General features: G+C 44.5%; 6 protein-coding genes and 3 long non-coding RNA genes across 15 annotated transcripts; 3 read left to right on the forward strand and 6 right to left on the reverse strand.

Annotated features, from left to right (window-relative positions):
- Window positions 1-50,987: 50,987 nt before the first annotated feature.
- On the reverse strand, window positions 50,988-57,753 carry FOXB1 (forkhead box B1). Of its 2 annotated transcripts, none has more exons than XM_083476013.1 (2): window positions 57,725-57,753; window positions 50,988-52,023 (listed from the first exon to the last, which is right to left on the reverse strand). In XM_083476013.1, exon 2 carries the CDS (start codon window positions 51,989-51,991, stop codon window positions 51,029-51,031), a length of 963 nt encoding a protein of 320 aa, XP_083332139.1. In that variant the 5' UTR covers window positions 51,992-52,023; window positions 57,725-57,753; the 3' UTR covers window positions 50,988-51,028. The 2 variants fall into 2 exon arrangements, with proteins under 2 accessions (XP_083332139.1, XP_083332138.1); XM_083476012.1 differs by lacking the exon at window positions 57,725-57,753 and adding an exon at window positions 52,962-53,435.
- Window positions 57,754-67,420: 9,667 nt separating this feature from the next.
- LOC310693704 lies at window positions 67,421-422,375 on the reverse strand. Its single transcript, XR_014519347.1, has 3 exons — window positions 418,848-422,375; window positions 413,456-418,189; window positions 67,421-67,488 (listed from the first exon to the last, which is right to left on the reverse strand). It is a non-coding gene; the product is annotated as an uncharacterized lncRNA (long non-coding RNA).
- LOC310693664 lies at window positions 86,592-92,658 on the forward strand. Its single transcript, XR_014519291.1, has 3 exons — window positions 86,592-86,656; window positions 89,479-89,582; window positions 92,403-92,658. It is a non-coding gene; the product is annotated as an uncharacterized lncRNA (long non-coding RNA).
- Window positions 200,028-213,781, reverse strand: BNIP2 (BCL2 interacting protein 2). Of its 3 annotated transcripts, XM_083476010.1 has the most exons (10): window positions 213,632-213,781; window positions 211,501-211,565; window positions 210,281-210,445; window positions 208,511-208,687; window positions 208,314-208,416; window positions 207,661-207,792; window positions 206,613-206,699; window positions 206,424-206,522; window positions 204,234-204,269; window positions 200,028-201,598 (listed from the first exon to the last, which is right to left on the reverse strand). In XM_083476010.1, exons 1-10 carry the CDS (start codon window positions 213,679-213,681, stop codon window positions 201,550-201,552), a joined length of 963 nt encoding a protein of 320 aa, XP_083332136.1. In that variant the 5' UTR covers window positions 213,682-213,781; the 3' UTR covers window positions 200,028-201,549. The 3 variants fall into 3 exon arrangements, 2 of the variants coding, with proteins under 2 accessions (XP_083332136.1, XP_083332137.1); XM_083476011.1 differs by lacking the exon at window positions 204,234-204,269 and having other exon boundaries at window positions 213,632-213,759; XR_014519274.1 differs by lacking the exons at window positions 200,028-201,598; window positions 204,234-204,269 and having other exon boundaries at window positions 206,613-207,026; window positions 213,632-213,759.
- Window positions 217,318-226,059, forward strand: GTF2A2 (general transcription factor IIA subunit 2). 2 transcript variants are annotated; one of them, XM_083476061.1, is made up of 5 exons: window positions 217,318-217,451; window positions 220,263-220,436; window positions 221,973-222,077; window positions 222,849-222,975; window positions 225,728-226,059. In XM_083476061.1, the coding sequence occupies exons 2-5, from the start codon at window positions 220,365-220,367 to the stop codon at window positions 225,751-225,753; spliced, it is 330 nt and encodes a 109-aa protein (XP_083332187.1). In that variant the 5' UTR covers window positions 217,318-217,451; window positions 220,263-220,364; the 3' UTR covers window positions 225,754-226,059. The 2 variants fall into 2 exon arrangements, with proteins under 2 accessions (XP_083332187.1, XP_083332188.1); XM_083476062.1 differs by having other exon boundaries at window positions 217,339-217,451; window positions 220,292-220,436.
- On the reverse strand, window positions 232,793-237,747 carry LOC310693723. The gene is made up of 2 exons (XR_014519365.1): window positions 235,652-237,747; window positions 232,793-233,070 (listed from the first exon to the last, which is right to left on the reverse strand). It is a non-coding gene; the product is annotated as an uncharacterized lncRNA (long non-coding RNA).
- GCNT3 (glucosaminyl (N-acetyl) transferase 3, mucin type) lies at window positions 239,526-243,072 on the reverse strand. Its single transcript, XM_083475912.1, has one exon. The coding sequence runs from the start codon at window positions 242,888-242,890 to the stop codon at window positions 241,574-241,576; it is 1,317 nt and encodes a 438-aa protein (XP_083332038.1). The 5' UTR covers window positions 242,891-243,072; the 3' UTR covers window positions 239,526-241,573.
- OTUD7A (OTU deubiquitinase 7A) lies at window positions 292,275-409,622 on the forward strand. 3 transcript variants are annotated; one of them, XM_083475671.1, is made up of 16 exons: window positions 292,275-292,426; window positions 315,266-315,384; window positions 333,737-333,864; window positions 346,728-346,800; window positions 351,269-351,436; window positions 361,113-361,267; window positions 369,248-369,433; window positions 371,932-372,150; window positions 375,808-375,909; window positions 378,704-378,831; window positions 379,707-379,819; window positions 388,549-388,676; window positions 391,167-391,316; window positions 404,997-405,111; window positions 405,548-405,632; window positions 408,002-409,622. In XM_083475671.1, exons 6-16 carry the CDS (start codon window positions 361,117-361,119, stop codon window positions 409,424-409,426), a joined length of 2,802 nt encoding a protein of 933 aa, XP_083331797.1. In that variant the 5' UTR covers window positions 292,275-292,426; window positions 315,266-315,384; window positions 333,737-333,864; window positions 346,728-346,800; window positions 351,269-351,436; window positions 361,113-361,116; the 3' UTR covers window positions 409,427-409,622. The 3 variants fall into 3 exon arrangements, with proteins under 3 accessions (XP_083331797.1, XP_083331796.1, XP_083331798.1); XM_083475670.1 differs by lacking the exons at window positions 292,275-292,426; window positions 333,737-333,864; XM_083475672.1 differs by lacking the exons at window positions 292,275-292,426; window positions 315,266-315,384; window positions 333,737-333,864; window positions 346,728-346,800; window positions 351,269-351,436 and adding an exon at window positions 360,379-360,638.
- An 18,456-nt stretch (window positions 422,376-440,831) lies between the features above and the next one.
- Window positions 440,832-479,690, reverse strand: KLF13 (KLF transcription factor 13). Its single transcript, XM_083476020.1, has 2 exons — window positions 478,471-479,690; window positions 440,832-448,785 (listed from the first exon to the last, which is right to left on the reverse strand). The coding sequence occupies exons 1-2, from the start codon at window positions 479,006-479,008 to the stop codon at window positions 448,493-448,495; spliced, it is 831 nt and encodes a 276-aa protein (XP_083332146.1). The 5' UTR covers window positions 479,009-479,690; the 3' UTR covers window positions 440,832-448,492.
- Between the last annotated feature and the right edge of the window lie 64,680 nt (window positions 479,691-544,370).

The raw sequence follows: 544,370 nt of genomic DNA on the forward strand, positions 1-544,370 counted from the left end.
CAAAAAATGCTAAAGATCTCTTTCAATAAAAAACCAGAGGCCTACCTCCTGGGAATAACAGATTTGGATATTCCACAAAAGAGGAAGGGTATCTTTTTATATGCGACGACGGCAGCAAGAGTTTTGATCGCAGCAAAATGGAAGAGTAATGAAATCCCCTCTATACAAGATTGGATCCAAAAGCTGACAGAATATGCCAAATTAGATGGTTTATCAGAAAAAAGAAAGATTAAATCAAAACAGGAATTTGTTTCTAAATGGGAGGTTTTCAAAGAATATCTGAAAAATAAATATAGTAGTTTAAATTCTGTTGCAGCATTCGAGGAACTTCAGTAATAGTTGCAAGGTAGATATAAGAAATTAGATTTATTGAGAATAAGCTTAATTATGAAAAAAAATGTGTATTGGCAATAAGTAATATGAATTTGAAATATGGAATAGACAGGAGGTTGGGTCTTTAGTGTTAAGACCAATAGATGTTTTATTGTTTGCTAAGAAAATTATGTGTCTATGGTTACTTTTGTAATTTGTGTGTAATTTGGTATTTGGGTTTTTGTTGTTGTTTTTGTTGTTGTATAAATAAAAAACTTTATTAAAAATAATAATAATAATAAACTCCGTTAAAAGTTAAAACTACTTTCTGAGAGAGCAGATTCCATAGTTTAACTATGCGCTGCATGAAGAAGTACTTGTCCTGATTTTCTCTCAACAGTCCCAAATGTTCTAATTTCCACATAGGGCAGTTGCTCCGTCTGCTTGATCATTTTGGTTGCCCTTTTCAGAACTTCTCCAACACTCTCTTTCTCTCTCTCCTGATCTTCCAAGCCAGTAATGGGAACCCTGTGGCCCTTCAGTTGTTCTTGGATTCTAAATCCCATGAGCCCCAGCCAGCATGGCCAATAGACAGGAATGATGGGACTTGGAGTCCAACAACATCTGGAGGGCCACAAGGTTCCCCATTCCTGAACTGTGTTTTGATATGTTCTTGAAGCAGCTTTGACAATTCAAGATAATAAGCCTTTTCACAAGAAAAAAATATTGTTTATAAACCAAGTTTAGCTTTATTGACAATTCTCCATGATAAAATTACTGATTACCATTACAAAGAGCTGATTACTTTTCTTTTGGAAGTGGCAAGACAACTTAGAGCCCCAAATTGGAAAGGTTTGGAACATCTACGGATGTGGCAATAGAATGTATGGGCGATAACTGACTAAAGAAGTATGAGCCTTAGCTGGCAAGCAAGATGTTGATGATTTTTTGGAAATTTAGTATCCTTTTATAACATTCTCAGCTGAAAACCCAATGATATGGCATCCTCTGGATTCTCACCTACGGTTATGCTGAAATGTTTTTCATGGTTCCAGGGGGAGGGGGAGGGAATCCTTTGTAAAAACTTGTATTTGTAATTATGGAAAATCAATGAGAGAGAGAGAAATAGCTTTGACATGCTAGTGTTATAATTCAGTATGTCTGGGTGGCGAGGTGAACTTTTGCAGTTAAAGCACAAACACCAGCTGCATCATTAACAGCCTTATCTGTTGATCTGGCTTTCAGCAGCCTGCTGCCTGCTGCCACCTTTGCTGATAATGGATGCTTTGAAGTCAAGACTAAGTGTGAGTTTATGGGTTTGTTAACAGATGAGATTCCAGAAAGAGGCCATAAATTACCTTGCTTGACAAAGGCTTCTGGGGGGAATACCCCTGTAAGGTTTTGAAATCCTTCAGCATGGGATTATCCCAACACTCTTCTGAAGTAGCAAATATTTTGACACAGGTGCAGGGTAGACTCATGAACTTTGAGACTCCAGCCAGGCCTGTGCCTGTTTTGAACTGAATAATAAAATTGGCACCAAGTTCTCCTATTTTCGGATGTTCGGGTGAAAAAATGCACCCTTGATTCATACAGCAACTCCTGTGTGCACAGGTACGTTGTCTGTGGACATTGAACATATGAATAATGGTGCAGCTCAAACATTTGTGTACAGTGATACATAGTTTGCAGACTCACTGAGTATTATGTGTGCACACTGCTGGTGTCATTTACTGCCAGGGACCAGGAGACTTTGCTAGTCATCAGAGGATCTTTTTGACCATTGGCCAACCCCTGAGTCAAGCTACAGCTGTGCAAGAAAGACTGGACCTGGACCAGCTACAAACCCTACCAAGGACAGAACTAGATCAAATGGATAGATCATTAAACACACACATATGATGGAGAGGGGGGAGGAGAAGACACTGTGTCTCCTTTCTGCCTCTCTGGACTAAGAGAAGGGGGGTTTGATCCCATAGGGTGCTCCTTGTTTGTGAGCACCTTCCCTGCAGGGAAGCCCCTCACAAAGGAGCAGCAACTTGCCCTCCACAGGATCAAATCCTCCCCTTGCCAGCTGATAGCCTGAGCATTCCATCCTGCACAAAAAGACTAATAAATAGTAATAACATATATATATTTATTGCAGTCCATAGACCCACAAACAGTTTCAAAACAATATACAGTTAAGACAACCAAACAACAGGTGAAAGAGACCAAGGTAGTCATTTTGTTATGTCTAGAGCATGATGGTCTTTGTTTCTTGCGACCTCCGAAAGAAACTTTGCCACAGCCAGTGTAATATCATTTGACCTATCCTCCAGAAGGTATTTAATATGGGGGAGAATAATAATAACAGTAACTAAACATTTTTGAACAAATTGTTGTAAGGTATTGGGGTGATCTGTAAGGGATTTTATATTTGTGCCCTCCACAAATGCCGATGATTTATTTTGATTAGAGATGGTGTTTTAACAGCATCTGTTGCTTCATCTGCTTGCCCCAAACCTTGACTAGAATGATACATTAAGACTGACTTACTGGGTTGTTCAGCTGGATCTGCAGTATATAGTTATAAGAGGCAGCGAAAATGTGGGCAGCACTCAGGGGCGCAGGAGGAAAACAGAGAGAAGAAAATGAATGTTTGGCTCCAACACTCTTTGCTTCCCTGATGCGCACCTGGTCTTTGCATTTGACAGATAATTATCAGATCAGAAGCAGCACATACAAGGAAGGGAAAGAAACTTGTATCCTGTGGACACACCACATCACTGAAATAGTCAAAAGAGTTGCAGCACTAGGAGTCAGGCTGCTCTGAAAAGAGATCACAGCAAATGCACAAATTTCCTTGAAGGCTGAGCCAGGAAACAGGGTTTTAGACAAATTATAGGAATATCCAAAAATGCCTTGCCTACCCCCCATCATCCTTATATGTGAGTGAAGGGGAAATGAAAGAGTCTGGATGCAATTAAAAGGAAGTGGGTGTTCTTTATTTGCAATAATTTGATGTATTCTCTCTATTACCGAGAGTTAAACTTTAACAACAGTCCGCTTTATCAGATGCCTCTCACTTCCCTCTGACCTCACTATTTACAATCTCTCTCTGTGTGTGTGTGTGTGTGTGTGTGTGTGTGTGTGTTTGTGTGTACTTGCAACTGAGAGTAATGCTCCACACATCTGGCAGTGTTGACTGCAGTCCACATAAAAACCAAAGAAGAGCCTATTGGATCAGGTCAATGGCCCAAATAGAACAGTTGCCTGTGGGAAAACCAGCAACCAAGGTTCTTCCCCTCCTGTGGTTTCTAGCAACTGGCATTCAGATGCATCACTGCCTCTGCCTATGAGGCAACGCACAGCCATCATGGTTAGTGGCCATCAAGAGTCCATGAATTTGCCTAATCCTCTTTTAAAGCCATCTTGGTTGGTGGCTACGCTTGTGTCCTGTGGGAGTAAGTTCCACAGTTTAACTCTGCATTGCATGAAGAAGTCCTTTCATTTATCCATCCTGAATCTTCCAACATTCAGCTTCATTTGATGTCCATGAGAGAGAGAAACTTTTTTCTGTCCACTTCCTCCATGCCAGGCATAATTCATTTCACCTCTTACTTAAAAAAGCTTTTGCAATAATAAAAGTGATAGTTTTTAAGATGCCACAAGACTCTCTCCTTTTTGGTTGCAGAAGAGTAACACTGTCTAGAAATTGTTGCAGCTGCAGGTTTGGGGGGGGGGAATTCTACATCTGCCTTTGACCTGGGGAGTTATACCAACGTCTTATCTAACATGTTTGTCAGCAAAATGCTTTGGCTTTCTAGCTTGATGTTATTCCCCTTCAGGTTTACTGCAGAGTAATGAGAGGGTGATCATTTTGGGGAAGAGGAAATTTACAGCTCCCCTTTTCATCTTTCTCATTGCTGCAGGTCTCAAGTAGGTAACGCTGGGGTCAGCTCCTGCCTTCTTCGTGTCATGTCCATATTTTCTTTTCAAATTAAGGCACGCTGAACAACATACCATCCTGCTTTTTTAAAAAACATGGTGATAAATGTTAACACTAATGAAACTGTAGGAAGGATGGGAAATAAGAATGGCAGCACATGCCAAGCATTCAGATTTGGCTCCACATTTAGTCTTTGAACTTTCGGTGCCTTTGAAGAAGCCAGTAAGAATGTAGAAATTAATTCACAGTACACTTGAACTTCTGAGAGAGTACTCATGAAGTTAAAGAGAAGTGGGGGACACCTCTGGAGAACGAATGATGGATTTGCAAATATTTATGGCTGAACTGGGCATCTTAGATTTTCGTATGTCTTAGACGTCAACTGGAGGAGTGTTTCCATAGCTTTATATCCATCTAAGGCTGCAAGAACAAGGGACCTGCTCCCTCAAGGTCAAGGAGCCAGACTATCCCATCAGCCTTGGGACAGTCCCAAAGAAAAGATGGGAGAAAGAAATGTTGGGATAGATTGTTTGTTTGCTTGTTTGTTTGTTTCTAAGCCTCTCTTCATCTGAGGATCACAGGATGGTTTACAATATAGAAACACAAAAATCACAATATAGTAGCAAACAAAACCAACACATATTTTAAAATAAAACAGATTGTGCAGTTAGCCAAAGGGCTGGGAGAAGAGCAATGTTTTTGCCTGGCACCTAAAGATATGTACTGAAGGAACCAGTGAGCTCCCTGGAGAGAACATTCCACAAGCAGGGAGCCCTACAGAAAAGGCACACTCTTATGTTGCCCCCCTCTGGACCTCTCATGGAGGAGGCACATGAAGAAGGGCCTCAGATGAGGATTGCAGGGTCTGGGTCAGTTCATATGAGGAGAGGCACTCCTTGAGGTATTGAAGTCCAAGCCATTTAAGGTTTTATAAGTCAAAGCCAGCATTTTGAATTGGGCCCAGAAACTAATTGGCAGGCAGTACAGTTGGGCCAGGATTGGCATCATGTGTTCGAACTGTGTTGCCCTGGTGAGAAACCTGGCCGCTGAATTCTGCACCAGCTGAAGTTTCTGAACCATCTTCAGAGGCAGCTCCATGTATAACGCATTGCAGTAATCTAACCAAGAGATTAACAGAGCATTAACACGCAGCCACCTCCCTCTCTTCAATCTTCTTTTTTGTCCTGAAAACTTCCTGATTCACCTGGGCTGTACTGCTGGCTGCCAACCAGCAGTCCTCCAGGTTATCTCCCATATGGGGTAAACCTGTTTGTATATGCTTGTAACTTTAAGCCTAAGCCCTGCCTTCAGGGATCGCTGTGCTCTGCCTGATCGTGAGTAAAACTACTTTTTGTTACTTATGAATAAGACTGTGGTGTCTTTATTCTTTTAGGAGGGATCAAAGGAATAATAGAATAGAATAATACCAGGAATAATAGAACATATATCAATCTGGGCAAGGCAGATTGAATTGTTTGTTGTCTTAAGAGGCTCACATGAGCCTGCAACCAGTTTCCTGCTGCGTAAAGTGGGAATGCACTCTGCTAAGTGAAGAAACTTGATAGGGCAAGTTAGGAAGGATATTAATAATCAATATATCCTCTCCTGCCACCCTCAACATTCCCACAAGCAGTGGATCTGGAAATACCCCCAAGCTGCATTCCCCCTCGCCTTCAGAGGGAGTGTAGCTCCATCAAGAGCAGGCCACCTCCCATCCATCCAGTCAAGGGAACTGCCCACTAACAGTGTTTCAGTCTTATATGGATTGAGCTTCAGTTTGTTGGCTAACATCTAGTCCATTACTGAGGCAAGACATTGGTTCAGGAGAAATAGAGCTATATACTTTGCTATATTTGTAATTATGTAAATCCTTTCATATTGCAAGCTGCCTTGAGCATTGTTTTAACTGAGGAAAGTTGGCATACAAATAAAATGATGGAGATGGAGATGGATTGAGGATTAAATCTGTAAATTAAAATTTAAACCTGTCCCATGTATGTGGGATAAATATGAGAGTAAATAGGCTTTGAAGCCCTTTTAGCAGAGCAAAAACATTATGCTATGTGTTTTTGCAGCTTATTGGAAGCCACGAATTAGGCAATTAAACTTTTTATCCCTGTTTATTTTTGGTCTGCTGACCTTTCACCTATTCGTCTCCTTTGCGAAGAATGGACCACACACTTTAGTAAAAGCAAAAAGGTTTACTTACATTTTAATGCAGGCAGCAAATATATCAAAGTGGTATGCAGGTAAAAATACTTCTTAGTTACAAAATAAAAAATGGAGTCTGGGCAGCTTCCGGTTCTGCTCTGCCTTAGTGGAGGCAGACCCCACAACAGCAGAAGATCATTGGTGAAGGAAAAACAAGGATGATTGAGGGTAATTATCCTTGCAAATTCCCCCCAGGGACAGGGGGGGATAGGCTTCACTCGCAGTTCATCTTGGTACCTGGCTCTTGCTCTGGAATGGAATGTGGGGGGCAGAGAGGGGCTGAGTGCAAAAGCACTTCACCTGCCGAAAACCCTCCAACACCGCCATTAAGAAGCAGAGGCTCTCATGATCATTAAAGCTGAATTGGACTAAAGTACAGGTGCGTGCTAGAAGAGATGAGATCACAAACTGCGGAACAAAACCAACTGCAAGGACTTTAAGGTTTGAACTTGAGATAAGACTTCATTTGGTGCAAAATATGGTGGGGGGGGGAGGAGAGCTGATGGTTTCTTTATAGAAAGTTTTTTTCTCCACATTTATGATTTGGCAACCCTCCTCTGAATGTTAGTTCAAATTATATTTGTTCAATCGAGGATGGAAGAAATTGGATTATAGATCTGTAATATATATATTAAACAGAACTGTGTCTGTAAAAAAAAAGGAGAAAGGGAATGAAGCTCTATTTTGCAAAAGGTTTACGATGGAAACTTAGAGCTGACTCTTCCTCATCCTTTACGGAGTGAACTGAATAACGCTAAGAGGACTTGGAATTTAATTTAATTGGAAGTATAATTGTTCATATATCTTCGGCTGGAAGGATGAAAGGAGTCTGTAAACTTGCCAAAGAACTGATAAGGTTCATTACTGAGTCACCTGCAGTATGACAGACTGCTCTTTTCCCCAGGCTGAGAGGGAAAATGGTGAAAACAGGTTATTTATTGGGACAGAGTGACTTTTGCAGCTGTTGTTAAAGTTGCAAAACAACGAAGCACGGGACGGAGCAATGGAGAAATTTCTGGAACAACAATGGGATAGCAGCTCCACCCAAGGCATGATGGAGAACAGCAGCAACCAGGCGAAAGAAAGACATAACATCTTATAAGGACAGGAGGAAACACCATGGACAGAATAATTGCCACACACAGGAAGAACAAGGATATAGCTTGAGTTCCTCCCATGTAGTTTTATAAATCATTTAATGTGTCAACACAAATAGAAGTTATTAATATTGTAGTTGTTGTATAAGATTATTATTATGACCCGCATGTCATGGAAATTAATAAGATTTTGGAACGCAGAAATAAAGCAAATAATCAAACCATCCATTCTAGCACGCGGGGCCCCACTTTATCTACATTATATAATTCGGTATTTGAACGATTGGTATTAATGATTGTATTATACATTGGTATTGTTATATTGAGGCTATTATTGGATTGTAATTGAAAAGTAATAAAAATGATTATTTGGGGGGAAACAAAAATGTACATCTGCTCATATCGCTGGCTTGAAAGGAAGAGAAATGACTGCAGGAAGAGGAGGAAGGAGAAAAGATTAAGATCCTTTGTCCTATTTTCTGCCACAGGAAGTAGGCAGGACATCACACAGACCTGTCTTCTCTTACAAGAACACCTTCATATGCTTATTTAGCCAGTTTTGTTTTATTTTGACTGCAGATTTTCCCACACTGACAATGTACTCCAAAACTCCAGATGACCCCACTCAGCAGTTTCATGTAGATATTAAACAGCATGGGGGATAAATTTGAACCCTGAGGGACCTCACATTGAAGGTTCCACTGGGCCAAAGAACGCTCCCCAAGCATCACCCTCTGGAAATGACGATCAAAGTAGGACCAGAATCACCGCAAAGCAGTGCCACCCATCCCTAACTTGGATAAACTGCTCCAGAAGGATTCCATGGTTGGTGGTATTAAAAGCTGCTGAGAGGTCAAGGAGAATTAACAAGGATACATTTCCCCTCTTTCTCTCCCGACAAGTCACCATGCAGGGCGACTGAAGCTGCTTCTGTGCCTCAAAATTAATTATACTGGGGACACCATTTTTTGCAGCTTGCAAAAATGTATATAGCATGCAAAATTACGAGCAAAAAATGTGTGCATGACAGAAATGCCCACTAAGATGCTAGTGAATTTTCATGAGGACATTAAGAAAAATAATGGCATGCATGGCTGCCCAATGGTGGCAAAATGGTCGTGAAATAGAGGCAAAATCCACAGGTTTAGCTGCACTCCTAGATAACCTTAATTTGTAGGTAAATTTCCAAATGAAACGTGGCTTTATTTGGTCTTCATAATATTTGCTTTGTTCTTAACAATTTTTTAAAATTAAATCACACATAACAGTTACACAATTACGGAAAATTAAAATAAAAAATAAAACAATGACAAACAGTCAGAGAGTCAGAGAGTCATCTCCAAGTTTAGAATTTTGACAAAGTGTATATGTTAAAACCATCACAATCTTAACAAACACAAAATAATACATATTAACATCTATCGCTTGGACTATTAGCCACAATGAAAATGATCTATTGCATCAGCATATGGTAGAACAGTGCCTGTGGTCTCCAGCACAGTTTTGCATGCATGGAACACATATTTTAAACATTATTCCCTCTCCCTTTTCTCCTGCCTTTGCATAAACCCTGGAGACCATAATAACATTTTCTTTGTATTTTCTCTGCATCAGGTCAGTTTTTGCCATAACAAATAATTCACTGTGTAATCTCTTGTGAACCCTGCTTTGTTTTGTTTTTGCACAGTTTTTTCATTTCTTTTTTCTTTCTATTTTTCACTTATTTCATTTCATATTTCTTAATGGATTGTTATTTTAATTTCACAATACAGTCTTGAAAAGTTTGAGAAAGAAAATTGCAAATTGATGCAGAAATTTGGCACATTGAATTTAAGATTAGGAAAATAAAAAGTTTAAAATAGCAGGTATTTCCATCCCTAAATGCAAGTAAGCATTTGTTGTCTTTTGCGATTCTAATAAACATTAAGGCTGCTTTCATTATGTGAGGGAATCTTTCCAAAAGGACAAATGAGCAGCAGGCAGGCAAAATCAGGGGGACCCTTTATTAATTTACGGGAGGAACTCTGGCGCTTAAAATGATCTATACCTGCAAAGCAGATGGAAATGAAGTTACTTATCACGTGTCAGATCAAAATAGCGCAGAAGCAGATTTTAAAACCTGACAGTTTAGACCTGGGTGCCACCACCGACTGTTTCTTTCCTTGTACGGGGTTGCTGGGTTAAAAACCCCTCTCGCAGTGAGCTTCTTCACCGATGATTCTATCTGAGCTGACCTTTGCAGAACTAGATAATATTTTATTTACCTTGTTTTGTGCATTTACTGTTAAATGTTAATGAAGGTAAGGGCTTTGAAGGTATGCAAATAAAACATTTTAATTGACTTAAGTGCAACCAAAGCTGCAAATTGGCTACTTTACAGAGAAGAACTTTATTTTTATTTTGTTTTTAGAAGAAGCTCTTCCATAATCTGGAACACAGGCTTGCCCTGCACCTGTCCTTCCACTTGTAAAGCTGAATGTTTGTCACACATAAATAAAGTTGTGAGGACCTCTGCTCTTTCCATGTCTGGCAGAGGATGGGGGGGCAGGGGGGGGCACATCCTCGCATGCGGACCACAATCTGGAGCTGCAAAATGCAGGTCAACTGCAAAGCCAAGTGATGTGCCTGAAGGGTGGGGGTGGGGGGTGGGGTGGGGGAGCCACCAACTATTTAAGTCTTGCTCTGCCTCCCACCCCCAAGCACATTTTGTCCAGAATCTCCCTTCCCTCCCTTGGTTCAATGCAGAAAGATTTCAGGGTTGCTGGATTTGGGGTCATACAAGAATTCTTCCCTTAAAATGGCATGGTTGGAAATCTCTTGGGGAAAGTATGTAGGACATGGATTGAGGGTTAAATCTGTACATTAAAATTTAAACCTCCTTTCCCATGTGTGTTAGAGAAATGCAAAAAGTAAACAGACTATGAAGCGTTTTTAGCAAAACACTTGTGCATTTTGTGTTTTTAGTAAAACACTTAGACATTTTGCAGCTCACTGAAGTTTAGAAATAAGGCGATTATATATTTTTTGTCCCTTCTATTCCTTTTTAATCCCTTTTTATCTGCTGACCTCCCCCCTTCAACCCTGTTGCAGAGAATGAACCACATTTTTTACATTTCAGTGCAGACAGAAAATACAGCAAAGCAGCATGCAGAAAAATGCTTCTAAGACACAGTAAACTAAAAGTTGGTAGTCTCAGCAGCATGACTGAAACTAGGAGCTTCAGCAAAACATGTCTGCTTAGCTTGGCAGCATGATGGAAGAGTCTCCTCAGAGGCAGAAGGAAGTATACAAGACTATCTCATTTGTTCCAGAATACTTGCTTAGAGGAATCTGGGGAAGTGACCAAACAGAAGGTCCTCTCTAAGAGGTTCAAGAAGTCTCTGTTGTGCTTGTCTAGCAAAACATGCATTTGTGATTTGGCTGAAAACCCCACAGGGAATAGTAAGCGGCCTTATACAGTCTGATCATTAGTCCATATAGCTCAGTATTCTGACTGGCAGAAGCTCTCCAAGATGTTAGGCAGAACTATCTCCCAGCCCTGCCTGAAAATGCCGGGATTGAACCTGAGGACTTCAGCATGCAAAGCAGGTGCTCCACCACTGAGCTACCCAAAAGGACATATGGAGGAGCTCATAGAAAGCTGCTTTGTATTGAGTCAGACTGTTGGTCCATCTAGCTCAATATTGCCTGCACTGACTGGTAGCGGCGCTCCAGGCTTTCAGTCAGGGAACATTCCCAGCCCTGTCTGGAGATGCCAGCCATTGAACCTGGGACCTCCGGCACGCAAGATTCCTTTTTTTGTAAGTGCTATGTGTATTTTTGTATTTTACTGCTGCTACAATAATTGCTTTTGTTTCTGATTTTTTTATTTGTTTTATATTTGTTTTATGGCTCTCTTTTGCAGGCTATCTTGACGACAACAACAACAACAACAACATAAGTGCTATGTGTCTTATACATCTGGAAGTCACTTTGAAACTTGAATGTGTGGAAATAGACAAATAACTGATGCTGAGGATGCTTTCTGCACAAACCTGGGTCAAAGGAGGTACAGTGGTACCTTGGGTTACAGACGCTTCAGGTTACAGACTCTTCTAACCCAGAAATGGTACCTCGGGTTAAGAACTTTACCTCAGGATGAGAACAGAAATTGCGCGGCGGCAGGAGGCCCCATTAGCTAAAGTGGTACCTCAGGTTAAGAACAGTTTCAGGTTAAGAATGGACCTCCAGAACGAATTAAGTTCTTAAGCTGAGGTACCACTGTATTCTGAAATATCTAAGGCTTGAAGAGAATGATCCAGTGCTTCCAGTTTGGTAATAGGAATCTGCACTGGTGGAAGTGAAGTTAGGCATTAGCACCTGAGGCCTTTGCAGATCTTTGAAAGCTGTAATCAATAAGATTTTAGCTCAGGAGTAGAGCATATGCTTTAGAAAAGGGATGCTGAGATTCTGGAGAGCTGCTGGCAGTCAAGGGTGAACATGGCACGTGTTGGGATGAGAATAGATGCTAGGAGAGGATATGTTTAGATATTAAGCTTTCTTCCTTACTTTTGTGAGTTCAGCAGAGTGTCATTCCTTTGCAGCTTAATGGAAAGCTTTGATAGGCTAGTTTTAGTTTTTTAGTTTAAGTAATCCAGGATGCTTGAAAGCAGACTGGATTTTCCTAGTATTTCCCCCTTTTCTCCCCCTTAAAACAATAATCATGTGGACAATCTTGTAAAAGGTAAAAATAACATTTACTCAGAAAACTTGTTGAAGAATAGCAGATACAGCAGCTTTGCTCAGGCAGACTTAAAATGGTAATTCAGTTATAAAGACATACTTAAGTCTAGCTTGGTGTCTGAGCTTGGAGTGCAGACAAGGCAGACGCTCTCACATTGCTGGCAGAGCAGAAAGAGGTGAAAAGGGGGTGTGCCCAGGCAGGTAGGTGAATACCGTATTTTTCGCACCATAGGGTGCACCGGCCCATAGGGCTCACCTAGGTTTTTTTGGGGGGGGGAATAAAGGGGAAAAAATTTATTCCCCCCACCCCCAGGCATGGGGCTGGGGCAGGAGAAGCCCGAGCTTCCCCGACCCCAGCCCCCAGAATAGGCTGCTATCCGCAAGCCTAGGGAGCCCGGCGGGAAGTCGCGCCGGTCACCCCAGGCTTGCGGATATCTGCCCAAAGCCCGGGGCACGCTACTCAGCTTTGGGATGCAGGCAGCTCTCCGGAAGCCTTGGGAGACCGGCCCAACTTTGCGCCGGGCTCCCACGGCTTGCGGAGAGCTTCCCGAAGCGTGCTTCTCAGCGCTCCCCGGGCTTCAGGATGCAGGCAGCTCTCCGCAAGCCTTGGGAGACCGGCGGGAACTCCCACGGGCTCCCAAGGCTTGCGGATAGCTTCCTGAAGCCTGCATTCGCCCCATAGGACGCACACACATTTCCCCTTCATTTTTGGAGGGGGAAAAGTGTGTCCTATAGGGCGAAAAATACGGTATATAGCTATGCCCTCCCCTTGTCAGGGCACAGTGAGAGTGTCTCTCACAGAGTTCTCTCTAGCATGTTTACAGGAAAACTCTGTGAGCTTCAGTTCATATCATGTGCCTATCTAGCAAAACATGAATTATTGGATTGACTGCACTTTGAATATCCCACAACATGTGCTCAATCATGGCCTGGTGCCCTCCAGATATTTATCTGCAAAAAATCCTATACTGCCAGCATTTAAAAAGTCAGTGGTCATCATAAAAGCAACAGTAAAGTTGGGCAGATGAGCACATTGACACTGTTGAACCCTCAGGTACTGAAGGTGCCTAAATGCTCATCCTGTAGATGTCTGCATCACCTCCAATACTGTAGGTGCTGCAACTCACATCATATGAAACTGCCTCACACCAAGCCAGACCAATGACCCACCTAGCTCTGTATTGTCCACACTGACTTGCAGCAGCTCTCCAGAGTTCCACAGAGGAAGTTTCTCCCAGCCCTGCCTGGATATTGAATCTGGGACCTTCTGCATACAAAGCAGATGCACTTTCCTGATCAGCCCCAGTCAACAAAACCAACACTCAAGGGGATTGGGAGCGGAATTCCAGAGAGGAGCCAAAGGGCTATCAGTTTGTCATTCCATCAGTGACGTCATTCAACGTTAAATGTGCAATCCTATCCGCTCCTATGCAGGAACAGGTTCCAGTGAGTTCATTGGGGCTTACTCCCCAATGTGCATATAGGATTGCAGCCTATGCTGAATGAAAATTTTCAGAGGGTAATTTTCTGAGAAAAACTGTTGGGCAATTTCAAAGCAACCTCCCCCCCCCCCCGACAATAAGATTTGGCAACAAGCCCCCCCCCCAAATAAAACCCTGCCCAAAAATAGTACAGAGATCATTGCCAAATTAATCATGCAGGACAGAAGCAAGTCTGCAAATAAGCTCAACTCAACATAATTTATGCTTGGACTGCCTTAGTGCAGAATCCCACCCCACCCCACCAAGTACAAATCATATGCAGCCAGCATTTGAAACTGTTCTAGGCGTGTTTTGCGACAGAGAATTTCATTAATGTGAGCAATTTCTGAGCTTTGGGTGCAGTATTGAACCTAAGATTTCAGATTAAAACCACCACTGCTGGAAGAAAAGGAGGACCTTTTTCTGCCTCCCCATTTCCAGCCTCTCTCTGAGGACTGGAGAAGGGACCCTCGTAAGAATATTAGGGGGGCGGGCAGGGGAAGTGTGGCTTTATTTTTTTGCAGTCTTCAGATGAGGACTAGACTATGTAAAAAAATGAACATAAATTTTTAGCTGCAGTTCATTCCTTTTCAGCTCTGTATTCTTGTTATAAAAAGCACACCTAGACACTCCATTGTGGCATCCATAACCCAGGTTTAAGGTGCCATTTAGCTCCTAGCTTTCATATCTCAGTTTCTAACACTGTATGCAGCCCCACCAATCTCTCTCAAAATGAAAATCTGTCAAAATGACTCTCTCTCATTCTTCATTGACTTCCTCTGTTTTTCCAGTCCCCCATCCAATGCCCCCACTTCTCTCATATTTTAGCTACTTGGCAGTGTAATAGCTATTCTGAGGAAATAATATGAAAGATTTCCCCACTAAGCCTCTGTAAATGTAAGCCTAAGCCCCCAAAGCCCCTATTGATTTAAGCTGGTCAGGCTTAAATTGATGATAGTTGATCACATTTCCTAAACCCTGTAGTGCATACTTGACCTAAAATAATTTTTTTAAAGGGGTGGGGGAGAGACCTTGGGGAGGGTGTGGAGGGGGAGAAATTATAACACCCTTAATTTTATTCTTGGCTTTCCTTTGCTCCCATATGATTCCTGCTGCGTATTCCTTTGTCCCCCCCCCCCATCTCTCTTGCACACAGAGCAAACCAGCACCCCTCCCCAAGGTCCCCCCAAAAACACAAACCCACCGCCCCCTGGAGGCAGATTTCTTGCAGTGAAGTCTCCCATCCATCCTCTTGTACCAACTCAGTGAGCTGATGAGCTGAGTTTGGGGTCGAGGTGAGTTTCTTTAAAAGACCTCGTTTCCTTCTCTACCAGGTGAAAATCTGTCAGTTTGCATCTGCCTTGCTATTTTTGAAGCTCAGAACATTTGGAAATGGCTGGGTGGGGGGCAGACTGTGTGCTCTTAATTATTGTGATTTTGGTGTGATGACCCACCTACCAGCTTCAGGGAATTTGATGGGCCACGTTGTCTGCTGATTCCAGGCTCCCCTTTGCATCTCCCTTTGCCAGGTTCTCATTATCCCAATCCACAACAAACAACAAAAGGAGAAGAAGAAAAATCTTCCTTCCAGCCCTTGTCATCTTCTGGCCTAACCAGATGGCAAACAAGAATAACAGCAATAAGAAACGTGAGGGTGGGGGAGAGAGAAAAGGAGAAAAGGCAAAATCCTGCTTGTTTTTGCTTAATAAAATGTTGATAAAATATGCTGCCGCTCAGAAAGTGTACAACCAAATGCACTCATATGCTAATCTTTTAGTCTTGCAAATTCAGTCTGCAGAGAAACAGAAGGACTAGCTGCTCATCTTGTGTGCTCATGTGCTTCAGTGGGGGCTGCTCACCTAGCTTGGGGGGGTGTCAGGAAGGGGCTTTGATGAGGTCCATCCAGATGATGCTCTGAGTCCCTTCCAGTTCTTTGGATCCTGTATCTGTGCAGGGCCAGTCCAATACATTTTGGCACCTGAGGCAAAACACAAAGTGGTGCCCCTTCTCCACCCTCCCCAGCAAAGAAGAGGCGAGTGAAGAGGTACATTGGGAAGAAGGGGGGGCAGGATAAAGAGCTACATCAGGAAGAACGGAACAAGGCAGGAATCAAAGCAACCTTACCTGACAGCTGAAGCAACCCAGCAGCCCCTGCCAGGGCCTGGGCAGAGAGACTGAAGCCGGGAGGAACAGTGGCTCCGGTGCCCTGCAGCCCCCATTACGCTCTGCAGCCCCTGTGCCACCCAGTGCGGCTCCCCTCTCCCTGCCTTCCTGTGCCCCTGGCTCTCATTCATGCCTGGTGGGTGCAGAGCTAGGGGAGCCAGAGGGCAGCCCCCATCCTTTCCTACTTAGGGGTGGGAGGAGACCAGCAGGGCCTCCTACTCGCCGAGAGTCCTTTGTTAGAGGCAGCGGTGGGTTTAAGGCAGTGCCAGCAGTTCCCTTGCACAGGGTGCCCAGCCGAATAGGCACAAAACTTTAATAATAAAAATAATAAGCCTATATTTATATGGGTATCTATTAAGAAGATCTTTTTAAAAGCAACTGTACCCAATGGAATGACTGTGAAGATAATAAATATTTAAGGGAGAACCCCCAATTTGTTCCTTGCTCAGGGTGCCATATTACCAAAGTCTGCCCTTGGTAGAGGCGATATTGTACAGGTGTGGCTGATGGTCTCTCCCCATCCCTAGGGGTGGGAGGAATTAAGCAGCACCTCCTATTCACCAAGAAGCTGTTATGGAAGCGGCATGGTGGGAGCTGAGGGGGAGGTGGCAGGTCCAGTCTCCAAAGGGTACACCACAGCCAGTGCTGCCATTGTGGCAACAGCAGCGGGTGATGCATTCCTTGGAAGCCGGATCTGCTGCCCCTGTGGCTCTTGCTCCCTGAGGCAATCACCTCACATTGCCACTTGGGTGGACCAGCCTTCTGTGGGGGTAGAATGTATGAAGCAGGCTTGCCAAATGAGTTTGCCCAGCTATTTAAGCACCACGTTTGACACACTTTTGACACATGTTGCTCTGTACTATAGAACCAATGGGTGGGCCTTTCCCCCCTCACCTGTCTGCTAGGGAGGAGAACAATAGCCAGTGTAATGTGGGTGAGTATTGTGAGCTGGAAACAGACTGGAAGCTGGAGACACAGAGACCTGCTTGCTCTGTGTTGGATCCAAAGCTATGACGAATAGAGAAACACGATCTCTTGGGGTGTTAATGCTAAAAGCCTCTCCATTTTATTCTCAGGTTGTATATATTTGTAGGTAAAACCATATATTCTAAAGGCACCACAGTCTCTACTGACCTTCATTCCAAGGAAACTGAACCTTGGTAAGCTCTGGAATCCCTAAAATCTCTCACCATTCAGAGACTGGGGCGGTGTGTAACAAGCAAATCCAATATAGGTGCAAACCCAGCCTTCCCCATCCTAGTGCCCTCCTGATGTTTTGGCTCCAGCTCCTATCAGCCCCAGACAGCATAGCCAGAGGTCAGGGATGATGAGAACTATACCAGGTTGGAGAAGGATGGGCTAGCTAGTCTTTTGGAAAGAAGTTGAAGAAGAAGCTTGCTAAGCTCACCTGCTTGTGCATTTCTACCTGTGTCTGCTGGCTTCTCCAGGTCATTGACTGAGCAAAGTGGGGCCTTTGGTTTTAAGTTGCCTCTTTGACATTTTCTGCTTGTGAATATGACAGGCTTGTTTGTAATGCAATCCCTTGTGTCTCCCCTAATTGTGGTGAGACAAGTCAATGTGCATGTTGAGGACGCAATTATCCATTTCAGGAGCCCCCTACCTGTGTGTAATGCATGAATGTGTAATCTTGAAGTGCAGAATGCTGTCCTGAATGTGCTTGCCAACTTTTGTTCCAATATCCCCCTGCTTAAGACAGATTGCAATAACATTTTCATTTTTAATACAGTCAAATGTTTAGACAGCCACCCCTTTGGAAAATAGAACTGGGAGTACTTCTGCTGTTGTGCTGTGGGTGGTGCTCTTTTGGCTACAGAAGGATCCATGCTCATAGAATAAATTCACCATTACAGAGTGATCTACCAGAGGTGAGGAAAGTCCAGGCAAAACAGGCCACATCTAACTTTTCAAGAGCTCTCATTTCCCCCCTGTAGTAACTTCTCCTGTAAGCTTTTGGTGGGGGTGGGGGGAGCCTTGTCTTTCTGATTTACGCCAGGTATGGAGCAAGTGGTTCAGACACAGAGAGGACTGCCCAGCCAAACACCCATGTGTGCATGAAATTAGAATGTCAACATTTGATTCATGCAGCCAGCCAGTGACTGTGAAACAAATTATGTCAGTGGGTGGCAATTGCAATATTAGTCTAAGCAGATAACATTTAGCTAAAAGGAGGGGCTCAGCCTCCACTAGTTCTCCCTACCATTTTAATATGTCAACATCATTAGATCCAGGAGGCTGGGAAGTTTTGTCAGAATGAATGAAATACTGAGCCGCAGAAAGAACTTATCAGCTGACAGCAAGTGATTAGATAGATACTAGGTAGGAAAGGTAGCTAGCTGCAAAATCCAAAACTGCATTTCCCAATATAAGGTACTGTATTTAAATGCTTACATGCTTTCCAAATACTAAAGCACTGAGAAAGTTCTTCTCAGAATAAAACTTTAACTAAATGAGGACTTTTTAAGGGAATTTTTGGAACACATTTAACTTTTAATTGCATTGCCTTTTCTGAAGAGAAAAAGAGAGCATGTCTTAGGGAAACAGAAGTCCAATTTACTAATTAATCTTTTATAAAGAAAACCTAAGAAATGTTTGGCTCAAGCTATGAAGCTTTCAAGGAGTGGATGGGGGGGGGGAGAATCCCTCGGTTTGGCTTTGCTTCAATTAAAAGAGCTACAAATTTGCCTTTGGAAGAGAAGCGAGACTGGATAAAAGAGCTCACTCAAGTTTCTATGCAGATACTCCTGGCATTTGAAAGCCAAGATAACTTCGCTCCCTGGAGATCCCTGATGATGTTTTTTGGAAATGTGTTTCCAGCAAATCAATTTTCTGAATCCAGGAGGCTTCAGCTCAATCAGTTTCAGAATACAGCAGGCCACTAATATTTCCATTCTGCGAGAGAAAAACAATACAAGAAAAATTTGTTGCTGCAAAGTGCCAAGATAATACAAATTATCTCCCACACCCTCTGCCCAATTTTTTGTTACTATTTTTATTTTTGCTCACTCTTAAGCAATGGATTATTTTCCAGTGAAATGTACGAGGCATTCTCTAGACTCTGCCAGACATTCCCACTTTTAACTACCCTCAGAGAAAACCATCAATACATTTTTAATTTTTTACAAATAAAAAATCCAGTTGTTAAGATTTAACTACAGTATTTGGAGATCCAAACATTTGTTTTTAGCCTCTGAATTCAGAAATCATTGCCTGATGCACGGCTAGTATTAGAATAGTATTTAGGAAGAGGGTGGTGAGACACGGTTCATTATTTTATAGTTAAGTCAACACAAAAGCTTGTTTAAATTTCCAGGACATTTTAACCAGTACTTAGTTAAGGAATTTGCACATTTACTTGGTTTCTTTGCAAAGAATCTACATAATCTAAGTGCTGGTCCATCTTCCCCTGCCTCTGCCTTGTACAAATCCATACTCGGCCACATCCCATTGTTTATCCACATAATGGCATTTGTGTCAATTTTGTACTGATGAGAAACAATGTAAGGTTTGCCACTGGTCAAATTCTAATCACTTATTCTCTCTCTGGAATGCCCATTGAAATAAATGGGCCAAATTAATCCCTGGTGTAACTCCATTGATTCGCACTCCTAACTCCATGCATTTGATGCAATGGAACCCATTCATTCAGACAGGATAGGACCAGGTTTCAATAGCAGCCTTAATATAAAATGCAAGTCATTTAAGGAAAGCCTGATTCAAAGTGACTTTGGGGGGGGGGCGCAGTGTAATGAAACGTTTACACGGTGCGTGACCTCGTCCCTATTTTGCAATCCAAACATGCTTTACGCCGGCCTGTTGATGTAAGGAGCCCCTGGCACAAAGCCCATTTTTAAAGTGTCATTGAAGGCTGTGGTGCAATAGGGGTCACTACCTTACTCACATGAGTCGCCCCATTGAAAGTCAGTGGGACGATTTGCATTGAAAGCTACGCCCAGAATTTTTACATTTATCTAAAATGAGCAATGTTAATCGGAAATACGTGGTTTAAATTTCCCTGTGAGTTGGAATGCGTCATTCTATGTGTAAAATATTGCATGACTGAACAAATTGCCGGATTTCATCTTTATTTGGGGGCACATGTTTATTGAGTTCTTCCTTTAATAAAGAACTGGGGGTTAGAGAGAAGAAAGGTAAAGAAAAGAATTTGTTTCTAATTCAGTTTCAAAATCTCTAAGAATTTGCATACGCATGAGAATTTTAAAAATGTGAAGTTTATCAAATGTAAGTTTGAATATTTAATTTTCTAATGAAATAACAAGAGACAAAAACACCAGACAGAAAATCTGGGTGAGATTTTACTACCATCTGACAACTTTTTAACCAAGCCAAGTATTCCCTGTTGAAATGCATGCAAACTGATCTTTTCTCCAACATTTTAATGAGTTTCCTTACAAAATGCCGTAAGTATGAATGCTCCCCCCTTTCCGTAAGTAATTAATGACAACATAGCTAACGAAGACAAAAGTCCTGAAAACGCCAAGACAGCAAGGAGGGGGCTGGACCCCTATGATCTTCACAGAGCAATGAGGGTCTTGTAACTTCTCCATTCTGATGCGGACCATGGAATCAAGACTGCATTATCATCTGTGGTTAACTGTCAAAGGCATTTTAATGCTTTATCAAGGAGAGTTAAGTTAAGAAAGAAAGAGAAGGGGGGAAACCCACAGTGGTCAGATCTTCTTAATCTATCTACCTTCAAGAGCTGAAACTTGTGTGTTTGAGTGCTGGGAGTTAACTGTATCTTTTCAGCAGGATGCAAATTCCCAGAGATCAGAGAGCTTGAGTAAACAATATTTTGATGTAAACAGATTATCAACATGAGAGGAATGACCGTCTAGTCACCCATGGGGGTTTATCCACCTAACACTTCCACCCCATAAAGACAATTGTGTGCAATCAATGCGTATAGGGCCTTTCACAGGGTTGCTAAGGAACCCCCAGTGTCAACAGAAAAATGCACCACAACTTACAGAGGGCTTCACCGAATGGATGAACGGGAAACAATGTACACTGGCTCAGTTTTAAGCTTAATTCAGTTGGTTATGAAGATGGCAACAGGCACCAGGGTTGATCAGGGGGAAGGAGCTAAAAAAAGGCAAATTGCGTGTCTAAAACAAGTGTGACTTTAGAGAGGGGGAGCTTCTGTTTGTGCAACAAGTAGAACTTCATATGCTAAGTGAAGCCTCAGAGAGAAAAGAAGCCAGCTCAGCTGGGAATTTCATTTAAGAGCAGGACTCACTTCATGGGAAAGACTGGAATCCTCAGTCAGAGGAAGAAGGAAGAGTGAAAGTGTTGCAAAACATGTGCCTTAATCTAACTAGCAAATCATTTGCCTAAGACTGCAAAGACAAATGCTTCACTTCTGTGCAGAAACCAAAGGTGCGGGTTATTGCTGTCACTTTTTAACAGAGATTCAAGAGTTTCTTCTCAAATTCTAAAAAGAAGAAAGAAATTTGAGTGATATCATGCTTGCCTCTCAGCCCACCACTCAAATGCAAGGCTGAAAATTATTTTTTTGTTTTATTTATTTTGAGCATTTGTCCTCCACTCCTTATCCAAAAAGGCTTCCAAAATGGCTTACATACAATCAGTTAAAGTGAGACAATCCTTGACTGCAGGCTAATGATCTTTAAAATAAATTTGAAAAAGACACGCAAGGGAAAAGGGGAAAGGAGGGAAGAGGAAAAAACAACAACAACTCATGCACCAATTCTTAAGCAGTTGTTCTTACAGTGACCAGCAGCCTCAGTTCAGGGCAGGTGGTGCCTGGCGTATCTGGTCTTTCAGCAAAGTTAATGGACTGAGCTCTGCTTCCATTTTCATGTGTCGTTCCTGAAAGAGACACTCTCATCCTGGGTGACCTTTATTTCTCTCCTGCCTTCCATCCATATACACTATTTGAGGCAGGAAATCATAAGAACTTCTTAGATCAGAAATGGGGAACCTCAGACTAGGAGGCAAAGTGGGAGGCTCCTCAGGCCTCTCTATGTGGCCCTTGAGACTCTTCCAGGTCCCCGCCACTCACTGGGTTGAGACCCTCACTGAGTGCTTTTGGCTGGCTGGAATGTGTTCTTGAACACACACTCTCTGAAAAATGCCCTAAACCTAGCAGACGGTGTTTCTGTACAGTGAAAACAGAAGCAACTATGTATAAGTTATAGTTTGATTTGATTTGATGAATCCTTTGCAAGAACACAGGACCCCAATGAAGTTAGGAACATGTCAATCAAAACTGAGGAATACATTGCATGTATGAACAATTGGCAATTGGTTGGCAATAGGCTGCCATCCATCTGTCTCAGGAGACAATGGAAGCATGTGCCTCCACAGGTGATTTTATTGTGCGAAGCGCCCTGAGACCTGTGGCATAATATATAATAATAATAACACTACTACTAAACAACCTCTGGAGAGTTGCAGCACCTTCTGTGGCTGCAGAGACTAATACAAGAGAGACTCAGTAAAAACACCTACTCCTTATATTTTACTGTGTGCAGTTTTGGTTGCCTCACCTCAAGAATGATATTGTGAGTTGGAAAAGGTTTAGAAAAGGGCAACCATAATGGTCAGTGGGAATGAAGTGACTGCTCTATGAGGAAAAGTTGCAGCATTTGGGATTTTTTTAGTTTAGAGAATGTGTCAGTTTCAAGCATGACTTATGAGGTAAGACTGAATAAGGCTCTAGTTAAGACTAAAGCACTGTTTTAAGAAGAGAATGATATACAAATAGAAGATAAAAAAATTGAGCAAGCTGAAGAATACGTCTTATTTAGGACAAAAAATTATACAGGGAAGAGAAAACCAAACAGCAGAAATAAATCATGGGTGACCTTTGTAAAACTCAGCTTCCTAATGAAAAGTGAAAAATAGAAGCCCATTGAACCAGACTCCCCCTACGAAGGCCCCCTGTGAGCAACAACACCCCCTGCCAGCCAGAGTCTCAAAAGATACTGGAGACTTCAACACCAGCTGCTCATTGCCAGCTTACTGTGGAAAGCAATGCACTATGCAGAAGCTCACAGGCAGATAGATTGCAGGGTGCCCCCTGAAGCAGTAGCACAGGAAGGCGGGGTGGGTGGGGTGGGGGGTGCACCAGGTATCACAGGGGGCCGAAGGGCGCTGGAGCCACTGTCTGTGCCTCTATAAACCAAGCAAGTTTTGGCAGTGCCCCCCCCCAACTCAACAACTTTGGGCGAGCTCTTAAAAAAAGCTCTGCCCCAGGTACTAGCCGGGGTTGCTACAGCACTGCCCTCCAAGGTCCCCCCCCCCCCGCCTCAGGAAAGGAGTGAAGTCAGGGAAAGATAGTAAGGACTCCTTTCCTGAGATAGTCTAAGAACTCCTTGGAACAAGTTGTCTGCTCCCTGGGAACTGTTCAAGGTTCTGAAGGTCCTGGCTCAGATCACCTTTTGCATATGGCCCCTGGTTCCTGATCTTGAAGTAGCCTACCTGTTTATTGGCTATCCTTGTAGGATCCTTCTCACTAGAACCAGACACAGGGTGGAGGAAGAATAACCTTTTGGGGTGGAGATTGTTTAATAAGAGAAGCCCTTATGGATCAGCCTGATGGTCCATCCAGACCAGACTTCCACAGCCTGGTTGTCTCAAGATGTTTTTGTCTACAGTTTCCATCATTCCTGACTATTGGCCATGCTAGCTAGGACTGATGGGATTTGTAGTCCAAAATGTATGCTGAGCACAGCACCCTGCTTCCCCTCCTGGCCAATCAGATGCCTCCAGGTTGTCCATAAGCAGGACATGAAAGCAGCAGACCTCTGATATAGAGCTTAAGCCATTTAAGAAACCAGCTCACAAAGCTCATCTGATTCTTGCTAATTTTCATTCCTGCTGTCAGATAATACCAAACACTGGCTTGAAAATGCATCCTCTTGTTCTTTGTATAAATGCCTGGCTTGCAGGACCTCTCCTTACTTTCATGTAAAGTGCAGCATTCAGACTTCGAGATGGTAAACAAAAAGAGTCAAGTGATGGATTCAATTAGAGCTGAGGCAGCTTCCCATCCATTTGTCTTCCCTTTGTCCTCAATCTTGATTTGCCCTGTAGGTTAGTCTTATCATAAAGACAGTATGAATGACTCTCTCCGCGCCTTTTCTCATTAATGCAGCAGAAAATTGATGAGTGGCGCTCTTGAACTGTGAGAGTTTTTGGCAAGAATTATAGTCCCTATTTATTTAGGAGAGACCCGTGTGGCATTCTAAGTAAATATAATGTACAAACTCTCCCCCAAAATAAACACCACAAGTAATTGCCTGGCGCAAGGTTGACATTTTGGTTTTGTGATTTGCTCAGATATTTAAAAATTAAATTTTCTTCCTGGGATGATGCCATTGCAAAAAGCCTTGAGAAAATTAGCACCAGTGGTTTGCTTAGAAAGTGAGTAATAGGGAGCATTACAACACATCAATATTTATTCTGTGGTTTCTCAAATCTAGATTTCTGAATGCTGAACAAAATATGATGTTGGTTTGCTTATGGCTGGTATGAACAAAATGATGGTGTGGGTTTCTAGGCCCGCCCGCCCTCTTCTGAAAGGATCTCCCAAACAGTACTGAGCAATGCTGGCCCTTTAAGAAGAGAGCATGCTCCATTAGGAAGGGACTCCAAGATCTCTCCTGGCTCTCATCTGTCAGAGACTCCAAATCATCTATGTGCGTAGAGCCTCAAGGTGGGGGGGGGGGACACACTCATCCATGCATTCTTGCCCTCCCCTGTATCCTTACTCCAAGTCCTTTAGAGTATTGTTTTAATGGAAAAGCAAGATATGAAATACATGGAAACATTTATCAAACGGTTCTGGAAAACTGTCTGTCTGTTTAATTATAGGCCACATTTCAGGGTTACCCCTTGCAAGGCTGTTTGCTGTCTTTCCATTGTGGCATCTGGTTGGCAGCTGTGAGAACACTTTGCATGGCTAGGCGGGCCTTTCTTTGGCCTGATCTTATGTTTATAGCCTTATGTTTATGTTCAAAAATTCAAAATATTGCAACCATAAAGATCACAGGAAGCTGCCTTACACAGAGTCAGGCCATTGGTCCATCTAGCATAGGCTACAAGGACGGGCAGTAGCTCTAGCTGGTCACTTTGTGAAGCAGGATACTGATCTCAACGGGCCTTTAGCCTGAGGCAGCAGCCAGGCGCTTACATTCTAGTTCTCATTCCAGACACAGGCCAGTCCTGGCCTAACTGAAATTCTTTGAGCTATTGTCTTACAGCTCCTCAGAAAAACACGAGCCCAAACCTTAGCCACAAACCACTTACCCAAGACCAAAGATGAAGTATTTTTTATGTCCTACGTTGCGGGAGAGGGCTGACTTGATTCCATTTCAGGATTGGCTCTTTGGGGAAGGAAATCAAAGGACTGAATGAAGGATAACTCAATTTCACTTCTTTAACCTTCGCTCTTGAGAAGACCAAAATAAACACCTGATCATTCAATCTCTCCCACCTAAGGTTAGCTTGAGTTTATTACTCAGACTCTTGCCCTTGTGTATTAGGCAAAGCATAAATTATGCATACTAATTACTGTAGATGGGGCACCACTTTAATGAATTCTTTTAATTAAACTGCAACTGGGTGGTCTATATTTCATCCTTAAGCTCTGTTAACCTTCATCTTTGTCTGGAGAGATCACACGTTGAACCTGTTTTAATTCTTCTAAGTAGTACATATGTGCCTGTGTATACCCTAGGAAATGAGATGCGGCAGAGAGGAGAAAAAGTTATGCTTCTGCCAAGACATGGGCAGTACGGAAAATGCTGTGCGTATGTGACAGATAATGGAAAATAAAAAAATTGAATATGTGTGCTCTTTTGCGGGTCTCATTAATTTGAACAGTAGCAGCTGATACCGAATTGGGGCTATTGCTCAGACCACACACACTCAAGAGCAATGTTTAAATGTTCTTTTTTCTTTTTGTGGAATATCAGCTAATGATTATATTGAATTATGTATTGATGAAGTGAGAACAGCAACAAAATATTGCAGTACAGAAAACTCAGTGCTCAGGGTTCAGCCACTCTACTCCATTTTCCCTCTCCCATTTTTTTTGGGGGGGGGGCAGATCCCCCGCCTCAAAGCAGGTGCTCAGCTCTCATTGTGCTATCTCTAGGCTTCCCCATCCTTACAGTATTATTTTACTTTAATTTTGTAAAACACAAGGCTACAAACCATAAAAAACAAACACGTAAAAGATATCCCCAGAACTAAAACAAAGGTAAGTAAGAATTATATAAGATGTAAAATGAAGATCAGCTTTTAGTCTGCTTATTATTCCAACTTGACTCACAAGTTCTGTAGGGGCTGCACAAAGTACCCAAGATGGTCACTGATCTTTAGTGTTGAGTTTTACAACCCTTGTTGGTATATTTGGGGCCCCCCAGCCCTCATTTATAGACAGACAGATGATATACACACATTCATGACCTTATGGTTTTCTAAAAAATAAAAAATCTCTCTGCAATGCTTGAAGTCTCTTCCAAACTTGCTGGTGCCACCCTCTTTGCCAGGCCGGGGGGCGGGGGCGGGGAGGGGGCAGCTGTATGCCATTTCGATGAAGCAAGCAACTGCAATCTAAACCTGCAGACTGAAATTCATGGGAATTGTGATTTTATTTGTTTGCTTGCTTTTGCTTTTAGAGTTCACTTTTCCTCCGAGGAGCTCAGGGTGCCATACATGGTTCTCCCCGCTCTCCACATTAGCCCCACAACATCCTGTGAGGTAGGAGGAGTTCGTGTGTTAGACTAGGACCTGAGGGACCAGGGAGCAGATGCTGACTCTTAGCCATGAAGCTCACTGGGTGAGAAACAGAACCATGTCTGCCACCTTGAGCTCCTTGGAGGAGAGGTGGGATACAAATAACAGAATCATAGACTTGTAGAGCTGGAAGTGACACCAAAGGTCATCTAGTCCAACCCCCTGCAGTGCATGAATCTCAGCTAAAGATTCCTGACAGGTGGCCATCCAACCTCTGCTTAAAAACCTCCAAGGAAGGAGAGTCCACCACCTCTTGTGGGAGTCTGTTCCACTGTTGAGCCACTCTTACTGTGCCATGAACTGGCAGGATTTCAAGGAGGGGGTAGAGGATCCTAGTGAGGGATGCAGCTGGGAGTGGGTCACATGGGAGCAAGCTGGAGATGGGGAAGGAGAGGTTGTTGTAGACAATACTCACGGGGTGACAGAGGTTGATGAGGGGGGCAGGGGCTAGTGCACAGGAAGCCAAGCAGCAGGACTCCTTGCCACAGCCAGAGAGGCCACCATCCCCATGAACACTGCGGGTCCTAAGACGCAGGAAACAATGGGTGGGGCACTCCAGGAAACAGAGGCAAGCCAGGGCCTGCAGCCTAGTTCACTAGCTGGCCAGGTGGGGAATGAGGCCTGTGATTCCTCAGCTGGAGCAAGCTGAGAGCAGGTGAGGGTCACATGCCTTGTCAAGCCCAGGTGCTCTACTCAACTGGCAATATTGAGGGATCTTGCCTAGAATTGGACCATCACAGGTTTCTACTGAACCTGCTAAATCTTGGTTTACCTGGACTGACCCTGGACTGCGTTTCCTGATCTTTGGAATTGGCTTGCATAGATTGGCTTCTGGACTTGGCACACTGCCTGCCAGGTAGGCCAGGGGATCAGGACACACTGTCAGAAAGTTTTTCCTGATTTTCAGTCGGAATCTCCTTTCTTGTAACCCTTGGTTTGAGTCCTACCCTGCAGAGCAGGGGGAAATAAGCTTGTTCCCTTTTCCATGTGACAGCCCTTGAGATATTTGAAGAGGTTATCATAGCTCCTCTCAGTATCCTCTTTTCCAGGCTAAACATACCCAGCTCCTTCAACCGTTCCTCATAAGGCTTGGTTTCCAGAACCTTGATCATCTTAGTTGCCCTTCTCTGGACATGCTCTAGCTTGTCAATATCCTTCCCATATCCTAGTCCTACATTTGGGGGGGTTGTGCAGGGGGAGATCTGAGATTTACCAGTTTTCTCTACTCCTAAATGGGTAATTTGTGACACCCGTGGCTGTTGCTCAACTTTCCAGGCCCAGAAAAGGCTGAGGACCCCTGGAATAAAGGATCTGATGAGTTGGCATAGGATAAATGGCTGCTTACTTTTGCAAAATAATCTACTGGCCCTTTTTCTCCTTTGAAACTTACAAGAAGGCTGCTGGCTTTGCACACACCACAGGTTTGCTGTCACAACCTCCTGGCACAGGCTCTGCCTGCTTTGCTTGGCAAACTCTCCCACACTGTCCATGTTGATTCTCCATTGCTTTGATCCTTGCACATTGCCTGATTGCTCCAGGCCTAGCCTCACATGTGCTGCCTGCAGGCTGTACTCTGTGTAACATATGCTTTCGATTCTACACCATATGGTTTGCAACAGCATCTTCTCCCCAGGGGCAGCTGCATTGTAACCTGCCTCTACCCGCCACCTTCTATTTTTCAGCAAAAGACGGGGCATGCAGAGAGGCCTTTTTCCTTCCATGTCAGCCAGGACTTGCTTCAGCTGAGAAGCACCAACAGGGTCATGCACAAAGCAGTGTGTGGCACAAACAGTCACAGAGGAAGGGTTTCTTGGTCAAATGAGAAGCTCTTGGTGCAGTTTGTGATTGTCTGCTTCCTTATAAGACTGTTTGAACACCTTGTGGCCAAGCTCAGTGCCAGCTTAGCAGAAGGGTCTGTGCCAACATGGCACTCTGCAAGAAAATCGAGTCCCTTAGGAAGAAAGAGCCCAGTGCTGTAAGCAACCAGTAATACAGTGGAGGCTGGACCATTAGAGTAAATAGGGCACAGAGTCACCAAGCTCAGTGTGCCCCCAGCCACCCCCCACCTGCCTGCCTTCCTATTTACATACAGTTTGGGAAAGGTGGCACCCCCCCCCGCCCCAGTCTCAGTGTTTTGCCCTTGCAGAACTCAGCATGGAGGACAAAGCTAGAGGTGTTATGTTCAGCCAGTCTTTGGCTCTGGCTGCCCCAATCATTGGTTCTGGCTCTGCCTATACTTGCCCTCTGTTTTCTGCCTTGCTAGCTCCAGTGACCACCCACCACCACCATGGTCACTTCCATCTGACACATGGGCTTTCAAAAATGGTTCCTTGTGCCTCTGGGTTACTGAAAAGGGCCAGAAGATTATCTTCTCATGGCTAGTGCTGTGGTGTGGAATCCAGCAATGCCTTCCCTGTACTCCACAGTAGGGGCGAGTGGGCAAGACTGTAGTGAAGAAATGGAGCATTTTTTCCTGCATGCAAAAGAACCCCAGGTTCAATCTTCAGCATCCTAAGTTGATGGAATCAAGTAACAAGAACTGGGAAAGGTTTCTCTGGCCAAGACACAGCAGGGCTGCTACCAGTCAAAGTAGGCAATGCTCAGTAGGTGCTTTACCACTGAGCTCTGGCTTGCTCTTCCCTTTGGAGTCCAACAACCCCCATTAACACCAGCCAACTTGGCCAATGGTCAGGAATGATGTGAGTTGTAGTCCAGCAACATCGGGAGGACCACGTGTTAGGCACCCTTGGTATATACAGGGTGAGTCCTTTAAAAGAGGCCCCGTGGATACAGAGTACACATGTTCCACGGGGTCTCTTAAAAGACTCACCCTGTACATCCTCGTGATTTATGAACATTTTTGTTGGTCAAAGAGCTAACAAATGGCACCTTGGCCAAGATTCAAATACACATGCACTTCCAGGATTCCAAGCAGCCTCTGTTCTTATGCAACCCAAACAGAAAACCGATTTTGGAACAGAAGGCAGTTTTGTGACATGGCAAAGTAGCCCTCTCCATTGCGACACTAAGGTGCAATCCTGTGTACCCTTGTGAACAAGTTCCATTGAACTCAGTGGGACATTTGAGTAAATGTGTAGTATTGGGTCCCACGTATCAGCTTTTCACATATACTGTATTTGGCATGATAGAAATAAATGAACCAACACAGAAAAGAGAATAGCTACCCCACCTGCAATAGCACACTCAGTGGTGTCTGGAAGTTAAAGCTTTGATATATGGATCAGGATTTTTACTGCCAATTGGTGGGGGGATGTAGTATTAAAGTTTTCAAATTAGTAACTCAACCAAAGAAAAATAGATGAAAGACTTGAGTGTTTGAGGTTCTTTTCTTGCATAATAAGAATATCCTGCACCATCTTCAGTTGAGCTTGCATGATTTCTGTGCCTGAACAAATTGTTAAGAGAGAGATGGATATAAATGAAAGTGAAATATTTTTTTAAAAAATGGGGAGGGGTGTTGTTAAGGGGTGGTTCAGGGGACATGAGCTGCATATTTTTTCCTGTTGAGCCCAGTATATCTTGCCCGCTTCTCCTTTTTTTTTAATTCAAACTTCTTAAAAATTACTTTGTCTCTTGGGCAGCTAGGTGTACCTCAAACTGTGGTGCTGGTGAGTCCCCATCCCTCCATGCAATTGTCATTTTCCATTTTATATACACATATAAAGGAGCAGGTGAAGGTTTTACCCAGATTTGTCTCATGGACCTGTGCCCCAAAGTCCTTTAGGTACAGATCAATACCCCTGACTGTGGAAGATTGATTAGTATGGCAGTATGCAAATATTCTAAAGGGCTCATGTGAGAATGATCTTTTCGGTGAAACAAGTTGTAGGCTCACTGGGATCTGTCCAGGGTGCTAAAAGTACTTCCTTTTCCTCCTTTGGGCATAATCCAGGATTGAACTCTGCATGTCCTGTCTGCACCTTTGGAGGTTAGTTAAATCAGGCTAACTTGGCATTTGAGAGTTTGTCCTTACAAAAGTTGCTCATTTGAAATGTTAGTGCATGTTCTCCTAGTGCATGTTATTTTTTTAGGGATATGAGATCTTGATTTATGCCTCCAAGACTTTATTTAAACTTGGAAGTCAGATTAAATTTATGTAATTTTAATGGCAGAATCCAACCCTAAGATTATAGAAAATCTAGGCAAGTTTCTCATTGTAGATATCAAGACTAGGATACAGCAGTCGATGGCAAGATAAGTTCGGAGTCAAAATTGTTCATACATTAAAACTATTTTTGATGGCGAATGTTATACTCTTAGTTGACAAGGTGCAATACGTGTGCGTGTATTTTCTCTGCTGTAGTTGTCTTAATAAACATCAGATACAGCATAGCGCTATCATCAGTAGACTGAATAAACAAAACTCATAGGTTAGGTTAGTCAGTAAGCAATCAAGGAAAGGACATTCTTGATAGTTGCATCCAGACTATGCGCCTCCTCTCCGCTGTCTCTCACACCAGAAACATTCACCCAGCACTTACCGTGCTAACTTTTTGGCACCAGGTGCAGGAAAATTTATTCTTTCCAGCTTTCACAGAGAAATATGTAATGGTCATCCAGGGCAGGCCAAAGACATCTTGCCACCTGAGGTGAATGACAAAATGTCACCTCACCTGGTATTCAGAGGTAGATTGTCCCTGTACCTGGTGCCTGTTTTTCTTCCCCTTTGGCACTCCAGTCTCAGAGAGTGCAGTACATCAGTGTGTGCCTCAGAGGACCCAAGCCTAGCCAAGCAGGCAAGTGCATGGCTTGGCTGCCTGGTCAAGGAGGTCTCCAGGTTGGCACTTGCTCATGGGCCCACTCACCTGCCCAGTCAGTCTGCTTCAGAAAGCTTTGTGCCCTCCCCCAGGCCTTGCACCTCACTTGCTTGCCCACCTGACTCACCATGATGGCACCACCTGTCTCTGCACCCCTCTCTGCCTGGCTGGACAGTAGCTGTGCACAAGAAGAGGAGCACAGCAAGGCTCCAGTGCAGCTGGAGATGAGCAGCAAGTGGAAGGTGGGGTAATGCTTTCTTCTTCTTCTTCTTCTTCTTCTTCTTCTTCTTCTTCTTCTTCTTCTTCTTCTTCTTCTTCTTCTTCTTCTTCCAGGCAGCAGAGCAAGCCTTGAAGTTTTATCACCACAGGAGGGAAAGAATCTCCATACTACCATTGCCTCCTAGCGTATGGTGCCTGAGGCAATTGCCTCATTCAGCCTAATGGCAAAACCAGCCCTGTGCTCATCTTCCTGTTACCTTACTATTTACTGTTTATTTTGCTACATTTGGTACTTTGTTTAAACTGTGATTTTATATTATTGACAACTTTGGAAGGTTTCCTTTTTCTCTTTTGGTGGGGGACTGAAAAGTAAGATGGAAATCTTTTAAATAAAGAAAGATTTGAGAGCAAAAATTCCTTCCAGCATAATCTTGATGGTGCCATGTTCTCAGTTTGTCCTCTGTTGTGTTGCCCCACTTCTGACCTCCACTCAAGATGAATTCCCCTTTCTGCCTTCTGTTCTCAGTGTTGGTATTATGTAACTGGCCAATTACTTTGTGTTTCCAGGATTATAATATAGGTAATGGATAATAAAAGCTTGGTAGAGTCATCAAAGTAAGTGTTCGTTAAGTAGATGGCTGGTATGACATGTTACCGGAATTTAGTTCATTCATAAAATGACTTATTTGTTCAAAGCGACTGTCAGCTTTCCTTTGCTGTTTGATAATTAAATCAGCTACCTCCTAATTATTTATTTTCACCAATTTACATAGTGGGCCTTTTAAAAAATCCACTGAACAAATAGACCTCCTCCCTGTCCTCTCATAAAAAAAATTGAATGCAGAAATAAATCTAGGTTCAATTAGCAAAACAAAAAACACCCTAATGAAGCTTAGCGCAGCTAATATAAACTCAGAGCTGACTAAGCTATGAAGCTGGAACCAATAGTAAAACAAGGAATAAAGTGCTTTTTTAATCTTTAAAACCCTCAGTAGTCTAGGACTAGAGAAGGGACAGGGATGCTGTGGCCACCCAGATGCTGTTGCACTACAACTCCCAGAATCCCTGACCATTGGCCATGCTGGCTGGGGCTGATGGGAGTCCAACAACCCTGGGCTAATCAAAGGAACAGCCTCCTTCTTATTAGTCCTGCTGGCCAAGTACTCTGAAGCCTTATTCCAAGTCCCCTTGCTGTTATATGTACAACTTTGGGAAGCCATGGATATGAGGTTGTCATAAAGAGTGCCTGCACTTGAGAATTTCCCACTACACCACAGGTTGGAGTAAAAAAATGTCAAGAGGGCCATAGGTTCACCACCTCTGGTCTAAGGGGACGTGCCAAAGGCTTCCTAAGAACTTAAGAAGAGCCTGCTGGTTCAGGCCAATGGCTCACCCATCCCAGCTAAGCCCACCCTCACAGTCACCAGCAAGATGCCTATGGGAACACCCCAAGCAGGACCTGAGCTCAATAGTGCTCTCCTCTCTTGCAGTTTCCAGCAACTGCTGTTTAGACTCATGTTGCTTCTGGTGGGCAGTGGAGGAAAAACATATCCACCATAGTCACTAGCCTTATCCTCCAGGAATTTGTCTAACCCTCTTCTAACAGCATCCACGTTTATGGCCATCACCTCTTCTTGTAGGAGTGTATTCCATCATTTAACTGTGTTCTGTGTTTAAAAATGGAGTTTGAGGAGAAAATTAAAAGAACAGAGAAGTTGCATCCATCTGCTATTCTGAAACAAGTTCTAGGCATTACATTATTGTGGTTGTCACCAGTGCTAGCGGTCTCTGGTGTTGAAATACATCTTTACTTATCATTCTTTCAATCCATGGGAACTCTGGGTCACTTCTCACCTGGGATTAGTCATTAAAATAATAATAATAAGCCTTAAGATTCCTTTTATGGGGGGAGGGAAAGGGGAGAGATCAAATTAGGCAACTACCGGTATCTTGAATGATGATGTCACCACCATCAGGCATTACATTATTAATGTACATTGGCATTATGATATATCGAAGCCACACAACCTTGGACAGCTTTGACAATACTAGATATTTGTGAGTTGACCAACCTTAACTTATATTTATGGGGAAAGAGCATCAGATAGGTTGCAAACAGGATGTAATCCCCTGCCATTTCTTCTTATTATTACTATTTTATTATCTATTAAATCTGTTATCTATTAAATTTCTATACCACCCTTCATCCAAGGATCACAGGCAGTTTACAGTATAAAAACACAGAAATACATAACATAGTAACAAAACAAAAAAAACAATACCCCCCACAGTTTTAAAAGCCACAGATTGTTTAATTAGCTAAACATCTGTGAGAAGAGAGATGTTTTTACCTGGCACCTTTAAAATATAACAAAGGTGCCAGGAGATCTTTCACAAATGGGAAGCCACCACAGAAAAGGCCCGTTTTCATGTGGTCACCCACCAGAACTCTCATGGAGGGGGCACACGAAGAGGGCCTCAGATGATAATCGCAAGGTCCATGTTGGTTCATATGGGGAGAGGTGGCCCTTGAGGTATTGTGGTCCTGAGCCATTTAAGGCTTTATAAGTCAAAACCAGCCCAGAAATTGATCGGCAACCAATGCAGTTGGGGGAGAATTTGTGTTATATGATCAAACCATCTTGCCCTGGTGAGCAACCTGGCCACTGACTTTAGCACCAGCTGAACCATCTTCAGAGTCAGCCCTACATATAACACACTGCAGTAACCTAACCTAGAGGTTACCAGAACACAGACAACAGAAGTTAGGCTATCACTGCACAGATAGAGATGCAGCTAGGCCACCAGCCCAAGCTGATGAGGCCACTGAGGCCACCTGAGCCTCAATCAACAGCAGTGGATTGCTGACCGCCTACTCCAAAACTCTGGGTGACCCCACTCAGTGGTTTCAAGTAGATGTTAATCAGCAAGGGGGATATGTGAGGTATTCAAAGGGCAGTCAAACCAACAATTCATTGCTTGCTAGGTAGGCTAATGATAGGAGCTGAAGCTACCAGAGCTTTCCTGTAAGTTTGCTAAAAAGAACTCAGCGAGACACTCCCAGTGCACCCTCACAGGGGGGGGGGGCTAGCCATATATATATTCTCCTTACCTGCCTGGGCACAAACTCTCTTCTGCCTCTTACTCTTCCACCTTCATCATCAAGCCAGAAATGTAAGAACATCTTAAGTTAGACTTAAACATGTATTTGTAACTGAATAACCATTTTAAGCCTGTCTGAACAATGCTGTATCTGTTATTCTGCAACAGAAACTCTGAGTAAATGAAATTTTACCTTTTAAAAGACTGTTTGTGTGGTTGTTGTTTTAAGGGGGAGAAAAGGAAAAAATACCAGGAGAATCAAATCTGCCTTAAAGCAGCCTGGATTACTTAAACCAAAAGGCTAAACCTAGCCTATACAGTGGTACCTCGGTTTTTGAACGTAATCCATTCTGGAATACTGTTCAACTTACTTCTAGGTTTTTGGCGTTCGGAAACCAAAATGCTTGACTTCCGAGACGTTTGAAAACTGAGGTACCACTGTATATGTTTCCCTTTTAAGTTGCAAAGGGATGCACTCTGCTGAACTCACCAATGTGAGAAAGGAAGGATAACAGCATATATATATATATATATATATATATATATATATATATATATATATATATACATATACTGTATATATATATTCTCCTAGCATCTATTCACATCCCTACATGATAAACTCGAACCCAGAGGAACCACACAATTGAAAACTCTGTGGGGCTGAAGAGCACTCCCCAAGCATCGCCCTCTGGAAATGAACATTCAAGTAGGACTAGAATCACCTCAAAGCACTGCCGCCCACCCACAACTCGGGTTGCCGCTCCAGGATACAATGGTCAATGGTACTGAAAGCTACTGAGACATCAAAGAGAGTTAACAGGGGCATATTTCCCCTTTCTGTCTTGTCACAGATGTGCTCATACAGTGGGACCAAAGCAGTTTCTGTGCCGAGACCAGGCTTAATCCATGATTGAAATGGAGCTAGAAAATCAGTTTCCTCTAAGAGTGTCTGGATCTGGTCTGTAACTACCTACTCAAGATCCAAGTCCAAGAAGGGGAGATTGGCAACTGGCCAGTAATTACTTAGATTTTCTGAACCCAGGGAGGGTTTCTTGAGGAGTCATAAAACCATTGCCGCCTCCAAGCAGGCGAAGACCACCCCCCTTTCACAAGGAGGCATTAATCACCTCCCTGGCCCAGCCAGCTGTCCCCTCCCTGCTAGTTTTTATCAGCCAAGCCTGCCTGATCCAAGCACTTTTCTTTGGGAATACATGTAGCAATATGGCTTCAGATGTAGTTTTCTTCTTTGGGCTCGTGATAAGCTTCCTATGTTTTTACCGTCCCCCAAGAACTCATCACTGAAAGAAGGAAGCTTCAAAAATAAATACATAAAATAACAAAATGTAAAAACTGAGCAGAACCTCTGTGTTATTTTTCTTGATGATATTTACTAATAAGGCCAACAAGACTATAAAGAATTATTCCAGTTTAAAAGCATGCATCTTCAACAAGCATAAAAAATATCTGATATATATTTGATGCCAAATAAATATTCATGGCTCCAAGGCCTTAAGAACTCATTCCAAACATTGTTTTGTTTATCCTCCTTGATTATTTATTCTTTTATTTTCCTTGATGTAATCCAAGGATTCCTCCATCCTTTATGAAAAAATCAACCAAGATCTGAAAAGTAAAGTTAGATCTCTTGAAAGCTGTTTTCAAACTGCATGGGGAACATGTCCCCACTACAGAATTCACATGTGTGTCTAAACAGCCATCTAGGCAAAGCAAGGGCCCAGTTCAGAAGAAGAAAAAAGGTTGTTGTATGCAAGACCCACTTTGATGAGCAATAGGTTGATCAGTGACCTATAAAGATTTTGTTGTTTAGTCATGTCCGACTCTTCGTGACCCCATGGACCAGAGCACGCCAGGCACTCCTGTCTTCCACTGCCTCCCACAGTATACCTATAAAGATATACTGGTTTAATACCCCCCCTTCCCTTTGGAAACCCTTGGAACTTCAATTCTGTTAGGGGCCTTAGAACCTCTAACAGAGAATTCTCATTATCCTCTCCAAAAACAAATTCCCAGGATTCCCTAGGAAAGTTAAAGCAGCAACAATTTGATCCCATGCAGAACCTATCAGCCTCCTTGGGATACCAAACAAATATATTGTTACACATCTGGGATAATACACTTTGTGAGTGCAAGAGCCCCATAACTGCTAGAAATTAATAAATGTTGGAATTTAGATAAAATTTGGAGTATTGAAGGGAAGATGCGAACCGCTAGAGTTCCAGCTGAAAAAAAGCCCTGCCTGTTTAAGTTATCACTAATAGAGATACCGTTAAGAACACAAGGAGAACTACATAGTTGTTGCACAGGTATTACAGCTTAATACTTTGGTTCTCAAACAAGGTGGCACTTTCTGTCAGTTACCCAACCTTTTAACAATCTCCTGAGGTACTTTGAATAATATAACAGCCCTAGGGGATCAACTGGTTTGGGAGTCTTCTCTTTCTAAAAGATCTCTTCCCTCCTGACTGGAATGAGACTCAAGTAGACTGGATGGATGTGGGTGGCACTGTGGGTTAAACCACAGAGCCAAGGGCTTGCTGATCAGAAGGTTGGTGCTTCGAATCCCCACAATGGGATGAGCTCCCATTGCTCGGTCCCTGCTCCTGCCAACCTAGCAGTTCGAAAGCACGCAGTACAAGTAGAAAAATAGGTACCACTCCAGCGGGAAGGTAAACAGCATTTCCGTGCACTTCTCTGGTTCACCAGAAGTGGCTTAGTCATGCTGGCCACATGACCCAGAAGCTGTACGCCGGCTCCCTCGGCCAATAAAGCGAGATGAGCACCGCAACCACAGAGTCGGCCACGACTGGACCTAATGGTCAGGGGTCCCTTTACCTTTACCTTTTAGACTGTATCCTTACAGCTTCTACTTCTCCTGCTCAAGCTCAGTCCTCCAGTTAACTCCTGGCTCACAAGAGTCTCACAAGACACTAAATACTGTCCTTCACACTAAGCTCAAAGACTCCTTTCTCTAGCTGTATATATTTTTCTCAAAGTAGATCTTATACACAGATCAGAACCAACTCTCTCTCCTTCCTGCTCTCTCTTAAACCACCTCCCTATTTCTCTCAAAAACAGCTCCTTTTATTCTCCCTCCCAAAGTGCTGCTCCACCTCCACTCTAGCTGGCTGTCTTGGTAGCCAATCAGAGAAAGACTCCTGACCTCTGGTGGAATTCTGAGGGACTGCATCACCAGACTCTGGTCTGGCTCAACTCTCTGTCACAGGGAGGTTACAGGAGATGTGATGTCACACAAGAAAAAAATGTGCCCATTTTATAAAGGGGGGTCTGGAGATGTGGGATGAGCAGACAGTATGGGAAATGGATTGAGGACTAAATACAAAAAGAAAAACTGGCTGTGAAACCTTTTTAGAGAGCTTATTAAAGCTTAGGAAATAGGCAATTACACCTTTCTATCCCATTCATTTATGGTCTGTTGACCTTCCCCCTCTTCACCTCTGTTGCAGAGAATGAATCGCACATTTTTAATAAGATGATCAGAAAAGAAGGTTTACTTACATTTCAGTGCAGGCAGCAAATACAGCAAAGTAGTGTGCCGAAAAATACTTATAAGTTGCAGCAAAATAAAAGTTGGTAGTCTTTGCTAATGTTGTTGATAGCAGGAGCTTTAGCCATGCAGCAGTGAAGGAACTTAGCATGCAGGCAAGGGGGGGGGCTGGATTTCCTCATGGCATTATTTGTTTTGTGGTTATTTGTATGCAGTCATACGTGTCACAGCCTTCCATGACTGGGGCACTGGGGTGTGATTCATAGTTAGACAAGTGAGGAGGGACCATGCAGGAGGCGGACCCAACCACACTTCCAGGTTACCTGTGGGCATCACCCAGTAGTGGCTCAAACGGTAGGGCAGGGAGCTAAGGATTGTGTTCATTTTATCTCAACATTTTAGCAGAGATGGGTAATCAGCCAGTAAAGCATGCTGCTCAATATTTGGATCCCTCTTCTATGCCATTCCTTTATTGTAACCAATAAAGTTGTACCCCTTATTGCACATGGGAAGAACACACCACACCTTACTGTGCATTGGAGAAGGACCACAACTCAGTGGTAGAGCATCTGCTTTGCAAGCAGAAGGTCCCAGGTTCAATCCTCAGCATCTCCAGGTAGGGTGGGGAACATTCTCTCTTTGAAACCCTGGAGAACTGCTGCCAGTTCTGAGCTAGATGGACCAAGGATCTGTCCTCAGTATAAAGCAGATTCATTCTTCACAACACAACAGTATTTGAAGGCATAAAACCCGTAAGCAAATGGAAGATGAATGCATGGAGCAGTTAGTTGAGTTCCCCACTCACTGCCTTGAGTGATATTTTTGAGAAGATATTCAATGTGCCAGATCAATGCAATAGCCTCTTAAGCTCTGGGAAAGTTCTTCTTGTTTACTCTAGAGATGTGGTTTGTTTCATAACTGGTTCTGGAAACCAATGCAGGGCAGAATGCACCATCATTTCTGTGTGATTCACAACCCAAGTGGCATCTTGCAAAGAAAAAGGATTGTCGTTTGCGTAGAATTTCACTGTCAGCAGCAGAACTGGTTGTAAGGTTTTTTTCTGATCTCTTTGTCTGTCTAATCATTCACAAAGAGTTCCCATTCTTCTTCTGCAAGATTCCCCAGTGTCTTCAGAAGACCTCATGCTTAATAAATCTAGCCAAAAGGCTAAAAAGTACTTTCAGAAGCATCCTGGAGAGAGAAATGTGTTATTTTTTTGTTTGTTGAAGAAATTTTATGAACCACTTAATCAATAAATCTCAAGTGGTATACACAAAATCAGTAAAATAATTATCAACAATATACAAATAAATATCACAGTATTTACAAATAAGTGCACATAACTAAGTTATATGGTCAGAAAAGTTTACTAAAATGAAAGATTTTTAATCAAGTGTCTAATCCAGTATCAGCCTTTAACTGAATCAATCCAGGATGCCTTGATGCAGACTAGATTCTTCCTGGCAGTGGAAACAGTGCGTGTTTTTGATGTTATTGGGCAGGTTATTAGCTAACTGATTATTCATGACCTGACCTGAGCCCTCCTCTCTATATTTAGAGAGCGGAAGATCTACCTAATTACTGTTAAACTGCTAGTCATGAAACTCCTTATAGTAGTATGGCTAGAAATTGCCAGGAACTGGAGAGAAGTGAAACATCACTCCCTTAAATCTTGGTACAATAGAGTTTGGCAACTTGGATGAAAAGTTGGCCAAGGAGACATTTGTTGACTTTTGTAATAAAACTCAATTGATTGAAAGCCACCAGACCTCCCTGGCTTCTTTGCCCTCCTCTACTCCCTCCTCCAACATCCTGGACACACTAGAGGCACCATCAACATATTCCTTTCCCGTTATTTCTTCTGTTATTTTAAAGAATAACACTGTTGTTGTAAATTAATTGTTCTGTTTATTGAAAATGAATGTGTGTTTGTGTGTATTATAGAGATAGATCTATCATCTATCTATCTATCTATCTATCTATCTATCTATCTATCTATCTATCATCTATTCTTTTAACAACAAGCTGGTGCTTACTGCAACCCACCCTGGTACTTTACACAGATATAAACTGGACTAGGGAATGATCCCAAATCTGAGATAGGTATTTTTGTATTCATCCTCTTTCACAGTAAAAGATAAAGCTGAAACAAAAAAGGTGTAAACACTATAGAAATGCAAGTATGTCTGTGCTTAATTGTGAAGAAGAAGGGGGGAAAGCATTTCTAAGTCAATATTGACAAATAAACCCAGTGTGTTGGGTGGGGTTCTTTGCATTTTGTCTGTAGCAATTTTCAAAGTAGGGCATTGGAATGCTCAGAGTTCTCCTGTGGTGGAATATTATTCTTGGCTGTAATATCTCTCCAAGGAGCTGCTCTAATTAATGCAAAACAGTCTGCTTACCACTTAATAAAATACCATGCATTTTTTTTTATTTAGAAACAAATGACACAAAATAAACTGCTTTTATTTAGCAAAGCCTGTGGAAGGTGTGTTTTAACCCTGCAAACACTTGAGGGAGTTCTGGCAACCAGATACGGCAGGGGAGGGGAGGGGGCCCCACTGGCCTACAAGCCAGATGCAGCCTCATGGGGCTTCCCACCCACAGCACAACTTACCTGCCTCCCCTCTGCCCACCCCCTTGCTACAGTGGGGAGGGGTGCTGGAGGGAAATCCCCCTACTGGAACCAGGGCTTGAGAAACCTGCATGAAATCCAGGGTTGACATAGTAAGGGATAAAGGGTTTTTTGTGTGTCAAATGGAGATAAAGATGAGCCCTCTTCCAGGAATGAAGGGGCTGTGGAGCCGTGCCTTTAGGACACCCACTCCAACATCCTTCCAGCTTTACAAACCACAGGTCCCTAGGTTCCCGGGCACAGGGGGGTGTAATAATAATAATAATAATAATAATAATAATAATAATAATAATGGCAATATTTATACCCCTCCCATCTGGCTGGCTTTCCAACACACATAAAAACATAAAACAAGTCAAACTTCCTGATACAGGGCTGCTTTCAGAATGTCTTCTAAAATAAGTTTTGTAGTTCTTCATCTCCTTGACATTTGGCAGGAGGGCATCCCACAGGGAGGGCACCACTGCCAAGATGGCCCTCTGCCTGGTTCCCTGTAACTTCACTTCCTGCAGTGTGGGAGCCATCAGAAGGCCCTCGGAGCTGGACCTCAGTGTCTGGGCTGGATGATAGGGGTGGAAACATTCCTTCAGGGATACTGGGCCAAGGCTGCTTAGGGCTTTAAAGGTCAACACCAACCCTTTGAATTGTGTTCAGAAATTACTAGGAGCTAGTGAAGATCCTTAAGGACCAGTGTTATATGGTCCCAGCAGCCACTCCCATCCACCAGTCTAACTGCCACATTCTGGATTAGTTGTATGGTGTGTATGTAACCTGCAGAGGTCTGTTAACAGGAAAAGAGGTGGGAGGAACTGAAAATAAGTCAGCAGTACATATCCGTCCACTATTTGCAAATGCTAGTTGATGAATCATCTGCCATTTAGCTGATTGATGGGTTAAGCAAATAAATTTCATTCCAGTATTTGTATATTACCAAAAGACCATGATCTATGATTCCATGATCAGCAGAGATGTCTTTTGGAGATATTTGAAGGACTAACTATACCCAGAAGTAAAAACTGCTAGAGTACTGGTCTGCACCTAGTGACTCATTTCCAAATTATTAATTTTGGAGGGTCACTTTCTCATAACAATAAACTATTTCCCTCCGCCCAGCCAGCAGAAAATCACAGTTCTTTTAAAATGTTGGTAACTTACACTGCCGCCACCACCCACTGCTTTAGCAAACACATCACTGCGCTCCTTTGAGCATATGGGGTCTGACTTACAAAGTGGGCAAGCACAGGAGCTTGCTGCAAAGTTACAAAGCTGCGTCTGAAGCCGTCCCCTATTCTTCCCCATCTCCCCTGGCCTCCTCTTCCCTCCACTCCCTCCATTTTCTCCCTTCTGTCACTTTTTAGATTTTGAGCCTCTGTAGCCGGGAGCTGTCTCCCCTGGTGATGTGTCAAGTGCCATGTAAGAGGAAATAGTTTTATATTGTTTTATTGTTATCGTCAGCATCATGATTATTATTTCATTTTTCTTATCCGCCCTTCACTATAAGGTCCCAGGGCAGGTTACAGCAATTTTAAAATACAATCTTAAAAACAATTTAAAACAAATTACAGTCACAAGATAAACTGGGTCCTAAAAATATATATTTCTCAGGTTTCCTATAATGTTTGTGTGGGGTCTTTTTTTGGTTTAAAAAACGATGAGCTGGTACTCATATCTTGATATGTGTTATGAGTGCCAGCACAAAATGGCTGCTATGGCAGCAGAAAAAGAGGTGCTGGTGAATACTATCACCAAAAAATGCCATCTCTGGCCCACAACCAGCCCATCAGCACCTCCAAACACCTGCCATCTCAGCTACTCCTGATTCAGATGGAAGAGAGAGAGAGAGCGCGCTGGGCATCCCCTGCATATTGTTGACACCTTGCTCCCAATCCCCTAGTGACAGCTCCCAGCAGCTTTCTAGATGTTAAATAGCATGGGGAACAAGATGGAACCCTGCTGAGCACAACAGGACAACTCCCATGGTGCTCAGCCTCCCATAACTACATTCTGGAAATGGCCCTGGAGGTAGCAGCAGAGCGACTGAAGCACAGGGTTCCCAACCCCCACCTCCCTGAGATGCTCCAAAAGGATACCATGGCACTGAAAACTGCCAGTCAGTGAAGGGGAACAAGCAGGGTCACTTTCCACTTACTATCTTTCTCCCAACAACTGAAATCAACCAGGGCTACTAAGGCAGGTTCAGTGGCATGGCCAGCCCTGAAGCCAGACCAGAACGTATCCAAGTTGTCTCCAAGCAAGCCTGAACCTGGACTGTTGCCACCCTTTCTAGTGCTTTGCCCCCAAAGGGGCTATTTGCCAATGTAAGAGTTGTTTAACTACTGGGCCCAGGGAGGTCTTCTTAAGGCAGGAACCCCCCCCCCCCCATCCAGAGCTACAATACCTCTCAGACAAAAAGGAACCTGTGAAATTTAGAGCTACCTAAAATCCTGTCTTGTGGGCAGATGCAAGAGTGCTGATTATCATTGTGCTGATGGTTATTATTTTTCAAATGGGGCTACTGCACCCCACCCTGGGGTTCCTTGTGAAGAGGGAGGGGCTGAAAATATTTCAAGCAAATAGCTAAATGAGGAGAGCCCTGTTAAGTTTTACAGCCTAAAACAGGTCAACAATACAAAAGATTACAACTGCTTTCCTTATAATCTGCTTCTGAAGTCAGAGCGGTGAGTCGTTTTCATGGCTTCTGTTGAAAAGGGGCTTTCATTGTACTCTTTTTGCCACCTGCTAAAAACATTTCTGTTTACCCAGATATTGAGAATGTCGGTGTGTTCTTAGTTTATTGCTGCTTCCAATTCTTTGGATGTTTTCATTGTTTTCACTAATAATTTCATTGTATTATTCTTTCTGTAAAAATGCCTTGAGGGTTTTTCTAGGGGGGGGGGGCGGTTGCAATCACTTGGTATATAAATTTCATGAAATAAATAAAAATAAATAATATGTTTAAAAACAAACAAACTCGGAGATAGCCACATTCCACTTGCAACAGAAAGCCAACCAGCTGATCTGCAAGAGGCAATTTCTCTACAAGCCTCACAGTTCTTACATGATTTGGAAAAGCTCTATTGAAATCAGTGCAGCTCCACCCCAGAATTGTACACCTACTTCTCTAGGCATAAGCTCCATTGTGCTCAGTGGTGCTTACTTCTGAGTAGGCTTAAACTGTTGTGCTGCAATCCTCTGCTGCAGCCTAACAGTGCTATCCTTAGCACTCATGTCCAGAAATATGCACATTTACCTGGGAGTAAGCTCCAACTGAGACTGCGAAGGGTTAGCTTCCCACCCTCCTGCCTTGTTGTCAAATCGAACAGCTCAGCCCTATCTAGGCTTGTTACTCGTAAGTAAGTCCTACAGTGGGCCTTACTTCCTAGGACTGGGGTTGCTCTGGATTATCAGAAAACTGCAGGTGCTTCCTAGAGTTTTTGCAGCCTCTCCTACATTGTTCCTTATTTATTTTTATTTTTCTTTTAATGAAGGCAACTACCGACTCCACCCAATACCCTGGCGGTAAATCTTCCCGAGTCCTGGCACCCCTTCTGTTGCCTCACAAACAGGATGCCAACGAAACTTACACTAGAGTGCAAACAGAAGCCCTGCTCCCCCCCCCCCCACTTTCACCCACTTCTTAAAAGGGAAGGAAAAGAGAAGTGGGGAGAGAGGGAGAGACAGAGAAAGAAAGAAAATGCATTTAAATTCCAAAGCAGTTTCAGGAGTGGTTTCCTAGTCTCTGAGTCAGAAATGTGTTTGTGAAAATGCAGGCTTTTTGTCCCAGGAAGGGAAGAGGAGGAGGAGGAAGGTGGGGGAGGGAGAGGGGCCTAAATCTACATCGGTGGCCCGGCCTCGCTTTACCATTCTCTGCATTTTTCTATTCAAGTCAATGAAGTGCCCTGGGACCCGGGTTTTGATCTAGTCAATTGGAGAAAGTGACAGAATTCTAATATATTTGTTTAATGCTTTTCAATGGGGCCCTTTCACACGTCGGAGGGCTTTTTGCGGGGGAGGGGGAAATGAAGCCCCGAGCTGAAGAGAGAAAGCCAAAAAGAAAGAAAGAAAAAGGTTTTGTGCCCTTTCTCTCCTTCCTGGTCGTTTTTCTTTCTTTCGCACGCCCCCATCCTCCGAACAGCCTTCGAATCTGGCACAACGACATATTCCATAACTTCTTGAGCGCCGGTTTCAAGTGATCTTGGAGAGGAGACGGCATTTTTCTTTTTCTTTATTCCCCCCTCCTCTTTTCTTTTTTTCTTCCTCCTGCCGCTCCTCCCCATGCCTCGAAAAGTAGGGGAAGTAAAAGAAACAGCTGTGAAGTTATTGTCAGCTCCTAGAGTTGGACTCAGAGGCTATTGTCAGCCCACGGCAGGCGGTCCAAAGCCTCCTTTTTACAGGCTGTAATTGAAACATATTAATTAGATAATTTGTTGTTAGTTTAAAAGAAACAAATACAGCCCCTTCAAGGCTTCACAGACTGGCACTTCTCATGCGCCCCCCCCCCCGCCTTCCACCGAAAACACCCTCCGCTTGCCTTCTCGATGTGTGTACATATATGCACACTAAGAATTTAATAACTCTTCCTTTGAAATTGAGCAGAATATAAACAAACAAACCAACCAACCTCTTTATTACTCCTTATTAAGAGGCACCCGCTTCTCTGCGCATCCTCCCTTTGGACAAAGACTTGGAAGGCTGAATAAACCTACCTGGGTTGAAAACACAAGGAGGAACCTGCAAACTTCCCAGAAAGCAGGCTCGCTTGCAGTGTCAAATTCCTGCTGCTTTGGGTTGCAATTGGTTCTTTTCTCCTGGGTGGAACCGGCCAAGCTGTTGTTGATGTCGCCGATGTTGTTGTTACTACTATTACTATTTTATTATTGGGGGGGGGACAGCCCGAGCTTATTCAGTGGAATTAGACAAGGGGGGAAAGAGGAAAAGGAAAGGAAAAAGTAGTTTCCTTCAGGTGCGCTATTGCAAGGAAGGCATATTGAAAAAGTACACTAGAACCGGGATGCTCAAGAACTGCACGCTGTTGCGCATCCTTCCTTGCGCCAGGAAACTCTCTGGGTCCTGCGAGCGCTTGACTGTACAGCTTTACCTTATCGCGCTGCATTTCCAAGCCTGTTCCCACCCAACTGAAACCAAATTCTGTTTGGCATTTGAGTTCCATCACATCCTCCTTACGGCTAGCGGACGAAATATACTTGTGACATGTACCTGATCCGTTGCGGGTTTACTCGGAGGTCACCCCCCCCACACACACAAAATACACACACACACAAAACAGCTTGATATAATCCGGTGGCAACTTTGCATGGGCGTTTAGCGTGACTTTATTTAATTTTAATGGAGCTCTCTTAAACCCATCCGCCTTTGGGTGGTGACTTTTTGGAGCCCGGCCACATCGGACAGTTTGTGTGGTGCTTTGAAGCAGACAAAAAGCGCGTGGGGGCGGGGGTCCTGGACTCCTTCCGCTTTTTACGTTCACCAAGACAAAGAGTCGAAGAGTTCCTAAAATCCACATTCTCGGCCATTCCTGCTCTGCGGGTGCTCCTCCATCCCGCTTATAGATGAAATTGATTCAAACGACACCGCAAGTATTTAGCTACACAGAGTGAAACGGGGGTCGGGATTTTGTGGTTAGTGGTGGGTGATTTTTGCTGCTCTTTGGCTGCTCCTGTTGCGTGAGGCTCCTCAGTCCTTGCGCAGACCAAGCCTCTCATGCTCTCCACTTTACACGGCAGGGCAACACGGAAGCTTTTCCGAACCCTAAACCATGGGGGGAGCTAGGGGCGGGGGGGAGCTCCCCCCCAACTAGAAAATAAATAAAAATAAGTAACTGACCAATCTCGTCGCAGATAGCTCGGTTCTCTCCCCCCCACACACACACAAATCGTGGCTACTCCCATGCCCTAAACCTGAAGTTTTAAAACAATTCGACGGTTAAAATCGCAGCCTGAGTTTCTGGAGTGCGGGGAAACAGCAGACGACTCACTCAGGCTGGATCCTACACATACGTACCTAGAACTTAGTCAAGCCTATTTATTTGCTTACTCCCAAATCCGCGCTGTGCTGAAATATCGCCGCTTCTCTTCCCGTTTGCTCGGAAGTAAAGTCCTACTAGACTCAGTGTTGCGCGAGGATACGACTTACTCCCAAGTAAATGGTTTGGGATTGCATCCCTGTGCAGACTTTTAGCTGGGAATGCTCCATGGAACTAAGTGGGACTTACAGTACTTCCAAGTAAATAGGCACAGGAGCGGCTTGCAAAATCGCTTTCGGCTTAACGATTTAGGGATCGGGAGATGTAAGCGTCTCTCGTCGCTTGCGTCCCGATTGGAAGTTAAGCCCCACTGATGAATGTGGAAGAGGATCTCGCCCTACCCAGACCTGGTCCGTGGCTTGTTTGGGGAAACTTTGTGGCGGGAGGCGGGGAGAGCCCGTTGATCCAGTGACGCGTCTTGACTGCTTTCCCCCGAGGCTGATCGTGGCGATATAATCGTGGGTTGGGTTTGATGAATGGGGCGCGTTGTCTCCATTCTGACAGCCTTTAGCAGCTCGGCGCATTTTAATCAACCCACTGGATTTGCACACGCACACACCCCGGCATCTCTCCACTTGGAAGATCCAATTTGGAGAAGTCCCTTTGGCGAATGGATCCCTGGGATCCGCCGCATGAGAAGTTCAACATTCTCGTTTTCCTCTCTTCTCCGCTGCGCCCGAAAGCACCGCGTTACATTTTGGAAGGGAAATTATCCGTCCCTTGCCCTCAACCCTCCAGAGCCTCCCAGCTGCAGAATCAGAAGATGGGGGGGGGGATGCTCATTTAAAAATTGAAATCTTGAGAAGAATTCTCCCATACTGAGGTCTTACCAGACTGTCGCTTTTTAAGCACTTCAGAGTCTCTGTGGTGCCATCCACAGTCTACATACTCCGAAGCCGGTTCGGCTAAGATCGATAGGCCTGCTCCAAAACTGCTCTGAATTATCTAGACAGATCCAGATTCAAATTATACCGTTTAAACGAACCGATTTCAAAGGCTATAGGTTTTTTCAAGAGAAAGCATTAAAATCTACTGCTTGAAAGTTCTGCCAAATAAAAATATTTGATTGTCACTGTGTGTATTCCATCACATACATACACATTCTGATGGTAATTAATCACAGCTATGGTATGCACACTACCCCGAGAATAAGTAAAAAGTATGGCTAACGTCCGAGTAACTATTCAGAGGATTGGGCTCCACGTGAATTTGACCTGGAGGAGAATGACAATGCCCAGATGCATGCAGATGCAGCGTTTCTAGCAGAGGCAAATAAGGAAAGAAATGCGCATGAGTTTGGCGGCCGTGCTTTTATGAGAAAGAACTGCAGTCCGATGGTGTAGCATTCTGCAAAAATTAGTCATGACTAATTCCCATCGAATGCAATAAGATGGGATCTCTTCCCGCCAAAGCTACCCGGATGAGAGCTCTATGGCAATTCTGCTGATTCAGACGTCAAGTCCCTTTGAGTTTGGTGGGTTTTACTTCCTCTTCTGCGTGTGCTTTAGGATCGCAGCCCTAACTGAGCATCTTTGGCTGAATTGTGCCCAAGACTCGTAATGTTTCGCTTATACCGTCTTTAGCAAACATATTCCTTTCAAAGTTCGTTACGAGGCATATCAGAATCAAGAATCACACGCATATTTCCTACTAATTAAACCTTTCCATTTGTGCTTTGTATCAGTAATATCTTGAGAATATATGAACGAATGCATTATGAAGGATTAGGGGAAAGTAGGAAGTCGTCCCCCCTTCCATTAATTGCCGCTTAATCTATGTCAAACCCATGGATTTCAAAGGAAATGTGATTACACACACACACACACACACACACACACACACACACTTGTTCTTCAGGCTGTTTCCTTCTTCTCCCGGGAGAGATTCTATCTCTCCGCCGCCCCCGCTTGTTTATTTATGTCCTCCTCTCCACGTTGAAACAGCGCAATTCTGCAATGCATCAAATAAGGGACTTTTCTGCTGAAAAAGACGACCAATGAGGTCCCATCCTGGCTTTACATATTTTAATGAGAAAATATTATTTGGACGGCTAGTTTCATAATTTAACGTAGAGACTTTAAAAAATAAAAAACCCAAACAATTGTCCGAAAACAGGCATGCTGGGAGGGAAACAGGAACATTAATATTTTAAATATCATGCTCGGTTCTGTACAGGAATTAAACAAAAGCAAAACCCAACAACGACATATGGCCCGATCCAGCGGGAAGTTCTCTTGCAAAAGCCCCATTGAAATTGCGGGCGCGCAAGAAGAGAGCACACCCGTGAGCATTTTTTCTTTCCCCCGCTGCTCTCGCGCATGCTTCCTTCTTTGCAGCGCAACTTCCTGCCAGGTCGGGCCACCGGGTTCTTAACAGCTTCGCATGGGCGCTTCTGCATCTCGTTTTGCTTTTCGCCTTTTAACTTAAGCGGTTCAAAAACGGACGGATTCCAGCAAACTACCTACAGCTAGGAAAGGGTTACATCGAACGAAAGTGCATTTTACACAGTTGGTAATCATTCCTATTCACAGACATGTACAGTTTATCCCTCCTAGTTCCCCCTCCCCTCCTCAGTTTTTCTCAGTAGTTCCAACAGAAATAGGGTATTTTTAAGGGGCGTTCCTCTCAGGCCTCTCAGTTGCCACGTTTAAAACCAAAACTGGAAGTCTGAATCTCATTTGGTACTGGGTCTGGTTTCCCTCGTTAAAAACATAATCCATGACTTTAAAAAAAATATCCTCGAAACAACCAAAAGATTAGAAAATCACTCTCCTTCTCAACTCGGAAAGTAAACTTTCACATTATATGAGTTACAGAAAACGGGCCAGGGTATGGGGCTTCAGGGTGGCGTTTAAACGACTTCGTAAACATAACGGACCCGATCCAGCCAAAGTTATGCGCTTCAGTAAACAGCGCAATCCTATGGGAGTTTCCTCAGAAGGACGTCTCGCTGTAGTCAGCAGAGGCTGTACGTACGTGCGGATAGGATCGCAGCTAAATTAGCTCTTAGTTTGTGTGTGTATTCCCCAAAGAAAAGTTAACAGCAGCCGGATCCAAAGTCATGTTTAATCGGAGATAAATCTCACAGGGTTGAAAAAGTATTTACTCCCGAAAACCTCAGGACTAAGGCTGCAATCTTCTGCAGATTTACCTGGGAGTAAGTCTCATTTGGAAACGTACACAGAATTGCTCTGAAAATGTCCCACTAAAATAAATGGGACTTTTTTTTTAAGCAGTTGACTTTGGCTCGATCGGGCATCCTCTTATTTCACAGGGACATCCTCCTCTTCCTCGGGGCCTGTCCCCCACCTTTGCCGGAGCACAATTTTTGCGTGAAAGGCCGGGGTTGGGATGGGGGTGTCTTTAAAAAAAGCCTTAAATGGAAAGCAAGGGCATGGGGTTTGGACGTTTCAGAGAGAGCGACCTTTTCAGTGAATGGCGTCACCCTGCCGAAAGAACTTTTTAAAAGTTGGACAACAAACCTTGTGGAGAAGTCTCCAAAGTGAAACCAATTTGTGGGGGAAAGAGGGGGAGGGGGGAGAGGGAAGAAGCATCTGTGATAGCTGTGGATTTTTATCTCCTTTCTTCCTCAAGAGAAACCCTGCCCGGGTTGTGGGGTGGGGGGAGGATGGACGAGAGACAGAAATGAGCAAACAAGTTTGATTTTGCCTTTCTCCAGCATGGGCCTGCAATTGAGTTGAGACGCACCGAGTTCTTCTGGAAGCCGAGTGCCCAGGAGTGGGAGGGAGATGGTAAAGTCTTTCTCTTTTTTTGCAGGGGGGCGCGGTATTTGAACCCAAAGCACCCACTGCTCAGTCCCTTCCGACGAATAAATATAGCAGGCGGGTGGACCAGAAAATTTGAGGAGGGTCAAAATAAAGGAAAACGTCGTCGACTTGGGGGTTTGACGGGTGGGGTGAGGGGTTTTCCTTTCCTGCTGTCTCCCCCACAAACAGCCAGCGCCCCCTCCCTCCCTCCCTCCCTCAGGCCTGGGGGTCAGTGGACGGCGACCACGGCGTGGAGGGCGGAGGGCGGGCTGGTCAGGGTCTCGCTGGGGGTGGCGGGGCTGCTTTGGCTGGTGGCCGTCTGCGAGGACGTGGGACTGAGCGAAGGCGGCGAGTTCGAGAGGATGGTGGGGATGGGCGCGGGCAAGGCGGGCAAGGCGGGCACTGCGGCGGCCGGCGTGGGCTTGATGGGCACCGGGATGGCCGGCAAAGTCTGCCCGGCGCCGTGGCACAGCGGCTTGAGGGGGACCCCGTAGGCGGCGCTGTAATCGCCGCTGGCCATGGAGATGGGGGTCGCCGTCTCGAGCATGCCGGAGCCGTACACGTGGGGCCAGCCGGTGCCCACCGTCGTCAGCTGGTTGGGGAGCGGGTAGGCGCCGGGCATGGGCTGCATGGTGGAGAAAGCCAGCCCGCCAGGCATCTTGTACTCGCGGGCGATGATGTTTTCGATGGCGAAGGGGTGCTTGAAGCCCGACGGCTGGGAGACGCCCAGGTTGTAGGGCGGCATCTGGGGCAGGTGGGAGCCGCCGGCGGCCAGGGCGCTGAGGCGCAGCTTGGCTTGCTGCTGGAGGTACTGGGCGGCTTCCGACGGTTTGGAGGGCGCCAAGGGGTCGGACTTGAGGACCTTGAAGCGCTTGCGGCGCCGCAGGAAGCTTCCGTTCTCGAACATGTCCCCGCAGCTGGGGTGCAGCGCCCAGAAGCTGCCTTTGCCCGGCTGGTCCGGCCGTCGAGGGATCTTGATGAAGCAGTCGTTGAAGGAGAGGTTGTGGCGCAGCGAGTTCTGCCAGCGCTGCGTGTTCTCCCGGTAGTAAGGGAAGCGGTCCATGATGAACTTGTAGATCTCGCTCAGCGGCAGCATCTTCTCCGGGGAGCTCTGGATGGCCATGGCCGTCAGCGAGATGTACGAGTAAGGAGGCTTCTGGTCACTATACGTGTTGCGGCCCGGCCGAGGCATGGTGGCGGCGGCGGCGGCGGCTCGGAAGAGATCTGCAGAGGCGGGGGGATGATTGAGGAGAGGGGCGGTAAGAGAGCTCGCGTTAAGCAAATAGATCTCTATATCTATAGCGGGGTGGGGCAGAAAGTAGTTTACAGGTGAAAGCGGGGATTTTCTAGGCTTCCGTCTCCTTGCTTTTCGCGGCGAGAGCCTGCAGGAGTGGGCAGGTCTGCTGGGGTAATATCTGAGAAAAGTCCCCCCCCACACACACACACACGCACAAGGGAACGGGAGGGGGGCTTCACCTCCAACTCAAGAAGTTATACTGATAGACCAAAACCACCGCCCCTCCTCAGAAACTGTAGCTCGGGGCATTAGGAGTGATCCATCCCTCATTTTCCACCAAAATAAATACATCATTGTTGATGATAATAATCGGTTTCACGGCGCTTTCCCGGTGCTTGCCCTGTAGGAAGTCTAACAAACCAACAAACCGATCCTCCTTTCTTTTTTTTAAAAAACCCCCCAAAACCCCTCCATTACTCGTGAGTAAACGCTGAGGAGTTCAAAGGGACTTGCTTCCTCGCCACTGTTGGAGAGACGGGCTCCCTCCTCCTCCGACCATTCTAGCGATGGTTTCAAAGTACAAAAATTTATTCCGATACGCCCCCACCCAGCTCCCATGAAAGCGTAAACTCCCTTCCAGAGTCCATCTCTCACTCACTCCCTCACTCCCTCACTCCCTCACTCACAAACGCCATCACACCATCCGGTCCGCAACTCATAAAAGTTCATCCCCCTCCCCCTGCCGTCAAGTACGAGGGACGCAACGGGTCAGCAACCCACGCGGGAGCGGGGGGACATTTCTTCCTAGTTTCCCTCCCCGTCTCCAAACTTCCTCCTCGGCGGAGCCTCTGACCCGCGCAGCTGGAGAGCCATCCGAGAGGAGCAAGAGCTCCTCCGCTCGCCCCCTCCAACATCTCCGGCTCACCTTAACGCTGCCTCCAGCCGAGAGTCCGCATCCGGGGCCCGCTCCTCCCCGACGCCTGCCCGCTGCTGTCCCCCGGACCGGCTCGCTGCTTCCCTGGGCTCCGACGGAGGGGCTGAGGGGAAACCTGGAGGTCCTGTCCCCGCGCAAGCCGGCGTGGAGCGGGGCTGGTCCGGCTGTGCGCGGCCCCGGAGGAGAGATCGAGGCGAGCCGATCGAGGGCTGGCCAGGCGCTCCTCCTCGGCGGGCTCAGCAGCCCGAGCTAAGTAGCTGCCGCCGCCGCCGCTTCCTCCATCTCCTGCCTCCCAATCATCTGCTGGTTGCATGCGGCGACTGGAGCAGAAAAGACCCCTGTCGGGGCGCTTCATTAGCGTGCCACTTCTTCTCTATCATATGACAATCGCCTTGGGAGGAGGGAGGAGGGGAGGGAGGAGGGAGGATGAAGGAGAAGCCAGGAGGAGGAGGAGGAGGAGGACGGGGGGAGGAGGGGGGAGAGAGTCGCAAGAGGGCTGGCGGAAAGGCATAATCTGGTTCCATTGACACCTATTTACACGGACACCTTGGGCCAATGGGAAGCAGTGCCATCGGAAGCCAAAGCGCAGCCGCCGGAATGGAAAAGGGGTGAGGACCGCAGCCCGGGAAGGATGTGTGCGAGGGAGACGCAGAGAGGGGTGGGGGGGAGAGGGGGGCGCGAGCAACCGTGCGAGTCAGCCAGCCCGGGTTGTGTGCATGCGGAGTCTCTGGGCGCAGGGACTTGGCGGGGCGCTTCGCCCGCAATTCACACTTACAAATGAAGCAACTGAGAGGCTGGAGGGGGAGAGAAGGGGGGGCGGATGGGGAAGCCGGAGGAGGGATGTTTGACGTAGCAATTGCTTGCCTGGCCTATTCTGCTTGTTCGACATTGTTCCCTGATTTGTATTGTTAGCTGGCTTCAGGCTGGGCCCCCTGTCCCGTCCCGCGCCGCCCCCCACCCCGCCCCCCGTTCCCGGCGAGGGCTCCCCTCCCCCCCCCCCAGCTAGAAAGGCCTTTCTCTCGCCCAAATCCGAGCCAGCTCTTGTCTTGGCGTTTCTAAGGACTCTTTTTAAGAAAAGGGGAAACTCTCTTGTGTTGTGTGCGCGCTCGGAGTTTGGCGGCGTTTGGGTCTGTTTGTTTTCGAAGCGCAGTCGCTTTCCACCCCTGTCTTTCCGTGGTGGAATAAATCACGCTCTGGGTTGGGGGATGAGTTATTTATTTAAGGGCGGATTTATTTATTTGCTTGGGAGACGGTCCAGCCACATGTTAAGCCACTTTGAAGTCCCCCCCCCCCCGGTGGATTGCCAGGGAGGAGGGAGACCTTAAGCACATGCACGCTGCCGAAATCGGGCCGGAGAGTGGGGAGAGGGAGACTTAGAAGTGTTCGGATCCCTTCCGTGTTTTGTTTTATTATTTGAGGGGTTGGGAATGTTCTCTTCTTTTCTTTTTTGGAATCTTCCTCGCTAAGAAAGGCCAACCTTTCATCCCCATCACTTTTAAAAGCAGCGAAGATCTCCCTCGCTGCTTTCTTCCTTCTTTCTGGCAATTTGCCCTCTAAGGAGGCATGAGGAGCGGAGAGAGATAGGAGATCGCCTATCTCTGCTTCTTCTTCTTCAAATTAATGTTGGTGCCTGCTAAACAGTTAAGGAGGTTTCAGGTAGGCTCGGGAATTGCATGTGCACGATCCTACCTAATCAAAGTACTTGTTGCAGTGGATGAGATTTTAGGCCATTTCACCATTTCACTGAAATTAAGGGAACTTGAAAAGTGGCTGGATCGTGAGTTATGTGCATGCACGCATGAATTAATAATCTTATGATCCTATGAAAAACGGATCCGCTGAATTGGTCTACCTTACCTAACTGGCATTTCTCGTTTACGTGTAAAGAAGACACTCGGGTATGTTTAGAGCGCGCCTATAACAGCAAACTATTTAACAGCGCGATCCTGTGTATGTCTACTCAATGGGATTTACTCCTAGGTAAGTATAGATCTTAGTACATAGAGAAAGTCTCAATTGTATTGTTGGGACTAAGATCGGGACGTTATTTCACCTGTTCCGTGCGATCCATTAGCAGGTTAAGCTGAAGTATCTAGATTTCAGCAGATTTTTGTCGCGATCAAAAATTTATTACATTCAGTAGGCACCCCAAGTAAAGTAAGTGCCGTTGATTCTCGTGAAACTTCCCACAAGCGTAATTAGGATTAGATCCTTTCGCACGCTCCTTCTTTATTGTGTACACCAGGATCGTAACGCGTGGGTAATACATGTGAGTCCTTTGAGACTCGGGATTGGCCTCGACTCCGTTAAATGCTTGTGGCAAACCTGGTTTCGTAGTTAAGTAACGTGTGAAAGGACAACCTACATGTACACTGCGTCTCAACCGAGTTGTGGAGCTCTCCAGCGTCTCCACGACATCCGCCAACGCTCTGGTCCTCGGCGGGGGAGGGGGAGGATCAAAAGGATCGCTGAAATCTAAATAAAGACTTTCCACTCTTGAGGAGTTGACCTACTTCTGTATTCCCGTGTAAATCACTTACACACCTCTTGTGTGACTGTTGATACGACACGGCGAAAGTGACAGGTGAGCAGTTCTACACGTTGAGCAATGGGTTTAAAAGTCGTGCGAAAGCGATATTCTAAAAAGAGATTGCAGAATAGTCTCTCTCTTGCAAAACAAAAACAAAAAACCCACCCCCCACCCCAAATCCTCCCCTCTAATGTAGCTGCAGACTTCGGAAAAGGCGAACGCGCCGCGCTTGGAAGGGATGCTTGAGAAAGGACTCCGGCAGCGCCCAGCATGGAACCTCAACATGCCCTGGGGTTGGGATCTGGGGGCATCCGACTTTCAGAGGACAGCGCAGTCGTCGCCCTCTTACATGCCCACCTTCCTTGAGCGCCGAAGTTCTCCGAGACATTCCATTCAAAGCGAACCAAACGTCCGGCTGGAAAAGGGCAAGTAAAATGACGAGAGTGCGGAGTTACCTCTCTTACCAACAAAACCCAGAACCCTTCCTCTTCACGAAATATGCCCCCAGTATAATTAAGAAACAGTTTTTAATACTCTTGGGCAGATTTTATTCTTACAACGAGCCTATAGAGTAGGCCAGTAATATCTTCAGCATAGGAAGACGAACAGGGCCTTTTTGGTTTTTTTAACTCAGGGGAACCAGGCGCAAGAAGAGGACCGACGGGCCGGCAGGAAACTTATTAAACGGTCAAACGAAGTGGCAGCGATCAGCTGAAATCATTCTTAAAAATTGTCTTTGGTGACCCAGGTTTCAAAAATATACATTTTTAAAAAAAACATCTGGGAGGCAATAGAGGCAATAGAGACACGCCGAAGGAGGTTTAGGTCTTTCCCCTAACTCATAATGATCCGGTGGAATGCCTTGCCACTTGACAGTTCGATCGGCATCCACGCAAATTTCAGACGAGGCAAAAATGGGCGGGGGTCAGGGTTGCTGTCATAAATGCAGCTTTTTAGAATTCCTCATCCTGTAGGATGCGAGCCAGAGCAGCAGATGAGACCTAATTAGGGAACCCTGAAGCTGGTACCACGTAGCTGCTGGTTCGCTGTTCTAGAAGGAAGATCCGGACCGAAACGACGCCGAGCGGGTTCGACGTGACAATTCCAGGCTGTCCCTTCACCTCTGTCTGGCACCTAAAGGCTCCAAGCCTAGACGCAGTTCTCTGGGAGTGAGCATCAGGAACTCGCCCCTGCACACTCTCCACACCACACTGTGTTATTTTTATTTTATTTCTAAATGACATTGAGTTTTTTGAAAAGAAAAGGGAAGAAAAAATAAAAGAGAGTGGATCGTTTATTAGAAACTTCTCTCTCTCACACACCCACACACCCACACACCCACACACACCACATTAACTGCATTTTCGTTGCTGGTCAATAACTCACCAAAACGTAACTTAAACACGACGAATTTAGGAGATTAAACAATTTCATTAATATTGAAATGGCGGCGGAGCCGGAGCGCGGCCGCTTGAGATGCACACGCACGTTTTTCAATATTAACAGAAGTACTTGAAGAGAAGAATAATGTCACCTTCTTAATTCAGGAAAAATAAAGCGTCGTCGTGGGGCTGGGGGCGGGGCGGGGTGCGACGAGAGCGGGAAGAAAGAAGAGAAGAAAGGGACCCTAAGCCCAAATTTATTGCGCAACGTTGTATCTACGGATTCTTAAATTGCATCTTAAAAGAGATCTTTCTTATAGATCCTGCCGTACTTGGCTGGAGTACCACATTGTGTTTGTATGTGTGTGTAATTGGGACACGCGCGCACCTTTATCCAAACTGGACCAGAGCAGTAAACACTCTGCATCTCTACGGGAGAAGGAGCGCAAAATTATTTCTCGAAGTCCGAAACCACCTTGGGAAGATTCATGGCGGTTATTGCATAGGATAAGTCACTCTCCTATTTAAAGCTTCCACCCCATGGACACTGCGCTGGACACAGTAAGCTGCCCACTGAGCACTGTGGGACTTGCTTCCTAGTGACCACGCACAGGGTTGAGCTCAAAGGGAAGCGACGGTTCTGGCAGCAAGAGGGAATGCTTTGCGCACGTGGCGAGGAAGGGACGCAGGCACCGCCCTGGCGAACGTCTTTTTGGCTTTCTCCGGGAAAGACGGGCGCCCTCGCTGGGGGCTTAGCTGCTTCCGCGGCACTGTAGAACCTCCCCGTGCCAAGCAGTCTACCTCTGAATGCCGGGGACAGAAAAGGAAAGCATGGCCATTACCTTGACGCCCTCCCTGGGCGCTGCAGGACATCTGGTTAGGCCAGATGGACTTTTTTGGTCTGATCCAGCCGGGTAATTGTTGGGTTGCGCTTGGAAGTAAAAGGAACCAAAGCTTTAAAGGAGTTCCTTTTGTTTCACGGTTTATATGCTCACCTCCCCAAGCAGGCGCTTCCGCTCTTTTCTCGTAAAGGTTCAGGGTTTTGTTCCTGGGACATTTCTCTAGTGGAGCAACGGAGTGCCCAAATCATTCCAGCGTCCTAAACAGCAGAAATCTAAATGGCGAAGTTGGTGGGGGGTTCTTCCTGCATCCAGAGTTTGGGATTCTCTTTTGGGGTGTGTGGGAGACCCATGGACGTAAATAAGTTTATACACACAGTCACACAAGCTATTAAGGCTATACCTCTCTGCCCACTGACTTAACAGCATGTACCAATCTATAAACTAATTAGGAGTAAAAATGTGGTAGTGCCTTCAGTCCGCCTTAAGAAACCCCCATTAGTTCTGCGGGTAGTCACGCATTATCGCTTCAAAAATTCAGATCCACAAACCACTTAAGCCTACTGCCAGGCTTTTCACTCGATCCATGCTCCCCCCCAACACACACACAAATAAAGAGTTAATACATTAATTTACTAATCATTACTGTAAAATCACATGCTGTACTTCGGACAAGTTATGAATAAAAGAGAGAAAGCATCGCGATCCGGAAAGCTGTTGACTTGTCTGCAGAACCCATCAGCGCAGCCTGACTGTTGGTGTATTTACCCGGAAGCAAAGTAAGCAGCCAAATGGTCACTTTATTTGGGAATATAACTCAATAAGAAATAACTGGGGATTACTTCTGAGTAAATTTACACGAGACTTCCGGAGATCCTGAGCACGTTTTTTTAAAAGAATTCCCCATTAATTTCCGGGGCTTTCTTCCGAGTAACAGCGCGTCCTTCCTCAGAATTGCACGGATTTTAATAGGGCTCTTTCCCACCCTAAGAAGGGGTGCGGATTCTAAAACACGTTGCCACTGCATTCAGGAAACCTTTACGCGTAAAAATGTATAGGGTTGAGGCTCAGGGTTCTGTGCGTCACTTTGGAAACGGAAAAGAATTTCCCTGATTGTCTCTCATACTCCTTTCACCCATTTAAAAAAAATATCCTTTTCCAAATCCATGCTCTCAGTTTTAAAATATTAAGCGCACGCCTCAAATGTTATTTTGGGTTTGGAGACACGAAGGAATCACTCGCCAAAGGGGGAATCAACCGCTATTCTGTAGGAAATCAAAACAAATAGACTTGGAGGTGGGGTGAAGAATGTGGGTGGGTGGGTGGGAGGAAAGAAATCTTATTCAAATAAGGAGCTCAGGGGAAGTGTTGGGAAAACTGTATAAAAACCCACATAAGTCAATTATATCCAATGGAAATCCGCCGGGCGCAGGGAGCATTCAAGGCGCTCCCGCGGACCACCTTTCTGCATGCATGGAGAGCTCGCTTTAAGCCTCCTTTCCCACAAGTTAGACCACACACGTTTTCCAGATTTGGCAATAATTTATGCTAATTTCCCCTCCATAAATCCACAATTCGCTTCAGTGGCGAGCCGGGGAGGGAGGGACGGAAGGCGAGGCGAGGCAAGGACAAAAAAGTGACAAGCACCACAATATTGATTTTTGGGGATGTGTTTACACGCAGATGCGTTGCTGGGGGGGGATGCCCCTCAACTTTTGCACGGATTATTTACACACACACGTTTCAGAACTCCAAAAGAACCTAAAAGCTTTGTTTATGAAAGTGAGGGCTCATACCAGCTTGTTAATATTGACAAAACAGTGGGAAGAGGGGCTGAAAGGAAGGCGAGGAATTGGGGACGGGTGCGGGGGAGAGATGTCCCAGCTTCTTAAGGTCTCCTAGGCGGCCACTGCCAGCAACAATAATCCAGTCCTCTCTGAACCCCTCTTACTTTGTGGTGGGGGCGAGCCGGGCGGAGAGGAATTATCTGCGGGCGAAGGCGAGAGCCAGGACCCCCACCTGATGCTCACTCTCTCCGCCATCGTTTCCTGAGAAAAGGATACACATTTTTATTTTATTTTACTGCTTGAAGTTGGGGTTAATTTGCGCATTTAATTTTTTTTTAAGCAGGACGCGGGGGGAAATGCGGTGACCACAAGAAGGTGCGGGTTTCTTCCCTTGTGCCTTTTGCCAAGCGATCTGGCTACTTTGTGGGAACTGGGGGCTTTAAAGGCATCAAGGCGCGCGGGCCTTTGAGCTCTCTCGCATTAGGCATTCTTTCGCCAAATCTGCCACTTTGGTGGCGTGGAACTACTTAGGGTCTCTCCCCTCCCCCCTCCCTCCCTCCCTCTCCCGAATGATTCTGTTCCCTTTGCCTGATCAGCGCTAAAACAAATTCTCCGTGCCTGTCATTTAAAAATATAAAACCTCTACTGGGTCTAAAACACACACACAAACCTTCCTCTCTAATCGATATTTACAAACAACAACAAAAAAAGGAAAGATGTGGTAGCCGCTGTTAACCGAGGCATGCGTTTTACCAGAAAGCAAACCACTGAATTCAAATGGGACTTGTTTCCCGGGCGGGAGTTGTATTTGAACGTGTGGGAAGCTGCAGAGGTCTGGCCGAATCCTATGCATGCATCGCTGAAAAGAAGTCCCAGCGAGATAAAAGTGGTTTATTGTCTAGCCAATGAGCATAGGATCACAACCAACCTGGACATGTGATGAGTCGGGCAAAATTCCTCCTGGCTTGAGAGGATCATGGGTGTCGACTAAATAAATCTTGACTAGACAGCAAGGCTGCAACCCGAGGCTCTTCTACTTGAGGGTAAACAGACCCGTGGGCCAAGGTAACTCTCTTGCTTAGGAGAACGTCTGGATGGTGCGCTTAAAATAGACTCAGTGAGCGGAGGAAGGCAAAGCGTGTGAGACCAAACACGCACCATTGATTCCACCCTACGTTTGCGATTGCTTTTTTTTTTTTAGGGGGACACCACCGAGCAGCCAGATCCTAGGCGTGTTTATTTCTTATTCAATGGCTGTGGTTTTTTTGCACAGGGAACCCCCCTGAACTCCCTTTCCAGTAGTAATCTCGCCCCACACTTGCAGAAAATGGCATCCTCGCAGCCCGATCCTACGCGTGCCAGTAAGTCATGGGACTTACTTGCGTTTAAAGTGTGCGTAGGACTCTAGCCTGTCTCGAATTTTAATTAGCCAATGAGTAAAATACCTTTCAGTTGAGTTTTCCTGAAAATTCTATAATTATTTTGGGTGGGGCACATTAATGAATTAAATTAATATCCTTCCCGCCCCAACCCTTCTATGTCACGTCAGCAGCGCTAGCAATAAAAGCAATTTCTATTTTAAAATGTAGACGATCGGATCTTCACCTGCTCAGGGAGTTTGTACCTGCTTAAGTATGTTCATGTTTGCAGCCCTTCAGCTCAATCTTATGTCTCTTTATGCCGAAGTAGGTCCCAATGGGCTTACTCCTTCACACCTGGGAGTAAGTCTCACTTCACTTACTGGGGATTTACTTCTGAGTAGACTTGCGCTGCCGCTCTTTAAAGAAGGTCAGCTGAAGAGCGCGAGCGGATAGCGCGAGAAGTTTTGCCTTCCAACTCTCGCTCCGCCGCTCTTTGCTCCTAGAGGAAACAGCATCTGACCGCGTGGCGCCAAGTGAAATCGAGAAAGAAGTTCCTTTTTGCTGCAATCAACGTGCAACCCTTGCGGCTGTTCCCGGCCCAACATCAGCTACACAGATTTGATAATCTCAAGATCGGGGCAGTTAAGCGGAGATCGCAGAATCCGAAAGTCTGCGTGAAGCAGGTCGAAAGGGCTTGCTCACAAAAGGCTCCTTTTATGTGCTCCTGATTGCTCGTACCTTTGAGTTGAATGTGTGACTCGATTCCCGAGGAAAGCACTGCTCTCTGGAGGAGAGTCAGAGATGTCACAGGGAGACATCACGCGACGTGGCAATCCTCCAGCATGTACATGTGAACCTCCTCCCACCCCAGGTCATCCGCGCATGGCCAGGGCTGGACGCAGAGGGCGACGGGCTATCAGCCACTCGTCATCAGGAGGTGAGAACCAGGACGATCCCAAACAAGTAAAAAGTAAACTCTAGTCGGCATCACCTTCACCCCCAGTCCTGAAATAAAAGTCCCTGCTCTGTCCACTGCGTGTGTCTTTCCTCCTCACCCTTAACCCCCGCAGAGATAGCCCAGGTACAGAAAGAAAGAGTTGTCAAACCGAATGCCCTTAGATAATCAAGACAAGATTATACACATGCATTTACATACCATTCTTTCTGTAAGTGACTGACAAATACGCGCGCCCACTTCCCGGGCGGAAAGGCTGCAATTATTATTTCTAAGAAAAGTAGAAGATCAAATCTTTTTCCTCTTGGTTTTAATGTATCTATGTGAGGCTTTTTTCTTCGCCTGTTTGTTTGTAAGTCGTTCTGGGTTGCTTTGAGCAAGATAAAAAGACTAACAAATTCAATAAATAATGTTTTCTCCCCTCTCTGGAGTGTGATAAAGGAGCCGTGTGGCTGGTTTTAGGGGTTGTGGGTGGACACGACTAGTCGCAAGCTAGTAAGGGTAACTTCCACTACTCAGGGGTCCTCACACAGCACCAGCTGCCCTGTGTGTGGACTAAGGCTGCGCGTGCTGGTGGGTTGCTTCCTCTTGTCTCCTGGATGCCAAGCCATATCTTGGCGCAAGAGGTTGGCACCTACTCCTTGCCCTCCGGTCCCAATCCACGTCCTGCCGCGGGGAGCTGCCTTACAGAAATTCACCTGTCTGGTTAAATTATAAAAGTCAAGCAAGTGAATGAATGCGTTGCTCCGAGCTCGCTTTATGGTGGAGGGGAAAAAACGGGCGGGGATGGAGGTAAACCGCCTGGCCTAGTATAGTGGATGTTGTCCTAGGAAATCCCAGTAACGCAGAGCGATCCTAAGCAAAGCGAATCCCGCTTTCCTTAGACCGGAGCCGACCCCTTTAGCGTAGTGCATTTAGATGGGAATGCGGAAGGGCGGAAGGGCTCCTCGGACGGCAGGCGTGAACCCGGCCGGGACAGCCTGGAGAGCCACCATCAAACTGGGCGGCAGTTTCTGTTTAATGAAACTACCTGCGTGGTGGGTTTCGATTGCCCCTCTGGAGATGGAAAGAATTGGTGGCCGGGAACCAGACCTTTCTCTGTCGCCAGGGAGACCTTAGATTACGTCCCCTTCTAGCTCCAGGACGCGCTGCATCCATCCATCCCTCGCTCCTTCCTCACTGCTCAAACTGCATCTCTGACGGGGCACTGAAACACCAATCTTAAAACGAGGCTCACCCGCTCTCTTTTCCACCCTCACCGCTTTGCTTGAGTTTTCCAAACACAGTTTTGGGGAAGTGAGATTTCCCTCATTGGTCAATCTTAGCAGGGGTCGTTTGGAACAGGAAAGTGGCCCTTCTAGAGAACCCCCGGGGTCTTGCCCACAGTTTTATTCTGGGATGCAGTGGATGGTCCGTGGAGAGGGGTTGTGTGCGTGGTTCCATATTTTTTAAACAGATGTAGTATTTCCAAAATCCACCCTTAGTCTCTCTCTCTCTCTCTCTCGCTCGCTCGCTCGCTCGCTCGCTCGCTCTTTGTAGGAAATATTGCCAATGCCACCTTAGCCCCCGAGGAGGGATTAACTCGCCTTTTTCTCCCAGCTTCTAACTCTGGTGTTAAGGCAGAAGCAGATCGACTATATAATGTGGGCAGTGTTTGGTCATTTGTTCAAGGCGAACAAAGGTTGCGCCTAAGCCAAACTGCATTGCACTTGTGAACCGGGTCCCCCAATCTGAAGTATCTTTTACAGCAGGGGGAAAGAGAACAATTTCGTGTATGTCTAAAAAGGCTCGAACAAAGCCACTTTCCCGAGCATCTCAAAGTGAAGTAGTGAGGCGTGACATTCCCAGGGTGAAAGCGGACAAAGGCGGGGTCAGGGGGAAGAAAAAAGAGAATCAAACAGGCACTTTCACATGTCTGCCCTCAACTGCTGCACCTCTCCATAATAGGAAACAAATGTTGTAAAAAGGAGGATGGCGCCCATTCATTCAAAATAGCAAATGATAGCTAAACAGCATTGTCAAAACTGAAGCAACTTCGGTGGGGTCCCACCCAGAAAAAAGGTTTTGTGTGGTGGTTAATGGATGGGTGGACGAAACTCTTTCGCTCGCCTTAAGATAAATATCTCATTACACACACACACATATGCATAGATACACACTGGTTGTTAAAAGTGTCTTGTTCTCTCATTCCAACACCCCTTTCGAATATTTCTCTCTCTCTCTCTTTTCTTGGCTTTAAAATTTCTCCCACATCTTCTGCCATTGGAAGTGCGAAACTGAAATGCGTTTGGGCCCGTTAGAAAAAAATACTGCCAACACAGGTGCTAGATACGTTTACTCGGAAGTAAGTCCCATCTTGTTCAACAGGAGTGGTTGCCAAGGAAGGGAAGCGGGCACGGGTCAGTAGCGATGCAGATTCTGATCCTGTGCGCGTCTGTTCCAGAAGCCAGTCCCTCTCAAGGCGATGGTTTACTCATAGGTAAGATGAGACAGGGGGATAGCGTTAAACGCTCCTGTTTCCCGGCTCAGAAATAAATAATCGGCATCTATCGAAGATCAGATCAGTCTGCTTCTCGATTCAGCAATTAGCCTTTACAGCGCATGCACGGGGATGAAATTGTAATTACTGTGCATCATGTTCGGAAGCACCGAGAATGATACCCTCACCCGGGGAAAAACCCTCAAACGCGGATGATTTCTGAACCGTTGGAACTCTCAGAAAGTAACGGGGGGGGGGGCTTTTAAAAAACTGTGCTTGTTTATTTTAAATGCGTATCTTTCCTGAGAGTCCCTGTAGACCCACCCCCTCGCTCATAAAACAAGATTAAAACCTCATACACACACACGAGAAGATGCACAAATGCTAAATTTGGCATGTATGGGAGTGATAAGAGGCCGTGTTCAAAGCTTTGATTGTTGTGAGCTTCGTGGTTTCTTCAGCTTCTTCCTCCCGCCCCCTTCCACTGGGTTGCCACCTACAGAGCTGACATTTTAAAGACCTAAAAGTGATCACCAAACCCCCTGCACACACCCCCGCACCAAATTCTTCCCTTAATTTCCGGCACTTAAAAAAAATATAGGTCACTTTGCATCTCTATGGCTAGAAAGCGATTCCTCTGCCTTTGCGGTGAATTCCCACTCGTGACTGTCTCTCACACATGCACACAGGGCACAAATCCCGCAAGAACGGAAGCTCCCCTGTGGGCATGGACAGGATCTGTGCAAGAGCAGAAAAGCAAGCGGTCCCACTGACACACAAAAAAATATTTTCTGGTTCCAAGATAGCAGCGGGTTTTAAGAAACGCCATGATAATAACTGAACTGAACCGGTACAACATTGCAGCATCTTGTTGGGTGTGTGGGTGTGTTCCTGATCTACAATCAGTTTCCACTGCAGCTCTTCGTTTTAAATCAACTGGTTCTGACAATTTTTAAATAAACCTAATTTAGGAGAAAATTAAGGATACAACTTTATTTGGGTAGTAGATTAACCCAAGAATTTTTTTAAAATACAACCCTTGGCGGCTACACTGAAAAGGTTCAAACTGTGCAATAGCATTTTAATTTTAATTTTTTATTCTTTTCTCAAGATTTATATCCAGCTTGATTGTAATCAAAACTTAAAGTGGTTTGCAAAAAGAATTAAACAATGGAATTTTTCGTAAGAACACGCAGTTAACAACACCATTTAAAACACTAAAAAAAATTTAAAATCAACAATTAAAACACAAGTCAGCATTCTACATATCTGGGCAGACTTCCCTAAACAAAAATGCTTTTAGCAGGCTCTGAAAAGACTACACTGAAGGTGCCTGCCTGATGTCAATATGAAGGGAGTTCCAAAGTGTGGGTGCTGCCACCCAAAAGGATTGGTTTTTGAAAACTGCAGAATTGACTTTTTTTTTTTAAAAAAAGAATCCCTACAATTACAGATTAGAGTCTCTCTCTCTCTCTCTCTCTCTCTCTCTCTCTCTCTCTCTCTCTCCCTCTCTCTCTCTCTCTCTCACACACACACACACACACAGATTCCTCTTAGGAATGAAAATGCCCAGGGCATTTTGTTGCTTGAAGTGGGACCCCAGTGGTGCCTCCTCACACTTTACAAGGAGGTTGGGAAACCTGGTGTCGTCCCCCCCCCAACTTTGTTGGATTCTTCAACTCCCATCAGCTCCAGGCAGCATGGCCAATTGTCAGGGGTGATTATTGGGGTTGTAAGAGCTTTTTCTGCTGGGGCTGACGGATATATAATTAGAAAAATAATATGGAAGACTATTGCAATATATGATCACAGCCACAAGACTGTTATATGCACAAAGATGGAAGTACTCATTATTACCTACTATGGAAAAATGGTTATTGGAATTAGTGGATTTGGCTGCAACGTTGCTGATGGTCTGAAAACAGGAAGCTGCCTTAAACCAAGGAAAACAACTGATCCATCTCATCCAGCAAAATCTATTCTGAACAGCTCTCCTGATATTTTGAAACAGACTTTTTTTTGCAACTCTGCTAGTTTTTTTAAAATGGGAGATGCTGAGGTTTTAACTTGTTTGATGCATATGCTCTATCGCAAACTTATGGTCCCTCCTGGAGACACTGGATCCTGGACTGAGCAGGAGAACATCCTGGTGGATGGTACTAAATGGGTTCAGTTGGCTGCCCTCCATGGTACCCATCAGCCAGCACCAGAGGCAGCCACCTTGTGGTAGAGCAGAGATGGGAACCTATGACCCTCCAGATGTTGTTGGACTTCAATCACTTAGGCACCATCAGCCAAGCATATATGATGATCAGTGATGATGGGAGTTTGAGTCCAACGATGTCTAGAGGGTCACAAGTTCTCCATCTCTGTGGTAGAACAACTTCTGGGATTCCTTCCTCCTTCCTATCATTGTGTTCCTCTGGTTTTGTGAATGACTTCTCCTCATAGATCTCAGCTGGGTAGAAATACACATGGCTTGTGTATTTCACATTATCATCCATGCTACTATCTGGAGGCAATGTAGATTTTCTAAAGACCTAATGAATAAACAAGCACAGAGTGCTGGCGGTGTAATTTACATTGTTAATGCAGATATGTGTATAATAAATATGCATTTGTGTGTCTTCAAATAAACTCTTCTTCTCTCTCTCTCTCTCTCTCTCTCTCTCTCTCTCTCTCTCTCTGTGTGTGTGTGTGTGTGAGAGAGAGAGAGAGAGAGAGAGAGAGAGAGCATTTCAAGGCTGTCTTTAACAATAATGCCACTTATTTGGGGTTTCAAGGGACAAATAAGATGGGCGAGTCTCGGCTTCTTAAATCAACCATCCACTACCCCTGAAGCCATCTAAGAAGCATTGAAGGCTGCATGCAGGATGTCACACTGGTTCACTTCAGATCAAGAGTGTAACACCATTCCTTTTTAACACCCTTTAAACTTGATGCTCTCCAGATGTTGTTGGACTCCACAGCACCTGTCAGCCCCAGCCAGCATTGACAGTGCTCAGGGGTGATAGTGGGGTCACAGTCCAGCAACCTCTGGAGAGCCACCAGGACAAATTCATGCCAGATGGGTCTATTGATGGCTGCTACCTATGATGGGAAGACAGGAATGACTGGCGTGCTCTGGTCCAGGGGGTCACGAAGACTCGGACACGACTAAACGACTAAACAACAGCAACAACAACCTATGATGGATGTGCTTTCCCTCCATGGTTGGAAGCAGTGATGCTTCTGAATATCACTTGCTGGAAGCCACAGGAGGAGAGAGGGCTCTTGTGCTTGAATCCTGTTTGCTGGTTTCCAAAAGGCACATGGCTGGCTACTATGAGAAGGTAAGGCAGGTAAAGGTAAAGGACCCCTGGACAGTTAAGTCCAGTCAAAGGCGATTATGGGGTGCAATGCTCGTCTCACTTTTAGGCCCAGGGAGCCAGCATTTGTCCACAAACAGCTTTTCAGGTCATGTGGCCAGCATGACTAAACCACTTCTGGCACAACAGAACATGGTGACAGAAGCCAGAGCACATGGAAACGCCATTTACCTTCCCGCCGCAGCGGTACCTATTTATCTACTTGCACTGGTGTGCTTTCAAACTGCTAGGTTGGCAGCAGCTGGGACAGAGCAACAGGAGCTCATCACTGTCAAACGGATTTGAACTGCTAACCTTCCGATTGGCAAGCCCAAGAGGCTCAGTGGTAGGGGAGCGCCACCTGCTTGCTCCCCTAGCTACTGTGAGACCAGGATGTTGGGCTACATAGACCATTGGCCTGATTCAGCAGGCTCTTCTTATGTACTTAAGCTCTTAATAACACCGCCCCTTTCTCAATGTGTGGGTACATCTTCCAGTAATGATGGTGTACATGTGTGAGTGAGGAACTGTCACGATTCCCTCCTTCAGGGGATGAAGCCAGGCATTCAGAGTGGGAGTGGGGATTGTTTACCAGGCAATCCCAGATGTCCATAGTACACTGGAAGCACTTGTGCAAGAATACTTTTCCACCCTGAGGAGGTTTGTTGTGTGTGTGTGTACACACACACACACACACACACAATATATATATATATATATATATATATATATATATATATATATATATATATATATAATTTAGTATGGAAGAACAGTATGACAACAGATCATCAAGGACAAAATGTAGTGTGTTACATCAAAACATATGCATTGAAAAGTATCATAATCATCAACAATAATAAAGTGTAAAAAATGAAACAAAATAAAAAGTATGCAAAAGGAGCTTTACATGCAATTGTAAATATAATCATGCCAAGCCAATAATTTGGTTTAGAAATGTAACAAAAGAGAATATTCCAAGAAAAATGTTACCATACACTATTATATAGCCCTTTATTTTCATTGACATGAATGGGCAAAAGAAATGAGAGTACACTATTGTTTGCTTCCCTGTATTGCCTTGCAATCTGCATTTGGGACCAATTTTGCATTTGTGGGTGGCTTTCTCTGATCATGGAAAGCTTACTAAGTATGGATTGAATCAATCTTTCCCTCCATATATTTTGGACTACAACTCCCATGAGCCACAGATGTGCTGGCTGAAGCTGGTTTGGATGAATGTTGTGGTTTAATTTTATTTGAGACCATGAACACAACATGCCACAATGTCAAGGGAGCGCAGAAGAAGCACCAAATGTGCTCAGTGCAAAATTCAGCTCTCTGGGAAATTTCAAGTTTGATGACTTCAAAAAAAGAAAACAAGTTTCCTGCCCTCAACATTACAAATGAGCAATACCTGCTAAGATCTCAGAAGCAGAAGAGCTGGCAGAAACAGATGCCCAGCAGAGGGGGCAGAAACAGGCTTCATCCTGTTTCACAGTTCCTTCCCCCTTCCCACATGATGAGCAAAACTGGGATAAGGTATGCAAACTAGTCAGAATAGCTGCATATAAATTAGGCTACCTAAGAGAAGCGGTTCAAATTTACACAATTTGTTTAGGGTGCATAATAATCTCGCCTTGGAGAGTTTTGGTTGCCTAGTCACAGAAGTGTCCATCTTTCAGTGTGCATGGTGTTTGCTTGTTCTTTTAAAAAAGAGCACCCAATTTGTTACTGTTTTATCAAATGAATTTTATTCTAATGACTACACGTGTAAGCCAATCTGGGTTCATTTATGATGAGTAAACTTAGCAAGCAGAATATTTTACTAGTTATCACTCTCTCCTTTCAGCTCTGACAAAGCGATTTCCCCCAAATATTTCTGTAGAGGGCACCCCTGACCAGATTTCCTCTAAATTTAGCACAGTCAAATTCTGGAGTCCTTAGCATATGTGTTAGAAATCTAGCCTGTAATGCAGCAGCAGGAAGATGAACAAGTCAGACCTGGAGGCTCTTGCAATCTCTGAATGAACTCAGAATGCTCTTTTGGTTTCTGGAAAGTATTCCAGTCCAGACACGTGCCTTTCATTCCCTGATTTGAGTGATGGGCTTTCCCACCCCTGTTTTTAAACAAACCTTCCCTCACTCGATGGCAAACATCTCACAGCTTCAACATGCTGGTTCTGGCATATATTATTTTAATTAAGTCAATGGCGATCTTCCCTTCCTGGGAGATCCATTCCATGCTGCAATTAGGAACGTATTGGTGCTAGCACATATGAATATTCAGGAGAGTGTCAATTAATTAGCAGACAGTGGAATCTCATTACAATGCTCAAAACCCTTTTAGTGCTAAGCGGAATTAAAGGGGCATTTGGCAATGCGCTGGATTAGGGAATATTTTACTGTGCACTCATTTAACTTCATTATCGTTGCACTTACACTACCCTCTGATTTTTATTAATTAAATTGCTCATTAATTTGTCCAGAAAGAAGAGATAAAAGTTTTATGATGCCACAGCACTCGTGCTGGGATCGTTTTCAAAAGTGTACTTCTGCCTCACTCCGTTGGCCCAAGGAAGGTAATTTGCCATGCTTAGTAAGGAACTGAACATACAGTCCTTCACATGAATCTACTTGTGGAGTACCCTCATTCATAAACACTCTTTCTTAAGCTCTCCAGAAAAAAGTCTAAACCAGAGATCTGGGTCCCTCAATGTGGTACCCCTGGGCACAGAGGAGGCTCCACATCTTTGCTTAAATGTTTTGCTGAAATGTTTCACAACTTGTGTGTAATCTTTGACATTTTCTGTGGCAATAATCAAATAATCAACAAAGGCAAGGTAAGAAATTTGTCCATTATTACACTTGGTGTACAAACATTTGTTGGCATGGCCTTGTTTGTACTCAAGCTGTGTTAGTATTTTATGTAGCTTCTGATTCCAGGCCCTAGCAGCCTGTTTCAGTCCATAAAGTCCTTTTTGTAGTTTGCACACTAAATGACTCTCATGCATTCTTACACGGCTGTATCGGACAGTTGGATCAAAAACTTCATCATAGTCTTTGCAATATCGGTGACTGAAACCTTGAACCACAAGTCTGGCTTTGTAGCACTGCACTTTGCCTTCTGTCCCTTGTTTAATTTAAAAAACCCACTTCCTTCCTATCACCTTCTTCCCAGGAGGTAGATTAGTAAGAATCCAGATGTTGTTTTGATACAATGCATCCTCCTCTGCAACCTCCCCCCCTAGACAGGCTTCTGTAGCTGGTGCCTTCTCTCTCGCCTCCCATGTGGAAGGTTCCCGAAGTAACGCCGATGCTGTGAAGGAGGACAGCTGTAATGATGGAACACCTCTACTGGTCCTGGAAATGCACCAGCTTCCTCCTCTTCCTCCAACGCAGGCATGGCCGCATCAAGCTGCTCCAATTCATCTCTGGCGCTGCTGCTAGGAGTCTGGTCCTCTGGGTCTTTTTCTTGTGCGTCGCCTGTAGAGGGGGCTATGACACTGGAAAGAAGATCTGGACATTGAAAAGTTAGTGAGGGGAAGTGTATAAGGTCATTGGCTTCTTCTGATTTATCAGAAAAGTCCACAACACTATTCCTTGTGCCAACTTTGTTGTGCTCATCAAAATGAACTACATGTCTTGTGCTGCTTTTTCCTCTTTCCAGGTCCATAACTTTGTAACCTTTTCCTCCAGTGGCATATCCCACAAAGATACCTGCTTGCACTCTGAAGTCAAGCTTGTGTCTATGTTCTCTGGGAACATGGCTGAAGCCTAGGCTTCCAAATACATGAATGTGTGACAGATTGGGAGTTCTCCCATGCCAAAGCTCAAGAGGTGTGTGTGGGCAGTCTGTTCTGGAGATCCACTGCAGTTGCTTCTGTGTCTTCCCACATGCGTCGAGGTAGAGATGCATTTGTTAACATGCACCTTGTCATCTCCATGATGGATCTGAACTTTCTTTTCAGCTACTTAATCCTGTGGTGGGGTATAAGGAACAGTGGTTACATGTTCAATCCCCTCTTTTTCTACAAGGGATTACAAGTCGCAAGAGCAAAAACTCACCCCCATTATCCATCTTCAGGAGAGCTGGTGCTCTCTGCAATTTGTTCTTCACCATGGCAAGGAATTTCTGGAACATTTCCAGTGTTTGACTCTTTTCCTTGAGAAAATATGCTGCACAAAATGGCATCAGTATGCAATTATTCTCCAATGAGGGAACAAACATTGGACCATGTAAGTCACTGCAGATTATGTCAAGCACTTTGGTGCTTCTTTGTTCAGTGTGAGGAAAAAAGGAAGGTTCAACAGCTTCTCAGAGACACAACTTACATGTTTGTTGGTGCTGAGATGTCCTGTGTTGGAAGTGCATTATCAGTGGGTCCCATGTGAGGAATGTCTGCCTCCCTCAGACATTCCAGACAGAGCCAGTGTGGTGTAGTGGTTAAGAGCGGTAGTCACGTAATCTGGGAAACCGGGTTCGTGTCTCCGCTCCTCCACATGCAGCTGCTGGGTGACCTTGGGCCAGTCACACTTCTGTGAAGTCTCTCAGCCCCACTCACCTCACAGAGTGTTTGTTGTGGGGGAGGAAGGGAAAGGAGAATGTTAGCCGCTTTGAGACTCCTGAAGGGGAGTGAAAGGCGGGATATCAAATCCAAACTCTTCTTCTTCTTCTTCTCCCTGTGGAGATGAGGAAGTTGAAACTGTGGGTCACACCTTTTTCAAATATGATCTTTGTAGAGAGGAGCATAACAGGCTATTTTGCCCCATTATGAGGAAACACCTTGAAGGACCCCAGAATGATATCTGGAATAGTTCATGGCTGATGCAAACAATTTAATAACAGAACTAGTGGCCAGGTTCCTCTTCTCTGCTCAAAGGACTAATAAGTTGATTCCTTCACTCTCTTGGCAGTTTGGATCTCATGTTTTTATCCTTTGTAACACATTGTATTTTAAATATGTGTATGTTTTAATGATTTCATTTCTTGTTTGTTTTCTTACAATGGATCTGTGACCATGTAATACATGATTGATTGATATCTGGTGCTTGGATCTGATATTTGCTTTAGTGCGCATTGTATCTCTTCTAGGGAGGAAGATGGGGAGAAAACCAGAATCATTTGACTCCATCTTCAGGGACTCCTGCCACTCTCTCCCATTAGCTGCTCCCACTGCCACCCACCAAGCCACTGCCACCCACCAAGAGTAGCAGGTCTTGGTGGGTGGCAGTGGGAGCAGCTAATGGGAGAGAGTGGCAGGAGTCCCTGAAGATGGAGTCAAATGATTCTGGTTTTCTCCCCATCTTCCTCCCTAGAAGAGATACAATGCGCACTAAAGCAAATATCAGATCCAAGCACCAGATATCAATCAATCATGTATTACATGGTCACAGATCCATTGTAAGAAAACAAACAAGAAATGAAATCATTAAAACATACACATATTTAAAATTTGTTAAAAGTCTTGTGGTGCAGCAGAGCCCTTGGTGGCTATGTGCTCATGAGTTAGCTTCTCCATGGAAACTATGTAGAGTCTTTTTGTACCACACATTTAGTGTAAAAGTCAAAGCATCCTTCCAGCCCTGAGTTAGAGGAGGAGCAATATAATCCACAGCCTTTTCTATTACTGTACTAGCAAGGAGTGCTCTGCCAGGGAATATTCTGAAAAAAAACAAAAAACAAAAAAAACATGTGATTTTTAAAATGGATAGTGTAATATGTGAATTTTGATCTGCCATGCCAAAAATCAGGGGAAATCATGCCCAAGTCATGTCCCAATCTGCCATCTTGGTTCAAAATGGTGCCCAGTGTCCAAACATTTAGAAAGACTATCATCTCCACCTTGAAACGTCTTGTGTCATGATATCTCAAGAGGCGTCTGAATGCATAGAGAACAAGAAGACAAACCATTTTCGAAAATATATACAGTAGTAGATATCTCTCTCTAGGACAGTGGGGGGTAACTTGTGCCCATCATCATTGGTCTTTCCCAGCAATGACCATCCAACAGCATCTGAAGGGCACAAGTTTGGCAGAGATCAGGGCATCTGACCCTTCAGATGTTGCTGGAATGCAACTCCTGTCATATTTGACAATTGGCCACTCTGGCTGGGACTGGAGGGCCACAGGGTGCCTACCACTGCTCCAGGATCTGAACAACTCAATTGGTTGCAGACAGAGAAGCTTCTGCCTCTGTATGTAACCAGCTGAGATGTCTCTGTGACATCAAGGCAACTCAGGCAATCACTGCAAAGGTTTAATCACCAAAACTATCTCAATATCTCTTAGTGCTTTACTACACCAATATTTGTAGTGCAAACAATGGATTAGCATCAATGAGCAGAGAGTCCAAAGGTGGGGGAAAATCACATCTTAACAAGAATATAATAAAATGGTCTTGAATGTGCCACAAGTCTTCACTTTTCTTTTTCCTCTAACAGCCTGACTCTTCAGGAATCTATTCACTCTCTAATTATATGGCAATACTTAAATTTTCATAACCCCCCCCCCCCGATCATTGTATTAATAAGATCTATTTTAAAGAAAGAAAGAAATGTCTGCAGGATATTGTGATTTAGAAAAAACAAACAAAAATTCCCTTGGAAATGTTTTATATTAAATATTCATAGCATTCAAATTCTATAGGCGTGTCATTCCATGGAATGGAAGAGCGTAATGCAACCAGAAAGCCCACAATGAAAAGGCAGCTAGGGCAGAAAACCTCCTCACAGGAGGCAGCCAAATGATGGAGATATGAGGGAAAGTCACATTTATTCTGACATCCAGCAAATGATTGGTTAGCCAACTCCCACCACCCCAACAAACAAAAAAGTTAGAAAGACAGACATTAAATCCACCTCACAAAAAGGAGCTGCTAAATATGAATTTAAAGTTAATATGTATGTAAAATCAATTAGTTGCATTTGGTGACATCAAAATAAGTTCGAGGGAAGGGGTGGGAAAAGCAGAACAGAGAGAGAGAGAGAGAGAGAGAGAGAGAGAGAGAGAGAGAACCAACCTTCTGGGCATTTGGAACCATATGCTGGAATTAGAGTTAATTGACTAATTACATAAATTAGACATTAATTTTACAGCACATCAAGTATAAAAGACATCTCAATTAATTGTGCATAAACTACAAGGTTAAAAGGGGGGGTCAGTGTCGACAACGGGAAAATGTCACTTGGGGTGTTTCTTTGTGCAGTTGGGATGAGCCTAAGCTGCGGTCCTTTTGGGTAGTGACCCATCATTGAAATGCAGGGAACCATCAGGGATGGCAAAGCTAGTGAAAGATGCATTGGGTGCCCAGATTTTGCTGCTGTCTCTAGGCAATCATTAATGCAAGGATCAAAGACGGGGGTTGGGGAGCCTCCATTTCATTAAAATCAATTATACATCTTGAGATTGATTAGTTTTTGTCAGGAACAAAAGGCAAATCTCTAACTGATCTCTGATGTTTATTGATCCAACCATTAGCCATGCACTTGATGTTGGACGACAGTCTGTGAGGACTCCATGATAAATCTTACTCAGGGTATCAGTGCTGGGCCATAGGTGGTCAACCACATGAAGAGCTGGAGGTGTGAATACCAAAGGTATGTCCAAAGACACATGAGGCTACCATGATTTTGAAGCTAAACAGGTCAGTGCCTGGATGGCTAACCACTTGAGAACCACAAGTATATTGCCTTGAGCTCTGTAGAAGAAAGGCAGCATGTGGATGCCAGAAGATAGATAAATACATAAATCACAGGCAGTATTGAGAACAGACACAAGGACATTGAGGAACCATCTTGCTCAATTTTGCCTACACTGACTCCAGGATTTCAAGCAGGGTTCTCTCCCAGCCCTGCCTCCAGATACTGGGGATTGAACATGGGACCTTCTGCATGTCAAGCAGGTGCTCTACCACTGAGCTATAGCCTTGAGGTAGACTCATTGGAAAGACAACCCAAAGGCCGAGTCAGCTGGGGTGGTGCTCCATTGTGGTGTAGCGATTAGAGGGTCCAACTAGGACTTGGGAGGCCAGGGTTCAGATCATCACTTGGCCACAACACTCCCTGGGTGACCTTGGGCCAGTCACTGCCTCTCAACCTGATCTCCCTCATGGGGTTGTTGTGGGGACTAATGGAAGAGGGGGATAATAAACATGTATATCAGCTTGAGCTCCTTGGAGAAAAAGATGGAATATAAATACAATAAACAACAGTGGCCCGTTTAGTCCAGCATCTCTTCTCACACCAGCAAGCAGGACCCAAGAACAGGAGCACCCACAGCTCAGCTGTGAAATGGGGTTGGGGGTGACAGACACTCTGACATGTTTGTTTATTTTGTAAAATTTATGGACCACTTGATTGTTTAAAGACACACACCCTCAAAACAGTTTAGAAAACAGTAAACATTAAATTATCGCTAAGAAAAATAGCAGCAATAATTTAAGATGTTTGAAAAGTTAAAATGACAACTAAAAACAAATGATAACTCACATCAACAAATTAAAGCTCACATCTGAGAGTAAGATCCATTGGAAGAAAAGACCTACTTAAGATTCCACTCCAAATTAGCTGGGAACAATTCTAAGCAGGTATTTTTTAAAAAAGTGAAATGCCAAGATGTGGTCATTCACCTCCCACCAAGTCCTATTAATGCAAAAAGACGTCTTGGTACAAGCAAGTTCATAAGACTCAGAACATAAGACTCAGAACCAGGAACAGCAACACAGCATAAAGTACCAACCAGCATTTAAGCAAACAGACTGACAAAGAATGGCACATTCTATTCTGTTTCTTACCAATATTTAGCAGAGTTCAGCTACTTAAGGACGGTGCCACACAATGCAGTGTAACAGTGTTAGGGGGTTAGGCACAATAAGGAGCTAAAAGGGTTTATAGGGTGTGATATTTAGTTCCCCCATCCCAGCCACAGGCAATAAATTGTCTTGAGAGAGCTCCATGGTAGATTGCTAGGACCACCTGCTAGGTTTTCAATTACTTCTAGAAGTGAATTACGGTATGCCTCGGTTGCATTGGTAGACTTGCAGCCACCAAGTGGCGAATGCTGTCATTGCCTTTTCAATGCAATGAAATGTCTGTCAACAGTGATTTCATTCTATTTGGACCAGATGGAGATTCAGCCACCTGCCCTCTATCTAAAATGTCTCTAGTTGCTGAGCATCCAACTTTTTTTGTAAAAACTTCCAATAAAAGAAAGTCTACACGAGTCATAGGCTGATGATTCAATTACGTTGTGATTTAGGGACAGTGGTAGAGGTCGTGTTTTGAGTGCAGAATGTCCCATATTGGCTCCACCCCGGAGTGCAGAATGTCCCATATTGGCTCCACTTATGAGACTGTGGAGAGCCACTGGCAGCCAGGGAGATAAAGGCAGGACTAAAGAGGCAACTAGTGTGGCCTGGGAAAACATATGGCAGCATACTGTTCTACAATCCCAGCTGCCTTGTAGGATGTTTAGAAGAAGCCCTCCAAGTGAAACCCAAGGAATGGAACATGGTCCACAGGGCCAAAGGGGGCTTGCAGAAGGTGAAAGGTCCAAAGGACTCCAGCACATGTGATGGCTGGGGATAAAACCTCAAGGTTACATTCTTAATTTAATAAAAACAATTAAACAACAACAAATTAATGCTATTGTTTGCATTTTTATTTCACTGTGTATTTGAAGAGGTGAGTCAAAAAAGCCTATACAGATTTTTCAAAACAGCCTGATCTCAGGCTGGCCTGCGCTTGTGAGGCACGATTTAGCAGGGTGCTGAGCCGGGGATATCTCCCCGCCCCCCTACCCCACCCCAAAGCATGCTTGCACTCACACATCCGTCCTGGATTACTTAAACTAAAAGGCTAAAGCTTGTCAACAGCTTCCTTATTTTTGCTGCAAGGGGTGTACTCTGCTGAACTCTCAAACGTGAGTAAGAAAGAATAATACCTGGCTGATACGTCACCTCCTGGTTTCTATACACGCGTTGCATTTGCAAAGACATCTTTTGGGTTGTTTTTGTTTTGATTATGTATTTTGTGTTTTTATATTGTGATTTTATCTTCTGAACTGCCCTGAGGTCTGTGGGTGTAGGGCAGTGTACAAATTTAATAAATAATAATAATTTGCATTTGGAGGAAAAGGGAGGGGGAAGAAGATGGAGAGAGATGGGGTATTGTTCTTTTGTTCTATTTTGTTCTATTATTAGTGTAGAGAGTTTGTGTCAGCATCACGTGGGTAGGTTTGCTGTTTATGTATTTATTTAATTTTATTGATAATGCCAGAGGTTAGACGAGTTTGGCTGGCTGCGTCCAATTGATTGCAGTGTGGCTTGTTTGTGGGGGGGGGGGGAGCAGAGATTGTTGGGTCAGGGTAGCCATATTGATTCATATGCTGCTGGGGGGATACGTCTTTGTCCTGCTGTGTTGTGTATGTGATGAAGGAGAGCCATACTGGGGTTAAGGCGTCCTCCTTTGTTTGTCCCCATGCTAGTTTAAGTTTGTTGGCTAACTTCTCTAGTAGGGCGGTTTCCATACATTTTGGCAACACGAGTCTATGTTCACTCCTGATAGGTTCTTCTAGTGTCTAGTTACAATATTTCTAGATGATGCAAGTAAGTGACTTGTGAGTTCCCTGTTTTGTTATTTTGGAAATTTCCTGCAGCACTGATATCCAGAAGGATTGAACATGCACATGTGGAAGCATGTGTCGATGGAGGTGCAGCATTTAGATGAGGTTCCTGGGTGTATCGGGACGCTAGTGGCGCTGTAGTCTAAACCAGTGTTTCCCAACCGGTGTTCCACCCCGGCCGGCTGGGCCGCTTCCTGGGTTCGCTGCCGCCCGACGCCGAGGCGCCGTGCCTGGAGGCACAGGCGGGCGAGAGCCTGGCCAAGGCGCGCGCGCTGCTGGCCTTCCAGCGCGGCGACTTCGCCGAGCTCTACCGCCTGGTGCAGAGCCGGCGATGGGATGTGGGAGGGAGGGAGCTCGCCGCCCCGCGTGTGCCTATGTGGGGCACGTTACAGCCCCGTGACGTCAGCGCCACACAGGCAGCCAGGCAGGCAGACGGCAAGAGCCCCGCGCTGGGCGGCCTCTCCTCGCCGCCGCCGCCTTGCCTCTCGCTGCCCGACTCGCCCGCCTCCCTCCCACGGCACACCAGGCAACGTCTCGCGGCACACTAGTGTGCCGCGGAACACCGGTTGGGAAACACTGGTCTAAACCACTGCCGATCGGAAGCTCGGCATTTTGAATCCCTGAGATGGGGTGAGCTCCTGTTGCTTGGTCCCTGCTCCTGCCAACCTAGCAGTTTGAAAGCACACAGTGCAAGTAGATAAATAGGTACTGCTCCGGTGGGAAGGTAAACGGCGTTTCCGTGCGCTGCTCTGGTTCGCCAGAAGTGGCTTAGTCATGCTGGCCACATGACCAGCTGGCTTAGTCATGCTGGCCACATGACCAGCTGTACACCGGCTCCCTCAGCCAATAAAGCGAGATGAGCGCCACAACCCAAGAGTTGTTTACGACTGGACTTAACTGTCAGGGGTCCTTTACCTTTTACCTGGGTGTATCAGCACCAGCTTCCATGATGTTAGGTAATATATATCTATACTGTATACAGTGGTACCTCGGGTTAAGTACTTAATTCGTTCCAGAGGTCCATTCTTAACCTGAAACTGTTCTTAACCTGAAGCACCACTTTAGCTAATGGGGCCTCCTGCTGCCACCGCATGATTTCTATTCTCATCCTGGGGCAAAGTTCTTAACCCGAGGTACTATTTCTGGGTTAGCGGAGTCTGTAACCTGAAGCGTATGTAACCTGAAGCGTATGTAACCCGAGGTACCACTGTATAAGTTTTAGGGTGAGTTCTCTTATTTTGGCTGAGATTGATTTAAATGGGTTTATTTTGTATCCCATGTCCTGCTCCCATTGGTTTTTAACCATGGTAAGGCAGTTTGTCTTGGAGTAGTATTTTACACATGGTAGAGACCACCCATTTATTGTGTCCCACTGCTGTTAGGAGGAGTTTCTCAAAGCTAGTCAGTGGCCTGGTGGCTGATGTTTTTGTTGCTGGGTTGTTTAGGAAGGTTTGTAGTTGGTGGTGGGTCAGCCTGTGTATTGGGGTGTCCCCCAGTTTATCTTGTATTTCCCATGTTTATATAGGGTTGTCATTTTTGTAGAAGTTGGTTAGGCAATATTGGCCTTTAGTTTGCCAGGTTTTTATTTGGATGCTTTGGGGTGCAAGGTGGAATAGTGGGTGTTGAGCCAGGAGAATTAGTAGGGATGGGGGGTGGGGCCAGTTTCCCTGCTTTTTCCTTTCATGCTTTAAGCATGGATTGTATGAACCTGTTTAGAGTTCTGGAATTTTTCCTTAGTTTGCTTTGGAGGAATGGATTCACTCTGGTGGGGGTGTTTCCTGCTTTATCTATCTCCATGTGCACACATTGTTTCATCTCATTTTCCAGGATATATGGTATTATGTGGTGCACTTGGTAGGCAATGTACTATAATTCTTTTCTGGGAATTCCTCCTCTTCCTGATGATGGGAGGTGCAGAAATTTGGAGCTAACTTGTGAAATGTATGGTTCTGCTCTTAGGCAAGAACCAGATGCACAAATATAGGATGGGGGGCATCTGGCTTACTAGCAGCGCATGTGAAAAGGATCTAGGGAGTCTTGGTGGACCACAAGCTTAACATGAGTCAATAGTGTGATGCAGCAGCAAAAACAAACAAAAAACAAAAACAAAGCTAGTGCTATTCTTGGCTGCATCAAGAGAAGTCTAGTGTCCAGATCAAGGGAAGTAATAGTACCACTCTATTCTGCCTTAATCAGACCACACCTGGAATACTGTGTCCAATTCTGGGCACCACAATTTAAGAAGGATGCTGGAGGGTAGGACTCGAACCAATGGCTTCAAGTTACAAGAAAGGAGGTTCTAATTAAACATTCGGAAAAACTTTCTAACAGTAAGAGTTGCTTGACAGTGGAACAGACTCCCATGAGAGGTGGTGGACTCTCCTTCCTTGAAGGTTTCTAAGCAGAGGTTGGATGTCCATCTGTCATGGATGCGTTAGCTGAGATTCCTGCATTGCAGGGGGTTGGACTCGATGACCCTCGGGGTCCCTTCCAACTCTAAGATTCTATGATTCTATTACTTTTTGTGCGAGAAGAGAAATGAATGTAGGGTTCCCCCTCCCCCGCTGTTTATAGAGTTGGATTGAGGGAATCCAGAATGGAAGGGTTTGAAATAGGTAGGTTAGCTTTGGGAGGGTACTCTTTTTAATCAAGGCTATTTTGTCTTAGAGGGTGAAGCTGGTTGTGCTCCTTTCCTTCCGGTCTTTGTTTTAATAATGACTGGTGTTGAACAGGAGTCAACAAGCAGCGAGAACCACAATGCAAGTGCAGATTTGATGGGGGGCAAAGTTCTGCAGGACTCAGGACAGCTCCAAAGGGGCTCGAGCTCTTGCAGGGCTACAACACTTTTTGGGGGAGGGGGTGCTTTAAATCAGGAAAATAACATGGTGGGTAGGGATAACCCATTCCCCAGCACTGGCGCTCTAATCAGATTTGGGACCCCTGTGGCCAATTCAAATGTAAAATTGGGAGATACAATGCTAAATCATTGGGAGCGCCATCACATTTTGAGAATTCTGATCCTCCTAAAGCATGCTTAGGCAAACTAAGGCCCGGGGGCTGGATCCGGCCCAATCGCCTTCTAAATCCGGCCTGCAGACGGTCCAGGAATCAGCGTGTTTTTACATGAGTAGAATATGTCCTTTTATTTAAAATGCATCTCTGGCTTATTTGTGGGGCATAGGAATTCATTCATATTTTTTCCCCAAAATATAGCCTGGCCCCCCACAAGGTCTGAGGGACAGTGGACCAGCCCCCTGTCGAAAAAGTTTGCTGACCCCTGTCCTAGAGTCAAGTCACACCCCCCCCCCCCAAAGCTTGCCTTTCGACGGTTTTGAAAATGGATGGGAAGCTGCCACATGGATGTCTTTCAACTGAGGCAAAACGATCATTTTGATGGAGTTCCCTTTTGAAAGTAAAAAATAAAATAAAAATTATTTACCGTTGCCAGATGCTAGAGGTACTTGAGGGAGAAGCTGACAAGTGGATAATTGTCAGCGGAACTAAAACAGACACTGTTTACAGTGGTGCATGATTAATTGTGAGCAAATAAAACAGAAGCTACCTATGCTAGTAAATTCTTTCAAGTTCAACACACACACGAGAGAGAGAGAGAGAGAGGAAAAGGGATGAGCTGTACTCATAGTAGCTTTCAAGATAAAAGCTGTACAAGAAGATCAGGGCAATTAAAGCAGCCTTCCCCAACCTGATACCCTCCAGATATTTTTGACTACCACTCCCATGAACCACAGGGAAGCGGGTGGCGCTGTGGGTAAAACCTCAGCGCCTAGGACTTGCCGATCGCATGGTTGGCGGTTTGAATCCCTGCAGCGGGGTGAGCTCCCGTCGTTCGGTCCCAGCTCCTGCCCACCTAGCAGTTCGAAAGCACTCTTAAGTGCAAGTAGATAAATAGGTACCGCTTTATAGCGGGAAGGTAAACGGCGTTTCCGTGTGCTGCACTGGTGCAGGCTCGCCAGAGCAGCTTCGTCACGCTGGCCACGTGACACGGAAGTGTCTCCGGACAGCGCTGGCCCCCGGCCTCTTAAGCGAGATGGGCGCGCAACCCCAGAGTCGGACACGACTGGCCCATACGGGCAGGGGTACCTTTACCTTTACCCATGAACCACAGCTGTGCTGGCTGAAGCTTATGGGGTGTGTAGTCCAAAACCTGGAGGGCACCAGGTTGGCAAAGGCTGAATTAAATTATGCAGTGTTGAAGGACGTCCAAGGCTTGCAGGGAGTGGAAGCATGAATCTAGGCAGGATTGGGACCCAAGAGGGACTGAATGATGGAAGAGACCCACTGGAGAAGCAGCCCACTTGAGGGAAGCTATGGCTCAGTAGCAAAGCCCCTGTTTTGCATGCAAAAAATATCCCAAGTTCAATCCCTGGTATTTTCAGTAAGGTAATAGGTGATGTGGAAAAAATTCTGCCAGAGACTTGGAGAGCTCAGAGGAGACAATATTGGTCACAATGACTTGAACAGCTTCAAAAGTTCAGAGACAAAGTTCATAACTGGGTGAGATCCACACTGGCAAGTCCACCTAGAGGCATGTAGAAGAGAAAGGATGTGGACAGGGAAGCTAGCAGGCTGGGAAGGAAAGGGACAAGGACAGGAAGCCCTTGTAGGCAGGGTGAGAGTGTGGCCATTGCCCAAAGAAAGAGTCATGCCTCATCTGGAAGCACTGGTAGCCAAGCCATGAAAACAGGTATGTGAAAGTGTAAGTCTGAGGAAAAGTAGGCAGACTAAGCACATGCTTTGGGTACCAAGAAAGGCTGGACCTTCTGGAGGCTGCAGCAGGCCCTGGTTTCACAGTAAGGTCGTGCATGGCAGCAGTGGCAGCAGGGATAGTGGTGTCAGTGGGGGGTGTCAGTTGTGGGGCACACAGCAGGGGGGGCCTGAGTTCCCACAACAAAATTTTGTGGCTGCTAGGGCCCTCAAGGCCCCCTGGAGTTGGCGCCACTGATAATACCCATTCCCTGCTTGTAAGAACTTGATCTTTTAATATGGCGGCACCTACACTTTGGAGCTCCCTCCTCATGGATGCCAGGCAGTCGCCTTCAGTGCCTGCTCAAAACATCATTGCTTAAACAAGCCTTCTCAGATGTTTAGAAAAGTGGTGCAGATTTTTAATTTGCATTTAGTCTGTCATTATTTCAACTTTTCAGAAGTTTTTTGTTTTATATTTTTTGTAAACCACCTTGAGGTGTATTCTTTCAATGAAGCAGTGTATAAATTCTGTGAAATAAATGAATGAAATGCAACTGTCTGAAGCTGAGTGACAGAGAGCTTGTTCAGAGGAAACAGCAGTTTGTGCCATGTCACTCCCAGGAGAGAGGCGTGGCACAGGCGAGCTGCAGGCCCCATGGTGAGTGCTGCCCAGCATTTTGTAACCCCCCTCAGTGGTGACACCCAGGGCAAACCGCACCCCCACACCCCCTTCCTCTGCCCCTGTGTGCCTGTTTTGAGGAGAAAATATGGAAGTACACAACAAGAGGAAGTTATAAAAATGGAGATGGGAACCATTCTACCAATCTGTCACGCTTTAACTGTGACCAAGAAACAGATCACAGGGCAGGGCAACTGTGCAAATGGGCTATGCAAAGGCTAGAAGTGGGAAAGAGCAGCAAAGGGTGTGGAGGCAGGAACTGGCTGGTGCTGATGTCTCAAGATGAAATGCAGGAGGAGGCAGAAGACATTCCACGGAGGCTCAGCTAGGTGAGAAGGAGCATTTTTGAAATGCCAAAACCCCCCAATTATCCAGATCCATCTCATTTTTAAGCAGGTTCACTGGTAGGTGGAAAACAGAAATGAAGAGAAGCTAGGCAGATTTTATAGTACTAAAGCTGGATATTAATTTTAGTTGTGCTGGGTAAAAATCAATATATCTAAAGAATTTTTCCTGAAGACTCCTTCCCTGTAATCATTGATTATGATGATGGTGATAATAATCATTAATAGATTCTGCCCGCCACTCAAATCTAACTGGCACCAAGGAAACAAGCAGGGAGCCCAAAAAACATATTATCTAAATGTGTATAATAGAGAAAAAGAGAATAAAATAAAATAAAGTAGATAAAATATAACACAGAGTAAATAAGATGGACACCAGCAACTTAATTTCCTGGAGAAATTGTGTATTTTCATACGTTGGACAAGCCGGTCAAATGAGTTGTTGTGCTACCAAAGTTGATTTACAGGGCTCGGATGCCCATATACACTGTTTTCCAGCCCTCTCAAGCAACCCTTCATTGACGAGTTGCCTTTGAACAAAGCATGTGGCCAAGCCTAGTAGGGATTTAGTCAATGTTTACAAGGAATGCATAGAGAGAAGAAAGCACATTGAAAAATACACCTTTATACAGTACCTTTATCAAAAGGTTCACAGGAGTCTTGGACAGGGCATTGCAACCAAAGATTTGATAATAATACATCTCAAATTTTACTTTTGTCCCTTACATTTAAAACTAAAATGCAATTCTGTCTCCTAGGAAAGCCGCACAGTAAATAAAATTCAAGAAGTGTGTGGATGCTCCTCATGAAACAAATGGAATTCCTTTGTTGATACACAGTGCTCCCAGCCAAACAAAACAAAACAAAAAACTGCTGTCCTACAAAAGATACCTGACATCATTAGTGGCTTAAAATATCAATAGTGGTGCTTTTTTTTTTAATCTAGAGGATAACCTTGTGTGTCCTTAAAGAATAAAAGAGAAAACTTAAAACCCCAAGGATGAGAGAGAGAGATGAAAGGATATGGAAGCCTTTTATTACAATATTTTGAATGTCTGTTAATATATTTACATAATTTAATGTCTGGTATAGAAAGTGGTAGATGATCTAAAACTCCTTGTGTAGCAAAGTTCCAGATGCCGCTGGATGTGTCTGTCCACTTTATCTGTATGCAATTCTCTGAGTGTCACTAGGCCTCATGTAGCAAACCCAGCACCATCCCTGCTCAAGGAGGCTGGAGGTAACTCAAGAAAATATTGTTTAAAGAAAATTCTTAAGCCGTGGGAACAAAAAGTAAAGAAAGCTGTGTTGGTCCATAAGACAAAAACATTCAGAATCCACAATAAGGCAATACTTGTACAAAAACAAGCAAAGCACCGCTAAACCACAACCAAGTTTTGGACTTCTCCAGAACTCTTCATCAGCTAGAGAGCCTGACCACTGTAGCCCATGTGTTGGTGAACTTTGAGGCTGGATTACTGCAATGTGCTCAGTTGATTAGAGCATGGTGCAGATAATGCCAAGGTTGGAGGTTTGATCCCTGTATATTCCTGCATTGCAGGCGGCTGGACTAGATCAGGGTTTCCCAAACATGGGTCACCACCTGTTTTTGGACTACAACTCCCATCATCCCTAGCAAGCAGGACCAGTGAACAGGAATGATGGAAAGTGTAGTCCATAAACAGCTGGAGACCCAAGTTTGGGAAACCCATGGCTCAATGATCCTCAGGGTCCTTTCCAACTCTACAATTCTATGTGGGGTTGCCCTTGGGCTTGTTTCAGAAGCTCCAGCTGGTGCAGAATGTGGCGGCCAGATTGCTGAACATCTGGTCAGCAGCAACACAATTTTAAAGCATCTGTGCTGGCTGAAGGTTCAAGGTCTTTGAATTAATTGCTGAACAACAAAGCCCTGAACAACTTAGGTCCTGCAGACCACACAGAGACCACCCGAACCTTTATATCAATCATTGAGCTCAAGTGCAGGAGCCTGGGATGCTCATTTGACAATCACAATAAACCAAGCTTTTGGTATCATCAACGCAGCGTGGTGCAGTGCTCTACCCACAGAGATTCAGAAAATGTTGTTTCAACTTTTAAACTTCTGCTGAAAACTTTTCGACTCAGTCAGGGCTATGCAGGCATCTTTCCACAACAGCTTGCTTATTTGTGATTTTAGCTTTTAAAAACCTGTTTTTAATGGTATGGTTTTATGTCTAATTGTTGTAAACCACTTTGATATTCATTTTAATGAATAGCAGTATATAAACAATATTAAGCAAAGGAGGAGGAAGGGAGAGAGAAAAAGCTTGCTTCATACTGAAGCAACAAAGTCCATCCTTAGTCAAAGTCTTAAGATAAAATGTGGAAGAAGACTAGTGGGGGCTACAGCAAAGTGCTACTGTTTAGTGTTCCAGCCATTCCCTCTTTCAGAATATTCCATTTCACCCTCCCCTGAAAAAGCCAGTCAGTATTTCATGTATAAAGTCACTGTTAAGGGGATGAGGCTCAAGACTAAATGCTGTGTGAGCTTCAGTTGTCTCATCTGAAGAGACAAAGGGCATTGATGATGATGATGATGTCAGTGACCATAACATTTCCCCAAAGGACAAGAAACTAGTCCAGTGTGAGGTTCCATATGCCCCTGAGTAGCAGGTGATGTATCCCAAATCCCTGCCTGTTTTCAAATACAGGAGCACCTGTACTTCCTTCACCACATCTGTCGACTTCTCTTACATCTCCATTTTCTTCCTCTGTCAGCAGTTGGCAACCAGATGAGTGGGAGATGAATTGCATTCACCTCCCTCCCTCGTTGTTTTATGATGCCAGTTAGATGGAATAGCTCCAGCAGCTACACTCGATAAGCTAAAGGCCTCTAACGTCTGCAGTTCATTGAACCCATATGGATAAGAACAGCTGGAAAGATAGGTTTCCTACCTGAGGCCAATGTTTGTGTTGCCAACCGCGACTCCAGTGAGCTGACCCTTGTATAATTCATTGCAGTTGAGGAAATGTTGCTCACTCTGTTCTGTTTTGTGATGGATGGCATTACTTAAAACTGATTGTCTTTTAAAGCAGTGGTGACTTTTCACGGCTGACGGATGTGAACAGGCGGGTTAGACAATAAATATTGCCATGTTCCAAAGAAAGAGCTGCCATTTCCCACTGGATTGTTGAGTTGTGGCGGACACAGGGCTGGAACAGATGACAAAGGCTTTGATTTTAAATGAGTCGCACCTCTATGTGGATTTTGACTTGCCACATCATGGTCTTCTTCATCACCCTTGATTATTTGTTTTATTTACATCCCACCCTCGCTCCACAATGGAACTGACAGTGGCACACTGTGACCACCCCCTGCTTCTCAGAGGGTCTTCCGTCCAGGTACCAACCAGACTCAGATCTATTTGAGCTGGACCAGGGGAGGCGAACCTGTGGCCCTCCAGGTGTTGCTGGACCACTACTCCAGTCACCCCAACCACTGGCCATATGACCATCCCAAACCCACCATCTAATGGGATCTGGAGCCCATAGATTCCCCATTCCTAATGCAGACCTTGCCCTTGGATAACCCCTGAAAATATGGGTTGTTATGAAACTAGAAGTGACATGGGGACTGGAGCATCTTCTCTGATGTCAAGGCAGGCAAAAGGAAAGTCTTAATCACCCATTTTATAGCTAAACTATGGAATATACTATCACAGTATATTGTGATTGATACCATATTGGGCAGTTTTAAAATGGGGGTTGACCAACTCATGTAGAATAAGGCTATCAGTGGGTTGTGGCAGACCTGATGACTGTGCACAATCTCTAATTTCATAGGTAGTATGTATCAGGGTTCATCCACACTTCTGTTTTGTCTGTGACTTCCAGGCATGGGTCCAAGAGGTTCTTCTTTAGTCCCATTGCTTTCCATGGGAAAACCAGCTGTTTACTCTTGATTCAGAAAAAACAAGTGTCAATTGGGTTTTTCTCAGGTTGTTGTTTGTGGATTTCCCTGGAGAAAATGCTGGGACAAATTAAAAACCTCTTGGACCCATGCCTAAAAGTCATAGACTAAATGAAAGAAATTGTGGGACAATGTGAAATGTGGACGATCAATTTTTGGGGAACAGGTGGGGAGAGGAGCAGTAATGCCTTGGTTGTGGGCTTTTTGTAGGCATCTGCTTGGTCACTGTGGGAACAGGATGCTGACTGGATGGACCTTTGGTCTGATTCAGAAGCCAGCTCTTCTTACGCTCCCGTGGACTGTAGCATCTCCCATGAGTGCTTTAGGACTTATGCCAAGTCTGGCCATTGGTTCATCTGGTTTAGGGTTGCACCTGGATGCCAGTTGCTGGAGATCACAAACTGGAAGAGCACCATTGTACTCAGGTCCTGCTTGCAAGCTTCTGATAGGCATCTGGTTGATTACTATGAGAACAGGATGCTGGAGGAGAAGGGCCTTTGTCCTGAACCAGCTGTGCTCTTCTGATGTTCTCTGGTTCTACAGAGGAAGGCAAAAAGTCTAGGGCCTTTATTCAAGGGGGGGCGGCGTGCGATGAACAGAGCTAGACTGAAGAGAAAGAACATACAGAAGCTGATGGATTGGTTGACTACTATAATTTCTATTCCGCTGAGCTATGCCTCTACTTCGTTGCTTGGACAACAGGAGGCATGTGGGCTGGTGACAAGGTCTGTTGAATACATGTAGGTGAAGCCAGCACCAGTGGACACAATCCCAACCCCTTCTACACATCTGGCTGCTTAAAGCAAAGCCTCCTTTTGCTCAGCCAATGGCAGGGACTTCCCTATATGCTAATGCACCCAATCTGAGTGCAGATTTTGGCAGTCTCCTGGGTGCATATTTAGGGTTTTTGCACTGACTAAGCTCCATAAAGCAGCAGAAAGCCAGCAATAATCCAAGGAAATGAGGGATATGAGGTAGGCATTGATTTTGTGTCACAATAAGGTAGGTAGAAAGATCTCAGTGCCGAATAATGTTCCCAGGGCACTTTCCCTCCACGACCAGCTGAAGCGGAAGAGCACGATATATTTAATGATCTGTACAACACGGCCTCCTCAAGGTCAATCATACATACTTAACCTTTAGGCTTTCCACATTGTCTTGCTTGTCCAGCTGGTTTATGGAGTGCATGTTAACTTGATTGGGGATTTAAGGCAGTGATGGTGATCTCTGAGACATTTTCTGTTGCCGTTGAGCAGAAATTTTGGAGAAATCCAATGTAGGCTTCTCCAAAACCACTTGCAGTAACAATTACTAAAATTGAATTGACACTATTCACAGCTTTTTTCGGAAAACATTTTTTGTGGGGGGGGGGGAGTTGAAAAAAGATCCTTCCTTCCTTCCTTCCTTTTCCATCACTCCCAGTTGATCTCACTTAGCATCCATGACAGCATATTGTAGCTAAATGTAATATTCTGCCTAACATTGTGACATCATTCTAATTGTCCCATAACCTCTGTTTGGGCAGAATCACAGGAAGAGGGACGTAGAAGCACCAGCACCAGAGAACAGTATCACTGGAGAACCAGCTGTCTGAGGTGGGCAGGAATCATTCCACACCATCTTCTAAGAGTGAGTATTCACACAACCTAAGTGCTTATCTGGGGGCGGGGGAGGGGGGATTGCTCTCACCAAAATTGCTAGTTTCTACCCAACAATCAAAACGGGAAAATATTTAGTATAGCTCTAATGTTTTTTACTTTTTAAAGAACTGGCCTAGTTTGAGAAATTTGTGAGAAATTTGTGTTAATGAAATAAGAAAAAAATTGTTCATTTTTAATCTCTCTGGTTAAGTTAGAATCTTATTGTGAATGTGAATAATACTTTTATGAGTTCACCCAAAATAGTGGAAGCCTTCACAGAAGTGGCTTGCTGCATTCTTCCCCCCTCCCCAAATAGAGAACTTCACATTCATCTCTTCTGAATTTCACTTAATTGGGTTCAGGGCAGTATCCCACTCTATCAAGGTTGTTTTAGATTTTGTTCCTGTCTTCTGAAGTGCTAATTCTCCCTCCTAGTTTTGCGTCATTGGCATATTCCTCCTGATTCTTCAAAATGTTGACAAGGACCAGGCAAACTACTCACCTATCCCAGATGGCACAAACCAAAGACCCATCTACTTCAGCATCCTGTGACATACAGTGAACAGCCAGAGGCCTCCCTGAAACCCACAAGTAGAGCCTGAAAGCAACAGCTTTCCTTTGTTCTGCAGCAACTGGTATTTTGTGGTAGACTGCCTCTGAACAAGGAGATACCATACAGTCCAGCCAAGAAGCTGCGGAGAAGCCAAGTCAGAAGTAATGTGGTTTGTGACTTCTCCAAAGCTGGTTGCTGCAGTACCACCCTCTGGCCACTATCTATGGTTGGATGGCCCAGGAAGTAATAAATTTTGATATGGGTTGACCCCCAAGACTTTGGGTGGCATCCTTACAAATCTTCTGGTTCTTCCAGCTTTCAAGTACAGGCAGAAGGAGTAATGGGGAAGGTTTTAAGAAACATGATGAAAGGGTTCTCTCTGCTTGGAGTTGATTCTTTTAAAGTCTATCTCAGCCAGCTGCCTCCAGTAAATTGATTGCCTCCATAATTAAAAGTATAAATGTCCCCAACAAAATACATCCTATTATAAGAGTTCTCTTTCTCTCTCTTTTTTTAGGGGAAAAAAAATAATTTATTCACATTCGATATGGTCTGTAAATGCCACCATTAGATGCTTTCCTCCAGCCTTTGATTAGCTATGGATTAATAAAACTTTTATACCTTCTTTGTCAGCCTCATTTTGAACTCCTGTTTTTGCATATGGCTTCTATTAAATAAATGAATTAGTGTCTAGAAATGTGTCATGCATATTACCTAGCAGCAGGCAGCGTAATACACTGGTCAGCTCCCTGGGAGCACGATAAATCTGAACAGGCTCACTAACCTGAACACGCGGACCCATTAAGAGCTCCATGATTTACTGGAGCAGCATTTGTGCTTAACAATGGAATTTTAGCTAATTCAAAACAATGTAAATCATCTCCAATTACAGTATTTGAATATTCACGGGAGCTACACAAGGACTATGGAGCATTGTGGGAGGGGGAGAGGGAGAGGGAGGGAGGAGAGGGGGAAATAGTGGAAAGGTTGCCTGGAGTTTAGCATTCAGGTAGGTAGAGGTAGCCCTGGCTTTAAAAGTTAGAATACTGGCTTTCAAGCCATCAGGGAACACTTTCCACATCAGTCTGTCTGTTATATTACAAAAGGTTCTGGAGCACATCCTTCAGCTGGGGGGGGGGGGATCCCCTTGCAGCCTAAGGGACAGACAGCCCTTGGAGCAATCACCTGGAGATTGCATGGCAGTGCTGGGTGGGGTCAGAACTAAAAGCGTTCTTGCCCAGGTTGTTGTTGTTGTCAAATAATGATATGCTTTATTAATCCATAGCTAATCAAAGGCTGGCAGAAGTCTAATGATGGCATTTTTGTGAGTTTTGTAAGAGTAGCTTACTAATAGGATGTATTCAGTTTGGAATATTTAGTGAGCAAAGGGGATATATAATAAAGGTACAGTGGTACTTTGGTTTATGAACTTAATCCGTTCCGGAAGTCCGTTCTTAAAATGAGGCGTGCTTTCCCTAATGAGGCCTCCCGCTGCCGGTGCTCTTCCACTGTTCGGATTCCGTTCTTAGACCAAGGTAAAGTTCGCAAACCGGGACACTACCGGTTTTGCAGAGTTCATAAACTGAATAGTTCATAAACAGGGCTGTTCTTAAACCAAGGTACCATTGTACATAAAATTAAACATGGTTTGGAGAAAGCAGACAGAGAGGCGATTTTCATTTCTTCTCACATAGCACTGGGATCTGGTGGGGTCATCACATGAAGTCGAAGAAATTCAGTTCAGACAAAAGGCAGTGCATCTTCAGTGCTTCATTGTTAGAAATATGGAATTCACTACCAGAAAAGGTAGTGATGGTCACCAGCTAGGATAGCGTTAAAGCAGGATTAGACAAATTCACAGAGAAAAAGGCTGTCAATGGCAACTAGCTGCGTATTACCGGTACCTCCACTGTCAGAGGCAGAACACCTCAGAATGTTGGCTTCTGGGATTCCCAATTGGGAAGAGCCCTCATGTCTCACTTGTGGGCTTCCCATACACCAGGGCTGGGGAATCTGTGGTGCTCCAGATGTTGCTGGACCAAGATCAATGGCCATGCTAGCTGGGGATGCCACTGCCAAAGTCATCTGTTGGTCACAGTGAGAACAAGATGTGCTGGGCTTTTGTGGGGCTCTTCATAAGTTCTTCTGCTAACACCCCTCTCTCTCTCTCTCTCTCTCTCTCTCTCTCTCTCTCTCTCTTTCTCTCTCTCTCTCTCTCTCTCTCTCTGTGTGTGTGTGTGTGTGTGTGTGTCCTAGGCAGTAACACCAGGCCAGTAAAACATTCCTGTGACAGCTTTCAAGCAAGCATGTTTTTGCCTCAGTTCAGTCACAGCATGAAGTGGAGGCAAACACCACCACAGTTTAATGCATATTTACAAGGAAACCCCCTCTCCTGTGCTGGGTAATGAGTGCCCAATGGGTAGTTTGCAACCCTGTTAAGAGCACCACTGGCAGAAGAAGAAAAAAGGAGGGGGAATCAAATAACTCGAACATGATAAAATAATGTAATCTATTCTGTTGGGTCCTGTTTTTCCCCCTTTCCTTTTCCTAGGGCTCATTGCTTAGACTGCCTCCTCTCCAGAAAATGATGTTCATATGATAGCTCTCAAGGGAGTGGGGGAGGACTATTGAAAAGGTGGGATTGCTTTGAACATGCCGATCTGGTCTAAAAGACAAGATACAATCCTGGAAAAAAATCTGTTTGGGGCATATTACTCTCTAATATCAGGGCAGAAATAGAAGGCTCTTTACAGAACAACAGACTTAATATTGTCTCCTCAGTTTGATCATTAGGGTCACTGTGAATAGAAAGCATCCAAACAACCCAGATACAACTGGGTGACAACATCTTCACTTCTTCCTAGTAGAAATTAAAAATGCACCAAATGTTGGCTGTGTCTTGTCAATTTAAATAATAATAATAATAGCAGTGTGTTGTTGCTAGACTCCAATATGTTCATTTCTGTCCTTTACAAGGCCCCATCAGATTCTAAGTCAGCGTGATAACATGCAGACAATAAAAGGGCAATCCTGAGCTCAGTAGGGCTCCCTCCCTAGTAACTGTGTTTTAGGGTTGCAACCATATATGCCCACTTGGGTACTTCAGTCTGTGGAACTGGCACTGTTACAGCCACCACATAACAGCCTTCTTCATTTGCAACACATCAGTGCAACTCTGCGCTCGGTTCCTGCACTCTGGAACTCCCTGCCTCTTGACATCAGTCAGCCACCATCACTGTACTCTTTCTGGCACCTGCTAAAAGCATTTTTATGTAGACATGCCTACTCAGATATGTAGACAGTTGACATATATTTTAATCTGTTCTTGGTTTATAATTGATTTTATTTTTAAATTGTTTTAAACTGTTTTTAGGAATAATTCTGTTGTTTTATTCTTTTGTAAATTGCCTTCAGGGTTGTTGTTGTTTTTACAATAAAGTGGTGGATAAATTTTATGAAATAAATAAATAAATGAAAATATATGGTTTGGTGGAATGGGGACTTCTTTTCTTCACATCATCAGTACTTACGATTCTTCAGAGAGAAGTGGTGTGGAATGATAGTGCTCTTAAGAGCAAGTGAGAGGGCTCTGATCCTGCCCACCACTAACATGGCCCTTGTGGTGGGAGAAAGGTTGCCCACTCCTGATGTACAGGGACTGTTGCTGTGGCTTGTTGTGACTCGTCCCTAAGGGGAGGCCTCCTGTGGCTCAGTGGATGGCACAGCCTGTGCCCAGAGTGTTGGACTAGTAAAGATTAATGGTCCCCTGACCATTAGGTCCAGTTGCGGACGACTCTGGGGTTGCGACACTCATCTTGCTTTATTGGCTGAGGGAGCCGGCGTACAGCTTCCGGGTTATGTGGCCAGCATGACTAAGCCGCTTCTGGCGAAACCAGAGCACAGAAACACCATTTAGCTTCCCGCTGGAGTGGTACCTATTTATCTACTTGCACTTTGACGTGCTTTCAAACTGCTAGATTGGCAGGAGCAGGGACTGAGCAACGGGAGCTCACCCTGTCGCGGGGATTCGAACCGCCGACCTTCCGATCAGCAGGCCCTATGCTCAGTGGTTTAGACCACAGCTGGGGGACCCAGGTCCAAATGGCCACTTGGCCATGAAGCTCACTGGGTGACCTTGGGCCAGTCGCTGCCTCTTACCCTAACCTACCTTGCAGGGTTGTTGTGGAGATGAAATGAGGAAAGGAGGAACCATGTATACCACTCATTGGGGGAAAGGCAGGCTACGGATACAATACATAATAAATAAACTCCTGCCTCAAAACCTGGAGAGCCAATGCCCATTCATATTGCCAGTGCAGATCTAGATGGGCCAAGGCTCTGATTTGGGCACAAGGCATCTTCCTATGCCTTCTGCTGGAAGGAAAGATCCTGGATCCTGGACTGTCTTACCCACTAAGCTCCTTTGGTTTCAGTGAAAGAGATCTAAATATTTATTTCATAAAACTTATACACTGATCAATTGTAAAAAAAAAAACCCTCAGAAATTCACAAAGAGAATAAAACAGTAAAATGATCAGAAATCAGCAAAACAACTATGTATGTATGTATGTATTAAATTTGGTTAGTCACTTTATCTTGTCCAAGGCAACTCAAAGTGACTTACAACCAACCAACCAACCAGCCAGCTCTTTAAAATATCCAAATGATAAAATCAACAAGAAACAATAATCAAAGGTCTCCTCACCATTTCACCTGCAAAGGAAATATATAGTTGCAAGAAAAATATACATTTATTCCAAGCTTTAATGATACATCTCTGTTTGGGTTTTGTAGGTCATCATGATATCCAAATATATATATTTGGATGCTGCTCCGGAGTGAATGACTTCCATAACATTGAACCCAGCCTCCTGCAGAGGGGGAGGCAGTTAGTTCACACAGGAAGGTGAATCTGCCAAAATTGCACTTCCTGAAAGATGCCACGAGCCGTTGAAATTTACACTTCTCCAAATTGTGCAATGCCATTCTTCAACCCAGAGCTTTGCAAAAAGGTTTATATCAGCTACATCCATTTTAGATTACTGTAGCACACCGTAACCTCTTGGGCTTGCCGATCGGAAGGTCGGTGGTTCGAATCCCCATGACGGGGTGAGCTCCCGTTGCTCTGTCCCAGCTCCTGCCAGCCTAGCAGCTTGAAAGCTCACCAGTGCAAGTAGATAAATAGGTACCGCTCTGGCGGGAAGGTAAATGGCATTTCCGTGTGCTCTGGTTTCTGTCACAGTGCTCCATTGCACCAGAAGCAGTTTAGTCCTGCTGGCCACATGACCCAGAAAAGCTGTCTGTGGACAAACGCCAGCTCCCTTGACCTGAAAAGTGAGATGAGTGCCGCAACCCCAGAGTCGCCTTTGGCTGGACTTAACCATCATGGGGTCCTTTAGCACACTCTGTATGGGGTTGCCTTTGAAAAGTGCTTGGAAACGTCAATGGGTCCATAGAGCTGTAGCCAGACTTTTGAGCAGGGATGGTTATAGGGAGCATACAACTCCCTTGTTGCAACAGCTTCACTGGCTACCTGTCTGTTTCCAAGCACAATTCAAAGTGCTGGTTATGATCATTGAAGCCCTATAGGGCTTAGTCCCAGACTACCTAAAGGACTGTATTCTCCCATAAGAACCTGCCTGGGTTCTGAGAACTTTTGGGGGGGGGGGCTTCTCTCGGCCCCACCACCCTCACAGGCACACGGTAGGGATGTGGGAGAGGGCCTTCTCGGTGACTTCTCCCAGACTTTGGAACTCCTTTCCTAGAGAAGGTAGACTGGCTCCCTTCTTGTTCTCCTTCGGCCATCAAGTGAAGACTGTTTTCATTCTATTATACTTTAATTACTTTTTAACTATTACCAGTATTTTTCATAAGCTTTTAGCATTTGATGTGTGTTGTTTTAATTTGAGTTAGCCCCCTTAAGTCCCAGTCTGCGGACAAGTTGGGAGGAGGAGGAGGAAGAGCAGGAAAAGCAAATAATAATACAGTGTAATAGGAAAAATTCACACTAAAATGCTGATAATTTTTCATGGAGACATAAAAAAAAATTGCAGACTGCTGTGGAAATGTGGAGAATTGAGCTTAAGATTGGAGAAATGAGATAAACAAAAATGGGTGGATTTGCCTATTCCCACCCCTAGTAAGTACCCAGTCTGTTATGGAACCCAGTATATCCTATGAGCAAGTCAGTTTGTCTGGGATAATGCACCTCTGACCCTGGCTCCCCACAAATACAGAAGCTAGCCATCCCAAGGCTAGAGAATTTATTTACCAGCTTTGTCCAATGCAAGCAGTTGTTTTCAGTAACCATGCATGGCTTACAATGGAGTTAACTGCAATTTAATGCTACTCTTTAATTAAGCCTCATTTAAACACCTTTAAGCGTTGCTTTTTTAAAAAGCGTTTGCAGAGTTAATTGTTTTGCACAGCAAAAGGAAGACTTGTGCTTGTTTGCATGGGGAATTGTTCTATCGGGCCTAGAAAACGCTCCGAGAGGTATCCAGTCTGCTTTGTCAGTGTCGTTACAGAATATTCAACAAACTCCAGCAAAACATGAATCTGTGTCTTGGAGACTTAAAACTGCTGGATACCATGACAAAATTGTGTGTGTTGGTTTTATTATTAACTCTAGCTTTGAATTAGAATTCCCTATATTACAGCTTGGAGCTAAAGTCTGTTTACAAAACAGTATTTACACTTGACTAATTTTGCAGATCAAAGTAATTAAATCAATTAAACTGGTGATTAACCAAATGAAGGCTGATTGCAAAAATTAGTGGGTTTATTTTGGAGGACTGGAAGTAAGCTAATTACTGCAGTGATTACTTGAACCTGGAGTACTCTAAATGTGGTATAAATTGAAACCTCATCGTGAATCAGACTGGGAATTCATTGCAGTTTAAAGCACGGCTAATACTATTCAGGCTGCAGCTCCTCTGGGACAGTTTTGCTCTGTATTTTGTATACTGATAAACAATCACTTAGGCTGTGTCCTGCATGAACAGCGGTGTCATGTATTGCATGAAGAACATGTCTGAATCGTAGTCAGCAAATCTTGTCAACTGTCAACTGCTCCGTTCAAAAAAATATTGTGCCATGGCAAATGTAGTCCAGTTGACAAGATGTCAATCATGTTGAACCTTTAATCTTTTCCTTTAAAAAAAGGAATGATTTTATTGCTTTTTTGAAATTAACCTCCACAAATCTCACCCTCACTCACCTGGAAATGATTACAAATGCAAAGGTAATCTAATAAAGTCCATTGTGCATTATCTAAATTGGCACCGTCATGTTTTATTACATATAAACAATTTTGTATTCCTCAGGTTTAGACTAACTTTGTTTATCTGCGTCACAGGTGCTGAATGTTCCGGAGATTTTCCCTTAAGAAAAAGCAAATAAGCATTTCTCTATTTTAAAAAAGCCTTTATATTATAGTTACAACAATAAATAACATCATACTGATATAAAACACATGGCTCCCAATCCAATATTTCAAAATAAAATAAAATAAAATAAAAATATTTCAGTATCTCCTCACACTAAATATAGAATAGAAATTTGATAAACCACAACAACAAAATATGGCCGTCTTTTCATCTGGTGTGTGCCTGCCCCAGAAGTTAAGAAAACCAGATAAGAGTTGGATAGAATGTTTTCCCCTCTCTTTTATAATTCTGGAACCCAGAGTCACCCATTTAAATGCACATGCAGAAGACTTGGGACCTAATCCAGCAACCTCTTTCGGACAATGACGGAAGGTCTCAGACAAAGCCTGAAACCATGACAAGCTAGAGAGGCGGTTTCCGATACGGAGTGAACTACAACTCCCAGGCCTCCCTCTCTCCAAACAGGCGCACGGCATGTTCCTCTGAGAATTAGGCTGTGTTGGGTCCGGATCTCACCGGCCTCATTGGGACTGCACCATTAGCAAGGCAGATCAGGGACCCCCTAAGCTTCCATGTCGCTCTGGGGCCTCAGTTTTTCCAAAAAGTTAAACACACGACCTTGTTCTTTTCCAAGAAACAAAATCCAAGCTCACAGAGGAAATCCCCGGGGAGGGAAAGGAGAGGGGATGGGGATCAGTGGCGTAGCGTGGGGGGTGCAGGGGGGGCGGCCGCACTGGGTGCAACATCGGGGGGGGGGGAATGCTCGCACTCGCAGCTCTCTGCCTCTACCTGGCAGGGGCGCAAATTACTTGCCTTGCCCCGGGTGCTGACAACCCACGCTACGCCACTGATGGGGCTGGCGCTTTCATTTTGACAGACAGGTCTAGCTTTTAATCACAGTGAATTATTTTCTGAGCCTATTCCAATCGTTGTGATTTGGGGGAGGGATCTTGTAGTTTTGGTTGCCTTTGTTGCCCTGTCGTCCCAGGGCAGGTTACAATAATAAAGCACAATATTAAAAATAACATAATATTACAGAAATAAGGCGAGTTCAAAAGTATAAATCTCAAATGTTGAAAGGCAGGGTAAAGAGGTGTGTCTTCAGTCTCTGTTTCTGTCACTGAAGAAAACCAGGAGTTTTCCCATTCTCTTCAGAGCTTTAACTGTGACTTAACTGTGGCAGCCTGATACTTTATCAATTGTTCTTTTCCTAGCAAATAACTAAAAATTGTAAGTCTTTCATTATCTTCACAAAGGGTAGTGCCGAAAAGGGAGAGGCAGTAGATAAAAAATGTGATTTTTCCAGTTTATTAATAAAAAGGTAAATCACCTAGCACAATAGCACCTGGAGTCATTTGCCCGAATTTTGGCGGATTTCTGACACAGGGACACCTCCCTCATTTCCCGTTTTCAAACTGCTGGGCCACAAAGAAACCAGGGTAGGGAATTCCCCTTCCCCAAATGGCAAAGCCTGCTCTTGCAGGGAAACAGCTGCACTTTCTGGGTTTTGGCAGGCTTCATCCCCTCAGAAGAGGTAACCAGGCCTGAATTCTGGCACAAAACAAAAAGTTAGAGACTTAAAAAAATGAAAATGTTCCTACATAAAATCCTCTGGATGCATCTGCCTGAAAATTGGCAGGTTAAAGCCTCTGAAGGGGCTTGCTTGCCTGCAAATTTCATAAATTTGTGTGAAGGCTGGGAATGATTTTTAGATTCCCCTTCATAGTCAACAGAGGCAAACAGAACTTCCAGCTTTACAGATCAGACTTAAAGAATGGATTGAATTGGAATGACGCAGAGCAGGTCTGAAGCAGATCAAGTTGCTTCTAAATGCTACAGATACGGATTCAAATCAAGACTTGGTTGTTGTGCACAGCTGTGATTCACACACACACACACACACACACACACACACACACCCCTACACAACACCAGTGGCTGGAGGTCCACAGCAATTAAGCACTGAAATTAAGCACTGGATCTCTTTTAAAGCCTAAATTTTGTTGTGGGGGGTAAAGTTAATGAAGAGCCCAGTGCAAAGGAAATGAAGGGTTAGAGCATGGGTAGGCAAAGGAAGGCCCAGGGGGGCCCAATCGCCTTCTCAATCTGGCCCGCGTGTTTTTACATGAGTAGAATGTGTCCTTTTATTTGAAATGCATCTCTGGGTTATTTGTGGGGTATAGGAATTCATTCATTCTCTCCCCCCCCCAATATAGTCCGGCCCCCAACAAGGTCTGAGGGACACTGGACCGGCCCCCTGCTGAAAAAGTTTGCTGAGCCCTGGGTTAGAGGCTAAACCAAACTTTGTCCACCAGGTGTGTGGGATGGCTTGAAACCTAGCACCTTGAGGTCACCTGCCGGAGACTGCAAGGATATACAGGGCTTGGTGTACACTGAGTGTGATGGGGGGGCCTCTTCTTTGAGGTCACAAGCTGTGGAGACTTGCAGAAAGGTAGTCCCATCCCTCGCCATCTTCCCCCTTTCTCAACGCCCCTATAAAAGTCAGAATACCAAATGCTTCAAAGAAAACAAAGAACAATCCAGGAAAATGTCTGCACATCAAAAATTAGTGTCACAACAGCCTGGTTTGGGCCATTTATTTTAATGCTTTCTTTTTCTAAAGGAACACCCAGTGCTTCCCCCCACCGCCCCCCAAAACGTTTCCTGATTGCTATTGTTATATTGCAAGGTTCATTGCTAAAACATTGGATATCTATTTTGTCAAAGCAAGCATGAAATATCCAAGGAATGTTCCCAGACCAGTGTTGGTTATACATACAAAAAAGTAGTTCATTGTAAACTGAATTACTCTCATGGACTTCGCAGGAGCTAAGCTTATTTAAAACAAGCTATACCTATTTTGCTGGGCTACAGATTGGACTGAAAATTAGTAAAAGGCAAGGTATGTGCAAACAATAAATCCATTAAGGTAAAATTGCATTTCTTTTTCCTGGAGGGGAAATTGCAAAATTATTCAAAAAGTGCTAATTTGGGCTTGTTGTCCCAGGAGAAATGGTAAATTATGAGGTCATAGGAACCTCGTTGCAAAGTATTTGCCAAACTTAATTGGTGCAATAAATAAAATATGCATGCAAATTAGACTGGTTTCTGAATTAGAGGAATCCATTATCTCAAGTAGCTATGTTGATTTGATCACAGCTTCACTGTAGTTTAAGATATGCACACAGTTTGGGTCATGCATGCTTTCAGATGAAGCAAGGAGTTTAAACCACAAGGCTGGCCCTAAATTTATTTTTATTTTTATTTTATTTATATACCGCCCTTCATCACAAGATCTCAGGGTCGTTCACAGAATAAAATACAATATAAAAATACAAGTAAAGAAATAGTTACCAGGATGTATGAGCTATGTGTGGCTAAATTCACATGTCCAGGATCGTGATCTGTCTTCCTCTCCTCATACAGCCCTTGATGGACAGAAATAGCGCCTCTTGCTTCTCTTGTTGAGTCCTGCCTCAGCTTCTCTCAACTTCACTGCCATCTCCCTTCTACTGAATTTTGTATTGTGCTCCTGGGTATGAGACCTCTCGTACTCTGTAAAATACCACACACTAATTATACTATATATTAATAACAACAAGACATATGTACTTTGTTCTCCCGGGTCTTTTAACATCTCTAATATTATTTGGCATCACTGCTATTTCATTTTCATCACAGCAGAATATTGGGGTTTCGGCTTTGTAACTTGACTCATTTTTTATTACTTGCTGGGAGTTTGAACTGTGTCTGTGCCAGATTTTATGGCCAGATTTTACTGTTGTACTATTGTTGGTTTTTTAACGGTTTATTGGGTTGTGTTTTTTTACCTGTTGTATGGCATTTTAATTTCTTTCTTTTATATTTTTAAAAAATAAATTTTCAACAAATAAACAATTCAGCAGCATTTCAGATTTAGCAATCAATCATTATTCCTATGACTTTCCCTCCCTCCATGGTTTCCTCAAAATTTCAATTTATGCTGCGTATTATAGTTACTGTATACCTTCACCTTATCTCACAATAAAAATAAAAAGTTCACCGGTGTCTTAATTTCATCTATTTCACTGTGTAATACCACCTAGAGAGTTTTTTTTATTAGGCAACAATCAATGCGAATTAAAAAAAATTATTATTTGGGAACAAAAGTGTGAAACAAATAGAGTTCCATGATGAGTTCGATTTCTACCATTTAAAGGACATAAGTGGTGCAGAGTGGAATCAAATTTAAAAGGTGAGGGAGAATCCTGGTCAGGACCTGCCATTCTGGGGGAGGGAGTTAACCCTTTCAGCAGGCACAATAACATTTTTCAAAGCATTTTGGGGATTATCAGTTGATTCGGTTGTCCTTTCATTGTCTTCTTTTGTTTTCTTACATCTGAATTTCACACACACACCATTGTACCATTCGCCCAATGATCATCCACTCTTGAAGTGTCCATTAGGCTTCCAAGGAAAAACTGATGTGTCCAAAACAAATTGCAGCCTTTGGAGTAGGAGACAGGCGGCAGATATAATTTTCATTCAGCAAACGTTAAAGCTTCCTTTCCCGCAGTTTCACAGTTCTAAAGTTCCTGTTTGGCAAAATGCAAATAGCTCTGTCACCTCACCCAATTTTGCCCTGTAATGCAAGCAGTGGGTATGTAGTACATTCTTCCACTATTCTGGGAGCATGCCTTGAAAACTGTGGCAAAAAGAATAGGGGCTCCATGAAGATACTGTTGGTGCAGGAGAAATATATAGTGGACCCTCCAGATACAAACTTAATTCATCCCAGGGGTCCGTACTTGCCCCGAAAAGTCCGCATCCAGAGCCACCGCTTCTGCGCATGACGTGATAGAGTGCTTCTGCGCATGCGCACGTTGCTGCGTTCGCAAACCGAATTTATATTACCCGAAGCGAACGTAACCCAAGGTACCACTGTATATATAGGGGGGGGGGGAGAAGAGAATTCATAGATGCCCCGATCCAAGTTTGGGGCAAGTGCTCTTTGCTGAGAAACCCTGCTGAGAACCCCAGCAGAGGTTCACAAAACATGAAGCAAGTAAAGCATGGAAATATGGGTTGAAAAACATTAAAGGGAGTTTCAAAGTTTTCCTCTTTCCCAAGTATCGAAAAAGATCATGTTTGGTAAGTTAAAAATGGTTTGCTTACAAACTCTCCAAAGGTCAGGTTCATGTGCTTTTCCATATAGCATTCAGAAAAAGTCACACAGGCAGTAAAACTTGGCTTGGTTACAAAGTGATGAAAGTTCCTAAATTATTGGTACAGGAACTCACAGGAGTGGCTTGTGAGAGCCATGTGGTCTGAAGCTAGAGCAACCAGCTTGAACCACAGGTTGAGCCTCTCAAGTAGACTCCCCATTTATGATTCTCAACAACTGGCGTTCAGAGGCATGTTGCATGACAGACATCATGGATATTACTGTGAGATGTAAGCCATCTCAGCCTTTCTGCGTGCAAAGCAAGCAGGCTGCCACTGAGCTATCCCCCTCCTCCCCAAAAGCAACATATTTTTAATATAAGTGTACAAAGTTCTTAACAACTCAGGACCAGCTTACCTGCAAGATCACCTTTCCACATATATCCCTGCTTAACCGCTTCAACCTGTGAAAGCAGCACTGTTGCAGGAAGCCACTGTAAGAGCAGGGTGTTAGACTAGATGGGCCTGATCCAGCAGGGCCCTCTTATGTACTTAGGCATATCTAAAGTCAATCAGGTATTGCAAAAATACTGCAAGTCTCTAGCACACTCTCTCCTTGACTTGTAAAATGCTGTTCCTTTGAAGTGACTGCCCCACATAGTAGTGCTGAGGACTAGTCTGTCTTGTACAGCTAGCATTCACCTTGAAACTCCAGCAACAAAGAAGGAGAACTCTTTTGGAGTATTGTCTTCATTGCTAGGGAACAAAAACCCAAAGCTGTGGTGTATCCTCAAGCAAAGTATGAAGAAATCAGGGCAAGGAAGAATATTTTGTAATAAATAATAATTAAAAAGGGCACAGAGATGTAATTAACATTAACCCGGAGGGGGTTGTTCTTGTTTAACCTTAATAATAATAATAAAAATCTGGTTATCAGCCCCAACTTGAGTCTTACATCTGCCCCCTCTTTTTATGTTATTTTCTGTTATTTTCATTTTTTTTAAAGCACAGTTGATTGCATGAATGCAAATGCATCGCTATTGCCACTTGGGATAACTCTTGATGTATCCCATTTTCGGGCCTCTAATTATTCCATTTGTAGACATGAATGCCATTTAGATGTCAGTGAATTCAGCATGGTAACTCAATTGGATTTGTCCTGACTTGGATTTATGAAACATCAATGGATTCTTGGGGGAACCAATGGAACTCCCTGTAATTTATCTCCCTGGTCTTCCTGATGCTGCCTCTCAGGAGCTCAATTAAACATGCCAGGCAAGGAGAATGTTTTGAGACAGGGTGGTAGCCTTTGCAATTAGGCAGAGATTGTTGAGAAGCGCAAGTTGTGTGTGGAGTTGTCAGTGCTTGCCATATACAGTATCAGGTCTCATTCAGTTCATTTTGTGTGTGTGTGTGTGAGAGAGAGAGAGAGAGAGAGAGAGAGAGAGAGAGAGAAGCAGGTCACAGCATATAGCATACAGATGCTGAAAAAAAATAAAATACAAATCCATATTTCTCTCCTATTTGATGAGTAAGGAAACCTCTTAGTCAAAACAACTACAACTCAGCTGTTGTTTGTTTTTTTGTTGCTGTTTTTATTTATTAACCACCTTCCACTCTAAGGTCCCAGGGTGGGTTACAACGATTTAAAATAGAACGTTGAAAACAATTTTTAAAAATGTAAAGTGCAATCACAAAAATAGCATCAAACAGAAGTAACAATAATATCTAATAAAAAGTAATGGAAGTTCATACAATTGCTTATACTGTATTCTATTGAGATTGCCAGCCTTCATGGCCATTTTCTAAAAAAGAGATTGTTGTCGATTTGGGGCCAGTTGCCAGACTGTTTGTTGCAGGGCTGTTGTTGTCCCTTCAGTCTGAATGCCTTAGCTCAGTAGACGGATTCTGTGCAGGCTCCAGACATAAGTGCCTGTCTTCTGGATCAGGCAAAAGGCAGACCATTGGTTCATCCAGCTGAGTATTGTCAACACGGACTCTCCAGGGTTTTCGAGGCGTCTCTTCCAGCCCCACCTGAAGATGCCAGAGATTGAACTTGGTATCTTCTGTATGCAAGGTGAGTTATGGCCTTTCCCCCCAGTTCAGCCTTCAACAATAGGAATGTCTAATACTTCCTTAGTTATTTTACATATTTCTCGTATGGCTGTTGTCCAGAATAGTTGGATTTTGGGACACTCCCACCACATGTGGAGGTATGTGCCTGTGGAGGTGCACCACCCCCACCCATCTTCCCTCCCTCCACTCCCCCTTTTTTCTTTTTCTTTTTTTCTTCTCCCCCTAATGTCTCAACAAATGAAATGGATTTGTAAAAATGTTACATGGAAAAAATACGAGGCATTACACTTACTTCTGTAAAACAAGAACATATTTAATAATAACAATAGGAATGTCACTTTCGTCTATTGCTTCCTTTTAAGGATATTTGCATTCCAAGTCAAGTCCTGTCCCTTGCAGAGCACTCAGCTATCCAGCACCAACCAGCATGGTCAGTGTTCAGGGAGGAAGCAAGGTGAAGGCTGACCCAGAATAAAGTTCCTAATTTTGTCCACACTGAGCTCCAGTTAATTTGCTAGAATGCTCTGCTGCTTCAGCAGGCATAGACCCAGGGGCCACAGAAGGAAGAGGGGCCCCATTGCATCCAGTCTAAATTTCTAATCCAATCTAGGATCCTACTCCCTGAACATGGAAATTGCTTTCAGACATGCATAGAGCATCATGTGTAGCAACCAAGGGAAAACTGCACAGTAGAAGCAATGTTCTGATACATTGCTTTAAAGAGTTGTAAGTATCATTACATTCCCAAAGCAGCTGTCAATCAGGCAAATTTGAAAGATACTCTGAACTAAATAGCGTTGTGTTAGCTATGTTGTTAAAAATTGCTATCCCACTTAACTGTAAAAACAACAAAAGTGTTTACTGTAAAAAAAAAAAGGGCAGGAATTAAACCATAAATAACAGCAGCAGCAAAAAAATCAATAGTAATGTTAAGGATGAGTCATGTTAGTGGCAAACTTAGATAGTATGGTGCCCTGTGCAAGGCCAAAATTTTGTGCCCCCCCCCCGCCAGCTCTCATGCTGCCTTCCGAAAGGTGGGTAAGGAGGCACCCGGCTTTGGGAAGGAGGTGCGAGGCCCTGGCAGGATCCTGGAACCCTCCTACATCCTTCCCAAAGCTGGGAAAGCGTTAACTAGGCTTTGGGATGTAGGTGGGAGGATTCTAGGACCCTGCCAGAGTCTCACGCCTCCTTCCCAAAGTCCAGCACCTCGCTTGGCTTTGAGATGGTGCCCCCTCGGCTCAGCCCCCAGTGTGTGCGCATCACTTGCACACCCCTAAATCACACAGCAGCTGTATGGAAGGAGTCATGTTCTGGGAACCAGTCACTACTGAACAACAGAGAACAGTTGCAGGTGACCTGAATCTATCTGGGTGACGGAAGCTCCAGTTCTTACACATTCTGAAGAATACGAATACAAAGACACAAGCTACTTTTGATTTAATGAGTTTTGAACAAATTTTGCTTTCAATTGGTGTGAGGGGCAGAGGGATCGTTCTGGCTTTTTACAAGATCTTCTAAGGATCTTTCTTCAAATGTGCACAATGCAACTGATTTTTACTGAGTCATACTGTTTGTGAGCTTCCCAATGGCTCAAGCAGAGAGAGGACTTCTCCATCACCTGCTTATTGATCCCTTCTCTCCCTGAAGTTGCCAGAGACTGAACCTGGGACTTTCTGCAGGCTCTGCCACTGAGTACCTCCTCATACGGATCCCCTTCAAAGGAACCAGGAAAACCTGGTTCTTGGGAATGCACTTGCCTCTGCATTTGACTCTGCTGCTCTGTCAGTTACAGTCAAGAAAGAGAGGCTGCACCGTGAGCTCAAGTTCCTTAACTTGACCTTAAGGTCACAGTCTGTGACCCACCTGATATAAAACCACACAGCTCAAGTCAATTGCATTAAGCCACAGTGCACAGCTGTTTTGATGGAGCCTGGCAAATTGAGAGCTTCCACTACAGAGGCAATTACAGAATGGGAAGTGGCAGTCATTTGCAATGTAGGCTCTTTGGAGAAAACTGCATGCTGCGAAAGTGTGGTAAGGTTGCTAATGTAGCACAGCTCTATTTATATTTCATAGCAACACACTTTGAATGGCATAGGGTGACAATCAGGGGTGCCATTTCTAGTATATCTGGGCATGATCAGGCTCAGGAACATTTGGATTATTTTCCAATGCTGTCACAGCTGTGTAGAATCCCTGTCAGCTTGAGCTGTAGTTCAGTGGCAGAGCTCTTGTTTTGCATGCTGAAGGTCCCAGGTTCAATTTATGACATGCCCAGGCACAGCTGGGAAACACCCCTCTCTGAATCCCCAGAGAACCGCTGCCTGTCTGTGTAGACCATGGGTAGGCAAACTAAGGTCCGTGGGCCGGATCAGGCCCAATTGCCTTCTGGATCCGGTCCGCAGATTGTCCGGGAATCGCCGCGTGGGTCGCCAGTGCTTGCACGTTCTTTCCCTCTCCCTCCCTCTCCCTCACACGGCACCTGCGCCTCCACCCTCCCTCCTCCTGGCTTCTCCCCGCCCTGCCTAGAGGAGGAAGGGGGCTGGGCTTTGTTAGAGCCAGCAACAGCAGCAGCTGCCATTTTAAGCAGCCCCTCTCCAGAGCCGTTTCGTGCGCCACTCATTGTCCCTCCGCCGCCAGCCCCTGCCGCTCACAAGACACAGGTAAGCAGTCACTGGGGCTTGTGGTGCTCTTGCATCATTCCCCCCCAAAAAAATATAGTCTGGTCCCCCACAAGGTCTGAGGGACAGTGGACTGGCCCCCTGCTGAAAAAGCTTGCTGACCCCTGGTGTAGACCCAAATCTGACCCATCATGTCCCTCAGTCTGACCCACCAGTCCTGTCTCAACAAGACCTGCCCACCTGCCCATCATCCCAATTGATATATGGAAATAAAGATTCAAGAAAAGTCCTTAAAGAGCAGACAGAGGGATCACTTATATCCATTTTTAGCGCTAAGCACCACAGAGCTGAGATCAGATAGAAGTCCTTTGCTTGCTCTTTAAGAGCAAAACTTCCCCTAAAAAGCTCATTCATTCAGTTTTCTGTCACAAATGGTGGTGTCAACAATATTTCATCCTATAAAATTACTTATAGAATAAAAAATATATTTTATAAAATGTTAGTGGTAGCTGAGATTTTGAGGTGATATGAAAACGCTGGGTTTTGGGGTGATAACAAGGACCCCCATTTGAAAATTCAGGTGTACACTTAGAGGCAGAGGCACAAAATTAGCACAAAATGGTGTCTGAGGTTTTTGAGGGGATTCCAAGGTTAACATAACTCATAATGAGCCAGAGGGCCGGGCCAGGAGTACCAGTCCAGGTTTCAGGGTCTGGACCCTTCCTCCTTATTTCCATTTTCAGACTAGGATTTGGGAGCCCAGGGTTCTATTTCCCACTGGGTGTCCTTGGGCCATTCACTGGCCTCTGGAGGGGTAGAGCAACAGCAATGATTTACCATAGCACCACCACCACCTCCACCACCAGGTCCATGAGCTCTCGTCAGCCCTCCACAGCAGACCTTTGAGACTGCAGCTGTGAGTCTCCTCAGAGGAGAGGGAGGAAGAGGAAGGCCAGGGTTGAGGCCCTCTCCTCACCCTGCCCTTGGGTACTACCATGCTCTCCAGCCTCTACTCCTACCTGGGCTCCTGACTGCCCACCTTCCCCGGCCTGGCCTGGGGCTCCAATCTTGTGGGCTCCCTCTTGCAGGTTGAGCTTCTCCTCCTCCCTGGGGCCTTCCCACCCACTGAACCCTACCCCCTTTCTGATCTTTGCTTCCTTGCAGAGCTGGTGGGTGCCTGCACTGTCTCTGTCATGGGCAGCCTGGTGAAGATTTACATCTATGTCAACTATTTGAAGTGAGTGCTTGTTAGGCAGAGCAGAGAGCCACTTCCTTATGATGTCCTTACAGGTGGCTCTGGGTTGCCTACCAACACTTGCAGGGCTCTGATAAGGGCCTTCTGGGGTATGGGGTGGAGGAACCAAACGACCAGCAAGCACTTATGCCTCCTGAACTGGCTGCTTTGATGGATTTTGCAGAAAGAATCTCAGGTTCTCCAGCTGCTCCTATTGATTCAACAGGGCCAAGCCCTGATTTTCTGTTCCTGCAAGATGTACTCAGGAGGACACGTATGGCAAGAGAGTAGGTACGGACACAGCATGAGAGCAGGTTAACTGAGACAGCATCTTGAAATGGATGTCTAGGTTGCTGAGACTGCAGCAGAAGTGTCCTCGCCCCTCATTCCATTGCCATGACATAATTGTGTGGATGAAATGATGCACTTTTTCTCTCCAGAGCAGATTCTTTATCTTTGGAAAGTCTGAAGGAAAACAGCCAACCTTGCGATAGGCAGCAATATTAATATTATTGCATAGCCTCTAACATTTTTTGGGGGGGGGAATTGAGGCTGCCCAGTCTCCACACTCCTTCTTACCCCCGCCAGCCCAGTCTCTGCTCTCCTCACCTGATCTCTGCACTCTTTCCCACCACGACCAGTCTTTGTGCAGCAGCCTCTCCTGCCCCCCGCTGCCCCCACCCTGCCTTACCTTCACATTCTCGCTCCTTTCCTCTGCCACCATCGCCACAGCAATGGCCAGGCCTTGGCCTCCTTGGCCTCCTCATGGCATTCTTGTGGCCTCCTTGGCTTCACCACGGTCTTCAGAAGTGGTGTTCCCGCTTCCAGATGTGTGCTTCCAGATGTGCTGCAGCCACTTCTGGGAGCACAGCGGTGGTGGCAGAGCAGCGGAGACACCGGGCTGCCCCCAAGCCAGCCTGGAGGAGGCAGCAGAGTTGAGGGGGTGGAAGCAGGACATCCAGGACTTCAAACAGAAGCCAGGGTGGCTTTTGTGAATCTGGAATGTCCTGCTCAAAGTGGGACTGTTGGGTGCTATGTTCTTGTTATTTTCCTTGGTGCAACCCTCCAAACAGGCCAGTCTCACCTCTTTTAGCAGTCTCAGGTGATTGCTGCTCTAGTGAGGTTTTTCACACCCTGGAATTATTTCCTTAACAGGGGAAAAACAACAACTGGAAACAGAACTGCAAACAGATGGCTCCTAACGACATATTAATACTGAAGAGGACCCAAGCAGTATTTCGTTATGGAGCTGTAATTTTTCCTCCCTCTTTCATAGCTGCCTTCAGGTGTTAGTTTAAGAGAGTAAAGAAAAAAGCCAAAGTTAAAAAGATTTTTAAGATTTAGTAAAAGGGATAAGAGTTGTGCAAATCAGATCCAGTAATCATGCCCTACAAACCTGTCAGTTTGTAGTACATTGACAAGCGTTAGCTAATGGGTATCACTGCCCCATGGATGGCAGCAGACTCCTCTGTTACTTTGATGAACCAACTAGTTTGGATTATTAGAAAAATGAAACAGAATGTTTGCCCTACTTGAGAATTTCCAAAGGCCCCTGCAGGAAGATGAGTCTCCGCATTATATCTTTCTTAATAGTTTGACAATCAGTTGGAAGCATAAGCTTTTCTCTTATTTCATCTCCTATTTGGTAGATTTAAGAAAAAATGGGGGGGGGGATGCCACATGGTTAAGATCTGTTGGACATTTTTTACTTTAAAAATACAATTTGTTTTGTTTGTTCCTTTTGCTAAACTTCCCCATGCAACTTTTCAGAAGGAGATATTTACAGGGATGTTATAAGGACAGGCATAAAACTCTCAGACTGAGAAAACTGAGGAAGATTAATGGCTGCTATTTCTCCTCTTAAATGAATGGCTTTGGTGCATTTTATGAGAAGATCCATTTGTATATGTTTCCACAATTGTCCTTTATGTGATGTCTCTGAAAAGTGTCATTAAGGAGCATCTCTTTTTAATGAAACATCACATAAAAGACAAATGCAGAACGATATACAAACATTTTAAATCCTCCTTGTACACATTTGAAGAAAAGCTCTTATATGTTGCTTTAAAAACACACAAATTAATATTGCTTACTTTTCAGCAGGAGGAAACGGGGGTCTCAGAGACCTCCTCAGAATTGTATGGAGTTAAAATAATGGTGCGCGTTTTTCATTGTACTATGATAAATGCAAAGCTATTACATAACCTTTTAAAGAGTTGATGTAATTATCTGTAAATAGTAATGGTACCCCAAAAAGGTCAACTTTTGCTGCCATTAGAGGTTTATGGATATAAAGTGAATTTATGTTTCCATAAAACAAGCCCCCGACTAACTAGATTAATTCTACACCAACTAAACCAACTGTAGTAATATTTAGACACAATAAAATGAGACCAATTAAAACATTTTTTTTTTGCATGTGTCATATTGATTAATGGTGCACTAAAATTAACCAAAGACCTTAAAACCCGGCGTGGTTGTTGGGACGGCGTCCAAAGCTTAGCATTATTACCAACAAGATGAGCAGTTAAGGGAGACAGGACTGCACTGGTATGAATATTTAATTAATAATTAGTCATGTAATTTCTCCTCAGGAATTATTATCCCTCAAACTGGTTTGTGAATTTAATTATTAGGAGCCTTTTTGTTTCCATGTCCCCCTCATTACTGTCAGGATTGATGTAACATAAACTTCATTAAAAATTAAAGCAGGAGTCTTAATTACAAGGCTACCCTGACTGAAGTCAGAATTAGCCAAGTCAGTGATGTGCAAATGAGTGCATTATTTAAGAAAGATGCTGGGAGTGCTTATGCTAATGCGGAGGGTTCACAGTGGCAGACCTTTTCCACTTGCCGTTGCATATTCATTAAATGCACTATGCAAATTTAATGTAGCCGCCTTAGTAATGCGTTGTTAATTTATTCAGATTTATTGAGTACGTCGTATATAAAAAAGTGCAAATTTAATTACTCTCTCTGCTATTAGGCGTGCTAGCAGAGGTTTCAAATGTGTTGATCTGGATTACTGCACTTTGATGGAGGACATGGTAGCAGAAAAGGAGGGGGGACCATTTTGATAACTGGGCTTGAAAGAATGTTTGATTTACTTATGGAATAATCTAAGAAATCACCAGAAATGCACACGTGACTTCCCTATAGGAAGGGGGTGGAGAGAGAGAGAGAGAGAGAGAGAGAGAGAGAGAGAGAGAGAGATCTCCCCTTAACTTCAGAGCAGCCACAGTGCTGAGTCCACAGTCTAATAGATGTAATGACCCTTCTGAGACTAGTAAAGGTTATAGATGGAGATCTATTGGAGCGTCTTTGGTTTATTTATTTATTTTGAATATTTCTAGGCAGGGTCATCCCAAGACATTTAGCTGCCTGAGGCGGAACAGCCAGCAGTGCTTCCCCCTCATCTGCTCTTGCCGCAGGAAAGCTACACAGTAGCCAAGGCCAGCCAGGTTATTTTGGCACCTGAGGAGAAAAAATAAAATAAAAATTGTACAAGTCCCTCCCTTCCTTCCAGCTCTGGCAGTAAAAACACAACAATCTACTGTTATTATAATATAATATAATATAATATAATATAATATAATATAATATAATATGTTATGTTATGTTATGTTATGTTATGTTATGTTATGTTATGTTATATTATATTATATTATATTATATTATATTATATTATATTATATTATATTATATTATATTATATTATATTATATTATATTATATTATATTATATTATATTATATTATATTATAGGTAAAGGTACCCCTGCCCGTACGGGCCAGTCTTGACAGACTCTAGGGTTGTGCGCCCATCTCACTTAAGAGGCCGGGGGCCAGCGCTGTCCGAAGACACTTCCGGGTCACGTGGCCAGCGTGACGAAGCTGCACTGGTGAGCCAGCACCAGCGCAGCACACGGAAACGCCGTTTACCTTCCCGCTATAAAGCGGTACCTATTTATCTACATGCACTTAGGGGTGCTTTCGAACTGCTAGGTGGGCAGGAGCTGGGACCGAAAGACGGGAGCTCACCCTGCCGCAAGGATTCGAACCGCCGACCATGCGATCGGCAAGTCCTAGGCACTGAGGTTTTACCCACAGCGCCACCCGCGTCCCATTATATTATATTATATTATATTATATTATATTAATAGCACATTTGCTGAGGTGTGCTATTAATTCCTCTAAGGAATTATTAGACTATGGCTTGCTCAACTGGAGTAGAATGCCTTGGGACTTTGAATGCTCTCCCACAGAAAACAGGAAACCGCATGTAGAATAAAATTAAAATGAGACCTTGGAGGAAATGGCCACAGCCTAATTATAGAGTGCCTGCTTGGCATGCAGAAGGTCTCCGGTTCAATCCTCAATGGCAAGCCCTGGAGAGCCACTGCCAGTCAGTGCAGACAATACTGAGGTGGCTGGACCAATGGTCTTAACTGGTATAAGACAGCCTCCTATATATTGTGATTTTAGGCCTGTCCTTTCACTGCTAGAGCATCTGTTTATTTTTATGCCATTTCCCCACAAATATGTGCCCAAACTAGCTCACAACATATCAAATATAACAACATACAACAATTCAATAAATGAATTAGAAATAAATGTTAAGAAGTGAACATACACACATCTCAATCCATACAATATTGAAGAAAACAATACAAAGGATATAAGTTAATTTAACAGCTTAAAAGTAAACAGAAGAGAGAATCATGCAGAACACAGAAATAACATGTTAGTATACAAACCTGGAAGGATCCAGTCCCCATTCGAGGGACTCATCCCAAAGATGCCCCCACAGTTCCCTGTACCCACTCTCAATATATCCTTGATGGTTACGTTCTCTTACTGGTGTATACTAAATTGAAAGCATTGCAATGGACAGCAGTCGGCTGCTGGATTCAGGGCTGGGGAGGAACTTCACCCACAGGTGGCTTGGCTTTGTCCTAGGGGATTTTGCCTACCTCATTACGACTGTCACATCTCTCCTACGGCAGATGTGGCTGGATCCTTTAGTAGGGAGACTCAGGGAAGGAGCAGAGGAATCTTGGAGGGTGGTGCTTTCGGTCCAGAAACTCAGTCAGGGTCAGGATGCTGTCAGCGCCACCCTGAAATATTGTGGGAACATGGCGGTTTCCTACCTACCTGCCACTGCTGCTTGGCCAGTTTGACCCTTGGAGTGGGTTCTCTTAGACAGTGCTACACCCAAGCAGGCCAGATGCTGCCATTGGCCATACACCAAGGCCACCCTCACCAGGCTGCATTCCCTCACTGGCAACCTTACAGGAGTCAGAGGACAGTGGTGGGTGAGGCCAGACACAAAACTGGGTAGGGTAATAGATGAGTCACAGGCATGTGCAAGTCAGTAATCACACAATTCAAAGATGGAGTGAACTCTTCATTATCAAAACACAGTCTCCACAGTTTTGGTTGAGTGCCAGGCATAATAAGCAGAGCAGCTCCTTCCCTTTCATGGCCTTTTTGGGATATCTAGAAAGAGCAGTCAAGTCCAACATTCCCTGTTTGCCAGAATGGGCACTCAGAGAAATGTGGCTCCAACAAGGAGAACTTCCTGTAAAACCTGTGGGAGCTACTTCTGTCTCGGTGTGGCCAGGTAGAGATAGGACCTCTCCAGAGCTTTTGCTAAGCAATCAGAGACTGTACCTGTGTACAGCCAACCTCTCCTCCGCCCGTTTCAGCCATCTTCTGGTTCTGGGAAACAAGAGGGGAGGGAAATGTGTTTCAGCAGGAGGGGGAGATTTTCACCAGCCTGTGACTCTTCACCAGCCTGACTCATCTCTGCCTCTTGGCCTCCCACTCTCCTGTTCAGCTTCTGTCTCTCATTCTGGACTGCTCTCTGCCACAGATTCTTCAAGCTCACTAAGCCCTGTCACCTTTTCTGCTTCTGACCCCTCCTCTTCCCAGTCTTCTTTCTCTCCTTGCTGTCCCATCACCACTTCCCGGGCTCTGAGCCTTCCTCTCTTGGTGCTTCCCCAGCTGGCTGCTCCCACCATTCCTCTGTGTCCAGCTAGTCCATATCAGGATGGGACTTACCTTTCTAGAGCAGTCACTGGTCCATCCATGCAGAAGTCAGGTTTCTGATGCCCACCTGTCCATCTGGGCAAGCAAGAGGCATCTTCACAGTTCAAGGACATATTCCAACCAGGCAAAATCACTTGAGGAGTGTGTGGAGCAGGGCTGCCAAGGGGCATGGCCTGGGGAGAGCCCCAAAGGCCAGATCAAAAGCCCCAGAGCCTGAGGTTTCCCACTTCTGTTCTACATCTCTGCATCTTTAACATATTGATTTTCTCCATCTTGCTCCAAAGTCTGTCTCTCTCTCCTATTCAGTCCTATAACTTCTGACCTCCTTGAGTCACCAGAGCCATCCTGGATGTTCCACCCTCCTTTCTAAACTTCCATGCTGGACCACCATCGCACAACACCTTCTGTTGATGTCACAAGTGAGCACCTGGGCTGAGAGCCACTCCACATGGTGCCTGAAGCATGGAGTGTAGGATGTGGGGACAAATAAGTAGGAATAGTTGTGATTAAACAGACACAATATTTATCAGTAACAGCTCACATAGTTTGATCACAGTCTGGAATCTGAAGGCCAGGCCTTCCATTGATGACCTAGAAGGAGACCAAAGGGGAGAAGTTCTCCCTTTGGTGCAGCCCCTTGGGAGCACTCCATCCCCGGGAGCCACCCAAGTCAGCAGGGCTTAAACCATGGTGCAGCAGAGCAAGGGCTGGACTTAGTGACCTAGTGAGCTGTCAATCACACAGGCAAAAGTACTGGGTCTGCTCCCCACCACACCCCATGCAATGGCAGAAAATGAGGCTCCTAATAAGCAAGGATCCAGAGTTCAGTACTCCAGAAGCTTGGAGGAAGGGAATACAGCGGCTCACATACCTCAGTGGCTATCGGCAACATGCTCAAACCCTGCACACCCTGCACACCAATGTGCCTCAGCATTACGGTGTGGCCATCCTTATTATATTGACATGTGTGAACTTCTGGGCCTCTTGACAAGATAACATAATTTAAATGCTGCAAGTGAAAGTCAGCAGCAACAAGAACCACTGGACAAAGTCCTCAACTCTTCATCTTGTGGGTGATGCTGTTAAGTGATGTACAGTGCATGCTGGGAAGTGTTGGATGATTGGACATTTACATCTGTTTAATTAAAGAATGAGCTTGAAGCTCTGTTTAATTAAGGGCTAACTCATTTTGGAGGTGGCATCATGCTGAGAATTACGACGCTTTTGTGATTCAGATACGAGTAACAATATCAGGATAGCGCCGTGTCCTCTCAATCTTTAATGGGCAATGATGCACATCATGGAGCTAACAAATGAAGGCCAAATCTGCAAATGAAGGAATTTTGGCATTATCTCAGAATGAAGTCTCTAAAGCACACGCTTAATGGGGGAAAAGAACGAAGGCCAAAGTGAGGTTTCTGTTTGTAGGTTTTAGATGCAGTGGGTGTCCAGCTGCTCAACTAATGCAATTCTGTCATGTGCTCCTATGGGCTCCAACATGGACTGAAGCCCTCTTTTGATTCTCCCCACCATCACAGATAGCAAACAGGGAAAGGGCTGTCTCAATAAGTGGCGCCCGGATTATGGAAGAAGCTCCGTGGGGAGACTCATCTGATTCCTGACTTTAAGTCCTGGGGACATTTTTGTTTTTGAAGGGCAGGGTACACCTATCTAAAACAAAACAAATAAATAAATCAACTAAAACCCACAGCTGCCACTGCAGAGTTGTCATTTGCATGAAATATTCTGGGGTTGCTAAAAATTTTCTTCTGCTCTTGCATTGGCATGTCTGCTTGTGAAGCTTATTGAGCGTATTCTATTTATATCCCACCTTTTCTCCAAAGAGCTCAGTCCAGCGCTCTAACCACTATGCCAGACTTGCCCTCCCTTCTACCAAATGGCACACAAGTTTATAAAATAAAATACAACAAAGCATCAAGGAAGGAAGGAAGGAAAGTTAAAAGCACAGAAAAGCAAACAGGTTTTTCTACAAAATAATGTTCTGCCATCTGGGGCCAGCCAGTTCAGCATGTGTCTGGTTACAGGTGCTCATTCATAAACTCAACTAAAACCATCAGTTGAAATTAGGGCTGTACAACTGATCCAACCAAAGTCTGGATACCAAATCAAATCAGCCCAATTCAGGCCAATTGGGCTTCTGATGGATTGGGTTGAGACAACCCCAGGTTGGCTAACCCTTGATCTGGAGCTGAAAAGCCGGGGGGGGGGATGAAGGGCAGCAGCCTCTGCAGGATCTTTTCACCAGTGCTTCCCTGTAGGGAATGGGCTGGTGAAGCAGCACCCGGCAGAATTAAACTCTCCACTCACCAGCAGGTGAGCAAAAGGCTCGGCCCTGCTCTCTCCCCCCTCCCTACCACATGTTTAATTAGAGTCTAAACTCCTAATTAAACATGCAGTTGGGAGGTGAGCAGGAGACCCAGTGATCCCAACTGATCACATCTGTAAAGGTAAAGGTATAGGTACCCCTGCCTGTACGGGCCAGTCGTGTCCGGCTCTAGGGTTGTGCGCCCATCTCACTTAAGAGGGCCAGCGCTGTCCGGAGACACTTCCGGGTCACGTGGCCAGCATGACGAAGCTGCTCTGGCGAGCCGGCACCAGCGCAGCACACGGAAACACCGTTTACCTTCCCGCTATAAAGTGGTACCTATTTATCTACTTGCACTCAGGGGTGCTTTCGAACTGCTAGGTGGGCAGGAGCTGGGACCGAAAGACGGGAGCTCACCCCGCCGCAGGGATTCGAACCGCCGACCATATGATCGGCAAGTCCTAGGCACTGAGGTTTTACCCACAGCGCCACCCGCTTCCCTATCACATCTGTAAACCCTAATTAAACATTAGGGCAGGCCCCAAAATCACTGCATACTTACAAGGCAGCATAGGTGAGAAGTTCCAGAGAATGGTGCCACTTGGGCTGGACCTCAGGGCCTAGCTCAGGGGTCTGCAACCTTTAAGACAAAAAGAGCCACTTGGACCCGTTTCCGAAGAAAAAAAACTGGGAGCCACAAAACCACTGCGACATTTAAAGCAAATATATCTCCGGAGCCGCGATCTGACAGCGGGCGGGAAGGTGACGTCGGGATGGTGCATGACTAATGCACGCACCGCCCCCATGCGACGTCACAGCCAGTACAGCGCCCGCCACAGTGGGGAGTGTCGGGGCGCACAATGCGCCTCCTCCCCTCGCTAGTATCCGCCCCGGAGCCGCGGCAAAGGTGTAAAAGAGCCACATGCGGCTCCGGAGCCGCGGGTTGCAGACCCCTGGCCTAGCTAATCTACACTTCCTGAGACAAGACACAAACAGTGATGCAACTATCTGTAAAAACTGGCACCTCTTAAATTGTGAAAGTGTGCACAAACTGTTATAAACTCATGCATACTGATTTGAGTGCAGGGTGCCTGGACTCCCCTTGTAATTCCTGGACCCCACTTCCAATTCCTAGGTGCCAGACACAAGCCAGGAGCCAGCCTGGTAATGGACCACTAAAGATAAGTTGTTAGGGAGACAAAGAGGGCAGGTGGGAGGGGGCCCTCCCTCCACTCAGGATTAGTTGAAAAGATCAAAGCCTTTGAAAGAGTTTTTAGAGCTGGAAGGAGAACAGTTGTTTTTAGGATGCCAGTTGGGGGTGCCACGAGCTGGCGGGAAAATAGTTGCAGTTTGTAAAATGCAGCAAGCTGGAGCAGAGGGACAGAGGGCCATGGCTGATTTCAGCTGGCATCCAAGGCTATGGCCATGGAAGAAGCAATAACCTCCTGGAGTGTGGTGCTGTGAGCCCCTCCATCTTAGGCTCAGGTTGTATATATGTGTAAATAAACCATATATCATAAATACACCACTGTTGTGCCTGATTTCCAAAGGAAACACGAACCCTGGGTAAGTGCCTGGAACCCCTGGAATCTTGCACCACTCAGAGATTGGGGTGGCGTACAACAATATATTAATGAAACCACATACACAAAAATGGATTGTATTGGGGAAATTGCTTACAAAAAATGTGTATATTGGGATAAATTTTCATAAGGATGCAGGCTGTTTTATTTATTTATGTTTAAATTGCACACTGGCAGGGAGATGTGGTGAGCTGAGGCTTGGGGGAAATGAGGAACAAAATGGACAGCTTTGTCTATCTCCTGCCATTGCCACACCAAATTTCTGGCTGCTGGCCTGCACAGAGAAACAAAAACGGCATGCGGTGACCTCCTCCTGGCTGTGGACTTGTCTCCTGGCTTGGTCCAGAGGAGTAAGTGTTTCGAGAAGGTGAGGTTAATGACATGGGAAGGAAGGAAAGCGGCAGCTTCTGAATCACTGGAGAATTTCTCTGGCTGGGTTTCCTGGCAGCGAGACATTAAAAAAAATCTAATGCAGCTCCATACTCCATCCTTTTCCGAGTCTTAAATGGCTGCCTATTGGGCCTGATATGTAATCGACTGGGGCTTTAGGACCAGTTTCTCTGAGAAGCTAGCAGTGCTCAAGGAGGGCCCTTGACACCATTCCGACTTAATGCTAGACACATCTGCAGATACTTGGGACAAAATTGACACTGTCTAGAGAGCAAAGCAATCACCTCGTGTAGCATTACAGAGCATTTACACTTGAGCCATGTTACCAGACAGTCAATCTTGACCTTTAGAAGTTCAGAGATTAGATTCCTTTGCGGCAAGCCTTCCAGGCACTGCTAGGAATTTGCTGCTATTCAAAGCAGCTTTCTTGGGGTTGCCTTTGGGTTTAATTCTGCGCATCAATCATTTTTGGGAAGGTTCTTTTAAAGCTGAGAGAGTTTGAAAGAAAAATCAGGGATTACTTTTACATTTTATTGTTAGCAGCCAGCCAGGAATCGAAGGGTGCAGAGAGAGGGGGGTGGCAGAGGGGGGGGGGCGAAATGGCTTTAAATACAGGGGTATATTTTTAGTAGCTATTCTGATGCTGGTAGGTCCTCTTTCTCAGAAAGGTAGGAAGCAAGGAGGAATGTGTTGTGCTGATATAAAGTGCAACCTCAAACAGAGGCTCAGGATTTGATAGTTTGTCAGATGTGGTGACCCAGCCTGGTTCAACTGGAGGTCTTCAGGGAGCAAGTCAGGGGCCAGCAACCTGGTGCCTGCTATGACCTCCAAGAGGCATGAGAGAGAGTTTGCTCTTCCTGTTTAGTTCCTCTCCTACATCCAAAAATGCCATATGGAAAGTGCCCACATATCATTGAATGCCAACATTAGCCCTACAAAAGGCATGACAAGACTTGGGGGGTAGTCAGATTATCCAGATATCTAACATAGCTAGGAAATTCAAAAGTTAAGCCATGGCTTGTGTTCATCATGGAGGAAAGGGTTAACCTCCTTCATTCCTGCTGCAATTCTGATTTTAAAAACTCTCTTCACAGCTGATGCTTTTTAAAACTATAATTGCTGGTCACTGTGATTTTTTATTTTTATCTTGAATTTTGTATTTTAACCTTAAATATGTTTTTGGTGCCCACTGAGATGAAAACAGCACAAAGATAAATCTAAACGTAACATAACATATTGCATTGTTGTTGTTGTTGTTGTTGTTCATTATGCTTATTATTCTGCTCTTCCTTACATGGGGCTCTGGCTTCTCCCATTTAAAGGTTTGATCAGGTGCAGCAGCTACCAAATTTTATGAACACTACAATACCATATTCTGCTATGGACTTTTCAAATTGGCTTCTCTCTCTCTCTCTCTCTCTCTCTCTCTCTCTCTCTCTGTGTGTGTGTGTGTGTGTGTGTGTGTGTTAAATGTTTAATTTTCCATTTAAAACAATCCAAATTGTATTTTAATGTAATTTTAATATTTTAAAATTTTAATTGTGCAGCTTAATTGTCAGAATTTTTACAGAGTCCTGCAACATTTAAATACAATAATAGCCCACTGAAACACAGCCCAGATGCACACATTGTCCTGGCACTCAGAATGAACTGGGCCTGGGCACCAGCTGGGCACTAAAGAATTCGTAAAACACAGCCATTTATTTAATTATTTATTTAATAAAACAATCAAGCATGCTTTCTGTTAGGGAGCAGCAAAATTAATAAAAGCATTTAAACTTTAGAAATTAAGAAATATAGAGAAGCCATCTAGAGTTTGGGGTTCCCTAGATGGTGTTGGACTCAAAGGCCAAACCATACATTTAATCAATCATGGATGACTTCTAAAGAATTTCAGGAGCTTTAGTTTGCTATGGTGCTGAAAGTTGCTACTCCTGATGAGCTACAGCTCCCATAATGTTTTAACAACCCACCCCTCTTCATGGGGAACACTGCCTTTTATCCCAGCTATGGCTGTTTCACTAGCTACAGTCCCTTTTGGTCAGATATAACTTGGACCCCTGTGCTCCATGCTCAGGTAACTTCCAGACTGGGTTATTGAAAAATGCACTCTGTGTGGGGCTCTTGAAGACAACTTAGAAACTTCAATTGGTCCAAAATGCCACGGTCAAATTACTGGCTTGGGTTCCATTTAGATCTCATGTAAATCCTGTTTTAAAGTTTCTGCATGGGTTGTCAGTTCTTAAGGCTGAGTTCAATGGAACCTACAAGTGTTTCTTCTTTGCTTTTCTCCCTTTATGTTCACCTTGGTCCAGGCCAGCCATATCATTAGACAGAGTGAAAGAGCTGTCTCAAACTGCAGATTCTGAGTAGAAGCCAGTTGTGATTGCCCTCTGCTGTTGCTCCTGCACCCTCTGCTATTGCACCCTGTTGGATGACAGGGCTGATCACATCGCATAGTCTGTTCTGGGTCCTATTGTCTGTGTGGAAGTACGATTCCCTTGCCAGACTAGTTGGCTTTTGTACATGAAATGATGAGACAGCCCGCTGGCCTTGCCCTTTGCATCAGGAAACAGCATGACCTAGGATAACACAGAATGCTGCAGGGAATGGAGATCATGAACCTGAGAGCAAACTCAACCTCTAAGAATGTAAGAACACAAGAGCTGCTAGCCCATATGGTCCATCTAGTTCAGCATTCTTCTCTCACAGTGGCTACCTGATAGCATCAGAAAACCTGCAAGCCCATGAACACTCTGCCTGCCTGGAGCTTCCAGCAACTGGTGCTTTGAAACATTGCTGCCTCCAACTATCATCATGGCCAGGAGACATCAATGGCCCTCTCCTTCAAGACTCTCCTCTTCAGATCTAACAACACAACTCTAAATCAATGTCTTATACATTAATTTACACTGTACAAAAAAGCTTACTTATAATTAAACCATTTTGGTTAATATTGTGATTGGAAATGTCAGCTACATACTTGATCTGCCTAATTAGAGAAAGGATTGTGTTGGTTTTGGGGTTTTATCACTGTCATTATTATTTTTCTTCCGCCAAGTGGTTTTCAGGACTCATCCATCTGATGCAGCATTTCAAAACCGACTTGCATCTTCAACAAGAGATTTGCATTTCAAGTGTCTGGTGGTGCTCAGCAATTCTTCACCCATCAATCATTCTGTTAATCTCTTTGTATTTCCCTCAACGCCAAATGTACTTAGTGTTCTTTTCTGGAGAACATTGTTTTCCAAGTTGTGCTAAGGCATCTTGAATCATCCCTCCTCCATCTCTTCCTTAACCACATTGTCTCCCCAGGTTTACTTTTGCAATTGACATTTTGGCTCTGTCTCCCTTGCAGTGACACATTCACACTTCAAATTAGTTGTCACATAATATATTATGTGGCAATGCATTGTCATGTGTCCTAATGTAAGGAGAAGGCAAAATCAGTGACATCTCAGAAGATTTAAGCTGGAGAAAAAAACAATGCTTTTATATCCAGGAACCTGCAATAATAAAAATGATGGTGATACCTAAAACCTGAAAACTCTTCAGGCTCTGAAATCAGGGCTTGTTCTCAAAAAGTATAGGACTATACAAAACCAGGACATTTTGGCACTTGAGGTGAATGACAAAATGGTACTTCCCACACCACCCAGCCAGGGCATAAGGGGTGAGTGAAGATCTGCCTAAGCAACAAGGGGGAGGGGGGAAATCTACATCAGAAACGAGGGTGGGAGGACACCAGCAGTGTCTCCTATTCACCACAGTCTTCTATAGAGGCGGCATGAGGGGGTTGCCAAGAAGGAGGCAGGTCCAGCCTGTAAGGAGCACAGAACACCTGCTGCTGTCTCCAGCAAGTGGTGATCCTTCTCACGTTTCAAGGGAGGCTCCCTTAAGGCAGGGCTAGCCAAGGTGATGCTCTCCAGATGTTGCCGGCTTCCAACTGCCATCAGCACCAGCCAGCATTGCCAGTGGCCAAGGACAGAGGGGAGTAGGCTATGGTGTCCTGAAGCTGCAAGCAAAACAGTGAGTGACAGGGAGGGAGCCCTTTCAAGGATAACCTCTGTGCTGTGGAACTCCCTTCCTATAGAGACTCATCATGACAGTTTAAGGCACTTCGTGGGACATTCGTTAATGGGGCTTGGGTGGATTTATTCTCCTTCGTACTATTTGATTGCCTAAGTCTATTTGTGGTTACTTTTTCACTCCTATGGGTACCTGGATAGTTTGGATACTACCTGGTTTTATTGCTGAGGGGGTTTTATGACCACAAGGTGAGATATCACTTTATCAAATGAAACAAAACAGAAATCATTGTCTTAGATATAGCCTCTTTTATTATTATTTTATTAAATAATTTATATTAAAGATCTTCTTGGGTTGCAAAGTCCTTGCACTGTCTCTTTTTCAGGTTGTAGAGTCTTCCCTACAGATCAATTACATTTGATGTGAGACATTACTGTTTTATACAGTATAAGGTGGGGGGAGAAGAGGGGGAGGGGAGGGGCTGGTAAACTTACATTCTTTTACTTAGTGTATGTGGGAGGTTTTTGTGTCAACATCACTTGGGTAGGTAGGATCTCTTTCTATTCATTTATTAGTTTTCCTTGGCAGTGGGAGAGTGGGGGGGGTAGGGCATGGTTGGTTGCCTTTACTTGACTGCAGTGGGATTTGTTTGCGGGGGGGGGGGGTTGTTGGGTCAAGTTAGCCATATTGATTTGTATGCTGTCATTGGGTTCTTGTTTGGCTGTGTGTGCAATAAAGGAGAGCCACACTGGGGTGAAGGCATCCTCTTTTATTTGTCCCCTTGTCAGTTTCAATCTGTTGGTTAGATTTTCTAGTAAGGCTTTTTCCCATACGATTTGATACCATTGGTCCATGTTCACTCCTGACAGGTCTCTCCAATGTCTAGCTATGATGCTCCTGGATGCTGAGAGTAAGTGGGTTATGAGCTCTTTACAGTGTGAGTGGGCATTACTGTCTTGGAAAATATCCAATAGGGCCAGTTCTGGGGTGTCTTCTCATGCCTGTTTAGTTATTCTGCATATTTCTTGTAGAGCTAATGCCCAAAAGGGTTGGATTTTGGGGCATTCACACCACATGTGGAGGTATGTGCCTCTCTAGATGTGCAGCCTCTCTGGCATTTTGGTGAGGTTCTTGGGTTTATCAGCGCCAGTTTCCATGATGCTAGGTACCATCTGTAGGTAAGTTTCAAAGTGGCTTCTTTTGGCTGAGATGGAGGTTGAGACCACATTCTAGTTCATTGGGTAGGGTTTATTTCGTAGCGAAGGTCATGATCCCATATTATTTTTTATCATGTTGAGTGGGTTTGTGGGATTCTGGACCAGTATACTGTATATTGTGGATACCATCCCTTTGCCATGTCCCTCTGCTGTTAGGAGAAGGTTTTCAAAGGTAGTCAAGAGCCTAATGGCTGCTAATTTTACTGCTGGATTGTTTAAGAAGGTGTGTAGTTGGTGGTGTGTTAGGGTATTTGGGTGTCCTCTAGTTTGTCTTATATTTCTGTGATATAAGCTTATTTTTGATTGAATTATCCTAATAAAAGCAGCACCAACAATAATTTAGGTTTAGAACAACAGAAAACATGAGCGATAAATGTAGAGGTAAAGGTAAAGGTACCCCTGACCATTAGGTCCAGTCGCAGACGACTCTGGGGTTGCGGCGCTCATCTCGCTTTATTGGCCGAGGGAGCTGACATTTGACTGCAGACAGCTTCCGGGTCATGTGGCCAGCATGACTAAGCCGTTTCTGGGGAAACCAGAGCAGCGCACAGAAACACCGTTTACCTTCCCGCTGCTTGCACTTTGATGTCCTTTTGAACTGCTAGGTGGGCAGGAGCTGGGACCGAACAATGAGAGCTCACCCCGTCGCAGGGATTTGAACCGCCGACCTTCCGATCGGCAAGCCCTAGGCGAGGAGGTGACTGCAAACTCCATGTCCCATTCCTAGAAAAACAGAGCATATTCCTGGAGTTTATTTTCCAGGTAAATTTAGTCAGCCTAAAGCCTCACTGCTGTTAGCACAGCTAATAATAGTGGAGGTAGAGCATTAGGATTAGTAGCCTTCTCCTCCATGAGATATCCTCCTGGGATAGCTCATTTGGTAGGGATGCAGGTGGTGCTGTGGTCTAAACCACTGAGCCTCTTGGGCTTGCCGATCAGAAGGTCGCGGTTCAAATCCCCGCGACAGGGTGAGCTCCCATTGCCCGGTCCCTGCTCCTGCCAACCTAGCAGTTCGAAAGCACCCCAAAAAGTGCAAGTAGATAAATAGGTAGGAGGAGGAACGTGTAGCTACCCTCCAAAGAATTAGAGAGCTGGAGCTCTTCTTGGAAGCAAGAGAGCCCACCGTCTCCACCAAGGAGGAGACAGGGGACTCCCCTGAGAAGGAGGCTAGTTCACCAACACAGGAGCCAGATATGTGGAGAAACGTGACTCAAAGAAGTAGGAGGCCCAGGGTTCACTCTGATTGTTTAGAAATACACAATCGCTTTGAGGTCCTCTCCCCTAGCATGGAAGACGAAGAGCAGACTCCATTTGAGGATCTCTCCCTCATTACAGTCGATCAGGTATATGAAGACGAGCAGCAAAGTCAGTCCTCAGGGAATGTGCAGGCGACTTTGGAACGGACAGCTCACGGAAGAACCCCGACCAAACCCAAGAGGAGGCGTGTAGTGGTGATAGGGGATTCCCTACTGAGGGGAACAGAAGCAGTGATCTGTGGGCCTGACAAGATGTCTCGGGAAGTGTGCTGTCTCCCCGGGGCTAAGATCCAAGATGTAACTGAACGACTGCAAGGAATCATAAAACCCACTGACAAATACCCCTTCCTCTTGGTTCATGTGGGAACCAATGACACTGCAAGCAATAGCCTCCAGAAGATCAAAAGAGACTACGAGGCTCTCGGCAGGAAATTGAAGCAACTAAATGCACAAATTGTTATCTCGTCTGTCCTCCCAGTTGAACGACGTGGCCCAGTGAGAGAGGGGAAAATAGTGGAAGTGAACAGCTGGCTTCGCAAATGGTGTAAACAGGAACGGTTTGGATTCTTAGATCACGGACTGCAGTTTCTTGAAGATGGACTTCTGGCAAGTGATGGGCTGCACCTCACAACGGTTGGGAGAAATGTTTTTGCCAAAAATCTCAGAAACCTCATCAGGAGGGCTTTAAACTAACTAATGTGGGGGAGGGAGACAGTGCTCCTGAAGGTAGGAGTCTATCAATTAATGAAGATGATCATCCAAATGTCATAGACCAAATGGAGCAAACAGCACGCGGACCTAGTGGTGGGAGGAAAAAATCCTTAAATAAGAGACACGGGGGAATGATTAATGGACTTCAATGTCTGTACACTAATGCGCAAAGCATGGGAAATAAACAAGATGAGCTTGAGCTCTTGGTACAGCAAACTAAATATGACATAATAGGCATCACTGAAACCTGGTGGGATAAGTCCCACGATTGGAATGTAATAATGGGGGGATACAATCTATTTCAGAGAAACAGACCAGACAAGAAAGGAGGAGGAGTGGCGTTATATGTCAGGGATGTGTATACCTGTGAAGAGATCCAAGATTTAGAACCTCAAAGCCAAAGTGAGAGCATTTGGGTCAAAATTAAGGGAGAGAAGAATAACAGAGACCTCATTGTGGGAGTTTACTATAGATCCCCAAGCCAAACGGAGGACATAGATGATGCCTTCCTGGAACAGATGGCCAAGCATGCAAAAGGAAGGGAGATAGTAGTAATGGGGGACTTCAATTACCCGGATATTTGTTGGACGTCAAACTCAGCCAAGAGCATAAGGTCAAACAGGTTCCTCACTGGCCTTGCAGACAACTTCATTGTCCAGAAAGTGGGAGAAGCAACAAGAGGAACAGCCATTTTAGATCTGGTCCTAACCAATGTTGATGACCTGGTTAGTGGGGTAGAAGTGGAAGGATCATTAGGCGCGAGTGATCATGCTCTTCTGAAGTTTACTATACAGCGGAAAGGAGCAGCCAAGCATACTAGGACTCAATTTCTTGACTTTAAGAAAGCCGACTTCATAAAACTTAGGGAAGTGCTGGGTGAGATCCCATGGACAGCAATACTAAAAGGAAAGGGAGTTCATGATGGCTGGGAGTTTGTTAAGAGGGAGATAGTAAAAGCACAACGTCAGGCAATACCAATGAGACAGAAACATGGAAGGTGCCTAAAGAAGCCAGGGTGGCTATCTAAAGAACTTTTAACTGAATTAAGATTAAAAAATGATGTGTACAAAAAATGGAAAAGGGGGGAAACCACGAAAGAGGAATTCAAACAAATAGCCAGCACGTGTAGACACAAAGTCAGAAAAGCTAAAGCACAGAATGAACTCAGGCTTGCTAGAGAGGTTAAAAGCAACAAAAAAGGCTTTTATGGGTATGTTCGTAGCAAAAGGAAGAACAAAGAAACAGTGGGGTCACTCAGAGGAGAAGATGGTGAAATGCAAACAGGGGACACAGAAAGGGCTGAACTCCTCAATGCCTTCTTTGCCTCAGTCTTCTCCGATAAAGAAAACAATGCCCGACCTGAAGAATTTGGAGCAAATGATTCAGCAAAGGAAACACAGCCCAGAATAACTAAGGAGATAGTACAAGAATACTTGGCTAGTTTAGATGTATTCAAGTCTCCAGGGCCAGGTGAACTGCATCCAAGAGTATTAAAAGAACTGGCAGATGTGATCTCAGAACCACTGGCAGTCATCTTTGAGAATTCCTGGAGAACAGGCGAAGTCCCGGCAGACTGGAGGAGGGCAAATGTTGTCCCTATTTTCAAAAAGGGGAAAAGAGAGGACCCAAATAATTACCGCCCAGTCAGTCTGACATCAATAGCAGGGAAGATTCTGGAGCAGATCATTAAGCAAACAGTCTGTGAGCACCTAGAAAGGAATGCTGTGATCACCAATAGTCAGCATGGATTTCTGAAAAATAAGTCATGTCAGACTAACCTGATCTCGTTTTTTGACAGAATTACAAGCCTGGTAGATGAAGGGAATGCAGTGGATGTAGCCTACCTTGATTTCAGCAAGGCATTTGACAAGGTGCCCCATGATATTCTTGTAAAGAAGCTGGTAAAATGCGGTCTTGACTATACTACCACTCAGTGGATTTGTAACTGGCTGACTGACCGAACCCAAAGGGTGCTCATCAATGGTTCCTCTTCATCCTGGAGAAGAGTGACTAGTGGGGTGCCACAGGGTTCTGTCTTGGGCCCGGTCTTATTCAACATCTTTATCAACGACTTGGATGATGGACTCAAGGGCATCCTGATCAAATTTGCAGATGACACCAAACTGGGAGGGGTGGCTAACACCCCAGAGGACAGGATCGCACTTCAAAACGACCTTGACAGATTAGAGAACTGGGCAAAAACAAACAAGATGAATTTTAACAGGGAGAAATGTAAAGTATTGCACTTGGGCAAAAAAAATGAGAGGCACAAATACAAGATGGGGGACACCTGGCTTGAGAGCAGTACATGTGAAAAGGATCTAGGAGTCTTGGTTGACCACAAACTTGACATGAGCCAACAGTGTGACGCGGCAGCTAAAAAAGCCAATGCAATTCTGGGCTGCATCAATAGGAGTATAGCATCTAGATCAAGGGAAGTAATAGTGCCACTGTATTCTGCTCTGGTCAGACCTCACCTGGAGTACTGTGTCCAGTTCTGGGCACCACAATTCAAGAAGGACACTGACAAACTGGAACGTGTCCAGAGGAGGGCAACCAAAATGGTCAAAGGCCTGGAAACGAAGCCTTATGAGGAACGGCTAAGGGAGCTGGGCATGTTTAGCCTGGAGAAGAGGAGGTTAAGGGGTGATATGATAGCCATGTTCAAATATATAAAAGGATGTCACATAGAGGAGGGAGAAAGGTTGTTTTCTGCTGCTCCAGAGAAGCGGACACGGAGCAATGGAGCCAAACTACAAGAAAGAAGATTCCACCTAAACATTAGGAAGAACTTCCTGACAGTAAGAGCTGTTCGACAGTGGAATTTGCTGCCAAGGAGTGTGGTGGAGTCTCCTACTTTGGAGGTCTTTAAGCAGAGGCTTGACAACCATATGTCAGGAGTGCTCTGATGGTGTTTCCTGCTTGGCAGGGGGTTGGACTCGATGGCCCTTGTGGTCTCTTCCAACTCTATGATTCTATGATTCTATGATTCTAGGTACCCCTCTGGTGGGAAGGTAAACAGTGTTTCCGTGCGCTTCTCTGGTTTGGCCAGAAGCGGCTTAGTCATGCTGGCCACATGACCCGGAAAAACTGTCTGCGGACAAACGTCAGCTCCCTTGGCCAGTAAAGCGAGATGAGCGCTGCAACCCCAGAGTCGTCTGCGACTGGACTTAAGTGTCAGGGGTCCTTTACCTTTACCTTTTTTAGCTCATTTGGTAGAACATGAGACTCTTAATCTCATTTTGGGTCATTTTGGGCAAAATTCCTGCGTTGCCAGCAGTTGAACCCTCTTGTACCCTTCCATCTCTACAATTCTATGAACTATGATTTTATGGGGGGGGGTGCCCCAGTGGACATCACTTTACACTTGTTTATATTGAATCACATTTGTTATTTTAATATACCCACTTTGAAAAGATTCTTTCGGAGTTCCTCTCAGTCCCATTTATTTCCCACTAAATGGTCTTAGAGTAAGGTTAAACAATCCATTTTTCATGAGGCATCAAATCCCACCCCCCATAAGACAGGTTTACGCAGATCAATGCTGACAAAATTAGAAAGTTTGGGGGGTACATTTCAAGACTAGAGAATGAGTCCTGCCAGAGATTGCCTCCTCTTCTGATGCAGCTAAAGAAAATGTTGACACAGGCATGCTCATTATATTAATAGACACCCTGACTTCTCCAGATAATACAAAGGCAGTTGTTCACATCTGCCCAGACAGCTGTTGGGTACTTGAGCTGACAACTTCCCTTGTGATGTATTGGGAGCAATGACTGTACAATTTGCCGAGCTGACGGAATAAGACCCAATCAGCATATGTAACTGGTACGCAAAGAACATCAGTATGAAAAATGAGAAATTTCCATTTAAACTTGATTTTTTAATTACTCCATTTTTCTAAGAAACCCAGGGGCACCTCTGGACAGTGTAGATTTTGTAAAGGGAGAGACTGCTGCTGTGGTGGTTTAATTATTTAACCATGTGGGAGGCTAACTCACAGGTAGGGTTTCATGTCTGGCTGGCCCAGGAGGGAAAGCAAAGAATGCTCGCCCCGCAGTTCATGTCAAGGTGTAGGGAAGTCGTCATTTTTGTACCTGAAGCAGATAATTCCACAAGCATCTCTCTTTGGGAGTAAAAAAAAAAACTGCAGGAAGAATAAATGCAAATAAGTATCAATTTTGCTACCTTTTCCTAACATCCAAAATCTGCTGCCTGAGGCAGCCGTTCCCATCCACTGTTTGCAAAGTCCAACACTTAATGGAACCCTTTTAGACAAGAGACTCTCTTTGATCCATGCCACTTAATGACTTTGAATCAGCCTTTAGCTCGGGGCAGACTGCATTGCTGTTCATCCATGATAGCATCTTCAGAGACAGTCATCTGCTTTCTGAGATCAAGCAGATGTTGGCTCGAGACAGGGCCTTCTCAGTTGTAGCTCCTCACATGTGGAATGGCCTGCCTAGGGAGGCTCTCCAAGCACCAAAAGTGGATGTCCTTTGGATACCAGGTGACTTGATTTAACCAGGCTCCTGAGCACACGATGCAGCTAACTTTAACCAACCGGAGTTTTTCTGTTTTAATGGACTTTGTCCCTATTTAAATGTATAAAGGTTTCGTATCAGAACTGTTTTGGACTTCACTCTTTCAGAAACCCTGAGAATTTTGCAAACTGAAGGGCAGCATGTTACGTTCTCAAATAAAATAAAAGCTTCAGGGCAGAAGCAGTTCATTTGGGTGGGGTGGAGCCTCTAAGCAACTTCCCTGACAGCCTGGTTTTCTTCAGGGAGGGATTTATTTATATATTTTGTATGGAATATCATTCTGTCATGTCAGCTCCGTGAGACCTGCAGACTGAAATGGGGCACCACCTCACAAGATTGTAGCCCTTCCCTGAGAACCAGGCCTCTCCTTGCCTTCTTCCCCCCTGCCCATGGGCTGCTTTGCTGATAAGGGCAGGAGTGGTACAGTTTGAAAACTGAGAGGGGGGGGGAACCGGAGTATTTGAGGAACATGGGAGGTTTTACTCTCCAGGTGCCACTTCCCCCCACGAGCTGAACAGGTGAACATCACGGCTTTTGGGTGCCTAAGACCATAAGAAGAGTCTGCTGAGTCAGGCCAAAGGAGACCGCATTTCAATCTGCACATTCAGCAACCAAGAGGCCAAGATGGCTGTGCTTAATTGGGTAAAGGATGGAGGGTCAAGAACAAATGTGATGGCTTTATAGAGATAATCTGACCATAGCCCATTCCTATGTCCACTCATTTGGTGAACATTTTGCTGCCCTCTACGAAGATACAGGAGAGCTTCATATGATGGCTACGAGAAAAGTGGTAATTGCCTCTTTAAGAACATAAAAATCACTTGACTGCTTGAAGCTTTGCCATCTCCATCAAATCATTATCTGCTAATGATCAGCAGATTCCAAAGGGAGGGAACCATCTTCCCAATTATTTAAATACCCGGAGCAACTCTCTGTGTGGTGCTTGCTTAAAAAACAAAAGGAAGATACAGGCCTTGTGTGCGAGGACAGTTTGTTTTATGGTTTTATGTTTTTATGTAATTTTACATTTTAGGAAACTAAAAACAAATTAGACAGGGGTAGAGACAACTCTTTTGCTGTCCCTTTCCCAGCATTCCCACGGTTTGAACTGGAGAACCAAAGCAGTTGGTTCTTTTTTAAATCCACACTGACAAGGCAGCCAAGTGCATGAAATGGCAAGGAACCCTCCTGTTCAGGAAACAACCTTACAGTTTCCAGCTTATTCCATTCTGATCTCTAATTGGGATTCCTAAAGAACAAGTTGTTTATGGATGAGGGGAGTTCAGGGTGACCTTCAGGGGTTCTTTGAGGGGTGGGTGGGTGCTTGGGCAAGACTGCCAAAGGACCCCAACCCCTTTTCACTGGTGTTTCTGTTGCCCCACCCTTTGCAACCAGTTAGGGGTTAACATATTTGTCAATTTCTCATGTTTCTAGTCTTGTTCAGTTAGCTTAATTTCTGCACCAGTATCCATTTTTTTAAAGTCCTCATGAAAATCTGCCAGCATTTCAATGTCTCCTAATACAGACATTTTTTGCAAGCATATCTTACCTAATATGCATTATTTCCTGTTTTATTTTTATATATTAACCACAGCTATTACATTACCTGCAAATCTAACACACAAACTCCCTGTTTAGGAAATGCCTTTGGAGCTCAACAACACCGATGAGTTCCTTGCTGAGAATGCAGTTACAAATGATAGAATATGGTTTTGGAATTCCACATTTTGAACTATATTATTATGCTTTTTTACTGTCAAGTATTTAATATTGGAAACCCACAGTTGGTCTTAATGTTCTGATGTGGGTGAATATGCACATACAGCCCCCTTGGTTAGTTGGACAATACAGTTGTAGCTTGGATCCCAAATGCCTTGCCAGTCAAATGTTTTGGCTCCTGAATACCGCAAACCCGGAAGTGACTTTTCTGGTTTGCGAACGTTCTTTGGAACCCGAACATCCAACATGTCTTCCACGGCTTCTGATTGGCTGTAGGAGCTTCCTGTAGTCAATCGGAAGCTGCGCCTTGGTTTCCAAATGTTTTGGAAGTTGAACGGACTTCCGGAATGGATTTCATTCAACTTCCGAAGTACCACTGTACTAGGATCAAAATACAGTATTCGAAACCCCAGGTGACTCTGGAAGCAGCTAAGTCAGTTAAAAGGATATGGAATATATTGTCAAATAAAACTAAATTCAATCCATTTTCACATGTCAAACTTACTTTGTGGGGTAAATTTTTATAAAAAAAAATTTATGGCAACGTGGAAAAATTGGATGGAAGCAGGTGTGTTGACTTTGGACCAACTGATATGTAAGGAAAATGAATTTTATAGTTCTTTGCTTTTAAGGCAATATTTTCAGTTAGAACATCGCCTTACAAGTGTGTTTGGGCCAGTAGCTCATTCAACTTCCAAAACACCTGAGCTATTGGAGCAATTGAACAGTTCATTTGAAACTAAAAAGCCAGCAATTACTTTATTCCGACATCTATTAACAGTTAATAAGTTTGATATGCAGATCTTAAGAAATGATTGGAATAAAGAATTGGAACTTTCAGTATTACCCAGACAGTGGGGAAGTGTTTTAGCTTGGATACCTATAGTATCAACAGACCTTAAACTAATACTTATACAACAGAAAATAATATTCAGATGAATGTATTGGACTCCTTTACACTTGTATAAAAAAAGGATTTGCTAAGGTGGCTTTATGCCAGAGATGTGGCAAGGGCAATGCCTCCCTGAAACATGTTTTGGGAGAAACTGCTGGATTGTATAATTATGACCATCCAGAAAAAGCTAAAATTTTCAGTGCAGAGCATTCTTATGAACTATATACCTATTGCATGGTAAGGTAAAGGTAAAGGTAAAGGACCCCTGGGCAGTTACGTCCAGTCAAAGTCCAGTCCAGCAGTGCTCATCTCTGCTTTCAGGCCGAGGGAGCCAGTGTTTGTCCACAGAAAGCTTTTCTGGGTCATGTGGCCAGCAGGACTAAACCACTTCTGGTGCAACAGAACACCGTGACAGAAGCCAGAGCACAAAGAAACGCCATTTACCTTCTTTTTTTTTTTTTAATAATTTTTATTGGGTTTTCACATTTTATATAGACAAAAACAAAACACATAACACCAAAACATAAAAAACAACAAACATGAATAGTTCCAGAAAATCTTATTTTCTAACCCTAGTCCTTGACTTCCCCCCACCCCCTCCCTTGCATCCCTGTTCCCAGGTTTATGTCAGCAAGTTAGCATTTCTTCCGTCTTAATATTAGTCCTTTTATAAAAACAAAAAATAAATTTTCCCTAAGTTGGACCCCAATTCTCTTCCCTCGATTTCTCATTTTTTCTTAAGTAATTTCCTTATTACTAAACCCCCTGGTCTTGAGTGTTGTTTAAATTTATACTTCCCTCCCTCCCATCCCCGCTTTGCGTCCTTTCCCAAGACATGTCCAAAGTAACAGTTTTTAGCCTGGATTCCGCACATCCGAGGCTCTCAAATCTATTTCAGTCCCTCTCCGCCGGTTTTGTTGGTAGTCCTCTTTGTCAGTCATCGAGTCTCGAAAGATTTCATTAACATTCAATCCAATCAGTCCATAGTCTCTTCCCATATTTAGAAGCAACTGCTGAAGAATTTCCACAAGGCCTGAGTCTTGGTGATGGTCAAGATCAAAGTCTATGTGGAGGCCCCAATTGTATTTCTTTATTTCGAGTTCCTGAATTCCATAAACTCCCAGGGCCTCCACTTTCGTCTTCTGTATCTTTCGTAGGCTTAAAATAGATTCCATCCAATGGTCTCCTTGCTTGTGTTCTCCAGATATCGGCTTCTGGTTAGTATTTTCCCACATAACTTGTTCTCTTTCTTGTTTTGTCTTCTCCTCTTCTTTGTTTGTTGTTTCAAATTCAGCTGTGGGTTCTTTCTCATTCAGGTCCTCATTACATTCAGCAGAGCTACTTGTTTCCAAATCCAAGGCCGTCAATTGTTTACTCATAGCTGTAGTCTGCTCCTGTAAGGTTCCCACCAGTGAAAACATCCTTTCGATTTCTCTCAGTATCTTTCCACCCACAGCCATTGTAATTCCACAGAATTCCCCCTAGAGGGAATCTGGTTACTGGATGGTCTTTTCTCCAACCATCCTCTGTCCTATTATTGTTTCTTTGTTTCCCAAAATTTTAGTTCAATTGTAGCTCCTTTTTATCCGGAGAGGTCTTAAGTAGCAATTTTTTCACTATTAACAGTCCATTTGACAGCTTTGACAGCTGTCAGATTCTGCTCCTCTATACAGGCTCCAAAGCAGATCGCTCCCGGGCTCGGGAGGGAGGGTTGTTTACCACAAAACAAAAACTCTTCCAACACTCCACTCTCCTGCTTAAATTTGCTTTTCCAAATCTTGGAAGTTACTGTCTTTTTTAAAACTCACCCTTTACAGGGTGGGCACTCCAGCTTAGCTCTTATATCGTTGCTCTGGATCGTCTGCAAGGGGGGGGGGATGGGGACTTCCTTTTGGCACACCCCCCGGTCGTCTCAAATTCAGAAGGTAAAAGTTTTTAAAGTTCAGTTCCAAATTACTCACGGGTTCTTTTTTCAATCCAAATTTCAAGGAAGGAAGTCAGCGCTCTCCGGTTATGGCTCGCGGCTTCGCTCAGCGGCGGTAGCGATCGACTCTCAGTGCCGCGCCGTCCCCCGTATCCCCTCCGTAGCCTTTAAAAAGGCTCATTGCGAATCAGGGGGGGCGCTTAAGGCACCCGCCGAGTCTTCAGTCCGCAGGCTTCCGCGCCTGCGGTTTTTAAGGGTCCCCGTGTCGCCGGCACGGCAAAGACCCATCCACCGCTGAGCCGATTCCCTCCGGAGCTCGGAGGGAATCCGCCATTTCCAGATCGCACCAACCCGGAAGTCCAAGAAACGCCATTTACCTTCTTGCTGCAGCAGTACCTATTTACTGACTTGCACTGGCATGCTTTCAAACTGCTAGGTTGGCAGGAGCTGGGACAGAGCAAGGGGAGCTCACCCTGTTGTGCGGATTTGAACTGCCAACCTTACAATCAGCAAGCCCAAGAGGCTCAGTGGTTTAGACCACAGCATCACCACATCCCCTATGATATGTATGGTCTTGTACGGTAGTTAAGAACGGGACAATGAAAATGGATTCTATGCACCCTAATGGCAGCTAAGAGACTGATATAGATGAACTGGAATAAAGATATGACCCCCTTTAATAAATTGATTCACAACATGATAACTTTGTTTCTTTATAATTAAAACATCTTAAATAAAATATTAATACCCCAAAAATAATGTAAAAGAAGCAAAACCAAGAAAAACTAATGTAAAAGAATTAAAAGCACCAGAATTCCCCAAACAAAACCACCCCGATATGAAGAAAAACTTCCAAACACAAAAACCAAACCAAACTAATGTAAAAGCCACCAGAATCTCCAAAACAAGGAAACCGACCCGAAATGAAGAAAACCATAAGAAATGGGGGGGCACCCAAAAATAATATAAAATAAGCAAATTTTGCAGAAACCAACAAGGAAACCCAAGATGCAAAACCACATTTTATTTATCTATTGCAACAATTTGTGTCATGATTTCTTGGCACAGGTCCATGATTTTAGTCATGGGTCAAACAGGAGGTTTTTTTCTCAATGTTTCCCTTGTAAAACCCGCTCTTTACCGCTGAATCAAAACAAACGTCAGTCAGGTTTTCCACATGCCTAGAAATCCTGGTACAAACAGAAGTGTGGGTGAGAGAGGCATTGGCATGGATGACATCCCATGGCCCAGCTCAGCCTGTCTCCCCCTCTCCAACAGCATCCCAAGTCCATAGCCCCCTTTCTAGGGGAGGGGGTGCAGAAACTTTGATCTTTTAGTAGCAGAAGGAAAGAAGCAACCATGTTCTCTATTTGTGAAGCTTCAGCAAGAATTTTTTATAAAGTGCACCTGAAGGAGCATCACTAATCACTCCCCCCTCCTTCCTTCCCCATCCAAATGAATAATTAGTTGGAATAATTACCAGCCTTAAGATGAATTCACACCCTGTTGTGTCCGCAATGATACCAAGGATAACAGGTGTTGAGAGTGCCTGGAAGGGACAAAGATTAAAGATTATTTCATTATCTCGCTTTCCTCGAGGCAGGAAACTCTCAGGTTTTATCCTGTCATGCACAGAAAGGTCTAAGCAGAAACCTTCTCTCTCCTCACATTTTGGCAGTTTGCAAGGCTGAGCCTTTGACAGAGAGCGAATGTTGTTTAATTTGGGGGAGTGACGTGTCCTTGAGAATTCAGGCAGCTGTTTCTCCCCCTACATTCACCTCAGAGTTTGGTGCCTTTCCAAAAATCCACCCAAAATTGCAATCAGGGGGTACCACTGCAGTGGGCGGGGGGACTAGGGAAGGAGGGGACAGGAAAGATATTAGCAACAAGTATTGAATGAGGTTTAAGATTAATTAGGAAGGAGATGTTTGAACAACTTCGTTTAGAGACCTGCGGATGGGATATTGAGAATGCTTCAGACTCATTGCACAGAAATCAAAGGAATTTCAATAAAAACTTATTGCAGGTCTGTTAACAGGCTCAAGTGACCTTTTAGGGCAGGGGTCTGCAACCCGCGGCTCCGGAGCTGCATGTGGCTCTTTTACACCTTTGCCGCGGCTCCGGGGCGGATACTAGCGAGGGGAGGAGGCGCATTGTGCGCCCCGACACTCCCCACTGTGGCGGGCGCTGTACTGGCTGTGACGTCACATGGGGGCGGTGCGTGCGTTAGTCACGCACCGTCCTGACGTCACCTTCCCGCCCGCTGTCAGATCGGACATTAAGGTAAGAAACAATATATGCAGTGTTATATTTGTTTTAAATGTCGCAATGGTTTTGCGGCTCCCAGTTTTTTTTTCTTCGGAAACGGGTCCAAGTGGCTCTTTTTATCTTAAAGGTTGCAGACCCCTGTTTTAGGGGGTAAAACTAGCATCTTCTTTGCATGCAGAGAAGGTCCCTAATTCGATTCCTTGTTAGGGCTGCAACTGTGGAGAGCCACTGCCTGTCAGTGTAGGTAGCTGTGACTCCTGCATTGCGAGGTTTTAGACTAGATTATGCTTTGGGCTCCCTCCAACTCTTCAGTTCTATGATTCTATGACTCACTATAAGGTAGTTTCTGAAGTGTCTGAAGATGTGGAGTGACAGATCCAAACCTGACCTCTGCCTAGGTAACCTTGATAAGTCACAAACTCTCAATTTCAGCAGCTCATAAGGGGATGACAGGGTTGCTGTAAGGCAGAGCTTTCCAAAGTGTGTGTTGCAACACGTCACTGTGTTGACTGTGGTGTGTAGGTGTGTTGCACAAATACTCCCCATGCTCCTCTCAGGGCTGGAAGGGGGTTAGTTTAACCTCCAGTTTGCTAGTAAAACTGAATTACTGTCACAAAATGATGCATGCCTAAAAAGTGTGTCACCAACATGAGAAGTCTGGAAAGCTCTGCTGTAAGGATTACCAATATAATGTATGTTAGGGGCTTTGGATGTGCACAGATAGTATAACTACTTATTGCTGCTTCTATTCTTATGGAGAGGGACTGTAGCTCAGTAGCAGAACACCTGCTTTATATGCAGGTGTCCCGGGTGATGTGGCAACCATTACTGCTAGAATCCATGGTTTGTGAATGACAGCTCTCTCTGACTTAATAGCTTTCAGGGCTGAGTCATGGCTTGGCAAACAAGGGGCCCAAGTGAAATCTCAAGTAATTGCATTACAACTATTTGCTGTAGCTCTGGAAAGCTGAGAGTTGGCTGTATTTAACCTGTATAGTGTCATGGACTGGCTGGATGAAGAAGAGTGGTGGAATCCGCCCAACCAAGAGCCCCTAAGAATGACGTAGAGGAAGAGGATTTCGAAACTGGTGATTGATGGTGGAACATCGGTCACACCTCAGAGAAGGGGAATAAGCTGGGAAGTGCTAGAAGCAGGAAGCTTGAGGGATAGCAAAGAGATGGAAGAGGACAGGTGCCCCAGAAGAGGGCAGGGGGATCAGGTTTCCAGTTTGGATGCAGGTGCAAAGAGCGATGATAGAGAGGAGATAGACGCTCAGGGACCCTCTGACAGCTTCTCTACTGATAACCTGCTGCTGCCCCTCCTAGAACAAGGCAGTTGTTGCATGTTGCGGAACAGTGAGCCAGGCAGACACAATGGGAGTCCCTTGTAGCTCACTGTAGCAACAATCACAGAGGGAGGGGCCTGGTGCAGAGGGCTAGGGAATGAAGGGCCGCAAGCCAGTCCAGACACCATTTTCTTTTAGACAGGTTCATCCTTTAGAAGTCTCCATGTGTTCTTTGTTTTGCTTTTTGCAAGAAATAACTGCATCTCTCTCTGTCTCTGAGCTGAAAATGACCTGCCCTGCCTGTCAGCATTATATAACCCTTCACATGGTTATATACAGCTCCATGGCAGGGCTCCTAACACAGGCCTGCAGCAGGGTTTCTCCTTCTAGCCCAGTATTTACTCTAAAAACAAAAGTGGAGCCTAGAGGATCAGGCCAGTGGCCCATCTAATCTAGAATCACATCCTCATAGGCCCAATTCATGTTGTTCTCATTAGTGTATGAAACCATAAATGACACCAGCACCAAATATCTGAAAGGCCATTTCCATTGCTACAGACCCTTTCAGCAGAGGGATGTCTCTTAGTAGTTTCAGAAGTGGGAGAAATGGCAGCCAGGAAGAGCACTAAATTGTGGAACTCCGTTCCCAGAGAGAGAGGTGCATCTATTAACTTCATCATGTAGCTTTCCACTATATGGAGACATAGCTCTTTGAAATAAAATAAAGATTGATTGATTGATTGATTGATTGATTGAATGATTGAATGAATGATATAAAACAATGGTCCCATGAGCCCATCTAGCATGACCAATAGTCACTGGCAGAGGAAGGGGGTGGTCCGCCCCAGGTATCATCCCTGAGGGGGAGTGATAGCACTGCGGTACTCCCCAGGATGCTAGCCCCGCCCCTGCAGGCAGCTAGCCCCGCCTCTGGGTGCACAGCATGTGTGCCACTCTGGGGGCTGGAGCAGCTAGCTCCGCCTCTGCCAGTAGTGAGGGATTATGAGAGCTGTAGTCCAGCAAACATCTGGAGGGCACAACAATCACTGCCATATATAGCAACAAGTCCGTTATTTCCTGGTAAACAAGTGCTGTCCTTGATTAGTCAGAAACACCAAATGAAAGTAGGTTCCTACTAGAAGTAGACAACTGGAGCCACAACCAGAGAGCAGCAATTAAAGATTGTTCAGAAACTCTAGGAAAGGTCTGATTCCAATTTAATTGGGGATTTAAGCTGAGGCTCCAGATGGCTGGCACTTCCTCCAGAGTAGCGTGCACAACCCTTACATATTCCATCCAGTGCTGCTCCTCCTCTGCTTTTGAAGATGCTTTCTGTCCCCCACCCACCCCTCCAACGATTATTTCAATAAAAAGAGGGGGGAGAAGGAGTAAGAGGGGGGAAATCTATATAATTAATAAGGATCATAAATATTCAGCCTTAGTTCATCATTAAGTATGGATATGCAACATATTTGCTAGGAAAGAGAGTTTGGGAACTGGAAGGAAAAGAGCAACAAGACTCCAAAGCCACCATTCCTGAGAAATGCTCAGGAACTGGGGGGCAAGAGCAATCGGAGGGAAAGGAGTGGCAACAAGGGGCAGATACCATAGAACCACAGACCAATGGGCTTGTGCCAAGGGTCACATGGACCAGTCAAGAGTCCACGACCTCACAAAGTAGTCAATTTCATTGTTGAACTGCTTTCATTGTCAGAAAGTTCTTCCTAATGCATTCCTTCAGCCCCATAAAATGTGGGCACTCTCCAGAAAGTGAACAAAAGCCCTAAAACAATGGGTTCCCATTCAGGATGGGTGACCTGCAATCAGCTTCAGAGGTCACAGCAGTTTGCACATATAAGCGTGTAGAGTTTATATGTAGCAGCAGAACTTCAGCTAAATGAATCCCTGCTTGGAGCACACCTTCAGTTGACAGGTGTTTGGACAGACAGCTCAGTGGCAGAGCATCTGTTTTTCATGCAGAAGGGCTCAGGTTCAATCCCCAGCATCACCTTGTAGGGCTGGGAATGCCCCAGTCTGAAATCCATGGAGAGCCACTGCTAGACAGTACAGCCTATGATGAGCTTAGCTAGATGAACTGTTGGTTCAACTAGCTAAGCTTCCTTTTTTTCTAGTTAATGCATCCAAGGAAATGTTTAGGTAGTCTTGTGCAGGTCCAAAAGCCAAGAAGCAAAAGTAAAATAATCAGCAGCAGGGGCAACATATTAAGATCAAGGCCAGATCCAAGACCTGGTCCCAAAATATGAATGGCTCTGAAAGACAGCAGCAGGACTCAGACTTCAGTATGAGAAGCGAGTATAATTGTTTCCGTTACAGAGTTGTGTGTCCCCAGAATGCAACCCTTATTGACAACCTTGATGCCTCTGATGAAGAATTTCAGAAGTCCATGATTAAACAAGTATTTTCACATTGTGGTTGTCAGCATCAACAATCAATCAGGAAAAAAGAATTTTAATAAGAGCCATTAAAAAATCTACAGACATCGACTATCCGGTTTTAATCAACATATAGTAAAATATTGACCTTTGTAAGGGCAGGTTCAACTCATGTAGGGTCTGAAAGTCTACTGTGCTATCTGCCTTCATTAAAGTTGGATCATTCTGTCCATGCTGAATTTCTTCTTTCCTCATTAGGTAGCGAGAGGTTCCAGTGAGAAATTTATAGGACTGTGATGAAACGGTTGTTTTCAAATGAAATTTCAAGTGTCAATAGATGCAAGACTAATATTTACTTTTTTCCCTTTGATAGTTACCCACCCACCCCTCCTTGCTGAATGTCTGCATTGAAAATCCTCAGAGCCGGAGGGTATTTGTTCTTCTGAGAAATAGCTTACATCTCACTAACATGCTACCTTAATTCTGTGTTTGTGTTTCTGAAATGAATGAGCAGTAATCTACTTGCTTGGAAGAACTCATGTTAAAGTCCCAAAGAAATCTATAAAACAGTGGTAGAACTATTCTAAAGAAGTCTTGGCCCATCATCAACCTCTAGAGCTGGACCCTGGTGACCCTTTCCAATTTTAACCAATGTAGGATAAAACAGTAGCCCGTGCTTTTGCAATCAGTCTTGTGGTGGGACCATCCCCAGATATAAAACTAAGTGAAACTACTTTGAGGAAAAGGAGGCCTCTATTCCTGGCCCCACCATGTAATAGGACCAAGAGGAGCCAACACAACACGAGGAACACCCCAAAGCTGCAGAAGATGCTGCAGAATCAGGGAACTACTAACGGGACCACACTCCAACTCTGGATCGTTTGCCATCACTTCTCAGCACCTCAGCAGTCCAGATGACACAGACCTGTGTGACAGGCCAGAGCAGAAGGCCTAACACATGCCTGACAGTGCCTGACATGCCTTTCACAGAGTTCTACTTGGGTAGCCATATCAAGAATGTGTGCTCAGGATCAATGCCCTGCTATAAGTGGAAGTGGTGATGCTCCAGGAAGCAAATGGTAGCAGAAGAGGAAGCTATAAGACTGCTTGTCTGCTGCCAGTCTGTTGCTGGTACAACATTGTCTCCTCCTCTCACCCAAGCTTTTGAGCTCCTCCAGGATTCCTTCACTGGACAGTTTATCTGCTGATTCAGCGCTCCTCACCGGGGCCTTTCTCCTGGGGCTCTTGCGAGGCTAGGAAGCTCCCCAGCATCACAAGTTCAGTGGGGAATTGAGCTAAACTGCTCAGAGTTGACAGGAATAGGACAGGAACTTTTCGAAGCCATGTGACAGCAGCCCTGTATTGGGAAGTTTTTAATGTTTGACATTTTATTATGTTTTTATGTGCTGGAAGCTGCCCAGAGTGGCTGTGGAAGCCCAGCCAGATGGGTAGGGTGTTGCTCTTCTTCTTCTTCTTCTTCTTCTTCTTCTTCTTCTTCTTCTTCTTCTTCTTCTTCTTCTTCTTTCCTTTTTCTTCTTCTTCTTTGTCTTCTTCTTCTTCTTCTTCTTCTTCTTCTTCTTCGTCTTCTTCTTCTTCCTACTTTCTTGTCCTGCTTGTGGGCTTCCCAAAAGCAACTGGTTGGTCACTCAGGGAGCCAGGAAGCTGAGATGGACTGTTAGCCCAAGGTCCATTTAGCCATGGTAGCTAAATGAAGCCTACATGTGCAGGGGCAGTATACCTTTGAATATCAGTTACTTTCAAACCTTCCACATGGTATTTCTGGAACCATCATACGAGTCCTGCTGGATCAGACCAAAGACACTTCTAGTCCAGCATCTTATTTCCACAGTAGCCAACCAGTTATACATTTAAGAAGCCCACAAGCAAGACCTAGGCATAATAGCCCTCTCCAGGATGCTGGTGGTCTTTTGGTTGGATCACACATGTTTTCCTATGCTATTGGTAAGGCCCACAACATTAGCAATGTCATATCACTCCACCATCATCAATACACACACACATATTTTTGAAAATCAATGTGTAAGATACAAAGGAGGGTACTGCACTCTGTGTGATTCATGTCTTTGCAAGTGAAAAGTACGCAGTGGGTGGGGTTCTGTTGTTGTTTGCTGTAGGTAAATATCAAGATGGTACTTTTCACTTCAGTCACCAAAGAGAGGTTTGTGGTCTGGGCAAGAGTCTCTGAGAAGGTTAATAAGTTATGTTTGTTGACAGCTCTTCAATGAAAAAAAGGATTTTCTTCCTGCAAATGGTCCCATTTGTACCATTAATGTCACTTCTTGGTTGATTTATGAATTGTGTATATGTGTGTGTTTTTGGAAGAACATATGTCAGTTCCTTTGCTTTTGGAAGTGCAAAATGGAAAGAGTCATTGCCCATGTAGGAAGGAAGGCGTTATGGCGGGGGGGGGGAGGGATTTGGGGTAAGCTAAGGCCACAACTGAACTAAAAATACAATAGAACTATAGTCTCTGATTAGTCACCCCTTTTTCCCTGTTCAAGTCCAGTGGCAGGGGAAGGACTGTGGAGATACCTATCAGGAGGTGCTGATCACACCACGCCAGCTCAGGAATCATCCAGGCATTAAATCAGGTCCCTGGAAAGGACACAGTGGCTGCATTCGGACATTATTTTCAACCACGGTTTTCTTAGCTGAACTCTGGTATTGCTGAACCTAACCAGACTCACTAACAGTGGTTTACAGGGTCATATTGATAGGAAGTTGGAAGATTTGGGGAGCAGTCACATGACACATAATTGCATAAAATCTGCCTATGCTAATTTATATGTAGCAATACAAATTTAGGTGACTTTCAGAAGGAAAAAATATACACTCACTCTCATGGTCAGAGCTTATTCTTAACAATATTTTTTGGGTCCAGTAAGTTGCATGTGGATTCAGCTCTCTGCAAGTTATGGCAGGTGGTTGGCAAGATATTTCTCACCAGTCCTGCACTTTGCAACCTGTCCAAAGCAAATGGGGCCCAGAGGACCACACCTGGAGGGCCACAGCTCCCCATCCCTTCCATAAAAAATAACACTACAGTCCTATCTTGGTTTTTGAACAGCTTAGTTCTCGAACGTTTTGGCTCCCAAACGCCACAAACCTGGAAGTGACCGTTCCGGTCTGTGAACTATTTTTGGAAGCCGAACATTCGACGGGGCTTCTGCAGCTTCTGATTGGCTGCACGAGCTTCCTGCAGCCAATCAGAAGCTGCACTTGGATTTCCAAACATTTTGGAAGTCAAACAGACTTCTGGAACGGATTCCGTTTGACTTCCAAGATATGACTGTACCTCCTTTCATTTCTTTTAAACAGACCTTTAAAGACCCATAATTTCATGGTGCCTTTGATATGTTTAACAACTCTGGGTGCAATATGATCAAGTTATCTTGGGAGTTATTTTTAACTTGTGCTGGTTTAAGTAACATTATTGGCTTGCAGCTAATTAATACAGTTTTAAAACTGCGTTGTGATTTACTTACTTGTGGTCAGTGGCTGTTGTCATCCACTTAGTGATGCTTAGGCCAAAAACAGGATACAAAATAAAATAAAGCCTATTCTTTCGTGAGTTTGAATATTACATAATAAGGCCAAGACTGTAGGTTCTACTTAATGGGCCTGATGCACTATGAATGTATTATACAGAATCCCCACCCCCCACCCCCCAAAAATGTTTCCGTTCTGTGCTAAAGTGAAATGGGCATTTAAAAAAACTCCAAACACACATTTTGTCACTGGTTGGCTGGTTGGAGTTGCCGCTTCAAACTGTGTGTGGAAACACAAAATAGCCCTCTTTTATTTCAAATATAATTAGCCATTTAAATGTCTTGGGTCAATTTATTAACACTTTATTCATTGGGGCGTAACTTTTATGAGGCTTTATTGCGATTGGAAATTATATTCTACACAAATACAATAGAGAATTAAATGTTCTAGAGAATGCACCAGGGCTCTTTGTACTTTATGGTACAGCATCGTAATGAACCTTGACCGGCTGAAGAGTTGATAAATATAAAATATCACCACTTGCCACTCATTTTGTTCCTCTTTAATGACTGATAATCCATGTCGATTTACTGTGATAGTCACAATCCAATACTGTTTCCCCACCACCATAAATGTGACTTTAACAGGACCGATTAAGTGTGTCTGCATAATAAAATTAGCCAGAGCAACACTCTTGTAGATTGTTTCCAGCTCTTTGAATTTCCATTAGGTTATTGAAACTTGTTAGACTGTAAAGTCATTGGTGGTTTGTTCAGACGAGCAGCTTCGTTGCCAGAGAAAGGAGTAATGATATTGTACCAAGGCATTTTGTTTGCACTGTTTTGGAAAATCAATCTTATATACATTGCAAAATGGAAGGGAGCGATTCTGGTTGAGGCAGGAACTGTGGCAAGTCGCTTGCCTCACTGAGCTTTGCAAAAACAGAAGGCTTAAACAATAAAAGTCTAGTAAATCATGCAGCTTCTTTTCCTCAAGCACTAGATATTGTTCTGCTGGCTGCACAAATCCCCCCACTTCTGACCCAAGTATCACTAAAGAGTGCTTTCTGCTGGCAAGAGTCATTTGACAGTGAAAAGAACTCCCTCAAAAGGTGGTGGACTCTCCTTCAATTGGAGGTTTTTCAACAGAGGTTGGATTGCCATCTGTCAGGGATTCTTTAGTGGTGATTCCTGCATTCCAGCGGGGTGGACTAAATGACCCTTGGTGTCCCTTCCAACTCTACAATTCTATGATTCTATGATTCTATGATCTTGTTACCCCCTTCAGGAAAGCAAGTGGCACACAGCATTTGCACCAGGGGTGGGAAACCTGTGACTTTCTAGATGTTGCTGGACTCCATCATTCCTGACCATTGGCCAGGCTGTCTGGGATTGATGGCTGTCAAGGTCCATTCAGATTCTGTGTTCGAGGTTCTGAAATGAACATTACTCTATAAATAGCAGTTAAGCAGGTGTATATCAAAATCACAAATAAGCAAAAACCTATTATTTCCTGAATAATTTAGCCAAAGATCCTCTACCACCCAACTCCCCACCCCAGCTGAAAACAAGATCAAAAGATCAGTTGCTACAGCATCCTTGTACGATGGGCAAACATTAGGTGAAAAGTTTTTCAGCTCCTGAAACTTCCAGTTGATGCTGAAGGAGATGTTTAAATGTAATATCCCAGGTTTTCAATTATTCATGACAGCAGCTATATTTGAATGATTCTGGGGAATCTCTGAATGTTCTTGTGGTTTCTGTGCACTTCCCATTAGCAGTGTGAACTCTGCTCCTCTGTGTATTGTCAATGTGAATGTTACAGTGCCATGTGATTTCTACACTGCCGTGCTAATAATGCCAGGTAAAATGTCAACAGAGGGAGTGGCTTCCTCCTGCAATGGCTTGTCAGCTATCTCATGGCTTCCAGTCTTCCTTGGATGGGCTTTCACTGCAGCCATCCAGTTGTGCTGCTCTCCCAAAGCTATATAATTTCATTTACCATCCAACCTAATCCATTTTCATCTAATTTCAGTTTATGGTGCTCCAGTGCTACCATGTTACTGAAAATGCAGAAAGCTGCCTTGCACTGCTGACCTGTGAGCCATCTAGTTCAAGATGATTGACACCAGCCTTCCCCCACCTGATATCCTCCTGCAGTTACTTCTTGTGAGTAAGCATGGGGTGCCTACAAAGTGGCCCGAGGCCCTGCAATGAGATTCAGGAAAAGAAAAAGAGGGGAAAGAGCAACTTTGCCAGATGTGCTGACTGGTGCTGAACAAAGCCAGAGATCAGAGCTGGATAGAAAACAGTTAAAAGTAGCCTGAGAGGCATGATGCCTCCCCATCTGATGCTTGCATGTGCAGCGAGGCCTGGCTGAAGTGAGGGAATCGGTGTGCTGCAGTGTTCTCTTGGCTGCAGGCATCTCAGGAAGATGATAAAACTGCCACACTGTGATATGTTGGCCCCCTTGCTAGGAAGCCCACCATTAAGGTGCTTATTTACTGCACCTATCCAAAGAGCAATGCAGCTCAGAAGTGCTACCTGTCTTACGGCTGGATAAATTAGCAGCACGCACCATCAGGACGGCAGCTGTCTATTGTTCAGATGGCTGGAAGTGGGGAAGAGAGATGAAAGCTTCCCCATCTGACCTTGTTACACTTTGGGTAAAATGCCAAGTCCCTTTCTTCCGTTCATGGAAAGTGGGGATGAGAGAGGAGGAAAGAAGGAATGCTTTGGGGTGAATTTCTCTCTCTCTCTCCCTCTCCCCCCCCCAAAAGGATACACAAACAAAGGCAAGAAAAAGCATGTCAATGGCAGGAAGATGTCAAAGACTTGGTGTAAAGTCTTTTAATCCTCCATCTCCTCCTGCCTTGCCCTTCTGTAATTTGGAAGATGCCGGCAACAAGAGCCTGCACTGGCAACACTCCTTGCACGCCTGCAACTCAAAATATTTTAAATAGAAATTGTTTTTGCCCTAATATTTTTTTGCAAGATGTGGAGCTGTGAACTTTAAATTAGCAATAACAGAAATTGACATGGGTGGTGTTGCAAGTAAACCACCAAGCCCTGCAGGCTTAATTATGGAGTGAGCAGGGAGATAGATGTTAAAGAGAGAGGAGGAGGAGGAGTGGGGGAGATCCAGTTTCAAAATTTTACCTCACATAACATAAATAAAAGATTATATCTTCTACTGGTAGCCTACAGATCAAAAAGATGAATTTAAAAAAAGTGACACAGCCTTTAATAATTATTTATCTTTGGCTGGCTGCAGATTGCCTATGTAGCAAGAAATGTACAGTACACACACAAAATACGGATATCCATGTTTTAGTTGTAGTTACATAGCAGTCAGGTGTGTTCAGGAATCTTAAAAAAGTAGGTCAGTAGGAATGAACAAAGCAGCAGGAATGACAAAAAAAACACCTCCCAAGACTTTCCAAATAATACGAGGAGGCAATTTTTATTCCTGATGTGTTCTAGCTCATAACACTGTTTTTAAGGGAATTTGTCTTTACAAACCTACAAATTGAAAATTAGAATTATGCACCAGACCCAATTGGGTCCTGTGCTGAAACAGTCTGATTTGGATTGACCCAGGATTCTGCTGGATTGGCTTGAGGCAGCTCTGGATTGTCCTTGGGTCAGAATGGGCCCCCACGGGGCAACCCAGGACTCTGCAAAGGAGGGAAATCTGGCAACAAGGAAAGGGGGAGGAGAAAGGGGACTCAGCTATACTGCTGAAAATAAATCGTTTTAAATGTGTTGTAAAGTACAATATACAGATGGGACACTACATGGTGAAAGTGAGCTATGCCAATTCAATGTATTTTTCAAAACCTTTAAAAAAACATTTTTACAGTATTTTTGGGTCTTTTCCTCCTCTCTCTACCAATTACAAACCCTAAACATACAGTCAAGGGGGAGAAGCAGCTGTCAAAACTATGGTTAAACATCTGGTTGGAAGGGGGAGAGGAAAAGATAGGCCCTTTTCTGTCTCCCACCCACACCCTCCTGGACTCAGGGCTGTTCTCGCCCCTGGATCCATGTTGGGCTAGGCCTAGATCATCCTTGGTCTGATCAGAGCTGCTCCGTTGCACTGGAGCCCAGAGCCCCAAATCAGATGGGGGGGGGCATTCACAGACCTACTGCATATTGATCGGTTTATTTATTTATTTTCTTTTCATATTTGTAATGTCTTGAATCCTCAGTTCACCATCATCATGCAACTGGGTCTCTTTGGACCGTTTCCCCTGTGGCTCATGTTATCAGAAAAATGCCCATTGCAGCCCCCTTCTTATCTTTATATATGTGGCTCCCTGTCTCCCACGCCATGTCTTCAGGATGCATCACACAACACATGCTCCTTTTAGAAGTTTCTGGGACACAGTGACACTGACGTTTGTAAAGGGCATGTCCATGCCAAAAATGCTAACCTTTAAAAGTTGTGACACACCTTCTTTGGGGTCCTTGCCTCCTATGAGGGGGGAACCTGTTGCAACAGAATAATAAATCTGCCTTACTTTCACTGGCTCTTCCCTTAGTTCATTCATCTCTGACCAATAACAAACTCTGAGTCCTTTAAAAAGGGGAGTTAGGCCTAATTTGATTTGATTTGATTCTTTGGTAGATTTACAAAAAGAAAAACACACACCTATAAATCAATTTCAGAAAGACGCAAGATTAGATGTGGGCGCACAAAACATATTTTTAAAAAACAAAGACTCCTCCTTTCTTCCCAGCCAGGGCGGCCCTGCCCTCTACCTGCCCAGGGCGTCCTGTGGCCTCGGTGGTTGCAGCAGCCTTTCCTCCTCCTTGCCTGCTCTCCAGCAGCTTTGACAAGCTGCCCAAGGAGAAGGCGGCCGTGGCAGCCATGGAGAGGCCACGGGATGCTCCCTCACAGCTGCCACAGCCACTTTTCAGGACAAGCACAAGCTCAGCTCGGCAGCAGCACTGGTGGGGGGAAATACAGGCATTCCAGAATCAAACCAGAAGCCAGGACAGCTTTCGTAATTCTCGGACTGTCCCTGGAATATAGAAACCCTTGGAGGATATGAGAATAGTGCTCAGCCCAAGAGTCAAACAGTGACCTTGAGGGTGGGGGTGGCAGGCAGAGACTTTGACCCTGGATGGGAAGGGCTGCTGGCTAAGATGGCGCCGTTCTACCTCCACGGTCAGAGGCAGCACACCTTTGAATACTAGTTGCTGCGAACTGCAGGTGAGGAGAGCGCTGTGGAACTCAGGTCCTGTTTCTGGGCTTCCCATAGGCTGCCCACTGTGAGAATGGCATGATTTGGGTGTAAAACGGTTAATAGGGCCAGGAAGGAATTATACTCACTGCTGCAACCGGCCTTTGTCCACAAGGTTTACCATTTTATGTGTCTTTTTTGTGTTGCCCTTGCAACAACAGCTCCATTCCTAAAGGTCAGTCTTGAAATGCTTCCCTCCCCCACCCTGCAAAAATAAAATTAAAAAGGTGCCATTTATTAGAAGAGTAAAATCTGCCTGTGGTGAATTCAGTGTATATTTGATACGTGATTATCCTTTACCATTCTGATGCCTGGCTCAATTAGCGGTAACATGGCTAATTGGAACATAAGTGTGTTTCTTTGTTAATGTATTTGACAGCTAGCCCCAGGGAATGTTCGTGCAGTTCATTATACACTTTAGTAATCTTTCTGTTTTCTGCCCCAAATGGAGCCGCTGGATGCCCGTTGAGGGGCTGCAGATCTTTCTGTGATGAAAAAGTACAAGTGGGGTTATTAATCCTCCACTGCATCAAACAAATAAGCACATTAATCAACTAATTCTGAAGTGATAGACATAAAAAGACCAAGCCTGGCCCTTTTAGAAAGTCTATCTATCCTTTTTTTCTCCATTTCAGGAACTGGGAACTTTTGGCCCTCCAGATGTTATACTTCAACTCTTGTCAGCCCTGGCCAGCATGGCCAGTGGTCAAAATGAAGGGAGTTGTAGTCCAAAAGTGACTGGAAACACCAGGCTCTCCATCCCTGGTCTACTCTGACTGATAATCAGCTCTCCAGGGTCTCAGGCAGAGGGGATTTCCCACCCCCTGCTAATACCTGTTTTAATTCTTAGTGCAAGGGATTGAAGCTTCAGCCTTCTGCTTGCAAAGAAGATGTTCTGCCTTCCCAAACCTGGTGCTCTCAAGATGTTTTGGCCTACAACCCTTGGCTGGGAGTTCTGAAACACCTGCTCCCTGCCTTGCAGGTCTTTCCCTGCCTGGCCTGGGCGGGCAGGGCCTGGACTGACTCCAGCTACAAGCTGAGGCTGCTGAGTAGACTCTTGGTCTGGGGTGTTATTTAAGGAGTTTTGTTGGGGTGTTGTTATTTTTGTATATCTCTTAGATCTTACAATGTATAAGATCTAATTTGGTAGTGTACATTTTGATGTTTTGTATATTGTTTACAACTACGTTATGTCTGTAATTGTGTGATTATTTTCAAGCTGCAAGCCACCTTGGGCATCATTTGAACTATTGAAAGGCAGCATACAACTCAAATGATGCATGTATGATACAAGTAACTTAGCCAGGCTTACAAAGGTGTAATTAAATCCACATGCCCTGAAAACAATGACTATAATGCATTATTTTGTTCATTTATCTAAACAATTATGTCATGATAATAATAAAAAATGGAAGCCCAAAGAAGCAATATCTCATGAAAGAACCCAAATGCAACCACCTGATTCAGCTTGGAGCTATATTGATGCAAACAGGTACTACTGGAGTGATTTTTCCTGTCAAAATATCAGCTGGGGCTGCATAGATTTAATACTCTGAGTAGAGTTGTGTAGTGTTTAGAATACTGGATTGTTGCAATGCACTCTACATGGGGCTGCTCTTGAAGATGTCCCAGAAATATAAAAAGTAAAGGGACCCCTGACAGTTAAGTCCAGTTGTGGTCGACTCTGGGGTTGCAGTGCTCATCTCGCTTTACTGGCTGAGGGAGTCGGTGTTTGTCCACAGACAGCTTCCAGGTCATGTGGCCAGCATGACTAAGCCGCTTCTGGCGAACCAGAGTAATGCACGGAAACACCATTTACCTTCCCGCCAGAGCGGTACCTATTTATTTACTTGCACTTTGAACTGCTGGGTTGGCAGGAGCAGAGATGGAGCAACAGGAGCTCACCCCGTCGCAGGGATTCAAACCACTGACCTTCTGATCAGCAAGCCCTAGGCTCTGTGGTTTAGACCACAGCGCCACCCACGTCCCTCCTGGAAATATAAGTTAGTCCAAAATGCAGCAGCCAGATTACTGACTGGGTTCCATTTAGATCTCATGTAGCCTCTGTTGTAAAACTGGTTGTCAGTTCATTTGGGGCCCAATTGAAGGTGCTCACGTTAGTGTTTAACTGAACAACTCCAGCCCCAAACATCTCAAAGACTGCCTCCTTCCCAACAGACCCTACTGGGTGCTGAGATAAGCAGGGGTGCTCCCTCAGAGGCTTGGGATGGTAGCCTGGGAGAGGGCCTTCTCTGGGACAGCCTCTAAGCTGTGAAACCCCTTCCCCACAGAGGTGCCCTTGTCACCTTCACTGTATAGCTTCTGGTAATGCTTTTGACATTTGAGGTATTAGTTTTAGGAACCACTTTATTTTTGTGATTGTGAGTTGTTTTAACTATTATTAAAATAGTGTTTTAATATTGTAACCTCCCCTGAGACGTTACAGTGAAGGGTGGGAGATAGATAAATAAATAAATGTCCAAAAACACCCCAGTGTAGTTGGTCTAAGACAGCAATCCTAACCCTGCATACCAGAAGCAAGCCCCACCATGAATTCAGTAGGATTTGCTTCTGAAGAGACATTGCAGGATTGTGCTGTTATTCCAGAGAAAGCCAGGTTCAAAGCTGTCTTGACCATGGAGTTCCATTGGCAGCACTGGGCAGCTACTTTCTTTCAGCCTAATGTGACTCACAAGGCTGTTGAGACAATACAGCAGAAGGACCACAGAGGACCCAGAGCTCCTTGGAAGGTATGGAATGCAACCTGGAACCATGTTAATGCCTCTCCCTTGTCTGAAGATCATGTGTGTAGGAACTCCCAACTTTTGTATGGTTGGAATGCAGCTTACTGTGCAAATGGAAGAGTCGCATCCATTGCTCTGCCCACTTTTGCCTCTGGCCTGCCCACCTCTTGTATCACATACATCACATACATCAAATGGAGGTAAAGCAGACTGGCTGGTCCAAATTCTTGCAAAGTTCTCAATGTATCTGCTATTTATTGCTGTCTTAACAGAACTGTTGGTTGAAAACAGAGACCAGCCACTTTTGATTCCTCCTCTCCTTGAATCCCTTTTTATTCCAGCCAATCAGAGCTCTGAAACAGCTAACTGGTTTTGCAGCTTAGTCTGAGGTACTAAATTATTCCTGATGTGGAAAGCCACTCACAGAGCCTTTCTTATCAGCTGGGGGAAGGCTAAAAATTCTTAAAATAAATATATAAAACTGCTATATGAAAGATAAAATAGTGGGTGCTGGGGTTTTTTTTAAATGATTATTCCATATTCATTGTGATGGTGATGAAATTAGCTCAGTTGTTTCTGAGTTGCCCCTATGATGTCATGTCATGTCGTGTTTAAAGACATTCTGACAGGCAAGGAGGAAGAGGAGGAGTCGGTCACCGGATGCTGACAATCACTGCAGCGGCTGTGATGGAGGTGGAGCGTCCGTGAGGCTGGGGGTAAGCAGGAACAGTCATCTCCATCCAGCAGTTTCCTGTAAGTGGAAATCTCAATATCAAGCGCCATCTTTACATTCAGCAAGAGAAATCATGTGCTCTGAGAAGAGACATATTCCCGAGAAAAGGGTGTGGACTACTGCTTAACTTTTATTTTATTAAAAATTAATGTTAAAGTTGATTAACACATAAACCCCTTAATCCACCTCACTGCAATTGGGCAGGGTTAATCTCCTCTTGTGAGGCTACGATCTCATCAGGTTTCATGCAACTTAGTCTAAATGCAAAAAGTTATGGCCGTTTAGCTTTTAAATGTAGCCTCCATCTGCCTCCTTGACTCTGCTTTTTAGAATGGTGACCCCTGGCTTTATCTACAGTGAGCCAGGGTTGTGTGGTGGTTACAGTGTCAGACTAAGACCTGGGAGACCAGAGTTTGAATCCTCACTCAGCCACGAAGCTCCCTGGGTCACCCCGGGCCAGTTACTGTCTCTCAGCCTAAACCACCTCACAGGGTTGTTGTGAGGAGAAAAGGGGGAGGAGAAAAATGTACAGCACTTTGAGCTCGGTGAGGTGGCATATAAACCTAAGTAATAAATCCTCTTTATCTGGCCCTTGGGACTTCTCCTCCCAGGCCACAGACTGTCCTCAGCCACATCTTTTTGCCTGTGCCCTTGAACTCTCTTGCTCATTCTTGCTTCCCTGGATGGAAGATATCAAGGGCTGTGTGACTCTGTGGGGAAGCCGGCCTTTTGAACAAAGATAGCATTTACATTCTGCCCACTTTTGCTTCTGGCCCCACCTGCCACCGACCCACAGAAGGGACATTTGTGAACACATTGGTTTGAGCCCCTAATTGGCAGTCAATCTTAACGAATGCCTTTCATTAACGGATATAATTTGAAGAACTGGGTAATTGACTCACATTTGATTAAGGCAGATTCTATTGGATTAACATGATTAATAGATAAAATTATAGTCAAACAGAAAGCAGTACAAAAGGTGACATAAGTCATGGTTCACATTAAGATCCTAAATTTAAAATAAGATGTATCTCTGACAGGAATATTTATTTTGTGGCAAACGACTCAAACTGATGAGGTACTCAAAAAGGCTGAGGGCAAAGCAGAGGAAAGGACTGATCCTGTGTCAGCAACTCATTGTATTTATTTAATATATATATTTATTTCCTACTTTTTGTTTCCAAGAATATGATTCCACGTGGCATCTACAGTACAACAGCTGCACCATCTTCTGGTTCATTTGCTAGCGAAATCCAAAGTGATGGTGGTTTGTTTTTAAAGCTCTAAAAGGCTCAGGCCTGGGCAAATTGCCTTCCTTTGGGACTGACTCACAGCCTTTCTCAACCTGTGGGTCCCCAGATGTTGTTGGACTACAACTCCCATCACCCCTAGCTAGCAAGGCCAGAGCTCAGGGATGATGGGAGTTGCAGTCCAACAACATCTGGGGATTCACAGGTTGAGAACCGCCGGGAGGGAAAACATGTCCCGCAGGGGGTTGAATCTCAGCAGCCTGGAGAAAAGGCTAAGGAAGCTGTTAGTCCCCGCCTTCCTTAAGCATGTAAGAAAAGCCCTGCAGCTGCATCAGGCCAGTGGCCAGTCTAGTCCAGGATCCTGTTCTCACAGTGGCTGATCAGATGTCTGTGGGAAAACCTCAAGCAGGACTCAAGCAAAAGAACCATCTCTCTCTCCCCTGCCCAGGCTTTCCAGCAACTTGACATGTCTCGTGAGTACATGGCCCTGTCTTTGAAAGCTCAGTGAGTGGGCGCACCGACCCATGGGGACAATTATGTAACTTCCATGCATAGGAGGCAGCTCCTAGGGGCCGAGGTCCCTTCAGGCCCCCCCTAAAATATTTGAGTGTGATTATGCAGGTGGGACTTATTTGCTCTCTGATATTTTATCCGAATTGGCACCCCTGTGTTCTGTGCAGTTCTGAAGTCCTCCTCCTGAACTTGGACTCTGTAGACTTTGACAGGCACGTCAGGTTTCGCCCAACATTGGGGGACCTGGCACATGCGCACAATGTCACCCGTGTGTTGTGTGTCACATCATACTGCGGAACGAGGCCCAACGGGGCCTATCACGCTCCCCCAAAGGCCCGACGGGGCATAGTTGCAGCTGTGGAAGGACCCAATGGGTCCCGCCTAGCTGCAGAATATTTAGGGGGCCCAGCCTCCTCGGTGAAAATTTTGGGGAGCCTTGGCCCCCACAGCCCCGCATGGATGGCACAGATTTGGAGCACTGCTTTCAGCCCAGCTAGTCTCGCCTTTCCTCTCCCCTAGCCTGGGCATAGCAGATGCCTGTCGGTCTTCTCTGCCTTGATAAAGATCTCTTACTTCCTCTCAAGCAAGAGCCTCTGTCATAATAGTCTGGGCTGGAGCTAGGGCAAATCCCAATGTTTCTGAGTTGGCCGTTTCATCTTGCTGTTGCTTGATTAGTTTATTCCAGTTAACCACATCAGGCGATGCTCCGTCTGGCTGTGTTCTTGAAACAAAATTGCCTTATGTACAAGGATCTGTTTTGCTTCTTGTTCCAACCAGGCAGACAAGCGCTGAAAACTGTTGCTTCATCTTGATCTCTAATTGAGACGCTACCACAAGCGGCAAACCCTCTGGAGTATAATGATTTGTCAGTACAGGCCAGAGAGTGGACCAATTTAATGCTTGCTGCGGGGGTTAGGATTTCAACAGCCTTTGATCAAATCTTTTTAGGTCAGTAACATTTAGAGGTGCAGAGGGGGGAAATCGTATAATTAAGAGGAAAAAACCTCACACGGTTGGTGGCTAATTTGGAATACACAGATGATATTGTTGTGCAATATTGCCTCCTTCAAATGGAAAGGTCTTAAGTTTTCCAAAGAGCTAGATTAATATTGATACCGTGTTACTCTTTGTAACGTTCAGTGTGCAAACATCAGCCACCGCCTCTCCACCCGCCCTGCCACCGACAGCAGCTCAAACACCGAGCCCAAGGAAGTAGCATCAGGAAGCTCTCGTGTCCCAAGAGTAGGGCAGAGTGTGGTGGGTGCCTTAGGGAGCGGGTGCAAGGGGGGGCCATGGGGGTGCAGTGGTGAGTCTTGGGAGAACCCTGTGCCCGCTAAGCAAACTTGATGACCTCATGTATAATGCAGGAGGCTGTCCTGTAGATTTGAAGTAAAATTCCAGGGCCAGAAAGTATGAAATAGGAATCAGGCCTTAGTGTGGTGGCACCACCCTTTGGAGAGCCCTCTGATTCCATATGAGACAGGCGCCAGCTCTGGGGGGGGGGGAGAATTGGTCCTTTCAGTGCTTGTGTGTGTGAGAGAGAGAGACAGAGAAGCTGGAGACCCAGAGACATGCCTGCTCTATACTGGATTTGGGGGCTGCCCTGGCAACCAAATGGGAAAGCAAGTTCTGTTGGAGGGTTAATGCTGTGAGACCCTCCATCCTATGCTCAGGTTGTATGTGTAAATAAAGTCATACAGTGGTACCTTGGGATTCGTACGGGATCTGTTCCAGAGCCCTGTTGGCATCCTGAACAGAATGTAAGACACAACAGCGCGTCTGCGCGTGCGCGGGTCTTGTTTTGTCACTTCCGTGCATGTGCATGACGTCATTTTTAGCATCTACGCATGCCTGAGCGGTGAAACCTACAAGTAACGCACTCCGTTACTTCCGGGTCGCCGTGGAGCACAACCCAAAAGCACTCAACCTAAAGTGTATTTATCCTGAGGTATGGCGTATATCCTAAAACCCCCACAGTCTCTACAGTGGTACCTCGGGTTAAGTACTTAATTCGTTCTGGAGGTCGATTCTTAACCTGAAACTGTTCTTAACCTGAAGCACCACTTTAGTTAATGGGGCCTCCTGCTGCCGCCGTGCCGCCATAGCACGATTTCTGTTCTCATCCTGAAGCAACGTTCTTAATCCGAGGTACTATTTCTGGGTTAGCGGAGTCTGTAACCTGAAGCGTATGTAACCCAAGGTACCACTGTACTGATCTTCATTCCAAGGGAACTAAACCCTGGGTATGTTGGAACTGCTGGAGTCTTTTGACACCTGGAGATTACAGTTGCACACAACAGTATTTATTACTACCTGTATACGGCCATCTGATTGATTCAATATGCTAGATGCCACTGTTATGTAGTCTGTGAAACCAAAGAACACTGAATGTCCAATCATTTTGCCTTTATGGTTATTTTTAATATGTTAGAACCCACTCTAAACATTGTTTCCACAATGGAAGTTTAGGGACAGAAATACTCTCTGTAACAACAGCTGCAACATTTTCCCTACCCACGGCCATATTTGTTGCCCACCTCTGAACCCGTCCCAGTTTCTCCCATTTGCTTCTTGAAGTGCAGTGGCCAGAATTAAAGAGTATTAGAGTAGCAGTTATGACCTCCAGGCCACTTTATTTCCCTTAAAAGGTTTCTAGGCCACCTTTCAACTGATGTTTTGATGGCAGCGCACACAATGAAACAAGCAGTAAGCAAACTTAATTAAAACATAGCAATGAGAAAAACAGTGGCAGAAGCAGAATAAAACAAAGCAATAAAATCAGGAATAGCAGAAATTTAATTAGCCATGAAAAGCTGGAAGAATAGAGCCATCTTCACCTGACAGCTAAAAAACAGCAAAACAAACTTGATGCCAGCTGGTGATCCTGGGAAGAGCATTCTGCAACTTGAGCGCCATCACTGCAAAGACCCTTTCTCCAGTCACCACACCCATTGCACTTCTGACGGTTCCAAGGGCTTCCTCTAGCCATCTTAACAAAACAACAGAGAAACAGGCACTTTAGGGAGCAGCTGGTCCTTCAGGCCTCTCTTGCTCTGTAAAAGATCCATGTAATAAGACTCCCCATTGCCTCACTGTAAGCGTTTTCTCAGTTTTGTATCTCCAGTGCTGTTATCTTATTGCAGGAATTATTAATAATAAAAAAGAGAAGTCCGTCATTCCAGCAAAACTTCTCTATGCCCAGTGTTTGCCAAGGACAAGTAGGCATTTCATGGCTAATTAAAGTTCCCTTTCCGTTGGAATGACGGTGCTGCAGGCAAGGCCCTCAGTTGGAGATGGTATCTGATAGATGAGATGACAGGCCTTTGCTGGACCAAATAACAGCATCACACAATTTTCTCCTCCACTATCTAATTCCCCAGTGAGCTCCCCATCTAATTTGACAGAATAATACCCTCCTTCCTATGACAGCAGAAACAAGCCCAGTAATTGATGCACAAGTATTCTTGTGCAATTATCAAGCCAGGGGTTTCCCTTCCTAGAAAATGTGCTCCCCACCCACACGGTTCTCACCAAACAAATTGTTTTCTAGGCTTTAGCCACTGAGCTTGCCTGTGCACTGTGGAACCGAGGGTGCCCTCTGCACCTCGTCACTTGGGGTGGGAAGCACATCCCTCTTTCCTTGGGGCTCATACAGCCCTGACATGTCACACCAGCACTGGGCCGTGCTGAGTAAATCAGGAAGCACCTTACAAACTGTAGATATTGTCTCCCAGATTTTGTGCACATATTAGTGCCAAGGATACCAGCTGGATGTGAATGCTGCATTTCTTTCACTGGGATGTTGTGTCCCTTATCATTTGTTTGCTGGTTTGTTTAAAACATTTTAAATCTGATTTTCAGGGGAGTCCAGCCATGGAAGTAAGCAATAGTGGTTAGTGGAGTAGGATCCCCAGGTAACCCCACATGTCCTGTTTCGTTATTGGTCCTGGCAGCTGTGTATGGGCCAGGTAATCTCAGGTATGAAACATCTGCATGAGTGAGTTATTGCAAACAAAACCAGGTTCTGGAAATTTCCTGAAGAGCAGCAAAGTGAAAAGCACTGTGTCTCTTTAAATTTGAGTCTTCCCAAACAATTATAATTTATAATCCTTTCCCTTATCTGATATTCCTTAGGAAAGACACGCATATAGCCTTGAGCTAGAACTCCAACTTGGCTTTTAAATGCAAATATTTTAACAAGTATAACACAGAGAAGCATGAACTATCAATTATTCCTAGTAGGCATATGTAAAACATCTTGTTTATCACCCCACCTCCCCCCACCCACCCCACCCCGTGATCAAAGCCAAATTAAGACAGAGAAAATAAAAAGGTAACATTGCAGAGTGAAAGATTGCATTTTGCTTTCTGTTTTGTTGTATTTTAAGGATGCATTTGTTTGTCTCAGCAGTTCTGACATATTTTTTCAATGGGAAACATTTTTTTAGAGCAGTTGATGGAAACAGGGGATAGGGAGATAACTGTATTGGGATTGTCTATGCTGAGATCATTCCCAGGACACACCAGCTGTCCAGGGAAGTATATGTGGGGTTTGCAGGACAAGTTCAGAATTCATATGTAGTTAGAGAACTTTGGCTTTCTGGAAATCTTTGCTTCAAAAAATACAGTACTCAAGTTGCTAGTCCTTATGATTCTGGAGGTAAATGTAGGAGTATCTGAGTGTTCCATTGATGTTGTTGGCATCCATCTGAGTCAAGAGTGTGTCTCTGCGGGTGAAGTCAAATCACTACTTTATCAGCACTGAAGTGATCTCTTCGGGGCGCAAGCCTGAGCAGTGTGTATGAAGGCCCTGGACTGCCCAGACAGCAATAACCCCCTCTCAGCCTTGCTGATGTGGTCCAAAGGAAAGCAGAGCAATACTTTTTGCACCAGCTTGGCTGCAAGAATTACCAGAAGGAGGCGTCCAAGACACCATCCAACCGTCTCAGGGACTCTATTCCACTTGTCTGCTCAATCCGCTGAAGCCTGTCTTCATAGGCAGGGGAAGTCCCAAATTCATCAAGATTTGAGACCCATCAGCTATCTTCCCCTGGTTTAGCCAGGCATTGAAAGCTGTGTCTTGGGGTGTGGCCACTGTTGCACGCTGACAGCTTCTAGGAGTCACTGGTGAGAGCTGAGTGCAGGGTGAAGACCAAAGGTGGACAAACTAACCCAAAAGGAGCATGATGTGCCCCCCCACCTGAATTACTACCCCTCCCCCAACATCTCATACACCCCACCAACTGAGCAGAATCTTACAAAATCTCAATGAACGTCTAGTGTGGTGTAGTGGTTAGGAGCGGTAGACTCGTAATCTGGTGAACGAACCGGGTTCGCTTCCCTGCTCCTCCACATGCAGCTGCTGGGTGACCTTGGGCCAGTCACACTTCTTTGAAGTCTCTCAGCCCCACTCACCTCACAGAGTGTTTGTTGTGGGGGAGGAAGGGAAAGGAGATTGTTAGCCGCTTTGAGACTCCTTTGGGTAGTGATAAAGCGGGATATAAAATCCAAACTCTTCTTCTTCTTCTAGTGGTCAAGGAAGAGGAAAGTATCAAGCTTTTACTCCTTCTATAGCCACCGTTTCTTGGCACCTGCCATTACAACATTTTAAATTTGGGGAAACTGCTTTGGAAGCAGAGTACTTTGCCTATCACCCAACCAACATTCTACAATCTGAACATCTACAGTAGATATAGAGACTTCACTGCAGCATTTCCCTCCAGTGACATCCAGTGAGTCTGCCTAGTAGAACCTGAAATGAAATTTTAGCTGTTGACCATCTTAGAAAAAGGTGGGCAGTAAGTCTTCTGACTGATTGAGGATTGATTGATATTTGACATTGGGGTGGGGGGAGAAATCCATTAAGTGGGCTCTAGTCTACAAAGGTCAATGTTAATCTGGGACAGCAGAAAGAAGCGCCAGAATCCCCATCTACTGGTAGATCTCTGGATGATTTGAAATAGATCAACAAAGATGTCTGACTTGCTTAACAACAAAGTACAGCAACAAAATGAATACCCCCCTCCCCAATTATATTGCTGAAATGAATGCACCAACAGGTGTTGGGGGGCAGGGGGAGGATTGTGAGCTCTGTTCAGTGCTGGTACTCAAAACAAATTCCTGAGCTCAGGGTTATTTGAGTTTATGTCTTTCAAACCTGTCTCTGAGGCATGGTGAAGCTCATGGTTCAAGTAAAATTCAATGCCATTCAAACCAAGTATTCCTTGAGGGCACTCGTGAGTGACAATTGTCAATCTGATATCAAGAGTGATGATTTCAATACCAGGCTGATAGCTCTGTTGTTGTTGTGTTGGAATCATGCGGTTTAAAAGGCATTACATTTTAAAGATGTCTGCAAATGTGACATGGAGGCTGACAACACCAGCCCTGCCATGTGGGAATCCCTTGCAGATGATGCAGTGCCTCAGTCAGATTGTGTATCCACAACAGTAACCAGAGGAGGAATGACTGGCGGGAGGAGCAAGAAGGAAGAAATGCCATGGCACACCTGCATCAGCACAACCAGGCACCCTCATCTGCCCCAGCTGCAACAAAACATGTCTCTCCCATATCAGTCTCCACAAACACATCAGGTGCTGTAACTCTCCAATCATTTGACTTCACCCCCAAAAGCACATGCCTACATTGTGTCCCAAGACAGATGGGTGCCAACCCACAAATTATCTTTAACGGTCCACAGAATATTATTTCAAAATCACTACTCACTGAGACAAACGAATCATAGACTTTAAAAGTGTATATCTCCCAGCTTCATTCACAACATTCTCCACCAGATGTATGATTCCTGCTTCACTCACAAGAAGAAAAGAAGATGACTTTGGGATCAGGCAAAAGGCCCCTCTAGTCCAGCACTCTGTTCTCAAAATGGCCAACCAGACGTCTCTGGGAAGCTCAGTGTGACTAGCTGGGGCTCCCAGGCAGTCTCCCGTCCAGGTTCTGATCACATCCAGATCAGCTTAGCTTTGGCAAGGTGTTCCAGGATCCTTGCAGTTCATAGTCCACCCCCTGTAGTCCATCCAATTCACCCATCACAAGTGTAGGCACTTTGCTAGTGATTACTACAATGCTGATTTACCTTACCCAGGTGTTGTTTGCATGACTGAGATATTAAAGACACAAAGCCCTTTGAGGAGTGGATCCACTTCCATGTGTTCCCTACTTTGGGGTTCAGAAATCCCGGATTTGGAACAATATTCTAATAGCATTATAGGATAGTGGAAGACATCCACAGGATAGCAAGGTTTTCCACCAAAGAGAAAATGGGCTGTTGAAGTACAATATATTGTTGTTGCTATTAATGATAATAATAATTGCAATTTTTGTCACTTTTTCACAAAAATTGACTCTAGTGACCCAAAGCTACTTCCAAGGTAATGTAAGTCTAGCCTTCATCACTTTGTGGAGCAATAAAATACTCCAGTTGTTCCTAGTAGAGTTAGTTCTGCAAATAGAGTGTGTGTGTGTGTGTGTGTGTGTGTGTGTGTGTATACACATAAAATTAGTGCCAATCCACAGCTTCCTGTGGTTTTCCTTACCTGACCTTGAGTGTTCCCATGATGGTTTTGTGCTTTCCTTGGACAGTTTCGCTGTCTATCTGCATCGATTAAACCTTGATCTCATTTATTATCTGAGGAAATGGTCTCAAGGTCACAGGGCTGGAAATTTAATTATGGTGGCAGTATATTAAGTGGCACATTTAAAGATGCTGAATCGTAGTAATTAATTTTTTGGATGGTGGTCTCCGGGGAACAGGTTCTCTCCACACTGGGTGTTTAGACATCCATCATGGCCATTGAGCGTGGCAGCTGTCTTTTAGCTTTAAACTGCACCATTATTCATCTTTTTATGACTGACTTTAAAAACACTAGACAACTTTACCCTTTTTATTGTAATATATGTCTCCTGTTTGCATCTAGCTATACTTCACCTTTGCTATAAAAATGCTAACAGGGCTTGCTCTTAGCTACCTGGGCTGGCCTAAAAAATTGAGACCGCGATTACCCTTTGTTGACATCTAGTGTCAAGGCACGAGAGATTTCGCTGGCATGTAGAATCTGTGGCATGGAAGGGGTGGGGGTAAACCCTGCACTTTCCGTGCAATTCCGTCCATCTTGCCCAAGAACGAGCTATAATAATTAGCGAACACAAGGGATTAGTTTAGCCGTCACTGTTGACTTTGCAGCAGCACTAAGTTATTGAAAGAAAGGTGTCTCTGCCAAGGTCTTAAAAAGCTTGTAATGTTTAATGAAGGGATGGTCATTAAACTTGCTGGTTCAAATATTAGGCGAGATGGGGCTGGGAGGTGTTTAATAAAGAGGTAGGAAAATAAGAACTAAATTACAGATATTCATTAAAAAAGCTGGCAACAGCCCAGCCAGCCTTTGGAAACCAGCCATCAGCCTCGTTTTAATGGAGTCTGTGTAGGTCTCAGCTGCCACTAAACTTGGAGGAGGTTTTTAATCCCTTTGTTGGACTTTTCACAGTTTGGGATTTCAAAGTGGTAGTAAAACAACAGTTCAGGGGGAAGACAATGCAACAAGAAGTAATCTGGAAATGCATTACAACGGTTCTTGGCGAGGCAGCAGCCACGTTCAGCGCCATGCATGCTATAGTACTATGGTACCACTTCAAAAAGCCACGGCTTCCCCCCAAAGAATTTTGGGAGGTGTTGTTAGTTAAGGGCACTGAGAGTGGTTAGGAGAGCCCGCTATTCCCCTCTCTTCCAGAGCTCCCTGTGGAAAGGGATTGATGGTTAAACCACTCTGGGAATCTTGGTATTCTTTGGGGGTGACTGCTGAAGTGGGGTGGGTTTAAATGTGTAGTGTGGATGTGAGCTCTGAGGCGATGAAGCCCCAGGTCACCCAGTGATGGTCATGACCAAGTGGGGTTTAACATGCTGTGAGTCCTTTACTCGGGCTGTACATATGGGTACATAAAACCATATATCCTAAACACATCACAGTCTCCATTGACCTTCATTCCAAGGAAATGAAGTCCTGAGTAAGTGCAAGCACCCTTGGAGTCTCCCGCTGCCTGGAGATTGGGGTGCATGAAAAAATATTTATGTACCACCTCTTACACAGTGTACAGCAGCATCATAATTTTAACTGTATGTTTGTATTCTATGTTAAGTCCAATCAAGCAGTCATTTAAGAAACACTTAGGATTCTCCTGTGACAGGCATCAACAACTGGCAAAAGCCATGGCGAACAAGGAAGTGTTTAGCACCTGCCAAAACTGATCCAGTCAGCGCACACCTTTTTTCTGGGGCCATTCCAAAGTGTGGGGGCCACCACAGAAATGGCTCTTCGTCCTTGGTGTTGCCAGATGGACAACTGCAGGCTGTAGCCCAACCAATAGAGCCTGCTGGCTTGTTTCCTATTGTATATAAATGTGCGTTTGTATCCATATATTCAGATCACCCAACTGTCCCAATTTGAGTGGGACACCCTGGCTTCTGTTAGAAACGTGGGGTGTCCTGCTTCTGCGGGCATCTGCTGCCTCTGCTGCTGCCGGCACAAGGCTGCTGGTGCTACCACTGCAAGGCCTCCCAGGATACTGCAAGGACTGCCAGGGCACTGCCACCGCAAGGACTGCCAGGCTGCTAGGCCACCAATCCTGACATACTTCCAAAAGCTGACACTGGAAGTGAGCTTCCAGAAGTACGCAAACGGCTTCTGGAAGTACAGCTGTCATGTTGGCAGCTTGCTAGGCCTAGCCACAGCGGCAGAAGATGCAGGAGGTAGTGTTAGAAGCGGCAGTGGCCTGCCAGGCCTCGCAATGGCACCAGGAGGCAATGGCAGGAGCGGCAATGGCCTTGCAGGTGTCAGAGGCCTTCAGCACTCGCCAATGAGACCTCTCGGCAGCCTCAGAGGAAGAGGAAGAGAGAAAGCCAGCGAAGGTAAGGTAGTAGGTGGCTAGTGGTGGGAGGGGCAGCCGTGGCATGGTAAGGGGGTGCTCTTTGTCCAGGACTGGGGGCACAAAAAGCCAGAGAGTATGGGCTGGGAGGTATGTCTTGCTGCTGATGGAAAATTCTTTGATCCAGCACAACCTGCCACAAGGGGAAACCCTAAATGTACAATGTTTCTCTTTCTCTCTCTCTCCATATTCATGCCCCCTATAGATGCAAACAGAAGCATAATTTGGCTCTGAAGGCAATATTCTCTGTCAGTAAGCAGGGTGTCGTTGTTAGCCAGTGTGGCATAGTGGTTAGAGTTCTGGACCTGGGAGCTCACCGGGTGACGGGGGGCAGTCACTGCCTCTCAGATGCACCTGCCTCACAGGGTCATTGTGGGGACTAAATGAGGAGGGGGAGAACCATGTGCGCCATCTTGAGTTCCTTGGAGACAAAAGTGAGACAGAATCACAATAAACAATATAGATAATATAAAACAAACAAATAAACAAGGTGTCAGAACATGGAGGGCAGGTTGCCTGTGGGGGTCAAACTATGCCTAGCATACAATACTTTGCATGTGGGATTTGCACTTACTGCTCTTTTCCTCCCGGGCCTAGTTCAAGGTGTTGGTGCCAACATATATGGCCCTCTGTAGCTCAGGACCAAGCTACTTGAGAGACTGCCTTCTCTCTTCTATATCTTGTGGGAGAGTTTCTCCCTTATCTCTTACATCTCTTGCAGTCTGTGGGAGAGTTTCTCCAGCAGGTGCCAAAGATCTCAGAAACCTATTCTGCAATAACTTGGAGAAGGGCTTTGAGTATGGCTGCTCCTATTCTGTGGAATAGCATTCCTGCTCAGGTACAACACAAACCTACTATCTGCACTTCCCGGAAATAGTGGAAGAAATTCTGATCTGACAGACTTTCCCTGATGCCTTAATTTCCCACCAGTGCCCACTTGTTAGTGCTCTATCATATTTTAAATGCATTTGTTGTGTTTTTCACTGTTTTTGATTGTCTTATGTGCAAACCATCTCAGGATAGTGATTTAGAAGGTAATTCATAAATTAGGGTCCAGCATCCTTTTTACTGTGGCCAACCAGAGGCTGGGCTTTAAGGTTTCTTGAGGTCAGGGCTTGCTTCATGAAAGAGGCAGGTGCTGCACTTCCTCTGCTTTGCAGTGGGTTGGACTAAGTGACCTTTTGGATCCCTTTCAACTCTACAATTCTATGATTTGGTGATCCCAGGAGGGCTGTGAAGAGGGGACTGCCTGTGGTTATTCAGTGATAAGGAAGCAGCATTCTGCACATGATCAGGGCACCCTTGTTTAATAATCAGTGTGTCTAAGCTCAGTCCTGCAATAAAAACAGATTGCAGGACTGAGCTTTGATGCATTATGCAATGAGAACGGAGACACAAAAACCTTTCAGACAACACGAGGTTTATGAACCCAAGTACAGAGCAGCATAACACCTAAGCAATTACTCATAACTTCTTTACAATTCCTTGTAATTTCAGATTTCAAGAAGACTCAACATTGAACAAACCTCTGAATAATTCTTCCTGTTTACCACAGCCTGATCAACAGAAAACTGTATTGTAGCTGCTATGTGGCATATGCTCAATATGGATGGCAAATGCCATCAAACTTACAGAGACTTGCTCTTGAGTAAGCATGCACGGAATCTGCCTGCAGTACAACCATATGGAAAATAAGTGTTTTCACGCTCTGTATCTGCCCTGCCAATTAGGCTAATTAAAAGAAGAATGCAAGCTTACGGTGGAGATAGGAACTAGAACCAGCTTTAGCAACTGAGAATGAAGAACGAAGGGTGCCTGCTATTCTAGGTTGATTCTTCCCCACTCCCTGGCTGGCACAGGCTTTGGGGAGGAGGTTTGAGGCTATGGTAGCATCCTTGAGCCCCCCATCCTCCTTCCCAAAGCTGGGCAAGCACTAACTAGGCTTTGGGAAAGAGGCAGGAAGACTCTAGGTCCCTGTCAGAGTCTCATGCCTCCTTCCCCAAACCTGGTGCCTTGTGATCAGTGGCAGAGCTACATGCTCCGGCACCGAGGGGGGGGGGCGGAGAACAGGCGGGGGCAGGGTTGGCGTGGCGCGCTGCGGGCAGAGGCATGATGTGCGTTCTGGGGGCATGGCGCCCAGTGTGGGCAGGGGGTCAGCCGTGATGGCACCCCACCGGGATTGCGCTGCCGGGAGCAGTGCACTCCACACACACCCTGCACTCCTCTTCCTCTGCCAGTATTTGCGGTGCCTCACTTTCTGGGCTTTAAGAAGGTGCCCCCCTTGGTTCAGCACCAGTAATTCAGGAAATTACTGAAACCATGATGGCTTAAGGTTTTTTGTGATGCTCCCAGCTTTTTCGTGGCAGTTGGTGGGTATGTGCATCTGCTTATTATGTGTTGACAAAATTGTTTTGTGAGGTAATGTTTGCCAAAGGCATAGAGGCCTCATAGAAGTGGCGTTATCTGGGCTTCTGTTCTGGCATTGTACTAGTATGAAAGAGCTTAAAACACTCTTTTTTTCAGCTGCTGCTTAATGACCAGTAATCATTTTTCATATAGTTTTTTTTAATACTTCTAAAGTACTTTCCAGGACTGTTCGGTTGCCTCTTCACATGACTGATACTCTCATCACCAACCAGCCTGAACTACGCTCAACTTTTCTAAATGAGATTTTATTGGAACTGATTAGAGTTAGATAAATGGGCAGCTTCACTAATGTATTATACGTTTTCAATTACAGTGTGTGTATAATCATACACATTTCTTTTTGGATAGTATGACATTTATGTGACAGATTTTGGATGAGATTGGTTCCCTGTTTACATAATGATTGTGCTTTGTTATTAGGCAAAGTCAGGGTTGTTCACTACCTATCATATATAATACAATATTATAAAGGCCTAGAATAAATAACTCCCCTTGAAATTCCAACTAGATCAATTGGTACTGGAGAAAGTGATTGAATTTTTTAAAGAAAATGTGGCTCTGTACACTGGATCCTACTTTTGCATTCTTATCCCCCAAATGCTTCAAAATTCAGCCCACCAATTTCAACAGACTTGTCTCTGCATGGATGTAAGACTGAAGAGCAGGAGTCGCCAGCCTTTTGGGTTCAATGAGCACATTTGCAAAGTGGGGAAACTGTGACCACACAGGCACTGAAACTCTCTCCTCCCTAGCTGTAACTGCCTTGAAATCACCCCCTTGCTGCAATTAGACTTGAGTGAAGCCTTCTATTGGCTGAAGAAGGTGTCCTTCAGTGGAAAGGGGGCGGAGGGGTGGGATCCTGCAGGCAGGCAGGAAAGCTTCTGTGGGTACATGTGCACCCATGGGTGCCACATTGGTGGCTCATGCTGCTGAGGATGCATAGACCCCAAAAAAAATAACCCTCTGCCCAGGGTTAAGTAATCTAAGTAATCTATCATACCCTTTTTTCATACTTTTCACCCAATGAAATGGATAGGGCATAGATTCAAAACAGACCAAACAGTGGTGAGGAGGGTGGACTTCTCAACACCATATATCATTTATAGAAGTTATTGCCACAAGATGAAGATGTCCACTAGCCTCCTGAGAAAGGTTTGTCACTGGCTACTAGTCATGATAGCTAGATGGTCAGAGACAGTGTCTCTCTGAATACCAGTGGAACAGGGGAGAGTGGTACAAAATAGCAAAGGGCTGCTGCTGGACTTCCCAGGTGTCTCTTGTTGGCCACTTTTGGAAAGGGGACGCTGTATTAGATGGACCTTTGGTCCGATCCAGCAGGGCTCACCTCATATTACATTCATGAACACAAATAAAAATAATTGCTTCACTCAGGGAGCCAGATGCTAAGTAAGATTTGTGTCATGATCAAATGGGCAGCATAACAACAGCACAGCAAAAGAAATAAAAATGGTACTATTTTACTATTTTCATTTCTGATATAAGGCATGTGCTGGCTGGGGCTGATGAGAATTGTAACCCTGAACATCTGGAGGGCACCAGGTTGAAGAAGGCTGCTCTAGAGCAGTGCTCACAGCAGGGTCACATCCCAATAAACTGACAATCTAAATACAAGGCCATGACTGAGAAAGAAATCCAATGAGCTCCATGGCTGAGCAGGATTTCAACTTGGGTCTCATCACTCATCGATGGGCAAATTGTGCCCCCCCCCCCCGATGTTACGCTGCAAACCCCAATAGCCCCAGCCATTGCCAAAGATGACAGGAATTGGAGTCCAGCAATGTCTGGAAGGCCACAGCTACCCAGTCCCTGCTCTAACAGCTACACCACACTGACTCCTTTAATATGGACTCATACTTACCGTATTTTTCACCCTATAGGATGCACTTTCCCCCCTCCAAAAATGAAGGGGAAATGTGGGTGCGTCCTATGGGGTGAATGCAGGCATTCGCTGAAGCCTGGAGAGCGAGAGGGGTCGGTGCGCACCGACCCCTCTCGCTCTCCAGGCTTCGCGCAGCTCTCCGCAAGCCGTGGGAGCCCGGCGCTGGGCTCCCGCGGCTTGCGGAGAGTTGCCTGTTCTGGGGGCTGGGGTCAGGGGTCAGGGGAAGCTCGGGCTTCCCCCGCCCCAGCCCCGTGCCTGGGGGGGGGAATAATTTTTTCCCCTTTATTCCCCCCCCCCCAAAAAAAAACTAGGTGCGCCTTATGGGACAGTGTGTCCTATAGGGCGAAAAATACGGTAATCCAAGAGGCAATTCTTAAATATCTCCTAATTGTCTCACTTCCTTTAGGATGCAGGTTGCAAAACAGTCACAGATCACTGCAAGACATTGTAGGTCTTTGATCCTGCCCCTAGTTAATAACGTGTGCATTGGTAAGAAATTCAGAACTTGGCCCAGCAATAATTTGCTGTGTGCACAATTAACAGCTATTAATGGGAAGCCAACCATCACTTGCCCTTTTTGCTGGGGAAATATTTCTCCAGCATTGACAAGTATTGTAATGACTCTGGCATGTGACCAAATTGACAGGCCTGAAATGGAATGAGCAATAATCTCTTTGGACAGCAAAAGGATCACAGGGCCAAGTTTAACAATAAGAACCTGGCAATGCACGCATCAGCCTCTTGCCTGGCCTTGCAAGGGGAAAAGAATGTGGGAGGTGAGTTTGCTGGGTCAGACCAGAAGTCCATCATTTCCTGTCTTCTGGGGATGCGCAATTAAAGTTATTGGCCTCTGGGCAGAGTAAGAACCATGATAACAGTGGCCATCAGACCCCTCTGGGTGAAAGCCAGAGTGCAGGTGTCTGCAGGTTCCCACGAGAGAGACGGGGTGGGGTCCCTGGATGTTTGACGGTTGGAAACAGATGCACTATCTGGAGCTTGTGGGTGTTTATTACATTGCTTTTTAATTTCCGTGTTAGGCATTATCCTCTCTCCAGATTAGTTTAAAGTGGTTGGTTTATTTGTATTGTTTTATACAAACTTGTATGATTTTTCCTGTATTTATTTATGGATCATATTATTTCTAATTGTTTCAGAGAGAGAGGGGGAGAGTTATACTTGGTAACTTGACATGTTGTGAACCACTTTGGGCACAATTTTGTGGGAAAGAGGCATACAAGTAAACAGATGGTAGTGAGGATGATGAGGATGAGAATGGTGTTTCCAACAGATTTAGAGTTGTGGGTGTAATTGCAATGGTTTGACTTACCCCAAAGGCACACTCTTCCATTGTCTCCCAAGACACCAAACGAATTCCTATATTGCTTAATATATTATAAATATCTCTAAGCAATTTAAATATAAATATCTCTAAGCAACAGAAACCTGAAGCAACAACAGACAACTTAAACAAAAATATTACAGTTGCATATAAAAATGTTGCATTAATACACAAGAAATCTTTTATTTACCGGTATTTATCCTTTAAAGGCAGCCATCCACTTCATGCTTCAGTTTCAGACTGCCCAGCTTCCTCCCTCTGTTTAAGCACACAGTTTTCTCCCGTCCCAACCCCCCACCCCCTGTTAACCTATATTTGACTCTACAAGTCCTTTCCTGGGGAATCGGCCATTAAGAAATCGCTGTCCAATTGGAACTCTTCCGCTCGGATACAATCATGCAAACAACCAGGAGGATTTATTTAACCTTCAGCCAACTGCTCAACCAAGTTGAAATTATTGATAGCCCATCAGTAATAACCGAGACAGAGAGGTTAAATGAAGAGGTGTCCCCCACCCTCTCTCCTTCCCCAGCCCCCCCCCCGACTTTACAAGAGAACCATTGAGCTGGTAACAGCCCTGGAAAGCTATTTCAGCTTAGATAACTTGGTCAAGGAACTCAGCTGCAGGAGGGAAATAAAACTGTTAACTGATGGCTGCTCTCCAATCAGTCACAGGGGTAATGGTGTTTGGCTTTAGTCAGGTTAGATGTCAGCAAATATACATCTTGCCGACAGCCTCTAAGAGAGCCTTAAGATTCTGCTTATTGTTTTATATAGATAGGGGTTGGCTGCTGATGTATGGCGGTCAGAGGCCATTGAAATAAATTTTGCAACGTTCAGTAGGTAGAGTTAATCTCAATCCCAAAGATAGGGCAGGCAGTTTTGATAGAATATTCATTGCATTGCTTGTGATGGGATGTTCTCTCCACCAAACCACTCCTGGCTACCCCATCACGTTTTCTGTGAAGTTCTTGAGGACGGACTCCCCCAGTTTGTCTACAAGCACAACCTTCCAAACTCAGTTTTGCATTGCTAACAAATATGGGTTGTTGTTGTTGTTGTTGTTGTTGTTAAAAAAGACTCCCAGGGCAGCTTAGAAATCACACCCACGCAAGTCCCTGCTCCCAGACTGACAACAAGATACACAAGGAAAGTGGTTTGGGTGGGAGGAGCAAATAAGAAAGCTCAGGTTCAAGCTCTTAGTTCTAAGTTGTCCTAATGACTAGCCGGGATGGAAACGTTCAAGGATGTTTGCTGGTCTCTCACCTGTGCTGGTGGAGTGGCCCTGCACCTCTTCTCTTGAATAAAGCACCCATGTGTTTGTGCAGTGTCACATGCTGTTATGTTCTAACCTTGGAACTTAGAACAATAGGCAAGTAGGATCCTAGAATGCAACAATTGATTGGCTTGCAGGAGAACACCAATCAGGCTCCAGGAAGAAGTTAATCAGCCTGTTAGGCTGGTAGGATCGTAGAATGCAACTACTGATTTGTCTTCAGGAAAAGACCAATCAGGCTCCAGGAGGGAAGCAGAATCAGCCAATCAGACAGGACTCATTGTGTAAATAATGTATATAAAAGTCTGAGGTTTGGGGGGCAATTCAATCACTGTTTTACAAGCTGCAATAAAGAGCATGAAATCACTACAGGACTCCAAGTATATTTCACATGCATTTGCATGTAACGTACTCAGCCTCCAATATTCTCCACAAGCTAAATCCTGTGACCAGTATCACATTCTGTGGAGTGTCTTCATTCCCATGGAATTGCAGCTGACACACACACACAGCATTGAGCATACCTAGAGGAGAATTCCACATGGCTAGGTACTGAATATTCCTGAACTATTGAAACAGTGCTTGAAATTTAGTGGGGAGGGCAGACAATAGCCCCAGCCCCTCATACTCCCATCTCGATTTTCATAAATCCATGAACCCCCTGTGCGCTTCCAAAAGCAGTAGCTGTGGAAAGCATCATGAGTGCGGTGCCCTGACCCATTGTGATGTCCACCACCAAGAGGAAATGAGGACCCAAGCAAGGTGAAAAGAGATAAGTGGGGGCTCCAGAACAGGTTGGAACTACAGTGAGATCAGGACCCTGGAAGTGCTGGTTTTCTGCACTTTAGGCAGAAAAAATAGCTATGTCAGCAGTGTGTGGGAGCAACTAGCAAAGCCTTATAGTATGGCCTAGGTAGCCAAGATGAAAGACACGCACCCTGAATGCTGCATCTGAGTAGCTTGACCACAGCTGTCCATGCATTGGTAACCTCACAGTTGGATTACTACAATGCACTCTACATGGGGCTAAGTTGGGCAGAGGGGGCTTGTCGAGAGCCTGCAGATGGTGCAGAATGTGGCCACTAGGTTGTTTGTAGGGGCAAGCTACCCCCAGCATATTATACCTTGCTTGTGGAATTTGCACTGGCTGCCAATCTGCCACAGGGCCAAGTTCAAGGTATTAACATACAAGGTCTTATATGGCTCAGGACCAGGTTACTTGAGAGATCTCCTGATCCTTTATACACCTAGTAGATCTCTGTGGTCTGAGGGAGAATTTTCCCCATGAGTTCCAAATATCTCAGCTATCACAGTTAATTCAGAGCAGGGCTTTTAGTGTGGCTGCCCTTGTTCTGTGGAATAGCATCCCTGTCAAGGTAGGACAGGCACTCACTAGCTACACTTTCCAGAAACAGGTGTAGGCAATTTTGTTCTAAAAGGCTTTCCCACATGGATACATGCAGTGCTTTTTTTCTAGAAAAATAGGTGCTGGTACTCACCATGCAAGTGCCACACTTTTTAACAACAACGAAAAGACGTGCCGGTACTGTGTACCCTTGAGTGCCTGCTGGAGGAAAAGCACTGGATACATGTGTCTTTGCCACGAGTGTCCACTTGTTAGCACTTTTTGTTGTTTTTGTGTTTTTAAACTGGTTTTAAATATCTTATGTGTAATTGCCTTAAGGTGATTAAAGTAAGATTAGTGCCTTTTTCTTCAGTCATTGGCTTCTTCTAGACCCACGTTTCCCAGCGTGGGCCACACCCCCCACAGGGGGGCAATTAGATTTTTAAGAGGGGCAATTCAAGAATGAGTTATTAACAGTGGATTTTTTGCATTTCTTATGGTTCTAGGGGCCTCATATAAATATAAATATAAATTGTGACATGCACATTTTAAAAATAAAATCAGAATGTACATGGTGGTCAGCTGGTGACAATGCAGAGGTTATCTAAACAGAAAATACTCTGGGCACATTCAGGGGGGTAGCGCTCCAGGAGTGGTCAGTCAACATTTGTGGAATTTCCCCCTGAATGCGACCACTCCATAGCTACACAGCTGGAGTGGTCACCATTTTTCGGTTCTCTATTATATGCTTTGAAACTTTATTTGCTATTTTTTCATATCACTTAACAACAACAACAACAACAATTTTAACAATTTCTTAGTGATTTCTTCCTCAGTACTTCAACTGTCCTTTCATTCTTTTATTTTTCTCTTTCATGGGTTGCATGTCTTTGGAAGCTTGTTTAGACCAAGTTTATGGCCTCTTAGGCTTCCTCCACATGAATAGGAGTTCACTTTTTGAATACTGGTAATAAGAATTATATTCACAGGGTGGGCATCAGGATTTTCGAGTCGCTTGGGTGGGGCATGGCCAAAAAAAGGCTGGGAACCACTGTTCTAGACAGTGGGGTTTCAAGCCATAGGGGTTACTTTGAGGGAAGCATCTTGGGACTTTCCTGATCCTCTGAGAAGGCTGATCCATTCATTGGAATCCTGTGGCAGAGTCTGTTCTTTGGTGTTCAGGGCACATTGTGCAGGAGCTGGGAGTGGCACCATCTCTTCCTTGGGGCTAACAGAACTTTGCATCCAAGGATTCCTGGTCCACCATCTGCAGGCTGCTGTATATGTAATCTGAGCTCTGGTGCCATGAATGCAAAGAACAGAGAGCCTAACAAGATTTCCTTTCCTGCACCAGTAAGGTACTGCACAAATTGGCGCCAGTAACCATTTCCTTGGAAGAAAAGAGAGAAAATATTTTGTGGGTTGTCTACATTTCCCTTCCTAAATGAAGGCTGAGATGCTATGCATACTAATGCAGTCAAACTTGCATCATGCAGCTGAGCTACTATAACTCCACCTGCAATCAGTGGTCTCATTAAGTTTTCCACAATTACTGGAGAAATGAACACCAGAGTGACAATATATCTTACCTATTAAACACCCCGGGGACTAAGCTTGTGGGCCTGACTTGATAGGAAGATGCATCAATTATTGGGACCTGACTAAATGCTTCTTCAAGCAGAACTCCTGTTCCCCTGAAATGTCTTTGCAAGATGGAGAACCAGCCCTGACATTTCATGCAGAAACTCGTGGCTTTTTGTGTGAGAAGATAAATGAATGTAGTTTTTTCTGCCACTTATGGAGTTGGGTTGAAGGAAACCAGATTGCAAGGGTTTGGTATCTTAGCTTCAGGAGGATTATCATTTTAATCATGGGTATTTTGTCTGAGAACACGAAGTTTGTTTTACTCCATCTCTTCACGTATTTGTTGATTTTCCACCTTTTTCTTCAAGGAGCTCAGCCTCCCCATTTTATCCTCACAACAGCCCTATAAGGTAGGATAGGCTGAGAGGTAGTGACTGAGCCAAGGCCATCCAGTGAGCTTCATGGCTGAGTGGGGATTTCAACCCTGGTCTCCCAGGTCCTAGTCTAACACTCTAACCACTATACCACACTGTACCCATCACCAGATAGTCACAGATGAGTGTGCACGTTCTAAAACCAATTCAAACTTTGATACAAAAGAAACATGGTACATATTAGCAGAGGACACACTACAAACTTCAGACTAAAATATTATGGGCAAAACAAAGATAATGGCATCTTCTGCAGATTTTAATATACAGGCAAGCCCATGTCTGAGGAGACAGTGCTTCAGGTAACCTGGTCCTAAACTGTATAGAGCATGGAAGTCCATAACCAGAATAAGAACAGAAAAAGAGCCGACAGGATCAAGTCAATGTCCCATCTAGTCCAGCATCCTGTTTTCACAGTGGCCACCCAAATGCAAGAGTGCTCTTCCCTCCTGCGGCTTCCAGCAGCTGGTATTGACAGTGGCGTAGCGTGGGTTGTCAGCACCCGGGGCAAGGCAAGTACCGTATTTTTCGCTCTATAACACGCACCTGACCATAACATGCACATAGTTTTTAGAGGAGGAAAAGGGAAAAAAAAATATTCTAAACGAAACAGTGGATGTATGATTTTTGTGGTTCATGCTGTGGCCACAGACATGTGATCTGACAGTGAGTTTGGGGTAGCCCAATGCAAAAATCCTGAGGATCCATGTGGATCCATGCTTTGTAACCACGTTTTTGCACCACTGCGGCCCCAGGCAACAGTGGGTGCGTGATTTTTTTTGGTGCAAGCTGTAGCCATGGGCATGCTATGTGATCTGATGGTGAATTTGGGGTGACCCAGTGCAAAAATCCTGAGGATCTATGTGGATCCGTGCTTTGTAACCAGGCTCTCTGTCCCTCTCTTCTCCCCACTCAGTGGCTCTTCTCCCACTTTGCTGTTTCAAAGCGAGCAAAGCGAGCCACGGAGGAGGGAAGGAAAGGGAACCATGGATCCTCTGCTCACGACTGCAGCAGATCCTCCCCCCCCCCCCCCGCCACCCGTAGGCATTCCCTCCATAACACGCACAGACATTTCCCCTTACTTTCTAGGAGGAAAAAAGTGAGTGTTATGGAGCAAAAAATACGGTAATTTGCGCTCCCTAACTCATGGAGCCAGGTAGGGCCGAGCGCCCCCCCCCCCAGATGTTGCGCCCGGTGTGGTCGGGCCCCCCCTGCACCCCCACGCTACGCCACTGGGTATTAAGAAGCATTTACTGCCTCCAACTATGCAGGTAGAGCATAGCCATCATGGCTAGGAACCACTGATAGTCTTGATATCCATGAATGTGTCCAGTGGTCTTTTAAAGCAGTCCATCACTGCCTCCTGTGGGAATGAGTTCCATAGTTCAACTATGCACTGCATGGAGAACTTTTGTCTTTTATCTGTCCTGAATCTTCCAACATTCATTGGCCCCAACCCAACACTGAACTGGGTTCGAAAACAAATTGGCAGCCACTGCAACTGCTATAAAAAAGAAGTTATGGGCTCCCAATAACCAGCCATGGTATTCTGGACCAGGTGACATTTCCAAATACTATTCAAGGGCATCTTATAGCAGCCATGTTATCACCTCTCCAGAACATGGGACTGATGGATGACTTGTGGCAAGGCAAGGACTGTGTGGAGATATCAAGCCTTCCATGTGGGCCTTGCTGCCAAAATGCCACACTTTGCACACCTGTGTTGGTCCTTTTATGTGCTGTCACATTTCCACATATCTCAAGGAGAACATGGAAAGCTCACAAACTATATGAACTGGCCCAGCTGAACCAAAAGCTTGCTGAAGGGGTCACCATCAGACTGACAGCATTGTCTCCATCGGATGTACACTCACTAATGAGAGTCTTTGGGACTCGCCCTACTTTCTTGATGATCAGGAACAGGAGCCTGGAAGTATATGCGTTAATTAGGATATTTTGCAAAAGCATGTTTTGCAAAATAGTTAACAATCTTCCCTATTCGTCTTTTACCAGGAAAGGTATTTCATCAAAGACAGGGGGAGGGAAAATCTCCTGCCGTGGATCCCACTGAAACCGGCAAAAAACATTTAAATCCCATTAACAACTCCCCTACCAGAGGGGAAGTAGACTTAATTGGGAGTCAACATACATTTTAAACCTCATGTTTTCTGAGTGGGGGGGGGGGGAATCTTAGAACCCAAGAATGATTAACTGAAATCACTCTCTACAGCACTACAAGGGGATAATTAAGTTGTAAATGTAGGCTTTATTTGCCAAATGAAAAACAATATTTTTTACTGTAGGCTTTCCCCACCCTCAGCATTGTCTGTCTAGATAAATATAATTAGGTAATGGATGATGGTTTGTTAGCATTTTATTACATGTGTTTGCAAGGGCATTAAGAATAATTATAAACCGCACAACAAATATTGTAGATGTCCAGATTTTCAGCTGTAGACTACGTGACTTTCTCTGATCAGAAAAAAAAGGCTGGGACATGCATTCTAAGAAATTAACTCTTCCCCTATTCAGAGCAAGAACTGAGATTCCTTTAGTTCAGCAGATTTACATACACTAATTGCTAATTCCTCATCATTCTTAATCACAGTAGTATTTTCCATGTTCATGGTAGCTGGCAGGCTTTGTCTCCTACGGGCACAGAATGGCCCTCTAAAGTGGACCATAGTTGTGCCCATTTTAAAGATGGAGGAAATAGAGACCCGGAGTCAAAGAATAGTCAAGACCACCCAGGAAATCCTTGGTTTGGTACAAGATGTGAACCCAGTTGGGTGAGGCACCTTGTTAAGATGGATTCATTGACATTTTTCCAACAAGACTGCTCCATAACTGGTCTACAAATAAATGGGAAATGACCTTGTTGAGACCTGCAAACCATTTTAAAAGGAAAAGAATGGTAAGCAAGAAGGAAATAAAGGTAGCTACCTAATTCTCTGCTGACCTATCCAGTGAAAGAGGATGCACATCATGTTGCTGGGTCTAGGGAGCCACTGTCACTTAGCCACCTGAGCTCCAGCAAATTTCCAGCAAGATCCCAAGATGTGGCACTCCCAGAAGGGCCCGCTTTCCCCCACCACAACCCCCAGGAAGAGCTGCACCCCAATATCTATGAGAGTCCTATTTCTATTATCGCTGTTGTTTCGCTCAGGATCCCGTCCTTAGTGAGCCTGGGGAACTGACTAGCAGGTCAGTGATCAAGGTTGCTGAGAAAGCAAGAAAGCTGTCTAGCTAAGGAAGTCACACAGCTGAGAAGGATGAGGTGTTGAATTGGGAACTTCTAGGCATTGAAGGAGCAGCTCTGTAGCTGGCCAACACCATTTGGAGCATCAGCAGAGCCCTGATCCAGAGCATGCTTTCATTTGGGCATCCTCCTCCCAGGGAAGGTTCAAGGATAACAGGCTCACATAGTGAAGCAGGAAATGGCCTGACCTGGAGTCATCTCCTCTTCTGATACTGGGATCCTGGATATTATTTTAGAGGGCAGGATTTGGGGTGGGAGGCTGGAGATGTCTCCAAATTTGCAGGTTCCCTGAGGAGGATACCTTCTTGGCTGATGTGGTAGTCTTGTGCCGGGGGCTGTTGGGGTCTCCATAGTTGTTGAGACTGGCAAGCAAAGGAACACCACTGTTTAGGAAGGATATTGACAAGCTGGAATGTGTGCAGAAGACAACCAAGATGATGAGGGTCTGAAAAGCAAGGCTTATGAGGAACAGTTGAGGGAACTGGGTGTGTTTAGCCTGGAGAAGAGAAGACTAAGTGGTGATATGATAGCCATCTTCAAATAGCTGAAGGACTGTCACTCAGAAGATGGAGCAAGCTTGTTTTCTGCTGCTCCAGAGGGAAGGACCTGCACCAATGGATTCAAATGACCTGAAAGGAGTTTTCAACTAAACATTAGGGAACAACTTGACAGTGGAAAGAGCTCCCTTAGAAGGTGGCAGACTCTCCTTCAATTGGAGATTTTTTTAACAGAGTTTGGTGATCATCTGTCAAGGATTCTTTAGCTGTGATTCCGGCATCACAGGGGATTGGACTAGATGACCCTTAGGATCCCTTTCAGCTCAAATTCTAGAGTTGGATTCTATGATTCTATGAAAAAGTCTCACCTGATTTTGTTCTACTCCGGATGTAAATGGCCTGGTAACCTGCAATGGGATTCAGCTGACATAGAAATGGAGAATAGCCACACACATCTACTTTGTGGTTGCCAGAAGGATAGCCCAGATCCCCTCAGAAAGGAGATGTTGGCTTTGATTGAAGCAGGAGTGTTCACAACATGGTATTCCACAGAACTCCTCCACTTGATAACTAATTTGGTGTATCCATCAATCTTGCAAATTGTTACAACAGCAGAAATGATCACATAAAAAGATGTTCTTTTTGCCATTATGGGTTTTATGTTAACATTTAAAGCAAGAGATAATGAAAATGAGTTTAGGATCATAACAAATGCACAAAACTGGCTATAGAAATATCCTGATTAAAGAAAAAAGGGGGGGAACTCAGTCAGTGTTTTTAAATATTGCGTATTTGAGGGGAAACATATGGAGTATAAAGGCCGTAAATCAATCATTAATTTGGATATATGACTTTACTAGCTTTGAAATTGAAGTTGGACTCAAACAGAATGCCAAGCTACAGGAAGTTGAAAGACTTCCATGTTCAATATTTTTAATAAGAACTGTAAATAATAGATCATTTTGGATTACAGTCTGTGATCACTTCCAAATTCTAATGGTATTTCATTTTAGTTATAGCCTGTCTTACAGCAATAGGCGAGAAAAGAAACCATCCTTACAGCGTATACACATATCATTTTTAAGACCTAGAATAAAGTTCTGAAGCAAGTCCATTCATTTAATTTATGGATGCCTGATGGACCATTCTAGGAATATTGGAGAAGGTTTTCCCTTCATCAATTCATTCTTGATTGTCTTGTTTTTCAAGCATCTCGTGGGTTTGGAGCTTCTTTCAGGTTCCCATTTATTTGGGGTCATGTTCAAATTGCATGGTTTGCACCGTTTTTCCATCAATGAATGTGGAGCTGGAAGGGAGCTGGATGCCAGCAGCTCAAGTCCAAGGGTGGACAAGTGCCATCGGGTGACAGGCAGCAATAAACATAATTAAAGCACAAGTCAGGCAGGTTGAAACTTGGTATAGACAATAGCTCAGTGGTCGAGTATATGCTTCGCATACAGAAGGTCCTGGGTTCAATCCCTGAGCGCTTGCTGCCCTTGCTCCAGCACAGGGGAATGCCATCTGCCATTTGTTCATCATTGTTGCAACACCTCCTTGCAGTGCCCTCTTGGTTTGCCACCCAGTGCAGGTGAACTGGTTGCGCTCCCCTAAATCTGCCTCTGACAGTAGTCTCGGCTGGATGTAAGTATTGCACACATGACCAAGGCTAGGTCTGCTTTCTCAAGCTAAGGTCTGCTAAATCCTCAGGTAGCACAGATGTTAAGAACAGGAGCAAAGCCTTGTTGGATTAGACAGAAGGCCCATCTAGTCCAATGTCCTGATCCCAAAGAGGCCAACCAAAAGCCCATTGTGGGAAACCTGCAAGCAGGACATCAATGCAGTAACATTCTTCCCATTTGTGATTTCCGGCCAATGGCATTCCGAGGCATACTTCTTCCGGCAGTGGAGGAACATCATTCCTCCATATGGTGACAGCACATGGCTTCGGCTGTAGGGTGCGATGGAGCCGTGAGCTGACTCAAGCCTCTTCCCTTCCCCCCTCACAGAAACAGCGATGGGCAGGTCTGGGTTGCGGTGAGTTCTCCGACGCTCTGCTGGACCCCTGGAGTCCCCACTTGTCTGTGGGGGTTTTTCAGGGGGGTGCCTAAGGATTACTGAAGTATGGAATGTGAATTTCTTAGAACTTAGCACTTAGCATAAGAAATATAAAATGCTAAGCAGCAGCAGTAGCAGAGAAATGTTACTTCTGTGTAAATAAGCAGTTGTATACTTAAGTTCCGGCAGAAATGTTATTTTGTGCATTTTCTGCCTTCATCTGTTTCATATTACAGTATGTAAAGTATTCATATTTTGCTCAACTCTAAGCGGACACAGAGCAATGGATGCAAACTACAAGAAAGAAGATTCCACCTAAACATTAGGAAGAACTTCCTGACAGTAAAAGCTGTTTGACAGTGGAATTTGCTGCCAAGGAGTGTGGTGGAGTCTCCTACTTTGGAGGTCTTTAAGCAGAGGCTTGACAACCATATGTCAGGAGTGCTCTGATGGTGTTTCCTCCTTGGCAGGGGGTTGGACTCGATGGCCCTTGTGGTCTCTTCCAACTCTATGATTCTATGATTCTATGATTCTATGATCATGGCTGGTAGCCATGGATAGGGTTATCCTCCAATGATTTGTCTAACGTTGTTAAAGCCACAGCTCAGTCACTCTCTTAAATTCCTAAGTAGGACCAATAGCTGCCTTAGCCCCACCTGTTAGTGGAAGTATTTCTTCCTAAGGGCTGTGCTCTTGCCTCTACTCCCCAGCTTCACCTACCCCCAACCACAATGGTTGATGAGCAAAGGAGAAGTGGAAGGAGGATCACCAAATGCTTAGAACCTTTTTCATCTCATGCTCAGATGAGGATCAGAGGCAGCTGCAGTCCTGGATTACAGGCCAGGGGACCACTTCTTCTGGCCTCCTTCCTGTGCTCCTCCTTTCAGATCAACTCTTCATCCTAATTGGCTGTATGGCAGTGGCAGAAGCAGTGGGTCGCCAAAGTGGCTGGGAAGATGGTATTGTGCCTAGTAGCAATGTCAACCAGCCTGGGGATCATGATCCCAGAGGCAGGGGAACCAGGGAGCCAGTGGAACTGAGAGGTGATGCCCCCACCTGTTCTGACTGTCCCTCCATGGCTTGTCAGCCATCCAGCACCTCTAATCATGCTGTAGTTTGCAGCGCCACCTGCCTGTGGCCAAGCAAACTGCAGTGTGACAGCACACCTGCATCTTTATTATATGTATTAGGGGCTGCACTCCTGCTCCCTTTGCTTGTTAACCCCACCTACCCCCACAACCTCCCTCCCCAAAGCCACCCACCCCCACCATTTACTCCTTGTCAAAACCACTCACCCCATCCCTTTCCACCTTGCCAAGGCCACCAAGACCCCATACAGCTTGCCCAAACTACCCCACCCTGTTAGACCTTGCCAAACCCCACCCACCTGCTCACTGCCACCTCCCTACTTGGCCACTTTCCCACAAACTCACCTGCCTGTCTCCCTCTGCAGTTTCTTCTGCCTCACCCTTTGATGGTGCTGTGATGGCCCAGAAGCTCTGACAGCCCCATTTGTCATCCTGCTGTAGTTCACAGCAGTACCTGTCTGCGACTAAACAAATTCAGTGTGACAACATTCTTACATTTTTATTATATTTATAGCAAGACAGGTAGGTAAAAAGGGCATGTAACAAAGCTTACATATTGGCCTGCTGAACACCAAGGATAGTCAGTGAAGTGCCCTGCAGATGTTTCAGGACTGCAACTCCCATCATCCATGACCACTGGCAATGCTGGCTTGGGGCTGACAGGAGTGTAGTCCAGCAACATCTGGAGGGCCCCATGTTGACTACCTCTCCTCTACACTGACTGGCAGTGGCTTTCCAGGATTTCTGACAAAGGCTTTTCCCAACCCAGGCTAGAAATGCTGGGGAATACATGTGCCAGGAAAGGAACGCCTTCAGCATGGAAAGCACGTCCTCTGCCACTAAGTCTTGGATTGGAGCCTCACACTCTGCTGACTCTGACCTCAAACAACCCCCTTAATGGTGTCCGGTGGAAGACGACATAATGCAACACAGACACAGAACCTACCGTGTATAGTGTAATGGCCAGCCTGCTGCTAGTCATACACAAGGAGGAAAGTTTAAAAGAATTCACGTTTCAACTATTTTAGGATAAAAACATTAGCAAAAGGATGAAAGCAATTCCTAATAACTTTTGGCAGTATGGGGATCCCTTTTCCACATGGGATTGGGACTCAAAGTGCACCTGCTTGGAAATAAGTCCCATGGATGTTCCCTTTGCGCAAACCAGCTCAGGCCTGTAGTATTTAGCAATCTGGAAAGATGGAAGATAATTTGAAAGAACAAAAATATTTATGGCATAAACAATAACGGATACTATGCCATTCTAGAGAGCATAATAGAGTTTTAATGTATTCCTGCTGTCGGCATTGTGTATCTGAGTGATAATTTTATGTGACAGTGTAATTAAATTGGAAAACAATTCCCATTTCCTATGTCTTTTATCTATTTATCATCATTTATTTCTTTACTTTCACCCTCCACCATAAATATTACTGTAAGAAGAGTTAAATAAGTTAAACCAATGCAATTACTTTTACAGATTGAAATTAACTTCATATATCAATTTATTCCAGTTTCCCTGCTATTTGCCCTGCATTTGTTGCAGTATATTTATGGTGTCACTGGGTGGTTTCCATGTTTGCATTCACTTTTTGACGAATGATCTGTGTGTTAAAAGCTGACATTTTAACAGTATTTTCAAACAATTTCATTCATTATCAAATAACCATTTATTATACTGTGGCAATTTCAAACCGTTTACTGGACTCCACTGCACATTGCTAAACAATGATTAATCAACCAGCAAGCAAATTTTAATGCTTATCACAGCAAATAGAGAAAGTAACATTAAATAGTGACTTGACTAGAGCTGGGTCTAAATTATTGTTATTTTATTTTATAATTATTTTTGATGAGTCATTCAGTGCAAGCTCCTTTACATATGCTTTTCAAAAAACCAAGCTAGATAAAGCGTTAGGTTAAGCAAGGCCCCATCAGACTCAAGGCTCTGTTCTACTGCATTTATCTGAACTCTCTCTGTGTGGAAAGCGAGACTTAAGTCTACACCTTGCCTTCAACACCTTCAGATGTTTTATATATGCTTCAACAGTCCCAATTAACTAGGAATTGTCCTTAGTTTTCTGTCCTGGATAAACCACAGCTGTGGGTTTGTGTGTAGGAGACAGGCAGAAAGAAAGAAAGAAAGAAAGAAAGAAAGAAAGAAAGAAAGAAAGAAAGAAAGAAAGAGGGGGTTAGAGGGCAGAAAGATGCTGGGGGTTCAGCACCCTACACACACACACACACACACACACACACACAATCCTCAAGAAGTGAAATCTCTGGGCAAAACTGGAAGTGAAAGCGATCAGCATTTGTATGAATGCATGTCTTGAGTAGCAGGTTAAACTGATTTGTTTGCAGAGCAGCCTGAATAGCATCAACAGGAATGCTATTCCACAGAACATGGGCAGCCACACTAAAAGCCCTCCCTGCTCTTAGTGATTGCAGACCAAGGTCCGGAGACCTTCGGAACTTGCAGGAGAGACACTCGCACAGACCACAGCGATCTACTTGGTGTATAAAGGATAAGGGAGTCTCTCAAGTAACCTGGTCCTGAGCCTTTATGTTAGTTCCAGAACCTTAGACTTGGCCCAAGAATGGATTTACAGCCAGTGGAAATCCCACAAGCACGTTGTTTTATGCTGGGAGTGGTTTGCCCCCGCAAGCCACTGAGTCACAGTGTTCTGTGCCTGCTCCAGCCTCTACACCAAACCCAAGGGTGGCCACCCCTCCAGCCTCTTGCAGAGATACAACCGTGGTCCTGAGGTGTGATGCTAACGCCTCTGGTTGGTGAACTTGGAGGGCCTCTGCTAGGGACAACTGATAAAACTAGTCTAGATGGACAAGTAGTCCAATTAAGGATAAGAGCAGCTTTGTATGCTCCTGTAATCCCGCTTCAAATTTGTCCTTTCAATCATCCTTTAAATTTGTTCTTATTGGTAGGATGTGGGGTTTTGAAGCATAATTAGTAGAGACAATATGACCCTCCCTGTTGATAGACACAAGCAAAACAGCACCCAGCTGACTGAGTAGAAATGGGTTTCCCTTTTTATGTCAAGGTTAATGAGGAATTACTCATTGCTGCCTGGGAATTGGCAAAGAGGGGGATAAAGAGCTACTGAACTTAGGGTGAAAGACTCTGCAGCCACAGACTCTGTCCCCAGAATGAGCCTAAAGCTTGGCTATCATTTCATAATTAGCCATGTGTTTGTTGCAACACCAGAGTCCTTTATAAGCTTAACACATTGCTAATTACATTAACTTTGCATACAAAAGGAGCATTGGGGAAGCCCAGATGGGCACAATGGTGGACCAATTACAAGTCCCCACTGTAATATTTAGGGAAGCAACTCTCTGATAGCTACAGAGAGCATGAGGCCACTTTTAAATTAATGCAAACATTCAGAAACACAAGAGAGACAAACAAACATCACATCAATGACTGAATAGGTGGAAGCGACACTAGACTAACAAGGAGGGGATTGTGGCAGTTTATTCTTGGGAAAATAAAACCAGGGAAAGAGAATAACAGGCAGTTTGTTGTATAGTAATGCCTCGCTTTGGCCCACTTGGTCACCCTAGTTCATGGGAAGCCTGTCCCTGGACTGTAGCCCTTCTGTATCAAAGTGGGGAGTTTGAAGATGAAAAACTCCTCCACAGACACACAAAAATCCCCACACCTAGAAAACCAGCAGGAGAGGCAAAAGGAGCTTTATCTATGTGCAAAGAGGCAGGGATTCCACCCCCTTCCCAGGATCATGGCTCCATCCATCAGCCAGAGGAAATGCAGGAAATCTGCTTCCTCCCTGCCTTCAAAAAAGATCACTCCAATTCCAACTGCCAGCTGCCATAGAGCTGCAGAAGCGGAGGCACACACTATCCTTTTCCTTTGACCAGGATACCAAAGGCTGCCAGGAGGCAACCCAATATTTGCTTTCCTCTGCCCTCTCAATTCCATTTGTGTCATGCCTCTTAGCTTGTGAGCCTGCAGGCACAGGCTATCTTGTAATCATAAAATACACATATACAGCGTTTAGAAAATTTTAGTGCTTTCTAAAAAAAAAATTATAATACACAGGAATTAGATAATTAAGTGGCAGTTATCAGCCAGGCTTGATGATTTTCATTTCTCATTTTGGTAGAGTTACAAAATTCATGGATCAGGGGCGTGCTGTGGAAATACACTATCTTGATTTCAAAAAGGCTTTTGAAAGTCGCCCATTATATTCTTGCAAGAAAGCTGGTGAAATGTGAGTTGAACGAGGTAACTGTTAGGTGGATTTGTAGCTGGTTGGTAAAGGTAAAGATAAAGGACCCCTGGACGGTTAAGTCCAGTCAAAGGTGGCTATAGGGTATGTTGCTCATCAGGTCCAAGGAACCAATGTTTGTCCACAGACAGCTTTCCAGATCACGTGGCCAGCATGACTAAACTGCTTCTGGTGCAACGGAACACTGTGATGGAAGCCAGAGCACACCAAAAGGCTGTTTACTTTCCTGCCGCAGTGGTACCTATTTATCTACTTGCACCGGTATGCTTTCGAACTGCTAGGTGGTTGACTGACTCAAAGAAAAAAAATTAAAAAATTGTCCTGTAGCACCTTAGAGACCAACTAAGTTTGTTCTTCGTATAAGCTGTGCATGCGCATGAAAGCTTAAACCCAGAACAAATTTAGTTGGTCTCTAAGATGCTACTGGACAATTTTTTTAGTTTTTTAATTTATTTTGACTACATCAGGCCAACACGGCAACCTACCTGAATCCTGAACTCAAAGAGTTCCTCATCATCCTGGAAAAAAGTGGCAAGTGGGGGACTGTGGGATTCTGTCCTGGGTCCATTGTTGTTGTCTTTATAAATGACTTGGAGGAAGGAATTGCGGGGATGCTCATCCAATTTTCAGATGGCACCATCTAGTCCAGCTTCTGACATACTACTGTGGCTGATCAGATGCCTTTGCAAGCCTATAAGCATGGAAGTAACAGCACTCCCCAGCAACTGATATTCCGAGATGCACTGTCTCTGAAGCTGGAGGCTCCACCAAGGTATCATGGTTAATAGCACTGACAGACTTCCCTTCTCCTTTTATATCTACCGTAATCCCCTTTTGTCTAATCCCCTTTTATAGCCATCCAGGTTAACAGCCATCACCACACCCTGTGGGAGCCAATTACGTATTGTGCAGTGAAGTACCACAAAGGGAAGGTTCCTCTCTGAAGGAGCATCCAATTACGGTATATACTTGAGTATAAGCTGACCAGAATATAAGCCGAGGCACCTAATTTTAGCACAAAAAACTGGGAAAACTTATTGACTCGAGTATAAGCCAGTTCACCACACCACAAACCTGGTGGTGGTGGCAGCAGCAGTGGAGGAAGGACAAGCAGCCCAAAAGAGCTCCTTTCAGGCCACTTGTCCCTCTGTTGCCACCTCTGCTGGTCACAAGAGCAGGCATAGGAGTTGTGGTTGGGAGAGGCACAGCGCAGCGCAGCACCTCTCCCCACAGCTCCTGTGCCTGCCCTTGCGAGAGGCAGGCGGAGGAGGGACCAGCAGCAAGGGCTCCTTTTGGGCCGCTCGTCCCTCCGCCGCCCGCCTCACTCAAGTATAAGCCATGGGGGGCTTTTTTAGCATAAAAAAATGTGCTGAAAAGGTCAGCTTATACTCGAGTATATATGGTAATTCTGCAAATTAAGTTTTATTCTTAATCCATCTTGGCTGGATTAGTCCTGAGTCCTACTGAGTTCACTGGCACTTACTTCCAGTTGTGCACAGAATCGCTGTCCAATATGTATTTTGATTTAATCTTGACACCTTTAAGCTTGACAACTGCAATCCCCACATATATCTGATAGCAGGCCATACTTCTGGGTAAATAGGCTTAGGCTCATAAAGCACGAAATTTTGGCAACATTTATCCAACGTAGCCAAAGCAGAACTATTCCACATTTGTACCCGTGAAGCTATTGACAGATTCTGCTGCTTGCTTTCCAGGTTACAACTGAATTCAGCTTTGTGATTTCGCAATTTTCAGAGATTGGCTGCCACCCTGTGGCAGAAGGAAAACTCTGCAGGGCCTGCAGAAATGGCAGGTGTCTCCCCTCACCCCTGCCCCCCCCCCCGCCACTTAAGCAGAATTGTGGCAATTTGTTCTTTTGTTGGGAAAGAGAAATCACCATTCCACAATAAATCACAATAAAGACACACAAACATCCTCTCCTCCTCTCCTCTGACCCCTTGCAGGTCAGTCTTCCTAGCAGATCCATCAATAGAAATTTTAGGAGTAGCACAAATAAGTTTTTGTGAAGCCAGGTGCACAGCACTTTGCATAGGCCTTTGCAAATACCATAGTACAGCTGCCAGACTTCGAGGTTTGACCTGAGGTCTCCAGGTTTTCCCCATTAACCATTAAAAACTTCCCTGAACAGAGAAAATAGAACCCCAAGGTGGTTGTCACCAATGGAGGCAAGGGCTGTGAAAAAACTCAATATGGAGGCCAAATGGCCGAAATATTGGGAAATTTTGGAACAAGAAGGGGATAAACTGAAATTACAGAGTTTTGAGAAATTAAAAGATAAAGTGCGAGATTGGCTCCATTATTATCAAATAATGGAGGTTTACAAGTTGGACAGGAAAATTGGCTTCCAGGTGGAAAAATCAAAATTAGAAACAGAACTGTTAGAACCTAATACTAAGAACTTGTTGAAAATGTATAACTTGCTGTTGAAATGGAATACACAAGATGAAACAGTGAAATCAGCTATGATAAAGTGGGCACAAGATATTGGTCATAATATTATGTTTGCTGACTGGGAACAGTTGTGGACCACTGGTATGAAATTTATGGCATGTAATGCCTTAAAGGAAAATATTATGAAAATGATTTATAGGTGGTACATGACCCCAGTCAAGCTTGCAAAAAATTACCACTTGTCGGATAATAAATGTTGGAAATGTAAAGAAATTGAAGGTACTTTTTTTCACCTTGGGTGGACATGCCCAAAGATTAAGGCTTTCTGGGAAATGATATATAATGAATCCCACCTACATCAAAAAATGGCCCGGATTTGATTGAAGACCCGACCGGACGTATAAACCAAATGGTTTCATCGGCGACCTTTAGACCTTGCGGTGGGGCAGTCTCAGCAAATCCTGTGGAGTTTCCCACTGAAGTGTCCGCCCTTGGGTTAGCCAGCGGGAGACCCGTTTTGTCGCCCCAGTCAGAATACCTCACTACCAACTTCAAGACTAGGTACCTTCAGCAGGTGCCTGCTATGCAAAGTAAAATAACTGACTTTTTCGTGGGGTCTGCCTTGCCTCCAAAGGACTCACATCCCTCCCCGAAATGACAGCGAATTGGTTACAACAGGAACTCCCCCCTATCAGTCCTCAGCTGGAACATTGCGGGCTGGAGGGGGGAAAAACTTGACCCAGAATTCTTGGAGTATATTAACCTGTTTCATATCATCTTGTTCCAAGAATCGTGGGAAGTAGAGAGAATTGATCTAAATGGCTTTGAGCTTCTAGAACTCCCTGCCTGCCCCTCCCTGAAAGGAGGCCGCCCTAAAGGGGGCCTAATAATAGGCATCTCCCTCAACCTACGCTCTAAACTTACTCTAGTACAGGCCTTGCCTCCCTACGCCCTTACCGGACTGATTGCGGGGGAAAAGATCTCACTTCTAGTTACAAATGTTTACTTGCCACCTGGGGGTTCTTCCTCCGAACTGGGCTCTAAATGGGACTCGCTAGAAGAGCATTTGCTCTCATGCTATGTCAAGTTTCCTAACACCCCGGCCATAATAGGTGGCGACTTTAATGCCCGCACAGCAGCAAATTGGGACTCGCTGACCAAAGCCAAATGGTGGGTTACCCCAAACCTTGATAATTATGATCTGGAACATATCATGAGGAGAACTTCTAAAGACCAACGAGTTAATGAGGCTGGAGTATTCCTCTACCAAATGGCCATCCGTTTAAATCTGGTCCCCCTAAATGGCACATGCCTCCCTGATATTCCAGGGGATTTCACTCACCTGAGTGTTAAATCAAACAGCGTCCTCGATTACCTGCTGGTCTCCAGTGATCTACTTAAGTGTATTTCCACCTTTAAGATCGAGAATGTACAATCTAGTGATCATCTTCCCCTTGTAGCCAAGCTTTCCCTGAATTGGCAGTCGGAGGCCTATAGACATGCGACCCAGATGGTAACCAACGTATCTCTCCAAGTAAGAGGAATCAAATGGTCGGAGACCCAGGCTCAAAGGTATCAGGAATTCTTTCAAAAAGAAATCCTCGGGCCCCATCCCTACATAGGCTCTGCCTCAGACGAGCATAGCATAGTGTTGAAACGCTTCCACCATCATACGACTGATCTTACGTCCTTCTTCAGGTTACCACCCAAAATATTAAATCGAAACGAGTATACTTACGGTGCCCCCTGGTATAACTCTCAGTGCAAACAAGCAAGACAGCGCCTTCGTGCTATATATAATGTATATAAGACCTCCGATGCATCTACTCTGCCAGCTAGTTATGCACAAGCCAAGCAAGTTTACAAACGCACGCAGAAAATTGCCAAACGTGAGTGGCAACATAATCGCTGGCAGGCCTTGATTACTGCTTCAAAATCACATAGATCCAGGGAATTCTGGTCTCTGATTAACAGAAGGCTGAGGAAATACCCAAGGGCAGTCATCCCTGCACTGACATGGGAATTGTTCCTGAAGAAATGTTTCTCACAGGCAGATGCTCCCTCCGACCATCTTATGCATCTGTTTTCCCACCTACCTATTTGGCCTCCCACCGATCCTGACGAAATAGCCAAGCTAATAGCCCAGCTGAAATCGGGCAAAGCCCCAGGGCCCGACCTGATCCCTGCTGAAGCCATCAAACTACACCCAAAATGGTGGGCTGGCATCTTGGCCAAAACCTTCGACGCAATCAACGCTTCTGGTCTCATCCCCAAAATATGGAAGGAGGCCATTATAGTACCAATTCATAAAAAAGGTTCACCAACGGAGCTGGAAAATTACCGTAACATCAGCCTCCTTTCGATCATAGGGAAAATTTATGCCAGCTTTTTGCTGACGAAACTATTGCGATGGGTAGATGAGACCAACCAGATTGGCCACGAACAAGCAGGGTTCAGAATTAAACGCTCTACAACTGATCATGCGATAGTTCTTTACCATCTGGCATGGAAGTACTCCTCCCCTCCCCGGGGCTACCTGTGTGCTGCCTTCTTAGATCTTAAGGCAGCCTTTGACAGTGTTCCTAGAAATATTCTTTGGGAGAAACTTGCGAAACAGGGCATTGATAGAAGACTCTTATGGCTTATAAGTCAGCTCCACGAAGGTACCCTTGCCAGAGTGAGACTTACTCCTGCGGGCGACCTCACAAATTCGATACCAATAAACAAGGGAGTGCGCCAAGGATGTATATTGGCTCCCTGCCTATTCAATCTATTCATCAGCGACATGCGAGCACCCCTAGTCAACTCATCTCCAAGTACACATGTGCCTAGACTAGCGGATTACCGCTGTCCACTCCTTTTATATGCGGACGACGCGGTAATTCTATCTTATACACGTGTTGGACTAACCAGAGCTCTGAAGATCTTTGCCACGTATTGTCAACTCAATCAATTAACCATCAATCATGCTAAATCTAAGATTCTGATTTTCGCCAGAAGTCGGAGATTATACGAATGGAAGCTTGGTGGAGCAAAAATAGAGCAAGTCCTAAAATTTCAATACCTAGGAGTTATTTTTCAATACAATTTGGGGTGGAAAGCACATATTCAACACCTACTTAACAAGGCCAAAACTTTGTCATATGCGCTCCTCCGATTTTTCTTTTCGGATGGAGCTTTGCATGTTCCCTCGGCCCTAAAGGTGTTCAAGGCAAAAGTGGTTCCCGTGCTTGCTTATGCTGCCCCGCTCTGGGCCGTGATGACAGACCTTGCTCCTCTTGAGACTCTGCAAAACCAATTCCTACGTCGGCTCCTAATGCTCCCCCTGTGCGTAAGCAACGCAGCCATGCGACTAGAATTGAAGATCGCATCCTTAGAAACTTGCCTGTGGAAGCAAGTCTTCAATTATTGGTTATCATTGTGGCATAGATTACCAGACCATTACCTTGTCCAATGCTTATGGCGAGATGAATTCTCCAGCCTTTGGACTAGTAGAATTCATGCCAAACTCCTGAGTTATGGAATCTCTCCCTTAGATTCGCTAAAACTAGATCAAATCACTGCTCAAAGACTGATCCGCCAAAGACTGGATGACATCGATTTACAGCGAAATTATACGCTGGGGGGAGGTGTTTGTTCGCCCCAGAACATTGGTATCACTTTAACTTACTGCGTTCCATCATACCTCTCCTCCCTTTCGACTGTTGCCCATAGGCTGGCCTTCACCAAAGCGAGGTTTAACATTTTTCCCTCCAATGTCCTGAGACATAGATTCTCAAAGGGCCAAGCCTCCGCCATGTGCGAATGTGATAAGGAGACGCCGGAGTCGCTTCAGCACATTATGTTCACTTGCCCCTTATTCAAGGTGCCACGGGCAAATTTGTTGGGATCAATCATACAGAAACTAGAGGGTACCCCACCAAAATTCCACCTTGCCCAAATCTTGCAGGATAAGGATACCCATACGACCCTGAAAGTGGCTAGGTTCCGGGTCGCTGTCCTTACCCAAAAGCATTGCCAAGGAGCACCACAAGCTAATTAAGGCGTAGTATGCCATTCCATCTTATAGTATTTTATTGTTATAGTAGTGTTTTAGCGGCTGTTTTTTCCCACGTGCACAGGCTGTTATTTATGTCTTGTTTTTACCTGTATGGGCCTACGGCCGTAATAAATTATTATTATTATTATTATTATTATTATTATGAAATGAAAAAGGTATTTAAATATACCTTCCTTAAGAAACCAGAGGCCTTTCTCCTGGGCATGGTCGGCCAATTGGTGCCAAAGAAAGACAGAACATTCTTTATGTATGCTACAACAGCAGCAAGAATACTCATCGCAAAGTATTGGAAGACACAAGATCTACCCACCTTGGAAGAATGGCAGATGAAGGTGATAGACTATATGGGATTGGCAGAAATGACTGGCAGAATCCGAGACCAGGGAAAAGAGACGGCGGAAGAAGATTGGAAGAAATTTAAGAACTATCTTAAGAAACATTGCAAAATTAATGAGTGCTAGATGATGTGGTTTTAGAAATTAAGTGGAGTACAGCTGTAAAGATTAAGTTAAAAGAAAAGAAAGGTTGACAATTAGATAAAATTAAGGGTGAGGATTTGCTGAACTAAATATGTGAAATGGGAATGCAGAAAGGGGAGGTATGAGGAGGTCGTTGAAGTAAGTTTTAAGAAATTAAGGTTCTGAAATTATACATGTTCTTTTTTGTTTGTGTTTGTTTGTATTGTTGTGTTTGATATAATTTGTGAAACTTTAATAAATATCTATTAAAAAAAAAAACTTCCCTGAACAGGGTTGCCTTCAGGTGTCTTCTAAAAGACACCTTGTTGCTTATCTGTTTGAGATCTGATGGGAGGGCATTCCACAGGGGGAGTGCCACGACCAAGAAGGCCCTCTGTCTGGTATACTGTGGCTTCACGTCTCACAGTGAGGGAACTGCCAGAAGGCCCTCAGAGCTGGACTTCAGTGTCTGGGCTGGACGATGTAGCACTGAGTTAAAGTCATCTAGCAGTATAATTGTTCTGTGGGCGAAACTTTTTGCACTGTGATGTTTGTGCACCATTAAAACCCAACCTTGCACTAGTGAATAAAGAACATTGGATGCAGACCCTAGGCTGGGTCTGCTAATTCTAAGGTCAGCACAACCAACTGGTACTCATCCTTTTGCCAAGCTTCTCCTACAGCTATCCCAGGGCAGCATGAATGGCATCACCCGTCTGACATTTCATTGATGAACAAACAGCATGTATATATATAACATTATCAGATGGGTGTTGTCCTTACTGTCTTTTCAATATCTCTTTAAGACCTCCCTTTCCCAACAATACTTTTGAGTCTGTATCAATATTGAATTTGAAAATGTTTTTAATACGTGTTATTCTTAAGTCAGTTCAGGGTCTTAAATGAAAAGCAGTGAGTAAGAAGTGACAGGTAACTTTCACTGAAAGGATCTTGGGCATGGCTGCCTTGTACTCTTGCACAGTTGAAATGGAAATGTACTCTTGCCAGGAAATAGAAGTATTTCTTCTAACATTCTAATCAAAACAAAAGCTTCCACAATGGTCCATTTGAGGAGTTATGTTCAAAAATAATCACCATGATTTTGTTTCCTCAAACAGCCATTTATTAAGAGAGGTCTCCTGACTGCTGTCAGCTCCAAACAATGGCTCTACAGAGAATTGTCTCCCATTGGGAAAAGGAAGAAGGAAACCACGGCATTTAATTTTTGCTTCTCATCTAAGGAAGTATTTTACACAAATCATATGAGTTTTAGACAATCTATCATCTAACCTCCTAAATGTTTATATGAACACTAACAAAACAAGACACAGTTCTAAAAGGATGTCTCCGGCTTTTAGAATATGTTTGCATGGACTGTATTCATAGCAGCACCAAAGAAGCATCCCACTTCTGTCAGGTTTAAGACCTAAAATGGCAGAATGGTTTATAATCACCTTGGCTTTAAGTACAGGGTGCCTGCAACTTGCACACATTTAACTTACTTGAGCATATTCAGCTTTATATTTGTGGCAAAAAAAGGAAAAAAAGGAAATGAAATGGGGTGGTGGTGGAAGGGGGTGGGGTTCCAAAAAAAGGACTTTGGCAATCGCACCCACCATTGAACCCAATGGGTTTTGACTATACACAGTTGTGTATAATTTGCTTTAGGTGCCATCCCCAGAACATAACTCCCGCGTAAGTTGTGAGCATACTGTATGCCACAGCATAGCTCACAAAAAGAGACTACCCTTTTCTGCAGAGGTTACCTATAACCTTGGGTTAAGTACTTAATTCGTTCCAGAGCTCCGTTCTTAACCTGAAACTGTTCTTAACCTGAAGCACCACTTTAGCTAATGGGGCCTCCTGCTGCTGCCGCGCTGCCGGAGCCCGATTTCTGTTCTCATCCTAAAGCAAAGCTCTGAACCTGAAGCACTATTTCTGGGTTAGTGGAGTCTGTAACCTGAAGCGTCTGTAACCTGAAGCATATGTAACCCGAGGTACCACTGTATTACACATAGTAATAGGTTTTCTTAAAACTTCTGGTTTTTTTCTACCACAAACTATTTTCATAACTCCAGGACCCCACCATACAGATTTCTTTCATCATATCCCAACAGGAAATATACAGAATACCAACATTTAAAAACCTCACTATTTATATTCAAGTAAATAAATCCACTCAACAGCAATTGTTTGCAGTACTTTAGAAGAACGTCATATTAACCTTCTTGTTCAAAAAATTCCTTCATCTCCATCTGTCTCATAGGCTTGACAGTAGCAACTGAATATTCTGGCCAAAAATAAAGGAAGAGATACTTTTTGACTGGCCTGTGGTTTTAAAAGAAGCTTGTGCTGCACTCAGGAGGTGCTCTTTGCCCCATCCCGTGGTCAGGTTCGCCTGCTGTGTAAGGTTCCCTGGAAACAGAAAACAGCCACATTGGCCACCCCCAGACAACACCTTCCTGGTGTTACACAGCAACACAACAAAATCCAATAATATTCCCTAAGAGCTAAATCAAAAACAAAGCAAAACTGCAGCTGAAATAAAACTGAGAAGCGTACAAAACAATTAGTTTTTAAAACTTTAAACCTCCTGCCACTTATGTCTTTGTAGGAGTTAATTAACATTTCCATGACAATGCACGAACATTTCACCATGTTAGCCCACAGTGTGATGCTGCAATGCCAGTTGTGAAATCCCCAAAGTTCTCTTTTAAGAGCAGTGTGGTTGCTGCACATTCATTTTCTCTGAGGCCTCCTTTCAATCTAGATACACAAATGCTCACTGAGCCTTATTGGCACAGAGCTACCTGTGTTCCCAGGTGTGAGGCAGGGAGGATGGGAATGTGCTGCCCCAGGCCAGGCCAGATACAGTACTGCTTTTATTTGAATTCTGAGGCTGTAGTAGTTGTCATCTGGCCAGTCCTCCTTGTTATACAAAATAACTGGTTGGGATTTTGTACTGAGGGAAACTGTGGGTATTATTGAATGGCTTGTATGTTATTTTAATAGGCTATTATTTGATTATTTATATTAATATTTTACCATGTATTTTATGCATATCACGTATATCACTTTAAGATTCTCTTGAATATAAAACAATTAAGAAGTTTTCTAAGTAAGTTAGTGAAAGCTAGCACTTTTTTTTAACCACCCACACATCCCTTCTACAGATTATTTAAAAGCAGGGATGCCTCGTCAAAGCTTTTGGTTTTCTGAGTATCTCTGGTTTACAACTGGTTGGGTTTGTTAAAAGATTTCAGTGCCAACAAGATTCCTACAAGAGGCTGAAGCTCGCCAAGGCCTGCATGTGAACTGGAGCTCCGAAGTTACTTGCCCCCATTTTAGAGTAAGGAAAACTGGTGATGCAAGTCTCATTTACTTATGCAGAGGCCACATAAAGTCAGAAGAACGGAAGAGCCCTGCTGCATCGCGCCAGAGACCCATCCAGGCAGATATCCTAATCTCCAGTGGCCAGCCAGGTGCCCCTGGGCCATGAAACAACACTCTCTCCGCTTCCGAATTGCAGCAGCTGCCATTCAGTGCATACGGCCCCAGACACTGGTTTTACTTTGTGCAAGCATATTGCATAGGAGAAAAGTGTCAACGTTTTCCAAATTACAGGTAGGTAGCCGTGTTGGTTTGCCATAGCCGAAACAAAACAAAATAAAAAAACGAAAGCTCAGACCAGTAACTAACTTAGTTGGTCTCTTAAGCTACTACTGGAAGGAATTTTTTTATTATTTTGTTTCAACCTTTTCCAAAGGCAATCTGCTCTAAATTCCAGGTGCCTTGTAGCATGCCACAACAGAGAACAAAACACCAGCCCTTAGGAAGCTGTAAAACAGATGAGAAACAAGTGTGTCTACAGGAAGTTCTGGCTTTCCTTTTTATTGTCACCCCTCACACTACACTTGAACGCCACTCCAGAGGGTCTTCTGGCCTTCAGGAGGTTTTCAATGGGCTACAGGTAGGGATGCAGGACCTGGATAATCAAACCACCTTCACTCTAAGGCATGGGTAGGCAAACTAAGGCCCGGGGACCGGATATGACCCAATCGCCTTCTAAATCCGGCCTGCAGATGGTCTGGGAATCAGTGTGTTTTTACATGAGTAGAATGTGTCCTTTTATTTAAAATGCATCTCTGGGTTATTTGTGGGGCATAGGAATTCGTTCATTAAAAAAAAAAAAATAGTCCGGCAAGGTCTGAGGGACAGTGGATTGACTCCCTGCTAAAAAAGTTTGCTGACCCCTGCTCTAAGGCTACCTGCTAAAATCCCCATCAAGTTAAGCAACAGAGCAGGAGTGTTGCTGGACTCCCAATGCCCTTCACCCTCAGCCAGCACAGCTAACATCTGGAGGACCACAGCTCCCCCATTCCTACAGCCAAGCTTGAGAGGTTCTATCATGATGAGTAAAAAGAAATGCCAACAAGGGTATTCTGGTGACTTATTTGCTCTCGCAAAGAACCAAAGTAGAATGGAATATTTCTGCAATCTCCAGTGCACTGCACCTCGTGAGAATCAAGTCCTAATTACATGATCTGTATTCATGGCTGAATTCTGGTGCTATTTTGTTTTGATTGATACAGTGTGCATTTATCATATATATTATTTGCATTAATATACGGTATATTGTTGTTCACTGCTTTTAGGAGCCTTGAGTTAAAAAGTGGTATATAAATAAACCATACCATACCACGAGTTTTTCAGATTTCCAAACAGCAAGCGCAACAGTCAGTGTATAACATCTATCTAGACCAGTGTTTCCCAACCACTGTTCCGTGGCACACTAGTGTGCCGCGAGATGTTGCCTGGTGTGCCGCGGGAAAAATTAAAAAATTCAATTATTTTTTTTTAAGTCAAATTTTTGATTGGGGCGCCGTCACTAGATGACCCCTGGGGTTCCCTCCCTCCCTCCCGCTCTGCGCCTCCCTCCTCCTCCTCCTCCTCCGGGGAGGCCCTTCCTGGCTCTCGGCCAAGGCTTGGCGGCTGCCACTCACTCACTCGCTCGCCCACCCGTCCCTCCATCCCTGCACCCGGCCTCTCCCCCTCCGTCCCTGGCGCGGGGGCTGCCGGGATCCGTAGTCCCCTCGCCCTTGGGCTCCGCGCCCGCGCGGAGTGCGCGAACTACGTTTCCCAGCGTGGCCTGGCGGGCCGGGCGTTTTGTTTGAAGCGCTCTTCTCCCGGCCATGGAATGAGCGCAGCGGCGGCGACCGGGCGGGCAGGGGCTCTTCCGCGCAGACCCCATGCAGCCTGCCTGCGCCCCCATGGAGATCGGGCGGCAGGATGGAGCCCAGGGATCCCCGCGGAGGCGGAGCAGCGGAGGCTGCCCCCCAGGTAGGGCTGCGTCGGGGGGTTTTTATTTTTGCAATGCTGCATCCGCGCCGGAGGGGACGCATCGGACCGCGGGGAGACCCCTTGGCGGGCGTGCAAGGCAATGCATGCGTGTAGGCGTTGCATGGAGTGCAGTGCAATGCAATGGCAACGTGGCGCCCTGCATGCATGCATGCAACTTTCACCGGCGCTCCGGACTTGGCAGGTGAGGGGGGTCCCCAGTGGGCGGCAGATAGAGCCGGGAGGGCGAAGGGGAGCCGGGGGGGAGCAGCGCTGCTCCCCGAGCCGAGCCCGGGGGGAAACTTCGGCGTCGTTGCGCCGGGTGTTGGAAGCGGAGGCTGGCGGGGGCCCCTCACCTGCAAAACCTGGTCGCCTCTCATATATTTCGTGCATTGCATTCATCGCCCGATTTCTCCTCCAAGGAGCTCCCGGGGGCGCGCGTGGTTCTCCCCGTGTTATCCTCGCAACAACAGCCCTGCGAGGTGGGTCAGGCGAGTGGCCCAAGGGAGCACCCAGGGATTGTCCTGGCCAGGTGGGGTGATTTGAACCCTGCTCTCTGCCCGGTCTTCGTCCTCATTTAGCCCCCACATGTGCATGACTGAGGTTTTCCCCCCTCGTCTTGGCTATGGTGTGAGTCTGTCCTGTTAATTAATGGGGTTCTGCCTTCGGAGAAGATGAGCCAGCCCTCAAGGAGGTGATTATGTAATTTGCCAGCAATTCATGTCCCTCCCGGCGTGACGCTGTGCGCTGACGTCACGGGGCTGTAATGGTGGTGTGCCTCAAGATTTTTTTCATGAAACAAGTGTGCCTTTGCCCAAAAAAGGTTGGGAAACACTGATCTAGACACAGGTTTTCCATTCTGCAGAGTGGCTCCTCTGCCACCTCAAATAGCAGGCATCATAAGCGTCAACACAGGAAAACTGTCCTGCAATTCCTTTAGGTAACACTTCCCCACTCCAGGATAAATGGAGAAGCAGCATTCATTTCCAACACGGCGGCATTACATTAGGATCCAGGGTGCCCAAGAGCCTCTGATAAGTCCATGGATCTTGACAGTAACTCACACCTACCACCACTTTAACTGTGAACACATACTCTGAAGAGTGCCAGAACTCTTTGTAAGAAAAACACCCAATTAAAACGCATTGTCCTCTTTGTAAAAACACTATTTATTGACTAAGTTCATACACTGACACAAGGGCGGCATTTCCAAGTAAACAGTTTGGAGACAAAAGGGTGTTTTCAACGGTGTTGTGAATAAGCAAAAACTTTTTTAAAAACCATGTCTTCCATGGTCAGCAAAGTGTGTGTTAAGATCTCTGCTACAAGGCAACTGCTTTGAGGATTAACTTATAGGAATTAGTGCATATGCTTAGGTCTGCAGTTTATAGATCCCGCCGCACAAGCGCAGCCAATTTCTGCACACAGGTGAAAAGGCTTCAGAACATGCAGAATTTATATACATATAGAGACTCCTTTTTTTAAAAAAGTACATAAAGTGAATTTAGTGCTTGTGAAAGGTGCATGGGAGCCTTTTCTGGCCACAAAGCCTGCTGGCTGGGGCTGATGGGAGCTGTAAGCCAAAGCACCCAGAGGGCGCCCACAAGCAGCAGAGGGCTGCCACCAAGTACAGACTTGTGCCAAGCTCTCCTTCTCCACAGCAGGCAATTCACCACACCAACCATATCCTGATGCCAACATGCTGCGAGTTTCTCCAGCCTACATTACTGGTGAGCAAGAAAGCCAGAGTGACATCAGGATATGAGAAAAGGTGTACTGCATGTCATGGGGGGAGGGGGACTTCAACACTGCAGGAGGGGCACACCATTTGGGGGCAACAGCCCTGTGTTCCTTACAAAATGCAATTCCAACCTTGATCTCCAGCTTGACTGGGAGGCACCTATTGTTCCAAGGGTGGTTCACCTATACCAATATGGTTCTTTGTACCCAATCTGGAAATCAGGGCTGTAACACACGCACATCTAAGCACCCTGAGTTCCTTGTTTCAGAATATCCATCTGTTTCAGAAGCGCAGCCATTCCAGACCAAATATAAAAAGCCCTCTGGCCAAAGAAACTAAGACAACTCAGCCAGTGTCTTTTTTGTGCCAAGGACACCTCTGCAAGCAGGTTATACCCAACATGGGAAACAAAAGAACCTCCGTGTTTATGCAAGAATCAATGAGGTCATGTTGATTTGCTTTTCTTTCGGTCTGGCAAGAAGTGTTTGACCATTTATAGGAAATTGCCATGCACTTTTATTATCAAATAAATGAAACAGTCTTTTATAGCATGGCTTACCTGCGAGGGTTTTGCAGATAAACATTATAATTGTTTTGAGAAGTCATAAAAATATATATTATCTCTTTCCTTAACATTTAAGCATATAAATATTTACTAAGCATCATTTAGGATTAAAAAAACCCATGGCTGCTTCCTATGATGCTTTGCGATACTGCAGTATAGAACAGGCAGCTATTAAGTGTCAAAAACGTCTAGCCTGGACTTGAAAATTCTTTCAGCAGCGAGTAGTCCATTAGGTAAAAGTCCAGAGGCAGGCAGTTCTCCTCCTCCTCCTCCTCCGAACAGGTTTTGATCATGCAAGACGTCATTCCATCAGCACTTTCTTCAGTCTTGGTTGGACTCCAAAACACACCAAAAATAAAATAAAATACTTCACTGTTCGGTCTTCTGCTCCTGTTTCCCATTAAGCTCTTGGTCAATTCTGCTCATCAGACAGAAGGGGGGGGGGAGGGAAATGTTAAACTCTATTTTCAACCAGGGTGTAGAAATTTAAAATTCTTTGGCGGGGGGAGAGTAATGCTTACTACTTTGCAATTGAAGCAAAGCTGTTAGGCACAAGTACAGCAGCAAGTTTCCCCTCAAAATAATGAATTAGAACTTGTAAGGAGAATACAATGTGACTTTTAAAAAATGACAATTAACAGGAAAATGAAAAAATAGAACACAATACAGTAAGATACCCAGTGCTTTTTTTCTTTAAAAAATCTTTTGGTGTACTCTCATTTTCCTACTCATATTGAAATACTGCCCCTCAATGGGGCCAAACTTAGATTCACAAAATGTTTGGGGTATGCGTACCCCTGCGTCCCCCCGGGAAAAAAGCAGTGAAGATACCACTTCCTTCATTTATCCTCAGTTTATTCAGACCAAGACCTACAACCACACAGAACTGAATCATTGCACGTGACCCTACTGAATGAAATCCCTAGTAGTTTGTGTATAATGACATCTCTCCCTGTTAACTCAACATGTACTTGGGGTCACTGGAGCTCCATGTTGAGTGTAGACTCTTGTGGCAAACTCAGCTTGGCCAGCATATAGTGGTGTGAAACATTCCTTATAGTTAGTATATCTAGATGTCTAGGGCTCCAAGAAAGTCAACTTTATAAAGGGTATTTTTGCCTTGAAAAAAACTAATTTCTGAATTTACTGATAGGCAGCCAATGAGGCATGCCAAGTTTTGGAACGGTTGCATCCATACCAAGTTTCTAACCAGTCTTGCTGGGACAGGGCTGCAGCTCAGTGACAGAGCACCTGCTTTGTGTGCAGAATCACAAGCATCTCCAGATAGGGCTGGGCATGTCTTTTGCTTTAAATCTTAAAGAGCTACTGCCAGCCAGTGTAGGCAATACTGACCGAGATGAGCTAATGATTTGATTTGGTATGAAGCCTGTTCTCTTCCTCACATGTATTTCCCTCTCCTTTCCACAGTTGGTGGTGAAGTTTAATATTTAAGTTATGTCAGATTTTTAGAGGAAAGGCAGAAGCAGCAAATCAGAGGTCTTCCAAATATCAATGTTTGAAACCCTTCACTGCTCCAAGAAAATGGTATCAAATCTCTTATTCCACCTCTCCCTGGTTTAAGCTATGGTGAAGAACCTCCTCCTCCACAACAGTGGGAAGTTTATTGGGGGTCTGTGTGTTAAGTCAAAGGCCCAGTTTGCATGCAGCATTAGGTCAAACCATGGCTAAGCATGAATGCATAAGCATGCAGATACTCCCATTAGAAACTGTGGCCACTCTGCACCTTCCCAAAAATCAAACCTTAGCTGCAGCTCATGGTTCATCAGGAGAAAGACAAACTATGAGCACAGGTATGAATGCAAATGTTATGAAAAACCATGGCTTAGCTCAGGGTTCCACAACAGCAGCAGGACCAGGAGAGAAGCAAAGCACCTGTGGCCTTCCCTTGAGTACACTCACTCTCAGCCACGGCGTGACATTACATGCAAACCGGGTCAATGAATGGCAGTTGTGGAGGCAAAGACCAACACAGCAAATGAGAAGTGGATTTCAGTGAGCTCATTTTAAATGTAGTCCAAGTTTCATTTTAAGGGGAAAGGGCAGCACTGCTGGGCAGTTCAGACACCAAAAGCTGAGCTTTGCCTCAAAGCAATGCTGTGCCTGATGCAAAAACCTTGTGTGCAACCCATACAGACTGGCTGCGCAAATTCCTTCTAATGCTACAAAGGGTTGAATTAAATGTGGGGAAGCATTTTTGCAATCTGTTTCAGAATCCTGATGTACACATAGCCCCTTCCCCAGGTTTATCCTTTTGTTTTGTGATATAGCTCTGAAGAGAGAGTAGGTCTGTCTTGCTAAGTAGCAGTTTGCTCCCTTCTTTGCAAGGGAACAACCCCTCCCCCCCAAAAAAATCATCTTCACAAATAGGCATTTGGAATCATTATACAGCATGGGCACATTCTGGATCAAGTGAAATTGTTAGTGGCAAGAGTAACAGTTGGTGCTCTGGACTGGACAATATTTTGTGAAGTGAAGAAGTTGCTGAGATACGTTTATTAGCAGGCCATGCACTTCTTGAGCACCAGAGAACCCCAGCATGCATGGATAAGACAAAAGAAAAAAAAGAAAAAGACATAGCAAATACAGGCAGCACAAAGCCCTCTTCCCCTTTATGGTGTTCAGCCAGTTTAGACTGTGACAATGCAAATTAAAGCAATTTTGAATTTCAGTGACTGCTGAGTCACAGTCACTCTCCACCTAGAATTAAGAATGTATTTTGCAGCAATTGCTCTCCAACTTCCTAAAGCGGAAAATTGTAGTTCTAGGTTTGACAATTAGCGCTATAATTAGACAGCAAATGCTTTAGCCTTTTGGCTACTCGGCTTCCTTCTGAAGCAACGAGCCATTTGCACAACATTATGTGAACAGCACAGCATAAGCTAGCCAGAGACACCCACACACACAGTGGCACAATGGGTGCATGTTCATTCATACAAGCAGCAGGCAGCCCAGCAAGCCAAATATATCCCAACATTCAGCACAGTGCAAAGTTGGCTAGATTAGATACAGCCCTGATCAAGATGTGCATATACCTTTTGGGTTTCTTTTTAAATTTTTCTTCTTCATACCTTAGTGGGGAAAATGTTTTTTTAGTAAATAAGATGCAGTTCCGTATACCAGCAAAATCCAGCTAACAGCACCTGTCTTGGGCAAGGGCTTTACACAATAATGCTAAGGTGGACAAAAGTAAAGGCATTTAGTTTCTCTCTAGTAAAAGTACTATGCCTGCTGCAAGATGGCTCTGTGTGCCTCCCTCCCTGCATGAAAAGAACACTCTGCTCCAGCTGCCAGTTGGATTGAAGAGATGAGGGGAGGCACACTCTGCCCAGGGCCACTGGGAGGCTGAACCCCGTGTCCTAAGAAGGCCATCATGGCAAGGAGGAGACCAACCTGGTCCCATTCATTTGGCCAGCAGAGGATGAGCTACTCAAAAACTTTCCTCTTCCTTCCCTATTCAGTTTTCCTTTTGTGTCATGTATGTGAAGCACATAGAAAGTGATAGGAAACACTACTATTATAAAATCCTTATCACATTTGTATCCTGCTCTTTCTCCAAAAGTACCTGGGCACCCACTCCCTTTGTGAGGTAGATTAGGCAGAAAGAGAGTGCTTTGCCCAAGGTCATCCAATGAGCTTCATGGCTGAGTAAGGGTTTGAATCTGGGCTATCCCAGTCTGGCAACCAAGAGAGCCATTGTGGTGCAGGAATCTCTCAGACATATGCTCTTATAACAGCCTTGGAAGACGGGGTGGGGGTGGGGAGTCACTAAGAAGCTGGCACAAGCAAGCCTCATTTGTAGGATCTTCCAAATTTCAGTTCCCATACCAGATCATTTGCTGCCCAGCACTGTTTAGTCAGCTTCCCTGTTGGTCACTTTAAAACCATTAAAGCAATCCTAAGAGTTTTGGCGTGTGTACATGTCGTGTGAGTCAAAAGTAAGTACAGACCATCAATAAATAAGCTGTCAACCTCTGAACAAACAGAGGTAATAAACAGACTGTTCTATCTTCTCTGAGACCTGGGCTTTCTGACCCAGGGCACCCCCATCCCTACCATGCCCACCCCTATCACCCTGTCCCAGTTGTGTTTCTTGGTCACACTAAGCTACCTTTGCACCCAAGGCCAAAGGACCAGTGTTTTCTAAGTCCCCAGATGTCTTTTAGGTGCAAGGAAGTTCATAAGGCAATATCACTGGGTTATTAATGAGTAACAATTCTGTTATTTTCTTGAGCAGAGATCACAGTGGGTGGAGGGCTTTTAAAGTCTTGGGCTTTACATAGCTTACCAACCCTAAATCATATACCTAAGCAGCAGAACATTTTACTGCTGAACTGAGATAGAGGCCAAAGTCCAGGGGGGATGCCAGAGGCAGCCCCCAAGTCCTTCTGCTCCCTCTGGAGAAACATGTCACCCTTCAGATGTGGCTGAACAACAACCCTTGTCATGTCTGACTACCAGCCATCCTGACTGAGGCTGCTAGGAGTTAGTCTAACAGCATCTAGGAAGTGTATAGCTTCCCCACACCAGCTCTGGCAGTACTACCAATTGCTGTGGGACATAATTATGCCTCCTTGCACATAACCCAACTTATACTGTACCTTCACTTTGACTACCAGCTGCACTGGGAGGAAATATTGGCTGAGGAAAGCATTTTAACTTTTTAAAAAACTCAGAGTGCAGTTATATACATGTCTACCCAGAAGTAAATCCCATAGAGTTCAATGGAGCTTGTGCCAACCAAGTATAGGACTGGAGACTTGGGGAGGGAAGATGCAGACCTCATTCTCCACTGGAAGAGGAAAAGATCTACTGCTTCTCACACTGTAGTGGCTTCACAACACCACCACTGCTGTTGGCACAATGGTGGTGCTCCAACAGTGGTAAGGCTGAATATGGGGTGTGTTGTGGACATGCCAGAGGTGGCAGCAAAGTCACAGAATCACAGGGTTGGAAGGGACCTCCAAGAATGCAATGCAGTCACAGGATCCCAAGCCCCCTTGTCCCTGGACACAATCACATGTGCACAAAAGGCCCTCAACTATGCCAGCTGGAATCACTTTTGGGCACAGGGGAAAACACTGCTCCTTCAACCTCATAATAGCCACTGTGAGCTGGCAGGGCTCTTCATATAGCGGTGTCTGTTTCCTAAAAGTTTGGATTGCTCTGTTATTGAGCATTTATGTTTCATTTTTGGGATTATGAACATGGAACCAGCAACCTACTGTTTTATGCATTCAGGTATGCCAACGTATTCCATGGGGACGAGTTCTGCCAGCTCTGCCAAAGTAAAGACATATCTGATTTTTTGGCTGAATTTTGAGCTAGAAAAAAAGAACAGAAAAGACACTGTTACTGTTGAAATGCTAAACGTACCAGTACTGAAAAAATGGAGTAAGTATTATGGGTGTTACCTAATAAAAGGTTTTGTGATTGCCAGAAGTGTTCTAATGAACCAGGAAGGATGAACAATTATTAATGATTTCAGGTTTTTCCTTAACCTAAAGTTCAATCAAAATATTAAAAAGATGCAATCAACAAGAGAAGCAAGAGGAAAATAACAAAGCCTAGATACTAGCAGACACTGAACGTTGCTAGTGCTCTACTCTAGGTGTAAGCCAGAAAGAAACTCCTAGTGAGTCTGGGATCAGCATTAGAATTAGACTAAAATAGCAAAGTCACAGTTATGCTCAGGTGATTTGAGGGAGCGTGTCCCCATACCTGCAGAGACAGGCTCTTGCCATGTTTCCTGGGCAGGAGATAGGAATGGAATGGAGAGCCATTCTGGGACAAGGGCAGAGGTGAACCCATACACCTGCATCCTCAACCTAGTTGCCAGAACAAAGGGGGGTGTCAGGGACATTTGCTTTTGGGGGCTGTTTCAGGCCTCCAAACTGGCGCTTAGTCACCCTGTTATCCAAGCTGCTGAAGAAATGCGAGACGCCTGCCTAGCAAGACATTCAAGATGGACACTAATGACATCTAGTATCCAATATGACTTTTCCTTCTAGGATAGAGAACAGAAACAATTCTATACAGTAGCTCAGCGGAAAAGTATCTGCTTTACACGCGGACGGTCCCTTGCATCCCCTTGGAGGGCTGGGAGGTTCCTGCCTTAAACGCTGGAGAACTGCTGGCAGTCAGTGTAGACGATACGGAGCAACATCCTGGCTCAGTATAAATAGCTTTCTAGGTTTTATAGTCCACTCTTCTGAAAGTTTCTTCAGAACTATGCTCAACACTGTGTAGAAACGGGCTCTACCACATTTTCATAGAAGGTTTTTTCTCTTCATGAGAACACGCCACCTTAAGCACCAGCACTACTTCTGCCCTGGGAGTATGGAACCCAAATCACAAAGGATGTGACAACAGAGCTGTCTTACATCACTTGACAGAAGTAAATAACACTTTAAAAGAATTGTCATGTGTTATGCAGCTGGCTGCAACTCAAATTCTTCTTACCTCCTATCAATCTGTTGGTAACACTTCCTGAGCCAGCCTAGACTAGGCATCTTCCTCCGTGTGGTTGCACCATTTAGGTAAACGATCATGTAGTTCTCTGCTACTAACAATTCTAGTGTGCCAATAACATACCTGTTTGGGGGTGGGAGGAGAGACAGACAGTGAGGTTTCTTGTGCTATCTTCCCCCACCTTATGGCCACTGCATCCCTCTCCTGCGCTCTGTTAATCAGGCAGCAGTTCCTTTTAAGGAACATGTAAAACTGAGTCAGGAATGAAAGCCAAAATTGTATTTGTAGTCTGAGAGGTCATCACTCACGCGCTTGGCATGAAAAAGGTCTCTAGGCATTCCCTGGCATCTCCCACTGGAAGGGTAGGAGGACTTTGCAAGAGCTAAGGCAGAAGCTTCTTCAGGTTGGGTTAAGGAAAGATCATCCTGAGAAGAGGCCTGCTCATTCAGACCAATGGCCTATCTAGCCCAGCACTCTGGCTAGCCAATGTCCCCGGCAAGAAAGGGCCACAATGGCCCTCTCCTGCTGTCTGCTTCCACCTCCACCACTTGCAAGCATTCTGCCTCTGACATGGGAGGAAACGCAGGGATCAGAGGTCTGACTTGGAATAAGGCAGGTTCATGCATTCAACAAGTACAACTCACTTAAAGAGATTATCCATTAAGTATCTGTAGTTTGGCTGCCCGCTTTCCGGCATGAAGCAAACAGCAAATACAACGATTGCATTTAACCCATCACCATAATAACCTAGAAAGAAGAAGAAAAATCTAATTGTTATGCTTTTTCTTCAGGCATCCTGCAATTCTTTTTTGGGGGGGTGGGGGACTGTCACTATTCTCACCTCCATGACTGATCACTTTCTTATATGGCTCAATTGCCTTCATATCCACCCTGTGATCTTGTTCTCCAATCCGAAACATCCGCCATCGCCGTTCCTCCTCTTTTTCATCTGATGCTGCATATTCTTGCAACGATCCTTTTTGAATCACATCTGTAGTTTTCGGCTTTGGAAGATCATCTGCTCAGAGATTTTTGTTTTTAAAAAAGGAATTACAATACTGTTACAGTGAATCACAGATTAGACAAAGTAGGTTCGTTGCTTCCCTGTATGCCCCAAATCTTCAAAAGTTCTGTGCCCATTATATTGAAGGAAGTGTCAAGAAACATATCTACAAATTGTTTGGGTTGCATTTTGACTAAGCAGTTAAGCAGTGATTGTGCTGAGTTGCTTTTAAATGGAAAGAACATAGCTGTGATTCCTTTCCAAACCCGTAAATATATATTGAAGCTTAAACAACTAGTCCTCTGATCAGAAAAGAATCTATTTTGGTAAATCATCGCTGTCCCCTGTAAAAGAGACCACAGTCTTGAGGTGGATATACCTTTAATCAGGCAATGATTACATATATGCAATTAGTTCAATACAACACTTATTTTGATATTCCAAATCAGTTTGTGAATTAAAATAATGCCCAAACCCTTTGATCAGTTGACAGCCCTAGATATCTACCCTTCACCTATTATTTCCCCATTGATTTTAGTGAATCATCTCAACACAATGATTAGTGACAGACATGCAAAATAGAGATTTCAATCCAAACTAAGCAGGACTTGGGAAGTGTCCTGAAGAATACATCATCCTCACGGCTTTGTCAAATTAATTTCAGTAACACAAACCTTACCACAGAGGTGTGAAAAAACTACTGCAGCATGTTAGTAGTTTGTTTCCAAGACAGAGTTGTTAATGGAAACTATCCTTCCAGGAAAACGCAGACAGCCGCATTAAAGAGAAGAGAAAAGACAGAAACCTTATTCCAACAACGAACAACTCCAGCCTCTCTTCAGCCCAGCGAACTGCTAAGTCTAAGTACCTAGAGCTGCGAACTTCTCACCCCACATTTGAAAAGCTCATACAAATAAGCAATATGCCACCACAATCATCGGCTGCAGGATGCACCAAAGCTGAAGTCTAGTCTCTTGCTTTGAGCAACTCAATAACTTTGAAGTAAAGAGGCCCCTTTCTGAAATCTCTACTGAACCATTGGTACACAATTGATTCAAGAGCTATCATCAGTGTCAGTTTTGTACCAGCTGGAAAATCCTGTGCTGAGCAAAAATAACTTCTGTTCCCCTTCATATCAGTAGCATTTGTTTATAAATTAAACTAAAGACGCCACTAGCAGCCTTGAAGCAAAGCGGTAGCTATGTCAGTTTGAAAAAAACAAGCATACAATTACAAAACAACTAACTACCACCTGCTTTTAGAACTTCCACCCTATACATTTTACTAGCTGGCACAGCAATGCCCACAGTGTCCTACCCCAACCTGACAAATGTGAGCAGGCTCTGGTTGCTGGGCCCTTAGATTCTAGCTTTAAAAAAAAGCAGATCACACGATCCAAAGTTCTGCCCATGCCAGCTGTACACAATTTGATATGGAGGGCTTTTATCATCCTTGCAAACAGGCCACAGCAGGCTACAGAAACCAGCAGCAGTGACCAGAAACCCAGTGGGCCAGCCACCACACAGAACAGCTCCACTCATCAACAATGCTGACAAAAGAAACAGAGGAAATACATATGCACAAGGCTTAGACAGAGTCAAGTCTTACCTTCCCATTCAAACTCATTGCTATTTTCAGACGGTGTGTCCATATCGTCCAGATCAATATCCCCGCTCTCATCCAAGTCAGACAAAATTGATTCTTCACTGCAATCCAGAGTTAAGTTTATATTTGGAGCCAATAGTTTCTTCTTAACTTTGTTGCCATTCACTTCTAATAAATTGGAAAGGGAAGTTTATTCTATAAGACACGTTAAAGCCAGTGACGGCCATATACCCCCACCAAATACAGATTAAGTTATTAAAAGAAACAGAATGATGAAAGCATACTCCAAGACTATGTAAACCAAACTCAAACATTAGTAAGTGAAAACTTTTTTAAACAAACAGCATAAGCATTATGCTACAGTTTCAATCGCCCTTTTTAAAGAGGTGTAGCTAACATACTGTGTATAGTTCTGCAAACAGTTCATTATATACTAATGCAGTCCTGAACTAGATGGAGCAATGGTCTGATTTAGTATAAGGCAGCCCTCTATGCTCCTACTATTTGACAAACAGGAGTCACTCAGAAGAGTGAGTAGCAGCCTTCTGTTACAGTTAAACAGTCAAAACTTTCCTACATAAAAAATAAATAAAATAAAAAAATGACTGAAGATTGTCCCTTAAAGATCTGAGCAAATAAATAGTATCTTCCATCCTTGAATATTTAATCCAGAGCACTTTATTTTCCAGTTTCATTTTCTGTCAGATTTACCCAGCATCAGAAGTGGCCAACAAAACAGAGGGGGGCCACGGGGAGTGCAAGACCACAAAATGGTGCAAGTATAACCCCCTGTCAGCCACCCATCTGTGGAGAAAAGGCACTTGCCTCAGCCACCACTGCACTTGCTCCCAGAGAAAAGCCATTTGAACATCTCCTCTGTACTGAATGAATGGGATGATAGATGCCCAATCCTGTTTTCAGGAGTGGGGGAGTGACCGATGTAGAGGAGGCTGAGGCAGTACGAACAGGAACTGTGCAGGAACAGCAAATAGTTTCTCAGGCATTATTGATTTTTAAGGGGATATTTACCTACACCTTTACCAAGTTATGGGCACACTGGCACCTGCAGGTCCCACACGGGTGACCCCTGGGGAAGAGTAGGAATGAGAAACCTGTGGTCCCCCAGATGCTAATGGACTCCACCTCCCATGCTGACTAGGGATTATGTGAACTGAAGTCCAAAGTCATATGTAGAACCATATATTCCTTTATACTAAACTTACCAGGTTGGTCCCCTCTTTCAGCAGGATCTGACATATCATCAATATGGTCATCTTCTGGTAGAGGTCTGGGACAGTAAAAAACAAAGAGGAAACAATGAGGAATAGTGCTCAGTAGAGATTGGGGGGGGGGGGGACCCAGTAGAAAAATCTTTCCTCACCCCCCTCCATCTTTCACATCTCTATCAGTGCCCAATCACTTCTTACACAGCATCCAGACACCAGCTTTGGGTGGATCTGTAGCTGATTGACTGACTGTGAACCCAAAGAGTACTCTTAATGGTTCCTCATCATCCTGGAAAAAAGTGACAAGTGGTTCTGCAGGGTTCTGTCCTGGGCCTGTTGTTGTTCAACATCTTAAAAAAACAACTTGGATGAAGGAATTAAGGGGATGCTCATCAAATTTGCAGATGACACCAAATTGGGAGAGGTAGCTAATGCCGCAGAAGACAGAATCAGAATTCAAAATAACCCTAACAGACTGGAGAACTGGGTGCAAGCTAGCAAAATTAATTTCAAGAGGGACAAATGTAAGGCTCTGCATTTAGGCAGGAAGAACCAGATGCACAAATATAGGATGGGGGGGGCACCTGGGTTACTAGGAGCACATGTGAAAAGCATCTAGGGGTCTTAGTGGACCACAAGCGGAACATGAGTCAATAGGATGGGCAGCAAAAAATGCTAATGCTATTCTAGCCTGCATCAAGAGTAGTGTCCAGATCAAGGGAAGTAATAGTACCACTCTATTCTGCCTTGGTCAGACCACATCTAGAATACTGCGTTCAATTCTGGGCACCACAATTTAAGAAGGATATTGTCAATCTGGAACATGTGCAGAGGAGGGCAACCAAGATGATCAAGGCTCTGGGAACCAAGTCTTATGAGAAATGGTTGAAGGAGTTGGGGATGTTTAGCCCGGAAGAGGAGACTGAGGGAGATATGATAGCCATCGTCAAATATCTGAAGGGCTATCACATGAAAGTTGGAGCAGGCTTGTTTTCTCCTGCTCTGGAGGGTACAACCAGAACCATTGGCTTCAAGTTATAAGAAAGGAGATTCCAACTAAGCATCATAAAGAACTTTCTGGTGGTAAAAGCTGTTCTACAGTGGAGCAGACTCCCACAAGAGGTGGTGGACTCTCCTTCCTTGGAGGATTTTAAGCAGAGGTTGGATGACCATCTGTCATGAATGCTTTAGCTAAGATTCTTGTATTGTAGGGGTTGGACTAGATGACCCTTGGGTTCCCTTCTCACTCTACAATTCTACAAAATGTGACGCAAGCCCCAAAGAGTTAGCAACTGGGATTTAACCAACCCTTGTGGTAGTCAGTGCTAGGCACACACCAAATTGTGTGCTGCAGAGTGCTGCAGAAAATTCAGCCTGATGAGTCACAAAAGGATTCCTCTTTTTTAAAAAAATCATAACCTATAGCTAGATGGCCCATCAGGTGGCTGAATGTCTGCACACTGGCATTCCAACTCTAAGGGCTAAAGAGCTGCAACAGCTGGTGAGCAGCTTGCATCAGCCTTGGCAGTGCCAGACCATCCTGCAATAAGAAAGCATGTCCTGCCCATTATATCAGGTGAGGAGAGTTGCAGGGCAGAAAAAAGAGCAGGGAGGGAAGGACCTCAAATGAACAAAATGAAATGGAGAACAGTCTCCAGTGCTCAGTGGTGCAAAACTCTTAATTGTAGGTTAGAATGCTTTGGAGTAAAACACTCTTTCAGGACCTTGAAAAGTTGCAAGCTCTTTAAAATCTCAAGACACAGTTTGAAAAAAAATGGTAAAGCAAAATTTTATTACCTCTATGCTGAACCTTTGCAGTCAGCTTCAAATCATGTGGCAAGTGTGTATATGTACACAAGACAAGAATGTAAGTGCAAAGATAAACTGCGCATTTTTCCTGAGCCTGCTTTTGAAATAATGTAATTTAAATTCATAGCTGAATATGTAAAATATCCCCAACATAAAAAGAGGGCAGAAGATTAGGCTTACAGAGCCATATGAACACAGAACACATAGGAAGCAGTACCTCCCTTGGCTACAACTGACAAACACCTTTTAGGGACAAGCCAAACCACTTTCTGAAGATATGCTCCAGAGCAAATCAAGCCCTGCCACAGCTACTCCTTACCTTGGAAAGTCTTCATCTTGCCACTCTTCTTTAAGTTCAACTCCTTCCATCCTCAGAGTCGCCTCAAGGGCTGATGCAGATTCTACGTGATCCAGAATTCCTGCTTCGTGTTAGATCTTAGGCAAGAACTGCAAAGTATTTTGAAAGTGTTTGCTCAGCAATTGAAATTCCAGTACTCATGAGCTGATCTATCTTCCTAAGAATCACAGCTATAAGCAGATGAGTAACATAAATGAGAAACAGCAATACGAGGACACAAATCTGAGGGCAAAGCAAAGAGGCATGGGTTTGTCTGAACAATCCCATAACCTACTATATACCGTATTTTTCGCTCTATAAGACGCACCAGACCACAAGATGCACCTAGTTTTTGGAGGAGGAAAACAAGAAAAAAAACCTGAATCTCAGAAGCCAGAACAGCAAGAGGGATCGCTGCGCAGTGAAAGCAGCAATCCCTCTTGCTGTTCTGGCTTCTGGGATAGCTGCGCTGCCTGCATTCGCTCCATAAGACGCACACACATTTCCCGTTACTTTTTAGGAGGGGAAAAGTGAGTCTTATAGAGCAAAAAATACGGTATTTTATGTGAAAGTTCCCTAAGAGTGGCTTTATGCAACTTTTTGAAAATTTCTCCACTTTTCATGGTAAGCTCCACTATCCAGGACATACTACGTATGAAGGAAGAAAGTCACTAAGTAATAGCAGTCCTGAAGTATGGAGGTATTTAGTAAAGTCTGTGGTCTACATAATTATGATTTGGCAACGTATACCTCCCACATTACACTGGCAACATCCCAAATGCTCTTTTACTGACCACCTGCTGTGGTCAGTACAGTGTCATGCTTTTACAAAAGACCAGACTTCCCTGCAAGTGTGAAGGATTACCATCCCACCACCTCCCATGGCACCTAGAGAGGCTTGGTCACCTGGGCAAAGTCAGCCAACCCACCCCACATGCACACACAAATTATTGCCAGAGATTTGGATTCTGCTGCCACAGAGTGATTTGAGTGTCTCCAAGCAGCCAACCAGCCTCCTACCTCCCCACCAGCCTTTCCAGAGGAATTACCTTGGACACTGTTATGATAAGGCGCTTGGGCAGCTTCAAGCACCGGCAACGGCAATGAAGCTGACACACTCCTTGGGGGCAGGGGTTGCCAGGATAAGTCTGTGGAAGGTAGGTTGGCTTGACCAGTAGGCTAGGCAAACAAAAGACAACCCACCTCCCAAGGAGAATCCCCAATAAAGTCCATTGCCTGGCTTTGCAAACCTTGAAGGAAAAAAATTCTAGCAAGTTATGCACCCTTTTGTTGTTTAATCATGTCTGACTCTTTGTAACCCCATGGACCAGAGCACACCAGGCACTCCTGTCTTCCACCGTATGCACCCTTAAGAGAACAGTTAAAGCTGCCAACTAGGAAGCCAAGCTGAAGATTTCGTAATTGCTCAACTCCACCCAGCACATCACAAGCAATGTTGCTTGCAGTTGACAGATAGTGTTTTGGCTGTGTGCCTTACAACATAACCCAACAACTTGTTGCTTAATAAAACACTCACTTAACAGCCTCCAGGAACAAAAAACACAAAGCTATAGAGGTGAAATAGCATGTTATTCATGTACTTTGAATATATGATGTGTGAATTGTTTTCCTTTGAGGATCACATTTAAAAAATCACAACAGCATTGGAGGTTATTCCTAATAAGCCATAGGATTTTGACACTCTGAACTGAGATAACTGCATAGGCTATCACATACAAGGCTATCAAGTTCAGTCACATTTAACACTGATAAATTATTATAGCTTGAGTTTTTGTACAAGATTACATAAAATGCCATTCTTAATATTGCAGAATTTCAAAACTCAAATTGAAACTCATCCTAAGAAGCCAAGATATGCAGAACAAGTCACTTTGGCTCAGTAACTGAACAACATATATCCTTTCTTGTGACACTGGACAAGCTCAAAAGGCAATTAACTATGCTGAAAAATACACATCACTAATCCCACAATTCCTACCACTGCTAAACCTAGTTCACTGCATAGTCATGAGATCCCAATTTTACCTTTATTTCTACATTATTTCCATCAAAAGCCAGGTTTTCGTTCCTTCCTTCTTAACCTGCAGGGTCCCGTCCCCCCCATTTCTCATCTTTAAGATCACAAAATCCCATTCCTTTCTTTATGCAGCAGAATTGCATACAACCCCTGTCCTGCCCCATGTTCACACTTAAACTCCCAAGGAGCTCATTTTACACAAGCTTAATAGCAGGCCCTATTCAGCTCAGCAGGTCTTACTTCCAGGTAAGCAAGCTTGCACAGGATCAGACTATGTGAACACATGAGTATAATCTATGGCTTTTCAAACTGTGGGTGGGTATTTTGTTTTTGTCCCTTTACCTTTAGCTATGCTACATATTTTTGTGTTTTTATATTGTAAACTGCTCTATGATCCTCAGCTGAAGGGCAGTATAGAAATTAAATAAATAAATAAAATGCACTTAGGACTTCAGTGAAAGCTATTCAAGCCAATATACGAACCATAATTATTAGTGGAGGTTGTTACAATTTTATCCCACCTTTCCTCCAAGGAACTCAAGGCAGCTTACATAGCGCCCCCCCCAAAAAAACACCCTGGTGAGGTGAGGTTGCGAGTGTGTGACTGTCCCCCAAGGTCACCCAGTGAGTTTCATGACTGAGAGGGGATTGGAATCCTGGTGTCCCAGGTCCTAGTCTGACAATCTACTACTTATTTTCTCAGTGCTCCCCATGGGGAGGGCTTCTTGCTGCCCCCCTCGATTCCTGTTCAAATGCTTACATCTGCATGCTAGGGTTGCCACCTGTCCTGTATAATACAGGATTGTCACCTATTCCAATGGAAAATGCTACATCCTGTATTGTTACAGTTTTGCCCTGTACTTCAGGTCTTCTCTCTCTCCAAGTGCACGTGTTGGAAAGGTTGTGGGAAAGGTCATGTATTTAAGCTCTGGGTAGCCAAGCACAGGCAGATTTACAATTTCGTGTGTGTGTGTGTGCGCGCGTGCCTGCCTGCCTGACGAAGTCCAGAGGGGCATCCTGTGAGGCTGCAACCGACTGAAGTCACTTCAGTAACAGATGGGGGGGGCCGCCCCCAGCCGCCCCACCCTGTCCTGTATTTTGCCAGAACAAAGGTGGCAACCCTGCACGCTTCCCAGTTTTATAAGTATTTCAACGAATAAACAGACATACGTCAGCAATGACAACAACTATCCAGATTATTGGGGGGGGGGGAGGGTTGAATGTGAAGCGACAGAGGGAGCCCCCCCCCCATTTCCTGCTCCGAAGCTTCTGTGCGCGTCAATTTCCCTTAGCCCCCCCCCCAAAATTACAACCCCCTCCAGGCGCCCCATCCCATAATATCTCCCCAGCCTCCCGCCCCAATACTCACCAGTCCCCCTCCGTCCCGGCCTGCCTTTCCTCGCCCTCCCCCCACAGATGTTCCTCAAGGGACGACCCTGCCCCGGAAGCAAACGCCACCGGACAGGAAGCGGCGGCGGCGGCGCCACCCAAAAGCGGACGAGGCGAAGAGAAAACGGGGTTCTTCGACTCCGCCCCCTCGCCCCGCCCCGGCAGACGCATGCGCGGAACACGCCCAAGCCCAGCTACGCGGAATCTCTATGGTGGTCGAGCGACGTCCTCTTTCCATTTCCGGAGCGGGAGCTTCCGCTTCCGGACCGAGCAGCCTGAGGGAGCGGAGGGAGAAGAGTCGTGCGCTGATCCGCGTCGGTGGCCGTGAGGGGCGGGAGGCGCCGCCGCGGCCTCCTCCTCCTCCTCCTCCTGCAGGTACCGCCTTCTGCCGGGAAAGGGGCGACCCTGTCGGGGCGGCGCCCGGGAAAGAGAGGCCTCCGCCACGGAAGGCAGCGCTGCTGCTCCTTCGCTGGGCGTCGCTTGAGAAGAACAAGAACCGCGGCGGCGGCGGCGGCACCTATAATAAGTCTTGGTTGTTGAAGTGGGGGGGGGGTTTAAAAATGCCCCTTGTCTGCCAGGGCTTTCGCGTGGGGAACAGTCGTGCTCCTGAAACGTCGTAGTTCCATTATGGAAATGTTGCTCTTGTTCTGTTTGTTTATATGCCGCCTTTTCCAGGCCGGGACTCGGGCGCCTCACCCAAGTCGAAGCAGCACAGACATAATACTGTACAGAGAGCAAAACACGTGTGAAAAGTAACAGTTAAAAAGATACTGAACCCCAAAACAATATTTTTTTAAAAAATCTATTACAATGTTGTTTTACTGTACATTATTATTATTATTATTATTTAGATGCTCTGTGGTTTTAAAACAGGGGTGGTTAACTCCCAAATACTGGGGCAGGGTCCCCCACCCTAATCTTCCTCGCCATGCCCCAGTCTCCACTTGTTTTGGCAGAGGTGGAGATCTCTCACAGAATCATAGAGGGTCATCTAGCCCAGACCTTCCATGCAGGAATCTCAACACACAGTTCCCAATCCAACTTGAAAGCAATGCCAGATGGACCTTCGCGCATATGCTAGCAGTTTTCTTAAAGCACCACTATGAAAAGAAAAATATGGTAAAGGACAGATGTTGCTGGGGTCTTTGGGGAGATGGATATTGCCTGCTCATCCGACTCTGGTGATCTGCTCAATTGCTGGATGTGTCTGGTGTGGGCAACGGCACACACCCCCACACATCTGGCAATCTGCAGGCATCAGTTGAAGTGGTTGGTGGCTGGTTTGGGGTGTGGGTGTTCTGTACACATGTTTGTGTGTGCAGGAATCCTTCCACTGTCATGCAACCCCTGGAGCAGCTACCTTCAACCTTTTAACCCAAATATGCATCTGGGGATTCATTTTTTAATCATAGAAGGGACCCTGAGGGTCATCTAGTCCCTCACCTGCAATTCAGGAATCTCAGCTACATCATCCATTTGCAAGCCCACATGCTAAACCCTGTCCCCGAAGCCTACCCCCCAAAAAAAACCCCGAGACATGACAGTAATGTATGGGTTTAAATTAGGCCACAACTTTATTGAATTTTAGGTATAGGAACCTTGGCCTTGAAAGGTATTCCTCACAACCCAACGGGCTGAGGATGCGCAGGGCAGTCAGGTGCAGTGGGAGGAGACTGTAAAGCGTGAACTTACACAGCGTGCCCTCCCCCTCACCAAAGCCGGGAGTTTGACCTACTTGCCGCCGCTCTAGGGCCAGTGACTCCAGTAATCCACACTTTAAGGGACACTGCAATGCCACCAGGTGGGGTGCATGAGTATGTCACCCCCCATCTCAAAGATAGACTAGGATACCGACCAAGCCCTAAAAACCACCAAAGTTGTGACGAATTGCTATGGGGAAGGCAAAACCTGCCAGTGCAGGGAAATTCCTTCCCAGTTGTGAATACCGCGACCATCTTCTGACCATAGCAGTGCCCGCTGACCTAGAAAGCAAGAGGTGAGCCTGCAAAAGAAGACCACGTTATCTTTTTAGGGAGGGTTGGGTGGGTGAATCTGGAAGGAAACCAAGTGAGTTCACTCTAGGCCAAAGGGCATCAGCCTTTTTTCCTGGCCCTCACCCCACCCCCAGCTGGCAGCCCATTGTCCTGCTGAGATGGGAGCAGGGTGATGAAGGTGGATGGCACCTGGCCAGGTAAGCCCGTTCAGTGTCGCAAACCCCGCCCACCTCTTGGGATGGGGCGAGCAGAAATTGCTCCTGTTGCGACCCACCTTGGATCAGTTGAAGACCAGTACCGTAGAGGGTTGGCTAAAGTTTCTGCAGCCCTCCACCTAATTTTCCAAATCCAAATAATTTTAAGTTAGCCACCCCTTTTTAAAAATGATAAAATTCCCACCTTTGTCATTTAAAACTCCACTGGGTTTTTACAGTGTGTGAATTTCCTTGAGAAAGCTATACCCAAGAAGGTGTTCCACAAATAAAATTATACATTAAAATATTTATTCCTTCTCTTTTATCTGCCTCTTGGGGTAGGGCACAGAGCATAAAAAGAGTTATGTAATAATAATAATAATAATAATAATAATAATAATAATAAATTTTATTTATATCCCGCCCTCCCCAGCCGAAGCCGGGCTCAGGGCGGCTAACAGCAATAAAACAGTACAAAGTACAACATAAACAGCATTCTAAAATCATTCATTATAAAAATTAATACAGTTTTTACACTGCATAATATCAAAGCAGCTGAATGCAGCTAAAAGCAAACAGCAGCAAGTGGGTTCTTTGAGGCCTTAAATTAGTGCAGAAGAGCGGTAGACTCCTAATCTGGGGAACCGGGTTCACGTCTCCGCTCCTCCACATGTAGCTGCTGGATGACTTGGGCCAGTCACACCTCTCTGAAGTCTCTCAGCCCCACTCACCTCACAGAGTGTTTGTTGTGGGGGAGGAAGGGAAAGGAGAATGTGAGCCGCTTGAAGACTCCTTAAAGGGAGTGAAAGGGGGGATATCAAATCCAAACTCTTCTTCTTCTTCTGTGACTGAAGTGCTAAAAGTATGCAAAAGAAATATAATTACTTACTTTGTATGCTTTTAAATTAGAAAAGCCACAGTACTACCTTTTGGTATTTCCAATTCGACTCCACTGTTAGTCTTTAACATCCCTAACACTATTTTTGCTCCCTGTCTAGGTCATTAATTGTTATGCTGGATTTCCTAGGCTTTTGGTGAAAGTTGCAGCAGTTTCAGATCTGTGGATGGTCAACAACGGTTTTCTGCCCTTCTCATGAGCCATGGCCTACCAGCTCTATAGAAATACCACGCTGGGGAATAGTCTTCAGGAGAGCCTAGATGAGCTCATACAGGTAGTCTGTAGACTTTGATGCCCTTGTAAGCCTGAACAGCCCAGTGCTGAACTTACACCAGGGTTATGATCTGGCCCCCTGGACACATAAGTGGAATGAGCATAAGTGGGGAGCACCCTGCTGCACCTCCAGCTCACAAGGAGACTTTCCTCAGAGCCCAAAAGAAGTATCCTCTTGAGCAGTGTTCCCCAACCTTGGGCCTCCAGCTGTTTTTGGACTACAATTCCCATCATCCTTGACCACTGGTCTTGCTAGCGAGGGATGATGGGAGTTGTAGTCCAAAAACAGCTGGAGGTCCAAGGTTGGGGAACACTGCTCTTGAGGATCCCGGAATGCTCTCCTCATGAGCCAGAGGTGTAGCAGAGCTTTGTTGAGGCTCTTCAGGTCTCTCCCTCACTTCCAGGTTTCTGGCACTGTACAGTGGTACCTCAGGTTAAGTACTTAAATCGTTCTGGAGGTCCATTCTTAACCTGAAACTGTTCTTAACCTCAAGCACCGCTTAAGCTAATGGGCCTCTTGCTGCCGCCGTGCCGCTGGAGCACAATTTCTGTTCTCATCCTGAAGCAAAGTTCTTAACCTGAGGTAATATTTCTGGGTTAGCGGAGTCTGTAACCTGAAGCGTATGTAACCTGAAGTGTATGTAACCCGAGGTACCACTGTACATGACTTGAACACACGTAAATGGTGGGATGCTTGTACAAGCCACAACAGATATTCAAAATATGACTGAATAAAATGTAACATAGTGTTTATTTGCTCTTTACCCCCCCCCCTTCCAAGCCTTGCATCATGTGTGGATTTATAAGTAAAGATGAAACACATTAGTGTAATGGTAAGAGGAAATCCACAAAGGAAGATGGTCCTTCTAACTTTTCAGTGCAAACCTAACATTTAAAGTTTAAACTTTTTAAACTGGAAGCATAAGGCTTGCAATCTGGCAAACTCCATGCCAGAAATCAAATACTTATTTGCTAGTCTGGAAAAACTGAAGATGGGCAGAATACCCATGCTAAGACACACACAGACCTGACTGAAATATGTTAAGAGGTAGCTAATTTTTGTATTGGTGTTCAGGTAAATATGGAAAATCGTTGGGACTGTACTGGTTAGAATTTAACAAGGGAATTTTCTATCTGTTGTTAGAATTGTGAAAGCATAATTTTTTGATAACTTTTGCTCAGGCCTTTTTAATTGGATTGGTGTAACTGAGAACAGCCACAAATTTAATTTAATTGTCAGTCTGCTCTGTTATTAGGAATGTGTTGTTTAGATAGTGGTTTGACATTTTTGTTTAAAGTGTTGTGTGATTTTATTGTTGCTATGTTGTCCATTGCATCCTACCCTAGGATAATTGATTTGGTGGAGGGCAGGCTAGAAATTGAAATAATAATAAAGGAATTTTATAGCTGTGATTACAATGTTTCTATGTAATCAGAGCTGTTATAACTTAAGATTTTGGAGAGATGAGCTTGTATTCAATATTGAATGTAATTTATCCTCAAAGCTGAATGTTTTTATTTTTCCTCTCCATTTTAGTCTCAGCAGATCACCCCCCAGCTTGCCCTTCAAGTGCTACTTCAATTTGACAAAGCTATCAATTCTGCATTGGCACAACGGGTCAGAAACAGAGTCAATTTCAGGGTAAGAAAGCTAAATGCTAAGGAAGATAGCTAATGGCTTCTACTATTTACAGTAACTTTTGCTGACTTAAAATGGGTGCAGACTTCTTTTGACTCCAACTTGCAACGTCTTCCTCTGAAGCAAGTTGGTATGGAAAATCTTCCAAGTTTTTTTTTACAATTAATGTTAGGAATCAGCAAAAATGTGGACTCAGAAGAATATATACTTTGATGTTCCAATGCAGTGCAAAACAGGAAGAGGCACCTTGGTTATTTTTTTCTATATGTTGACATTATTTTTTCCTGATTTTTAAAAAATGTGGTTTAGTGTTTCATGTGAGCCATCTTGGAAGGATTTATAAAAGGTGAAATATATTATATGAAAAGAATCCAGCATATGGACTTCGTGTCCTGAAAGGTGGATATAAATCATTATAACAAATTAGTTATAAAATGTTGGTGGCAGGACATGCAGCAGTAATACAAAATTTCAAATAACTGGGTTAGTTTTGCTAAATGCCCAAGGGCTGGACTGTGCATTTAAAGGGGGGGGGGATCTAATTGTACTTCTCAGTCCGGCATTTGGCTGTTCTAATTCTCTCCTTTATTCTGTGTGGGTGTTTTTTTTTTCTTTAAGCCTACCACAAGGTGGCACAAGAAGCACACCCTTCAGAATTACTCTGAGGCACATGGGTGGCACAAAATATGAGTGAAACAATTCCAAAGAAGTTTTTCTTGAAGTTACTTAGATGTTCTTTTCTCTCTCTCTTCCTTTCCCTGTTCGCTCCTGAAGGGCTCCCTGAACACATACAGATTTTGTGACAACGTTTGGACATTTGTACTGAATGATGTTGAATTCAGAGAGGTCACTGAGCTTGTGAAAGTGGATAAAGTGAAAATAGTAGCCTGTGATGGAAAAAGTAAGTTCTGGAATGTGATGTGTGTGAAGATGCTGAGATCAAGTGGCAGAGTAGCAATAGATTATATATATATATATTTCACAAGAATTACAGCTGTTGGTAAACCCATGAGTCTTTGATGAGAAAATTTTTCACAAAGCATATGAAAGGCTTCTCTCCCCCCTTAAAGTATCCTAAAATACATTTGACCCATTGTTTGGTGGTGGTGCCACCCCAGTCATGAAACTTCCTTTCCTTGATGAAAATTTACTGACTCTCCCAACCATTCAGAGACTATGTTTGGTTTAATTTCAGTTATTTCAGCCTCTAAACTTCTTATTTCACACATGTTGTTTTGGTTTTACTGATGGTTTTTGATTGTATTTTGACTCTCTTTGATAGTTTTATTTTGATGTAAGCTTCTTTTGGGGTCATTTTTGAGTAGAAGTGTTACATTAGAATGCAAGATAAAATAAGACCTGGCTATTCTGGTTCTTGAATTGAGCTTTTCAAATGAGAGAGTTCCTCTGTCACCTGCCCTGTAAGTCTCAATTAAAATGGGATTTTCTACCAGGGCAGGATTTTATGAAGAAAGGATGTGTTTGGGTTTTAACCTGATAAAAAGTGGCAAATGCATCTTTGTTGCTATTATGTTTATATCCCACTAGTTTTTATTTCGTACAAGTTATGTACTGCTTGACTGTAGAAAATCTCAAAGCAGTGTACAAGCTATAACTTCTCGGCCAAGATTGGCTTACAATTAAAAGCCATCACAAGGGGTACTAAACATTAGAGATGTGTGTGTAGCTCTTTCTTTTGGCCTCTGGCAGCTGGTGTAATAGTCCATCCAGCTCTAGATTTTTCCCTCCAGAAGAAGGTGGCAAAAGTATCTGCAGGTGGGGCAGGGGGTTGGCTGATGGTCAAAGTGCCAGGCCACAGACAGCACCTCATCATTTCATTAGGGAAATGTCCTTTAGCCACAATGGGTATTTGTTGTGTAATTGCTATGCATGTCTAACGCTGTTTGGAAGAGAATTTTAGGTGTTTACACTGCACTGCTGCAAATAAAGGATGTGTTGCCTGCCTATGAAGACCTGAAAGCCAACTGGCTTGGGCAATGGATTTCTAGAGTCTCTGTGGGGAAAGGTCATAGCTTAGCAGTAGAACAACTGCTTTGAATGCAAAAGATCCTAAGCACACAGCATCCTAATCCACAGCACCTCCAGTTAGGCCTGGAGATATCCCATCTGAAACTTTAGAACTATTCTGCTGCTATACAGTGTAGACCAGGAACCTGTGGCCCTCCTCGTGGCCATGCTGTTTGGGGCTGATGGAAGTTGGAGTCCAACAGCCATAGGCTCCCCATCCCTGCTATAGACAATGCTCAGCTTGGTGGACCAATGGTCTGAATTGGTATAAGGTAGCTTTATTCAGTACCTCAAGAGTTAGAATCTTTTTATTTTTTAGAGGAAGGACCCTAGAGTAGAATAGGGGTAGACAACATGGTTCCTGCTAAGTGTTGTTGGACTCCAGCCCTCACCAGCCCCAGCCAGCATGGCCATAGTCAGGGATTATGGGACCCATAGTCCAAAATATCTGGAGGGCAACACATTGCCTGTGTCTTGAGCAGGGCATATGCTTTGTATGCAGAAGGTCCCAGGTTCAGTCCCAGCATCTCCAGGTGTGGGAGAGAGAAAACCCCTGTCTGCCATGTTCTTTTTAAAGCAGGAGTGGGAAACCTCAGGCCCTATATAGCCCTTGGGACTCTCCCCAAGCCACACCTCTCAGCAGCCATTCTCCAAGCCCTTCTGGGGTACTTTTGCCTGCCTGGAATATGTCCTTGAAGTGTGACAATGCCTCTTACTTGCCTGGATGGAGAAATGGGTGTATGGGTGCAGAAATATCTCCACTTCTGCATGGATGGAATTTGACATATTATACAGAGGAGAAGCTTCCATGCATTGTTCCACCTACATGTGTTTCTGGCCCCACCCACTACTGGTATGTGCTGCCCAACCCAACCCAGAAAGCTTCCCTTCCCCTGTGTTAAAGACAGTGAAGCAGGAGCTGACTAAAAAGTTGGCACCCTTGTATCTTAACAGCATTGCCTTTTGAAGGATCTTCTTACTTACAGACTTATGTGCCTTCTTTTTTATATATAAAAAAAAAATCAGTCTTCCTTCGGCACATAAATGCAATTTTTGTAACTTGCTGGTGCAGTGTTAGGTACTGAAAAGTTTCAGAAGGTCCAGTCAACAGCCCTAGAGATAATGAGAGGGAGCCACTGTTACTGATTTCAGTGTTTCCTCTCTAGCTGCCTTCTGTTCAAAACTGGCTCAATCCATATGAAAAATCTGGTCTATGAAGTTTGTATACAGCTCCCCATACAACTTACACCAGACCTTCAGCAGGAAGGGTTTCTAGGTCAGTGGTAAAGTGTATGCTTTGCATAAGGAATGTCCCAGGTTCAGTTCTTGGCATCTCAACCTGACTCCCTGAACTTTTTTGCAACTGGCAAGACACCTGGAGAGGTGCCAAGCACATGCAACAATTCTTAGATATATGGATCAGTGGCCTAACTCTTAGGGTAAGGTTTAGAATGAAATCAGTGAAAAGAATTGAGTAATGTAAAAATTAGGCACAAATCTCTTAGATTCATTCAGGATTCACAGAAGCCTTGTGGAGCTCATAAAATTTGTGAGATCTCATTTTGGACTTGGAGTTGTCTTTAACAGCAGTGTCCTGTTTTAAATTGCCGCCTTCTCACTTCCAGATACTGGTTCCAATGCTGCAGAGTGAAGAGGAAGATGGGTCCCTGTGCCAGCAATGTCTTTAAGAGGCTGCAATTCTGAGAGAGGAGGGTGGCCAAAGAGTGTGTGGATGACCATTTTAATGATGCAGATATGAGTAATCCACGCTGGAATGCCTTGTGGAACTGTCTTGGCAGAAGCTCTGTAGAGCATCTTTTGAGTTCACCTAAGACATGAAGGCAAAGAATATTGCTTTTTAAAAAAGAGAGAGAAACAAAAAACTAAGAATTAAATGTTGTTGCTTTTTGGTTCATCAAGGTAACTTCTCCAATAAACATTTTATTTAAAACTTTTAGATGAGTGGTAAGTAGACCTGTGTCCTTTTCTTCTGTGAATAGGAATCCCTGGATGGGTTAAAGGAATCTTCTATCTTGTGTATATACAATCAACAATGTACATAATGTCTAAGGATGCCCCAAATTGTAATTAGCTGGGAATCTACACAAATTGAGAACCCCAAAAAAGAGATTAAAAAGTTGGGGGTCGTCTTATACGCCGGGTATGAGCGACGCAGAGGAGAGCCCGCCCATTGCTGTGGCAGCGGCTCCAAAACAGTAGCAGCTGGTGGCGGGCTCTGCTCCGCGCCGGGTGGCTTTCTCTCAGCGTGGAGCTGCCCAGCATATTAGGCGACTGGGCTTATAAGAGAAACCCCCAAATTGCAGCTGCCAATTTGGGGAGTTATCTAATATGCCCAGTCGCCTAATACGTTGGAATCTACGGTATTCTAGTTCTGTATTTTACCAGAACATACGGTGCAAACAGTTAGGCTTTGCTAGTATAAAAGGGTAACCACCCGCTCCCCTCACAGAAGAAAAGTGTGAAAAGGCAGCACTAATATAAGGAAAGTATGGGATAATAATGCTTGTTGTTTTCAGGCCTTGGAAACCCTGGGAACTATGTACAGTATATGGAAGGCACCCTTGAATTTACCAGTTTTTACAACCCTTTAGAAAGAGCCAATTGTGATGTACTTTAAACCTATGAACAAGCATAAAGTAAGACAGTGCAAAAAGCATGCATAAGCTAAAAACAAATTTGTAGCAAATCTACTCAGACAGTAACAGCAGATAATTGTACTGGCAAATGACATTCCTCAAAAGTCAAGGAGCTCCGTGCATCCGCGTTGCATGCAAAAGTACCAGGGTTCAGTCTTCAATGGCATCTCCAGTTAACACCAGGATGGGGAACCTGTGGTCCTTTAGATGTTGCTGGACCACTACAATAATCTCTGACACTATTGGCCATGCTGGTTGGAGCTGATGGGAGGGCACCATCAGCTAGCCCAACCTTCGGTATCCAGCAGTGGCCAGCCTGGTGCTTCTAGGAAGCTCACAGCAGATGAAGGTGACAATCATTGCCTGTTGCTTGTTCCCAGAGATACACTGCCTCCATACGTGGAGGATCCTCTTAGCCATCATGGCTAATCGCTTAGCAGGCCTACCCTTCCATAGTTCACTTTCCTGTGGCCTTCCAGATGTTGCTGGACTACAACTCCCATAATCTCCTGACCATTGGCTATGCTGGCTGGAGCTGATGGGAGTTGGAATCCCACAACCTCTGCAGGGTGTCAGGTTGTGCAAAGCAGTCTCATAGGTATGCATGTGCTACAGAACTCTCCGCTTACCAAAGGTTTTTTGGGTTGTGGTGCTTCAGGTGTTGCTGGACTGCTGCTGCCATCATGTCTTACTGTTGGCCAAGCTGCCTGGAGCCCCTTGTTCCTCATTCCAGATGTACAGAACAAGTCTGTGCTCCTGCTCTGTTACTAAGAAAGTTGCTAACTTTTCCCTAACAGGTCAAGGTGTATTCCCTGGCCTAAGGTACCGTATTTTTCAGGTTTGCTTCTCCCTATGACAGTCATGATGATCTATCTGTACTGCATTCCATGTACACTACATCATTCACACACCCAAAGCTATAATTGTGGTGGCTTAACTTGTACAAAAGTTTGCAGAAATGGTTTGGTATGCTGTTTTTAGTGGGAGTGAACCTAATGCCCTGAAGCCAACAAATATTTCAGATGCACTGACCTTTTTCTGGTCTGCCTTTATGAGCAGCCTTCCTCCTAATTGTGCTGTTGGAGAAATGTGAGCACACACGTCACTGGATAGAGGCTTAAAACCAGGGCTTCATTTTACTTCTAGAACATTGAGATCTGCCACAATGCGCTGCCATGGAGCAAATTCTTACTCCTTTTATGTAGATTACAGTGATACCTCGGGTTATGTACTTAATTTGTTCCGAAGGTCCGTTCTTAACCTGAAACTGTTCTTAACCTGAAGCACCACCAATGGGGCCTCCTGCTGCCGCCGCGCTGCCAAAGCACGATTTCTGTTCTTATCCTGAAGCAAAGTTTTTAACCCAAGGTACTATTTCTGGGTTAGCGGAGTCTGTAACCTGAAGCGTATGTAACCCCGAGGTACCACTGTACTGGTTTTTAAAAGTTTAGGTAGAAAGTAGCCCTGATTAACCGGGCAGCACATTTTAAAAAAAATACTTATTCATGCATTTATAAAAATTGTGAATGGCAAGCAACATCCTAAAAGAGACATTCCCAATTCTCTCACACCCAGTGCATCACTGAAGATGTTGCCAGGGGCCACACATATTAAACAAAAAAAAGGAGCCCTTTTGCCCCAGAATGCTTCTTTTTACTGAGAGCTGATCTGTTTGTACAAGAACATGAGAACAGCCTGCTGGATCAGACCAATGGCTCATCTTGTCCAGCGTTCCTGTTCTCATAGTGGCCAACCAGATTCCCTTGGCAAACCAGCAAGCAGCACAAGAGCAGTTTAGGCTGACAACCATCTCATGAAATGGGAAGCTTCCTGAGAACTGATATCTTTTAAGTCTTCTGTCACCATAGTTTAATGCCACAATAGCATCAAACATACTGCTGGTGCCGTAGCCCACATTAACCTGACACCACTGAGTGCCAGTTCTATTGTTGTCATTTGGCTCTTGTTCTGTAGGATGTAGCAAAGTGAACAAACTGCATTCCATGCATGTGTGTACATGTGGATTGCATTTTTAACACTTTTGTTTCAAAATGACTGTTTTTCTGCCCCATCTTACTATTCAGCTGTGTGATGTATGCTTGTGCTACAATCAAAGCTGCTGTGAATACAGTGGTCTGTGACTTGACTAATTCAGCTTGGTAGAAAACCAGTTAAAAGCTAGTTTCAGTTAAAAAAGAAAACTTTAACAGAGTTTAATCAGCCACCTTGTCCTCTCCCCTGACAAAAATCCCCATTTCCAGGGGACAACGCTGAACTAAATCCACCCTATTTTTAAACTCCTACTCACTAGAATTGACGTGAGCTCATTAGTTGGGCAACACTTCCTTGTGCTAATCTAACAAGGACTTCTTGATTGAATTCCAAGCATTAGCATCTGGATGGGGACGGGGAGAAACTAGCTGGGGATATAAATTGGGAGTAACCTCATGAGGGAGCCCAGTCCATGAGCAAGATAGGAGCCACAGCTGAGACAATGCCTCCATCACAGTGCCAACATCAAGGTAACAACTGCAGTTGGCCCAATGTGCAACAGCTGTGGAAAAGGCAAAGTCAATTTCTGGGATCATTATGAAAGGGACAGAAATAAAATTGTCAGTATCATAATGACTTTATACAAATCTATGGTGGAAAGGGGCAGCCAAAATGGCCAAAAGGTTGGAGCAAATCCCCTATGAGGTACCATTACAACCTTGGGGGCTTTTTATTTTAGATGGTGAGTAAGGTAGTATGTGATAAAGCTGTACAAAATTACTCATGGTGTGATAGAATGTGGGGTCACCCGGACAAAAGACCCTGGTAGCCTGATGTCATGAAGCTGACCAGAGGGGCAGCAACTGGGGACCTAATGGTAAGTGGCATCCAGGATCTGGTGCAAGATATACCGTATTTTTCCCTGTCTAAGACAATGTTTTTTGCTAAAAAAAATTAATATTCCAAATCTTGGTCACATTTTTAGTTGAAATTTAGTCAAAAAGCTCAACAACTTTGGGTGACCTCCCCCCCCCCAAAAGAAAGCTCAAAGTTGTTCTGCTTGTTGTTTAAAATGCTGATTTCATAATTTGGGGTTCAAAAAAATACGGGGCATCTTATACATGGGGGCGTCTTATACACAGAAAAATACAGTAAGTGTTGTTGAGCCAATTGGAAGCACTGACCATAATACTATTAAACTAAATGCATGTAAATGGCCAGCTACCAAGAAAATCCAACATGGTCAACATGGTTAATGAGCAGAGTAGAGAAGTTCTTGGAGACAAGGACGCTTCTTTCAATACATTGACGTCTTGTCTAACTGAAGAGGGCAAAAAGGAACACAAAAGTACAAGTGTTAAGCGTGCCTAACCCCGAGTTAGACTGCAGCCTATTTCACTGTGTTTTCTCTAGCTCTGTATTTTTAAGAGCATACTTTTTGATACTATTGTTCAAATATAAGATTACTTTCTTAGATGGCTATCCTGGGAATTCCCATCAGTGGGAGTTTGTACTGGACTTCCTGTCTTTTTATCTTGCAAAATAAACATTGACATTTGAGATTAACTGGTTGTTCTGACATCCCATTCACCAATGGGTTCTTCCTGCTTGGCTGACTGGGCTTGCATTGCAACATGCTTGACAGGGAAATCTTAAGAGCTGCTGCGATGAATGGCAGTTTTACATTGCACTTAGGCAATGCAATTTCACTTCATCATCAACACGGAGATGTGACTGCTGTGCTTACTTCTAGGCAGGGAATCCAAGTGAACCAATGCCAAATACTAAGCCTGTATCAGTGTTATCATCATCACCCTCCCGCTAATAGCAAGCTCAGGTAGTTGAGTGCCAACACAAATGGAAACCAAATGGAGCCACCAGAAACAAGGAGGAAGTATAACCTGCTCAGGGGCATCCTGAGCTTTGCTATGACATCAAAACAACAAAAATCAGTCCAGCAACAGAAGAAGAAGAAGAAGAAGAGTTTGGATTTGATATCCCGCCTTTCACTCCCCTTCAGGAGTCTCAAAGCGGCTAACAATCTCCTTTCCCTTCCTCCCCCACAACAAACACTCTGTGAGGTGAGTGGGGCTGAGAGACTTCACAGAAGTGTGACTGGCCCAAGGTCACCCAGCAGCTGCATGTGGAGGAGCGGAGACGCGAACCCGGTTACCCAGATTACGTGACTACCGCTCTTAACCACTACACCACACTGGCTGCTCAGTGGTCTCCAGGAGTCATAGGATGCTAGTATCAGTTGGGAATTGGAATCCCAAATAACTGAGGACAGAGTGATTTGAACTGGGATAGGGCATCTGTATAGTAAAAGCTATGGTTTTCCCAGTAGTGATGTATGGAAGTGAAAGCTGGAACATAAAGAAGGCTGATCACCGAAGAATTGATGCTTTTGAATTGTGGTGCTGGAGGAGACTCTTGAGAGTCCCATGGACTGCAAGAAGATCAAACCTATCCATTCTTAGGGAAATCAGCCCTGAGTGCTCACTGGAAGGTCAGATCGTGAAGCTGAGGCTCCAATACTTTGGTCACCTCATGAGAAGAGAAGACTCCCTGGAAAAGACCCTGATGTTGGGAAAGATGGAGGGCACAAGGAGAATCATAGAATCATAGAATCATAGAGTTGGAATAGACCACAAGGGCCATTGAGTCCAACCCCCTGCCAAGAAGGAAACACCATCAGAGCACTCCTGACATATGGTTGTCAAGCCTCTGCTTAAAGACCTCCCAAGAAGAAGACTCCACCACACTCCTTGGCAGCAAATTCCACTGTCGAACAGCTCTTACTGTCAGGAAGCGCTTCCTAATGTTTTGGTGGAATCTTCTTTCTTGTAGTTTGGATCCATTGCTCCGTGTCCGCTTCTCTGGAGCAGCAGAAAACAACCTTTCTCCCTCCTCTATGTGACATCCTTTTATATATTTGAACATGGCTATCATATCACCCCTTAACCTCCTCTTCTCCAGGCTAAACATGCCCAGCTCCCTTAGCCGTTCCTCATAAGGCAGCGTTTCCAGGCCTTTGACCATTTTGGTTGCCCTCCTCTGGACACGTTCCAGTTTGTCAGTGTCCTTCTTGAACTGTGGTGCCCAGAACTGGACACAGTACTCCAGGTGTGGTCTGACCAGAGCAGAATACAGTGGCACTATTACTTCCCTTGATCTAGATGCTATACTCCTATTGATGCAGCCTAGAATTGCATTGGCTTTTTTAGCTGCCGCGTCACACTGTTGGCTCATGTCAAGTTTGTGGTCAACCAAGACTCCTAGAGGGGTCCAAGAAGCGGACGACAGAGGATGAGATGGTTGGATAGTGTTCTCAAAGCTACTGAGTTTGACCAAACTGCGGGAGGCAGTAGAAGACAGAAGTGCTTGGCGTGCTCTGTTCCATGGGGTCACGAAGAGTCGGACATGACTAAACGACTAAACAACAACAACAAGGGCATCTGTGGCCCTATAGCTGTTGCTGGAGTCTAGTTCACATTGATGCTTTTGAATTATGGTGCATGGACTGCAAGAAGACCAAACCTATCCATTCTTAGGGAAATCAGCCCTGAGTGCTCACTGGAAGGACAGATCCTGAAGCTGAGGCTCCAATACTTTGGCCACCTCATGAAAAGAGGAGACTCCCTGGAAAAGACCCTGATGTTGGGAAAGATTGAGGGCACAAGGAGAAGAGGACGACAGAGGATGAGATGGTTGGACAGTGTTCTCGAAGTTACCAGCACGAGTTTGACCAAACTGCGGGAGGCAGTGGAAGACAGGAGTGCCTGGCATGTTCTGGTGCATGGGGTCACGAAGAGTTGGACACGACTAAACGACTAAACAACAACAAATTCACATCAGCCCTGGCTGGGGCTGTTGGGAGCTGGAATCAGCAACATCTAGAGAGCCACAGGTTCCCCCTGCCTACCTTACAGGAGGAGGGTGTGGCTGACTGGCTGGAATGCTGGACCTTAAATATCTAACTAACAAAACCTGAATCTTAAACATCTACAGAACTTGAACCTTAAAAACAAGTTCAGGTCATCGGATCATAATGGGAGTTTAGTTAAGAGAAATTTAATTAATCACAACTGGAATGAATCACAAGCATTATTTTTAGCCCACCTGTCTGGATACATCCACCCTTAAAGTAGGAGTCTTCAGCCTTTTCAAATCCTTTGTTAACACCCAGCCTGCAACAATGGCAACTTCTCTGGAGGAGTACCCATCACACAATGGTAGGCTTTGCAAGTAGATGGTCCCAGGTTTGTCCCTGGCATCTCCACTCCAGGGGTGCCTCGGCTTTCCCAGGGTTCAGTTTCCTTGGAATGAAGGTAAATGTAGACTGTGGTGTCTTTAGGATGTATGGTTTTAGTTACACATCGTATATACAACCTGAGCACAGTCTGGAGGGGCTCACAGCCTTAACACCCAACAAATCTTGCTTCTTTGTTAGGTGTTCAGAGAAGCCTCAAGCCACAGCTTCTGGGTTCAGCAGAGCAGACATTCCTCTCTGTCTTCCAGCATCAGCCAAACTCTCTCACACACAGTCCTCTTGGCCTTTTGTTCTCCAACCTAGACTGAGCTGGCATCCAGCCAGGGGTGGGGTGGGGAACGGAAATGCCTGCTCCCTTCCTGGAGATCACCACCACTTAGTTGTCACTATGGCAACATAGCTCACTCTTTGAGATGCTGATCAGAGTATTTAAGAGGTCAATCAAGTTCCTTGACAAAGAAACAAGACTGATCAGTTCATCAGGTTTCCTCTTGTAGACTCTACCCTCACAAGCACAGGATCATGTTTGGAAGGGAGCCATGGATATCATTCCGACTGATCCCTCCTATAAGTGGATGGCAGTTTTCTCTCTCTCTGTGTGTGTGTGCGCGCGCGCATGCATGCATGCATCCCATATTTCCATATTCTTTCATTCCTCTCTCCTCTTTCTGTTTTTCTCCTCTCCACCCACCCTGCCCATTTTCATATTTTTCAAAATGGAGAACACCAAATAGGTGGCAAGGCTTCCATGAGCATCCATCTGCAGTGCAGGTGCTGCCCAGCTTCAGACCCCAGCCCACAGGTGTGCCTTGGAGAGAGCCCTGATAAAGCAGCAAGCCAAGGCCAAGGGCTTCTGCTTCATGAGTTAATTAGGCAATTCACTTACATGAATCACAAATTGAAAACTGGGCTGTTACACATTTACTATTAAGTTTGCTAGCAATTTTTGTTTTATTCATAGGACACAGCTGCCACTGCATCTGAATTCTCACAGACAACCCGAAAGGTGGCCAACCTGCCCCACGGCTTTACCACTTCAGTTTGCAGATGGGGAAGACTCCTCCATACACAAATATTTCTGCCCCAAACAAAACTACCGTATTTTTCGCTCGATAACACGCACCCAACCATAACACGCATGTAGTTTTTAGAGAAGGAAAACAAGAAAAAAATATTCTACACGAAACAGTGGATGTATGATTTTTGTGGTTCATGCTGTGGTCACAGACATGTGATCTGATGGTGAGTTTGGGGTAGCCCAATGCAAAAATCCTGAGGATCCATGTGGATCCATGTTTGTAACCATGTTTTTGCACCACTGCGGCCCCAGGCAAGAGTGGGTGCGTGATTTTTTTGGTGAAAACTGTAGCCATGGACATGCTATGTGGTCTGATGGTGAATTTGGGGTGACCCAGTGCAAAAATCCTGAGGATCCATGTGGATCTGTGCTTTGTAACCACGTTTTAAGTGGGGAGGGAAGGAAAAGCACTCAAGGGACAAGGAGCACGCGTGGAGCAAGCTCTGCTTCTCTCCCTCCTCCCCCCCCCCCTTAGCGAGCTGAAAAACTTTGCTGGAGGGACAGAGAGCCTGCTTGCTTTAAAGGAGCCTACCAGACAGGAGCCGCTTACACGAGTGTGAGCGGCTCCTGTCCGGTAGGCTTCTTTAAAGCAAGCAGGTTCTGCTTCTCTCCCTCCTCCTCACCCCCCCCCCACCCTTAGCGAGCTGAAAAGAGCCTACTTGCTTTAAAGGAGTCAACCGGACCCAAGGTGGCTTGCAGATAAAATAAGAAGAGCTAATTAAAAGAACAAAAATTAAAAACAATTAAACATTAATAGAATTAAAACTGTGTGTGTAAAAATTACAATAAAAGCAGCACAGCACCAGCCTTTCCACTAAAAGCAGTCAGTTCCCAAAAGCCTGTTGGAACAAGAAGGTCTTCAGCTGCCAGGGGAAGGACAGCAGGGATGGTAGCCTGTCTAGTTTCTCTAGGGAGGGAGTTCCAAAAACTGGGAGCAGCCACCAAGAAGGCCCTCTCCTGCATCTCTACCAGGCATGCATGTGAATGTGGTAGGAATGAGGGAAGGGCTCCCCTGAAGATCTCATAACCTGGGCAGGTTCTTATGAGGCAATATGGTCTTGGATATAAGCTTTATAGGTTATAACCATCACTTTGAATTGCTCTTGGAGACAGGCCAGTAGCAGTGAAGCTGCTATAATGGTTTGAGCCAGCGCTGGGCTCTTCCTTTAACCAGTGCTGATGCGTTGCCCCACCAAAGGTTCTCAGATAACGTTGTTTTCTTTTTCACAGTGAGTTCTTGCCCAAGTGACTTTGCTGGGTGGGAAGGTCAAGGGCATTCCTTTACCTGTATTTAGCATTATTAAGAACTGTTTTGGTGCCTGGAGCCATCTGACGATGGGAAGGGAGGGGTTTGCAAGAACCCGGTGTGAGTTGTTATTATTAGTTTCTGCAAAGGGAGTTGTCTCTTGCCGCACTAGGAAACATTAAATCATCCTGCAAGAAAGGGGGGTGAACATCGGTTCAAAACCATAGGGGAAACGTTCCTCTAAATATGACTGAAATGAAAGAAACACAGAGTGAGGGCTTTCTGTTCCTATTCTTCACCTACCTCAGTCAGAAAGGTTTCAAAGAAGCAAATTGGAATCTGTGGAACATGGTCTCAACCACTTCTGGGCATAGCTAGATGTCTCTCTTGATGTGGTTCATTGATCTTGCAACATCAATTCAATGTCATGCAATAGATAGTTGTCCATGGGTGTGACCCACTCCTAGCTAGCCATGCCTGATGATGAAGTTCTCTGCCATACACACATCTTATTAAGAGGATTCAGGTTTCCCATGACATGTTTTGCAGACAGGAGGCCCCGAGTTCAGTTCCCAACAACTCCAGGTATGGCTGGGGGAAACTCCCAGGTTGCAGTCCTGGAGAGGTGCTGCCAGTTAGTGTCAACTGCAATAAGGTAGGTGGACCAGTGTCCTGACTTGGTATAAAGCAACTCCCCTATATTCTAATCAGTCTTCACACATGTGGCCTGATTTTGACTCCAACATCTCAGGAACACCTCTGTATTTTCCTCCATAGCAAGAGCACATCCAGCAAATGTTATCCAGATGGATTTTGTCCAATCTTAATTTATTTTACAAAATCAACAAAAATCATATCAGGTAGAGAACTCCATGGTGCTAACCTTCCAAGTGGCAGAAACAAGATAAACGGGGGGTGGGGGGGGAGAAGAAATTGGGAAACAAACCAGATTCTTTTGCTACTTATCTCAATTGCACCTCTTTAGATTTGCAGTCTACCAACACATTTGTAGATTGCAAACATTTACAATCTTTAACCAACAGAGAAAAATCAAACACATTAAGTAACCTCTGCCTTTCCTGCCTGGTGCCAGAGAGCAGTTAGTTTAGCTTTCTGTAAGCTTTTAAGGCAAAGGGGGAAAGCAAGTGAATGAGTGTGATGAAAAGGGAAGGAACACAAAACAAGCAATGTCTTGTGTGCATTTCGCCTTATGACGTAAAAAGCTGACAGAATTTCTGGCCTCGAACCAAATCCTAAATATTTGCACTGACGCATTTGCTTGGAATGCAGATTTGACGCCATGGCTTAGAACCAGGAGCCACCAAAGGGTCGTCTTCTTTTCAGAACTAAACTTTCCTATGTGGCTGCAGAATTGCAGGATGTTTAACCACATCCAGGCCACACTTTGAAACCCATTTCACTCCCATCCCACTTCCACAAAAAGCACACCAGTTCCTTGACAGAAAAGCTTCCCCGAACACAGAAAATGTGAAGACTTCCGCCCTGGTAAACCACCTTTCTGCACTTACAGCTCTGTCAGGTGTGCCCTTTGCCCCACTTGTTTAGATTTTATATTCCCTATCAGGGTTCTCACAATAGCTAACTGACTGCAGGTAATCTTCCTTATCTTTATGGCAGTAGAAAGCAGGCCTACAAAGCAAAGAGCAGAAGGCAAACGTAAGTGGGTAAACAGCGGCTGCTTCACTTTACTCTGAATCATTTGTGAGTTGGGCCACCTTGTGAATTACACATGTACACACAAGGTTGATACATAAGGCATAAGCCAATATCACATAACTGGAAAGAACTGTCTATTTACATAGCTGCAAATATGTACAAGGAAGGTAGAAAACACATAATTTCCTGATCTTTCATTGTGTAAAATCATCATGGAATGTACAGGGCACGATAATATAGAAGCAGTCCACAAAGGTCAACTGATCTTACTAGATCAATGGTAAAAAAGGTAAAAGGTAAACGACCCCTGGATGGTTAAGTCCAGTCAAAGGCGACTATGGGGTGTGGCGCTCATCTCACTTTCAGGCTGAGAGAGCCGGCATTTGTCCACAGACACCTTTCCGGGTCATGTGGCCAACGTGACTAAACCGCTACTGGTGCACAGAGGACCGTGACAAGTGCCAGAGTGCATGGAAACACCATTTACCTTCCTGCTGGAGTGGTACCTATTTATCTACTTGCACTGGCATGCTTTTGAACTGCTAGGTTGGCAGAGGCTAGGACAGAGCAATGGGAGCTCACCCTGTCATGGGGATTTGAACCGCTGACCTTCCGATCAATGGTATGCGATTTGTGGCCCTCCAAATGTCCTTGGATTCCACCTCCTATCAACCTCCAGCCAGCATGGCCAATGGTCATGGAAGATGGGAGTTATTATTCAGCAAATATTGGTTGGACTTGATGGCCCTTGTGGTCTCTTCCAACTCTATGATTCTATAAATAATAATAATAATAATAATAATAATAATAATAATAATATATGCCACCCATCTGACTGGAGTGCCCAGCCATTCTAGGCAAAATCAGGAAGGTCTCAGGTTCCCCACCTCTGGGGAACATAAGACATCTGCTGGATCAGGCCATGAGTTCATCTAGTCCAGAATCCTGTTCTCACAGTGGCTGAGCAGTTGCCTGTGGAACCCTGCAAACCTGCACAAGTGGCCTCTTCCCTCTTGTGGTTTCCAGCAACTGGTGTGAATTGTAGCCCAAAGCACTGAAGGTTGGGGAAGTCTGAGCTAGGCATTTCTAACACAATCACTGATACCAACAACACCAGATTGATACCAATAGGTAGCAGAAGCATGCATGCTGCATTAGCAAAAACTGGACCAGCAGCTCCATAAAATAAAATCCTAAGCCCCACTGCCAACTTGGAAAGTTTAACACAGGTTCCAATGTGGAACTAAACTTTGCAATGATCCAAGGAAACAACACTGTAACCGAAAATGTTTCAGCCCTTCTGGGTACTGTAGTTTACCTCACACGAAGTTACAATGCCCAACAACCCTCAACAAATCACAGGCCCAGAATTCTTTGAGGGAAAGAAGGTGCTTCAGATGTGCAGAAGGCATCCAGACTCATTCAAATTCCATCTCCAATGACTCCTAAGCCCCTCACCCTCCCTGCCTCTTTCCTTTAGATCTCTTTTAGTAGGGGAGGCCCCCAAATCTTCACTCCCCACAGTGTCAACTATAGTTTTTGGAGGCCCTTGAGCAAGACACACTCGGGGGGGGGGCTACCCTCAATCTGGCAGGGGGGAGTGGAGACCCTCCAAGTGTCCCTATTTTCCAGGGACAGGCCCGGATTTACAGAAGCCGCCCCGGTTTCTGATCTGATCCCAGAATGTCCTGCTTTTCTTAGGACGTCCCTATTTTCATTGGAGAAATGTTGGAGGGTATGGAGTTAAGCAACCTCGAGCCAAGGAGATGAGTAACTAGACAACCTTTAGAAGACATCTGAAGGCAGCCCTGGATAGGGAGGTTTTTATATGTTTAATGATTACAGTGGTGCCTCGCAAGATGAAATTAATCCGTTCCGCGAGTCTCTTCGTCTAGCGGTTTTTTCGTTTTGCGAAGCAACCCTATTAGCAGATTAGTGGATTAGTGCTATTAGAGGTTTAGCGGCTATTAAAGGCTTAGCGGCTAGTAAAGGATTAGCGGATTAGCAGCTAAAAGGCTACTAGCGGCTTAGCGGCTTAGAAAAGGGGGGGGGAGCGGAAAAAAATCGGAACACTTGCAAGACGTTTTCGTCTTGCAAAGCAAGCCCATAGGGGAAATCGTCTTGCGAAGCAGCTCAAAAGCGGAAAACCCTTTCGTCTAGCGGGTTTTCCGTCTTGCGAGGCATTCGTCTTGCGGGGCACCACTGTATTACGTTTTTATATATGTTGGAAGCCGCCCAGAGTCAGGTGGGCAGAGTATAAATAATAAAATTGTTGTTGTTGTTGTGGCTGCTGCTGCTGTTACTACTACTACTACTACTACTGAATACAATGTCCCTATTTTCATCTGAGAAAAGTTGAAGGGTATGGGAGTAGGGAAGTGTGGGCCATCAGCCAACCATACCGAACTTTGGCTGGTACTGCCTCCCCGAGGCCCCAAACCAATATGGGTGCTGTTTCAGCCTTATATTCAGCCTGGAGATGAAATGACGAGAGACAGCATTCGTGGTTGAAGTCTTCCTTGTTAGTATGCAGGAGACTTGTGTGGATCATAGAATTGCAGAGCTGGAAGGCGCTATGAGGGTCATTTAGTCCAACCCCCTGCTATCCAGAAATCTATCACGCAACATGGATTTTGAACCCAGAACCCTGAGATGGAGAGTCTCATGCTCTACCAACTGAGCTGGTTTTGAGTACTTTCTGCTGATACATCTTTCTGCTGCCCTCCAGTCCCTTCACTGATCCAACCTCTGTCTACATCAGAAAAGATTGTTACCCAACATTCCAGCATGGGAAGTCTCAATTTATAGATGAATTTTAATAAGGCCACATGCAGACTATGCACTTAAAGCAATATGATGCCATCTTAAACAGTTATGGCTTCCCTCAAAGAATTCAGGGAGCTGTAATTTTTTAAGGGTGTTGAGTTGCTATGAGACCCCTGTTCCCCTCCCAGAACTACAGTTCCCAGAGTGGTTTAATAATAAACTCCACTTCATGGGGAGCTCTGGGTATAGTAGCTTTGTGAGAAGAAAATGGGGCCTCTTAGCAACTCTCAGCAAACTACAGTTCCCAGGATTCTTTGGGGAAAACCACAGCTGTTTAAAGTAGTATTATCTATCTATCTATATTTATCTATCATCTATCATCTATCTATCTATCTATCTATCTATCTCTATCTATCTATCTATCTATCTATCTATCTATCTATCATCTATCTATCTATCTATCATCTATCTATCTATCTACAGTGGTACCTTGGGTTACATACGCTTCAGGTTACATACACTTCAGGTTACAGACTCCGCTAACCCAGAAATAGTACCTCGGGTTAAGAACTTTGCTTCAGGATGAGAACAGAAATCGTGCTCAGGCGGCGCGGCAGCAGCAGCAGGAGGCCCCATTAGCTAAAGTGGTGTTTCAGGTTAAGAACAGTTTCAGGTTAAGAACGCACCTCCGGAACAAATTAAGTACTTAACCTGAGGTACCACTCTATCTATCTATCTATCTATCTATCTATCATCTATCATCTATCATCTATCATCTATCTATCTATCTATCTATCTATCTATCTATCTATCTATCTATCATTGTCATCATCCTTTTTAGATATGGGAGACTTGTTTTTTTTCTTAGGTCTTTGCTTAGTTAATAGCTAAATATCCAACCACACTGGTGCTTCCTTAAATGTGTTGATGGCTTTTGATGGCTAACTACCAAACATACTTTACTTGCACATGAGCTAAAAAACAAACAAAGTTTAAAAGCTGAGCTGCAAGTAGTGCAGGAGACAGACATCTGAGTTGTTGCAGCTCCAAGAAATAGGTGCTACATCACAATCTAGCAATGCCTGTGAAACTTGGTATATTTCTACAGAAACATATTACAAAACCATTCTAAATCTCAAGGGCTCTCATCTCACCAGGAAACAGGTAGTGTGGGGGGAAAAAACTGCTGTTGAAACTCTACCACTCAAGTTGAGAAAAAATAATCCCTTGGTTTGCTGAGGGAGAAAGTTCAGGTGCAATTTGAAGAAACATTCAAAGCAGATTGAGCCATGAGATGATTTTTAACCCAGTCCTGCTATATTATGCCTATCAGAGCCTTCCCATCATCAGTGCAGTCACTACAATCCCCACACATTTTACATACAGGAAAAGGAACACAGGAAATAGAGACTTGACTAAACAACAATTTGTTCACTTCTTCCTTCATACACACTCATTAAAGAAAAAAAGTAAATGTAACCAAAGCTGTGCATCAGATTTTTCCTCCAGGCAATGGAGCAGCACAAGGTGGGAGAGTGACTAACAAATCTCCACCCCCCCCACCCCCCCACCTCGTGCAGCTTTCTCCTCCTGGCACCTTCTTTCCTTGACCTATGCAACACTCAAATGGATGTCTCTGAGATCTCAGTGAAGAGATTACTGGCTGCTAGCTAAGTACTTTAGGAATGGGTTGACCACCATGCTAGATAGATCAATGTGCCAGGACCTCAAAACATAAGTTTCTAAATTGTCCTCTTGGTGAGGAACCTTATAGACATTCACTCAGAACTGCTTCCCATAGATTAATTTGTAGCGCAGGTACTCTTCTAAACACTGTAAGGCATAGTCATCAACTCTGGGGTCAAACTTGTTGGCAAACAGGTGGTGCTGGGTGATCATCCAGTGTAGGTCGCCTGCCCCATAGACACACACTGCTCGCCGGTAAGAGCCTGAGCAAGGAGGATAAGGGGCCCCCTTACTGATGTCTCCTTCACTGTAGGACCACTTCACCAACCTTGGAATGGCGTTCATGTCCGTCAGGTCAAATTTAGCACTAAAGGGGACTGACCCTGGGACTCCTGGCATCCGGTGCAGAGTGGCCCACAAATGCTCGTCTGGGCTGTAAGTATCTTTGGACCACTCTATCAGTGCTTTTGCCATTGGATCTTCAAAAAGATGTTGAACAAACTCTCTGGTGACCACGATGTATGCGTTCCCAGTGAACATGGGGGAGCTTTGTGGAGGGGGGTTCTTTGCAGTGGAGGTTCTCACCACAGAATTGGTCACGTTGTGCCGGTACTTCCACCGGCCCTTTTTGCTCTCTGACGGTTTCTCTGACTCCATGTTGTTTTTCCCATTCAAAAGCTTTAGAGCATGGACAATCTCTGCGTTGGTTTTGATGGGGAAGTCTGTCCCACAGGTGTTCAGGAGGTATTTCCAATGTACTTTGCTCTGAAGGAGGTCTTCCATGCAGTTCAAATCAGCTTGGACCCTGGACCACGAAGCATACACAACACGCTCCAGCTTAGATGCCACAAAGACATTCCCAAAGCAGGAGGCAATGGCCCGCACTGCCTCTTGGAAAGGTTCTGGGGCCTTCCTGTCAACGTGGACACAGTACACATTCTGGGGGGCATAGATGGACCTCAACAGTCTCTCAAACATTTCAATCTGATCATGGACCACCATGGAGTAAGCGATGGGGAAATCCTCCTCCTCTTTGCTCAGTGGGAACTCAATATACCTCCGGCTTTCTTTGAAGAGTCCACAGTCCTCAGTCATGTTCAGGTACTCTTTCTCTCCCAGGAGATCCCTTCTGTTTTTGAGTTGCAGCCTGCTCAGAATAGCCTTCTCGATCTCTTTGGGGTCCCCTCTGCTGATCCGTGAGCAGCTGATATTTCCCCTGGGAGCGAGTCTCACAGACTGGTAGAGCCTGTCTTTGCAGAACTGAATCCCAGGGTCTGCGATGTCTTTCCCCAAGTGGCTGAAGTCACACTGCCAAGTGGAGTATTTCAGAAGGCCAGTGGCAAACAGCATCAGGCTCCCAAGGACCAGCAGGCGTGAGATTCGACCCAGGAACTTTCTTTCCAACCAGTACATTTTGGGGGGCAGAGAAGGACCCTGATAGTGCAGCCCAAAATCCGTCTTCCAGGCCAGTAAACTCCTGAGCCTACTCAAAGGTTTCTTCTTAGCGTCCACATCACCTTGGCAGCCACAGGTGCTCTAAGCAGTGCTTCCTCAGTCCAGCCTGCCTCATATCTGTGCTGCTGCCAAACGTAACCTGAGAGCTCAGATGAGCTGTCAGGCGTCACCCAGGGAGGGAGGGAAGAGGCTAGTTTCACAGCAAAGTCTTTCCCCCCTGGAGATGTTGCAATCCAGTGCAAAATGAAAAACAGGACGTATGGGAGGTTTAAAAGAGGCTTAACTTTCCATTAGAGCAGCAGTGAACTTTAATAAGTTACTTGATTTCATGGTAGATCTGGGATTCTAAATATTGTCTGTACCAAGAAGAATATAAAGTGAAAGGTGGCATTTGTGATTATCGGGATCCAGTGGAGCGGAGGAGAGAGGCGTGGTTCCAATTGTGGAACTGCCGAAAGACTCATCTGGCACCTGCACTGTGTCTTTTCCGTATCAGGTGATTCATTACATTTTCAAAAATCTCCCCAGACTTTTTAGTTTCAGTTATTTCCAAGATGGGGTGGGAAACATTTCCCAGCCCAAGGGCCGCATTGCCTCATGGACAGTCTTTCAGGGGCCACTTGCCGGGGGGGGGGCAGAGGCAAAAGGGGGGGGCAAGTGAGACATTGTCTTACCTGTGTAATATAGGCTACATTCCTACCAAAGGGAACGCACACAAACACACAACTCCATTCTCCATCCAGGCAAAGGACAGGTGTGGTTGTGGTTCAAGGACATGTTCCAGCCAGGCAAACACGCTTGAGGAGGGCTGGTGATGGGTGTGGATTGGGGAGATAACTGCCATTTGGGGAGTGGGCTTGGCCTGAGGAGAGGTCCAAAAGCAGGACTCAGAGGCCGGACTTTTGCTTGTTTTCCTCTCCCTCTCCCACACCTGCCCTTTTCCCTTGAGGGAAAACTGCTCCAAACGTCTTTCTGACTGAAGAGTCTACTGCATACTTTGAATATAAAGATATTTGTATAATATAGTGTATTTGTATAGTATAGTTAGTATATTTTTATCTGCCTTTTCTCAATGCCTTTGGACCCCTCTTAAGATATCACAACCAAATTTTGCCCGATGGTTTCCTAAGAGCAAGGTTTCATCTAAGTTTGGATACAACTGGGTGACATTTTGAATTAAAATAGTGGACTGAACCTTTCAAAACTGGGTTGAGTTTAACCTGATTTCAAAACTGCACTGCTTTTTTGTTGTTTGTTTCTTAGAATTCCCAAGAAATGCCAGACACTACCAACCTGTTCTGTTCTGTATGACCTCGCTGAGATCCCTGCATTGCAGGGGGTTGGACTAGATGACCGTTGAAGTCCCTTCCAGCTCTATAGTTCTATGATACTAGTGGGTTACAAATGCTTTGAAAGGATGGATGGATGGATGAATTAAAAGCCAGGCCATGTCCACAGCTGCCAAGTGTCAAAGTGTAACAAAAGAGACAGCATTTTGTTTTTTTTTTGCTTTATTTTGGCAAAACTTGGAGAGAGGAGGGGAGGTGGTTTACTGATTAACTAGGAAGTCTTTCATTTTCTTGACAACCCTGTGATCCATTCACCCCCACCCCCCAATGCAATTCAACTCTCCCTTACTGTGACTTTTTATTCCAGCGTATTTGCTTCCTCTCTAGTCCATGGTAGTGCAGTCAAAAGGATAGTAAATTATCTGACTAAACATTGCTGACAGATCTTAGCTATGGTAAGGGTTTGATCCCTACCCAAACTATATATTTTAGCAGAGGCTCCCAAACTTATTTGGCCTACTGCCCCCTTTTCAGGAAAAAAATTACTTGCTGTCCCCTGGAAACCTACCTCCTTTAAGCCTCCGGGTATACGGCAGTATATCTTCAATCAATCAATAAAAATAAATAAGTGAAGGGGTGGGATTGGCACCGTAGCCTGCCTGCCATTAGCCAAATAGGCAGACAAGCTGCGATCCACTTTCCGGGCCTGGGTGAAGCTGAAAAGAGTTCACCCAAGCCCAGGAAAACCCTTTGCCTCCAGCACGACTGCTGGATCCAGGAGAGGTGTTGTCGCTGTCCCGCATCGGCACCCAACCTGGTGGCAAGTGTCATTTAGGGACGTGGGTGGCGCTGTGGTCTAAACCACTGAGCCTCTTGGGCTTGCCGATCAGAAGGTCAGTGGTTCAAATCTGTGCAACGAGGTGAGCTCCAGTTGCTCTGTCCCAGTACCTGCCAACTTAGCAGTTCAAAAGCACACCAGTGCAAGTAGATAAATAGGTACTGCTGCGGCAGGAAGGTAAAGGGTGTTTCCATGTGCTCTCGCTTCCATCACAGTTTTCCGTTGCGCCAGAAGCGGTTTAGTTCTGCTGGCCACATGACCTGGAAAGCTGTCTGTGGACAAACACTGGTTCCTTTGGCCTGAAAGCGAGATGAGCACCACAACCCCATAGTCTCCTTTGACTGGATTTCATTGTCCAGGGGTTCTTTACCTTTACCTTTTAAATGTCATTACATAATAGATGAAACATGTACAATTTTTCAAAATTCTCTTCTTTATACTTCCACCACCCCCTTATTTTTATTCAACACCCCCCCCAATTGCACCAGAGGCTACTACTGCCCCCCTAGATCATTTCAGCACCCCCAGGGGGCAGAATCACCCATTTTGGATAACACTGTATTGGAAGATAATAATGATACACTTTTGAGGCAAAAGGCCAGTAGGAATCACAGTGGAACTGCTTTAACTGAACAGAAACTGATTCTACAATCTAAAAAACATTATTAACTTTAGTAAAACCACAAATCTGCTGTGAGGAGAAATGAAACACCAGAAAAGAATTTTAACTGGAAAAGAAAGAAACAGAGCTTGAATGGAAGCAGTAATTTAAATGCATCTACTTTTGAGTTTGAGATTAATGAAGTTGAGTTTGAGAAAATGAAGACCTTGATTGGGTGATCTATGTTGATCTTGTGAGGAACGGACCACATTACTTCCGTCTGTTAGATGATGATGATTCCATAGAAAATTAAGGAGCAGTGTGAAAAGTCACCATAATTAAAATGGAGTTAAAAGGAGAGAGTAGTTTTTGCATCACTTTCATCACTGTTGAAAGGCCTCCTGCTCCTTCTTTCAGCAGTCTTTTCAGATTTGCTCTTCAGGAAATATTGTTGGCAACAGGCTTTGCCTGCTCTCACCTTCCTGTTGGGTTAAGATTGTCCATATGGTCAACCTTAAGAACATCGGAAGAACCTGCAGGATCAGGCCAAGGCCCATCTAGCCTTGCATCCTGGTCTCACAGTGGCCGACCAGATACCTGTGGGAAATCTGCAAGCAGGACTCAGTACAAGAGCACGCTCTGCTTCTGTAGTTTCCAGAAGTGGCATTCAGAAGCATCGAAGCCTCTGGCTGTGGAGGCAGAGCAGAGCCCTAAAGGACCCCTGACAGTTAAGTCCAGTCGCGATAACCCTTTCTTCCATGAAATTGCCTAATCCTCTTTTAAAGCCATGCAAGTCGCTTTTTGAAGATGCATACAAGTATGCAGCCACAGATGGGGCCAGTGTGGCGAGGGTAGAATCATAGAATCGTAGAGTTGGAAGGGAACCTAAGGGTCATCTAGTCCAACCCCCTGCAGGGCAGGAATCGCAGCTAAAGAGTCCATGACAGATGGCCATCTAAGTTCTGTTTAAAAACCCCCAAAGAAGGGTAGCACCTCAGAGCCATCCTCTTGCAGATTCAAAGCTATACCTGTGGTGCCCCAGCAGACCTGGCCCTTCCCTTGAGGCATCCACCCAGCCCTGCCCTGTCCCAGCGCCAGGCACGGGCTCTGTAGCTTTGCCCCACCCCACCAGCTCTGCTCTGCTGCTGTAGTTGCTCACCTGCTCTGGGCCAACAGCTGAACTCCAAGTAAAATTCCACACAGGGGAACATGAGAAGCCGTGTTTAATGAGGCGGCTTGTTTCTTCTGTTAATGAATTACCAAATATGTACAAGTGATCGAAATCAGCTTCTTTCCCCATGTACATTATTTGTTTCTTTTAAAATGCATTCTTTACAACATTAAGTTCCAGCAGGGAACATCTAGCATTGATTAAACACAAAAAATGATTTGGGGTGGATTAATAAAAGCCCTATTGAGCATTAACAGAATAAGTTAACAGCACCAAAGTGCAATTAAGTACTTCTAAAGTAGTACTAAGAAGGACCTCCTCTCCCCATATGAACTGACTCAGACCCTGAGATCATCATCTGAGGCCCTTCTTCATGCGCCTCCTCCATGCGAGGTCTGGAGGTGGCAGATGAGAACCGGGCCTTTTCTGCAGTGGCTCCCCACTTGTGGAATGCTCTCCCCAGGGAGGCTTGCCTGGCACCTTCACTACATATCTTTAGGCGCCAGGCAAAAACTTTCCTTTATATCCAAGCCTTTGGCCTTTAACCATCTGTGGCCTTTTAGAAGTGGGTGGGAATTTTTTTGGTGTATTTTTCTTTCCTCTTGGGTTGACTGTCTCTATGTGGGTTTTATTGTCTGTCTGTCTGCCTGCCTGTCTGCCTGTCCCTTTGGATTGCCTTGGACAAGATGAAATGACTAACAAAGGTAATAAATAAAAGGTTTATGATACATGACAACAAGGGCACTCCAAGAACATAGAAAAGAAGTTGGTTTAGCAAATCTAAAGGCATTGCTCTTTTTTTAACTGCTTCCGCATACTTCAAGGAGTGTCTTCTTCAACACATTCCTGCCCATTCAGTTTGGGAAGGCTTTTTGTTGACATCCACTCCTTTCAGGAGGAGTTAAATCTGGGGTTGCTAGCATGGAAACCACAAGCACAATGGCACCCTCTGTGCCTTCCCTGGGCAGCCACAAATCGTCCGAGTCCCTCCCTTCCCCTGGTTGCAAGGTAGTAAAGGAGGTTACCATTTTCTTCCTTGAAAAGGACATAGAGCTGAAAGAGGAAGTGGGAAGGAGCCAGTGTGGTGTAGTGGTTAAGAGCGGTAGTCTTGTAATCTGGGGAACCGGGTTCGCGTCTCCGCTCCTCCACCTGCAGCTGCTGGGTGACCTTGGGCCAGTCACACTTCTCTGAAGTCTCTCAGCCCCACTCACCTCACAGAGTGTGTGTTGTGGGGGAGGAAGGGAAAGGAGAATGTGAGACTCCTGAAGGGGAGTGAAAGGCAGGATATCAAATCCAAACTCTTCTTCTTTCAGCACTATGTGCTTTTTCTAGTTGGCCACTGCGAGAACAGGTTGCTGGATGAGATAGGCCATTGGCCTGATCCTGCAGGTTCTTCTTATGTTCTCAGAGCCCCTCATCCAGCAGGTCTTGATGTCTTTTCAGCATCAGGCAAAGGCCTTTTTTCTTTAGCTCAGGTGTCTATCCAGCATGCTTTATATCTGGCCTTAGTTCTATTTTTAGGATTGCCTTCTGCTGGATTTTGCCAACCTATTTTATGGATGCTGCTTCTGTGATTTTTGTGTCAGCGTTATGGTTCATTTTTTCCTTTTGGTGCTCAGGTTGGGAGTGTCATTGATTATGTAACCAGAATGGTAGTTTCCAAAATTACTACAATGCCTTGCTTTGGTGCCATGAAGGAACCCACAGGGCAAGCCAGGCCAGTTGTCTCAGCACCAAGGAGAGCTCCTAATGAGCCGCTTGCTCTGATGCAGGTCAGAAATGAACCAGGCCTTCTGAACCTCTGCGTCCAGTTTGCCTTCCTCCTAGGCTCTGCCCTCCTTTGCGAACTAGAGTGTCTTAAAAGACTTGATCCTCTAGACTGAGGGGAATGTAAATTTCTTTTCTCCATGGACTTCTACCTGGAGTGCTCCCTGCACCATTGCACTGGTGAGACACTCCATACCTCAACCCAGGGGTAGGCACCCATGATTATCCTGGCTCTGGTTCCATGGGCCTTGGCACTCTGAGATCTAGTTCAGCCAGCTCCAGCTAGCTAGTGGTCCCCAATCACTGCCATTGAGCCAGGAACCAAGTCTGCCCCCCCCTTTTTTTTTTGCTGGTTGAGACTGTAGTTTCTGGCTTGGTGTCCTGGTCACTACTATGCTTCAGGGGGGAAATGTCTTTAGAAATTGGGGTTGTGTGGACTCAAAAGCAGCCTAATGAGGGTTGAGTATGGATCAATGGGCAAGGAATCCTGATTGGATGGAATGGAGTGTCCTGGGTGACAGCATGACTGGCTGGCAAACAACCTGTGCTGGTCCCGGGGGTAAGGTACCTTGGGTGTAGCAGAGTCCACACGAAGAGGGGCAAGGTCCGAGGCAGAGAGCCGGGCGGGGAACAGGTACGCTGGAACAGGAGGCTGTGCAGGGAACAGGAACACAGGATGGTCGGGAACAGGAGGCCGAGCAGGGAACAGGAGTACCGGATAGTCAGGAACAGGAAGCCGAGCAGGGAACAGGAGTACCGGATAGTCAGGAACAGGAGGCCGAGCAGGGATCAGGAACACAGGAAGGTCCGAAGCCAACAACGACGTTGCTCCCGCAACCTGGGGCCGGGCTGACTGGGCTTTTATCCTCTTCTAAGGCCAGGGGCGGTCCCGGCCCCCAGGAGCCCCGCCTCCTCTGGCCTTAAGGCGAGCACTCCTCCTGGGGGCAACCAGTTCCCTTCGCCTCTCTGCCCTAAGCCTCTGCAGATCAGGAGAGGCCGAAGGGTTACTGGGCCCTGGAGGAGGCTCACCTGTGGCCACTGAGTCGTCAAGCCTCTCTGGGGCCAGAAGGGTTTCACCTGGGGCCAGCTCCTGATGCACTGCCACAGGTGCAGGTTCTTCAGCATCTAGGCCTTGCCCCAGTTCAGCCGGCCCTGGAGGTGGGGACTCTTGTGCAGGCTGGGATTCCTCTGTTTCATCCTCCGAATCGGAATCCCAGGCCATCACACCATCCCCCCTCCCAGGCCCCCCCCTCAACCGAGGGTCCGGACCCGGCTTGCCGGGGTACGTCGCATGGAACTCTTGGAGGCAGGCAGGTGCGTGGACGTTGGCCGCTGGTTCCCAGGAACGGTCCTCCGGTCCGTACCCCTTCCAGTCAATGAGATACTGCAGCTTTCCCCTGCGGTATCGGGAGTCCAGGATGCGTTCCACCTCGTACTCAGGCTCTCCCCGAACCAACACTGGCTGCGGTCGGGGACGGTTCGGTTGGAACTCGTCGGGTGGGGCCACCGGACTCAAAAGGGACCTGTGGAAGACCGGGTGAACCTTCAGGGTTGCGGGTAACCGGAGACGAAATGCCACAGGAGAGACTTGGTCTACGATAGGGAACGGGCCGGTGAAGCGGGCGTCCAACTTCCGCGAAGGTCGAGAGGGGTGGAGGTGGCGAGTGGAGAGCCAAACCAGGTCACCGACGCGAAGTTCCGGCCCCACCTGGCGGTGGCGGTCGGCCTGGGCTTTGTACGCTTCCTTGGCCTGGTGCAGTTGCTCCACCAAAAGCTGTTGCTGGGACTGGAGCTCTTGAAGCCACTCCGTCACCGCCGGGACCGCGGATGCCGGCAGCACCTCTGGAAACAGCCGTGGATGATAACCATAACTGGCCTGGAACGGGGTCTGCTGGGTGGACGCATTCACCGCGTTGTTATAGGCGAACTCTGCCAATGCCAGGTGGTCGACCCAGTCATCCTGCTGGTAGCTGCAGTAACACCGGAGGTACTGCTCCAGCACCGTGTTCGCCCGTTCCGTCTGGCCATCGGTCTGTGGGTGGTAGGCTGACGAGAGGCAGACCTCTGTCCCGAGGGTCTGGTGTAATGCTCGCCAGAACCGGGATGTGAACTGAACGCCCCGGTCGGACACCACACGCTCAGGTAGGCCATGCAAGCGGAAGACATGCTGAAGGTACAGCTGAGCAGTTTCCTTGGCTGTGGGTACAGATGGACAGGGAGCGCAGTGCACCATCTTGGTGAAATGGTCGGAGAAAACCAGAAGGCAGGTACAGCCACGAGACGAGGGTAAGTCCACTATAAAGTCCAACGAAACCGTGTGCCAAGGACGCGGTGGAACTGGCAATGGCTGAAGTAGGCCGGGGGGTCGCCCGGTAGGTCCCTTGGCGCGCCGGCAGACATCACAACCAGCAACGTAGCGAGCCACGTCAGCCTTCAGGCGGGGCCACCAAAACTCTCGACTGACCAGATGGGTGGTCCGATACCGTCCAAAGTGCCCCGCTGCTGGGGCATCATGGGCCATCCGGAGAACCTCCAGCCGTAGTGGCCCTGGCGGGATGTACAGACGACCGTGATGCAGCAGAAGGCCCTGATGCAGGACCAGTCCCGGATACTGTGGGCTGGACCCTTCAGCCAGCTCCCGGAGCCGATCCTGGGCCCAAGCGTCGACCCGCTGCTGTTCCCGCACCCGAACCTGCCGTGGCTGCGCCTCCTGGGTGGCCAGGAATGCAGCCGGAGGTAGGATCGTGGTGGGTTCTGCTTGCTGTACCGTGTCTGCGTTGTCTTCAGGTTTCCGGGACAGGGCATCCGCCTTCTGATTCTGAGAGCTAGGGATGTAGCGGATCCGGAACTGGAACCGGGAAAAGAACAACGCCCACCGGATCTGTCTTTGATTCAGCTTGCGGGTGGTTTGGAGGTACTCCAGGTTCCGGTGGTCGGTTCTCACCTCCACCGGATGTCGTGCCCCCTCAAGATGGTGGCGCCAGACCTCAAAGGCTACCTTGATGGCCAGTAGTTCCCGCTCCCACACAGTATAGTTACGCTCCGCTGGTAGGAGCTGGCGGGAATAGAAGGCACAGGGTAAGAGTGGCGCTTCAGGCCCAATCTGTTGAGACAAGACGGCACCGAGAGCCGTACTGGAGGCGTCGGTCTCCACCACAAAAGGTCGAGAGGGGTCAGGATGTTGTAAGATTGGTGCCCTCTGGAAACAGGCCTTCAACCCCTGAAACGCCTCCTCTGCCTCCTTGTCCCAGGAAAACGGCGTCTTTGGGCGCAGTAGCCGGGTCAACGGGGTGGTGCGATGAGCATAATCAGCGATGAAGGTCCGGTAGTAATTGGCGAACCCCAGGAAACGCTGTAGGTCCTTGCGGTTCCGGGGTGCCGCCCATTCTCGAACCGCTGTCACCTTCCCCGGGTCCATTTGCACCCCATCTGGAGAGAGCCGGTGACCAAGGAAGTCCACAGTCCGCTGATGGAACTCGCACTTGCTGAGCTTTGCGTACAAACGGTGCTCACGCAAGCGCTGCAGCACGGTCCGGACATGTCCCTCATGGTGAGCCGGGTCACGGGAGTAAATCAGTATGTCATCCAAATACACCACCACGTACTTGTCTAACAAGTCCTGAAACACGTGGTTGATGTAGCGTTGGAACACAGCAGGCGCGTTGCACAAACCGAAAGGCATAACCAAATATTCGAACTGCCCGTACCGGGTCCCAAACGCTGTCTTCCACTCATCCCCGGCTCGGATCCGAATCAAGTTGTAGGCCCCTCGGAGGTCCAGCTTGGTGAACACCTGTGCCCCTTGCACCCGCTCCAGCAGCTCCGAGATAAGGGGTAAGGGGTACCGGTCTGGGACGGTAATTTTGTTCAGGGCTCGGTAATCATGGCAAGGGCGGAGTTCCCCACATTTCTTCTTAACGAAAAGCACTGGTGCCGCGGTAGGCAAGGTGGAAGGCCTAATGAACCCACGCTCCAGGTTCTTGCGCAAGAAGTCCTGCAAAGCCTCGCGCTCTGGCTCTGTTAGGGAATATAAGCGACTCACTGGTAAAGGCGCTCCGGGTTGGAGGTCTATGCCGCAGTCAAAAGGCCGATGCGGCGGCAGCTGGTCTGCCCCCCGTTCCTCGAACACGTCCTGGTAGTCCTGGTACACTGCTGGGAGCGTGGGTGCTGCCTCCTCTGAGGGCGCGGCCGCCAGCGTTCCGGATTGAGCATGGGAACATGGGTCTGGGAAGTGCACGGTCCGTTTGACCCAGTCAATCTGAACGTTGTGGGCTTCCAGCCAGTCCATCCCGAGCACCAGGGGGAAGCGGGGCATAGAAGCAATGTCCAAAGTTCGCAACTCCCGGTGCTGCTGGAAACACAGGACCAGGGGCTGGGTCTCCTGAGTAACAGCACCTGAACGCAGAAGTCGTCCGTCAATCGCTTCCACCTGGATCGGTACTGGCTTGTTCCGAAGTGGCACCTGATGATGGGTGGCAAAAGCAGCGTCCATATAGGAGCGGGTTGCCCCTGAATCTACCAAAGCATGGGTGAGGATCCAGGGCCCCCCTGGAGGGTATAAACGTACCGAAACCATAAGATGTTGCAAGTCCATTGGTGCGGGCCCATTCTGTACGGTTTGGGACCCCCGGTAGCTAGGGCCATCAGCTACTGGGGTTGGCGGTTTCCCTGCGGCTGGCGTTTCTCAGGGCAGGACCGAGCGAAGTGTCCACTTCCGCCACAGTAAAGACAGAGATTTCCCTCCCGACGCCGCGCCTTCTCTGCGGGGGAAAGGCGTGGCCGCACTGCCCCGAGCTGCATAGGCTCCTCCGTTAAATCAGTTGTGACCGTGGGGCTGCCGGAAAAAGCTGGTGCCGTGAACTGGGAGTGTCGGTGACCCCGGGCCTGACGACGATCCTCCAACCGGTCGTCTATTTGTAGACTCCGTTGAATGAGAGTGTCCAGCGTGGTGGGGCGTTCCATTGTGGCCAACTGGTCCAGTACCTCGTCCGAAAGCCCTTCGAGATACTGGTCCCGCAGTGCCGAGTCATTCCAGGTCAAGTCCTGTGCCAACAGCCGAAACTCCGTGGTATATGTGGCCACCGTGGACTTGCCCTGTTTCAAACGCCGAATCGCCCGGTTGGCTTTACTCTCTTTCTGGGGGTTGCCGAACGCGGCCTCCAAACGATTGCAAAACCCCGTATAGTCTGCCAGCAAGGGGGAGTCTTGCCTGAGTAGCGGCAACGCCCACTTGGCCGCCTGATCCTTTAACAAACTAATCAAAAAGTGCACCTTGGTGCGGTCGTCAGGAAAGTTCCGGGCTCGCCCCTGAATATACAGTTTGGCCTGGGCCAGGAACATGGGAAAGCTGGCCGGGGCTCCATCAAATTTCTCAGGCAAAGCCACTGGGTACTTGCCCGGAGCCGGGGCGTCGGCCCCAGGAGCCGGTAGGGCTTCCAAGCATTGCTGAAGTGCCACAACCGCGTCGCTGAGCTGCTGCACGGTGTGAGTCAAGGCCTGGTTCTCCTGGGCCAAAGCCACCAGTGCAGCCGCCTGTTCAGCCATGGCCTCTGGCTCTTCCCGAACGCACCCCTACGAAGGGGGAGTGCGGGTGTGGCGGGAGCAAACTGTGCTGGTCCCGGGGGTAAGGTACCTTGGGTGTAGCAGAGTCCACACGAAGAGGGGCAAGGTCCGAGGCAGAGAGCCGGGCGGGGAACAGGTACGCTGGAACAGGAGGCTGTGCAGGGAACAGGAACACAGGATGGTCGGGAACAGGAGGCCGAGCAGGGAACAGGAGTACCGGATAGTCAGGAACAGGAAGCCGAGCAGGGAACAGGAGTACCGGATAGTCAGGAACAGGAGGCCGAGCAGGGATCAGGAACACAGGAAGGTCCGAAGCCAACAACGACGTTGCTCCCGCAACCTGGGGCCGGGCTGACTGGGCTTTTATCCTCTTCTAAGGCCAGGGGCGGTCCCGGCCCCCAGGAGCCCCGCCTCCTCTGGCCTTAAGGCGAGCACTCCTCCTGGGGGCAACCAGTTCCCTTCGCCTCTCTGCCCTAAGCCTCTGCAGATCAGGAGAGGCCGAAGGGTTACTGGGCCCTGGAGGAGGCTCACCTGTGGCCACTGAGTCGTCAAGCCTCTCTGGGGCCAGAAGGGTTTCACCTGGGGCCAGCTCCTGATGCACTGCCACAGGTGCAGGTTCTTCAGCATCTAGGCCTTGCCCCAGTTCAGCCGGCCCTGGAGGCGGGGACTCTTGTGCAGGCTGGGATTCCTCTGTTTCATCCTCCGAATCGGAATCCCAGGCCATCACACAACCTGAGCAGAAACACTCCACACTGCAACAGTTTGTTGCTGGTCCCATCTGTTGTTAACTTCTTTTATTTTCCTTGTAGAGTTTTATTGCATTTGTTTCAAACTGCATCACACTCTAGGTGTAGTGTCCTGAAGTATGGCTTATAAACCACCAAATAAATATATAAAAACCATGTTCCTCCTCCCTCTATTCATTTCCAACAGCAAGGAAAGACGTGGCAGGTTTTTGTCTCTGTCCAACTGGACTTAGACTGGTATTTATTGCAGACTATAACTGTGGGTTATTTGCTCTGATGTCTTTATATCCAGCACTATGAGTGCTTCATGATGTTACTGTGCTTTTATGGTTGTGGTACAGTAACTTTGAGGATTATATAGCAGAAACTGACAAAGAAATATCCACCCATACCAGTAAATGCCTGTAGGCAGGGCATTGAGCAGCACTCTGGGGTGAGCTGGGAGCCACAGAACAGAACCATGAGGCAAGCCAGGAGTCAAGACCAAAGAACAACCAAAGGTTGCCAGAAGACCCTGCTGCTCAAAGAATCATACAACTGTAGAATAGGAAAAGACTCCAGTGATCATCTAGTTCAACCCCTTGCAATGCAGGAATCACGGCTAAAGAATCGTTGACAGGTGGCCCATGCTTAAAAACATCAAATGAAAGAGTCCACCACCTTTCCATGTAGTCCATGCCATTGTTGAACAGCTCCTAATGTTCTTCCTCGTGTTTAGTCTGAATCTCCTTTCTTGACCTTTGAATCCATTGATTGGGGTTCTACCAGATGGAGCATGTGGCAGCCTTTCAGATATTTGAAGATGGCTATCCTATCACCTCTCAGTCTTCTCTTCTAGCCGACTCCCTCAACTGCTCCTCATGAGGCTTGCTTTCCAAACCCTTTAGCATCTTGATCGTCCTCCACTGCATACATTCCAGCTGGAACCCTGGGAGATGGTTATGCAAGATCTCATGGAACCTAGATGGCCCTGCAAGCTCTCACAAGATCTTATGAGAACACCCCAGAGTCTGTGTGCTGAGTGGGCCTTCAAAGCTCTCCACCTTGCTTACTGGGCAAGGCCTGCTCTGTGCACTGGCTCCAGAATCCGAAAGATGTTTTATGTGTGGGTGGTTCCAAGGGTTTGAATATATGTGTCTTCGTGGAACTGAACCCCTGCATAAGATGCCACTGTACTGTACAATATGTGCAACTTGGATGCTAGGCTGGGCTTGGTAAGGTTCTTCTAACTTTCATTCTGTTACCACACCAGGATTCCCTTTGCGTGCTGCAGGTGTGCATACAGTCTTCATATGAAGGAAGGAAAGGCATCCTGTTTCCACCAATGTGCCATTTACTAGAAGAATTTGGACACACAGCTGTGTGACTCATGCTATATAAGCAAGGAATAAGTGATTCATTATTGGCACATGGGGTGCGGAGGAGAGTATTTCTTCACTTACTGGGCTTCTTAGATACCCTATCTTAACGAGTACATTATGATCCAACCTGATAAGCCTCCCAGTAACCTCCTCACTGCTATTTTCTACTTCCTGCATGCTCTTGCTTTAGAAATAAGAATCCCCATTTAACCAAACACAAAAGCCCTTTGGTACGAGAGTGCTGTGATCCCAAATACATGGTGAATATTCACACTTCAAGGGTTCACAGCTTTTTGTTTCTTTTTTTTAATCATCGTTGATTTATTCATCACCTTCCAAACAGGCTCCTCAATGAGACTGACACATAATATTAAAAACTGTTATAAACAAAACAAACAAACAAACAAACAAACAAACAAACAAACCCAAATGAATTTAAAACAAGACTAAAACAATTCTAAGAAACAGCCACACTCATGGTAAAAAGATCCATTTATCCAGCTTTTTAACTTGTTCTCTAGATCATTGAAGAGTTCCATTAATGCAGGTGTCTTCACCCTTTCCAGGCCCAGGACCCACTTTTCAGCACAAACATGCATTTGGGGAACAATTTATTCTTATCTTGCCAGACATTTGCATGGTGGCTGTGCTCCTGCTGTGAGCCACCTTGCATCAGGCTGAGTCCCAACCCACCAGCTGAAGACCAGTGCATTCGCAGTCCATTTTTATCCATGGCTCCTTGGGCCAGTGAGCCAGATCAGCTCTGACTGGTGAGTGTGGCTACTCACTTCTCAATCCCTTCAAAAGTGATCGACACCTGTCAAAGTTCAAAGGAGGCTGCTGTGACCACCAATCAGCTGATCAAGTGGTCCAATAAAGTCCATTTGGAGGAAGCAGCTTCAAAGTGGACTGAAAAGCAGCCCCACCTTGGCTTGGATTGCAACTTCTCACAGTCCACAGCTTTCACTCCTACCAGCCAGCCACGCGTCTCTGGCTCCCTGGCACCCTTGGGTGGCTTTCTAAACATGGATCCTCATTGTTCATTGTCATCATGGTCCTAAATAACAAATACTCCTATTAATCCTGGCTGTATGTGCAGGTTTGGTGGTGCAAAAAGGTGTGCCAGCTTCCCACGGAGATCTGTGTCTGCTAGGCAGTTCCTGGAACCTCAGCAGGTAACGGCTCGCTACCACCACCACCCGCCCCACCCATTCTTTCTCAGAAGCTAGCCTGGTACAGCTATGGGATTAATAACAAGGGGATGGGAAGGGAGGTGGTGAATTGGGCATCCATTAGCTGCAGTTACCGTAGTTCAGAATGCTGCAGCGCAATTGCTGGCAGGAGGAAGACCTTGTCAGCATATGACACCTGTGCTTAGAGATCTGCAATGGTTGCTGATTTGCTGCTGGGCCAAGTGTTACTATATGAAGCCCTGAACAATTTGGGACCAGATTATCTGACAGTTCATTTTACCCTGTATGGGCCTACTCAACCGCCTAGACTGGTGAAATTGGCAGTATTACAGACGCCACATTCTGTACATGTAAGAATTTGATCTTTTAGTGTGGCAGCACCAACACTCTGGTACTCCCTGCCTATTGGTACTAAGCAGGTGCATAGAGTTAGGCAAAGTGTGCCTCAAAATGCATATGTAACATACATATTAGTGTTAGGCAGAATTGCATACCAAAAATTGCATACGAAAATGTGTATATTGGGAGAATTTTGTACGAGATGTTTCACAAACTATACTCTAGTAAAGGTATACTCTAGTAAACTCTAGTAAACTATACTCTAGTAAAGGGACCCCTGACCATTAGGTCCAGTCGTGGCCGACTCTGGGGTTGCGGCGCTCATCTCGCTTTATTGGCCGAGGGAGCCGGCGTACAGCTTCCGGGTCATGTGGCCAGCAGGACTAAGCCGCTTCTGGCAAACCAGAGCAGCACACGGAAACACCGTTTACCTTCCCGTTGGAGCGGTACCTATTTATCTACTTGCACTTTGACATGCTTTCAAACTGCTAGGTTGGCAGGAGAACACTTTGGTACTCCCTGCCTATTGGTACCTGCCTTCACTGTGCTCTTTTCCGCTCCGGCTGAAAACATTTTTGTTTAGGCAAGCCTATCCAGATGCATGGAAACTTGATGCAAGTTCTCATTTGGTTTTAGTCTATTGTTATTTTAACTTTTGGTATGGCTTAAATTATTGTTAATTTTACTTTTAATTTTATTACTGATCATTTTATTGTTTTATCTTTTTTGTAAACTGTTTTGAGGTTTGTTGACAATCAAGCAGCGCGTAAATTATATTAAATAAAGAAACAAATGCCACTCTTTTGAACTGTGTCCACTCCAAAAGGAAGTGTTAATGGAAAACCTAGCATCTGGTCAGAACATGTCTGAAAAAGGTATGTTTTCTTTCTGTTTTTAAAGGAGGAGGAGTTTGTACAGATGTGTAGATGTAAGGGGTCATAGTGACATCCACGTTACACACAAACCTCAAGAGAAGGGCTTAGCCCTAGAGCAGGGCACCTCCAGGAGGAACCTTCAGGCAGCCACAGCCCAGAAGGAGGCTGCGTGCCGCATGGGAGACCAGTGTTTGAATCCCTGCTCAGCCTTGCAGTTCCCTGGGTGCCCTCTTGGGCCAATCACTGCCTCTTAGCCTGACCTACCTCACAGGGGATTAAATGTTGTGGGGATTAAATGAGGAGGGGCGAACCATATGCTCCACCTTGAGCTCCTTGGAGAAAAAGGTAGGATACAAATGCTATGAATACAATTAACAAATTTCTAAAATGCTGGTTGTTTACTCTTCCACCTGCACCCATACACCATCCTGCCTGGTGTATCAGGGGTGTTAAGATCAGAGGTAGGCAACATTTTTGGGGCATGGGCCGGTTCACAATCCTGCAGATGTCACAGTGGGCCAGAGCACGCACAAACACGATTTCCAGCACGGAGGAGGCATGCACAGCTTCCCTTTGGCTGGAGGAGCTTCTTGCAGCCAATGTGAAGCCACCCAGCATCCCAGAAGGCAGTCCTGCCTCTGCTCCACGCCAAGAGCCAACCGAGCAGGCAGCAGGGGTCCATGGGCTGGTTAAACAACCCCCCACAGGCTGCTTCCGGCCCATGGGCCTTAGGTTGCCTATGCCTGCTTAGGATGTGTTTTGAGGGCCCACCTCCTAGGAACACGTCAGAGGAACAGGTGGGATTGGAGGATGGTTAAGCAGACTCCCTGCCCGCTCCTCAGCAAGGCCTCTCCTCTGTTCATTGAGTGCTTTGCACAGGGACATAAGAACAGAGGAAACTGCTTTCTAATGAGTTGGATCTTTGGTCCATCTAGCTCAGCATTGCCAACTTGAGGGTCTTTTCCATCCTGGAGATGCCAGGATTTACACCTTGGATTGCTGCATGCAAAGCAGATATTCTACCACTGGCCTACAGCCATTCCTCACATCAGTGATAGGTACTTGTAGTTGTAGTAGTATGATGTCCTTCCCTGCTCCCCTTTTTAGTTTTCTGCGTAGAACATTTTCTGTGGAATTGCACCATCTGGTGGTGGAAGAAACATTTTCATGTTGCAGTCAGAGATGCAAAAATTGATAAAATCATGGAATTTTAGAACTGTAGAGTTTCAAGGGACGCGGGTGGCGCTGTGGTTAAAAGCCTCAGCGCCTAGGGCTTGCTGATCGAAAGGTCGGCGGTTCGAATCCCCGCGGCGGGGTGCGCTCCCGTTGCTCGGTCCCAGCGCCTGCCAACCTAGCAGTTCGAAAGCACCCCTGGGTGCAAGTAGATAAATAGGGACCGCTTACTGGCGGGAAGGTAAATGGCATTTCTGTGTGCTGCACTGGCTCACCAGATGCAGCTTTGTCACGCTGGCCACGTGACCTGGAAGTGTCTCCGGACAGCGCTGGCCCCCGGCCTCTTGAGTGAGATGGGCGCACAACCCTAGAGTCTGGCAAGACTGGCCCGTACGGGCAGGGGTACCTTTACCTTTACCTTAGAGTTTCAAGGGACCACAAGGGTCCAAACCCTCTGGAGCGCAAGGATCTTTTGCCTAACGTGGGGCTCAAGCCCACAACCTTGAGATTAAGAGTCTATTGACTGAGGTATTTTAGGACTGATATATTTGGCACAAGGTCACCTTTTTTGGTCTAGGAGAATGTTTTTTAAAAGATATGGACGTGGCAAGGGTTACTTTCCAGTTGAGGCAGCATGGAATGTATAAGAAGTTGATGTATTCAAAAGCAAACCACATTGCATGGATTTCTTTGTTTCTTTCCACAGTAATCATAGATGCAAAGTTGAAATTGTCTTAAGTTGGGAGGAATGGCCTGACTTGGAATAGGGAAGCTTCATATGTTCCATGATCTCTTGAGCATGGCAAACTAGGATGGGCAACCTATCTTTGCCTTCTCAGGCAGCTAATTTTGGGTGTCATGAGAAGAAAGCGAAAGGTTAATTAATCCATTTATTATTGTGTGTTGATTTGGCAAGCTTTGTACTGCTCAACTTGACTTTGAGACAGGCACTATTTGTGCCCCAGGCCCTAAAAGGGTTTGGGCTGGTCCTGTGGCACTTTGCAAGGCCTGCTACAGAAAATAATAACACAATAAAATCCAAAACAGTAACGATTAATTAATTGCACATTTATTCAAAATCCAGTTAAAACTATTTCATAGAATCATAGATCATAGGCATACACAGTTGGAAGGAACCCCAAGAGTCATCTGGTCCAAGCCCTGAAATGCAAGAATCACTGCTAAGGAATTTCTGACCTCTGCTTAAAAACCTCCAGTGAAGGAGAGTCTACCATCCTCTGTCAAACAGCCCCACCAGCAGAAAGTTATTCCTAATGTGTAGCCAGACTCTCCTTTCCATCTTCCATGTGGCAGCCCTTGAGATATTTGCAGATGGCTATCATATCTCCTCTCAGTCTCCTCTTTTCCAGGCTGAACATGCCCAGCTCCCTCAACCATTCCTCATAAGGCTTGGTTTCCAGACCCTTGAACATCTTGGTGACCCTCCTCTGCACATGTTCCAGCTTGTTAATGTCATTATTCTGGTGCCCAGAAGTGGACACAGGACTGCAGATGTGGTCTGGCCAAGGCCAAGGCATTATCATCACACCTTTGAGTTGCATTAAGCTTGTGGTCTACTAAGACCCCTAAGTATATACACTGCTTAATACAAAACAGCCTCTAAACAGTTTACAAAAATAATAAAGAAAATATAAATCAAATAAAAATAAATAAAGGTAAAGGACCCCTGACAGTTAAGTCCAGTTGCAGACGACTCTGGGGTTGCGGCACTAATCTCGCTTTACAGGCCGAGAGAGCCGGTGTTTGTCCACAGACAGTTTTTCCAGGTCATGTGGCCAGCATGACTAAGCCGCTTCTGGCACAACGGAACACCGAAACCAGAGCAGCGCACGGAAACTTTTGGGGCGTGCTTTCTAACTGCTATGTTGGCAGGAGCTGCGACCGAGCAATGGGAGCTCACCCCGTCACAGGGATTCAAACCGCTGACCTTCTGATCGGCAAGCCCAAGAGGCTCAGTGCTTTAGACCACAGCACCACCCGCATCCTGTATAAAACAAATAACAAACATATCTCAATAAAACTACAATAGTCCTTATATAATACAATAAAATCTTAGAAAGGCAACAACATAACAGCAGGATTGGTGCTTCTACAGAATCAATCTTTTAGTGTGGCAGCACCAACACTTTGGAACTTCCTGCCTATTGACAGTAAGCAGATGCCTTCACTGGACTCTTTTTGGCACTAGGCAAGCCTATACAGATATATAGAATGCTGATGTGTGCTTTAAACATTTTTTGGGAGGGGCATTTTGCTGGTTTTTAGCTACTTCTACTGATGAATTTGTTGTTGTTTTTATCATTGTAGACCACTTTGAGGTTTCACAATCAAGTGGTATAATAAATCTGCCAAAATAAAATTAAGATGAGTCCCCCCCCCCCAAAAAAGTGGCAGAGATTGAACCTAAGGCCTCCTGCTCTCAAAGCAGGCACTCTACTCTACTCTAAGCTATGTCACATTTATATCCAACCCTTTAAATCAGGCCTGGAGAAACAGGAACCCTCCAGAAGTTGTTGGACTTCAATTCCCATCAGCCCCAGTCAGCATGGCAAATGGTCAGGCAGGGTGGGATTTGTAGTCCAACAGCATCTTAGCGATCCACCAAGTTATCCATCCCTGTTTGAAATGAAAGGTGTGGCTGAAATGTTACCAGACTTCACACTTATGGAACTCAGCAGCCCCAACCTATGCCAGTGGATCAGGGTGTCCTCAGTGCGGGGCATTTCCACAAGGAAACCCACGTGCTCAGAGAGGGCAGACCACATAATGAATGCCGCATGTAGTTTGGCTCTGAGCAAGCTGCAATTTCTAAGCATTTTTCAAATGGCAACCCCATGCAGAAGACATTATCAAGGAAAGATCACAGTGCACCTGCCTGGATATGGGGCTTGCCCAGCTGCAAAGAAATGTTTTAGCACTTGAAAAGGGGAGCCAGTGAAGGAGGCAGAAATCTGAATGGGTACAGCAGCTTGGCAGAAAGGAGTGGGGAGGGGATCCTGTGGGTGAACATATCAGACGACACAGTGATTCTTCAAATAGCTCTTCTTTATTCAGATGCCAGAACAGAACTGAACTGAGGAGCTCAGTCAGCCTGCTTATATAGAGCTCCAGTACCTTGTTACTGTAACAACTTTCTAAAACTATCCAATCACTGAACGTCACTTTCGACCCTTCATTTGCATACTAACTATCCAATCACTGAACGTCACTTTCGACCCTTCATTTGCATACTAACTATCCAATCACTGAATGTCACTTTTGATCCTTCATTTGCATAACTATCTACAGTATCCCCCTGCTGGCCCAGGGTGAGAACTTCAGTACATAACAGATGCTGTCTTTTGGAAGGGCTGATGCCACTTGACAGACCCCCCCCCCGACCCACCAAATCCTTGCCCACTCCCCTTTACTCAGACTATACACCTGCAAATAAAATGAAGTTACGAAAACATCTTATTTTCACTGGTGAAATGTTGGATGAGATCACATAGGAAGGGTTGGTTGTTGTTTTTAAAAAAGAGGTTTACAACTGGTTTCAGAAGCTTGTTTTGGGAAGAAAGAGCAAGATATAAATTTAATAAATAATGACAGGAAGAGACAAAAACAGGATACAGGTTTACATAAAATTTATGTGTGGAAATGGACATGCCCAGATGCCAATTTAGAAGTCATTAATAAAATTTTGTTGTCCACCACTTTGAGAGCCTCTGGGCTAAAAAGCTGTAAAAAGAGACCAGAACATGATCCTTCCACCTACAGAAACCTTGTTACGGCTTTTACTTCCTCTAGAAGTACTCCACCAGGACCAAGGCCGACCCCTGTGGGGCTGATCTGAGGACCTCACTAAACCCTCCAATCATAGACAGCATTAACACTGTAAAGAGTGTTATCTCACCTTGGAGTGAGGAGAGAGAGACTGGGACCAGGTGACCTGCTGTGCGCCTGCTCAGTCTGCTGTCCAGGTGCTGCTACCCATTGATGGGCCTGTTCATGGCCTCCACACTGCACTCCATTCTTGTTGTTCCTTATCTTTAAACTGGTAGCTTATTTCAAGTGTTCCTTTTGCATGGGGGGATGCTACTTTGGGAACTCCACCAGGCACCCCAGCCATGTTAATTCAGCCTTGCCTGATCTTCTTCCCATCCCAGCTCCTAACATTTTGAAATCCAAAGTTGCTGACATGCATTCCAGGATGAATGGAACGAAAGCAGCATATCCTGCACTAACTTAACATGCCCCTGATACAGGCTTAAAACACAAACTGCCAAGGGGATGTGCAAATGCCCTCCTGGTCGGGGCATGCCCCCTTGAGTATCTTAAATTGCAGAAATTTGCTGATGCAAATGCACTCTTGGCATCCATCCAGCATATCTATATTGGTGCATTTCCCAAGATCTGCTCCAGCTTGCCTAAGGTCTGCCTAGTCATTAGTTCATCATTAAAGCACAATGAGGCCTTGCTAATGGGTTTTTGCTGTTCCAGCTGCTGCGCTGAGAGCTTCTTACTAGGTTTTGCTCTTTCCACATCTACGACTGATGTGGCGATGCTCGAGGTTGAGAGGGAATGTTCAAAGGGAGCCAGTAGTCTTTCTTCTCCACTTTCCCCCATGCAATAATAATCAGAGCAGGAAGACAGGAAGATGTGAGCACTTTCCTTTGACATTAGCAAAATGATGGGTTCAGCTTGTCCTGGCGTCCCACTGGCAAAGTCCCGTTGGCTGAGCCAAAAGGGGTTTGCAGCTGATCACTGCCACTGCTGAGGCCTGTGCAGAGGGCGTCTGTCAGAGATTTGACCTCTGACACACATTAAAAACCCTTTATGCCAGAACTTGTGAGCCCCCCCCAAACAGATTTCTAATAGTTATAAAAGTTATACTTGAACAAAATAAAGTTCAGGGGTCTATTCCCTGCTCAGCCGTGACCGCGAGCCAGTCACTGCCTCTCAGTCTAACCTGCCTTGCAGGGTTGCTGTGAGGATAAAATGGGGAGAGGGAAAAAACATGTATGCTCCCTTGAGCAAAGTCACAGAATCATAGAGTTGGAAGGGACCCCCAAGGGTCATCTAGTCCAGCCCCCTGCAGTGCGGTCACAGGATCCCAAGCCCCCTTGTTCTCTGGACACAGTCACACATGCACAAAATAGTGCCACTGTATTCTGCTCTGGTCAGACCTCACCTGGAGTCCTGTGTCCAGTTCTGGGCACCACAGTTCAAGAAGGACACTGACCAACTGGAACGTGTCCAGAGGAGGGCAACCAAAATGGTCAAAGGCCTGGAAACGATGCCTTATGAGGAACGGCTAAGGGAGCTGGGCATGTTTAGCCTGGAGAAGAGGAGTTTTGAGGTTAAGGGGTGATATGATAGCCATGTTCAAATATATAAAAGGATGTCACATAGAGGAGGGAGAAAGGTTGTTTTCTGCTGCTCCAGAGAAGCGGACACGGAGCAATGGATCCAAACTACAAGAAAGAAGATTCCACCTAAACATTAGGAAGAACTTCCTGACAGTAAGAGCTGTTTGACAGTGGGATTTGCTGCCAAGGAGTGTGGTGGAGTCTCCTACTTTGGAGGTCTTTAAGCAGAGGCTTGACAACCATATGTCAGGAGTGCTCTGATGGTGTTTCCTGCTTGGCAGGGGGTTGGACTCGATGGCCCTTGTGGTCTCTTCCAACTCTATGATTCTATGATTCTATGATTCTAAAAGGCCTTCAACTATGCCAGCTGGAATCACTTTTGGGCATGGGAAGGGGCAGAGGAAAACATTGCTCCCTCAACTTTGTAATGGCTGCTATCAGCTGGTAGAGCTCTGCATATAGTGGTGTCTGTTTCCTGAAGGGTTGGATTGCTCTGTTTCTGAGCATTTGATAAGGAGTCTATTCCACCCTTATAACTAAATGGTTGCCATTCATGAGGCTTGCGTGTGTGTGTGTGTGTGTGTGTGTGTGTGTGTGTGTAAGATAGTTTGTGTGCATACATACAATCTCATTTTCAGAGATAAAACCTTTGCACTGCAGCTTGTATTAGCAACGGGAATCCCATGGCAACCTTGTCCGTGTTCTCCTATGATGTTTTCCTTTAAGCAGAATGTAGTGGTTAAATATAGCTTGATAGTCACCTGACATTTTTATGTTCCGAAGTTGTTCATTGCCAGGGAGATAAATATATATGAATTTAAAACGGTCTGGAATACGTTTAATGACTCCCCTTTGCTGGCGCCTCTTTTGATTGCCTTCTGTGTTGGAAAGGACTTGACTTCTCATTCCTGATTTCACTGCACCTCCATGACTGTGGTAAATAGCAGGTTCTTTTGCTCCCAGCTGAGACTGTTCCCACTTCTCCTGAGTGTCAGAAAGGACAGACACTAAGCAGGTGAGAAGATTGTTGCTTTCATGGAGGCAATGCCTGTGGTTGAAAATTAACAGGAGGGCTTCCGACCTTCCGTGTTCTGTCTGCAACAATTTTTGTCAACCCAAAAGAGGGAGTGGAAAATAGAAAGAGGCAACCAATGGCAGAGGGCCTGGCCTGGCTCCTGGGTGCCTCTTCTGCAGGCATAGGCAAACTCAGCCCTCCAGATGTTTTGGGACTACAATTCCCATTATCCCTAGCTAAAAGGACCAGGGCCGAGTTTGCCTATGCCTGGTCTTCTGCATAGCCCCATATTTCCTATGTTTTGTTGGGAAAGGAATTGTGGCCCATCACAACCTCCCCCAACTTGTGTCCTCCACAACTTTTGGACTACAATGGCCATACAATGCTGGAGCTGATGGGAGTTTTAGCCCCAAACTCTGGAGGAGGGAAGGCTGGCAAAGGCTGGCCTTTGGGGCTCCCAGGAAATCCTACAGCTCCAGCCCTTTCTTCCTCGGACTGTGATCAAAACTAAACTTTCATAAGAGTTGGGGTGCTCCTAGGCAGGTGCTTATTGTGGAATCCGTACTGCCATTGAAAGCAATTGATACACTGTTGGGACTCCAGATAAATGGCTTGCCAATGTGAAAGCACCGTAAGACTGCATCCATTGTGCCATTGGATATGCAGGTTCTGCACCATACAGAATCTCACCATACAGCACCTCATTAGCACAGGGTCACCTGCCTGAAGGGGCGCTCTTCCTCCACTTGCAGTTTAAGTGACTGCACAGTCCCTGCCTTATCAGCCTCCTAAAGGTGAACCATGAACCCTTATGATACAAGAAATAGCATGGGAGCTGCTTCTGCAGGTCTCTTCCCACACTGATCCAGGAATATTTGGGCACATGAAGCACATAGGCAAGACCAAGAACATGGATGCCTATGACGTGATTATTACTGGGATGAAAGTAATGTCTAGGTGATAAGAGAGAATTTCAAGAGTTGTCAGTCACAAAGAAACTCAGGAAAAAGTGAAGCCCCAACACCACTTCAAAAAAACTTTATTTTCCATGGCAGGGACAAGAAATCACTTGGCATTGGCTGTGTGTGAGTGTTGCTTTTTTTCTTTTTCTCTACTTAATCTCCAGAGAAACACTGCAATGTTAAAGCCTATGATCATCAGGAACTCACAAAGGCTGCAGGTGAAACTCTGTGTGGTCTCTCTCTCCCTTTTTAGCCCTGAGCGTCTAAGAAAAAGGAAAGAAAGGAACTCCTGCTGACAAAACTACAAAACTTCTGGTTTTCAGTTCTAAGAAAGAGATGGAAATGAAATAACATTGAGAGGTGAGTCATCAGTGAAGCATGAAGCACTGTGGAATTTAACAGTCAGGCTTAACACTTTTTGTTTTTGAGTTATTGGGAAACTGTTATTTTTAGCTATCACTGATGGGGATGTCAGAAAAGTTGGTTTGCAGAAGACTAGATGAAAAGGAAACTTTTGCAAAAGACAGCACACCTGCTTAGAAACTCATTTGTGTTGACTTCTATATTCATTCATTTCCACAACACTAACCAAAAAATATAAGGCTGGCTCAATATATTTTGCTGCCTGAAGCAGGGTGGCAAATGGCACCCAAAATCAGCTAAGTTATTAAAAACTGGGTGTTTTTATATAAATATTTAATATTTATATTTAATATTTATTTTGGAAACAACCTGCCCAACTTTTCTGTCAGCATTTATGCCAGTGGCTTACAATATAAACAACAAAACAGTACAGTGGTGCCCCGCAAGACGAATGCCTCGCAAGACGAAAAACTCGCTAGATGAAAGGGTTTTTCGGTTTTGCGTTGCTTCGCTAGACGAATTTCCCTATGGGCTTGCTTCACAAGATGAAAACGTCTTGCGCTTTTTTCTTAAAGCCGCTTGAAGAGGCGCAGTTGCGATGGACCGTGCTTCGCAAGACGAAAACATCACAAGACGAAAAGACCCGCGGAACGAATTATTTTCGTCTTGCGAGGCGCCACTGTAAAAACAAAAACAAAAAAGAGGAGGGAAAACCAGTGGCCCTCCAGATGTTGGACTACAAATCCCATCAGCTTCAGGTAGCAGAGCCAGCAGCAAAGGAGGATGGAAACTGAAGTCCTGCAATAGCTGGAGAGATGCAGGTTGTGGAAGGGTCAGCCTGTTTAGTGATTAGCCATGTATGGAGGCAGTATCTCTCAGGAACCGGCAACAAGCAGTGACTGCTGCCACTTTCAACCTGTGCTTGTGAGCATCCTAGAAGCATCGGTCTAGCCATCACTTGATACAGAAAGTTGGGCTAGATCAGGCAGGGGAACCTGGTGCCCTTCCATCAGATTCAGCCAGCCTGGTTGATGGTATCAAGAGATTATGGGAGTTGTGGTGCGGCAACATCTGGAGGGAACCAGGCTCCTTATCCCTGGCATATGTTAAAGGCAAAGGAGAAGCTCTTAGAAATGCTCAACACGAGCATCAAACTCCCATATCCAACTGCCTGTACTTTGAATTCGTGACCTTTTGGTAAGGAGGTGGAAGCCAGCTAGGCAGGTGAAAGGATGTGGCTAAATAGCAAAACATCTGTTTTGCATGCAGAAGGTCCCAGGTTGAATCTCTAGGCAAGCATCATGATGGGTCTGCAGATCCAGGAAAGTGCCAACCTCAGCAAGATTGGAAGGTTTGGGAAACAAAGTGCACAGTTAAACTATGGAACTCACTCCCACAGGAGGCAGTGAAGGCCACCAATTTGGATGGCTTTAAAGTCTGGTGTTTCTCTTCACAATCAGCAATACTTAATGTATGAGAGGGGGCAATGAGGAATTGCTGCATAAAACATGAATATCTTTCATGTTACCGACTGCTCGACTAATCACTGAAAAAACCTCAAAGCCGGCAGTCAACTTTCCACAGACTTTTGTATATTATAATTTATTTAATTTATATGCCACCCTTTATCCAAAGATCCTAGGGCAGTGTACAACATTAAGCATATACGGTAATTTATGCAGCATAATACACAGCATAATAATAAAATAATCACAATAACAGTATCCCGCCCACATTTAATGGGCTATTGATTATTTAATGAATGTTTTCACCTGGCGCCTAAACATATGATGGCACCACGTGAGCTTCTCTGGGGAGGGCAGTCTACAGTTGGGGAGCCACTGCAGAAAAGGCACGTTCTGCACAATATGCTTGCAGAAAATTGACATTCAATGTAAGATTGGCTAAAGCAAAAGCAAAATAAAGCTCCCTGGGTGACCTTGGGTGAGCCAGTCACCCCCTCTCAGCCTGAACCTACCTTGCAGGGTTATTGTGAGGGTAAAATAGGAAGGAGAAGAACTGTGTACACCACTCTGAACTCCTCAGAGCATGGGTCGGCAAACTAAGGGCCGGGGGCCGGATCCGGCCCAATCACCTTCTCAATCCGGCCCACAGACAGTCCGGGAATCAGCGTGTTTTTACATGAGTAGAATGTACCCTTTTATTTAAAATGCATCTCTGGGTTATTTGTGGGGCTTGCCTGGTATTTTTACATGAAAAAAAATGAAAATGTTTATTCGGCTTTACGCCCATCATAAAGCACAACACAACAAAACAAATCAAATAAAACAGTGGCCACGTACAAGCCACCAGTAATATAACACAATTCACAGCTCACAAGGACAGATATTAGCAATTCAAAAGAAAAAAATAAGATTAAGATTTAGGCACTACGCTAAAATCAATATCTGATGTCATTATAGAAAATTCTTATAACTATCAATAATCGGCTAACATTCCATTCCGTCTCTTGTAGAGTAGAATGTGTGCTTTTGTTTGAGTAGAATGTGTGCTTTTATTTAAAATGCACTCTAGGTTATTTGTGGGGCATAGGAATTCATTCATTCCCCCCCTGCAAAATATAGTCCGCCCCCCCCACAAGGTTTGAGGGACAGTGGACCAGCTCCCTGCTGAAAATGTTTGCTGACCCCTGCCTTAGAGGAAATGTGAAATATGAATATTAAATAAATTTCTTTTAACATATTTTTTTGCTACTCAAAGCCCACCTGTGGAATATGTTAAGGGATGTATACAAGGCCTTCATTATTTGTTTTTGTTTTTAAAATTGTTTTTATTAAAGAATTTATTGGGTTACATAAGTTCATATAGCATCTCTGCTTTCGGTTCATAGAGTCCTTTCTACATGACAGTTATATTTGATGTGAGACACTAATGTTTTAAACAAGATAAGGTTGGGGAAGAAGAGAGGTGGGCAGAGAGAAGGGAAGAGAGTGAAGAGGGGTCATGAACATTCATTATTTTCATTCTTAGTGTACTGTCAGTGTCACATGAGTGTGGTGCTCTTTCTATTCATTTATTAGAGAGGTGGGGGCCCCAGGGCCTGGTTGCTTGCCTTCAGTTGACTGCAGGGAGTTTTGTTTGCGTGTGAGAGGGGGAGGAGTTGTTGGGTCAAGTTAGCCATATCAATTCATATGTTGTTGGTGGGTCTTGTTGTTGGTTTGTTCGGCTGTGTAATAAAAAGGAGTTACACTCGGGTGGAGGCATCCCCTTTTCCTTGTCCCATGCTAGATTCAATTTGATGGTTAGCTTTTCTAGTAAGGCTGTTTCCTATACAGTTTCATACCACTGGTCCGTCTCCACTCCTGACAGGTCCCTCCATTATCTAGATACGATGCTCCTGGCTGCTGAGAGTAGGTGGCTTTTGAGTTCTTTGCAGTGTGTGTGTGTGTGTGTGTGTGTGTGTGTGTGTGTGTGTTATTGCATTAGAAAATATTCAACAGGGCTAGTTCTGGGGTGGCTTCTAATACCTGTCTAGTTATTTTGCATTTTTCCTATAGGACTGCTATCCAAAAGGTTTAGATTTTGGGGCAATCTCACCACATGTGAAGGTTTGTGCCTGTAGAGGTGCAACCTCTCCAACATTTTGGTGATGTTCCTGGGTGTATCAGTGCCCAATTCTGTGGTGTTCGGTAACGTCTATAGATAAGTTTCAAGGTGAGTTCCCTTCTTTTGGCTGAGATGGATGTAAAGGGAGGTTTAGACCAGTTTAGTCCACTGGGCAGGGTTTATTTCACAGCCTATGCCATGATCCCATTGTTTTTTCATTGAGATGAGAGGGGTTATGGGATTCTGGAGCAGTATTTTGTATATTGTGGATATCATCCACTTGCCATGTCCTTTTGGTGCCAGGAGAAGGTTTTCAAAGGTGGTCACGGGCCTAGTGGCTGCTGTTCCTACTGCTGGGTTGTTTAAGAAGGCGTACAGTTCGTAGTGTGTTAGCCAGGGTATTTGGGTGTCTCCTGGTTTGTCTTGTATTTCTTGTGTTGGTATGAGTTTATTATTTTTGTAGAAGTCTGTTAGGCAGTACAGTATAAGCCTTTGGCTTGCCAAGGTTTTATTTGGAAGTTTTGGAATAGTGGATGGTGGGCCAGGGGAGTTAGTGGGGCTGGGGACAGTTTACCTACCTTTTCTTTCCATGCTTTAAGCACGTACTGTGTGAACCTATTTAGTGTTGTAGGGATTTTCCTTACTTTGTTAGAGGAATGGGTGTGCTGCGATGGGGGTGCTTTCAATTGTGTCTCTCTCCAAGTTCCATCTTGTCTTCTAGCATGTATGGCTGGTGATGTAGTACAGTTCTATGTTGGGAATAGTCAGTGGAGACTGAGGTGCATAGGATACATGGTTTTATTTGCACATGTATACAACCTGAGCATTGGATGGAGGGACTCACATCATCAGCACCCCAATAGATATTGCTTTCGTATTCAGTTTCCAGGGAAGTCCCCAAGCCACAGTGTTGGAGTCCAGCGCACAGCAAGATATGTCTCCGTCTCCCAAACTTCCAGCATCAGCAAAACTCCCCCTTCCCCCAGCCCCATTCTTGGCCTATTGCTCTTCAACCTAGGATGACACAACACCCAGCCAGGTGAGGTGAAAAAGTCCCCCCCCATTTGTCTCTATAAAGGTAAAGGACCCCTGACAGTTAAGTCCAGTTGCGAACGACTCTGGGGTTGCGGCGCTCATCTCGCTTTATTGGCCAAGGAAGCCGGAGCGGTACCTATTTATCTGCTTGCACTTTGACGTGCTTTCGAACTGCTAGGTTGGCAGGAGCAGGGACCGAGCAACGGGAGCTCACCCCATCGTGGGGATTCGAACCGCCAACCTCCTGATTGGCAAGCCGAAGAAGCTCAGTGGTTTATTTTTTTAAAAAATAATTTTTTATTGGTTTTACAACATTTTTTTAAACAATACAAACAAATAAAAAGACAAACAAACATGTATAATTTCATAACCTTTTTTCCATATCCCTCGCTTCTCGGACTCCCCCATACCTCCCCTTTCTGCATCCCAATTTCCAAAATTATTTCAGCAAATTCTAAATAATTTTATCAAATATATGTACTCTTAGTCTTTTCTTCAACTTAATCTTATGTCACTGTAATCCCTTTTTCTTTCTCAATACCTCGACATTTTAACATTCATCAATTTTATAATAGTTCTTAAGGTAAATTTTGAATTTCTTCCAATCCTCTTCCGCCGTCTCTTTCCCCTGGTCACGGATTCTGCCAGTCATCTCCGCCAGTGTCATGTAGTCCATCACTTTCATCTGCCATTCTTCCAAGGTGGGTAGATCTTGTGTCTTCCAATACTTTGCGATAAGTATTCTTGCTGCTGTCGTAGCATACATAAAGAAAGTTCTATCTTTCTTTGACACCAATTGGCCGACAATGCCCAAGAGAAAGGCCTCTGGTTTCTTAGAAAAAGTACATTTAAGTACTTTTTTCATTTCATTATATATCATCTCCCAGAAGGCCTTAATCTTTGGGCACGTCCACCACAGGTGATAGAAAGTACCTTCAGTTTCTTTGCATTTCCAACACTTATTATCAGGCAAATGGTAAATCTTTGCTAGCTCAGTGGTTTAGACCACAGCACCACCCGCATCCCCATTTGTCTCTATAAAGGTAAAGGTACCCCTGCCCGTACGGGCCAGTCGTGTCCAACTCTAGGGTTGTGCGCCCATCTCACTTAAGAGGCCGGGGGCCAGCGCTGTCTGGAGACACTTCCAGGTCACGTGGCCAGCGTGACGAAGCTACACCTGGCGAGCCAGCGCAGCACACGGAAACGCCGTTTACCTTCCCGCCAGTAAGCGGTCCCTATTTATCCACTTGCACCCAGGGGTGCTTTCAAACTGCTAGGTTGGCAGGCGCTGGGACCGAGCAACGGGAGCGCACCCCGCCGCGGGGATTTGAACCGCCGACCTTTCGATCGGCAAGTCCTAGGCACTGAGGCTTTTACCCACAGCGCCACCCACGTCCCTATTTGTCTCTATAGTGAATGGTAAATGGCAGTACCTAGCTGGCCAACCAAGCCATTACCTTCATGAAGGAACTGGTTTGGTTGGTTTCCTCTAATAGAGTCTAACCTCACATACACAAGATCACAGGTTTGGGAGGCTCCTGTGGGTATCATCCAGACTGACATTCCCTCCTCCCAACTCATAACAATAGCTTGGAGGAGATGGTCTCTGTTGTAGATGGGGCTGATGCTGTTCAAGGGCTGTGATGTGAATGTTTCCCTGTTTTTATGGCACAAATGAAATGTAGCATGATAGAGTCACAGCAAGATTCTGTTGGGAAAAGTAAGCACCGAGCCCATTAAATGAATTGATTAGAATACTTTATTTTAGCTAAGTGGGACCGATAATGTGCAGAAACTCTCAGTCTGTGCAAGCTGTTAGGAAGACAAACATTTTGGTAATTAAATATTGTGTTGCGGTAATTGATTTTCTGATAACTGTGCCGTGCAAGATAAATTTGGAAATATAGAGCATAAGACTATTCTCATGGGATGTGGGAGAAGGATATTTATGGTTTGTGGATTTTGTTTTCCTGCTTAAAACTTATCAGTGAGGTTTGCATATTAGAGCTTCCCACCCCACCTACACACTCCCAAATTTAGATGAAGACATTATGAACACTGTTGCCTCAAAGGCATAAGCAAGGATAATTAACTACGAACCCCAAAATTTTGGTTCCCTTCCAAACCTGTGCCTAGGTTTTGCAGTTGTTTTGCAGAATTTTGCAGTGAAAACTCTTGTGTTTTGCAGTCATTAATACATCAAACCTGGGGTTCGTAGTTAACACCCCAAAAATTCACCATCTGGCCCAGGGCGGGGCTGAAGGACTCACAGGGACTGCTGCGCTCTGCTGCCCAGGAGGACTCTCCTGTGTGGGTGTCTGAGGGCCCTGCTCCTTCCTGCCACTCACCATCTGGCCCAGGGCAGGGCCTGACAGGCCTCACAGGGACGGTTGCTGTCACTGCTGCTGCGGCCCAGGGGGATCCGGAGGGGCGCAGAGTTCTTTTTAAAATGTTTTAAAATGTTCCTTTTCCTTTTCCTTTTATTTTTTGTATATGCGGGGACGAGGATGGGGGTGGGATGGATGTTTAGTTGGGAATTTGTTTGATTTTAATGGATTTGTAATTTTTATAGTTTTTCATTTGTATTGTTTTTTGTTTTCTGGGGTTTTTTTGTTTTTTGTTTTGTTTTTTTGTTTGTTTTAAGGTCTTATTTTGTTCTTAAGGGGAGGGATCAGGGCTGCCGGGGAGTGGGTCCCAGCCAACAAAATGGCTGGGGCATGTTCCACAGAGGGGGATGCACTGGGACAACCGATCTCAGTGATCACGGGTAGGAGGAGGAGTTACGCTAAGACCAGACCATGTCATTACAGAGGAGGCAGGTTTAGTCGTTGTCTGAGGACTATCCCTGCCTCCGGGTCTGGTCCTGTCCGGACGGATACTAGAATCAGCAAGGGATACCCACATAGCCTGAAGATGCTGCTGTGCAATGCCAGGTCAATGATTCATAAGGCCACTGCCATCCATGACTTGATCATGGATGGAGGATTTGACCTGGCTTGTGTAACAGAGACTTGGTTGGGTGAAGCAGATGGGCCTGTTCTTGCTGCTGCTTGTCCACCAGGTTTCTCTTATGCACAGCAACCCAGGCCTTGTGGGCGGGGAGGGGGGGTTGCAGTGATTTTTAGGAAGTCATTAGTTTGCACCAGGCATCCTATTGGGAAGACTCAGTTCTCTGAGTGCATGTTCTGGAAGTTGGGCAATAGGGGCAGTACAGGATTCCTTTTGGTGTACCGACCTCCCCGCTGCACCAAGGATTCCCTGCCCGAGCTGCTTCAGGTCGTGGCGGATGTTCTCCTGGAGACACCTAGTTTGGTTGTCCTAGGGGATTTTAATATCCATGCCGACACGACCTTACAAGGGGCCGCTCGGGACTTCGTGGAAAGCATGGCCTCCATGGGGCTGTCCCTGAATAAGTTTGGCCCAACCCATAGCTGCGGACATGCCTTGGACCTGGTGTTTACCTCCATGGATGTTGGTGTTCTGACACTAAGTAAAAGCGAAACAAAAGAAGTGCCATGGTCAGACCACTTCCTGGTGCAACTTGACTTCTCCGCGACCCTTCCCCTCTGCAGGGAGGTGGGACCGATTCGGATGGTCCGCCCCCGCCACTTAATGGATCCAAATGGTTTCCAGAGAGCGGTAGGGGATGCTTTATCCCATGTTGATGGCCTTTCAGCTGATTCCCTGGTGGCCCGCTGGAATGCGGAGTTAACCAGGGCTATTGACTGTCTGGCTCCGAAGCACCCTCTCCGATTGCATGGAGCCCGGACAGCCCAGTGGTTTTCCATGGATCTGAGGGCAATGAAACAATCGTTGAGACGGCTGGAGCGCCGGTGGCGGATGACCCATTCTGAAGCTGACCGGACACAGGTTAGAGCTCAGTGTCGAGCCTACCAAGTGGCGGTAGCGACGGCGAAGAAGGCTTTCTTCGCCACCTCTATTGCATCTGTAGGAAACAGCAGCAGGAGACTTTTTCAGGTGGTCCGCAATTTAGCGGAACCACCTGCTACATCGGGGCCCAGTACGGGCCACATGATCTCCTGCAATGATTTTGCAAAGTTTTTTGCAGATAAAGTCGCTCAGATTCGGGAAGAGGTAGACGCCACCGTGGGAGCAGGGCCGGGGCGAGAGAGTGCTAGAGTCCTGTCTAGTCAAGTTGTGTGGGATCAATTCCAATCTGTTACCTCCGAGGATGTGGACAGGCTGCTTGGACAAGTGAAACCAACCACCTGTCTCCTTGATCCTTGCCCATCCTGGCTTATAAAAGCTAGCCGGGAAGGGCTGGGCGATGGGCTTCGTGGGGTGGTGAATGCTTCCCTCCGTGAGGGAGCCTTCCCAGACCCGCTGAAAGAGGTGGTTATTAAACCGCTTCTTAAAAAACCATCTTTAGATGCGGCCACGATGGCCAACTATCGCCCAGTCTCAAATCTTCCATTCTTGGGCAAGGTGATTGAGCGAGTGGTTGCTGAACAACTCCAGGCACGCCTGGAAGAAGCGGACCATTTGGATCCCTTCCAGTCAGGATTCAGGCCCCATCATGGGACTGAAACTGCCTTGGTCGCACTGGTTGATGATCTCCGGCGGGCTAGGGACAAAGGTGAGAGCTGTTTCCTAGTTCTGCTGGATCTCTCAGCGGCGTTTGATACCATCGACCATAACATCCTTCTGGACCATCTTGAGGGGCTGGGAGCTGGGGGCACTGTTATACAGTGGTTTCGCTCCTTCCTCCTGGGTCATGTTCAGAAAGTGGTGGTGGGGGATGAGTGTTCAGACCCCTGGGCTCTCACTTGTGGGGTGCCTCAGGGTTCTGTCCTCTACCCCATGCTTTTCAACGTCTACATGCAGCCGCTGGGAGAGATCATCAGGGGGTTTGGGCTGGGTGTTCATCAGTATGCAGATGATACCCAGCTCTACCTTTCTTTCAAATCAGAACCAGTGAAGGCGGTGACAGTCCTGTGTGAGTGTCTGGAGGCGGTTGGAGGATGGATGGCAGCAAACAGATTGAGATTGAATCCTGACAAGACGGAAGTACTGTTTCTGGGGGACAGGAGGCGGGCAGGTGTGGGGGATTCCCTGGTCCTGAATGGGGTAACCGTGCCCCTGAAGGACCAGGTGCGCAGCCTGGGAGTCATTTTGGACTCACAGCTGTCCATGGAGGCACAGGTTAAATCCGTGTCCAGGGCAGTTGTGTACCAGCTCCATCTGGTATGTAGGCTGAGACCCTATCTGCCCGCGGACTGCCTCGCCAGAGTGGTGCATGCTCTGGTTATCTCCCGCTTGGACTACTGCAATGCACTCTACGTGGGGCTACCTTTGAAGGTGACCCGGAAACTACAACTAATCCAGAATGCAGCAGCCAGACTGGTGACTGGGAACGGCCGCCGAGACCATATAACACCGGTCTTGAAAGACCTACATTGGCTCCCAGTACGTTTCCGAGCACAATTCAAAGTGTTGGTGCTGACCTTTAAAGCCCTAAACGGCCTCGGTCCAGTATACCTCAAGGAGAGTCTCCACCTCCATCGTTCTATCCGGACACTGAGGTCCAGCACCGAGGGCCTTCTGGCGGTTCCCTCACTGCGAGAAGCCAAGTTACAGGGAACCAGGCAGAGGGCCTTCTCGGTAGTGGCGCCCGCCCTGTGGAACGCCCTCCCACCAGATGTCAAAGAGAACAACAACTACCAGACTTTTAGAAGACATCTGAAGGCAGCCCTGTTTAGGGAAGCTTTTAATGTTTGATGTATCATAGTATTTTAATATTCTTTTGGAAGCCGCCCAGAGTGGCTGGGGAAACCCAGCCAGATGGGCGGGGTATAAATAATAAATTATTATTATTATTATTATTATTATTATTATTATTATTATTATCTGGTTCTCTCCAAACCTGTGCCAAGGTCTGGCAATAGTTTTGCAGGAAGCACATCAAGGCCAGATAACCAAACTTAGAATAATAGAATTGTAGAATTGGAAGGGACCTGAAAGGTCATCAAGTCCATGTCGCGAATTCCTCGCGGCGCTTTTTAGCCAAATGCTCAGAGTCCCAGGTTTCTTTTCAGTGCAGTCTTTTTAATGTGAGCTATATACAGGTATTTACAAAAACAGTCCATACAGAGTACCTGCTCCTTAAGGCAAACAAATGCTCTCCACCACAGCACCACCACCACACTTAACTGTTAAAGAGGCTTTCCTTTTAAAACAGGTGATAGCCAATCACATTAATCACATTCCTGCTGAGTCACTCTGACCCAGCACTTCACAGAGAATTGCATCAGCCTGTTGAAGCCTGCAGACTTACTCAGTATCCTGCGAATCCCAACAGTCCAACCCCCTGCAATAAAGGAATCTCAGCTACAGGATCTATGACATCCCACAGGGCACCTGAACTATCAAAGGTTTTCTGTGGGTTTTAGGTAGGGAGGTACAGAATGCTCACCGCCATTAAAAAGGTCATTAAGTGGTATAAGAGTTGTATAGGGCATCTTCAATTTCATTGTAGACAAAATCCACCAGCATCTCTAAAGTCAGGTATGTGTGCTATCAGGGGACTGATTTCAGCTTATTCTCATCGCCAGAGATGGTTCAATTTTCAAGATTTCCCTGGTGCTGATTTTGGGGGCCCTGGATGCTCCAACCCCCACCAGCTTCCCCATGAAGGGGCTAGGCACCCACAGTTTTTTTGCTGGGGCTGTGCACCCTGAGGGGGCATGGGCACCTGACACCTGCATGCCCATCAGGCACACACTCTGGCAGGTGTGCTGACATCAGATGCACAAGCAACAGCAGTGTGCACAGCCCCAGGCACCCAGAGTCCTGGGGAGGCCTGTCCCATGACTTAGTTGGCTGCCAGGCTTGGCAATGCCCTTGTTTTTTTAAAAAATGATAATATCATAGACTCATAGAAATGTAGAGTTGGGAGACCCCAAGGGTCATCTAGTCCAACTCCTTGCAATGTAGGAATCACAGCTAAATAATCCCTGACAGATGGCCATGCAACCTCTGTTTAAAATCATCCAATGAAGGGGAGTCCACCGTCTTCTGAGGAAGTCTGTTCCACTCTCAAACAGCTCTTCTTACCACCAGACAGTTCAAATGAATGATAAATAGGCTGGGAACATACATTTAATTGATTTGGTCATTAGTTAGATTAATGGTCTTTAAAAAGCTTAATTGGCTAAAATGGTGACCTGTTTCCAGGCAGATTTTTTTAAAAAAATGATGGAATGCAAGTGCTTATAAAAACTGCAAATACGTAAAAGAGGCACAACCTCATTCTAAGACATGCATGTTTAGCATCTAAAAATAAAGTTATGTTTCTTGCTTTGGAACTATTGTTTTTAACCATACGAAAATTTCATTGATAATCAATTAAGTGGCTAAGGATGCAGTCTTATACTAAACAACTTCTACCAAAGTTGATGGGACTTACTTCTCAGTATTCATGAACAGGGCTGCACAGTATGGTGGTAACCCGATAACACTTTCCTTGAAGTAAGTGGAACTCAATGAAAGGACTATGAGTTCAGTTCTGGTACTAAGTCCAAGGGTTGTGCTTCCAGACTGTTGTCATTTGGTGGGGGGTGGGCAGATTCAAACACATACTGGCAATTTTAAGCTGCATAATTAAAGTTGATTTGGTGCTCTTGTGTAGCAAACCTGCTCCCCCAGCTTAAACGTTCTGTCATAAGGAAAATGCAAAGAAAATGCACAACAAAGCATGGGATAACAATTTTTTGAGGCAATATCATGTAACCTCCCAAACCAATCAGAATGAATAAGTAGCTGCTGTCATCTAGCCTCCCCCAAACTCTATGCTAACAGATTATTTATTTATTTTATTTAATAAGATTTATATACTGTACTGCTTGGTTGCAAAACAACAACCTCAGAGCAGTTTACAAAAAGAAGAAGACAATAAAATTACCATCAGTAAAAAGAAGTTATTCAACGATAAACTGAAAGCAGATTAAAACATGTATCAACATCCTACACATGTGGGGAGGCTTGCCCCAGCCAAAAAAGCTCAACAAGAACTTTGCTCCAAACAAGAAAGTTTGCTCAAAAGAAACAGTGAAAGAATGGTGTCTCCTCCCCACTGAGAACTACCTGCAGCTCATGGGGCTCTCGCGGGGCCCCTGCCTGGATCTCGGTATGATCATAATGTGTTTTGGGGAGCAATTAGGCAGGCAAGGAGCGCTCTTGACTCGAGGTGCAGGCCCTATGCATACATCATGGCCTGACAATAAAATTCACAATCACTTTGTGGAGCTGCCAACATTTTAGAAAACAACTCCTTCAAGAAGGGGAATAAAAATATGGAGTTGGGAAGTTTTTATTAATAGACATTTCTGCACAAGTCTGCTGAATTGTGAAAGCAAAGCACCTGCTTTCTGAATATGGCAGCTGAAATGTATGTGGGTTTCTACGAGATCAGATGTAGCGATTACAGCAAGAGACTGTATTGTGCTGATGGCTAACAGAACTGAGCTGCCAAACAGGGGCAATGCAGCTGCTTTTATGTATTTCTGAAGGCCTGCACCACTCCCACCCTCAACGTGACTGGCTGTCAAAGACCCCAAACCGCGAATCATAACCCAGAGCTTAAGGGCCTATGCCAGTAGCCCAAACCCTGACAATACTACGTGATCGGATATCCTTTATCCTTTATTGCAGGCATGTCCAAAGTCCATTTTGGGGGCCTAATCTGGCCCACTGGTTGGTTTAATCCGGCCCCTGTGGCAGTTTATTTCAATCCTAAAAAAAGGTTAACAACTTTGGTCGGCCCTCACGGCCCTTCACTTCATCAAATCTGGCCCTCTTTGAGAAAAGTTTGGACACCACTGCTTTACTGAATCCAACACAGGGCTCAGGATCCTACTCCAGACTCCGGCTCAGGCAAACACAGAACACTGCCTACGTAGCAGTAGCCAGATATTCTGAAGGACAGGATCACCAAGGCTCTACCCCCTCTGCTCTCCATCAGCTGCTTTGCCCCAGCACAAGCTCTTTGTCATTCTGGCCTGCAAGAACTGAACTTGTCCAGGGCCTCTGGGCCCAGACATCTTTCCTGCTGTCTTCTTACTGCGGCAGGCAGTGCTCTGAGAAGGAGCCAGAGGAAGTGACTGAGGAAGGGGGAGAGATGAGCTCAATTATTCCTCCCCCCAAAAGATTAAGGAAATGGGGCCACAGGTCAGTGCATACCCTCCAAGTGTCCCTATTTTCCAGGCACAGTGCTGGAATTACAAAAGCCATCTCAGCTTATGATTTGATCCCGGAATGTCCCTCTTTCCCTCGCCAGTGCAGCTGAGCTTGGGGAGCAGGAGGAGCCAGCGTTTGTCCTGAGTCTGCAAGGGAGCATCCTGCTGCCTCTCCGTGGCTTCTTCATGGCTGCCGCTGCCGACCTCTTCCCTTGGCAGCAAAGATCCCCTGTGTTGCGAACAGGAAAATCTAGCAACCTAAAAGCAACACAACAGGCTAATAATTTGATTACACCACTTTATATAGCTACAAAATTGTATCTTCATTCAGAGTCAAGTGGCATACAATATATACAAGGTAACACCAACTAATGTGCCTTCAGAGAATTTCCCAAAGTAGGACCTCTTATTTGCTGAGGAAGAAAGTTTGAAACAGTCGGTTATCCAGGAAGTACTGTCCTGCTGCTGACTCCGGAGTTCCCACTTCTTTCAGCGTGTTCACTGCTAAATATATGAATAAGTCGTGTGCTGTGGTTGGGACTTTATACTTATTTTGGAAGGCATGTTGCCTCAAGCTTGAATCATTCTCTGTTTGATACACCATTGAGAAAGTCCCCTACTTTGGGAAATTCTCTGAAGTCGCATTAGTTGGTGTTACCTTGTATATATTGTATATATATGTAATTCCAGGACTGTGCCTGGAAAATAGGGACACTTGGAGCCTGTCGTGCTGCTTTAGGTTGCCAGGCCTCCTCCCTTGGGCAGCTCATAGTGGCTGCTGGAGAGCAGGCGAGGAAATGGGGAGGCTGCCACCACAAAGGCCCAGCTCAGAGGAACAGGCAGGAAGAAAGGGGGAGCAGAGTGGAGCCCAAGGAGTCTTGATTTGTTTTGTGCATCCGCGTCTAATCTTGTCCCTTTCTAAAATGTATTTATTGATGTGTGGCTTTCTTTTTGTAAATCTACGAAGAGTAAAACAAATTCTGATCTGGATTAAGGGGTTTCCTCGGGACAAGGGAGGGTCTGTGTGCTGTGTTCCGTCCCCTGGGTGTAGGGGTGGGAGAAATGCTCTGGGGGTTGAGATGAGGAGAAAAATGTGGCCGAGGAGGGTGAGTTGTGGGGGAGCGAGAAATGTCCCTATTTTCATCTGAGGAATGTGGGAGGGTATGCCACAGGGTGGCTTGAGGGAGGGGGAAATGTATGTGCACAGCCCTAATGAGAATTGGGAATGATACTGGCAAATGCTGCTTTTGTATTATGTGACTAATTCAAATGGATCTGTATGCACTTTCTCTGTTTCCTTAAAATATGTGATAGCAGCCTGCTTTTTTTAAAAAAAATTGCACTGAAGATGCAAACCGTGGGATGTGAGGGGTCTGTGTGTGTGTGTGTGTGTGTGTGAGAGAGAGAGAGAGAGAGAGAGAGAGAGAGAGAGAGAGTCCTTGAGGCTCTGCTTTGAATGAAAGACGCTTCAGTATTTAGGGATTAGTTTGGCCTTCATCTCTGCCAGGTATGAATTCTAAAACAGCAAGGCTTAAAAAGAAAAGACAAAAATCACTTCCTTCCTCCCCTGCATGGACTAGTTCTGCTACTTTATATGCAGAGAATTGTCACAGAGTATGTTTACATGGTTCCAGTGCAATGATGGGAAAATGGCCTGTTCATTCATGTAATTGCATTCTATCTCTGTGTAGCCTCTCTGCACTCCATTCGGCACCTGAGGTTCTGCCCTGTCTAATGAGGTCTGGCAGGTGGGCACAAGGGGCAGAATGAAAACTCTCTGGAGTTTTATTTTGTTCACCTTCCCCCTGGCCTCAGCATTTACAGACCACTTTTCTTTCTTCATTTATTAAATATATAGCCAGTCTAGTAGGCTCCATTGGTTAGCACTCTTGCTGGGCTACAGCTCTCATCATCCCTAGCTGTGACCCATGAATAGGGTTTCTGCAGAAGAACTTTCTGGTGGATTGTGCCCTGCGAACATTCCAGGCTGGTGGAATGACTGTAGTTGCAATGATGAAGCTGCAAAATTAGTGTTTAGAGACCCCCACTGCTTTTTAAGGGAAAGCATTAGTCAGCCTTCTGAGAGGATGCACAGTCCACTTGATTGAACTGGATTCTTTTGGCTTTGTTCATCCTTATCTCCTCGGAACAGCATGGAGAATCCACACTCTACCTGCCCTCTTTGCACCAAAAAGCATACATTTTTATTTTTTTATTTTGCACAACTACTTACTATTTCTCTCTCTCTACATCAAAGCTTCTGGGATGACAGAGCTCAATTTGCTATGCAAGGATGTATTTATTCATCAGCTCTGCAGCTTTTTCATGGGGGTCCATTTGAGGATCCCTTCCACTATCTTTCTGTGGACACCCCTTTCCGCTGCTTACCTCATGGAATGAATATTAATCTCAAAATGCTGCCTGTGAATCTTGCCTCACTTGGGGCAAGAGTACAAAAAAGACCCTTTTACAGCAGCACTATTCTTTCCTTGACATTTTATCCATTTTTGGATCCCTTAGAGTGGCAGCAATTTGACATCTGTGCAGGCAAGGAGATTTCCACCCCAACTCCTATCTTTCAGGGCTGCAACACACTGTGGACTCATGTTCAGCTTGTGGTCCACCAAGACCCCTAGATGCTTTTCACATGTACTGCTAGTAAGACAGGTACCCCCCCATCCTATATTTGTGCAGCTGGTTCGTCCTGCCTAAGTGCAGAACCTTACATTTGTCCCTATTGAAATTCATTTTGTTCGTTGGGGCCCAGCTCTCCAATATGTTAAGGTCATTTTGAATTTTGATTCTGTCCTCTGCAGCATTAGCTCCCCCTCCCAGTTTGGTATCATCTGCATATTGGATGAGCATCCCCTCAATTCCTTCATCCAAGTTGTTTATAAAGACATTAAACAACAACAGGCCCAGGACAGAACCCCTTTTCCCAAGGATGACAAAGAACCATTAATGAGTACTTTTTGCGTTTGGTCAGTCAACCTGCTACCAAACCACCCAACAGTTACCTTATCCAACCCACATTTTACCAGCTTCCTCACAAGAATATCATGGGGGACTTTGTCAAAGCCCTACTGAAGATACACTACATCCACAACATTTCACTGATCCACCAAGCTTGTAACTTCATCAAAAAAGAAAAAAGGAAAAAAGAAATGAGATTAGTCTGGCATGACTTGTTTTTGAGAAACCCATGCTGTTTCTTGGTAATCACAGCATCCTTTTTTTTCTAAGTGATCACAGGCTGTCTGTTGAATTATCTGTTCTAGTACCTTTCTTAGAATCAATACCAAGCTCACTGATCAGTAGTTACCTGGGTCTTCTCCCCTCCCCCTTTTTAAAGATGGGGACATTTTCCCACCTCCAGTCTGCAGAACCTTACCTGTTCTCCAACAATTCTCAAAGATTATAGAGAAAGTCTCTGAGATTACAATCGCAAGCTCCTTTAGTACCCTTGAGTGCAGCTCATCAGGCCCTGGAGATTTGAATTCATTTAAAGTATCTAGATGTTCCCTTATTACCTCTTTTCCTATCTTGGGCTGCAGCTCCATCCTTATATCATTTATTCTGTTATCACCAGGTTGGGCATCACTTTTCTTTCAGATAAAGACAGAGGCAAAGTAGGTGTTGAGTAGTTCTGCCTTCTCTCTGTCACCCAATAGCATTTATCCGTGTTCCCCATGCAGAGTACCTACCACTTGCTTGTTCTTCCTCTCACTTCGGACATAGCCAAAAAACCCTTTATTATTGTTTTAATCCTAACTCTCTCTTGCAAGTCTGAGCTAATTCTGAGCTTTAGCCAACCTGACTTTCCCCCTGCAACTGTTGACTACTTGTGTCTACTCCTCCTTTGTGATTTCCTTTCTTCCATTTCTTATACATGCCCTTCTTAGCTCATCTGTAAGCTCCTTATGCAGCCACATTGGTTTCCTTAGATGCCTCCCAGTTTTCTTTCTTGTTGGTATTGTTTGCATTTGGGCCTTCAATGGACTCCCTTCCCTTTGAGTATTTGGGCCTTCAATGGACTCCCTTCCCTTTGAGTATTTCTGACCAATAGCTCCTTCAGGTTTTGTTTTTGTTATTTTTTGAAATTTCGAAACCTTATTAATTTTTATTTTTTAAAAAATAATGTTTATTAAAGTTTCACAGACAATAAAAAATTTCAAGATTTAAACATAAGAAAAACTTCAAGAATAAAAGCATACAAAAACAAAACATATAAAAAATACACAGTAACAAACCATTAGAAAAAGAAAGGAAAGAAGAAAAAAAGAAAAAAGAGAAAAACCAAAAAACAGAACAGAGAATAAATTAATATTTTCATCTCTTATAGTTCATTCGCTAGTTTCTTGACCTCCTCACAACTCCCATTTTGTATTCCAGTTCAAATATTAAATTCAGCAAATCCTTACCCTCTAGCATTTATCCTTTATCAATCCCCATTTACATTTTCTTAAAAATCTTTTTACCAATACCACTTATTTTCAATCAAACGTCATTTTAACATTCCTTAATTTTACAATATTTCTGTAAATAGTCTTTAAATTTCTTCCAGTCTTCCTCCACCGACTCTTCTCCCTGGTCCCGGATTCTGCCAGTCATTTCCGCCAATTCCATATAGTCCATCACTTTCATCTGCCATTCTTCCAGAGTGGGTAAATCTTGTGTCTTCCAATACTTTGCAATAAGTATTCTTGCTGCTGTTGTAGCATACATAAAGAAAGTTCTATCCTTCTTTAACACCAATTGGCCGACCATGCCCAGGAGAAAGGCCTCTGGTTTCTTCAGGAAGGTATATTTGAATACCTTTTTCATTTCATTATATATCATCTCCCAGAACGCCTTAATCCTTGGGCACATCCACCAAAGGTGAAAGAATGTACCTTCTGTTTCTTTACATTTCCAGCATTTATTGTCGGGCAAATGATAGATTTTTGCAAGCTTGACTGGGGTCATGTACCACCTGTATATCATTTTCATAATATTCTCTCTTAAGGCATTACATGCCGTAAATTTCATACCAGTGGTCCACAACTGTTCCCAGTCAGCAAACATAATGTTATGTCCAACATCCTGTGCCCATTTAATCATAGCAGATTTTACCGTTTCATCCTGAGTATTCCATTTTAACAGCAAGTTATACATTCTTGAAAGTATCTTAGTACAGTGGTGCCTCGCAAGACGAAATGAATTCGTTCCGCAAGTTTTTTCTTCTTGCGAGTTTTTCGTCTTGCGATGCACGGTTTCCCATAGGAATGCATTGAAAATCAATTAATGCGTTCCTAGGGAAACCGACTTCAGACCAGGTCCGGGGACAGTCTGTCACCCGACCTCTTCTGAAGGCTGGGGGGGGGGGAAACAAGGGCTTTTCTTCCCACCCCCAGCATTTTAAAAAACCCCGGGACAGTGGAGGGCTTCTCCGCTGTCCGGGGCGATCTTAAAATGCTGGCGGGCGGCATTTTAAAATCGCCCCGGGACAGCGGAGGACTTCTCCGCTGTCCGGGGTGATTTAAAAGCCCCTGGGAAGGCAGGCAGGGGGGACAAAGACTTTTGCCCCCCGCCAGCCTTCAGAAGAGGTCCTGGACCTCTTCTGAAGGCTGGCGGGGGCGAAAGTCTTTGCTCCCCCCCCCCCGCCTGCCTTCAAAAGCTGTCCGGCCAAGGCTTCGCGGACCTCTCCGCCAGCAGCAGTAGCGCTGCTGCTGCTGGCGGAGAGTTGCCGGCATGCCGAAGCCTGCACGCGCTGACATCAGCGCGCCCAGGCTTCGCGGACCTCTCCTGCCTTCAAAAGCCGTCCGGGATAGCGGGAAGCGCTTCCCTGCTATCCCGGACTGCTTTTAAAATGCTGGTGCTGGGGAGCAAAGCCTTTTGGCCCCCGCCAGCCTTCCTGGACCTCTTCTGAAGGCCGGAGGGGGGGGAAAGGCTTTGCTCCCCACCGCTAGCATTTAAAAGAGGTCCCCGGAGATTTCCCTATGGGCTTTCGTCTTGCGAAGCAAGCCCATAGGGAAATTCGTTTTGCGAAGCGCCTCCAAAACGGAAAACCCTTTCGTCTGGCGGGTTTTCCGTCTTGCGAGGCGTTCATCTTGCGGGGTACCACTGTATTGGGTTCTAACAACTCTGTTTCCAACTTTGATTTTTCCACCTGGAAGGCAATTTTTTTATCTAAATTATATACCTCTCTTATTTGGTAATAGTGAAGCCAATCTCGCACTCTATCTTTTAATTTCTCAAAACTCTGCAATTTCAATTTGTCTCCTTCTTGCTCTAGAATCTCCCAATATTTTGGCCACTTGGCCTCCATATTGAGCCTTTTTTGAGCTTTTGCCTCCATTGGTGACAACCACCTTGGGGTTTTATTTTCGAGTAAGTCTTTGTATCGTGTCCAGACATTAAACAATGCTTTCCTGACAATATGGTTTTTAAATGCCTTATGTGCTTTAACCTTGTCTTACCATAAATATGCATGCCACCCAAAAACATTGTTAAAACCTTCTAAATCCAAAATGTCTGTGTTCTCAAGAAGCAGCCAGTCCTTCAACCAGCAGAAAGCTGCTGATTCATAGTAGAGTTTAAGGTCTGGCAGGGCAAATCCCCCTCTTTCTTTTGCATCAGTTAGTATTTTAAATTTTATTCTGGGTTTCTTGCCCTGCCAGACAAATTTAGAAATGTCTCTCTGCTACTTCTTGAAACAGTCCATTTTATCCAAAATTTGTAACGATTGAAACAAAAACAACATTCTTGGCAATACATTCATCTTAATAACAGCAATTCGGCCCAACAAGGAAAGCTTCAAATTTGACCATATTTCTAAGTCCTTTTTAACATCCGACCAACATTTTTCATAATTGTCCTTAAATAAGTTCCCATTTTTAGCTGTCATATTAATCCCCAAATATTTCACCTTCTTGACCACTGTTAAACCTGTCTCATTCTGAAACCTCTCTCTTTCAGTCATTGTTAGATTTTTCTCAAGAACTTTAGTTTTAAATTTATTCAACTTAAATCCTGCCACCTTCTTGAAACCTTCTTAAAGTCCAAGAGTGCATGTCTGACTACATTCAGCTTTTCCTTGCCTGTGTATCATGAAATCCAAGCTTCTGAGTGCTTCTACTTCATCAATCAGCGCCTCCTTGTTGGTGAGGACCAGGTCAACCACACTTCCACAACTCTGCCACCTACATTTTTTATTTCTTCTGTTGTTTACTACCTCATCAGCCCACCCACTATAAATCCTGGCAACCCATATGTTATTTCATAGTTGAAGTAACTATGTATATCTTAAGAAGAAGTGCCTTCCCAGCCTCAAGCCAGATAAGATCAACTGGTGACAGGAAAGACTCCTGTAATGCGAGGGAGCTGTTCATGGTGCTGGAATAAGAGGCTTTCAGCTTTCATTGCCAGTTTACTAGGTCCACCTTGCTCTATGACACCATGGTTTCTTTTCTCTGGCTATCAGTTATTTATTCATTCAAGTGCTTATATCCCACTTAATATAGCAGTGAACTGTAAGGGAGACACAGAGATCTATTTGTGGTGCAACACTCCTTTTGGTTGTATTTATTTTTGATTCAGATTTGTCATGGGGAATAGCTAGTACAATAAAGTCATTTTGATTGGATTTATATCCCACTTTTCAAGGCAAAAGACTTCACAAAGTAGCTTAGTATAGCTTAAATCCCATCCATAAATAATAATATTCAGTAAAATCAGCCTTTACCTAAACATAACCTTAATGTAAATATTAAAAAACAAGTTTAAAATAATACAAACCTGACGCAACACTTTAAGGACAGGCTGAAACCCAGCACAGAATCTGAAGTAGGCCAGGGTGTTCAGATATGAGCATATAGTATAGGAAAAGCAGCCACAGCCTTCCTTAGATGTTAAATAATGATGATAATATTGAAAACCATCTGACTTCCCTGTGAAATTTTCCCTAAAATGCAGCCAGAAACTGCTGGCTTTCATAACTACTGGCACAACAGCACTACAGATTTAAGCCATTTCCAGATTGGTTTTACTGTCAGGACTGGCTTCTCAGCTCATGAGAATGATCCCCAGGAGCACCATTTCAGGTTTAAGTAAAAGGGAATGAAGAAAAGATTAACGGAAACCTACTCAGGGATCCATTCAAGATGAAACTGCAACATAAGCACGTGCATTTTTAAGAGCATTTGTTGCATTTGCATTTTAATATCTCATTATCAACACAGGTCACACAACAGCCTCCCCCTCCCCTCTGTTTGTTTGTTTTTAAATAAAAGGATTCATGCCTTTGCCATTCATACAAGCCCCTCCAATGTTTATAACAGTTAGGGTGTATGATTGACTTGAGCAGAGATATAGATGCTCCTGAGAAACAATCACAGCTGGTCTAAAACATTTTTGAAAGGGGGTTCCCCCAACTCCTCCTAAATGGCACCCCTTGTTCTGTTTCTTTCTTTCCCATTTTGCTTATTCACACAGCCACTTTTAGGACTTCCTCTGCATCTATTCAGATTACACAAATGCACATACAATTTGAAGAGCACTGGAAGACGCTCTGCCTGCCAGATGAGTAAATGCACGTGGACAATTTTTACCATGGCATTGAAAACTGCTAGAACTGGAGCAGCGTGCAGAAACTTTGTGTGCTGCCAGCAATAGCCCTATCATGAGATAGTGTGAGTTGGACTCAGGGGGTGGATTTGTGGCACCATTTTGGGGGGCCAACTTGGAAACAAACAATTTACACTCATGGGGCACAATCCCCTGGGATGTTCTCCTGTCCAAACCTTGCTAAAGTGAATGGGAGGCAGCTTAAGAGTACAGCGAACCATCAAACCCCTTTCTCTTCTTTCAAATGTTCACTCTCCAACATTCCTACCTTTCAGGAGTGACACTCCACAATGGAATCTGAAAGATCAAAGTTCAATTCCTGTTCAGACAGGGCACAACTGCCAATGCCACCGATGCAGTATGGAGCAAACTGCCACCCATACTCAGAGTTTGTAGTCAGCAATGTTGTATCTCTTCCAAACCTCTGCCAAATGGTCCCCCCCCCTTGTTTTGTGCCATAAACCCTGGGTTTCTGACACCACCAGCAAGCATCCATCCAGTTCTCCCAATGGCCAGCCAGATAAGCTGTGGGAAACCATCAAGCAGGATTCATGCACAAGAACCTTCTCCCCTCCTGTGGTTTCCAGCAACTGATATTCAGAAGCATTGCTGCCTCTGACTGGGGAGGCAGAGCAGAGCCATCACAGCAGGTATCCCTTGATAGCCCTCTCCTCCTGCATGAATTTAACTAATCCTCCTTTAAAGCCATCTAGGCTGGTGGCCATCCCTGCCTCCTGGGCGAGAGGGACTGTCGGCAACATCACTGCAAGTGAGTTTCTGCAACCAGGTGAAACCGTCAAGCTCCCTTGTTGTTTTTGCCATTGCCATGTGCAATGCTGCTGAATTAATCTTGTTACATTTACATCCCTCTTTTTTTCACCAAGGAGCTATAATTTAGGTTTACCAGACGTCCCCGTTTCCCGGGGACAGTCCCTGAATTTGCAGATAAGTCCCTGGACAAATTCCATCCCTGGAATGTCCCCGGATTTCATCTAATGTCCCTGTGAAACGCAGCAGGGGCAGTCTCAGGAGCCCAGAGCAGTTGGCTCTGGCTGGCTTCAGGAGCTGCTCAGAAGTCCCCATCTGATGGTGGTGAGGGGCTCCAAGATGCAGCTCTGGGCTGCCTCCCCCTTCCCTGACCCAACCCCTACTTGGGTGCAAGCAGGAGCGGGACAGGGATCTCTCAGCTGTGAAGGGAGGCTTCCCGCTGCCTATCAGAGCTTGCGTGCAAGCAGGAGGGGGCAGGGATCTCTCAGTTAGGCAATGGGAAGCCTCCCTTCCCAGCTGAGGGATCCCTGGAATGGGAAGGGAGGCATCTTTGTGCTGCCCAAGCCTCTCGGCCCTCCTCCGCCTCCCAAGCCTGACCCACCACCAAAGAACCAGCAACTCCGGGGCTGCCCAGGCTCAGGGAGAAAGGAGCCTGGCAGGAAGGGGAAACATGGCGGTTGAGGTCAAGGCGGCGGCCGCCCCTCTGCCTCCGCCATCGCTGCAGCATCAACATCCCAAGCGGGTAGTATCTATTTATTTAATAATTAAAGTGACCCCGAATTCATGGGGGAAAAAATCTGGTAACCTTACTATAAATACATTTTAATGGTTGCCTTTTCCATTTTCTTTTTTTAAAGCTTTCCCCCCCCTTTTTTTATCTGTGGACACTTTACATGACATCCCATGGCTGCCCTTCCCATGGACTTCCCCCCTCTTTTGTGTGCCTAGGCCGCCTTGCAGTTTGTGTGCGCCGCCTTGGGCGCCTGGCCCTCCCCTCGGGCGCCGCCGCCTCCGACTTGCCCGCGCCTCGCCCGTCCTTGCGCCGGCGAAGGAGGAGCCCGCCGCCCCAGCACCTCGGCGGCGGCGGCGGCGGGTGGGCCGGGCCTGGCTGGTGCGCCGCGGCGGCGGGCGGCGGCGGCGGCGACTTCATGGGGACGGCGGCGGCGTCTGGCGGAGGCGGCGGCATCCTGGTCGTGACGGGTGGAGCCCCGGCCGGCCAGCGGCAGGTGAGGAGGGGCGCCTGCTGGGCTTCTGCCCTCGGGCTGGAGGCAGGGGACTGGGCGGCGGCGGCGCTGGCGCGTCTCCTCCCTCGGGCGCAGCCTCCCGGGTCGCCCCCGCCGGCCTTCCTTCGCGGCCCAGCCCAGCAGCAGCCGGAGGAGGAGGAGGAGGAGGAGGCGGCCGCTGCAGCCGCCCGGCGGGGGAGGCGAGCGCGGGGGGGGTCTCCTTCGCGGCCGCCGCTCCTTTCCTCTCCTCCTCGCTCGCCTCGCCTTTATCTGAGAGAGAGAGAGAGAGAGAGAGAGAGAGAGAGAGAGACCCGCCCGAGGTTTGCGAGGGGAAGAAGGCAGTGCCTGCATTGCAGAAGCTCCGTCTCTCTCTCTCTCTCTCTTCTTCTCTCTCCCCCCCGCCCGCCCGCCTCTCGCAGCTGCTCGGAGATGCCTTCCTGAGCCGGGATGCTGGAGCTTGGCTCGGGGAGGAGCAGGTAAGGGAAAAGAGCCAGAGTCTGCTGGACCCGGCTTGGTTTTTCAACAAACAAATAAATGGGTGATGTACCAAGGTGTGTGTTGGGGGGGGGGTGTATCTAGTAGGTTGCTGGACTGATCATGGCATTTGAGAACACCCTCCGTATAGTGGAGGAGGGGGGGGCACTGGCAAAGAAAGGCTGCTAGGCCATCCTGCTGCTAGTTGCCTGCACATCCGTTGCGTTGGTGCTGATATGTGTGGGTCCCCATCCACATATGCACATGGGTTGTATACTGTTCTCTTCCTCTGCCTCCCTCTGCTGCCTGCAAAAGACGACCTGGCAAGGATCAGAGTGAATAAGCATCTGACAGTTAGGAACGGGGGAGCAGAGTGCAATGAGCTATCATGTGCCTGTCGAAGGTGATGCATCGGCAACAGCAGCTAAGAGGGAAACTGGGTTTTTGGTTTTGTGTGCATGTGTGCTTTGGCATGATTATGATTTCTTTGAAAGTGTCACTGGATCACTGCAGAAATGTCACACCTGTAGATGTTTCTATGGAGACCCTCCTGAAGCCGAAGGCTGGGGTGGTAGCCAATGCCGTAGCTTCCCACCACATGCCATAGTAACGCCACAAGAGGATATGTGGCTTCACAGAAAAGGAATATGGCCCTATTTGCTACAGAAATGGTACGGGGCTCTTTGGTCTTCAGTGGTACTCTGGCAACAGAGTGTGGGAAAAGATGTTGTCACTTGACCCTTCAGATTTGGCCAGGGCTGATGATGTCATCTTGTAACGAACTCTTGTGTCTTCATCAGCCTCTTCTTTCTCTCCCCCCCCCCCACAACAGTGCAGTAATTAGCAACACTTAACCTGGGCCTGTGGCATACAATTAAATGCAAATAGCCAATAAATTAGAACAAAATTAATATGTGCCTTAAAAAGGGTATTTCAGAATGCTTAAATTATGGAATGGGTATTTGGAATGGTCTGGGTGGTTCTGCATGAAACAACTGAAGACATGATTGGTTTTAACCAGTTAGCTGTTGACAGAGGCTAGCATTCTTTCACCCTAGCAATATGAAAAAAGTAGGTTCATTCTATATGAGAACTCGATTGTTTTTATATCTTGAAATTTTATTTAACTCTTAAATAAACTGGTACTTAAATGTTTGCTTGTTTTGCACTCAATCTAGAATTATTCATGTCTAATATTTGTTAATGTATATAGATAACGTCTCTCTAGCAAAAGGCCAGATTCCAGATAAGGTATGGTGGGCAATTGTGCAGTGTAGAGGACTCTCAATTCTTTCTCTCTCTCTTGACCCTTGTGAGATGCTTCTGGTAGGCCAGTGAATATAGTTGTTTGGCTTTTTTCCTGGAGGATATGAATTGGGTCCTGGCTCATTACTGGGTGTCAAGGTGCCTCTCAGGCTCATTTCCCACTCTGATAAAACTGGTATTATGAAGAGGAACAAGAAATCTTCTTATTCTTGAGTCTAAAAATATAGCACCATACTTGCTCTTTTGATTTTTAAAATTATTTTCAGTGCAAATTGATCATATTGTTCCTTAATATTTTTTTTAGTAATGAGATCCGAATTTGACCTCCACGTGCATAAGTATTTTGCACTGTAATAGAAGTACAGTGGTACCTCGGGTTAAGTACTTAATTCATTCCGGAGGTCCGTACTTAACCTGAAACTGTTCTTAACCTGAAGCATCACTTTAGCTAATAGGGCCTCCTGCTGCCGCCGCGCCACCAGAGCACGATTTCTGTTCTCATCCCGAAGTAAAGTTCTTAACCCGAGGTACTATTTCTGGGTTAGCGGAGTCTGTAACCTGAAGCGTCTGTAACCTGAAGCATATGTAACCCAAGGTACCACTGTATGTATCTCTAAGTGTAATGTGTGTTTCTGTTTTGTCTTGTTCTTTATTTGCAGTGCTGTCTATTCGTGTCATGCACATCATGCCCATAATCCTGTACCTGCTTACTTCAGAGTAAGCTCCATTAAACTCATTGAGACTTTCTTCTGAGTAAATGTGTAGGAGTGCTTTATGATTGTACTTCTGCTGTCTGTTTATGTCAGACAATATTCATATATCTGTCCTATAGCTAGGATATTTGGGCCAAGAAGGAGATACACTGAGTTGCAATGGAGGCATTTAATTTAGTCTGTCAGAAGGCTTTTATATGTTACAGGTATTTGTTTTAAGGAGCATGTACATCCCATTGAATTTGGTGGTGCTTACTCTGAGGTAGGTTGTCGGATTGCAGCCTAAGAAAATAAGATGAGGGGAAATCTGTATTTTATCATTTGTATTTGTTTTCGTTAGACCAATAGGACTGATTCTCACCAGCATGTTTGGGTGTCAGACAGAAGGAAGTTGTTGTATCTTCATTTTTCAATCTGGTGGTATGAAATAAACTTTCAAACTGTGGTAGAGATAAACATTTTTTCAGATATTACATTAATAATTTTGTTTTTGTTTTAAATGTCACATTATATCAGTTATTGATATGGCTTTAATGGTCTGCAGTGATGGTTGTTATGAAGCAAGCAGAGTCCATTAGAAATTACAGTTGTATTTCATAGAAAGTATAGTCGCATAACACCCCCTCTTAGCCCTTTGTGTTTAAGCTTTCATATGGAAGGAGTCTGGAGCTGTGGCCAGTGTTAGAAACTCAAATATATAAGGTAATTGCCAAATGGCGCCATAAACCTAGGTTACGGTTGCCACAGAAGAATGTCTAGGTGCCATTTCCCCCACAATGAGCCTTATTGTTATAATTATTTTTCATTTCATTTCTATACCAACACATTAAAATCAAATAAAACAATCCCAAATAAAACAAATTCAAGTTTCAAGGAAAATATTTCAGATGCTTCTCTAAGTGACATTTTGCTTTTCCCATATTTATTTATCTACTTAATTTATAGAGCTGCCCCATAGCAGACGCCAGCGTGCTTAGAGTGTTGGACTAGGACCTTTGAGATCAGAGTTCAAATCTCCACTCAGTCATGAAGCTCACTGGGCCGGTCACAACTTCTTAACCTACCTCACAGGGTCGTTGTAGAGATTGACTGAGGAGGGAAGAGAACCATGTATTCCTTGGAGGAAAAGGTGGGATATAAATGCAATAAATAAGCTCTTCTGCTTACCTGCTTAAGAAAGAAGAGGGGCCAGCCAGGTGGAGATGTCCATTGTCAACCTGGCATCCAGGTATCTCCAGGTTGCAGTTGGACCCAGTTGGGCCCAGCTAATTGTGAACACTGGCTGGGACTCTCCAACACATCCTTGGGAGGTTTGAATAGGAGAGAGCATTCCTTTACGTATGCCCTTTCATTATGTAGTGATGGAAAGATCTCTATTCCAGTCCCTCTTCAGCCAGACTTGAGTGGATAAATTATAGTATAAGAAGGCTGGGCTTACTTTCCACTCCAGCCATAAATATTCCATCCCTAGTGCTTTTCTGAATGGTGAAATGGGACCAGTAATGACCTCACAGGCTTCTTTTCTATTTGGAGGCTGATCCTAAGACTGAAGTACCTCATCAGACTCCTGTGTAAGCTTAGCAGTCGTGGGATAAATGGAGAAGCAGAGAGTAGAACTCAATGGAAAGTTCTCCCAATGGAGAAGTGTTGAAAATGGAATCCTTCAAAGATTGATATTGGGACCTATGGTTTTTAACTTGTGCATAAATGACCTAGAGTTAGGGTAAGCAGCAAGATAACCAAGCTTGCTGCTGATACAAAATTGTTCAGAGTGGTTAATGCAAAAAGGGATTGTGTAGAGGCCCAGCAGTAAAATGACAAATGAAATTCAGTGTAAGCAAATGTAAAGTGATGCACATTGGGATGCCCATGGTGAATGAAGAGGAAGAAGAGCTTGAGGTCATAATGGATAGCTCAGTCATGATGTTGACCCAGCTGTGAATTCCCTGTTAGGCATAATTAGGAAAGCAGTATATTCCTTTTCTTATCACAATCCTGTTATACAGCCACATTTCAAATACAGAACATAGTTCTCGTTACCTCACCTCATAAAGGATATTGTAGAACTGGAAAAGTTTCTGAAGAGGGTAACAAGAATTATCATGGGATGGGAACAACTCTCCTATGAGGATATGTGATAACATTTGGTTTAGAAAACAGGGAAGTAAAAGGAGACATAAAGGAGGTGCATAAGATTATTCCTGGTGTGGAGAAATGGATATAGAGAAGTTTTTCTCTTTCTCTCATCACAGGGCCATCCAAAGAAGAAGAAAATAAAGTACTTCTTCACACAGTACATAGTTTGTGTAATTTGCTGCCACATGATTTAGTGATGGTCACCAACTTGGATGGCTTTAGACAAATTAATGGAGGATCAGGGTCTCTTGCAAATGCCATCTTCTCAGGAGGTCCCTTGTGCACAATATAAGAATCGAGTCTTTAGTGCTCTATAACCTCCCCTTTGGAGTTCCCTCCTGTTAAATATTAGATAGGTGCTGCCTTCGTTGTCTTTTCAGCACCTGCTGAAGGCCTTCCTCTTTCCACAAGCATTATACAGTGGTACCTCTGATTACGTACTTAATTCGTTCTGGAGGTCTGTTCTTAACCTGAAACTGTTCTTAACCTGAAGCACCACTTTAGCTAATGGGGCCTCCCACTGCTGCCGCAGCACGATTTCTGTTCTCATCCTGAAGCAAAGTTCTTAACCCGAGGTAATATTTCTGGGTTAGTGGAGTCTGTAACCTGAAGCGTATGTAACCTGAAGTGTATGTAACCTGAGGTACCACTGTAATGGGAGATCTTTTCCAGTATGCATCTGTATTGGAATTGTTTTTAGTTTCTTTAAGATGTTTTGTTTTGCTGCTTGTGTGTTTGCTACTCTGGAATCCTTTTGGGAGGAAGGGTGGGATATAAATTTAATACATAGAATAAATAATCAAATAATAAATACGGCTATCAAGAACTACAATCAAGGGAAGTATTAGTACTGCTCCATTCCTCCTTGGTCAGACCACAATTTAAGAAGAATATGGACAAGAAGAGTATAGACAAGTTGGAAAGTGTGCAGAGGAGGGTGACCAAGAGGATCAAGGAAACCAAGCCTTCTGAGGAGCACTTGAAGGAACGGGGTATGTTTAGCCTGGAAAAAAGGAGACTGACAGGAGATACAATAGCCATCTTCATATATCTGAAGGGCTGCCACATGGAAGAGGGAACAAGCTTGTCTTCTGCTTTCTGATGTTTGGTGATTCCGACCAAACATCAGAAAGAACTTTCTGACAGTAAGAGCTGTTCGGCAGTGGAATGGACTCCCTTGGGAGTTTGTGCGCTCTCCTTCACTGGAGGTTTTTAAGCAAAGTTTGGATGGCCCTGTGTCATGGAGGCTTTAGCTGAGATCCCTGCACTGGGGTCCCTTGCAACTCTACCATTCTGTGATTCTACTACCTATGCTGAATATGGTCTCTCTCCACTATTGGAGGCTGTATGCCTCTGTATACCAGTTGTATACTCAAGTAGGACTCACCAGTGGGCAGAATGCCACGGCATCCTACTTGTAAGCTTCCAATAGGTATCTGGTTGCTCAGGGCTCTTCCTAGGTCCTTACCCACAGTTATGACAGCACATCACAAAATATGGTGTGCTGAAGTTGTAGGTGGTTTATCCAGTGCAAATGATTAGTGATGGAGTTGCAAGTGTATAGTATAAGAATTTTTAAAAATATGTTATATTGTGTGTAATAACCTTATTGTACTTTTAGGCCTGCATCTGAATGGTGCCGGATGGGGGAATTTTCTAATTTTTCCATCTTATTGAATGCCCCACTTTAATAAGAATTTGCTTTACTGTGTTGCCTTAAGTAAAATGAGTTAATGCTTTAAAATGAAAAATCAGTGGTTTTAAAATTCATTCTTCAAGAGCTGGTAGAAAGCAGCTAAAGCAGCAATCTGTATTTTTCTAAGGAGGAAGATTGGAACTTGGTCAGTGAATCTTTCATAATTGAAGGCTGCGGCTTCCCTTCTTCTTTTCAATTTTTAAAAGACTTTTTAGATGGAGATATTGGTCATGTCATATTGAACCACAGCTTAATTAAACTCTGTTTTAATTTGAGCAAGGCCATGTGACAAAGACCATGCTTTGCTCCCCTCTTCCATTTCAGCCCACTGAGAAGGAAATCAGAGACTGGCTTGCTAAGTGTGAAGCAGCACTCATGGTTTATCTGCTAACAAACCACTATGTTAATTCAAGGATTGTTGGAAGACAAGCAAGTAAGGAATTCTGGTTTGCATGCTGCTGTAGCTCCTGGCAGACTGATGAAAAGAGTGGGCGAGGAGCAAAGTGCACTTTTACATTATTTTATTTGTTTGCTGTCCTTAAAATGAGTCAAGGACAATGAACATCAATCATATAAAATATACAAAATGTTTTATACAATACAGTAAACTAAAATTATATAAAACAAAACAAAACAGCACCTTTAAGAATTTTAATTGATCATTTAAAACAAATATTTGTAATTTTCTGATAAGGAGCCATCCACTTATTTATCAGATTGTGGCATCCTGAGCAAATAACAATGTTTTCAGTTGGTGTATGAAACCTAACTATGTGTGGGACAGATACACTTCTAAATGTGGATCGTTCCAGAGTTGGGACCCTAAAACAGATAAAGCTTTTCTACGCCAGTGTTTCCCAACCACTGTTCCGCGGCACACTAGTGTGCTGCGAGATGTTGCCTGGTGTGCCGTGGGAAAAATTTAAAAATTCGAAAGATTTTTTTTTTAAGTCAAATTTTCGATTGGGGCGCCGTCACTAGATGACCCCTGGGGTTCCCTCCCTCCCTCCCGCTCTGCGCCTCCCTCCTCCTCCTCCTCCTCCGGGGAGGCCCTTCCTGGCTCTCGGCCAAGGCTTGGCGGCTGCCACTCACTCACTCGCTCGCCCACCCGTCCCTCCATCCCTGCACCCGGCCTCTCCCCCTCCGTCCCCGGCGCGGGGGCTGCCGGGATCCGTAGTCCCCTCGCCCTTGGGCTCCGCGCCCGCGCGGGGTGCGCGAACTACGTTTCCCAGCGTGGCCTGGCGGGCCGGGCGTTTTGTTTGAAGCGCTCTTCTCCCGGCCATGGAATGAGCGCAGCGGCGGCGGCCGGGCAGGCAGGGGCTCTTCCGCGCAGACCCCGCGCAGCCTGCCTGCGCCCCCGCGGAGATCGGGCGGCAGGATGGAGCCCGGGGATCCCCGCGGAGGCGGAGCGGCGGAGGCGGAGGCTGCCCCCCAGGTAGGGCTGCGTCGGGGGGGGGGGTTATTTTTGCAATGCTGCATCCGCGCCGGAGGGGACGCATCGGACCGCGGGGAGACCCCTTAGCGGGCGTGCAAGGCAATGCATGCGTGCAGGTGTTGCATGGAGTGCAGTGCAATGCAATGGCAACGCGGCGCCCTGCATGCATGCATGCAACTTCCACCGGCGCTCCGGACTTGGCAGGTGACGGTGGTCCCCAGTGGGCGGCAGAGAGAACCGGGAGGGCGAAGGGGAGCCGGGGGGGGAGCAGCGCTGCTCCCCGAGCCGAGCCCGGGGGGAAACTTCGGCGTCGTTGCGCCGGGTGTTGGAAGCGGAGGCTGGCGGGGGCCCCTCACCTGCAAAACCTGGTCGCCTCTCATATATTTCGTGCATTGCATTCATCGCCCGCTTTCTCCTCCAAGGAGCTCCCGGGGGCGCGCGTGGTTCTCCCCATGTTATCCTCGCAACAACAGCCCTGCGAGGTGGGTCAGGCGAGTGGCCCAAGGGAGCACCCAGGGATTGTCCTGGCCAGGTGGGGTGATTTGAACCCTGCTCTCTGCCCGGTCTTCGTCCTCATTTAGCCCCCACATGTGCATGACTGTGCATGACTGAGGTTTTCCCCCCTCGTCTTGGCTATGGTGTGAGTCTGTGCTGTTAATTAATGGGGTTCTGCCTTCGGAGAAGATGAGCCAGCCCTCAAGGAGGTGATTATGTAATTTGCTAGCAATTCATGTCCCTCCCGGCGTGACGCTGCACGCTGACGTCACGGGGCTGTAATGGTGGTGTGCCTCGAGATTTTTTTCATGAAACAAGTGTGCCTTTGCCCAAAAAAGGTTGGGAAACACTGTTCTACGCATCCCTTCAACCCCAGACTTGGTGGGGAATGCAAGCAGAGCCCCCACCCCCTTAGGTTTTGAATTGGTTGGTAGTGGAGGAGGTACTCCTGCAGATATTTGGGCCCCAAGCTGTATATCATTTTGCAAACCACCGTTGACACTTATATCAAGCCTAGTAGCATACAGGCAGGCGTTGCAGAACTTTGTAAGGTGACCCTACCTCATTGAACCAGTTCATAACTTGGCAGCCACATTCTGTCATAGTTGCTGATTCTGGGCCATTTTCAAGTGTAGCTCCATGTGGAGCGCATTGCAATAATCTGAACATGAGGTCACTGAAGTATGGATTTCAGCTAGCAGGATCTCCCAGTCCAGGAAGGGGCCTATCTAGTGAAAGGCTGTACCTGCCACCTAGACCTCCGATGACGACTCTTGATCAGTGCCCACAAACAGTGAACCTGCTCCATCCAGGGGGAGTGCTGCTCCATTCAAACAGAACATCTTACCAATTAACAGCATTTTCTGCTTTTATCCTTGCACTTTAGAATGCCTTTCCCTTTGCCATATGTGAAATTTTATCAGTTGTTTGCTTCAGAGGTCTTGTAATACTGTATCTTTTTGTGCAGTTTCCCTGATTCCTAGGATTATCACTAGAATTCTGTTTTTAACTGTTTTATGATATTTTGCTGTGTTTATGTTGATTTGTATTGTTTGAACACTGCTTGGAAATGTTTAAATCAGTAGCTTAAAAATAAAAGGGTAAAGGTAAAGGATCCCTGACAGTTAAGTCCAGTCACAAACAGAGCCAGCGTTTGTCCACAGACATTTTTCCCGGGTCATGTGGCCAGCATGCCTAAGCTGCTTCTGGCGAACCAGAGCAGCGCACGCAAACGCCGTTTACCTTCCCACCAGAGGGGTACCTATTTATCTACTTGCACTTTGAAGTGCTTTCGAACTGCTAGGTTGGCAGGAGCAGAGACCAAGCAACGGGAGCTCACCCCGTCGCGGGGATTCGAACCGCCAACCTTCCGATCGGCAAGTCCAAGCCGCACGGTGGTTTAGACCACAGCGCCCCCCGTGTCCCTTAGCTTAAAAATAGATTTAAGTAAATAAATTTTAGCAGAGCAGGGATGAGGAACCTGTGGTCGTGCAGGTGTTAGTTGGCAAACCCTAGAACCCTTAGATTGCTAAGATCTCAAGAAATGTATTTTTATTTAGAAGCCTCTCGTGCTGTATAAGCAAACCTTTTGGGGCAGGGATCTTGTCTTTTTCTTTTTTTGTTTATGCAACTTTATAAAGCACCATTTACCTGGTTATGCTGTTCAAACAGTAATAGTGTCATTTAACCCTTTTTAAAAATGTAGCGTACAAAATTGTGTAGTGCAAGTTGCTGAAAGGAAATGGTGTTAGTTGAAAGAGATTTGGAATGGAATGTACCAAAGTTTTTAAAGAAAGCAGCATTGGCTCATGGAGCTCTCTCTAGACATCTTGGGAAAGCTACTGTATTTTTCACTCTATAAGACGCACCAGACCACAAGACGCACCTAGTTTTTGGAGGAGGAAAACAAGAAAAAAAATATTCTGAATCTCAGAAGCCAGAACAGCAAGAGGGATCGCTACGCAGTGAAAGCAGCAATCTCTCTTGCTGCTCTGGCTTCTGGGATAGCTGCACAGCCTGCATTTGCTCCATAAGACGCACACACATTTCCCCTTACTTTTTAGGAGGGAAAAAGTGAGTCTTAGAGAGCCAAAAATACGGTATTCTGTTGCTTCATTCAAGGGAAGGAGAGAGGGCACTTTTTGCTACAGGGAGTCTGCCTAACTAATGTGCATCTCATTTAACTGTAGTACCTCATAGTTCCTTCCTTCATAAGGGAGGCCTTTGGGAAATGACTGTACTTACTGAGATCCGCAATTCTTCCTGCTTAAAGTGTTTTGTGTTCACTTTAATTTTCAGTTGTAGTGAATGCCTTTCAGTGCTCTGCTCTGTGATGAAAATTGTCTATAGGATGGCATTTTGAAAAATACTTTCCCATTTGCTGGTGTTTGGGGAGCTCTACTCATTTCCTTTCCTGCAGTCTCGGTCTCCAGGGGCCATCAGAATATTGGAGTTAGAAAATGCAGTCATCGCGGGATATGTGTGTGTTGTTAATTAAATAGTTGATATTACAACTGGAAGGAAATAAAGAGTGATTGTAGCATAACTGGTCAAAGCAGACAAAAGGAAAACACCAGGTACAGAGGATACACAGTAGTAGCAACAGCTTGTCCAACAGCTGCTCCTTTTCACCCAATCCTAGGGTGAGTCTATATGATCATTGCCAGTGGAGAAAGCATGTCACAAGTTGAGAATTTTCTAATTATCTCATAGTGTTAGACCTTCAATAGTTATGTTTTAATGAATATGCCCCACCCATGTGATGAAAATAATTGTGATGATTTACATTGAGACTTTATGTGTCCCCGATGAGATGAATTTGCGTATTGGATTTACAGTACAATTGCAATTTACGCACATTTAACACGTGATTTCAACTTTATACGGATGAAATCTGGCCGGTTGAAATCACACAAATTAAATGCACAGAAAGCTTAAAAGCTCCTTTTGCTCAGGGTTCTTTTAACACAGAAAGAGCTTTTAAGTTCTCAGGTTTGCTTCCGAGAATCTTGGAGGGTTTTGCGAGATCTTTTAGGAACATGGATGACACTGTGAGATCTGCCTTCCTTAGAGAGCAAAGTCCGCTCAGCACACGGCTCCAGAAAGGTAAGGATGGTCACACAGGGCCATGCCAAGGTTTCAGTATACATGTTTTTGCATATATGGACCATCCCCGAATTGTAACCCCTGCACAAGACACAATGGTACTGTATTTGGTTTTTAGTGTATACGTGTGTGCTTTTAGAATGCAATGCATTTCAACATTCTTCTCTGAATGGAAATGCAGAATAAAAATATGATTGAAAAATAAGAGTTTTTTTTGAAAACCTATTTTTTGTTATTGTTTATCTTCAGCTCTAGATAATCCCCATCCTGATCAAGAACACATGGGGAGACGGTCAGATGGCTATGTTTTTCAAAATTATAGCTTAGTAATTCAACTTCCCTGAAAAATGAAAAGGCCCTGTTAATGTTAGTTTACCTGGGATAGGTTATAAGTGTTCCTCAGGAACTTTGATTTATTTCAGAAGGTGAATAATAAATTGCAAAACCCTGAGAATTTAAGCAGTTTGCTAGCTTCTAAGAATTTGGAAATTATGAAGTTGATTTAAAAATCACATCTTCTGTTTTATGTGTTTCAGTTTTAATTCTTAAGGGAGACTTCTCTGAACCTCCCACTTAAATGTTAAGGGCCAAACTAAGCAGTTGAAGGCTGCAATCCTATACACTTTTACTTGGAATAGGATTGCACTGCAAGCAATGTTAGAAACTGAGATATAAAGCTAGATGCCAAATGGCATCTTAAACCTAGGTTTCAGTTGCCACAATGATATGGCTAGGCATATATATTTTTTACTCAATTAGAAAAGCAAATGAAGAAAAGGTGTGGGATTTAGCTGAAGATGGAATAAACGCTGTGCACAAAAGACAAGTTATTTTAGAACAAAGAAGCAATCAAGTGGAAAAGCAGTCCAGAAGAGATGTGACTACAGTTTCATTCTAGCAAAAGTAAAAACCAAGCCTCTTTTACTTAATTAGAGCAGGATGTTTTCAAAAACCTGTATTTTTATAAATTTGTGAACAACTTTGCATAGAGAATTTATTTGGGTTGGGTTTTGTTTTTTTGCAATTTATGGTATTTGGAGAGTTGAAACCAGCCATGCCAAAACAGGTTATACAGTGGAACTTAAATTTAGGCATGTATAGGGCAGTAACACCCAGTGAACTTCATGGCTGAGTGAGGATTTGAACCCAGGTCTCCCAGGTCGTAGACCTACAAACACTCTAACCACTACACCACACTAGCTCTCACTGAGGTGAACCTTTTTTCTTCTACATTTTGTAGAGTCACAGCTTCTCTGATAGGTGGAGCTGTCAGTGAGGGAAATTGTCTCACTGTGTCCACTCATGTCCACATGATCATTTGCAAAATGCGAATGTTTTTATTTCTGTATTTCTGTATTTATTCCCTGTAAATCAGTGGTGGCCAAACTCGGCCCTCCAGATGTTTTGGGACTACAATTCCCATCATCCCTGACCAGTGGTTCTGTTAGCTAGGGATGATGGGAGTTGTAGTCTCAAAACATCTGGAGGGCCGAGTTTGGCCACCACTGCTAAATGGTACAGAAGCACTCCTGCAAATCTTTTTAAAAGAAGAGTGATGCTCCACCATTTCAAAATCCTTGGTTTCTTTGAAGGTTTGCCCCCACCCCAAACTACCATTGCAGCTATAGTGTGTTAACTCCGTAAATGTGGATGGGAGGAAATCTTTGGGAAATGTTTGCACATTCTTGTTGTTTTTTAAAGCGACCCTTTTATATTGATAACTAGGATTTAGCATGAAAACCCTCATAGGTGGCTGATACAAACCCTAACATATCATTTCTTCTGACATAAAAAAAAATGGAGTTTCCTTAAGAAGAGGCACTTCTTTATTTCATTTTTCACTTCCAATAAAGAAATGCAAGTAATACTGACCACTTGTAATTTGAATTATAAAACATTGATAGGTCATCCTGGCATCCCTTGCACTTAAAAGATCATACAATTACATCCCCCTTTCTTCTGTTTCTCAAAGATTCAATTTTATAGCATGTGTGCCAGTTTAGAGGTTGTTTCCCACACTGCAAAACTATAATTTTCTCTTTGAACAGCCTTATCTCCCCTCCCGCTCCCCCCACCCCGCCAGAGAGAAGCAATCCATTCCCTTGCAAACTACCTGTACAGATTGGTCTTTAAGGGGAGAGGTGAAAAGCAGGGTGCTCCCCGCCCCCTCCCCTCCTGCAAGAGAGAAGCAATCCATTTAACTCTTCCCAGTTTGCAAACCATTTCTTTGCAAATTGTACAACAATGGAAAAGTTCCCTCTTCAGCAAATCAATAGGCTTCCTGGAGAGCCTGTGGAAAGGGAGCCATTGGCTCTCCTGCCCAGCCAGAGGAGATCTCTATTGCAAACCATGTGACTGGAAATCTCAATTTGATCTCCAGAGGGCGGTTCTGAGTCATGACTGGCAACTGGTTCATTTTGGCGACTGGTTCATTTTGAATGCTGACTGCAAGACACAAAGATGCAGACCTACAATAAAATGTTGCAAGTGTATCCCCAGCCTATAACAGGAATGTCCAAATTCACAGCTCCAACTAGCCTTGCAGTCTCTTTCGAGACCTCCTGAAAGCATCCCTCAGTGTGCTGTATAGTGCAGAGAGAAGCTCAAGATTTTGACTGTCTCTCAGCCCTGAGCCAGAGCTCTCTATAGCTTGGAGTAGGAAAGTCCAGGGTAGAGTTTTTAAATCTCATGTTATAAACCCCAGACCTTAATGCTAATCACCCGGCTACCTTCAAGGTGCTAGGGGGTCAAGGAGGTTGGTTCATCCTTTCTTCCTCCTTTTCATCATACAGTAGATGCTTTAGAAATCCCGTGGCTCAGCTGCCCTTAGTCTTTCTTAGGCACACACTCCCTTACCAACTTCTAGTTTATTTAGACCCGATTTTTTCCTTCCATGTGGTAGAAGTGAGAGCGGCACATAGAAAACAAGAGAGGAATCTAGGGCATAGAAGCCTGTCCTGATAAGGATGCACTGCAGAGTTGGGGATACACTGTACTATTTTATTCTTTTGATGAAGGGTAGTATATAAATTTAATTAATAATAATAATAATAATTTTTGTGGTGAGGCTTTACTTGTTTATTTTTTAATGGCAATCTTTTTGTTATACACACAGGCTTAGGTCGAGAGACAGCGGAGTCCGCCTCTGGGGGTCAAATTGCTGCGTTAGCAACCCCCAAGTGACCTCCCCAGAATCCAGGCCTGGGTGGTGTGTGTGGGGCGGTGCTGGGCTGCCCAGAGGACAAGGGTCCTCACTACTGTGGCCACAGGAAAGCAGAGCAAGATGTTTGGCACTAGCTTTGCAGGAGTGCCCGGAAGGAGGCATGCAGGGCACCATCCAACCCACTTAGGGATTGGCTTTGTGTTGAGCTATTTCTTCTCCCAAAGACATCCCACAAAGCAGTGGACGTTTTGGATAATAGTTTTTCTTTTCCTAGACGGGCTACTTTCCCAGGGCAACGAGCCGCCTCTGCCCTCACTTCGCTCTATAGCACGTGCAGCAGGGCTGAGCAATGTATGGCTTTCAACATTGTGATATATCACCAGTTAAACCAGGCATAGGCAAACTCGGCCCCCCAGATGTTTTGGGACTACAACTCCCATCATCCCTAGCTAACAGGACTAGTGGTCGGGGATGATGGGAATTGTAGTCTCAAAAACATCTAGAGGGCTGAGTTTGCCTATGCCCAAGTTAAGCATTGCAATATACCAGTATATCATGACAGAAATATGTAGAGGTAAACAGGGTAATATCCTGGCTATTTAGGGGTCTAAAACCAAAACATTTTTTCTTACCATTAACATACTTCTGCAACTATTACAGTAGTACCTCGAGTTACAAACTCTGCAGGTTACAAACTCTGCTAACCTGGAAGAGTTACTTTGAGTTGAGAACTTTGCCCCAGGATGAGAACAGAAATGGTGTGCTGGCGGTGCAGCGGCAGGAAGAGGCCCCATTAGCAAAAGCACGCCTCTAGTTAAGAACAGTTTCAGGTTAAGAACGGACCTCCGGAATGAATTAAGTTCATAACTAGAGGTGCCACTGTATTTTATAGTACAGAGCAACAGGGGTGGCAGGAATCATGGGAGAAGTGATGACCGGATCCGCATTTCCCCCCAGATTATGATTTTTTGTGTAGCACACACATACATAGTGACTCATGATGTATCGCCATGTTGAATATTATGAAACTGTTACCACGATTTGGATTTCAAACAGATTTGGACGATGTATTGATACAACGCCCAGGCCTAATGTGCAGAAACTGCCTTCTTGACCTTACTCTTGGGCTCATCTAGTCCATCCAATGGAGCTTGTCTTCACATGCAAGGGAAGTTCCTAACTCACAGAGGGTTTGAGTCCCATCAGCTGCCCACATCTGGTTTAACTGGCCGATCAAAGCCATTCCTGGGATTGTGGCCACTGTTGCATGCTGGCAGTGCAGGGTGGGGATCAAAGCTGGGCAAACGACCCCAGAAGGAGCCCACCAGAGGTGCTACCCCTCCCCCAACACCCCAGATACCCCTTGTTGGGCAACAACAGCTCTAGCAACTTTTGTTGTTGTTGAACATAAAGTTGTTATACCACTGATTTAAAAAATGCAAGTGTTCATGATTTACTCAGATTTGTTCATTTTTAAATAAATGAACACAAAAGTCTTTCCTAGATTTTTTTAAAAATTCAAGTAAAACTAAGTCATGCTTTGAATATCAAACAGTATTTTTGAAGATCAAGGAAGCTATTAGTTTAGTCTTAATTTCCTCAAATAAATATAATTACAATAATTGTTTAACCAAAGTTTTAATGAATCTTGTAAGGAGGATAAAGAAAAACGCATTGAAGACTTTCAGATACAAGTTTTTAAGAATAATTAGTATTTGTCACAGTTCCATGCAGCTGTTGATTTTTTTGATCGGACACCTAAACTGTTGTAGTTGTGAGAACTGCAGCAATCACATGAGAGCTGCTTCTGCAGATAAATGGTAAACAAATCAATTGCCAATCTCAACTAATGATGTGTGTTGGCCCTTTGAGGCTAGGGCAGGTATTAATTGCCTATATAGCAAATAGTTATGGTTAAGAAGGTCGAGGGAGTATACCAACACCACCACCACCACCACCACCACCACCACCACCACCACCAACAATAATAATAATAATAATTTTATTTATATCCCGCCCTCTCCAGCCAAAGCCGGGCTCAGGGCGGCAACAATAAAACAGTACAAAAGTACAGCACAAACAACACTCTAAAATCATTCATTATAAAATTAATTAATTCAAGCCACTGGCACCCATTGGGCCAGAGCTCCGCGAATATTGCCGAGGGAGGGAGTCAGGCTGTGCCATGGCCAAAGGCCTGGTTGAACAGCTCTGTCTTGCAGGCCCTGCGGAAAGATGTCAAGTCCCGCAGGGCCCTGGTCTCTTGTGACAGAGTGTTCCACCAGATCGGAGCCACAGCCGAAAAAGCCCTGGCTCTAGTTGAGGCCAGCCTAACTTCTCTGTGGCCTGGGACCTTCAGGATGTTTTTATTTGAAGACCGTAAGTTCCTCTGTGGGGCATACCAGGAGAGGCGGTCCCGTAGGTACGAGGGTCCTAGGCCATATAGGGCTTTAAAGGTTAAAACCAGCACCTTAAACCTGATCCTGTACTCCACCGGGAGCCAGTGCAGCTGGTATAGTACCGGATGAATGTGATCTCGCAGCGAAGACCCCATAAGGAGTCTCGCCGCGGCATTCTGCACCCGCTGGAGTTTTTGGGTCAGTCTCAAGGGCAGCCCCACATAGAGCGAGTTACAATAATCCAGTCTGGAGGTGACCGTCGCGTGGATCACAGTGGCTAGGTCAGGGCGAGAGAGGTAAGGAGCCAACTGCTTAGCTTGGTGGAGATGGAAAAATGCCGCCTTTGTTATAGCTGCAATCTGCGCCTCCATGGAAAGGGAGGTGTCGAAGATTACACCCAAACTCTTAACAGACGGTGCTGGCACTAATTGCGCCCCCGCAAGAGATGGGAGTCCCCCCCCCAATCCCATATCGTCCCGTCCCAGCCACAGGACCTCTGTCTTCGAAGGATTTAGCTTCAACCGGCTCCCACGTAACCATCCAGCCACAGCTTCCAAACATCTGGTCAGTGTGTCTGGGGCCGAGTCAGGATGGCTGTCCATCAACAGAGAGAGTTGGGTGTCATCGGCATACTGATGGCAACCCAGCCCAAAACTCCGGACAAGCTGGGCGAGGGGGCGCATAAAGATGTTGAAAAGCATCAGGGAGAGTATCGCACCCTGAGGCACTCCACACACCAAGGAGTGGCACGATGACAATTCCCCCCCAAGCGCCACCCTCTGTCCCCGACCGGAGAGAAACGAGCGCAGCCATTGAAGGACTGTGCCCTGGATCCCCACGTTGGCAAGGCGGTGGTCCAGAAGTTCGTGATCGACCATGTCGAAAGCTGCTGACAGATCTAGAAGAATCAGCAGCCCCGACCCACCTCGATCCAGCTGTCTACGAATCAGATGTATTCAGTTTGCCTTTCTGGTGTGGAAATCCAAGCCAGTTAAAAAACTTTAGTTTTAAATACTTTAAAATACTAGCCATACAAATCTGAACAATAAATAATACAAGCAAAAGGGGTGTCGCGCCACAAATAATGGTCTCTGTTTAGATCTCTGCATCTCCCTTACAGTTCATGGCTATACTGTCCAGAGTCTTATTTCTGATCTTTTTGGCCACCCAAGCAGAAAAGGCAAATTTATGAGTCACTGAAGTGATAGGACCAGGGCTGTCTTAAGCATATCGAGCGCCGTGGTGCAAAGATCCCCCCCCCCCCGTTTCCCAGAGTTGTCGACCTTTTCCCAAGCCTCTGCAGGGATCGCTCTCCTCCCGCGGAGGCTTGGGAAGGAAGCTGCACGCCCACGTGTCATATTCCTAAGGGGGGGAGCCTCTTCCACAACAAGGCAACAGGGGCCCTTTCCTTTCATTTAAAGCACACCCAGCGCATTTGAAGCGCACGCCTTCAAAGAATCCTGAGAAGTGGTAGTTTGTTAGAGGGCGTTGGGAATTGTAGTTCGGGGATTGTAGTTCCCAGGATTCTTGGGTGCAGGGTATTGAGTCATGTGCTTTCAATGGTGGGGGGGGGGTCCTGATCAGCTGCCATGGGTGTGGATCTGGATTAGAGCACCCTGAGACACAAACCTCCCTGGGGAGAAGGGAGCCCAGGCCTTCAAGCTGGATCATGACCCAGCACCCAGCACTGCCTCCTCCTCCTTCTGTGTGGCTCACCTGGTGCCACAGGCCACATCGAGCACCGTGTTGGAGCGCTGGGCACGCAGCAGTGACACCAGCCAGTTCTTGTACTCCACGTGTCGCCGATGTAGAGCTGCCAGACCCATGCGGCACGGCCGTCGGCGTACTGGTCTGGCAGCTCTTCGGCCACCACACCCAGCGAGTGGGTCTGGTAGATGCTGTCCACCATGGTGAGTGCACAGAGGCTCCTGTGGGTGCGGACGGATGGGAGAGCGCGCGCACCCACGAGCGCACACCTAGCTGCTGCTGCTGCTGCTCCCACTGCCGCCAGCCATATAGTTGGAGGGGCGGGCACAGCTTCTATCCCAAGCCTCTGCAGGGATCGCTCTCCTCCCGTGGAGGCTTGGGAGGCAAGCTGCACACCTGCCAGCCATATGGTTGACGGGGCACAGCTGGCTGGTGTGCAGGGAAAGGGGAGGCCACCGGCAAAGCCACGCAGCTCCTCTACTCGCTGGGGCGCCCCTGAGAGGCCAGCACCCTGGCGCAATGCACCACTAAGCCCAATTGGAAAGACGGCTCTGGATAGGAGCTCCTCTGCCAGGGAGACATCTTTCCTGTATGGACGGTAAGGTGAGAAATCGGCTCCTGGGTCCAGTGTGTAGTAAGTAGTGCAAGATGTCGTCCCTGTGCAGTTGCTCACATAAACTATGTCTTCATTCGGTACCCTGTTGTATTGTCCGTCCAGGACGGTAGAGGGCATAGCTTTGAAAACACAGCCTCAGTAAAAGTGAGGCTGGCCAGAGATTTGACAAGTAGTTGGCTCTAAAATGGACCGTTTTTAGAAGGGGGAACCAGGGACAGCATTTAGAGGATTTGATTGCCTGCAGATATGTGTAGTGATTTTGTCCAGTGGCACCAATCTCTTAATTGATGTGAAGTGGAAATGTAAAATCTTTTGAAACTTGGTTAAATTTAATACTGGAAAAAATTAATACAGTCGTATCTTGGTTGTCGAACACCTTGGTACTCAGACATTTTGGCTCCCGAACGCCACACACCCGGAAGTGAGTGTTCTGGTTTGTGAATGTTTTTGGGAAGCAGCATGTCCGACGCAACTTCTGATTGAGTGCAGGAAGCTCCTGCAAACAGTTCCGGGAGTCAAACAGACTCCCAGAACGGATTAAGTTTGACAACCAAGGTACCACTGTACCGAAAAAATTGTTACTGTGACCCACCTAACCTATTGTATTTTCAAATCTGTGAGTGCAAACGAAGTTGTGAACCATGTGCATGTTGGACATTGAACATCTTTTGTAAACGAGGGCTATGGGAGTTAGTCAAAAAGTTGCTTCTTCTGGGTGAATGTAGTATGTTTGGGAGAAAAACCGTTTTCAGTACAAATGCCCTTTAATAGTAGTGGGTAGGTTTTTACACTGTTGGTGAGTCTGGAAGTTCTTGAGATTCACACTTTCACATTCATCATAATTTTTGATTTTGAGAGTGTGGTGATAAAATACAATTGTGATCTCTTTCTATTGGTGCTGTGAATTAGGGATGCAATGATATGGCGCATCCATATTTAACAGCTTTGGTCTCCTCTCAATCTTTGCTTAGTTAAATTAGGTCATTGAATATATTGCTTTCTAAATACAAATGGAAGCACCAGAGAGCCTTCAAATGTAGTTGAAATAGCTTATAAAAACATTAGACTTCACCCTGATCTGTATTCAGGACTTTGTCCTTCCCCCTTCCCCTCCTTCCTTCCCTTTCCCTTGATCAAAGAGGGCAGGTTTCTTCTCAGCATTTCTCACAGTGATGAATGGCTGGTTCACATAATTTTGTGCTTGTGTACAGTGCCAGCTGACCTTGGGCATGCACACAGATGCATGGGAAATGAAATGTTATATATGAACTGGACAATCACAGATGTAGATCTGCAGCCATTCAGTCTCATTAATGTCAGTGGATTGGTGAGATTGGTGAAATTGATTAGCCCAGCTAGCAATTGTCTTATATTCCAATTTGTGCCACTTTTTATGGAAAACTTCCAAAATAAAACTACCGTATTTTTTGCTCTATAAGACTCACTTTTTCCCTCCTAAAAAGTAAGGGGAAATGTGTGTGCGTCTTATGGAGCGAATGCAGGCGGCGCAGCTATCACAGAAGCCAGAACAGCAAGAGGGATTGCTGCTTTCACTGCGCAGCGACCCCTCTTGCTGTTCTGGCTTCTGAGATTCAGAATATTTTTTTCTTGTTTTCCTCCTCCAAAAACTAAGTACGTCTTGTGGTCTGGTGCGTCTTATAGAGCAAAAAATACGGTATTTTTAAAACAAATGATATATTAAAACTGCATGTTTGTTGACATAATGTCACCCTAAGAGCAGAAAAGGAGTTCTGCTGGATGAGACCAGTCTAGCCCATCATTCTGTCCCCTCTGTCCCTGCTCCCCAACAACTAGTATGCTGCTTCTGATCCTAAAAATAACATCTAGCCAACCTGCATAGTACCATTGATAGCCTTATCCTCCATAGGTTAATGTAGTTCCCTTTTAATATAAACTACTTATTGCCATCACATTTTGTGGTAGGAAATTCCATAGTTTAACTGGGGGTGGTGTGGTTAAAGTTATTATTTGATATAAAATGTGTAAAAAGTAGGAGGTCCTTTTTGTGGGATTGTTGCCCTTTATGCCAGAGGAAATGATTTTAAAAATGAGGGAATATGAAAATTGAGAGTGATGAGCATCAATTCTTTTAGGATCCTTGAAAGCATTTTAAAACCACTGTAATAAAAGCTTAAATGAATTGTATATCATAGACTGGAAAAAGTTTGAATGATTATAAGAGGATGCCAGTTTGGTTAACGAACAGAATGAAGGAAGCTGTAAAAGGCAAGAGGGCTTCCTTTAAAATTAGGAAGTCATATGAGGAAAATATGAAAGAGCATGAATTTTGGCAAAAAAAAAAAAGTAAGTTGACAATTTGGCAATAAAAAAGATTTTGGAGATTTATTACTAAAAACAAACTACAACAAGCTACAACAAACTATAGCAAGAGCGACAGAATCACTTGGACAGAACTGGAGTTTAGGATGTATGGGAGACACGTCCATTGATCTTTCTAAGCTGCTTTTCAACTTTTTCCTCGCTTTGTGATAAAGCCTTCTGCGCTAGGCTACTGTACCTTGTTAGTGTGACTCTTGGAAGTGGGGGCAGAACCCCAAACCTCTCACATGCGCCTCTCATGCCCTTAGCTCTTCAGATGAAATTTTGCTCTTTATGCCTGCTTTCAGACGTTGAATATTATTTATGTCTGAGGTCTTTTCTGTAGTGTGTTACTTGGAGGTCACTTGCTCATTCTTGATTTTAGAAAAGTGGTAAAGCAACCTTATTTAAAAGGCCTTTGGGGTTTTTGAAGGAATTGCAGCAGTTTTATGAATTTCTGCTACAGTACTTGTTATATTCTTTGGTAGACCTGGGTGATATATCGATACTTCGCCCAGGACCAGTATGAGGGCCAGAGCCTGGGGGCTGCTTCACCCAGCGCTATATTGCGGCAGAAGCAGCCACCTCTCCTGAGTCCCTCTGCCATCGCCACAGCGCTCTGCCCTCATACCGCAGAGGGAGGAGCGCGCTGCCATGGTGAGGCACTGGAGCCGATGCAGCTTGTTCCTCCCTTCTTTAAACTTTCCCACTGAGGGGCGTGCGACTTTAGCAAAGCCCCCACTCCGACTTGTCCGAGGAGCTGGAGGCAGGGGGCTTGGTCAGCTGAGAAGTGGGCTTCCTTGAACCACCTGCTTCTCAGCCAATCAAGCCCCCCCCCATTGGCTCGTGGGGGCTTCGTTAAACTGCTCCACTGAGGGGCGTGCAGCTGCCCACACCCCTCAGCGGAGCAGTTTAAAGAAACCAGCCACCTGTGTCACCTGCTTCAGTCCCTTAGCCCGGACAGGCAAACGCTGGAGGAGGAGGAGGAGGAGTCTTTGCCCTGTGCCTTGCGGAGCTGGGCTCCTTCCGTGCGCTGGGCGCTGGAGGAGGCTGCGGATTTGCCTGCCTGGCCTTGACAGGAACAGGCAGGAGCTGCGCACAGTGATGCTAATGGTTTCTTTGGCCAGCAACTGCCTTCTTCCTCCCCGCTTCCTTTCCGACATCTTAATATACCGCCATATCGCAAAGTTTAGCTGGTGGTCTATTATGATGTTGGAAAACAGATATCAGCCAGCCCTATTCTGAATACTGGAATTTTAATACTATAAGCTATTGAACTACACTATTGTTGTGCATTTTCATTGATTAACAGTTGCATAGATGACCAGTGTGCTGGAGAGATAGGATATACTTCTTAGAAATACATACATTAATACATTAATAGAGACTAAGTGGGAATGTGATGCAAATTGCCAGATGGAAAGGAAGAGGGGTTGATTGTGTTTCTTGTGCATGGTGTTCCCCTTTTTGTGTGTATAACCAGCAGAAAACTGATTTTTAAATTCTGTTGTTAGGACTGCTTTTTGGCAGAAAAGAGAATGTTGTGGGATTGAGTTCAGCTCAGTGTGTAGAGAGAACACACTGGTTGAAATAGAAAGGGTATTAGGATTTGCATTAAACATTGTTTTTCATACCAATAACATAGCCTTAGTAGACCTTAAAAACAGGATTGTCTGAGCATTCTTACTGTGCTGGGAAATATAACTCTGCTTCTATATTACTGAAGACTGCATAAAAAGTAAGCACTTCTCTTAAATGCTTCTCTTACAGGAAAGGGCTTTGACATCTTCAGATTCTGTGAGCAGCGTGTGAAAGCAGGCTTGTTCTTGTGCAGATCTCAGATGGATAGCTGTAGTTATTCAGTGACTTTTCCTCCACAATCCATTTCCGTAAGTGATGAACTCAGTTATTATAACTTTACTCATTGTGTACCATTGATTGTATATTAGTGTAACTGACATTTTAAATGCAAATAATAAAATCAAACAAAAGCTGGATCTAGACACATCACAAATTGTTTCAGGAAAACATGTTGTAAAGCTTCAAGTGTTGGTGAAAGATGGAACTCCACAGCGCTACCAGGTGTCACAGTGTGGTAATGCAAATAAAACACTTTTTCTTTACTAATGTAGCTGAGTCCAAAATTTACCGTAATCTTTACAGATTGCCAGTAGTATGCACAGAGCTATTTGGGAGCACTAACTGGTTGGCCATTAGCCAACCACTGAAAGAAACTAGCAATAGTGATAACAGCAATTCGTGCCTTTAGAGATAGGCTTCATTCCTAACAACCTGCATCAGTAGGGGATATATGTAATGAAGATCACTTTCACCTGTGGTTTGCAAAGCTTCCATTGACATATGTATCAAATAAGTGTGCTGCCTGCCCTCTATAATTGTATTTATAGACAGGTTTTGAAAGTGATAGTTTAGCAGGAATCTACTACAACTAACAACTCTTCAGGCTCCCCTACAGTTACCCACCTTGCACTTTCACAACCACCTCACTCTACAAAGGCCAGCTCTCTCAAGGCCAAGATGGAGAAACTGAACACTAATATCCAGGAAAGGCTTGGTGCTGGTTCAGCAGTTGTTCACCAAAGATTCCCCTTTGACTTAAAGCTATGAGCAGTGTATAATAAAACCAGGAATGAATTGTACTGTTAAGAGTATTGCAGGCTTATGTTCTCTGTTGGGTTCCTGTGAATTGTAGACTCTTCACTGAACCTGAAAATGTGGCAATTTAGAAGATGACATTTTGTTAATATTTCCCCCGCCTTCCTTTCTCTCTGGCTTGTAGTTGTATTGAGCTCCTAGAATTTACACTGTGCAGTTGAACGCCATAATTTTCTGGGGTAGGACAGATTCTAGAGAATGGCCCTTAAATGTTCCTTTGTATACATTGATTTTCTTTTGATGACTAAGCATGTGGTGTTCACTTCTGGTTGTTGTTTTTTTGCCATTCCTGTAAGTGTGTGCTGTTTGATTGATTGTCCAAGACTGCTTTTCCCCTCATGTACTAAAGCAAATTACTATTGATGCGGTATTCCAGAAACTGCTGTGCTCCAGGAGACAATGTAATTCTACAAATGGCTCCACAGTTTGTCTTTAGGTTCAATTTGCTCAGGGACTGTTGTATTTTACTTTTAAAAACTACCTCCAGCTTCCTGCTCCTAGATCTGCCCCTGTAATTCTGATCCTTTCTGCACCTGCTTGGCTAAAGGGAAGAGAAGGCCTTGTCTCGTCCATGCAAGCCCAATGGCTCAGGTTCAAGCCTCAGCACCTCCAGAGAGCTGCTAGTCAGAACAGACAATCCTGAGTTAGTTCAATTGTCCAACCTGGTATAAGGCAGCAGTTTATGTCCTTATGATGAATATCATTTCCCTTGCATATCATTTTCATTTTAAAACTCCATAAGATTAATCTGAAATAGTCTTTCTCTTATTGGCCAGAATGAAATTAAATGAACTGAAGAGATTGGCTGGCGTGATGCTGATCTGCCCTGTCAATGTATATCTCTTTAAAATTGGCTACAAGCCATCAGAAATATAATCCCTGATGGGGCCATAGTACATCTAGCCACCAAACACGGTCACTTCGTACTTATCCTCAATTACTTCAGTTTTGGGACAGCTTGCATCTTCCAGTCAGTGACCCTCCTACAGGCACGGGCCGGACTCCACAGTATGCCAATGCCTTCATGGTTGACCTAGAACAATGCTTTCTTGTCTCCTGTCCTCAAAAGCCTCTCCTGTATCTGAAATATGATAACATCTTTATCCTCTGAACTCATGAAGAGGAGACACTTGAACAGCAGGACTGCAAGAATATTAGCCACAATGCAAAGTGAGCTTGGACCACTCTACACAAAATACTAGCATTCCAGACACTTGTGTGCAACTACATAATGGACCCACATATAAGCATCATCTTATACAGTGGTACCTCGGGTTACATACGCTTCAGGTTACATACGCTTCAGGTTACAGACTCCACTAACCCAGAAATAGTGCTTCAGGTTAAGAACTTTGCTTCAGGATGAGAACAGAAATCATGCTCTGGCAGCGCGGCGGCAGCAGGAGGCCCCATTAGCTAAAGTGGTGCTTCAGGTTAAGAACAGTTTCAGGTTAAGAGCAGACCTCCGGAACGAATTAAGTACCTAACCCGAGGTCCCACTGTATAGGAAACTGACTGACCACCGCGCATACTTCCATGCTTCTGCTCACCACCTGAAACACACTACAAAATTCATTCTCTACTGTTAAGCTCTATAGTACGGTCATGTATATGACTCATCAGCTAGAGACTCGTAACTCAAGCATTTACCCACCCAGTGAAGAGGGAAAAAAGGCAAATGGGGTCAGACCCAAAAATCGTCTACTACAGGACAGATCTGGAAGAGAACATAGCAGAATGCCACTTGAGGTTGCTCATAGTTCCTGGCTGAAGGACAATAAGCATTTGGGATAGTAGTAGTAACTTTGCTCTGGAGCAAAATTAATGGCCTACAAGCCGTGCTGTGTCTCTTGGGATAGCTTTAATAAGGTAAGTAAGGTATGGGTTAATAAGAGTTAGGTATAGGTTAATAAGAGTGTTCGAAATTCACCAGGCACTAGGACTGGGTGATAGTCGTACCTTGGTTCTCGAATGCCTTGGTACTTGGACGTTTTGGCTCCCAAACGCTGCAAACCCGGAAGTGAGTGTTCGAATTTGTGAACGTTTTTCAGAAGCCAAATGTTTGCCGCGGCCTCCACAGCTTCTGATTGAGTGAAGTAAGCTCTTCCAGCCAATCGGAAGCCGCACCTTGGTTTTTGAACCATTTCGGGAGTCCAATGGACTCCTGGAATGGATTAAGTTCAAGAACTAAGGTACCACTGTACCTGCTTTCCAACAATGTAATATACAGTGGTACCTTGGATTACATACGCTTCAGGTTACAGACGCTTCAGGTCACAGACTCCGCTAGCCCAGAAATAGTACCTTGGATTAAGAACTTTGCTTCAGGATGAGAACAGAAATTGCTCAGCAGCAGCGGGACGCCCCATTAGCTAAAGTGGTGCTTCAGGTTAAGAACAGTTTAAGGTTAAGAACGGACCTCCAGAACAAATTAAGTTCTTAACCCGAGGTACCACTGTACTACCAGCTAAACTTCATGATGTTGTTGTTGTTTAGATGCTTAGTCGTGTCCGACTCTTCGTGACCCCCTGGACCAGAGCACGCCAGGCACTCCTGTCCTCCCCCGCCTCCCCAGTTTGGTCAAACTCATGCTGGTAGCTTCGAGAACACTGCCCAACCATCTCATTCTCTGTCGTCCCCTTCTCCTTGTGCCCTCCATCTTTCCCAACATCAGGGTCTTTTCCAGGGAGTCTTCTCTTCTCCTGAGGTGGCCAAAGTCTTGGAGCCTCAGCTTCAGGATCTGTCCTTCCAGTGAGCACTCAGGGCTGGTTTCCTTCAGAATGGAGAGGTTTGATCTTCTTGCAGTCCATGGGACTCTCAAGAGTCTCCTCCAGCACCAGAATTCAAAAGCACCCATTCTTCGGCGATCAGCCTTCTTTATGATCCAGCTCTCACTTCCATACATCACTACTGGGAAAACCATAGCTTTTACTATACGGACCTTTATTGGCAAGGTGATGTCCCTGCTTTTTAAAATGCTGTCTAGGTTCATGATAGGGTGGTATATGACAATGTCGGAGAGGAGGCGGGGAGGAAGAAGGCAGTTACTGGCTATGGAGATGATTAGTGTCACCATGTGCAGGTTCTGCCTCTTCCTGTTGATGCCGGATGGGCGGCGCTGCTCCGGGCGGAGTGCATCAGCCAAGGTGCCACATGGCAGGGCACTGGAGAGCTGCTGGCCTCTGCAGAACTGCCAGCTGTGGCTTGCCTTAATGATCTCTTGCCTGCTGCGCAAGCAGCAGCTACCAGGAGTCACTGTTCAGCCTGTGGACGCGCCACTAGCTGCCCTCCGCTCTGGAGATTCCTCAGGCTGGTGCTGTTTGCATTTGTCGTGGGCAGCCACATGGAAATGCGGTGTTTCTGCCTCCCCTCATACTCACCTGAACATTTAGGCTTGGGAGGTGCAAGCCGCCATTGCAGGCTGCTGGGCCGGCATTGTGGCATGCCAGGAATTCTCAAAACATTGCCTGAACGGAAATTCTAAATTCGCCCTCACCATTTTAAATTTAAACTGGTTTCAGGTGTTGGTGCTGACCTTTAAAGCCCTAAATGGCCTCAGCCCAGTACAGTGGTACCTCGGGTTACAGACGCTTCAGGTTACAGACGCTTCAGGTTACAGACTCCGCTAACCCAGAAATAGTACCTCGGGTTAAGAACTTTGCTTCAGGATGAGAACAGAAATTGTGCAGTGGCGGCATGGCAGCAGCAGGAGGCCCCATTAGCTAAAGTGGTGCTTCAGGTTAAGAACAGTTTCAGGTTAAGAACGGACCTCCGGAATGATTTAAGTACTTAACCCCAGGTACCACTGACACAGACACGGAGGTCCAGCTCCCAGGGCCTTTTAGCAGTTTCCTCACTGCGAGAAGCAAAGTTACAGAGAACCAGGCAGAGGGCCTTCTCGGTGGTGGCGCCTGCCTTGTGGAATGCCCTCCAACCAGATGTCAAGGAAATAAGCAACTATCTGACTTTTATAAGACATCTGAAGGCAGCCCTGTTTATGGAAGTTTTTAATGCTTGATGTTTTATTGTGTTTTTAATACTCTGTTGGGAGCCGCCCGGAGTGGCCGGAGAAGCCCAGCCAGATGGGCGGGGTATAAATAATAAATTATTATTTTTATTGTAACCCCCACCCCTTAAGTCTCTTCACAGACAACATCGCTGTCTTCCTTATTGCTGCTGTAGTGAGTCTCCTCAAGGTCATGCAGAAATATCTGGCCTTCAAATTAATTATGATAAATCTAAATCACTCAGACCCCAGGCCCAATTGTTTTTCAGCATGACCTTGGGGATAAAACTTAGGACTCAGACTCTGAGAAATCTGGAGGAATCTGTCTTACCTTTTTCAATTTAATATTCCAGGCCCTTCATATATTGTCCCCCCACCCCACAAAAAGATCAGTGGGTGGCATTCAATCCTCAACAAGTTTGTTTTACAAGCTCAAAAGGCCAGGGTTTCATCATTTATTCTGTACACGATGTCCTGGTTGGAGGTTGGAGCCTTCCTCATACAGACAACCCCCATTTTGTGTGTGTTCAGAGAACATGTGAGCTGTGTATGTGCAGGCTGTTTTTGGATCCGGAAGAGGGCACAATGGGGGCCTCATGGGGTGGGCTTCTGTGTGCCCCACTAACATGCTTGATGACCCAGAAAGCAACCCCTGCACAAATGAGAGTTGTCCCTACCAGTGGCGTAGCGTGGGTTGTCAGCACCCGGGGCAAGGCAAGTAATTTGCGCCCCCTAACCCATGGATTTTAGTAGAGGCAGAAAGCTGCGAGTGCGAGCGCGCACCCCCCCCCCGATGTTGCGCCCGGTGCGGCCGGGCCCCCCTGCACCCCCCACGCTACGCCACTGGTCCCTACACACTTTTATTTTGAAGCTTTCCAGATCTATCAGGTGGTTCCAATACCCGCTTCCACAGTGGATAGCTGTGAAGGAACTGGAATTACCCTCCCCTCACTTGCAGTAGAAGCGAACAGCAAAATAATCAGCATAGGCATGATGACTACGTAGAACCTCCACCTTCAGAAACTGTAAGCCACACAGTTCTACTTGCTGGGGAGAAGGAAAGGATCTTTGCCTCCAAGCTCTGGGGTTTTTTTTGGCTACTCAGACATTGGTCCCTGTGGGAAGCAGGATGCTGGTCTAGATAAATCTCTGCTGTTAATCCATCAAGGGTCTTCTTGTTTCTGAAAGAGAGAGTAATTCAAGGCCAGAAAAGGGTGAAAATAGGTCCCATGTTGCCTGGTGGAATGAAAAGTGGTTCCCAGTTCTGAAAAGGTTGCAGACTCCTGCTCTAGACAACTGGGACAATTGCTTATAGAGTGGACGGTCCCAGCAAATCAAGCTCTCTAACCCAGTTTTTATCTTCCGCACCCAGGAGGCTCTTTCTTGATAACACACATTGCAGCTGCATCCTTTCCTTTGTCTGTTTATATAATGCCACTTTTCTTCGTTTTCTTGGCATATTAACTGGGATTTTTTCCCCATTCACTAATGAAACCACATCTGAGGCTACCCATTGCCTTCCAGTTTGGTCTTATACTCGAATCTCATGACTGTTTACTTGATCGCACAAGGTTGCAAGTCTGGAAAAATATTTACAGGGCAGCAACATCAAATTGTAGAAATCGGTGACACATTTTAGATATGCATAAGACTGAAAAATAAATTGCATTACTAAGGTATTTGGGTGATTAGCTTGCTTTTTTTATCCCTTACTTGTAAAAAATGCATTTACAGCATTTTGTTTTCAACATCAAGTAACCATTATACTGGACGTTTGTGTCCAAATGTATATCTGATATTTTTTAAAAAATATTCATTGTGCTATAATATTTTTAGAAGAGGAATTGAGAGAGGTAGTGGCTTGCAAAGCAAAAGGAAGGAGCAGAAAGATATGGAATGTCAAGAGTTATTAGCAAAAATGTTTTGTATTGAAAAGATTGGCAATAATGGTTTGTTTCTTTAAGGCTATATATGCTATCATGTCAATTCACACAAATCTCAAGGGACTAATTGTGTAAGACCTTGTTTTTCTGTATACAGTCAAAAAAATGCTTATTCCACTTAAAATTATTTGTTAAGTTACATGGTGAACAGAGGGGAATATATATATAACCTTCAAACTGAAGGACAACCAGCATACATCAGAATTAGATTTTAAGCTTTGCAGGCTTACGTTTCTCAAGAAGAGATTACCAGAGGCAGGGCTGTGTCTTTGAAAAGCTGTCATATGCCATACAAATCTTGGTAGTGATTGTAGAAAATGTCACTTTAACTCTTATAACTCTGTGTTAACCCCTTCCTTCAGTATCTAGCTTGATGTTCATCTAACAAAAACTTGCTTTTAGAAAAGATGTGTTCATTTCTGATAAGTTTTTTTTTCTTTTAAAAGGGAGTGAAGCTGAATTGAACTATGACTCTGATATGTGATAAATAAATTTCCTTAGGAAAAGGTTTTATGACCTCGGCAGTATCTCAGTGAGTCGAGCGTACTGTAAGTAAAAGCTTCAGTGCTGATGAAATGGGTTTGGTTTCTTCTTCTGGAATAGTGCCAAGAAGTGACCTACAGTAATAGTGGGCACAGTGGAGAACAAATGAAGTAAGGATACAAGCTTGTAGCCAGTGTCCAACATTCAGATGAGTGCTCTCCACCATCCACCATCCCCAGCTCCTAGTATTCAACAGATCCAAAACCACAAGCAATTTCAGGCCCTGAACTCAATATCCTGTTTTTTATGTATGCCAAGATAAATAAAATAACTACATTAGGAAACCAAAATATTGACCTCATGTGTATTAGTAACGCATCATTTTCTTCCCCAATACTATCTTTTATTTCAGGTGTCCTAACCATCCCCTGCCCCCTGGGTTATAAGTGTTAGACTTGTGCACACAGAGAGAAAAAAATTTGTTTATCTTTTGGTTGGAAATTAAGTGTATCAAAGCCGGCAAAAAATGTTACCAAGATAATAAAACAAAGCTTATGAATGATGAATAAATATTTGTCAGTTGAATTGGTTCTTGAAATCTAGAAGTGAAATAAGCTTAACCATTACCATATCACTACTACATTTAGTTGCTGCAATAGTTCTGATGCCGAACTGCAGTCTGTCTTGGTGTCTAAGAGGGAGATAGTAAAAGCACAACGTCAGGCAATACCAATGAGACGGAAACATGGAAGGTGCCTAAAGAAGCCAGGGTGGCTCTCTAAAGAACTTTTAACTGAGTTAAGATTAAAAAAGGATGTGTACAAAAAATGGAAAAGGGGGGAAACCACCAAAGAGGAATTCAAACAAATAGCCAGCACGTGTAGACACAAAGTCAGAAAAGCTAAAGCACAGAATGAACTCAGGCTTGCCAGAGAGGTTAAAAGCAACAAAAAAGGCTTTTATGGGTATGTTCGTAGCAAAAGGAAGAACAAAGAAACAGTGGGGTCACTCAGAGGAGAAGATGGTGAAATGCAAACAGGGGACACAGAAAGGGCTGAACTCCTCAATGCCTTCTTTGCCTCAGTCTTCTCCGATAAAGAAAACAATGCCCGACCTGAAGAATTTGGAGCAAATGATTCAGCAGAGGAAACACAGCCCAGAATAACTAAGGAGATAGTACAAGAATACTTGGCTAGTTTAGATGTATTCAAGTCTCCAGGGCCAGATGAACTGCATCCAAGAGTGTTAAAAGAACTGGCAGATGTGATCTCAGAACCACTGGCAGTCATCTTTGAGAATTCCTGGAGAACAGGCGAAGTCCCGGCAGACTGGAGGAGGGCAAATGTTGTCCCTATTTTCAAAAAGGGGAAAAGAGAGGACCCAAATAATTACCGCCCAGTCAGTCTGACATCAATACCAGGGAAGATTCTGGAGCAGATCATTAAGCAAACAGTCTGTGAACACCTAGAAAGGAATGCTGTGATCACCAATAGTCAGCATGGATTTCTGAAAAATAAGTCATGTCAGACTAACCTGATCTCGTTTTTTGACAGAATTACAAGCCTGGTAGATGAAGGGAACACAGTGGATGTAGCCTACCTTGATTTCAGCAAGGCATTTGACAAGGTGCCCCATGATATTCTTGTAAAGAAGCTGGTAAAATGCGGTCTTGACTATGCTACCACTCAGTGGATTTGTAACTGGCTGACTGACCGAACCCAAAGGGTCTCATCAATGGTTCCTCTTCATCCTGGAGAAGAGTGACTAGTGGGGTGCCACAGGGTTCTGTCTTGGGCCCGGTCTTATTCAACATCTTTATCAACAACTTGGATGATGGACTCAAGGGTATCCTGATCAAATTTGCAGATGACACCAAGCTGGGAGGGGTGGCTAACACCCCAGAGGACAGGATCACACTTCAAAACGACCTTGACAGATTAGAGAACTGGGCCAAAACAAACAAGATGAACTTTAACAGGGAGAAATGTAAAGTATTGCACTTGGGCAAAAAAAATGAGAGGCACAAATACAAGATGGGTGACACTTGGCTTGAGAGCAGTACATGTGAAAAGGATCTAGGAGTCTTGGTTGACCACAAACTTGACATGAGCCAACAGTGTGACGCGGCAGCTAAAAAAGCCAATGCAATTCTGGGCTGCATCAATAGGAGTATAGCATCTAGATCAAGGGAAGTAATAGTGCCACTGTATTCTGCTCTGGTCAGACCTCACCTGGAGTACTGTGTCCAGTTCTGGGCACCACAATTCAAGAAGGACACTGACAAACTGGAACGTGTCCAGAGGAGGGCAACCAAAATGGTCAAAGGCCTGGAAACGATGCCTTATGAGGAACGGCTAAGGGAGCTGGGCATGTTTAGCCTGGAGAAGAGGAGGTTAAGGGGTGATATGATAGCCATGTTCAAATATATAAAAGGATGTCACATAGATGAGGGAGAAAGGTTGTTTTCTGCTGCTCCAGAGAAGCGGACACGGAGCAATGGATCCAAACTACAAGAAAGAAGATTCCACCTAAACATTAGGAAGAACTTCCTGACAGTAAGAGCTGTTTGACAGTGGAATTTGCTGCCAAGGAGTGTGGTGGAGTCTCCTACTTTGGAGGTCTTTAAGCAGAGGCTTGACAACAATATGTCAGGAGTGCTCTGATGGTGTTTCCTGCTTGGCAGGGGGTTGGATTCGATGGCCCTTGTGGTCTCTTCCAACTACGATTCTATGATTCTACCTTCAATAGTCCTGCTTTGCCAATTATATTGTACAGTATACTAAGGATATACAGTCATACCTCATGTTACGGATGCTTTAGGTTACGTGTTTTCGGGTTGTGGACCACAGGAAACCCGAAAGTAACGGAATGGGTTACTTCTGGGTTTTGCTGCTCGCGCATGCACAGAAGCACTAAATCATGCTTTGCGCATGAGCGCCAAATCGCGCCTGCACAGACGCAGCGCTTCAGGATGCGAACGCTGTGGGTTGCGGATGTGCCTCCGTCACGGATTACGTCCGCAACCTGAGGTTCCACTGTACAGTGGTACCTCTAGTTACGAACTTAATTCATTCCAGAGGTCCGTTCTTAACCTGAAACTGTTCTTAACTAGAGGCGTGCTTTTGCTAATGCGCCACCAGCACACGATTTCCGTTCTCATCCTGGGGCAAAGTTCTCAACTCGAGGTAACTCTTCCAGGTTAGCAAAGTTTGTAACCTGAGGCGTTTGCAACTCGAGGTACCGCTGTATAGGAAAAAACACCTCTTACCAATTTCATATGATACTGTCAGTGTCAGTTCTCTAGTGCCTCTTCCTTTAGCTCATTATAATCTTGTAGTTAGAGAAGTGTTTTTTTTCTCAGGAGTCTGAGGAAATCATTTACATTTTGTTTAATAAGAGGTTAAAAGCATTCTATTTGTTGTTTTTACCTCCTCTATGTGTGACGATTACTACAATGATAGCCGTTCTGCAATGTGATAGAACCATTTACAGTTGTTGCTGTTATTATAATTTCTATAGTGCTTTAAGTGTACAGTATAAAATACCTTCTGTTTCTTAATTACAACCCCATTGCCATATAAGGCATCAGCTTGTCTAAGCTTAATGGCAGATTGTGGATGAATACCAAAACTGTATAACTATACTGTAGTACCTCTGGTTACATACGCTTCAGGTTACAGAATGAGAACAGAATTACAGGATGAGAACAGAAATCATGCTCTGGCGGTGCAGGGCAGCTGGAGGCCCCATTAGCTAAAGTGGTGCTTCAGTTTAAGAACAGTTTCAGGTTAAGAATGGACCTCCGGAACGAATTAAATACTTAACCCGAGGTACCACTGTATGACATATTGCTTTTGAAAGTTCAAAGAATTGCTTTCATAGGGAAACATGCAAATATTTAGTACTAGTAGTAACAAATTTTTTTTGCTTAGCTATAAGCTATAACAAAGAAAAAAGACATTCAGAGTTGAGCCCCATATTTGGCTCTTAATTAGCTGGTGTTAGGATCGTCCTACTTGTGTGTAGGACCCTGGCAGAGACACATGCCCTACTGGCATGTTCTCTCCCTCCTGGTCGATCGTTTCGGAGCTTCAAAAGCTTTCTCCAGCCCAAACATCACAGCGACTGATACCAAGAGGCATAAGACACTTACGGAACCTGCAGAGTATTAGCGGTTCGCATAACAAATGCAGCAGCACAGCATTTTGGCTAATCTACTTTATTTACATACAGTATAATACACTCGGAGCATTCTGACTTAGCTCCTTCCTATTTCTCATCAGACAGCAAAGAGAAAGAACAAAGGACAATAGTCCTACATCACGGAAACACAGTAATCCAAACATCCTGTATCTGTCACTTCCCACTATGTGACAAAACAATCCCATGACTGCAAGCACAGAGCAAGAATCCTAACAGCTGGTAGCCAATGTAGTTAGAGAAGCATGCAATGTAATATAATTTTCCTATCTGACAGCAAAAAGCACACAAACTTACTTCATGTAACTTTTTTTTCTGCAGCTAAACTCAGATCATGAGAATGCTTTACAAAACATACAGAAACACTGCTTCAAAGGATATTTTCTTAAAACAGCCATCTAGAAGGGCAGAGGCCACAACTTTTCTTAATCCTGTAGAAGCAATTTTATGTGGAGCCAAAGTAATTAACTACAGATAGTTAGCTTTTTGATTGTCTTAATACATGGATACAGCCTGAAAAACTCAAGGAATGACTAGTTAACATATAAATCATAGAAGCTCTCTCATATCCAAACATTTATACCTGAAATTTAAACATTGATTAGATCATAATCAGCTCACTATTAAGTTCACTGACAACTGTATGTAAAGTAGTAACTTGCTTTTGAGAATTTATGGGTATGCCATAACCTAGAGAAACTAGACATGAAGATGACAGAGTTAGCATTCTGTTACAAAAGTTTTAAGAGTCAAACTTGCATTCTAGTCTGGACAGAAAGCCAACCCACAGAAGGAATGTCAACAAAGAGGACCAATACTATCATTAGACATAAATGTTGAACATCCTTCAATTCCTGGGCTAATGATTGACTGAGACCCCAACTCTTTACACCATATAACATGGAAAGAATAACCTTAATGAATATTTTAAGGTCTGGTATAACTATTTGCCTTCCCTTTGTATAAGAAGAACTTCAGAACAGCTCCTACAAGATATCTTGCTTTCCTGAGATAAGCATCCTGATCAGCCTTCCAAGAGGAAATAACTGTGAAAAGGAACCCTAGAAACAAAATGATTTAGTCAATTGAGTAATTAGAATTAACTATTTAAATGTGGGAGATTTCTTACTAAATACAACCTCTTTTGTTTTGCTAAAATTAATGCTAATTTGTTCTTCTCCCAAAAGTTAGTCAGCAAGTCCATCTGCTTTTTCAAACCACACCTGGTCAGAGATAATATAACCATATCATCTGCATATAGGAGTATACTGACCTTTCTCTTTCCTATGGCAGGTGGGCATGCATTCACTTACCAAGCAATTTATCCTGATCATTAAAATAAAGACTGAAAAGGAGGGATGCTCAAACACATTCCTGTTTAACTCTCTTCATAGTTGAGATTGGACCATTCCTGTCTATACTGATTTTAACAGTAGTAATTTGAAGAAGCATGAGCAGCCTAGGGTCTATATCAATGGCATGCAATTTGGCCCACAGACAATTTCTGTCTATTGAATCAAAAGCTTATGATAGCCCAACAAACACTGTAAAGATCATTTCATTGTTTTCAACAGTTTTCCCAACAAGATGGGGCAAAGTATAGCAGTGATCAATAGTGGAATAGGAATTACTAAATCCAGCTTGCTGTTCACACAAAATATAATTGTAGGATATCTGCTGTTGTAGTCATATATTTTAGAAGAGATATCCAACATTCTGACTGGTCTGTAATTTTGGGAAAGAGAACATGCACATAAACAATTTCCCCTACTTGTGCTTTCATATGATTAATAATAATTAATAATTATTATTATTTTATTATTTGTACCCCACCCATCTCACTGGGTTGCCCCAGCCACCCTGGGCAGCTTCCAGAATATAAAACATTAAAAACTTCCCTATACAAGGCTGCCTTCAGATGTTTTCTAAAGGTTGCATAGTTACTTATCTCCTTGACATCCAAATGGGAGGGCGTTCCACAGGCTGGGCGCCACTACCAAGAAGACACTCTTCCTGGTTTCCTGTAACCTCACTTCCTACAGTGAGGGAACTGCCAGAGTGTCCGCTCTGAATGATGGGGTGGAGATGCTCCTTCAGATATACAGGGCCAAGGCTCTTTGGGGCTTTAAAGGTCAGCACCAACACTTTGAATTGTGCTTGGAAATGTATTGGGAGCCAATGTAGATCTTTCAAGACCAGTGTTATATGGTCTCGGCGGCCGCCCCCAGTCACCAGTCTAGCTGCCACATTCTGGATTAGTTGTAGTTTCTGAGTCACCTTCAAAGGTAGCCCCATGTAGAGCACATTGCAGTAGTCCAAGCGGGAGAGAACCAGGGCATTTACCACTCTGGCAAGACAGTCTGCGGGCAGGTAGGGTCTCAGCCAGCATACGAAATGAAGCTGGTAGACAGCCGCCCTGAACACAGAATTAACATGCACCTTAATGGACAGCTGTGAGTCCAAAATGACTCCCAGTCTGTGCACCTGGTCCTTCAGGGACACAGTTACCCCATTCAGGACCAGGGAGTCCTCCACACCTGCCCATCCCCTGTCTCCCAGAAACAGTACTTACGTCTTGTCGGCATTCAACCTCAATTCGTTCATTAATCCATCCTCCAACAGTCTCCAGACACTCACACAGGACATTCATCACCTTCACTTGTTCCAATTTAAAGGAGAGGTAGAGCTGGGTATCATCCGCAAACTGGTGAACACCCAGCCCAACCCCCTTATTATTTCTCCCAACAGCTTCATATAGATGTTAAAAAACATGGGGGAGAGGACAGAGCCCTGAGACACCCCACAAGTGAGCACCCAGGGGTCCGAACACTCACCCCCAACTCCATTTTCTCGTCACAGCCCAGAAAAAAGGAGTGGAACTACTGCATAACAGTGCCCCCAGCTCCCACCCCCCTAGATGGTCCAGAAGGATACCACAGTTGATGGTGTCAAAAGCCTCCGAAAGATCCAACAGATCTGGGAAACAGCTTTCACCTCTGTCCCTAGCCCGCCAGAGACCAAGGCAGTTTCAGTCACATGATGGGGCCTGAATCCCAACTGGAAGGGATCCAAATGGTCCACATCCTCCAGGTGTGCTGATCAATCACCTTGCCCAAGAATGGGAGATTTGAGACTGGATGATAATTGACCATAATGTCTGGGTCCAAAGATATTTTTTAAGAAGCAGTTTAATAATTGCTTCTTTAAGGGGATCCAGGAAGACTCCCTCACTGAGGGAAGCATTCACCACCCCACAAAACCCATTGCCCAGCCCTGCCTGGATCACTGTTATGAGCCGGGATAGTCAAGGATCAAGGAGATAAAGAAGAAGAAGAAGAAGAAGAAGAAGAAGAAGAAGAGTTTGGATTTGATATCCCGCTTTATCACTACCTGAAGGAGTCTCAAAGCGGCTCACATTCTCCTTTCCCTTCCTCCCCCACAACAAACACTCTGTGAGGTGAGTGGGGCTGAGAGACTTCAGAGAAGTGTGACTAGCCCAAGGTCACCCAGCAGCTGCATGTGGAGGAGCGGAGACGCGAACCCGGTTCCCCAGATTACGAGTCCACCGCTCTTAACCACCACACCACACTGGCTCTCAACATGCTGTAAATTTCAAGTCACTTTTCCAAAGTTTCTCCCAGAGGTTAAAATCTATTTTGTGTCCTATATCTATTGCCCAGTGTGTCATTGAGGCTTTAACTAGCTCATGTTTTGTTTCCCATTCTAATAACAGGTTATACATTTTAGACAATTTTTTTATCTTTGTTTAGCAAGAGTTCTTTTTTGAATTGTGAACTTTGGTCTGAAAAAACATTTTTTCTATCTAATTTCAACATATCATGTTACTGATGGTATCTGGTATCATCAGATCCTTGCCATTTTTAAGACTGACTAAAATGTATCCCCAAATCTATTTATAATATTTCATCTACCCTGTCAGCAATTCTTACCTGGCCTATTATTATTTTAAAAAATACTTAATTGCACAAAGAAAGCCTAGATGAGAATAGTAGGAATACTCATATTTGTACTCCTACACGTTGTGTATGGACTTTTTTGGGGGGGGGGGGGGAAGGCTTTTTCAAAACTGCAGATTAGGCTTCAGTTGCCACTACTGAATAAGGACTAAAATACTCTCTATCTCTCCTGGCATGTTCCTTTAGGTCTCCTGAGGATTGTGTGTGTGCTTTAGAATCACATTTGTTTTCCTTCCAATTTAGAGACACTTCTCCCTGCACTCCAACATTTGACATAACCTGTAACGTGTAAATGATTTGTTTTTTCTTTAGCCAAAGCTCTCCTGTCGCAATTGCTTGTGTGTGTGTGTGTGTATACATGTACATGCATGTGAACATGTATTCTCTCCCCCAAGGCATATTTTTCAAATCAATAGCAATTTTGTTCTATTTCTGGCTATCAGACATTCCCATTTTACACTATCTATTGGTCAGCTGCTTGGTACTGCATGAATGAATGAGGTCACAGAAGGAAGGCCATGTCATCAGGGAGCTGAAAGCTGAAGGCTGCCTGGTCCATCCTTGCTGCAAGACCTTCTGCTGAACATCTTGCCTCCTCAGACTGTGTCACATGCAGATCTTTAATTCTCCTTGACCTAAAAACACATTTTGCCTTCTCCCTGCTTTCTCCTGTAGAACTGCGGCATATACAGTCGTGCATTAGGATATGAGTTATTTATTACTATTATTATTTATTAATTTTTTTATACTGACCTTAATTGGAAGATTACAGTGTGGTTCACAGCATAAAAATACAAAATGAGAGCACAAAATACCAAACCAACCAACCAATCCAGTAGCCCTCTCTCCCATAAACACATTTAAAAGACCATAGAATGTTTAATCAGCCAAACACCTGGTTATAGAGAAACATTTTCACCTGGCGCCTACAGATATGTAATGAGGGGCCAGGCAAGCCTCCTTGGGGGGGGAGCATTCCACAAATGGGGGGCCACCACAGAAAAGGCCCTGTCTCATCTTGCCACCCTCTGGACCTCTTGTGGAGACACATGAAGAAGAGGCTCAGGTTGCAGGATCTAGGTCAGTTCATATGGGGAGAGGCAGTCCTTGAGCTTTCCCTCAGATCTGGATGTCTATTAGCCTACGTCCAGGCAGAGCTATCTGTACTTGCATGTTGTTCGTGTAGTTCTGTTGAACTTTAGGCCTATGTGTAAAGAAGCATTAGCAGAAATTGCATCAGTGTTTTTCACTAGGGTAAAATGTGACTGCAGTGCCCCCATCCATGCTATTGTCTCATTTTTGATCATGACAGATAGTCCATGAAAGACAAAGCTCTTTTTCTTCAGCTAGTTTGTGAACTAAGTTTCATAATAAGATTATTTTAGTTGGGATACATCTGTTTACTGGAAAGCAATTTAAAATTGTGAGCTACTTCCTGACAATTGCGGTGTTTAAAGCAAGGATGCAATATTTAATATAGATACTCAGCTTGGTCTGCCTTGACAAAGTTGTTTTCAATGTGGTCAATGAGTAATGTGACTTCATTGGCATATCTTTAATTGATGACTACGATAGGTTAAGGCGACAGCCTTAAATAAGAAGGGAAGTGTTTAGATTGCGATGAGCATTACTTAAATTTGTGGCTGATGTGACATTTGAACCCGGAGCTTCCCGACTCACTTTTAGCCATTACCCTATACCGCCTCTAGTGGATTAAATTAATGCAATTAATCAACTTGAGTTTTAGTCTCAAATTGCCACAGGTTTGATAGAAACTTTTCTGGAATCTAGTATTTGTACATTCTTAGCTGTTGTATCCATACTTGCTCTAAAAAATACTTTGAAATTACACTGGATTCAAATTTGTGCAACATTTATCCACAATGTATATTTTTCATACCAAGATCAGGTCTAGAATTTGTGAAGTAATAGAAAAGAAAAAGACCTTCATGTGTGATCAGAATCCATCTCTATCACTGCCCATGCTCAGGTAGGAGCCTACCTCTTGGGGCTTTCGTATTCATTTTCTCTCCTCCACTCTTCGTTAGAGAAATCAAGTACTGAGTGTTTTAAAATTGAAGGTCTAATCCTATTGCTGTTTTTAATTAGCTTTGCAAAGTGAACATAATAATCAAATTAGCATTGGACAGAGAAAGCTGTCACGTGGGAGCAATACCAGTGAAGGATTTTCAGACATTATTTTGATGTACATGTTGTTGTGTGTATATTTTTCTGCTGTATTTAATAGGGAATAAATGCTTTTAGTTATCTAGCTATTGAGTGTGGTCTGAATACAGAGAGCATTCAAAGCCCTCTTCTTTTTTGCCCTGACATTATCTTATCCTTACTTTTAGCACCAGCTGCACTGTCATCACACAGCACAAGCGGATTTGTTAGCTCCCTTATTTCTGGTCATGGAGATGATACAGGAAAATAATTACAGGTCTCTTCCTGAGCCCAGTCCATACAACTCCACGCAGTCCATAAATGTACACCACTAAAATTATACCTGTCACATACTAATAGATTTTAGTAGCCAGCTGGACTACAGTCTTGAGCCAGAAATACTGGAACAGCTAGGAAAATGTTTCCTAGCCATTTGGTTCCTGGCAAATCCCTCATGAATGCACATGAAATCACCTGCCCTTGATGAAAGATCCCACAGCAAGCATTGGAGTCATTCACCTCTTGGTTTTTTATGCTTTCTTGTCTATCTATTTACTGTTCTAGACAGTTGTCTCATTTATTGTTTGTATGCTGCAGCTGCAAAGCAAGAATCAAGCATCTCTTACTTACTGCACTGGACAGCCAGAGAAGCAAAGACATGGCAGAGGATTGATTATTCGTATATGCAGCTGAATTCCAGATGCTGCTTGTCATTAATACAGTGCATTCATTAAGCTGAATATGGTAGCGTGATGAATTTCATACTAACAGGCACTCTGTTTCCTTACAGATTTCTCAGGGGACACAACTCACACACTCTACTGTGATAAAAATGAACTGCTGTCTTCATTGAAAAGAAGTGGTATAAGGTCCATCTAACACATGCCGCCCAAAACTGTTACTTAAAGTCTACTGAAAGTAAGTCAAATGGACCACTTAACAATAACTTTAATAATCTGTCTAGCTATTTTGGGATGAAGAGCAGACAGCCTAAACAAGTGCACTAATTTTAGCAGGTTAAGACATTTGCTGTTTATTCTTAAATAAAACATATTGAAGAAATAGATCCCAGAGAAGGAAATGAGCATTTGCCCCTTGTGACAAGCATTGTCCCAAACCATGTGACTGTAAACCAGTGGTGGTGTTTCTGTGTTAACTGTTTTATTTTAGTTTTTATCCCCTGCTTTTCTTTCTGGAATTCTAATATGCTCAGTGCATTAGATTGATTATTTATTTCTGTATCATCCAATCTCATCTTAATGATTTAACACAACTTGCAACAGTTTGGGAATCCTCAAAAACTAAACAAAAATGATGTATACTGTTTTTTGTTTTTATCTCTCAAAGTTATGTCATTTCTTACAGAATGAAAATGTTCACATGTATGCATATGACACTCTTAATAAGGGGATGCAGGTGGCACTGTGGTTTTCAAATCCCCGCAACGGGGTGAGCTTCTGTTGCTCAGTCCCTGCTCCTGCCAACCTAGCAGTTCGAAAGAATGTCAAAGTACAAGTAGATAAATAGGTACCACTCTGGCGGGAAGGTAAATGGCGTTTCCGTGTGCTGCTCTGGTTCGCCAGAAGCAGCTTAGTCATGCTGGCCACATGACCCAGAAGCTGTACGCAGGTTCCCTCGGCCAATAAAGCGAGATGAGTGCCGCAACCCCAGAGTCGTCCGGGACTGGACCTAACGGTCAGAGGTCCCTTTACTTTTACTCTTGATAAGAAGAATATATTGCATTGTATCCCACAGAGTAAAATATAGCAGAGAAAAATAGGCGCATTAAGAAATGCTTCTTTGGAGGGAAAATTTTGTTGGCAAACTTTATTTAATGTTCATTTACAACCAATTCATATTATATTCTTTCCAGACACAAGAGTTACACCCACAGCATACATTTAAAGCACATCTATAGCACTTTAACAGATGGATGCAGGTGGCGCTGTGGGTTAAACCACAGAGCCTAGCACTTGCTGATCAGAAGGTCAGTGGTTCAAATCCCCGTGACGGGGTGAGTTCCCGTTGCTCGTTCCCTGCTCCTGCCAACCTAGTAGTTCGAAAGCACGAAGTGCAAGTAGATAAATAGGTACCGCTGTGGCGGGAAGGTAAACAGCGTTTTTGTGCGCTGCTCTGGTTTGCCAGAAGCAGCTTAGTCATACTGGCCACATGACCCAGAAAAACTGTCCGCGGAAGCGGACAAACGCCGGCTCCCTCGGCCAGTAAAGCGAGATGAGCACCGCAACCCCAGAGTCGGTCACAACTGGACCTAATGGTCAGGGGTCCCTTTACCTATAGCACTTTAACAGTCATAACTTTCCCAAAGAATCCTGAGAGCTGTAATTTATCCACCACAGAGCTATAATTCCCAGCACCAGTAATAAATTACAGTTCCCAGGATTCTTTGGGGGAAGCCTTGTGCTTTAAATGGATGTAGCCATCTCCTAGGAGTATGAATTTGAACGGTTTATCTGTGCAAGATCAGACTATCAGTGGATTACACAAACATTGGGCCTTTTTGTACTGCAGTTTCTCAGGGAAGGAGGTAGGATTGTGTTCAAAATGGGTGGTACTTCTTTATTTGGACAGAGAGATCAAGAAAGTGAAGAAAATTAAGCTCACATGGTGTGTCATATAAATCAGTAGTCAAATGTGTATATTTTATGTTTCAGAATAGTAGTTTGATGCATTGTAAAGCAAAATAGCAGGTTACTGCCTTTAGCTGATGCTTTGAATCTCATATTAATTATCCCTCTGAAACAAATGAACTCTACTGATAACGAAGCACAATAAAATAAGCAAAAGGTTAAAATAAATTTAAAAAATCCTCTCTTTAAAAACAAAGAAGTGATCAGCATGTAATCTGAAGAGCAATTTGCTCTCATCAGGGAAAGTACCGTAACTAATTTTGGAATATGGCTTTTTAAAGCGACTCTCCAGCAATTTATAGTGTGCCTGTTTTTGAAAATGGATTAAATACCTCTTCAGATGAATAATTTGAAGAGAAAATAATTTACTTGAGAGCTAGGAGGAATTTGTTTTAGCTCCTAGACATTTAAAAGGGGGGGAAATCAATGTTCATTGATACTGAGTTTAATGTATGTTAGTATGAAACAGCATGAAGGTTGTAGCTCTACATTGCTCCTATTCAGGGCTTATTACTCCACCAGCTCTTAACTAAGCACTCTAGCAGGGTTCCCTACTGCCCTATTCTCAGGGGGGTGGAAATATGGGGTGGACTGGAGTGAAGCCTGCCTGCTCAGTCCAATCTGCCCCAGGACCAGGGCTGGTGCTGCAGCCTGTCTACCATTGGCTAAATTGGTAGGCAAGCTGTGATCCACTTCGTGGGCCTGGGGGAAGCCAAAAAGGGTTCACGGGAAAACTCCTCACCTCCAGCCTGACCGCTGGATCCACAGGAGGCATTGTCACCGTCCCACAACGGTGCCTGACCTGGCAGTAGGCATCATTACAGAACAGGTGAAGCATGTGCAAACAGGTTTTTTGAATTCTCTTCTTTATGCTTCCACCGCCCCCGTATTTTTATTCAATGCCCCCAAATTGCAACCAAGGCTGCTACCGTCCCCTGGATTATTCCAGCACTCCCTAGAGGACAGAATCACTCACTTTGGGAAACACTACACTGTAGTGTTAATGGCAATGCTATAGATAGCAATGTAGCTCTCCAGTTTGGGACTTGCTAGTTTAGCATATCCTGCAATCCATGTAATTTTTGAAGGCTAATGGGCTGATTTCTAATCTGAAACCCAAATGATTTTTGTGCCTTAGAGTGCAAGGATTAATACCCCATAACAAAATCTACTCCTCCCCTCCTGCCAAATGTTGCATGAATTCTAAAGTGCTCCGGTTTGGGTCTGGTTGCCTTGGACTTTCCTTTAGCAGTGTTGGTTTGAGACATTAAACCTTGCTCCCTTTTCTTATAGGAAAGTTGGGCCTGGCTCTAAGCTCTTTGCTGCTTAGACATTTTGGGATGCAAAGGTGGCCTAAAATAATGAATAAATAATAAAATGAATAAACATTGAGTGGGGATGTAGAGGTTTGGGGAGAGTAAGAAATGACAAATTGTGTCCTTTTCGCTCCTCCTCAAAAACAGGACTACCTGGCTGCTGCTCCTCCTATGTCTGCTAACACTTGCTGTGGTTTGTGAGTGCACACAATCCACCTCCTACTTAAATCTTGCCATGAAGGGCATGAGATAGCTGTGCGGAGGCTTGAGTGCTAGGAGTGATCTTTCTGTAGCCCCTTTTGCCAAAAGTGGTTCCTGCTCCTGTCCTGGGGAGTGATTCTTAGGCCTCCATTCACATTTCTCCCACAGCATGGCCTTGTAAGTGAAGGACATGTTAAAGAGGTTGGAATGTGAGGTAGGAGACCCATTAGTGGAGTCACTAAATGGTCCTCAGCACGTGAGCAAATGAGTGAATGAACTGTTGCTTGGCAACGGGGAGCATTCCTGCTCAAAATCGGAATACCTTTCTTATCTGTAAATCTTTCTGCGCAGCGCTGGACTCCTTGTGTGAGGAGCATGTTCACTCCCTGCACAGAAGGCTAGTCGCACTGGGTTAGGGATGGCTCAGAAGTCAGAGTAAGTTCATAAATTCATTATTATTTTAACTTATTGATGTTAACTGTCTTAGGTTCATTGAGGAATGGCAGGGTATAATTATTTGAAATAAAAGGATGGGGCATAATATTTGTGGGAGAGGAGACACTATAAAATAGGGTATTTATTGATCAATGAGAGTACTTGGGGTGAGCTCAGGTTTTTAAGGCTGTGCAGTTTATCTTGAGTTATGGATATAATTTCGTTACACTCAGAAATAATGGTTTTGGTGGTTTTATTTAAAGTTCATGTAGTTAACTACATGCTTAACTATTTTCATATGGTAGGTCTAGGGTGCTGGGTGACAGACAGAGTAGTGTTTTGGCGTAGTAAGACCAGAAACCATACCTGACATATTTTTCAACCCTGGACTTAAAGACAGTGATGAGACTTGTCAGTCATGTCACATTATTCACATTTCCATAGAAATTCCATAGAAGATTGAAAAGATTTGCATTGTCAGCAAGCTGGCTTCAGCAATTGTTAGTCCGTTTGACTTCTGCAGTTCTGTGTGTAATGTGAAAGTTAATACACAAACTATCTTTGCATTTCTGAGAGGGTGAGTTGGAAAATGTGGGTCTCTACCTGCAACATATTTGAATGGGGCTATAATACTGCTTCCTGCCAACCTAGCAGTTAGAAAGCACATCAAAGTGCAAGTAGATAAATAGGTACCACTCAGGCGGGAAGGTAAACAGTGTTTCCGTGCGCTGCTCTGGTTCTCCAGAGGCGGCTTAGTCATGCTGGCCACATGACCTGGAAGCTGTACGCCGGCTCCCTCGGCCAATAAAGCGAGATGAGCGCCGCAACCCCAGAGTCAGCACAACTGGACCTAATGGTCAGGGGTCCCTTTACCTTTACCTTATAATACTGTTATTTGTAGTAGCAGTAATAAGAAGTAATTGATGTACTAAAAGATACTAACAACACTTGTTAGTATTATTTATTACATTAGTGTCTCATGCTTCAAAAGGGCCACAGGGGAGGCTTCTAAAAAACGCAAAGCAGTAAACATACAAAGTGCTGTACTTATATTCTAAGCAGAGTTAGTCCCTGCCCACAGGTCCACAATCTAATAGATGTGAGATTGGAATGGAGAAAAGAGAGAGGACTTCTTACAAAACAGCTAATAAGAAGGACTAAGAAGCAAACATCAGGAAGGGAGGGGGTGGGAAGTCAAGAATAAACTTTGTATGTTAAAAAAATTGTATATGATGATAAATGCTTTGAAATATTGTTGGATAATAAAAATGATATTAAAAAAGAGAAAGAAGAGGAAAGAGGATGGACAACTCAGAAACTGCATCACTTTATAGGAAACCTCAATTGTTGTCAAGAGGTGTTTTTTACCCAGGTCCATGGCAGGAAGAAAGTATCAAATTCCCCTACCTCACCTTTGGTCCCAAGACTGCTCAGGCTTCCTTGTGGACGTTGTTTACATAAAAAATGCACATTAATTACCTTAGTGGTTCTTATTTTTGGGGAAATAAAGCCCCCTCTCCAGAAAAATGGACATAAACACATACAAAATTTTGCATATAATTTATTTTATTGCATTAGAAATTGATTTTCTTCACAGACCCACTGAATCCCATTCATGGTTAAGAATCCCCAAATTACATCAATACAATTAATGCCACATTTAGTTTGGCCCTGAGTTTCTCCCTATTCCTGCCAAGCCTCTCTCTGCAGGGCCACAGAAAAGCATGTAATTTTAGTGCAAAATTTCCAGCGCCACAGTATTTTATCTCTAGCAGGTTTTCCCATGACACTTCAAGTGAAACGGATACAACCTGCCATATTACCTTACTAGCACTAAGGTAATTTATTATTATTATTATTATTATTATTATTACCCCAGCCACTCTAGGCGGCTCCCAAAAGAATATTAGAACATGATAAAACATTAAACTTTAAGAACTTCCCTAAACAGGGCTGCCTTCAGATAGTTTATTCCTTGACATCTGATGGGAGAGTGTTCCACAGGGCGGGCATCACTAATGAGAAGGCCCTCTGCCTAGTTCACTGTAACCTAACTTCTCGCAGTGAGGGAACCGCCAGAAGGCACCTCAGTGTCTGGGCTGAACGATGGGGGTGGAGACGCTCCTTCAGGTATACTGGGCCGAGGCCATATAGGGCTTTAAAGGTCAGCACCAACACTTTGAATTGTGCTTGGAAACGTACTGGGAGCCAATGTCAGGGAAACGTACTGGGAGCCAAAGGATTGGTGTTATATGGTGATCTCTCCCAGTGGCTTCATATAGATGTTAAAAGCGCGGGGGGAGGACGGAACCCTGAGGCACCCTGCAAATGAGAGCCCAGGGGTCTGAACACTCATCCCCCAACACCACTTTCTGGACATGGCCCAAGAGGAAGGAGCAGAACAGTATAACAGTGCCCCCAGCTCCCAGCCCCTCTAGACGGTCCAGAAAGATGTCATGGTTGATGGCATCAAAGGCTGCTGAGAGATCCAGCAGAACTAGGAAACAGCTTTCACCTTTGTCCCTAGCCCGCCAGAGATCATTGACCAGTGCAACCAAGGTGGTTTCAGTCCCATGATGGGACCTGAATCCTGACTGGAAGGGAGCCAAATGGTCCACATCCTCCAAGCATGCTTGGAGTTGTTCAGCAAGTTGGGCCAAACTTATTCAGGCACAGCCCCATGGAGGTCATGCTTTCCACGAAGTCCCAAGTGGCCCCTTGTAAGGTCGTGTTGGCATGGATGTTACAATCCCCTAGGACAACCAAACTAGGTGTCTCCAGGAGAACATCCGCCATGACCTGAAGCAGCTCAGGCAGGGAATCCTTGGTGCAGCAGGGAGGTCGGTACACCAAAAGGAATCCTGTACAGTGGTACCTCGGGTTAAGAACTTAATACGTTCTGGAGGTCTGTTCTTAACCTGAAACTGTTCTTAACCTGAAGCACCACTTTAGCTAATGGGGCCTTCTGCTGCTACTGCGCCGCCACTGCACGATTTCTGTTCTCATCCTGTTTATGTAACTAAACACTATTGGATCTGTCTCTTGAGAAGACTTGCATAGTTTTTATTTTTTATATAAAAATGGATACTGCGTGGGACATCATAAATTGCTTTTTTACAGAGAAGTTTTTAATTTTATCATCTTGGTTCTGAGTGGCATAAAATTATGTTTCTGTCAGTTGTGATATGTCTCTGTAAAAATTTCTCTTCGCATGTGGTGCTGTGAGCAGCTGGACATCTTTCTACTATATTTGGCTACAAATCACAGAAGCACATACATTTAGACAAAGAGAGATTGCTCTCCTGTGAGAAACAGAATACGGTACTTTCTGTTTAGACCCCATGAGCATTAATCAGGCCTCAAGGACTTCAACATTTTTTTAATGAAGAATTGATATTGCCAAAGCGTTAAGCACACCAATGTTCCCACTGGCTGCAGGTTCCATTGTCCTTTTCAGATAAAAAGCAGGAAAGCCTATTTCTGAGATGTAGCATCCAGTTCCCTTCTGTGTTTGGTGTTTTTTTTTAAAAAAAATTATATTTATTACTTTTCGAACAGTTTCAACACTACAAACAAAAACAAAAAAAGAACAATACAAATACAATACAAAAACACTACATACAAAACAAAACAAAAACAATTTAAAAACACCTCAAACATTTTCAATATCTTATCTTTCATTCGCTTATTTCCAACGACCTCCTCACACCTCCCTTTTTGTATTCCACTTCTATTAATTGTTTCAGCAATTCCTTTCCATCTTCCTCTGTTTTCTATCCTATAATTATCTTAACACATTATTGCCTTATTTTTTCCTTTAATTTTCTATTAATCTATTTATACTTAATTCCTTATAACATTTCTACTAAAGCCATATAACTTCATTCCAACATTCTTCTAACATTCATTAATTTTACAATATTTCTATAAATAGTCTTTAAACTTTTTCCAGTCTTCTTCCCCCGACTCTTCTCCCTGGTCTCGGATCTCGCCAGTCATTTCCGCCAATTCCATATAATCCATCAACTTCATCTGCCATTATCCAAAACTTCAGTGCTTTCAAGAAGCAGCCATTCTCTTAGCCAGCAAAAAGCAGATGGTTCACAACAAAGTTTAGGGGTCTGGCAGGGCAAGTCCACCTCCTTCTTTGGCATCCGTCAATATCTTAAATTTTACTCGAGGCTTCCTGCCCTGCCAAACAAATCTAGAGACGTCCCTCTGCCACCTCCTGAAACAATCCATCCCATCCAAAGCTTGCAATGTTTGAAACAAAAGCAACATCCCCGACAACACAGCAACCCTCATCCCCAACACAGCAACTCGGCCCAACAATAACAACTTCAGATTTGTCCATATTTCCAAGTCCCCCTTCTCTTCAATCCAACGTCCTTCACAGTTATCCTTGAATAGATTCACATTTCTGGTGGTCATACTAACCCCCAAATACCTCTCTTTCTCAACCAATGTTAGTCCTGTCTCCTCCTGAAACTCTGTCAAGCTTTCCTTTTCCTCAGGTAGGGCTCTGATCCTCAAATTCATTTTTTTTCTTTAAGTTCAGTCATAACAAATGTCAGCTTATGTTCATCAAGTTGTCCTTGTATGGATGGGACTCTCTCTCTCTCCAGTTGTATTACTTTACATTCAGCAGCAGGGGTTTTCTCCTTGACTTCATCCGCAGTTTGCCATATCAGAGTAGATTCCTGTATCAATTTCTGGATGGTTTCTGTATTGGTATTCACCTTTTGTCCCAGATTATTTAAACTTTCTACAATTAAGTCTATTTTAATATTTGCAGCATCCACTTTCACATTTATCACGTCTGTTTTCTTGTGAAGCTGTTCCAGCGAATCGTTTATTTTCACTAATACGACCGCTAAGGCCTCTTCTGTCTACATTCCGTCTGTTTTTTCCTTTCCATTTGCCATAACACTTAAGAGATTCAAGGTCAATCCCAGAGTCTCACAATTTTTTATCTTGCAGCTGGAAATTCCCCTAGCCCAGCTCCTGTAAAGCAACCAATTTCAAAAACTTCCACTAGGGGAAAACAGTTTCTATTTGTATTAGTCAGTAAAGTCCTCTTTTTAAACACAGTTCCAATAATCCAAAGTTAGTTTCAGTTTTCAGTTACTTTTTACTCCTTTTTTTTTTTAAGAACAGCCGGAGACAGTAGAAACAATGTATTCTCTTGTTTAGCTACCTGTCAATGAACGTTCTAAACGCTGTCAATGAACATTCCAAAAGACATCGATCCTGCTATCAGCCCGTTTCCAGGGTCAGAGCGGCGGTATTTTAACTCTCTTGACTCTCCTACAGGCATATTCAGTCCACCACTCCCCCCCCTCTTCTCCTGTCTCCAAAGGGGGGGGGGTTAGTTCTTTGCCGATGGAGATTTAGTCTTTTACAAAAGGCTTTCCAAGACATCAGCTTGCAGGCTCATTGCTTTAGTTTATTTACAAAAGGGGGAGGCGGACTTCCTGTATTGAACCTCCCCGTTTCGATGCCAAATTAAACGTTTAAAAATACAATTCTCCCACTTCAGCTCTACTCACGGGTAATTACTTTAGAGTCAAATTGTCCACAGGAAAAAGTCAGTGCTCTCCGGCAACAGCTATGCGGCTTCACTCCGTGGAAGAAGCAGACGATTCAAAGCACTGCGCCACTCACCCCACGTCGCTCCAGATCCCCGAAACTGGGGTTCCCCGCGAGTAGGGGAGGCGCAAAAGGTGCCCGCCGAATCCCACGTTCACAGGCTTCTCCCGCCTGTGATTTTTACGGGTCTCCGCCTTCGCTGTGGCGGTACAGACCCAAATTCCCACGGGGCAAATTCCTCCCAATCAGAGGAATTCCGCCATTGCCGGAGACACCAACCCGGAAGTCCCTATATTTGTTATTTTTTATGACATTGCTGTGAATGAGCTAGGGACAGTAATTCTTCAGCTGTGTTACTAAATGGATTTCCTGACTTTAGTGCCTCATTATACTATGATGAGTGTCAGTCCAGAAAGCAGGGGACAGAGCTGCAAAAATGTTGAATTATAACATTTTTGTTGTTCTGTTTCCTGCCTTCTAAACAGGGCCTGAAAAACAGAGTGAGAATGGGGGGGGGGCATTTATTTGTTTCAATACAATTGAAAATACTGATATTCCACACTTCATTCACAATTCCAAGACAGGTATCTAGAAGCCATGTATGTGAACATGTGCCACAGGCACAAACATTGTTTTCTGGTTTAGGCATGTATCATTTTTCATGTTTTTAGTGAGTCCACAGAGTGCCATGTTAGAGCTCCCCAAGTACCGGTAGTACTTTTCAAAAATGGAATCCAAAAGGAAAAGAAGAATCTCTGAGAATCATTATTCATCTCTAGCTGATATAATGGTTGAGGTTTTTATCTTTTTGTTTTGCCTGGTAAGATATTTATTTACATTCTTTCTATGGGTGCATCACAGCATCATCAAATTGACCCAGTTTAGGAATAAGGAGGGATTTCTGATATATAGAACCAGATTATGTCCTATTAAAATCAGCCACTTGGTTATTTCCAGTGCTTTTTTCTAAAAAAAAAATGTTTAGGGGTACCCTCATTTTCCTACTCATATTGGAAAACTGCCCCTCAATGAGGCCAAACATAGATTCACAAAATGTTTAGGAGTATGCGTCCCCCCAGAAAAAAAAGCACTGGTTATTTCCAACCATCCAGTTGTTATTTATGCTCTTATCTACTACTTTAGTTTTAAGAGACATGTTATATACAGTAAAGTAAGAGCCTTTGATGACATTGTGCATCAAGAGAAATAATAATTAGGAATTAGTGGTAAAGTGGTAGAGTCACTGGATAGTGTAGGAGGTGATCTGTTCATCCATTTTGAACAGACTGAATGCAGAGTTTCTCATTTAACTTATTTTTCTGTGTTTCTTTCTTAGCTTAAATTCTTCCTCTTATCACCTTTACTACCAAACTGACACAACCCCTTAGTGTGCTACCACAATAGCATTTGTAATGCATAAAAAGTAAAGGTAAAGGTACCCCTGCCCAAAGGCCAGTCGTGTCCGACTCTAGGGTTGCGCGCTCATCTCACTTAAGAGGCCGGGAGCCAGCGCTGTCCGGAGACACTTCCGGGTCACGTGACCAGCGTGACGAAGCTGCTCTGGCGAGCCAGCACCAGTGCCGCACACAGAAACGCCGTTTACCTTCCCGCTATAAAGCGGTACCTATTTATCTACTTGCACTTAAGGGTGCTTTCGAACTGCTAGGTGGGCAGGAGCTGGGACCGAATGACGGGAGCTCACCCCACCATGGGGATTCGAACCGCCGACCATACGATCAGCAAGTCCTAGGCACTGAGGTTTTACCCACAGCGCCACCCGCGTCCCTTGTAATGCATAGTGCCTTCTTAATAATAATAATAATAATAATAATAATAATAATAATATTTTTTTTATTTATACCCTGTCCTCCCCAGCCAAGACCGGGATCAGGGCGGCTAACATCAGGTATAAAAACAATTGATTAAAACACAACTTAAAAACAGGATTAAAATACAACTTATGGTAAAATGCAGTTTCATTTCAGTGGAAGCCCAGATCAAAAACTGTTTGGGGGGAGAAAATGTCAAATCTTCACCAAGGCCAACTATCCAGACTGGTCCTACATGGGGCACAAAAAAGTCCCCAAATAGGGGTTCCATCCCAGAAGGAAAAGGAAAGAGGGGGAGGGGATCAGGCTGATTCCAAGCCAAAGGCCAGGCGGAACAACTCTGTCTTACAGGCCCTGTGGAAAGAAATCAGATCCCGCAGGGCCCTGGTCTCAGGAGACAGAGCGTTCCACCAGGTCGGAGCCAGAGTTGAAAAGGCCCTGGCTCTGGTTGAGGCTAATCTAACTTCCTTAGGGCCCGAGACCTCTAGAGTGTTGCTATTTATGGACCTTGAGGCTCTCTGTGGGGCATACTGGGAGAGGTGGTCCCGTAGGTACGAGGGCCCTAGCCTGCAAAGGGCTTTAAAGGTCAAAACCAGCACCTTAAACCTGATCCTGTACTTGAAAACTAATTTTATGTTCCGTTCCTCTGCATTCCCACTCCTGCGTAGCACCCTAGAAACCTCCTTTGGTATACCCACTCAATTCCAAAACAGATGCCTTATGCCACTTCACCCCATTATTGAAATGCACCACTGGTGAAGTGACTCTTTGGTCACTTCCTACAAATATAGCCTTTTCTGCTAAATATGGTCCCACACTTCAGAAACATCATCTTTAGCTTGAGCAAACTCGATTTGCACCAGTCAAGGATTTGACAAGTGACAGTCTACTGAAGGTGCCCCTTCCTCACACATGCATATTCCCTCTCTCTCTGAAGTGGAATCAGCTTCGCCAAAGTGCTGCAGTCCCATCACTGTCGGTATGAATTAAGTAACCATATGGGCAAGGATAATTGCATGTATCATTCCCAGCTGCCCAGGGGAGGAAAGGATGAGTGGGAAGGTTCCTCGTGACTGGCTCTGCCCACAAAGATGCTTCGTTCACAGACATTATTATTGTTTGTTATTGATTAAATTTGTATGCCGCCCTGTGCCTGCAGGTCTCAGGGTGGTTCATTCTTTGGGAAGCAGCTTCCACATTGATGCTTGTGGAGTGTGAGAGTGGCCACTAAATAAGAGTGCAGTGAGGGTGAACTGGAGTTAGAAGAAAAGATGTACCGTATTTTTCGCCCCATAGGGCGCACCGGCCCATAGGGCGCACCTAGTTTTTTTGGGGGGGAATAAAGAATTATTTTTATTTTCCCCCCAGGCACGGGGCTGGGGTGGGGGAAGCCCGAGCTTCCCCCGACCCCAGCCCCCAGAACAGGCTGCTCTCCGCAAGCCGTGGGAGCTGTCCCACGGCTTGCGCAGAGCTACCCGAAGCCCGGGCGCGACTGCTCAGCGCGCCGGGGCTTCGGGATAAGAGGCAGCTCTGCGCAAGCTGTAGGAGGGCTCCTCTATCTATAGCTAGATAATTAAGTAATCTTGACATAAGCATGTTAAAACCAATTTGATCATTTCTTAAATATGAATATTTAACTTGTACTTTCCAAATGCAGGTATTTCATATTTACCTTGAAAATAAAATGCTCTAGTTCATCTAGCAATTTTCTTGCCTTGCTTAAACCTGTCAGTCATGGGCATTTTATTTTGTGTGATTCTTAGATTTTGTGGCTGGAGGAAAGCAGAAAGGAGGGACACTTGAAAGAAAAACAGGAGACAATTGTCCAGTAAGCAGGTATTAAGCTGCAATCCTATACCCACATGCGTGGAATCACTCAGTGGTCTTCACCTAACAAACCAGCATGGTTGCTTGTCCACTATAATGGACTCTATAAGAAAGAAGCAATATGGGAATGGGAGAAAATGAAAACTTGCCAAACATACAGTATGACAAAGAGATGCAAGCTTGGTTGTAAGAATTTAACATTCTGATTGGGGAGGGGGAGCCACCATGTATGAAGCCCACAGTGCCTTTCCTTCTCATTTCCCCACAAACAGATTTCTCCCTTTCCCCCCTTTTTGCTCTAATCCCAATTGTTGCATGGGGGAGGGAGAGATAATGAATGAGAGGGAATATGGAAAAGTTATGCCGCCCCTGGTGTAATTAAATATTGAATGGCATTCAACCAAATGTTACTCTTAGTAGACCCATTTAAATGATGGACATGACTAAGGTCAAGTGGCCATTTGTATGGGCCATTCACCACGCAAAGCTTTTCTGCCCTGGGCTTCCCATCCTCAGTGATTGAATTGAGGGTTTCACTGACAAGAAATCATACTAAATACATGATGATGTCCTAGGACCTTTTTCAGCAGTGGGCCGGTCCACTGCCCCTCAGACTTTGTGGGGGGCCGGATTGTATTTTGCAGGGGGGGGAAGAAATGAACGAATTCCTATGCCCCACAAATAACCCAGAGATGCATTTTAAATAGATGTACACATTCTACTCATGTAAAAACACACTGGTTCCCGGACCATTCGCGGGCCGGATTGAGAAGGTGATTGGGCCGCATCCGGCCCACGGGCCTTAGGTTGCCTACCCCTATCCTAGGATTTAGATCAGGCTTCCTCAACCGCGGCCCTCCAGAGCTTTTGAGACTACAATTCCGTCATCCCTGACAACTGGTCCTGCTAGCTAGGGATCATGGGAGTTGTAGGCCAAAACATCTGGAGGGCCGTGGTTGAAGAAGCCTGATTTAGATGCATCCTGTAGTTTAGGAGATAGATTGCCCTGCGTTCTTTCAGAATCTTGTGTCATAAGTTTGAGATTGGGTAAGAGACTGGAGAACTATTGGGTCAAGAATTTAATCATGTTTTGCCCTTTCTCCAAAACTGTTACTGCATGTGCCCCAAGATTTAAGTGGCACATGTGATTTTCCAAATCCTCCAACTGAAATGGCGTCTCTAGTGTCTCAGCGCCATTGCCTCCACATCGAGGTCAGCAGCAGTGCAGCTGTCAAGAGGGCAGAACCACATTGACCATGACTGCTGCACACATCTGGCAGGAGCCTCCTAATTTGCTGTCAGACTTCTATAAACAGTTAATAAAAAATAATAAAATTTTATTTATATCCCACCCTCCCCAGCCAAAGCCGGGCTTAGAGCGGCTAACAACAGTAAAATAACACAGCATTCTCAGTCATGCCATATAATTGGGGGAAAGTAAAATAATTGAGCTTTTTTATTTTTTAAATTATGCCACCTCCATTTGATCTGAAACTATATAAGAAAATCTGGAACAAGGTGGAGCAGATAAATGTGAAGGAAGGAATTATGTTGGGATGGATGAACAAGGCAACTATTGGAAGCATTGGCCACACATAAAGAAGTCATGTTGTTCACCTGTATTCTATTACTATTAATACTATTATTACTATTATTATTATGTTTGATGTATCATAGTATTTTAATATTCTTTTGGAAGCCGCCCAGAGTGGCTGGGGAAACCCAGCCAGATGGGCGGGGTACTGGGGGACTTCAACATCCATGCTGATGCCATTCCCTCCTCACAGGCTCTGGACCTGGTGTCTTCCATGGCGACACTAGGGCTCTCCCAGTTTGTTTCGGGCCCCACACATCAAGCAGTCCACACGCTGGATTTGATCTTTGGCGCCGGTATAGATGTGATCATGTCTCCCTCGATGAAGGTGCCATGGTCTGATCACTACGCACTGAAAGCCAGGATTGATTTTCCACCCCCACCCTGCTTAGGTGGCGAGCCAATTTGGGCTCGCCCGCAGAGGCTGATGGACCCTGATAGATTCCGTCAGGCATTGCGGGACCTTGCTCCCCCTGGCGACTCATTGACTGAGCTTGTTGAGGGCTGGAATATCCAGCTCCTAGCAGCCATTGATGAGATCGCACCTAAGCGCCCTCTGCGACCCCGCAGAAACCGGGCTCCCTGGTTTACCGAGGAGCTCCGGAAAATGAAGTGGGACCTCAGACGGCTAGAGCGAGTATGGTGGGGTGCCCGTGACGGAGCTTCAAGAACATCTTATAGGGTTTTTATGAAAACCTACGAGATGGCAGTGAAGGCCGCTAAGAAGTCCTACTTCTTGGCCTCCATTGCCTCCGCTAGCTCTCGCCCGGCGCAATTATTTCGTATAATTAGGTCTTTAACGTCCCTTGAAGGACAGCCAAATTTAAATAACAATTCGACACACAGCTGCGAGGCATTTGCGAGCTTTTTTGCGGAGAAGGTCCTGTTGCTCCGCCATGACCTCCCTGCCAATTTGGATACAATAAAGGAACTGGAGGCCCCTCGACTGTCCTCGGGTCCAGTATTGGACCACTTTGACCGGATATCCCCAGCCGATGTGGACAGACTCCTCCAAGCTGGAAAGCCCACCACTTGTCCTCTTGACCCGTGCCCGTCCTGGCTGATTAGAGCGTGTCCAGACGAGGTGCGGGCCCCCCTGGGTGATATCATCAATTTGTCCCTTGGCACTGGGATATTCCCAGGGGAACTGAAGGAGGCAGTGGTGCGTCCGCTCTTAAAGAAAACATCATTAGATCCTTTAGATCTATCCAATTACCGCCCGGTTTCGAATCTTCCATTCCTGGGTAAGGTGATTGAGAGAGCGGTTGCTGAACAGCTTGGTAGGTTTCTGGATGAAACATCTGCTCTTGATCCATTCCAGTCCGGCTTCCGTGCTGGTCATGGGACCGAGACGGCCCTGGTCGCCCTAACAGATGATCTCCGCAGGCAGCTGGATCGAGGCGGGTCGGGGCTGCTGATTCTTCTAGACCTGTCAGCAGCCTTCGACATGGTCGATCACGAACTCCTGGACCACCGCCTTGCCGACGTGGGGATCCAGGGCACAGTCCTTCATTGGCTGCGCTCGTTTCTCTCCGGTCGGGGACAGAGGGTGGCGCTTGGGGGGGGAATTGTCATCGCGCCACTCCTTGGTGTGTGGAGTGCCTCAGGGTGCGATTCTCTCCCCGATGCTTTTTAACATCTTTATGCGCCCCCTCGCCCAGCTTGTCCGGAGTTTTGGGCTGGGTTGCCATCAGTATGCTGATGAGACACCCAACTCTATCTGTTGATGGATGGCCATTCTGACTCGGCCCCAGATACACTGACCAGATGTCTGGAAGCTGTGGCTGGATGGTTACGTGGGAGCCGGTTGAAGTTAAATCCTTCGAAGACAGAGGTCCTCTGGCTGGGACGGAGCGATATGGGATTGAGGGGGCAACTCCCATCTCTTGTGGGGGTGCAATTAGTGCCAGCATCGTCCGTTAAGAGTCTGGGTGTAATCTTCGATACCTCCCTCTCTGTGGAGGCGCAGATTACAGCTATAACAAAGGCGGCATCTTTTCATCTCCGCCAAGCTAAGCAGTTGGCTCCTTATCTCTCTCGCCCTGACCTAGCCACTGCGATCCACGCGACGGTCACCTCCAGACTGGATTATTGTAACTCGCTCTACGTGGGGCTGCCCTTGAGACTGACCCAGAAACTCCAGCGGGTGCAGAATGCCGCGGCGAGACTCCTTATGGGGTCTTCGCTGCGAGATCATATCCATCCGATACTATACCAACTGCACTGGCTCCCGGTGGAGTACAGGATCAGGTTTAAGGTGCTGGTTTTAACCTTTAAAGCCCTATACGGCCTAGGACCCTCGTACCTACGGGACCGCCTCTCCTGGTATGTCCCACAGAGAAATTTACGGTCTGCAAATAAAAACATCCTAAAGATCCCAGGCCACAGAGAGGTTAGGTTGGCCTCAACTAGAGCCAGGGCTTTCTCGGCCGCGGTTCCAACCTGGTGGAACGCTCTGTCACAAGAGACTAGGGCCCTGCAGGACCTGACATCCTTCCGCAGGGCATGCAAGACAGAGCTGTTCCACCAGGCCTTTGGTCAGGGCACCAGGCCTTTGGTCCTCTGGCAATCTGTACAAAATTTTGCTTGATGGTTGCCATTAATTTGATTTTAATTTTATTTAATTAATTTTAGAATGAATGTTTTAGAATGTTGGACTATTTTGACTGTTGTTAGCCGCCCTGAGCCCAGCTTCGGCTGGGGAGGGCGGGATATAAATAAAATTTATTATTATTATTATTATTATTATTATTAATTGAATTTATACGCCACCCTATACCTGGAGGTCTCAGGGCTCAAGACTTGCCACAGCTCTCTAAACTTCAAAATAAGATTGCTCTGTATCCTAAATAAGACATTTAGATTTTTATTTCTCTCTTTTAGGTTTAAGATGGAGCTATGGCTGCGTTTTATGTAGCAGGATGAGGAGCTCTGAGACTAAGCTGCCACTGCTGTCTGATGATGCCACCACCATATTGAAAACCAGAAGAAGTCTTTGAGCATTTTTTCCTGTAAAAAGTATTCACCTGCAGATGGAAGGACAGTAGAAAGGTGATCTAACTGGCCTTAGTTCAGTGGTGGAGCACATACTTTCTTTCACTTTAGCTTATATGCTGCATTTGATAACGTCAAACCAGGCTTTCATTGAGCTTGAACTGATGCTTTTAAAAGTGCAAGCCAACCCTTCTTTTTTTTAGTTGTAACTTATACTCTAGTTTTTTTGGGGGGACGGGGGAGGCGGGACAGACCAAACTGGTTTTTAGCTGCTTTTAAGCTGAACTAAAAGCTGAAACTTACACCAGTCTGATTTTACAGTGACTTAAATCTAAACACTAAGCTTCTTTTTGATTCCTAACTGACTCTCCCACTAGCCAGGCCTGTACATTGTGAAACTACATTAGCAGAGGTTGACTATTCTTTTGTATTTACCCCTTTTCCAAAATTGGGATTTAATCTAATTTCCTGGTTTATAACATGGCTGCTCAGGATCTCTCTATTTTGCTAGAGCTGAAAACTAGATTTCTACAGGCTTTGTCTTACTGAGTTCACCACTAGGATTAAGCTACATTTATAGCTTCATTATAGATCCTCCATGATAATATGACAGCAACAATCACAGATAACAATGGCTCTCAAAGTGAACCATTCACAGTGGGATCAGGAGTTAAACAGGGTTGTGTTATTGCCCCAACGCTCTTCATTATTTTCATTGCCATGATCCTACACTTTGTCGAGGGGAAACTCCCCACCGGAGTAGAAATCATATATCGAACAGATGGAAAGCTCTTCAAACTGAGCAGGCTGAAAGTAAGGTTACCGTAACTTCCGTCATAGAGCTTCAGTATGCTGATGACAACGTAGTGTGCGCACGCTCAGAGGATGACCTCCAAACCATCCTAAATATCTTTGCAGAAGCTTACAAAAAACTTGGCCTATCACTCAACATCCAGAAAGCCAAAGTGCTGCACCAACAAGTACAAAATAACCCCTCTGCAGCACCACAAATCCAACTCAATGGTGTAACATTGGAAAATGTTGATCACTTCTCCTACCTGGGCAGCTATCTTTCCACAAGGGCCCAAATTCATGCCGAAATCCATAGCAAGGCCAGTGCCTAACCTGCAAATAGGGAGGGGGGCGGGTGATTGAGGAAGCAAGCCAAAGAGGAAGTCCTCTGGCTCGCTCCCCAGTTTAAACTGTCCCAGCCACGCCCCCCCCCAGCAAGCGGATTGGCTGGCTGGGCTCTGACATGGCCGGGATCCCCCGGGCAATGGGGGACAAAGTCCCCCGCCCCCGGTGGGGAGTGGGTGGCCACACGGTCCACCACAACTCCTCCCCACTGGGAAGTGGAGCGGATCTGTGATCAACTCCCACCTGGAAACCAATGTCCCCACTGTGGAAGGATGTGTGGATCCAGAATTGGCCTCCATAGTCACTTACGGACTCATTGTTAAAACCAAGTTTATGGAAGACAATCTTACTCGGCTATGAGTGATTGCCAAAGAAGAAGATAGCTTCTTTACTTTGCTGAATAAGTAACTAAATGTGTGGTACAGTGGTACCTCGGGTTACATACGCTTCAGGTTACATACGCTTCAGGTTACAAACTCCGCTAACCCAGAAATAGTACCTCGGGTTAAGAACTTTGCTTCAGGGTGAAAACAGAAATTGTGCTCCGGCAGCGCAGCAGCAGCAAGAGGCCCCATTAGCTAAAGTTGTGCTTCAGGTTAAGAACAGTTTCAGGTTAAGAACAGATCTCCGGAACGAATTAAGTACTTAACCTAGGTACCACTGTACTTGTTCAGCTGTTTAACTTGGTTTGTACCTTGACCGTTTGTTACTGAACCTGAGATGCTTCATCAACTAAGGCTCTTCTCTTGCTAAATTGCAGACCCCCATCACTAAATTTTTATCTCTGACTTGTTTTCCACAGCTGTTAACTTGGCCAATTAGATATTGGGAGATCCTGATCTATTGCATTTCTTCAATACACTTCAAGGCAACATATGTGGATTTTGAGGCAGTGTCCAATCCAGGCACTAGCACAGCTGCTTAGTTTCAGCAGGTCCGCACTGTCACATGCCTTTGAGTTTAAGACATTCTGCATGTAAAATTGATCTATGAAAAATGCTAGTCCTTGGACTTTTAGTTTCACATTTTTTAAAAAAACAACAACCCATAATTTATTTTGACTACAAAAAGAAATTTAATTTTAAATACATTATTCAATATTGATTTAAAGTTTAACATGTTCTTTAATATATTATTATTATTATTATTATTATTATTATTATTATTATTATTATTATTATTTATTATTATTATTATTGTCTTACTGTGTTCAAGGGATAATCAGATTTATGGAGAAGTAAACAGAAAAAAATGTCTACAATAAAAGAAGATGGCAGGACTTCCTTTTAAGATTTAAAAGATAATTTTAATATGCACCAGACCACATTTTCCTAAGCATTTTGATATACATTTCATTGTAATATGTAGGAAACTGAAAACCTATCAAGACCAGAAATCTAGTCTAGACAGATTAACCTACTTTGACTTTTCAAGTTGCTCAGTGAAATGTCTTCTCCCACATTCCCACATGTAGCCAAAGGCAGATTGCCTCCAGTGTCCACATTGCTGTGGTCTCTTCTCCCTCTTTGTCTAGTTCTCTCTTGAGTTGCCTCGAATAGAGTAAGGCTGCCAGAGAGCTAAATGAATAAATGGCCTCCTTGAGTGCTCACTGCCTTCACAGGAGAAGAAGTGAACCAGTTTTTCACTTATTTGCTCTGAGAAATGGCAGAATGATCTCACAATTTCTGTCACAGTTTCTCTACTTTAAGCTTTCTTCTCACCAACTCCTTCTAGAGACAGAGCAGACAGGGCCCCAGTAGAAGCTAACCTTAAAATAGGAGAGGAAACACAAACTATCCGTTCATGCTTCTTTAGCCCCATCCTAACCACAAACCAATTAATTAGATAGAGTCTCTCAAAAACTGTCTAAAACTACTTTAAGGAAAATGATGTGGACAACATAAAATAACCCTTCTCTGGGACACAAAGCTGTCACCAGAGGAGCCTGCACAGAAGGGAAAGCATCCCTTAAAAAACAAACCTCCTCAAAAATTAGCAAAATAGAACAAGATATCTTGGCCCTCTCAATATGCTGCAAATAAACAGGAGCCAAAAACTCATTACTGACTCACTAGAATTCAATAGAACAATGATCAACATCCTATACTCAAAACATTTTTGCAAAATGGAGGGAAGAACTCCAGACTATTAACAAGCATGTGCAGGAAACAATCACTCAAAACAAGAATACACTACATCACCAAAAAAAGATGGCAGCATAACGTTCTCCAAAGAAATGACCTCAGAATTTTACTCCAATCTATACACCTCCCACAATCTGTCTGAGCAGGAAATTAGAAATTTTCTAGCAAGACTGACCATGCTAACCTGAAATGCAGAGGAACAAGAATGAATGGACAGTCCTATCACCCTGGAGGAAATAGAGATGGTCCTCAAAAACCTGAAACCACACAAAGCTCCAAGCCCGGATGGCTTTACAGCAGAATTCTACAAGAAATTCAAAGAAATCCTGATGCCTTACATGATCCGCCTATTTAATGACATCATAAAAGGAGCCCCCATCCATAAAACCTGGACCTCCTCCAAAACAGTCTCTATCCCAAAACCACTGAAACATACCTTCAAAAGTAGAATCATACCATCCAATCTCATTGATAAATCAAGACTACAAAATATTCACATCAATCTTGTCTAACTGCCTAAAAAATTTCCTACACAAATTAATAGCCCCAGACCAGGCTGGGTTTGTCTCTGGTCACAAAATAACAGATCCCATTAAGAAACTACTGAATCTGATTGAACACACATCCTCAAAGCCTTTGATTGTTTGGAACGGAAATATCTAATAGCAGTATTAATGAACTTGAAGCCTCAGCAAAATGCAGAACCAGCAGCATGGACTCATATACCACAGCAATCCAAAAAGGCACAAAACAAGGATGCCCACTGTCTCCCTTCCTATTCATCCTGACTCTGGAACCCTTAGCAATTTGACCCTGGGCAGCTCCCTGACATCAAGGGAGCTGAAATAAAAGGTAAAACCTGTAAATTAGGGAAATTGGCAGACACCCTGATGGTAATGGCACCAGACCCCATAAACAGCAATCACCCTAACCAAAGAACTCAATCCATTCACAATGGTGTTGGGCTCACAGGCAAACTTTGCAAAATCTGAGGTTATGTGTGCCAACATCTGCTCCTCATGTCCAAAAAGAATGCACCAACATCACAAAGATAAAACTTTGCCCCACCAAATTCAGATACTTAGGGGTATAAATAACCAAAAACCTCAACAAACTATACCTCCACAACTACAACTCCCCGGGGTGAGAAATTAACAAAAAAACCTGAAAAAGTGGAACAATACCAACTTCACCTTCTCTGACAATTTAGCCATGATCAAAATGATCACCCTCCAAAATTAACCTACCTATTCCAAACCTTCCCAATTTTGATTCCCCCAACCCTACTTTGTAAATGGCAGAAAAAACTACACTTATTTATTTTCTCACACAAAAAACCAAGAATAAGCCCCAAATACCTGCGCCTCCTCTCCTCAGAAGGAGAATGGGGAATTCTCAATATAGAACTGCCCTGCATTGCCAGCCAACTGCAGCCCATAATTCCATACATGCTAGAAGACAAGACGGAACAATTGGTACACTTGGAGAGAGACACAATTGAAAACACCCCCATCACAGCGCACCCATTCCTCTAAAACAAACTGAGGAAAATCCTCACAGTGCTAAACAGGTTCACACAGTCCATGCTTAAAGCATGGAAGGAAAAGGTAGGTAAACTGTCCCCAGCCCCACTAACCTCCCCCCCAGCTCACTGTCCACTATCCAAAAACTTCTAAATGAAACCTTGGCGAGCCAAAGGCTTATACCGCCTATCAGACTTCTACAAAAATAATAAACCCACACCAACACAAGAAAGACAAGACAAACCAGGAGACACCCAAATACCCTGGCTAGCACACTACCAACTGTACACCTTCTTAAACAACCCAGCAGTAGGAACAGCAGCCACTAGGCCCGTGACCACCTTTGAAAACCTTCTCCTGGCACCAAAAGGACATGGCAAGTGGATGATATCCACAATATACAAAATACTGCTCCAGAATCCCAGAATCCCTCTCATCTCAATCAAAAAACAATGGGAGCATGGCATAGGCTGCGAAATAAACCCTGCCCAGTGGACTAAACTGGTCTAAACCTCCCTTGAAATCCATGTCAGCCAAAAGAAGGGAACTCACCTTGAAACCTATCTATAGACGTTACCTAACACCACAGAATTGGGCACTGATACACCCAGGAACATCACCAAAATGTTGGAGAGGTTGCACCTGTACAGGCACAAACCTTCACATGTGGTGAGATTGCCCCAAAATCCAAACCTTTTGGATAGCAGTCCTATAGGAAAAATGCAAAATAACTAGACAGGTATTAGAAGCCACCCCAGAACTAGCCCCGTTGAATATTTTCTAATACAATAACACACACTCACACTCAAAAGCCACCTATTCTCAGCAGCCAGGAACATCATATCTAGACAATGGAGGGGCCTGTCAGGAGTGGAGACGGACCAGTGGTATGAAACTGTATGGGAAACAGCTTTACTAGAAAAGCTAACCATCAAATTGAATCTAGCATGGGACAAACAAAAGAGGATGCCTCCACCCCAGTGTGACTCCTTTTTATTACACAGCCAAACAAAACAACAACAAGACCCACCAACAACATATGAATTGATATGGCTAACTTGACCCAACAACCCTTCCCCCTCTCACTCGCAAACAAAACTCCCTGCAGTCAACTGAAGGCAAGCAACCAGGCCCCGGGCCCCCACCTCTCTAATAAATGAATAGAAAGAGCACCACACTCATGTGACACTGACAGTACACTAAGAATGAAAGTTTATGACCCCTCTTCCCCCCCCCCCCGCTCTTCTCTCCCCCACCTTATACTGTATACAGCATTAAAGTCTCACATGGATCTGTAGAAAAGACTTTATGATCTCAAAATAGAGACGATGTACGTACTTTTGTAACCCAAGAAGATATTTAATAAAAACCAGCGTATTTTTCACTCTATAAGATGCACCCGACCATAAGACGCACCTAGTTTTAGAGGAGGAGAACAAGGAAAAAAATACTCTCTCCCTCTCTGCGCAGCGCCTCTCCAGCAAAGCAGGAGGAGAAATGGAAGGGGCTCTGTTTCTCCTCCCGCTTCACTGAAGAGGCGCTGCGCAGAGAGGGAAAGCTGCGCAGTGCCTCTCCAGGGAAGCGAAGTCAGAACAGCAAGAGGGATTGCTGTGCAGTGAAAGCAGCGATCTCTCTTGCTGTTCTGGCTTCTGGGATAGCCGTGCCAAGCCTCTTCAGGGCAGGGGGAGCGTTCCTCCCGTTGCCCTGAAGAAGCTTTGGGCGGATATCCCAGAAGTCAGAACAGCAAGAGGGATTGCTGCTTTCGTGATCCCTCCTGCAGTTCTGGCTTCTGGGATAGCTGCGCAGCCTACATTCACTGCATAAGACGTGCACACATTTCCCCTTACTTTTTAGGAGGGAAAAGGTGCGTCTTACAGAGCGAAAAAACAGTAACGGTAATAACAATAGTAATAATAATGCTAAGTTGTGTGTGTGTGTGTTGTACAGATGGGGTGGGGGTGCGGTAGAGAAGCAGGTAGCTCTTGCTTTACAGCAATATCGTAATGGAAAAAGATTGTGCTTGCATTTCCTCAGCTGTGACTATTAGTTCCATTAGCTACCTACACACTAGCCCCTATTCCAATGAGTCACTGTCACATACTGGTGCGATTGCTGCTTTTCTCAGCAACTGGATGGTACAGACAGCTGGCGGTAGTTGTTGAACACACATTGCATCACTTAAGTTGAGAACAACTAGATCATTGTGCACAGGAAACAGGACTTCCTACCTCTTCAGAAAGAACTCTGTGCACAGAATTTATTATGTGATTAACTTAATATGTGCACAGTCTGCACTCTTCTTATAAGGTGTTCCATTTATTTTAGGTTATTACTGAGGTTTTATGCTTACTTAAGGTTTTCTGTTCTATTTAATATGATTCATGTAAGTTCAGAGTTATACATGTGGGATTTTGGAAGAAGTATAGTTGGCCAGTGTGGTCCTGTTGGCAATTCTGGCCCGTTGTGTGATGACACAGGATACAGCCTTTTCTGTTGTGGTGTCCACTTGTGGAACTCCCTCCTGCTGGAAGTGCAGTCGTTTCCCTTGTTGACACTTTAAGATCAAGTGAAGACATCTTGGTTTCTCTTTGGAGCTTTTCGGGGGAGGTGAGCTAAAAAGCTGTCTGGTCTACTGCAGTGGTAATTTTGTGATAATTTCAGTTTTATAGTTTTAAAATTTATGCTGTTACATGGTATGTTTTATTGGAGCTTTGTATACCTCTGAGGGATCCTTTGGGGACGAGGAGAGTCTATAAGAGTGTAGCACCCCCCCAGGATGCTGGACTACATAAACCATTGGTCTGATCCAGAAGAGCCGCTCTTAGGTTCCTACTAATTTGCTCTAGAAGTGGAAATTGCTATAGATATTATTTCTGTGCATAGTGGCAATATGACCACCAGTTTTATGTGCCTATAAATTATCTTAATTGAAAAACACATGCTATCTGTTATCAGATTTTGAACAGTTGTGTGTTTGAGAAAGAGAAAGAATTAATTATTTGCTTTAGCCTTCATTGTGTTTTATTTGTATTTTTATAATGTTTCTAAATTATGAAGATATTTATAGCTTACATATTTTATATTAAGGGAATATTAAGGGTCCGCCCTTGGTTGTGGTGAAGAAAAGCAAAATATATAATCAATAAATTACTCCATATATAACAAAATAAGCATTAAAATAAACACTTATGTGTTGCCATGGGGATTTCACTGAGAAGACAATGATATGACCTTTATTGCAAAAAAACCATTTTTGATCCATCTGATTTGAATAATTATTGCCTAATATCCCAGATCCAGATGCTCTTGGAGGAAACTGATTTTCTAGATCTGTTTCAATCAGAGTTTAGGCCCGATTTTAGCACAGAACCTGCTTTGGTTGCCCTGCATAGTGACCTCTGTCAGGAGAGAAACAGGGGAAATGGGTCTTTGCTAATACTCCTCAACTCCTGAGCAGCTTTCAGTACCATTGACCACAGGATCCTTCTGGAGTGACTGTCCAATTTAGGGGTGGCTGGCACTGCTTTGCGGTGGTTCCAGTCCTACTTGGATGGACGTTCCCAGAGGGTGTTACTTAGGGAATGCTTTTCAGCCCCATGGAGCCTTCAATGTGGAGTTCCTCAGGGCTCATTCCTATCCTCCATGTTGTTTAACATCTACATGAAACCGCTTGGTGGGGTTATCTGGAGGTTCGGAGTACCAGAACTTCATTATTTGTGCTTAATAACAAAGCAATAAAATACATTACTGTTAATATGAACTGGGCTACATAATTTGACAGTAAAGAGCCCTACAATGCTTGGCTGTTGCTGTTTTGTTTTGCTTTGGTTTGGTTTTTTTAATAAAAAGAAAACCTTTCCCCTAAATGAGTCTACAGTTTCACTTTAAATACTAGAGTGTGACAATGGCTAGTTTTATCTTGAAAGTAGTTGGTTTCACTGGGTGGTTGGGCCATGCCTTGGTGGAGAAGCAAAGCATAGTATCTTTCATGTACTGACATGACATATCATCATATTGCTCCTAAACTTGATTGTGATGCAACAAGGGGAGTGCAACAATGAAACAAGGACTGCTACCATGAGATAAATATCATTGTATACAGCATTGGGCTCTCCAGCTTGTCATCTCAATTACAAAGCCACCTCACACTTTTAATATGAGAAGCAGCAATCTGGGAATTGCCCTGGGAATAGTATTCACCATTCTCCTGATGATTGCTATCATTGTTATACTCAGAAGAGATTCCCTAACATGGCTGTACAGAAGTCTGGTGAATCTTCCCTCTCTGACAAAACAGACATCACCAGTTGCTTCTGAGGAAAACTCTAGAGAGACAGAAAGGCCTTGCGATGAAAGAATTAGTAGCTCTGCATTGGAAGAGAAAAATGATAGTGGTCATCACACTTCAGCCGAGGTGGAAGGAAACGTGGAATCCAATGCAAGCAAAACATCCAGGCATGGACTGATAAATGAAATGATAAGATTGTGAGCCTATGGGCAAGACTTGTAGTAGTAGTAGTTTTGCCTGTTTTAATATTTCAGTAATCCCTACAAGAATTATCTAAGGTTGTATATGGAACTATAACTGTGGAACTCTTTCTGAATTGATATATGCCTATGCTAGAGCAATCTTTCTCTGCCCTGCTGCCTTTAACTGAGACCTGTAAATAGAGTGTGTATTTCAGAGCAGAATTTATTTTTGCAGTTTATTTTAACCAATCAATAACAATCTTGTGGGGTGGAAGATGTGAGAATGTGTGCATGATGGGTTTGGGTATGATAACATTGGCTAGAAATGGAACAATGACAGCGACTGCAGCAAGAATGCTTGAAAATGTATAATGATTGTCAGCATTCCAAAGTTAGAAAGTTGACGTGGCACCTTTCAATAACCTTTTCTATATAATGACTTTATTTTTCTCTTTCTAGATGGATGTCTTGTAGCCTGTTGCCAAATCCTGCCACTGCTGCACATCCAGCAGTACTTCTACATGATCCCATGACTCTTGATATGGATGCGGTCCTGTCAGACTTTGTTCGGTCCACAGGGGCAGAACCGGGTTTGGCAAGAGACTTGCTAGAAGGTAAGCTCAAGACTAATGGATCTCAGGAAATGATTCTTCATCATCGCCATCATTTATTAGTGACTTTAATAAATAATAATTCATAAATGTTAGCTTTCCTTACAAAAGTGACCCATTGCAACTTACAAGCGCAGTATAGAGACTAAAATCGATTGTAGCAGACAAAAACAAATCAATAGGTTTCCTTCTCTCCATTCTGTGGAAAGATTCTTATTTTATACACTCCTGATCCCATGTTGTAGGACTTTCCTTCATCAGGCCAAGATGGAAGTTGGACTTTTATGAAGGATAACTTTTTGGTTTTCATTCTGTTATCTCAGAGATCTCAGGAAGTTTCTTGGTTTGTTTTTTCACTTTTTTTGAGAACAATGTGGAGTGCTATGGAATATGAATAGGTTCCCTGATTTAAAAAAATTATGTACAAGTTTTAGCATTTTGCTGCTCTGCAAGGGCTGAATGGCTGTTCCCGTTCACCGTGTTGGGACTTGCACAGAAGAACTTTAAAGTAAGCTCTGTCCTCGTTTGGTGAGAAGTGGTGGTAGTGTGTAGACAACACTGGATCCCCACAGAGAACATCTTAGATTGGACTCAATATTGACAGCCCACTTCTGAAAAAGTATAGACTGCTACAGAAACTGTCCATGGCAATTTAGGCAACCAGTTCCTGTTTGTGGCAAAGTGGCCTCTCACCCATTAAAGAGGCCCAGTACTCTCTGTTGTGTTAGTACAGTGGACTATTTTGGCTACCCTTCTGGAATATTTGTGGTGCACATGTTTAATGTAACTATTGCTTTTATCACAGACTCTGGTAGATAATTATTTCAGTATAAAACCAGATTATTTTAGCAAATGTGATTAAAATTGATAATTTTGAAAACTTCATCTGAACTTTGCTGTGTTTTAGGAATTGAATGTGGCCCTTTAATGACTTCAAGTTTAATCATTCAGGCTTCAGTCCTGTACCTTCTTGCCTGAGAGTAAGCCCCATTGAACTCAGTGGGAGGCCACTTTATGGACACCTACAGAATGTGATGGGAGGTTGAAATAAAAATGAAAGGAAATGTAAACTGAATATTGCAATTTCTGATGTCAGATTTGTGTCCTAAATTAAATTCCCAGTGGGGGGAACATTTCAACCTCCCAGAACAGACATAACCTAGAAGTAACTATCCTTGGCATACCAATGTGTCTGTCTTATTTGTTTTGTATATTACTACTGTTAGAGTTAGTGGGACACGGATGGCGCTGTGGGTAAAACCTCAGTGCCCAGGACTTGCCGATCGTATGGTCGGCGGTTCGAATCCCCACGGCAGGGTGAGCTCCCGTCGTTCGGTCCCAGCTCCTGCCCACCTAGCAGTTCGAAAGCACCCTTAAGTGCAAGTAGATAAATAGGGACCGCTTTATAGCGGGAAGGTAAACGGCGTTTCTGTGTGCTGCGCTGGTGCAGGTTCGCCAGAGCAGCTTCGCCACGCTGGCCACGTGACCCGGAAGTGTCCTCGGACGGAGCCGGCTCCCAGCCTCTAGAGTGAGATGAGCGCACAACCCTAGAGTCGGTCACGACTGGCCCGTACGGGCAGGGTACCTTTACCTTTACTTACTGTTAGAGTTATGTACAGAATACTCCCCACTTACGCGGGGGTTACGTTCTGGGCCTCCATGTACATCAGTGAAATGCACGTAAGTGGGGAGCACCCTGGAGAATCCTAGTGGCTTGCCAGGAGACCTTCCTTAGAGGCAATAGAGGATGCAGCGTGTCAGGGCTGGAGTCAGACGCAAGTCAGCAAGCAAGGAGCAGACTTTGTCAGAGAAGTTAACTCTTTATTCAAATAAATGGCATACAACTCTGCAACACTTCCCAGTAACTCTTGCCCCTATAGAGCAATTGCTAGGACTGATGGTCCTTGCTTTCAACCCCCTCTAAGGCTCTTCCTCTGCTGGATGTTTCCGAAGCAGTCTTGAACTGTGCCTGCGCATCTCTAATCTCTGCTCCCCTCTACACATCACTCTGTGTGACCTTGGAGACAAGGGAGGAGAGGAGCTTGTCACAGTAGGAGAGGCAGGCTCCCTGTATTCTTCTGCAGCCTCTTACCCCATCTCCTTTGCTTCAGCCTCTGATTCAGAACTGCTCCTTGTCACAGGCTCTCCCTGCTCACTAAATCCTGTTGCTCCCTCAGTATCTAACAACTCCTCCCACTCTTCTCCCTCTGACCTTTCCTCGGTGTCCCACCACCAATCCTTGAGCTCTGAGCCTTTCTCCTCTGGGCTTTCCCTTGGGCTTTCCTCCAGCTGGTTCCTCCCACCACTCCTCATCATCCAGCCAGTCCCTGACACAGAGGGCTTTGTGGAGGCTGCTCAGCCTCCCCACATAGCACAGCAGCAGCAGCCGCTTCCCCGTGCGTCAACTGAGCAGCCAAACAATGTCCCGCTGCGCCTCCAGCTGGCATGGAAACCCTCCCCAGATCCCAAAGAGGACATCCTCTTCCAGCTCTGGGGAAGGTCTCACAAGCCAGGAGGGCTCTCCCGGGTGCTCCCCACTTCTGGGTTCCACTTCCAAGTTCCTGGCGCTCCAAGTGTGCATTGTCGCAAGTAAGTAGATTATGCACAAATGGAGAATTGCCTGCAATCAGCACTCTTGGTATTTGCCTGCATTTTATTTTCCCCTGATTTAAGAGTTTACAAATCCTCTTCCCAGCATTTGTAACTCATATACCCGTGGCAGAGTTAGTGTGGTATTAGCACTTTATAATTTCTTGGGTTTTGTGAGGAAAGTCACATCCTAACAAACTTAGTGAAGAAATCACTGTGATATTGCAGCATTTTTTTTAAAAAATAAAACATTAATTTTAAATGGCAAAAAGAGCACATTTGTCTAAATCAGCGAATGATACATTTGTTCTTTTTTGCGCTAAGCCATCTGTATCAGAACTATATCGCCACCTGCTACTTGGAATAATTATCACCCACCTCCAGCTTAATATATTGCTTAATTGAGGTAGGTTCAGTTTGCCACAAGGGAGCCTGAATGACCACAGTCTGGTGAACTGACTCAGCATTAGTTAATACCTAGGTAATCCATCTTTGTGTACCCCCAATGAGCACACACTTGATAGGCACAGGCCCAGTTTTCCACCTACAGGCAATGGTGCATATTACCAAACTTTTCCGTGTATAAAACTAGGGGTTTTTAAAAACTAAAATATAATGTTAAAAAGGGGGGTAGTCTTATTCATGGGGGCAATCTCCCCCATTTTCTTAATGTTGAGTCCACAAAAATAGAGGGTGTCTTATACACGGAGGCGTGTTATACACAGAAAAGTATGGTAAATCATGCCCAACATTATTCTGCTAGCTATTCAGGTGATACAGAAATCTTCTCCTTCTTAAGAAATGAATGTTAAAACTTGGCTAGAATTTGAACATTTTAAAGAAATTTGAGGAATGAAATATTTGCTAATAATCAGAATGTACACATTTCTAACATCTTAATGTGAAATGTTCCTTTTTGAATTGTCAGGAAACCTGTAGTTTGCCATATATATCAAAATTTCTACCTCCCTCAACCTACAGAAGTGGTTCATCTGTTTGATTGTTCACAACCATAGTTTGTGAATTGTATCTTCATTTACAAGCCATTAACTAATGCTCTTTTCTTATCCCTTATTGTCAACACAACACTGGCTTTCTGCCAGTCAATATCAATGAGAACTAAAAAGTGTGTCACCTTTCCAACATTTCCATATTTCATGTTCTTTTTCTGGTCAAGATAAATTGAAAATGCAGCCCTCCTGATTATTTTTGTAACCTGCCATCTGAAGACTTTGGGAATAGAATTTCCATTGTATTTGTCTAATTTGGGATCAAAATAAATTTAAAGTATTGAAATGAATCTAAATATATTAAGTGATTAATCAAAACATGTATGTAAAAGTGTGCTTCAAAATTATAAGATGCAAAACATTTCTACTTTTATTTTTTGCTTTTTAAGATGAAAATGTTCATTATAAAACCCAGAGCTCAGGCCATGTTATACACAAATATGTTCTGCATTTACTGTTCTCATCTCTGTATTTATTTTTTAAATTAAGCCAGTTAACATTTTAGGCAAAAGTTTCTGAGTCATAAAAAAAAATTGAGCTGGAATAGGTGGTACAGAACGTTATACTTCTATTTTTCCCCTCTTATTCCTTTTGACTGTCAACAATAACATATGTTGTATTTGAAACTGCATGTTCATTCCATTTAAACACCCTGCAAAGTAATTTGGGAATAAATGTGCCATTAAAAATAAATAAATCCTGAGCTAATACATACTGAATAGTAGGACTGACTTCTGCCATAACTGAACAGGTTTTACAATATCAAATAATGTTAAATTCTAACCAAACAGAGCCAGATTGAAATAATAAAAGAAAGATGGTTTCTCTTTTCATAATAAATGCAGAGGAGACTTATTATTACAAGGCCCGTCAGCGTCGCATTTCATTCTTACAAGTCTTACACATAGAATATTCTCTTGCTGGTGCCAAGAAAAGTCCTATGCAGTCCGTAGTGTATGTGCTTTCCCTGAGGTGTTTCTTTAAAAATAAAAATCTGGAGTGGCTATTAATACCTCGCGTTAAGATAATTCTAGAATGAAATGAAAGTAACATTTAAATAATAGTGACTGAGGGGGGCAAACAACCTGATTGCCTGACGTCAGCCAGCTTTTTAAACATTGCCATTTAAAATAGATGTCAGCATCTAAACTAGTGTTAAGGATTGTCTCATTGTCAGCCTGTTTTTGAAGATGGTCTTCTCAAGAGCCCCCCTTGAGGGAGTCTGGTGATTTCTGACTGTGCATTGGAAGATGGTTAAGTGCTTTCATCCTTCTGGTGTAAATGATGCCCTAATTCAATAGAGGAAAATGAGAGGCATTATGCTTTGATGAAAACGAATAATCATTGTATGGTTTGAGAGCCAAGGATTACTCATATGTCCTTTACGCTGACTGCTTTTTTGGCAGAGGTAGCTTATCCCATGCAACTCCTTGCATCAGCGTCCTGTTCAACTAAATAACAATGCTACTTGAGTTCTTTCCTTAGGAATAACAAAGCTTTTGCTATGATAAAAAATAAAGTGTTGTTATTGTTACATGTTAAATAATTATATAAATGCCATTTTTCCCTACAACAAAAAAGTCTCTCAAGGTAGTTGGCTTAGGCTCCAGTGTATTTTTAAACCTACCGTATTTTTCGCTCTATAAGACGCACCTTTTCCCTCCCAAAAAGTATGGGGAAATGTGTGTGCATCTTATGGAGCGAATGCAGGCTGCGCGGCTAAACCAGAAGCTAGAACAGCGAGAGGGAGTGCTGCCTCTTGCTGTTCTAGCTTCTGGCTTAGCCCTTCTGTCCCTTCCCCCATCTTCCAGAAAAGCCCCCAAGAGCCGCACTCCCTTTAAAGAGCCGTGCGGAGCGTCTGCCCTTCTCCCGCCTCGGGGAAAAGCCTGCAAGCGCCACACACACGCTCCATGCGGCTCGTGAAAGGGAGCGCTGAGCAGAGCCTGGGATGCATACGGGCTCTGCTCAGCGCTCGCTTTAAAGAATATTTTTTTCCTTGCATTCTTGAAAAGTTCCATTCTCATTATTAAAAGAATTGATGATTTTTAAATAACCTTTTGAAAAGTCACACATTTTCTGTTAAGCAGTTTTGTAGTGCCATTCCCTAACAATCTGTACTCTAGAAATGCTTTGCAGAGATATAAACTTGCTTTAGCGGTGTGCAGCCTTAAAGGCACTCCTACCTGTGGTTGGCTTCTGATATTTCTATGTGACTGCTGATACACAGCAAAAACAAACTCTTGAATGTTTCAACAGGAAATGTGGTAGAAAGTGGGGTAACACACTAATAGATGTATAAAAATGAGCATGAAAAACGTCAAATGTTTTCTGTCTCCTACCTCCATGATAACAGAATCACAAATATGGGAGTGGTTAAGTCATAACCCCCAACTGCCACACAGAGAGTTCTGATTGCTGGGAATAAAAAGGTTTATAAGGTCCCCCTCCTTCATTATAGTTAGTCTGAGAATTCTTCTTCCTTATTCCAGGAGGAAAAGTGTGATGGTGAGTTTTTCACCTTCTAAAATGCTGCCATGGAGACAAAGAGGGTTTCCCCCACCTTTGCGATCAGATATAAACAGTTTCCTTCAGGGAATTTATGTCTATGCTTGTTTTTAGCTGCTATGCTTGTTTTTAGCTATGTCACAGAAATCCAAAATTAGATTATTTTGCAGCACAAAAGAACATGAATGTGCAAGGCGTTAATGATCATGGCTCATCAGAAACTGCCACAATACTCATGGGTGATTGTTCAAGTTAACAACCCTGCCACGTAGTGTTAAAAATTATATGTACAAAATATACAGCCAGTGAAACCATATTTAGTACTGATCACATTGAAGTGAGGCAGTCTTGTACAATACTGAGAACTGCACAGCCTCTGCAAAATAGCAAACTCCACCTTAATAAAAGGAGCATCCTGTTGTCTGCTGGAATGTTGTTTGAAGTGCCCTCCAAATTAGTTTCCATGAAAGTCCATTGTTGTTCTTCGAACCAGTTTGTCAGGGCAGATATTAAGATAGCATTTATTTGTTTTTCAAGAAATGATCTGCAACAATAAAGAGAATTTAATGAAGTTTTGGTTGCTCTTTCCTTATTGCATGTATTAATAACCACCATCTTTTTTAAACACATCCCCTGCTGCAGCTTCAGTTATCTTCTTTGTGCTTATTTGCAACCAAGTCTGGCCAACAATTAGACCACAGCGCCAACCGCGAATCCCCATGATGGGTCCCATCTCCTGCCAACCTAGCAGTTTGAAAGCACGCAGTGCAAGTAGATAAATAGGTTCCGCTCTGGTGGGAAGGTAGACGTCATTTCCATGCGCTGCTCTGGTTTGCTGGTCATGCTGGCCACATTATCAGCTTAACCAGAGCAATAGCAAGGCCCATCATACTCATCTGGGGCTGTTGCAAATTATGTTTTCACCTTAGAAATTGCCCTAGAATCCTCTTATAAGACACCAGGGAGTGATCTTGACAAGATGATGGGGAAGGGGTTCTCGGAAGGTAAAATGTTTGAAAACCATGGGTGTACAACATAAGCATGGCACTTTGCTCTTTGACATATTAAAACACTATTATTATTAAAGCATAACATTATTTTCATGGCTACAGAAGTAACCAGAAATAACTTGAAAAATCATAGCTACCCGAAAAGCTGAAATATGCTTAATGGTGTGCAAAACATGCTCATCATAATTTGGAATGCGCTGAGTCTTCTAAGTATTTTTTAGAGAAGTCTTATAAAAAGCTTAGACTTCTGACAAGAATTCTCCAAAGCCTGAGAAGATGCAGCCAGATCCAGAACCACAAAGCTGGTAATGGTAGAGATGCTATAATTCGTCAGCTTTCCTTCTCTCTCTCCCCTACCGCTCCTTCCCAAATGTATCATTTTAAAACATTTAGGAGAGATAAAGTCCTTGGATTTCTCTCATACTCTTCTTTCTTTAAATAACTTGTTACTGGTGTCACCAAAGCTCAGTTCCTGCACCTCTTAGGTGGTCTCCATTGCCATTATAAGAGAACAAGGGAGGTGTTCATTGTGAGTTCCAACCCCTCTTTTCCAAGAAAAACAGCACTGGTAACAGCTATGTTAATTCTGGTCTCACTAAATTTAGATTTTCTGGAGATGACATCTTTAAAGGCAGGGCTTTCATATTCACTTGTTACTCCAATTCAAAAGAGAGGTTTTCAGTAGGATGATAAAAGATGAAGCTCCACAAGCAGACACTGTCTTTGGTGTGCAGGCAGAACATGGCACCTTTTTACTCCAGATTAATTAATACAGAACAGTTGCCACTGCTTTGATACTTGCAAACACCAGTCACTCTTCCATGCATGTTGAAGTTGTTAACAATGCTTTTATGATGTCTCATTCTTAGGCAAAAATTGGGATTTGACTGCCGCCCTGAGTGACTATGAGCAGCTTAGGCAGGTTCATACAGCTAATCTGCCACAAGCGTTCAACGAAGGGAAGTATCCTAAGCCGCAGCAGGAAACGGATCCTTCCCAACAGGTGAACAAGAGTGAACGACCATCACTTCAAAGACAGGATGACATTGCTCAAGGTAAAGTGCTTCTAGCTCAGACTTTGATTGGCTAGCTGCTGTTGTAGGTTTTCTGTTACCTAACACAGGTAAAAGGTTCACTACTGAGATGCCAAAAAATAAAATAGGCAGGCCCACTCCAAAACTATCCTGCCCTTGAATACCTTCATAGATTCAGCGATTGCAACATACAAGTTTGTCAAAACTATGGATGTTAGGTTTTCATATTGTTGGACACATGCTGTAAGATAGGACTCTCTTTTTCTCCATTACCAAAGAGTTTCAGATTTCTGCCAAAGAGAGGGTGGGCATAAAAACTCAGAACAAACTATTATGTAAGCTAGCGATTACAAAAGACATTTACTAGCTTCTGATGCCATTTACTGGGGTATTAATAGGAACAACTTTTATTTATATGAGCCTAATTGGTTTATATAAGTAGAATCCTGACTTTTTTCTATCAACAAAAAAGCAGCAGTAGTGGTCTTTAACAATAGTACTAGTAATAATTATTTATATAGTTATATTATTAAATACCTGTTGGTGTTCAGGGTATTTTATAAAAAATAGTGAAATTCAACTCGGCTGGTATGTGTAAAATCTACTCAAAGCCAAAAAAATTTAATTGGGGAAGAAAAGAAAGAGGGATTCTTTAGAAGCTGAAGTGAAGAATCCACATGCTTTTGTAAAGATAAAAAATTTAGAAGTGGAAACCGAGTGTCACAGTGAGAAGCCCACCATAGCAAAGGGTTAATTCACTACCTTAATATACAGTGGTACCTCGGGTTAAGTACTTAATTCGTTCCAGAGGTCCATTCTTAACCTGAAACTGTTCTTAACCTGAAGCACCACTTTAGCTAATGGGGCCTCCCGCTGCTGCCGCGCCGCTGGAGCATGATTTCTGTTCTCATCCTGAAGCAAAGTTCTTAACCTGAAGCACTATTTCTGGGTTAGCGGAGTATGTAACCTGAAGCGTATGTAACCTGAAGCGTCTGTAACCCGAGGTACCACTGTACACTGCTAGGATTCCCAAACAGCAGGCAAGGTCTGAGTGAACATGGGAGCTTTAGAGCAGGGATGGGGGACCTTTGACTCTCCAGATGTTGGACTCTGGCTCCCGTTATCCTATATTACTGGCTCTGCTCATATTGGGAGATGGAGCCTGACAACAGCTGGAGGGGGTGCAGCTATGGAGTCAGAGGCAACTGAGAATTCCTAGACCGACAGGCAACTTTGCACTAAAAAAAATGGCACTAGACGGTGTTTATGCCATGGGCTTTCAGATCCTTGTGAATAAAAATCAGTTGAGCAGGCTCAGAGCTTTTCACTAGAAAAGGTCACACAACACTTGCTGTGGATAAGATGTGATGTACAGTATTTTCTGATAGTCATGTATGTGCCGATGTCATCCAAGTCCACAGCACCAGGCAAAAAAACAGAACCTGCCTTCAAATTTGAGCACGATTGTTACTTCTACTCAACTATTTGTAGATTAAAGCCAGCTTTGGTCTATTTGATGTTGTGCTGGGGTGCCAGAGAGTGACTTTGTGATGAATTTTATTTGATCTGTTAGGAAAGTTGAAAGTGAATTACTGAATAATTATTTAATATATTTCATGATCAGCTAGCACCTATTTCTTCCAGAAAATCATGATAACTCTGAAGCCAGATTTTGCAGAAGCAGACTTCTTTCACTGTCTTATATAAAAACAGGATCCTGACTAACGAGTGACATTTCGAGATCGGGGTTAAGGGAGCAGCTTCTCAGGATTTCCACTTTGGCTTACTGGGAGGTGGGGGACTTCAGGACTTGTGTACTGATTTTCCACTGCAATTTATTCCAGACTGGAGCTGTGACATATGCAGTATACTCTCAGGGAACACAAAGAAAGTGATGATTCATCATAAACTTGGGACTAGGTTACAGGAGAGACTGCATTCGCCTGTTCAGACCTGCTTGGTTGCCGATGTAATCTGAGGAGGTCTTCTTAGTGCTGCTGCAAGCCTTTGAAATTTGTATTGTGGCCACCAAGAGCATGGGTCTTTAAACCTGCAATGTAGAATGCTCTACACATTGAAATAAGGCATTCACTGATATTCCAGTTTCTTTCCATTTCACACAAACCTATAGCTGTTGATGATGTATTTTGTGATATCTTACTGGTCACTATGAAGTTTTAGCTGTATTTTATGCTGTTTTATTTTGGTTGTAGGCATTGTATACATGCCTACATGTTAGAGTATACATTGTATAGTCCTTTTAATAAGACAGTCCTTTTAATAAACCTACAATCAAAGGTCACAGGGTTCTATTTCATCTTGCCTTGAGAGCAAGAATGTAGCACAGATGAGAGAAGAGATCATTGTCTCCCTTAGGGTAAAAGTACTTTGGGAGTACAATCTTAAAGGCACTTGCTAGGGAGTAAGCCCCATCAAGCTCATTTACTTCTGAGTAAAAACATTTAGAATTGCTTTGGTTGTCTCATCCACACCCCCCCCTTTCTTTTGTTCCTGCACAGAAAAGAGGCTGTCTAGAGGAATTTCTCATGCCAGCTCAGCCATAGTCTCCCTTGCGCGGTCCCATGTGGCCAGTGAATGCAACAATGAACATTTCCCTTTGGAGATGCCCATCTACACATTCCAGCTCCCTGACCTTAGTGTTTACAGTGAAGACTTCAGAAGCTTCATTGAGCGGGACTTGATTGAGCAAGCAACCATGGCCGCTCTGGAACAAGCTGGTGAGTAAATACTTAAGACAAGAGAGTCTTGTTGGTGTACCACTCTTTTAAGCCCATATTATTGTTGGAGCTGATTGCTTACATCTTAGATACATACGCAATACTGTAGAGTTGGTGAAAGTAGAAAACAAAGACAACTAAAATGGTAAAGGGGCTAGATCACCTTTGCTACATGTAAAGGGTATAGAGATTGATTTTATTTATTTTTTGACAAGAGAGTAATACAGACAAGGAATGTGAGAAAGGAATGTGAATGTATGAAGACAGTGGGGAGATAGAGTTTCTTTCTCTTCCTTGCCCCCTCTCTCATAATTTAAAAGTTGCCCAGAGAATCAGATTGACAGTTAGGACAGACAAGGGGAGGTGTTTCTTCACACAATGATTAGCACATTCCTAACGTTCTGTGGCGAGTGGCGCTGTGGTCTAAACCACTGAGCCTAGGGCTTGCCGGTCAGAAGGTCGGCGGTTTGAATCCCGGTGATGGGGTGAGCTCCTGTTGTTCGGTCCCAGCTCCTGCCCACCTAGCAGTTTGAAGCAGTTCCAGCGGGAAGGTAAATGGCATTTCTGTGCACTGCTCTGGCTCTCCAGAAGCGGCTTAGTCATGCTGGCCACATGACCCAGAAGCTGTCTGCGGACAAATGCCGGCTCCCTCAGCCTATAGAGCAAGATGAGTGTTGCAACCCCAGAGTGGTCTGCGACTGAACCTAACGGTCAGGGGTATCTTTACCTTTAACATTCTGTGGATTGGCAGAAAAGGATCAGTGTTGCTTGATTTCCCCCTTCCCTCCCCTGTCAGAATATTAAGATGTCACTCAGGAACACAACACAAAGTCTGCCTTGCAAACCACAGTCTGTGTGATGGCAGTTGATGGGTGCCAACTGTATATGCTGCATTTAGGTTGCATGGCATCTTGGGAATTATTTGTAAGCTGATTTTGAGTGCTGTGTGGCTACATATAGAATTTCTTAATAATATTGTATGTGTTGTAACCCAACAATTCAGATGGCTTAAAAAAGATTAAACAAATGTGTTTTATGTGACAGCAGAAATAAGAAATCTCTGAAATAACTGCAGTAGCATGCAGGTTGGCTAGTTCAGTCAGGGCCATCACAAATTGCCTCAATTCAGAATGACTAATGATACATATATTGTTCAGTTGTTGTTAGCCATGATAACTGTGAATAGAAACTTCATTTTCAGTGGAACAGCGTACCTTGGAGTACTGGATGGGCCACTCCAGTGGGTGGCCATTGCCTTCACACCCTATTTGTTCCCAAAGCACCCCTCCCAACCAACTGAAAATTGCCAGTGGTCTCGACAGACCACTTAAGGATTTTTCTGCCTGTTGTAGCCATTGCAGTGGGCTGTGCTTGATGCTGTATGGTTTTTAATTGTATTTCTATTGCTTCTTTTGTTTCTTACATTGCATTTTAGGGTAATGCAATTTGCAATCTATAGAATTCAAGCTGCAGTACAATGCAATTTAAGGAATTAAAAACAATAGAAATACAATGTAAAAATCGATGTGAATATATAATGTGGACATGCAGTGGACGACCTGAATGAAGATTGTGAACCACTGCTGGGCCACATACCACCTTTTGGGAATGCCTGCTTTAGAGCTTCTGTGGTGACTATTGGAGTAAGAAAATTCTTATGCTCCTGCAACCTCACTGTAGAAGAATATCTAAATAATTTAATTAGACAGAATAATAGATTAAAAGGCTTTTATATAATCTATATATATCTATGTTGTTCTGCAGTCTCAGCAAAGTCTCAGCATGCCATAGCAGCAGGCATTTGAAACACCTCTGCACTCTCCATCCCCGGAACAATTCTTGAATACATAGGGACTGTTTATTGAAAGTCCAGGCTAGGGCAACTTTCAACAGATGAAGATGATGGAGACAGGATGGATTCCTGCACAGCTGATGAGTTCCTCAATTCCCATTATTATTATCTGGATAGATTCCAGTCAGCTTTGAATAATGTCAATGGTATATGTTGGTCTTTGCTTAGAAGATGGCCTACGATTGTGAGGTCTCCTTCATAATTTAGGGTTTATATGTAAAGTGCTAACTTACTGAAGATCCACTTCTACCAGTTCACAGAATTGATGGTATTTTAACTCCCATTATGAATATGAAACAATGTGTCATGTAAACCACAGCCTGCACAGAGATTCTTGATGTTTCTGCCTATGTATTTTGCATGGCATAATGGGATATGTAGTTTGCATGAATGACACAACTCTTAATGTTATTGTGCACTCTCTACTGTTCTGAAGAGTCATCTGGGGCAAGTGGGGGTTGTAAAGGATTCAACCTGAATCCAAACCCAGGTCAGCGTTTTTCCTGTTGAATTCAGGTGTTATTCTGAACCCTAGGGCCAAACTCACCCTCAAGGGTAGTAAGCCGCCTCCACTCCTGTTTCTGTCCAGTCAGCCTGAGCCAAGAGATAATCAGCTTGTACACTGGACATCCCCAAGATTCCAAGGAGCAAGAGCTTCGTTGAGTATTTGTTGTCATCAGTGCCGGATTTACGTATAAGCTAAACAAGCTATAGCTTAGGGCCCCACTCTCTTGGGGACCCCCCAAAAAATTAAAGGAAAAAAGCTGGAAGTACATTTCCAATTGTATTTCATTCATTTCAACAATTACTTTGATAAAATACACATTTTGTTATGTGCAAATGGCTTTAGATACCTATTAGGTCCGTAAATTACCATATACTGTAGCATATATTAAACACAAAAAAACAGTGACAATTTGTTGTTGACAAAGGACAGCTGGACATATAAAGGGCCCCATTACTTTATATGTCCAGCTGTTGTCATGTTTATGCTTTTAAAATTGGGAAGATTTGCTATAATGTAAGCGCCACCATTTACAACTTTGAAACCATTTTTGCTAAGTTAAAGAAGGAATGGACATTGCTGGTATGACCTCTTTGGAAAACTATTTCTTAACACAAGAGAATTGTGCTTTATATTGACTCCGAAATGTAACAGGCAGCCCACCTTAGATTTGTTTTCTTAGCTATTACCGTATTCACTATAAAACTCATATCAAGAAATGTATAGATTTTATATTGATTGTATACGTCTCCTTTATGCAGCACCCTTGATTTATCTTACCACACCTACATTATTGTCAAAATCTTCTGCATGGTGCAGGTGATAGTCTGTTATTTCACCATGCCTGCAAGAAAGGAGTTGCTAAAAATGAGGATATGTTACTTCCAATTTTATCACTCCCAAAGGCAGCCCAACCCACTTTAAATTATGCTTCCCAAGTGCACTCTTGATTTAGATTTCATAAGAATGGTTCGTCATGTGAAGTGTGTGCCAGCTGCTGCTTGTTGAATACATGTGGCGATTACCAAGTGTTTTTAATAACCCAACCTATTAATATAGCTACAATTTATATGCTTTTTTGGATATAGGGAAAATAGACTTTCAGTAGGATCTGAAATTCTCCTGGAATAGCCACACATTTTCATGTTATAGGCTGCTTTAGCCTAATTTCAGTTTATTACGACCGCAACCATTGATTTCAGTTGAAAAGATTAAGCTATTTGTTTTTAATATCAATAGGACTCCAAAGCGCTTAATGTTGGCAGTGTCCTTACATTTTAAATTAATTTTCATTTTTCAGGTCGTCTTAACTGGTGGTCCACAGTGTGTACAAGTTGTAAACGCCTTCTCCCACTGGCAACCACAGGGGATGGCAACTGCCTCTTGCATGCGGCTTCCCTAGGTAGGTCTTCTGGTAAATAATGCATTCTGAAAGAATAGGACAACTCTTACAAAGCTTAGATTCAATCTTTCTCCTTCAGAAGGATTGAAAGAACCTCACTTGAACAAGATGTGGACCCCATGGTGTACAAACACAATGTTGGGGGGTCTCCTCTTATCCATGTTAGCAAATGATACTGTGATATAGTAAGTGACTATTGGGACTAGGTTCTGTGAGATCTGAGTACTCATCTCTGGTTGTCCATAGACTTGCTGAAAGCAACACCGGACCTCTCAGCTTCAGTTTTCTGTTTCACAGAGCAGCTGTAAGGATCAGTGAGATAAGGACACATTAGTTTTCTTTAAATTTCAAGATAGAACTGGGCTACGTTGAAATAAAAAGGTGTTCTTCAATACACACACACACACACACACACACACACACACATGAGTTACATTGGATATGTCGCTGGTCAGTACAATTTTATGGATGACAGATGCTACACCACTTTGCTGGCACTGATGAAGGTACAGTAGCAAATTAATTTTTTAACCTGTGGGACCAGCATTTGATATTCATAAAATACTTACCTGATGTAGACAAATATTCCATTTATTTTAATAAGATTGTTTCAAGAACAGAATTGTAGGCAGAGGCCCGAATATTCTAAAATATTTACCATAGAATTTCAAAGTTGGAAGAGTTTCAAAGTGGTCATCTAGTCCATCCTCTTGCAATACAAGAATCAAAGCTAAAGAATCCCTGACAGATGACCATCCAGCCCTCATTGAAACACCTCCAACAAAGGAGAGTGGAGTCTGTTCCACCCTTAAACAGGTGCGAAAGTCAGAAAGTTCTTCCAAATGTTTAGTAGAAATCACATTTCTTGTCCGTTCTTAAACCAGAACCGTTCTTAAACCGAGGTGCGCTTTCCCTAATGAGGCCTCCCACCACCGGTGACCTTCCACCATTCAGATTCCGTTCTTAGACCGAGGTGGACACCAGGACGCTATTTCCAGTTTTGCGGAGTTTGTAAACAAAATTGTTCATAAACAGGGCTGTCATTAAACCGAGGTGCCGCTGTAATTTGAATCCATTAGTTTGGGTCCTATCCTCTGGAGCAGAAGAAAACAAGCTTGCTCCATCTTCCATGTGTCAGCCCTTCAAATATTTGAAGATGGCTGTCACATCACTTCTCAGTCTTTTCTTCTCCAGGCTGCTCCTAAGGCATGGTTCCCAGACCCTTTATCATCTTGGTCACCCTCTTCTGCACCTGTTTCTGCTTGTCAGTAGACACCTTATATTCAACTTATAATTCAAATGGACTTTATATCTGTTTTCTCTCATTGCTTTTTTGCTATTAGTGTAAAATGTAGCCCTATGATCATTAACAACAGAAAAAAGGAAAAACATCAATATAAAAAAAGAAAGTAGATTTCAAGTTGCAGAAGAAACATGTTTGTCACACCAACTGCATTCTTAATGAAGACGTTGTTTGTCATGTCCTCTCCCTGCCCCCAGTGCCTCTGGAAACTTCTACTGCCAGAAATGCTGGTAACATAGCGGCTGCTCCCAGCACATACCCCTGCATCACCACATGTAGGATGACACCACAGGACCTCAAAGACTGCCCCACCGCCAGGCCTGAGGCATCCTTACAGGCAGCTCAGTCCCCCTTATGCTCCCTCCATCCATTGTTTTGGAGCACACAACATGCACAGGGAAGGAGGGGGAAGGCACATGGCATGGAGCCCTGAGCAAGAGACCTGCAGAGAGTACCCACGGCTCCCCCTGAGACAAGCATTCAAGACTTTAACCCAAGCAGCCATGGTGAAGGGCCAGGACACACAACAATGCCAGACACAAATTGACCCCGGCTTAAAGAAAGACATTCTTTGGTAAAGCAGCAATCAGAATATTATTTATATGTGAATTAAAATAATTTCAGTGAATTAAACACAAATAATTTGCTGATTTTTAAGCTTGCAAGCCTGTGGCTGGTAGTATTTTTAGGATTCAAATATAGCAAATTCAAGTTCTTTTATAATGAACTTGGATTCCAGGGGATATTCATCCCTCTCTTGTGCGAGTCAGCCAGCCCTTAGGTTTTTGGGTCATTATTTCTAAAACAGTCAAAAGAGCCCCCAGTGATCATTAGTCATTCAAGGCCCACCAATAGTACTCCAAATTTCTGAGGCTAAAATCAAGAACATTTGTTTCCTTCCGGCAAAGTTGTGCATCAGGCAGCTCAACTCTTCCATTGTTTCTAAAGAACATTTCTTAAAACTTGCTTTGAATTCAGTATTGCCCTGTACAGTGGTACCTCACAAGACGAATGCCTCACAAGACAAAAAACTCGCTAGACGAAAGGGTTTTTTGTTTTTTGAGCTGCTTCGCAAGACGATTTTCCCTATGGGCTTGCTTTGCAAGACGGAAATGTCTTGCAAGTTTGTTTCCTTTTTCTTAACACCGTTAATACAGTTGCGACTTAACATCGAGGAGCAACTCATAGAACGCGGTGTGGTAGCCTTTTTTGAGGTTTTTAAAGACTTTGGTGATTTTTGAAGCTTTTCCAAAACTTTACCGACACCGTGCTTCGCAAGACGAAAAAAATCGCAAGACGACAAAACTTGCGGAACGAATTAATTTCGTCTTGCGAGGCACCACTGTATTAACTTATTTAATGTTTGCACCTATTATTTGAAATGCTTAAACATAATCAAAGGGAATTAAACTCCAGTTAGGAGAACCATGCAAATGATTACACCTGAATGTTTTCATACTTGCTCCTGTCACACTACTTTTTTGCATTTAGGAATGTGGGGGTTTCATGACCGGGACCTTGTATTACGGAAAGCACTTTACACAATGATGCGAAGTGGTGCTGAAAGGGAAGCCTTGAAGAGAAGATGGAGGTGGCAGCAGACACAGCAGAATAAAGAGGTTCGTACAATATCAAGAATTTATCAATCTTAATTTTGAAGCCATACTCACTATGGCTTCCTCATAGAGTCCCTTATTAGTGCCAGGCCACATGCCTGATGCTTGTGACAGAATGATGAAGAAGAAGGACTTTGAGCATGGACAGAGTGCTTTCCCCACCCACTGGATATCTTCAGTTAGTCCTGTTAATCCATGGAGGGGGGGAAATGATTTGCAGGACAGCCTATTACCTTGCATCTTTCACTTAACATGGAGACACTTAATTTATACCACTCAACTTTCAGTGTCAGAAATGTTCCCTCTCTGTTCTGTTCTAAATTATTTTGTATGATGTCATTGTGCTGTTTAAACAAACATTTTGGGAGGAACATTTTGTTAAACACTTGGTGCAAATAGGCATTTTTGGACAGCAAAGTCTGGTTTGACAACCATTGGAAGTCCGAGACACTGACAACACAATTCTATGCATGTTTCCTAGGATATCAGTATCACTCCATGTAGCAGGACTTACTCCCAGTAGTGGAGCATAGGATAGCAGCTTCCACACATGCACACACAATTTAACCTTTTTTATTCTGCCCTCCTTCCAGAAGAATATTTGTAAGAGAAACCAAATAAGATTGTTTCTATGATAACTTAATTCAAAGTGGGGTGGCTTACTTTGGTAATTAAAAGCAGCTGAATTAATGTATATTTTGGGGGGAAGGGATACTGCAAATGAGTCTTAGCAATTGTGCTCTCAGGTTCCAGAGAACTTGTGCAAACGTGAGTTCAGAGATCTCTTGACTCAAGAAATAAAGATACAAACCAAGGCACAATGTATAAGTTACAGTTGTCTCCTTGTTTCTTGAACTGCCTTCTCCTCTCTCTCCTAGTCAGGGTTAGTTTACACAGAAGAAGAGTGGGAGCGGGAATGGAATGAGCTGCTCAAACTGGCTTCGAGTGAACCACGAACTCACTTCAGCAAAAATGGAGGCACTGGAGGCGGGTAAGTGGGGGTTGCCCTGTTCCTTTTCTGATTTGCTAACCTACCATGACATAATTTGTGATATAATAGGTAGGAAAGGAAAGTTTTGTATCATCAAATCCTGCTTCCAGAAACGTATCTGGAGTAACAGGATGTGTTTCTATTGGCGGAAGTGATATATTGTAGTTCATAAATGTCCAGTAAACTGAATACACCTAAATATTGTAGCTGTTTCTTATAAGAGTTGAAGCACCTTGCCTAAGATGAGGATACTGTTAAGAAAACAAGATGACTTAGGGACTTGTAAAATCATGAACAGCATGAAGAAAATAGGTAGAAAAATATCATAATAAAACTTGCATAATATACAGCCGAGGCCCCCTTCAAGCAGCTGCTTGCTCCACGTCCCAACAGGCAGCAAAACAAACACAGCACTAACTGGAGGATTTCCATGTTTCTTTGCCTGTCCCCACCTTTTTAAAAAGTTCCATAAGCCTGCTGACAGGCAGAAAAATGTGCGGCAGGCAATTCCTGCGCTTCTTCCACTATTTCAACACACATGTTTTTTAAAAGCCTCTCACGAAACTGCCTGTGAAATGCTCCACATGGCTGACAGGCAGCTAACAGGTGAATTCTGTGAATATTCACATCATTGTATTTCCATATGATAAAATGCTTCACCTGTTGAATTTCTGCCTGCCACACAGCTGTCAAAGAATCCTGTTTTCCCCTAATGCCAACCCTAAACCAAAGCATAGGTTGCCATGCTTCACCCACTTACCAGGGATTTAGTCCCATTTAAAACAAATATACTTAGGAGAAGACATGCAGACCACTGTACAGTACTATAAGTCCCCACCTGCACTGCACCCCCAAATAATCGTGGGAACTGTTGTTTGTTAAGAGTGCTGAGAGTTGGTAGGAGGCTTCTGTTCTCTTCGCAGAGCTCCAGTTGCCACAGTTCCTTGGGAAGAGGCACTGGCTGCTGAAGCACTCTGGAATATTCTTTGTGGTATGAGACAGTGAATTACTAATGGGCGCCTGGTCTTTAGCCCCTGCATAGCCAGAGACATGCCCAAACCTTTTCCCAAAGATTTTTTCATTTGTCCATTTTGGGGAAGAGGAATTCTTTAACACCCACCTGTACTTACTTTGTAGCAGTATTTGGAGAAAATAACTTTTAGGGACAACCTGATCTCAGATGAACTCACCACAGGAAAGATGCATTCTATTTGCTAGGAGAAAAGGAAGGGGAAACTAGAGAGATTTTGAAGACTGGGAAATACAACAGAAGCAGGAAAAGTACACTAAAGAGAAGGTGGAAAGAGCAGCTGTTTAAGACACCAGGGATTCCTATTTCCTGGTGTCCAAAAAAGTCACTCATTAGTCACAGCTATGACGTCACTCATTTTAGCCAATACTGACAGAAAGAAACAGCTCGGCTGGCTCATTTCGCACAAATTGCTAAGAAGGGTACCTCTAAATTATGCTTCATAACTTTATTTCTTTGAGGCCTAAAGACTTATTTTTTAAACATTATGAAAACTCAGAGCCTGAAGGCCCCACAGGGGTGTCAATGAAGGGCATGGTGCCCCTGACCACAGAGCTGGTGACCACAGATGTAAATAATTTTAATTCTCACTCTCTCTGTGGGGTTGTGTGTGTTAAAAAATAATAATACTGTGCTGTTTTTGCATTTACTTCAATTTCTTCAAAATTGCTTTTTTTTTAAAGCGTCTTAATCTGCACTACTTTTGTATTCAGGTCCTTATTAGCAGTTCTTGCAACCTCATTCTGTCCTTCTCAGGCGGTTTATGCCTTCAGTGTAGTCCAATTAGAGATGTGCTGAGATGTATTTGCCAAAATAAAAGAGCTCAGTCCTTGAAGAAGTCACTTTTGACAGCTTTGCTTCTCTGGAAATCAAAACAAAAGTACCCATCCAACTAATAAATATTTTAGATGTCCAATACCACAGTTTTCAATGTGCAAATCAATCCTCCTTACGTGGAGCTGCCAGTCACCAGGGTGGGACGTTGGCTCCCCCCCCCCCCACTGCCAGACCTTTCTAGACCAAGATCTGCAGGGAGTATCTCTTACACAAATGTGAAAGATGATGACTTTAGTAAATATAGCATGGAATTAAAAGACCATTCTAAAAGCAGCCCAGTGGCTTAGAGCAATGGGGGGGGGAGTCCTGACCACACATTATTCTCTGGGAATAAACCGCAACTGGTGAGAGTCTCATGGACTTAAATCTCCACCCCCTTATGCAGGGGTCAGCAAACTTACTGCGCCTCGGGCCGGTGTGTCCAGCGCCGATCGCGCGGCAGGCCGGAGGGTGGGGGAGTGCGTGCCCATACGTGTGCGCACACGCTATTTCCAGCGCACTTCTGGGTCGGAGGAGCACCGGAAATAGCATGTGCATGGGCCTCCTCTGACCTGGATGTGCACCAGAAATAACTCTTGCACATGCGCAAATAATACATGCACACAAGCTATTTCTGGTGCTCCTCCGACCCGGAAGTGGGCAGCCACACAGCATAGCACACAGCATAGTAAGAGCGGGCGGCGGGGGTCACCGCGAGCCGGATAAACAAGTCCCTCAGGCCTTATCCAGCCCGCAGGCCTTAGCTTGGGGACCCCGCTCTTATGCTTCTTCCATATGGTGTGGAGAATGTAAATAGTAACTATTCTGTACCTTGTTCATTTGAGTTTAGGAACGTTCTGACCCTGGGGTGCATCCCTAGATTGAAAGGATTGCAGGGCACCCAAGGAGAGCCCAAAGTCAAATAAAATTTGGTGCGGCCAATTCATGTGGTGGTTTCTCCTGAGCTCTGGGCTGGAGGAAGGTGCAAGGGAGCCTGAGATTATAACAGGGTTGAGATTTCTCCCCAGAGTTAACAGCTGATGAGGACTTGACAGTGGCAACCCAACTGGAAACCATTGTAATGTTTCTGGGTCCAACGAAAGGCACCAATAATAAGGAGTAACTTTATAAAAGAAGCTTTATTCAGAGGAGGCTCTAAGACCTTCTGGTAGACTTGAAACTCAAGGCCTAAGGAACTGCCCAGTTCATGTGATTCCAGGGGAAGTCCTCAAATTTCCAAGGCTTAACACTGACGGAGTGTCAACAAATTACGAGCTCTGCCATTTCACATATTTCTACTGAAAACCTAGAGAGAGCTGAGCAGCACTTCAAGTAAGGATTTTGTTTGAAATATCATTGACCAGCAAATTAGAATATTTCCTACTTTGTGCAAAATTCACAAATTTGCATTTTTTTCATTGGAGCTTTTTCTGTGACATAATTGAAGATGGTAACCACATGCATAATTTACTTTAAACCTCTTCTCTCCCAGTGGCAACACTCTGGTTTTGCTTAAAGTAGGGACAAATAAACTGTTTAAACTCAGCGACCACATTGGAAACCATGTGCTATCTCTCTGTTTACTTACGGTGAGGCAAGATGGGGAAGCTTCCTAGAGCAATGTCCCTTTCCGTCTGTCAAGCCAGCTTCCTTCTTTCTAGAGACCAGGTAAAGTCTGTGGCCAGATTGGGATTTTGGTTTGGCACCACCCAGTGGTCAATAGGCAACATTGCAGGCTTGAATAACAACAACAATGACTTAAAACAGGAAGCTGTCATCTAAGCTCCTCTCTGCTTCTTCAGTTTTTAAAATTTGCATCACCGGAAGCAGTCATTTCTTCCTGAGACTCCTGGTGTTCTCCTTTCAAGCTGGTTATTTCCTTGCTTCTTCTGCCTTTTGCTGAACTTCTCTGTGTGTTTAGCCTCATCAGCACTCCTTCTCCCACTCGGATGTTTTCCTGGTCATTTTTTGAGGCCTGTTCAGTTGTTGGTTTCTTTATCTGCAACCTCTTGAGACTCTGTCTTGTCCTTTGCTTTGCTGACTTTAGTCATAGTAGACTCTGTATCCCCTCCTCCCCGCCCAGCTCCAGCACCAGCCATTTGCTCAGTACAGCTAAGGTTTTTCAAACCACTACTCATCAGTCAGTTACCGTATTTTTGCTTTATAAGACTCACTTTTTCCCTCCTAAAAAGTAAGGGGAAATGTGTGTGCGTCTTATGGAGTGAATGCAGGCTGTGCAGCTATCCCAGAAGCCAGAACAGCAAGAGGGATTGCTGCTTTCACTGTGCAGCGATCCCTCTTACTGTTCTGGCTTCTGAGATTCAGAATATATTTTTTCTTGTTTTCCTCCTCCAAAAACTAGGTGCGTCTTGTGGTCTGGTGCATCTTACAGAGCGAAAAATATGGTACCCAAGTTATTCTGCTATCGATCAGTAAACAAAACAGCTTCTTTGCCTGCATTTAAATGGAAAGGTGCAGACGAAATCCACACTCTCCCACCAGGAGCAGATAGCAGCAGCAAAATTACAGTGTGTAAAGGCAATAGACATTTTTACAGCTAGCTCCGCTTCCACTCAAGATTTGGCTACAGCCCTCCCCAGCTCAGTTAAATGGCAGCACCCACCACTTACAGCTATGGCAGATCTTCCCAGTTTGCTACCTCTCCTGCCCACTCGCCAAGGGAGTTCTATGCAGAGCATCTCAGAGCCAGATCAGGTGTGAGCTGAGGCAGTTTCACCCCAATGCCTCGCAGGGCCGGAGCCGAGGCAGCTTGTTCCTCACTTTCAACACTGTGATGTTGGGCTGGTGATCCATCGTGATGTTGTAAAGCTAACATCCCCCAGCCCTGGTGACAAGTCTTTCTCACAACATCATTTCCATCCCTACAAGCCAAAGTACTCCTGTCAAGGTCCACCAGAGTTGGGGATTTTTGGTCCTCCCATCCCACTGGAACAGACAGTGTGGAGGATTCAAAGGAAATCAACAGTCTTGCTCCTGCAATGCCCAACAGAACAAACCCTCTCTCAGCAATATGGGCACGATCCTCCCACATTTGGCAGCAGACCATGGCAACCCTATGGTTGCTGGACATTTTCCGCAGTGGTCTCCACCTGGAATTAACCTGAACTCCACACAAATTCCTAATGTCTCCAGTCTCATCAGATCCCCACAAGAGGAATGTACGTCTGGATGCTTGAACAGCTGCCACCAGAGTCCACCTGAGCTGTCAGCAGCTGTTTATTCTGATGCGCCTCATCACTTGTCTACTTTTTCTAATAGTTCCTCCATTATACTTCTCTACCTTTCCTACCAGAGAGTCTCAGTGAATTTTTAAAGCATCCTTTCTGTTGAAAGCCATCTCCATGCCATACTAGTACTGAATCACCTCGCTTTCTGGCTTGTTGCTTAAGAACTGAAAAGGGAAGAAGCTAAGACGACAGCTTCCTGTTTGAATTCTTTATTTTATTTTTTGCAATCTTGCTTTGTTGCCTGTTGACTGTTGGGCTTCACCAAACCTAAATCCCAATCTGGCAGTAGCTTTTATAGGATCCAGAAATACCTTTCATGGTAAGTATAATAGGTTTTCTCTTTTAAATCTGGCTGTTCCTTCAGAAAAGCCTTTTCAGTATCATACCAGCCACAGCTAACGTGCCCACCCACCGCCTATGATTCTCCTCTAAAATCTTACTTGCTGCTCACGTGTCAGTGCTTGACCTCTCCCTTTCACCTCTACCTCTGCCTTGCTTGGCTAATAAAAGGGCAAAAGTAGGTATGATTTGAGAAATCAATGAACAGGATCTCTTATCTTTTCTGTAAGATCAGGGCTACTGTGGGACAGCATTGGTGCTGTGGCAGGGGCCACGGGTTCCTCTTCCATTGTCCTCTGCAGCATATTTCTCAAAATTGCCGCCCAAAGCTGCTGTTTGCCCAGTGGGGGGGGGGGCATAAGGGTACCTGCTTTCCAACAGTGTAAGTGCACTAATTCTATTTGCAGATCAAGGTTTTGATCTGAATTGCAGGGCTCCTCATACATTTTTTCATATACTTGCTCAACAATGGAAACTAAATTAGTCTACACTGGGTTGGGCTTTTCTCTATTAGCTACCCCTAAAGCTGTCCATGTGTGTGTTGCTTGTGGGGGAGGGGAATGGCCCCTACATATGGAATTGATTCTGCAACCCCTTCCTTGCCGGGATCCAAGGTGAAAATCTGTGGCGTGGGGATAGAAATGGGAGCCCTCTGTCCTTGTCTCTTTTTGGGAAGAGAACATTCCAAGACCACTTCTGAGCCCAGAACCTCCCAGTTATTTCACTGTGCTGTTGCCAAGGCCAATTTGCATGATGCCCTTTGAATTATAGATGAGCCAGTTTTCTCTGGTGCCAGAACAAACTTGAAGCATTCAAAGTTGTGTCAGCTTCAAAGCAAACTGTTTTAAAAAGAGGAAATAATGGGTTCTGAGCTAGACTGGGCTGCTGCTGGTTGCATCTTAGGTTATTTATTTATTATTTTGCAAGCAAACATGTTCTTTTTTGAAAAGAAAAGTACAAACATTGTCAACTTTCAGAGTTCTGAAGAATTAAATCAGGAAATATACAATGACACAAAACTGTCAACAAAGTTTCCTGGTGGGAAGTTCCCAAAGTGCCACTAGCGAGGTTTATTTACAGGTAGCATAAGGCATCGAATCCAGTCATTTCATTGCTAACCAGTTAGATGCCGGAGAAGGTGTGGTGATAACCCCCTGTTGTTTCCCACAGTATCTGGCAGTCAGAAATCCTGCATAAATCCTGCATCTATGTTCCCTTGTTGGGTGGTGGTGTCTAAATGAGCCATCACTGATCAAACACTACAGCTAGAACTTTCACATCACCTCAAACATAATGTTTCTTAGGAGAGTGAGTTCACACATTCAGTTGTCAGCTAGCAAGGGATGAATAACCAAGAGACGTACAGCCCCGTGTGAACCAGCCCTGCCTCTTAACACAGAAATGCCATTCTTGGTGTGACTTGAGAGTGTCAGCAGTATGTGTGCGCTAAGGCTTCGTGACTAAGCACATCCTAAAGGATATGAGGGACGCGGGTGGCGCTGTGGGTTAAACCACAGAGCCTAGGACTTGCCGATCAGAAGGTCGGCGGTTCGAGTCCCTGCGACGGGGTGAGCTCCCGTTGCTCGGTCCCTGCTCCTGCCAACCTAGCAGTTCGGAAGCATCTCAAAGTGCAAGTAGATAAATAGGCACCACTCTGGCGGGAAGGTAAACGATGTTTCCATGCGCTGCTCTGGTTCACCAGAAGTGGCTTAGTCATGCTGGCCACATGACCCGGAAGCTGTACGCCGGCTCCCTCAGCCAGTAAAGCAAGATGAGTGCCACAACCCCAGAGTCGGCCACGACTGGACCTAATGGTCAGGGGTCCCTTTACCTTTACCTTTAAGATATATGAAAGCTGAAATTCTTAAGGTGCTTTTCTTGTTCCAAAGGGAACTTGACCTATAACTTGACTTTGAAAAAATGTTTGTTGCAGAAACAAAGATTGATGCAAAGCAGGAACCACATGAAATGTTATGGCTGTGGCATGAAGTCTGCTCCACGTGGAACTGTTGCTTTGGCAGCAGGTGTGCCACAATCCTAACCACTCAGTTTAACCTGAGAGCAACTTTTCAGACTAGGTTATATATTTGGATGTAGATAACTAGATTGCAATATACACAGAGTGCAGCAATGCAGAAGGGGGGGCACACATGCGGTGCTGCTTTTCTGTTTTTGTTTTTGTTTTAAATAGAGGTGCCCAGAACTCACCATGACAAGCTGGGTGCCACATGGCACCTGAAAAGTAGGCTATGGACACAAAATTACAAAGCTGAAATGACTGAACTCCAGCTAAAATGTTTATTTTCATATGGTCTAGTCCTCATCTGAGACTGCAAAAAACAAAGCCATGCTTCCCCTGCCTGCCCCCCTAATATTCTTATGTGGTCCCTTCTCCCATCTTCAGAAAGTGGCTGAAAGTGGGACTGCAGAAAAAGGTCCTCCTTTCCTTCTACTCTGCAGAAGATTTCTGGATTCTCCATAAACCCCCTTTCCTTCATATTAGATTCTGGCAAACAACTAACACATATTTCAGGCACCACTACAAAAATTGTTTAGATTTTAACCATCACTGAGAGTCTGAGGTAGATAACGCTTTGAAATGCACTACTTGAACCATCATAAACTAACCGGCTAGTATATTTAAAATTAAAATCATATTATACATTACAAGTACATTAAACAAGGCAAATAAAACCTAACCAAAACATGTTGCAATGGCAGCAACCTGAAAGGTGCCAGAGCTGCAGTCCAGTGAGCTCCAGCTGAAAAAGAGCCCTGCACACAAGCAATGTTCTTGGTCTTTTGTATATTCATACCCCACTTGTCAGCCAAGATTTGTTATTTGTTATTGAGATTTTTGTAAGGTATTTGTAAACTGCTTTAGGAAATAATCTTGTCTGAGAAGTGGGGTCAGTCTGCTGGCAGTTAATGATGCAGTCCAGGTAATCTCTCTTTAAGATGCAGTTGGAGCTTCAACCCTTTCCTGGTACCTCCTTTGGGGTGGGGATTCCATTCTTTCTTTGTTGATGCCTTCCTTAACTGATGAACTAGGTGCATTTTGTACTCTGTTATATATACCTCAAGTTCAAAATTTAGCTGTCCTGAGTGTCTTCTGGAAACTATGTAAGCATTTGTTTTATTTACATTAGCTGTTAGGAATAAAAATGGCTTCTGTGTTTTTCATTATATTTGAGTTGAGTTGGAAATGCAGTTTTGCATGAGAAGAAGTAACCGTAAGGACAGGGGTGAAAACTTCTTTAGTTCTGACTTGTGTGCCATTGCACTTGGTTTTCTAGAGTTGACAACTCTGAAGATCCCGTGTATGAGAGCCTAGAGGAGTTCCATGTTTTTGTCCTGGCACATATATTAAGGCGACCGATTGTTGTTGTTGCAGACACAATGCTACGAGACTCGGGAGGAGAAGGTGAGTCATTTTGCTGGCAATTATTTATTTAAAATGTTTTTATACCACCTTTAATAAAATCTTAGGTTGGTATATAGAGTAAATATTAAAAATAGAACAATAAACATACGTATGTAGAAACAGTAAAATATCCAACCTGGGGTTAATTAAAACCATTTGGCGCTTAAAGCCAGAGAAGTCCTGGAGAAAAGACGCTTGTCTTCAGCAAGCATCTAAATGGCGGGTGCCTGACTCAGTTCATATTACACACCCAGAGAGATAGAGAGCCATGTCAGAATAGGCCACAACCAAGGTAGCCTCCTTAGCTGACCTCAGTGGCCAGGCCAGTTGGTAAGAGAGAGGAGTGCCTTCAAGTATCCTGGTCCTAAGTGGTTTTATATATCTACAACAGCCTTAAATCAGGCTCAGTAGCATAATAGCAACTGCTGGATATTAAGGGATATTACCGCATTTTTCGCCCCATAGGACGCACTTTTTCCCCTCCAAAAATGAAGGGGAAATGTGTGTGCGTCCTATGGGGCAAATGCAGGCTTTCGCTGAAGCCTGGAGAGCGAGAGGGGTCAGTGCGCACCGACCCCTCTCGCTCTCCAGGCTTCAGGAAGCTATCCGCAAGCCTTGCAAGCCTGGCAGGAGTTTCGGAGGGCGCACCGTGCTTTGGGCGGGTGTGTGCAAGCCTTGCACGCCCGGCGGGAGGTCCCGTCGGGTGTGCAAGGCTTGGGGCAGCAGTCTGCCGCCTGAAGCACAGGGAACCCTCCGGAGGGCGCCCCGTGCTTCGAGCGGGTGTGCGCAAGCCTTGCGCGCCCGGCGGGAGGTCCCGCCAGGAGCGCGAGGCTTGGGGCGGCAGCCTGCAGCCCGAAGCACGGGGAGCCCTCCAGAGGGCGCCCCGTGCTTCCGGCAGGTGTGCACAAGGCTTGTGGCGGCAGCCGCGGCTGGGAGAGAGGAAATAATTTTTTTTTATTTGTTTCCCCCCCAAAAAAACGAGGTGCGTCCTATGGGCCGGTGCGCCCTATAGGGCGAAAAATACGGTAAGTAAACAAACTCATTTCAGTGGAAACTGTGTTAAACTATGGAACCTGGTAGGTGTGCTATCTACTCTTTTAGAAATGAAGTATTTGTCTAGAATGGCAAAAAGCACGATTTAAAGGCTTCATATAAGTGAACAGGAGTTTTAGTAATGGTGGTAGAATTCCACTGCTGGTGTTTTTCCTGTCCAGAGTGTGTCTGACAATGCAGGTTTTCCCCCTAGTGGTTATTACTTTTATCTCCTAATGAAAAGAACCATTTCAACGCCTGTAATGGCGGCCAGTCCTCAAAGGAGCTATAGGCAGCCATGCCTCAGTATTCCCCTTTCAGCCCTCTCCCTGATCAACAGTTAGGGAAAGGGGAGTGAGAGGTGGCAACTGTAGTACTTCATTCCACCTTTTGTCTCATTAAGAAAATTTGTCTCATTGAGATTCAGTCATTTATGATGTGTAGAAATTTACACATTTCACCCCAAAGTGTGTTTGTGCCTTGGGCTGAATGAGAGATGCTAAATAAGTTCTAAGTGCATCTTCTTTGGAGTAATCGTGGAAACTCTGTGTGATAAACTGAATAAGCCAAAATAATGTAAGATTCAGCAGTGCACATTTGTAGCCAACAATAATTTTTAAAATTGCTGAAAATATTTTGATATCATAAAGATTCAAGGAAGAAGACAAAGAACTGTAACGGAAACTGGTGTTATTTTTGTGCTATGTATGGATATTTCTTTTGAAATTGTTGATTTGTTTTTTCTTTTGGTTATTTAAGTGAAACTCAATAAAAAGAAATTAAAAAAAGAAAAGAAAATATTTTGATATCAGACATTGTTCACTATACTTTGTGTGTCTTATGAATGCAGTAAAGAGAGCAACTATATACAGATCATCCTCGTTTAGGAAAGGCCTGCACAATTTGCAACCCTCCAAGATGAGCATAGTCCAGCAGCAATTCATTTTGGCCTGTCAGCTGCTAAGCAAGCTCTCTTGCGGTTATAATCAAACAGCACCATGCCCAATAGGCCACGTTGCATGATTGTGATGTGATGGGAAATGAATGAAGTAGTAAGGTAAAGGGACCCCTGACCATTAGGCCCAGCCGTGGCCGACTCTGGGGTTGGCCGAGGGAGCCGGCGTACAGCTTCCGGGTCACGTGGCCAGCATGACTAAGCCGCTTCTGGCAAACCAGAGCAGCGCACAGAAACGCCGTTTACCTTCCTGCCGGAGCGGTACCTTTTTATCTACTTGCACTTTGACGTGCTTTCGAACTGCTAAGTTGGCAGGAGCAGGGACCAAGCAACGGGAGCTCACCCCATTGCAGGGATTCAAACCGCCGACTTTCTGATCGGCAAGTCCTAGACTCTGTGGTTTAACCCACAGCGCCACCCGCGTCCCGAATGAAGTAGTACATCAATATTAAAATATTCCTAGTTTCACAACATGTTTGCAAAATCTTGGTTTCTCTTCACAGCATTTGCACCAATTCCATTTGGTGGAATTTACTTGCCTTTGGAAGTCATGCCTAACCGATGTCATTGCTCACCTCTGGTCCTTGCCTATGATCAAGCGCATTTCTCTGCTCTTGTGTCTATGGAGCAAAAAGATCAACAAAGGGAACAAGGTATGTCAAGTAGGAAAGAAAATTGTTTTCTTTTAGTGGAAAGGAATGCAGAGCTACTGTCTACGGGCATGCTATCTGTATGTGCCTATCATAAACGCTATGCTGAGTTAGAAATGATAGCAGCCACCGGCCCGTGTTTTATTAGCCCAAAAATGGGAAGCAAGCAAGGTCCCAACCAAAGAATGGCTACTTAAACTGATGGAATACGTGCAACTTGCAGATTTAACATATAGAATAAGAGAACAAAAAGAATACTATATACGTTTAAAGAAGACTGGAAACTGTTTACTGAATATACAGTGGTGCCCCGCAAGACGAATGCCTCACAAGACGGAAAACCCGCTAGACGAAAGGTTTTTCCGTTTTTGAGCTGCTTCGCAAGACGATTTTCCCTATGGGCTTGCTTTGCAAGACGAAAACGTCTTGCGAGTGTTCCGATTTTTTCCCGCTTCCCCCCCTTTTTCTAAGCCGCTAAGCCGCTAATAGCCTTTTAGCCGCTAATCCGCTAAGCCTTTAATAGCCGCTAAGCCTTTAATAGCCGCTAAGCCTTTAATAGCCGCTAAACTGCTAATAGCGCTAATCCGCTAAGCTGCTAATAGGGTTGCTTCGCAAGACGAAAAAACCGCTAGACGAAGAGACTCGCGGAACGGATTAATTTCGTCTTGCGAGGCACCACTGTATGTATGAAAATTGTGTTCATTTACAAATGCTGGTAGCATTAAGATAAATTTAACAGTGTAAATAAGTTTCGATGGACGCAACAATGGTTTACTGAATGGTTTAGTTCATGTAAAATATGCACGGATGTTTGGTGTGCAAAATGAACCACGGAAAGAGAAGAAGGGAAGTCATTGATTTAAGGTTGTTTAAATGAATATTTTGAAATGTAAATCCGTTCATATGAATCTCTAGAAGGTGTATTTTATGGGTCACACTGTAGTATTTTGAATCATTGCCACCATAGCTTGTAGAAGCGGCAATTCCAAGTTAACATTGTACTCATCCATTGTTGGTGGTGTGATTGGGCAGCGTTTGGTTCTTCCATCTTCCTTGCTATTTTCTCTGATCTGTTTTCTGCATTCTGCCTTTCTAAAAAGTGAAAGGTATACCAGGTAAGTCATTGGTGTTCCGAGGCAGAGGACCCAGACTCCAATTCCAAACCATGGTTTAAGACCCTGACTTGTTCTGAAGCTGGCACACATGGTTTCCTGGTTCAGATGAAATATTGAGCCAATATATGGTTGTCTAAATGTGGCTACTACCTACCTTTCCCTCAACTTCTACATTTCTTTATTTAATGGAACCAGAAATCCTCATTAATCCAGCATCCATGCCAGATAATTCCAGAGAGTTATTGGATATGCCACAAGTTCTCCTCCGCTATGGTTAGGGAAGACTGGTTTAGTCTTTGGACCATATTATGCAGAGCACTGTGTTAAAATGCTAGCACCTTTGGTAAAGGCAACTAGGTTATTTTGCACATGTCTTGTCAACAGACTGGGCTTAGGCTTGCTGTTAATGTAGAGTTGAAGCTTCTGTGTAATCTATGGCACATCATCTGTATTCATCATGTGGCACTGGAAAATGTATCACTGAGATGATGGAAATGTGGGAAATTTCATTTGTCTTGAGCACATTGTTTTTTCCTTAGTGTTTTGATGTTCAGTGGAACAGCTCTCACAACTCTATGGCAAGGCAGCGTGCCGTTCCAATAACTGCAACTCACCGTGCAAATGAAGGAATGTAAAATAGTTAAGATGACATTTTAATTGGACCAGCTTCTGTTGGTGCAAGAAGAGAAGTAGCTTCTTCCCAACATTCATTTCTATATAAAAATGTCTATATCTCTTTGCTATTCAAAATACTAAAAACAGTGTACTAGCTCTATATAAAAAAATTAAAACACACTAGTAAAAGATTCAAACTATGAAAGATCCTCAAAGAATCGCGGCATCTTAGGATGTGTAAAATAAACAAAAAACCTTGGCAAAAGTATTTTCCAGAGATTAGTCAATACAGTGGTACCTCGGGTTAAGAACTTAATTCATTCCGGAGGTCCATACTTAACTTGAAACTGTTCTTAACCTGAAGCACCACTTTAGCTAATGGGGCCTCCTGCTGCAGCTGCGCCGCCAGAGCACGATTTCTATTCTCATTCTGAAGCAAAGTTCTTAACCCGAGGTACTATTTCTGGGCTAGCAGAGTCTGTAACCTGAAGCGTATGTAACCCAAGGTACCACTGTACAGGCTAAGAGACATGCCTCATAACTCCACCAGTAAAGCCTCATGGGCGAGCAGCACCCGTAGCAGGGACTCCTTCCCATAACTTAACAATTCAAGTTCATACTGGGACTGTCATTTCCCAATTTATTCTGGGCCTTCCACTTTAAATGAATCCAGAAGCATGACAAAAAACTATGAGCAAAGTTGGTTAAAGATTAAAATTATTTCCCCCAAACACTAATGTGATAGAAATGTAGTGGGCAAAGATATGAGACAAACAACATCTTCCAGGGTTTTAAGAAGTATGAATAGCAGGAGCACAATACTTTCACCCGGCACATGAATAAATGGTTCCCTCTAGTGTTGTTTTCTGGTCTGAATCCCCATCATCACCACCATGGCTGCTATTTCACTTTTTAAAAATGCATGCGGTCAAGATACCCTGCAGCAGGCCTAGTTTGGCCTTTGTTCTTTTAGCCACAGATGTACTGGAGATCATGGGAAAAGCCTAGCCTTTGGGTAAGTGCCTCCCAATAGTGTCAGGCAAAATTGTTAAGCAAGCAAAGAGAAGAAAGTGGGAGGAGTTTGGCATTGCTAACTAAGAGAGGATATCCTCCCTAGGGCTTCATGCAGGCATATGATGGAACTCAGGGATATTGCAAAGTAATGTCCAGAATGCAACAATTTGTTTGTTTTGTATACTCCAGACTTCTGCTTTTATATATCTGAAGATGCTGAATTCCCACATGAAGACATTTTATACCTTCTAACAGATCTTTTTTATTTCAAGATCCTTTTTCTGTGCAGAGCACAGCTAGAATCAGGCCTCTTGATTTCTAGATCTTGCTGTATAAAGTAAGCAGCTGTTGTGCTGATATTTTTTAAATCATGAGTTTTTAGCTGCCTTTATTCATGAATTTGCCGGTTCAAAGGCACAAGTAACTCTTTCTGCCAAAGGACTGGTTTCCCATAAATGGATAAGTGTGATGGCTTTATTCCAGTGTTGCTCAAAGCATGCTTTGATTTCAACAGTACAAGGAGACACTATGAAGGAAAGAAATGCTGTGATTGTGGGTGCCTACTCAGTAGACATTTCGAAATACATTTTAAAAGATTAGATGATATTCCCTGGCAGGTTGTGGGAAATTGCAGCAAAAGAACAAAGGTAGAAGAAAAATTCATTCTATATTTTTATTTGATCTGGGACCATTTGCAACCCCCTTTCCATATAGGAATGTGGGCCAAGTCCGCTAGTGATTGCAAAGGTGCATCTCTTATTATTAAAAGGATGTCAGTCCTTTCCATGTTTGAATACAGCTTTCAAGTAAAAATTCCAAGCTATAATCTTCCTTCAAGTGCTGTAGATTAAGCTGACAATATTTTTGCTGCTGCTTTTTTGCTACAAGATGTGTAGCCCTTCCAAAATTTATCTCCTACCTAATATCGTTTAGTTCTGCAGCATTGCTCTCTATAGCTTTGAAGCTATTCTGACTTTTGGCTAATTCTCAGAGATGAAAAACCCTCTAGCCAGCTGCATCTTACTGATTAGTGTAATTACCTCTGTGAAGGCTCTACTGAATATGTATAAGATACAAGGGTTGTTGCCATTGAATTTCCACTGCTTCTCAACGGTTCTTACCAATTTTCAATCAGACTCACAGATGTGAAGTTGCCACTTCTTTTACTGGCTGTTCTCATGCACATTTTAGCAGCTGCCTCATGCACAGAAATTTACTGGTGAAGCTTTTTTCCTTTTTCTTTTTTTTTTACTACTTCATGTCACAGCACACTGAATATACAGTGTGGATCATTGAGAACAACTCAATAAGAGGTCAGATTTTCATTCCTGCCCTTTCATTCTCTCTGGTTTTTAATCTCCCAACAGAAACTCAGTATTCTTTTCTCATTGCACATGCTTGGCCCTCATTACACTGCTTTTTTGGGTGGGGGTTATCGCTTTAGGGGTTCCCCTCCAGTGATTTCTTCAAGCATTCTGATACTTCCCTTTTGTTCCTCAGCAGCTCCACCTTAGCTACATTGACACTGCCTTCATAACTAGGTAAAGTGAGTTAACTACTGAAGAGTCTTCAGAACAGCAATAAAACTAGATACACAGGGGAAAGGGAAAGCACAAAGAGACAAGTAAGAACAATAGAGGATGGAAGAAAAAAGCAAATTAAAACATCTCAATTAATTAGGAAAGGAGTAGAAAATTATATATTTCATGAAGTGCTTCTGAAAGAGTGGGAGGGATCAAATCCTATGAATATCTAGAGCAGTGTTTCCCAACCTTTTTTGGGCAAAGGCACACTTGTTTCATGAAAAAAATCTCGAGGCACACCACCATGCCAGATGGGGAAAGGTCACTTTTTACTTATGTAAAAAAAAAAAAAAATAGTAACAGCATAGAAGGTAATGGTTATCTCTTTGACATCTGGTGGGAGGGCATTCCACAGGGCGGGCGCCACTACTGAGAAGGCCCTCTGCCTGGTTCCCTGTAACCTCACTTTTCACAGTGAGGGAATTGCCAGAAGGCCCTTGGCACTGGATCTCAGTGTCTGGGCTGAACGATGGTGGCGGAGACGCTACTTCAGGTATACTGGACCGAAACCGCTTAGGGCTTTAAAGGTCAGCACCAACACTTTGAATTGTGCTCGGAAAGGTACTGGGAGCCAATGTAGGTCTTTCAAGACTGTCGTTACGTGGTCTCGGCGGCAGGTAGCAGCGCTCACAGCTTACGGACTGCACCGTGTAACAGGTGTCTGGCCCAGCAGCCTAAGGCGGACAAGCCACTGAAACAGGCATTCAGAATCCATTCATTTCATAAAACCTGCAGGGCTCAATCTCTGTGTTTGTGTATGTGTGCGTTTCTGTTTTGCCCAAGGGTCTGGGGGTGGGAGAGAGCTCTTTAGCATGATGCTTTTAAAACAATTAAATTATCAACAAACAAAGCTGATGATACGAATAGCAACGTCAGGTGCTACCGGGGGGGGGGGAGAAGGGGGCCTACTCGGAAGTAAATACTGCGTCCAGGCGCAATTAGCGCTGATTTAAGGTGCACCAAGACTGCCTAAAAACCTCACCAAAGATATGCAACAAAGCGCTTCATTGCAGAGGGGAGAGTTTGTGCACCGTGGAGGCTGGAGGGCTTCTATTCTACATGCGGGGGTTGGGGGGGCGAGGAAAATGTGCTTCGTGGGGGGGCGGGGAAGGCAAGAAAAGGAGCTGAGCTCTAACTATAGGCTCCCACGCTTGAGCAGGCCCGACTCGGTGGGGCGGACCACCCTCTCTCCTGGAGGAGGAGGAGGAAGAGGAGGAGGAGATTCCCATCCACGGCGTGGCCTCCCGCGCTCCTGAACGGGAAATCTCTGCAGCCCAAGACTCTCCGCGAGGCAGCTCCTCCCTTCCTGCCTTGAGCCGCCGCCAGCCGCGCCCCCCTCCCCAGTTATCTGCTGCCTGCCAAGCCCCGCCCCTCTTCATTGTCCTCCCCTTCTGTTTATTCCCCTTCCTCCATCCCTCGCTTTTTTTCCTCTCTTTCCTTTTTAAAAAAAATATTTTCTCTTCCCCTTCTTTTTTTCCACCCTTTCTTTTTTCTCTTTCTCCCCCCCCCTCCCCGCCCTCCTGGGTTAAAGGATTTGAGCAATGGGTCTGGAGGTGGAGCTCGTCGGAGGATTAGCCTGACTCGCCCGCCTCCCTCCCACGGCACACTAGGCAACGTCCGGCGGCACACTAGTGTGCCGCGGAACACCGGTTGGGAAACACTGATCTAGAGGCAATGAGCTTCAAACTCTGTACAAAAGACTATTTTTTAAAATCCATATTTTGCCACTAAATCTTGTTACAGAGCAGATTGAACTAAATGAATCTCAATGCCTTTCCCATTTCAGAACTGCCTCATGGGATGCCATTTACTTGCTGGTGTCAAGAGCAAGTAAGGCAATGAGATTTTGGAGGCTTTTTAAGGCAACAGAGATGGAGACAGGCATAAATTTTACAATTATGCCATGCCAAGCACTTTCCCATGGTTTAATTCCATGCTGCTAGTGTTGTCCTTTAAAGGTCTGCAAACACCCATGTGACCTGGTCTTTTAAATGTTATGAATGTGAATATCACCTCCCACAGTGTTCCAGTAATGTCTGGGGTACGCTTATGATTGGGGTGTGGGGAGAAACAGAAGGCTTTCACCTAGCAACTGGGGCTGGGGTTGGGCACCCCTCAATGGAAAAGTGTGACAGAGCCTGCAACTCCCCAGCTGAGCAGCCTCAATCCGGATCCTGCTTGCAGGGTATTTGGAGCTCGCTCTGCTGGGGGGGGGGGGTAGGAGCCTTCCTGACCTCTAGCTGAGCATCACAAGGGAGCCCAATCTCCCCACTGCTCACCAGGACATTGGGGCTTCCACAGTGCCCTTTCTCAGCATTGTATAAGACTCCTAAAACACTCCTAGGTTTAAAAAATAACAACTTGCAGGCTGGGGTGGGGTTAATAGAGAGCTGCTGTTTGGGAAAGCCAGCATAAAAACCACACATTATATCTGGCAACGCATGCGCCCACTTATGAATTGTTAACAGCAGGCTGTTGGAGCAATGTCTGCCATACTACGTTTTAGATATTTAGGATTCTATTTTTAGGCATCTTTCCCGTGGAGTAATTTAAAAATGAATGTGAAGACACACAGCCCACATGTTTATTTTCAAGTGCTTGCAAATTAATATGAAACAAACGTTCTATTTAAAAGAAGCCATTGAAAAATGCTAGCTCTCTGCAGCAGTGGCTGATAATATTTTCATGACTCTTCTCGTATTAGGATGAAGCAAACAGTGATGCGAATATCTTGAGAGAAAGTTACACAGCAAACCATCCCTTTAATGGGAGGAGAGGCTGAATACATTTCTGTGTTTTATTCCTGGACAGCTCGAAAGCAGCTCTCCCATTGCATGCTCTCATAGGCCCGGCCCAGCTTGAACTTCTTTTAGCATGAGACACGTGAGAGGTTTGTAGAATAATCCGTACATCACCCCTTCAAGAGCTGCTGTGTGCAAACACAGGTGAGCTTCTGCAAACTTCTGGCTTTTGACGCAGTTAACTTTATAACTGGATCTAACTGTCCAAGCTCAATAAATAGTGAATGCCATTATTGACAGGGTTTGCCTTTCCAAAGCATATTCCCTACTATGCTTCTGAGCTTTTTATGCAAATAAAAACATGCAGAGTTCTTTGCAACTTTGACTTCTAGCGATTGACTTTGTTGGTACAGTCATGCAGAATACGGCCTCTAATGAAGAATGCAATCATTTATGTTTTCCTTGGGCGAGAGAAATAACCTGAAAAGACATTAGCTGTAGCCACTAAAAGAAAATAGGTTGTTTCAGTTTCTTTTGTTTTGGTTGTCTTGAGATGGAGAAATCTGTTTTTGTTTATAAACCTTTATTATCTGTTCTAGGAACTAGGAAAGGTCCTAGAACAGAACAGTCGGTCTGTGAGCACTTAGAAGAAGAGCGCTATGATAACTAAGACCCAGCATGGGTTTCTCAAAAATAAGTCATGCCAGACCACTCTCATTTCTTTTTTTGACAGAGTAGCATGCTTGGTGGATCAGGGAAATGCTGTGGACATAGTGCATCTTTATTTCAGTAAGCCTTTTGACAGAGTCCCCCATGATATTCTTTGAGGAAGCTGGTAAAATATGGGTTGAACGAGGTAACTGTTACGTGGATTGGTAGCAGGTTGGTGGAATGAACCTAAAGAGTACTCATTAATGGTTCCTCTTCATCCTGGGAAAAGGTAACCAGTGGGGTGCCGCAGGATTCTGTCCTGGGTCCGTTGTTGTTGAACGTCTTTATAAACAACTTGAATGAAGGAATTGAGGGGATGCTCATCAAATTTGTAGATGACAGCAAACTGGGAGGGGTAGTTAATGCTGCCAGAATCAGACAGAATCAGAATTCAAAATGACCGTGACAGATTGGAGAACTAGGCACAAGCTAACAAATGAATTTCAGTAGTGACAAATGTAACGTTCTGCACTTGGGGAGGAAGAACCAGATGCACAAATATAAGATGGGGGACACCTGGCTTACTAGCAGTACATATGAAAAGCATCTAGGGGTCTTGGTGGACCAGAAGCTTAATATGAGTCAACAGTGTGATGCAGCAGCCAAAAAAGCTAATGCTATTCTAGGCTGCATCAACAGAAGTATATTGTCCGGATCAAGGGAAGTAATAGTACCACTCTGTTCTGCCTTGGTCAGACCACACCTGGAATACTGTGTCCAGTTCTGGGCACCACAATTTAAGAAGGATGTTGGCAAGCTGCAAAGTGTGCAGAAGAAGGCAACCAAGATGATCAAGGATCTGGAAACCAAGCCTTACGAGGAGTACTTGAAGGAGCTGGGTGTGTTTAGCTTGGAAAAGCGGAGACTGAGAGGAGATATGATAGCCATATTCAAATATCTTAAGGGCTGTCACCTTGTTTTCTCCTGCTCTGAAGGGTAGGACTTGAACCAATGGCTTCAAGTTGCAAGAAAGATTCCGACTAAACCTCAGGAAAAGTTTTCTGACAGCAAGAGCTGTTCGACAGTGGAACAGACTCCCTGAGAAAGTGGTGGACTCTTCTTCCTTGGGGGTTTTTAAGCAGAGGTTGGATGTCCATCTGTCATGGATGCTTTAGCTGAGATTCCTGCATTGCAGTGGGTTGGACTAGATGACCCTTGGGGTCCCTCCCAACTCCTAAGATTCTATGACAACATTGCTTTTGTGCATGTGAACTGGTTCTGAACGCAGATGGCAACTATGGCTGTTAAAGGATTTGTGCTACATGCTGTCTGAATCAGAGTGGGTTGCTGTGATCTGGTGCCACCTGGTGAAACCGTACTAATGTTACAATCTGCTACATTTTTACCTGTGACTGCTATCTTCACCAATCCTGGAAAAATACTTTCTCTTGCAAGAGGCCTTTCGGTAAACTCTTATAGTTTTCTATTTTTTAAGATTCTTGTAACCAATTTCTATATAAATGTAGCCCTGACATTCAAATACGTACATCCAAAAAGTGTGTAACCTTTTGAAATAGTTTATTTTGCATAGTGACTAACAGACTGAGCTGCAAATCAGGAAGTTCCCAGGTCAAATCTCAACTCTCCTGTGAGCTTCTTGAGGGGCCCTAGGCAAGCCACGGTTTCTCAGCCTGTTTCCCCACCTGTAATATGGGAGATAATACTACATACTTCCCTTGTAAGAATTGCAGACAGAAAATGAATATGACATGCGTTGAACATTTGAAAGCAGTATGCGCGTGTTAAACATTATTATTTCCCCTGACATTTAGTGTGTTCTCTCATTGTAGCTGTCTTACAGTAAGCAGGATACCTAATTTACAGCTATTCAGATACTTTAGTCTTTGCCTCCAAGTTTGTCACCAAAACTGTTCGTTGGGGGTGTCCCCGTCCCCCCGTCCCCCGATAGCCTTGATGAATTACTTTGACCTGCATTGCCTGTGATTTTGCAAATCCAAAGATTCTGGAAATGTGCATGGCCGAGTGTTTGCACAGCAAGAGCACCTATAGTGGCTTTTAGTAGCACAGCAGCAACAGAACACATAAGAAAGCTGAGTCTTTCATTCTTTTTTTAAAGGCAGTTGTACAAAAAACCTCTAAAATGTATGTGGTAGTTTCTGCAAAGTGCCTCAGTATTGTTGATAGCTGTCACCAGTGTTATGGAAATACCTCCTTCCCCAAAATGCATTCTAAAAAAATGGGGAGGGGGATACCAGTTCCCAGAAATAAATGGGAGGTAAAATGAAGATAAATAATTTGAATTAAACACATTCTTTGCACATTTATATAACATTTTCATTGTGGCACAAATTGCTAGAGGGCATTATATTATTTTTCAGCACTTGAGGCTTGAAGAATTGTGGTATTTCTGGCCTCAAAATGCTTGTTTTTATTGAATGTTAATTAGCACAAGGAAGAATACACTTTCAGTGTTTCTCTTCTCAACTGAACAAATTGCTGTTACAATTACATCTGCTTTTTTGCAATAATGTTTTGGCAATCATTCTGTTTTGCCAGTAAGTATTTAGTGGTGCCAGTTTATAGTTTAACATTCTCCTTCTTCAGCCCACAGTTGCAATAAACAGGGAAGTTTGTAATCAATTTCTGTGTGATCTGTCAGCCCTGCTGCCAACACTCTGGGGTGAGCAAGGACCAAAGATGAACCTAGTTCCTGCAGGCTGGCTGCACTGCCCTCTTGCTAAGTAGCCGCATTTGCATGGGTGATACATAACGATGTTTTGAGAATGCTCTGCCATCCAGAATCTGGCCTAATTGCCTTTCTCTCAAGCAGGAGTTTGACCGTTCTTTCAGGTGTAAGGTCGGCATTGTCTTCTCTCAGATCCAGATTTAGAAACATTTTGAGATTCTTCCTCTCAAGTCAGACCAGTACACTGCGACATTGCTGGTGATATCATTTATTTGGGTGGAGCCATACTATTTAAGAACTGTTCTTTGGAGCAGATCCATACTATATAAAGGAAAAACTAATGTTTTTTTGTGCACTCTGGGCGGCTTCCGGCAGAATATTAAAATACAATTCATCAAATATTGAAAGCTTCCCTAAACAGGGCTGCCTTCAGATGTCTTCTAAAAGTCTGATAGTTGTTTATTTCTTTGACATCTGTTGGGAGGGCATTCCACAGGGCAGGCACCACTACTGAGAAGGCCTTCTGCGTGGTTCAGTGTAACTTCGCTTCTTGCAGTGAGAGAACTGCCAGAAGGCCCTCGGAGCTGGACCTCAGTGTCCGGGCAGAAAGATGGGGGTGGAGATGCTCCTTGAGGTATACTGGGCTGAGGCTGTTTAGGGCTTTAAAGCTCAGCACCAACACTTTGAGTTGTGCTTGGAAACGTACTGGGAGCCAATGTAGGTCTTTCAAGACCGGTGTTGTGGTCTTGGCGGCCGCTCCCAGTCATCAGTCTAGCTGCCGCATTCTGAATTAGTTATAGATTCCGGGTCACCTTCAAAGATAGCCCCACAAAGAGCACATTGCAGTGGTCCAAGCAGGAGATAACCAAAGCATGCACTACTCTGGCAAGACAGTCCACGGGCAGGTAGGGTCTCAGCCTGCGTACCAGATGGAGCTGGTAGACAGCCGCCCTGGACACAGAATTGACCTGCACCTCCATGGACAGCTGTGAGTCCAAAATGACTCACAGGCTGTGCACCTGGTCCTTCAGGGACACAGTTACCCCATTCAGGACCAGGGAGTCCTCCACACCTGCCCGCCCCCTGTCCCCCCAAAACAGTACTTCTGTCTTGTCAGGGTTCAAGCTCAATCTGTTAGCCCACCATCCATCCTCTGATTGCCTCCAGACACTCACACAGGACCTTCACCGCCTTCACTGGTTCCGATTTAAAAGAGAGTTAGAGCTGGGTATCATCCGCATACTGATGAACACCCAGCCCAAACCTCCTGATGATCTCTCCCAGTGGCTTCAAGTAGATGTTGAAAAGCATGGGGGAGAGGACAGAACCCTGAGGCACCCCACAAGTGAGAGCCCAGGGATCTGAACACTCATCCCCCAACACCACTTTCTGGACATGGCCGAGGAGGAAGGAGCGGAACCACTGTATAACAGTGCCCCCAGCTCCCAGCCCCTCTAGATGGTCCAGAAGAATTTCATGGTCGATGGTATTAGAGGCCGCAGAGAGATCCAGCAGAACTAGGAAACAGCTTTCACCTTTGTTCCTAGCCCGCCGGAGATCATTGACCAGTGTGACCAAGGCAGTTTCAGTCCCATGATGAGGCCTGAATCCCAATTCGAAGGGATCCAAATGGTCCGCATCCACCAGGCATGCCTGGAGTTGTTCAGCAACCACCCACTCAATCACCTTGCCCAAGAATGGAAGATTTGAGACTGTGCGATAGTTGGCCATACTTGCCGGGTCTAAAGATGTTTTTTTAAGAAGCAATTTAATAACCACCTCTTTCAGTGGGTCTCGGAAGGCTCCCTCACAGAGAGAAACATTCACCACCCTGCGGAGCCCATTGCCCAGCCCTTCCCAACTCGCTTTTATTAACTAGGATGGGCAAGGATCAAGGAGTCAGGTGGGCAGTTTCACACGTCCACATCTTTGGAGGTAACAGATTTGAATTGATCCCACGCAACTTGACTAGATAGGACTCTGGCACTCTCCTGCCCTGGTCCTACTCCCATGGTGGTGTCTACCTCTTTCCGAATATGAGCGACTTTATCTGCAAAAAACTTTACAAAATCATTGCAGGAGATCTTAGGGTGCTTACTGAGCCCCGATGACACAAGTGGTTCCATTAAATTGTGAACCGCCTGAAAGAGTCTCCTGCTTCTGTTTTCTGCCGATGCAATAGAGGCGGTGAAGAAGGTCCTCTTTGCCGTCGCTTTCGCCACTTGGTAGGCTCAACGCTGAGCTCTAACCCTTGTCCCGTCAGATTCAGAATGAGTTTTCCACCACCAGTGCTCTAGCCGTCTCAGCGATTGTTTCATCGCCCTTAGCTCTAGGGAAAACCACGGGGCTGTCCGGGCTCCATGCAATCGGAGAGGGCGCTTCGGAGCCAGACAGTCAATAGCCCTGGTTAACTCCGCATTCCAGTGGGCGACGAGGGAATCAGCTGAGAGGCCATCAACGTGGGATAATTTTGCTAGATTTGTGGTTGCAGCCTGAAAACTGAGAAGAACATTCATCGAAGACAATGTGGTGGACTGTAAAGTCTGATCGACAATGTAATATTAGAAATTGATTTGTGGAGGTCTGCACTTCAAGGTATAGATGTATAACTTGCTTATCGCTTTATTTTAACAGTGTACCTATGCATATTCTGCACAGGTTGCATAGAACACTTTTATTTCCTTTTTGGTTGAAATGACCAGGATGGTCACAGCAACTAAGATTTAGTGTTCAGAGACTGGTATTATGACTCAGTAAAATCTGGAGTCAATAGCCTACTAATTATTTGGGGTTATATTCCACTTTCCTTGGAGGTTGCAGGTGAATGACAGTATATTGTAAATGAAAGTGAAAGCAGAAGAGTATAATTTCAGCTTTCAAAACATTTGCTTTAACCCTGTCCACCAAACCAAAAGAAAAGAAAAGGTTTGTGTTCATTTTGTCAAATGCTTTGGCTAGAGATGTGGTCAGTCTGAGATCTACGAAAGAGGCTATGGTTATCTCATATTATAATATCCTAATTGCCATCTCTGAGAGCTGATGACTATTTTTCTTCATCATGAAAAAAATCACATGATATACAAAGGTGTCACTGTTTGCAAAATAAGCAATTTCTTATGAAAAAAAATACAGTGTTTAACACAGTGTCTTGAACAAATGCTTCTAAAATTCTTTCCCCCTTTTCTTCAGCCAACTGTTGTTTCTCATCCTTTTCCCACCTAATTTCTTCACTTCTGATCTTTTCCTCTTTCCTTCAGCGGTGATCCCTCTGACTGATTCTGAACACAAGTTACTACCTTTGCACTTTGCGGTTGATCCTGGGAAAGATTGGGAGTGGGGGAAGGATGACAATGATAACTCCAAGCTGGCCAAGTAAGATCTCTTTTAAATAATTAACACTTCAACACCTTGTGGACATCTGTGTGCCTAAAATGCCTGGTAACCTTTGATTAGCCTGCCCTTTTAAAATCAGTTCTTAGAACAAATAACTATATCGTTTTTGAGCCACATACATCTCTTGCATAGTTCACTAGCTGGGTGTGGAGTTTTGCCATCTACAAAATGCCAGTTGGTTGCCCCAGTCTGGCAAGACCAATGTGAGGCTGCAAATTTCCCATAGCAAGCCCAGTGTAGGACTATTTCTTTCCCCCCTAGCTTATTTCCTTAAGAGAGCGTGGGGATCTGTAACTGAAAGTACTCTTGTTAAACCTGATATTTTTTTCTGTTTTTGTTGATTAAGTGTGATTATATGGCTGTAAATTTTCAGTGATTATATGGTATGTGGTCTTTCCTCTTTTTCCTTTCTTAGTTTGATTCTGTCTCTGGAGGCAAAGCTTAATCTTCTGCACAGTTACATGAATGTAACCTGGATACGCATACCATCGGAAACACGGGTAACCCTTTTATTCTCCATACGTAGCTTGAGAGAAATAGGCCCCAACTGTGTGATCTCATGAAACAGATGATCCTGGGTTAGGCTCCCATCACTAGCGCAGCAGAATCCATTGCACCCTTGCTGTGTTGGGCTAGCGGTTCAGGGAAGCTCCTTTGGGAGGCAGGGGCAGGGAGAGGCAAGGTCCACGTCCTCTGCCTCCCTAGAATTAATGCAGCACTTTCTGACACACAAAAATAGCCATGCACTACTGTGACTGTAGCAGCAATGGATTAGACGGTTGTTATGTTTTTATCACTGATGTTTTGTAATGTATTTCTAATGTTGTACACCATCCTAAGATCTTTTGATAAAGGGTGGTATATAAAATTGCTGTAGTAGTAGTAGTAGTAGTAGTAGTAGTAGTAGTAATAGACTGTACTGTGCATAGATTAGAAAGGAAAAAAGATCCAAATAAAGCAGCTGTCCTTCCTGCTGCTTTTGGTTGTAAATTCTGCCCTCTGTCACGGCATATGAGATGGTCAAAACCAAAGAGTAATTGGCCAGCCTTTCTATCCATTGTCTGGGGAAAAGGCTGAAAAGCAGAATTTGTTCTGCTCCTTGCATTTGTGCAGTTCCACATTTGAGAGTGTGGATTCTCAGGTCCAAATATCAGAGCATTCTAGTGGTTTGACAAAAGTATAGGGACTATCAAATGTGAGACTGCAAAGTTGATCCCCAAGGTTGTCAGTCAGGGGTAAGCAAATTAAGAGTTTTCATGTGCACAACAGGGAGCTTTGGGGAACTGAATATATTCTCTGAAATATCCCACTTATCATACTTGTTAATCATGCCTCTCAGTTTTTTTCATAAAGAAGGACGTTATTATTGCTCAGTCATGCTCCAGCCAATCATGAGTTGGCATGTGCTTGAAAATTTATGTGTTAATTCAATGTCCAGGACCAATTTCCATAAAGGTTATCATGTTTCAGTTTAGCTTCTGGTAATTACGGTAGTAGTACTTTTTATTTTACATGATAGGAAGGCTCTCTTGCCATTTCTATATTAGCCTTTTCAGACTAATGAAATTGTCAAGAAATCACACACATCATCCAATGAGAAATATGGTCAGGTGAACTGGTTTTCAATCATTGCCCGTTGTGAATAATTTGCAAGATTAATTTCATAGGGTTGCCTAGTTGTTCATTAGGTGTTCATTAGGTCAAGATGATCTGCAAGTTGCTTCCACTTCATATTTTCTTAAAATATATCATGGCAAGCACAATCTTTTACTCAACTGCCCTTTTTCTTATATAGGGATGGTAATCTGAAAAAATGTTGATACTTTTTTTGCCTAGCATTAACTAATTTTCTTGACCCAGAAGAGTAGGTGAGCAGAATTAGGCAAGTAAAAACAATCTCAATTTCTTTGAGATAGGAGGATATCTGTTTAGGAGTCTTGGAAATGAATGTTTTGAAATGTACTTCTATAGTTACACTGAAAATTACTTGCACCACATCCTATATTTTCAGGTATAAATGTGAACGGCATTGATAATTGAATTATTGCACAATTTGCTTTTTAATCCCAGATCAAATATTGCCGTCCTAATAATTTTTTTAAACATCCCTTGCTAAATACCCGGAGATTGGCTTCTGTATTTGTGTTATCTTTCATTTTGCATCTCTGATGCCATTTATACTGGAATGTCTCCTACAACGTAGCCTTTCCACACAGAATGGTCATCAGGACTGAACTTTACTATTGCTATCCTCCATATAATCCAAAACAGTGTCCCATGAGCACTGAGCAGGAGTAAACAAGAAACAACAGACCAGATTATTTCAGATATGTTGAGCAAGAGAACCAAGCATGCTGCATAAAAAATTCCAGGAATACTAGCTGATCTATTTGAGGAGAGAAATTCCCTCCTAACCCATCACCCATCAACTTAAAAATCAGAAAATTTGTAGTGAAGAGCATATCCATTCTATCTAACATCATATTGCAATGGTTCCTGATGTTTCAGATGTAGAAAAGCATACAAAAAGATGCACTGTTTTCAGATTTGGCTTTTACCATCTTGAATATGCTGTGGAATTCACAGCAAACATCTGAAGTTTCAAGAGAATGACTTCCCAAAAGGACAGTCAGAGAAATCTGACAAGCTATTATAAACCTGGATCTAGGAAGTTTTTTCCAAAGATTAACCATCTGTTAATGTAATTGTGACCCCTTAGTGTAATGACCTTATGTGCAGAACCATTCTTTTGAAGACTTGCATTTTTCAAATGCTAAATATCCTGAAAAACTGCATTCCAATGTAGAGAGGATCTTACTGCAGGAAACCATTGTGTAATTTCTAATTGTTAACTTACTTCTCTTCATAGGCTCCTCTGGCTCAGCCAGAATCTCCCACTGCGTCAGCAGGAGAGGATGTTCAGTCTCTCGCTGATTCCATGGACTCCGACAGGGATTCCATCTGCAGCAATTCTAATGGCAATAATGGGAAAAATGGGAAAGAGAAAGAAAAGCAAAGGAAGGATAAAGAAAAAAACAGGGCTGATTCAGTTGCAAACAAACTTGGGAGTCTCAGTAAAACTCTAGGCATCAAGCTCAAGAAGAATATGGGTGGGCTTGGGGGACTAGTGCATGGCAAAATGAGCAGAGCAAATTCAGGAAATGGGAAAAATGGGGAGATCATTGAGAAAGTCAAAGAGAAGAAGTCCAAGTCACGCAAAGGAAGCAAAGAAGAATCTGGCCAGTCTGCAAGCACTTCTCCATCTGAAAAGACAACCCCCTCTCCCACTGAAAAGACAAGCATTTCGCCTGTTGAAAAAATGAATTCTAAATCTCCTTCAGATAAACAGTCAGACCCATGGAAGTACAGTACTGATGTGAAGCTGAGCCTCAACATCTTGAGAGCTGCCATGCAAGGGGAACGGAAGTTCATCTTTGCTGGCCTCCTCTTGACCAGCCATAGACATCAGTTCCATGAGGAGATGATTGGCTATTACTTGACCAGTGCCCAGGAGCGCTTTAGTGCTGAACAGGAACAGAAGAGGAAAGAGGCAGAGAAGAAGGCTACTCTCAATGGATCGTCATGCAGGAAACTGGAGCAAGAAATGTACTCAAAAGAGAAGTTGGAAGCATCTCCTCAGGGAAGGGCATCACCAGTCTTGCCTCAAAGCCATACGACTCAACTGGTTTTAAAGTTTAAAGACCGTACTAGTCCCACACCAGGGTCATTTTCGTCACCTAGCAATGGTGCCAAGAAAAGTGGACCCATTCCATTGTCTGCCCACTATAGCCATACGCCCCCTGTTCAGAGGCAAAGTGTCATCCACTTGCACGATGTCAACTCCAAGCCATCAAGCTTCCAGGATGATACCTACAAACCGGTGGTTGGCACCTTAAAAACATGTGCCACATATCCCCAACAGAACCGGTCATTGTCTTCACAGAGCTATAGCCCAGCCCGAATAGCAGGCATCCGTACTGTCAACACAGTGGAGTCACTGACCTATGTTATGCCTACGGACCACAAGTCACAAACATATACCAATGGGTTTAATACCAGTGACATCAGAGACTGCTTGGAATATGCCGATGAGGATGCACCGCAAACCTGGTTGAACAATGACAAAAATCGAGGCAGGAGCACAGTTAGCCCGATATATTCAATCCAGCAGAACCGCTGCAAGAAGGAGAACTGCTCTTTTTATGGTCGCCCCGAGACTGAAAACTATTGTTCCTACTGCTATAAGGAGGAGCTGAAACGCAGGGAGCAAGAAAGTAAGGGGCACCGACATTGAAGGTGATGGAGCTCTTCCCATGAATATTTATTTCCTCCATTTTCTTACTTGTAAGGTATGTGGCAATGGATTACAGGAGGAAGGAAAAGAGAATCCTGCAGAGGGATCTGTGGGGAGAAAGGTCCAGCTTATTTGTTTTTCCCCTGCAGCAATGAAAAACTAAGAATTAATTTATCATAAAGAGTTTATTATTTTCCATTTTGTCAGTGTCTTTTTTACATACACTGGTAAGCTGAAAGGTTCTTTACTCCTTTGTCAGTGCTGTGTATACGTTTGGTCAAAATTTACTAATGGTGCCTGAATTTACACTGACATCACTCAGGTAGTAGGAAGATAGGGAAAAAGTCATAATAACTGGAAATGTGGTATTGTAATAAGATGTGTCTGTTTCATTCTTTAGCGCCATCTCATCTGAAGAAATATAACTTTTTTCATAGCTCTTTCCTCTTCCTTTAAAAATTGGGGGAAGAATAGTAATTTGCATATAGTTCATACTAACATGCTAACATCCTTGCTTGTATTATTTTAGTAGTCCTGTTTTCTCCACAGATACACAAATGAAAGCCTGGATTCATTAGCAAGCTTCTCTTACAAAACACAAATTCTTGGTTTTATTGATGTAAGCAACTCCAGTTTTGTACTGCACAAAATGTCCAAGAATGAAATGCTTATCCTCCAGATGACATATCTATTTTATTTTTAGACAGGGCTCAAGCCCTCATGGTTGAAAATAAGTACTTTACAATTCAACAGTTGGGCAATTGGATGACCGAACCACTGCCTCAGTAGCTTTGCAGTCCTGTCTTACACCTCATTCGGTGCAACCACATAGCCAAGTGCCCTGTATCTCACTGATCATATCCTTTCCTTGGTCGTTTTGACCAGTTTATCAACACTGCTTATTGGAACCACATTATTTAGCTATTAATTCCCAAGAATTAAAGAATTAAAATATTGGCATATGCAAGAGTTCATATTTTTATTATTCATATAGCACAATGTAGATTTGCTACCCCTTTGCAGAGAAGACAAAAATTGTTACTGTTAATTTGCACATGTGTTGCAGGCAACTCCCTGTTTGCGCAGGAGTTGTATTCCGGGTCTTTGCGCACATCAGCTGAAAACGAAACATCGGCAGTCGTGCGTCAATTGAACATGGGCAAAATGGTCTTAAACACTTACAAGGACAGCTCATGGATTTGTGTTTAAAGTCTGCTCTCAAATTTGGCCCTCTGAGATGAGTACTAGACAGTGCAGATGATGAAATCTAAACACCATTGCAAAGACAAAAATGAAGCAAAGATTGTAATAGTTCAAAACTAGACAGAATAATTTAGATAACCTCTACGCCTGGTGACCTTCAGACGTTTTAGATAAGAGCTGAATGTAACACTGGTGTCTACAGTAGGGCTTCAGTTGGCATTGATATAAACATGTTTGCCTTCTATCTATTTTGTTTCTATCAAACCACCAAATAGCATACTTCATAATTTATTACAGGCCTCAGCCCTCCGGTGTATACTCTGCATGAAAGTCTGCCCTCAGTGCAAGATTCAAGAGCACATTTAAGCTGTGAGAGTAGAGTACGGTGCCATTAAGAACCAATATACCCCGACTATAGAGCAATCCCAATGTTGGCTGGCTCCCCCAGTCAGCATTGTTGCCTTTGTATGATCTGAATTAAATTCCACTTTACTCATCCATCCCATTACTGAGGCTCCTGTCACATCTAATGAAAAGGGAAGAAGAACTACATCGGTGTCATTAACCTAATGGCACCGCTCTAAGCCCTCGAAGTGACCCTCTTTTATTAGGAAAGTTCATCACTAGGAACGGCCTATATTTTTGGTTCTTCTCTTTAGCTCTAATATTTTTAGGTAAGCTAAGAAAATATTCACTCATAGCCACATCTCAGTTTACGTAGTGAACTTGGTTTCTGCATCCTCGAATAGAAAGTGCTTGAGACTCCTGTCTGTTCACCACTTGCACCCACATTAAAACGCCTGTTTGTGAAGTACTTTGTGGTAGCAATCAGTAATTGATCCTATAATTCAGTACAAAATGAAGTAAGAAGTGATACTTAGTATTAATTAATAATAAATTTTAAGTTTGGTGGGGCGGGGAGGCACACCAATATTACTTAAGAACAGCTCTTAATGAATCCAGCCTTGTAGTTCATGTATCTCTGAGAATGTGTAGTGTATCTGAATTGGTATCTCCTTTTCCCCCAGAGGAAGATGTGTCACCACACTTAAGGGTGCAGTCACACTGCAAGATGTTACAGTGGTGGTGCTGCCAAGCTGGTCCCCATTCTTTTATGGGAGGTCTACTCAAGAAAGAGGATCAGCTGTGTCATTAGTGCCGGCTGACTCTGCAGTGTTCTTGTCCAGCTTTGCCATTTATTTCAAAGCAGGGGGAAAGGGCGCCTCCCTAAGGGCCTCTTCTTCCCTTGCCTGTTCTGTGCTTCCAACTTAGAATTAAGGTGCAAAACAGATGTGGTTTGATGGCTGCTGTGTGGATTAGAACACAAGTAACCTTTGGTGTGGTTCACTCATAAGAATCTCAGATGTTCCAATTTTGTCCAATACTGTATGCCTTTTTATGTTTTTAGTTAATTGTGAAAAATCCTCCTGTTTCTTTGGCCAAAGAAATCTGTGGTACCAGATGGACTTATCTTTGATTGTATTTGTGAGAGAAAGAGAGAGAGAGAGAGAGAGAGAGAGAGAGAGAGAGAGAAGAGCAGGGGTGATGTTTTAAAAGATTAAGAAAGAAAATATTAGTGATTACTAATGCATTACTGTAGAACTAGCCTTTGGAATGCCTATAAATGATTCTCTAGGTGGAGGTAGGCATGAACCACTTGCTGCTAACAATTTATGCTTTTCCATTTTGATTCAAGTATACTATCTGAACAAAAAGCTTTTAAAAAAAACTTCACAAAGTTTTATAATATTTTTTTTAAATAGTCATCATCAGGAAAATACATTTTAGTGGACACAATAATTTCATATATTCACATGGTACTATAATTTTTTTAAAAAATACACAGAACTGAATGAAAATAAGTTTTGCCCAGATGATAGAAATGCTCTCATGAGTTGCTCAAATCAATACCCCACCTCCAAGAACTGTTTTCTGGCACCCATGCTCTAATCTGATCCTTGTTTACACCCTACTCTTAGAAATAATTCACTAAACATTATTTACTTAGGGTAGCACCTTACTCTGTGTAAGAATCTAATTATATAGCAGAGCATCTCAGAAAAATCTTAGCTCTGAGTGCCACTTTCCACCCCTAACATTTCATCTGCAGAAGTTAGGGGTGAGACCAGTGCCAATTGGACCTGGAATGAGGAGCCTCTAGAGTTCTGGAGATCAGTTTGGCTAGAGCCAGAGCTGGACTCTTAGTGGAGAGTCAAAAGATATTCACATTATTACTGCTTCTTTGACCAGGAAAGGGCAGAGGATCAAGCGCTGAGTCTTTATAACAGGCCTGGTGCTGACACTGAAGCTCAGGTGTCAATGTCAATACCTCTATTCCTCTGTGTGCCTGAATTTAACTTTAACTAAAGAGCAGTGTACAAACAATCATTGGTATCTCACTGGGCTAGATCTCCATTTCAAATTGTGCAGTTCTTGGTTCCTTCTGCCTGAGTCCTTGAAAACAGACATAACCCAGGATGAGTTAGCACATTCAAATTGCTGTGATTCTATCTAAACCACCACAAAATGGGAACCAAGGTAACAAAGAGGACATGGTCTGTGGGGTGATCCTTGCATTCCATGCTCAAAGTGTATAATGATCATTCCAAGCAAAAAGTGTGGGAATGTTCAAGGTGGCAGGAGAGGATATAGTGTTTATTAATATCCTTCCTAACTTGCGCTAGCTAGTTCCTTTATTTAGCAGAGTGCATTCCCCTTTACACAGCAGAAAACTAGTTGCAAACTCATGTGAGTTTCTTAAGACAATACGCAATTCAATCTGGCTTGTCCAGATTGAAATGTCTTCTAATATTTTCCTGGTAAGACCCCTTGAATCCCTCCTGAAAGAATAAAGACACCATAGTCTTATTCGTAAGCAATAAAAAGAGAGTTTACTCATGATCAGGCAGAGCACAGTGTAGTCCCTGAAGACAGACTTTAGGCTTAAAGTCACAAGCATATACAAACAGGTTTACCCCATATGTGGGTTGACCTAGTGACTGCAGTTAGCAGATCGGGAAGTTTGCAGGACGAAAGGAAGATGGAAAAGAGGGAGAGTGACAGCATGCCTTGACCTTTGACCAGGTCTGGAAAGGTCCCGCCCACCCACTAGTCACATGCAAGGAAGATGCTCCAGGCCAGGAAGAAGAGGAAGTTTTGACAGGCTGGACCAAACATTCCCTTGCTGTATGTATTGTATTTGACTGAATGTTGTATTTGACTGCTCCCAGTGGATTACATCCCACAAAAAGAAGTTGGCAATTATGAATGACCTCACCCTCGGTGTTTTTAGGATTTTGTTCCTGTCTGCCTTATCTGAAAAAGAGGCAAGTGTTTGAATGAAGCCTCCATAAAAAACTATATAATTTAAAAGGTCCTTCTCACTGGAAATTAAGTCAAAATATATAAGAAAATAAAAAAATTGTCCAGTAGCACCTTAGAGACCAACTAAGTTTGTTCTTGGTATAAGCTTTTGTGTGCTTTCATCTCTAAGGTGCTACTAGACAGTTTTTTAAATTTTCTTATATATTTCGACTGTGTCAGACCAACATAGCTACCTACCTGAATCTGGAAATTAAATGTTTATGAAACTTGTTGTTCCAGAAATTCCTTTTTTTTTTTAAGGCCAAAACGTGTTTTGCGTGAACTCCCTGTCTCCTCTTGTTCTCTCTCTTTCTCTCTCTCAATCTATATATATATAAACATGACTGCTGTTTCATCCAGCTCAGCATTTTCTTGGGTTGTGGGTTGGTCACTTGGTGGGTAACAAGTGGATATTGTAGACAATTCAGTATATAAAGGGCTAAGGGTTTGTGGGCAGTTAATTCCAAGTCAGGAAGGCTGGGCTGTGCAAAGACAAAATTTGATTGTTGAGATGGGAATTTGAGGCTTGTGTCAGAGCTTCTTTTGCGAAATATGACACAGTTCTCTGGGAAGTTCTCCTGCACAAGGGTTGTTGAATTGAACAGTTCTCTTTCACTGGAACTTTTCATTTCCTTGGGCTTGTGCATAAGGAGTCTGCCAATGGGCTGTGCCCTTTGTTTGGTATTTGAGAAGTACAAAACATGGAACAGTGGTTGAATGTAATAAGTGTTGCTAACTGTTCTGGGGTAAAGTGGTGTTTTTATAAATGAAAGAAAAAATGCTTTATGGTTTCAAATAAATTATAATTACTCTGCTAATAGGCATCAGAAAAAAATGTGTGTTGGGGGGAAAGTAAAAGGCTGTATAAATTGTTCAAGCGACTAATCCAAAACTTGTCAAAGAAAATATGCAAAATGTTTGACTTTTCTTTTGTCTATGGAACAAAGGGTCTAAGGGTTATTTCAAAATGGTATTTAAGCATTCTCATACTTTGTAATAATACATGAAAAAGTAGTATAGAAAAGGGCTAATGAATGAATAAAACATGATACACTTTGTGTTTACATATAAGTTGTGTTGTGTGTTGTAGGTGCTTCTAAGCAGGTCTGTGGAAAGTTTTGCGGGTGGTCCTAAGCCACAGCAAGCAAACATTTGGACTTGGTAGCAGAAGCCTCTCTCTGCCACTGCACTGCCCCAAGTCCAATCAGTTACTCATTCCTGTTCTTTCAAAGCAAAACAAACTTGTATTATTGCGCTCCTGGAATCCAGATAACAGACAAATCTAATTCAGCATGAGTTAAAATGTGTAATAAAGCACCCCTTGTCAGCTGAAATGGAGTTCTTGGGGGAAGGACTGGTGTAATATATCACAGATAATGTGTGTCTTAGGCTGCAATCCTTTACACACTTACCTGGGAATAAGCTCCACTGAGCTCTGTGAGACTTTGGATTAGATGTGTTTAGGATTGCAGGAATCAACAGTTCCTGTTCTGCACTCAGCTTCTCATGAAAACAAACATTTTGCCATTCCTACATTACAATATATTTGGTAAGCACAGCCATATGTTTCATAAAAGTCAGAGGTAGAAAAATTGATCAGTAGCTGTGTTTAGTTTCCCCTTTCTTTTCCTCACCACCCTGTGTATTTTGTGCACTTAACTTAATGTGGGTGGCCATTTAAATGCCTCTCTCCTTATGGAAAAAAAAAACAGGCATGAATGATCAATAGGAGTTTTATCACCAAGCAGGTGAAGGGCATCATAGTGATTTTGCTGGCAATGCTGTTCCTGCAATTTTGTGCAGAAAAAGCAGCAAGTGTTGTACAGAACACAGAGTTCAGCTTCCTGAGAATCTCAGCACCTTCTTTATCTCTCCCCACCCCCTTTTTATGGCTGCTGAAACAATATGCTTGAAACTCTGTTGGCTAGTCCTGCTAAAATCTCAGAAGCCAAAGAAGGAACTCTGTAACTGTAAACTCCTTACTGTGACTAGCAAAACCAGAAATATTTATGCAAAATAGTTTAAAAAATCAAAATCGAAAGAAATTACACAAATTTGTTAAATTTGCATAATTTATAGAAGGAGAATTCAGATTTTCTGGATGCAGAACTGAAATTGCATGAATGCAGATTTTCAGCCCTTTCAGCACAGAGTACATACAGTCCTCTTTAGAGTGAACATATGTATAAAGTTAAGCAAATTTATATTGACAGGTAAGAATCATCAATAACAATGGCACTAGAAGGCTGTATCTTCTGTTTTTAATGATTGTCTTGGCTGCTTTCCCTGTCATTTTATGGTAAGCAGCCCAATGTTTTTAACTTCTTTATCACACTTGTAATGGCATTGCCCCATTATGTTGACCATTGGACTGGAATAATGACAAGCTGTTGCACATGTAGTAAATGGGGAAGAGCTCGTGTTAAGAATGGAAGGCTCTTTAATGGTACAATTTGTCCCAGGAACAAAGTTATTCACTCATGGGAGCACTCATTTAAGACAAATGGGAGCCTTGCATTTTGTCAATAGGTGTTGATTACATTCTCTTCCCAATCCAAAATAATTAATACATTTCTAGTTCCAGAAACTGAGAATGTGATGTATTGAAATGTTGTAAATTGTATCATGAAATAATTGATTACAGTGGGGAGCCAGGGATTACTTCCTTTCCCTTGTATGGAAAAGTAGACATTATTGTGATGGCAGAACTACAATGGAAAAAATATTAGCTGACCTTGATTGCAAGTGGCTTTTCAGCTCAGAACACATTCAGTTTTTTTGTAGCGTACTCTGCAAAATAAGGACCTTTTATTTGAGAGTATGGCACACTTTGTAGAATTACTGCCCAATAAAACATGGTGTAGAGTTTAACTGACTTTAGTAACTTGTTGGCACATTTGCTTTTTTATGGACATGCTTGTTTTTTAAACAAAGGAAACAATAGTATACACACACACACACACACACCCCCCCAGGCATCCCCAGCCTTTGGCCCTCCCGATGTTTTGGCCTACAACTCCCATGATCCCTAGCTAACAGAACCAGTGGTCAGGGATGATGGGAATTGTAGTCCAAAACATCTGGAGGGCCAAAGGTTGGGATGCCTGATATACACCCACACCCATAAAGAAAGGTGTTTGTAAGTGCATTCTGTTTCTAGACATAAATGACTGTATTATGTTGCAATTTCCCAAGCCAAGTTTAAATTATAATATAAAGATTATTTTTATATTACTTTCAAAATATGCTACAAAGCAATATTTTGCACCTTTATTATAGAGAGTTGTCGTCATTTTAGTAGGTTCATCTGGGAAATGTAGTACTACTTTCTTGTGAAGAAAGCTTTGTAAATGTTAACAATACATTCTGAATGCTCATCGCCAGTGTCTGCCAGTGTCTGTTGAAGGTTGGAATACAGAATGATTTTTACTGAAAAGCTTTATATGGTGGTTTATATATTTTGGTAAAAATACATGTTCCCTGTTTTATTTCTTTATGGAATCCTCTTTTATAGGACATAAAACATTGAGGAGATTTTTAACAAGACTCAGCAAAATAATAATAATAAACAAAACATCATAACGAAAATCAAACTTGAGATTCTCCCCCTGCAAATTTCATGACAAAAGTGACCTGATGTTTTTGAAGCAAACTAAGATTGAATGTGAATATTTTTTCTGAATAGAACTATAATCACTTATAGAATATGCAGTTATTCTGGCCCATTGTCATCTCTTGGGAACAATTTCTGTAGATTTTTGCAGCACTACTAAAACCTGATATTCTTCTCATCTTGTTTAGACTAGGTTTAAAAAAAAGTGCTCACCACAATTAAGAAGTTTATTATAAAATTTTCAAATAGAAGATCTCTTCAGTTTTAGCAAAGATTCAAAAGCTCACTTCATCTTCTTCATTCTTATGATAGCGCTCCGTGTGGAAGATGGTCTCCTGAATGGGATGTCACATGGGTCACCCGAGGACTTGATGAACCTATCAAAACAAGCAGATCTCACCACAAAATCATCCCCCAACTCCCTCTAGTTAATAGAAAAATCTTCATCTTTCACTCTTTATCACAAATATAAGGCAATCTAGGTCCATATATGTGACATATGAAAGAATTAGATTCCTCAGTAGTAATGATGCATTATCTTCTTATGCAGAAATCTAAATGTTGCCAATAATGTTGACCACAAACTTGACATGAGCCAACAGTGTGACGCGGCAGCTAAAAATGCCAATGCAATTCTGGGCTGCATCAATAGGAGTATAGCATCTAGATCAAGGGAAGTAATAGTGCCACTGTATTCTGCTCTGGTCAGACCTCACCTGGAGTACTGTGTCCAGTTCTGGGCACCACAGTTCAAGAAGGACACTGACAAACTGGAACGTGTCCAGAGGAGGGCAACCAAAATGGTCAAAGGCCTGGAAACGATGCCTTATGAGGAACGGCTAAGGGAGCTGGGCATGTTTAGCCTGGAGAAGAGGAGGTGAAGGGGTGATATGATAGCCATGTTCAAATATATAAAAGGATGTCACATAGAGGAGGGAGAAAGGTTGTTTTCTGCTGCTCCAGAGAAGCGGACACGGAGCAATGGATCCAAACTACAAGAAAGAAGATTCCACCTAAACATTAGGAAGAACTTCCTGACAGTAAGAGCTGTTCGACAGTGGAATTTGCTGCCAAGGAGTGTGGTGGAGTCTCCTACTTTGGAGGTCTTTAAGCAGAGGCTTGACAACCATATGTCAGGAGTGCTCTGATGGTGTTTCCTGCTTGGCAGGGGGTTGGACTCGATGGCCCTTGTGGTCTATTCCAACTCTATGATTCTAATAAAATCATAATACAGCATATAACAGAAATAAACAAAAATCACCACAAATTTGAATTAACTGACATTGCAGTCAATTTAATATATGACTGAAACCATAGATTAGGAAAAAACCAAAAAGATTATATAAAGATTCCATAAAACAACAGTTTTGTTTCCACATTTGAATGTTGTGGTTCAGTTTCATTTCAGTTCTGTTTTTTCTGCTTTTAGGATCCCATGAACAGCAATGTTACCACCTTTTCTTTTACAAATAGCTAATCATAAGCGACAGCGTTGGTATTTTGTTTAACTTGGACCAATAATCTGCTTGAACACTTAATCTCCCACAACCTTCAACCTGGAAACGTGCAACACAGCAGATGGATTCCAAAATTGGGTGGGGGTCATTTAGGTCTGGATCAGTCTTCTTGAGTGTATTATTTATTCTAAGTACTTATATGGTGCCTTTCAGAGCAAAAACCTCCCAAGGCAGCTTACAATAAGTTTCATGCAAATACAAGACAATTGTCATATTTATCATAGAGACTTTCAGATGGAGCTCTGTCTAGGCAAGACGCAGAGAAGTGCCTCTGGTAGCCAGAAGGTGTGGGGCTCTCAACGGGAGCTGCTGCAGCGTCTTCCTCTCATGGCCCATTGATTCCCATCTGCATAGTTGTGTGTTCCCACCCACCTTCAGTGTGTCCTTGCTGCATTGCTTTCATATAAATTTCTGCAGACTGCTCATAGTCTGGTTAATTATATATTGCTATTCAGTTTCCTTAATTGTGTGTTGTTTGAAGATAATTTGTTTTGAAACCTATGACTCTTTGATGTCTACCAGAATGGTTGGAACCCTCAGTGAAAATGAATAAATGGAAGAGATTCCTAATAATTAGGTAGATCGTTCAGTATCTATAGCAACAAGGAATATTAGTGGAGGCAGAATTCTCAATATGAAAGGCCATCATCTCTTGTGCTCTTGACCAGATTCATGATAATTTTAGCTGTTATTCTGTTTAGTTGTGGGGAAATTTCTTCTTTGCAAAAACCTATTTTAAAGTGTGGAGGTGGATTGTATTTTGCAGTTTTATTCAAACAATTTGGAGAAAAAATTGGCTTTGTGTGGAGTATTAGTCTGAAAGACGTAAGAGAAACATACAGTAAAAGGTCAAGAACAGCAGCCCAGTAGTTTCATTTAAAAATTTTTAATTGCCATCTATGACAAAGAGAGCCTGATTTCCGGATGCCAGTCATTTTAATGAAGCTGCTTCTCCAGAAGTCATTGAAGAAAGACTTGAGAGTGTTTGCACTTTTCCAGCATGAAAAGTGTGTCACTTGGTCATAATTTTAAAAGCTATTTTGATTCAAAATGGAGGCTTAAGGTTGGCCCCTGTCGTTAGGGATGTTGGGACAGTGTAGCAAGAGAGATTTAGAGACCCTTCCCTCAAGACAGGACACTGCTTCCATAGGAGAACGCATTTGCATCCAAAAGTCATGTCTAAATTTATCATTCATGTGCCTATATTTGCTGAGAGACAGGTGTCTAACTTCTAGTGCTGCAAGCGAATATTTGCCTTACATCTTGCCACCACCAAGACAGATGTGTGCGTTGTAGTTGGCTTAGCACACTTCCACAACTCTTTCAATAACTTTGTTATTGAACTTTGAAAAGGTAATGTGAAAAGTGCTCCATAGCAGTTTCACTTATGTCTTGAGTAGAAACGTAACGTTATTCAGTGAACAGTGAAGGAGGGTCAGATTCAGTCTCAGGCCCTTGAGAAACACTTGCTAACCAGACTTAGGCCAACCCTCTGCTAATCCTGGGGCTATCTGGATGGTGGAGTCAGACCTAGAAGTGACTGTCTGACTACAATATCCAGTGTGGGTATCAGAATTCATAGGAAAAAATATAAACTTGATCAATAGAATTCCTTTTTCATATACCACATTTGCCATGGCAGCAATGTGATGCTGTAAAAAGCTCCCTTGAAAATATGCCTTCAGTTCAATTTAAACTGTTGAAAGATTAGTGTTTTTTTCTGTTTATTTGCTACCTTGTTAACAAATAATATATCCCACCTTTCATAGGTGCTATAGGGCTGATGCCCCCTCAATATTTGTAGGCAGGGGGCTGAGCAACCCCCCCCCCATTGAGTGGGCAGAGGAGGCACCCTCCTACAAATGTTGAGGGGGCATCAGCCCTATTCTCTTTGTACTTCCCACCCCCCTCAACTGTTCTTCATGACAGATTCCTAGTAATACTGGTCTGAGAGTCTCCATGTACACTTATCACCAAAGTTTTTTTTCACTTTATGCAAGAGGAGTGTTTTTTACAGTGACCAATGGTCTTTGCAAATGTATAAACGAAATGCAGAATGCAAAAAAAAAAAATGTCCCTTGGTTCTTTTAGAGCAATATTTGACCATATCCTCAGAATATTAGCCTAATGGATAATTTTGCTATTCTGTAAAATTTTATACTTTCAGCATTGTATTGCAACAAAATACATTAAAACGACTAGAAGAACAACTTGTGCATAAATATTAATCCAGGCAAAGGAGTTTGGTTGGTTTTCCTTTTTCTCTTGAGCCCTTATCCTAAACATTTATCATTGTTGCTGTTGTTTTTCTTAATTTATTTACTGCTTAAAGCCTAGTTGCTTGTTTTTTTTAAAAAAAGTCAGTACAGCATCAATGAATCCCTGTGAATGTCTAAGCTATACTCGTAAGTTGGCCCCTAATTATGCATTTATTTTCTGCTACATGTCATTGGATTAAACCCGTTAAATGGTTGCAGTTCATGTTTATAGCAAAAGGTGGAATCCAAAGAGCTACTTTAGGCAAACCGTGGACTTAGGCATGGCTCATGGAATTTTTTCCCCTCTGAATGACAGACGCCTTCACACAATATCACAAGCTGCTTTTGAAACTTTCCTCAGTTTCTAAAGTGGAATACCATGCAGCATTGGGAGCTGATGTTTACGTAACAAAAGTCCAAGACTTCCTTGGATCTGTGGATCTGCTCCTGTGCAGCTCTTTGTATCCTGTCCAGAGTTTTAGTTTTTTAATTTACCCACCATATAATATTTAAAGTGATTGTTACAAGAAACAGGACCAGTAAGTAACTTGAACAGGTAACAAACGTTTCTCTTCTTATTGGATATGTACGTCCTTGAAATTTTTTCTACGTGCAATCTTCCTTCCAGTTAAAATTAAATGTTATTTTTATATGCTCCATTCTTTGACTAAGAAGATGTGTAAGGGCCATTTTTAGCAGTTGGGTTGTTGTTTTGTAAAGTATGAAAGCATTAAACCAATTTTTTGCAATAGTTACTATTAAATATGGCTTCTGTTATGACTTCCAGTTATGACTGTCACTCTTTTTCTAGAACTGTAATTAATTTCTTTTATGAAAGAATTCTACAAGTTACTGATAGCTCTGTAATCTGTGTGACTGGCTCCTCCATTGTTTGGAACAGAGGGTAGCTCTGATAGCTATTCAATAAAATAAACTTATTTGTAAAATAGCAGTTTGTCTGAATTTTTGTGTAAAACTTTGCCATATTTCTCCTTGCTCCACTGTTTTTTGATAATTGATAATTTGATAATCATATGCCTTGTAAATAATTAATCAATTCATTAAACTGAAATTTCATTTTTCAGAAACATCACCATAGCTTTTTGAGATTTTGAAGGATATGTGAGATAACTGACAGTGACAGAACCCATGTTTTGCAGGCATAAGATCCAAATTTATTATTCAATATCACTAGCTAAAAAGATCTCAGCTGGGCTAGGAGAGACTTGTGCTGAGGGATCTGACACTAGACAGTAGTGGACTAGATGGACTAAGGGTCTGGCTCTGTGCAAGAGTCCTCCTGTTCAAGAAGGAAGTTTATTCTAAAGCAGCACTTGCAGTAGAGTGAGCGATGCAACGGAACTGCATCACTCCTATTCACAAAACTGCATCTCAGGTTTAGGAAGGGAAACAACGTGTCTTTAATGTATTGGTTTGCCCACTACTCAGGCATTCCACCTCGGAGACCAGCTCAGAGAAGGACGCAGACGCAGCAATAGAACATTTGCACTGCGTATTCTATCAATAGTTAAATAGTTAATATGTAGGGTGCTTGAAATGCTCTCTGTGTTAAAATCTTGTGTTTCCTTATATTTGTGCCCACTACTCAAAAGAATAGTCAATCCATCTCTGCTTGAATGTTTGTCTCAATCTTTAGAAACTCCCAGCTAATTTCTGCCCTGAAATGATGAAGCGGGAGATGTAAAAATGTAAATAATAATAATAATAATAATAATAATAATAATAATAATAATAGTAAAGCAGCTGCTGAAAAAGGGACTGTACTGAAAAACTCTCTACCCCTGTACAGTCACACTGTGATTTGGTGTCTAAGCAACAACTAGCTCTGAGCAATCCTGGGAGGAAGAAATGCATAGCCCCATGAATCGAAGAGAGAAGGATGCCTATGTGAAAGAGTGGTCAGCCCTTCAATGAGTTAACTAGCTGTAAAGCTTTATGGGGAGGGATCTGTTTGATGCATGGAATATCCCCTTGAGGTCTGTGCAAGGCTGTTATTAAAGCGGTGCCAAGAGACTTTCTCATTCACTGAGGGTAGGCATAGACACTAGGAATTAGCATCAAGCCTAGGATCAGCTGACCTGCTCAGACTGCTGACTGCAAGGAAAACCTGCCTTTCTCCACAAAGAGTTCTCTTGGAGTGGGGTGGGTTTAAAGATTATATATTTGTAAGTGGGAAGCTGAAGAGAGGCGAGGCAAATATTTCTCTTTTGAACTGTTCTGGGTTTGTCTAATGTGGGACAGACACACACTGATCTGCCCCCCCCCCCAGGTGCTATAAACTGGTGACACTCCAAATAAATTTGTGAGGCTGGGTTATTCTCCGCCAGATCAGAGTTAAGCCTGTGGCAGATGAAATTGATGTTTTGAACTGGAAATATTTGCTCAGAACTCTGATGAAAAGATGAAAGAACACGATGAAGGCAAAGAACTGATAATATGTTCCATGTTAAAAGTCCCCTTTAAAAGCAGAGGTATTGAAAGCTCACCCGCTCTCATGTGTCTTAAATGGCCTCTCTTTATGCAGTATTTCTCACAGGGCAGGGGCAGTGGAGCAGTTAAGAACATTAATCATTAGGCAGCAGCAAAAATTTATCCTAATAGCCTAACTAGACTGGGAACAGCTGCGGTGTGCTTGTGCGTTTTTTCCTCTGTAGCTAATGGCAACTCCAGGAGGGGAACCATTTGGATCAAGACTGCCAAGTAGGGGAGTGGAGGGTTATATCCCCCTGCCCTGACCCAAATTACATGTAGCGCCAAGTTTGTTTTTTAAAAAGAAAGCTACATCTTAAAATCACAAATCTCCTGCAGGTAATGTGCAACTAAGGCATAAGAGGCAGCATATGGGATGGCTGCGTTTGTTCCTGTTGGTGACCGTTTTCAAAGTTCCCCTCGGACTGAGTCACCTGGCCAGAGGCTTGCCACCACAAACTGTCTGAGCATGTATACGGTCTGAACCTGCATGTAAAAACATCTCTATTCAGGGTGAGCATGTCATTGCCTCATTTGCCACATGCTGTGAGGCAAAAGATGGGAGCAGCTGCTGCACATAGGTGGCTCCTAGATCCTGGGAAGTGATAGGCTTATTTAACAGGGTTGTGAATCCAGCTTTTGGTTACACTTGAATTGTGTGAATATTTTGATCTTGGATTTCAGTGGCTGGACTCAGATAGTTCCAGCGTGGTGTTTGGCGGTGCTCCAGTTATGCATTATATATTGTAAGCTTTATGAATGTAACAGCAATGCTTTGTCCAAGAACCAGAGAACTGAAAGAGAATCTTAGACCTGGTCTACACACGCAGCAGAATGAATTAAGAGTAAGAAGGTAAGAGCCCTAAGGCGATAGCGGTCACCAACTTTGGGGGGCCTGCAAGCACATTTGCAGACTAAAAGAATTGTGGGAACTGCACATACCCCACAATACACACATCACAACCCCATACATGTATGACAATCACACAGACACTTAAACCCTCACCACCACCACCCCGACTCCAGCGGTTAGGCCTGGGGAAGATGTGCCTGCTTTTCTCAAACCGAAGTGGGTGGGTGATCTTCCTGGAGAGTACAGGTATTAATCTTCTCTCCCCAGCAATAATCTCCACTGTAAAAGCTTCTCTGATACATGTCAATTAGGCTTGGATGAAAACCTTTTATTAGAACTGGAAGAAGGTTTCTTCAAGCCAAATTGTGGTAAGGGGGCGTTTCCAGCAATGAAGAAGGACTCTGGCTGGAAGGGGCAATCTTTATCTCCCCCACTAACTCCGCCCTCCATTGTAATTATTGTCTACACAGGAGGTTTATTTGAAGCATAACTGTAGCAAAGGGGATCATAGCTGGGGAGGGAAGAAAGGAAGAATTGCTCCCTTTATGTGCCTCCCCACAAGAAACCCCTCCTCCATTGTAATTAGTCTCCAAAGAAGCTTGCTATTGTAACCAAGGAGAAGCCTTTCTTGAAGCTTACATTGCAGTGGTGGGCACACACACACACACACCCCCCGCACTGGTGTCACTCTCCTGAAATCTCTCACCCCCCTTGGGAAATCCTTTCTGTTGGCTGCAATGGAAGGTTCCTTTCAAGGCAAATGGAGGAGGGGGCTTCATGGGTTCCAGGGAAGGGCAGTGGGGAGGTGCCCACAGGGGTTGTGTTGGTGAGCAGTAAAGTAGATGGTACCATTTCAGACTTCAAGCGAGGGGTTTTGAATATGCCCCTTAAAAAAACAGAGCCCAGAGCCTGATGTGCTGGTTGGCTTGTGTGTGTGTGTGTGTGTGTGTGTGTGTGTGTGTGTGTGTGTGTGTGTCTTTTCCACCTGCTGTCTGAGGTGGTACAGTCCATGTTTGCTATGTCACTCTGCTCCACTTGTAAGCCAGCTTTTAAACTGCAGCAAGTTCCTCTTCTGTGATGGAATTCTTCTCCCCACCTGCCTCCCGGCAGAGGAATCCTCCAGCACAATGGGATCAGAAGTGCCCCATTTCATTCCTTCCTGCCCCTTGCCTCACCCAACTCATCAGCTGCCCTCCTTGATTTCCCTTATTGCTCTTCTAATGAAACAAGAAGGTTTTCTGCCCACTCTTTTTAAATTCCATTTGCAAATCTTGTTTATGATGCAGAAAGTGGGTGTTTTCCGTTTGCCTCAAAACAGATGAGTCAGTGAAGTTTCTTAATCTTCCTGTGCAGTTGAGAAAGTTCTTCCAGACAGCCGTTTTTTGACTTGTCAACAACATATGCTAAAGCCTGGTCTTACATAAAGCTGTCTGGAAGCAGAAGGAAACTTTACAGGTTGGAAACATTAAACTTCAAACTAGCACACTAACCATTAAGCAGGCTTTTCCCAGGAGAAAGACCATAGTTGAGTGGCAGAGCACATTATTATTTATTTATTGAATTTATATACCGCCCTATACCCAGAGGTCTCAGGGCGGTTCACAGAACAAAATAAAAATATAAAACCACAAAATATATAATCAAAATAAAACAACAACCCAATAACACCCCCCCAAAAATGTATTGCATTGTAGAAAGTCCCAAGTTTGAGTGATTGTATTTCTATTCTGCTTTTCATTAAAATGAATCTCAAAGTGGCTTCCAAACAATGAATAACAATAACATAATACATAAAATGACATCACAGATACAGCATAAATCATATAAAATAATTAACAGATAATCAATAAAACAATGACAATCTATAAAACACTTTTAACAAAACAGCAACTAAAAATAAGCTAAACATCACAATGACTGCAAAAGTAATATTATATGCCTAAAATCAATATGGCATTTAGAATCTATAAAACATTTTTTTAATTTTTCCATGATTCTTTATTATAAAAATGAGAAATGTCTAGTTGACTTCAGTTTAGCTAATTTTTAGTCATATGATGAATGCTAGTGTTTTTAATGACTTTTTAGATTTTAATTTTATTTTAAAGTAATAATACAGTGGTACCTCGGGTTAAGTACTTAATTCGTTCTGGAGGTCCGTTCTTAACCTGAAACTGTTCTTAACCTGAAGCACCACTTTAGCTAATGGGGCCTCCCACTGCTGTGACGCCAGAGCATGATTTCTGTTCTCATCCTGAAGCAAAGTTCTTAACCCGAGGTACTATTTCTGGGTTAGCAGAGTCTGTAACCTGAAGCGTATGTAACCTGAAGCATCTGTAACCCAAGGTACCACTGTAATACAAGTAAAAATAAATATAAAAATGTGCACCCACCCCCATCATAATTATCCAACCTCCCAAAATTTCAGCACTTCTTGAGATGGTTTGACCCCTTTCCATTTTAACAGTACAAATTCTACAAATATATTCCATATCTCCTCAAAATCATTTCTCCTCCATATCCCCATGTTACCATTGAATCTATAAAACATTATTAACAACATTAACAAAATATCAATTTAAAAAATAAGCTAAGCCCTCTTAAATTCATACACACCTACATAACTCATAATCTTTCACTCTATTCATTTCATTGAAATAAGTCAGGTCAGGCAGATCCCTGGGCCATGGGGGAGATGGTGGGGCCAACCATCAGTGGTAAGGTGGATGTTGACTCTGGGTAGCCTGCCCAAGCACTCTTCATGAGGAACTTGCCCACGTCACTCTCAATAATGAGGAGGTCCATTCCCACTCGAGGAAGTCCGAGATGAGCCTGCCCTTCTGGAGTGGGTGAACCATGACTGCACTTGGTGTGTCAATGGTATTTCCAGTAAAAAACATCATGTTCCAAGTGATATGCAAGACCTGAAATCTTGGAGAGCTGCTGTCACTAGCTTAGTGCTTTTCTGTGAGTATTTTCTGCAACATGTTACCAGTGTACTAATAGGGGCATTAGTGGAATATGCTTGGCGGTCCACATATCATTGCATTTTTATTAGTTGTTCTGTGATGCTTTCCCAAAGTTGCTGCCTTATTGCAATCCAGAGGGGTACTTGTGTTATAGCAGAACAAAAGCAGGACCAACCCCCCCCCCGAGATGTTTGTGGAATGAAAAGTTGCAGGATTTCTGCAGGACGTTATAGGATATGCACCAATTGGAGATAAAGTAGTATGTCCACCCCGAAGTTTTTGTAGATGCAACTAGGAATTGTATATAACCACCCTGAGACCATCGTGAGCACAGATAATCATGAATGCACCAGGAAAGGGGCATGGAGGGGCCCTTAGATAGCCAAATCCATGGCTAGGCCAGTTACTAGACATCAGCCCTGAAGGCTAAGTGGAAGCCTCACCTTCAAAAGACCAAAGACCAGTTTAGGGAAGTGGAGGACGCTAATGCAAGACTCTTGCCTTCTTGCCCTCATGATTTTTGGTTGTGGAGGCAAGAGTCCAGGTAGCAGGCTGGAGAAGATGGGCCTGCAGATCTGAGCACATCCTCATCCTTTTCTTGATAGCTGGCAACTGTATCTGAGTTGGAAACTTCTTCAGCTGCCCTTCTGGTTCTTGCGTTTCCAGATGCTGAATGTCTGGTGTCAGATGAGCAGGATGACATGTTCAGAAGTTTGTCTCTGGGCTTTTGCTTGGCATCCAGGGAGCTGCATTACACAAACCAGTGTGGTGTAGTGGTTCAGAGCAGTGGACTCGTAATCTGGTGAACCGGGTTTGCATCCCCACTCCTCCACATGCAGCTGCTGGGTGACCTTGGACTAGTCACACTTCTTTGAAGCCTCTCAGCCCCACTCACCTCACAGAGTGTTTGTTGTGAGGGAGGAAGGGAAAGAAGATTGTTAGCCACTGTGAGAGGGGAGTGAAAAGTGGGATATCAAGTCCAAACTCCTCCTCTTCTTCTTCTTCTTTGAAATATTTCATGATTTCCTTGTTTTCCTTGTTTTCTGAAGGCCTTTTGTGCCTAGAGGAAATGATAAGCTATCCTTGCTTGAGCCACCTGAAAAGTGAAACTGCCTTTTCTATGTTTTTATTAGAATGTTTTCTTGAGTAGCATTAGTACACACAGAGTCTCTGTTTTCAAGTCATATTTAGAGTGAGACGGTACTGCTATATTCAATCTAGGGGTAGGGGGAAAGAGGGGTGGGAAGAAAGAGGGGAGGAAATGGAGAAACTAAAATTTTATTCCTTAATATAGTATATGAGCAAAGCTTTTTGTGTCAGCATCACGTAGAAAGGTATTTGCGTGGACAGGTGGAGTCCCCAGATCCCGAGCGCCCCCCCCCGTCATGTGGAATAATGACTCAAGACAACGTGCTATGGGATTAAATTGGCCACAACTTTATTAAATTTCAAATGTGGGTAGACCTTGGCTCAGGCATTGGGCGTTCTCCCTCCCCAGCCCCCAGCCGGGGACCTAGGGAGCTTCAGGGTTATCCAGTGGGGGGTGGGGGGAATGGGCCGGCTCTGGAGAACATATGTTCAAGCAGAGATAGCCGCCCCCATTACGCTGCCACCACAGGGGAGAGCAATGACGACCTTTCGACGTACGGTCAAAGCCTCCCTTCAGAAACCCCTTTCACGGGGAACCCTGGTATTGCCGCTGCAAAGAGGAAGATGGACTAAAGGATTCCGCCCAAGGCCTGATACTGCCAAAGTTGTGACGTTTTGCTACGGGAAAGGCGAAACCTGCCCATGCAGGGAAATTCCTTTCCGGCCCTTTAACAGTGACCTTAACGTAGCAGCGCCCACATACCTGTGAAGATAAGTTAACCTGCAAAACCTATGAAGAAAAGTTAACCTGCAAAATAAGACATTAACTGAGGGTGGGTAGGGTGGGAGAAGCTCTGGAGCCAAGTGAGGATTCCCAGGTAAGATCCTCCCTCTATTGTGTGGGCAGGTAATCCCTCCCCTACCTGGCTTGGTCTCCTTGGCAACGCTTCCCCCAGGTGGGATTGGACAACTGACTGAGGTAGGCAGAGACCTCCAGGTATCCCACCTGAGGGAAGGCAAAGCCAAGCCTATGCTGATGGGGCCGCTCCAGATCTAGGGCTGCACGCGTCCACGCAAAGGGCGCCCCCCATTTTAAGCGGGGAGCGGTCATTTCTTTATGTAGGTGGTGTGAGAGAGCATAGGGCCTAGGGTGCGGTTGGTTGCAGTGTGTCTGTGTGTGAAAGGGGGTGGGTGTTGTTGGGTCAGGTTAACCATACAGATTTGTATGTTTTCAGGGGAGATAGGTGTTTATTGTCTTGCTGATTTGCATATGTAATAAAGGGGAGCCACATCAGGGTGAAGGCATCCTCTTGTGTTTTTCCTCATGTTAACTTCAATTTGTTAGTTAGCTTTTCTAGCAGGGCAGTTTCCTATATAGCTTGGTACTCATGGTCCATGTTCACTCCAAACAGATCCTTCTAGTGTCTAGTTATGACACTCCTAGCAGCTGAGAGTAAGTGGCTTATGAGTTCTTTGTGTTGTGTGTGTGCATTATTGTCTTGGAAGATATTTAGTAGGGTCAGTTCTGGAGTTGCAGATTTCTTGTAAGACTAATATTCAAAAGGATTGGATTTGGGAGCATTCCCACCACATGTGTAGGTATGTGCCCTCTCCAGTACCTTGGTGAAGTTAATGGAAGTATCATCACCAGCTTCCATGGTGTGAGGTATCATCTAAGTTTCAAAGTGAGTTCCTTTCTTTCAGCTGAGAGAGATTTAAAGGATAGCTTAGATAGGTTAGGATGTCACCCGGATGACATCTTTAATCATGGGTAGGCATACAAAGGCCCGGGGGCCGGATCTGGCCCAATTGCCTTCTGAATCTGGCCCGTGGACGGTCCAGGAATCAGCGTGTTTTTACATGAGTAGAATGTGTCCTTTATTTAAAATGCATCTCTGGGTTATTTGTGGGGCATGGGAATTCGTTCATTATTTTTTTTCCAAAATATAGTAGGGCCCCCCAAAGGTCTGAGGTATGGTGGACCGGCCCCCTGCTGAAAAAGTTTGCTGACCCCTATCTTTAACCATCAAAGTAGAGCAAATAGACTTCTTCTTCGGACCCAGCAGGTGGCGCTGCTGCCTCTATACATAAACTTCTTTTATATTTTAACTAGAAGTAATCTTGTGTGACTTCTCAGACTAATTGTGGATCCAGGCAGATTCCATATAGCACTACATGCACTCTCTTCTTTGATAGGACTTGTTCCCTTGTCCTTTTTATTGGTCGATCTTTGCCATTTTTTCAAGAACATCTCCAGCTTATATTGCAGTTTCTATCTCCATTATTATTTATTTGTCCCAAGTATAACCCCAGCAAATATACCTTTGCTAAACGGTACAGATCTTTGCTGATGGTGATTATACATTTGTTTTTACATTTTTATTTAATGATATTTCTGTCCTGCATTTTGGCCCAAGGAGGAAGGTGGTCTGACCTCAAATGGAAGGGAATTTTAGACCTACAATGCACAGCTTCCTCCCTTTTATAATACTTCATTCATGTAATTTGAATGGGGGATGTTCTGTCCTCCAGAAGAAATATCTTCCATCCTCTTTGAAATCACTATGATTGCTGGGCCAAAAAGGGAAAGTTGTGTTTGAGAAGCACATAAATCACTTGGGGGGGGAGGCATGTAATTATGTGTTTTCTTCAGGAAGGAAAGAAAATTCTATAGTTTACCAACTTCACTGTGATTGAACTCAAAGTGTTTCATTTAAAACAAACACAAATCTAGTTTTTCCTCTAGCAGGAGGTTGGCTAAATGCAGAGGCTCAAACAGGTATGTCACGCAGAGGATTTCCCCTCCTGTCCTGCTAGCTTCCCTTTTGTGTTTTCTGTGTTATGCAAGGAGAGAGAAAACCAAGGCAGCACTCCACCTCTCCAAAGAGCAACCTTGGCTTTCTCTTGGGGCCATGTTAGGTCAGACTCCAGAGAGCAAGAATCCTTAACCTTTAGCCCAACCTGAAACACGGGATCCACATTGAATGTTATGCTGCGTCAGTCTCTCTGCTTTCTCTCTCTCTGGCATCTTTCTTTATTTCTTCTTTTTCTTGCTATTTTAAAAAATAACCCTAAACAAAGAAAAATAAGTGGTGGTGGTGGCTGTGTATTTTTGTGATACGCAAGAGATTTGTGTGGATGCTGGTCAGCGATCCCTAGCAGGACTCTTAGCACAGCCTGCAGCATGGTTTGTTAATTCACTTGCCTCTACAGTGAAGTAGGGCCACTTATGTGACTCAGCTTAGGTTGGCGCTTTTGGCACCCTGATTCCATGCGGGCAAGAGGTTCCCAAGAAGAACACATTCCATGCAGAAAGAATGGATGGTGCATGCAGAGAAAGCCAACCATGTCCCATTCCCATGCTCACACACAAACTCAGGATCTCTAAGCTGTTTGATCTGGGGTGGCTACAGACGAATTATATCCTGTCTCAAAGGATGAGCAAAAACCAGTGGCCTAGTCTTCCCAAAAATAATTTGGTACATGTGTGCATGAGCAGCAATTTCTTCTAGAAAAAGGTGCCAGAACTGCCCCTTCAGCTTCTCCACCGTGCCTCCTGCCCCCCTTGAGCCCTGCAAGCCCTTCCATGGCAGGCTGTGGCTTGCGCTCACAGTTTTTCTTTTCTCCAAGCAGGTGACAATGATGATAAAATAATTGTTTTCAGAGCAGCTGCAACAGAAGCTAAAAAAAAAAAAAGCATTGCGAAACCAAACTTAGTCACACGTTTGGTGACAGGCTGTGAACCATAAGAGAGACGGCCACCACAAAAAGGCTTCTGCCTGCAAAGAGGTTCCAATTGAAGGCAGAGTGAGGAAATTAGCGTAGTTAAGAGGGAAGAGGGACGCAGGTAGCGCTGTGGGTAAAACCTCAGCGCCTAGGGCTTGCCGATCTCATGGTCGGCGGTTCTAATCCCCGCAGCGGGGTGAGCTCCCGTCATTCGGTCCCAGCTCCTGCCCACCTAGCTGTTCGAAAGCACCCTTAAGTGCAAGTAGATAAATAGGTACCGCTTAACAGCAGGAAGGTAAATGGCGTTTCCGTGTGCTGCGCTGGTGCAGGCTCGCCAGAGCAGCTTCGTCACGCTGGCCACGTGACACGGAAGTGTCTCCGGACAGCGCTGGCCCCCGGCCTCTTAAGTGAGATGGGTGCACAACCCTAGAGTTGGACACGACTGGCCCGTATGGGCAGGGGTACCTTTACCTTTAGAGGGAAGAGAGGGCAATGTACCCTGCTGCAACGATCCTTCCCTCCCTCCCTCCCCCTGCCACTGCCCACCAAACTTCCAACCCAGCCATGGAGTCACTGTGCCCCAGCCTGCTCCTTCCACACTCATGCATTCCCCCCCCCCCACTCTGCTTCCAACATCTGATGTTATAGAAAGATGAGCAAGCTCCAGCTTTGACTCCCGTTGCCTATGAAAATGCGTAACTACAAATCTAGTTTTTTAAAAAGGTGTGTGGAATCATGTTGGAGAATAATGGACAGATAGTGAAAATTGAATCTCTTTTGCCTTGCTTGGTTACTCATTCACGGGGGAAACCAAATAAGCCGAATGAGAAAAGTGCAAGTTGAGTAGTTCTCTTGACGGATTTCTTTTTTCTGTTCCACTTGGACTCTTTTGGTAGGTAAACAGCGTTTGTGTAAAATGTGCACGTAGCAAAGTGTGGGAGTTGTATAAGGAAATGAATAAGGGGAGGAGTTTATCGGTTCTGGTTGCTATTGTTCTGTTCTGTTTGGTGTCCCTGTAATTTTGTCTCCAGGATCTTGCAAGAATGACTCATTTGGTGAGTTCCCCACAACACCAAAGCCTGGGAAAATGCAAACATCCATCTCTTAAAGTCACAAACACCCATTTAACAAGCAGCAACGAAAGAGGATTTTTGAACATCCAATGTCTAAAAAGTGTGTGTGTGTGTGTGTGTGTGTGTGTGTGTGGTGTGTGTGTGTGTGTGTGTGTGTGTGTGTGTGTGTGTGTGTGTAGCTGGAATAAAACTGCACACAGCTGCTGCTAGGTTCTCCCTCTACCACTAAGTGAGCATTACAGACAATCCAGACTCATCTGCCTTTTGCACCCCAACAGCAGTTGCAAGGTGGGTGTTGGGGTAACGATCTACTTAAGGAAAAAATGCAGATAATTTTTCTCAGTTCAAACATCATCATAGTGAAATGAAATATGGGGTGACATTAGAGAGAGCATTCTTGGATCAGGCACTCCAACATCTTCCCCTCATATTTGTTTGGTAAAATCTGTTGTTGTTGTTGTTGTTGTTGTTGTTGTTTATTAACCGGTCAAACTTTACCCAGCCTTTGGGGGCGTTTTTTGGTCTCTATGTCTGCTATATAGTTTATTTGTCTTGCTTCTATTTTATTGCTGCTTATGTATTTCACTGCAATCAACAGCAGTCATTATATCACCACCTTGTTCATTGTTTTATATAAAAAATTCCTTCCAGTAGCACCTTAAAGACCAACTAAGTTAGTTCTTGGTATGAGCTTTCGTGTGCATGCACACTTCTTCAGATGCACACGAAAGCTCATACCAAGAACTAACTTAGTTGGTCTTTAAGGTGCTACTGGAAGGAATTTTTTATTTTGACTATGGCAGACCAACACGGCTACCTATCTACTACTGGAACCATTGTTTTATATGTATTTCACTGGCAGTTCTGGTCCTGCTCTGGAATCATCTTGTAGGTTGAGAAGCATAACAAAGGAAAGCCAAAGGAATTTCAGCTCAGCAAAATGACTTTTAAGAGAGTATTGTTTGTTAGTTAGTTTGCTAAATTCATTTATATGATGCTCTTAATTTTTTAAAAAACTCTCAGAGCAGTTCACAAATAATGAATCCTGTCAATAATACAAATCACAATGATTAAATACATAAAAGAGCAAAATAAAACCATAAAACAGCAGCAAGTACACAATCTCATAGACTGTTCTACAAACGTATTTTTTCTGCTTCTAACTGACCAGAACCTCAAGAAGTCCGGAATGTCTGTGAGAAGAGGCCTGTCTTTGGCACCCACAAAACTGGAGTAAGATTGCAACCAGTAGTGCTCCAGAGGCAGCAAGTTCCTCATCCACGAAGGACCTCAATTCAGTCAATGCCCCTTGAGCATCATCTGGTAGCAGTGCCCCCAGAAGGTCCCACTCCAATGGCCAGGTTGGCACATACTGGGAGAGATGCTTTGTCAGATATTTGGGCCCTGAGCTCTTAGCACTTCCAAAGTCCATGGCAACACCTTAAATTGGTCTTGGCAATAAATAGGCAGCAACTGCAGCTCATGGAGAGTAGGGTATAATGTGCCTTATAATAATAATAATAATTTATTATTTATACCCCGCCCATCTGGCTGGGTTTCCCCAGCCACTCTGGGCGGCTTCCAACTGAATATTAAAAACAGTACAGCATCAAACATTAAAAACTTCCCTGAAGAAGGCTCAAAACCCAAACATTCTTCACTCGCTGCAGCTTCCAAAGCATCTTCAAGCGCAGCCCTGCATACAGTGCATTGCAGTCATCCAGGTGTGACGTTACCAGGGTAGGGATCACTGGGACAAGGATATTCTGGTCCAGGAACAGCCATAGCTGGCAAAGGAGGAGAGTTGTTCCGTCCCCTTGTTTTAGTTGCCCTTTAAAACCTTTTCCAACTCTTTTTTTGGAGGTGAGGCAATCAGAACTGTGCACAGTATTTCAAATGCAGTCACACCATAGATTTGCATAAGAGCTTTATGGGGCAGCTTTATTTTCCTTTCCTAATGATCCCTAGCATGAAATTTGCCTTTTCAGAGCTGCCACACACTGGGTCTGTGGCTCAGGCAAATATTTCCTGAGAAATATCAGGAAAAGACATCAGGAAACGTTTTGATCAATTGAGCAAAATTTCAGGGGAGGGACTTGCACTTTCTCCAAGTGATAGTAATCCACATATGATGAGGTAAAGAGACTGAGCATTGGGGTTTCCCCCCTTCTCCTCAGAACATTTCACACAGATCAAAAACCACACCTCCTTCTCACCTAAGGAGCGTTTGCTTCCTCCTAGCAGGAGTAAAAAAAAAAAAGTGGGTGCAAAGCACGTCCTACCTTAATGGCACCTCATCAGGTTGAGCAGGTTAATATTTTAGTTCATGTTCTGATGAGGCAGCTCTTATGCTCTGTAGGCATTTTCACTCCTAGTTGTGTGGAGTAATTAAGTCCTTGTTGATTATTATGTAACCATCTTCCAGGGTGCTATATGGGGCCTCTTGCTTTCTAAAATGCCACACAAGTATAATATACAGTGGTACCTCAGGTTACAGACGCTTCAGATTACAGACTCCACTAACCCAGAAATAGTACCTCGGGTTAAGAACTTTGCTTCAGGATGAGAATAGAAATCATGCTCCGGCGGCAGCAGGAGGCCCCATTAGCTAAAGTGGTGCTTCAGGTTAAGAACAGTTTCAGGTTAAGAACGGACCTCCAGAACGAATTAAGTACTTAACCCAAGGTACCACTGTATTTGTGTGTGCTCATGTACATATGTGCCAGAGTTCTTTTTGTCAGTTCTTTTTGTAAGGTTGCTTCCATCCTGGTTCACAACAAGAGCTGAGTTTTTCTTTTGCACCCTTCCCAAGAAAATCTGCTCTCACATTTATGCTCTTCTCCACATTGAGTTAGGATTAAGGAGCCTGTAAATGGCTCCCTGTCTTCACTGCTAATGCTGGGTGATAACAGAAGGTCACAGTACTAAACAGAGCCAGGTGCACAGGTAGGCTTGCCCTGCCCTGGCCATCTCCCATAGTCAGTTTTTCATTCTTCCTCACTTTCTTCAATAAGAACACCTTTGTACTAGTTCCTTACATGCAGGTGTGCACTTAGCCACTTGAAATCTGCTTGCCTGAGCCAACACAGATGACTGTTTTAGCACACATAGCTGTGCAGCAAAATTATCCAGGACACTAGAGAAAGCTTCATAGGGTCATCAGTTGTGGCTTAGAGTATCATCATCCTGCCAAGTGGTAAAGAGAATGTTGTTGTTGTTGTTGTTGTTGTTGTTGTTGTTGTTGTTGTTGTTGTTGTTTCAATTTATATACCGCCCTTTATCAGAAGATCCCAGGGCAGTATACAACATTAAAAAGTCATTACAGAACATTAATGATAAAAACATAATAAAAAGCAAACTGACAGGTAGCCTAAGAATAACATAGAAATCATAATTTTTATGCTGGAAAAGAGGAGACTGAGATATGATATGCTATGATGATATGATAGCCATTTTCAAATATCTCAAGGGCTGCCATGTGGAAGATGGAGCAAGCTTGTTGTCTCCTGCTCTGGAGGGTAGGACTGGAACCAGTGGCTTCAAGTTACAGGAAAGGAGATTTGGACTATGCATCAGGAAAAACTTTCTGACAGTAAGAGCTGTTTGGCAGCGGAATGGTCTCCCTGGAAAGGTGGTGGACTCTTCTTCCTTGGAGGTTTTTAAGCAGAGGTTGGATGGCCATTTATCACAGATGCTTTAGCTGAGATCCCTGCATTGCAGGGGGTTGGACTAGATGACCCTTGGGGTACCTTGCAACTCTACACTTCTATGATTCTTTTATTCTGTAATAACAGTCCTCTCCCCCACACTTTCACAAGCCATAGATTATTTAACAGCCATAAGCCTGGGTAAAGAGGCCTGGTGCCTAAAGGCGTGTAATGATGGTGCAAGGCGAGCTTCTCTGGAGAGAGCATTCCACAATTGGGGGATTTCACCACACAGGTTCAGAAGCATGGGGAAATGGTAATATGTATCCACCCTCAGAATACGCAGTGTAAAGATATTAAGCATTAAGTACATTTGGTAAACATGTAATTATGTGAAAAACGCAGCCTGAGGAGGTTCTTTGGCATCATTGGAAGCCCTCATTAGGGGACATTGCTGTCCAATGAGGACAGAACTGGACATCAGAAGTTCTGATGGTGGTGGTGGTGATGATGATGATGATGATATGCCACCCATTTGACTGGGTTACCCCAGCTAATCTGGGTGGCTTCCAACAAATTAAAACACAGTAAGACATCAAACATAAAAAACCTCCCGATACAGTGCTGCCTTCAGATGTCTTCTAAAAGTTGTAGCTATTTATCTCCTTAACATCTTAAGGGAGGGCGTTCCACAGGGCAGGCACCACTACCGAGAAGGCCCTCTGCCCAGTTCCCTGTGACTTCACTTCTTGCAGTAAGGAAACCACCAGAAGGCCCTTAGAGCTGGACCTCAGTGTCCACGCTGGACAGTGGGGTTGGAGGCACTCCTTCAGGTATGCAGGGCCAAAGCCATTTAGGGCATTAAAGATCAGCACCAACACTTTGAATCGTGCTCAGAAACATACTGGGAGCCAATGTAGATCCTTTAGGACTGGTGTTATGTGGTCTCGGCAGCCACTCCCAGTCACCAGTCTGGCAGCCGCATTCTGGATTAGTTGTAGTTTCCAAGTCACCTTCAAAGGTGGCCCCATGTAGAGCCCCACCAGAGGCGTAGGAGGGGGGGGTGCAGTGGGTGCGATCCACCCCGGGTGTCATGACTGAGGGGGGGGGGCAAATGGCAGTCGAGTGGGCAGCAGCAGCTCTGCTGACCCGGCAGCAGAGAGCAGCCCTCCTCAGCCGTGGCGAGGTGCACCTGGCCACGGCAGCTCTGTTGCCGGGTCATGTCTGACCGGGCTGCGGAGAGTGAGCAGCAGCTTTCCCGCCCCTCTCCTATCCTGAACTGTGGCGCGTGGGAGGGCACCCTCCACGCCCCCCCCCTCGGGAGCATGCCCCACGCCCTGCCCCCCTCAGGAGCGCACCTGCCCTGGGCAGCACGGGCATATGCTCCACCGCTGAGCCCCACACAGAAGTTTTAAAGAGAAAATGTAAGAGGAAAGTGCCACTGATTCACACAATCCTCTGGATGCTTTATGCTTCTTTGATCAGTTTATTAGGTTCCCTAATTCAGAATGTAATCTCCATGTTATGGAAGGTATGTATTGCACAATACATGAAGAATTGTACAAGTTGGTTCTGGATTTTATTTGCATTAGGTGCATGTGCTAGGAAGTCGATTTGTGCATGTCCCTCCACACAACATTTGGTTTTACTTTCCCCCCACATGAACAGAGAACACCAGCAGTTAATCTTTGTCCGTTTGTGGTCAGCCACTTCTAAACAGGACCCATCAGAATGAGTTGCTAGGTGATCTACAAATGAGGCTAATTAGAATGCTTCTTGGATATGTGAAATACATGGCACGATAAAATATGAATGTCTTGGTACCTTACATTAATAGCTGCAAGAGTGATGGTAATCAAGCCTTAGAGAAGTGATACTGATCCTACAGTTGATCAGTGGCTAAGGAAGGTATGAGTCATTATGCTGATTAATAAAATCATCGGTTATAAACACGGGAGAGAAGAGCTCAAATGATTTAGGCATTTCAATAGGCGAGAGCACCATTTATTCTGTACTGGAATCAATATAAAACAGTTACCAATATAAAATGGTTACTCTGGACATATTGAGTATGATATGATGTTATAAATAGGTTTAAACAAATACAAATGTAAATCCAATAAAAAGTAAGAGAGTGAGTAGTTGGGCTACTGCCAATTACTACTGAAGGCAAGGGGATGCATTGTGTGTGTGTGTGTGTGTGTGTATCTGCTACACTACAAGACTAAATGGAATTAGCATTTATATCCTTTCCCTAGAGCATCCTGGGAACTATGGTTCCACGAGGGGTGAAGATATAGTATGCTCTAACAAACAATGCTTAGACTTCTCACTTAACCACTAAATTCCCGTGATTCTTCAAAGGAAACCAGAGTGGTTAAATGGGTATAAATCTGATGTACAGTGGTACCTCAGGTTAAGTACTTAATTCGTTCCGAAGGTCCGTTCTTAACCTGAAACTGTTCTTAACCTGAAGCACCACTTTAGCTAATGGGGCCTCCTGCTGCTGCCGCGCCACCGGAGCACAATTTCTGTTCTCATCCTGAAGCAAAGTTCTTAACCCGAGGTACTATTTCTGGGTTAGCGGAGTCTGTAACCTGAAGCGTCTGTAACCTGAAGCTTCTGTAACTCGAGGTACCACTGTATGGTAAATGTTTGTAGCATAGATAGTGTCAGGTGGTGTTTAGTACACTTGAGTGCTGTTCAAGAACAAAATTCAGTGGGTGGGTTCCTTTTGTGCAAAGCTGGGAAACAATGCCAACCCTTTTGCATAGTGTACATTGCTTTTTCCATTGTGCTTCAGTCTCTGTTCCTCTGCGCCATTATTCTTTCCTGTGAGGTTGTGTTATTGTAGCTTTAATTAGTCTCCAGTGATCTGTAGGTGGACACACTCCAGGGTTGCTTCCTTGCAAACCAGAGGCACAGTTAACCTTATGGAACACTACATTGTCAACCCCACATTCATTATCTCCTGCACAGATGGATGCAGGCCAAGTCTCTGCAGAGTTAATGATAAAGCGTTGAGTCAAGGGAAAGGCAGACACTCCCATTAAACTACCTGCCAACCGTATATGCAGTCCTATGTGTGGGTGTTGGGTGTGGAAACCTCTAACGTTATTGTATCTGGGCAGTGACAGTTGAGAAAGGCTGTGCCAATGCATTTCCTGAGAAGCAACTTTCAAAAAGATGGCTTGGCTTTTCATGTTGCTTTTATCTCAACCAGCAACACAACTCTAAGCATTTTACTCGGAAGTAGGTCCCACTGAGCGCAAGGGAATTTACTTCCTGGTAGGTACATTTAAATGTAGATGTTTGTAGTCTAAAGATTCAAATATGCTAATATGTTCAGTGAAAAGAATGCCAGATTTAGTGTTTCAGCATAATCCATCTGGAAGTTCTCCTATGCAGGTCCCATTGAAGGGAAGGGATGTGAGTTGAGTCCCCATTGCTCTCAATGGAATGTGTGCAGGAGAGTTTCTGGTGGATCCCTAACCTGCCCCCCCCCCCGTCTCCCAAGTTCCCTGGGGGTTTTTGGAAGAGGGAACAGTTTATGGTACAGATACACTCTCTATGTTATGTTGGAGGAAATGGATAAATGCCTCCGTCTTAATCATTAATTTTATTTAGAAATGCAAACATCACTAATCATGCATACAAGTTGACATTTGACATTTGTTAGTTGTCTGCCTTTTCTGTTTGTTGATTAGGAACATTGTCACAATATATAAATCTATGCAGTACAAAATAACATTTAAAAAAATATTACAGTAGAATAAGTAGAGATCAACATATGACTGTACAACTGCAATACTTCGATGTAGTGATTCATTTAAAAAATCCAAAAAACATGACCCATGAAAGCTTTGAGGTGCTGCTCGGAAAACGGAGGAGAGTGAAGTGATGCCAAGTGATGCCATTTTTCACCCTCAAAGTGAAGATATGTATGTAAACATGTGATATTCACATACTTTCATTCCTGTAATCACACAAAGATTTCAGTATATATGTACAAGTAACTAAAAGCAGTACACACAGTTGTGGCTTCAACAGGACCTGGAGGTGGTCTACACATTGCATTTACCATGGAGAAGCACCTCTGTGTTGCTGCTTGAGCCTTTTAGTGAGGGGAGGTTTCTGGAGGGTGATGTTTCTCCTGAAACATCATCTCATAGCAAGGCTCCTGTTCCAGGCCAGGAAGAGCCCTGGACAGAAATACCCCTGTCAGAAGTGGAGGAGACACTGCAGCATTTTCGCAGATCCCCACTTACAATCTCATTTTGACAGTGCTGGGTGGTACCAAAGGGCAGAGGAAGGGATGGTTACAAATACTGAGGAGGCAATGGGAAAGGCAAGCCTAGGAATGAGAACCAAGTGTTCACCCCTAGATGAATGGCATGTTGTACCAGTAGCCACATCCTACTTCCTCTTCACATGGGGCTTCTCCACGCTGTGGAAGGCGCTGGTGTTGGTCCGAATGCATCAGCCCCAGTAGGTGCTGTGCTGTTAGTGGTGCACCCCAGATGATGTGGAAGAGAATATGCTTCTTGATGGTGCGATATGTCGTGATCATAAAGGGACAAAGGTTATAACCTATAGGCACTTTGGTGTGTTTAGAGTAATATGTAGACCAGCCCCAAGCCACAGATGAATGTTCCACTTCTCCAATATTCAAAGCAATATGTGCCCAGAAATTTTGGCCAGGCACATCATTCATTGTAATGAAATAAATACCCAGAGTTGTTATGAAGATATTCCCACTCAGTTGTGGGGAAAACATTGCTATATATACTGTATTTGGATTCACTGGGGAGAAATAAACACATTCCTATCCCCAACATATAGGAGGCTATCAGACAGCTCTCTGCCAGGCAGCCTGGTAAACAGAAGGGGCGCAGGGCCCCAGCAAGACCTCCTATATATCCAAAGTCAAGTCACGGAGAGCTACACAAGAGAGCAGATACTTTGTTTTAATTCAGTAGCGACTAGTTGATACCATCACCCAAACCAAGGGTTAAACTTATTTCCTGGACTGCACCACTTTCAGGCCATAAGTGGGAGTGGGAGTTGCATGTTTGAACACTCCCATGCGTCAAAATAAACAAAAACAACCCTGCACATAGACAAACAATATTTCAGGTCAAGGCTAAACTGAACCTTTCTTCTTGACTTGATCATGTGGCAGGTAACTCCTACCAACACCATGGTGGAAAATCCAGCCATGATTGCAAACTACCTTTACTGCCCTCGCTTTGCAGGAAGAGCTTAAAGACTTGGTTTGGGTGATACTGCATCCTGGCCTCTGGTGGTAACCTGCAAAGAAATTCCCAGTGGATTACTCCCATTTTTATTTTTGCATTGTTCAAGTTCTACCTGGGAGTAATAGCACATCAGGAAATCAGTGTGCGTATGCAGTTGCCTGTTTAAATTTGCAAAATAAATGATTATGATAAGACAAGCTTTATAGTCATACACGAAGTTTGTTTTCCTTATGCTTGGCTACATAAAACTTTTTTTCAAGAAGCATGCTTAACACACACGACTTAACTTCTAGAACTCTGATCATTATTGCTTGGATTAAGCTAGGTATGAATGCTAATTGCCTAAAGTGGGTGAGAACCTTTGTGTTCCATGTTGTGGAAACTGATCCTAAACATGACACTTAGCCAGTGCTTTTTTTTTTTCCTTTAAAAAAGTGTTTAGGGGTACTCTCATTTTGACTCTAGAAAATCACAATTTTATAGTTCGAATCGGGGGAAATAAATACAGTAAATGGACAAGAGTACAAAGATTTACAAAATGTTTAGGGGTATGTGTACCCCTGCGTACACCCCCCCCAAAAGCAGCACTGCTCTTAGCCTATATTACAAAGCACACCAAGTGTTTAAGGCTTTTAAGAACCAGCAGAAGGCTGCAGGGCTCAAAGTTATTGTGAGATGAAGGCATGATGTTTTACACTAAAATGTGTGTAAAATACAGAAAGCCATCAGGCACAGGTGTGTGTTCACTTATAAATATACATTACCATACACTATTCCCAGGACACCATTGTAAACAGCTACCAAATAACAAATGATGAAGCAAAAACTAGATGGAGGGAATCGGGCCCTCCCGGAGCATAGAGCCCTCTTGCTTAGAGTTTCTCTAGTCAGCAGCCCAGCTTCTTGGCCAGTCTCTGCAAGCCTATAGAGGTATGGCAACTCACTATGCAAAACAAGTGGGTTGTGATGGAAGAGGAGGTACAATGTGCTTTTGTTTTGAGAAATGCACTCGGTTCTTTGCAGTGTGTTTTTGCAGGGCAATTATTCCCCTGAATGCTCTGGAATGCATACGAGGGTCATGGCCCATCATGGCCCAATACAAATTGAGGCTGGCGACCCAGGAACTCACTATGCTTCATAAAACTATCAGAACCATCAAACCAATGGCCCTGCTGGTACAACTGGGCATCAGTATCCATGTCCATATTCTGTCCTTCATGGTAGCAGCCAACAGCTGGCTTCTTTAAAACTCTACCATTTCAGCCCCTTCAGATTGCAGGTTTGGGGTGGGTGACTGTTTCTTCAGTTCTCCCAGTGTTCCTGACCTCTTTATAGGCTTCCTTTAGGTATCAGGGTGGTCCCTGTGAGAACAGAACAATGGACTAGATACTAGGTATTGGCATGATCCAGTAAGACTCCAGTAATCTTAACAAATCTTCCCTTCTCACACAAAACTAGATTAGCTTGAGATAATAGCCCTAACATTTAGGGCTATGGAATGCCTTTTGTAGGGAAAGGGAAAGGCTGACTAGACCTGTCTACCTGGCACAGCTAGGAGTGCCTGTCAGAAGGGGGCCCACCAAGGGACATTTTGCCTATGACCCTCTCAACCCTTGACCACCTGACCTACTATTTGTGTAGACAAGTATTTTCCAGTCACCTTTGTCTAGTCAGGCAGCTGGAACCAGGTTATCATATAGCCCAGCATAAACCAGCCTCAATTGTTGTCATCAGTTAGATTCAGATTCAGACGAAGCAGCAGATCCACCAGGGATTTTGAGTGGGGGTGGGTGGGACTTATTATTAGAAGGACTGTTCGTTTTTTAGCACAGTCCAGAGGGAACCTTTGGACCTCTAGATGTTGCTGAGCCACAACTCCCATCACCCTTACCACCAGCCCTGCCTGCTGGGGCTGATGGGAGTTGTAGTTCAGTAATATCTAAGCTGGAAGATGGTTCCCCACCCATGCCATAGAGTCTCTACCACTTCCTAATATTTATCTGAATTTATCTGTTCCAAGCACATATGCACTTAGATGCTCTGTGGAAGCATCTCTATATCGCTTATTGGGCTGCATTACAATACTGCAGATCACTCTATGACTGTGCCAACACCTACTGCCATGTGGTTGCTGGTGTAAAATGAACAGAATATACCTGTTTCTCCTTACACAAGGGCAAAAGGGTAACCTGACAATACACTCTCCTGAGTGCAGAAATGGAGTCATTTTATCTCTTGGGTCAGTTATGCATCTGCACATGACACCAATACACAGCAAGTTTCCTTTTCTTTTTGCAAAATGTGCTATTGAGCATGGAGCTGAAAAGCCTGGGAATATTAATGCTTGGGGGGGGTTGCTCAGGAGGTCTTGATAACTTTACAGATAACTACATATAATCCAATATTTTGAGATAAAAAGAAAACACACACATACATGAATGAGGAAACTACATCTGCCTTCATGTCTTGCTGGTATGAGCAAACTAGATGCAAGTTACACGAATAGCCAAACAGTTGCCAGCAGGGCTGAAATGAGGTTTTGTGTCCTCTCTGTCACCAGAGAAACCCTGAGTGTTTTGGTGTATGTTTGCTATTATTTATGAAACTGTAAAGAACGGAAATTGTTTTTTAAGTATCTCAGAAGCATGTCAGAAGCAATCTGCATGAACCCTCCAAATCCCAAATTAGAAATTATCCCAAATATATATGCAACACTTTCCCTTTTGTTTGCATATCTAGGTGACAGTCCTGACCCATATGTACTTGTAGGCTACATTGAGATTAGGTTTAAGAGAGTTGCCTGTATTTTTCTACTTATCTAAGCAATTCTCATGAAGTGGCTGCAAAGCTCAATGGAGGAACACACACTCTGCATGTGCAAAGGATGCCAGATTCAGTCCCTGGCATCTCAGGTTATCAGAGATGGAAAAGACCAAGGAGAGTCATATTGGATTAGATGGACCCCATTGTGTCCCCTAGCGTAAGCACTCCTACTCAAATAACTGATGCGAGGCTGGCAATACTCCACGACCAGATCACCTGCACCAGCATTAACTCTTTGGTATAACTCTTGGGTCAAGCATTGCATCTTCTATGGATCACATGCAGCTTCATTCTGCACCCTTCAAAATATTGCCACTCTCAGCATCAGCTCAGCTTACTTGTGCGTTGGCCATGATTCGAAGGAAATTTACTAGTGCATAGTACCTTTTATTATTGCAATTTCACACTGCTCGTCAAAGAAAAGAGAGAGGTTGTTCTCTGTGAGAAATAGTAATGCTCTTTTAAGTGGTTTTTATTAACAGGTGATATGGTTAGATTAGATTTTGCAGACCTTCATATCCTACTAACTATGAAAATAAATACTTTCTCCTACCTATTAAAAAACCAATCTCTGTTGCTGACTAGCTATATTCCGTGTGTGTGTGCCTTTTTATAGGTAATTTATGTTCCTTCTTAGTTGTGCTGGATATTTCCCAATACCTACACCCAGTCTTAGCGATGAAAATTATCTGAAATGTGAATTTCCTATATCTGAGTAGCTTTACTTGGCCAGTCCCTGCAAAGCTATAGAGGTAAGGCAACTCATTATACAAAAGAAGCAAGATTTTGCACATAATAGTAGCCAAATTGATGCGTTGTTCCTGCCTGTAGTTATAAATCCACACAAAAAGCCTTGGCTAGCGTGGTTTATAGCTGAATGAAGTTGGAAATGTTAATGAAAATGTGAACTTTGAAACTAGTGCCATAAAATACAGAAATATCTAAATTTTGACCTGTGTTTTTTTTGTAGGTGACTGTTCATTAGAGAGAGAACCTTGTACATAGAGCAATCTTTGTATGTACCTAGAAACGATTTTTTTTTGGGGGGGGGGTTGATAAAGAGGTGGCAAAATGGGATTACTGGAAAGCAGGACACATTTGGAATGTAGATATACTTGTTGTAAACAGCAGTTTGGGGTTGTGGAGTTTGTTTTGGTGTGCTACAATCAACTGCATTCATCATTTACAGTAAAATAATAATAATAATAATAATAATAATAATAATAATAATAATAATAATAATGGAAAATTACAAAGAAAAAACCCTGAATGTTTAATATACAGCTTCAGAACCAACCAAGCCGGCAGTAATGAGGTCTATGCACTTTGCAATGCATAGACCAATTGCTGGTTTAAAAAAGTTTGCATTTATAAACCTAGAACCTGACCCAACTGTCAGTGTTTAACAGTGGGTGACCCAAGATAGATCTGTGCACCAAGCTAGCTTTAGCAAGATGTGCCTCCACTCCAGCAATGCAGGTGGAAGGCTCTTTATGCACACAAACCTCTCTTGCTGGGGTGAGGTGCCTATTTTTGAAATGGCCACAAATCTCCCACCCAGGCACTTCAGGATGTGGCCAGTTGGCCCCTCCAGCTGTGACTGAGAGAGATTACAGATATTAGGCAAGTAACGTGGCAGATTGATCTCCACTGTGGTAGCCAAGAGAGTGGGACGTCCATCTGGGAACCCTGGACTAGCTGGCTGGGAGAGGGGTTCTCTTATCTATGCCCAGTCAAACCATACACCCATGGGATGCGAGTGTAGGAGAAATACGGAGTGCTGTTGAGCTAAAACACCATGTTTGTAACACTTTCTAGATGCAAGTTCTGCTCTCTCTTTTTACCCTTTCCTAATAAGAGACCATTTTCTGATTACTACTACTTGGTTTCAATTGTTACTTACTGACCAAATAGCTACAGTGCAGTGTTATATGGAAGCCTCTGCTTTGAAGCAATGTAAAACCAAGGGTCTTTATAACAAGTACCTGGATAAAGCTTTGATGAAACTTTATATAAACAGTTTCCCAATGTTGCTCCCCACCCCACCCCCACCCCCTGCATAAGATAAAATAGTTCAAGTTGATACAGTCTAGGCACCTATGTTTGGTAGCCACGTGACAGATGAGCAAGCAACACAGACAAGCTCAGCGACAGCGTGGGGCTCACAAGCCTCTGAGAAGTTCTTCTGCAAAAGCCTCACTTATTCCATAGGGCATTTTACAGGAGAACCCTGGAAAACAAATCCGTAATGCCTAAAAACCACAAACTTGCCATTTTGAACTGAAATGCATTGTTCCCCAGTGTAAATACATTTCCCTATATTTGGGGGTGGGTGGGAATGATAAAGGCATCGAGTTCGTTAGTTTTTTTAAAAAATCCCCTCAACCTGCCCCCATGGGGAAGGTAGGACTGTATCGAACTTTATAGACAAGGTTTCTGCAGCAGGAAGTTGATGTGGTAAAATCACCTCGGTATGAAATGCCATTGACGGGGTGGGGGCAGGGAGAGGGATTTAATGAAGTCATCCAGGGGGCATGCCATATATGGTCCTGATTCCCCAAACGTATCTATAGCAAATGTGAAACCAAACCATTTGAGTGCGAAGTCCAGCGCTGGTTTCCTCCTCAGTGAGTGGAAGAACTCGGCCACACTCATTCTGAGTGCAGACCTGTCTGCCAGCTGAGGCTGCAGAGAGCGTGTCTTCATTGTACTTACTGTGTTACATAAATACTTATCCCTGAGAAAGTTGAGAGGAGGTGGTGGAGTGGTGGAAAGTCAATCCAGTTCAATTAGACATTCCTCTTTTGTAACCTCTTTTTTATAAAATTTGCTTTGACACCTGAGCAAAGGTATTTTTTAAAAAATATACACACATATAGATATATTTAAAAACAATTAACAGGAGCGTCCTTCTTAAGGCTCTGGAGAGTGAAGGCTGGCAGACAAAATAACTGAAAATCTTGACCAGGAAGAAAAATTGCTGGCAGAAGACGGAGAAGAGGCTCATCAGTGTTAGTTCCATTGTGCCAGAGATAATCTGCTGGAGAAACGATGTATAAAAAAGAAAGAAAAAGAGATAGTGGGGGGGGGGGGAAATAAGCAAAATGTGCAAGGCAAATAAAACTCCAAAATTGATATCTATAAAATGTTGAGAGCAAAGTGCAGGCCTCCAGTGCAGGCAGGTCTACGGGGAGCTGGAAGGACTGATGGTGGGACTAGATGCGTCTGAACGGCTATAGTCACTGACCGATCCTGTCCGGGAGCTGCTGCCGCTCCTCCTCTTGAGCATGCTGGGGTGGAAATTGCTGTGGCGGCGGGCATGCTTCGTCAAGTGGTCACTGCGCATGAATCGCTTCTCGCAGAGAGGGCAGCCAAACTTTTTCTCTCCAGTGTGAGTGCGGAAATGCCGCGCCAGCTCATCGGAACGGGCAAACTTTTTGTTGCAATCTTCCCAACGGCATTCAAAAGGCCTCTCGCCTGTTGAGAGAGAGAAAGAGAGACTATGAAATAGCCGTATTTATTTTATTATTATTTCATTAAAATGTTTCTACCCTGAAAGACTCTGGAGGCAGGCAGCTTACAGCATTTTAAAATAATAACAAAATAAAAGCTGCAGCCTAGTCCTATTCACATTTCCCAGCATTGTAGCAGCAGCAGCAGCAAGACAATCAGATTTTATTAAATGCTCAAGAAAATGGAAAACTCTTCAATCCAGAAATGAATAAAATAACAATAAACTGGGGGCTAAAATAATGAAAGTGGGTTCCTGACAAACTGAAATGGATAGAGGAATTTAAAGGTGAGGCACTGGATCCCTGAGAGAGTTTGTGGGTTTTCTGCATAGGAATGCTGCTTAGGATGCAGACTTTATATGCAGCAGCAGCAGAAGTTAGTTTAGTTAAATGAATCCTTGCTTGGAAAACACCTTTAGTTGGAGAGTATTCAGACTGAGTCTTGGCATAAAGTAAGAAAGGTTATGTTTACTAATGGAACTACATCAGGGGCAGCAACCTTTTCCAGCCGTGGGCCGGTCCACCGTCCCTCAGACCTTGTGGGGGGCCGGACTATATTTTTTTTGGGGGGGGGACGAATTCCTATGCCCCAGAAATAATTCAGAGATGCATTTTAAATAAAAGGACACATTCTACTCATGTAAAAACACGCTGATTCCTGGACTGTCCACAGGCCGGATTTAGAAGGCGATTGGGCCGGATCCGGCCCCCGGGCCTTAGGTTGCCTACCCCTGAACTACATTCTCAATAGGGAAGCATTCTATAGTCCTAGCTAACCATCTAGTTGGAGGAGCAAAGAATCCATGCTTCCCCCCTTTGCTCTCAAAAGAAAGATCCAAGATTAACTCTCACCTCAAGGTCCAGAAAAAGTGTGAGAGGAGGAGCAGGAAGTTGTAAAGAGGATGGAACCTTATACTTACCAGTCTAAATAAACATTAAAGGGGGGCGGGGGGGAGGTCAGCGTAGTGATAAAAGTATAGGGATAGTCTGGGAAGCTGGAGGTCTCTTGCTTTGTCTTAACCAGTGCAAACCCCTCTGAGCCAGCAGAGGTGCGCCCAGATACCCAACAGCCCCCACCTGCGTGCTCTCAGTAGAAGTTTCTGTTCAACAGGAAGCAAGACTTCTCCATTTTTCTCATCCAACTGTATGCAAATTATGGTGCTATTTAGTCATATTGCTTTAAGGTACCCATACATAAAACTCTGTTGTTGTTACACTTATTCATCACTTTCTACAAAAAATATAAAATATTTTAGACCCTGCCATTTCTCCTGTATTTCAAGGCAGCTTACAAAAATAAAAAACAAACAGCAAACAGCACTTTTAAAAAGCTGTTAAGCACTTCAAAAGCACTTTAAAACCAGAAAGGCTGCATATAATTGCAATAAGTAAGGAATTAAATTCAGCCTCTGAGCTTGCTTAACAAGTGGGCCTCAACACAGTGGCAAAATGCCAGCTACTTCCCTGGGTCGGAAGTTCTCAAGTCTGTCTGGGTACAGCAAGAGAAGGTCTCTGTAGGTGATCTTAGTGGGCAGGTACATGGGGGAGAAGGTAGCTCATCAGGAACCGCATCCTAAAGCATTACAGCTTCACCATCCAAACTTTACCATTAGATCCCAAGATATGAATTCCAAAGTTTAGTAATAAAGTTTAAAAAACAACAACCTTATTTTACATCCCATATCAGAGTCTCGCAGGTGAATGAGGGGATTTTTTAAAAAAGAAATACATTATGGGTTCCATGAAGACCATAACCCTGCTTTTTGTTAATTTCACTGGATATCGTTCCTGTCTCATTGCTTCCCGGCAACTCATGAGATCACATCCAGCAGTGGCTTTCCCTCAACATCCATTGTTTAACATCTTCTTTCTTAGCCAGATTGCCTTTTCCTATTGAGCTGCTTTTTGCACAGGAGAAGAAGTAATTCATGCGGTTCATGCGTCGGGTTCTGACAGGGAGATGAATGAGGAGGCGTGATGAGGTTGTCAGTCCCACTTGCCCCTTGAATTATATCAGGCATGTTTTCCCTAATTCAACTAGCACTCTACAGTTTTAATCAAATCAGACCACAGAAGCTGAATGTACAACAAGCTTTAATGTAGGAAAGAAGAATATCCATCAAGTTGCCAGTGTTTTCTCCTACCCATAAGATGAATAGATAAAAATAAATATTAGTAAGACCAGCTTGGCTACTCTTACTTGACCTTCTTGTTTGAATCGCCTGTTTCTTCCAAGGGAGCAGAAGTGCTCGCCATTACTGCTAGGACCAATCATAATTATTTTTAAATTTATACCCCACCCATCTGGCTGGGTTTCCCCAGCCACTCTGGGCGGCTTACAACATATTTAAAAGCACAACAAAACATCAAACATTAAAAAACAAAATCCCTTATACAAGCAAACCAATAAAGAAGACACTAACAATAATAACAATAACAGTTTACAGTTATACCCAAATTAAAATAACCGCCAACTCCAACTAAACATTTAACCAACACCAACCCAACAAAAACAAAACAGAGGAACCAAAATTAGAACTGTTTAAAACATTTTAAAACATTTTAGCCAGTTTCCCCAACCCAAGAGTTGTTCCAGCAATGTCCCTTCAGCCTCCCAGGAGCCACTTTTAGCTGTTCCAGGTGAGTCTGGGCCCCGCCCCCTGGGCCAGGTGGAAATGGGCCTTGCAGCAGGGAGCGGCCTTCCTTCCAGCACTCACAGCAGCAGCAGCAGGAGCAATGGCTCATTCCTTTCCCCTTGTGGCTGGGGGGCCATTACTAGACCTTCTGCAAAATCATACTCTGTTCCAGCACGTGATGAAGATCTCTGGGCATGTCACATTCGCCTTTCCCAGACAAGATAGGGCAGTGATCCAACAGCAGATGAAGTGCAGTAGGTTTAATTAAAGCCAACTGCAGAATCACAAAGTAGTGAGCAAATATTTAAGGTTCCCAGAAGGCTTCCGGATAGTAAGCAAAAGAATGCAGGGCATTTGGGGAATATAGCTCTGTATTGCTATGATTTTGGCTTTTCTAATTGACTGACAGAGCTACCTCTGATTTGTTGGTAAAATGCAAATATAAGAATGCGCCTTCCTTGCCCCTTTGAAAGGTTCAGGTCACATTGCCTTCAGCGAAAGCCTTCCAAAGTTCATTTCAGGTGGTTATGTGAGGCTGTTCCATTCTGTCAAATCACTGCTCCCTTCTGCCAGGGTGAGGGGAACTGATTTCTTCTCTGACCCTGTGCAGAATGCAAAACGTCCTGCATTTTGCGTTCCCCCTGTGTGCAGTTGCACATGTAGCCTGGCAATGGATACACCTGAACTTTTCCATTAGCTCAAGCTAAAGTGTGAGAGACTGTAAAGGGAGCACTGGATTTGCTGCCAAGGAGTGTGGTGGAGTCTCCTTTTTTGGAGGTCTTTAAGCAGAGGCTTGACAACCATATGTCAGGAGTGCTCTGATGGTGTTTCCTGCTTGGCAGGAGGTTGGACTCGATGGCCCTTGTGGTCTATTCCAACTCTATGATTCTATGATTCTATGATTCTCAGCCAGAACAAAAGGTGACGGGGGCTTCTGACCATGTTATCAACTGCACCAACCCAGTATCAGGTTGATTGTGTTTTCATAGCAACCATGGTTAGTAAATGGTGCTGCCAAGGAGGATGTAATTTCTAAAGCTGGAATGGTAATCTGGGACAAAAGATGTAGAAATGAATAAAGTGGAGGAGACCTATATTTTCCCATAGGTCCAAAATTTATCGGGTCTGTTTTTAACAGTCGTGTGTGACACCTTTAAGACGAACCAGTTCAGGCTTCAATCCTGCACATACATACTGTAAGAGGGAGCAATCCTCATATTGGAATTCAGTAGGGCTTACTCTTGAATAATGTACAGTTATTGCAGCATGAACCCACATTAGAAATTGTACAGTAGTGACCCCCTTTTCAACCAAGGTAAGGCACGTCTGTGCTAGGTACTGAGGAAAGTGAAAGGTTAAAGTGCCCATTCCTTTTTTACCGAGGAGGAGGATGGGGAAAGAACTGAGACAACTTGGCCATGCCCCGTGAGCTCTCATTGGCCATGTCCCTGTGACCCCCTAGCTGCCCCACCTAGTCTAGCGGGCGCTCAAACCATGGTATCTACTAGGCCCTCTAATTGGCAGATGTAAATGAGCCTAGAAACAGGAACGGAACATGCTTGGTGTGCACAGGCGCGATATTATCATGCACTTAAGAATTGCTACAAGATCCTTTGGTGTCTTGTGGAAAACAGCCTATAAAGTTAGCCTAAACCTAAAGCTTTGCACAAACACCACAGAAACAAACATGCCGTAGGGTATTAATTACGATGAGACTTTGCTCTGCACCAACACCCTGTATGGAAACTCTCAACTGGGGTTGAGGGGTGGGGATGCGGTTTTTTGAGCAGGTGAGATTGTACAAAGTGCTCTTCTGTTCCTGGCAGGAAATAAAGCAATCAAGAGAAATGGAGATTATAGGAACTCGTTGCCTCATATTTATTAGGGAAGTAGCAATGTGGCAAAGTCTTCTTGCAGCAACCTGAATTCTACAGGCTCTTTCCACCCCTTTTGCTGCAAAATAGCTGCCCCTGTCAACTGCAAAACCATGCTTGTTGTCCAGTACGCTAAAAGGAGGAGTAAAAAATTGCTTTCTATCCAATATTTTGAAGGCAACCAAAGAGAGGAATGGCAGACCTTTAGCTAACCTAGTAAGCATTTCCTCCCTGCTCAAACTGCGCATTTTACTCCTTTTCGTGTTGTTAAAGAGCTTTGGATTACAGCAGGGATACCAGAGAATGGTGTCTGTGTGCCAAGGCAGCACAGTAAAGATATTGCAAGCCACACTTCTGTGGCAACACCATATCAGATTTGGCAAAAGCTGAGGATCTGGCCGAACACATTGAACCAATCTGGAGAGGATTTATGCTTTCGCATATTCCCCAGATAATTGAAGGAAAGGGACGCTGCTTTCTAGTCCCTGTCACACATACGAATTATAATAGAAACAGGAGTCACCGCCCATCCATCCCTCACACTTGGGGGGGGGGGCCTCGCTTACATGATTCACCTACCTGATGAGTTAACACATATAAAAAGCTGGGCATTCCTAGTAGGTTACTGTAGCTGGAGGGAGCTGTAGTAGTCCACTTTGGGGGGGGCGACGGGGGGGGGGTTCTTACAGTCAAGAGATAAAGAAATTTTATAAAATAAAACAAATAATAAATAGTGTTTTCTACCTAACATTCACATGAGTTGCCTTGAGGCTGCCTTGAGGTGCCAGCTGATTTTAGACTTTTATGTATTGTATTGTTTTATATTATATGGTGTAACTTAAGTATCTTGTCATAGAGACAACAAATACTGGAAGCAGAGCAGCAAGATGGGCCTACTTACAATTTAGGTCTTATCTGTTTGCTAATTACTCATCACCAAATGCATTTCAGTTCAGTGCATATCCTTGAAGGCATGCATCTAATTAAAACAAAACCTGCGTAATAAAAACTATTTTAAAAAATGTGTTAAAATTACAATCTTGCATACATCACGTGGCAGCTTCACTTCTGCCCAGAAGAACAAACAAAGCATAAAGAACAAACTCATACCAGCATGTTGTATTTATATTGGGCTCCTGAGGACTCTTAGGAGGCACTACAGTGCCTTCCAAGCAGTTTGTTGCAAAGGAAATTGCACAGAGCCTTCTCGGTAGTGACACCCGCCCTGTGGAACACACTCCCATCAGAAGACAAGGAGATAAATAACTACAGTGGTGCCTCGCAAGACGAAATTAATTCGTTCGGCGAGTTTTGTCGCCTTGCGATTTTTTTCGTCTTGCGAAGCACGGTGTCGGGAAAGTTTTGGAAAAGCTTCAAAAATCACCAAAGTTTTTAAAAACCTCAAAAAAGGCTACCACACCGCGTTCTATGAGTTGCTCCTCGAAGTCAAGTCGCAACTGTATTAAGGGTGTTAAGAGAAAGGAAACAAACTTGCAAGACGTTTCCGTCTTGCGAAGCAAGCCCATAGGGAAAATCGTCTTGCGAAGCAGCTCAAAAAACCCTTTCGTCTAGCGAGTTTTTTGTCTTGCGAGGCATTCGTCTTGCGAGGTACCACTGTATACAACTTTTATAAGAGATCTGAAGGCAGCCTTGTATCAGAAAGTTTTTAATGTTTGATGGGCAAGGTACAAATAATAAATTGTTATTGTTGTTTTGTTTTGTTTTGTTTTGTTATTATTATGTTTTGTTATTATTATGCCTTCTCAGAAAGAAAGAAAGATTTTTTGAAGCTGGAACAGGAACGTTAACATTGGCAAGCACTGCATGGCGGCATTCCCTGTTGACTGCCAGTCACGGCAGATGTTTCACAAATGCTTGATCCTCTCTACAATCAGTATCAATCCTACTGTGAAGAGAGGAGAGAAACAGCTGGGGATTCGGATGGGTGGACAGAGACCTTGTCCTGTGGTAGCTTGTTATCTATTGGCAAATAAAGGCCTAAGCTACCTTTGAGAATACCTTCACTAGTATAACCCTTTCCAGTTCCTTAGGTCCTCAGCCAAATCCTCCTGAGGTTTGTCATATGTTCACTAGGACCAGGGCCTGTAATATAGTGGGGCCTGCCTTTTGGGATGCTCTTTGGGAAGACATCAGGCAAGCACCAAAGCCGTCTTAAAACCTGCTTAAAACACAGCTGTTCACCTAGGCTCTCCCAGGAGCAGGAGATGATCCTTTCCCAAGTAACGTCCATCTGATTTGTGATATATTTTATGTTTATTTTATTGATGTAGTTTTATTGCTGATCTTATGTCATTCACAGAAATGTTTTTCTTAAAGTGGGTGGCATATGCATTTTTGCAAATAAATAAATAAACAAACAGATCCTTGCACAGACAGGAGACTGTCACTGGTGTAAACCTTATGCGTGCAAGGCTCCACCAGTGCAAGCCAGTAACTGGTCAGAGTTGGGAGTGTGATGTGAGAGAAGCAGGCCGCAGTCGCAACAACTTGAAGTTATGCTTGCAAACGAGGTGGTGTAAATGAAAACATTTCCAGGGGAGTCAGTTATAAGCTCCACATCTTTGGTATCAGGCACCCCACTTGTGGGTCCATCTGAACAATTGGCTTGTTAGTAGAGTCTCGCCTTATTTGAGGAGGAAAGTCAAACCATTGCACACCTCACAAGTGGGCAAAGCTCCCACACCATGTGAATCAGGGCACCTCCAAAAGCATTTATCAATCAGGCTTGGTTTATTCTGTTGACCACTAAAAGAACAGCTAGAATATTATTTCTCCAGAAGGCAAAAGGGAGGAGATTTTCAAAGATAGACCAATCACATAGGGTTTATTGGGGAGGAACTGTGGTCTGAGTAAACCAGCAAGTATTTTTAAACAAAGCATCCTTAAATAACTCTTGGCGTGGTCTGGGAAAGTATTTCCACTTCCACTGTTTTATATAAGCACTTCAAACTGACCAACAAGCCAAACTTGCAACCATCCATGAGACAGCTGAGGCATTCTGGTGCCCCTGCTTTGAACAGTATCAAAGGTGCTTTCTTACCAGAATGCGCAAAAGAAAACCAGAGCTCACCCCTCTTCCAACAAGCCGGAAACAGAGCTATTTTAAGCCCTGCAAGTTATTTATTCCCTTTATAGATTTCATTTATTTCCCCCCTCAACTCTTTAGGGTTGTAAAAGCTCAAAGAGTCTCCAACACATACAAATGCCAGCTTATGTGTCATCATGGCCTGAACTCAGTTTTAACCACAGTCTTGGCAATGCTTTAAAAAAAAAAACCTGTGCCACCTTGATGTTGGAAAGATGGCTTAGAAGAGACCTTCTGCATTTTCCGTGAAAAATAAAAAAATGAAACCTCACCCCCCTGTCTGAATTATTCATTTTCTCTCTTTCTTCTGGCTCCCTCTTCACTACAAAATATTCATGAAGTAAAGTCATCTTGACATCAGTTTATTTCCAAAAAAATATTTGATGTTTCCATATTGGGTAACTACTGAAGTTTAATTTTCCTGAGCCAGATAAATGACCTCAACCTATTTGACCTGGGTTAACCAAGTGGGGTTGCTTCCTTGGAAATTCCAAGACACAGCAGAGCTGACCCCCCCCCCAACACTCTAAAACTCTAAAAAAACAAAAACCTCAATTCCAAAACTTGGGGGACTGCCCAGAGCTGACGGTTATATAGTTTCCAGTCTGGTTATATTTTTAGTCTTTCTGCTGACTATCAATGCGGTGAAGCTAGGCACATAGCAAGCTTTAAGGCTTGGAGAAGATCAGTTTAAGTAAGGTTCTGAGAAAGAAGGAAGGAAGGTATATATCTTTGGGAGAAATTAAGGCTTATAAACAATCCAATATATTGGCAGCCAAGGATCTAGCCCTGGCCAAGTGGTGTCCTTCTGTTGAATAATTCAGTGTTGTTGATTTTTGGGGGGTGATTGTACCAAAAACCTGTCATTCCATGTCCTTGTGAAGAACTGTGAATAATTCAGAACATGATCCTGTACAAGATCTACTCACTGAAGATTTTGTGGAAAGATTTTGTGGAAAGCTGGACACACCATGAAATATTTGCCCAAACACACACACACACACACACACACACACACACACAACTGGTGATGGCTACAACTAGGGCTGAGTCATGGGTGGACGGTGGACCTCCTCCCTGGCCACGCTGTGTTGAGGAGGGAAAGAATCAACAGCTACTCCACATGGAAGACTAGCCTGCCCATACCACTATGACAGATTATGGTTGAACCCAAGACTCAGTCACAACACACCACTATCAGTATGGGAACCTCAGACATACAACAGAGTGCACAGCCCATGTCATGCACACTTAAAGCTCACCGGGGGGGGGGGGCTCTGGTGATGGGAAATGATGGGGAAAGGGTGCTTTGTTCAAAACAGCCTGGTGTCAGAAGACACATGTCAGTCTGAGCACATTGCTAGCATACCTCTGCCCACAGCCCTGACAATTAAAAAACATATCTAAATAGTTAACAGTTAACATGGAATTCTGTTTTGTTTGTTTTTTAATTTAAAAAACCTTCATGAATTAATGCAAAAATGGAACAAAGCAGACCTCTGAACACAAACACATGTGAGAATGTCATGGACCAGAAATGGGCTGATGCATCCTGGAGGGGGTGGACTAGATGAACCTTGGGTTCCCTTCCAACTTTACCATTCTATGATTCTATGATTCCATCCCTCAGCAGGTGACACAAAGGAGCCTTGGGCCCTATAAAGCCTCAGACTTTGGCCTGGCTCCATCGTCTGAGCAATCTGTTAATTGCTTTCAGACTGCCCAGACTTGTCACTGATTGCTTTGCCTCCAGATCAGCAGTTGTAAATGTACCAAAAAGCAGAGCAGGGATGAGCAGGGCACACCAAGCCAGAAGTGCCTACAGGCTACGTATTGTTTAGTAAAACAATACAGATGACTCGGAGCCAACCAGAATGCTGCAGGGGAAGGCAAAAGCACACCAGAGCTGCTGCTCAACAGCTCCATACCAAAGAAGATTCCTTTCAGACTTGAAATTAAGCTGTTGATGCCAGTTCTCACAAATGCAGAGGAGTTAGTTGGCAAACCTGTTTCTGGATTATTCCCTTGCAGATTGCAGGCATAGCGCATGTGATTGAACTTTCCATTTGCAGGGAATAAATAATTATTGCACACAGAAAAGTGCCTTATCAGTGAAAAGGGTGGGCTACAATTCTTTCTTCCTGACAACTGGTTTTCTGTGCAGGGTTTTATTTTATTTTTGGTGTGGGGAAAGATCGAATTGCAAGCTCTCGTTTGCAGTGCAGAATGATAGAGACAAGGCATAGCCAGCTGTTCTTTGAGAAAACTGACCTACAGATCAGAAAGAGGGACTCTCAGGCTTAGAGACCAAATGTTGCCCTCCCAGCCTTCAAGATGGTCTCTAGGCTGCACCGCCTCCCCAGACTAGCTCCACACTCTCCTCCAGTGCTTTATAACTAGCTGGAATGAGTCATGGAGCTGCTCATATAAAGGACAGTGAAGTGTGTATGAACCTGACATTTTCATGATTGGACTGTAACCTACTCTACAAAGGTTAAAGTCACGTTCGCTGTCCTACCAGCTGGTGGTTCTGACCCTGCCTATCACTTGCACGTGGCCCTCCGGAAGTCTCCCCCACGAGGAAAGGCAGCACTTGGGCCAAAAAATGCTCCCCACTCTTGCCAGGGATGTTGGGAAATTACTGGAATTCTTCAAGAGAAAAGTTCCTTGGCCCTGCAGTGTACCAGCCATTCCAAACCACTGGCTCCCAGTAGGTTCCAGTTCAAATTCAATGTGTTGGTTCAGATTTTTAAAATTTTAAATGGTCTGAGCATTGGATATCTCAGGGACCACACTTCCCATATGACTCTGCCCAAACACTCAGGTGGTGTGATCTGACACCATGAGTTCATGACTGTTATAATGCGGGAAGTAGAGAGGAAAGGAGGTCTCCCTTTGATTTTCCACTGAATAGAAAAACACAGGAGAGAAGGGTGGGCACAATTAAGCAGTTTACAGCAACCCCAGGCAATTAGAATACAGCATACAACTACCATGAATGAAGTATTTGAAAAATTGTTTCATTGGCTGATATTTCAACACTAGACTTGTGTTCAGGCTTACAAAGTGCAGTTACTGTTGGGTGGCATTATAAACTCATTGCCTTCACCTTATAAAAGCTTCTTCCTGAAATCAAAAGCTAGACTTTTGTAACCCCTGGATACACATGCATTTACAAGTGTCTTTGTTGGTAAGGAATGTGAGCTGCATTCCAGAAAGCAATATTTTAAAGAGTTTGGATTTTCAGTAGAGCCCCTGCTTGATTCAGTAATTACTGCTTGGTTTATTACCTGCCTTTTAACTGATCAATTATAAGTGTGACTGTTACCAATATAGGTTCCTTCTTGCAATAAAAGTGAGAGTTAACATTTCTCTAAGCAGAAGTTACAACTTATTTTAAGATGCAATTTTTATTTCTCTAGGGACAGCAGCAAACCAGAAGTAAAACAGCTGCTAATAAACAATGGCGTGTACCCTTAATCAAATATGCCCTGTTTAATCAACTAAAGATTGAGTTGATTAATTTACTGATTAAAACCTGAAGCCCTAGCAACCAAGCAATTTTGAGACAGTGGAAGGAGATCTCTAACCCTCCAAATGTTGCTCAACTACAATTCCCATCATCCCTAATCATTGACCATGCTGACTGGGACTGATGGGAGTTGGAGGCTCACAATACCTGGAAGATGACAGGTTCTCCATCCCTATTGTAATGGAGGACCATGAACAGTTGCAGAATAGTTGGTGAAACTGATATTCACAGGCTGTCATACTACCTTTCCCCCCTCTCAGCTGGCTCAGTCAAGTCAAAGCCAAATACACAGATTGAGTGTAAAGTATTGATTGAGTTTGTATAATCAATTCCCCACAATTCTTTCTAGTTCCCTAGCTTGCTTCCTCAGGCCTCAGAACCAAAAGGTTAGTTGAGCCTTTATGAAGATAGAGGAAATATTTCAGAAATCATGAAAAGCAGTATTTAAAGATGTCTCCAGAGCGATTTCTCATAAGCTCTATTTGACATCAACCCTGATCTCTCTAGATTTGGGGGCTTATAAAACTGGGGTCTGCTGTGATTCCCTGCACAGCACAGGGCAGGACACGGAAAATACCTTCCCTAGCAGTGCTTCAGTTGGTGCTCAACTTTGCATCCATTATTAGGCCTTGCAACTCTGCTATGTGGAAAAAAGCATAGCTTGGGAAATGGCCAGAAATGTGTAGTCCCAAGCATATCATTAGGACTTAAGTAAATAGAGGAATGAGTGGGAAATCAAATGTAAATGCTGCCGGAAGACTTTGTTTTCTGTAAAAGCACTGTGAAAACCTTGCAGCATTTTGATATATGCCATGAAATACAGGCTATTCCTGAACGGAGCCTCTGTATCCCAGAAGCTGCCAATACAGTTATATGGTGCTACAGTTGCCATGATGAACTGCCCCTTCACAAGGAACAGGAAGGAGATGGTTAATGGCCAGAGCTATTAACGGGGTCCATTTACTCAGTTATATATATATGCCTCGGCCAGCTAAACATGCCCCTGAATTTTATGTTCCTGCTGAGGGCTGATTCCTTCAGCCAAAATCTGTTTTGGTTGTTTGAGTACCCTGTTGAGGAAGGACACACCACCAGCTTTTCCTGTGTAGCCTGGCGTTTCTAACATTACCAGAGTTGTTAGGAAGCCGTGGGCTGCTCAGTAACATGAGAAGGGCTTGGCGTTGACTATCCACCTGCCTCTGGCCCCTTGGATCATTGTCTGCTGCTCTGGAACTTGCTCCCTTTCCACGCTGGACCAGATGCCCTCCTGGGCCACTTTGAGTCCTGGAACCCAACTGACTGTAGCATAGCCCTTGTTGAAGTATTGGAAGTGGAGGACTGCTGTTGTGGATGCAGTTGTACAGGAAGGATGTTTGGAAACTGCTCTTCTATGCCAGGGATAGGCTGTGCAGTTTTGGCTTTGCCAGACCACACAGAGTCCACAGTCTCCAGTCTAAGCAAGAAGTAACATTAGATTTTTTTAAAAAAAGTTTGAGCAAGAGTCTTGCTCTCTGATAAGTTAACTTTTTCCCAAGAGATCACACAGTACTTACTGAAATGTCTGTACACAAGAGATGAGGCAAGTGGTGGAGATCTGACACACAAAATGACCTACTGTTTCCTGTCTAAGACTTTGTGGTATGAAACTTCTTGAGAAGGCCATGTGATGCAATTAACAAAATCAAGCAGCTAAAATGTTTTTAGAAATTCAGGCTGCCAGTGAGACAGATCACGTGACCAGACCTTCTGTAACACAAAACTCCTTAGTGATATAAGACTGACATGGCTCTGTTCCCTCCATGCTAGCTTTGAATGGGCGGGGTGTTCTAATGGGGGAACATAGCAAATGTGCTGCTCACTATCAGGGACCTTTTCTTCCTTTTAAAAAGATCAGAAAGTACAAGCAGAGTGTTCAAAGGGTGTGGTTAAGACTCCAAAAGGCCTGCTCTCCATTTAATCCTGAGAAGAGAGGCCTGAAGGCAAGACTAGAAGAAGATCTGAGCACATGGATCCTTTCAGCGCTTGATAGCGGACTGCAGGCTGGGATGGGCGAATCTGTCAATCTCAATTTCAGTTTCTCATTTTTTCAGGTTCAGCTCGCCACAGATACACATAAAATGTAGATTGATTGATTGATTGATTGATTGATTGAGTGATATACGCATAAAATGTAGATTGATTTATTGATTGCTTACATATTCAACATCAGCATCTGGGTATGAATTTCTCCTGATTACATGCAATTTTGTACAATACATACAGGTTTGCAAGCAATCACCCCCTACTATAAAGATATATAAAGATATTATTATATTATTATTATAATATAATAATATTATATTATTATTATAAAGACAATAAAGATACTACTACTACTACTACTACTACTACTACTACTACTACTACTATAACACATTTTGGTATGTTATCTTCACCAACATACACATTTTTGTAAACATCACTTGGCTGGAAAACTGCACTGCAAAAGTTATGGAAGTGTGAATTTTGAAAGATGGATGCGCTGTTCTCTGGGTTTCATTTTGAAAAATGCCTGTTAAGTGCAAACTAGATTTGATTCCCCCGTGGTCCTTGCTGGAGAGCCTGGAAGGTGAGCCAGAGACTTCAGTGACTCAGGTTGCCAATTTGGGGGGTTGGTGTTGAATCTTCCAGGAAAAAATAAGCCTCATCTGGGGGAAACCTACTGACTAAGTTACTTAGGATTATTTGTACCAAATATGTTTTCGGAGCAGAAGCACAAAAGAAAACAGAGGGTTCTGTTCTGCTGCCAGCCCTGAGAAGTTCCTTTTTTATAAGCAGAAGTTGGATGATCATTTGCCATGGTTGCTTTAGTTAAGATTCCTGCAATGCAGGGGGCTGGACTAGATGACCCTTGGGGTCCCCTCCAACTCTACCATTCTATGATTCTAAATAGGTTTTGACAAAGCAGTGAGATAATATGCATTCCAGACATCTCATCAGTAACAACCCCACAATACATTTTTCTAGATTCAGATTCATATGTGAATTTTGTATTTTCAACTTTTTTTGGCTGCATTTTAGATATGTTTCTATGTATCATTGCTGCAACATATTGTATTTTCAGAGGCTGGACGGCCATCTGTCACAAATGCTTTAGTTGATAGTCCCGCATTGCAAGGGGTTGGACTAGATACAGAGGCAAAACTGGACCCTTCTAGGGATGCAGGCTCAAGCAGGGGTGGCAAACATCACCTATCAGACTATGGACAGTATGGTGTATGATGTCTGTGGGAACACAAAGCCGCTGTCTCAGGGAGATCAAATGTGGGAGAAGCTTCCCACTCTTCTCTGCAGTAATGTGATACAGCTCATTGTACAAGGGACCCTAGGTATGCCTCTGTCTGAATGACCCTCGAGGTCCCTTACAGTGTTATGGTTCTATTATTCTATTTCTCACATTGTTTGGGGGTCCCATTGTGCTTGTCTGTGTCTTTTGGACTTATTTGATCTGCCATGTTCTAGGTTCCTCTGGAAGTTCTGGTGTGAGCAGGAATGTGGGGGTGGGGGAGGGGGAGGTAGAGTCTTCCATTCAGAAATATTGGCCTCTTGGTATCATGCCTAGCTCTGACCCTGTCTTAGACAGGATGAACCCAACACCCCACAGCCTGTGGATCTTGGGGAGCACGCACATCCGAGAAGAACCAGCACTGAAGATCCTCTTGAAGGACCATCTGAGGGAGATCTTGCTCTGAAAAACCCCAGCCTACAAGAATGCTCACAGGCCAAAGAACAATAACATAAGGGGTTTTCTCATATTATGCTGTCCCTGGGGAGATGTCAGTTATACCTGGGTTTAGCTACTTGTGAGAAGAGTATGTAAAAGCTGACATATGTAGCTCTCCCCTCAATAAACTGGCGTTCTGCTTATGAGTTCATCTGTCCCTGCACTCTCTCTGCATGGTTTCAAGCCATATTTTCTAAAATATGTGTGGGTGCAGATGGGGCTCGTCAACCTAGGAAGGTAGCCCAACTAGGAGAAAGAAAACCATGATCCTAAACCTCTGCTGCCTTGTGGAATGTCCTTGGGAGAAGAAAAGGCTCAGGAGTAAAACCTGGAGTGGAGTCCCCAAGGTGGCTGGATGGCATTTTGTGCAGTGCCTCCCAGCAACTCCTGCAGCCAAGCTTGCTCTGCTTTCCTTTGGACCACGTCAGTGAGGCTGATGTTTGGGCATCCCAGGACCTCCCTACACAGTGCACAGGCTGCACCCCAGGGGGGTCACCTCAGTGCTGCTAACACTACAGGAAGTGCTAAAGAGATAATCTGGAGCTTGCTCTTTTCTCAACCCCCAGTACAAGTGCCTGGGAGGGAACCATGGCTTTGGTCATTGCACCTGTACAATACATAGTAGCTGGCTGGCAGTCCTTGCTGGGTGACTGAACTTCATTCCCCTGCAGCCCAAAGAAGGCAAAACAAATGCCTGGCACCTCTGTCTGCAATGGTGTCCACCTCTCTTTCATTGAGGCTTTGCAGGAGAACTGCCCAGTGGACACAATCCACAAGAACTGCTTGGATTTATTCGTTTAATTTGCCTCCAGCACTCAATGTCAAGAGCACAGCTTCAGAAACTATTCCTTTGTTGCTAGCTGAGGCTGTTAATGTTACCAATTTTTCTTTTTCAGTCCAAGTGTATCTTCTGTACATAAACCACAGAAATAGCAAGCTTTGCAAAACACAGGATACGTTTGTCTGGCCTCTGTGTCTGCACTTAAATAACCCTCATTGTCCGACCGTTGTCTCACAATATGCAGTAAGATAATGATCTCACTGACCACGTGAGGCCTCATCCCCAGCAAAAGCCAAGTGGGTGACCAGCAAGCTACAAAAATAGAAGTGTACACAGAGGGAGAAATCCCTCAAGAATTGCTTCTGAAATGGTTGCACTTAAATTTGGGTTGTGGTTTCTTCTTTCCTTTTTGGCTGGGTCAGCAAGAGCTGACATCCAAACAGCTGATCCAGGATTATTTGGAGTGGAAAAGAAGGAAAAACACTGAGTCCTGCATGAAGTTATAAAACAGAACTGGGAACCACGTGGCCAACATGGACTCGTTCCAGGTTTCCAGGTTTGGACCTGCACCAAACGTGCAAAGCCAGACAACAGAAAAATGCATTTCTGCTTGAAAATGTGGAAACAATGCTTTCTCTTCAAACAGATTCTGAATTGTTGCTTTATATTAATGTTTTGAATGTCAAGTTGGCACTTGTTTTGTCCTCCCAGTAAAGAAACCACACCATATGCTTGAGTATATTTTCCTATGACTTTTCAGAAGTGCTCATGTGCTGAATATGGAATCACCTAACTGGGTCCTCCTCTTTGCCCCAAAGGCCTGATGGGCCCAAGGACCAAGGCAAAAGCCTTTTTCATGGTCACACCCAAACCCTGTGCCTTCTTGCTCAATGAGGCCATCTTCTGTCACTGGGCTGAGACCTTCCTCTATAGGAAGGCCTTTCTTTTTTTGTGGATTCGTTTAAACATTGGTTTTAAATTTGCCAAAGTGGTCCTTTGTGGTTGCTTTCATTTTAATGATGTGCTAGGTGTTTTTGTTGTATTTCTGTTTCTTTCCTTTCAGTAGCCACCTTAAACATTTTACATCTTTTGAATAAATACATAAAAAGCAGCATCTGGTGTGATGCTCCAAAAACTGGCGTGTTCTCCCTGAACACTTGTTTAACATCTCTGTAGCACCAATGTGACAAAGCTGCCTTGCCTAGGAAAGCATTTGGGTTACAGTTGATAAATGCCCCATTCTGATCAATTATTTGCTTCTGTGTTTTGCCTATATATAAGAACCAAACAGCCTTGGCTGGTTTCATTTTTGACAAATAATAGCTCGGGGTGAATTGTGGCATGAGAACAGGTGGGGAGGAAAGGATTAAACATCACACATTGTGTTTCCAATCTGGATTGAGGTAGCATATTTTTATCGAAAAAGATAATGGACGGTGCTGCAGACACTTAAGCAACAAAAAGCAATGTATAACCTGCAATTGCTTTAAGCAATGTATAACCTGCATTGTAGATTGTGTGACCTATTTCTACCTATGCAGCAGTTGAAGCAAGTAGAAATTAGGTTTTATGACCCAAGTAACTTGTTCTCCCTTCTCTCACTACACGAAAAGGTCTCTTCCAAGACATGGGAGGCGCTGGGTTGGGGCATCTTCAGAGTCCTGCATTGCAAGCCCTTGTGGAGCTCAGTAGTTCCACCTAAGGGAAGGGAAGCTTCTGCACAAGCTAGGGCTTGGCTCTGGTCACACACCCTTTTTAGGTATAGCCTTGATGGGAAGAGGATCAGTTAAGTCTGAGCCTAGCACAGAACTAAGCCCATGTTTGCAAGTAGTGTGGATGGTCAGGCAGTGCAGGGTCAAATGGTTCCTCAGAAACAAAAGAACTCACATGTTAATCCATCCAACCTAAATTTTGAACCGAGACACAGCTCTTCTTGAAAATTCACTCTCTTCCAAATTTTGTGATACCATTCTCCTGTCAGGAAATGCATACAAAACTGCCTACATTTAGGGAAACTGTGTGTAGACTTGGTTATGTTAGTGAAAACATACATACATTATGGAAATTTACTTGCAAAATGTGTATATTAAACATCATTGCATACAAAATGTTTGTTAGGTTTTGTTTTGTTCTTTAATGCAACCTGACGTTGTAAACTGAAATTAACATTGAAAAAATGAGAAACTGAGACATCAAAACTGACTGGCTCATCTTTCCCCATTTCCTGAGGACAGGGGAAAGAGATCTAAGCGGGATTTTTAGCAGTTTGTGATTTGCAATTCCCTCCCTTATCTGAGGACTGGTGGAACAATTTTACCTTGTGATTTGAGGTTTGTATGGTCTTGAATTATTGTGGATTTGAGTTTATTATGTACATGGAGGAGATTTAACATACAAGGGAATTTTCCATTTTTAGATCTAAAGGAAAACTTCCTGCAAATACATTGCTGAGTAGGGGTGCCAGCTCTATGGGGCCAAGGTGTCTTCGCTCCCCTAATATCTGCTGGGAGGGGATGGCCTTGTTGTGGCCGCTCCTCCTGTAAGAGGGGAGCTGCTGGCCATTGAAACAGCGCCATGCTGGGCTCTGCGCTCAGCCTCCTCCTGACGATGTGACGTCATGTGCATGATGGAGCTGGGCCCCCTCAGTCTTGGGCACAGGTCAGCATCTCTGGTGCTGAGTGAGTTGTCCTTGGCTTTTGCGAAACCCACTTAGAAGGTATGTGAGTCCTTTTCTCAGGATGCCTTCCTTGACTGTCAGTGGTAGAGCATCTGTTTTCTATGAAGAAGGTCCCAGATTCACTCCCAGAGATCTTAAAGTAGGGCTGAGAGAGACTCCCTGCCTGAAACCCTGGAGGGCGTCTGCCAGCCAGTGGAGCAAAGACTGAGCTACATGGGTTTATTTCATCAGAGGACAGCTTCCTATGCTCCTGTGTTCATGCCCAAGTGCTTAAAGAGACATTTCTGAGTCACAACTGCAGTTATCTGCAACAGATTACTTGGATCTTTGCCCCAGAGGGTTAGGCTAACCTTGTTAAATCAGTTTGTCTTCTCCTTTTGGTGAATTTATATTGTTCTTTTTAAAAAACATTAAATATCTAATACATTTTGCCCTCTAAATTTTCTGCCGGAAAGTGGAAAACAAAGCCTACTGTCTCGATTGTGAGCTTGATATGTTAACAGGGCTAATTAGTCACTTGGCACTCCCTTGTCATTATCTCTAGCTAATGTTGCCAAGGAACTGATATGAAGCCATTTGACTCATTATCTAGAAGAGTTTGGAAGGGGGAATTGTGGGTGTTGGATAAATAGACGCCAGAGACAGAAAATCCTCCACCACTTATTCTTTTGTCCAAAGGCCAATTTATTAAAATGAGAGCTATAATGCAGAGCAACTAAAACAAGAGACCACCCTGGACCTCCGTACTGAGAGTCTAGATTCCAATAAGAAAGACGTCTTCATGCATTACCTTTTCAGATGTACACCTGAGATTATTTAATTCTACACCTTTAAAAATAAGCACACACCTAAAAATATAAAGTGTCAATATGGCAAACTGGGTGGAAGGTTGGAAGCATTTGTATTGTACAGGTGCTCTCAAATTGGCTGTTGCTCCCTGTTGAATACTCTTGATGGCAACAGCTAGGTGTTTTGCTGTCTAACATGTGAAATGGTGTAGAGATTCTACTTTAAACTTCCCAGAACAGATTATGGATGGTAAGCCAAGGACCTCTTCTCATATTACTTGGTATGAACTTTAGATATTACAGGTGTACACATAGGGATTTAGTTTTCTCTCAATTTCTCATTTCCACCCCCATCATTCAGCCCGGACACTGAGATCCAGCGCCGAGGGCCTTCTGGTGGTTCCCTCATTGCAAGAAGTGAGGTTACAGGGAACCAGACACAAGGCCTTCGCGGTAGTGGTGCCCGCCCTGTGGAAGTCCCTCCCTTCAGATGTGAAGGAAATAAGCAGCTATCTTCTCTTTAAAAGACATCTGAAGGCAGGCCTGTTTAGGGAAGTTTTTAATATTTAATGCTGTATTTTTTAAACACTTGATTGGGAGCCGCCCAGAGTGGCTGGGGAAACTCACCCAGATGGGTGGGGTATAAATTATTATTATTATTATTATTATTATTATTATTATTATTATTATTATTATTATTTTCTGGTCTTAAATTCAGTTCCTTATAGTTCCCCATTAGCTATAGAATTTACTTTGTTTATTTAGAAGTCCTCACAAAAATTCATCAGCATTTTAGTGTGAATTGATCCTAATATACACATGCTTGTATGCTATTTTGCCCAGTATACACATTTTTGCAAAGCAGGGCCTAACACTTTTTTGGGTGTGCTATTTTCACTAATATGTGCATTTTTACCCAAGCCTATACATTTCTGGACAATTTTCTTGGTTGGAGAAAAGCATTGCAAAATTCAGAGAAGTGCAAATTATGGAGGGGAACTGCGTTTTTGTCTAGGTTTTGTTTTGGGAATTACAAATTGCTTTTAAATGTAAACTGAATCAAATTTCTTCCCCTTCCCTCACAGGTATGGTACACAGGATTGGCTGCAGCTCCCTGTCACGGAGTGGCAAACCTGGGCAGAGTGATCCTCCTACTGCTATAGAGTCTGGTTCCTTTCCCAATAACCTCAGTCATTGGGCATCATCCAACACTGTCTTTCACACACGAGGCTGCAACTATGTTTGCTGAATGTGCCCCCAATACAGAAAAGCATGTCTGCAAACACACAGCAGGAATGCATTAGATCAGGGGTGTCAAACTCAAATTCATCCGGGGGCCGCATCAGCCGCTAGAGGACAGACGTTCTCTGGCTTGTAGGCTGCCGCGCATGCGCTGAAGAGGCGGCTTTCTTGTGTCAAAAAAAACCCACGAGAATAAAAGGTGAAGGCTGGCGGCCGGCGGCAGCTACACAGGCCACATGACGAGGTCTGGCGGGCTGGATTCGGCCCGCGGACCTTGTGTTTGACACCCGTGCATTAGATGGAAGGAAACACAACATCTCTCAATCTTCCCCCAGCTATTCAAGACAAAATATCTTGCTTGGGTTAAGGAATGTCAGCTTTTCTATGTGTAAAAGGATGACCCCTTTCCTGTGAGCAGACATTTATCAGCATCAGCATATCCAAACCCAAAGAGCTGGGTCATTCCATTCCCTATTTAAAAAAGCAACGAGGGCTTGAGGAGGATGTGGTAGTGTATGAACGGGAATTGAGGAAGAAAATTAAAACCATCAACAGAGAAGTTCTCCCCTCCCTGCAAAGACAAAGCATTTTCTTCCCCTCAGACCTTTGTGGTGCTTCAGACAGAACATCCAAAGGTACCCTCTTACGTGTGAATTAACCATTGGAAAGGGCAACTGTGGAAGCCTTACAATGACAGTCATAGCACAGTTTACTTGCCTAGCTCTTGTTAATATCGCTGGGGCTCCCACTGGCAGACTTCCCAGTGGAGTGGGCTTTCTGTTTCTCATTGAATGGTATAATGGCCTTGATTCCAGGTGGCTCTGGTGCCTTTCTTTCATGGCTCTGACTGGAATCAAATTTCACTTCTTTTGCATTTAGAATGCACTCCTTTCCCTTGACCTACAGAAATTATCAGGACTTTCGTTAAGATGTAAGGAATCATGGGCTCCCATGGGAAGCAAACTGAAGAGGAATTGGAGAACTCCTGCCAGGGAAGCTGTCCGCCCCTCCAGGCAAGCTTAATAATTTATTTTTATCATTGCCTTAAGGGCTTTGGGGATAAGACACCAAGAGGAAAATTCTGGGGAAATCTAGACAGATATCTCCTGTGCTACCATGTGACGCTTGTTTTGGTTTAGATCAGTACTGTACTAAATTTGCAAAAAAGGAGAAGAAAGTTGAGAGGGTTTGATACTCCCCTCCCTGAAGAGAAAGCTCTTGTTTCTGGGAAATCTTGGAAGGGCACACAGCACCTACTCAGAGGCTGATTGTCCCAGCAGAGGGGGCAAATGTTTTGAATCTAGCACAGGCCTTCAGCAAGTAAAAAAGGAAACCAACTTATCTGCTGTTAAGAATGTTTTGTCATGGTTGATGGTATTTCCATGCTAGTAGGATATTTCTGCCTTTCTGCCTTTTTTGCAAAAATGGCTCTCCAGGGACAATAGCAAGATATGCTGTTCACATGTCCTAGATGACAAAGGTAGATGGGATGCTGCTTTCCTGTTTGTTTATTAAGCAAGGCTACATGCACAGGAATCTTGTGGCATTAAGTGCTGTGTGGTAACTGCTTCTTGGGTTGAGAGGCAGGCTCAGCCCCTCTGACATTGCAGGCGGCCTGGGGGAGGCTGTTTCCCTGTTGGTGAGGTACAGAGCTGTGGCTGAAACAAAATTTCAAAACTAGTTCAATCTCTGGCACATGTTCTAGTTGGAGTTCTGTTTTATAAACTGAAAATTTCCCCATCATATTTGCTATTCACATTTCATTGATGTCAGCATGTGATTTCTGACTGGTTTTGATGCCTTTTCCTGCAGCTCCAATGGAGCATTTTCTGGTTGAGTGATGAATTGATTAAATGAAATGGAGGAAATCGGCAGATATTTTATTCAATGCTGTTGCAAATCAGCTGTCAGATTCTGTCAAATATGAACGGATGCTGCACGTCAGGTGTTGGGGCTGCATCTCAATGCTATTGGGGACTAAATGTTATTCAGATGTTATCCCCAACCTATTTGGAGTGGTACAGAAACCTCTTGGCCTGTTTCTCATTGCCCATCCTCCTTGCCACCTCTAATTGTCTAAAACTCAGAATGGGGCCAGGGATTTACCCTAGACCCAAAAATACAGTAATAGGTTCTTTCTAGAGCTCCAGTAGGATAAAAATGCTGCAGGACTGCAAGGCTATAATTTGATTCTATATTTAAAAGCACCACCAGACTATGATCTCTAAACATCATGGTTGCTCTTCCAATAGTTCCTGTAGTCAGTCTTGTGGAAGGAAGCTCAGGCAACCCCACCAGCCACCAATTTTTGCATTCATTGTAATTTTTATATTGGCAACAACTCTGTGAAGTGAGTCAGGCTGAGGGTTGGGAGGATGGGGTTTCAGTATTGCAGGGGGTCAAAGATAGTCTGTTAGTGTTTTTATATTTTAGCATTTTCTATATAGCTTGTAACTCATCTTGAGACTGTTTTGTAAATGGTATCTTTAAAAATCTATTAACTATAATAAGTATTTCAAGTTTCCCCGGTACTGTGATGCCATATTTTTTTTAGCTATACACCAATGATTTTTAAGTACACTCTTGAAAATGTAAACTATGGTTAAAGTATGATGAACAACTTGTGCTTATGAACACATGGGCAGCACACACTCATTTGGCTGGCAAAGTGGGTCCCAGTGCTCCGGCTGTGGGATCTAAGGGACATCAGAAGCTACTCATATTGAAGGCTTTGTGAATTCCATGTTGGGGGTGAGAGTGCTCTGCACTGTCTAAATTCTGTGCTATAAAAAGATGGTATTATTGTAGATTATGCGTAGATTATTCAAGATAAGCAGATGTATAAGAATTCTTTGATTCTAGTCCTGAGAAGGAGTTGGAGAGCAACACAGAGCCCCACTCCTCTACTTTTGAGGAGGTAGAGCAGGCATTTCAGGTCTGCTTGTTCTTCTTCTCTTACACTTATATTTCATCAGTATATGGGCTAGAAACTTGGCCCTTCTTAAATTGAAGATGGACTACTCAATGTGCTGAATTCCACGCTTGGTGCCATGCTCTATTATTATTTTTCTGTGATCGCAGAGAATGGCAGCACAAACCCACCCCAGCCGCAGTTTTCCACTCCCTCCAGCACTCTTCTTTTCCCTTCTGGCATGCGAGTTTAGATTTCTTTATCAACTTGCAGTGGGGAAACTACTATTTATGAGCACAGCAGCCCAAAGGAAAAAGACAAAAGAGACACACACATCTAACAAGTACAAGGTGTCCCGTATGTCTCTGTCTGAGTGTAATCAATCATTAGGTGATCCTCTGCTTTTTGCCTGAAGGGCTCCTCTTAACTTTCACCTGGCGTATAAAATGCTGAACAAGCTATTCCGGTCTTGCAAGGTGTGTAAGTGACCCTGTTCCATCACAACTTTGTTCCTGCAGGAACTGAGACACACCGGGGGTAGATATTATTGAGGCAGAAATTTGCAGTGCTTTGGAGCCAAGGTCCTCAGCGCAAACAACAAATGCTGAATCCAAGATGGCAAAAACAGCTGAAGTTTGGGGTTGATCATCAGGGTCTGCCATCCTTCCATTTTAGGGAGGCAAATGATGGTGTGTGGGCAGGGCGGCCTGGACACATGGTGCTAAATATATTTTTTTTATAAAAAAAAAACCCAACAGTAAGAAGTATTGAGCTGAGTGTTAGATGGAGAAATAGAAAATTAGCTCCATCTCACCAGTCATAATGTGAACTATTTTCCTTCTCTCCTAAAGATCAAGTTCTCAGTATGAATGATTGCCTGTTTTTCTGGAGCCCTATGAAATCCAAATCCAAGCATGTTTCAGGGGAGCCGCCTAAAAGTGGAAGCATCAAAGCAGAATTTCAGCTAGAATCTGCCTGGGTCCTGTTCATACTGTCTTTCCTTCTCTTTTGAACAAATAGCTTTTGGATCTTTTTGTAGATCTTGATTATTTATTTATTTCATTTTCCAAGCTGCCCCAGGGTAGCTTGCATGACTAATTCTGTAAAATACAACACACAATAAAAAATACAATTCCTAAAAACTGGGGGGAAACACTGAGAATATTTATGGGCAGCAAAATATTTCCAGTATTTCAGCAATAGCCCTAATAGTCACATATGACTTTCCACTCTCCATTATCTTCCAAAGGCCTGAATGATCAAGTATACCTTAAGCTGGCATTGAAAGATTACTTCGCAATCTTGCTCATTCACTAATTCATACATTAGAGACAGTGTAGTGCAGTAGTTAGAGTGTCAGACTAGGCCCCTGAAGACCAGATTGAAATCTGCACTCGGTCATGAAGCCTTGAGCCAGTCACTCTTGCCTCTCAGCCAAATCTACCTCACACGGTTGTTGTGGAGATTAAATGAGGAGGGGAGAACCATGTGAGCCTCCTTGGGCTCCTGAGAGACAAAGCTGGGATATAAAAGCAGTCAATCGATTTAGAAAGCGTGGCATAACCAGACACAGCAAGATTAGACTTCAAGTCCCATGATGGTGTGCAACTGCAAGTAACGGGAAGACATATAACTGAAGACATATGGCTCCTTTTTCTGGACCAGGGTGAGAGGAATGCTTAGGAAATTCTGCTGGATATTGACAAAACAGATCTAGCTTTGCTAGCTCACACATTAACATTATGTAACAGCTTTAGTTTGCTCCTTGTGGCAGCTATTCCTGCATGCTGAACCATCCACATGAAACAGATCAATTGCTGTGTATTTTGAATTGCTTTCCACTTTGCCTGAAACATTTTTTGGTGAAATGTGGTGATAAAACAGCCTGATCCACATGGGGAGCTGTCCCACAATTTAGCTGACCTCTTTGAGGTAGCTATAATGTGTAAAGTAGGACCAATATAAAAAGGGAGGGGTGATTTTCACAAACATCTTGTCAGCGTTGAAAGGTCACACCTCCTATTTGTGAAGCGTTACTCTAGATAGACTTCCTTTGTTCTCATTTACCTGATTCACATCCATTTCCTAGTATCATGTATGTGGACAGTCCTGGAAGCAGCATTCACTTTAAACAAGCTTTATTTGCCCTCAGCAATGCCAGCACTTAAAGTCCAAATCCGATTCATGAGCCTCACAATGTGATCCTATTCACAATATGATTCCAAAATGGCTGAGGACATAGTTTTATAACAATTGGGATGGCTTATTTGATAGAAAATACATTCTGTGTTGTAGGTTTGTTTTTTTTACATTTGTCATGATTCTGTTTTCATCCCCAAAATTGAAATAGATGTGCATCTAGTGCAGCCCTTTTGCAAACTTTTCATTCGCTGCCTCTCTATCCCAAAACTACCTCTCAGTACAGAGGTCCTTCAACAAAACTTAGCCACTTTTTGGAAATGGAGCAAGACCTCCCACCTTGGGGAATGGGTGGTGCTGTGGTCTAAACCACTGGGCCTCTTGGGCTGGCTGATCGGAAGGTTGGCAGTTCAAATCCGCATGGCAGGGTGAGCTCCCATTGCTCTGTCCCAATTCCTGCCAACCTAGCAGTTCGAAAGCATTCCAGTGGAAGCAGATAAATAGGTACCGCTGTGGCGGAATGGTAAATGGTGTTTCTGTGCACTCTGGTTTCTGTCTCAGTGCTCCGTTGCACCAGAAGCAGTCGAGTCCTGCTGACCACATGATCTGGAAAGCTGTCTGTGAACAAATGCCCGCTCCCTTGGCCTGAAAGCAGAGATAAGCACTGCACCCCATAGTTGCCTTTGACTGGACTTAACTGTCCAGGGGTCCTTTACCTTTACCTTTACCAACCAAATGATCAAGGGGATGGAGCAACTCTTCTATGACCAAAGAAGCACTCTTAGTATAGAGCAGGGGTTGGCAACCTAAGGCCCATGGGCCACAAGCAGCCCACAGGTGTCATTTAACCGGCCCACGAGCTGCCCCTGAACCGAGCTGCCTGCTCGGTGGGTCCCCACGTGCTGCACTAAACCGGTGCTGTGCGGCACGGGGACTTGCTTCTGCGGCGCCAGAAATCATGTCTGCGCATGCGCAGATGCCGGAAATTGCGTCTGTGCAGATGCAGATGCCGGAAATTGCGGGCACGCGCACTCACGTGCACACACGACCCAGCCCACGGAGGAATCTCCACTGGAGTGAACCAGCCCAGGTAAGGTAAACCATTCCAACCCCTGTTACAGAGAAAAGTCAAGGAAGAGGTGACATGACAGTGGCTTATAAAATTATGCATGGTATGGAGAAAGTGGAGAGAGAGAAAAATTATCTCCCTCTCTCGTAACGCACAAACTCATGGATATTCAATGAAGCTGAATGTTGGAAGATTCAGGAAAGATAAAAGAAAATTCTTCATGCATCAGATAGTTAAACTATGGAATTTGCAGCAGGAAGCAATGATGATCACAAAGAGGGATGGCTTTAAAAGAGAATGGGGCAAATTCAGGGAGGGTGTCTGTTCCTGACTACTGGCCGCTATGGCTATGCTCTTCCTTATGTTTGGAGGCAGCATGCTTCCCAATACCAGCTGATGTTTCTCTCATGTCCTAGAATCACAGAATCATAGAGTTGGAAGAGACCACAAGGGCCATCGAGTCCAACCCCCTGCCAAGCAGGAAACACCATCAGAGCACTCCTGACATATGGTTGTCAAGCCTCTGCTTAAAGACCTCCAAAGAAGGAGACTCCACCACACTCCTTGGCAGCAAATTCCACTGTCGAACAGCTCTTACTGTCAGGAAGTTCTTCCTAATGTTTAGGTGGAATCTTCTTTCTTGTAGTTTGGATCCATTGCTCCGTGTCCGCTTCTCTGGAGCAGCAGAAAACAACCTTTCTCCCTCCTCTATGTGTCCTACTTGCAGGCATCCCATAGGCTTTGGGGATGAAGCTGAATGAAATGGACACTGAGGGAGGGGAGAGAGGATTTTACCTGGTATACACTTCTCTACCTGTCAGGCTGCTGTCCATGTCAATAATATTTGATTGGAAACATCTCTGCTCATGAAAAAAGCCCAGAAGGGGAGGTAACTTGTATGCATAGAATTAATGTGAGCTGGTCCTTGAGCCCCATTGCAAAATGCTTTGTTATTATGAAGGGTGAACTGACAGAATATTAGCCCCCTCAAACTGTTTTCAAAGAGGGACCCACTCCTTGCCAAGAAGGGGAATTTGGGAAGGCCTGTTTTCCTCTTGTCTCTGGAGTCCTGCCTGAGTAGGAAATGGTTAAACAAAGAAGCTTGAAAGCCTTTGGGATTCAGCCAATCCTACAACCAAGCCCTGTCACTGCCACCTCTCTTTTCCACCTAGCTCTAGCAACACAAACAGCACAACTAAATCCTGCATTGCAGAAGGAAAGAAGTGAATGAGGCGAGCTTCTTTTTTAATAGTAAGAACAACAAAGGAGAGCAGGGCGGCAAGCCAGTGTCCCTATATGACTCGTACTTCCCCAGCCCATTCCTGAATGACGTCTACTAGCTCTTTCCTCCCTCCCCTCCCTCTCCCCAGAGGCGTGAGCTGCCAAGCCCTCCTTCTCCGTATCAAAGAGAGGAGTTTTCCCAGCAGCATCCTCTGCTTCAGTTTCCAGTCAGTTTACAAGCTTAGAATCCCTTTGTCTCCATGTTTAAAGGAAGTGAAGGAAAAGTTTGGGCAAGAGCAGAGTGTGGTGTGATTCATCTACAATTTGCCAACTTTGAGTAGCAACAGAGAGGATAGCTATTATTCATTAAACATGAACGCTCCCGAAAGGGAGGGTGTCAGGAGAGGCTACTCAAAGGATGCAAACTTGGAAGAAATACCCTTTCAAATAAAGGGGACTTAATTCTAAAGCAAGCATTTAGGACTCTTGTTTTTAGAGGACTATGGAGGGTGGTGTCACTTGTTCTTTGGAAAGCATGTTGTTAATGCCTTTACCAAGCAAAGCCCTGGTTTGTTGGTTATTCCAGAGGTTACTACAAAATGGGAGGAAGGGCGCGTCAGAAGCAGCTCAACGGTGAGGCAGCAACTCACCTCGCCTCCAGCTGCAGCTTGGGTGTGGCTACAGGTGGCAGAATGAGAGGCGGGCAGATCCAGCCCATGGAGTATAACCCACCAGGAAGTTCTCCCAGCCGCTTGAAATTAAAGGGCGTTCCTATGGCAGGCCATGGCTGTGCTTGCACGGTTCCTGATCATTTTGAAGGGTCTTTCATGGAAGAACTTCCTGGTGGGTTGTGCTCCATGTTGTGGGAGGCACCAAACTGCCTTGGGTCATCACTGTGTTCCGCAAAATCATTAACCCGCACAACTACAAGTGGGTAACCAGCAGCCACTGGTCATATGAACTGAAAAGCAGTGCCAACTCTTAAATAAGGAGAGCAGGTGGGGGACCCAGAAACGGCTGGCTGTTGCCATTGACTTCCTTGCACTCTGACTTGCAGCTCCCTTGATAAGAGCAAAAGTGGAAACAATAAGCCCCAGCCATGGTTGGTGTTGAAAAGGAGGCCAGGCATATAATACTTTGTAGCATTAAAGTTTTACTCATTGTGGCCAATGTATTGCCAAGATGATTTTCCCCCTCCTTGTGAAAAATTGTTGAAGAAAAGAGGTGACTATATTTTTGAGACTATTATTGACAGTTTTTGTTCTATGAAACACCAGGGGACACTATGATTTAAGCACTAACCACTCTACTCTCTGTGTTGGTTGCTCTTGGGTGCCCCGTTATGGATTCTGATCAATGTGTCCCTCTCTCCTTTTCATTCTTTTAATTTCTAGGCCACCTTTTAACAGATTGGGTCTCAGTATAGCTTGCGATACCAGAAGGTTCGCTGCACAGAAACCATAGAAATGTAGACAGTACCGAAAGACAGTACTTACAATATAGAGAGCACCAAAATACCCCCCGTCTCCACATCACTGCAAAACAAACAACCAAACAGCAACAACACCCACATGCTCCTTTTCCTAGAAGGGGCTGCTCTGCTGGCTATAAGTGGAGGAAGCTGAAACAATGCCTGGAAATAGGGCCTGGGTTAAGGAGGGGGCAGGAGGGAGCAGAGATAGTGAAGAAAGGAGGGCAGCAGGTCACAGTTACACTTCTGTGTTTATTAAGGACAGGCTTGGCTGAACTACCTGTTACAGAAGCAACAAGAGCTGCACTGTAAGTTTTTAGGTTTACCGTTTTTCTCATTAACTTGTCCCAGACTTCAGTCCTGGGAGCCTGAACATCAGCCAGTTTCTCTTCCCTCTCCTCCCAACAAAGCTATTGGAAATAGACCAGCCAGTCACTAACCTGTGTGGGTCCTTAGGTGAGCCTTCAGATGGGACGACTTGCCGTAAACCTTTTCGCATCCCGCATAGTGGCATTTATGCTTCTTCTGAGGTAATTCAGGCTCAGTCCGACATCTTCCTCGCCTGCTTCTTTGCCTGGGGCTTGGCTGACTCGGTGCCCCCAAGCTGGAAGGTGTGGTTGCTCTGCCTCCTCCACGTTTGCCGGCCAGCAAGACACTTTCTTCCCCAAACTCTTTGTGGGAAAGAGAAGCCCCCCCTCTGTCAACGCTCTCAAGATTCTCCCCCTGAGGCGAGGAAAGCTTTGGTGGAACATGCTGGTTTAGGTCAGCTAAAATGCTGGCCACAGCATATACAGAGGACCCACCTCCATTGTCTCTCCCAACCTCTTTCACTTCGGGTTTCTCAGCTCTGTTTGAGATGATGCGGGGGGCAGCTCTGCCAACCGGCTGAGGGGCCGGTTCCCTCATGGGGCTGTGGATTACAGCACGGCTGGACATGGAGACAAGGCACTCGGCGGCAAAGTAGGCGGCTGTTGCCATTTTTCACGCCTCCTGAGGTGTATAAATCAACTGCAATTTTTCCTTTTGTGTTAACCTTCAAGAAACCCACATACACGCTCCTGGAGATTTCCTTTTTGTAGAAAATGAGATAGCTGGCTCCACAGCTCCCTGAAAAGTACTTTCTTTGTATGGGTCACACCCAGTTTCTCTCCTTCTGAATAGGAAAGGCATCCACGGAAAACACCAAGCAAAACAAACCCCGTCCGGCACAGCTTTTTGTCTGAAACAAAATTAATGAAGGTTGTCCACAATAACAAGCCTGCAGTTCCTCCAGTCTCCCGGGTGCATTCTGACGGCAGGACTGAGCTGGTCCGTTATTACTCCTTGGATTGCTTCAGACCCTCATAGGGGTGTGGCTTTGCCAAACATCTGGCTGTGATGTCACATAGAAGCTGTATCCTGAGCTGATCAGGTTAGCAGCAAGCTGAGACTTCAGCTGCTGCTGAAGCAGCTGCTCCTGCTGCAGCCGCCTGAGAGCCAGCGGAGAGAACAGAGCAGCAGCAATGCAGAGCGAGCAATGTGGCTGTGAACTTGAGTTTGGACAGAGCATAAGAGCAAGTTAAACGAAAGGAAGGAGCTGATTGGCTTGGGATTAGCCAATCAACATAAAAAGATCCACATTTGCACTTCTCTGTGGGCTAATGCATCCCCCCTCCCTGTATGACCCAACAGAAGGCAAGAAATTCAAGATTACTCTTAGGCTTCTCTTATGCAAGACAAAATATCTCCTTGCAGAAAGAGGTTGCCTTTTCCTCTGGCAAAACAGTACATGTGCAGTTGAAAAGCTTTCTTGTGTGTGCACATGCTGTCATGCGCAAAGTGACTAATGATGTAAGTAACTTGTGCTGCGGTCATTAACCTCTTATTTGTTTTCAGGCACATTCCTTCTGCAGAGCCTTCACAACCTGAGAGCACAATACAGTAAAGTGTTTACTAGGGAAGGGCAATTTAACAAGCCTTGAATTCTCTCAGGCACCTTGGACCCAGTACTTGAAATACAAAGGTGGCGCTAGTAATGCCAACCCAGGAATGTTTCATAGAGTTGTGAAAAACAAATGAACCCACTGCAAAAGTTGGTGGAACAGAACAGGCACAAACAATGTGTTTTCAGTTAACTGCAGTTCCACACTTTAATCCTTTTTAAAAAGGCAACTTGCTGGTGACTTCGGTCATCATCAGCAAACTGTCATTACTTTAATGTAAAGAGCTCTGCAATCTGTCACTGTCATCAACTGCCAAGCACCAAGCTGGATGGCTGCGTATTCTTGTGACCAATGTCACAATTAGGCGAGCACATACTGTTTTGATGAAAAGTCTAGATGTTTCACCCTTTAGATTTGTCTCAGATATCACTTTAAACAAAATTCAGCCATAACTCTAAAAATAAGCAGTGGGCCCCTGATTTAGCCCCAAAGTGGGCTTTCTAGGGGAAAGTGTTGTGGCAAAGGCAAAATGGCCTAGACCCATACGTCCTAGGTGTGGGAGAAATGGGAGTGTGGACAAACCCTTGTTTTTTGTGATGGAAGTTTAATTAGAAATTGCACACAGATTGCATACTCTAGAAGGCAGCTCCCTGAACACAGTGTGTGGCTTGTTGTAGACAATCTTTCTTGCCAATGCACTCAAATGTCATCTTAGAAAAGCTAAAGGTTGCACAGAAATGGACACATGTTCAACTGTACAGGTTCCTTCTACAACAGCATGGGCATCTTACCCATAGACGTTAGTGGCGCAGGGCACCAGGGCGCCAGTCTCTGGTAAGGAGAGTTAGGGCACGCTCCATTCCCTGCTCTGGGGCAGCCCGCTCCCCTCCTCTCAGCCACCCATTGGAGTGCACTGCGTCCAGCTCAGGGAAGCCCCTTTGTGTCCCCTCCCGCCAGGGCTGCCTGGGTGCCTGGTGGGCATGATTGGGGGCAGGCGCAGGGCGCCCCTCTCTGGCCGTGTCGCTGCCTGTGCGCCTCCCTGCGGAGTCTGTGAATGGAGCAGGGAAGCACCCTGTGCGATCCCGGCACCAAGCGAGGATGGCAGAGTCAACAAGCCACCTGATCTGCTTGCTGGCCCTCCTGTGGCACAGACGTCCCCAGATGGAGGCTTCGCAGGAGGCCATCTGGGCTGTGATCCACGTGCCTCTTACTTACGTGCAGTGCCGAGCGTGCGTCGGACCACGCAATGTAAACGAGCCAGACTGAAGGCTCACCCCCCCCCACTTAAGAAACGTTGACAACTCTGGGAAACAGGGGGGGGCATGGGGGCGCCATAAAGATATTTGCACCAGGGCACCGGATATGCTTAAGACGGCCCTGTACAACAGTGTTCCAATTCAGGAGAGAATGCCACGTTGGTCACATGGGCCACTCTGGGGGGACTCCATTCAGTAATGGACAGCACCAGATTCATGGTGGTGTTGCAGTTCTGCCGCACAAGGCACTGAACCGAGGGGGTGCAGAATTGAGAAGATTGAGAGAAGGCAAATTCTGGCCTCATGCAGAACACCACACGACCACAGATTACCAAACTGCTCCTGATGATGTTGTGCTTGGAGGTGGGATTCTGGCCTTCTGCATACTTGTTAAAAAGCTACATGGAACTTACTTTCAAACCACTTTTCTGCTTCCCAATATGCTTTATGCTTTCTATTGTTGTATTTGATTACTGTATTGTAATATTTGAAAATAAAATTACAAAAACTTTTAAAAAGCTAAGCTGCTGGGCATCCCAGGCTGAAATTATTCAGAGACTGAAGTGCATTTGGTGATGGGATGGTGTGTTCTGCTGCCTCAAGATGTAGCTATTTATTATACATACATCTGCTACCTTTTTAGAAGCTGTGAAACAAGAATATTCATATTTCCTGAATCTAAGCTCTGGAACCATCCTTTTGGGTTCTGTTAATCTCATTTTATGCTGTTGGTATTGGCCCTCAGTCTCCCACCCAGAATCCTGCTCACTTTTTACATTTTAATATCCCACCCCTTTGTACTCAACGAAAATTGTGTATGCCACCAAATGTTCAGAAATATGTTTAAATTTGAAATTCTAAGGAAGAATAGAAGAGCCAGATTTGAGAGAAACAAATTGACCCACCAGGTTTATGTTGTGTTGTTATGTTATTTGATCAGATTTTATCCATATTGGACCTGATTTTTCAACCTGGCGTTTACTAGCCAATGTGTACAGGAAGTTCCTTGTCTGTACACAAAGGGTGCATTACCCTTCTGTAATGTCGATTGTTTTACTTTTAGTATTTAATACCTGCCCCACAAACCCTCCAGGTTGGAGAGAACACAACTGAAGGCTATCTGTGTATTGATTTGGAGTTTCATTGTGAAGGCTGGGGAAAATGTTCCTGCCCAGTTGAGCTCCCATCTACCCAAATCATCACCCACAAATGCACCTTCTCTTTCATTCCCTCCTTCTATTGCTGTCTTAAGGTAATGGGAGTTGTAGTCCCAAACTTCTGGAAGGCACCAGGTTGGCTGCTGTAAACAATACCAAGCTAAGATGGACCATTGGTCTGACTCAGTATGAGGCAGCATAACAAAAGCACTAGTCAGGAGATGCTGGGCAGGCTCCCATCCAGTAACTGGGTTCTGGGAGTTGAAGGCAGTTAGCTTCCTGTGTTTGTCTATCTGGTTTTTAAAATACAGCATTGTGCTCTGGCTGTTCTAGAGGATTCACCTGACCCACCCTCCCCCTTTCTTTTTTAAACCTTCTGGGGGTTGCCCTTTCGTGGCTAAGAATCATTGACTAGAAACGAGTGCGTTGGTTGTGCTCAGTCCAGCAGGTGCCACCTAATTGCATGTGTTCATTTCGCAGCTGCCATGTGGGCCCAATGGCCAGCTGAGGAGGAGGAGGAGGAGGAAAGTTCATCTGAACCCTGGCATGGGCAACAGCCTTCTCAAACAATAGCACCATTGTTCTTGAGCAGGGTCGGTGAACGCCCAGGGGCAATGCTCAGAGATTAACACTTTTAAATTATTCCATGCTGTACAAATGCTGAACAAAGCTCCTCAAACCCATAATAACATAATGTCATGTGTGTGTTTGTTTTTCTTCAAAGTTGAAAAATTGTAAACACACACACACACACACACACACACACACACACACACACGAGAAATAGATGGCCTTTGAGAACAAATGGGATTCCATTCCTCCTTGCAACAAAAGTGCCCACTCTCATGATTTCATTTCTGTTACACAAAGATAGAGAATTAAGTTGCAGCTGCAATGCTCCCAGATGTAACTATGCTCATTAATGTGAGTTATTCTTTTTTCTTTGACTTTCCTCCCACTTTGTACGCTTGTTTTGCTTTATGTTCTAGCCTGATCAGGCATGAGCGCTTGAGTTATAATAAGGATGTTGTGTTCATTTTCAGAGATGGAGGTTTTAATCACTTGTTGCAGTTCTCGTTAGCGCCCACCACTCCCAGCGGGGTTCCACTAGCCAGACCTCATGAACACATGCTTTATAATGCAGCTGAATTTGATAGATTAAAAACTTGCAGCCAAAGCTTTTTAAGGCTGTAGGTGCTGTGTATATTTCTACTTGCAGTAGCTATCGAAGGTCCCACTACACTGTCTGCTCAGATTAGAACACCATAATATTTAATGCTCTATGGAAATATTTTATTCATTGCATAGGGGTTTATTGATTACATAGGGAGCCCTGGCACCAGGTGTGGTCATCTTACAGTGCTCTAGCTGATGTGGCGTGGCAATCTCTTTTATGAAGCCCCATTCTTCATGCAGAGCCCTAATTGTGTCCCTGGCACAATTCCCAGATTATTCTCTGGAAAGACCCAGCCCTGGCTGCCATATTTTGATGACATTATTCTATGTGGCTCAATGCAAGGTGGGCAAAAGGTTCTCCCCTCAGATGTAATTGATGTTCCACTGTCTGAACTGCACAGAGCTTGGCACGGTGTCTAGCATATTCCACTCATCTCTTCTGTTCCCCAGAAGTCGCAGGGATGTTGCTCGGCCCCTGGAACTCCCTGCCCAGGGTATTGTCTTTCAGTGCTGGTGTCTCAAAATTGCTGGGAGGTTCACAAAACAAGCTTTTCTGCAGTTAATCAGACCATTCATTCATTCATTCATTCATTTAATACATGGATATACATAATTGTTTAGAAGCTTTTGTTCAAGTGGGGTTGTAGCTGTTATTGATATTATTTTTTTGTATTTTTATTTTTAGATCTTATTATGATTTAATGTAGAAATTGTTCAGTCTGCTTGTGTTCTTTCTTATGTGTTTTATATTTATTGTTTATGACTATTTTTCTTAGATTTGTAATCATGCAATTTTTTCCATGTTGTAAGCCACCTTGAAAATGGTTTTAACTATGAAAAGGCGGCATACAAATGAAATGGTTTGTTTCTTTATTTGTAACAGCTGCATTGCATCCTTCCTTGGTGCCGAGGGCAAACATGTGCACATACGGGAGCACACCAGGTGGGACCAGGGGCTGGGCGCAGAGGGTAAACAAAACCCACCGCACTGGCCCAACTCTTGCCACTGCCGCCACTGGCAGAGTGTGGGGCACAAGGGGTTCGTGGGGCCACACTGTGCCATGCCGCCTGCCTGCGCAGGGGCGAGCCTGGCTGGCTGATGCCGCCCTTGGCGGGTGCATCCCACCAATGCTGCCATTCAGCAAGGAGGCTGGGGGGTGTGGCGGCAAGACCCCCAGGGGCAGGCAGGCTGAGGATCCCTGTGAGCGGGCACCTGGCTCATGCCCCCCTCAAAATCATATGCCTGGAGCTAAGACCCCCCTGGTTCTGCCCCTGATTTAGAAGCAGAATGGGTCGTTCTTTCTGGCTTCTATTGCTGCCTTTCTCTCTGCCCACCCGCTCTGCATTTCTTCACTGTTCCTTGATGCCTTTTACTGTTTTATAACTGCGTGGCTTCATCTCATTTTTAGGTGTCCTGACAGATACAGCTGCCTGTTTGCAAGGCCCCTCCTACCTTGCGACATGGTGTGCATTCTGAGTCCCTATTGCCCCTCTCAGAGGTGGGCATTATTATCCTCATCCCCGTGGCCTGGTGGCCACAGTGGCAAAGCAAGGCCAGGTGGCACCCGGTGCGGAAAATTTCTTATCACCTCCCTCCACATTGAAATTATGATTTTTTTGCCTGCAAAAATGTTTAGACTTTATTTCATATTGGGGGGAGCCAGAGTTGTTGAGTTTTCTGGGGGGAGCCAAAGTCTGCCTGCACCCTACAGCTGAGGGGGAGCCAGCGGGCAGACCGTTTTGGCCATGGGAAGCCTGCGTACGCCAAAGGCATAGCATCTCTCACAGACGTTGAGTGCCACACATCATTTTGTCACCCGCCTTGGAGGTGACACCTGGGGTAGCCCGCACCCACCACAGCCACCTTGCTCCATCCCTGCCTGACCAGTCTGGGATACGCAGGCAGATCTCGGTTTGAGAAATCAGGCTTGGAATCACAGAGGGCTGAATAATGACTTTTCACCAGCACATCCTTGCCATTCAATTCATTGCTGAGGAAGCTGGTGGAGAAAACAGTAGTGGCATTGCAGCTTTTTGGGTGGATGTGGATGGCACTGAGTGGGCTTGGGAAAAGGGGTGGGGAATCTCCTCATCTCTCCTCCTGCATGAAACACAACTGACCACTAGCTAATAACTAAAGAAAAGATGAACTTATCCCTGTTGTTCTGAAGCAGCTTCAAATAATGAATAGACCATTCCATTCAGCAGAGAAACCAGCAATGGGTGTTAGATATTTGCAGATATATACCCAGGCTCAAGAGCAGTCTACAGGCGCAACCATGACAGAAAACAAAGGCCCTGGAACTGGCTCCAATGTGATCCTTAACCAGTAAACTCCTCAACGGCTACTGTGAACTGGGACACAAAGAAGACCCAGGGCGCTCATGGCATCCTCCCCCCTCCCTCCCTCCTCCAATCCTGGCCAAACACCCCCACAACCATCTGCATAGCCCTGGCATAAGCTTCAATATACAAAGTCCCCATTGTATTCCACATGCAAGTAATACCTATGTATATTTCAACAGACGTAATGTACTGTGGTAAGTCAATGGGGCAATTACAGGCAATGTGCGCAGAGCAGATCAAAGGGGGTGGTTGGGTTTCTTTCCTCATGTCTGAAAGAATTGGATTTTGCCTACTTAAAATATTTCAGGACACTGCAACGTTTCACTGCTCATTAGCATTTTCCATGCTTCATCTGACGGGGTTTCAGATTTTATATATATTTATTATTTTTTCAGTTACCTTACAGTGGGACAAAAACCAGCCTTTTGTTTTACTTTGATTGTACTTAATTTCATTTTATTTATTTACTTAGATGACTTGCTCCCTCAATCCCCAGGACTTAGGGCTTTATGAAAACAGACACATAAAATACCAAGAAAGAAAGAAAGAAAGAAAGAAAGAAAGAAAGAAAGAAAGAAAGAAAGAAAGAAAGAAAGAAATGTAAAATGTAAGCCAGTTAAAAGCTTAACTCCCTATATGAAAAGTAAGTCCAAATAGAAAGTCTTGCCAAAGGGTTGGAGCTTCTTGGCACATGTCTGAGGAGGGAAAAGGAGTCCCACAGCCTTCAAGAACACCAATGGTCCCTGATCGTCCATAATGAGTGCCGGGCAAATCATCCATATTCTAAGAAATTACAGTGTGGCAGGAATATGTCACTGTCCAGTGGAGAGCCCTTGCCCAAGCTCTTGGTTTCCAGAATCTGCAGGTGGTACTGGACATCACTTTGTGGGATCAGAAGCAAGCAGCATTGTCCAGGGTGAGCATGGATCAACTTCCAGAGGGAACAGTCTGAGGTCAATAAGGCCAGAGGCAAATAACACAGTCAAAGGCCAGCAAGATGCCAAGTTCCAAAGGCAGAAACCAAAAGTTTGATGGTGCAGAGGCAGGTAGCATAATCAAAGGTGGCATTACAAGGGGAAAGAGCAATATCTTACCTACTGCAAGGTTTTGGGTGAGGCAAATTGCTCAGATTGAGGAAACTTTATACAGTCTGGTGAGCAGGGATTGGACAGCAGAGTCAGGTGACTGAGTGGTCAGGCAGACAAGAAGGTCTGTTCTGCAGTTTGGGAAGGGTCCTTGAATCATCAAGCTCAATCTGCAAAATGTGTGGCTGATACAAGGAGGTGATGTTGCCAACAGTCAAGTGAGGGAAGTTGGCTGCTGGACACAGACTCTTGGGCTTGTGTGCATATGGGCATTTGTGTTCACACACAGGCACCACAGAATGTGCAGAACTGTCCCAGTGATTACTGATGAAAAGGGATATGACACTTAGGAAGACTTATTTAAATAACAAGTGAGACATACATTTTCATGAGGGGTTCTTATTTTCTGCATATCAGTCTGGATCCCAGCTGACGTAAGAGAGCCAGGCTGGCTTGCTCTTTTTTATTCTTGCTGCAAATGATATGATATGATTATCCCCAATTTGAGAATTGGCTTAATTACACAATTCCATGTACAAGAAGTTACCACACAGCTACTTTTGAATCATGCCCTTGGGTAGGAATTGTGTGTGTGTGTCTGTCTACGAAAGGACGAAGACAGAATAACAAAACGTTAGTGCTCAGAATGGCAGGATTAGACAATTCATCACTACCATTTTTATTTCTGTTTCAATAGCTCAGTACACGAAGGCCATTGTCTAGGCCCAGCCCCTCTGCGTTTCTTCAGCAGAGAGAGACAGTGAATAGAGGCAATTATTTTGGGTTCTGGCTTTGTTCCACACAGTTAGCAATTCATAAGTCTTCACTTTCGTTCTAAAATTTACTCTTGGCTGAAATGCAAATGTACAGTACAAGTTATGCTTTCTCATGCACTGCACTTTTTCCACAAAATGGGCTGTAACACAGTCTCATATTTGCTCTTCTGGTCTAACTTCAATAAATTCATTGGCAGTTGAGATTTCAGAGGCATGTTTGCCAGAGACACCAACACACACGCACATCCACGTATAGCGCGTCCATCTCCAACGTACGTGTGAGCTGTGTCCTGTACACTGGAACAAGGCTGCCTGGAGCAATGCTTATAACACTGGTTTGGTCTCTGTAAAAATTTTCAGGAAAGCTATTATAGCTTTCAATTCCAAATGCAAAAACATTTTTTAATATCATCTAGGGCCATGCTAAATCCTAGCAAGAACTGGACTCGAGAAATGCTTCCAACAAGGTGGGGAAAGTCAGGCTGACAGAACCATTCTGTGCTTCTCCTCTGTACTGTCTCTCACTGCCTGATGACAAACTCAGTCCCGGGTTTCGGGTTCTGCCCAACTGTTCAGTGTATGAACCTGGCACAACAAGGGCAAAAGGCACAACAGGTGGATTGCATGGCTTCCTACAAGGTGCGTCCTCTTGCCTCTTCCTTTTGGAGAGTTGGGTACAGGGGTGTCAACTTGAACAAAATATTGGGGGGGCAAGTAAACCTCACCCCACATAATCAATCACAAGACACAGCACATGCACACCATTTGAATGGCAATTCCCCATCAACTTGGGGGGGGAGGATCCTCAGATATTTTATTGGGGGACCTCAGCCCCTAGTAGTAGGCTCCTGTGATCAGGTGGGCACAAGCCTTAAGGTGGCAAAGAGGATGCATTTCTGCTATATGGGCAAGCAAACGGGTACTCTGGCGAGTGGGCGAGGCCTGTAAAGTTTGTTCGAGTTGGCACTGGCAACTCCATGTCCTTGGTGATGGAGGTGCCTGCCCAATATCCAACTTACTCTCAGGTGCCTCCCCCAGAAGAGGCGCCTTATGGACAGGAATGGCAGGAGGGTCCAGTGACAGCAGCTTTTTCTGAGGTGCCTGGCTAGAGGTGCCTGGCCTGATAATCATGGGGTGGGCACCACTCTGGCAGCCTTCCTGAGCCTTCCTCAGGATCCAGCTCCTGACCCACTTGACCCCTGACCCCCTTCGACACTTCTTGAGGCCCCAATTCCACCTCACTTATTCTGCTTGGGCCTTCCCATGGACCATCTATCTCCCATTCCCATATCTCTTCCCCCACTTCTTTGGAATAGGACCATCCCCTCCATGGTATCTCCAGGGGACTCAGGGCATCCTCCTCCTTCAACCTCGGAGAAGTCACAGCAATTGTGAGGTAGATGACTAAACTCTAAGGGGTCATTACAGTGGTACCTCAGGTTACTTACGCTTCAGGTTACATACGCTTCAGGTTACAGACTCCGCTAACCCAGAAATAGTACCTCAGGTTAAGAACTTTGCTTCTGGATGAGAACAGAAATCGTGCTCCGGCGGCACAGCAGCAGCAGGAGGCCCCATTAGCTTAAGTGGTGCTTCAGGTTAAGAACAGTTTCAGGTTAAGTACAGACCTCTGGAACGAATTAAGTACTTAACCCGAGGTACCACTGTATTCTGTAAAGTCTCTGAAACAACCACTGATTTGTTGTGGACTCCCTCCAGCATTGGGGGGGGGGGGGAATTTGAAGACAGCCATAAGTGTGGAAGAAGCTGGATGGCTGAGTCAGGCCTGAGATTGCCATTTGCCTCCTTGTTGTCTGCCTTTCTCTGGGTGTGATGCAGGCATGGGCAGGATCCACATGAAGGTCATCCAAGAGAGTTTCCCTCACCCACCCACCTCCCTGATATTTGGACCAGACCACAGGCTTCAAGTTCAAAAGCAGTTTGCCGAGACTTGCTTGCCAAAGGCTGCAAAGCTAACAGAGGTTGCTCCCACGTGCTCCTGTGGCAGGCCTGCAAGTCCCAGTCAGCAGGAAAAAATTGTAATGGGACTTACGAGAAAAAGGAGTGGAGGGCAACCGGGTAGGATTTATTTGCAGGCACCGTCCCATGTGAGCTAAGCAGAGGCAGGCAAAGAGCTACTTAAGCACCTCCCCCCTGCCCCCAGCAGGAGCAGCAGGAGCAGCAGGAGCAGCTGGATCAGAGCCTGCCTTCTGAGGAGTAGCCAAAGCCCATTGGTAAAGCAGCCATTTCTCAGGTTCAGGTTCAGGTTCAATCTCTAGCATCAAAAGGATCAGTTAGCAGGTGATGAGGAAGACTTGCCTCTGGCTGGGGCTCTGGAGAGCTGATACCCTCAAAAGCACTACTGTGACAGGTGGACCAGTTTCCTGTGTGTGTTGCAAACCTCCCTCCCTCTGGCCTGGCTTAGGCAGAGGTGTAATATGAAGCTACGGGTGTGAAGCTCAGAGTGTGCCTGCTCTCGCCATGTGCAGAAGTCTGGCTGATCCATTAGATGGCTTTGGGTCTCTCTTTCTTTCCATGTCTGTGTGTAAATGTTGCAATTGAGAAAGGCTGGGCAGAGCTATGGGGGAAATGTCACCAGCTGCAAAAAAACAAAAAAAAAACAGATGTTTTTCTGTTCTTGTGGTTACCATACAGAGTTAGGCAATATTTCATTTCCCAGCAGAAGTGCTTGACGCCTCTTATGCCTAGTAAGTGTCAACACCACAAAAGGAGAGCGTATGTCAGGAATCCTGAGCAAACCCAAGTGGTTAAATTTCCCCCTCTTCTTAAGGTTAATTGATTTTAGACTTTCGCAGAGGCTGGGGTTAGCAGGGTTAGGGAGGAGGAGATCTGCTAGGTGGGAACTACAAGATTGTGAGTGGCACGTCCTCAGTACTGAAGGGCCCTGCAGTTGTGTTCTGGGAAGAAGCTCTGCAAAACATCTGCTGATTCCAAGTGCAATAGGGTCAAGTTTCCCTGTACCCACCACACTACTGAAATGAGTGGGGAGCTCTGCAAGAACTTGGTGGAGCTTGCTCAAGGAAGCTTGTGGTCAGAACTGGAGGGCTTCTTTCCTCCAGAAACAGACAGAGTGACATCCGGATCATCTTCTAGGACAGCTAGAAAGATGCAGCTTGGCACAGGTTGCTTTGCAGATGAAAAAAAAAAGCCAAATGCCACCCAAGAGAGATAGACCCAACAGATCTTTTAATAATGAGCACAGAATCCAGAGTGGGGATCCTATTTTTAAAAAATAAAAAATTATTACATTTAAATCCCGCCTTTCCTCCAAGAAGTTCAAGGAAGCACATGTAAATGGACCATGGTGCTTCTCCCCACGACCACCACTCTCACAACATACTTGCGAGGTAGATCAGGCTGAGAGAATGTGAGTGCTCCTTGGGATTTCAACGTGGCCCACACTCTAACCTCCATGCCACACTGGCTATGACTAAATGCAAATGGCTTCATACTCTTCAGCATGCCGTATGAGAGAATTGGCCTGACCAGCAACACCCCTTCCTGCTCTAATATTGCAGTTTCTGAAGCTTCTCCCATCTGCCGAATGCTCTGCACTGCTAGAACAGTCAAAGTGGTGTTTTCTTCTGTAGAGCAAAGATATACTATGGGGAAAAATAACTGCCCTACAGTCTGTTATCAGTTGTCCAAAATGACCTTGGGCAGCATGTGAAGTGACAGACTCTGCATTGCGTTTCAGCATTCATGCATGTACTTGTTACATGTACGTTCATTGCAGGTGAGATGCATCCGTCCTCTCAATTCAACTGAACTTTTCTAAAATCCGCAGACTTTTTGCAGAGGGAGAGGCTAAACCTTGAGGAATGCAGGTCTGGCAATTCCAACCATTTAACAAGAGGGCATCTCTAAAACTTGGAACTCTGATTTAGCAGGGATAAAGGGCAAAAAACAGGAGTTGCCCTTGGGTTGGAGCTAGTGCAATATTGTAGTCGCTTTGCTGTTTCCCCCTTAAAGGTCATCACATGTCTCAAAGTTAGCCATGGCCTGAGGGGGTGACTTCCAGGTCTGCATGCTAGAGCGCTTTTATGGCCTGACAGCGCAGGCTGCAGTATAGAGGAGAATCAAAGAGGTGGAAGGGACCATGAGGGTTATCTAGTCCAAACCCTACAATGTAAGAATATTTTGCCCAATATGGGGTTTGAACCCATGACCCTAAGATTAAAGGTCTCATGCTCTACCAACTGAGCCATCCCAGCTTCAGCACAGTGGTGGCCCCATGTGCCTTTAGACCATGAAGTCTCCAGAATATCCCTGTCTCTTAGGCAGCGCATTGGCTCTTCCTGGCCTGCTGTCCAGGTTCAGCCTTGCCTAGACTTGGGGCCTGTGGTCTCCTTGGAGGAGGAGCAAGAAGAGCAGTTTTCCAAGCTGCCTAGGTTAGGCCTGCCTAACTGCCTAGGTTTTTGGGTGGCTTTCAGACCTACCCATGCGCATTTCCCACAGGGCCACAGGAGCAGAAGAGACAGCCAGGGCTGTTGCTGAACTGCCCACGACGTTACTCAGGAGGAGGGGGAAGCAAAATAATCCTGCCGCCTTCTCCTGTCTTCCTGTTTCTTCTGCACACTGCAGGAAAGGTTCACCAAGCACTGGAAGGAATCCTGAGTGGGGGAGAGTGACCCACCAGCAGCTCCTGCTTCAAGGGACACCTGTGCTTCCACTCATTTATTCTTTCTTTCCCTGACCACTTGACTGAGTTAGGCTTCTTCTTCAGTTTCCTATGAGATTCTCTGGGCTAATTGTCCCTGCTCAGAACTGTGCTGCAGGCGCCTTTGACTAGGCAATTAATTAACAGGTTAAAGTGCACTTGCCACCCCACCCACCGCCAAGCTCTGCCCGCAGGTGAGCTGCAAAATTCACCTCCATTCTCCCATTCTGCAAGTCAATTATTCCTACCTCTTTTCCCATTTAGCCACTTACTGACCCATGAAAGGTGAAAAGTGCCCGTTCTTATCAGCTCCACTTGCCAGAGAGCCATTGATTGGCAAGCGACTGGGAGAAGGCATGTCTCAGCATAATGAGCCATCTTTGTCCTTGAGCAGTTTAGGCAGCCCCTGACCCCAGAGCCACCCACAAGTCCAAACAAGCAGGGAGGGGGAGAGAGACTTTTGTAGCCCAGGGGCCACTTTACCTTCTAAGGGCCACATGCTGGTGGTGCATGAGGGTCAGGGGCAAAACTGTACTTTTGTACCTTGGGGTACACTCTATCCACCACACTTTCCAGCCAAGCAAAACCACATGGAAGGTGAAGTGTGGGCAGCCAGGGCATGACTGGTAGAAATGGGGAGGTGGCCTGAGGGTCAAAACTGACATCTCCCCCCCAAAAAAATATGGTTCCTATCATTCCTACAGCTGCACCCCTCCTTCCAATGACCTGGGTGTACAGGGAACACCCTGTGGAGATAGAATGATGCTATAAATGGCGGGGAATCATTCTTAATGCCCGGGACTTTCCTCCCACTCTGAGCCTTTAGTGCTTTGTGTAGCTCAGGGAGTTTTGGCAGGCGCAACTTGTTGTGGCATGGGGCGAGGGGGCAGGGCTGAGAAGCCTATCCAAGAGCCCCTCCACTGCACAGGTACTGGAAGTGGAGGAGGCCTGCATTCTGTTGTATCAGCTCACCCTCCAGCCTGCAGAGCCAGCTGTTCAGGGGAGACTGGAGACTGGGGGCAGGACTATTGTGGGGAAAGTGGCTTTAGCAGAACTTCTCAAGGAAAGAAGCTTCAGTTGTGCTCTTCCATAGAGCTCTGGTTGTGGGGGACCCACAAGCCTCAGGAAGGCCAGAGGCTAAGTCATTAAAGCCTCCAGATTTTCAGTGCAAGACAGCTGCATGCGGGCTGTGTTTGAATGAGAAGTGAGCCCTGTGTGCGACTGGGTAGGGGAACCGTAGCCCTTTTAAGTACTGTGTTTTCAGCTGCAGCTGCTGCTGTCCTTAGGTGACCCTGCTGCTGAGTAGCTCCTCCATACTCCATGGAGCTATTAATACTCACACAAGGGGGAGGGCTTGCTCGCTGCTAAGCACGCGATGGGCGCTCCCCACTCAGCTTCAAGACACAGAGACCTATCACTTGCCGGAAAACCCAACCCTAAGCAGCCCTTTTCTGAGCCAGCCTTCCACTGCACATAACTGGCTGTCAGAAAAGGCTTGAGAATTAAATCGCCCCACACTGCCAGCTTAGGAATCCTGAGAGGGGGACAAACGTGTGGTTGTGAGATTAATTCTTAGCATTAATATACTGTACAGTATATCTTTAGAACAATCAAAATTGGAGTAGTAGAGCAAAATTGGGCTGTAGTAGAGCAAAATGGTTTGCATGCTCCTAGGTTCAGTTCCTTGCCATTGCCAGGGTCACCCCCCCCTTAAAGGACCAGGGGGCAGGACCTCAGCCTGAAACTTTGGGGATCTCCTGCCAGTCAGAGTAAGGAACACTGGGCCAGATGGAGAAATACTTTGTCCTAGCCAGCTTCCTAAAACATTTTGCATACATTATTGTGCTCTAATCTTTACAACACTGTTTGGTGCACATTGCAGATGGAGGAGTGGGGTAGCAGGGTGTAAGCTGAGAGATTGTAGCCAATAGAAGGCTGCCTTATTAATTCATGAAAGAGTTTAGACTTAAGCTGGGGACTTCCAGATATCATAGGTTGCTCACTTAGTCTCCAGGCTATACAAACACTCTTTGAGTCAGTGGCAGAGGAAAGGGTGTGTGGGGCGCCCTGGGTGTCATCACTGCTTTGAGTAAAGTAAAAGGTATCCATTTCAATGCACCCTTAATTCCAGCAAAGTTCTGTGAGAGAAGACTCGGTGGTTGCTGGGTGTAGGAACAGGGCAGCTGCAATTGCTGATTGGAGGTGCAATTCAAATATCTGGAGGGCACCATATTGGCAAAAGCTGAAGTAAGTAATTGGAGCTGAAGCAGCAATTCTTGGTATGAAAGCAGGAGTGTTCCAAACAATGGTGGGCCCTAAGGTCTCAAATTTCAGTGGTGCCTTGTGCAGTGCCAAAATTTGGTGCCCCCTGCCTCTTGCACTCTGTAATAATAGTTGTGGAATCCCCTGCAGCACCCCTGAGGCTCCACACCCAGTGTGACCAAACTGGTTGCGCTCCCCTAAATCCACCTCTGGTTCCAAGCATGTCTCTATTTTCGTTTGTGCAACGTTGATATGTAGTCTTGATGGGGAAGCCTCTGACTGCAACCTTCTGAGCTCATGCAATGCTATGGAATGTGCACCAACATCTCCCAAGGGAATAGAATATCCATGATGAAACCAGTTTCTGTAATGGGAAGTTGGCCAACTTGTCTGAGATAACCCCTCATATGGAGTTGTCCTGTGGACAGTGATTGTCAAGCTAAGCAGGAACGGGGGGCAGGAGGAAGGCAACAGAAGGGACACAGTAGCTTATGAGAAGGGGCCAGGAGGCTCAGCAGTCTGGGAAACAGCAAGGGAGGGATTGATGGAGGAAGAGGGGGGAGGAAAAGAGCAGAGAAGGCAACTGAGGAAAGGAGGAGGCAAATGAGAAAAGGCAACTGTGGGAGAATCTCACCTGTCCTTCAGGAGTGGGTGGGTGCTAGGGAGAAGTATGCTAAGAGGACTGGGAGAGTGGCCAAGATAACTCAAGAAAGTGGGATGGATGATGCAATGGGCTTGAAATCAGAGGTGTGAATAAATCCTGCCTATAAGGGTAGAAGAGGATGAGGTTGGGAAGGGGGCTGACAAGCAAAGTATGAAAGTAAGGGAGCTTTGGAGGCCAAGAAACCAAGAGGCTACACCCCAAGAGCTGAATGCTCAAGGTTTGCATAGAGAAACATCCCACCAGGAACAACTTCTCAGGTCCCTGCAGTGCAAGATGCTCATCCATCTGTTAGCTAGAGGCATAGGCAGGAAGGACAGAGAATTCTGATGTAAACAGAAACAGGAGAAGAAATTCCCAATATTCACTTCCTGGAGCTGAAATCCATCCAGCAAATATAGTCTGTATTCACTATTGTTCCTTTCAGTTCACAAATGATGTAGAATTAATTGTATTTCCCACCCATTTGCACTGAAATTAATGGGGTAAACAATGTAATGACAATGCACCTTGCAAAAGTTATTTAATTAATCACATAACAAGTTACATATTTTCTCCACAGCAAACGAGGTGAATAACATAGTTTTGGGTGGAAGGTGAACTGCAGTAGAATGGAAAAGGCGCTGTGTGCAATGAATACAGGTTGTGAGGTGAAACAGGGCCTTCTTAAATTCCTAAGCAATAGGGAGCAAATCTCAGGGATGGTTTGAAATAGGCACAGAGGAGGGGGGAACCCTGAGATGTACAGTGGTGCCGGGGGGCCACTAGGGGCGCATTGGAAGATGGCCGACAATAACATCTCTCCGACCCACACAAGGTAATTAAGAGGCTGTAATGGGAGTATGCAGTCTCCCTGCCCCCCCCCAAGGGAATGGGGGGGGGACTGCCTTTGCCTGCTGTGCTCATAAATCACACTCAGATTCGAGGGGGTGAGGGCACTAGGCAGAACACCCTTGTGCGGACTTCGGCTCTCCTGGACACTGTCTCTGATCATGCCACTAGCTGCAGCAACTTGAAAATAAACAATTAGGAAGAAGCAAATGCACATGTTTCAAGTGAAGAATGGGGAGTAAAGACTGCTAATTGAAGGGACCTCTGTGAAAGTAGACGGGTCGGATAAACAGGAATATATCATGAGAAGACACATCAGCATGTGTGTCGGCAGCGAGACTGGATGGGGGAGGGGGGGAATTTTCTTTCTTTCTTCTATGTGATTAACCAATAATCCCCCCCCCAAGTCAGAAATGCCGATTAAATGACCTAAGCTGGATGATTTAAGACTGTGTGAAAATAAACTTTAACGAAAAGCATGTTTTAAGGAGACCGAGGAAAGTACAAGAGCTTTGGGATGACGCAGTAAAAAACAGCGTCGCCATTTTGGCAAGTTCTGTCTAAAGATTTATGTCTGGGAGGAGGAATGGATCTGTTTTTATACTGCGGGCGAACCTCCTCAGAGGACTAAAGAAGGCGACAGATTTGCGAAGATTAATGATGGAAAGAGTGCTTTTATCTATGGAAGTGATGATATATGGAAACCATCTCGATATGGCTATTGGACGAACGGAAAAATTCACACAGGATTACAACTTGTTTTTACCTGCTTAAGGAGATTATCAGAAGAGGTCGCAAAGAGAAAGGAAAAATATATGAAAATAGCAAGATGAGATGTGGGAAACAGCAAGATAGGATTGGATAGAATTATGAACATTATTTGGACAGATTTGTGGACATTAAGGCAGCAACAAGAAGATGATTGGACCCCCCTTTGGAACTTGAAATATGGGTACCCCCAACAAAAATTTAAAAATTTGGCTTTGTAATTTGTAATTTATGTGATGTGATGTGATTTGATTTGATTTGATTGGTCGGTTAATAAAAATTATTTTAAAAGAGAGAGAGAGATGTACAGTGGTACCTCTGGGTACGTACTTAATTCGTTCCGGAGGTCCGTTCTTAACCTGAAACTGTTCTTAGCCTGAGGTACCACTTTAGCTAATGGGACCTTCTGCTGCCACCGCACAATTTCTGTTCTCATCCTGGGGCAAAGTTCTTAACCTGAGGTACTACTTCCAGGTTAGCAGAGTCTGTAACCTGCAGTGTTTGTAACCCAAGGTACCACTGTACTGCTCCAGGCAAAGGTGTATGGATGACTCCAGTTTAGAAGTGGCACAGTGAGAGCCACTCACAGCTCTGGTGGAACCCTGCAGTTTACCAGGCTGTTTTTATCCAGGCTGTCAACTCAAACAATGGGGCATGGTGACAGCAGAAAAATGTTTCCTAGGCTCAAAGCTTGTGAGGACAAAAGGAAAGGAATACCCCAGTCATTGTTCAGCCTGAAGGAGTGGGAGGGAGGGGAAGGTGAGAGCTGGGAAGAAATCCAGACTACCATGTGAGTACAAATCTCAGCCACCATTCCTAAGGGAAGGGCCATAGTTCTGTGGCAGAGCATCTGCTCTGCATGCAGAAGGTCCTGGGTTCAATCCCCAGCATCTTCAGGTAGGAATGAGAATGTCCCCTGTCTGAAAGAGCCGCTGCCAACCAGTGTAGACAGCTTTGAGCTAGATGGGCCCTTGGTCTGACCTAGTATAATGCAGCTCTCCCCTTGAGTACCTTCCCATGCACTGTGGCAGTGGCTCTGAAGCTCTTGCTTGGCTTGCTGGATTGTCTGCTTCTGTGGCCCTGGGGAGGTGGAGGGGAGATGAGAGCTGGACAGGAATCTAGCGTCAGTGATAAGGTGGAGATGTGCTGGAGACTCTTGCTCCCTTTGCTCCTCCTCCTCTGAAACCTTGGTTTTGAGGGCTGGGCAGGGCAGAACCCAGAGAGCAGTCAAGCATCTGCTTTACATGCATCTCCAAGTGGAAAAAAGAATCAGGAAGCAGCAGATGATGCTGAAGGCCCTTCTCTGGATGAGCCTTTAGAGAACCTTGACCATGCTGGGCTGGGTGGGTGTCTGCAAAACAAGTCTCACCTGGTCTAGGGCAGCTTCCTGTGCTCTTAAACACTGAATTACAAAGTGTGTGTGTGTGTGTGTGTGTGTGTGTGTGTGTGTGTGTGTGTAGAAAAGGGAAACTATTATGGCTGGATCACTAGGACACCTGCTTCACAAGCCAGTACTGGACAGATTATTCCAGAGTAAACAAAAGCTACCAGAGAAGAAGAAGGTGCAATGGTAGCGAGGCATTCAGGCTGTGAGCCCTGGTGTGTCTGTGTGTGAAAATAAGTGCTCTAAGGGTACAGGACTGTCCTAAGTTGGGGGGGTGAGGCAGGCAGCACATTCAGCACCAGCTGATCATTGCATGTGCATAATCGGATTTCTCACAGGTGTGATGCTGCTATCATGGACCATCTATCACAAATCCCTCCTCCCTCATCACCTTAGCCAATTATCTAACTGTGAGAGTCATGCTGGAAGGTGATCTAAGCCTATCATGAGCTTCCCATGGCTTAAGCAGATGGTGTGAATGTACCTGGAGGCAGCTCAGCCTTGGCTTTGTTGTATTGTGGTGAGCCTTAGCACAGACAATTCATGCCCACTTTGCTCTTTGAGCTGGCAAGGTCTGGGGAAGTAAAACCACTCCAAGAAGGAGGGGCAACATGGCCCTGCCTCCCCCCTTTAAATAAAAAAAGTATTAGCACAAATTGTAAGCAGACACAAGAGGCAATGCTTGTCCAGAGCCTTTGAAACAAAAGCCTGCTTGCCTGGAAGGATTGTCTGTGCAGAGTCTGGAAAGTCCGCAATACAAAACTCACCTTTGCCTTGAACTCACTAAGGCCAGGGACTTGGGCGAGTTGGAAAATTGTGTGACTGAGGCAGTCATACCTGCATATTTTTTTCTTTTAAAAATGTACCTAGCATTTATATAGCACTTCAGAATATTCAGGAAGAGACCATAGCTCAGTGGTCAGAGCGCAATGAGGAAGGTCCTCAGCAATCCGTTGCAATCTATTCAAAATAGATCAGATAGGAACTGATGGGAAAGATCCCCGGCTGAGACCTAGAGAGCTGCTGCCAGTCAAAGTAGGCTATAAAGGACTAGATGGACAAATAGTCTGAATTGCTATGAGGCAGCTTTCTCTTTAAATACATCTTGCACACGATTAACTTGCACGATTCCAACCTTACATGGTTGAAAACTGGCTGGCTGGCTGGCTGAAATCCTGCAAATTAATTGCATGCAAAGTAGAGAACTGAAAGGCTCCTCGCATGGAAAGAGCTTGTAAGCTCTCCGACTTGCTTACCGGGCTCTGAAAGGCTCTCGCAGGAACTCAAATGGTCCCCTGAGGAGCTTAAAAGCTCTCTGGCTTGCATGGGGTGTCAGGTTAGACTCATTCGGCACACCAAATGCAAGATCGCTCGCATGGCACCAGTTCAGGTATACACATTTTTTCAAATATGAAATGCAAGCCCTGCACAAGACATGACTGTACTGTATTTACATGGATAGTGTCATTATGCAGTTGAGTCACTAGGAGACACTGGTCTTAGCAGAATCTGGCTAGAGTCAGGAACTTCCCATGTCTGTCCTTTTCTTGTTCAAGAGAGAACTTGTTCAATGAATTTCTCATCTAGCTACTGACTGGTGTGTCCTCTGAGCCTTACATCATAGCCTTCCGCTACACATGTGCCCATGTGAGCATTCCATGCGGCTTCTTTAAAATGATTTTCAAAGTTGATTTCCTTGAGATATTTCTACCCCAACTTCCAACAATCCAGCATTCAAGGTGGCTAATATCACCTTTAAAGTGTTTTGTTTGAATGGTGTTTGTTATCTAATGAACCTTCTATCTTGTTTGTGAAGGGTTGCAATTTTCCTGGGAAGCAAACGGTCAGCATTGCACATTGGGCCCAGCTAGTGAACGTCACCCCCTGTGCTCTTTTCCTCAAGGATGGGGTGTTCATTGACCCTGCTCCCCCAAGTATTTCTCTTCTTGATCTCCTCCTCCACAACAGCGCAGGTCACGCTCATGCTGGGCACCAGCATAATCTCAGATCAGCAGCTGCCAGAGAGCGCCTGATGTTCCTTTAACTTAACACCCATCCCTTTCTTCCTAGGTTGGCAGAGCAGTACTAATGTGTAAGGTGCATGAGTCACTAAGAGTGAACTGGGAGTGTTGTTCATCTTGAGCTTAACTTTCTGGGGTGGGAGTAATCACAAAAATGTTGTTGTTTAAATCAGTGCTGCTGATATAGAGAGCAGACCCCATTTTCCATCAGGGCTTTCATCCCCATCCACACACTTTCCCTTCTGTCTCCTGACATTCTCGGTGTGCAGCAAATCAGTCTGTGGTAGCAACAGTTTATGTTAACAGGGCAGAAGTAATCTTCTAAGTGCAGCGACGCCCTCGGCCCACTGAACTGCCAGCGTCAAAGTAGGAACCTCAAGCGTGCATTCATAATGTACTGCCCTTTGCACTTGGCAGACGTGAGTCAGTTTGCAAAAGGCTTTATGAACCCCTAGAGACCTTAGTGCCATGATATTCTTCCAAAGTGTCTACCAGCAAATTCCCTGTGTGTTATAAACAAGGGCTTTCTGTCAGGACCTGTTAAAGGATCATGCAAACAAGGGGCCCCAGTCTTTCTAACAGAACTTGATCAGCCCCAGGGAAAAGGGAGGGGTCAGCACTGCAGCCTCACAGCCGAGAACTAAAGCAGGAGAGGATCAAGCAGATGGGAAGTGGGAGGAGACAGTGAAATCCATCCTTTAGGGGAGAAATAAGTACCATGGCCACACACAGACAAATGAGGATGTCATGGGGGAGGGAAGGTTATGGCACATGTGGGTATCCAGGGTATGTGGGGTGGATCTTTGCTTAGTAAGATGCCTTTGACTTTTATATGACTTTGCGATCTGACCCCTGCATAATAATAATGCTTGTGTCTTCTTAAAACTGATGCCTTACATACATTTTGTTACTCATCCTAACAAGGTCCTGTAAGTCAGGCTCATTATTACAAGTTCCAACTCTACAATTCTGTGATAAGTATGTTGTCCAGGAAGACAAGGCAGGAAGATACTCAGCTAGTGTTGAGATCCTGGGCTCAATTAAAGGCTTCAGTGTTGATTTTACAGTCTGCATATCTCAGGAAACATTTCTTCCTGCCCTGGAGACAGGTGAGAACATCACTGAGCACAAGCAGAGCTTTTATGGTGGCTGTCCCAGAATCTGGAATGGTCTGTCAGAGGCTCTCTGGTTATTGTCTTTCCCTCTTGGTTTCTTAGGAAGCACATATTTCCAGTTTGTCTTAGGGAACCTCTTGCCACTAGACATTTTTGTGTGTGTCTCATTTACTTATTCATATTTTTGCCAGATACTTGATGTGATTTCTTCCTCTATGATTAGCTATTTCAAACATTAGGAGTAGAGGTGAGCTGAAATTTCTCAGAAGACATTTCTCACCATTTATTTATTTATTTATTTATTTATTTATTTACTTAGGCCAGCCATTATTCCTCCACCACCAGCAGCTCCATCATGTCCTATGATGCCGGTGGCTCTAGGGCATTGTGAGGGATGCAAAATGGTGTCCACCAGGCTGCCAACAGAGTTGCTCCTGCCATTTGCCACTGCTGATGATGAGTCCCACCCCTGATGAGCCACTGAAGAATTTGTCAGTTTTGAAAAATGCCACGGTTGTGGTACACACACACACACACACCCGATTGAATTTTACAGTTTAGTCTGTCATGGGGCAAGCTCATTGTGAAATGTCCTCTTTTTAAATGGTCTGATTCTGTTAGTGTCTTCCAGAAAAAGCTTTGTTGTGCTGAGTTGGGTGCATATAGACAGGTGGTGCTGATTGTGTGGCTGCCTGTGACACCACAAACAAAGAGGGATCTGCCTGCTGGGACTGCCAAAGTTTCCTCAATTCTCAGAGGGCAGCGCTTCCTTATCAGGACAGCTGGGGGGGGGGCAGGCAGGAAGATGCTCCCCCTAGATCAAGTAAAGCAATAGAAATACTTAACTAACTGACCAATCGTGTCGGTTCTGCCCTGCCCGCAACAAAAATCCTGGCTACACCTCTGTCTTTCGCAGAGCCAGGGGCTTGGAGTTGCTCGCCTATTCAGCATCCTTTCAGTGTGGCAGCCCTCTGGTTCCTGCCTTGATGTGTCTCCTGCAGGAAAACAATGTCTGGATGGTCCCTCTGCTGGGTTGCCTCCACTCCACTCTGAATGGTAATCGGAGCCCTCTAATGTTGGAGAGAAGCTTTATAGTTTGGTTTTGAGGAATCATAGTAATGTTGGTAGAGATATGGATAGGAGAGAGTTAATTCTTAGGGAAGCAGCTCTATTAAAGATGGTGTTTTCCAAGAAACTAATTTTTTTCTGCTAGACTTCTAACTTGAAAATCAAACAACACACTGAGAACAATGTACAAAAATCCTAGGGTGGGCTTCCCTGGTTGTCTGCAAGAACATGGGAGTGGTGGAGATCCCTCCAATGGAGCCCAGGATCGATTAAGGGGGCAGGCGGGGGCTTGCTGCTAATCTCCATGCTTTCTCCTCCCACCCTGGGACAAAGGCTCTTCCAACTTACTGCTGCACTCGTTAATGGAGTCCAGATCCTTTTCACGCACAAGGAATGAAAATAAAACAATTTCTTACTTTCTAGTTGCAGTTGCCTGGTTTCTTTCTGCCTTTTTTGTTGTTGAGCAGCCTGAGAGGGTGCTCTTGCCTGCTTGAGCTGGGGAGAGGCGCTGCAGAGAGTCATCTGCTGCTTGGAGCTGGAGCTCTTGGAGCATGTGGTCAGCCAGCTGGTAATTACCCACAATCCAGGTTCTGCCTTTGTGCTGGACAATCAACTTAAAAGGGAAGTCCCAGCAATATGCTACACCTGCTTCTTTTAGTCCTGGTGTATAAGGCCAGAGAGCCCTCCAATGCCCCAGTGTGGCCGGGCTGATACCTTGGAATATTTCAATGGTGGCTTTGCCATATTTTAGCTTTCTAACATTCCATAATGCTCTGAAAATTGAGTGTTTGAGCCTATAGTGTTCAAAGCAAACACTACAGGAAGCCATCTCTCGGGGCTTCCCCAGTTCTGCTTCTGCTGCCTGGAACTCGATGGGCTCTTTCTGTGTCATTAAATTCAGGGAGAGTATCCAGTCAATAATGAATTGCACCATCCCCCCCCCCACCCTGCTTCATCTTTCTCTGGTAGGTGAAAAAAATACCTCTTATCCCTTTCTCATTTTTCCTCCAGCTTCATAGTGAAAAGTTCAGTCATTTGTAAGAGCTGGATCTCAGACTGGTTGTTTAGAGCAAAATTGTGTACATCATTTGCTGCTTTAGAAATATCTGATAGTTAGCATATCAAATTTCTGCTCAAATGGAGCTAGGGCTGCTCTCCAGTCCAAGGCCAGTGCCTTTATGAAGGTACTCATCTGAGTCTATGTCATCCTCCATAATGGCAGATAATTTCCTGCCTTTTAGGACCTTCATGTTGCCTTTAGTGTCTGAGGTCTCCTCTGAAGCCGAAGGCAGAGCTTCCTCTATTTCTTCATGAAGAACCTTGCAAATTTGCTTTTAGTTCCCCGTATTTGTTGGATCATCATCTTGCTGAGTCTGTATAAAACTTTTTGTTTAGATGTCAATAGGATCCACTCTGCTTAGATTTTTGTCCCAGGGCGATTGCAGACACAGAATTATGCTGCCATTTAGCTTTCCAGGGAGCCCCCGCCGCCGCCGCCCCCCCCCCAAATAGTGATTAACTGGAGCCTCGGAAGCTGCCTCATCTCACGTCAGGGTTTTTTGTCCATCAAGCTCAGCATTGCCCACTTGGGCTCCAACTCTTCAGAGTCTTAGCTAGAGAAGGTGCTTTCCCATTATCCGCTAACCTAACCCTTAGAACAAGTGATAAGGAAGAAATTCCTGGGGTGCGGGTTTACTCTGCTGCCCAGCTTGTCAGGGTGCCACTCCCCACAGGTTGCTCTGGTCAGCAAAAGAAGGCATCTCCAGCCGAGTTAAAGAAGCAAAATGGCAGCCACTTGGTTTATTGTTGCAACAAGGTTCAAAGACACAAAGAGGGAACCTCAAACATGGGGTTACATGCTTTTAAGACCTCCCCCCCTTTTCCCATAATACATTTCCAGTAGCATCATCAATAAATCACAGATATGTCACAGCAGAGGAGTGGTTGGCATGAAGAAACATGAAACTGTCCCCCCACCCCTGTCAATCACTCCAGTTCCCAACACCCTTTAAGTACTTGCTTCCCCAAAAACAATAAAATTATTTACACATTTCTCTGGCCTTCAGGCTTTCCTGTTTGTGCACTTTGAAAGGATCTGGTCTCAATCCACTCTACCAATGGATATCTGCTGGAACATTGTTGCTCATGAACACCTCCTGCCCCCCACTGTGGGGTTTGATTTCACACCTCGTGGAGGAGTGAGGGGTATGTGACCATATGCTCAAGGGATTATGGAGGAAGGCAGGAGCTTGGATCTGCCTTCCTTTTAGGAGCACTATGCCATTGGAATGGAGAGAATCAGACCAACCATTGATTTCTTGTGAATTGTTGAAGGTTTGGTATGTTATACAGTGTAAGGCAGGGGTCCTCAAACTACGTTCTGTGGGCCAGATCTGGCCCGCCAGGGTCCTGAACCAGGCCCTTCCGGCAATTGCAGAACCCACCGCTGTCTAAGGCGAAAGGAAGTATGGCATCCCGTGCGCAAGCGCAACCTAAAGCCTCATTGCAAGCAATATCAGCAATGTGGGAGCAGTTGCAAAGCATGAAGCAGCAGCAGAGGTGGTGGGAGAGCGCAGGACTGTCAACTGTGCACCTCGCCGGGCTGTGCAAAGGTGGCCCCGGGGGTCTCCGATGACCCGGCTCTGATTGTGGGTATGGCAAAGGCGCGGGAGCCACAGCAAGCAGCCTGTGAGGTGGCACGACCTGCGCCATCCTGGGGCTGCACCTGCTCACGTTCAGCTGCCCGTGGGAAGCTGCCACTGCTGCTGCCCCTGCCGTGGGCAACTCCAGGAGAGAGAAGCGCCATCCTGCCCTGGGGGTGAGGGGCGGCTGTATGTGGCAGCGGCAACAGATTCCCTCCCAGCGCCAGTGAGGAGGCAAGAGCTCTGACGGCTGATATGTAGGTCAGGCTGAGCCTCACAGGAGCAGCTGATCCACTTTGGGGTGGGTGTGTGTGTGTGTGTGTGTGTGTGTGAGAGAGAGAGAGAGAGAGAGAGAGAGAGAGAGAGAGAGAGAGAGAGAGAATCGCGTTTATCCATCTTTAATTTAGCTATCCGTGGGCAGCTGCCCTCCCCACCTAAATCAAGTAAATCAACCAAAATATTTAACTGAGGTCCTGCCGCCCCCCCCCCCATGAAGCCTGCCCTCCCTTCCATAAATCCTGGCTATGCCCATGTAGCTATCCCTCCCTTGGAAACACCTTTTCTTCCTGTTCAGTCTATCCCTACAGCAATGATGTTTGTGATATAAAATATCATATGTGCAATGTGCACAGGAATTGGTTCATATTTTTTTCAAACAATAGTCCAGCCCCCAACAGTATCTGAGGGACAGTGAACTGGCCCCCTGTTTAAAAAGTTTGAGGAACCCTGGTTTAAGGGAACAGTCAGGCTCATCACCCTGGCCTTAGTTCAAGGCTGCGATGGGGACTTTGGATTTTCAAGGTATTGCAACTGCCCCGCCCTGGTTTTAACACTTGTGTTGGTAGGAATTGAACCGGGGAGCCTTCAGCATGTGAAAGAGGCTATGTGCCCACTGAGCTCTGGTCTTTCCCCAGAGACTGCAGGCTGATGGCGAGTCCCCCCCTTGCACTGATCTATGCACGCATGGTCTGGTTTTATAGCCTCTGGCTGTTTGTTTAATCTTATTTTACATTGTACATGACTGTGGTCCCACCACCTTTTAACAGTTGTACCGTATGCCACCTTGCAAGTCTTTAGATGGAAAAGTAGGGTATGCACATGTTAAATGAACAAATAAAAGGAAGACCAACAAACATCAGCCTGCGGCCAGGGATGAACATTAAGCCTTGCTGCCACCACCCTTATTTACTCCACTTGCTTGTAAAAGGCAAACATTACAGCATGGAAGAGGGGAAACTTTCTCAGACTGTCCACCCCTGAAATTTGTCAGTCCTGAGCTTTCCCCTCCTTTCAAACAGGGCATCGTTCCATGAAGACAGGGCTGTTCTCTTTTTCTTGCTTCTCCTTTGAAAGATCTCTGCTTTGGGCTTATTATAGACTCCTCCCTGGCAAGCAGACAGCTCTCAGGCTGCCAAAGGCCCAGTAAAGAAACAACAACAACTCAGCTCAGACCTTTTCCTGTGTAGTCAAGACTTCCATTCCATCTCTGGGATGCATTGCCATATTTACTTCTTGTATTATGGAAGGATCCAGCTCCTTAAACACTGTCACTCTCAATTAATCACTTGTTCTACCTTTTTGGGGGGGAGGGAGGGGGTGCATGCCTCCTCCTCCCCTATCACGTTCTCTGTGTTTCCTGCGGCTGCCCACCCCCATCTGCCACACGCCTCCACAGCAGAAAAGAGGAGAGGTTATGAGTCATGTCAGCGCCACAGCAGCAGCCCGGCTTAGCAAAACAGAGCCCCACCCACCCCAGCAGGAACAAAGATTTCGATCTGCACAGCACCTGTTGTACAGTCAGGGCGTCTTTATTCTAGGGTTCCAGTGCTGAATGCAAAGAGGAAAAGTAGGTCAACCCTCAGGATTTGAATGGCAGAAATGTTGTTTTTGGGGCTGGGCTTCGGGAGAGATAGATTTTGCATTCAGGCATCCGTTCCTTTTTCAGAATGACAAGCCAAAGGAAAGAGCAGGAGGCAGAGAAAGCACTGGATCCCCCTCTGAATCTGCCAGAGGGGTTGTTGTTGTTTTAATGTCACTCTTTTAGGGAAAGTGTGCTGTCCTAACAAATACGGACGCCTCACCAGGAGAAGGGTTGCTCCTGACATCAACCTCACCCTTGACTCTAGGCAGGTCCAGGGTGGATGAAGCATCCTGAGGCTGCACACAGAGGTGTGTCCCACTCAGCAGTCAGCTGCACTCTCCACACCCAGTTCCTAGTACACCAGGTTTGGTGAGTTCCCCAGAGGGTCCCAAGGGTGGGGAAAAGACACCTTCCGCTCACAGTTCTTCCTCCAGCCTCTGCCCACTCCTCCTTCAGCTGCCGAGCTCAGGGGGTGGCTGTGAATGGGCCAGGGAGGAGAACCGTGTTAATGCCTGTTTGCTGCCTAGGAGGAAAGACATTATAGGAATGCAATAGAGAAGAAATAGAATTCCCTGCTTGAGTCTTTCCCATTACATAGGCCCAAGAGGGAAGAGGTCCATCGCTCACCCCGCCCCAGCTTCCCATCACTCTTCTGGTGAGACACTTAATGGATGCAAATTCAGCATGGAGAGTCATCCTGCTTCAGGCAGACTTTAAACACACACACTTCCTGGCATGTTTAGTCATGTAAATGTCTATGCAGTAGCTCAAAACAAAAAGTGAATTTAAAAAATGAATTCAGGGTGGGAGGGACTTTGTGATTGCCACAAAAGTCAGCCACTTAGGATTGGGCTGCTTCTCCTGGAAACAGGAAGGACTAAACTGGTTGTTCCTGGGCTCACTTCCCTTTTGAAATGCTTGCATCTTCCCCTGAAGTGATGGCAAGAAATCCAAAGCAAGCTTACTCCTCGAGGTTCTGGTGTTGTATGTCCTGAATAGCGCTGCCCCCACCAATGGCCTCTAATGATACGGAGCTGTTCTCCCCTTTCCTGCATACTTTGGGGGAAGAGCTGTTCCTCAGGGATAGAACATCTGCTTGGCCCACAGAAAGTCCCAGGTTCAACCCCTGATTGGACAGGGAATGCCCCTTTGTGGCACTTTGTGACTTGAGTGACACTGTGGTCTAAACCACTGAGCCTCTTGGGCTTGCCAATCGGAAGGTCAGTGGTTCGAATCCCCGCAACCGGGTGCGCTCCCATTGCTTTGACCCAGCTCCTGCCAACCTAGCACTTTGAAAGCATGCCAGTGCAAGTAGATAAATAGATACCACTGTGGCAGGAAGGTAAACAGCATTTCCATGCGCTCCGGTTTCTGTCACGGTGTTCTGTTGCATCAGAAGCAGTTTAAGTACTGCTGGCCACATGACCCAGAAAGCTGTCTGTGGACAAACACCGGCTTCCTCAGCCTGACAGCGAGATGAGCACTGCAACCCCATAGTTGCCTTTGATTGGACTTCACTGTCCAGGGGTCCTTTACCTTTTTTACCTGCCCCTTTGTCTGAAACTCTGGCAAGCCTCTGCCACTCAGCACTGCCCGTCATGAGCTAGGTGGACTAGGATAGCGGTGGAAGGGAGCTTCCTCTGGGCATTTTTTTAAAATAAAAAAGCAAAATTTTGAGATTTCAGAGTACCCAAAGTTTGCAGAGTACATACAAAGTTCAAAGTGAATAAACAAAACAAAAAAGCTCCTCCAGCCTGTGGGATTTGGAATTCTGTAAAGAGAACCTTGACCTCTATGCACAGCACAGTTTCTTTTATATTTAAGTCTCATGCAGGATGGGGTTGGAGTGGGGGCTGATTCCTGCTTCCCAGAGGTGCCTGGTGCAGAATCTCTTATCCAGCTCTATGTGAAGGTCACCAAACAAGCATTAGACTTTGTGCAGTAATAATAATGCCTATATATAAAATCAGAAACTGTTCAGAACTGCTACGACTTGTCCTAAACTGTGGCAGCCAGTAGCTTGCTAGCTCCATCAGGTGGTGAGAAAAGGCATGGTAGTTAGAGGCTTCATGGGATTTGCCGATTTCCCATAAAAACACCTCAGTGCTCAACAACTTTTCTGTCTGCATTTTCACTATTTGAAATATGGCAACTCTACCTAATGTCATGTATGAAATGCCACCAGAATGAGGGCTTAATTTGTGCTAGAATTCAGCAGGATGCACTCTGGCACCTGTTTGTAGCTCAGTCCGAGAAAGGTGAATTAATCTGTCCTCTTAATGCAGTTAACTACGTATCAGAGACTGGACTGAAGAGGGGAGCTGGGGATCACCCCCTCCTTCTCCTCTGCTTCCATCGGAGGAGAGGGAGTGGGGGGTCGCTCCCCCTTCTCCTGTAGTTTCAAGAGAAGAAGGAGACAGGACTGAATCATAGCAGAACCCAGAGCTGCCAAGCTATGAGGTGTTAGGAGAAGGAGGGGGAGAGGGAGAACTGCTAGCAGAGACATCCTTGGAAAGCATGGCAGCGCCACCATCCCCGCATACTTGCCACTCAATTAGAATTCAAGAGCAAAGGGCTCTTAATTTAGTTAACTACACCATTTAAAGCAACCAGTCCGTAAGACTTAAAATCATTAAATCAGCATAACAAAAAAGACATAGCAGCATCAACAGATCACTAGCAACCACAGCAGCCACTCAGAGAGTAAAAAGTATGGCTGAAACAAGTTGTTTTCTAAAATACGATTTGGAAAGTGGAGAAGGAATGCTGCAGCTCACCCCAAGGGAGGTATTCAACAAACTAGGTGCCACCACAGAAAGGACCCTGTTCTTTATTCCTACTCACAGTAGAAAAGACTCTGATCCCAGGGTTCAGGCAGGTCCATTTGAGAGCAGGTGGTTCTTAAGGCATTCTGGTTGCAGGCCATTGAGGATTTTAAAAGGTTAACAGTGCCACGTTGAACTGAGCCAGGAAACAAGTAGGTGGAGCCGGAGGTGATAATGGAAAATCTGAGAAGAGGAAGCACTTAGGCACATGCAGATGGCGCAACAAAGCTTTATTTTGATGCTTTAAGCATGTACAGGGAATCTAACAGGTGAATTACATAAATTTTAGTGCTGTGCATAGCCCCCACTTCTGATTCCATACCCAATCCTGCACCTTAGAGCAGCTCCAGTCTAACCCAGAATCATCCAACCTAGATTGGGGCCCCCAAACCAATTCAGGGGTCTTTCGCAGGGTTTAATTAGGGTTTTGAACCGCCTACATATGTCTCCTCCCTCCACCTCCTAGTCACCAAACAGCCCTACCTTTTGACAGCCACAGATAACTCCAGGTGGACCTGATCCGGGGCTGCCTCAGCCCATCCTGGCTAAATCCCAGGTTAACCCAAATCTATGCAAAACCATAGTAACGGTCTCTTCCTACTGAGAACTATGGAACTGGATTCTTGACTCTTCGAGCTATGACCAAGTTTGACAGCCGGCTGAACTCTCCCTAGCTGGGTTGCTTTGGGACTGAATTCACATCTGGCCACAGTAGAGCAGGAGAATCCAGACCCCATAGGCTGAGGAGCCCATAGGTTGCTGTCCCTCCCATTGTAAGAGAGGACCCTGTAGCAGAGGGACCAGACAAAAGGATTCTGGGGGTTTTCTCCTCGGTGAAAAAAATAATGTGATGTGTTAAATCAAAAGTGAGGTCTTGGAGCCTCCACCCCAGCTCTCGTCACTCTTCTGATCACCTCTGTTGTGAGTAAGGATGTGGCTGGGTGGGTGGGACTTTCATTCAGCTTCCATATAAGGACAACACAATACTAATTTCTCCAAATTCCTAAATGCAGTTTTCCAGCCAAGTAATGTGTAAAATAAATAAATAACCATATACAAGAGTGAAGTTTGCATAAAAATACAAATATTATTGAAAATAACATGCAAAAACACATTATATCAAGGGAAATTGCTTTGCCAAAATGTGTATACAAGGCAAAATTTCCTACTAAAAATCTATACTAAAATGCTGGTGAATTTTCACGAGAACTTATTTTGTTGAAAAAGCTAATTTGCAACTGAGTTGGAGAGCTGAACCTAAGCTTCAGAAAATGACAAACTGAGAATCAGAACTTGACAAGGTTCACCCACCCCGGTCCTGACCCAGCTCTGCTGTTTCAGGCAATGAGCGAATCTCTCTGTGTAGAGTGGTCCTTAGCAGCAGGAAGGCTTAACCAAGGGAATTAGGAATTAGCATTACCCTAATATCCCCATTTGGAAAGTTGCAGCTCCTCCCCAGCCTCTCTGCCCTATGAGCTCTAGGAAGCAGTCTAGAGCAAAGAACCATGGAGACTTTGGGATGTCCACATTCTCTCCATATATAAAGCAGATGAGCTCCAGGGAAATGTTGCTGTCCTTATGTCTGATAAGGTAGGATGTTGCCTTTTCCCTATGAATTTGAACCAGGTGGCAGTTGAAAATGTAGTGATGTAGAGGCTGTCAGGATGGAGGGAATCAGGATGTTGCCCTGCTTTCAAAGATATCAGCTCTAAACCAGATGCCCAGGGCAAGCTCAGGACATTGTCGGAAGGGTTTCCTGGTGCTGCACTGGACAGGATGAAATGCAAACATAAAACATTCTTCTTTATGGGAAAGTGTGAGTCCATGCAATGCTTTTCTCAGCTGCACAAGTGTGTAGTTTTGTGGCACAGGCACTTAGTAGACAACATTTGTGAAGCCATTTGACATCATAATCTGCAGGCATGTGGCACACGGCTGCCTATTCAAAATTCCTTTCTGTAGAGGAATACTGGCACATTTGAAGCAGCTTCAAGAACATATTTTTAAGTCTGGAATGTGTTGCTTGTGATATCAGGAAGGTACCTTCATTTTGCGCTTTTTGGCACCTGCTCAAACCATGTTTGTTTGGAAGCTTACCCAACTGCTGGTGCGCTTTTCAGTTTATTGCTGGTTTTAATTTTTTGAAAGTTTGAATTGTTTTTACTTTTGTTATTTTTGAAAACTGCTTTGAGGTTTTTTACAATCAAGCTGTATATAAATTTTATGAAATAAGTACATAAAATAAATTGAGAGATATCCTGTCAAATGTACACACCAATCAATGCAGCTGCAGAGAATACACACAGTCCTTAGAGACATTTGAGAGCTCAGCCTAACCACTCTCAGGGAGTCAGCTGCCCCAGCCAGCCAAAAAGCAGGACCTCCACGTGGACATTCCTTGCTGAATTGTGTGCTCAAAGAGATGCTCCATGTAAGGAAATGTAAGGAAATGTAAGGAAACTGAAGGTACATTCTTTCACCTATGGTGGACGTGCCCAAGGATTAAGGCTTTCTGGGAGATGATTTATAATGAATTAAAAAAGGTATTTAAATATACCTTCTTGAAGAAACCAGAGGCCTTTCTTCTGGGCATAGTCGGCCAATCGGTGTTAAAGAAGGACAGAACTTTCTTTATGTATGCTACAACAGCAGCAAGAATACTTATTGCAAAGTATTGGAAGACACAAGATCTACCCACTCTGGAAGAATGGCAGATGAAACTGATGGATTATATGGAATTGGCGGAAATGACTGGCAGAATCCGGGATCAGGGAGAAGAGTCGGTGGAAGAAGATTGGAAGAAATTTAAAGACTATTTACAGAAATATTGTAAAATTAATGAATGTTAGAATGATGTTGGATTGAAGTTAAGGGGTTTCTAGCTGTAATGGTATAAAAGAATATGAAAAAAAAATTGGATTCTTAACAGGTAAATTTAGGTTACAATATATCAAGATTAAAGATCAGGATAAAATAAGGAGGGAAAGGAATTGCTGAACTAATAAATTGAACTGGAATACAAAAAGGGGAGGTATGAGAAGGTCCGGGAAACAAGTAAATGAAAGATAAGTGATGAAAAGATTGAATTGTTTTTAACTATTTTTATTTTGTATTTTTTCTTTTCTCTTTTTCTTTTTGTAACTTTGTAAAAACCTTAATAAATATTTATTTTAAAAAAAGAGAGATGCTCCATCCAGAGCTCTCCAGCCCATACTGCTGGGCGCATGTAATTTCAGTCACATATTCCATGGTAGCAACAACTAGGTGGACAGAAAGGAGGTGACAGGTGCCGGGGGCAGAGAGGTGCTGCAAGGCAGAGAGAGGTGTTTGTGCCCCTTAAAGATGCCCTGAAGATGCCATGCTATTTCCCCTGTCAAAGGAAGATCCAGCTGCCAGCTTGGTTGGCTTCTGGACTTGGACTTGGGGGTGTCACCTTGTCTCTTGGCAGCCATGGGCTGGCCCTCCCCAAACGGGATTGCATTCTGCAAATCTCTGGGAAACATTATATATGTGTTCATCATATAGCACTTCTTCTCCAAAAATCCTATGCAGTTTCCCACCCAAGGCAGCTTTGAGATTCAGACCTGCAGAGGTTCAAGTGCTGTCAGACCACCAGGTAGTGGCCAAGTTCAAAACTTGCACCTGACATAATCTCCCAGATCAAATCAGGCAGCAAATCTTCTAGAGCTCCCAGTCCCATGTGCACAAGATAGGGATTTAAATACTGACCTACCGTACAGGACTGTTGTAATCATTAGTGAACCACTTAAGAATGCTCTTAAGTACTATATGGTGGTGGTTATCCTATACTATACGATACGATACTATATGGTGGTGGTTATCCTACAGTATCTGAAAGGGACATAAAGAAATCATGTTGGGATATTTCTTTTCTTCTAGAAAGCTATGAGTATATGTGAGCCTCTTATTAGAGGCAAATTTATATCTTGACATATTCTTAGCCTTTCTTGCTTCCTACTAAGATAGAGTCAGGCCTCTGGTCAAAAATGTACTGGCAGTAAGACGTCATGCCAGGTGACTATGGTCAGGATGACAAACCAGAGGATCAGCGGGAAGGAAGGGCTGGAGCAGTAAGAAACTCCCTTGGCAGCCTGGCGAAGCAAAGGAGGAGATGTTTGCCACCAGGACGGAGGTCAAGGGGCAGGTAAGAGACCAAGAGCTGGGCCTTCCTATGCAGGCACAATGAAGTCAGTTCCAATCTATGTCACTGGCTAATCCTGGCACAATCCTATTAGAGCAAGGTCAGGGGTGTTTGGAATGACGATGATGATGATGATGATGATGATTAAAGGTTTTACTTCTCTCACCTCAGTTAGTGAATGGGCATATTTGGCATGTGCCTGCTTATCTTGGCACAACCCCTAGGGACTTCTCTTAAATCCCAGGAGAAGGTCTCTCTCTCTCTCTCTCTCTCTCTCTCTCTCTCTCTCTCTCTCTCCTCCCAAGCAATATGCCTAGAAAAGGCCCTGACATTAACCACATCATCATCTACAAACACTTAGCAGAAGGTAAGGAAATGTTTGGCATCAGTTTGGAGGTTGGCAGTGGAGAAGGTTGAATAATAGGAAATATTATGTGGCTTTACAAGAACAGCTTCAGATGGTGGAGCTCAAACAAGTGAAAAGAGCTAGCCATGTTCCAGCCCAGGGGCTAATGGACCACTGCCAGTGCAGTAAATATAGCCATGATAGTCAATGGTGATTTACAGTCTCAATGGAAGATGATGGATTAAAGGGAGTGATGGAACAGTCTGGGCAAAGGCACAAGGTCATGGCGTTCCTGGGCGTGACCCAGGTGGTATGTGGTCAGCCAAATAGCTAAGAATTTGTGTTCAAACATACATGTTTCCTTACATACAACGGCATGTTGATTCCGGACATAAAGAATGTACAGTAATTATATATAGCATTTGGCTCTCAGAACAAGATCAAGGGCTCTGAGGATTCTGCATGATATGAAGTCTTAAATATTCCAGATGTAGCTGGCTGTGCAAATTGGCTACATATGCTTCCGTCACAATATCATATTATTCTTATATTGTGTTATGTTGTGTTTGTGGGGATTTTGCAAATGTGGGAATAGCTCTTGTGTGTCTGCTTGCCTGGAAAAGTAACATGCAAAACAATAATTACCAGGTCACATCTGTGGCGAAAACACCATAATTAAACAGTGATTTTGATATCCAGACCTGGCAGAGGAAGAGAAATTTGTGTGCTCACTGCCCCAGTCCTCAATGCAGCAGGCGGCTCTGGATGTTCCTTCTTGCACTTACATTGTTTTCTGGAGATAGTTTTTTATATTTCCAAACAACCCATAGGTGGGGGGGAATCATGCTAACTGCTAGAGGCTTTAATTTACCTACAGAAGGTGCCAGGTTCAGTCTCTGTGAATCTCTAGCTAAAAAGATCTCGTGTTGTGCTGCGAAGGTCCCGTACCTGAGACTTTGGAGAGCCATTGCCAAAGAGAGGAGGCAGCTGTGGGTTCAATGCACTCGGTATAAGGAGCTTCATTTATCAATATGCACTCAGTGTGGACCACTTGATTTCAGGGACATTTGGCACCAATGACAGCTTAGCTTCCAAAGTGAGCCTCAGCTTTGGGGAATGGAGGGTGGTTGCATGACCATGGCACAGCAGAAAAGGCTAAACCCGATTGTGAAGGGAGGGGAGGCGGCTCTGTATCTGCTAGTGAAAGAATAATTCAAAAACAGATCACACATTTCACATATGATCTAGATTGGTGCTTTGACCTTCAGCTATGTCCAGTTGCTTGTCAGAGACCGATTCAATTGGCTAATACACTATAAAGTGGGGTGGGTGGGTGTACTTCACACAAACAAACAAAAAGAAACATCATTTGGGGGTTTCGAATCTAAATGAATGAACACCTGCAACGAAATGCTATCAAATAAGAGGTATAAATTTTCAAAATGTCCTGCAGATGGCACTGATGGCATTGAAAAGTGTCCTTTAATAAAAGAGCAGCAAAACACACACAGTCCTGGTTAAAATGCAGCAAAGGACCTGTGAGCTGAAAGATTTATTATTTATTTCTTATTGAAATGTGCCTCCTCATCTTCACTTCAAGGCAGGGTACATGCAAGAAACACACACGTATATTGTCTACCTCTCTCTCTGCATGTGCACATATAATAAAATAATGAAAATACATTGATAAAAATAAAATTGTATTCTACTACCGCTACACAAAGGGTCAACAAACAAAAGTGGTTTTAGCTGTCCTCAAAACAGTCATCAAAACTACCTGATCTCATAGGTGAGCTTGCTTCAGAGTCAGGATGTCACCACCAAGAAAACCCTGTTTGGGTTCTGGCAAGCCAAATCTCTCTTGGTGGTGGAAAGATCAACTGTGCCTCTCTGACTTGGGCAGGATGGTACTGGGAGAGGTACTATTTCAGAGAGTTGGACCCCAAAGGGATTAGGCCTTCCCAACCTTAGACTTAGTGTCTTATTTATTGGTGAGGAGATCACCCAAGGGCTACGCCTTCATGCACGTGAAATGAAAATGCACCCGTGGCGTACAGCTCATCATTTGTCTAAGACAGCTAAACCAAGAGCCCAGATTTAGACAACATGCTAAGCCAAACCACAGTTTACTTCAGCGCAGCAACAAAATGACTAGGGATAATTATTGTTATTGTTATTATTATTATTATTATTATTATTATTATTATTATTATTATTATTAATTTATTTATTATTTATACCCTGCCCATCTGGCCTGGCCTCCCCAGCTACTCTGGGCAGCTCTCAACAGAATATTAAAAACACAGTAAAACATCAAACTTTAAAAACTTCCCTAAACAGGGCTTTAAAGGTCAGCATCAACACTTTGAATTGTGCTCGGAAATGTACTGGGACCCAATGTAGGCCTTTCAGGGCTGGTGTTATATGGTCTTGGCGGCCACTCCCAGTCACCAGTCTAGCTGTGCATTGCAGTAGTCCAAGCAGGAGATAAGCAGAACGTGCACCACTCTGGCGAGACAGGTAGGGTCTCAGCCTGCGTACCAGATGGAGCTGGGAGACAGCTGCCCTGGACACAGAATTGACCTGCGCCTCCATGGACACCTGTGAGTCCAGAATGACTCTCAGGCTGCACACCTGGTCCTTCAGGGGCACAGTTACCCCATTCAGGACCAGGGAGTCCTCCACATCTGCCTGCACCCTGCCCCCCATACAGTACAGTGGTACCTTGGTTTACAACCATAATCCGCTCCAGAGGTCCGTTTGTAAACCAAAACAGGTGAGGCCTCCAAAACATTTTTTTCGTGATCCTAAAAGAAGGGTTGTAATTCAAATAAAGGTTGCAAACCGGGACACGCACTTCTGGATTTGACGTGTTTGTAATCCAAAACGTTATGCAAACCAAGATGTATGCAAACCAAGGTACCACTGTACTTCTGTCTTGTCAGAATTCAATCTGCTAGCCACCATCCATCCTCCAACCGCCTCCAGGCACTCACACAGGACCTTCACCTCCTTCACTGGTTCTGATTTGAAAGATAGGTAGAGCTGGGTATCATCCGCATACTGATGAACACCCAGCCGAAACCCCCTGATGATCTCTCCCAGCAGCTGCATGTAGATGTTGAAAAGCAGGGCGGAACTCTGAGGCACCCCACAAGTGAGGACCCAGTTGCATGAACACTTATCCCTCACCATCACTTTCTGAACATGGCCCAGAAGGAAGGGGCAGAACCACTCTGTAACAGGGGCCCCAGCTCCCAGCCCCCCTAGACGGTCCGGGGAAGGGCAAAGTAGTAATGAACTCTTCTCAGGGAGTCCACATTTTTTGCTCATGCTAAACTATGGCTTAGAGTTGCATGCGAACAATCCCAGCATCTGAATGCCTCTCTTTTGCTTGCAGAAGAGAATTATGTTGTTATTTGTTGATTTGCATCATTTAGTCACTGTTTTGTGTATGTACCGTGGTCTGTGTATATAGATAGAATCTTCTCACGTGTTAATTCCATTTCCTACCAGAAGTCTGCCATTGCTGGCAGAAAATGTAATATGGGATTGTTATAGGCCCAAAGGGTGTAAACCCAAGCAAATGTATGATAGCTCTTGCCATGCTACTACACAAGTTAACGAATAAATATATCAAATAAATATAAGAAATAAATACACAGAATAACCATTCTCTGCTTTTCTTGTTTCATCTTAGCACAAATCAGTGTGCAAACTCCAGTATCATTCCTTGTAACCCCGTGAGGTAGTTTGGAAGTATAGCATTTGAAAATGCTGGCCAATTGTATGGCTCCATGGATTCCTCACCTTGCAAGTAGAAAAAAGTGCATTAGGGAGATGGCTTCTAAAGCTGAATAAGATGTGTACAAGAAGTCTAAGACACAACCATGTGATTCCTCCCCTACTGCTTCCTGCTTTCTGTGAGATATTCCGTCAATCTCGTAACAAGAGGACAGATTGCCACACCCTCAGCAGAGATGCAGAGCTGAATCCCGATGATGATGATGATGATGACTTTATCAGCTTCAAGGTGCAAAGTCATTATGAGATTAGACCAGGCATGTCCAATTAGCATCTGGCAAGCAATAGGATAGAGAATCGCAGTTGTCTCTGAGGCAATTAAAGATCTTGAGGAAAAGATAAGAATCATCTGAGGAACAGTGAGACATATGGTGGAAGATTTGTGTTTACCAATTTTTAACTTATCTGAGCAAAACTCCAGAAAAAAACTTATTAATGAAAAATGATGTAAGACTACTATCCATAGGAATTAATGATGTACTAAATTATTGACCTAAACATTTTCAGGCTGAAAGTGTGTTATTTTCCAGCAGGGGTGCCAACTTAAATAAAGTATTGGGGGGGACAGGTAAGCCCCACCCTGCATAATTGATCACATGATGTGGTGCATGCACACCATTTGAATGTCCCCCTCAAATATTTTTGGGTGGGGCGAAGGCCCCTCGGCCCCTAGAAGTTGTCTCCCATGTTTGCCAGCATCCTCCTCTTTTCCCCACGTCTTCTTTTCTCTCCTATTTGCAATCTGATCCACCGCTGCCTTGGTGCCATGGCCCTAGGTCCTGAGCCCCCAGAAGCAGGGTCACCAAGCAGTAGTAGCTCCAAGGAAGAGAGAGACCAGCTCCTCATCCCCAGCAGACCCGCTGGCACCAGAATTCACACTGTCATTTAAACTTGGAGATGTAGTTAAGGACTCTAAGGGTTGCAGTACTGACTCCGGGATCAAGGAGGCCCTACAGAGTATCTATGGAGCAAAGTCCCACCACCAACAGGCACCAAAATACACTGACCCTTTAACTAACAGGCTGCAGCAACCAGAAGATCAGGCTTTAGCCTGGATCCTGCAGACCACCTCCTGCAGGCAGTTGCAACAGGCCAAGGCTGAGACAATGTGCACCCTCCTGCTCTGCACTGCAGGATTGCTGCCTGTGGCCCTGAAGCTCTGACTCCGCACCATTTGTCCCCACTTTGCTCCAGTTCAAAACTGGCTTGGGCATTTCTGAGGCATCTTCCACCACCTTTTATGGACTCTTACTCCTGTGGGATGATGGAGATTGCTATGGATCAGGAGCCTTGGATGAATTTCTCCACCTTGCCTGAAGGTTTTTTTTTCCCTTATCCAATTTCAGTTGTTTCCCAGCCTTGGGATCTATCTGTTCTGGAGTAGAGCACTGTCATTGCTTAGCTCCCATCTCAGCCATTTCTGGCCTAATCTCTCTCTCCTTCTCTCTGCTGTTGAGTTGTAAATTCTCCCTTAGTTAGCAGTTGTATTCTTGGTAGTTTCGAGTTAGTTTTTCTTAGCTCTAATTATTCAGCTCCAATAGAGAAAGGGGCAGAGAAGCACTAACTACAGAGGAGCCTCTGCCTGGAGATGGTACTCCTTCGCCATCTGGGCTCCTTCCTTTTCTTCCATATTACTGTATGTGATCCTATTCTATTAGAAATCACATGTCACAGTGTCTCTTGGAGAGCATAGCATGGTGCTGGGGAATGGTGGTTTGGCACACTATATTTCCACTATAACACCACCCCCACCACCCAGCCTATGTTCATATTGTAAAGAGAAATATACTTTCCTGGAATTTAGGATAAACAGGAAGTAAATGAGCATAATTGGTCCTTTCATTCTTGCCTGACAGCTCCATATCTTGTGCCACATTAAATGTGAAGAGAAGAAAGTGCTGTAATATTGTATATCCCTTAGCAAAGACAAAATATATTGCCAGCTGATGTGTACCCAAGAAGAACCAAACCATCTGGCACCTCAGTCAGAGTTGTTGCTGAAATGTGCATTTCCTGGCTCAAAAATGCAAATATTGGATGGTTCATGATCAGGATTGGCTCAAGACACTTTGCTGCCTGAGACAAAGGATAAGACAGAGCCCTCCCCCGAGGCTCATACAGAAGCCAGTTGGATTGGCAGTTGAATCTTACTCCAATACTGGTGAAAAGAAAGTATAGTGGTACCTTGGTTCTCAAACTTAATCCATTCCGGGATTCCATTTGACTCCTGAAACCATTCAAGAACCAAGGCGAGGCTTCCAATTGGCTGCAGGAGCTTCTGAAAAACGTTCGCAAACCAGAACACTCACTTCCGCGTTTGCGGCATTCAGAAGCCGAATTGTTCAACAACTAAGCTGTTGAAGAACCAAGGTCCCACTGTATCTTCCACTGCCCTTGAGGGCAACAGTCTAGCAAGGAGGCACAGGGCAAGCCTCATGGCACTCACAGCTCCGTCCCCACCCCCCAACATCTACCGCCTGGGACAGCTGCCTCCCTCTGTCTCATCATAGGGCCAGCCTTGCTTATGGTGGTTGCCTCAAATACACAGTGAATATTATGGTCCACAAAGTCCTTCTCTGACTTGAAGAGAAGCTTAATCCATGTCTGCTGCCGTGCGCCTTGGCAGAAGGGTGGAATAAAGCCCACATTCATTGTTCGGTCCTCACTAAGCATGCTCAGTTCTCATTGGTCTGTTCTGAGCTCCCCCTTGAGGATATTTTCCTTTCTTTTTGGGGTAGTTCTGCTGATCTTGAGGTTCACCTGAGCTTGCTGGTTCCTTCCTCTTGTGGTGCTTGGCTACATTCAGTGCCTCAGCACCAGAAATAGAGAGGGTGATATTTCAGTTTGGCAATACATCAATATATGAATATAGAGAAGGAAATAGGGTGGCAGGTCTTCAAGTACAAACCCATAATTGTCAGAAATAATAAGCTACAGATTGAGAGAGAAAAAGATTACTGGAGTCCTGTGAAAGTAACAGCAGAATGAGAGGAGGTGGTGAAAGGAAAGTAGATTACAGAATTAATCCTAATTTCCCACCACCACACACACACACACATGTTTAGTGTGTGGGTACTTGGTCCATATGGCCAATCTTGTTTTGGCTACACGTATCTCTTTCCTAGAAGCTCACAGCATTGTTTCTGGGACTTTTGTTCAGTCACTATACTCCACCATGATGAGCGTCATTTGATCAAACTGAGGATGAGCAAATTCAGAATTTTTTGTTTCTCTGTTTCTCATTTGTCCAATCTTAATATTGGTTCTCCACATTTCCATGTCAGTTTGCAAATATTTGGGTTTTCTTAAGTCCTCAGTGAAAATTCATTTTGTCTTATATACATTTTTGCAAAGCAATTTCCCCGAAATCTATTGCATGTTTGTATGTTATTTTCTTGATCAGAGGCATTATGAAGAAGATTTTGTTATCTCCCAAATATGAACCTTGAGGGTGGTCCAGCAACACTTCTTGGCATGCATGCCAGCTCACTTGCATAGCACAGCTTAAGTGTTGAAAGGATCAAGTTGCCCACGGCTGATGGCAATAAAACACTCATGGAAGCAGTAAAGCTCAGTCAGACATTGTTTACTTGAAAGGTAGAAAACTATTTACTACCACACAGATAGTAAGGCGCACTTCAATCCTACATGCTGCCTGCACACAGCTCAGCAGTCTCTTGCCTGTAGGAATCCTGCAAGGCCATAGCTAAGTGCTCCACACTTACTGCTGCTGTAGACTAAACAATCTTGCATTATGCTTCAAGAATCTTCAAGAATCTTCTCACAGTTTGTGGAAACGAATGGTTCTGTCTCACTTTAACACATTGCTATGAATGCTTTACCCTGGTATATGCATGTTGGTACACATTACATAGTTGGAGAACTGCATTACAAAATTTGGGAAAGTGCACATTTTGAAGAGGGGCTGCATTTGAGTTTATGTTATTGTTTCAGAAAGTACAAGTTAGGTAAGTTTGCATTCAAATAGGAACTGAATGGACTTCTCCACCAGCGCTAGTTCAAACACCCCCATTGAAGCAAATGGGTGTAAATGATGTGTGGAAGCTGTAATTCCAATCTCCTATCTATCCATTTCATCTGCACAATGCATTTTTTACACACTTCTGTCAAGCACAGGAGATAATCTCACTCTGCTAAACAACTGCTTCATAGATAACACACCCACCTCCTAAAATTCCCTTTATGCAGGGGTGCAAAAGAAGGCCATGGAAATAGGTGAGAGAGGAGAGAAGTGGTGGGCGGGAATATATTACTATTTGCAGCAAGAGTTATTGTAATTGTATTGGAAATACATGAAAGGTCTGGAATCTGATACTTGTTGAGAAACTCATGAATAAATTTAGGATGGTGCAAGTTATAAAATAAAAGGACTCATTTGCAGTAGAGTGGTGCAGTTTTATTATGCATACAGTAACGAATCACTATAAAGGTCCTCATACTTCATATAAGCAGTGTATGTGTGGTTTTATCCTTTGTACACCTTTAGGACACAGATATATGATATGGACGATAATAGACTTCTGGTTTGGATGCAAATTTCATCTCTTTCTTTTTTAAAAAAATTACCAGATATCTTTATTGGAAGTTAAAAAGTACATAATTATATGTGCACTAAATATGGTGAGACATAAATAAAAGAGAGAAAAAGAGAAAACAGCACCCGTGTAGAAGGGAAAGTATAAGGGGGGGGGGACCCAAAACTGTATACTTTACAAAGTTGTTATTGTACTTCACCAGATCTTAACCTCCTTCAGTATTTTTAAGAATGGATTCCAAATATCACTGAATTTGTCCACGACAAATCAGTGTTCATATGTTGTGAGTTTGTATAAGGCTTCAATCCAATCATAGAAGGGGGCCACATTTTTATTTTCCCAATTCATCAGTATCAGTCTTTTTGTTCTGGTCATGTGCTAGGCATATAATTCAAAAGGATATTTTGATCTGTAAATGTAAGGTAAATGTACAGTTCTGTTGTTTCAGCTACCTTCTGCCAAAAATCTTTCAATATAGGACAATGAAAAAACCAAACGTTTTAGAGAAACATCATCCATGTTGCATCTCTAACAGATACCTTAGATAGCCCATTTTAAAATGAAAGTTATGGGGTCCAGTACATATATATATATATATATATATATATATATATATATATATATATATATATATTGTATTAGCCTCAATTTAAGGACCAGAGACACTCTTATTATAGCACTTAAAACAGTTTCCCACTGTGTGGTCAAAATGATCTCTAATTCTTTATTCCTCCCTCAATACCTGTACAGTATATAAAATTGGTTTGCTAGTAACAAAGATTTATATATGTTGATGGCCTTTTTTCTCCTTCCTTTTTTTGCATAGGAATTAATAAACTGCTTCAATATCTCTGGGGTCTCTGAGGCCATAAAAGCTGCTATAGTAAGGTTAAAGCTTACTGGTAAATGATATATAATGAACTGAAAAAGATGTACGGTGGTACCTCAGGTTACATACGCTTCAGGTTACTTACACTTCAGGTTACAGACTCTGCTAACCCAAAAATAGTGCTTCAGGTTAAGAACTTTGCTTCAGGATGAGAACAGAAATTGTGCTCCGGTGGCGCGGCAGGAGCAGGAGGCCCCATTAGCTAAAGTGGTGCTTCAGGTTAAGAACAGTTTCAGGTTAAGTACGGACCTCCGGAACGAATTAAGTTCTTAACCCGAGGTACCACTGTATGATGTTGGTAAATAAATCCAGAAGCTTTCCTTTTGGGAATTATAGGGAAAGAACAACCCAAACTGTATAGAAATTCCTTATATTCTTTGGAATCTCTCAGCCCTTTCACATTTAAACTAACTAACTTCATATCGTATATTATTAATTTCCTTCTGGCCCCTCTTATTTTGGTCATAAATCCAATATTCCTTGTTACAAGGTTTCTTGCATATGCCTACATATATATCACCTGCCATTCATATATCCCATATACAATTTGGCTTTGTATACAATAATAGTCATAACCAAGCAATTTCATTATTATTGTAGTTGAAAGGGGGGGTGAATAAAGTATAAAAAAGTGAAGACTAAAAACAGAACAAACATAAGAAGAGACAGAAAAAAGTCCCCTACCACATGAATGTTACATAATGAAAACAAAAAACAGATTATCCAACTTAACCAGTTTTGAAAATATAAGAAAAATAAAAAGAGAAAAAAGAATCCAAATAGAAAAAGAAATATCCTGCCCTCCAGAGCGGGCTGAGCTTGCAGTTTCCTCCTCCTCCTTTCCTATCAGTTTGACTCTGACTTGCTAATATTTTTATTCAAAAAGGGGTGGTGATTTTTGCTGCTTCACGTCGATAAACAGGTGATATGAAACATTCTCTTGTTGCTTTTCACTTCTGTTTGCACTCCAATCTCTTGGCGGAGCACCCAGACTGGCAAAATAATACCTTCAACAGTGTATCCTCTGTAGTTAGTTAAGCTTCGGTTCCAGGGTGTTCACCGATTTTAGTGAGGAATGCCTCTGCAAAATCCGGCTGGTCGAGTTTGTGAGTTTGACCTGAATATTGAATACAAAACTTTGCCGGGAACTGAATGTAGTATTTCATGCTCTTTGCCTTAGCAAGTGCTTTTGCTTAAACAAATTTAGAGCATGCTTGAATCACATCCTTGGAGAAGTCTGGAGAGAGAAATATTCTTTTGATTTTTGGTGGAATTTGCGTAAAAACTCATCTCTATCTCTAACTTGAACACACACTAACTTGACAATTACTGTATTTGAGGGAGCCTCCATCCTTCGCCCTTTCACTGGGCTTTTGAAAACGTGTTCTATGTCAAATCGACTTTGAACGGGCAGAGAGAACACCTCTTTGAATACCTGTTGCAGGTGGTCTGCCAGATCTATTTGGCTTGACTAGTTTTCAAGGCTGAAATTTTCAGGTTCTTTCATCTTTGCTGAGATTCTAAATTGTTAAGGCAACAATGAAGAATACCGTGAGAGGATTAAAAATGTCTCAAATGAGCCCAATCTGCCGTCACAGTTCGCCAATTTGTTACTCTACAAAACTCATTTTTAGAGTTTTCAACTGGACTTGTATATGGTTTAGGGTTTGAAGCTGGGCTAGGATATTTGGTAAAATAGCTGTATTTGGGTCTGCCTGTTTATGCTTGGTAGCCTCTGAGCTGCTGCTTCTTCTTCTTCTTTTGTATCAGCCGTGTTTCCTGCCCCAGCTTCTGACACTTTTCTTCCTTCAGCAGCTCTCCTGTTGGTAGACATGGTTATTTATCTTAATTAGTCTTGTAAAGAGACAGTAGAAAGTTTATTTACCCTTTGATGTTAATCTTTTGGTGGAGCTGCTTTCCAAAGCATTTTAGTTGGGGAGATCAGAAGGACGTCCCTCACGGCTCCATTCCCAGACCAGGAATTTCATCTCTTAAGGAAGGTGGCGGAGGAAATTTTTCGTTTCCATTTTCAGTGTGTTTGGCGGCAAAGAGAAAACTCATGGCCAATTGGGAGGACAAATGCTGTTATTATTTATTAGACTTGGATGCTTGCTACACAGAGGTTTCCAAGCAACCAATGTATTTTTAAAATAAACATAAATTCAATGTAATATTGACACATGCTTTAAAAAATAATGCAGTTCAAAAAATATATATGTATAAGATGTGTCTAGGAAGCAGGGAGAACAGGATGGTGTGTGTGTGTGTGTGTGTGTGTGTGTGTGTGTGTGTGTGTGTGTGTGAAAAATGGAGACAGCGTTGTGGTGGGGGGCTGGGCGATTTCCCCCAAAGCCCTTTGCTTTCAGTTTTGAACCTTCAGTAAAACTACTTGTAGCTCGTAAGAGAAGTCATGGTACAAATAGACACGCATCTTTTATTAGAGCCATATACTACAATTCTTACTTTCGAATGTTAAAAAGAAACAACCATGTATCAGACCTCCATAAATTGCAAAATATGAATTTAAACTTTACAAGAGTGAAAAACATTCTGTGCTAACTACCTGGCTTTGGATCCATTAGCATATTTGCTATCAGAAGCAAACCCTGAGGGCCAGATACTTGCATTATCTTTAACCGAACATTTGCTTTCTTGGGATTTGAGCTTGCAAGCCATACCAAATAAATTGCTCAGAGGGCCGGCTGTTGCAAGCTCCCTGCTACCTCCAAATCCCCTTTCTGGAGCCTTTCCTCATCACCTGTCTGCTGCATCCCACCAAGCTTCCAGTCCTTTGCATCCCATCTGCTCTTTTCCATTTCCTTTCTGTTTGGCGAGCCAGAAAGATTTCCATCCATTCGCTCTGTGCTTTATGTGAATAAAAAACCTTTTGGGTCTGCTGCTTTCTAAAGTAGATTTACCTTCAATCACCATTTATTAAATCTCCATCCATTAGAAACCATCGCTTGCAAGAACTGTGTGCATTAAGCCTGATTATAGCGAGGCTGGGGGAGGCGGGGGGAGAGCTGTTTGTGCCAGTCCATTTGCTCATTTCCCCACTTGCCTCCTGTGGGTCGCTCTGTCTTCAGACTGAGGCAGGCATGTCCCTTTTCCTACTCCCTCAAATGGGCATTTGCCAGCCCTTGGCTTCCGTGGACCACTGCATGGAATGCGCCTGAAGGAAACCCGGCCTGGCCTTGACAGCTGGGGTCTAGGCTGTGCATGGAAGGCAAAGGGCAGGGTACCAAAAAGGGCCTCGGAGGGAAGTTCAGTGGCTCCCTCCGGAGGATGAGCGGCTCCTTCAAACGCACTTCGCTGAAGGGCTCGGCATCAGGATCCCAGAAGGTAAGCCGGTAAAATTTCCGAGTGATCCGAGAGGGAGAGCAAGGGCTCCCACAATGAGCTAAGTCAAGCTGGTGGGCAGACTTGGTAGCAGGCATTGCAGTAGAGACATACAAAACAGGACAATGGTGTTGTGTTGCTATATCATGCCAAGGTTAGGATTTGGACCTGTTAAGTGGGCTCTGAAGGTGATGGCTCTTCCTTCTGGCCACAGCTTTGTGTTATGAAACTCAGCTCCATGTGTGCAAGGAAACCTCACCATTCATTTCAGTGGAGGAAAGAGAGCTTTTAAACCCTAACCAGCTTGGGACCTGCGTACTCAAAGGACCACCTTCTCTCCAAAATCTGAGACCTGCTTTGGAAGTTCTGCAAGTTAGGGGGTGATGACTCGGGCAAGGGATTTTTATGATAGCTATGGAGTGCTGTCCCCAGACAGGTTCAGGTGGAAGCAACACCTCTGTCATCTAGGAAATAAGTTCAGGCCTTTTTGTTATCTGCAGCTTTTAATGAGGAATTGGTGGCTACTAATTTTATTGTCTCTCTGTATTTCTGTATTATTTTATTGGTTTTTCTTTAAAGTTGAAGCTACTGCAAACTCTTTGAGAGCTATTTTAATAATAATAATTATTAAACCTATAGAGCTATCCACTTCATTGAAACAAATGGGGGAATCTTTGTTCGTGGGGAATTTTGTGCACGCTGAAATTCTCACTCCTGCAATAAATTACTGGGCTGGGTGAGAGAGCAAAGCTGATAGCCATTGTCTGTATCTACAGGAAGCTTTGCTGCTGCTCTTCCTCTCCTCACAGCTGCCTTTGTGACTGGAAGGAACCCCAGTGGAACCATGCCAGGGAGCACAGTTGATTTCCTGCTTTCAGCAAGGAGGCATTTCATGGGAATATTGATCTGGGACCTTGTGTTGTGTCATCCAGTCAGGAATAGGCAGAGCTGCTGCATTTATCGAGCCTTGTCCTCAAACTTTTGCCTCATAATCTTGGAGGGTGGATACAGCCCTCACCTCCTACCCAACCCCCTCAAAGTGCTCCCATCTGAGATGTGCACATAGGTACACATGGTCATCTGAACAGTGTACCTTGGCCAGCTGAGGGTGGACAGCTGAGTAGCTGAAGGGAAGCAAGGAAAAGCCTTGCAATATGTTTGGGGGAAATGGGGTGTGAGAGCTCTCTTACCCATCTCAGTTAACTGGAAAGCAGTGAGTTACTTAGGACAACCCTTTACACAACAGGGAGGGGACACAGGGAGATAAACAGGGAACCTACCCCTACCTAATTTGAGTGCTTAAATATTGATGGAAATGGATTATATCTAGATGCAGATATAATGATATGATGCAGAGTTCTGAGTCTTTAGCATTCATTTTCAATGTCATTCAAAATTAAATCACCTTGGTACTTAAACCCATGAATTGTGCCTCAGAGAAATGTGACCATCTAGCGAGCACCGTCTTTGCCAAGTGGCAGTGGGTGGCTCTTAGGAGGGGCTGGGCAGAGCCAGACTGAGGCAGGCATGTCTAGCCTAATATTCTATAGCTGGAGGTAAACTCTGAATGGAACCTAGGACCTTGTGCTCACCAGAAGGCACCTGACCGCTGGAGCTATGGGCACACGAAGCCCTTACCATTTGGCAAGGCTTCCATCACCTTCCATCCAAGAAGGACTTTAAAACAGCTGTTTTGCATGTTCACTTGGAATCAGCACAAAAAGGTGGCCTCTCTGTACAAAAGATTAATCTCTGATAATAGCACAGTAAAAGATGCAACAGCTGGTGTGGATTAATATCCTGAAATATCTGCTTTCATGTGATTAATAGCTGTATGGATAAAAAATAAGGAAAAACCCCTCCAGCAACAGTGAAAGCAAGCAGAAGTTCCTAAGCCCTGAACAATTTGCCAGCACAATGTTTACATCCCTCTGTCTGCCCACCCTGCCATCTTAGTTAGTTCACATTTTTTATATTTTAAAAAAGTGCAATGATATGAGATACAGAGAGATATAGATATGGGAAGATACTTTCTTCATTTTTAGATTACTAAGCACTCTAGGTCAAGTGTCAAAAAGTCAAAAAGTCGGAAACAAAGGTTAACCCCAAATATCAGAGTGTCCAAGTTTCTCTAGCAGTCTGATCCTACAGATCAACTGGGGGCTAAAATTTTGTGACCGCCACCACAATTACATAGAAAGGCAGAAGCAGGGGCTGATTTTAACAGCAAAGGTGACCTCTATGATGAGTGCAGGGGGTGGTTGAATCTGTCAGTCTGAGAGCTCTCAGTTTCTCACTCTAGGTTCCATCCTCCACATTTCCACACCAACTTGCAAATTTTGAAACAAAGTCTTACCATGAAAATCTGTCAGCGTTTTAGTACAAATTTCTCCTAATATGCAAATTATTTATGCAACTCCCCCATATATAACATTTTTGCAAAGCAGCTTTTTCCTGCATACATACACAAAGTAATGAATTTGTGTATGTTATTTTCACTAATATATGCATTTTTAGGCACACTTTACCCAACAAAGTTTTGTGAGGCCATTTGGGGAGCTTGATCATTTGCTAGTTCAATGCCCATAAAAGTCCATAAAAGGGTCAAGTCAGTCCTGCCTCAGAAGCAGAGTTTGTTCCTTGATGGGGTCTTCTTGATGGAATTCCATCATGAAGCGTTCCAGAGTAGAGGCACTTCTGAAAAAGGAACATCCACACATAATCCTGATATAAGAGACACACCAACAAGAGGTGAAACATCTACTCTTTTAAAGGGCAAATGGTTAGGAGATCAAACCTTTGATCCAGGATCTTCCTCAGCAAGGGGTGTGGCTATATTGATTGCAAAAAATGTGCATTTACTATTCAGAACTACATGGCAGACCCAAAGGGTAGATACCTTTTATTGAAAGGTTCACTAGGGCCCAAGAAGCTAACTATAAGATGCTTCTATGCCCCCTGAATGAATGTTTAGATCCAATGCTTGACCATAAAGACTCCTCTTCTAGATCCCTAAATGTGATGGCCTGGGATTCGGATTCGGATGCTGAACCTGAAGAATCCCAGCCTGCAGAAGATTCCCCGCCTCCAGAACCAGCTGACCCGGGGCTGGGGCATGAGCCTGAAGGGTCCTCACCTGTGCTGGATCCTCAGGTGCAGGCACCAGCTGAGTCTGCTCTGGCTCCGGAGGTGATGGAGGACCCATTGCCTGCAGGTGCTCCACTCTCAGCCCCGTCAGGGGAAGCTGGGATTGCCTCTGGGTCTGGTAACCCTCCAGCCTCTCCTGAGCTGCAGAGGCTCAGGGCAGAGAGGTGGAGGGAACTAAGTTCCCGCAGGAGGAGTGCTCGCTTCCAGGCCAGGAGAGGCGAGTTACCTGCCTCAGGGCAGATAAAGGCCAGCCAGCCCCAGTCCCAAGGTGTAGGATCAACTTTGTTGGTTGACAGTTCCTTCCTGAACCCTGTCCTGCTATCCTGCCAGAGCTCCTGACCTCACCTGACTATCTGCCCTGCATCCAGCTTCAACTTTTACGGTCTGCCTCCATACTGCACCTTGGACCTTGCCTTGCAGTTAGCCCACGGGACCAGCACACTAAAGGCCGGTGAAGCCCTTACTAAACATCTACGTGACACCTGGCAGCTGGACCATCCCACTGATATGGAATTTACATTCCAGTCCTAGAGGTATGGATCTATGGCCCGTTTCAACTACATATCCAAAGATCTCTGGTGTAAAGTGACAAAAACATATATAGAAATCATTTTAGTTTCAGACCATGCTCCAATCGCCATCTCCTTAGCTATGGACTCACCCCAAGGTCACTCCACTGGACTTTTGATTTCCTCTTACGAACAGATAACTCAGCTAAATAAAGTCTACATCAAATACTAAAGTTTTATTTCCTAGAAATGCAGCCCCAAACACTAAAATCTCTACCCTGTGGGATGCCATGAACCCAGTTATCAGAGGCCAATTCATAAGACAATCCAGCAGGAAAAGAAAAGAAAGTGAAATTGTTTTTTCTTGATTACATACGGAAATATGAGATCTGGAAATTTCTTATTCATCTAAAGGCGACCACAGTTCTTTCAAATTACTACAAGCCAAGAGAAATGAGCACCAATCCGTGGAGACAGATAGAACACTGCAAGCTCTTGCTTTTCCTAGAAACTCATATTATGAGATCAGGAATAAAGCATCTAAACTACTGGCACATGCAATAAAAAGAAAGAAAATTGTCTAATTGATCCAGTGCATAAGGGCACCTGAAGGCTCAGCTTGTTATGACACACCACCAGCAGGGAATTCTAACATTTTTTTCAAAGCCTATATACTTCCACAAATCCATCTCCAGATGGATCTCATGAACTGGACTTCCAACCTTGATTGATGACCATAGAAACTTTTTAAATAGCACAATCTCCAAAACAGAAATTCAGGAAGCAATTAAAAGACTGAAAAAGGGTAAGTCCTCAGGACCCGATGGGCTTACAGGGGACTTTTATAAAGCCTATTATTGTTGTTTAGTCATTTAGTCGTGTCCAACTCTTCATGACCCCATGGACCAGAGCACACCAGGCACTCCTGTTTTCCACTGCCTCCTGCAGCTTGGTCAAACTCATGTTCGTAGTTTCAAGAACACTGTCCAACCATCTCGTCCTCTGTCATCCCCTTCTCCTTGTGCCCTCAATCTTTCGCAACATCAGGGTCTTTTCCAGGGAGTCTTCTCTTCTCATGAGGTGGCCAAAGTCTTGGAGCCTCAGCTTCACGATCTGTCCTTCCAGTGAGTACTCAGGGCTGATTTCCTTAAGAATGGATCGGTTTGATCTTCTTGCAGTCCATGGGACTCTCAAGAGTCTCCTCCAGCACCATAATTCAAAAGCATCAATTCTTTGGCGATCAGCCTTCTTTATGGTCCAGCTCTCACTTTCATACATCATTACTGGGAAAACCATAGCTTTAACTATACGGACCTTTGTCAGCTAGTGATATACTAATTCCTCACTTAACTGTTCTATTTAATGCATGGGGGTGTTGCGCCACCCATTGAAGTTTTCAAGAATTGTAATGATCCCAAAACCCAACTCAGATCCCACGAGGATGGGATCATATTGCCCTATAGTGTTATTGAATACGAATGCCAAAATATTGTCTTATATTGCTCACAATCAGACATGCTTTATTCCTCAAAGGAATATTGCTGATGCAATGCGGGTTATTAATATAATTCACAAGACACATATCTCTAATGTCCCTACCACTTTAATTTCCTTAGATGCTGTCGAGGCATTTGATTGCATTGAATGGATTTGTCTTAAATAGCTTCTATTAAGAATGAGATTTGGAAGTAGATTTTTGCATTTGATTGAACAGATCTACTCCAAACCTTTTGTCTGTATCACTATCAATGGTTGTGTCTCTGCCTATTTCCGCTGCTGGAAAAAAGAATGGAAAAGGAGGAAATAGAAACCATTTTTTAAATAACAGAAAAGGAATGGGAAACCATGCTCAACAGGAATGGGTGTGAATTAATGATTTTACAATAAGTAAATAACTATGGACCATTGTCTTAGATATACCGCAAAAAAATTCTTCAGGGATTGATGACCAAGGACTGTTTCTTAATATTGGAGGAAAAGTTGTTATGTTGGTCTGGAGGAAGAGTATTGTTTACTTTTATTCATAATAATGATCAGAGGCAGGGAAGGGAAAATCTCCCCAGGTGGGAGGCTGGAAGAAGAAAGGGAAGGTCCCAAGTGAGAGTTGGGAAGGTCCAGCTCTTTCTGGGTAGGACAAGTTAAGATCTACCTGTGAAAGAGGACTTTGTATTCTTCTTTTTCTCTTTTTTGTTTTTGTTAGTTTGTTTTTTTATGGTAATGTATGATGAAAGGTTTTGAAAAAAAATTATTAAAAAACAACAACCACCCTGTGAGGCAGGCTAGTTTGAAAGATTGCTTAGTCAGCTTCAAGGCTGAACAATGAACCTAGTTGTTCTAGTTCAGCACTTTAACTGCTGCACCACACTGACCCTCACTTCCCTACCCATCTTCAGAGATGGCAAATGTGTACAGTATTGTAGCATCATCTATAGCTTGCTGATTTCTAAACCAGGTTCTTCTCAACCCCCTAGGAGAAGGCCAGCCCAGGTCAGCAACAAAGCACACAATTGCCGACTCAGGAAGGTGAGAATGGCCAGAGGGCCATGTCCCACCTCAGCAACTTTCCTCTGAACAACTGCCTTGGGAGTCAGTGTGGTATAGTGGTTAAGAGCGGTGGACTCCTAATCTAGGGAACCGGGTTCGCGTCTCCACTCCTCCACCTGCAGCTGCTGGGTGACCTTGGGCCAGTCACACTTCTCTGAAGTCTCTCAGCCCCACTCACCTCACAGAGCGTTTGTTGTGGGGAGGAAGGGAAAGGAGAATGTGAGCTGCTTGGAGACTCCTTAGGGCAGTGATAAAGCAAAATCCAAATCCAAACTCTTCTTCTTCTTGCTGTGGCCACACAGGAAGTTAGGAATCTGCCTTTTGCTAAGCCAGGCCATTGGTCCATCTTGTAGCCTGGCTGCAGTGGTTCTCTAGGGTTTTCAGCAAGGAGTCTCTCTCAGCCCAACCTGCAGACACCGAGGATTGAACACAGGACCTTCTGCCTGCAAGGAAGATGCTGTCCCCTGAGTTAAGGCCCGTCTGTGAATGGCAAGGCTGAGCCAGCACTGGATACTTTAGCAAGCACAGCTCTTGTGCAGCTAACATTCTTTCCTCTGAGGCTTGCTCCTGCACGCCAGAGAAGCCCTATTGAAATGAACTGACATTACATGGCAGTTGTGCTCTGTGAATTGCTGCACAAAGCCTCGATCCACCTGAAATTTCCTCTGAGTAAGCCCCATTGAAATAAATGGGAGTTGTGCAACAACTTCCAGTAGGTCTGTACAGAAGAACACCCCAAGGGACTGGGCTCTCAATATGTCCTTTGTTTGATTTTTTTTTTATGTTGAGCTTGTTTCCCAGTTCCTGCCAATATCCTGGGCCCAGGCTGCTGGCTGAGTCTCTTTGTAATTCTCTTGAAGGATCAGCCACAGATTAGCAAGGAGCAGCTGGTATGTTCTGTGAGCCAAGGAAGGTTTTGGCACATTTTCGTTCAGTTTTGAATGCCCTTCTCTGAATAACTGCAGCCTCCTTTTTCCTCCTTCCCTTCTCTTCCTCCCACCCCCAGGGAGTTGGGCTTTGAGGGTCCATGCCTGGTGTTGGACCAGAGAGATAAATTGGGGGTGCTGGTGGTCTGTCAGCCACCCTATTGCCCATTGGCAATTGCCCTTTCTGAGGGGGTCTCTGGCATGGTGTTTGGGGACCCCAGGATGATAGTTCTGGGTGACTCCAACATGCACACAGAGGCTGCCTTTGGGCCAGCAAGATTCTTTATAGCCTCTTTGACAACCATGGGACTGTCTCAAAATGTCATTGCACGGACATTGAGGGGTCCAAGTGATGTGAGGGATAATCCGAAGTTAAGGGAGGTACAATACCCTCCCTTGTAATGGACCATTCCCTTGTGGAGTGGTAGCAGCAGTTGCCCCCTGTAAGGGTAATGGTCCTATAGGATGGCACACCCTCAGGGACTGATTGAAGCTGATGCCCTTTTGAACATCACATTGAAGGCCTGGTTTTGCTATGGAATGGGAAATTGAAATTAGCCACTGACACAATCGCTCCCAAGCAAGCACATACTCTCAAACCTGCAGTCAGTTCCAAACATAGCCATGCAGTGAGCCACTAGGGCAGGCTTCCTCAACCTCGGCCCTCCAGATGTTTTTGGCCTACAACTCCCATGATCCCTATCTAGCAGGACCAGTAGTGAGGGATGATAGGAATTGTAGTCTCAAAACATCTGGAGGGCCGAGGTTGAGGAAGCCTGCACTAGGGAGATATGCCTATCGTGTGGGCCACTTCCAATCACAATTTGAAGTATTTGTGCTGACCTCCTAAGCACTATGCAGCTTCAGACCAGAGACCCTGAAGGACTGTCTGCTCCCACATCAACCTGCAAAAGAAAGAGATTCAGCTGTTTGCTGTTGCTGGCTAGCGTGAAGCTTCTTTGACTGCCATGCTTTTTGCTTTGGGGATGGGGGGCTGCCTGAGTGTTCTTCTTCTATATATTTTAAAACTAATAAACAATTCAGCAACATTTCAAATTTATCAGTCAATCAATCAATCAATCAATCAATCAATCAATCATAGAATCATAGAGTTGGAAGAGACTCTCATTCCACCTATGACTTCCCCTCCCTCCTTCCATGGTTCCCTCAAAAATTATGCTATTCTTACTCCAATCCTATTTGCGTTTTAATATGTTTACACTGAGTTTTTAAGTTTTCTGCAAACATTTTCCAATCTTCTTCTTCTTTGGCGATCCCTCATAGCCAAGTAAGATTGTCTTCCATGTACACGGTCTTAACAGTGAGTCTGAAAGTGACTGTGGAGGCCAATTCTGGATCCACACGTCCTTCCACAGTGGGGTCATAGGTTTCCGGGCGGGAGTTGATCATGGTGAGGGTTTGCCAAACATGCTTTCCTCTTAGCACGTTTCTCCCTTGCGTCCTGAGTTTGAGTGTCTTCAAAGCCCATGACACCTTTGGTAAAGGCTGTTCTCCAACTGGAGCACTCGCAGACCAGTGTTTCCCAGTTGTCAGTGTTTATCCTACATTGTTTTAAATTTGCCTTGAGATAGTCTTTTGTTGACCACCAGCATTTTGCTTTCCATTTTTAAGTTTGGAATAGAGTAGTTGCCAGATTAGCATGGCACTGCACACATATGTCTCTTGCAGAATCTACAGAATTCTCCAAGCTTCTCTCCTCACAATGAAACTGGCCCTATCAAGGGCTGCACCTGAAACTTTCTAGCAGAAGTGGTATAGAAACACTGCAAATCCTGCTTTCCCTTGTCAGAATAAACAAGAGTGGCACCGCCTGTGTAATTTAGCTGTGCGGCGAAGCATGTTAAATTATAGCTCACTTTAATCTGCCCCTTTTAAGCACCCCACATTCCATAACTGTTGTCTCAGCCCAGCATTCCAGCTCTCTGAAAGCTTTGATCGTGCACCCTTTTTTTACAAGAGGCTTCAGCCTTATGACACAGGAATCAGACAGATGGCACGACCACCACCCCTGCAAAAAGTTTTTGCAGAGCACCAGACGCTTCCAAACATATTCTCCTTTCTTTTGGGCTAAAAAGTAAAATGCATTGCATTTGCATCCAATGTTGTCCATACACAGGGAAACAAAGATTATTTTAGCAATTATGTACCCAAAGCCAAGCAGGGCATTTTGAAGCCCAGCACTAAGGGCCCCCTCCCATTGCTTGTGGCTTTAAGGTACGCCAGATTTCTCATAGCCGATGGCCAGAAACCCCTCATTAGTCCAATAAAACTGTACGTAATTGGAGCCCTCACAGCAAAGTCAGTTTAGCCAGCACTTCCCACCCCAAGGCACAGCAAGGTTAGCCAGGCTTCTGTGAGAAATTCTGCCCCCATAATCAGGTTGCCAACAGCCCAGGAAAATAGCCTGGTGTCTGCTCTTGTGTCTTTTAACTGCCTTCCAATCTGCAGGAATCGGCAAAGGCTGCTTTTTCGCAGCATGGAGATTAGAATGTTGCCACCAGCTGCATCCTGCAGATCATGTTGCAGTTAGAGGTACAAGAGCAGGGGCTGGTTGAAATGTTGGCAACTCTACCCCAAAGGCCCTCAGGGGATTGTATTTTAGTATATTAAGTTCTCTTCCCATTTCTTTTAAAAAAGCCTTTAATATTTCTGTATGCATGGGAATATTTGGGTGAATGAGTCCTTTGACTGCTCACATTCAGAACTGGGGAAGCAGAACTGCATTTATAACTCTGGGTCCCTTCACAACTGCCTTGCTCCAAAGTACTTAATCTGGTTCTGCTTTTTTGTGAATAGCACAGTCACTATTTTTATCCCATTTCATCTTAATTCCCAATTTTCCCCATTTGTTATGAACATTCCTTGCTCTGCAACAACAACAACAATTTTATTATTTATACCCCGCCCATCTGGCTGGGTTTCCCCAGACACTCTAGGTGGCTTACAGAATGTATAAAACATAATAAAGCATCAGACATTAAAAACTTCCCAACACAGGGCTGCCTTCCAATATCTTCTAAAAGTTGTAGTTTTTCATCTCCTTGACATCTGCAGGGAGGGCGTTCCACAGGGAGGGCACCACTGCCCAGAAGGCCCTCTGCCTGGTTCTCTGTAACATCTCTTCTCACAGTGAGAGAGCTGCCTGAAGGACCTCAGAGATGGACCTCAGTGTCCGGGCTGAAAGATGGGGGTGGAGATGCTCCTTCAGATACACAGGCCCCAGGGTGTTTGGGGCTTTAGAGATCAGCACCAACACTTTGAATTGTACTTGGAAATGCACCAGGAACCAATGAAGATCCTTCAAGACTGGTGTTACTCCTGGTCACCAGTCTAGCAGCTGCAGTCTGAGTCACCTTCAAAGGTAACCCCACATAGAGCATGTTGCAGGAGTCCAAGCAGGAGATAACTAGAGCATGCACCACTGTGGCAAGACAGTATGCGGGCAGGGAGGGTCTCACCCTGTGTACCAGATGGAGCTGGTAAACAGCTGCCCTGGACACAGAATTCACCTGCACCTCCATGGACAGCTGTGAGTCCAGAATGACTCCCAGGCTGTGCACCTGGTCCCTTCAGGGACCCAGTTACCTCATTCAGGACCAAGGAGTCCTCCACACCTGGCCACCCCCTGTCCCCCAAAATCAGTATTTCTGTCTTGTCAGGATTCAACCTCAGTCTGTTAGTCACCATCCATCCTCCCAGTAACAGCTTTTGTCTAGGCACAGGAAGGCAGAAATTTACCTGGTGTGGTATTCCCTATTATGCTGCAGCATAGGAGAAGCCCATCTGGTGAAATACTATATTCAGCAAGTTTTTTAAAAACCCACAATTGCTAAAGCAACAAAAAATTCTTTGGCACCTTAAAAGCTCATAGGTGTGTGTTTGGGTGTGTAGGAGACAGTAACTGCACAAGCTTTTTGTAGTCCACTAAAACATCTACCACAATAAATCAATGAACCTTTAAGGTGTTCAGTATTTTTTATTGTAACAGAATAACAAGGAACTTCCTGTGGAATTTCTCTGTTCACAGGATTTCTGTGCAGAGAGAACTTGCAGCTGTTGGATTTCTCCTTGAACTCAGGGGTGTCTGGGAGGTAGGAACTCCAAGTTGGGTCTGCAAAAACAAGAAAATGCCCTGGTCTGAATCAGTAAGATATGCAACAGGGTAAAGGAAGAAAGCACACCTCAGAGGCAATCATTTGAATTGGAGCCGTGGGATGAAGAGCTTTTCTGGAAAAGAATAAGACTGGTATAACTGGGACGGTTTCCTTGGTTGAAGGAAGCCGCATCATTGTTGGTAGGAAGGAGTATTGCTGGAGTGATGTGAGGGAGGTCAACTTGGAAAATGAATAAATCAAACAATTTGAGAATGTCTGAGATCAAGACAGAAGGGAAGCAAGTTGGGGTGCAGTTCACTGGGGGCTGGAGGCGTGAGGGTACCAATAGCGACCGGACAACACCTCTGGATGCAAATGGCCACAACTTATTTTGATTACAGATGTAAGTAGACATTGGGTATGTATCCTGACTAAGCCAATCCTGATTGCTGGCTGATTGTTCTATTAGGGTTGATCCTGGGTTGAAGGATCCCCCATGATGCAATCAAATGGGGCAAACCCACCAGGCCGCCACTTGAAGTTTCATGGCCTGTTAACCCCCATCTGCAAATTTAAAGGGACTTTTATAAAATTCCAGTACCAGTTGCACTTGGTTCAGTTTGCATGTAAAGGCAAACCTACCAAACTCTCCAGGATGGTGATTCAAGTCACGTGATTTAAGAGAGAACAAACCATTGATCTGACTGAAATTTGAGAAGATCTACAGCATGGCCAAGTAATAGATTTGTTAGCTGTTTCTGAGTGACCAGCATATATTTCTGTTCAGGCTGCAGCATTTACAATAAAAACTTGAAAATCTGCTTAGAGGTAAATGACCCCACTGTGTTCAGTAAGATCTGCTTCCATGCAAGTGTGCAGAGATGCAGCCCTTGTTGGTTCATCTGTTAGGTTAACTGGTTTAAAACAGTTTGTCAAACTGAAAAAGTGTTCCCAATTAATCAGGCAATAGAACTGTAATTCACACACACACATATTTATACAAATGGCAAATACCCTCAGAAGAGGCAGCCACTCCTGTATGAAAGAGGAGGATACCTCCTTCTAAAATACTGGTTTTTGTTTCTTGCAGAGTTGAAATATTCATTTTGAGCGAACACCCCTCACTTCCGCCAAGAATGAGGTGGGTGGGGGTGGCATTAGAACAGAAAGAAAATAATCTGACACATTATCACCTTGACTATGTCAGATTTATATGAGATCCTATACCCAAAATATTCCCAGGGAGGAACAGTAGCTCTTTTCAGGCATCTGACTGAATTGCAAACTCATCTGCTGCCAAAATTAAACTGTTTTCTTTGCTCGTGCAATTCTCCCTGGAGTGGGGCCAAGAAAGAAGAGTTGTGCTGTGAAATTATTTCATTTTTGCTTGGTGGGCAAAGACTATCCCATGCCTAAATAAACTGATTATCATTTTGTATATGTTGTGAAAATATGGCTAGTCTCTATGCAAAGGAGTTCAACTGCCCAAGCTGAAAAAGACAAACCTGTTGCAATCACTTCCGCTTTACAAAATTGTAAACAGAATGTTCACTGTGATCCCCAGCCAACAGCTGGCCAATTTCTGGTAGGCCACTGATGACCCACATCAAAGGGAAGGGATTGATTTTGCAGTACCATTTCTCATTTTTCCAACCTTAAGTTAAGGTTTCCATTTGTCTGCATTAGTTTGTGATTTTTCAAATAAGAAGTCTCATGAAAATTTGTCAGCATTTTAGTGCAAATTTCTCCCGATGTACACATTTTTAATGCATTTTTGTCTGATGTATACATTCTTGCAAGCAATTCCCCCTATGCATTCACTTTTTTGTATTTTTAAAGTAATATTTGTACACTTCCTTTAACAAGCATGCCTTTATTTTTTATTAAAGATTCTCTTGATTTACAAAAGCGTGTGCAATGTCCCTCTCTTATATTTTTTTCCCATGTAACATTTTTACAAATCAGTTTCATTTGTTGAGACATTAGGAAGGAAAGGGGGAAAGAGGTGGATGGGGAGAAAGATGAGTGGGGGTGGGGTCAGGTGGCGATGTTTCTATTTTACTTAATATATGTGGGGTTTGGTGTCAGCGTTGCTCTTGCAGGTTCTTTGCTGTTCACTTGTGTTCCTTTGGTGGTGAGAGAGGTTGGGGTTGGCCCAGGGTGTGGCTGTTCATTTGGGGTTGGCTGTGGTGGTCGTTGTTTTCATGTGTGAGTGGGGTGGGTAGGTGTTTTGGATCAGACAAGCATGCCTTTATACACATTATTAGGTTGAACACCACATTACAAAATTTAGAGAAGTGCACATTTTGAAGGCTGTGTTTCAGTTTGTATATTGTTCTGAAAATCTGAACCAAATTGAATTTCTCCCCCATTCTTAGTAGAGGGGTAGGTGAGTTTTAGGTCATCTCCTTACGCAGCACAGTAAACTCAGAGATGAAACATCCCCAGGAGACGGCTACCCACCTCCTGTTGGACGGCCTCCAGTCAGGGAAGGCTCCCCCACTCCTCTAGATAGCAAACTGCTCCTACAGTCAAGAAGCCTCTCTTAATGTTCAACTGAAATGTGCCCTCATTAGATCTAGTCCTGAATTATGGATCAGAGAGCAGATCATTGCTCTCTTCTCTGTGACAGCCCCTTCAGGTTTATGGAAGAGGGTGATAATACCCCACCTTTCACAGTCTTCTCTGAGCTAAACTTTCCCAGTCCCTCCAACCATTCATCACAGGACTTGTTTTCCAACATCTTCATCTCCTTCCTTTATCCACATCCTTCTTAAAGGGCAGTGTTGAGAATTGGACATAGTATTTCAGTTGATGTCTGGCTAGTGCAAAATAAGGCAGAACCATTATTTATTGTCACCCGGAAACTTGGCTTGTCCTATTTTCAGAGGATATTTTACTGATGTGAGACCACATGGAAGAAAGCATAACACGTGCTACATGTGCATCAAATTTCTGTAATTGTTTCTGAGGAGGATGCATTGCAGGGGTCAGACATCTGCACATGCACTCCATGTGAGAGAGACATTGGATTCAGTTCCCAAATTATAAGCTAACTAGTTCCCAAAACAATACATGAGCTGAAACACAGCAATCCTTCAAAGTTAGCACTTCTCCAAATTTTGCAATGCAGTTCCCCAGCAGACAAATGTATACAAAAATGCATATGCAAGGGTAAAGTGTGCATAAAAGTGCATATATTATGCTGTGAACCGTCCTGAGATCTTCGGGTGAAGGGCAATATACTACTAGTAGTAATAATTATAATTATAATTATAATTATTTCGTGAAAATAATATCTGAGATTGCACTGCATAAGGGCAAATAAGGGTGCATTGTCTTGCCAGAGTGGTGCATGCTCTGGTTATCTCCTGCTTGGACTACTGCAACATGCTCTACGTGGGGCCACCTTTGAAGGTGACTTGAAAACTACAACTAATCCAGAACGTGGCTTCCAGACTGGTGACTTGGGGTGGCTGCCAGTCCTAAAGGATCTACACTGGCTCCCAGTACATTTCCAAGCACAATTCAAAGTGTTGATGCTGACCTTTAAAGCCCTAAATGGCTTTGGCCCTGTATACCTGAAGGAGCACCTCCACCCTCAACGTCCAGCCTGAAGGACATCTGACATCTGAAGGCAGCCTTGTATTGGGAGGTTTTTAATGTTTGATGTTTTATTATGTTTTATGTGTTGGAAATTGTGCAGAGTGGCTGGGGCAACCCAGGCCGATGGGCAGGGTACAAATAATAAAAAATAATGTCATAATTATAAAATGGTGTTGCAAAAATGTTTTCTTATTTTAAAAATGTGCATGAGGACTTAAAAAAGAAAGCAATCACAAATAGATGTGGAAATGTGAAGAACCAATCTTAGGATTGGAAAACTGAGAAACTATGAGAACCCAAAGCCCCTACTCCATGTCTCATCTACACTGTAGATCCTCTGCCCCCTCGAGTGCAAACATCATTGCCCGTTTCCAGATGGTGCCAATGGGCCCTTGTGGATTCCGCTCTTGCACCCAGCTCTCCTTGCAAGCAAGGGGAAGAGGACTTGCTCTACAGCGGGTAAACCATGCCATTTATGTCAAGCCATCCTCCTAAACAAACTCCAAGCCTGACAGCCCTTCCCACAGTCTAAGTGCAGGCATCCATGAAGGCTAATTTCTGTATCACTGCAGTTTCCCTGGGAGGCTGGCTCTTTGGCCATTCACCATCAGCATTCCTTTCGACTATTCAGTCTGTACTTTGCTCTGACCCGGCATGAGTTTATTGTCAATTCAAGTTAGGACAATAAAGGGCACAGCCCACCCATCGTGTGCAAACCCGATTATCAATATTCGGGACCTGAGTGAGAGCACAGATCAACATGGGAAGCTGCTTTATCGTGAATCAGGCCTTTGGCCTGTCTAGCCCAGTGTCATCTGATCTGAACTCCGGAGCACCTGCATTTAACATTAAGGACTGGTGTCTGAGTTTGCTTGTTTTCATCTTTCCTCCTCATCTTTTTCCTTTTGTGCCATGTATTTTAGTTTGTAAGCCACAGGCCAAGGATTGTCCTTTTTTATAGATCTGTAAGTAGCACTGGGGTGTTTTGTTTTTTTTTAAAAAAAAAAGCTTTAATGAAAGAAATATGACAAATAAATGTAAAGCAATGCACTTCCATTCTGCTCTGGCTTCTCCACAACGTTATGCCTCAGCATCGTCTGAAAATGCCTTACAGGTCCTTGGTCCATCCATTGGTTCAGCAGCAGCAGCAGCATCTAATTTTTCTCAAGCAGATCACCCACCTCAGCCTTTGCTAGTAGAGAACCTTCTATCTGCCAATGCCAAGGAAGTGAAAAGTGATAGCTCAGTAGTGGAGCATGTAGCCTGAGTACAGCACATGCCTTGACAGCTCCACAATAGATTTCAGGTAACAGAACTGGGGAAGACCTATGCCCCCTAGAGAGTTAGTGTCAGCCAGACTGGTAGGCAGTGGACCAGGTGATCCAAAAGTTTGGGTCATCCTAAGGCAGCTTCATGTGACCATGAAGAGCTATGGGTCCTCTCCCCAGGTGGATGCTATGTTTGCAAGTGAAACACCCTTTGCTAACCAGAGTCTAGACTATTGTTGGAGTAGTGCTGAGTGGAAGGGATTGTTGCATTTAAGGGAAGTGTCATGCAAGGCAATAATTCTGCTGAATAGGGGGCAGCCTTCGCCTATCGGCTGTCTGAGCATCTGGGGCAACTAGCAGCTGCTGATCTCTGTGTTCTGAGCAATATGTTCCCACATGATATTGTGCATTTATTTACTATGTTTTAATCCCCACTCCTACCCACAAGGGGCTTGGTGTCCCCCTCCTGACTCTCACAACAACCCTGAGAAGCAGGTTATTGAGGAACAGAGATGTAGTTTGTGATTGTTTAGCTGGAAAGATCTGCATTGAACTTTGGGCTTGTATACACGCAGGAGTGGCTAAGGCTTTGCATGCAAATAGTCCCAGGTCCAGTCCCCTAGTGTTTCCACTTCAAAGGGAGCATGCCAAGGGTAGATATCTGCCTGGACAGCTGCTGCCAGCCAGAGCAGACAATACTGAGCTAAACAGAAGATCAGTGCCCTGAATCAGTATCATAGGTGCTGGAGCCCTGGGTGCCCAAACACCCACAAAATTCCCCATGAAGGTGCCAGACACCACAAATTTCAGTGCCAGGGCCATGCATGCTGCACGGCACCCATGGCCCCAGGCACCCATGGTCGCAGGGCCAAGCTGGCACTCCTGATTGGTACTGGGTGCAGCTCAAGCCAATATATTTCTTTTTGTACCATTCCCTGTAGTAGCGATAACAACTATGCTAACACCAAAGGCTGTCGCTTGCTATTTAAAGTTGGCAGCCATATTCCAAAACCAGCTCAGCCACACAATGATGCTGTATGAGGGCGGGATATGTGTGGCTGTTCCCAGTTGTATGGCCTATTGACTGCTTTCCATGTTGACATCCAGCCCAAGTTCATTTTGCTCAAAAAAGGATTAGATAGAATTAATGCTATATGCCCTCCTTTCCCCTTTTCCCAAAGAATGTTGAGCTGTGCACCTAATGAGAACCCCATAAAGGGCTATTAGGTCCAATTGTCCCAATTATGCAGATAGCGGTGAAATTTCAGCAGAACAGAGAGGGTGTGTTTCAG

The sequence above is a fragment of the Podarcis liolepis genome (genome assembly GCF_965112155.1).
Source record: "Podarcis liolepis genome assembly, chromosome: 14".
Lineage (NCBI taxonomy): Eukaryota > Metazoa > Chordata > Lepidosauria > Squamata > Lacertidae > Podarcis > Podarcis liolepis.

What these genes read in the sequence shown, in the direction of transcription:
- FOXB1 (XM_083476013.1), bottom strand. Translation starts at nt 51,991, where the DNA reads ATGCCTCGGCCGGGCCGCAACACGTATAGTGACCAGAAGCCTCCTTAC.
- BNIP2 (XM_083476010.1), bottom strand. Translation starts at nt 213,681, where the DNA reads ATGGAAGGAGTTGAACTTAAAGAAGAGTGGCAAGATGAAGACTTTCCA. An exon ending in ATCACAAAACCTTTTATTAG is followed by an intron (nt 206,523 to 206,612) that starts GTAACACCCATA and finishes CTTTTTTTCTAG; the next exon opens with CTCAAAATTCAGCCAAAAAA. An exon ending in ATACCTGAATGCATAAAACA is followed by an intron (nt 204,270 to 206,423) that starts GTAGGTTGCTGG and finishes TTCCCCACTAAG; the next exon opens with GTATGAAGAAGAAAAATTTA.
- GTF2A2 (XM_083476061.1), top strand. Translation starts at nt 220,365, where the DNA reads ATGGCCTACCAGCTCTATAGAAATACCACGCTGGGGAATAGTCTTCAG. An exon ending in GCCTAGATGAGCTCATACAG is followed by an intron (nt 220,437 to 221,972) that starts GTAGTCTGTAGA and finishes TCTCCATTTTAG; the next exon opens with TCTCAGCAGATCACCCCCCA. An exon ending in AGTAGCCTGTGATGGAAAAA is followed by an intron (nt 222,976 to 225,727) that starts GTAAGTTCTGGA and finishes TCTCACTTCCAG; the next exon opens with ATACTGGTTCCAATGCTGCA.
- GCNT3 (XM_083475912.1), bottom strand. Translation starts at nt 242,890, where the DNA reads ATGTACTGGTTGGAAAGAAAGTTCCTGGGTCGAATCTCACGCCTGCTG.
- OTUD7A (XM_083475672.1), top strand. Translation starts at nt 360,394, where the DNA reads ATGATTGCTATCATTGTTATACTCAGAAGAGATTCCCTAACATGGCTG. An exon ending in GGCAAGAGACTTGCTAGAAG is followed by an intron (nt 361,268 to 369,247) that starts GTAAGCTCAAGA and finishes TCTCATTCTTAG; the next exon opens with GCAAAAATTGGGATTTGACT. An exon ending in AGATCAACAAAGGGAACAAG is followed by an intron (nt 391,317 to 404,996) that starts GTATGTCAAGTA and finishes TCTTTCCTTCAG; the next exon opens with CGGTGATCCCTCTGACTGAT.
- KLF13 (XM_083476020.1), bottom strand. Translation starts at nt 479,008, where the DNA reads ATGGCAACAGCCGCCTACTTTGCCGCCGAGTGCCTTGTCTCCATGTCC. An exon ending in TCACCTAAGGACCCACACAG is followed by an intron (nt 448,786 to 478,470) that starts GTTAGTGACTGG and finishes CTCTCTCAACAG; the next exon opens with GCGAGAGGCCTTTTGAATGC.